General features: G+C 44.7%; 2 protein-coding genes across 5 annotated transcripts; both read right to left on the bottom strand.

The window, feature by feature from the left end:
• Window positions 1–94: 94 nt before the first annotated feature.
• On the bottom strand, window positions 95–19981 carry RHEB (Ras homolog, mTORC1 binding). The gene is made up of 8 exons (XM_073677723.1): window positions 19623–19981; window positions 11745–11816; window positions 8025–8092; window positions 6605–6687; window positions 5874–5930; window positions 5753–5800; window positions 5376–5457; window positions 95–661 (listed from the first exon to the last, which is right to left on the bottom strand). The coding sequence occupies exons 1-8, from the start codon at window positions 19672–19674 to the stop codon at window positions 569–571; spliced, it is 555 nt and encodes a 184-aa protein (XP_073533824.1). The 5' UTR covers window positions 19675–19981; the 3' UTR covers window positions 95–568.
• A 21469-nt stretch (window positions 19982–41450) lies between these two features.
• PRKAG2 (protein kinase AMP-activated non-catalytic subunit gamma 2) lies at window positions 41451–431383 on the bottom strand. 4 transcript variants are annotated; one of them, XM_073677718.1, is made up of 16 exons: window positions 430946–431383; window positions 262125–262196; window positions 260482–260764; window positions 110779–110999; window positions 98834–98885; window positions 62918–63027; window positions 59292–59373; window positions 56956–57014; window positions 56657–56702; window positions 56234–56288; window positions 55574–55700; window positions 54111–54276; window positions 53040–53077; window positions 46244–46390; window positions 44723–44816; window positions 41451–42436 (listed from the first exon to the last, which is right to left on the bottom strand). In XM_073677718.1, exons 1-16 carry the CDS (start codon window positions 431036–431038, stop codon window positions 42405–42407), a joined length of 1677 nt encoding a protein of 558 aa, XP_073533819.1. In that variant the 5' UTR covers window positions 431039–431383; the 3' UTR covers window positions 41451–42404. The 4 variants fall into 4 exon arrangements, with proteins under 4 accessions (XP_073533819.1, XP_073533820.1, XP_073533822.1 ...); XM_073677719.1 differs by lacking the exon at window positions 430946–431383 and adding an exon at window positions 307387–307482; XM_073677721.1 differs by lacking the exons at window positions 260482–260764; window positions 262125–262196; window positions 430946–431383 and adding an exon at window positions 220753–221248.
• Window positions 431384–526531: the final 95148 nt, after the last annotated feature.

Raw genomic sequence — 526531 nt, 5'->3', positions numbered from 1 at the left:
ACTTGTCAAGGTGTATGTTCTCCTCTAGAAGAAAATAGATTGCCATGATTTAGTCTGGTTTCCCATATGTTAAAAATGACAGAAGACATGAACACAAGGTCTGCAGCAGTTTTATTTACAAGTTTACACTGAACAATGAAAGAAACACTGACGTTCAAGCCTGGGTAAGTAAAGGGCAATGTAACAATAGTATCATTAGTGATTACATTATAAACAAACTACACTGAAGTTAATGCCAGTAAAAGTGTTGGCCATAATATTAAGAAATATGATATACAAATTGAAAGTGTGTGATTGAAGATGATAGGCATCTGCACAGAAGTCAGATTTTCAGATAATTGAATAAAAAAAGTAAAACAAAAAAAGAAACAGAAAAGGCGGCTGTGACCATCCCTATTTTAACATCCGTGTAAACTCTCCAGTCCCAGAAAATGTTACAAGGCATTACTAGCATTAACATCTGCTGGGAGGGGAATAGTTAACAGAAAAGCCTAGTTTTGAAGTAGAACAGGCAGTTTGCTTATTCAAGTAGAATATATTCCCAGTGTCCGCAGCTTGAGTAGTGGAATTACATTAAGGAGCAGGACGACTTCCCTTGTGAACCTACACCATCGATTTTTTCTGCTTCCAAAATTATTCTTTTAAAAACATCAACAGCAGTCTGGAAAACAAGAGTTACAAACTTAGCCTAAAAATACAATTTAGAAGAGATGCAATTATATGGCAGGTTTCAACATGGCAACTTGTGCTTGAGAGTCAATAGGATATGAATACATCTTTCCCAGCCATCATCTACATCTAACAGCAGCAGATGAGCAGTGCTGTTAACTTGTTACATGCTGCTGTCAATCTGACAGCAGCATTTATAGTGCACTGGGGGTGCATCATTCTGTGCCCCATCAACACCCTTATGTGACGGTGGTTCGTTGACAAGTGGCCATGACAGCTGGTGGTCTGCTGAAGACCTGACTGTCATGACTGTACCCCTGTGAATGCCAGCTTCTGGCTGGAGGTCATACAAGAGTGATTTATGCTATTCACACCAATATTGCCGAGTATAGCACAATCGATTGACTGATTAGGACTTGAACATGTGATCAGTCGATGTCATAATTGCCACATACACAGCCATGATGGGAATGTTTAGATAGTTAAAAATGCAGATCCCATATGGATATACTGCTAGACCACCATTTTGACTGCTCTGTCATGACACATCACTGCACATGGCCAAATTAGTCAGTTATATGACTCCAAACATTTGCTTGTTTCCCATTGTGAAACTTGGCATGAAAACCAGAATCACATCAGTGTAGCTGTAAACAGAATATTGACGAGGAACCTAAAGCTGTAGTCATTACACTCCTATGACCTTAGCTCCCAGCCCAATATTATTTATGAGTAGTCAATACATAATCCATCATATGCATCTCATTATACAAAAAGTCTCATTTAACTGGTTCAGGACCGCCCACTGCACATAAACGTCTGCGCTGCCTGGGCTCTGTGCAGCGCCGATGTTTAAAAACGGTGGGTGGTCCCGCAGCACTCAGGACCCCCAGGGTCCTGCTAGCGCTGCGGTACCGGTTCAGAGCGATAGCTCTGACATGTGGCATCATGGGGACCTGATAGGAACAGGTTAACATCATGGGGACCTGATCCAATCTTCTAGATGCCGCGATCCATAGCGATCGCGGCATTTAAAAGATAGGGACAGCTGGTGGTCGGCGATCGGGACCCCCCACATACCTGTCAGCGGCGGGGATCCCGGTGCTGTGACCTCTGACATCATCGAGACCTGATTGGCTCAGGTCTCGATGATGTCAGCGTCACACCAGCCAATCAGAGAGATCACCAGGGAAGTTTGTTTTAGCAACAAACTTTCCCGGGCGATGTGCCTGATAAATGCAGTTTCTCCTCCGATCTCAGTGAGAGAGCAGAGGAGAAACAGTGTGACAAGAGCTGTCAGCCTTGCCACTGAAAGTAAAAAAAAAAAAAATAAAAAAGAAAGTAAGAGTTAGGGTTAGTCCGGTCCTGTCACACCAGTCCGGTCCAAAAATATAAAAATAAAATGGCCCGTCAGACTTATACCGCAGAGGAGGTGTATGCCCTGCTGTGTTCTGACACTGATGACAGCGCAATCTCAGATGGAGATATGGATTTTGAGGGCTTTAGTAGCGGAGACACTGAGAGCCCAGAAATGAGCAGTGATTCTGTTCCATCCTCAAGCCCAAGGACCAGTACAGCAATAGGGGCAAATAGCGCTACTGAAGAAACGTCTCCAAATCAGGGAACACTGCCCAGTACAAGCGCTGTCCCTGCTACTAGTGAATTGGCGCACGCCAGTGTACAAGGGGCGTTGCCACATGATATAGCATTTCCCAGATGGGAGGCTTCAGATTCGGCTGCTCCATTCAGCCCTGATTTCAACGCCACTCCTGGTATAAATGTGGAGGTGGAAGATTTTGGACCAATTCATTTTTTAAATTTGTTTTTTTACAGACAGCTTGCTAGAGCATATTGTCGTGCAAACAAGTTTATACGCGTCCCAATTCATAAGCCAGAATCCCCGATCTTACTATGCTAGGGCAAATTTATGGACACCAACTAATGTCCCAGAAATAAAAAATTTTTTAGGACTTACATTTGCCATGGGGCTTGTTAAAAAACCGAGCATTCGATCCTACTGGTCCAACCACCCTGTTCAAGCCACCCCTATGTTTGTCATTCTGCCTAGGACCCGTTATGAAATGCTCATGTGGTTTTGGCATTTTAACAATAGTCAATGCCTGCCCAGAAATGCCCCAGAACATGACAGGTTATATAAAATTAGACCCATCATTGAAAATTTGTCAGAAAAATTCTTAAGCCTCTACACCCCAACACAAAATATTTCTATAGACGAGTCCCTTGTAAAATTCAAAGGAAGACTGCACCTCAAGCAATTTATCCCATCTAAAAGGGCAAGGTTTGGAATAAAGATCTATAAAATGTGCGAAAGTTCAACCGGATACACATCCGCTTTCCGCATATATGAGGGGAAAGATAGCCAACTAAACCCACCAGGATGCCCTACTTATCTGGGGACATCTGGAAAAATTGTTTGGGAGCTGATAAGTCCATTTTTTCAAAAAGGCTACAGTCTATATGTGGACAATTATTACACCAGCATACCCCTATTTAAAAGTCTGGTTGAACACAACATCGGGGCTTGTGGGACCATCTGTAAAAACTGTCAGGGGTTTCCACAACCATTGGTCAACCAAAAGTTTCAAAAGGGGCAGTCAGGGGCTGTATGCAACGGAGAGCTGCTTGCCCTGAAATATAGGGATAAGAGGGATATTTTTGTCCTCAGCTCGATCCACACAGATGCCACAAGGGCCACTGTAGAACTAGGATCCACCACTCCGAAGCAAAAACCTGTGTCAGTCATTGACTACAACAAACACATGGGGGGTGTGGACCTTGCAGACCAGGTTCTACAGCCATACCACGTATCAAGAAAGTCCTATACCTGGTATAAAAAGTTGGTTATTTGTTTGTTTCAGGTGGCCACATACAATTCTTTTGTGTTGTACAAAAAAGCAGGAAATTCAGATCCTTTTCTTGATCATCAAGAAAAGGTAATTGAAAATCTTGTCTTTCAAAGTGTTAGCCCCGCTCATCCATTAGAATCTGAGGATGTGAAAAGACTCACTGAGCGACATTTTATTGCACTTATTCCAGCAACGGAAACAAGAAGGAACCCCCAGAAAAGATGTCGTGTATGTACTAAGAGAGGAATGAGGCGTGATACCAGCTACTATTGCCCACAATGCCCATCATTGCCAGCCTTATGCGTCACTGACTGCTTTAAAATCTACCACACAGAACCACGTTTTTAAACTGTAAAAATGTATCCCAATTTGTCATTCAAACATTTGGTTCATTTAGTGAATGACACATTCGAGTAGAGCTCACTTAATTTCCAGGGGGGGTTCTCCAGAATCTAAACCTTCCATTGCATGCTTGTTTCTGGAAATCATCCATTGAGTTAAAATGGTCACTAAACCCATAGATGAATTCCCAGAGGGGTGTCATTTCCAAAATGGGGTCACTTCAGGGGGGATTCTTTAGTTCTGGTACTCTGAAAAGTGCCAGAACAGCATAATCCCCCCTGAAGTGACCCCATTATAGAAATTACACCTCTGTGGGAATTCATCTATGGGTTTAGTGACCATTTACCTATCTACTTATTTTCCCACCACTAGATTAATTTATACAGAGGAGTAGATTGTAAAATTCGGTCACTTGTTGTGGGTTTCCTCTGTTTAGGCACCTCTAGGGCTCTCCAAATGCAACATGGCATCCGCTATCCATTCCAGTCAAATTTCCATTCCAAAAGTCAAATGGCGCTCCTTACCTTCCAAGCCATGCCGTGCACCCAAACAGTGGCTTTGCACCACATATGGGGTATCAGCGTGCTCAGGAGAAATTACACAACACATTTTGGGGTCCATTTTTTCTGGCTGCCCTTGTGAAAATTAAAAATTTGAGGTTAAAGTAGCAGTTTTGTGAAAAAAAGTTAAATGTTCATTGTTTTCTTCCACATTCCAAAAATTCCTGTGAAGCACCTGAAGGGTTAATAAACTTCTTGAATGTGGTTTTGAGCACCTTGAGGGGTACAGTTTTTAGAATGGTATCACTTTTGGGTATTTTCTGTCATAAAGGCTCCTCAAAGTCACTTCAAATAAGATGTGGTCCCTAAAAAAATGTTTTTGTAAATTTTGTTGTAAAAATGAGAAATCGCTGGTCAACTTTTAACCCTTATAGCTTCCTAACAGAAAAAAATTTTGGTTCCAAAATTGTGCTGATGTGAAGTAGACATGTGGGCAATGTTATTTATTAACTATTTTGTGTGATATATCTCTCTGATTTAAGGGCATGAAAATTCAAAGTTTGAAAATTGCAAAATTTTCAAAATTTTTGCCAAATTTCTGATTTTTTCACAATCAAACGCAAGTGATATCAAAGAAATTTTACCACTATCATGAAGTGCAATATGTCACAAAAAAAAACACAATCTCAATCAGGGGGATCCGTTGAAGCGTTCCAGAGTAATTACCTCATAAAGTGACAGTGGTCAGAATTGAAAAAATTGGCCCGGTCATGAAGGCAAAAAAACAGGCTCTGGCGCGAAGTGGTTAATATTAGTCAGCATGTAGTGACAAGCCCAAGCCATTGCAAGTTGAGGTTTGGTCAATTGATAATAAAAAGATGTATAAAGTGCCCTGATCTTCATTACTATAGATACGAGGGAAACCAATCTCCACTACAGAAGACACCTATAAGTCTAACATCCTTCAGCATAAAGTCTGGAAACCCAGAAAACAGACCTGATTTTCTTTAGCTGAAGATTCCAAGAAGGCTGCATTCCAGGACTCTGCTAAGGCTTTACCTTCTTCATAGCTGATCACTCTGCAAAACACAATCAAGGACATAGCATTAAGTGTTATGACTGTTTAAGAAGTCAGCATGCAAAAAACAAAACCACACAATAGTCAAAGTTAAGGTTATAAGGTCCATATCCAGAAGATCTAGCCTTAGTATCCATGCAAGTCAAATATTAAAAAAAAAGTCCTAAGCTTTTCTGGAAAGGATAGAACTGTAAGTGATTAAGTACTAGTATTGCTGCTATGGGCAGACTATAGAGAAATATAGCTGGACCACATACTGACTTTAGGACATAACATGAGCCACAGATGTCACAAACCTTTCCATGTGCAAGTCTTTCTTGTTTCCAACCAACATTATAGGAACCCTGCAAGAGAGGTGTGGTTAGAGGAGGCGATCACACATGCGGTCTTGGATTTTAAGAAAACAATACAACTTACTGGACTTTCCCCACCATGTCCAACAATTTTTCATGAATAACTTTAATCACTTCAAAGCTAGAAGAGAAACAGCATACATTAAAATACATGCGATAATGGGGAACTTCACAGGTCACTCATGGAAAGCTTGTCTAGAAAGTGCGCTAGGACTTCTTGTCCTGTACTAGACTGACATGACAATAAAAGATCACTGAAGCATGACAGCCAACAGGAGTATGGCAACTAGTTGTCTTTGGAATAGTAACCAAGACTAAAGTTTTGTGATTTGACCTCATTTTATAGCAGTTTGTTTTTTAATTTGTCAAAGAAACTTCTGTTTTACCTGACTGCGGGTTCAATAAAGGTACATAGTTTCAGACTTCTAGTACTGTAAGGCGTAAACCAAGAGTGGCATGTGTTCCCAAAATACTTCACATATCACTGCCTTGATTGCACTGTTGTGACATCTGTCTGTGTTGGTCATGTTAGTAGTTGCCATGTTCCTCAAGAACCAACAGGTCATGTTTTCAGGATTTCCTTAGTATTACCCATGTGATAATTCCATCACCTGTGCAATACTAAGGAAATCCTGAAAACATGACCCGTTAGTGGCTCGAGGACAGAGTTGGGTGAACACCCCTTGTATATGGAACCAAGTTACAGACTCTACTGCACCTGACTGCAGCTACACAGATCACATTTCTTCAATATCTGCAGCACATTGCTATAAAGCCACCCTTTAGAGAATATACCTTTTGATGGAGGTAACGGAGTATACGAGAATGTATCCATTAATGTCTATGGAGTACGTCTGAGGAATAATGGAAAATTCATCCTAGAAAACAATTTACAAAAATATCACATATGCATATAGTTTAATAGGTTTCACATGAATTCAGGCAGTAAGACAGGACAACTGTTTCCATAGTAACGAGTAACAGTGCAGTGGATCCAAGAGATCAACCTGTTCCACACTATTGAACGTTAGACGTGACTTAAGGGGCTGTTCTTTCAGCGAGTGTTCATCCTGAGAAACAAAGGTCTCTGTACTCGCCTTTCCCAGGTCCACCGGTGAGTCTCCGCATTTATTCTACATGGGAACATCCCATTCAGAGGAGCTGAGGTCACTGATTGACTCAAGTAGTGTCAACAGCGCAGCATCCAATGCAAGCTGTGATGTAGACTCGGCAAAGGGAATGTACAGAGCAGGGTTTTTTTTTTTTAAATAACTTGCACCAGGGAATTAACATTTACCAAAGGGAAACAAAAAAAAATAAATAAAAAAATTTTGCTGGGCAGTGCAAAAAGCCTCCATACATTTTAGGATGGGAAAACAAAGCTTTGAAAATGGGACAAACTTTTCTACGCATCGCTTCAAACCAGAATATTCCAGTTCTGAAACCCCAAGAATAAATTGCTAATGTTAATCTTAAACATCCCAATATGAGGTAGGGAGGGCTGGAGCAAACAGAGCTAGCTCAGATCGTTGCAGTTTAAGCTTTTTAAATACTGCTAGCAGCCATTCTCAGCAGCATAGAAACAGCAAGATCAGACATCTGCTCCCTTCAGCTTTCTAGAATGCAACGTGAAGGCTTTGCTCTGCTAATCAAGACTTCAAATCATCCACCTTCCTCAAAAACACTTGAAAATGGGATAAGGGGCAAATTCTCGTACGTTTGGTAAAGAGAGTGGGGACAGAAGTTAAGTTATAACCCTTGGAAGGGGAGAGAATAGGGGAGGGTTGGGCCTTAATGAAATATTGCCCAGACATGGAGAGAATAAATGGGAGCAGTCAGTTTCTCCATTTAAAACAAATACAGAAGTAGGATTTTGGTTGTGTGGATCTTTCCTTCATTAAAAAAAAAATAATTATATAATATATATATATTTATTAATATGACACCATTACTGTACAGATCTTATGTGCCATTTATGATATGAGAAAGCTTAGAAGGCATATGCTTCTTTCAAGTACAAACAAATGCCACCAGTGCACCTCCAACCTGATTTGTATACATCTTCTACACTCCCATTTCTTATGAGGGGTGCATTGGATCTCTTCAGAAGTGGTACAAGTCTTTGGATGTAGAGCTATGGGGTAATTGTCCTCCCAAGAACCTCTTCAAACCACATCCTATGAAGCATGATTCCCAATGACAATTCTATACTCACTTGTCCAGCAGTATCCACAAGTTGAAGCTGGTAATCTTGGCCGTTCACAGATATCTGTTTTGTAAATGCTAAAAAAATAATATAAGAGGGAGATCAGTGGCAAGCAGTAGACATTACCTCAGGAAATCAGATTGCAAAGCCTCAGTTTCCATCATGACCATCACGGCTAGAGGGTTTTTTGCTCACCTCCCTTTAGCCTCAGTGTTGCCATTGTAGCCTGAAGTTGCTATTTGATTCTATATATAGTTATATATAAACAAGGTAAAGGGGCTGTCCACTACTTAAGTCAGAAATATTGAACATTCAGACAGATTAGCATCTGATAGGCGGCACCCAGCACCCCAAAAAAACAGCTGTTCAGTTACAGAGCTGCTCAGTCTACAGATAGTGGCCACAGCCAGGTACTGTACATTCTCTCCCTACTCAAATCAATAGTGGATGTGCAGTACCTGGCTGAGGCCACTATCCGTAGACTGAGCAGCTCTAACTTACGGCAGCACTGAGAACAGCTGGTTGCACACCCACAGATCAGACATTGCCCTCTCCTTAGGATAGGTCATTGTTACAGTAGTGGGCAGACTTCAACTGAGCAGTAAAAATGCAAACATTTTATAGTTTACAGTTAATTGTGTATTGTGGTCCATTCAATTAGTGCAGACAGACCATCAGGTGGTTTATGCAAGTGTACAAAATGTATGAAAGTCTCTGCCTCCAGGGGATGCTTGCTGTAGTTTCCTCAGATTCTGCTGCCTGGAGCAGAGCTAAACCACAGCCATTAGGGTAGACAGCTAGGATCTGTTAGGCTATGTGACCACGATAAAAAACCAAGCAATGTGAACTGAGGTCTAAGATGGTAGACATGCAAGAAATAGGAGCATGTTCACACTAGCAAAAAGAAGCAAAACCTACAAAAGACAACCTTTGTTGAGCTGATTAGTATATATGTAGCTTACCACGGGCCTGGGTGGTCTGGAGTTGGGACCCGGTCCCATTTGTCTACCCTTTTATATGCATTACTTCGACTTTGATATACAGTAAGGTTTTTAATATAGACAGTATAGGTACCGTCCCAATTTAGGGTCACCTTGCCGCTGGTGGGACGGCTTGTATACTTTTTTTGATCAAAAATAGTTCACTAAGTGCCCTATATTTATTATGCAACTTTGCTTTACATTTATATATAATGATGGTAGGGTATGAGATATATTTTTGTCTTTTGTAGGTTTTGCTTTATGTGACCACGATGCAGAAATGCACTGGATTTTTTCCTGAGTGTTTCTGCATCTCCCTGCGGATTGTACATGTGTTTTTTTCCTGCCAGGGACATGTGGATGTGAAGTGTTCTTCACTTGCATTTCCGCATGTGGGTTGACAAGCGCTTCCCAAGCGATTAGCATCACTTGGAAAGTGCTTGACAACTTGGTCACACTATATAAATCCATGCAGACGGCATGGATTTACATAGTGCGACCTTAAATAATGGTAAGAAATAAAATAAATCTATACTTATCTTCCGATGGCCCCCGCAGTCTTGCTTCGCTCAGTCCTCCCTTGCCGGTAGCTTGTGGTACACTACACTGAAGGACCTGCCGTCACATGACTGACGTCAGCGCAGGTCCTTCAGTCCACCGCGAACTGCCGGCAAGTGAAGACAAGGAGACCGGGGGCCATCAGAAGGTAGGTAGGTGTGTAATATTATTTATATATATTATATATTTATATTATATATTTATATATATTTTTTTACAGGTTCTATGGTACCTGGGTCCAGAGGAGAGTCTCCTCTCCTCCACACCCAGGTACCATCTGCACACTGAAACATTTGGATACCGCATGTACAGATCCAGTGATGCGCATTCCATGCGGTCCAATGCAAGTCAATGGTGGCAGAAACGCAGCGCTTCTGCAAAATAATTGGTAGTGCCGAGTTTTCCACAATGGTAACCCACAGCGGAAATTTCTGCAGCATATGCGGATCATTGGGGAACATGGCAGGCCTTCTACCATGAGTTTAAGTGTTTCTGCTGTTGTGGAAACGCTTAAAAAAAAAAAAACGTATCGTGGGCACACAGCCTTAAGGCAGTAATCAGCCACAAAAGACTGATGGGCCAAAATGAATCAGATAATCACTTGTTTGTTCAATCTGCTGGAATGTTTGTACAAGTCAGACTAAACTAGCCGGTTGGGGAGGCACAACAGAGTGGGTTTACACCAGGTAGCAAGTAATACACGTCCCCCCCAGAAGAAGGTAGCAGCGAAACACGGAACACATCCCACTGCTTCCTTGAGTCATCCCTTTATACAGGTAACACATTTTTATTTAGGACTGTCCCTTTGGCATAGGTAGGGCAGGAGAGATACATAGGTGTATAGTGGATTCTGATACCTTGTCTCATTGAAATATACCCTCTTCCATGTATTTTGTATTTATACCCGTGTTTGAGGTGGTTCATGTATTCCCAAGCTGTGTAGCCCTGCCTTTTGAGAGATTACAGTAGGACCACTTGTGTAGTATATATTCTTAGATTTTGTCTGTACCGTTTCTGATCTTTTCAGCACCCCCTATACAGCATTCTGGTTTTTATTGTTATGGTTTTAGAATTTTGTTCAAATAAAGTTATGCTTTAAACATTGATGCATGTTCAGCCGAGCAATGAAGAGATCCATGTTTGTCTGTCTAATACACAGTTTCAGAGCAACATGGCATGATGTGGTGGGGGTAGAGACGGATATGATACTTAATATGGTGGGGAGAACATATCACTTCAGCCATAAGTCTGTACTAGGTTCTCAAACAATTTTTTTTCCCCTTTGTTAATTTTACGTTTGAACACAACTAAAGCTGGACTAACCCATGAACAATTAATTATCAAAGTGCCCTCTAATCTACTCCAGTTTCCAGGCGATGTTCGAGAAGCCAGGAGTTCTGATAATGAAACGGACCCAAGTTTAGCATTTTCCTTTTTATTGCACGGCGTATGGAGAACAGCCAGGTGGCTGAAAGCAGAGCATGGAATAATACAAGATCCGGGAGGTCAAAGGGTCTAACAACATGCTGTTCAGCCCCAGTGCCCCTCACTACAAGGGCTTATTCACATGCAAGGACCTTGCATCAGTGTTTGTAGGCAAAAACCAGGAGTGGCACTAAGACAATCAAAAGGTTGACATTTGTGGCGTTGGAGACTTTCATACAAATACAGGTTTAAATAAGTCTCAGGAGTGGCAATTTCATTCAGCTGCAATATCCATTATACAGGACAGAATACTCATTTGAGTAAAATAGTTACAAAGGAGCAGCAACAGATTTACAGAACAAAAAAAAAAAAAAACCTATCAGCCCTCAATGTATACTAGGGGTATGTAGGTGCAGAAATGACCACTTTTTGGAGAGAAATGCAAATAATGAATTCCAGCTCCATAGACTAAAACTATACATTTGAAGATCTTAGCCTGCACAGATTGTGAGCCCATCTGCCAGCAACCTCTAGACAGCAGCAGGATAACTCAGTGCCCAGCAGTGTAGCCTTGCAGTGCTGGGTTTATATGGGTTTCCTCCCACACTCCATAGACATACTGATATTTTACATGGGAGCCTGCACAAGGTGATTTTTACATTAGCTAGCCCTGACAAGTTTGTCACTTGAACTATTAGATTTTGCGTTTAGTGAAACTTTATATTTTTTAATTCTTCCACAAATTTAAATCTCACGGGTCACTTACTGTTTTCAATAGTTGGGTCATAAGCGTCCACAAACTGTCCTTCAACAAACTGAATGGTGAGTGAAGACTTCCCTGAAAAAAAGAAAAAAAAAAAGTTGTATTATAAAAAAGGGACGTTCACTAGATTGATTTAGTACTATGTAAACGTTTCTATATTCTCTAGGCATGCATAGTGTTACGTGTGTGTGTGTGTGTGTGTGTGTGTGTGTGTGTGTGTGTGTGGGGGGGGGGGGGGGGGGGGGGGGGTGGGTGGGAGTGTAGGTTTTGATGCCCCCACCGAGTCTATACACCACAGCTCAGTATGCAGAGTGCCATTTTTGACCAGTGAGGCTTTAGGACAGCTCAATAATAGGCAACATACGGATCAATCAACTATAAAGACAGCACTGCATTTTAATAAAACAAAGTTCAGCCTACAGCTATCTGGAGGACAGAAACAAGTTATAGCAGTGGTCATAGCCCTGACTGGGATCAATAGATCAAGTTTGTAATAGAGGCCTGAACTAATGATTTCCAGGATTAGATGCTGGCAAGATACTATATACCCAGGAGATGCTAAACTGGGAAAGTGAGCTAGGTCTAGAGATCACGTAAAGCTTTGTTCTCACCCTCCATAGTCAAAGCAGGTAGTGCCCCCAGCCAGCCCCCTCTAGTTTGTTATCACTCACCACCAACACACGTAGCCTTCCCAAACACCAAGAACCTTTTAGAGAGGTTTTCATACATTGTACATCTGACATCCATCTAGGATAGGGGAAGGATACAAACCTGACCACTAAGGGTTCAACTAATCTTGAGATACCAGTTCCAAATCCCATATTCCTCTATACTGCACAAGGTGGGAGTATGAATAGCACACCACATGTTCACCAAGTGAGCCAAAGACTCAGGACCACCATTGTGCTGATCGGTAGGGGATTCCAGTGAGGCACTTCAGACCCATCCTGGTGAGACATTGAAGCAGCTTTCTGACAATTGACAGTGTGAAGTCAATGTCAGAAATAGAGATGTGTCATCAGCCACTTTCTAAAAGTTCTTGGCATTTCGAGGTAGGGTTTACAAAAGTGTTATGTCCCAATATGGGAAGTGCGCTATCCAGACCTAACAATTAAAGCCTGAGCTTCCCTGGATTTTGTTCTGTGCGGTAAATGGCATAGAAGTGTTCTCCAAAGTACATGTGTTTAATGTAACATGTAGAAAGTGTCCTGGATGGACTAGTTGATGTGGGAGAGGTCAGCATTACAAAACTGCATAACAGAATGCCTGCGAGCCATGGGGTCACCGGAGTACTGCAGTGATGTTTCCAGACCAGGATCAGCAATGTGACCTGGAATGTCATCTGCAGCCTTTATGTTCAGGAAACATGACAACGTGGAATTACCAATGTTCTGTGGAAGGTTCTCAAACTGAAGGGTACAGAGATGGTTAAAGGGAAAAAAAAAAACACCACATGCACTAATCAATAGACCTGGATGACATCCCTAGTCATGCATGAGGGAATCACTTCCATATGGCCTATGGACATGTACAAACACTGCCCATGCAGTAGTACTAGGCAGAGTTTATAGTGCAGTTTGTCCTCCACATTACATCTAAATAAGTCCATTTAACAAGTAAAATTAATTTTGAAGGCTCATTTTGAAAAGCAGATAGTCAAAAGTGAGTTAAAGGCATTGTGTGGGACTTTACACTGATGCCCTGGCCATCAATATGCAAGTCCCCAACAACACCTTTACATGACAGAACTTCAGCTTGTTATAGACCAATATTAACGCCCATAGTCTGCCAGTGCAAGTTGGCCTTAACTTCACTTAAAGCATCAGAAATGAGTCCACAAACTTCTCCAAAACGGTATGTTACATGACAATTCTTTCTCCAAAGAGCAATAGCACCAGACAGGTTCTTAAGGGACCATCAGCACAGAATGACTATTCAAACCAAGTCTAGGCACGTCACAGCGGGGCCAAACATTTAACTATACCTTTCACCTATGACACCAACTTATTAAAAACTGTACTAACAACTGAGCACACCAAGAAGTCTTGATTGAAACTTATTGGGGGGGGTTATGGGTTTCACATCCAAAAAAAAAAAAAAAAAAAAAGTCAACTTTTTTGCACTTACTCATTGCTTTCTATGGCTGGGGGAGGAGGAGGGGGGGGGGGGGGGACATGAGATTTCTTAAGTCTCATAGCTCTGCATAAAACATGCAGCAAATACACAACATAGCCCTAGTCATTACTAGAACCAGCTCCTCTGCTAGATGTCACTTGTATACGGAGCATAAATCCAATCACTAAGGCTGTGTGCCCATGATTAGTAATACTAACGTTCTGGATTCAGCATATTTTTGCAGCATCCAAAATGCTGTGCAGTACAAGCACAAAGGATGGGATTTATAGAAATCCTATGCCCACTACTTTTTATGCTGTGCAAATTCACCTGTCTTGCAGGTTTCCGAGCTGCACCATGTCGATGTCTCTTGCGGGAACAGTCTTCTGTGCAGAATTTCCCCATGGACTTGCATTAGATGCATTTACGCAGGTGTTTAGCCTGGTTTAAACCTATGTGATGTACCAATTGTGTGGCTGCTGTGGGCTTGTATTTAAGCTGGGAAGGGCCCAATAGTCATGGACCTCCACAGCCTGATAATTTAAGCCTGCAGCTGTCAGCTTTACCTTGGCTGGTTATCAAAAATAAAGAGGAACATGGCATTTCTCATTTATTTGGTTAATACAAGTGCAGTAAACTACACATGCACTGGTATTACATTAGTATACAGTGATTTTGGTGACAACTATTTTATATCAAGTTTATGGTGCCAATGTAAGAATACAACTTTGGTTTTGCCAAATTGGCTCTAGTTTGAGATCTGTTAATTACAGTAGGATTCTGGCTTCAAAGTCACCTTTGCAGCACTGAAAGCCTACAAACTGAATTATATGGGATATTTCATTACCCAAGACACTGTTAAAAGGCCCCGTCACACTAAGCGACGCTACAGCGATCCCGACAACGATACGACCTGTCAGGGATCGTTGCTGCGTCGCTAGTGAGATGTCAAACAGTCAGATCTTCCCAACGACGCAGCAGCGATCCGGCGACCCGTAACGATCTGTATAACGATGCACGCCTATTGTTTCTGTGTCCAAGTCGTCAACAAGGTCGTTGGTAAGGTGTCAAACACACCGATACACGCTACCCAGCGGGGCCTCAACGATCAAAGAAATGTCCAGACCTTTCCGACACGACCAGCGATCTCACAGCAGGGGCCTGGTCGCTGCTAAGTGTCCAGCGTAGCGAGATTGCTACTGAGGTCGCTGTGGCGTCAAAAAACTTGTGACTCAGCAGCGATCTCGCTAGCGATCTCGCTTAGTCTGACAGGGGCTAAAGAATCAAGAGAGTCCAATTCTATTGCATTTGTCACACACTTTGCATGGGGGGGGGGGGATGCATTTGCATGGATGAATTCTCAAAAGCTAAAACCAATTCATCAAAAGTAATGGGATTTTGGAATCCAGCACCCTCAATATAGAACCAAATCTACCCAGAAAACCTTGGCAAAAAATTTTTTTGTGGATGTGCTACACATCTCAGATATGGAATAGATATATAAAAAAGTGATGATATCCTCCTATATTTTTGCACATATAATCTAAAGAGACAAAAATGCAAGTGAACTAAGGTGCAGGATTCACATGGAAATGCAACTGCATGAAAGCCTGAACAAACACTGATTGTGGGAACGTACCCTAAGGCAAGTGGCTATTCTGTTGTGCTTAATAGCGATAGGAGGCAGCCACTGGAGAAATTAAAAGCTTTCCGAACATCTAGAAACAACCACGCAACATAAAACCCATAAATGTGAAGCATGGATCTTGAATAATGGAGACAAGTTTATAAAGCCACTATGACCAATACCACTATATTGGACAGATCCCATTGACTTGATGGATTTTATTGGGCTCTATAGTTTCAGTGGGATGAACGCTTCTGCAAGCAATTACTCTGCAATAGAAGTGTCTGACCTCACTATTATAAATGTTTGACACTTCATGGCAGGGTCTGGGCTTCAAAGGTCTGTATACAGACTGCAATGCTTGTACCGACCATAAGTTTTTCTAACCCCAACTGCAGCATATATGCCCATGAGGCTGTAAATCCAGCTCAGGGAATGTGAGCCACAAAGGGACTCTGCAAGTAGAAATGTTACCCCTTGTATACCAGTCTGATATCTCATCCAGCCAAACCAGAGCTCTCACTTTACACTGACAAGGGGCAGTACCCTGAAACAGTGTCTGCAAATTGAGTTTCTGGCTTATATCCCAAGTCATGTGACCAAGTTTGTTAAAGGGTCGATATTGACTTTTAGGATTGCATCTTCCTATAGGTGGCATTAGAGTTCTGGTCCTCTTCCTCTCCGATGAGACAACTTGCATATTTCCCAGAGGAGCATTGCGGCTTTAAAAGTCTCCTCACCGTGACGTGCTTAACAGGTCGCTCTCTGCAAGGACAAAGGTTACCACAAGGGGACTGAAACACTAATCTGAACCCAGCCCAGAGAGCAGGTACCTTTAAATTTGGATGGGTGGGGAAGGGGGTGCAAGGAGACGATCTGGGAGCTACCATTACAATGTAGAGCTGTGCTTTTCTGACCCTCTACACTGTAGGAATCAGACCACCACTGCTATTAATCTGACATTTATGACCCATTCTAGCAATAGGTCCATATACTCCTAGACAGCCTCCAAGGCTGCATTACCAGGCACAGCAACTACTGTCAGTACTTGGAGGTGCTTGAGACACTATGGAAAGTGTCCCATGTGCTTCCCATCAGCTGATCAGTAGGGTGCCAAGAAGTGTATACTGTCAATCCCTAGAATTCGCTTTTTTTAAGCTGATCACTTGGAAGTTATTCAGACATACAGATCAAGTAACTAATGTCTCCTACATCACTGAAAGCTAATTGGTTAAATTGTTAGACTAGGTTCACACCCATGTAAGAGCCCCAAATTGTTGTGGGGGGGGGGGGAATCCAAACCATAAGATGCACTGAAATGACGGTCACCTAAAGGGAAAGTGGACTCCCAATTACAGGTAATGGTGTATGACATCATTAGTATCAGTCATAAGAGAAAGTGGTTTTCTTGCAGAACTTTATCCCTACAACCTCCCCATTCGTGTATTATGTACTGCAGGCAGTGATTTTGGAGACCTGTAAATATGGTAGTATTTATTATTTGTGTGCAGAGCCGTCAGTGGGAGGCCCCAGAGATACACTTGGCAGGGCCGGCCTGATCTTTTTTGCAGCTATGTTACTTATGCCCGGTTTTCAATGTCCTTACAGGTGTTCTACTTCACAGATCAGTCCCCTTGCTAAGTTTAGGTAGACTTGGTTATCAAAAAATAAATAAAAAAAAAATCACAGAATGGCAAACTGTTAGAGACTGTTACTGGCTGAAGCACCTCCCTTTAGAGCCAATTCACATGTCAAGTAAAGTCTCATGCTGCTTATTTTTACCATATCTGCAGCCTGTCAATTCCCTCAGCTTTTCACACATTCAAGTGGGGAAACCAAGAGTAATTCAGCTTTACTGTAGCCAAGTTGAGCAATGGCATTTGTCACTACCTGGTGATTGGGATTGGTAAGCAGGCACTGCAGTTCTGAGACCAAAGGGGTCTCTACCATCATATCTCAACCATCAGAGTAAATACACCATAGCAATTTGGGGCACCACCTTAAGGTATATTCTACACAAACTATAAAACCCAGTTATTACCCCTCTTTACCACACGTGGCACCCAGGATTACTAAATCTGCATGCAGCAAGTTCTCTATAACATCTTACCCTGGCATCTGAGCCCCGTGTGTCCTTCCGATATACTGAAGCAAACCCTCCACCATCTGTAGCATCCCAGTACAGCTACATTCACAGCCATCAATAGAACATACAGCACTGGTAACAAATCTGTGTGGCTGACATTTGTCAGAGCAAGTCCTATTCTCATCCGCCTGACATCTTACCTACTGAACTGCTAAATGTCAATAGAAAAAAATAAGGCTGGATTTTTTTTTTTTAAAAAAAAACAAAAAACAAAACCACACAAAACCCACCTCTGCCCATACCATATATACCAAGTCAGGCTTGGCTACCAACCCTGAGGTCACCGACTTCTAGTAAGTCTCCTCTTCTGATGCAGTTTGCTTGTTCGTGCCCTAATCTGGAACAGGTGATATATATTAGAAATGGGCAGATCGACTGGCAAGACTATCCACTGGTTCACAGATCTCTTACCTTGCAGGACAGCACAGCTTTTGGTTAGCCGGGCTGGCACAACAACATGGTGTGACGCACAGATGATATTGAGCCAGTTGGCTAATCAGAAGCTGGGAGTCCGGCAAGATAAGAGATTCAGGGGTCTTCAGTCCAGCAAGAGACTAGACTACTGACTGGGCCGAGAAGCCAGAGGCCCACAAATCACTCTGCCCAATTCAAGTATACTGATCATGAGCTGCTCTGACTGTGCACATGTGCCATTAGCACCTAGTAGAGCTCCCCTCCTGAGGCTGGTGCATTGGGCACACATGCAGGGCAGCTGGGTATCACTGCAAGTGGCAGGAGCCACCAGGCAAAAGGGAGGACAGAGCACTGGTGGGGGTCTCTGATGATAGGCATCTAACACAAACAAGGTAGATCAGTCAGGTGCAGGCACAGCCAGGGGGCAAAGGGGGGGGGGGGGGGGTGTGAGGGTCAGGTGCAGGCACAGCCAGGGGGCAAAGGGGGGGGGGGGGGTGTGAGGGTCAGGTGCAGGCACAGCCAGGGGGCAAGGGGGGGGGGGGGTGTGAGGGTCAGGTGCAGGCACAGCCAGGGGGCAAAGGGGGGGGGGGGGTGTGAGGGTCAGGTGCAGGCACAGCCAGGGGGCAAAGGGGGGGGGGGGGGGGTGTGAGGGTCAGGTGCAGGCACAGCCAGGGGGCAAAGGGGGGGGGGGGGGGTGTGAGGGTCAGGTGCAGGCACAGCCAGGGGGCAAAGGGGGGGGGGGGGGGGTGTGAGGGTCAGGTGCAGGCACAGCCAGGAGGCAAAGGGGGGGGGGGGGGGGGTGTGAGGGTCAGGTGCAGGCACAGCCAGGGGGCAAAGGGGGGGGGGGGGGGGGGTGTGAGGGTCAGGTGCAGGCACAGCCAGGGGGCAAAGGGGGGGGGGGGGTGTGAGGGTCAGGTGCAGGCACAGCCAGGGGGCAAAGGGGGGGGGGGGTGTGAGGGTCAGGTGCAGGCACAGCCAGGGGGCAAAGGGGGGGGGGGGGGGGTGTGAGGGTCAGGTGCAGGCACAGCCAGGGGGCAAAGGGGGGGGGGGGGGTGTGAGGGTCAGGTGCAGGCACAGCCAGGGGGCAAAGGGGGGGGGGGGGGGGTGTGAGGGTCAGGTGCAGGCACAGCCAGGGGCAAAGGGGGGGGGGGGGGGTGAGGGTCAGGTGCAGGCACAGCCAGGGGGCAAAGGGGGAGGGGGGGGTGAGGGTCAGGTGCAGGCACAGCCAGGGGGCAAAGGGGGGGGTGAGGGTCAGGTGCAGGCACAGCCAGGGGGCAAAGTGGGGGTGAGGGTCAGGTGCAGGCACAGCCTTGACAGTGTTACCCCTCAGCTTGGCCAGTGAGGACTCCACTAGTGGGCCATCAGTTGAGGGACACAAAAAGCTGCCACTGCAGCCCCTGAGACTGTAGGGGGCTCCAGCAGCGGCGACCACAGCACAGGAAGGGGCAGCCAGCCCAAGGACTAGCAGAGACACGTGACTCCCGTGCTGGTGAATGGGGGTCAGCAGTGCGCGGGGCTAAAGGTCACAGCTCCCCCGGGCTCCGCACAGCCAGGACACGTGTACCAGCCCCGCACTCACCCACGGAGCGGTACCCGAGGATTGCGATCTTCCGCGACTTGGGCTGCGGCATCTTTGGCGCCTCCACTGTTTTGCCTTTGGTTCAGACCCGAAGGCGCTGCATCCACCGACTGCTGCTGAAGGAGAGGCGCTGCGAGCACACGCTGAACTTCACCGGTGTGGAGCCTGCACTCACTCCCGCCCACGGCCTCGCTTAGCTGCTGCTGCGCGTAGACGTCAAGGCGTCAGCTCGGCTTTATATCCCGCCTTCTTCGTCCTCGGCACGGATTTGTTTTTATTATTCTGCCCGCCCTCCCGGCTGTCCGGAAAATACTCGCTGCGTCATCCCAGGCCGAGCGCTGTGGCGGTGAGGCGTGTGATTGGTGGAGACTTGTGGCAGGGGGCGGAGCGTACATCTAGCACGGCACTTCTATTGGCCACTGACTGTGCCTTTCTGACAGGATCCTGAAATGTTAGGGGCGGGGCTACGTGACTGCTCACGTGGTTGCCTTCTGAAACGTGGAGGTGAATGACGGCGGCGCGGACATGTTTGTGGAGACCGTGATGCACTGCGCGCATGGGAGAAGGCTCCGACAAAATGGCTCCACAGGTAGAGACACCATCGTGTGTCTGCGGCAGGAGTGTCAGGGCCGGGTGCCGTGGTGAAGGTGACCATGGGTTTCCGGGCACTCACTGCACGTTACTTGTATGGCTCTGAGTCCAGTGTGACACTTCATAGTTTACTGCTGTGTTAACCCTTTCAGCACCAGGACATTTCTCATTTTCTTCCCAGAAGCATATATTTATCTGGCTGACCGCTGTATGGCGGCTTGTTTTGCGGAATGAGTCCTAGTTTTGAATGACACCATTCATTTTACTATTTAATGTGCTGGAAAAGGAAAAAATTGTGGTTAAATTGCATAAAATGCACTGAGAACACCATCCCTCCATTGTGTATATTTTGTGGTGGGGGAGGGGTATTTTATGACATTTATTGCACGGTATATCTGACCAGGAGTCTGATCCTCAGGGCGGTGCCGTTGCAGACACAGACGTGTGCCGGTGTTTATACGTTTTAGTTCAAAAATTTCAGAAGTTTAAAATATATATTTCCCTCTTGTGTCGCCATTTTCTGAGAGCCGTACCGCTTGTCTTCACCTGCGGATGGCGCTGTGTGACGGCTAGTTACCTGCATAGAGAGCTGGCGGTCTCATTCATACCATTTTGGGATCCTCATGACGCTTTGATCCATTTTTACTATATTTTTTAAGGAGGTGTGACTGAAAGAAAAGCATGTCTGGCACTTCACGTTTATTTTTATCTTTACGGCATTTACTGATCGGGTTAATTCATTTTAAAGGTTGATAGATCGGACTTTTACAGACATGGCGAAACCAAATATGTTTATTTTTTTAATGGGAGAAAAGGTGAAGGATTCGAGTCTTGTTTTTTTTTTGTTCCATTAGGTGACTTGACAGTACAAATCTGCTACATGACAGTAGAAATCTATGCTTTCACATAACAAAGGCCTTTTAGGCCTGTGTGCAAATCATGCAGGAGTTGAAATAAATAACTTTTTAAACATTTTGAAATTTACAGACATTGTTGCTTTGTAGTATGCATCAAAATGTGGGTCCAGAAATAATTCTCTGATCGGTACATCATAAGATTTTTGACACCCTGCCATAAGTGTTAGTCCAATATAGGAATAAAGTTCATCTCGTGAGATATTTTTCCATGTTTTGTTTGTTCCAGAAACCATACCTCTTCCTTCTAAGTTTGTACATAAAACCACCTCATCTGCAATATAATCATAAAAAACAATGGTTACAATAACGCAGTAACTTGTTACCTGCAACAAAATAACACAAAAACTGATGAGTATACAATAAACATAATACTGGCCAAAAGTCCCATGTCATGGAAATATGTAGCTTTCCAAAAAAGCATTTCTATAAAAAAATGCCTATCACATAAAACTACATAAAAAAAAAAACTGGAAATTACCAAAAAGTACAAACCTGAGGAGTACCTAGAGTTCCAAAATTCTAAGTTAGTTGTCCACTACTTTCACACTGATGCCCTATCCGTAGGCCATCAAGTTGTAGTGGCTGGTACTTGTTACTGTACATCCACCTCCTATTCAATTGAATGAGAGGCGGATGTGTAGTACCCTGCTGCGGCCACTACAACTTGACCAAGCACTGCAGGTAAGAACTTCCGGCCGCCGGCACCAATAACAGCTGATTGGCGGGGGTGCCACGTGCGGGACCCCGGCAGATCATTCATTGATGCCCTATCCTGTGGAAAGCCCACGTTATGCATCCTAGGGTTAGCTCTCATACACATTAGATGGCTGATGCTTCAGCCAATCATTGGTCTGACATCCATCTGCCATACACAGGAGGGCTCATTCGGCTGAGTGCTCCTGTGCCTTTTATGAGAAAGCCCACGGCTTTCTCACAGAGAATAAGGCGATCAGCAGTCTGAAACCAGACATGAGCACTCGACATCTGCCTCAATGATCAGTTGGCTGGCACCCCCATACACTTTAGAACATTGGCCGAACCTGTCGATATCAGTGGTTTCGGCCGACAGTCTAATGTGTATGGGGACCTTTATGCTATATATTGCAATACTGTAGTATCTATTGTATCTTCGTCGCCAAGTGTGGGCAGTTACTTCAGAGGCAGTCAGGGCAGGAGTCCGGTAACTCACTCTTTGACTGCTTGCTGTCTTTTAATTATGTTTTTGTTAGTTTTCATTCTCTCCTCTATAGTCCTTCATTTTCAACTAACCCCTCTAATCCCTACTCCAAGTAAGGAACTCTTCATCTGTTCCTCCATCCTCCCCATCCATCTCACCTCCTCCTCAGATCTAGTTCTCAACATTCAATCCTGTGTCTCCAAACAGCCATCTCATGCTCTCTCCTGCTCCCACCTGCTAACATTTTCTTTGCTTCTGCTCACTGCCGGCCACATCTCTACAAATCCTGGTCCTTCTCACTGCATCCCCACAGTCACTTCCGCTTCCTATCCATGATCTGTCACAAACTCTCGCAACCTCTCTAACCTTATACCCAATCACCCAGTCTCCACTTCCCCAGTCGCACTAACAGGAGCACTATGAAACGCTCGCTCCGTCTGCAACAAACTTTCCTACATCCATGATCTTTTCATTACTAGCAAACTTCCTCGCCATCACCAAAACCAGGCTCATCCCCTCTGACACAGCTTCACCAGCTGCACTTTCATATGGTGGATTCCACCTTTCCCACAGCCCCCGCACCAGCAGCAAACATGGTGGAGAAGCAGGTTTTCTCCTGTCTGATACCTGTGCCTTCACCCAAATCCCACTGCCGCCCTCCATTACTCTCTCCTCTTTTGAGGTGCACTGTGTGCGCATCTACTCCCCCTCCAACCTCCAACTGGCTGTCATTTACTGTTCCTTAGGGCCAGCCACCACTTTCTTCAACCACTTCACCACCTGGCTACTTCCTTTCCGCTGACATCCCCACTATCATCATGGGCGACTTCAACATCCCCATTGACACTTCCCACTCATCTGTCTCTAAGCTTCTATCCCTCACTTCCTCCTTCGGCCTTGCTCAGTGGTCTTCCACTGCCACTCACAAAGATGGGCACACACTGGACCTCATCTTCACCCGCCTTTGTACCCTATCTAACCTCTCAAACTCACCTCACCCTCTTTCTGACTACAACCTACTTACATTCTCTGCCCTCTCCTCTCTAGGTCCACAAACCCCACTCCACAAACTTGCACATCCTCGCAGAAATCTCAAACACCTTGACCTACACTCGCTCTCTGAATCCCTCTTACAGACATAACTTCCTTACACCATGCAGACATTGCTGCTGCTTTATATAACACCACAACAGCTGCAGCTCTCGATTTGGTCGCCCCTCTGGCACATACCAAAGCTCGCACAATCAATAGGCAACCCTGGCACACCAACCTGACTAAAGAACTGCGACGGACCTCCAGGTTTGCTGAGCGGAGATGGAAAAGGTCCCACTCCAACAAGCACTTCATTGCATTCAAACAATCCCTCACTATTTTCAAGTCCACACTCACTGCAGCAAAACAAACCTACTTCTTATCTCTCATATCCTCCCTGTCTCACAACCCTAAACAGCTATTCAACACCTTCAATTCTCTCCTCCGTCCCCCAGCGCCTCCTTCCTCTCATCTCAGCCAAAGACTTTGCCTCATTCTTCAAGCAGAAGATTGACATCAGACAAAGCTTTTGCCTTAAGTCCCCACAGTCCCTCCTTATATCTACCCAACCTTACTCCTCCAAAACCAGCTTCTCCACCATTACAGAAGATCAAATTTCCTCTTTACTCTCCAAATCACACCTCACCACCTGTGAACTCAACCCAATCCCATCCCACCTCATCCCTAACCTTGCCACAGTCTTCATCCCAACCCTTACCCACCTCTTCAACCTGTCACAGCTGGCGTCTTCCCCTCATGTTTCAAACATCCCTCAATCACAACAATCCTCAAAAAAACCCTCCCTTGACCCATCCTCTCTGTCTAGCTATCGCCCCATATCACTCCTCCCCTATGCCTCAAAACTAGTGGAACAACACATCCACCTTGAACTCTCCTCCCACCTCTCCTCCTGCTCCCTCTTCGACCGCATACAATCAGGCTTCCGACCGCACTACACCATTGAAACTGCCCTGACTAAAGTCAACAACAACCTACTAACCACCAAATCCAAGTGCCACTACTCTGTCCTCCTCCTCCTGGACCTGTCATCTACCTTTGATATAGTGGACCATTCCTTCTTACTACAGATTCTCTCTTCTCTTGGCATCACAGACTTGGACCTAACTTAAATCTCCTCATACCTAACAGACCGAACATTCAACGTCTCCCACTCAGACACCTCCTCCTCATCTCGCCTCGTATCTGTCAGTGTCCCCCAAGGTTCAGTTCTAGGACCGCTGCTCTTCTCCGTCTACATCTTTGGCCTGGAACAGCTCATAGTCTCATGGCTTTCAGTATCACCTCTATGCTGATGACACACAGATCTACCTCTCTGGACCCTATATCAACTCCTTACTAACCAGAATCCCACAATGTCCACTATTTCATCCTTCTTCTTTGCCAGATTTCTAAAACTTAACATGGATAAAATTGAATTCATCATCTTTCCCCCACCTCTTTTAAACCCCCCATCTGACCTATCCATCAAAGTTAATGACTGCCCACTCTCCCCAGTAACACAAGCTCGCTGCCTCGGTGTAACCCTTGACTCTGATCTCTCCTTCAAACCACATATCCAAGCCCTTTCCACTTCCTGCCGACTCCAGCTCAAAAATATCTTCTGGATCCGCACATTCCTCAGCAAAGACTCTGCGAAAACCCTAGTGCAAGCCCTCATCATCTCCCACCTCGACTACTGCAACCTCCTGCTCTGTCGCCTCCCTTCTAACACTCTCACATCCCTCCAATCTATCCTAAACTCTGCTGCCCGACTAATCCACCTGTCCCCCCGCTATTCCCTGGCCTCTCCTCTCTGTCAATCCCTTCACTGGCTCCCCATTACCTAGAGACTCCAGTTCAAGACCCTAACCTTGGCATACAAAGCCATTCACAACCTGTCTCCCCCATATATCTCTGACCTAGTCTCCCGGTACTTACCTGTACGCAACCTCCGATCCTCACAAGATCTCCTTCTCTACTCCTCTCTTATCTCCTCTTCCCACAATCACATACAAGATTTCTCACGTGCACCCCCCTACTCTGGAACTCTCTACCCCAACATATCAGACTCTCGCCGACCAAGGAAACCTTCAAAAGGAACATGAAGACCATCCTCTTCCAGCAAGCCTACAACCTGCAGTAACCCTCACTCCACCATACCACTGCACGACCAGCTCTACCCTCACCTACTGTATCCTCACCCATTGCTTGTAGACTGTGAGCCCTCACCGGCAGGGTCCTCTCTCCTCCTGTACTAGTCGCTGACTTGTTTTATTCAAGATTATTGTAAGTGTATTTTCTATGTATTCCCCTTTTTCACATGTAAAGCGCTATGGAATAAATGGCGCTATAATAATAAATAATAATAATATTGTAAATTGCTGTTTCCTTTGAATATCAGCATATAGCCAAGCTTCAGAAGAAGTATCAAGATGGCCGGCCCCCGACAGCCATGGTAACCCAATGGAGATCCACAATCGCATCATGCAGGCTGATGGGAGTGACGCCATTTATCCGCCTCTGTTAGTGATTGACATCTAAATGTTTAATAGCCACATCTGGAGTGCAGCTGTGAGAGACAGATGCCAGCTATATAGTATAGCCAGTATCTGCTGCGAGTGTAGGGCGCTACCACCACACTATGGTCAACACAGCACAGTTACTCCCACATTCGCGAACGGGTTAAAGGACCACTCCTGCATTCTTATTCATTTCTCCATCCGATAGCTATCAGTAATATATGTACATTGCATGTATTAAAATACTTGCTGGCCGTTGTCTTCTGCTGTTTCCTGCGCTGCTCCGGTCCTTTCCTGCATCCTGTGACCGCAGCTTTTTTTGCCAGCTTAGATTTACACTAAGAAAGGAAGTAACGGTCTATCAAAGACTTGTTCAGAGTTTCATAGACTTTTATTGAGATAGTGACTTCCAGTCCACACAGAAGATGCTATAATGAGAGGTCCAGTGCAGCGTTGGAAACGGCAGAAGACAGTGACCGTAAATATTTTAATGCTCACTCTCTACATATATTACTAGTGGCTAATGGAGGGGCAATAAAAAAACGAAACGCCAGAATGATCAATTTATGGGGAACCTGTCTGCAGGATTTTTCCTTATATACAACTCAACGGTCTGAAACCTGAACAGATCCTTCTAAAGTTATATCCATTAGTCGGTTGTGGTGCCACTTACAGATTTACCATTTACAAAGCAAATTTGGGATGGGTATACTTAGGATCGCCACCAAAACCCCTTCTTTTGAGTATGGTTTTTTTTTAAGCCCCACCTTCTCTGTCATGGCAAAAATGTGCAAGTGTCTACTGAGCCTGTCTGGACCGGGAAAGTCTCCTGTTCACGCTGTTAGGATTCTCCGGTGCCTGGAGTGGGCGGTCAAGTGACCGCAAGTATGTGATTTGCATACTTCCAGCCGCATTCAGACTAGACTGTTTTTAGCCTTGCTCAACACACATCGAGCGAGGCCACGCCCATCTAGTCGGCACACAAAGTGTGACTGCAGATTTGTAGCCTAAGGCTGGACTACCCCTTTAAGATAGGAAACTGTAGTTGTCCTTTAATATTTTTTAAGTTTTTCATGCCATAAGGATGTATAAAACGGACACGCAAATTACGTCATTTTTTTTATGGATGTAAGCTGGAAAACTGTGCATACGCCTGTGTGAACTCGGCCTATAATACAGAAAATGTTTAAAACCTGTATTGCAATTAATATTCTTGTAGTTTCATTCTATGTGTAATGTGCATCTAGCTCACATAAAATTGTAGGAAACATCAGACCTTTTCACTCGAATTAAAACCCAAAAATAGTGTGTAATCACCTAACCTCATGCCAGAAGGAGAAGATATTTAAATTTTTTTTGCAGACTGATACAAGAAGAGCGGTAGGAGCACAGAGATTGAGGACAGCTATAACCCCTTGGTGAAATATGACATATATATAAATCACATGTGCACAGCGAGCGCGTGGAGCGGGCTTAGGTGCTAAGCCCACTTCATAAGCGGCAGGTGCTGGCTGTGTTGTACTGTTGTCCCCCACCTTTAAATGCTTCAGTCAGAGCTTGAGATCAGTAGCAAAACACAACAGCCTCGATTCATCAAAACAGTTTTCACCAGCATTCTGGTTTAAAACTATTTAGAACTTTTGATGTTCTTACACCAATCCTGACCAGCTTCGCCTACTTTTTTAAAAGTGGGAAGGAATGTACATAAAAGTGGCCTAAATTACAACAGAAATGTTCTTCATTGTCTGACATTTAAAAAGGTCATAACAGCACAAAGCTGAACACAAGACCTACCAAACATTAAGTGTTAGGCTGAAAAATACCCCCCATCTCATTATATTAGGCCTATTTCCCACGGCCGTGTTTCCGGTACGTGTGGTGACAGTTTCCACATATACTGGAGACACTGACACACGCAGATCCATTCAAATTAATGGGTCTGCGCACATGTCAGTGTGTCTCCATGGAGCCTGCATGGGCTGCAAAACGTCCCACACGGATGACACACGGACACGTACCGGCGCCTTGGAATCAGCGGTACAGTTAGCGCTGTTCCCAAGTGCCAGGTGCTGAAGGAATCACTCATAATTGTCCCCTGACCTGCACTGAGCTTTGTGAGCGGTGTCCTGTCTCTCAGTGAGCTCAGTGCAGGTCAGGGGCTCACTCGCTGCAGCGAGTCATTCTCCTCTGCTCCTCAGTGTGTGCGGTCACCTCAAGCCAGGTGAATATAATGATTTTTTTTATTTTATTGTTATTTTTACAGGTTTAGCAGACATTGGGAGGTGAATACTACTCAACATTGTCCCTTGCTAGTGCTGATTGCAGCGCAGGCAGGGGACAATGATGAGGGATTCCTTCAGCACCCAGCGCTTGGAAACAGTGTCAACTGTACCACTGATTCCCAGGCGCCAGTATGTGTTACCCTATGTATGCCACACAGGTACACACGGACATCTCCGGTACCGATTTTTCCAGTACTGGAAATATCTGGACGTGTGAAAGAGGCCTAAGACGATAAGACCTCTAGCATAGAAAATACAACATATCACATACTGTGTAAAGTGCCAAGTGCAATATATGAAGGCACAAGATAAAATAAACCAAATCCATTTTTAGCAATACAATATATAATAAATATATAAATGATTATAAAGAGTGAAGTGTAAAATTGAATCTGGGTAATTATATTTAAAGTATCCAACTTTTCCAATTATTCATCCTTCATGGTAAATTATGTATGCAAGATAAAAAATGACAGAATTACTGTTTTTTCCAATCAAATCAACCCTCTCATCCAAATGGAAATTTATCAAAAAGTGATCAAAAAGTGATATTTACCCCATCATGATACCAATATACACAACAGTTTGCCCTGGTAAAAAATTCTAAGCCCTCACACTGGTTCATCAATGATGAAATAAAAATAAGAAGCAACAGGGAAAAAAAAGGGCTTAATCGCAGCTCTTTCAATCAGAGGCGAAAAGATAATTTCAAGAAGAACTCCCCAGGAAGGGACAAAGGAACGTGCACTTTGTGAGTGGCACGAGATCAGTCACATAACAGATGGAGTCGGCCTGTAGCTTCCACATCGGTCGCCCCATGTATGAACGCCGTAATCAGAAGCTAGCTAAAATTTAAAAAAAAGTCACGGGTCTCAGAAATTGGTGCAAAAGGTACCCCAGAAAGATTTTTTTCTGCTTTTCAGCATCTTATATTGTAAATTAAACAGTATCCCCTCACCCTCCCTCTAAGGACACATTCACACGTTCAGTATTTTATATCAGTTTTTTACATCAGTATTTATAAGCCAAAACCAGGAGTGGAACAATCAGAGGAAAAGTATAATAGAAACACGTCACCACTTCTGTATTTATCACCCACTCCTGGTTTTGGCTTACAAATACTGAGGTAAAATACTGACCAAATACTGAAGATGTGAATGTGGCCTCAATGAAACCTTCCTACAACTATGTTAACTAAAAAATAAAAGTTATGGTTCTTGAAAAGCAGGGGTGAAATAACACAAAATTATTGTGGCACCACTTGGTAAAATAAATTCCTCAGGTTTGTGAATGAGTGTAATTTGTATTCTGAAGAATTATTACAAGGTGACCATTTCTAAAGATCTTTTAGTTCTAGTGATATGTTGCAGCTACATAACAGTTGTAATGATTTTTGGCCACCAGAGGGAGCAGCACATTTATTTTCCACTCCTTACCTATGGAAAAAATGCAGTAATTACCAGGGAGGGCTTCACTCAATCCATTTCCACTTTCCCATAAAACCATAAAAAGAACATTTCAATTGCAACATATAGGATTTTTATTATCATTTCTGCTGGAATTCAATTCACATAAAAAAACAAATGGCTGTGTAAATGTGCCTTAGTGCCAAGTCAATCGTTGCTATATAGATGGTATTATTACACCATAACTTCTTTTAGTAGGATTATTTAGAAGTGGGAAAATATGTTCTGGCATATGGGTGTCATATGAGCCAGAAGGTAGAATGTGTTGCGCTCGCGCCCGGACTGGCTGGCGTGAGCGTGATTAATGATCCCACTGGACCATGAACCGAGGAGTGCCTGGAGGGGCGTAACTAAGTATCAACCCGGTCCGACCAAGGTCGCACGGCGGCTCAGTCGACTCCGTGAACTAGGGAGAAACCGAGCAGAGGGACCAGGTGCTACTCCAGGTCAGACCCCGGTCACAGCTGTTGACCCACACCGGGGAATGCAGGAACAGGCAGGTTAGCTGGCATGCAGACAGGTGGGTACTGGCAGGCACGGCTGGTATGACGGCAGGTGGGTACTTAACAGGCACGGCTGGTATGAAGGCAGGTGGGTACTGGCAGGCACGGCTGGTATGAAGGCAGGTGGGTACTGGCAGGCACGGCTGGTATGCAGACAGGCGGGTGCTGACAGGCACGGCTGGAATGCAGACAGGCAGATACTGGCAGGTATGAATGCAGGCTGGATAGGGACCAGTACAGACTGGGATACAGGAACAGAGCCGCAGGTGCGGTGGAGTAGCAGAGCAAAACCGCAGGAGCGGCAAACAAGCAGAGTGGAGAAAAACCGCAGGTGCGGTGAACAAGCAGAGCGGAGAAAAACCGCAGAAGCAGTGAACAGCAGAGCGGAGAAAAAACGCAGGAGCGGTGAACAAGCAGAGTGGAGCAAAACCGCAGGTGCGGTGAACAAGCAGAGCGGAGCAAAACCGCAGGTGCGGTGAACAAGCAGAGCGGAGCAAAACTGCAGGTGCGGTAAGCAAGCAGAGCAGAGCAGAACCGCCGGAGCGGTGAACAAGCAGAGCAGAACAGAACCGCAGGTGCGGTAAACAAGCGGAACAGAGCGGAACTGCCGGAGCGGTGAACAAGCAGAGCAGAACAGAACCGCAGGTGCGGTAAACAAGCGGAGCAGAGCGGAACCGCCGGAGCGGTGAACAAGCAGAGCAGAACAGAACCGCAGGTGCGGTAAACAAGCGGGAAGAGCGGAACCGCTGGAGCGTGAACAAGCAGAGCAGAACAGAGCAGAAGGTGAAGGCAGACAGGACAGGGCTCTGTTCACATGGAACAGACTGGAAAATACAGGAAGATGGTTAGAACACAGGAGGTAGATACAGAGGCAGGGAAAGGGGACAAGCAGAACCAGATACACACAAGGTACTTACAATGAAGTAGCGAGTGGACACAAAACTCACAAACAGAAGTACAAAGACAACGAGTTGGAGTTAGGTGTAGGTTCAGACACTGCAGGAAAAGGGAAGGTACGGACATAGAGAGAAACAAGTAACGGGCTAGGACACTGTTCAGACAGGAACTGAACCGGGAACAAGATACAGGAACGAGCCTGGGAACTCAGCTCCCAGGGTGGCGGAAACAGACTAGAAGTCAGAGATACAGGTAGCGGCCCTGGGTACTCAGCCCCCAGGGTGGCGGAAACAGACTAGAGTTAGGACAGGACCTGGCAACTCAGTTGCAAAAGACAAACTCAGTGAAAGTGTTGCTCAGGCACCTCCTACTGGGTGGAGGGGGTTTAAGTATCCAGTGACTCACAGCAATAGGCTGGGGACGCATTAGGACTGTGCACACAGTAGCTATAAGAAACAAGCAGAAAGCCACGCTGATGCCCTAAGCAATCAGACGAGAGACATGGACACAGCAGGTACTGGAGCAAAGAGTGCAGCATGGACTGACAGGTAAGATTGCGGTCTTGCATGGTGGGAGGTGGTGCACCATTCAAGCACGCCGCCAGGGATGTTACAGAATGACTGCCATTTGGCAGCTACAGGGGAAATGTTTGGCTGGTTGCGGCTCCCCTTTGGCATTGGTTTTACATATACATTTATATAATATAATATATATTTTATAAGACTTAGGCAGATTTCACACATCCGTGACTCACAGACCGTGCTTGGATCGCCAGGTCTCATTACCTGAGCTCATTGCCGCTTACTCATATATGAGGCAGCAAGTTCAGTTCAGGATACCTGGTGGACAGGCCCGGTATTGCAATCTCAGCACAGTCCGTGTTTCACAAAGTCTGGCCCAAGGATAAGTTATTAGCAATTTCTTTAGGACTTAAAAATTAGTAATTGCATGGCTTTCCCATTTGCTGATAAGTGCTCAGTAACAGAGTTGACCATTAAAGAGGACTTGTCACCAGGTCAAATGTAGTCCTCTTTTGTCCTTATTTTATTTGTGTTGCTCCCTTGAGTTTTTTTAAAATCCGCCCTACTGTTCCATAGCTCCCAACTGTCCCGGATTCAGCAGGACTGTGCCTATCTGAGGGAGTAGTCCTGCTGTCACAGCAGATCAGGGCTTTGTCCTGACTTCCACTCACTCTCTTCTCTATGTGACATCCTCTTCAGGGGGTTGGCGGCTGGTATTTCTCTGCACACACTTAAATTAATTAAGCAATTTTTTCCTTTTCTTGTGATCTGGTATCTCCAGAATCCAAACCCACAACCAGTACATTGCAGGTAGCAGCTAAAGCTTTAAGCTACAGACTGCACTGATGAAAATAGGAGAATTTTGTATACTTGAAGCTACATTGCGTGCACTGAACAAAGCAGGCAGATTATTCTGGTACATAGAGATACATCAGTATATAGCAGTGTATTTTTAGGTCTCAGTATTCTAGAGAGAAAACTAAAGTAAGATTTGTTTCCTTTCTATAAAATTACTAAAAAAATAATGAAAAATAATTACAATAATGTCCGTGCACCCCCCCTACTCTGGAACTCTCTACCCCAGCATATCAGACTCTCATCTACTGTGGAAACCTTCAACAGGAACCTGAAGACCCACCTCTTCCGACAATACTACAACCTGCAGTGACCACCGCTCCACCATACCGCTGCACGACCCTCACCTACTGTATCCTCACCCATCCCTTGTAGATTGTGAGCCCTCGCGGGCAGGGTCCTCGCTCCTCCTGTACCAGTCGATGACTTGTATTGTTCAAAATTTATTGTAATTGTTTGTGCTATGTATATCCCTTTCACATGTAAAGCGCCATGGAATAAATGGCGCTATAACAATAAATCATTTTTAAAAGCACTTTTAAAAGAATAATAAACATGACAAATCAATAAATGACATATTTGGTGTCGTAATCGTAACAACCCGCACAACACAGCGATCACATTATTTATGGTGATCAGTAAATGGTGTAAAACAAAAATGGCGTGATTGACTTTTTTTTCTTTATTAAACCCATAAAAAAGTAATAAAAAGGCCATGTTCACACATAGCGTAAATGCTGTCTTTTTTCTGCAGGTTTCTGCACCACACGACACAATAACAATATTACCTGATTATCACGTTTGCTGCTTTTGTTTTATGCGTCTTTGGTGCAGATGTGAGGCCTCGTTTTGAATGATTTTTTTTAATAGTACAGAAAAACTTTGCTTCTTCACTTAAAAATGCAACAGCGTTTTTTTTTTTTTTCTCATTTAATTTTTTTTACAGATTCCACATAGAAACGTATTGAGAAAAAATGCACGAAAACCGCACTGTACAAACAGCATCTTTAAACGCACCGAGGGTGCAGTTTTCATGAAATTCATGCATTTTTTCTCCTGCTCTTTTGCACAAAAATCCTGCTGTGTTGAACTGTCCAAGAAAAGTGTATGTGATTTCATGAAAATCTATGTCTAAAGATGCTGCTGAATTCTGCAGCTTTGATACTTTTTTTTTCTCTAGAGGCTTCTATGTAGAGCCTGAAAAAACCCATGTAAAAAAACTGCAATTACTTTAAGGCTGTGTGCCCACGATGCGTTTTTCAAGCGTTTTTTTGCTGCGGAATTTGCGCAGCGTAAACGGTTGCAAAACGCTTGGTAATCCGTCCCCCATGGTCCCCAATGATATTCCGCACTTTCAATGCCCATGGTTTTTGATGTGCGGAAAAATCTGCTGCAAGTCCATTATTTGTGCGTTTACGCATGCGGAATTGCCTTCTCAATGCATTAAAAAACGCAAGGCAATTCCGCATGTGCAAAACGCGCGAAAAACTCGCGTCAAATTCCGCACGCGTTTTTCCGGGCAAGGACATGCAGAAATGAAGCGGAGGAAATTTTCCGCTTCATTTCTGCATCGTGGGCACATAGCCTAAGTGCAAAATCAAAGCTTTTCTGTGCTATAAAAAAAACAACACATTAAATACACTGATTGAAATCTGCACCAACAATGCATCAAATAAGGGGGAAAAGACATAAAAAATGCAGTAATCAGAGAATATTGTTATTGTGCAGTTTGATGTGCACACATGCAGAAAACAAAAAACACAGTAATTATGTGATGTGTGAACACGGGCTTACAGACACAAAAAAGCCAGAGATCATATAGTGAAATTAAATAAAAATGAGACAGTTCCGGTTGCTATGACTATGAACAGTGGCGTACCGCCAATGGCGGCAGACCACGCCACTGCTATGGGGCCCGTGGCCGGAGGGGGCCCGTGAGGGCCCCAAGCAGCGTGGGAACGAGGAGGATAGGTGAGTAGGAGGTTGCGGCGGCAGAGGAGCGGGTTGCGGCAGTGGAGGAGCGGGGCACACGCTGTAGTCGCTGCTGCAGCTATCACGTGTGCCCGCTGCTAAAGGGACATGAATATTCCCTCTTCTCCACTCCCATGGGCGTGGAGAAGAGGGAATATTCATTCTCTTTAGTAGCGGGCACAGAGGAGCGCTGAGCCCCGGCTCCTGCTGTCAGTGCCCGCCGCTAAAGAGAAAGCATATTCACGCTTCTCCACGCCCATAGTCCCGGCGTGGAGACAAGTGAATGTGCCGGCAGCAGCAGCAGCAGCAGCTCCCCTCGGCTTCTGAGAGCGCGCGCAGCTCAGATGCCGACATGAGCTGCTGCAGACAGGACTCAGCGCTGGAGCAGAGGTGAGGAAGGAAGGTGAGTATAAGTGTTTATTGTTTTATGTGTGCAGTGATTGGGGGATGAGGGGGCCACACATGCCAGGATACTTGGATTGAGGAGGCCACACATACCAGGAATTAGGGGATTGAGGAGGCCACACTTACCAGGATTTGGGGATTGAGGAGGCCACACATACCAGGGATTAGGGGATTGAGGAGGCCACACATACCAGGAATGGGGGATTGAGGAGGCCACACATACCAGGATTTGGGGATTGAGGAGGCCACACATACCAGAATTTGGGGATTGAGGAGGCCACACATACCAGGAATGGGGGATTGAGGAGGCCACACATACCAGGAATGGGGGGTTGAGGAGGCCACACATACCTGGATTGGGGGATTGAGGAGTCCACACATACCAGGATTGAGGGGTTGAGGAGGCCACACATATCAGGATTGGGGGATTGAGGAGGCCACACATACCAGGATTGGGGGATTAAGGAGACCACACATATCAGAATTGGGGGATTGAGGAGGCCACACATACCAGGATTTGGGGATTGAGGAGGCCACACATACCAGGATTTGGGGATTGAGGAGGCCACACTTACCAGGATTGGGGGATTGAGGAGGCCACACATACCAGGGATTGTGGGATTGAGGGGGCCACACATACCAGGGATTGTGGGATTGAGGGGGCTACACATACCAGGGATTGTGGGATTGAGGGGGCTACACATACCAGGGATTGTGGGATTGAGGGGGCCACACATACCAGGGATTGAGGAGGCTACACATACCAGGGATTGTGGGGGCCACACATACCAGGGATTGTGAGATTGAGGGGGCCACACATACGAGGATGGGGAAACTTTCCAGTAGCTGCTGCATTTCCCACCCTAGGCTTATACGCAAGTCAATAGGTTTTCCCATTTTTATGTGGTAAAATTAGGGGCCTCTGCTTATATTCGGGTCGGCTTATTTAAAATATACGGTGTTTTAAAATCAGTGAGTACGTGGTGCCCATAATACTGCAGGACTGTGGCGTGCATTATACTATATGGGGGCTGCATTTTACCCTATGGGGTCTGTAATATACTGTATGGAGGACTATGGGGAGTGCATTATATTCTATGGAGGACCATGGGAAGTTCATTATACTATATGGAGGATTATGGGGGGCGCATTATACTATATGGAGGATTATGGGGGCGCATTATACTATATGGAAGGCTATGTGGGGCCATTATAATATTTTGAGGGCTATGTGGGGGGCCATTATACTGTATGAAAGCAATTATACAGTGTGAAAGTTTGTGTGGGGTCATTATACTGTTTGGAGGGCTGTGTGGGGGCCATTATACTGTTTGGATGGCTGTGTGGGGCCATGAGAGTGTATGGAGGGCTCTGTGGGGTTCACAGTTGGGGGATTATACTGTGTTAGGGTCACCATACTTTGCCGTGGGAGTTGAAGTGAGGTACAATAGGGTCATTATACTGTGCATGTGGAGGAATGCACCATAGGGGTATCATACGGTTTGGGGGGCACTTTTGTTGGCATCATACTTTATGGGGGCAATGAAGGAGGAATCTAGGACTTCAGCAGGAGGAAAATTACTATGTAAAGGCTGGAAAGTTGTGACATCTGCTCTTCTGTGACACAAATATTTATTTTTTTTGTAGGGGGGGGGCCCAATTAGAGCTTCTGCTATGGGGCCCCATGACTTCTATGTACGCCCCTGACTATGAACGAGCAAAAAATAAATCCACAGGTCCCAACTAGAGATGGACACCTCTCCACCACTGTAGTTTATTGGCTTGGCTCTGCCTAAGTTCACACTCCTGAGAGTCCGGTAAATCACCTGGAGTGGATAGAAGCCGGCCGTGGATGGCACCAGACTAGCCCAGTCTCTGGTCCCATGTTTTCACTAAAATGCTCCGAGTTTCCAGTGGTTTTGGCAGCATCAATCGACTAACACTTTCTCTGTCAAAACAAGGTCTTCATGCTACTCCCTTCTCCTACTGGCCCATGTTGCACATACAAGAACTCTGCTCTTGAATCTTTTTCCAAAGCCCTTCTGCCGAAAGATGTATAGAACAAGCAGATTTTATTTCTGGGACATAAAAGACGCAGAATATCATGCAAATAGGAATTACCAAAAAATGACTATGAGCAGCATGTACAATCTACATAGAGGAAGCCTAGAAAAGTGAGACAACTGCAAATTAAATTGTTTTTTTTTGCAATTCACACACAAGGTTAGAGGCTCTACTTTCTCTGCTATGCTGCCATAAAGATCAAGGTTCATGCTTAAAGAGGTTGTCCACTACTTTTACATTGTTGACGTATCTATAGAATAGGTCATCAATGTCTGATTGGCCAGGGTCCGACACCCAGTACCCCCGCTGATCAGCTGTTACCAGTGCCGGCGGCCGCAAGTACCCACTTGCTGAGCTGCTCTGTCTACATGTAGTGGCCGGGGCTTGGTACTGCCCATCTGCCTCCTCTTCTAAGCAGTGCAGTACCCTGCGGCAGCCACTACAAGGAGACGGAGCAGCTCGGCAAGTGAGTACTTGCGGCCACCGACACCTAGAATAGTTGTTCTGTGGGGGTGCCGGGTGTCGGACCCTGACCGGTCAGACATTGATGATCTATCCTAAGGATAGAAATATCAAAAGACTGACAGTCACTTCCAAAACAGAAACAGGTGTGTACAGGTGCTTACTAAGAGTAGCCATCTCCATATGTAACTAACAAAGTAGCACTCTGCAACTCTAAATATGCAAACATTAAATTCATTACTTAGCAATGCAGAGTGCTGCTTTGTTACGTAGCTATCCTAAGGATAGGTCATCAATGTAAAAGTGGTGGACAACCTCTTTAAAGGTCCTGGTGCGTCCATTACGTTTTCTGAATGAAAGATGTATAATAAAATAAAAAGCTTAGGAAGAGGAAACTTTTGTATGCGTTGAGACCACACCGATGTATTCCTCAGGACATGTCCTAAGGAAATGATTGGGATGGTCTCAAAGCACAAAGAAAATCAATAAGAGATATCAGCAGGTCTTAAGAGAACCAATCTTGTACAGTGGGTATGGACCGTATTCAGACCCCCTTTAAATTTTTCACTGTTTCATTGCAGACATTTGGTAGTCTAAAAAGTTCATTTTTTTTCTTATTAAAGTACACTCTGCACCCCATCTTAACTGAAAAAAAAACAAAAAAATGTAGACATTTTTGCAAATTTATTAAAAAAGAAAAACTGAAATATCACATAGTCATAAGTATTCAGACCCTTTGCTCAGTATTGAGTAGAAGCACCCTTTTGAGCTAGTACAGCCATGAGTCTTCTTGGGAATGATGCAACAAGTTTTTCACACCTGGATTTGGGGTTCCTCTGCCATTCTTCCTTGCAGATCCTCTCCAGTTCCGTCAGGTTGGATGGTGAACGTTGGTGGACAGCCATTTTCAGGTCTCTCCAGAAATGCTCAATTGGGTTTAGGACAAGGCTCTGGCTGGGCCAGCCAAGAATGGTCACAGAGTTGTTCTGAAGCCACTCCTTTGTTATTTTAGCTGTGTGCTTAGGGTCATTGTCTTGTTGGAAGGTGAACCTTCGGCCAAGTCTGAGGTCCAGAGCCCTCTGGAAGAGGTTTTCATCCAGGATATCTCTGTACTTGGCCGCATTCATGTTTCCTTCTATTGCAACCACTTGTCCTGTCCCTGCAGCTGAAAAACACCCCCCCCCCTCCCCAATAGCGTGATGCTGCCACCACCATGTTTCACTGTTGGGATTGTATTGGGCAGGTGATGAGCAGTGCCTGGTTTTCTCCACACATACCGCTTAGAATTATCACCAAAAAGTTCTATCTTCATCTCATCAGACCAGAGAATCTTATTTCTCATAGTCTGGGAGTCCTTCATGTTTTTTTTTTTTTAAGCAAACTCTATGCAGGCTTTCATATGTCTTGCACTGAGGAGAGGCTCCCATCGGGCAACTCTGCCATAAAGGCCCGACTGGTGAAGGGCTGCAGTGATAGTTGACTTTGTGGAACTTTCTCCCATCTCCCTACTGCATCTATGGAGCTCAGCCACAGTGATTTTGGAGTTCTCCTTTACCTCTCTCACCAAGGCTCTTCTCCAACGATTGCTTAGTATGGCTGGATGGCCAGGTCTAGGAAGACTTGTGGTGGTCCCAAACTTCTTCCATTTAAGGATTATGGAGGCCACTGTGCTCTTAGGAACCTTGAGTAATGCAGAAATTCTTTTGTAACCTTGGTCAGATCTGTGCCTTGCCACAATTCTGTCTCTGGGCTCCTTGGGTAGTTCTTTTGAGCTCATGATTCTCATTTGGTCTGACATGCACTGTGAGGTCTTATATAGACAGGTGTGTGACTTTCCAAATCAAGTTCTATCAGTTTAATTAAACACAGCTGGACTCCAATGAAGGAGTAGAACCATCTCAAGGAGGATCACAAGGAAATGGACAGCATGTGACTTAAATATGAGTGTCTGAGCAAAGGGTCTGAATATTTATGACCATGTGATATTTTAGTTTTTCTTATTTAATAAATTTTCAAAAATTTCTACATTTATTTTTTTCCATCAAGATGGGGTGCAGAGTGTACTTTAATGAGAAAAAAAAGACCTTTAGAATTTACCAAATGGCTGCAATGAAACAAAGAGTGAAAATTTTAAAGGGGTCTGAATACTTTCCTTACCCACTGTATATGTACCTCCAGCAAGCACTGAAGTCAGGGTATGTGCACATGTTGAATATTTTCAGCAGGTTTTTCTGCACCAAAAAGTGCCGGCAGGAAACCTTTGTGTACAATGTGCACGTTTTTTTCTAATTCAAAACGCTGCAAAAATTAACATCTTGCAGATTTCTAGAAGCGCTTGGAGGATTCAAAACCTCACAGAAAAAATAAGCAGTGTGTGCATGAGACTTCAGAAATCTTTCACTTTACATTTCCAATAAAGTGCAGTATTTTTACCCAAAACTAGCGGTGAGGGGGAAGATGATAACACAATGTGTGAACAAACCCTAAGGCTTTTCTTGTGTATAATTTATTTTGGAATAAAATAATCAATGGACGAGGCCTTTAAGCTGCCCCTAGATTCTCATAGTAGTAAAAATAGAGCTGCTAAACTTCAGCGTTAACGGTCTGACTTTAAAAATAATTCTCCCCTGAAAATAGGGTGTTTCTATTATTTATTTTTCTTAAAGTTTCTCATCCTCTGAAGGACCCAGCACGCACAGTATATGGATTACACAGGTAGGTCATGTATGAAAGTGAACTGGGCAGGTGATTCAGGCTGCACGATCACAGGCAGCATTAATCAGAAATCGCCTTCAGCATTACAACCCTGTAAACATATTGACTTAATGTATCACTGTCAAAGTAAGTTAGTTAATCACAAAAAAAATAAAATCTCAAATCACTGGGATATGTCAAAACATTCCATAGTCATTGTCACATAAAAGGGACACTGGTCAGGTTTGAAGAATTTGGCCTGGTCCCCAACGGCTTAAATATTGCTTTGTAATACTCCTTTAAAAAAATGAAACATTCAGAAGTCTGGGCTCTCAAATTTTCAGCCATTATAGTCTCTGGGGCTGTTCACATGTCTGTTTTTCTGGACCGTTTGTCAGTGAAAAAATCAGAGACATGTTAGGTTTTTTTTACTGGCATCATAGATGAAAAGTAACAATAAAAGCCTGGGTCTGTGAAAAGCACAGGGATGGCATCCGTGTAGTGTGTGCTGTCTATGGTTAACATTGCAAGGCATAGGAGAAACTTTGTATCTTATTTATCCATATGTGAATGGCACTGATGAAACAGTAAAAACTGACATACTGACCAAACACTGATGAAACGCTTACTGGATTTTGCTTAAAAAAAAAAAAAAATATATCAGATTCCTATGACCGAAACCATCATTAAAATATATTATATTAAAAGTAGTCACAATTTCACATCCAAAATAAAAAATATTAAAAAAAACAAAAAAACTTGTGCCTTTCAGACAACGGTCCTTAATCATTAAAAAAATGTAAAGTTGTGAAGTTGCGATATATCTATCCATCTATCTTATATATAATTTTTTTTTTTTGTATAATAAAATTATGTCTTTTAAACAGGAATCTGATGCTGAATTTTCGCTTTTGCAAATCTCCGTGCAGTGGATCTTTTTATGGGTGATCTGACTTTTCCTGCCATGTCTTTATTTTTGGTCTGCGTACGTGAACAAAAACACGGTCTGAATGAGGTCTTAGAAAATGGAAATTATACCAAGGTCATGAACCACGTTCTCAACAGTGGGTGCAAAGATTATACAAGTCGAGATTACAATAAACGATGCATTTGTTTTTCTTTATTGCACTGGGTAAAGTACGTGCACCCTCCACAACATAGCATTCAGCTTGCAGATAGGTGATAACTTCACAATAAACTTTCTTCTCCGTGACCGTATAATTAAATATATACACACTGTTTGCCAACCAATCTGAAAAAAAAAAAAAAAAAAAAAAAGAGAACCCAAAACTTACAAACATAATTTTACACTTTACACAAAATATAATGTATGTATAGATGGTGTTTTTCTGGCACTTGTTTTCCTCCCCTTGAGAACGACATATACATTACAGTACAGAATACCGGTTTTTGTAGTTAAAGCTGCGAGAAAATCAGAGCATCTCACCAACGAGCCACAACGAGAAAAAGACTTTAAACAATCAACCGTTTATTGAGAAGGTGAAATCATTTTGGATTCACCAGTTTGGTGCAATTTTTAAAATTGTATGTAAAAAATAAATAAAGGTATAACTTTTTTGTTCAGTGTCTCGTACATCGGTGGGACATTAAACTAGTAGAAAGGACATCATTGCGGGATGGACGCGGCTTTGTATCTACACAGCAATGATGGGATTCGGAGGGTCAGTCAGTCGACGTAGGTTACAGTATAAGTATCTTTGCCTTCAGACGAGCAGGGAAAAATTGCACACAGCGAGGCAATCTGAACGTATATTGCTGCAGCCCAGACAAGTAGGAAAACATTCTGTATGGTCCTACAGGCATTTGGGAACTTTGCTTTTTTTATTTTATTTACATCTAAACATATATTTGATACATATAGGAACCTGTGCTTGGAGAGGTGGCAGCAATGTTACAGGGGAGAGGGTAGTAACTGCTTTTGGCGCTGGGGTGGTCTTTGGCACCTTGCTCCAAATGTCTCCGACAGTCACTGGTTTACAATTCTCACCGAGTCGAACTTTTACACCAACACATCCATCGCATTCAGGGGAGGATTCTGCATTATATATACACCGCACACCAGCCTAGGACCACGCCTCAGCATCAAACGCCTGTAAAACTCGAAGGTCAAGAGCAGGTAGAGACGTCCATTTTGATATGTCAAAGAAAGAGGTAAAAAAAAAAAAAGAAAAATGAACCAGGCAACAACCGAACATTCTGCTGTATAACCATCAGACATCTTCCAGACAGCGCAGCATTAAGAAATGGCTACAAAAGGAAGCCACCAAGCCGTGCGTTACACTTTCCCCATATGAATCTTCTGCCCCTCTATCGTAGTCTGTATTTCCAAGACGAAAGTTTGACACAAAAACATCATTCAAGTTTTTTTTTTGTCTTGAAAATACGTGATGATTAGTTCAGGTGGATCAATCTGCTTCACTTTCCTTCCTTTTGGCACCTACAGGAGAGAAAAAAAAAAAAAAAGTAAAAAAAAACATAACTGACCTAATTTTTTTAAAATCTTGCATCTATTACTCCAAAATAAACCTAAAGAAAATAAATTAAAAAAAAAATCATAACATAGAATTTCTCAAAACCAGACAGCTGAGACAAACAATGGAGACTCCTCCAATTAATAAGCAGCATGGCAGCAGCCTACAATGACTTCTTTGTGCGCATTGTCAGAAATTTCTATAGGGTGTAGACAGAAAAAGGCATCCCATTACCAAAATTTACACTTGCCATTCGGACAATACACCCAAATGGGCCACATGATACTGTAAAAGCATCCAATGCTTGTTCACCAACCAACTACCCAAGAGAATTGGTGGAAGTCTTCCCTGATGGATTCTCCTACTTTGTTACTAATTTTGCAGTGATGAGGAACAGTCCTGTTCGAGATTTCTTCACCAGTTAGGGGAAACCAAAACCAGACTCCTAGGCCCAATTCATGAAGACTGGCGTTTTTCACACTTGATGAGGGGATAGGGTGAAGTACGAAACGCCGGATTCATTAAGAGGTGCATTTGTCAGACATGGCAGAAGGCCTTTAGACAAAACAAGTGTCCAGCATCTTGTCCAAGGACCAACCCTCTAGAACACACGTCAAACTCTGGCACGAGGGCCAAATCTGGCCCGCAGGTTGGTTATATTTGGTCCACAACACCAGAACCGCCACCCCTATGTGAGGCCCATTATTTTATAAAGAGGATTATGTGGGGCCCATTATACTGTATGGAGGACAATGTGGGGCCTATTATGCTGTATACTGGTTGGCCTGCGACTTTGTCAAAGATTTTTTATTTTGGCCCTCTGGGATAATGTTTGACATCCCTGGTCTAGAATGACCTGATGTTCATATAGTATCAGAGTCGTCGAAAACAATAAACTTTAAACAACCTATACATTGGTTAGGTCAATAAAATGATATTAGTGCAAGTCCAACACCCACTGAATAGCCGAATGAAGGGTCCGGAGAACGGCATTCCCTTCATGATTTAGTAAGCATAGCTGTGTACATACTATGGGGCTGAGCTGCATTACCAGACGCTAGTCAAGGAAAGAGACCAAGCTGCAATACCAGACACAGGCATAAACAAACATCAGGAATGGTTGCAGATTAAAAAATATATATTACCGTATACATTATACTAGATGGAGGCCCGATGCTATTGCATCAGGAGGGCGGTAATGTCACGATGGGGGCAGGCTTTGCAGAGTTGAGAATCTCTCTCCCCCCCCCCGCCCTCCATGTGCTCACCCACCTATCCACTCTCTCTTTCCCCCATGTGCTGACTTCTCCCGTCTGTGCTCTCTTCTTTGACCAGTCTACCCCATGTGCTATCCCCCTCCTTCCTGTGCGGTGTTCTCCCTTCATGTGCTGTCCCGTTTGAGCTCTCTCCCCCATCTGCTGTCTTCTCTCATGTGCTCTCTTCTTTGACCTGTGCACCCCATGTGCTCTCCCCCTTGTCTGCTCTCTCTCTCCACCCCTGTGCTGTCTTCTTCCCTCATGTGTTGTTATCTCGTTTGAGCAGTCTCTCCCCCCCCCCCCCCCCCCATGTGTCCTCTCTTTCCTATGTGCACTAACCCAAGACCGCCACCATCTTTGTGCAGGCAGATAGCGGCGGTCACATTAAAACTGCGCATGCGTTCCTCGTGTACAAAGATGGCAGCGGTCAGTGAATTATTCGGCTGATCCCTGTGGCGGCGTGTGTGGCGTTTTCGCGACAGTGTTCAGCTGGTGGTACCTGGCGCAAGAGGCTGGTGCCACCAGCGGTTTCCATATTGAGACACCCATCACTTGGGTGTCAAAATATGGCGGTCGACGAACTTCCACCGCTTGGAATTCTGGGATCCGGACGGAACCGGATGTGAAGACATTACAAGGTAAGTATATATTAAGATTATATATAGCGGCTGTGCTCACAGCCTTCACTTCAGCAGATGAATGGGGTGTCAGGGAGTCTGACCCCCATCCATCTGATAATCATGGCATATCCTAGGATTACGGCAAAGGTTAGGTCATACCCATCAAAGTCCTAAAAAAAACCTCAAAGCCCACCCCACCAAAAAAACAAGAACAAACCAAAAACACTTCATTCCGGGTTGCATCCAAGTTGTTGCCATATCATGAAAAATGGCAAAAGTTGGCACAAGATCTTTAGAGCTTTTCGCTGCAGTTTTAGTCTCTGCAATTTACTATCATTGTTTTGCTTGTGTAATAATGGAGAAGTGTTTCACCCACCTGCAGGAGACAGCACCAGCGCCTGTAGGATATCCGAGAGGGAGATAATGCCAACAATGCTATGTGCCTCATTCACAACCACCAGTCTGTGCACCTAAGAAAAGTCACGACAGCTCGTCACATGTGCACACACACCGGGAAGGACAAGTAGATTTTAAATGTTGGAGGAAATTCTCCTCATATACTGCACAAGACATGGGAATTATTATATAGTTTGACATTTACCAACTTTTAAAACATGCCCCGATATCACCAGATTTTGTGTCCCTCTTGCCAGTTCCATTTTTTGCCATTTGCCTTCTCTCCTGTCCCTGTATTGGCACATGATCATTGCTTTGTGAAGGGGGCTGGCTGACTGTCTTTTCCATAACTAAGACACTGCCGAATCTCCAACTATGTACTGGCTGTGACACAGAAAGAAGCCATTAAATGAAACATTTATCCAGCCCCCTCACACAGCAAAGCCACTGCCCTTAATCTGTGCATTGATTGTGACAGAGAAGGATACCAACTTAGATATTTAAATGAGACAGCAGCCAGCCCCCTTCAGACAGCAGTGATGATGTACTGACATAAAAAATGCTCTTCTGTTTAGAACACAAGCCATAAGTGGAGCTGCTGGGATCAAGGACTGGGCTGCGATCTGGAGATTTGGGCACATCTGGTAACAAGTTGTACATATCCGGGAAGCCGAATATCTGTCCTATGTAAGGAAACGCTACTAATATTAAAAGGTCTCAGAAGACCCCTTTACTGACAGGACCTATTCTGGATTTCAGGATGAATTTTTTTTATTTTTAGACACCCATGTTTCAAAAGTCATAAGTTTTCCACTAATGGAGCCACATGAGGTGTCTTTTGCAGGTGTTTTTTTTTTTTTTTTAAAAAAGGTGCTGTCAGCACAGAACGATTGTTCAAAAAGAGAAGAGGCGCTCCGTGCGGCCAGTCATTTATATACACCTTCCCACCGCTTGGTTTCCATTTATCTCCTCCCTTCTCTGGTTTTATGAAGCCAGAGCTGTCAAATAAGGGGGATGGAGATAGAGGGAAACAAGCAGGCAGGAAGATGTATACAAATGATTTGCCCCACCGTGAAGCACCTAACAGAAAGGCTTGGTTTGAACAGTCATTCTGGGCTGATAGAGTCCCTTTAAATGCCTGTCGGCATCCTGCAGTATATTGGTATAATGACAAGGTATTGGTAAGAATGGCTGTTTTTTTTTTCAGTGATAGCCTATGGATATTCCTTAAATCTTGCTCATGAGACAGCCCCTTTAAATTTCTTCTATGTCTCCATGTTAGGTTGTGTGGGGTGGAAAACATGTAATTGCACTAAAGCATTTATGGCATTCATTGTGCAGTAAGACAAAGACTTTTTCCAAATTACTGTTTTTTGTGGTGCAGCAAAGACCCAGAATATATGGATTTTTCGGATAAAAGCTGTATGAGGCTTGTTGCCATTTACATATTTCGGGGACAATTTCCCATTAACCCCATGAGGACAAGCGATGCAATCCTCACCTCTGCTTTGACTATTCGGTCCACAATAGTCTCCAGTGTTTCTAGCTTATTGCATTTCACTACACCCTCGAAATACTGTGAGCGGTGTTCCAGGGCCTGCGTCACCGTGATGTCCAAGTTGTTATAGGTTTTCTCAGCAGCGAGGTTCTGAAAAGGAATTATGCATCTGTCAATTAAAAGTACGGTTAATGATAAAAAAGCAACCAATGATAAAATGCAGCCCGTTGTACACAAGACATATGAACCAGTGGGAGACCCTCCATACACGGACCCCCTGTAGTCATATACATTGCACACCAGTCACTATGGAGGTGACAAAACAGCTGAGGGCCGAGCTCAGCTTCCCCTTTAATTATCCAGAGTCACTGTACAGATAAAGATCATTTGGTCTCTGGAGGATCTGTACCACTGGTACTTTACATGGATAGCCCACCAGTTTCAATGGGCACCATGTTATTTTTCATTTACCAGGTGGTGGCGATGCTGGAAATTTATATGGTTATGCCAACCTTACTCCCTTCCATATCTGGGGACTATGGATACCTAGCGGGACGTGGGCATGATTGCCAGGTATCAGTAGCCACATCACTGGCCCATTTACCTCCCGATGTGGGAATGAGCAGACCCAGAGTAACCCATTAACCACCTGCTATTGGGCACAGGTAAAGGTCACAGCTGATCACTGGAGTTCCCAGTCATCAAACCGTTCTAACTAAATAGTCATCCAAAGTAGACGACCCCTTTAACCCCTTAATAACATCTGACGTACTAATACGCGTCTGTGCCCTGGGACTTAAGAGCCAGACCCGTATTAGTACGTCATGGCGATCGCGCGCGCACACAGGCTGTGCGGGCGCGATCGCCGCCGGGTGTCAGCTGATTGTCATAGCTGACACCCGGTACTATGTGCAGGGAGCGGTCACGCACCGCTCCCAGCACATTAACCCCCGCGATGCTGCGATCGAAGTCGATCGAAGTCGATCGCGGCATTGCGGGGGCAAGGGGAGGTGATCGCCGATACTCACCTCCTCTTCCGGCTTCCAGCGCAGTCTGCAAAGGCTTCCCGGGTGTTGCCATGACGACCCGATGTCGTCATGACAACATCCGGGTCACCAGAGAGCAGGAAGATTGCTTGGACATGCGCAGTGCATCTCCAAGCAATCTTCACACTGTGCACTTCTGACAGCCTTCATGGCATAGGGATGGTGCTCCATTCCTGTGCCATGCAGGCGATCAGAAAAAAAAAAGTGAAAGTCCCAGAGTGGGACAAAGTAATAAAGTGTATAAACTGTGTGAAAGTGGAAAAAAAAAAAAAAAAAAAAAATGTGCAAAAATATTATAAAAAAATAAAAAAAATAATACACCAAAAATAAAAATATAATGTACCCATCAATAAATATTATTATAAAAAAAATAAAAAAAAAACAATAAAAGTACACATATTTGGTATCGCCGCGTCCGGAACAACCTGACCTATAAAACTGTCCCACTAGTTAACCCCTTCAGTGAACACGGTAAAAAAAAAAAAAAAAAAACCAAGCAAAAAACAATGCTTTATCACCATACCGCCAAACAAAAAGTGGAATAACACGCGATCAAAAAGACGCATATAAATAAAAATGATACCGCTGAAAACGTCATCTCGTCCCGCAAAAAACAAGCCGCCATATAGCTCCATCAGCCGAAAAATAAAAAAGTTATAGCTCTCAGAATAAAGCGATACTAAAAAATATTTTTTTCTATAAAATAGCTTTTATTGTGTATAAGCGCCAAAACATAGAAAAATTATACAAATGTGGTACCGCTGTAAACGTACTGACCCGAAGAGTAAAGCTGCCTCATCAATTTTACCACACGCGGAACAGAATAAAAAAAAAAAAAAAAAAACAATTCCTGAATTGTTGGTTTTTGTTTATTCTGCCTCCCAAAAATCGGAATAGAAAGCGATCAAAAAATGTCACGTGCCTGAAAATGGCACCAATAACAACGTCAAGTCATCCCGCAAAAAACGAGCCGTCACATGACTGTCTGCCAAAATTTGGAAAAATTATAGCTCTCAAAATATGGCGATGCAAAAACTAGATTTTACAAAAAATGCGTCTTTTAGTGTGTGACAGCTGTCAGTCATAAAAACCCCATATGATTCTGGCATTGCTGTAATCACACCGACCCGAAGAATAAAGTCGTCTAATCACTTATACCGCACAAGGAACGGCGTCAAAAATAAACTCGAGTTAGGATTGGGCTAGGGTTAGGGCTGGGTTTGGGGCTAGGGTTGTGCTGGGGCTAGGGTTGTGCTGGGGCTAGGGTTGTGCTGGGGCTAGGGTTGTGCTGGGGCTAGGGTTGTGCTGGGGCTAGGGCTGGGGTTGGGATTTTTTTCAAAAGTAAGAAAAAAAGATGACGATATGGCGACTAGTGTTGAGAGCAAGTGCTTGCTACTTGAGTTTGCATCGGGTGCTCTGGTATGCATTTAGTATCGTGGGTATTTGAGTGACATGCTCGAGTCTCTGCCCCATATGCTTCGCGGCCAAAAAACTTTACGGGGATTGCCTGCCATGCACGAGCGATCCCCGCATGTTTTTTTTTGGGTGTCTAATAACCGTGAAACATGCGGAGCAGGGACTCGAGCATGTCACTCGAGCACACGCTGTACATGGTGCATACCTGAGTACCCGATGCAAACTCAAGTAGCGAGCACTTGCGCTCAAGAATAATGAAAACTTATTCAATATGATGACCTAATGTAAACAAATAATGTGCCGTACCTCTGGGTTCAAAATGTTCACTATACACCTTAATAAAATCTTTGAGGGGTATAGTTTCCAAAATGGGGACACTTGTGGGGGAGCTCCACTGTTTAGGCACATCACGGGCTCTCCAAACGCGACATGGTGTCCGCTAACAAATTGAATGGAAAATCGGCTCAAATTGTTAGCGGACACCACATTGCGTTTGGAGAGCCCCTCTGTGCCCAAACTTTGGAGCTCCCCCACAAGTGACCCCATTTTGGAAACTAGACCCCCCAAGGCACCTTTCTAGATGCATAGTGAGCACTTGGAACCCCCAGGTGCTTCACAAATTGATTCGTAAAAATGAAAAAGTGAAAAAAAAAACACTTTTTCATTTTTATGAATCAATTTGTGAAGCACCTGGGGTTCCAAGTGCTCACTATGAATCTAGATAGGTGCCTTGGGGGGTCTAGTTTCCAAAATGGGGTCACTTGTGGGGGAGCTCCAATGTTTGGGCACACAGGGACTCTCTAAATGCAACATGGTATCCGCTAACAAATTAAATGGAAAATCGGCTCAAATTGTTAGCGGACACCACATTGCGTTTGGAGAGCCCCTCTGTGCCCAAACTTTGGAGCTCCCCCACAAGTGACCCCATTTTGGAAACTAGACCCCCCAAGGCACCTTTCTAGATGCATAGTGAGCACTTGGAACCCCCAGGTGCTTCACAAATTGATTCGTAAAAATGAAAAAGTGAAAAAAAAAACACTTTTTCATTTTTATGAATCAATTTGTGAAGCACCTGGGGTTCCAAGTGCTCACTATGAATCTAGATAGGTGCCTTGGGGGGTCTAGTTTCCAAAATGGGGTCACTTGTGGGGGAGCTCCAATGTTTGGGCACACAGGGACTCTCCAAATGCAACATGATATCCGCTAACAAATTGTCGGCTCAAATTGTTAGCGGATATCATGTTGCATTTGGAGAGTCCCTGTGTGCCCAAACATTGGAGCTCCTCCACAAGTGACCCCATTTTGGAAACTAGACCCCCCAAGGCACCTATCTAGATGCATAGTGAGCACTTGGAACCCCTAGGTGCTTCACAAATTAATTCGTAAAAATGAAAAAGTGTTTTTTTTTTCACTTTTTCATTATTACGAATCAATTTGTGAAGCACCTGGGGGTTCCAAGTGCTCACTATGCATCTAGAAAGGTGCCTTGGGGGGTCTAGTTTCCAAAATGGGGTCACTTGTGGGGGAGCTCCAAAGTTTGGGCACAGAGGGGCTCTCCAAACGCAATGTGGCGTCCGCTAACAATTTGAGCCGATTTTCCATTCAATTTGTTAGCGGATACCATGTTGCATTTAGAGAGTCCCTGTGTGCCCAAACATTGGAGCTCCCCCACAAGTGACCCCATTTTGGAAACTAGACCCCCCAAGGCACCTATCTAGATGCATAGTGAGCACTTGGAACCCCTAGGTGCTTCACAAATTAATTCGTAAAAATGAAAAAGTGTTTTTTTTTTCACTTTTTCATTGTTACGAATCAATTTGTGAAGCACCTGGGGGTTCCAAGTGCTCACTATGCATCTAGATAGGTGCCTTGGGGGGTCTAGTTTCCAAAATGGGGTCACTTGTGGGGGAGCTCCAATGTTTGGGCACACAGCAGCTCTCCAAACGCAACATGGTGTCGCTAACAATTTGAGCCAATTTTGCGTTAAATTTGTTAGCGGACACCATGTTGCATTTAGAGAGCCGCTGTGTGCCCAAATATTGGAGCTCCCCCACAAGTGACCCCATTTTGGAAACTAGACCACCCAAGGCATCTATCTAGATGCATAGTGAGCACTTGGAACCCTCAGGTGCTTCACAAATTGATTCATACAAATGAAAAAGTGTTTTTTTTTTCACTTTTTCATTGTTACGAATCAATTTGTGAAGCACCTGGGGGTTCCAAGTGCTCACTATGCATCTAGATAGGTGCCTTGGGGGGTCTAGTTTCCAAAATGGGGTCACTTGTGGGGGAGCTCCAATGTTTGGGCACACAGGGACTCTCTAAATGCAACATGGTGTCCTCTAACAAATTTAACGGAAAATCGGCTCAAATTGTTAGCGACACCATGTTGCGTTTGGAGAGCCGCTGTGTGCCCAAACATTGGAGCTCCCCCACAAGTGACCCCATTTTGGAAACTAGACCCCCCAAGGCACCTATCTAGATGCATTGTGAGCACTTGGAACACTCAGGTGCTTCACAAATTGATTCATAAAAATGAAAAACTGTTTTTTTTTTTCACTTTTTCATTGTTACGAATCAATTTGTGAAGCACCTGGGGGTTCCAAGTGCTCACTATGCATCTAGAAAGGTGCCTTGGGGGGTCTAGTTTCCAAAATGGGGTCACTTGTGGGGGAGCTCCAAAGTTTGGGCACACATGGGCTCTCCAAACACAACATGGCGTCCGCTAATTATTCAAGCAAATTTTACAATCAAAAAGTCAAATAGCGCTCCTTCCCTTCCAAGCCCTGCCGTGCGCCCAAACAGTATTTTTTCCCCAAATATTGGGTATCTGCGTGCCCAGGGGAAATTGCACAACAAATTTTGGGGTCCATTTTTTCTTGTTACCCCTGTGAAAATAAAAAAAATTGGGTCTAAATTAACATTTTTGTGAAAAAAGTTAAATGTTCATTTTTTTCTTCCACATTCAAAAAATTCCTGTGAAGCACCTGAAGGGTTAATAAAGTTCTTGAATGTGGTTTTGAGCACCTTGAGGGGTGCAGTTTTTAGAATGGTGTCACTTTTGGGTATTTTCTGTCATAAAGACCTCTCAAAGTGACTTCAAATGTGATGTGGTCCCTAAAAAAATGGTTTTGTAAATTTTGTTGGAAAAATGAGAAATCGCTGGTCAACTTTTAACCCTTATAGCTCCCTAACAAAAAAAAATTTTGGTTCCAAAATTGTGCTGATGTAAAGTAGACATGTGAGAAATGTTATTTATTAACTATTTTGTGTGACATATCGCTCTGATTTCAGGGCTTAAAAATTCAAATTTTGAAAATTGCAAAATTTTCAAAATTTTCGCCAAATTTCTGTTTTTTTCACAAATAAACGCAAGTGATATCGAAGAAATTTTTCCACAATCATGAAGTACAATATGTCACGAAAAAACAATCTCAGAATCAGGGGGATCTGTTGAAGCGTTCCAGAGTAATTACCTCATAAAGTGACAGTGGTCAGAATTGTAAAAATTGGCCCGGTCATTAACGTGCAAACCACCCGCGGGGCTTAAGGGGTTAAAGTTGGCCAGCTGAAAAAAAATGGAATATGACCACGTGTGATCACAAATTACTCAAACACATAACATAAAATGTAGGAATATATACTTGTGCCCAGTATACAAGTTAACCCCCTGAAGTGTGACCGCCAGCAGCATGCATCGGATGCAGCTATGGCGATCACACGGGGGTTATTCTATTTAATCCCTCGGTTTTCAAACCTCTAACAATTTTGACGCCAAACTTATACAGAAGAGATGGTGAAAATCAGCAGCTGATCAGCAGTCGCTGACTGTTTTGTCATGTGAGCACTGCAGACAGTCATGTGAGCGCCAGGAAAACCAGGCCTGACACCGCAAATGCAGGAAGTATAAGCTGCTCTTATTTCACTCCGCATTTAAGAAGAGGGTTGTCCAAATAGTAGATATCCCCTTTAACAACAATTCTGCTATATGATTACAAAGGATATCTGCACAGATTACTTCAAATAGCAAAACTATGTGCATTCCTATACTGGAGTGTCAATTACCACTGCATGGTTATACAATGCCCCCAAACCCTGCACTGGACATAAATGAGTTTTCCCAGAAGTGTTACCTTAAAACTTTAGCCCAACTTTGGGGGTTTTACATAACTTATCCAGCAGAGGTCATAAATGAGAAAAGTGAGGGATAAGGACTGAGCCTGCAGTGAATAGGAAACAAGTAATCTGACTTTATAAAAAAGTATATTAACCCAGCAAAGTATGAGTAAGCAGAACTGTAGGAAAAATTTACAATAAGCCAAAACTGATATACTTACAATGACATCAAATTTGGAATAAATATCCACTACTTTCCCTGAAATGAAGAATAGAAAGTTTGTTATAGAAGCAAATATAACATGTCTTGCTGAACAATACTATGAAGATTGACACACTGTGCTCATTGTTACTATTCTGTTTGGTCCTGTACAGACTGGGCCATAATACTGTCATAGGTGTAAGGCCGGCTTCCAGAATTTAAGTATGTCCCCCGATGTCTAGCCCGGCCATGAGACACCTGACCCGAAAACAAGTCTCATGGACATCTATGAGGCTGTTATTTCAGGTCAGGAGAAACTGTGCCAAATCCAAAGGGTGAAACAGGCCTTATAGTTAGTTCATTGTAAAAAATGAAAATTAAGGCCTTTGGGAAGGAGGAAAATGATTCCCATATACCTGGCAGTAACAGCTTTAATGCTGCAGAAAAATATAATAGTGCAGCTTTTATAAGAATCAGTGACAACTAAGGCAATGGTCACATTTGCATTGCAGATTTTGTAAAAGCAAAAAAAGCCAGTTAAAATGATGGAGACATGATCCTGGATTACTGCCATTTATAGCCATCATGTGATGGGTACTACACTGCTGTCATTTTCAGTTTTCTGTCCCTTTAGGAAGACAAATATTCAACAGCTCCCTTGTCCAGGCAGCGCAAGGTTAACCCATTCTTCAGCACTAAAGACTGAAATACAAGCATAGATGTGAACACAGTCTAACCGCACAAAACGCTCAGATGGGGTTTTCAAAACCAGGAGTCTGTTATGTGGCCTCGGTATGTCGTCCATCAATATTGCACATCGCTGTGAATGATGATGACTACGTGGACCAGCAATGCAGCCTCAGGCATTTTTTTTTTTTTTTGTGGAAAAAAAGTCTCTCCATTTCACTCTAATTTTTCTTTTAAGCTAAATTTGAATTATTTTTCTTTTAGTAGAATGATAGCAAACTATACAACCAACAGGGAGAGGAGTTTTACAAAACCTAAAATGTATGGCATAAATGAGAAGAGAATCCTACAATTAATAATGTTACAATAGTATAACAACGAGGGCGTGCTGGTGGGATCTTACCAGACTCATCCACAACCGGCAACGCAGAAACTCGTCGTTCTACAAATATATTCAAAGCTTTGATGATGGGAGTGTGGGGATGTATGAAGGCAATGTTGTGGTATGTTCCTATCCCAAGTTCCTCTAGGTTTTTCTTCATAAAGGCAGGCTTTGGCATTTCTGACACCTGTAACGATAAACCAAATGACCTATTAAAAGACAATTGTGCCAAAGCACGAGAAATAGAGAGAAATCATATCTAGACGTTAAGAAAGAAGACAGGGCAGTGGAAAAAACCCTGAAGAGAGTAGGGTGAGGGAATCCAATAGCCTAACTGCAAAAAATTAAATAATTCCACATTGGTAAAATTTAATCACTGACAAGATTTTAGCCAGCTTTTCGGAGATTCATTTAATCAGACTTCGCTCTCACTTAGGCCTCTTTCAGATGTCCAAATATTCCCAGTACCGGAGATATCCGTGTCAGTGTGTGCTGCATCAGGATCACACGCACCAGCGCCTGGGAATCAGCATACAGTTAGCACTGTTCCCCAGCGCCGGGTGCTGAATGCTACCATCATTGTCCCCTGCTTGCGCTGTAATCAGCACGAGCAAGGGACAATGATGAGAGTAGTATTCTGCTTCTGCAGCCTTCCTGGTGTAAAAATAAGAATAAAATAAAAAAATCCTTATACTCACCTGTCCGAAGAGGTCTCCCGCTGTAAATCCATGCGACTGCTCAAGAGAGGAGCCGGGATGACTTGCTGCAGCGAGTGAGCGCCGATTCCCAGGCGCTGGTTCGTGTCTCACTGATGACACACGGATGTCATCCGTGTGTTAGTGTGCGGGACGTTTTGCAGCCCGCGCTGCGAGAAAAAAAAAAACTGACATGTCAGCGTGTTTTGCCCACAGACAGACAGTCCGTGGAAACACAATGACCTGTGCACAGACCTATTCATTTGGGTCATTCATTTGTATGGCACATAACAGATTTAGGCCTTGATCACACCAGTGCCAAATACCTTACATTATATTAAAGTGACAAAATTATATAATTTCTGAATATTGTGACATCACATAATCATCCTCCATAAATTCTGATAATAAAAAGATGTCTCCTACTACATGGTTAGAAGCTCAGCCAACAGTAAAACAGCATGTTGTTTCTACCAACACTGGCAGAATTATAAATGCAGCTCTGGGTGTTACAACCAATGAATTACCTAAGTAAAAGTTGTTACTTTCTTAAATACACTTCTCCATCTATATACAAGTAATTACATGGCTGCAATGGGGAGGCATTTTCTTGGGTTGAAAGTGGATTCCCAGAGCATTTATCACCAAGTCTGAGAACGCAGAGATTTCCAGCTGAGCTACAGCCATGTGTGCAGACTGATGACGTATCCAGCCATCACTGCAGATGGTTCCCACTTATAAATAGACAGTAACAAAGGAGAGGAAGGTTTCTGCTTTATTTTAACTTACAAAAAGCTGAAGAAACTTGAGGATTCGCTTGTGGGTAAGTATATAAAGTGCATTCCCGCTGACTGGGTCGATCACCGGTAATCTGTGGATTTTGTTCTTGATGAGTGAATACACTGCATCGTATAGGCTGCGTGGGAAAAACACTGAAGTTATATCACAGGCGAGGACAACACGCGGTGTTACAGGATATGACCGTGTAGGATAGAGCGCACTAGCAATTACAATTATAGCTACAGTATGCAAACAAGGAATTTGTCCACCACATGTTACTACTTCAAAAATGGGGCAATGGTGGTCCTAACAAAAAACACAACAACCCCAAAACAAATTACTGACCCATCAAACCACCACTGATGCTCCATACTGCTTCTGGTGTTTCCTGGTTTCCTCTTCTGGCAGGAAGGTAGATGGGGGAGAGAGAGGGTAGTCAGGTGAATGCTGCAGCCAATCAGTGGCTGCTGATTGACCGCAGCTGTCATGTTCCGCCTGAGCCAGGAGAAACAGTAGAACAGTCTACGATCTCAAATTTCTCCCCAGTTGGACAAAAAATGTTTGTTTTTTTTTAAAAAAATGAAACGGTTAAGACCACAATTGAGCCATTTGTAAAGGTAATAAACATATTTCACCATTATTTTAGGATACGTTAATTTATGTGGCTACCTTGCATCTGGAGTTATATTCACCAAAGGCTTGAAGGTTTCTTGCAAATACAATTCTGTAAAAACATTGTAAAAATGTATTTAAGTAATAATGTCATACTTCTAGAAAGAATGCATACTATCCATCTATAGACATTACACTCACGACCTCACTTCTACTATACCATAGTGGATAAATCCAGACTTTTAGAACATTACTAATCAGACGTCTCGTCATCTTACACACTTTGAAGTAACAGCAATTACATTAACCAAATGTGTTAATAAATGCAGTGTAAAGGAGATGCTAATCGGGATTGTCTACTTTATCAGCTTTAAAACCCAAAGAAAATACTGCATATATTACCCGACTAAAAGACAAAAATAATCTTCTCCCAAGACAACCGTGTAAGTTACATTTTTATGATAAAAGAATGGTTCTTACCCCTCCAGGTCTCAATCTTGTGTTCCTCCAACTCATATATCTGTACCTAGGGTGAGAAATAGATACAAGAATTTAATTTTCCATTGTTTATATAGCACCAACATATTCTGCCGGGCTCCTCACAGCCGGTAACAATCATCAGCACGTCCGCCCCTAGAGGGCTAGTCCCCAAGGGCACAGTAGGTACAGGCAAGTGGAAATAACATGGATGGTCTCATATGTGGTTACCCTGCCTAAATCCCACGAGCCGCGCTGTGTACTGGCCGGTGGCACTGAATCGTGTCAGCGATGGTACTTACCATTGGAGACTTGTAGTATCGATGCAATATATTGATGAAATCTGTAATTGTTAACATACCTGGAATAAAGCACAACAGGATTAGGTGACATCTACAGAGGCTGAACTCCACATCCCCATAGTAAGGCTTGTTCTCCTGCAGACTGGCGGAGGCCCCGTTCTTGTAGTACATCGCTGGAGGCAGTATACTCTGGAGACGTCGCCTGGATTATTGTATATGCCTCACTTCATATTATGGTTAAAAGTATTAGCTTTATATATATTATAAGAGTGAGCGTCTGACTGACCCTTGTGCAATGAGAAATCTTACAAAAGATCCATATATACAGGTCAAAACTGTCCAATAGGACAAGAGGTCAGGTATCCTATACACCTCTATGTCCTAGAGATGAGGCAATCAAATTCGTTATGAATTTTATCACCAAATTTTAGATTTGTCAGAATAAAAATGATTTGTAAAAATTCCCACCATCTGGCATTTTTATGGTTCCTTAGGACCGGGAAGGAGTTTTTAAAAAAAAAAAAAAAAAATGAAATAAAATAAATGTATGTATATCTCTCTCATAAGCACTTCTCCTTAGCCTTCCCCATAGCTCTCCTGTCGCTGGTACTCTGGCGCCTGTCTTTGCAGTCCTCCATTAGGCCTCATGGTGTAACGTAGGGCATGACACACATTAGTGAAGTTAATTTGTCTGACACAACCCACATGATGCCATGGGACCTAATAAAGAATGGCAACACCAGAAAGAAAGAAGAAAGGGGAGCCGATCAGAAAATCGGAAGTGGCAGAGGAGTGGAGAGTATACAAATTTTTTATTTTACATTTTTTTAACCCCTTCACAGTAGAGTGGAGGGCGGCTTTAAGCAAGGAGAAGATACTGCTAGCCATCAGTAATGCAGCAGGTTAGGGCACGCTCCGCGGTTACACACCACTACCTCCATGCGGAGGAGTTATTTATATAGAGGTCTTTTATCAACATCTTTTTCCAAGGAGCTCTCCAATCCTACATACCAGACGAGGACCCTATTTAACTCTGTCTCCATAGCAGCACTTTACACTTCCCGCAGATGTGAAGCCTCATTTCTTCTGCCGCTGCACTTGTCAACTTTCTATACAGTCCAATTAAAACAGTGACTAATCTTAAAGGCTTCTTCCTTTTTTCCCCACAGACTGGAGCAACTGGATTACCATGTTCATTATGCAGATTGTCTCTTCAGAGAGGAAGAGGACTAGAACCCTAGTGCCACCTATAGGAAGAAGCAATCCTAAAAGTAAGGATTTCTACTTCCTATAGGTGACACTAGCGTTCTAGTCCTCTTCCTCTCTGAAGAGACCATTTGCATATATCCCAGAGGAGCATTGTGGCTTAAAAGTCTCCTCATCTTGGCATGTTTCTCCTTGTGGAGAGTGACATTACCCTTAGGATCATGTTCGTTATGAAGTTTGACATTTCTTTACTGTAATCTTCCATTGTTGCTCTCTTCATCGAGCCAAAGCCCAACTGGACTGAAGAGTGGTCTTGTAAGATGGTGCTGGCCTTGTGTGAGCCATGCACAATGCCCAAGCTAGACGCTGCACTGCGCCATAGCTCAGTGTGATGGCCATTTGTACTGTAGGGCGGCACTAATGCACAGTGCATAAAGATGGCTATGCTACACAGATAGCCGAGAAGTAAGGTACTGGCGTTGGGCTGTACTGCAGGTACGCTGAAGTCTGGCCATCGTAAATCTAGTCTGGGTAAGGAGCATTTTTATTTTCCCCAAAGAGGTGGTATGTGTCAATGTACAGTATACAGTCAAAGCTGGGTTATATTGCAGACTGATGTAGGGTGGGACCTCTGCCCCCCATTTTGCATGTGTAGGTGGAGGTGGGGGAAACTGCATGGTTTCTGCTTGTTCAGTGTCCTACATCACAGAGTTGCAATGAGTACATCTCCAGACTATAGCCAGCAGAGGGCGCTCTGAGTGCAAGACCTCCTCCGAGACGCTAAACGTGCCCTAAAAAAGGCACAAGGAAAAGGCCCGTCTGATAACAGAGGTGACAGCACAGGGAGCAGCAGTCTCAGACATCATTGCAGTGTGCAGACGTCCGCTCTCAACAGTACTCCAAATACAGACAGCTGCTGCAGGACCACCAGGGAAAAAGTTACAAACCCCAGCTATTCTATTGGCAGCAAGCAGTAGAAAAGATTTCATAGAGTTATAGAAAATGCCAGTAAAAAGGGTCAGAAAATATAATATAATATACACACACACACACACACACACACACACACACACACACACACACACACACACACACACACACACCAAAAGGGATCATAATACGGAGCTCACCAACAAAACTCTGGTTTTTCGTTTCCCATAATGGAGCAGCTCTTACGCCATTAGCTACCAGCGCAAAAAAGGCCTTCTTCACCTGCAGAGGAGAGAGACTGAGACGTGAGCGTGGCTTTAAATTGGGTTTATACCAGAGGACAACACATCGGTCTGCTTCACGTTAGGAAGACAAACTGAATTTATGTCCCACATGGGTTCATGGCATAACTGAAGTAATAAGAGGCAGGGGGGGCAAGGCTTGTTATATGTTGATTTTCAGGATGGTCCTGGTGTGTGTTCTGTAAAAGTAATTGTTGCATTACTGAGCCCAGCCGGAAACCATAATAATCAGTGGGGCCCCTGCATCACTTATATAACTATTCAGCTTTGGACATGAATTTCATTGGTCTGTTCCTAAAGAAAAACACTAAAACAATTCCAGAGTGCAGGTATAAACCCAATCTAAGAAAAAGAATGCAAAAATAAATAAAGAAAGAAACCCTATTATAGAATAGAGACCCTGGTTAGAGTCCTAGGGTTCAGAGAGTCTTTGGTGCACAAGGCGCTGCAGTTAGCGCTCCGCCTTATATCTAGGACATTAGAAGAAGCAAACACCTATATACTACAGTGCCGGCCGGCAAAAAAAGATAAAAAAACAACTTTACATGTAAAATCCACATCATGATTTCATTTGTTAAAAGTGCACACAATGGGGGAGATAAACAAACGGTTTAATAGCAAAACTGGCTTCGTAAAACCTAAATACTAATTAATGACGGTATAATAATTGTAACAAAATATCCACAATAAAACACTTGAATGTTAAAATTTTGTGATTTTGTTGAACTTGTAAAGATTTTTTTGCCGGGACTGTAATAATGAGTGTCAGATTACAACCTTATACCAATGAAAAATTAAGGTGTAAAACACAAAATCACTGACATCTGCGTCCATCAGTCCTTCATCACCAGTAAGGCTAGAAAACGCTCTCTTTATAGACATTGGGACATATCTTAGGATGACTGGTGGGTTTATTTCTGGACTGTGGTTGCAGAACATCTTCACACCAGCAGGATATTGGCCAGGTCGGCAGTAAACTCATGGACTTGGTGATAGCAGTGATAACCAGTGCACCTCCAAAGCCAGCATAACTGAAGTTTAAAAGTGTTTGTCCAGGCTTGGGGCTTAAGTCTGCAGTCACTGACTACAGATTTGGGAATCCTCAAAGTGCAGGATTTGCATACATGTGATCACGTACCAACTAGACGTGAACAGCCTCGCTCAGTACTAGTGAATTGAGTGAGGCCGGACAAGTCTAGTCGGAATGTGGCAGGAAGTATGCAAATCGCATACTTGCGGTCACATGACCACCCACATCTGGAACAAGAGAATCCTTACAACACGCACATTGAATGCGGTAGACTTGCGATTCCCAAGTCTGCAGTCACACAGTGACAGCAGACTTACGCCCAAAGCCTGGACAACCCCTTTAAGGCCCATTAAATTCATTCTTGTCCATATGTTAGAACTGCTCCAGGTCCAGGCTTTGCAAAGATAATACAGATGCTGAAAAGCACAATTATCAAGGCTCCTAAAGAGAGTACGCATTTAAAAAAAATTTTGGATGTACTTAAAGCACCACTCCATTTTTTTTTTTTTTTTTCAGCGCTGTAGTGGTGCTTTAAGTGTAAGCCCTGGTGATATACTCACCCTCCGGCGTCTTCACTGGTTTTCAGCACCACTCAGGTCCGTCGGCGCCATCTTGTGAGCACGGCTCTGACAGACGGAAGTCAGAAGCTACGTCACAAGCTCTCAATGCAAGTCTATGAGAGCCAGAAAGTAGCAGAATTGTATTGAAAATTGACCTTTGACGCTCTCCAGCAGGTCACTTCACAGGAGACTGACCGGAGCAGCAGGAACCAATGAAGGAGAGTATATGACAAGGGGCAGGGGATTTACATAAGGGGCTGTCATATTCTGATGCACTCCTTGTCTAGGAGACAGACCATGTCTGATTAATTAGACTGCAGTGGTGGCCAGTCCTTTAACAGCCATACACAATGGAGATCAAAATACCTCCGATCTTGAGAGCGGAGAGGATTTTTAACAACCAAATTGCAAACACTTTGCAATTTTACCCATTTATGATGTGGAGAATAACCCTTTAATAAACTAGAAATGTCTCTTGGCTTTCTGCGTTCATGCCATAGACTTAGAATGGGATGCAGGGTGCAAGCATGGTCAGCTGCAACATTTAACTTCCCATGGCCGAATAGCCCTTTGAGGTTTTTCCCATGCATCAACTTCTCCTGTAAAACAGCCAATCTCTCGGGCTAATAATGCTGAGGTTGCTCAATAGCAATGATGAGTGCAGTCCAGTGTTTTTTTTGCTTTAAGTGTACTGCAATTATTACTATTTATTCCTTTAAGACTTGTTTGTTCTGTACATGAAACAATTATAGCGGTCAGGGATTTCTCCTTCATAGAGAATAACAGGAAGGATGCAGGCTAAGTCTTCAAGAAACGGAATTCCCTTTGTTGGATTCTAGAATTCTTCAAAGCCGCCTGCAGACTAAGCTTCAGGCCGGGGCCGGGCGCTGCATGCTCTTCTAGGCGGCTTTGTATTTTCTTTTCCTTTATTAATTCCTGTGTTTTGGTCGGTTTATGGGTCAGAGTTTATATTATGTCTAGTGCTGACATTTAACCACAAAAAAAAAAATATATATATTTTTTCTTATCCAGTCACTTTCTAACTATTTTGTGGGACAACGAACATTCCTTCTGCAGACAAAACTGACTCCTAACATCCAAATTATTACATAAATCTCTGTAGTGAGGTCATTCGCTCCTAGCAGATTGATTAAATGGATTTTCTTGTAAATCATCCTGTACTTTTATATTGATAACCTATCCTCAATATCAGATCAGTGGGGGGGGGGGTCTGACACCTGGCAACCCCACTCTGGTGGATGTGAACATTGTGCAGAGTGGACCACCACAGCGCCACACTGTTTGGTAGTCGCTCCCAGGTAGTGCAGTACATAGAAGCGGCCACTAAACGGTGTATGGCACTGTGGCGGTTTGCTCTGCGCACACTACATCCAGCCGCCATTGGAGCAGATGACAGCTGATCAGTTGGGGTATCCAGTGTCAGACCCCATCCAATCTGATATTAAGGATATGCAATCAATATAAGTACATGACAACCCTTTTTATGAGTGGGAGATCTATTTTCTGGATTATATATATTATATTATATTATATTCTGGACCCTGAAATTAGACACCAATACAAAATCACCTAAACATTTTAGCATCACTATCAAATCTCGTCATTATGTACACAGTTCAGGCATGCGTTACCTGCGGATCCATTCAACTCCTCCTGGCTGCAAAACAAGGAGAAAATGGGGAATATAAAAGCTCCGTTGTGCCATCAGAGGAGCAAGTCTCACTCTTAATCCAGAACCTGTATATGGGGTAGATCAGACCGCTGCACCCATCTTATACAGGCAAGTAAAGCCCCATTTTAGCAACACTTGGGAACTCTTTAGACCCGTTATTTAAGTATAAAAATCTTTTTACAATACATACACAATTCAATAGCTAGCTTTTAGCAGAAATAGCAATAACAGGAAAACTCACTTGTAAGGTAGTGTCAAACACAACAAGCTTGGAGCTGGTGGGCACAATGTCATAACACTTGTGGGATTTCATGAAGCGCATGTAGATGTCACTCTCCGATTCTTCAACAGCTGGAAGAGAAAAGCGAGAGTCAGTATCGTCCGGATGTATTCTAGATAAGAGTCGAGTAATTCACCACATGGAAATAAAAATTACAAAAGAAAAAAAAAAAAAAATTATATAGATCTAGATGGAACTGGCAGCCTACATTTGGGAGAACCCCATGTAAAAAAAAAAAAAAAAAAAAAAAAAATAATAATATTATACATACATACATGGTCACCACTTCTACTTGTATTTTCTAAGGGGGGGGGGGGGAAGCAATTCTGGAGCAGCTTTTCTTAGATTTCTGTTGCCATTCCTCCATTGTTCCTCTTGGATATGTAGGAATAAATTGATAACTGGGTGTTACCAGTCTCCTTTTCAAAGTGGCGAGTCCACACACACGGCTTGATAGTGAGAATACTAATTAGACTGTCAGACTGTAGGGACCCCCCCCTCCAAGTATTAACTAAAACTTACATGACAGGGAGATCTCCTATAGATTAGAATCTGCTGGCATATCCACACTGACATATATACCTTACAGAAAGGTTGGCCATCAATATCATATGTGAAGGGGTTCAAACCCCCGTGGCACCATCCACAGATTCTGCCTTTAATGCAGGGGATAAGCAGAAACCAGACCTCGCAGGAACACGGGTGCATATAAACATAAAAAGCATTCCAGTCACCCCTGCAAACCCTAGGTTTTAATTTTCCAATAAAGAAGAGATGTTCTAAAAGGACGGTGAGTGAGATTTTTCCTTTATTTTTCATACACACACACGATGAGGTGGGTATACGCACACACAATGATGAGGTAGGTATACACACACACACACACACACACACAATGATGAGGTAGGTATACACACACGATGAGGTGGGTATACGCACACACAATGATGAGGTAGGTATACACACGAGACCTTTTAATCAACTAGACTAAAATTTGAATCTATATTTTCTCTGGAATGCCAAATCATTAAGAGATTACGGTATATACCTAGCTTTAATCACGGTTTGGGCAGCATGGATCAGCAGACTGGCTCCCTTTATACAAGCAAAAATCTGCTCATGTCCAATCTATTAATGTAAGCGGGAGAAGCCCTTATCTTTTGTGGCACATCAGAGATTCACCTGCTGCGTCACTGCAGATCATCACCCTGGTCTACATAGCGCAGCATCCTCGCTCCTGGGCTCCGGACAGAAGCACACCTAGTTCTATAGATAAGAGGCATCACTGCTCTCACCCACCGCAGTAGAAGGAGCAACAGGGGACAGAAATAATGGAGCTGACCACAGAAGACAGTCACTGCTCGTTTTCTTAAACCTTCCTTTTGTCCGCATTGAAAAATGTATTTCTAGACCTGAAGTGATGAAATGCTCTGCACGATTTGTGTCCTTCCATTTTATTTATTTTGTTACCAACATAGGAATTGTGCAGATTTAGATGTGAACCCGACATGCTGCAGAGATGAAGACCCTACAGAAGTGTTGACCCTGCTGAAATCCTCACAATCACACGAGTTCTTGTCAGCCAGCGCAGGTTGCTTTTTTTTTTTTTTATCATGTAAAAAAAAAAAAAAAAAAAAAAAGCTGAAAGTGAATGCAAAAGGGATCTCGAACATACATACATACCTCAAAAAAATAAAGGGAACACTTAAACAACACAATGTAACTCCAAGTCAATAACACTTCTGTGAAATCTGCCTGTCCAGTTATGAAGCAACACGGATTGTGAATCAATTTCTCCTGCTGTTGTGCAAATGGAACAGACAACAGGTAGAAATGATCGGCAATTAGCAAATACCCCCTATAAAGGAGCGGTTCTGCAGGTGGTGACCACAGACCATTTCTCGGTTCTCATCCTTTTTGGCTGTTTTGGTCACCTTTTCATTTTGCCATTGCTCTCACCCCTAGAGGTACTGTAGCATGAGGCGGCGTCTACAGTACAACCCACAGAAGTTGCTCAGGTAGTGCAGTTCATCCAGGATGGCACATCAATGCGAGCTGTGGCAAGAAGGGTAGCTGTGTCTGTCAGCACAATGTCCAGAGCATGGAGCAGATACCAGGAGATGTGGAGGGAGCCATAGGAGGGCAACAACCCAGCAGCAGGACCGTTACCTCCTCCTTTGTGCAAGAAGGAACAGGAGGAGCACTGCCAGAGCCCTGCAAAATGACCTCCAGCAGGCCACAAATGTGCATGTGTCTGCACAAACGGTTAGAAACCGACTCCATGAGGGTGGTATGAGGGCCCGACGTCCACAGATGGGGGTTGTGCTCACAGCCCAACACCGTGCAGGACGCTTGGCATTTGCCACAGAACACCAGGATTGACAAAGTCGCCACTGGTGCCCTGTGCTCTTCACAGATGAAAGCAGGTTCACACTGAGCACATGTGACAGACGTGACAGAGTCTGGAGACGCCGTGGAGAACGATCTGCTGCCTGCAACATTCTTCAGCATGACCGGTTTGGCAGTGGGTCAGTAATGGTGTGGACAGCACAGCCCTCCATGTGCTTGCCAGAGGTGGCCTGACTGCCATTAGGTACCAAGATGAGATCCTCAGACCCCTTGTGAGACCATATGCTGGTGCGGTTGGCCCTGGGTTCCTCCTAATGCAGGACAATGCCAGACCTCATGTGGCTGGAGTGTGTCAGCAGTTCCTGCAAGATGAAGGTATTGAAGCTATGGACTGGCCCGCCCGTTCCCCAGACCTGAATCCGATTGAGCACATCTGGGACATCATGTCTCTCTCCATCCACCAACATCACGTTGCACCACAGACTGTCCAAGAGTTGGCGGATGCTTTAGTCCAGGTCTGGGAGGAGATCCCACAGGAGACCATCTGCAACCTCATCAGGAGCATGCCCAGGCGTTGTAGGGAGGTCATACAGGCAAGTGGAGGCCACACACAATACTGAGTCTCATTTTGACTTGTTTTAAGGACATTACATCAAAGTTGGATCAGCCTGTAGTGTGTTTTTTCCACTTTAATTTTGGGGGTGACTCCAAATCCAGGCCTCCATTGGTTAATAAATTTGATTTCCATTGATGATTTTTGTGTGATTTTGTTGTCAGTACATTCAACTTTGTACAGAACAAAGTATTCAATGAGAAGATTTCATTCATTCAGATCTAGGATGTGTTATTTGAGTGTTCCTTTTATTTTTTTTTGAGTAATATAATATATATATCCACAGATGATTTACTTTCCCATAACAACCGTACTTTTGGCAATTAAGATAATTAGTTTAGTTCCCAGGATATTTCCGCATGCCCAGAATTTGTTCTAATGGATTTTTCTGTAATTTTGACTAGCAGAACATCCAAAACAGCAGACTTCAGCCCCATGTACAGCTCCTCCTCCGCACCCCATGCTTTCCTTTTAGAGAACATACACATAGGTAAAATGGCAGCGCGCAGAATGTAATAGTCTAAGCTGGCATCTGCTACAATTTGGTCCTAGATCCTAGGACTACCAAGTCTATAAGGGAGGGGAATATGCACAAGTATTCTTCATCTAAGGACAGGACATACACCCCAGTCATATGCCTAGCCCCAATGCAAAATATACTGGGCCCCTAACCTGGTCAGTCATTGCTGCATACAATCACTTCATTGTACAGTAGATTATACACACCTTGTCTCTAATGTATACGCCCCTATTGGAGAGATTATTAACTTAATTGCAGTACCTGGCAGCGGCCATAAACAGTGTGATGGCGCTGTGGTGTCTATCTACATCTGGCCAACGCTGGAGCTGTAACAGTTGATTATTGGGGGTTCCAGTGCCGCTACTCCAATTCTCATGATCGGTGGTGGTCACAGCGTTTGCCAATTACTGGAGTTTCAACCTATGAATCCCTTGTCTACAAAGATGGAGGAGAATCCCATTACCTCTAAATGCATTAACACAAAATATGCCTGGTTGAATTTAATGGTCCAATACCATAGAGGATAAATCTATGGGATAAACACCACCAAAAAAAAACAACAGGAGTGGCGTTGGAGTGTCAGAAGTCTGAACGGGAACCAAACAATATCCTTCAGTTGATGAATTCAGAATGCACAGTTGGAGGGATTACACGTCTCATCACCATATACATAGCCATAGAACACAAGGATTTTTTTAAGTTACATTTCACTGGGGTCACACAAATTGTCCAGACCACGGAGAAAAATTCTTCATTTTATGAAAATCTAAAAAATCTAGGAATATCCTATGCCGCTGTGTCACTTGTACAGAAGGAGCAGTACGGCGAGGAATCCCAGCGCTGCCATCTGCTCCATCAGCCTCAATTCTCTGCATTTTTTTGCATCTTCACATATTTGCTGTTTAATTAAAGTAAGAGTTTTGCAATTCCATTGGGTTAAAACAAGATCTTGGCAGAGTGACAGTGAAGGAATTCACAAACAGCCACAGCGTTAAAACCATTTGCCCAAGTGCATGTTTACATTAGCCAACCGAGACCATTAAAGGTCCACCGACTGGCCACAGCAGTAATCTAATAACCTGTCAGGAGGGAGTAACCAGACTTTTAGGGTAACGGCATGTTACATACATTTAGTATTTGCAGCAGAAATTTCTGAACCAAACACCCTGCGGTTTACAGTACAAACAATGAGAGATTTCTGAGTTCTCGTGCACCGCTCGTTTATTCCTTGCGAACTTGAAACAAAGCATTTTTTTGTGTCAATTCCTTCAGCATTTCACCTATTCAAATGTCTACTGATGGAGGTGGGTGGAAAAAAAAAAAAGAAGACGATGCACACAAAAAAAATGGGCGTATTTTACACAGTATTTTTCCTGCCAAGTGACATTTTTAGTGCAGACATTTCTGCGGCAAATATTCTACATGTGCACATAACCTTTGCGGTAGATCGTCTCACTCAGCTGCACATAGAGGTAGATACAGGAACGCGGTCTCTTTAAATATTACACTGGTTTTATTAAAAATAATGCATAAAACCAGAGCAACATTAGCAAGACAAACACGACCTTCCCGACTTAACAGGAAAAAAAACAAAAACATAACATATGGCACAGTCCTTGTTCCTACGGGAATCCTCCCGCTTCAGGAACAAGCACCACACGGTCCAGTTTCCTTAACATGAACACCACAGCTCCAGAGCTTGCACCTCCAGACCCACCCCACACCAAATGCTCTAGAAAGCTGGGTATTTATCCTCTGGACTCCTCCCACTCTGCAGCTGTACAATCATCCTAGCACTAAACATGGCTGACTAACCCCTGTCAGCACTTAGTGTGCTGGATCATTTTTTTCTAGGTTTAGATTACTGAAGCCAACAATCTCAGTGCTACATATCTCCCCTCTAGTACTTTGCCAGTGACTTTGTCACACCTTAAGAGGCTGCTGCTGTGAACAGTGTTAGTCCGGTAAAATAATAATTTAATAAAATTTTTAAGCAAAAATTAAGCACTTTGCTTGTTTGTGTCAGGTGATCGGCAGTCTGTTCACACTACAAGATCAGTAGTTTGTTCCTGATAATTGCCTGGTGAAAATGCACTTTATTGCGTTGTCTGCCTGTACAGACAAAGCAGCTTTGACCCATTGAGGCCAGAAAACCTCTGACAGTGAATCCTTTGGCATCTGGCACCAAGGAGATTGTTGCAGTGACTGGCTTCTATGGATCAAACTTTTTTTCCCGCAGCACATCCCACTGAGGCTCGGACCTGTGGCAGTGAACAGCGGTCAGCATGGGCACTCTGATCGGTATGAGGCTATGGAGCCCTATACACCACTGCAGGCTGCGATGCTCTGCATCCTGACACCTTACTGTCATGGCCAGCATAACCTTCAGCAGCAAGTGCTACAGTAGCTCTTCTATGGGATCAGACCTGATAGCTGAACATCTGTTTCCAAATCCATGACCCAGTCACTAGTTCACCAGTTATCCTCATTTCTTTTCCCAGGTACTAACCACAGTATACCAGTGACTATAACAAGACCAGGTCATTTTGGCAACACAATAGCACTTACCAAGTCACTAAGATCTTTACATTTACCCCTTTTTATTCCCTGCTTCTCTCACACACACACACCATCTTCAAGAATTGATTGGTCACTTACTGCCCAAGACATGTCAGGAGAGCTGGCAGGATCACTATGGCCTACATTAGGTTTTCTTGTTTCCATGCATCAGGTAGAATGTTAAACGAGTACAAAAATAACAAGATAATGAAGATCATATATCAAGACGTTCCAGATTCATGCAGGTTGGGAACAGCGATGGGGGTGACAATAATGCAAGAGAACAGTTTTTTATGCACACACAAATAGTTGTGACCTGGCATGAATATTGTAACCAGCCTGATGTATACGTCTGCTGAAGAAGTCACTGCCGCCTGATCTCCCCAGGGAAGCTTCACTAACCTAGATGTGGTGCAGCCATAAATGTACGCCGTCATCCAGCCTCAGCCTTACCTTTTTATAGATGTGAAGAAAGAACGATCAGTCAGACCTGAGCAGAAAATTATAGGGCAGTGGGATCAGTGCTGACAAATGTTTACTTGTGGCCTCAAAATATAGAGTCACCGCTATTCTTAAGTCTATATATTGTAGATACTGAAGCTTTTTATAATTTAGGCTCTATAAACTAAGAAACCTCAAGAGAAAATTCATTACATTATTAGTTTTTCTGGCACCAGCTTTAGAGCAATTAGTTATTTTTCACCTCTCCACACATTTCAGAACTATGGGGTTTAGCAGCAGAGCACGGGCTCATTTGCTTTAACAGATTACTATTACTGGTGTCAGTTTGTGCTATCAGGATATGTATTATATTCCTCCATGGAGCTTTTGCAGCATTTTTTTTAGTGCATTTTTCTACCAGCCGACACATTGTATTTTACAGTACCGGCAAAGTAAATGAGTGGTCAAAAAAAAAAAAAAAAAAAAAAAAAAAAAAGAAAAGAAAAAATATTCAAGGGCTGCATTTTTTCCCTCTCCTTGTGCTTTGAGCTGCTGGACAGTCGAGAGCCACAGCATGTCAGTTGTTTCGGAGTTCTTCACCAATTCAAATAAAATGGGGGAGAGAAGGAAAAAAAAAAAATAAATTGAGGTTATTCTCGTTTTAGCTGTTAACATGCTCATCACAGGATGGGAATCCAGCAGCTGGGACCCCCCACACATTCAGGGCTTTGCATTATCTATGGGGGTCTGACTGGTATCTGTATTCAACCATCTCTGGCAGTTCCATCAGTAATGATTAAAGGGATGTCCATTGCTCCATTAAATTGGGGAACTGCAAAGCCCTGTTATTGGGATCAGCAGGGAACCAATAGTTGATGAAGTCATCACTTATTCTGCAGGTAGGTGATAACCTGCTAAAGTGCCAATAGCCCCAAAATTAATCTGTCAGCAGGGTTTTGCCATGTAATCCGAGAGCAGCATGCTGTAGGGGCAGAAAGTGTTTCCAGTGAAGGGTCACTTACTAGGATGCCATTTCAATACAATCAGTGTTTTATCAGCAGGAAATTAATTATCACTACAAGACTAGGGGCCTTGTGCCTCCTAGTCAACTGCTGTCCCAGCCCCAAAGCTGTCAGTGGTGTGGGCGGGTTTATAAACAGCTCAGCATTTGAGCATTGCAGGAGAAAACAGGGATCACATTTGTTGCACCCAGTAAACCAAGCGATGCACAGCTGGAAACCCAGATTCAATTACTGGTGAAATTTTGCAGCATAATTTCACACAATCTGCAGTGTGGATGAGATTTGGTTGGATCTCACTCACTTTGCTGCTACTGAACACGAATCTGTCTTGGTCGTGTGCACACAGGAGCTCGGCAAGTGACAAGACAACTCTGATAACTCTAGTGTGGTCAGTCGAGCACTCGTGTGGCCAGCAAGACTAATTTTCATCCTTTCGAAGTAAACCGTAAAGGTTCCCATTGAGTGACTGCAAGCAGAGATCTTGTAAATTGTGAAGGACTGATAATGAAAAAAATTGTATAACTTTTCACCATTCTGCTGAAAAGGCAATTCTCCTTTAAGAACAAGTCACCTCTGTCTTATTGACAGAGCACTGTGTTCCGTCATCACTAGAGACATAGTGAAACCATTCATGGCCACTGGATGGAGGGGCTAAGAAAATTAGGTTAATTCCACCAAGGTCTGTATTAATGCCACAAATCCCGGCGTCACACAAACTAACAGCATAAGGCCAGTGTCACATGTCTGACATTCAGAGTCCAAGGACAGACCGGGCACCGGTCCCTAGACCTGAACTCAATAGCCTCATATGCCCACGTGCCTAGTCAGATCAGGGCCATAAACTTGCAGCCGGCCTGGACATGGCAATCCGCACTTACACTGTGAATATCGGATGTGTGAACCTGGTCCAGGAGGGTCAACTAGCTGTTTTTTTATATTTAATCCATGCACAGCATAATATTGGGGCTAAAAAGTTAGCAACTGTTGCTTTGCAGCGCTGGGGTCCTGGGCTCAAATCCCACCAAGGAGTTTGTATGTTCTCCCCGTGTCTGTGGGTTTCCTCCGGATTCCCCAGTTTCCTCAGACACTCCAAAGTCATACTGATAGGGAATCTAGATTGTGAGCCCCAATGGGGACAATGATGATAATGTCAATAAAGTGCTGTGGAATTAATGGTGCTATACAAGTAAAATAAACAGCCCAATTTCAGAGATGTTTCACTTACTAGACTGTTGTTTCAATACAATCTGTTTTATCAGCAGGAGATTATCACTAAAGGACTAGGTCTCACATGCAGGCTACATCAGTGTAACCCCACCCCTGATTGGCAGCATATAGTGTACATGATCAGCAAGCTGCCAATCAGGTGTGTAGCCAGTGTTATACAGAGCTCAGCAGCAGATAGAATCCCTGTTTTAATCAAAGCTAAAACAAGCAGTCCAGTAAGGGATATATTGCTGGAATCAGGGTCTCATCCCCTGCTCTCATATTACATATTAATAACCTGATGACAGATTAGCTTTAAAAAGTTGCAAAAGTTCGGCAAATTGAAAACTCCCTGCAGGGAGGGCTGGTGTGAGATGCAAGGAAAAAAAAAGGGACATTAAAGCTGTATTTTGTGAATCTAAAAACATCTGGACAAGCAAAGTTGTCGAGGAAAAATAAACAAAAGGATTACAACTTAGAAAGGATCTCAAAGCGAACAGAGATTAAGGCACAGATACTAAAGCCGCTAATAAAGAGCAAGTTAGTCCCAAAGACTGGAGAAGCAGCAGTGATGAATCTGGGCCTTATGTTTACTAAGTATCATATATAATGAGACAGACGTCCGCAAGTCTCCTGTAATCCGCACGGAGCCATTAAGGCCGACCAGATGTCCGCTACTCAGGTAAGAAGCCGTGGACCAAACATTATCTCACCGAACCTGCGGATTTAGGTTTTATATCAATAGCCATTACCATCAGACGCCATGGTTTGCGATCACATGTGGGTATGGGATAGAGTTATTGGCTGCATGTATTGCACAGATGACAGATGTGTTTCCCCTGCAGCAATTAGTGGTAAAACTGCGCACAATGAAAGCACGGCCAACACCATGTACATGAAAATACATAAATATTTAAACCACCCTTCACACAATGAATGACATTAATCCGTTTTTGTAAGAACAGCACTGAACCTGCTGTGATGCCCGTGAGGCAGATAAAGGGGGCCATTTTTTAAAGGTTAGATTCTGCCTCTGCTCGTCACCCCCACTCTTTACCCATGGCTTCCTATGATGACCGTCCTGCCATGAAGGAGGTAGTTTTCTTTTCCTTCACTATACACTCCCTTGTCGCTGCTTTCAGAAGCTCCAAGTGAAGGTAACAGATTCATGATAAATGTCTGTACATGGAAAGGTTTCCTTAAAGGGGGTGGTTAAAGGTTCCCAAATTATGGAACTTCGTAATAGTTTCCCATCTGAAAGGTGCCCCCATCTTCAACTATGAGCTACAGTTTTGGCAGGTGGTCTTCTGGTTTGGAGAAGCACAGGGCAGTATTTTAGGTCTGCACAAACTGTAGCGGTGTTTAAAGGGGGCTCACTGCTCAAGTCAATAGGAAAGCCAGCCCCCTTGTGCATCTATACATCGGCCCAGACACATGGAAAACCTCGGGAATGATGACTACAAGCATCCCATGTTGTAGGCTAGAGTTTACATATCGCAGTCACTATTGATCATGGCATCTTATGGTTTAACCTGACACTATTTGAGGCTTTAAAAAAAAAAAAGGAAGAACACCAACACCTTGTGTAGCGCTACTGGTAAATTTAAAATACTTGCAATTAGGTGGACTGCAGCTCCCGGTAAGGGTTTATGCACACAGTCAACTAAACATCGGCGCAGCAATCACATTTTCTCAGGCGAAGCCACTTCAGGAAAATGCCGGCAATTGTTTTTTTTGAGGCAGCGTTGCTGTTCTTGGAGCAGTCCCGCCACCACCGGCTTTCACTCTACAGTCATGGCCAAAAGTATTGAGAATGAGACAAATAGTAATTTTTCCAAAGTTTACTGCTTCATTTTTTGTAATGGCAATTTGCATATACTCCTGAATGTCAAAGAGTGATCAGCTTAACAGCAATTACTGTACTTGCAAAGTCAATATTTGCCCAGAAAATGAACTTTAACCCCCAAAACACATTTCAACATCATTGCAGTCCTGCCTTAAAAGGAGCAGATAACATCGTTTTAGTGATTTATCCATTAACACAGGTGTGGGTGTTGATGAGGACAGGGCTGGCGATCAATCAGTCATGATTAAGAATGACATCACTGGACACTTTAAAAGGAGGCTGGTTCTTGGTATCATTGTTTCTCTTCAGTTAACCATGGTTATCTCTAAAGAAACATGTACAGCCATCATTGCACTGCGCAAAAATGGCCTAACAGGGAAGAGTATCGCAGCTACAAAGATTGCACCTCAGTCAACAATCTATCGCATCATCAAGAGCTTCAAGGAGAGAGCTTCCATTGTTGTCAAAAAGGCTCCAGGGCGCCCAAGAAAGACCAGCAAGCGCCAGGACTGTATCTTAAAACTGTTTCAGCTGCGGGATCGGACTACCAGCAGTGCCGAGCTTGCTCAGGAATGGCAGCAGGCTGGTGTGAGTGCTTCTGCACACACTGTGAGGCGGAGACTCTTTGAGCAAGGGCTGGTTTCAAGGAGGGCAGCAAAGAAGCCACTTCTCTCCAGAAAAAACATCAGTGACTGACTGATATTCTGCAAAAGGTACAGGGAGTGGACTGCTGAGGACTGGGGCAAAGTCATTTTCTCTGATTAATCCCCTTTTCGATTGTTTGGGACATCTGGAAAACAGCTTATTCGGAGAAGAAGGGGTGAGCGCTACCACCAGTCTTGTCTCATGCCAACAGTAAAGCATCCTGAAACCATTCATGTGTGGGGTTGCTTCTCAGCCAAGGGAATCGGCTCACTCACAGTCTTGCCTAAAAACACAGCCATGAATAAAGAATGGTACCAGAATGTCCTCTAAGAGCAACTTCTCCCAACCGTCCAAGAGCAGTTTGGCGCCCAAAAATGCCTTTTCCAGCATGATGGAGCACCTTGCCATAAAACAAAGGTGATAACAAAATGGCTCATGGAACAAAACAGAGATTTTGGGTCCATGGCCTGGAAACTCCCCAGATCTTAATCCCATTGAGACCTTGTGGTCAATCATCAAGAGACGGGTGGACAAACAAAAACCAACAAATTCTGGAAAAATGCAAGCATTGATTATGCAAGAATGGACTGCTATCAGTCAGGATTTGGTCCAAAAGTTGATTGAGAGCATGCCAGGGAGAATTACAGAGGTCTTGAAGAAGAAGGGGCAACACTACAAATATTGACTTGCTGCATTAACTCATTCTAACTGTCAATATAACCTATTGGTACTCATAATATGATTGCAATTATATTTCTGTATGTGATATAAACATCAGACAAACACTAATAAAAACCAGAGGCCAGCAGATCATGTGAAAATATAATTTTGGTGTCATTCTCAAAACTTTTGGCCATGACTGTATACTGTGAATTTAGCTTCATAGACGAAGCAGCAGAAAGAAGGAGCACTTCACTTCTTTTAACGGGGTTGTCCAGCAGTCACTCATAAATCCTTACATCGCGTACACTGAATGCTGTGAGGATTCTCTGGTGTCAGGAACGGAGGGCGTGTGACTGCAAGTATGTGGTGTGCAGACATACCAACTAGACAGGTGCGTCCTCGCTCAATCCAAGTGTATTGAGTGAGGTCAGAAACAGTCTAGTTGGAATGTGGCCGAAGTATGCAAATCGTATACTTGCAGTCATGCGACTGCCCGCTCCTGACAGTGGCGAATCCTCAAAGCGTGCAGCATGTGCAATGTGAGGATTCACAAGTCTGCAGTCACTCTAAGGCAGACAACACTTTTAAACCGCTTCAGGGTTCAGAAACAGTAAATTGATTAAAGAAAATACACAAGATGGAACATGTGCACAGCAGTGGCGTTTTGACATTGCTGTGCATTATGTTCATTTTCTGGGGTGGATTCTGTCTGATAAAGACACCACGAGGATATACCCCAATCGATTTGATCAGTAGTGCTATAAAGGCAGTGTAGCCCAGGCCTAAAAGGGATCTTTGTAGCAGGGGCAGAAGAAATAAAATGGTTTCCAAGAAGGATTCTCTCATCCTTAGTTTAGCACTTTTCATTTTCCTCTGTAGCTACAGCTTTTGTTTTTGTTCTGCACAGCAGTTCTCTATGGCTCCATTGTCAATAATTAGAAATAATTATACAAGTCTAGAAAAATAGAAATACCAAGATGTCGTTCCAAGAAACACATATAAATAGTGTATGACCGTGTATGCTGGAATTAGGGCCACAAGGCAAGATGGGGAGGGGAAGCGACAATACAGCAACAGATCTCTACTTTTCATTCATTTATATAAATCACACTCCTTTAAAAGCTTTTTTTTTTTTTTTTTTTTTTTTTTTTTTTAACTATTATTTAAATGAAGGTTATAGCCCAGTGAATAAATGTCGCTGACAAATATGTCATGGCATCAGCAGCAACCAGACTGCAGCTTTCCCATTATAACTCACTAATAATCATTATTTTGCAATTGGAGTGATACTTTAAATATTACTACATTAGTAGAGCATCTGATGGCCCCGAAATCTTAAGGAACCAGTCACCTTGAAAAATGCCATTTACCTACAGATATAGGGTAAATCTGCAGGTAAAATAGCATCACAATGCTGCCTGGCCGCTGTACTAAAAGTGCAGCTACCGGGAGAAAATGAACTTCTTTCCTCCCAGTTGCCGCCGGCTTTAAGTCTTGGAGGCGGTGCAGGGAGAGATTACAGTTATTGCTTAAAGCTCCACGCTGTACTGTCAGTGATGGCTGTACGCACGCCCGACACTGACCGCTCATTCAACATCGTAACGGAGCATAAGGAGCCATCAGAAGTGCCGGGTCGTGCTGCAGCCGCCATTGACCGTCCAGAGAGAAATGATTGTAGCGCTATGTGCCTGCATATTAATACGATGTTAGCAAGTCAATCGTTTTTTTCTCTGAGGGGACAGGTTCCCTTTAAACTTTTGATCTGTGCAGTCCAAAAATATAGGCTGTGGTCAATGTTCAACTCAGGATAATCTAACAAGAAACTCCTTATTACCCAAGAGATACACATCTAAGGTAAAACTGTGGCATTGTGCCCCCCCAGCAATCAACCAAGCGTCCATCCTTTTTTTTTGCGTCTCTGAATATAAACAGGATCATCTCATATACTGACCGCAAACAGATCCTGAGCATAGGGAGAATATGAGACATCGGGTATCAGAAAATGGTTTAACTTCATTTATGCAGTTTAACATTTACCTAAAACTTCATTAAAAAGGTTTTCAAGTATTATATTTTACTTTCTTATCAGTCAACAATATCAGATCAGTCAAAACCTGTCATCCTCGGAGGCAGCTACACAACATGCGGCCTTTTCAGAAAGCTTATAGATTAAGCTGGCATTATAGAAATCTGTGCATTTTACGCACCAGACACACTGCATAGAAGCAAAACCACCACGTGTGAACTTACACTAACAAGCATTGATCAACATGCCATACCATAGACCAGCTATCGGTGAGGGCAGACCTTGGAGAAGAACCTTTAGGTTACGTTCCCACAATGAGTTTTTGATGCAGCATCTTTTCGCTGTGCAAAAAACGCAGCACCTTACAGTTCCAGAAAAGTGGATGGGATTTATAGAAATCTCCTGCCCACTGTGTTTGTTTTTATTGGCCACGGTGCCTTTTTGAAATTTGCAACACGTCAATTTCTATTGCAGGTACATAGAGTTTTAGGCCATGTTCACACTAGGCATTTTTTTCAGCTTTTTTAATTCAAATTTTCTGATGCGTTTTACAGTACCAGCAAAGTCTATGAGATTTCAGAAATCTCATGCACACATATTGATATTTTTGTATCATCAGTATTTTGTGCTTTGCAATGTTTTGTTTTTTCTGTTTTTTAAACAATAGAGCATGTCACTTCTTTCAGCGTTTTTTCACCCACTGAAAGTAATGGGTGGTGAAAAAACACCTAGTGTGAACATAGCTATCAGATTTTGCTACGTTTTTAGTGGAAAAAAAAGCAAGTACAGCAGTATGTGGAACTCATTTATTTTCATGATTTTACCATATTGTTTTGGTCATTGAGATGGCAGTTTGGATTATGACAGTTTATTTAAATTAGTGATGTGTACCATGTAAACGTTGGCTGAGCTAGGTGTGAGAAAATATCTGTGGCACATGGAGGTGTGAGATTGAACAATCTCTGAGCAACTCAATGGCAGACCATAGCGTGAAAATAAATAGTGTAATACAAAATCAATGCACTGTCAGTGTCTTAGAAAAACTATTGCTGAACAATTCACCTCCCCCACTGTTACATTTGTAATTCTGATTATTATGGTTTCACATACCGTATTTTTCGGACGATAAGACGCACTTTTATTCCCCCAAAATTGGGAGGAAAATGGAGCATGCTTCTTATGGTCCTAACGTTATGGATACTTGGGGGTGGCGGCGGCTGAGGCCGGTATCTGGCTGTCAGCGTCTGGTGTCTTACTGAGGCTGTGATCTACAAGAAAATGGCCGCCAGAGCCGGCACATGCGCAGACCGGTAGCTCCGGCAGCCATTTTACTGTAGATCACAGCTTTAGGAAAGTGGCCATGGCCACCGGAAACCAGCTCTGCTTCACCACCTGACACCGCTCACAGCCCAGGCACAGGCCCCCGGCACAGGCCCCAGCCCCAGTCAGGCTAAGTGCCCCACAGCATCTCACGTTTTCTGCTGTAGCCGCCGTGTTCCTGAGGGAAGGAATGGAGGGCCCTGCAATCCAGCTCCACTGCAACTCCCCACTGAAGGACCCTGCCTCCTGTGACCCTCGCTCCACGGCCCCCCATCTTATCAATTTTTTTTTCCTATTTTCCACCCTAAAATTTGGAGTGAGTCTTATAGTCCAAAAAATACAGTATGTCTTGCATTGGTGACCAGTGTCCATGCTTCTGTGGTGGAAGCAAAGCTGAACTTCGGGATCCTTAAAAAAAAAAAAATTAAAAAAAAAAATAAATGCGTTTTTGACGCAGCTTCTTTCTTGCCAAGAGATCAGGCTCTGATGCAGAAAAAAAAAAAAAAAAAAAAAACATGCCATGTGTGAACATAGCCTTAAGTGCGGATTTCCCCATAGAATTGCATTAGATGATAAGAAGTCTGCAGGTACAAAAGAAAAAAAAAAATGCATGTAACCTACACGACTGTACCAATAAAGTGGTTAAAAGCCAAATATCAGAAAGTAACAAAAAAAAAAAAAAGAAAAAAAAAAAAACGCATCTTCAATGACATGCCAAAGAGAAAAAAACATCAAAAAAGTGATAAAAATGCACTAAAAATACCACAAGTGACTTAATGTAACTAGGTGCAGTAATGTTGCAACATGAAATGAAATACTCACCAAATAATTGTGGGAATGTAGGCTAATACACATGAATGCTTCAGGTAAATAATGGAAGGGGTGCAGCAAAAAAACAAAACAAAAACAGCTGTGGCAAGAATCAAGCGAAGGAAATACCAGGCTCTGTGGCAAAATCAGCTGCTTGCCAAAAGCGGAACAAGGGACGAACTATCGGCTGCTCCAGGAACATATTTTTATAGCGGTTTTTGATGAGACAACCACATTAGAGGTGAATGCACATTGGTCATTTTGTGTGTAAAAAAAATAATTATTTCTGCGTTCTATAACTTTAGGAGATTCTCCAAACTGGATTTAGAGATCATATGTCATCATTGTATTGTAGGACCGCACGTTACACTGATCGGAACGACCAATGGCCGCAACTGCATGAAGGAGATTGGCACAAAGCGGCATTAAAAGTAATTAAGTGACGTGTCGTCTACAAGGCACAAATTAAAACTGAAGGTCACGAGCTAAAAGTAAAGGAGTTGAAACTAGAGGTAAAGGTCATCAGCACTTATGTAATTGGATCAGTAATTGGCGATGCTCAGCCCTGCAGGGGTTTAAGTCGGTCTATTCTCATATAGGGTCTTGTAAACCATAGAACACACAATAGAAACCCTCCTTATACATAATAAACTTACCCCCAGTTAGCTACCCCAATTATTGTGCATTGATAAGGGCTGTAGAAATCTGTATGGAGGGAGCTCCCTCTAGTGGAGGTTGCAGGCAGGCGTAATCATACCATGTAACTCCATGCGTCTGGGAAGGAAAGCAGGGGCTTTGGCAACAGAAAACCAGTTCTGACCTCGGAAGATTTAGGCTGTGTGCCCACGTAGCGTTTTTCAAGCGTTTTTGATGCGGAATTTCCGCAGCGGAAACGCTTGTAAAACGCTTGGTAACCCGCACCCCATGGTCCCCAATGGGATTCCGCAAGTTCTATGCACATGCTGCGGATTTTTCCGCAGCGTTTATGCTGCGTTCAAAAATCCGCAGCATGTCATTTAATTTTGCGTTTCCGCAAGCAGAATTGCCTTTGTCCAATGCATAAAAAATGCAAGGCAATTCCGCATGTGGAAAACGCGTGATAAACACGTGTGGAATTCCGCATGCGTTTTTCCGGGAGAGGACTTGCAGAAATGAAGCAGAAATTTTCTGCTTCATAAATGCAACGTGGGCACATAGCCTTATGAGGACATTAATCAGAACAGGACTCTGAAGCCATTCAGACTGAATAGAAGAAACACGATAGGTACACATTTAATTAAATCTTGAGCGGATCTGCCGTCCTTGCTTACCAGAGCCAAGGAATCCAGCAAAACCAGCACAACAGACTCTCCTGTTGCATCAGCGGTCAGGCACCAGCACAGCACAGCTACTTATGGCTGCACTTCCAAATTCAGCATTTTTGACTGCGCTTCCCTTTAAGGCACATTCCCGCTGGTCGGATACACAGCGTATCATGTAGATGGAAAATCCACTGCATATTACTACAGGAGCAGCCTTTTAGGAAATCTCGGCAGAGAAATCCAGCAGTAGATGTCCCGCATGGGCGCACCCTTACTCTATGTGCACAGTTTTTCGAGCTGTGTTTGGAGCAGAAACTGAGCAAAAAAAAAAAAAAAAAACTCTCCACATCTCAAAACTTCTTAAAAACTTTATAGTTTCCACTCAGTCTTTGTTCTGAAAGTGTGCACATAACCTTAGGGTAGGCTTACATATGGTGTTTTTGCCCCCTGCATGAAAAATGCTGCATAAAGTACTTTTTTTTCCATGCATTTTCATTGCAATATTTTTTAGCCATTCATTTGACTGGGTAAAAAAAGCTGGAAAACCACAAAAATAGACAAAGCATGTAGATGACATTTTGAAAATTACATTATGTTAGAACTGTAAAATGCTGCATTTTTTTCTTTTTACGCACCAAAAGTCATTTTCAATCCCCTGCTGTAATGTCTGTATACTCTTGCTTCCTCCCTGCCCAGGAGCTGTGGTATGATCAGACCATGTTCCTGTACGGTCAGACACAGCCATTACACAGTACACAGCAGGGGCACATTTATAAGATTATCTCAGCACAGGAACATTTTATTTTTTTTTTAAAAACAAATCCAATTGTGGAACTTAATTTATGAATAATTGTTCATTTCTTTGTGGAAAAACCCCTTTAATTCACTATGCAGTGCCCGTGAATGACACGTGTAGCCCTCTCCTATTCACTTGAGCCATTTACAGCCATCACTGATGCACCATATACATCCAATCAGCTGATCGGGGAGTGTGATGCGAGTCCGGTCCCACTGATCTGATATTGATGAGCTATCCTGCGGAGACTACAAATCTGAAATACTTGCTGATGCCGCTCGTTTTATGTACTGCAACAGGAATGTTGTACATCCAGTTTCACATGACTCCAACTGACTCTTAATCTGGAGTCAGAATTCAGAAATTAATGGAAAAGTTGCAATATATGACCTAGTGACACAATTGCGAATGTTGTATGTAACTGCAGCCATGACAATGAGGTCGTACAGTTGCATGTCAATGCATTCCTATAGGCGTCATGGTTCTTCGGCCATAAAAGTAGTGTACAGGCACACCTAGTAGGCATTGTAGAGCCCCAGCCCAAGACTGCGTTCACAGGCTATGGATATCCAGTAATGCAATGAGATCCATCTGTGATGCAAACAGCACACCGGCATGGTGATCACCACAATTTGCGGTCCATTAATAATGGCTCCGTGGTAAAGCTGCCATTGAAAATCATAACCATGAGGCCAAACAACCAAACTGCTTTTAGTTCCAATCCATTAGAAAACTGCGCCAATCCGCATGGCAGCACCACTTTGGGCTGCAAAATTCTGCGTGCCGTAGCAATCCCATTGCAAGGTCATGACAATGCCTACGTGGTCCCCAGCCAGTCTCTGGGATTTCGGAAGCACGAATCAGCTGACAGAACAATCTTTAAAAAAAAAAAAAAAAAGTGCTGCTGGGTTTCTGCTGCAGACTTCCGTCAGGTGTGAACAGATCCTCACTACACCTGCCTTACACAGACTCATTCACTGCAGCAGACAGACGGCACGTTCTGCTACATTACAATCCAAAGAGATCCGAGCCGTCCTCGTCTCTCACATGAGCAGCTGATCTAGGGACACATGTAGGAAAAGGTCTACATGTCTGCCATCATTCTTCTATGTGATTTATAACAATCTCCAGCCATAAGCGACCTGAACTTTAGTCCCCTCATACCTCAATTTCAGATTAAACAAAAGAGCTGTTAATCCAGCAAGAAACGCTGCATTCAACCAGAAATAGGACATCAGACCATTTTTAGAGCAATGAAGTAAAATATCTTCACCCACGCAAGATCATGAAGAGGTAGACAGGTCTCAGACATTGACAGATCTATAGTCCGTCCCTGGGAGCTGCAACTATCTCCAGAACAGTGATCCCCCCAAAATAAATACAGGGGCTTCTCACAAAATTAGAATATCAAATATTTTATTTAAATTTATTTCAGTTCTTCAATACAAAAAGTGAAACTCAGTATATAGAGTCATTACAAACAGAGTGATCTATTCCAAGTGTTTACTTCTGTTAATGTTGAGGATTATGGATTACAGCCAATGAAAACACAAAAGTCATTATCTCAGTAAATTAGAATACTTTATAACCCCCAGCTTGAAAAATGTTTTTAAAATCCGAAACGTTGGCCTACTGAAATGTATGCTCAGTAAATGCACTCAATACTTGGTCGGGGCTACTTTTGCATCAATTACTGCATCAATGCGGCGTGGCATGGAGGCGATCAGCCTGTGGCACTGCTGAGGTGTTATGGAGGCCCAGGTTGCTTTGATAGGAGCCTTCAGCTCGTCTGCATTGTTGGGTCTGGTGTCTCATCTTCTTCTTGACAATATCTCATAGATTCTCTATGGGGTTAAGGTCAGGCGAGTTTGCTGCCAATCAAGCACAGTGATACTGTTGTTTTTAAACCAGGTATTGGTACTTTTGGCAGTGTGAACAGGTGCCAAGTCCTGCTGGAGAATGAAATTTCCATCTCCAAAGAGCTTGTTGGCAGAGGGAAGCATGAAGTGCTCTAAAAATTTCCTGGTAGACGGCTGTGCTGACTTTGGTCTTGATAAAACACAGTGGACCTACACCAGCAGATGACATGGCTCCCCAAACCATCACTGATTGTGGAAACTTCACACTAGACATCAAACAGCTTGGATTGTGGCCTCTCCACTCTTCCTCCCGATCTGGGACCTTGATTTCCAAATGAAATGCAAAATTTACTTTCATCTGAAAACACCTTGGACCACTGAACAGTCCAAGTTTTTCTCCTTGGCCCAGGTAAGACAATTCTGGCGTTGTCTATTGGTCATGAGTGGCTTGACACAAGGAATGCGACACTTGTAGCCCATGTCCTGGATATGTCTGTGTGTTGTGACTCTTGAAGCAATGACTCCAGCAGCAGTCCACTCCTTGTGAATCTCCCCCAAATGTCTGAATGGCCATTTCTTAATCAAGGCTGCTGTTATCCTGTTTGGTTGTGCACCTTCCCCCATGATTGTGGAGCCTACTGAAACAGACTAAGGGACTTTTTTAAACGCATCAGAAGCCTTTGCAGGTGTTTTTTTTTTTTAATTATTCTAATTTACTGAGATAATGACTTTTGTGTTTTCATTGACTGTAAGCCATAATCATCAACATTAACAGAAATAAATCACTGTTTGTAATGAATCAATATAATAGTTTCAGTTTTTGTATTGAAGAACTGAAATAAATTAACTTTTTGATTACTGTATATACTCAAATATAAGCTGACCCGAGTATAAGCCAACTGGGGAAATTTATTGACTCGAGTATAAGCCTTAGGTGGGAAATGCAGCAGCTACTGGTAAATTTCCCCATCCTGGTATGCATAGGACCCCTCATCCCCCTATCCTGGTATGCATAGGACCCCTCACTGCACACACAAAAAAAACACTTAGGCTGTGTGCGCACAATGCGTTTTTTAAGCGCTTCCGCAGCGGCAAAAACGCTGCAGAAACGCTTAAAAAACGCTTTGTAGAAGACCTGCCATGTTCCCCAATGATAATCCGCATGTGCTGTGCACATGCTGCGGAAATTTTCGCTGCTGATTATCATTGCGGAAAAAAACGAAGCACTACCAATTATATTGCGGAAGTGCTGTGTTTTCGCTGCCATTGACTTGCATTGAAACGCATGGATTATGCATCACTGTATATGTAGATGCGCATTCCATGCGTTTCAATGTGCGGATGGTACCCGGGTGTGGAGGACAGGAGACTCTCCTCCGGACCCGGGTACCACAGAACCTGTGAAAAAAAGAATAAAATAAAAAATAAATGTTATATTTACCTTCTGACGGCCCCCGCTGCGCTCGTCCTCCCATGCTGGCAGATCGCGGTGGACCTGAGCTGACGTCATAGTCATGTGACGGGTCAAGCGATGCCGACGTCGGCAGGTCCTTCAGTGTACCGCTAGCTGCTGGCAGCCAGGACGGAGCGAAGCAAGACTCCGGGGGCCATCAGAAGGTAAGTATTGATTTATTTTTTACCATTCTTTTACGGTCACACTATATAAATCCATGCCGGTTGCATGGATTTATATAGTGTGACCAAGTTATCAAGCACTTTCCAAGTGATGCTAAAAATCGCTTGGAAAGCGCTTGTCAACCCACATGCGGAAATGCATGTGAAGAACGCTTCACATCCGCTTGTCCCTGGCAGGAAAAATGCACGTACAATCCGCATGCGTTTTTTTCTGGCAGGGGAGATGCAGAAACGCTCAGGAAAAATCCAGAGCATTTCTGCATCGTGGGCACATAGCCTTATACTCCTCTTCATTCCTCACCTCTGCTCCAGCACTGGGTCCTGTTCTCCTGCTGCAGCTCATGTCAGCATCGGAGAGCACATGGCGTCACTGCCATGCACTCTCAGACGTTGAGGTGAGCTGCTGCCAGCATATTCACTCCTCTCCACGCCAGGAGAAGAGTGAATATTAGTGATGAGCGAGTATGTTTTGTTAACTCTTTCGCCGCGTATGCTGGGGCCGAGCACCGAGTAGTTACAGCTGCTCGGTGTTTATTTGAATCGCTCCCGTGTGCATGATTTGCAACTGTTTGACAGCTTTAGTACATGTGAGGAATGTATTTCTTACACATTCCTCACATGTATTAAAGCTGTCAAACAGTCGCAAATCATGCACACGGGAGTGATTCAAACACCGAGCAGCTCTAACTACTCGGTGCTCGGCCCGAGCATACTCGGCCAAAGAATTAACAAAACATACTCGCTCATCACTAGTGAATATGCATTCTCTTTAGTAGCAGGCACCATCAGGAGCCACAGTTCAGCGAACCTCTGTGCCTGCAGCTAAAGAGAATGAATATTCCCTCTTCTCCATGCCAATGGGCGTGGAAAAGAGGGAATACAGCAGCGGGCACACGTGGAGGTGCAGCAGGGCTACTGCGTGTGCCCCGCTCCTCTGCCGCCACAAACACCCCCCCCTCCCACCAATGGAATTTCTATATACTCTGGTATATACCCGAGTATAGGCTGAGGGGGGCTTTTTCAGCACAAGAAATGTGCTGAAAAACTTGGCTTATACTCGAGTATATACGCTATATTCTAATTTTGTGAGAAGCACCTCTAGTCCAGCCTGGTGCTGCAGTCACACATGGCTCGCTCCATTAACTTCTATGAGAGCAGGTTGTCCAGGTTGGTGCTGTAAATCATATATATCTCTCTTATAATTTATCAGTATCTGGTTCTAATTAGGTAAAAAAAATAAAAAATCCCTTTAAAGAGAACTCGGGCAGAACGAACCTTCAGAGCACATTCACTGCTTACTGGCGCTCTCATCATCATGCATGGTGAGCGTATGTCTTTACAATCCAGAGAGGAAGACCAGCCTCCGTCAAACCCATCCAGCAGGTACAGAAGATCAGACATGTCGAGATCCAACATGCCGTTCTGCCCACCTGACATTACATTTGCTAGCAAGGGAAAGTCTTGGGACCACCAAACACACACCCACAACTGATCAGCTTTACCTACATGGGCATCTGAGATTTTAACCTGTCATTCGCTCTTTTCAACCATGACCCATAGAAGCTGTTACAAGAGATAAGGCTCACAAAAGAATCTCTACAAATACCAGGTGAAACCAGATCAGACCATTCACAGCAAGCCTAGCTAGGAGATCCCAGGTAAGGGAAACAGCGCAATCCCAAGTCTGTAATTTTCTTTATACACAGAGCCTCGCAGTGTGAGTTTTTTTGGAAGGGGTCTGCTTAAAAAAAAATATGCTTGAAAGAATCGTCCTATTCATTTCCATCATAAAACCACTTTGCCGTTCAGCGTCTTGAATATTTTTTTTCCCTCCCACTTCAAGTTTTCAAAAACGTCCAGAGGGAGAAAAAGTGGACGCCACTTCTTTGAAGCAGCTCCTGACGGACGCCACTCCAAATTGGCCACTCTGCAATAAAGGGAGAGTTAAAAAAAAACACACACGCACTCACACCTTTAGGATTCCCACTGTTTCAATCCAATACTTTTTCTACGTGGTCTGGAAAACTCCTTTAAGTGTACACCTAAAAAGGCATTCACCATGTGATACTCATGTTACAATGCATATACAGTGAGGAAAACAAGTATTTGATACACTGCCAATTTTGCAAGTTTTCCCACCTACAAAGAATGGAGAGGTCTGTACTTTTTATTGTAGATACACCACCTGTGAGAGACCGAATCTAAAATTAAAAACCAGAGAATCACATTCTTTGATTTTTAAATAAATTGCATGAAATAAGTATTTGATCACCTACCAACCAGCAAGAATTCTGGCTCTCGCAGATCTGTTAGTTTTTCTTTAAGAAGCCCTCCTACTCTGCACTCATTACCTGTATTAATTGCACCTGTTTGTACTCGTTACCTGTATAAAAGACACCTGTCCACACACTCAATCACACTCCAACCTCTCCACCATGGCCAAGACCAAAGAGCTGTCTAAGGACACCAGGGACAAAAATTGTAGACCTGCACAAGGCTGGGATGGGCTACAGGACAATAGGCAAGCAGCTTGGCGAGAAGGCAACAACTATTAGAAAATGGAATAAACACAAGATGACTTTACCTCGGTCTAGGGCTCCATGCAGGATCTCACCTCGTGGGGTAAGGATGATTCTGAGAAAGGTCAGGAATCAGCCCAGAACTACACGGAATAGCTCCGTAAGAAGAATTTCAAGGTCCTGGAGTGGCCTAGCCAGACTCCAAAGATTTTTATTAGGTACAGGTCTGGAGGGAGCCGAAACTCAATGCTGCCCAGCGACAGCCCCCAAACCTGAAAGATCTGTATGGAGGAGTGGGCCAAAATCCCTGCTGCAGTGTGTGCAAACTTGGTCAAGATCTACAGGAAACGTCTGACCTCTGTAATTGCAGACAAAGGTTTCTGTATCAAATATTAAGTATTAAACACTGCTTCCACCGCCATATACTGCTCGTAATACTCCAGTGCAGCTATTAGCTGGAGTGTTGTCACAATGTTTCATGATCCTCATGCATCAGCAATGTCATTGATAGCTAATAAATTAAACCGGCTGTGTGCATTGAGCAGTTTATGTGCAGGATCTATGGGGATTTCTCCTGCAGCCTCTCCTATAGTATTGATTAAACATAAAGACGTACTATATACGTGCCTAGTATGTCCTGCACAGGATTTATATATATTGACATGTCAGTAAATAAGTCTGCACTTTTTCCTAACTCAGCGATTCACAGGAGATGATCCTCTGGACGTTCCTTGGACCTGAATCTGGTATATTGATAAGCTGCAGTGCACACCCACAGCGGTGAATAAATCACTGGGATATGGACTCCTCTTAGGGAACATCGGGCAGAAAAGAATATAAAAGACTTGAACAGTAAGAGAAGAAGTTTTGATGTCAGTTGGTAAAATGCAAGGGTAAAAGTACTCAGCCGAGCCCTGCTCTCCTCCAAGATTAAAGATGGGCTCAACAGAAAACCCATGAGCTAAAAAGGAGAAGCCGCACTCAGCTGAGCTCTGCCGTTCATCCTAGTGATCGGTGCAGCGGTTCTCCGGCGGAGACTCCTGTAGAAGCGTTCGTACTCAGTTAAGCATTTTACCACTATTACTATGCAGAAAGTGTCAAAAAAAAATTCCTGTCAATGTTGTGGGATTGGGGGTCTATTCCCTTACACAAGGTAGAACTCAAAAAAGCAAGATCTGGCAGATCTAGCTTAAGGGGGTTTTCGGGTTTCACAAAACCCCTGATCACAGGCTGCAGTGTAAAAAGAAAACGGTGCTTTACCCACCCTCCCCGGGGGCCCAGCACAGAGTCTCTGCCATTGTTCCCAGTGTCTGTTTGCAGTATTGATGTCACGTCAACAGCGTTGCAGCCAATTGATTAACCGCAGTGCCTGCAATGTAATGTCAATGCTGCAAACAACAGACACTAGGAGCAATGGTGGATAAAAAAAACACTAACCGGGAAACGGGGGTTTTCTAAAACAATTTAAGGCTACGTGCACTGTATGCATTTCATCATTTCGACGCAGCTGATGATTCTTCAGAGGTGAAGCCACTTAAGGAAACGGTCAGCAGTAGTTTCCTTGAAGCGACTGACATCTTACTTGCAGTGCTTCTGCTGACAGTCTTTCACTCTATATACAGGTGCATCTCACTAAATTAGAATATCATCAAAAAGTTAAATTTCAGCTCTTCATGGGGGGGGGGGGGTGGGGGGGGTTTTGGAGACTGCTGACTTGACAGATGTCCAGAAGGCAGTCATTGACACACTCCACAAGGTCCCAGAGTTCCAATTTCCATTTGGAAATCAAGGTCCCAGAGTCTGGAGGAAGAGTGGAGAGGCCACAATCCAAGCTGCTTGAGGTCTAGTGTGAAGTTTCCACAATCAGTGATGGTTTGCGGAGCCATGTCATCGGCTGGTGTAGGTCCACTGTGTTTTATCAAGACCAAAGTCAGCGCAGCCGTCTACCAGGAAATTTTAGAGCACTTCATGCTTCCCTCTGCTGACAAGCTCTTTGGAGATGGAAATTTCATTCTCCAGCAGGACTTGGCCCCTGTCCACACTGCCAAAAGTACCAATACCTGGTTTATAAACAACAGTATCACTGTGCTTGATTGGCCAGCAAACTCGCCTGACCTTAACCCCATAGAGAATCTATGAGATATTGTCAAGAGGAAGACGAGACACCAGACCCAACAATGCAGACGAGCTGAAGGCTGCTATCAAAGCAACCTGGGCCTCCATAACACCTCAGCAGTGCCACAGGCTGATCACCTCCATGCCACGCCGCATTGATGCAGTAATTGATGCAAAAGGAGCCCCGACCAAGTATTGAGGGCATTTACTGAACATACATTTCAGAAGGCCAACATTTCGGATTTTAAAAACATTTTTCAAGCTGTTATAAAGTATTCTAATATACTGAGATAATGACTTTTGTGCCTTCATTGGCTGTAAGCCATAATCATCAACATTAACATTAACAAAAATAATCACTTGAAATAGATCACTCTGTAATGACTATAATATACGAGTTTCACTTTTTGTATTGAAGAATTGAAATAAATTAACTTTTTGATGATATTCTAATTTAGTGAGATCATCTGTACTATGAAGTATAGAGAGTGGGGGCAGCTTCAAAGCAGAAGCCTCTCGAAAAATGAGCATGTCCCTTCTTTTAAATCGCTTCAGGGTTTCCAAATCCTCAAGAGGTTAAAAGAATTGACACAAAATATGTGCACAGTAGGATAGTTTTGACATTGCAGTGCATTATGTTTGTTTTGTGGGGCGCTTTTATGGCACACTTTTGGGGCGAACCCACTGAATTTTGCCATGAGTAGTTGCAGTAAAGGTGCACAATAAGCCGTGTACTGTACGCTAGGAATGGAAATGCTGAATGTGTTCGGTCCTATAAAACTGCAGAATTTATTGTATCAAATGGCTTATCATAAAGTTATTGCTGTCAAAGTTCGAGTCCACTTCCAGATTATCCCTCTGGTTTATGATCCAACTGATCTCACCACAAGGGTTGTCTGAAGAAAGAAAAGTCATATGTTTCTTACCAGTAACGAGATATTTTGGAGACTATGACAGCACCACGAGAGAGGGGATCCGCCCACCAAGGACAGGAAACCTACAGGCTTAAAAGGGGCAGCCCTCTCTTCTCGCCTCAGTTTGGATTACAGAGCATTGAGAGGACCACCAGGTTAGTAGACATAGCAAAAGATGATAAACCAACATTTCTATAAATCACCAACTTAAGAGTGAAAATTAATAAACAAGAAGTGCTCCCACCAATGTGAAGGGAAGGAATATAAGGGTGCTGTCATGGTCTCCGAAAAATCCCGTTACCGGTAAGTAACTTATCACTATCGGTCGACCATAACAGCACCACGAGAGAATAACAGATGAAGAAGTTTAGGGAGGGACTACAGCTTGGAGCACCTTTCTCCCGAAAGCGAGATCAGACAAAACACCCGAATCCAGTCTATAGTGCCTATAGAAGGTAGACTGAGAAGACCAGGTAGCAGCCTTACATATGTCTTCTATCGAGACACCCGTCTTCTCCGCCCAGGAGGTAGTCACTGCCCGGGTGGAGTGAGCCTTCAATTCTTGTGGTATTTCCTCACCGCTGGATGTATAAGCTAGGGAAATAGCCTCTCTGAGCCATCTAGCTATGGTGGACTTCGTGACTTTAGAGCCTTTCCTAACACTTTGGCAGGATATAAATAACGAACTCTCTTTTCTAAACTCTCTGGTGACCAAGAGGTACCTAATTACACATCTCCTTACATCTAGTGTATGAAACTCTTCTTTTTCCGGTTACCCGGATTAGGGCAGGAGGGTAGGACTACTTCTTGGAGTCTGTGAAAACGGGTAGCTACTTTAGGGAGATAGGCGGGATCAGGTTTAAGAATTATTTTATCATCCAGGATCTGAGTGAAGGGTCAAGGCTAAAGACAGGGCATGAATAGCTTTAATATCTGCTATGAGAGTTAGTGATATCAGAAGTGCAGTTTTAAGGGAGAGGGACTTAAGAGTGGCTAACTATTGACTCAAAGGGTGGACCAGTAAAGGCTTTAAAGAACCAAATTTAGATCCCAGGGTACCAATTTGCTTTTGACAATAAAGCCGCCTTTAGGTCCAATGAAACGAGAAATCCAATAATTACTCGCCAGATCACAGCTATATAAGGCGGACACCTGAACCTTCAGGGTGCTAGTGGCTAGCCCTAACTCAAGACCTTTTTGCAGAAATTCTAGAATTTTACTTATTGGAGCCTGCTCACCGACTCTGGAACCAGAATAAAAACTTCTTCCAGGTTCTCGCATAAATTCTGGTTGTAATAGGCTAACAACTACGCATCAAGGTTGTCACTAAGCCTTGGGAGAATCCCTTTTTTCTTAATAGCTCCCCTTCAAGTTCCATACCGTCAAGTGGAGGCCAGACACTTGAGGATGGACTACAGGACCCTGGAAGAGGAGATCCGGAACTTCTGGTACGACCCAAGGATCTGACACAGGCATGCTCCTGAGGCATGAGAACCAGGACCTCCTGGGCCAAAAGGGTGCGACCAGCAGAACTCTCGCCTTGTCCTCCCTGATAACCATAGGAAGAATGGTTAAAGGGGGAAAGGCATAGGCTAGGCTGAACCCCCAAGGTATCTGGAGAGAGTCTACTGCCAGGGATTTTTCTTTGGGATCCAGGGAAAAGAAGAGCTGAGTTTTCAGATTTAACTTTGTAGCAAACAAGTCCACTACTGGAGGTCCCCATCTTTAGACAATTTGGGAGACAATGTCCTGATTTCCCATTCCCCCTGTCTCAGGGTATAGCGGTTTAAGTAGTCTGCCCTTGAATTTTCTCTTTTCCCTTTATATGAAGGGCTGTTAGGGAACGAAGATGGCATTTCGAGACCTGAAAGATGATCCGCCACTCATCAGATCTTGATAGCGTACCTCCTTGGTGGTTCACGTAAGCTACTGCGATTTTATTATCAGAGAAAACTTTTACATCACGATTTTGAAGAAAAACTAGAAAATAATTGACTGCCCTGTATCGCAAGCAATTCTTTAGCGTTGGAGGAGAGACTCTCTTCCGAATTAGACCATGACCCCTGGGTTACCATATCTCCCAGATGGTCCCCCACCCACTGGAAGTGGCATCGGTAGTAATTGTTCGGGTTGTTCTAAAAACTCAGGGGACCTCTCTGGATAAGTTCACGTCATTATCCCACCACTGTAAGGATTCAACTGACCGGGAAGACAAAGAAAACCTCTCCTCCAAGCACCCCTTCAACATAACTTCATTATGCAGTACATCCCATTGTAAAACCCTGGAGTGATATTGAGCCCACAGAACCCCGGGGAAGGCAAGATGTCAGGTTACCTTACAGGGACATCGCAGCTCTCAAGGACATGACTTGGTTTGACACTGCCCTTCTTACTTGATCCCTGATCCTTAGTTTTTTTGGCTTCAGGGAGGCAACATGTCTGAGAATCTGAATCCAGCATAACTCCTAAGAATTGCTGAACTTTTGTGGCTGTTAACCTAGATTTATTTAAATTGAGGACCCAGCCCACATTCTCTAAGATGGAGATCACTATTTTTAGATGCTTACTACATTGAAGGGCCAAGTTACTAACTATCAGGAAATCATCCAGATAAGAGATAATCTGTCATGCTCTCTAACATGAGCAATTACCTCAGCTACGATTTTGGTAAATACCCGGGGAACTATGGCTAAACCGAACGGCAGGGCCCTATATTGAAAGTGCCTGATGACCCCCATCTATAACCACGGCCACTCTAAGATATTTCTGGTAATCTGAATGGATAGGTACATTGTAAGAGGAGTCTTTCAAATCCAAAACTACCATGTAACAATCTGGAAAATGCAACTTTATTGTTGACCTTATTGATTCCATTTTGAAGGTGGGGATTATCAGGAATTTATTCAGGGCTTTTAAGTTTATAATACACCGGAAAGAACCATCCAGCTTAGAGACCAGAAAGAGGGGAGTAAAATCCCAACCCCCTTTTGGACGCCGGGACCTCCACCAGGACTACTTTTTGAACAAGGTCCAGTACTTCTTCCTGAAGAGCGAGTTGTTCTGATATAGAGGAACGGACTGGGGTTAAGATAAACCTTCCACGAGGAACTGCAATCTCAGACCTCAACCTATCAGAATAAGGATCCAGTTACTGGCTGAAATCTTTGTCCAGGCAGCCTCCCCCCTACCTAGGCTACAAGTCATTGACTCGATTTCCGGGGCTCCCGAGTGGAAGAAGACCTCTACCTTTTGGTTTACGGTCTTCCCATTTATCCTGGTCTCTCTGTGGCCTTTTACGCACAAATCTTCTCCTGCGAAAAGACTGCTTAAAGGCAGGCATGGACAGGCTAGGGAAACCTTTCTTCCTGTCACTTGCTTTGTCTAGGATTTCATCCAGGACTGGACCGAAGAGATGTTCCCCTTCGCAAGCTATAGTACAGAGTCTAGTTCTAGCCTAGATGTCACCTGGCCAACACTTGAGCCACAGGGCCCTGCGGGCTGCATTAGACATGGCAGCCAATCTAGCAGCCAACTTAACAGAGTCCGCGGAAGCATCCGCTAGGAAGGATGCTGCCCCCTGCATGAGTGGGATAATAGACAAGATCTCTTTCCTGGATGTGCTTTCTAAATGCGATTCCAGCTGATCTAACCATATCAAAGACTTAGCTGTGCAAGTCGCAGCAATTGCCGGTTTTAAAGCCCCAGCGGTTGTCTCCCAGTTGCCTTTGAGAAACACATCCGCTTTTCTGTCCAGAGGATCTTTAAAGGGCCCCCATATCATCAAAGGGGAGAGATTACTTTTTAGAAGCTTTAGTTATGGCTGCGTCTAGTTTGGGAGCCTTCTCCCAGGAGGAGGAGGCTGAGTCCTCAAAGGGGTACTTTCTTTTAAAGAATGGGGGGAGAGAACACTTTCTTTCCGTCTTTTGCCACTCTCTATGGATTAGACCCTGAAGTTTATCATTAAACTGGAAACATTTTCTCTTGGACTGTCTTCTCTGGTCTGAGGTCCGTAATGCCCATGGTTGAGCGGACCGCTTTAACCAACCCATCAACTTCATTTAATGGAAAGCAGTGCTGGCCTAAACCACTATCCGAAGATGAGGAAGATGGAGAAGATGAATCGTCAGAGTCCACCTCCTTGGCTGATAGGGAATATTCAGGAGTTGGGGAGACTCATGTTTAGCTTCCTTCCTCTTAGACTTTTTAGAGAGGAGTTTGCTCACCTCTGATTTAACTAGGGTTTTTAAGCCTGAGGCGAAACTAGGGGTCTCATCCGCCAAAGTTTGGTTTATGCAGGACTGGCACAGTCTTTTGGAATACGAGTTAGCCAATAGGGCCTCGCATAACGCACATTGCTTGTGTTTGGCTTTGGAGGTACACTTCTTCCCCTAAATGGATATGAAGGGACACCTTATTACCCAAGTGAACTTTCTCGAAGATCACTTACCCAGAGCTCAAATAGCCGGTACCAGTTTAGCTGGAGGACCTTTCTCAGCCGGGAGATAGTCCCTAGGGGCTGCAGATTCGTCCGTCATGTTAGAGTCACAATGGCCGGACCGTGTTAGTCTACCTGCACTCCGAGAATTGCTGGTGACTCGAGGGGGTGGTGACTCGAGGGGGTCGTGTCTCCTGGGGCTCCCCAGGCGACCGCTGAGATGGAGAAAGCGGCGGTTGCTGGATTTGCTGCTGCTCCTCTTCAGAATCCATTAACGACATTGTACTAATGTACCCAATTTATTATATATTTTAGGAGTCGGTGTCGGTCCATTTTATACAGACTCCGACTCCACAGCCCTGCATTCTAGTGGTCAAATTTCTGTTGCAGAAACTAGCGACTCCGCAAGAGAATTTGACATGCTGCGGTCCTGAAAGAAGCGCCGCATGTCAGTGTCCACGGGTGATTCGCAGCCTCTGTGCTGCGATGCTGTAACATCTGGCTGCTGCGGGTTGACGCTGTATAATTCTTTCTTGCCCTTAGCAACCAATCAGAGCTCTGCATTTCATTTCTTAAGCTGCTCTAGAAAAAATGAGAACTCTGCTCTGATTGGTTGCCATGGCCAACAAAATCTTACTGTTAGGACTTGATCACATGTTACGCCCAGATTAATCATAGAATTTTTTGCGATTTTTGGCGCTTCCATGCCAGTTTTTCCCAGCTCCACCAACACGGAACTGGGAGAAACTGGGACTAGAGTAAGATTTATGGCAAGGTGAAAGGAGGTGTACACCACTCAGAGGCTCCTGAGTCACTGTTTTTTCTATCTTTTCTAGGGCAAAAGAATATGCAGTGGTTTACAGCAAAACGAATATACGCTGCATACAATATGCAGCAAAAGGAATTTGTGGGGTTTTTTTGTCCTGCAACAAGATTTTTTTTTTATTTATTTTTTTTTATTAACAAATTATATCAATAACTTTGTACATCAAAACACAATAATACTACTACACATCTTCCAAAAAATGCTTCAGGAATAAAAAAAAATCTCCCCAAAGAAGGGGCATTTACTAAAATTTTTCCCACTAGACATGTCAATTTTGACCGCCTCAAGAAAAAAACCCACAAAAAACCGAACAAACATCAGAACTACAAATGCTGCATTATATACAGGAGCTCTGGGGCGACCGCCACATGACATTACTGCAGGAAAATAAAGCGCCCTGTCAGACGGGGTAACGGAATAGAATACTGCAACAGATGGAGGCAGAGGAAGGGGATGCATTTCATGTACACAGCTCACTGCCTCGACCACCTACAGCCGAGAGACGTCCAATCCACAAAAGAGGAAAAAAAGTTTGACATTATAATTAAGAGCATTGCCATACTGCAGTAAATTGGGGAATTGCACCATGAGCAATTGTCCATCACTATGACTGAAGCATCTATATTTATAGCTTAGAGGCCAAATGATAATGGGATGTGCGGCATCATAGGAGCCATTATGGCCTTTAATGTATAATAAACCCATGCTGGTATCACCCCGGCATATAACAGACAGAACGATGACACGGAGGGGTACGCCAGGAACATAAAGCGTGAACCATGAAGTGGCAGCAACATTTACATGGCTTTCCCTTAGTCACCCTGTGACATGTCGGAGCGGCAGAGACATCCCGCTGGTGATAACGCCGGCTCTGACATCACTGCGCCACTGGCAGATTAGAGGAGCTGTCCAGCAGGCTGCGGAGCACAATGGGCAGACGTTGCTCCGCACACCGACACTCCTCGCAGCCCCTGACTGAGCCATACAGAAGACAGCCAGATGAAACCAAGACTGTCTGTTATTCCGCCAGCAGGACTCAGCACAGGAATGTCTGACGTCTGTCATGGTGCCGGGATACTCACTTCACACTCCTGTCTACTGATCTGTGACAGCAAACAGATGTAGCAGAGCCCACAGCCTCATTTAACTCTCTGTGCAATTAGACACAACCAAGATGTTCTTATTGGATTACTTTCTCCAAACCAGTGATGCACAGACATTGTGCCAGACGACAAAGTCAACTCAATATATAATTTAAATGAAAGGGAAATTCAACATTTGTCTAGCAGCAAGAAATGGGACAGAACAAAACGATATTAACCAATATTAAGCTAAAGCTCTGGCACTGGCGCTCCGGTGGTCCCAGACAGTCTTTACACTTGTCCCACGGTAATGACGTAATATACGTGTACAGCACTGCTGCAGCCAATCACTGGTGGTCTTGTGCTATACATAGGCACATCATCGTTGAGACATAAGGTCTTTTAAAAAAACAAAACCGTAGTGGTGACAAGTTTCCGACTTTCAGGAAAGTGGACCCCAAATGCTCTAAAATACAAGACAAAGTAGGTACTCCTTCTCCCTGGATCCAGTGCAGCTCAGAACGCGACGTTTTTGCTGTTGCAGTGACGTCACATTGGCTGCAGCAGTGATGCATGCTGTCGATCACTGAGCACAGTGGCTTGGCTGAGGTACACGGTACAAACTGTGGAGCTCAGCGATTGGCTACAGAGGTGATGAGCGCTGTCGACATGACATCACTGCTGCAGTGAAAACACAGACAGAGCAGAGGTGAGGAGTCAACGCTGGCCCCAGGGAGGGAAACTGCTTTGTTTGGTATTTTACACCATTTGGGGTCCACTTTACTGATAAAGGGAAAGGTTTTCCACTAATTACATCAGTGCATCTCTAAAGGCCTAGTGCACACTACCATATATTGGCCGTATTCTCTTCTGCTTATTAAAGCCGCTGATCCCAGCCAGACTTTGGATCTCGTCACTTGAACTAACACGATCATAATTTGTCATGATGCCGTCAGCTCAGTGTGTGACCTGCAGTGGGGCCGGCATGAGAATATGTGTACGGTAAAAATGTCCTGTTACCATGGGCTCCACAAGTCATCTCAGGTGTGCAAACAGGTTAATTAACATAACCTGTGTAATCCTTATTCACCCCAGAGATGAGCGGTGATACGTGTGTCTGAGCGCCACTTATCACTGCCCTCTTCTATCAGCCATGTATAGTTGAGATTGGGAAGGCAACCATTGGGGAGGACTAAGCCGGGGCCTACATCACACCATAAAAATAGTGGACGTGGTAGAATTACAACCAGCAACACACAAATCAGCCAAAAATCACGATCTGCCATGTGCTGCATCTTACAGGTCCCGAGACTACATCTGCAGTTGTATTTTGTCTCCATTGCTCCAGGTGTCAATTTAGCCTCAGCCGTAATGCACCAGCAGCTCTGGGCTCCATACTGCAACCCCTATGACCTGATCGAAGGAGAGGCCCTCGAGATTACATCATGGTTACTCTTGACCGCAGCAATCAAAAGGTTAAACAGTGATTAGAGCGGTCACTGGACAGCGGCATGGAACCCCCTATGGGGCTTGTGCTGGTGCCTTAGTAAAATATGTATGGGCAGTCGTTAAGGGGTTAATAATATACTGCGTTATTCAGCATCCTGTAGGATACTCACATCCTCCATGCACGCGATACTTGATTATTGCACTTAAACATACTGGCTGATGACCGGATCATGCAGCTTTATATGAAAATCCCTATTTATTATAATTGCTAGACCTGAAATAACAAGCACTTTTCACCTATTGTGTCCCCCCCACCCCCCATTTCCTTGTAGATTGTAAGCAGGGACCGCACTCCTAATGGAACTGTTTAAACTGTCTTTCCTTGTATTGAATTTATTGTCTGTACATGTCCCCGCTTAATTGTAAAGTGCTGCGGAATATGTTGGTTCTTTATAACTAAAAATTAATAATAAGTATTATTATTAGGATAGAACTGCTATGATTAGTGCAGGCGATTTCACCAAGCCCATAATGGGCAGTAAATTATCGGATACTGCCTACAGATACACAGCGTGCACTGATGGGGGGAATCAGCCGGGGTCCACACCTGAGGAGGACTGCACCTGTGAGCACAGGGGGCAGGTGATGAGCACTCCCATCATCTAGTGACCAGGAGCACCGGGCCCCCTGCACCACAGGTGCACAGCCCTCACTGCAGGCAGGGCCTCCTGCACCACAGGTGCCCGGCAGGGTCACCGGGCCCCCTGCACCACAGGTGCACAGCCCTCACTGCAGGCAGGGCCTCCTGCTGAGCAGAACATGGACCCGGCAGCTGCTGCCCCAGAGCAGATCCATCAGGCTGGGAGCCGGTGCTGACAGGCAGCAGCTGCACACAGGGCACTGTACAGGAATGGGAAGGCTCCTACCTTCATCTTCTAGCTCCAGTTTCTCCAGCATGCCTTCAATGGTGCCTTGAGCCTGTGTGGGGAGAAGGCAGAGAGAGGCGATGAGCAGTCATACAGGGGGAGGAGGGAGAAGCAGCGGCGGCGACGGCGGCAGCACCAAATCTAGTCTCTTCTACACGCAGCACTGGGACAGCCCTGTCTGCACGGGGGCGGGGCCTCTTATTCCCACGCTGACGACTATTGGGCTATCAACAAACTAGAAGTGTGATTAGTTCGTAGCATAAACTGTGTTGACCAATGGTTGGGAGAAGTAAGCGATGCTCCGCCCCCTTTTTTTGCAGCGCACAAACAAGAGCTGCCGCTGGCTGTCACTATGGGGACTGGTGGGGGGTCATTCTCTACGGGAGGGCTTGTGCGCCTGCGCTTGGTGAGCACCGGTGTACGAGCTGTCAGTACGGCAGCACGTGTGCGTGGGAAATACTCGCAACAAAGCTGCACACCTGTAATGCGGGTACTTAATGTAGACACAGCTGTGCGTCTTATCCTGGCATCATAGGACTGGTTCACACACTGCGGTGGCAGCGGGGAGTATACAGCAGGGAGATATCACCTTAACCCTTTAACAACCTTGGGATTTTCAAGTTTTTGCGTTTTCGTTTTTTGTTCCCTTTCTTCCCAGAGCCATAGCTTTTTTATTTTTCGGTCAATATGGCCGTGTGAGGGCTTATTTTTTGCAGGACAAGTTGTAGTTTTGAACGATATCACTGGTTTTACCATATTGTGTACTGGAAAATGGGGAAAAAATTCCAAGTGCGGTGAAATTGCAAAAAAAAATGCAATTCCACAGTTGTTTTTTTTTTTTTTTTTTTTACCACGTTCACTGGATGCTAAAACTGACCTGCCATTATTATTCTCCAGACCATTACGAGTTCGTAGACATCAAACATGTATAGGTTCTTTTTTGTCTAAGTGGTGAAAAAAAAAATCCAAAGTTTGCTAATAAAAATAGAAAAAAAAAATGGTGCCATTTTCCGAGACCCGTAGCATCTCCATTTTTCGGGATCTGGGGCCAGGTGAGGGCTTATTTTTTGCGCGCCGAGCTGACGTTTTTATTGATACCATTTTGGGGTAGATATTTGTTTTGATCGCCCATTATTGCATTTTATTGCAATGTTGCGGAGACCAACAAAAATGTAATTCTGGAGTTTAGAATTTTTTTTCTCATTGCATTTAATTTTTTTTTATATTGATAGATCAGGCGATACTTAACACAGTGATACCAAATATGTGTGTGCTTTTCTTATTATTATTTTATTTTGAATGGGGCAAAAGGGAGGTGATTTAAACTTTTATATATTTTTTTATTTTTTTAAGATTTTTAAAAACTTTTTTTTTTTTTACTTTTTGCATGCTTTTATAGTTTCCATGGGAGACTAGTAGCAGCACTTGCCTGATCGGCTCTGCTGCATACAGGGGACGAGCAGATAACCTGTATGCAGCAGAAATGCTCACTTGCTATGAGCGCCGACCACTGGGCGGCGCTCATACCAATCAGGACATGCCAACCCATCGGTGACCTGCGATCACGTGACTGGGTCACTGATGGGTGGGGTCTAGGACTCGCTTGCTGGAAGCGCAAGTTAAATGCTGCTGTCAGAGATTGACAGCAGCATTTAACTAGTTAACAGCCACGGGTGGATCACGATTCCACCCGCGGCTGTTGTGGGCACATGTCAGCTGTATAGATCAGCTGGAGCCCGCGCTGAACCGGGGGTGCTAGCCTGTGCCGTACTAATACAAAGGCTAGAATGCGGCCCCCAGTTTTGCATTTTCATAAGGGTAACAGGAGAAATTGCACCATGCAACTTGTTGTGCAATCTCTCCTGAGTAAGCCAATACCCCATATGTGGGGGAAAACTACTGTTTCAGCGCACGGCAGGGTTCGGAAGGGAAGGAGCGCCATTTGACCTTTTGAATGTAAAATTTGCTTGAATAATTAGCGGATGCCATGTTGCGTTTGGAGAGCCCCTGATGTGCCTAAACAGTGGAAACCCCCCACAAGTGACCCCATTTTGGAAACTAGACCCCTTAGGGAACTTATCTAGATGTGTGGTGAGCACCCTGAACCCGCAAGTGTTTTACAGAAGTTTATAACATGGAGCCGTGAAAATAAAAAAATCAAACTTGTTCCACAAAAATTATCTTTTAGCCCCAATTTTTTTATTTTCACAAGGGTAAGAGGAGAAAATGGACCCCAAAAACTGTTGTGAAATTTTTCCTGAGTATGCCAATACCCCATATGTGGGGAAAATACAGTGTTTGGGCGCACGGCAGAGTTCAGAAGGGAAGGAGCACTGTGTGACTTTTTGAACGCAAAATTGGCTGGAATAGAGAGCGGACGCCATGTCGCCTTTGGAGAGCCCCTGATGTTCCTAAATAGTGGAAACCCCCCACAAGTGACCCCATTTTGGAAACTACACCCCTCAAGGATTTTATCAAGGGGTATAGTGAACATTTTGAACCCAGAGGTACGACACAGAATTTGCTAACATTAGGTCATCATATTGAATAAGTTGTCATTAGTCTTCAGTGCAAGTGCTCACTATTTGAGTTTGCATCGGGTGCGGAGGTATGCACCAAGTATCGCGGGTGCTCGAGTGACATGCTCGAGTCCCCGCCCAGCATGTTTCACGGTTATTAGACACCCCAAAAAAAACATGCGGGGATCGCTCGTGCATGGCAGGCAATCCTCGCAAGGTTTTTTTGGCTGTATAACAGCTGCAAAACATTTGGGGTGGAGACTCGAGCACCCAATATACTCGGAGCATACCTGAGCACTCGATGCAAACTCAAGTGGCGAGCACTTGCGCTCAACATTAGTCGCCATATCGTCATCATTTTTTTTTTCTTTACTTCTGAAAAAATCCCAACCCTACCCTTAGCCCAACCCTAGCCCTAGCCCAACCCTAACCTTAGCCTAACCCTAGCACAACCCTAACCCTAGGCCAACCCTAACCCCAACCCTAACCCTAGCCCAACCCCAACCCTAACCCTAGCCCAACCCTAACCTTAGCCTAACCCTAGCACAACCCTAACCCTAGGCCAACCCTAACCCCAACCCTAACCCTAGCCCAACCCTAACCCAAACCCTAGCACAACCCTAACCCAAACCCTAGCACAACCCTAACCCTAGCCCAACCCTAACACAACCCTAACCCAAACCCTAGCACAACCCTAACCCTAGCACAACCCTAACCCTAAAGTTTATTTTTTACGCAGTTCCTCGTGCGGTATAAGTGATTAGATGACTTTATTCTTCGGGTTGGTGCGATTACAGCGATACCAGATTTATAGAGGTTTTTTATGATTGACAGTTGTCACACACTAAAAGACGCATTTTTTTGCAGACTAGTTTTTACATCGCCATATTTTGAGAGGTATAATTTTTCCATATTTCGGCCGACAGAGTCATGTGGCAGCTTGTTTTTTGCGGTACAAGTTGACGGTATTATTGGTACAATTTTCGGGCACGTGACATTTTTTGATCGCTTTCTATTATGATTTTTAGAAGACAGAATAAACAAAAACCAACAATTCAGGAATTGTTTTTTTGAGGTTTTTTTTATGCCTTTCTGCGTGAGGTAAAATTGATAAGGTAGCTTTATTCTTCGGGTCAGTACGTTTATAGCGGTACTACATTTATATTTTTTTTATATATTTTGGCGCTTTTACACAATAAAAACTATTTTATAGAAAAAAGAATTGTTTTTGCATCACTTTGTTCTGAGAGCTATAACTTTTTTATTTTTCGGCCGTTGGAGCTGCATGGCGGCTTGTTTTTTGCGGGACAAGATGACGTTTTCAGTGGTACCATTTTTATTTACATTCGTCTTTTTGATCGCGTTTTATTCCATTTTTTGTTGGCAATATGATGATAAAACATAGTTTTATGTTTCGTTTTTTATTTATTTTTTTTATTGTGTTCACTAAATGGGTTAACTAGCAGGACAGTTTTATAGGTCAGGTCGTTCCGGACACAGCAATACCAAATATGTGTACTTTTATTGGTTTATATATTTTTTTTTTCATAAGATTATTTATTTATGGGTACAATATATTTTTAGTTTTTTATTATTATTTTTTTTTTTATATTTTTACAATTTTTTTTTTTTCCACTTTCTGACATTTTTATTACTTGTTCACATTGTCCCACTATGGGACTTTCACTTTTTGCAGCCTGATCGCCTGCATGGCATAGAGAGCAGCAGTTCCCTATGCCATGCAGCCTGTCAGCGCTGCACAGGGAGAAGTTGCTTTGGTCGTGCACTGCGCATGACCAAAGTAACTTCCTGCCTCCTGGTGTCCCGGATGTTGTCATGATGACGTCGGGTCACCATGGCAACATCCGGGACCGGACTTAGACGCCGCTGGACGCCGGCAGAGAAGGTAAGTATAGCGCTTACCTCCTCTTGCCACTGGAATGCTGCGATCGATTTAGATCGCAGCATTTCGGGGGTTAATGTGCCGGGAGCGGTTCGGGACCACTCCCTGCACATTGTTACAGCTGACACCTGGCGGCGATCTCGCCCGCACCCCTTGTGTGCGGGCGAAATCGCCAGGGCGCATTAATACGTATCAGGCCCATAAGGCCCAGGGCACAGATACTTACTAATACGCCCTGGGCCAGAAAGGGGTTAAAGGCAGTGTCAACCTATTTTTGTGGGGGTTTTTGTAACCTAAATGCATGTGATTTGGGCTAAAAATTATCTTTGCAATTGGATTTCATTAAACATTTTGCATCGTTTGGCTTTTACAAGTTTTGTTTCCTGGCACATTATTAATTATTATAGCGCCATTCATTAAATGGTGCTTTCCATGTGAAAGGGATATATACGTAGCACAAACAATTAAATACATTTTGAATACAAGTCGATGACTGGTGCAGGAGGAGCGAGGACCCTGTATATTTCACTGCCTGTTTTCAAACAATAAACAATATTTTACCTCACAAAATGAATCCTCTGTGATCCCCTGCTGTAATGTCTGTATTGTCTTTTGCTTCCTCCCCTGCCCAGGAGCTGGGGTATGTTCCGTACACGGTCAGACACAGACAATTATTAATATGAACTTTTGTTCCTGGGAAAACCCTTTTAAGTTCCCGTGATAAGTTTTTGAAGGTGCATATTTTTGCAGCGCAAAATCCAGCAAAGTGGATGTGATTTATAGACATCTCATGCCCACTGTGCTTTGCTTTATATTGCGTAAACTGACCGGCGGTGCGTGTTTGAAATCCACAAAGTGTTAATTTCTCTTGCGGATACGCTGAGTTTTATGTGAAGATTTTCCCCATAGAATTGCATTAGATGCAGAAAGTCTGCAGGTAAGGGCTCTTTCACACGTCAGTATCTCCGGTATGGGTTGTGACCGTTTCCACACGTACTGGAGACATTGACACACATAGACCCATTCAAATGAATGGGTCCACGCACATGTTAGTGTGTTTCCACTGACTGTGTGTCAATGGGACCATGTAAACACGTACCGCACATGGATGCCATCCATGTAACACGTACCGGCGCCTGGGAATCAGTGATACAGTTAGCTCTGTTCCCAAGCGCCGGGTGCAGAACGCTGCCCTCATCATTGTTCCCTGCTGACGCTGCGATCAGCACCAGCAGGGGATAATGATGAGAGTTGTAGTCTGCTCCCACGGTGTCCACACCAGAGCTGCGCTGAGCTCAGTGAGTGACAGGACATCGCTCGCTGAGCGCAGCTCCGGGGGTCACTCACTGCAGGAGTCATTCTCCCTGGCTCCTCGGCGTGAGCGGTCGCCTGGATTACAACGGGGGACACTTAGGACAGGTCAGTATATGGATTTTTAAATATATTCTTATTTTTACAGGTGGACACTGCGGGAGCAGAATACTACTCTCATCATTGTCCCTGCTGGTGCTGATCGCAGTGCCTGCAGGGGACAATGATTAGGGCAGCGTTCATCACCCGGCGCTTGGGAACAGTGCTAACTGTACCGCTGATTCCCAGGCGCCGGTACGTGTGCTCCTGATGAGGCACACAGTTGCCACACAGGTTCACACAGACACGGATATCTCAGATACTGTTTTTTCCGGTACCGGAAATATCAGGACCTGTGAAACCGGCCTAAAAATACACATGCGTATTTAGTGCATTTCCGCTTTTGAAACACTAAAAATGCATGCAATCCACATATGACTGTATCAATAAAGTTTTGTCAAAGCCAAATACCAGAAAGTATGAAAAACAAAGCAGCTTTATTTAAACATGACTTGACAAAAAAACAGACAAAAAACGCAGTCTCAAAAATGCAATAAAAATGCAAATAACCTAATTTAGCGAATAGGTGCAGACAATCTGCACCATCAAAAATTCATCGTGGCAACGTAACCTTAGGCTAAGGCTACACAGCAACATGTATCATGCGATACTGGAATCTCAGCGACATATTACAAAATTGGACGCATTGATTTCCTATGATTACGGCCTGCAACACACAGTCTCAAATATTTCCAAATGTGTTGGATTTTCTGTTGTTGGCCGTAAGTAATGAAACCCTCTTTTCTCTTGTATTGCGCTACGTTGTAGCAGTGACACCTAGCAAACTCTGGCTGCGTGGCAGGTGTTGTGACCAGGTGTGTGTATATATATACACTAATCAAAAAAATAAAGGCAACACTTAAACAACAGAATATACCTCCAAGTAAATCAAACTTCTGTGAAATCAAACTGTCCACATAGGTAGAAGCACTGATTGACAATCAATTTCACATGCTGTTGTGCAAATGGAATAGACAATAGATGGAAATTATTGGCAATTATCAAGACACCATCAATAAAGGAGTGGTTCTGCAGGTGGGGACCACAGACCACATCTCAGTACCAATGCTTTCTGGCTGATGTTTTGGTCACTTTTGAACGTTGGTTGTGCTTTCACACTCGTGGTAGCATGAGACGGACTCTACAACCCACAGAAGTGGCTCAGGTAGTGCAGCTCATCCAGGATGGCACATCAATGCGAGCTGTGGCAAGAAGGTTTGCTGTGTCTGTCAGCGTACTGTCCAGACGCTGGAGGTGCTACCAGGAGACAGGCCAGTACACCAGGAGACGTGGAGGAGGCGGTAGGAGGGCAACAACCCAGCAGCAGGACCGCTACCTCCGCCTTTGTGCAAGGAGGAACAGGAGGAGCAATGCCAGAGCCCTGCAAAATGACCTCCAGCAGGCCACAAATGTGCATGTGTCTGCACAAACGGTTAGAAACCGACTCCATGATTGTGGTATGAAGGCTCGACGTCCACAGATGGGGGTTGTGTTCACAGCCCAACACCGTGCATGACGCTTGGCATTTGCCACAGAACACCAGGATTGGCAAAGTCGCCACTGGCGCCCTGTGCTCTTCACAGATGAAAGCAGGTTCACACTGAGCACATGTGACAGACGTGACAGTCTGGAGACGCTGTGGAGAGCGGAGCATCCTCATCAGGAGCGTGCCCAGGCGTTGTAGGGAGGTCATACAGGCACGTGGAGGCCACACACAATACTGAGCCTCATTTTGACTTGTTTTAAGGACATTACATCAAAGTTGGATCAGCCTGTAGTGTCTTTTTCCACTTTAATTTTGGGGGTGACTCCAAATCCAGGCCTCCATTGGTTAATAAATTAGATTTCCATTGATGATTTTTGTGTGATTTTGTTGTCAGCACATTCAACTTTGTACAGAACAAAGTATTCAATGAGAAGATTTCATTCATTCAGATCTAGGATGTGTTATTTGAGTGTTCCCTTTATTTTTTTGAGCAGTGTATATATATATATACGCACGCACACACACACACACCAGAATGGGAAAGGGGGGGCCTGGACCAAATCTTGCACCGGGGCCCATTGGACTCCAGTTACACCACTGGATTATGGCTGTGATGTCAGTCACCATCAGTCTGCCTGGCTGGATTATTGATATGTCTATGATGGCCACTTTTAATACTGTCCAGTCATATTACAGACACAAGATCATTTTGTGCCTTGTACGCATTATTTTTTAAGAGTTGCAGACAGACATTTATTGAACCTAGTAAATAAATATATAAATTAAAAATGAACTTAAAGGAGGTACATCAGCAAAAGAAAAAGAAAAGATGATAAGAAAAGTGGCTGAATACAATAGCTGATCTAAAGAAAATTCCTAAAAAGAATCCCTTATCCTTTATTATTTACTGAGTACAAGCAAATTGCTGACAATTACAAACGGCGCCACCTAGTGTTATCAACTGTGTTCTGCACTTGCACTTTGAAGACCTGCACTTTTTTCATTAACTCAGCAGCATTACAATACAAAGTACCTCTGTAATACTTATATATTAGTAAATGCTGCAGAATCTTGTCCCCCAAAACATTTGTTAAAATAAATATAAACTGAGCAACCCCTTCTCTATCCTAATTGCACAGACTGATGTATTCAACTTCTAGAAATGGTTGACAGCACAATTGTCCAAATTGCCTATGGCCTCATTCAGACATCAGTTTTTAGCATTTTTCATTGAGAGAACTGGTACCTATTATAGTCTATGAGGCTGTTCACATGTCCGTGTATTTTTGCCGACCAAGTCGTCCGCAGCAGAACACTGAGAACTGTCCAATTTTGATCTGAGTCACTGATCAAACCTACCAATGTAAGTCAATGGGTCTATGAAAAAAACTGGACAGCGTTTGGATACAACCCGTGTGCTGTCTGATTTTCAAGGAGAAGCTCTGGAAACTTCTCAAGAGCAAAAAAAATAATTGATGAAACATTGATGGTAAAAAGAAACACACTGTCCTAACACTGATGATGATTGGTCTTTTTTTTTTGCATAGGAGAAAAACCACTGATGTCTGAATGAGGGCTAAGACGATGTGCAAACAGAGCTCTTAGAGGCGGTCAAAAGCAACAGGTTTTTTGAGTGAAAACAACTTTAGGAAACTCTCCTTTGTGTAGTTTTTGGAAGAGTTTTTCGTTTCCTGAAGCAGTTTTGGGTTATGTGTACAATACATGGCATAACACTGTATGTAGAAAAGACTAAATCAGAAATTGAAAAATTAAAGAATTATTTTCATCTCAGCCACTCATGGCCTCAATGGCTTCTTGGCCACCAGAGGTGCGGCTACAAAACATTGGAGTGCATCTGTACATTGAAATGATGGCGAGAGATGGCAGTCGCCATAGTCCTAATCCTATTTTATTACTAAAGAGAAGAGGAAGCTGGAAAGTCACAACACTTTATGTCACCATTATTACCACTGCCATCATCTGCATTGACGTTTAGAATATGGAAATCTAACTGCCCTACATACAGCAAGTTCCTCCTTACGTGATATGTGGTAAGCGGACAAAGAATACCTGGAGAATGGATGCTAGAACGGATATTCCTCAACATTGTGTTTCCATCACCAAGAAGGAAAAATCGTGGGATTATGCAAATCACAGGATTGATAGATATGTTAAAGGGGTTGTCCGGTCCAAATTGATAAGTCTGCAGTTACTCTGAGTGATTGCAGACTTATGAATCCCCCCAACGCACAATTTGGACTGGACAACCCCTTTAATGATATGCAAATAATGAAAAAATGGAAACAAGATGTTTCAAAATATCTCAATTTATTCAGTATTGATTATGAGCGCCATACTATCAATGATGTTATATGAGCAATGTTCTGCCTTGCTGAATGCACTTGAGTATGCAAATCATCAAGATCCGCTGCTGGCAGCTTCTTTTGCAATTGCTGACCAATGACGTCCCAAATGTGCTAGATGGGAGACAAGTCCGGAGATGCTGCAGGGCATGGGATCATGTTTAAGCCTTACAGGCTGCTCACGGTAGCACGAGCAACATGCTCTCTGGCGTTGTGTTAAAAAGCAGCTCCTGGAACACTTTACACTTGCTACTAGGACACCCCATAAGTATCATACACGATACTGAATAAAATGAGTTGTTTGGAAAATTTTGTTTCAATTTTTACACTGTTTGCATTTTATTAACATGTCTATCGATCATGTGATTTCCATGTTTTTTTTAATTAGCACGTATATGCTATGTCCCATTTGAACAAGACCAGATAATTACAGAGGCACTAGGCAGCACCTTCAGCAGCTCTCCATCTCTCCTGCAGTGTCCCTGAGCAGCCTGACACAAAAGAGGTGATCTTACTGTCTCTAAGGCTGCTGGAGCTGTTGCTGCTTTCTATTCTGGCTGGCTACTTTCTGGTGGTCCTGACTCTTCTCAGTCATGTACTAGTGGTCCAGTAAATGTTAGCCTTGTTCTTGCTGCTGCGTTTTATGAACACTTCACCTCCTCAATTCCTCGCTTCCTCATGCACGGCAAGGAAAGTTACATCGGCAGAGGAGAAGAGAAGTTGACCATAGGACGGACCAGTTACATTGCCGATATCATGACTTATAATGTAAGGTTCCTTGTGGGTGGGGGGGTCATCTACATAGCTGGAAACACAAAAAGTGGGCCCACTGGGCCTTCATTGATTGAATTAATGGGCCCCACTGTCTCTCTGTGTGTCAGAGGAGGGCCCCTTTTTTGTTTGTCAGAAGTTCTGGCAGAGGCCCTACTTCCCGGTAACTCACTCTTAAATATAGACTTTTAGCGTTCACATCATTATGGTTTATTTATTTTACTGTTTATGGCCCCATGTCTGTTTCTATTACTCCCAGATTCACAGAAGCCTATTTCCTAAAACTGTCTTGAAAATGGACAGCCTAGAAATCGATTGAAGCCCTGATTCCCCATTCGCATTTTTTTAAGTCACTTTTTTTCTTTTTTGTCCTGAATTTTGCACCAAATTCTTCTAAATGGCGCAGGGAGTTTATGAATTTTGCACAAAGTAACAAAATGGTCTTTATTTTTGTCTATATATAGAAACTTGGCACTCAAAATGTGATAAATAAGGATGCAATTGTATTTGTGGTAATAGCCAATGTCTGGATATTCCCACAAATAACATTGCATCCTTATTTATCACATTTTGAGTTTCTATATATTATCTGACGGATCCTACTTGGGCACCACCCCACCGGAAGTGCCATGTCTGTCTTTCTATTTATTTTTGTCTATAGCCTTTTTTTGCAATTCTTTACAGCCATGGTGCAAAAATTGGGGCAAAATATCTGCTGCACAAAAAATCACTCCGGGGTAGGACTGGAGAACATTTCCGACACATTTTATAACTTTTCAAAAAGTCGTAAGTGATGAATCAGGCAAAAACGTGGAAACTTCAAACTATGGCCGCAGTGGAAAACACGAAAAAAACGGGCGAATACATAAAATAGGATTCATAAAAGGCAAAAATGGAAAAATTAATAAGGCGCAAAGCTCGACAAAAAATTAATCTGGCCCATGATAGCCCTTTTTTTATCACAGTGGCTCGTTCTGAGTGATAAATTTAGTGCATTTTTAGATACATGTCTTGTCTTACTTTACTTCATTTATACCATTTTTTTATCCAATTTTGGCTCAATTCTGGGAATTGTAAGTCCCACACCCTTTCCGGCTTTGTCGGGTAAAGTGTCTAAAATACCTAAAATGAACACATGACATGTGCATCAGAATTCAGTCTCAAGGAATAGTAAATCTTCAAAAATGAGTGAGGTTTATGGAAAGGTCTACAAGAAAAACTGTCTCTGTTGTCAATGGCAACCAAGCGTTTTTCTTTATTGATAGTTTCCATACATCTGTCCTATGTTGTAATGGATTGTGAAAATGGTAAACCTATATATAAAGTCATGGCACATGAATGAATGTTATGAGCTGTTAGAAGACTATGGGCGACATATTACAGATCTGAGTTGGATAACTGTTTGCATGAGGGTGAAATGTTGGGGGGGATCACGTATACCATAGCTGTTGCTACATAAACAAAATGGACGACACGTTATAGAGGTTACTTACTGTTTTTGAGGTAGCGCTAAGCAATGAAGATGCTAGAGAAGATTTAGTCACAGTTATCGGTAGATGAGATATTGAAAATCTCTGTCCCGTGTCTGGTGGAGAGGAGAAGGATCGGAGCCGGGCCTCCAGCCGTTCGGGCTCATGTTTGTAGGATTCCAGAGGAAAGTTTGGCTGCTTGGTCACTTGTGTGGGAGTGGATGGGGAAGAAGACAGTCCTGAGGCTGCAAAATACAAGAGGACATTAAAATATTAATTTTATCAACACTGAAGCCCTAAAAATGTTTAGTGTATTAACCTGAACACAAGTCACATTCACAGAGGTCCAGGAAGCTGACATCCAGGCTTCCGTAAAGAGCTAATATTCATATACTGGCATACAGTACATCATCCATAGAGCTTCATTAAAGAAAAGAGTATTCCATGGTGGCCAAATATATAGGAGAATGCAGCATGCTGCCCTTTCTTACACAGTAAAATAAAGGTATAGTGATGTATCCTTGCCCAGTGGTTTCCAAAAACACTTATTGAGCAGAGTTTGAGCGAAGCGATTCACAGAACCCGGTCTAAATGCCAAGTCAGTCATCTGTGGCCGTAGTACAGATGTTTAATACGCTCGTCTGAATGAGCTCTAAAGCCATGGCTGAATCAACCCTCACCGGCAAGGACAAATCCATCAGTACAGAGCTCAACTTCCTGAATAAGGCCACGTGCACACATCAGTATTTGGTCAGTTTTTTACATCAGTATTTGTAAGCCAAAACCAGGAGTGGAACAATCAGAGGAAAAGTATAATAGAAACACATCACCACTTCTGTATTTATCACTCACTCCTGGTTTTGGCTTACAAATACTGATGTAAAATACTGACCAAAATACTGATCATATGAACGCGACCTTAGAGAGAATGTGGCCCCAATAGAGCAAAGCAATTTTGTCAGAATCCTGTCGTACATTGCTTTGAAAAGTTGCCACATTTTTATGCAATTCTGAGCTGCATAAAAATTTTGCAACTTTTGGTGTTTTCATACCAGTTTATCCCAGGTCCACCATAATGGGAGGATCTATGATGGAATGGGGATTCAGCACGGGCATGACGCCATAGATTGTATAATTCATGACAAGCTGTGGCATTCCTTACACCAGAAATCTTATACCAGTTAGATTGGTTTTATGGAAAAGATAAGTGTATGTAATGACAGGCAGCTCCTGCACCAGTTTACAATGTGGATGCTACTGCACATTGAGTGAAAAAATTGTATTGGTGTCATCAGTGTGTCCATCTTTACCATCAGTGTGTCATCAGTGTGTCCATCTTTATCATCAGTGTGTCCATCTTTACCATCAGTGTGTCATCAGTGTGTCCATCTTTACCATCAGTGTGTCCGTCTTTACCATCAGTGTGTCCGTCTTTACCATCGGTGTGTCATCAGTGTGTCATCAGTGCATCCGTTTTTACCATCAGTGTGTCATCAGTGTGTCATCAGTGTGTCCATCTTTACCATCAGTGTGTCATCAGTGTGTCCGTCTTTACCGTCAGTGTGTCATCAGTGTGTCCGTCTTTACCATCAGTGTGTCCGTCTTTACCATCGGTGTGTCATCAGTGTGTCATCAGTGCATCCGTTTTTACCATCAGTGTGTCATCAGTGTGTCCATCTTTACCATCAGTGTGTCATCAGTGTGTCCGTCTTTACCGTCAGTGTGTCATCAGTGTCTCCGTCTTTACCATCAGTGTGTCATCAGTGTGTCCGTCTTTACCATCAGTGTGTCCGTCTTTACCATCAGTGTGTCATCAGTGTGTCCGTCTTTACCATCAGTGTGTCAACAGTGCGTCCGTTTTTACCATCAGTGTGTCATCAGTGTGTCCGTTTTTACCATCAGTGTGTCATCAGTGCGTCCGTTTTTACCATCAGTGTGTCCGTCTTTACCATCAGTGTGTCATCAGTGTGTCCGTCTTTACCATCAGTGTGTCATCAGTGTGTCCGTATTTACCATCAGCGTGTCATCAGTGCGTCAGTTTTTACCATCAGGTGTGTCATCAGTGTGTCCGTCTTTACCATCAGTGTGTCCGTCTTTACCATCAGTGTGTCATCAGTGTGTCCATCTTTACCATCAGTGTGTCCGTCTTTACCATCAGTGTGTCCGTCTTTACCATCAGTGTGTCCGTCTTTACCATCAGTGTGTCATCAGTGTGTCATCAGTGCATCCGTTTTTACCATCAGTGTTTCATCAGTGTGTCCATCTTTACCATCAGTGTGTCATCAGTGTGTCCGTCTTTACCGTCAGTGTGTCATCAGTGTGTCCGTCTTTACCAATAGTGTGTCCGTCTTTACCATCAGTGTGTCCGTCTTTACCATCGGTGTGTCATCAGTGTGTCATCAGTGCATCCGTTTTTACCATCAGTGTGTCATCAGTGTGTCCATCTTTACCATCAGTGTGTCATCAGTGTGTCCGTCTTTACCGTCAGTGTGTCATCAGTGTGTCCGTCTTTACCATCAGTGTGTCATCAGTGTGTCCGTCTTTACCATCAGTGTGTCCGTCTTTACCATCAGTGTGTCATCAGTGTGTCCGTCTTTACCATCAGTGTGTCAACAGTGCGTCCGTTTTTACCATCAGTGTGTCATCAGTGCGTCCGTTTTTACCATCAGTGTGTCATCAGTGCGTCCGTTTTTACCATCAGTGTGTCCGTCTTTACCATCAGTGTGTCATCAGTGTGTCCGTCTTTACCATCAGTGTGTCATCAGTGTGTCCGTATTTACCATCAGCGTGTCATCAGTGCGTCAGTTTTTACCATCAGGTGTGTCATCAGTGTGTCCGTCTTTACCATCAGTGTGTCCGTCTTTACCATCAGTGTGTCATCAGTGTGTCCGTATTTACCATCAGTGTGTCATCAGTGCGTCCGTTTTTACCATCAGTGTGTCATCAGTGCGTCCGTTTTTACCATCAGTGTGTCATCAGTATTTTTCACGGATGGATAAAGAAATAAATTACAAAGCTTTTCCTATACTTTGCAATGTTAAACACGTATGCCATATATGAGTATATGTTGTACGTGTTCTGCACAGACCCATAGACTTGTATTTGCCCTTGTCATCCGTGCTGCTGGAAAAAAAAACGGACAAGTCTCCATGTGTTTTGCACGGACACACGATCCATGAAAGACACGGACATGTGAACAGCACTATAGAGTATAATAGGTACATGTTGTAGGTTTGAAAAAAAACAGATACAACACATACGTGCAACACGGACGCCTGAATGACATCTTAAAATGTTAGCTGTATCTAAAACAGCTATTGCAAAACTGATTGCAAAGATGAAAGTCGCGTCATTCCGTTGGCAGTACAATATACATTTTTTGCATATATTTTCATGCTTTTTATAAAGACTTAAAAATGTTATCAAAAGAGAAAGGCCAACGCCAAAGTGAATCAGACCTAAGAAATTCCATATCAAAGTTCAAACATGAAATGCTCGGAGTTCTCTGTAGAATTATTCTTACAGTTCTAATCAGATGTGCAACGAGTGTCACCTTTCCAGCAGGCTCCTCAGCCTGGCATCAAATTTTGCATTTATTTGCTTTAAGGCTGTGTGCCCACGATGCATTTTTTAAGCGTTTCCGCAGCGGCAAAAACGCTGCAGAAACGCTTAAAACGCTTGGTAGAAGGCCTGCCATGGTCCCCATTGATAATCCGCATGTGCTGTGCACATGCTGCGGAAATTTGCTCTGCGGATTATCATTGCGGAAAAAAATGCAGCACTACCAATTATTTTACGGAAGTGCTGCGTTTTCGCCGCCATTGACTTTCATTGGAACGCATGGATTACGCATCACTGCATCTGTACATGCGGAATCCATGCATTTCAATGTGCGGATGGTACCCGGGTCTGGAGAGGAGGAGACTCTCCTCCGGACCCAGGTACCATAGAACCTGTAAAAAAAAGGAATAAAATAAAAAATAAATATTATACTTACCTTCTGATTGCCCCCGGTTTCCTTGTCCTCCCTTGCCGGCAGCTCGCGGTGGACTGAAGGACCTGCGCTGACGTCATAGTCATGTGACGGCAGGTCCTTCAGTGTAGTGTACCGCGAGCTGCTGGCAAGGGAGGACGGAGCGAAGCAAGACTGCGGGGGCCATCAGAAGGTAAGTATAGATTTATTTTTTACCATTCTTTACGGTCACACTATATATGCCGGTTGCATGAATTTATATAGTGTGACCAAGTTGACAAGCACTTTCCAAGTGATGCTAAAATCGCTTGGAAAGCTCTTGACAACCCGCATGGGGAAATACATGTGAAGAACGCTTCACATCCACATGTCCCTGGCAGGAAAAACGCATGTACAATCCGCAGGGAGATGCAGAAACGCTCAGGAAAAAATCCTCAGCATTTCTGCATCGTGGGCACATAGCCTAAAACTAGGAGCAGTATAATCATGATTAAAACTATTATGACTGGTTGAAATACAGATACAATTTAGGCACAAAGAGGTAGTTACATTTTCTATCTAAGATTACGATGAAATATTTTCCATCATAACACGTGGAAATAAGCGTCATAGCTACAGTATATATAATAAAGAATGACTGAACATCTCATCTATTTTTCCACTGTACTCTGCTACTAAGCAAGAGAACAATCTATCCATTGTTATAAGGGAAATATTTTCCTAGATAGTCAGGAAGATAATCAGTTGTAGTAAATCACGAAGTAAAGTGTACTTGTCAGTTCAGGTGACTTTTCAGAATAAGCTGCTGTACATGAGGAACAGCACAATTTCTGGACATTAAAATATGGATTTATTTACCAGTTTCCCCCCCTTCTGCAGGGTCTATCTTAGGGGCTGGCTTGCAATTTTTGGCTACAAACAACTAATTTCAGAAAATTCACAACCTCTAGCATTAGAAATTAGGCTATGTGCCCACGATGCAGAAATGCTCAGGATTTTTCCTGAGCGTTTCTGCATCTCCCTGGCAGAAAAAAACGCATGCGGATTGTACATGCGTTTTCCTGCCAGGGCAATACGTATGTGAAGCGTTCTTCACATGCATTTCCGCATGCGGGTTGACAAGCGCTTGCCAAGCGATTTTAGCATCACTTGGAAAGTGCTTGACAACTTGGTCACACTATATAAATCCATGCAAACGGCATGGATTTATATAGTGTGACCGAGAGAATGTCAAAAAATAAAAAAATAAACATATACCCATGCTGTCTTGCTTCACCGTCCCTGCTGCCGGCAGCGGTAGAGTGAAGGACCTGCCGACGTCAGCATCGCGTGACCCGTCACATGACTCTGACGTCAGCGCAGGTCCTTCATTCCATCGCGAAGTGCCGGGAAGCAAGTAGGAGCGCAGCGCGGGCCGCCAGAAGGTAAGTATACATTTATTTTTTATTTTATTCTTTTTTTACAGCTTTTTTAATGGTACCTGGGTGTGGATGAGACTCTCCTCTCCTCTACACCCGGGTACCATCCGCACATTAGAACGCGCCAATTACGCAAGTACAGATCCTGTCTTGCGGAATTGGTGCGTTCTAATGCAAGACAATGGCGGTGAAAACGCAGCACTTCCGCAAAATAATTGGTAGTGCTGCATTTTTTTCCGCTGGGGGACATGGCAGGCCTTCTACCATGCATTTTTTAAGCGTTTCTGCAGCGTTTTTGCCGCTGCGGAAACGCTTAAAAAACGCATCGTGGGCACAAAGCCTAAATCTTAAATGGTTTACTTATTGTAAATGTTTGCAAAACCATGCTGCCATTAACAATGAGCAAGCAATCCTCACTTAAAGTGAATCTGTCAGCAGGTTTTTGCTGTGTAATCTGAGGACAGCATGAGGTAGGGGATAAAACACTGAATTCAACGATGTGTCACTTATTAAGCTGTGTGCTGCTGTCTACTTACAATAAAGGTTATATTACTAGTACATTATCATTGCTATGACTAGCTGCTTCATGCCAAGTTGTCCAACCACGCCCCCTCCTGTGATAAGCAGCTCACCGTCAGTAGACAATGTACATACAGAGCCTGGTGGGGGGTGGGGGGCAGCTTTCTCAACTCTGCTGCATTCCACATCTAAGAACTCTGATTGTATCACAACTGCTGCACCCAGTAAACTAAGTAATACATCATACTGCACTCAGATGAAGTAGCAAAACCCTGCTGACAGAGTCGCTTTGAGGCTAAGTGCCCACGATGCAGAAATGCTGCATATTTTTTTCCACATCTCCCTGGCAGGAAAAATGCATGCAGATTTTACATGCATTTTTCCTGCCAGGTAGAAGCGTTTGTCAAGCATTCTTCACATGCATTTCTGCATGCGGGTTATCAAGTTCTTTTCCAAGCGATTTTAGCATCACTTGGAAAGTGCTTGACAACTTGGTCACACTATATAAATCCATGCAACCGGCATGGATTTATATAGTGTGACCAAGTAATAGTTAAAAAAAAGAATAAAAATGTTAAAAAAAAATAAAGATTATACTTACCTTCCGATGGCCCCCGGAGTTTTCTCCGCTGTGTCCGGTCTGTTGTACGGTTCGCGGTGGTGTGAAAGGACCTGCCATGACGTCATTTAGTCATGTGACAGGTCACGCGACCACAGATGTCAGCGGTCGCGTGACCTGTCACATGACTAAATGACCTGTTATTTAAATATTGAATCGCTTAATATCCGCATGTGCACATGTGATGCGGATATTAAGCGATTCAATGCAAGTCAATGGCGGCAATTAAGCTGCGTGTCCGCAAAATTAATGGACATGCTGCGTATTTTTCTGCAATGATAATCCGCAGCGGAAATTTCCGCAGCATGTGCACAGCACATGTGGATTATCATTGGGGACCATGGGGCACGTATTACCAAGCGTTTTTAAACGTTTTGCTGCGGAAATTCCGCAGCAAAAACACTTGAAAAACGCATAGTGGGCACACAGCCTAAAGAAGACCTTTCACCAAATTTTTCATATAAAGGGAGAGGCTCAAGAGCAAAAAAGACGATCCATAGGTCCTTATTATTCTTATTTAAAATATATAACTATTTATTTAAACAAGGTAATTGAAAGGAGGTGAACATACAGACATGTATTAAAAACACCACACAATCGTGTGCCACATGTGTATGGACCACATATTACATATATACGATTATCACGTAGATCAAAAAGTAGGGTAAATAGCGCCCCAAAGGAGAGAGAAACAAAGTTCAAATTCCATCATACAAATCATACAAATCAATATATCAGCACATAGTATCGGCACTTAGTATCTCACCAATTCAAAAGGTGGCCCCCAATAAGGTCCTACACATGGGCTTCCCGACGCGCGTTTCGGCGCTAGCCTTTTGTTATGATAGGCTACAAGCACTAAGGAAAGACAGGATATCTGTCCCTACAATAGAACTAAGCTAGATCCCTACGATGTAACGGGGAACCTGATCCTGCGATCAGTCCCGCTAAAGTCCTCAGCTAGTCTGAACGAAGACCTATAGATGTGAGGGAGGGATCCCTACAAGAACTAGGGACTGGGAGAAAGATGGACACCTCCTAGCAGAAATTGTAGCAGTAAAAAGACAAACAAACAACATAGAACATAGAGGTCAAAAGACCTAGCTACACTGACTGAGAAAGGTTACAAAGCACCTGGCTAGCTTAAGAGTAGAAATTACAATGAAGTCCAGCATGGCCAGAAGGGCGGAGCAGGATTAAATAGGCAAAAACGGTCATGTGACCAGCAAAATAGAAAAAACCTAACAGGAGAGTTCTAACAGTACCCCCTCTTCTATGAGGATCCTCTGGATCCCCTAGGCCCAGGCTTATCAGGAAACCTCTTGTGAAACGCTCTGACAAGTCTGGAAGCAGAAACATCATCCGCCCTCACTCATGAGTTATCCTCGGGACCGAAACCCTTCCAAGCGACGAGATACTGCAAACTCCCCCTATACCGTCTAGAATTAAGGATGCAGGAAATTTCATATTCCCCGTCCTCCACCACCGGAGGAACAGTGGCAGTGGCGTCTCTATCTGATACATCAGCTTTTTTCAATAGAGAAACATGAAACACCGGATTAATCTTCCAGGAGGTAGGAACCTCCAACCTAACAGCAGATTGGTTAACTACCTGAAGCACCTTAAAGGGCCCTACAAACTTGGGACCCAATTTTTTAGAAGGAATCCTTAACCGCAGATTCTTAGAGGACAACCAAACCATGTCACCAACCGTAAACAAAACCTCTTGACGTTTCCTGTCAAAGTACCTCTTAGATTTTTTGGTAGCCTCCTGAAGATTACCACGCACATCCGTCCAAACTCTCTCCAAATCACCGGAAAAACTCTCCTCCTCAGGCACAGCTGCTACCAATTTGGAGAATGACCCAAAAGACGGATGTCTCCCAGAACAACAAAAAAAAGGCGAACACCCAGCAGAAGAGGATGTATGGTTGTTAAGAGCAAATTCAGCAAGCGGCAGAAACTCAGACCACCCCTCTTGATTGTCTGCCACAAAACAACGCAAGAACTGCTCAACATCCTGATTCTTCCTTTCTGTCTGGCCATTAGACTCAGGATGATATCCAGATGAAAACGACAAATGAACTCCCAACCTGTCACAAAAGGCACGCCAAAAACGAGCCACGAACTGAGGTCCCCTATCAGAAACAATGTCAGTAGGAACGCCATGGAGTCTGACAATTTCCTTGACAAAGGCCTTAGCGAGTGTCTTAGCGCAGGGCAGTTTGATGAAGGGAACCAATTGACACATCTTGCTAAAACGGTCCACGACCACCCAGATGACCGTGAAACCCTCAGAGGAGGGAAGGTCAGTAATAAAGTCCATAGCCAGATGTGTCCAAGGTGCACTAGGAACCTCCAGAGGGCAAAGCAACCCCGCAGCAGGAGTATGAGAAGACTTAGATCTAGCACACACAGTACATTGACGCACCCACTTAATGACTTCCTTCTGCCATCCAGGCCACCAAAAACTGCGACCCACAAGTCTCTTGGTCTCAGAAATTCCTAGATGACCTGCCAACCGAGACTCATGACTAGTGTTGAGCATTCCGATACTGAAATATCGGGTATCGGCCGATATTCGCGGTATCGGAATTCCGATACTTAATTCCGATACTTTTACAATATCGAATACCGGAATCGGAAGTTCCCATAATGCCTGCGCTCTGCAGTGTCTCTGAAGTATGACAAGCTGGATGGCAGCGCTCAGCTGAGATCCAGCCTGTCATCAGAATGCCATCCCAGCGTGGGAGAATTCTCCTGATCTTTTAAAAGCCGGCGGGCGGTAAAAAGCCGCCGGCTTTTAAACAATCACACAGCCCCATACTGCTTCCCCGCAGCCTCCCACCCCGATCCTCCGCTCCCCTCGCCACCTCCCATCCCGATCGTAAGTTAGGACCGGGAGCGCAGCACCAAGGAGCGGGGAGCGAAGGACCCGGGTGGGGAAGCCGGCAGTGAAAAGACTTCACCGCCGGCTTTCCCGTTCTGTACTGCGCTTTCCCGCCGGTTATTTCAAATGGACAGCTGAGGTATCAGGTGATGCTGATCAGCTGTTCATTTGAAGTATTTGCGGTGCCCTCAGAGGGTTCACGTGAGTTCATGCTTGACTGCATTGCATGAACTCACATGAACTTTCCCACGGCCGCACAGGTCAGCCTCACCTCCCAGACGATCAGCCCGTCATGATTTGTGTGTGTGGGTGTCTGTGCGTGTGTCTGCGAGTGTGTGCGGGGTGTCTGTGCGTGTGTCTGCGAGTGTGTGCGGGGTGTCTGTGCGATGTCTGCGGGTGTGTGCGATGTCTGCGGGTGTGTGCGGTGTCTGTGCGATGTGTGCGGGTGAGTGCGGGTGTGCGCGGTGTCTGTGCGATGTCTGCGGTGTCTGTGCGATGTCTGCGAGTGTGTGCGGTGTCTGTGCGATGTCTGCGAGTGTGTGCGGTGTCTGTGCGATGTCTGCGGGTGTGTGCGGAGTCTGTGCGATGTCTGCGGGTGTGTGCGGTGTCTGTGCGATGTCTGCGGGTGTGTGCGTGTAGGCAGACATAGGCCGATGTGACACTACTACTCCCATCGGCCTATGTCTGTCCCCCGTCCACTCGTGCCAGCAGGATCAGCTCGATGGGAGCAGTAGTTCCCATCAGCCTGATCCTGCTATTTAAATTGCCCTACTGTGTCCCCAATAAATTTTAAATACATGTCATTGGTGGCCAGTGGTTGCCTACAATAAATTAGTTCATATATTACCTGTCCCCGCAGATCGCCACCTAAAATAAAGTAAAAAATAAAAAACTACACCTATACTCACCTAGACACCTAATTCCCCGAAGCCATCGATCTCCTGTAATAAAATCTAAAATAATAAACCACAACCTTATCCTTACCCCTCCGTAGTAGTCCACGAGTGTCCCACGATGATCTCCAGTTTAGAGCAGCCACATAGAATGTGACCGCTCTGAACCGCCGCCGCCGCTAGAATGATGGGGCCGTAAAGCAGCCCCGTCATTGCATAAGCGGGTTCGCCGGAGTTCAGGCAGCGCTGCTCCGGTTAGCTGCTTTACGGCCCCGCTGTACCGTGAGAAATTCCCACGGTACAGCAGTACCGTAAAGGAGGTCTCCGGAGCTGCGCTGCCTGAATGCACTCCGGTGACCTCAGTCAGTGGCTCCCGCTGCCGGGAGCGGACGTGTTCCCGGCAGTGTGAGCTTACAGCAGCCATGCACAGCTGTCACCATCTCCAGATGTGACAGCTGTGCATGGGAGATCAGCGCAGGAACGTGGACAGGTAACTATTTTTTTTTAGTAAACTAAGAATTAAATAAAATTGTGTGTTTTATTTCAAATAAATTTTTTTTTTCTGGGTGTAGTGTGTTTTTTCTTTTTAACACTTTGTAGGTTAGTAATGGGGGTGTCTTATAGACGCCCATCATTACTAACCTGGGCTTCATGGCAGCTGGCGCTGACATGAACCCCAACCCTATTACCCCCTGCCACCGCACCAGGGCAGCGTGGAAGAGCGAGGCTAAGTGCCAGAGTTGGCGCATCCTATGGATGCGCCACTTCTGGGGCGGCTAACGGCTGGTGTTTCTAGCCTGGGAGGGGGCCAATATTCATGGCTCCCTTCCTGGGCTATTAATATCAGCCCCCAGCTGTCTGCCTAGCCTTTGCTAGCTATTAAATAGGGGGTACCCCACGTCATTTTTTGGGGGGGGTCCCCCATTTTAATAGCTAGTAAAGGCTAGGTATTCAGCTGGGGGCTGATATTAGTAGTCTGGGAAGCTCCGTGGGTATTACCCACTTCCCAGGCTTCAAACATCTGCCCAAGCCGTCTGCTTAACCTCCGCTAGAGCCTAAAATTATGGGGGATCCCACGCCAATTTTTTTTTAAATAAATCCTTTATTTTAACACTAAATGACATTTGAGGAGTTAATAAAGATGCAGTCCCTAAATTATTATTTATTTTTTAATTAATTTTTCCCAAAAATTTTGACGTGGGCTTTGCCATATTTTTGTATGCCAGCCAGGTACAGCATCCAGCTTCTATGAACGCGCCATTTTCCAGGGTGGCTGCGGACTGCAATTTGCACCGGGGGGGGGCAGAAAGCTTGGGCCTCCCTGCGCTGCAGATTCCATCCCCCAGCTACCTAGTTGTACCTGGCTGGGCACAAAAATAGGGAGAAGCCCCACGTATTTTTTTTTTTAATTATTTCATGAAATTCATGAAATAATAAAGAAAAAAAGGGCTTCCCTATATTGTTGTGTCCGGCCAGGTACAAATAGGCAGCTGTTGGTTGGGCGCAGCCCGTTCCTGCCTGCTGTACCTGGCTGGACACAAATATAGTGCGAAGCCCCACGTCATTTTTTTGAGGGGGTCCCCCATTTTAATAGCTAGTAAAGGCTAGGTATTCAGCTGGGGGCTCATATTAGTAGCCTGGGAAGCTCCGTGGATATTACCCCCTTCCCAGGCTTCAAACATCTGCCCCAGCCGTCTGCTTAACCTCCGCTAGAGACTAAAATTAAGGGGAACCCCACGACAATTTTTTTTTAAATAAATCCTTTATTTTGACACTAAATGACAAGTACAGTAATCAACACTGTCACTGTACTTCATATATATGTGACTGACATGTTTCTATCTATCTAATCTATGTATGATTCTCTATTCCTTCTATTCTAAATTGTCGGGTACAGATGCTGAATTGCCGGCCGGCTTTTTTAAAGAGACGGTGCATGAAAACACTATTATATTTTTAAATAAATCCTTTACACTAAATGACAAGTACAGTAAGCAACACTGTCACTGTACTTCATATATATGTGACTGACATGTTTCTATCTATCTAATCTATGTGTGAAGCTCTATTCCTTCTATTCTAAATTGTCGGGTACAGATGCTGAATTGCCGGCCGGCTTTTTTAAAGAGACGGTGCATGAAAACACAATTATTTTTTTAAATAAATCCTTTACACTAAATGACAAGTGCAGTAAGCAACACTGTCACTGTACTTCATATATATGTGACTGACATGTTTCTATCTATCTAATCTATGTGTGAAGCTCTATTCTTTCTGTTGTAAATTGTCGGGTACCGGTGTATGCCGCTGATGAATTGCTGGCTTTTCGCGTAATACATTCTACATTATTCTTAGTTGTTTTACTTCATGTAGAATTAACCTACAAGGAAAGAAAGGGTTTATTTTCATTCTGATATTTGTGTCCCATTGACTTGCATTGGTTTCCGGTATCGGAATCGGCGATATCCGATACTTTTTGGGTATCGGTCCGATCCAATTCGATACGATATTTCCTGATATCGGAAGGTATCGCTCAACACTACTCATGACACTCAACAAACAAATCTCTCCTAAAGGTCCTAGGCACAAACAACCTCCCATGGGGAGTGTTAGATGGGGCATTCTCCTGTGCTTTAAGAATCTCATCTTCCAAAACGGAGCCCAATGCAGCAATCACAACACCTTCTTGTAAAATGCTCTCCTCCTCCTCAGCACCGACCATGGGAGAAAAGCTGCGAGACAAAGCATCAGCTTTAACATTCTTGGTACCCGGGATGTAAGTAACGGAAAAATTAAACCGCAAAAAAAAAAGTGCCCACCTAGCCTGACGGGCATTCAAGCGCTTGGCAGCATCAAGATAGATCAGATTTTTATGATCAGTGAAAACCTGAATGGGAAATTCAGCACCTTCCAAGAGATGACGCCAGTGATCAAATGTGAGTTTAATAGCCAGCAATTCCCGATTACCAATATCGTAATTAAGTTCAGTCTCAGAAAAAAATTTTGAAAAAAAGGCACAGGGATGTACCCCATCCTTGTTTTCCTGAGACAACACCGCACCGACCCCCACAGAAGAAGCATCAACCTCAACCAAAAACGGCTTAGTCACATCAGGCTGCATAAGGATGGGAGCAGAGCTGACCCTCTCCTTTAGAAACACAAACGCTTCAATGGCCTCAGTAGTCCACTGAACCGTATTAGCACCTTTCCTGGTGAGATCGGTCAGTGGTTTAACAATAATAGAAAATTTTTAATGAATTTTCTGTAATAATTGGCGAAACCCAAAAACCTCTGTATCGATTTCAAACCAATAGGCCTAGGCCATTCCTGCACAGCTTGAACTTTCACCGGGTCCATCTCAAAGCCCTCGCTGGAGATAATGTAGCCCAAAAAACTAATTCTCTGTACAGCGAACTCACATTTCTCTAGCTTAGCAAAAAGTGAATTGTCAATTAATAACTGTAATACCTCACGTACACTCCGCCAATGAGACTCCAGATCAGGCGAATAAATAAAAATGTCATCCAAATACACAACCACATTTTTGCCGATCAAAGGTCTAAGGATGTCATTAATAAGATTCTGAAAAAATGCTGGTGCATTGGTAAGACCAAAAGGCATAACCAGATTCTCAAAATGACCCACAGGAGTGTTAAAAGCAGTCTTCCATTCATCACCCTCCTTCATGCGCAACAAATTGTATGCCCCCCCGGAGATCAATCTTAGAGAACCACTTGGCCCCCACTAAATGGCTAAACAAATCAGGAATCAATGGCAGTGGGTAGGGATTGCGTACAGTAATTTTATTAATCTCGCGAAACTCCAGACAAGGACGTAAACCGCCGTCCTTTTTTTTAACAAAAAAAAATCCAACAGCCACAGGTGACTTAGAGGGTCTGATATGACCGGCGGCCAAGCTCGTCTGTATGTATTCCTCCAAAGCCTTTCTCTCAGGAATAGTAAGATTAAATAAACGACTTTTAGGAAGAGTCGCTCCAGGGACAAATTCAATGGTACAATCATAGTCTCTATGGGGAGGCAAAATTTGCGACTCCTCCTCAGAAAAAACTTTCCAAAAATCCTGAATAGGTACAGGTAATTCCACTTTATCCACAGCAGCAATGCGCCCGTTACAACACTTGTCATAACACTTAGGGCTCCAGGACTTAATTTCATTAGTAGACCAATCCAGTACAGGATTGTGCAATTTTAACCAGGGTAACCCCAAAACTACTGGAGAAGGCAAATTATTTAATACTACCAAATCCAAATTTTCTTGGTGAATACCATTAATAGTGAGGGGAAATTCATAAACCTTGTGAGTAACACATTTCAAGGGAGAGCCATCGACAGAAACCACGGCAATAGGGGATGACAAAAGTTTGGGTTTTAATTGAAGTTTTTCCAAGAATCCCCCATCAATCACATTCAGCGTAGAACCACAATCCACAAATACCCGAAATTCAATTAATTCTTCCTGAGCTGCAGTAGTAGCAGAAAGAAATACCCCCTTAGTGTTTAAACAGGCTATACGGGCATAACTGACCTTTTTTTTTTTTTTCTTTGTTCATACGAAGCACACAGTTCTTAATGAAATGGTCAGATTTTCCGCAATAAAAGCACAAACCTTCAAAAAACCTGCGGTCTTTTTCCTGAGAGCGGGGTGACATCGCCCCAATCTCCATCGGCTCTCCAATGTCAGTACAGACCCTCTCAAGACTATGAGCTTACATGGCAAAGGATTTACTCTCATTAACCCTTGCACGCAGTTTCCTGTCCACACGTATAGCTAATTACATTGCCTCCTGCAAGTTTCCAGGTGTAGGATAAGCAATAAGCAGATCCTTAACCCTTTCACCTAGCCCAGCAAGAAACAAACTTTTCAGAGCTGAATCGTTCCACCCCACCTGAGCAGACCACCGACGGAAGTGAGTACAATAATTTTCCACATTACCTGATCCCTGCCTCAAAAGTCTCAATTAAGTATCAGCTGATGAGACACGATCAGGATCATCATACAACAACCCCAAAGCAGAAAAAAAACTATCCACTGATCTAAAGCACGGATCACTAGGTTGGAGAAAAAAGGCCCATCCCTGAGGTTCTTTGCGCAAAAGTGACATTATGAACCCTATGCGCTGTGATTCATCACCAGAGGATCTGGGTCTCAAACGAAAATACAATAAACAAGCATTTTTAAAGGAAAAAAAATCTTGTTGTTCACCAAAAAATAAATCAGGCAATCGTACCTTTGGCTCCACAAAATGCGCTCCAGAACAGCTACTCACGTGTTGTTGGAGCTCGGCCACCTCCAGAGAGAGTCCCTGCAGGCGTTGAGCCAAATCCTGAACCGACACCATGATGGAAACTGGAGGTCTTTCCTTAGAGATATTTTTTACGGCTGGACTTACTGTTATGATAGGCTACAAGCACTAAGGAAAGACAGGAGATCTGTCCCTACAATAGAACTAAGCTAGATCCCTACGATGAAACGGGGAACCTGATCCTGCGATCAGACCCGCTAAAGTCCTCAGCTAGTCTGAACGAAGACCTATAGATTTGAGGGAGGGATCCCTACAAGAACTAGGGACTGGGAGAAAGATGGACACCTCCTAGCAGAAATTGTAGCAGTAAAAAGACAAACAAACAACATAGAACACAGAGGTCAAAAGACCTAGCTAAACCGACTGAGAAAGGTTACAAAGCACCTGGCTAGCTTAAGAGTAGAATTTACAATGAAGTCCAGCATGGCCAGAAGGGCGGAGCAGGATTAAATAGGCAAAAAAGGTCATGTGACCAGCAAAATAGAAAAAAACTAACAGGAGAGTTCTAACACCTTTTCATGTTGAACAGGACATATGTATTATTACTAGTGTTGAGCCACCCCCGTAGTGTTCGGGTTCGGTTCGGTTCGTCGAACACCGGGATGTTCGAGGAACTGTTCGTCGAACTGTTCGTCGAACACCTTAGAACACCGTCGAACACCGTTAAAACCAATGGCAGGCAAACAAAAACACATAGAAACACATAGAAAACACCTTCAAAGGTGTCCAAAAGCTGACAAACTGCTCAGAAGACGCTTTCTTTAAAAAAGCCGGCCGGCAATTCAGCAGCGGCATACACCGGTACCCGACAATTTAGACAAGAAGGAATAGAGCCTCACACATAGATTAGATAGATAGAAACATGTCAGTCACATATATATGAAGTACAGTGACAGTGTTGCTTACTGTACTTGTCATTTAGTGTAAAGGATTTATTAAAAAATATAATAGTGTTTTCATGCACTGTCTCTTTAAAAAAGCCGGCCGGCAATTCAGCATCTGTACCCGACAATTTATAACAGACAGAATAGAGCATCACACATAGATTAGATAGATAGAAACATGTCAGTCACATATATATGAAGTACAGTGACAATGTTGCTTACTGTACTTGTCATTTAGTGTAAAGGATTTATTAAAAAAAATAATAGTGTTTTCATGCACCGTCTCTTTAAAAAAGCCGGCCGGCAATTCAGCATCTGTACCCGACAATTTATAACAGACAGAATAGAGCTTCACACATAGATTAGATAGATAGAAACATGTCAGTCACATATATATGAAGTACAGTGATAGTGTTGGTTACTGTACTTGTCATTTAGTATTAAAATAAAGGATTTATTATTAAAAAAAATTGGCGTGGGGTTCCCCTTAATTTTAGTCTCTAGCGGAGGTTAAGCAGATGGCTGGGGCAGATGTTTGAAGCCTGGGAAGGGGGTAATACCCACGGAGCTTCCCAGGCTACTAATATGAGCCCCCAGCTGAATACATAGCCTTTACTAGCTATTAAAATGGAGGACCCCCCCCAAAAAATGACGTGGGGTCCCCCCTAATTTAATAGCTAGCAAAGGCTAGGCAGACAGCTGGGGGCTGATATTAATAGCCCAGGAAGGGTGCCATGAATATTGGCCCCCTCCCAGGCTAGAAACACCAGCCATCAGCCGCCCCAGAAATGGCGCATTCATAGGATGCGCCAATTCTGGCACTTAGCCTCGCTCTTCCACGCTGCCCTGTAGCGGTGGCAGTGGGGTAATAGGGCTGGGGTTGATGTCAGCTTATAATGCCAGCTGACATCAAGCCCAGGTTAGTAATGGAGAGGCGTCTATAAGACACCCCCATTACTAACCCCATAGTCAAAGTTAAAAGAAAACACAAACACCCAGAATAAAGTCCTTTAATTGAAATAAAGACACAATCCTTTATTGTTCTAAATTAAACCATACTTACCGTCACGCCCATTCCAGCTGAAGCCAACGATCTCCTGCAATAAAAGAAAAATAATAAAGCAACCTCATCCTTACCTTTCCATGGTTCCCACGACAGCTTCAGCTCTGCTACATCGAGATGACAGGCTGGACCGCAGCAGAAAGCTGCCATCCAGCCTGTCATCCCGCAGACACTGAGAAGCGCAGGCATGCTTGCGCTCTGCAGTGTCTGGCTGTGACGGCATAAAGATGAGACGAGTTCATGTCCAATGAACTCGGCGCACCTCATGCACGTCACTGACAGCGTGGGAAAATTCTCATGCTGAAGCGCTGAGTGCAGGAGAATTCTCCCACGCTGTCAGTGACGTGCATAAGGTGAGCTCATGTCCAATGAACTCAGCTCACCTCCTGCACGTCACTGACAGCGTGGGAGAATTCTCCTGCACTCAGCGCTTCAGCGTGAGAATTCTCCCACGCTGAAGTGCTGAGTGCAGGAGAATTTTCCCACGCTGTCAGTGACGTGCATAAGGTGAGCTCATGTCCAATGAACTCAGCTCACCTCCTGCACGTCACTGACAGCGTGGGAGAATTCTCCTGCACTCAGCGCTTCAGTGTGAGAATTCTCCTACGCTGAAGCGCTGAGTGCAGGAGAATTTTCCCACGCTGTCAGTGACGTGCATGAGGTGAGCCGAGTTCATTGGACATTAACTCGGCTCATCTGGATGCCCTCACAGATAGACACTGTGGAGCGCAAGCAAGCCTGCGCTTCTCAGTGTCTGCGGGATGACAGGCTGGATGGCAGCGTTCTGCTGCGGTCCAGCCTGTCATCTCGATGTAGCAGAGCTGAAGCTGTCATGGGAACCATGGAAAGGTAAGGATGATGTTGCTTTATTATTTTTCTTTTATTTCAGGAGATCGTTGGCTTCAGCTGGAATGGGCGTGACGGTAAGTATGGTTTAATTTAGAACAATAAAGAATTGTGTGTTTATTTCAATTAAAGGACTTTTTTCTGGGTGTTGTGTTTTTTTTAAATACTTTACTAGAAATTCATGGTGGTCATGTCTAATATTGGCGTGACCCCATGAATTTTGGGCTTAGGGCCAGCTGATAATGCCAAGCTGGCCCTAACCCCTTTATTACCCAGTGAGCCACCGCATCAGGGCCCTGGATGAGTTGGGTACAGCGCCAGAAGATGGCGCTTCTATGAACGCGCCATTTTCCGGGGTGGCTGCGGACTGCAATTTGCAGCGGGGGTGGCCCAGAAAGCTTGGGCCTCCCTGCGCTGCGGATTCCAGCCCCCAGCTGCATAGTTGTACCTGGCTGGGCACAAAAATAGGGCGAAGCCACACGTCAATTTTCTTTAAATTATTACATGAAATAATTAAGAAAAAAAGGGCTTCCCTATATTGTTGTGTCAAGCCAGGTACAGCAGGCAGGAACGGGCTGCCCCCAACCACCAGCTGCCTATTTGTACCTGGCCGGACACAACAATATAGGGAAGCCCTTTTTTTCTTAATTATTTCATGAATTTCATGAAATAATTAAAAAAAAAATACGTGGGGCTTCGCACTATTTTTGTGTCCAGCCAGGTACAACTAGGCAGCTGGGGGCTGGAATCTGCAGCGCAGGGAGGCCCAAGCTTTCTGGGCCCCCCCCGCTGCAAATTGCAGTCCGCAGCCACCCCGGAAAATGGCGCGTTCATAGAAGCGCCATCTTCTGGCGCTGTACCCAACTCATCCAGGGCCCTGGTGCGGTGGCTCACTGGGTAATAAAGGGGTTAGGGCCAGCTTGGTATTATCAGCTGGCCCCAAGCCCAAAATTCATGGGGTCACGCCAGTATTAGACATGACCGCCATGAATTTCTAGTAAAGTATTTAAAAAAAACACAACACCCAGAAAAAAGTCCTTTAATTGAAATAAACACACAATTCTTTATTGTTCTAAATTAAACCATACTTACCATCACGCCCATTCCAGCTGAAGCCAACGATCTCCTGCAATAAAAGAAAAATAATAAACCAACCTCATCCTTACCTTTCCATGGTTCCCACGACAGCTTCAGCTCTGCTACATCGAGATGACAGGCTGGACCGCAGCAGAGCGCTGCCATCCAGCCTGTCATGCCGCAGACACTGAGAAGAGCAGGCATGCTTGCGCTCCTCAGTGTCTCGCTGTGACGGCATAAAGATGAGCCGAGGTCATGTCCAATGAACTCAGCTCACCTCATGCACCTCACTGACAGCGTGGGAGAATTCTCCTGCACTCAGCGCTTCAGCGTGAGAATTCTCCCACGCTGTCAGTGACGTGCATGAGGTGAGCCGAGTTCATTGGACATGACCTCGGCTCATCTTTATGCCGTCACAGAGAGACAATGTGGAGCGCAAGCATGCCTGTGCTTCTCAGTGTCTGCGGGATGACAGGCTGGATGGCAGCTTTCTGCTGTGGTCCAGCCTGTCATCTCGATGTAGCAGAGCTGAAGCTGTCGTGGGAACCATGGAAAGGTAAGGATGAGGTTGCTTTATTATTTTATTTTTATTACAGGAGATCGTTGGCTTCAGCTGGAATGGGCGTGATGGTAAGTATGGTTTAATTTAGAACAATAAAGAATTGTGTGTTTATTTCAATTAAAGGACCTTATTCTGGGTGTTTGTGTTTTTTTTAACTTTGACTATGGGGTTAGTAATGGGGGTGTCTTATAGACGCCTCTCCATTACTAACCTGGGCTTGATGTCAGCTGGCATTATAAGCTGACATCAACCCCAGCCCTATTACCCCCTGCCACCGCACCAGGGCAGCGTGGAAGAGCGAGGCTAAGTGCCAGAATTGGCACATCCTATGAATGCGCCATTTCTGGGGCGGCTGACGGCTGGTGTTTCTAGCCTGGGAGGGGGCCAATATTCATGGCTCCCTTCCTGGGCTATTAATATCAGCCCCCAGCTGTCTGCCTAGCCTTTGCTACCTATTAAATTAGGGGGGACCCCACGTCATTTTTTTGGGGGGGTCCCCCATTTTAATAGCTAGTAAAGGCTATGTATTCAGCTGGGGGCTGATATTAGTAGCCTGGGAAGCTCCGTGGGTATTACCCCCTTCCCAGGCTTCAAACATCTGCCCCAGCCGCCTGCTTAACCTCCTCCGCTAGAGCCTAAAATTAAGGGGAACCCCACGCCAATTTTTTTAATAATAAATCCTTTATTTTAATACTAAATGACAAGTACAGTAACCAACACTATCACTGTACTTCATATATATGTGACTGACATGTTTCTATCTATCTAATCTATGTGTGAAGCTCTATTCTGTCTGTTATAAATTGTCGGGTACAGATGCTGAATTGCCGGCCGGCTTTCTTAAAGAGACGGTGCATGAAAACACTATTATTTTTTTTGATAAATCCTTTACGCTAAATGACAAGTACAGTAAGCAGCACTTTCACTGTACTTCGTATATATGTGACTGACATGTTTCTATCTATCTAATCTATGTGTGATTCTCTATTCTGTCTGTTATAAATTGTCGGGTACCGCTGCTGAATTGCCGGCCGGCTTTTTTAAAGAGACGGTGCATGAAAACACTATTATTTTTTTTTATAAATCCTTTACGCTAAATGACAAGTACAGTAACCAACACTATCACTGTACTTCATATATATGTGACTGACATGTTTCTATCTATCTAATCTATGTGTGAAGCTCTATTCTGTCTGTTATAAATTGTCGGGTACCGCTGCTGAATTGCCGGCCGGCTTTTTTAAAGAGACGGTGCATGAAAACACTATTATTTTTTTTGATAAATCCTTTACGCTAAATGACAAGTACAGTAAGCAGCACTTTCACTGTACTTCGTATATATGTGGCTGACATGTTTATATCTATCTAATCTATGTGTGAAGCTCTATTCTTTCGGTTCTAAATTGTCGGGTACCGGTGTATGCCGCTGCTGAATTGCCGGCTTTTCATGTTTCACTGTTGGCACTGTTCCCATCGATTTGGGCAATCACTGTAATGCCACAACCACCATGGCTGTGGCATTACAGTGAGTGGCAGACAATCCCTGCATGATTGGTGCTCTAAATAGCACCAGACATGCAGGACACGCTTTTGGTGCACGAACAGTTATCGAACATAACCTCGAACAGCCGAATTTTTTGCAAATCGTTCGGGTTCGTCGAACAACTCGAACACCGCCCAAAACAGCTCGAATTTGAGATTGGCGAACAGTTCTAGTCGAACAACGCTCATCTCTAATTATTACCCCTCTATAAATCACTTGTGAGGCCATATCTTGAATATGGGATTCAGTTTTTGGGCTCCATGTTTTTAAAAAAAATATATTGGGAAGTTTGAGTCAGTTCAAAGGCGGCAACTAGATTGTTACATGGAATAGAAGGCCTCTCATATGATGAGAGGTTGGAAAACTTGGGCTTGTTTAGTTCAGGAAAACTATGCTTTAGAGCAGACCTGGGCAAACTGCGGCCCACGGGCCACATCCGGCCCTTTGACCGTTTCTGTGTGGCCCGCTGACACAGCCAGACGCAGGAGAAAGCCTGAGCTATTATCTTACTCAGACTCAGCATTCTGATTGTAGCTCCGCCCCCCGGTGGATGCCATCTTCTCATTGGTGGATGTGGGGATGCTCAGTTCCTTGCTTGCAGAGCAGAGCTACTGTAATGTCTTCAGGTCAGGAGTGTTCAAGAAGAGGGAAACTTGGACTACTACACCCATCTGCTGCACATAGTGGGCAAGTGACATCTAAGTTGAGCCCCATGGTATAAAATAACAGCTAGGAGCTGACATTGTGTCTACTGTGCTGATCAGTTCACAGCACAGCACTGCCTCCTTTCTCAGACCGCAGTTTACACTCAGTGAGAGCAGCTAATTATCTGCAGCTTACTGAGTCTTCCCCTGGCAGCTCAGACTGATCGGAGAGAACATTCTAGTGAATGACTCCAACAGTGAAGTGCCCCTCCTCACCTGGGATATTCTATGTGCTCCCCAAACTGCACCCCACATACTCTGCTGCCTCTCCACCTTTGAGTGAGGGTTAACCCTTACCTCACCCTTTACACTGAGCTTTTGAGGTATTGCGCTGTGTTCTATGTCCTGTGCAGGTGAGGTAAGTGTTAAGCTCCTCACAATGCTCCCTGCTGTGATCTGTGACTTATCACAGCCATAGACTTTAATAAAGATCCCCCCCACCTGCCTGTTACCTCCTGCCCCACATGTGATGTGGATCTATGCATGTGGACCAGGGGTGGGCAAACAACTTTTTTTTTCCACATGCTCCCAATTTATGTATTGATTGATCAATTGCCAATGCTTGCTATGATAAACTTTATTGTAGCAAGTATTATCAGGGTGTGTTCACACAACTGTATTTTCGGTCCTAGTGCTTTTCGTGAAAAAAATAAAATAAACCTGACTTCACACGGACAGGACTAGTAGCAATGCTTTGCAATTGAGCTATTCAGATTACAGTTTAAGTCCATGGCCCCACTATCAGTATTTGGCAGAATTTTTTTCTCAGGAGTGGGAGCCAAAACCAGGTGAGGAACAATCAGAGAAAAGGTATAATAGAAACAAGTCACCAATTCTGCATTTATCACCCACTCCTGGTTTTGGCTCCCACTCCTGAGAAAAAATACTGACCAAATACTGATAGTGGGGACGTGGCCTAACACAGACCAAATATCCGTGTGAAAAAGATCACAGCACACACCAGTTTCTTCTGTGTATCGGATAACACTCACTTATTGAAGTCAGAGTTTGCAAAAAAAAAATTGAATCACATATTAATCATCTGTATGGCATCTGATTTTTACAGATACATTTCGATTACAATCATACGAAACTGTATTTGTTTTTGTACATTTTATTCACTTCTGATATATAAAAATGGATCACAATACAGATGATAAAAATAGTCTGCCTTTCTGGATGACAATCATGACATCGCTCGTGTAAACGTAATCATATAATCACCTTCTTTTTATAAAGCGATAAAATTAATATTGAGCAGAATTAAAGGGGCGGCCTAAAACAGAAGGTAAATTTCATACTAAATGTCTATTTAATTCAATCCAATCACTTATCTAGTACAGTTCAATTAAAAATTCCCTACCGTTTCCTCTCTACTCTAACTTCTTGTTTGTTTTTTCTCATCCAATGATGTTTTGTTGAGAATTCCAGTGCATTTTGGGATACTCACATGGGACGTCATCAAGGGGAAAAGGATGCGATCACTGACGCTGCTTTCCTCACATTTAAACGAAGCACCATCAGTGACCTCTGTTTCGGAGTCTGGGTTAGTCCCTGCTTGCTGCGTGGTGTCCTTACAATTTCCACTGACAGCGCACTCTCTTGCTGGCTCATCACTTCTCTTTAGAGCCAGCAAGGGAGTGCACTGTCACTGTTCATTCAAAGGAATATAGTGCCGGGAGCTCATACTGTCCATAGGTCATAATTTATAACCGATGCATTATCAGTAGAGCAGGGACTAGCCCAACCTCTGAAACAGACATAATTGATGCCACTTCATTTCATGGAGGGGGCAGAAGCTGCGGAAGTGACCACAGCTTCTACCACCTTATGACGTCCTGTGTGAGTATTCCAAACAAAATGCCATTGGAGGTTAAAAAAAAAGACTGGAAGTCAGACTGGAGAGGGTATATTAGGGAATTTTCAATTGAAGTATATAAAAAAAGGAGATTAGAAAATTACATTATTTAGATAAATGTTTAGTATGAAATTCACCTTTGGTTTCAGACCACCCCTTTAAGTTCAGCCGACTGGTTCGGCCCTCAAAAGCAGTGCCAGTTTCTCATGTGGCCCCTTGGGAAAATTAATTGCCCACCCCTGCTTTAGAGGCTCTCATTTATATGTATTTACATATGTGGTCAATAAAAAGGACTGTCACATAACATATTCCTTCCAAAGACCATACATAGGACCAGGGTATATTAATTATGTGTGTAGAAAAGTTAAATAGGAAAGGGTTCTTTACAGTTAGAGCAATCAGACGTGGAATGCCTAACTGAAAAGGGTAGTAATGGCTGACACTATAACAGCATTTAAAAAAGAGCTGGATGCTTTTCTCACAACAAATTGCATTCCTGGTTATAGATAATCTAGCGATAGAAAATGTATAACTGGCAGAGAAAGGTTGAACTTATTCACCTGTGTCTTTTTTCAACAAATATAACTATGCAACTGGAGACTTCCAATAATATACTGTACATACAGTCATTGCTGAAAGTGTTGGCACCCTTGAAATTGTTCCAAAAAATGAAGTATTTCTCCCAGAAAATTATTGCAATTACATGTTTTGTTATACACATGTTTATTTCCTTTATGTATATTGGAGCAACACCAAAAAACAGAGAGAAAAAAGGCAAATTGAATATAAATTTTATACTACATCTCAAAAATGGGCCAGACAAAATTGTTGGTACCTTTCTAAAATTGTGGGTAAACAACTTTGTTTCAAGCATGTGATGCTTGTTTAAACTCACTTGTGGCAAGTAACAGGTGTGGCAATATGAAAATCACACCTGAAACCAGCTAAAAAGAGGAGAAGTCAATCTTTAAATTGTGTATGACACACTAAGCATGGAGAACAGAAAGAGAAGAGAACTGTCTGAGGACTTGAGAACCAAAATTGTTGAACAATATCAACAATCTCAAGGTTACAAGTTCATCTCCAGAGATCTTGATGTTCCTTTGTCCACGGTGCGAAACAAATCAAGAAGTTTACAACCCATGGCACAGTAGCCAATCTTCCTGGATGTGGACGACAGAGAAAATTGATGAAAGGTTGCAACACGGGATAGTCTGGATTTTGGATAAGCAGTCCCAATCAAGTTCCAAAGAAATTCAAGCTGTTCTGCAGGCTCAGGGTGCATCAGTGTCAGCACAAACTATCCGTCAACATTTGAATTAAATGAAACGCTATGGCAGGAGACCCAGGAGGACCCCACTGCTAATACAAAGACATAAAAAAGCTGGACTGAAGTTTGCCAAAATGTACATGAGTAAGCCAAAATCCTTCTGGGAAAGCGTCTTGTGGACAGATGAGACAAAGATAGAGCTTTTTGGTAAGGCACATCATCTACTGTTTACCGAAAGACTAAATGAGGCCTACAAATAAAAGAACACAGAACCTATAGTCAAATATGGTGGAGGTTCAAAGATATTTCGGGGTTGTTTTGCTGCCTCTGGCACTGGGTGCCTTGAATGTGTGCAAGGCATCATGAAATCTGAGAATTACCAAAGGGTTTTGGGTCACAATGTAGTGCCCAGTGTCAGAAAGCTGGGTTTGCATCCTAGGTCATAGTTCTTCCAGCAGGACAATGACCCCAAACATACTTCAAGAAGCACCCAGTAATGATTGGAAACAAAGCGCTGGATAGTTCTGAAGTGGCCAGCAATGAGTCCAGATCTAAATCCCATTGAACACCTGTGGAGAAATCTTAAAATTGCTGTTGAGAGACGGCACCCTTGAAATATGAGAGACCTGGAGCAGTTTGCAAAATAAGAGTGGTCCAAAATTCCAGTTGAGAAGTGTAAGAATCTTAGTTATGGTTATAAGAAACAAGTGATGCAGTTACATATTCCAAAGGGTGTGCAACCAAATTTTAAGTTGGGGACATTTTGGAAAAGTGCCAACAATTTTGTCCAGCCCATTTTTGCCGTTTTGTGTGAAGTTATGTCCAATTTGCCTTTCTTTCTGTTTTTTTTGGGTGTTGTTCCAATACACACAAAGGGAATAAACATGTGTATAACAAAATGTGTAATTGCAATAATCTTTTGGAAAAAATACTTTTTCAATACATTTTCTGGAACAATTTCCAGGGTGACAACACTTTTGGCCATGACTGTATGAGGACTGTGGGGAATTTAGGCCATGGGTAGATTGCAAGCTACCATAAACAAATTCAGACCTTCCCCCATCTGCTGTAATATTGGCCCAATTTCTCCTCTTAAAGAGGACCTGTCACCAGTGTTTTAGTTTATACTGTATACATATCTGTATGAAAATAAAAATTCTGGAGCATCTTATCTTATAACTCAGCATTGTGCAGTTTATCTATTACTCCTTATAGAAGTTTATGAATAATTTGAAAACTGGATGTTACAATTTCCTTTGTCAATGGGGTGTGTCCTGCACAGTAATCACTGATTGCACTGTGTAAGAGTATGCAGGGACACACCCCCAACTCGTAACTCCTGGTTGTCAATTTATTCATGAATGTATAAGAGTGACAGAGGATCGGCACAATATAGAGCTATAAGGAACAATGATTAAGAATTATTATTCCATAGTTAATGTAATTATTTACTAAAACAGGGATTCAAGGGGTAACATTTCTCCTTGGGAGAGTAATATGTCAAGCCTGACATGCCAAGGTGAGGAGACTTTTAAGCTGCAATGCTCCTCTGGGAAATATGCAAATTGTATCTTCAGAGAGGAAGAGAACTAGAACTCCCTCCCTGCCACCTATAGGAAGTAGCAATCCTAAAAGCCAGAACCAGAATCTCAATTTGAAGACACTGTGTTTCGGGGTACTGCCCCTCGTCAGTGCAAAGTGTGAAATCTGGTTTGGCTGGGTGAGAGGCGTCTGACCGATATCCAAGGGGGTAACGTTTCTCCTTCCGGATGTCAGGCTTGACATGTCACTCTCCGCAAAGAGAAACATTACCCCTTGGATCCCGGTCAGACGCTTCTCACCCAGTCAATCCAGATCTCACACTTTGCACTGACGAGGGGAGTACCCCGAAACACAGTGCAAATTGAGATTCTGGTTTTGGCTTTTATCCTAAGTCATGTGACAAAGCTGGTTAGAGAGTCGATATTGACTTTTAGGATCGCTACTTCCTATAGGTGGCAGGGAGGGAGTTCTAGTTCTCTTCCTCTCTGAAGATACAATTTACTAAAACAGACACGGAGTACTAAAAGGTCCTTTACAACAAAAAAAAGCTGCCTAAAATTGAATTGGAACCTGATTTTCTTCCATCCACCTTAGAGATATAACATTTTGTAAATATTCTGTTTTTTCTATTAATTTAGTAATTTAATTTTAGCGGAAAATCTGCTTGAATTCAGGAAAAAAAGTAGTGAGATTTTCAAACTCTACCCATCCTCCATCAGTTTTAACTTCTTGCCACAGTGGTCAATGAGCCTCGAACTGCAGACAACTAGAATTGTATATAATTGGTAGATGTATAACTGAGGCCGCCCGGCTCGGCACCGACACAGGTCTACAGAAAGTTGCAAAACTGCTATTATTAATCTGTATGGAAACTGCTATAAAAAATCTTACTTCAATGTTAAGTCTTTATTGTCAAGAACCGTAACCATGGGCCTGAACCTTATGAGATTTGTAAGATCACTGTTCATATACTTACCTTCTAGCCAAACACATCTTCTAAAATTAGGACAGAAGCATAATATTACAGCATGACTTCACATGAGAAACATGGGAAACATGCAGGAGGCCTCCACAGTGGAGTACAGGTATTGTTAGGACACCCTCTACATCAGGGATGTCAATCACACATAGGGCCAAAATGAAAAACTTTGACAAAGTCGCAGGCCAACCAGTATACAGTATAATGGGCCCTACATAGTCCTCCATACAATATAATGGGCCCCACATAGTCCTCTTTACAAAATAATGGCCCCACATAGTCCTCCTTACAGAATAATAGCCTACGTAGGGGTGGTGGTTCTGGTGTCGAGGGCCAAATATAACCACTCCGCGGGCCAGATTTAGCCCACAGGCCGGAGTTTGACATGTGTGCTCAGGGCCGCCATCAGGGCGTAACTGCCCTTACTGGCGTATGGGCCCCCCTCTGCTCACCAGGTGCCAGCGAACTGAACTTGCGTCCTCGGATGCAAGTTCACTTTAAATCTATTGCCGTGTGGGAGTCTTCCTGCACGGCAATAGTTAATGGCCGCCAGCCGATCACATGCCGGCAGCTGACGTCAGTGCCGGCCTGTGATTGGCTGGCGTCCGCGCTTCAAATCGACGAAGGAGAGTCGCCGCTGGACCGGCGGCAAGCTAAGGAGGAACTTTTTTTATTTTTATTTTTTTACTTTTTTGTAAAGCCGCACCGTGGGAGCACAATGGAGACAAGGGGGCAGAATGGAGACATGGGGGCAGAATGGAGATGACATAGGGTCAGAATGGAGACATGGGGGCAGAAAGGAGATGACATAGGGGCAGAATGGATATGACATGGGGGTAGAATGGAGATAACAAGGGGGCAGAATGGAGATGACATGGGGGCAGAATGAAGATGACATGGGGGCATAATGAAGATGACATGAGGCAGAATGGAGACATGGGGCAGAATGGAGAAATGGGGCAGAATGGAGACATGGGGGCAGAATGGAGATAACATGGGTGTAAAATGGAGATGATATGGGGGCAGAATGGAGTGACAAATAGGGGCAGAATGGAGATGACATTGGGGCAGAATGGAGACATGGGGGCAGAATGGAGATAACATGGGTGTAAAATGGAGATAATATGGGGGCAGAATGGAGTGACAAATAGGGGCAGAATGGAGATGACATTGGGGCAGAATGGAGATGACATGGGGGCAGAATGGAGACACATGCAGGCAGGATGGAGACATGGGGGCAGGATGAAGTCAAATGGGGCTAGAATGGCAGAACATATGAAGGCACGATGAAGACATATAGGGTCCAGAATGGAATACATATGGGAGAAGGATGCGGGACATTATTACTATAGTGGCTAATTAAAGGATAGTATTACTGCTGTGATGTATTTTATTTATGAGCATACTGTTTTCAGTGGGGAGGAGGCCCTGTAAGGCCGTGTGCCCACGATTTGTTTTTTAAGCGTTTCCACAGCGGCAATTCAGCTGCAGAAACGCTTAAAGAACGCATGGTAGAAGGTCTGCCATGTTCCCCAATGATAATCCGCATGTGCTGTGCACATGCTGCGGAAATTTTCGCTGTGGATTATCATTGCGGAAAAATACGCAGCACTGCCAATTATTTTGCGGTAAGCGCTGCTTTTTCGCAGTCATTGACTTGCATTGGAACGCATGGAATCCGCATCACCGCATCTGTACATGCGGAATCCATGAGTTTCAATGTGCGGATGGTACCCGGGTCTGGAAAAGAGGAGACTCTCCTCTGGACCCGGGTACCATAGAACCTGTAACAAAAATAATAAAATAAAATAGAAATATTATACTTACCTTCTGATGGCCCCCGGTGTCTTTGTCTTGGCTTGCCAGCAGATCACGGTGGACGCAAGGACCTGCCATGACGTCATTTAGTCATGTGACGGGTCACACGACTGTCAGCAGGTCCTTCAGTGTACCGCGAGCTGCCGGCAAGCCAGGACGCATCGGATAAAGACACCGGGGGCCATCAGAAGTTAAGTATAATATTTATTTTTTATTTTTTACCATTCTTTCGGTCACACTATATAAATCCATGCAGTTTGCATAGATTTATATAGTGTGACCAAGTTGTCAAGCACTTTCCAAGTGATGCTAAAATCGCCTGGAAAGCACTTGACAACCCGCATGCGGAAATGCATGTGAAGAACGCTTCACATCCGCATGTCCCTGGCAGGAAAAATGCATGTACAATCCGCATGCGTTTTTTCTGCCAGGGAGATGCAGAAACGCTCAGGAAAAAATCCGGAGCATTTCCGCCTCATGGGCACATAGCCTTACTGTGCAGGGCGACACTATGTCGCTTTTTTTCTTCATCTGGTGTAGTGTAGAAGTTGGGGAAAATTGGGGAATCTGCTCTGGAAACTGCTCTAGATAACTATGTGTTATTTTCTCCAGTGACAAGTCCTGGCTGGAAGAAGTGATGGCAGTCTGTGTTAGATGAACAAGAAAAGCTAAGATGAAGGACTTCAACTAGAGACGTCACCGGTGAGTCAGTGTGTTACCTGTAAACTGACACTATACACAGTATACTATACAATAATGTCACTGATGATCCCTGCATTACCTGTACACTGACACTATATACAGAGCTCCTGTGTATAATGTCACTGGTGATCACTGTATTACCTCTACACTGACACTATACACAGAGCTCCTGTGTATAATGTTACTGGTGATCACTGCATTACCTGTACACTGACACTATATACAGAGCTCCTGTGTATAATGTCACTGGTGATCATTGTATTACCTGTACACTGGCACTATATACAAAGCTCCTGAGTATAATGTCACTGGTGATCACTGTATTACCGGTACACTGACACTATACACTGTATATTATGTACAGAGCTCCTGTGTATAATGGTACTTATGGTAATATTAGTATTGTGTTTTTTTATTAATGATCAGTATTGTAGTAGTCAGTCACTATGTCATGGTAATATTTGGTCCGGCCATGGTATAGCGGTATTTGTTCCTTGTATGTGGTATTATTCGGTCACTATGTGGTGGTAATATGTGGTCTGGTCATGGTGTGGCAGTATTTGACCCTAGTATGTGGTATTATTGGTCATTTTTTAAAAATGTATGTGACATATTCCCTTAAAGAAAAAAAAAAGAAAAATATACATAAAAAGAGTATTGGGTATTATAAGAAATGTTTTATAGGGTAGAGTAGAGTAGGGCCCGGCCAGAAGAGTCTACCTTGTCTAGGTGGCGGCCTCAAAATCTTTTGGCCAAAACAAAATCTGATGGCTATTTATGTGATATGGTTCAATGGGAACTGTTAATGTGTGATTGGTGAGGACATGGTGCAGAAGTGGAGTTTTTCCAAGAGTGGGCGGTGGGACTGTGGAAGGTTCAAGGGGTGGAGGCGGAGCTGGAGTGGAGCCTGGGCGGAGTCTCAAGGGGGCCCAAAAATTTTGCCAGTATGGGGCCCTGAAATTCCTGGTGGCAGCCCTGTGTGTGCTCTATATGCATACAGGACTGAGCTACAGTGTACAGATAGTCATGTAATGCACCGGTTCAAGGAGAGGCCAGGACAACACAACTGATGCCCAAGAACCTACAACAAGGAGCAGGCTTCTGGGCATCCAGAAATAAACATCTCAGCAGTTCTTGGGATCCCTGAGGAGCAAATACTTTGGATGAAGGATTGACTAATGGCACATGAAAGGACATTTTAAAGTCAAATCATACCAAACTAATTGAATAGACCAAATTGTAGTACATTAAGGGAAAGTGCACAAGCTTGCAAATAGTATGAACAACTGCATATTTTGTGAGTAGGATTGCATAGAAAGTATTGAGGGTTAATGTTATATGCATGCACTGTTTTTATTAATTTTATTCCCAGAAATCCCTCGAGGGAGACACAGCACTGACCAGGAGCAGACATAGACAGAAAAGGGCTCATGTGCCAGAACGGTATATGGGTCCTTTGCAGTCAATAGCTGTCACGCAAGGTGTGGGAAGACTTAGTGTAACACAAAGGGAAGAGGAAAAGGGAGCCCAGATTCTAGGGAAAGTGGGGAAGTGGAGACCTCCTAGGTTGCTATAGCGTCACTCTGTCTCCCCTAACGTCCCTGTAATGGCTCTTCACCAATCGCCGCATGCGTGCATCGCCCTGTCTTTCCCTGACGTATGGCTAAGGCCAGGGAAGGGAGGAGATGAGCACTAGTCGATCTTCACTAAACACTACAGACAACAGGGGTGGACAAACAGGGGGAAATTTCTTAGCTTTAGACGAACTCCAGATAAATGCACACACGTCCTCAAGCTCCAGAGAGGACGAAGTACTGCTCTTGCTAAAGCTTTCACAAGTAGTAATGAATATCGCCGGCATCTCCCTCTGAAACACAGCAGGTATTTATACACCCAGGCAGGGTGTTAATTAGCCAGAGGGAGGTAACAGCTGGGTCCTAGAGACAGCCTCTAAGAAGATGTCTGTAATGCGAAACGTAGAGATCTCCTGCAACCAACTGTCTGTCACCTCTGACACACCTGTGACAATAGCTCATCATAATGCACAATGTCACCTGCTTTGGAGGTGGTAGTTACCCCTTTACCTCTTGGACCCCCTGTGTGTCTGCACGTCCACCCCTGGCACTGACGTCTCAGGAATTATGCCAGCCAGAAGGTAAGTATGCATTTTGCTTATTTTAAGCTGTACAGTCGAGCTATTCATAAGAGGTTGACCAGCAGTGGACAACCTCTTTCACCCCTTTCCGACGTGGTACGTAATAGTACGCACCACGTCGGACTCCCGGTTCAGCGCAGGCTCCGGCGCTGAGCCCGCACTGAACCCGGCACTTGTCAGCTGATTTATACAGCTGACATGTGCCCGCAACAGCCACGGGTGGAATCGCGATCTACAAACCTTCAGTGTAATTCTGCTTTCCCATATTGTTTTGTTACCTCGAGCACAAAGGACATACAGTGCACACTAATAATGAATAACTTTGCGACGTTAATAACCCTTGAAATTATTCTTTTGCATTTAGCAAAGCATTTTCTTGCCAGTTAAACAGAAAATAAGGCGGCCCCTGGCTGGTGCATTCGTAAATAGGGTCTGAGACACGTCCTAATCTGCATTCAGCCAGGAACACATTCAGAATAACTGGCTTATCCCTTTATCTGAGATGTTCTTTTTTATAGTGGAAATTCCTCAGCATTATACAGTAAATGTAGCAATGTGCACCTTGAGGAGCTGCCAGTTTTGTATGACTTGCTGAAACTATCAAACTATATTCAATTACAACATTGAAGGTCATTGCTGACCTTTAGAAAATAGCCCCTTACATTTTATTTATTGGTGAAAAACACACATACAGTATCAATTAATCCATTTTACAAAGTACTTAAACTACACTGTGTGCCGAATTATTAGGCAAATGAGTATTTTGATCACATGATACTTTTTATACACGTTGTCCTACTTCAAGCTGCATAGGCTTGAGAGCCAATTAAGTAAATCTGGTGATGTGCATCTCTGTAATGAGGAGGGGTGTTGACTAATGACATCAAAACCCTATATAAGGTGTGCTTAATTATTAGGCAACTTCCTTTCCTTTGGCAAAATGGGTTAGAAGAGAGATTTGACTGGCTCAGGAAAGACCAAAATTCTGAGATGTCTTGAGGAGGGATGCAGTAGTCTTGAAATTTCCAAACTTTTGAAGCGTGATCACCGAACAATCAAGCATTTCATGGCAAATAGCCAATAGGGTCGCAAGAAGCGTGTTGGCCAAAAAAGGCGCAAAATAACTACCCATGAATTGAGGAAAATCAAGCGTGAAGCTGCCAAGATGCCATTCGCCACCAGTTTTACCATATTTCAGAGCTGCAACGTTACTGGAGTATCAAAAAGCACAAGGTGTGCGATACTCAGGGACATGGCCAAGGTAAGAAAGGCTGAAAAACGACCACCTTTGAACAAGAAACATAAGATAAAACGTCAAGAATGGGTCAAGAAATATCTTAAGACTGATTTTTCAAAGGTTTTATGGACTGATGAAATGAGAGTGACTCTTGATGGGCCAGATGGATGGGCCAGAGGCTGGACCAGTAAAGGGCAGAGAGATCCACTCAGACTCAGACGCCAGCAAGGTGGAGGTGGGGTACTGGTATGGGCTGGTATCATCAAAGATGAACTTGTGGGACCTTTTCGGGTTGAGGATGGAGTGAAGCTCAACTCCCAGACCTACTGCCAGTTTCTGGAAGACAACTTCTTCAAGCAGTGGTACAGGAAGAAGTCGGTATCGTTCAAGAAAAACATGATTTTCATGCAGGACAATGCTCCATCACATGCATCCAACTACTCCACAGCATGGCTGGCCAGTAAAGGTCTAAAAGAAGAAAAAATAATGACATGGCCCCCTTGTTCACCTGATCTGAACCCCATAGAGAACCTGTGGTCCATCATAAAATGTGAGACCTACAGGGAGGGAAAACAGTACACCTCTCGGAACAGTGTCTGGGAGGCTGTGGTGGCTGCTGCACGCAATGTTGATCCAAAACAGATCAAGCAACTGACAGAATCTATGGATGGAAGGCTGTTGAGTGTCATCATAAAGAAAGGTGGCTATATTGATCAGTAATTTTTTTGGTTTTGGTTTTTGCATGTCAGAAATGTTTATTTCTAGATTTTGTGCACTGATATTGGTTTACCTGGTGAAAATAAACAAGTGAGATGGGATTATATTTGGTTTTTATTAAGTTGCCTAATAATTCTGCACAGTAATAGTTACCTGCACAAACAGATATCCTCCTAAGATAGCCAAATCTAAAAAAAAAACCACTCCAACTTCCAAAAATATTAAGCTTGGATAGTTATGAGTCTTTTGGGTTGAACATAGTTGTTCATCAATACTAAAAATAATCCTCTAAAATACAACTTGCATAATAATTCTGCACACAGTGTATATTTACAGACGAGGGGAGGAGTGATCATTAGAGTTGTGCCTTAGGGCCTATTACTAGAGATAGCCCACTGCTTCTTGGAAAGTTAAAGCACTCTTTAAAGGGGTACTCTGGGGAGTTAAAAAATGTTTGTACTGTCACTGCTCTTATAAACGATAACGATGAGACGCCCAGTGCACTTTAATTATCTTCATCAGGCTGTGTGCCCACGATGCGTATTTCATGCGTTTTTGGTGCGGAAATTTCCTCAGCGTAAACGCATGATAAACGCATGGTAAGCCTTCTGCCATGGTCCCCTATGAAATTCCGCACTTTCAATGCCCATGCTGCGGATTTTTCCGCAGCGTTTATGCTGCGCTCAAAAATACACAGCATGTCCATTAAGTTTGCGGAAGCGCAGCGTTTTCGCCGCCATTGACTTGCATTAGAACGGGCCAAAGCCGCAAGACTGCATCTGTACTTGCGTAATTGGCGCGTTCTAATGTGCGGATGGTACCCGGGTGTAGAGGAGAGGAGAGTCTCCTCCACACCCAGGTACCATAGAAACTGTAAAAAAAAAGAATAAAATAAAAAATAAAGATTATATTCACCTTCTGGCAGCCCGCGCTGCACTCCTTCTCCTTTGCCGGCACATCGCATTGGACTGTAGGACCTGCGGTGACGTCACAGTCATGTGACGGTAGGTCCTTCAATACAGGGCATCGCGATATCCCGGTAGCCAGGAACGAGCGCAGCAGCACACCCCGGGCCATCGGAAGGTAAGCATACATTTATTTTTTTATTTTTAACCATTCTAAAGGTCACACTATAGAAATCCATGCCGGTTGCATGGATTTATATAGTGTGACCAAGTTGTCAAGCACTTTCAAAGTGATGCTAAAATCGCTTTGAAAGCGCTTGTCAATCCGCATGCGGAAACGCATGTGAATCCGCATGTATTACGCAGGAAAAACACATGTACAATCCGCATGCGTTTTTTCTGCCAGGGAGATGCAGAAATGCTGCAGAACTTTTCTGCCTCATTTCTGCATCGTGGGCACATAGCCTCACACTTGCAATTCTGTGTGACAGCAGCGGCTCCTCACTGCTCTCCCTCACGTTAGGGATTTTACGTCAAACAGCAGTGTGCAGCTCCCCACTGTGAGTAACAGCCAGTCCAAGAAGAGGGGGCATGATGGTGGTGGGGGTGTGGCTGTTACTCACAGGGGGTCTTCCAAGAGCCATAACTTTTCTATTTTTCTGTCCACATAGTCGTATGAGCGCTTATAGCTTTTAAAAAAAAACAACTTTTTTTTATTGTGTAGCTATTTTCTGAGAGCTGTAACGTTTTCATTTTTCAATCGAATGAGCTGTATGAGGGCTTATTTTTTGCAGAGTGACATAATGTTTTTATTGATATAATTTTGGGACAGATATGAAATTTTGATCGCTTCTTACAGCATTTTTTATGGTGTTTACAGAACAGGTTAATAACAGTGGGTACGGAAGGTATTCAGACCCCTTTAAATTTTTCACTCTTTGTTTCATTGCAGCCATTTGGCAAACTCTAAAAAGTTAATTTTTTTTCTCATTTAAGTACACTCTGCACCCCATCTTGACTGAAAAAAACCCAGAAATGTAGAAATGTTTGCAAATGTATTAAAAAAGAAAAACTGAAATATCACATGGTCATAAGTATTCAGACCCTTTGCTCAGTATTGAGTAGAAGCACCCTTTTGAGCTAGTACAGCCATGAGTCTTCTTGGGAATGATGCAACAAGTTTTTCACACCTGGATTTGTGGATTCTCTGCCATTCTTCCTTGCAGATCCTCGCCAGTTCCGTCAGGTTGGATGGTGAACGTTGGTGGACAGCCATTTTCAGGTCTCTCCAGAGATGCTCAATTGGATATAGGTCAGGGCTCTGGCTGGGCCAGCCAAGAATGGTCACAGAGTTGTTCTGAAGCCACTCCTTTGTTATTTTAGCTGTGTGCTTAGGGTCATTGTCTTGTTGGAAGGTGAATTTTCGGCCAAGTCTGAGGTCCAGAGCACTCTGGAAGAGGTTGTCATCCAGGATATCTCTGTACTTGTCCGCATTCATGTTTCCTTCAATTGCAACCAGTCGTCCAGTCCCTGCAGCTGAAAAACACCCCCATAGCATGATGCTGCCACCACCATGTTTCACTGTTGGGATTGTATTGGGCAGGTGATGAGCAGTGCCTGGTTTTCTCAACACATACCGCTTAGAACTATCACCAAACAGTTCTATCTTTGTCTCATCAGATCACAGAATCTTATTTCTCATATTTTGGGAGTCCTTCATACATCTCTGGAGCTCAGCCACAGTGTTCTTGGGGTTCTTCTTTACTTCTCTCACCAAGGCTCTTCTCCCACAATTGCTCAGTTTGGCTGGACAGCCAGGTCTAGGAAGACTTCTGATGGTCCCAAACTTCTTCCATTTATGGATTATGGAGGTCACTGCGCTCTTAGGAACCTTGAATAATGCAGAAATTCTTTTGTAACCTTGGCCAGATCTGTGCCTTGCCACAATTCTGTCTCTGAGCTCCTTGAGCTCATGATACTCATTTGGCCTGACATGTACTGTGAGCTGTGAGGTCTTGTATAGACAGGTGTGTGCCTTTCCAAATCAAGTCCTATCAGTTTAATTAAAAACAGCTGGACTCCAATGAAGGAATAGAACCATCACAAGGAGGATGACAAGGAAATGGACAGAATGTGACTTAAATATTAGTGTCTGAGCAAAGGGTCTGAATACTTATGACCATGTGATATTTCAGTTTTTCTTTTTTAATACATTTGCAAAAATTTCTACATTTCTGGTTTTTTTTTTCAGTCAAGATGGGGTGCAGAGTGTACTTTAATGAGAAAAAAATTTACTTTTTAGAATTTACCAAATGGCTGCAGTGAAACAACGAGTGAAAAATTTAAAGGGGTCTGAATACATTCCGTACCCACTGTAATTTAATATTTTTATAGATTGGACTTTTATGGACACGGCGATACCATATGTTGTTTCTTTTAATTATTATTACTATTTTTAATTTTAATGAGGGAAAAGATTTGAACTTTTAGGCTGTGTGCCCACTATGTGTTTTTTAAGCGTTTCCGCAGCGGCAATTCCGCTGCAGAAACGCTTAAAAAATGTTTGGTAGAAGGTCTGCAATGTTCCCCAATGATAATCCGCAGCACTACCAATTATTTTGTGTAATCGCGCCATTGACTTGCATTGAATCGCTTAATATCCGCATGACTACAGTCATGGCCAAAAGTATTGAGAATGAGACAAATAGTAATTTTTCCAAAGTTTACTGCTTCATTTTTTGTAATGGCAATTTGCATATACTCCTGAATGTCAAAGAGTGATCAGCTTAACAGAAATTACTGTACTTTCAAAGTCAATATTTGCCCAGAAAATGAACTTTAACCCCCAAAACACATTTCAACATCATTGCAGTCCTGCCTTAAAAGGAGCAGCTAACATAGTTTTAGTGATTGATCCATTAACACAGGTGTGGGTGTTGATGAGGACAGGGCTGGCGATCAATCAGTCATGATTAAGTAAGAATGACATCACTGGACACTTTAAAAGGAGGCTGGTTCTTGGTATCTGTAGTGCCGGCGTCCCTGCCCTCTGCTAGGCAGGGACGCTGCTCCTCTCACCGCTCTGCTCCGTGCCCGGCATCCTCCCCCCGCTCTGCTGTCAGCGCGCGCTCCGTCCCGGCGTCCTCCTCCTGCTCTGCTCTCAGCGCGCGCTCCTTCCCGGCCCCTGTGCTTAGGGCGCGCGCGCGCGCGCTCCCCTCCTCTTAAAGGGGCCGCGCGCGCCGCCCTAAAGAGTCCCCGGCCAATGGCCGGAGGACTTCATCATATTTAAGGCACCTCCTCCAAAATGGAGGTGCCCGAGCAATGTTGTTTGCACCTGTGTCTCACCTGTGCTTCAGCCCTCAGGTCCCGTTGCCAGTTACCTGCCAGTTTCCTGCCAGTTTCCTGCTAGTTACCTGCCTGATTCCTGCCTGAATACTTGTTGCCTGCCTGAGGTCCGACGGTCTGCCTTACAACTCCGGTCAGTCTGTCTAAGGACCAACTTGTCCGCTCACCTGGGAGCGCACATCAGCTACCTGCCTGCTTGCCTGAGGTCCGACGGTCTGCCTTACAACTCCGGTCAGTCTGTCTATGGACCAGCTTGCCCGCTCACCTGGGAGCGCTTCTCCGCTACCTGCCTGCTTGCCAGCCCGGAGGCTCCGTTGTCACGTGCTGTGACCACCAGCTATCTCAGAGACTCTTGCCCGCTCACCTGGGAGCGCATCTCCGTTACCTGCCTGCTTGCCAGCCCGGAGGTCCCGTTGTCACGTGCGGTGACCACCAGCTATTCCAGAGACTCTTGCCCGCTCACCTGGGAGCGCTTCTCCGTTACCTACCTGCCTGCCAGCCCGGAGGTTCCGCCGTCACGTGCCGTGACCACCTGCTATTCCAGAGACTCTCGCTTGCTCACCTGGGAGCACACATCTACCATCTGCCTGCTAGCCTACCCGGAGGCTCTGCCATCACAGGTCGTACCTACCCCTTACCCAGAGACTGCCCTGATCACTTGCCGTAACTCCCTGTCCGTTCACCCAGAGACTGCCACCCGCTCCCTTACAGGGGCCGCCCCCTTGTATAGTAGCTCAGAGGTTCCGCCTCCCGGACCCGTTACAGTTTGCTCGGGCCAAGCAACCCGGTGGCACCCAAGCTCCCTCGCTCTCGGACCTCTGTCTTGAACTGTCCCGTCAGAGGTCCCAACAGGAGGCCATCCTGGGTCACCTGCGGAATGTTAATACTCGCCTGAACACTCTGTCTGATCCACCAACAACCTCCGCCAGTGCCATATCTTGCAATCCGGCAGCTCCGCTGCCCACTAATACTATGGTATCCTACCCCGGACCCCGGCTCTCTGCACCTCCTCGCTTCGGAGGCGACCCCGTCCAGGCTCGGGGCTTCATAAATCAGTGCACCCTGCACTTTGAACTTTTGTCCCATCAGTTTAATTCCGACCGGGCCAAAATTGCCTTTATCATGTCCCATCTCACCGGGGAGGCCCTGGCCTGGCTAAATCCTCTATGGGAGAGAGGAGACCCCCTGGTGTCCAACTTGCCTGCTTTTCTCTCGGCTTTCCGGAAAGTCTTCGACGAACCCGGACGGAAGACCTCATCCGCATCCTCTCTGCTACGCCTCCGTCAGGAGGGTCTCACCGTGGGCCAATATGCCATACGGTTCCGCACCCTTGCCTCGGAGCTGGCCTGGGATAACGACGCTCTGGTATCCGTCTTCTGGGAGGGTCTGTCCGGTCGTATTAAAGATGAACTTGCTGGTCGGGACATTCCTACCTCTCTCGATGATCTAATAACCCTTGCCACCCGGATTGACCTACGGTTCCAAGAGCGTGCCAAAGAGGTCACCCGTGAGAGAAGGATTCCACGTTTAGCTCCTACTTTCCAGAAACCCGTCATTCCCTCCGTCTCTCCCCAGGTACACTCTCCTGAGCCTATGCAGGTCGACCAGATCAAGATGGTCAAAACCCGTCAGGACTCACGCCGTGCCGAGGGGAGCTGCTTCTACTGTGGCAGTAAGGAGCACCGGATCCGTGCCTGCCCGGAGAGGTCGGGAAACGCCTGTGTCTAGGTTCGCTCAGAGAGGTCCACCTAGACAAGAATAAATCCTCTCCATCCCTGCTGTTGTCTGTTTCGATCATCTACGGGGAGAACCGTTATTTCGAACTAGCCCAACTTGACTCTGGAGCAGCCGGGAACCTTATTTCACAGTCCCTGGTTGAGAAATACCGCATCCCCACCAAACCTCTGGCTGTACCCTTGTCTGTCGCTGCCGTGGATGGGGGCCTCTTACCTCGCCCCATTCAACTCATCACCGAATCCATTACCCTGCAGGTGGGAATGCTGCATTCTGAAAGTATCTCCTTTCATGTTCTGCCTGGACTCTCTCACGCCCTCTTGCTAGGTCTGCCCTGGCTCCAGAGACATGCACCCGTGCTAGACTGGCAAACCGGAGAGGTCCTTCGCTGGGGACAAGACTGTCATAAAACCTGCCTGGTTCCCGTCCATCCCGTCCGTCCTTCTCCTACCCCAGCTAATCTACCTGGACTTCCGATTCCTTATTGGTCTTATGCAGATGTCTTTAATAAAAAGGAGGCAGAGACATTACCACCACATAGACCATACGACTGTCCCATCGATCTGCTACCCGGTACTACTCCTCCCCGTGGGCGTATCTATCCTTTATCCGCTGCTGAGACCCGGTCAATGTCCGAATATATTGAGGAGAATCTGGCCAGAGGATTCATCCGGAAATCTACCTCCCCGGCGGGAGCAGGCTTCTTTTTCGTCAAAAAGAAGGACGGCTCTCTCCGTCCCTGTATAGACTATAGAGGCCTAAACCTGATCACGGTGAAGAATAAGTACCCCCTTCCGCTCATTCCAGAATTATTTGATCGTCTGAGGGGGGCTAGGATCTTCACCAAACTGGACCTTCGTGGGGCGTACAACCTGGTTCGTATTCGTCAGGGGGATGAATGGAAGACGGCATTCAACACCCGGGACGGCCACTATGAATACCTGGTAATGCCCTTTGGTCTCTGTAACGCTCCTGCCGTCTTTCAAGAGTTGGTCAATGACATCTTCCGGGACCTTCTCTACTCCTGCGTAGTGGTGTACCTGGACGACATCTTGGTCTTCTCTCCGGATCTCCAGACTCACCGGAGGGACGTTCGTCAGGTCCTGCTCAGGCTAAGGCAGAACCATCTCTACGCTAAATTTGAGAAGTGCCTCTTTGAGCAGACCTCGCTTCCGTTTCTGGGCTACATTATCTCTCAGACCGGCCTACAAATGGATCCTGAGAAACTGTCTGCCATCGAGAAATGGCCCCGACCGGAGGGGTTGAAGGCCATTCAGCGATTCCTGGGCTTCGCCAACTACTACCGCCTCTTCATACCACACTTCTCTTCCCGGACGGCCCCAATTTCTGCGCTCACCCGTAAAGGTACTAATCCCAAAGAGTGGCCACCCGAAGCAGAGGAGGCCTTTCTTTCCCTTAAACAGGCCTTCTCTTCCGCCCCGGTGCTGCATCGCCCAGATGGCAACAAGCAGTTCTTCCTGGAAGTTGACGCCTCCTCCTCTGGAGCCGGAGCAGTACTTACTCAAAAATCATCTTCCGGGAGGATGGTAACTTGTGGCTTCTTCTCAAAACTCTTCTCCTCCTCAGAGCGCAATTATTCCATAGGAGACCGAGAGTTATTGGCCATCAAACTGGCATTGGAGGAGTGGCGTTACCTGCTCGAGGGGGCTCTTCACCCGGTAATAATTTACACTGACCACAAGAACTTGGCTTACCTCCAGCATGCCCAGAGACTTAACCCGCGCCAAGCCCGGTGGTCCTTGTTTTTTGCTCGTTTTGATTTTGTCCTTCATTTTCGCCCGGCTGACAAAAACGTCAAGGCGGACGCCTTGTCTCGATCCTTTCTGGTGTCTGATCTCGAGGAGGATCCGAAACACATCATCGATCCCGCCAGAGTAATGCAGGTGGCTCCCGTGAGTCTAAATCGTCTTCCTCCTGGTAAGACGTTCGTACCAGTACCTGATCGGGAGAAGATCCTACACTGGGGTCATTCGTCTAAACTAGCTGGCCACGCCGGTCAGAAAAAGACCCTCCAGCTTATTACCCGGCACTACTGGTGGCCTAACCTGCACAAGGATGTAATTGACTTTGTTTCTGCCTGTGTGTCCTGCGCCCGCAACAAAGTTCCGAGACACCTGCCGGCCGGCCGCCTCCTACCTCTGCCAGTACCTGCTGCCCCCTGGCAGCATATAGCGATGGACTTCATAACTGATCTGCCCGTCTCTGCCGGTTGTACGGTCATTTGGGTGGTCGCTGACCGCTTTTCCAAGATGGCTCACTTCATTCCACTGCCAGGTCTTCCGTCTGCACCCGAGCTGGCTAAAGACTTTATCCGCCACATCTTCCGTCTTCATGGCCTGCCCCGTCACATCGTGTCGGATCGAGGAGTACAGTTCACTTCCCGTTTCTGGAGAGCCACTTGTAAATTGCTGGACGTCACCCTGGACTTCTCCTCCGCTTACCACCCACAGTCTAATGGTCAAGTGGAGCGGATCAATCAGAACCTGACCAGTTACCTTCGGCACTTCGTTAATGCCCACCATTCTGACTGGGTGGATCTCCTGCCATGGGCCGAATTCTCGTACAACAATCACGAGAGCGAGTCTTCCTCCAAATCCCCGTTTTTTGTAGTCTACGGTCAGCATCCTCGGATCCCGTTTCCCGTCTCCACCTCGGTGGACAATCCGGCTGCGGAATCTCTTGTTAACAAATTTTCCTCCATATGGGAGAGTACCCGGTCCGCACTCCTTCTGTCATCCGAGCGTATGAAAAGACACGCTGACAAAAAACGTCTGGACCCTCCTCAATTCCGCCCTGGGGATAAAGTCTGGCTCTCGTCCAAATATGTCCGGCTCAAGATCCCTTCCTATAAGTTAGGGCCTCGGTTCATCGGCCCACTGGAGGTCATCAGTCAGATCAACCCGGTGGCCTATAAATTGAAACTCCCGGCCAACTTACGGATCCCTAACTCCTTCCATGTGTCTCTCCTCAAACCTGTGGTGCTTAACTCTTTTTCCAAGTCTACAGGTACGCCTCCTGCTCCGGTTTCTGCTGAGGACGAGTTTGAGGTAGAGAACATTCTTGCCACCAAAAGGGTAAGAGGAAAGACCTTTTTTCTGGTAGATTGGAAGGGGTTTGGTCCTGAGGAGAGAACGTGGGAGCCCCGGGAGAACATCCATGCCCCTCTCATCCTAGCTAAATTTCTGTCTGGCCTAAAAAAGGGGGGGCCTAAAGGGGGGGGTACTGTAGTGCCGGCGTCCCTGCCCTCTGCTAGGCAGGGACGCTGCTCCTCTCACCGCTCTGCTCCGTGCCCGGCATCCTCCCCCCGCTCTGCTGTCAGCGCGCGCTCCGTCCCGGCGTCCTCCTCCTGCTCTGCTCTCAGCGCGCGCTCCTTCCCGGCCCCTGTGCTTAGGGCGCGCGCGCGCGCGCTCCCCTCCTCTTAAAGGGGCCGCGCGCGCCGCCCTAAAGAGTCCCCGGCCAATGGCCGGAGGACTTCATCATATTTAAGGCACCTCCTCCAAAATGGAGGTGCCCGAGCAATGTTGTTTGCACCTGTGTCTCACCTGTGCTTCAGCCCTCAGGTCCCGTTGCCAGTTACCTGCCAGTTACCTGCCAGTTTCCTGCCAGTTTCCTGCTAGTTACCTGCCTGATTCCTGCCTGAATACTTGTTACCTGCCTGCCTGCCTGAGGTCCGACGGTCTGCCTTACAACTCCGGTCAGTCTGTCTAAGGACCAACTTGTCCGCTCACCTGGGAGCGCACATCAGCTACCTGCCTGCTTGCCTGAGGTCCGACGGTCTGCCTTACAACTCCGGTCAGTCTGTCTATGGACCAGCTTGCCCGCTCACCTGGGAGCGCTTCTCCGCTACCTGCCTGCTTGCCAGCCCGGAGGCTCCGTTGTCACGTGCTGTGACCACCAGCTATCTCAGAGACTCTTGCCCGCTCACCTGGGAGCGCATCTCCGTTACCTGCCTGCTTGCCAGCCCGGAGGTCCCGTTGTCACGTGCGGTGACCACCAGCTATTCCAGAGACTCTTGCCCGCTCACCTGGGAGCGCTTCTCCGTTACCTACCTGCCTGCCAGCCCGGAGGTTCCGCCGTCACGTGCCGTGACCACCTGCTATTCCAGAGACTCTCGCTTGCTCACCTGGGAGCACACATCTACCATCTGCCTGCTAGCCTACCCGGAGGCTCTGCCATCACAGGTCGTACCTACCCCTTACCCAGAGACTGCCCTGATCACTTGCCGTAACTCCCTGTCCGTTCACCCAGAGACTGCCACCCGCTCCCTTACAGGGGCCGCCCCCTTGTATAGTAGCTCAGAGGTTCCGCCTCCCGGACCCGTTACAGTATCATTGTTTCTCTTCAGTTAACCATGGTTATCTCTAAAGAAACACGTGCAGCCATCATTGCACTGCACAAAAATGGCCTAACAGGGAAGAGTATCGCAGCTACAAAGATTGCACCTCAGTCAACAATCTATCGCATCATCAAGAACTTCAAGGAGAGAGCTTCCATTGTTGTCAAAAAGGCTCCAGGGCGCCCAAGAAAGACCAGCAAGCGCCAGGACCGTATCTTAAAACTGTTTCAGCTGCGGGATCGGACTACCAGCAGTGCCGAGCTTGCTTAGGAATGGCAGCAGGCTGGTGTGAGTGCTTCTGCACGCACTGTGAGGCGGAGACTCTTTGAGCAAGGGCTGGTTTCAAGGAGGGCAGCAAAGAAGCCACTTCTCTCCAGAAAAAATATCAAGGACCGACTGATATTCTGCAAAAGGTACAGGGAGTGGACTGCTGAGGACTGGGGCAAAGTCATTTTCTCTGATGAATCCCCTTTTCGATTGTTTGGGACATCTGGAAAACAGCTTATTCGGAGAAGAAGAGGTGAGCGCTACCACCAGTCTTGTCTCATGCCAACTGTAAAGCATCCTGAAACCATTCATGTGTGTGGGTTGCTTCTCAGCCAAGGGAATCGGCTCACTCACAGTCTTGACTAAAAACACAGCCATGAATAAAGAATGGTACCAGAATGTCCTCCAAGAGCAACTTCTCCCAACCGTCCAAGAGCAGTTTGGCTCCCAACAATGCCTTTTCCAGCATGATGGAGCACCTTGCCATAAAGCAAAGGTGATAACTAAATGGCTCATGGAACAAAACATAGAGATTTTGGGTCCATAGCCTGGAAACTCCCCAGATCTTAATCCCATTGAGAACTTGTGGTCAATCATCAAGAGACAGGTGGACAAACAAAAACCAACAAATTCTGGCAAAATGCAAGCATTGATTATGCAAGAATGGACTGCTATCAGTCAGGATTTGGTCCAAAAGTTGATTGAGAGCATGCCAGGGAGAATTACAGAGGTCTTGAAGAAGAAGGGGCAACACTGCAAATATTGACTTGCTGCATTAACTCATTCTAACTGTCAATATAACCTATTGGTACTCATAATATGATTGCAATTATATTTCTGTATGTGATATAAACATCAGACAAACACTAATAAAAACCAGAGGCCAGCAGATCATGTGAAAATATAATTTTGGTGTCATTCTCAAAACTTTTGGCCATGACTGTACATGTGCACATGCGGATATTAAGCGATTCAATGTGCGGATGGTACCCAGATCTGGAGAAGAGGAGACTCTCCTCCAGACCCGGGTACCATAGTACCTGTAAAAAAAAAAGGATTAAAATAAAAAATATACATTATACTCACCTTCGGATGGCCCCTGGTCTCCATAGTGATGCGTCCTGGCTTCCCGGCAGCTCGCGATGGTCTAAAAGGACCTGCCATGACGTCATTTAGTCATGTGACGGGTCACGCGACCGCTGACGTCGACGGTCGAGTGACCCGTTACATGACTAAATGACGTCATGGAAGGTCCTTTTACACAACTGTGAGACACCGGGAAGACCGGACATATTTTTTACCATTTTTATTCTTTTTTTTAACTAACTTGGTCACACTATATAAAATCCATGCGGGTTGCATGGATTTATATAGTGTGACCAAGTTGTCAAGCACTTTCCAAGTGATGCTAAAATCGCTTGGAAAGCGCTTGACAACCCGCATGCGAAATCACATGATCAAAACGCTTCACTTCCGTATGTAAAATCCCTATGCGTTTTTTCTGCCAGGGAGATGCAGAAACGCTCAAGAAAAAATCCTGAGCATTTCTGCATCGTGGGCACATAGCCTTATGTTTTGTTTTTATTTTTTAACTTTTTACTGTATTTATTAGTTCCCTTAGGGGACTTAAACCCCTGCAATTGTCTGATCGCTTGTGCTATATAAAGCAATACCAGAGGAGGACATATCATTGGGGCAACCTATGCAGCTGCACAGGGGCCCAAGATGTAACAGGCCCCATTTACACCTCCTAAGCAGATGGATTTGTGCATTATGATGAGAATGCGAATATGGACCACAAACTTTCCATGTTTTATTTGCTCTTCTAGTGAAATCACCCGGGGATCCACAGGAGCCTTTCAACCCTGAATCAGGTCAGCATATTTTGATACAATTTCTGATATTTATCAACCAGATAAGACCCTATCCTTGCGCTATTTATATTGAGGCCTGCTGGCACTTAGCGATGTGAGCTAGAAGAGTTAGGGACCATCCTGACTGGGTATATCTTTTGGCTTTTACACTCATGTGATCAAAATAGTGTCAACTAAGTGCCCTATGTTGTATTTATTTATTTATTTGTATGTATTTACATGCACACTTAATATTTATTTATTCATTTACTGCTCATTTTGTTTTTATTTTAGGTCCTTTCTGTTCACCTTCGTATCTTGGCTTCCCTTTACATCCAGCTACGCCGGATCATTATTTTGTTTGACTGCAAAGAAAATGGTTCACAAAATGCAGTCTACGATTGCTCTTAGGATACTTTAACCAGAAGGCTCAATTTTTAGGATAAATTTACGTCAGATTTTCTGTAGCAAATCATTAGAAATCTGCAGCTGCAAATCCAGACCTAATTTGTGTATTTTGTACTTTCATGCTGATTTGCCACTACAGATTCAAAAAGTTGATGGACTAAAATAAAAAAAACAACAGTCTTTTGGGACTCCCATGCCCACACTCGGGTGCCTAAGCAGGGGTATGTTCTTTCAAAGATGCTTTGTTGAAACCTGTGATTGGTTGCAGTAGTCAAATGCAACCTTTCTGCAATTTTAAATAAGATAATTCGTGCTGAGCTGCTGGAGAAAAAAGGAAAGAAGGAGTGGCAAAAAAATCAATAAAAAAGAATTTATTTATGTAGGATTAAAATAGGGTTAAAATTTGTGAACAACAATTTAAGTAAATATGTAAATAGTCATTTCTAGAGCCGCTTCCAGAAGGGTAGATTAGATATGAGAGACAAGATAAAGTCCGTTTAATAGTAGAAAACAGCCAGGCCTCTTAAGAGCAATGAAATTACTTTACTCAATAAAGGCCTGAAATATGAACCTTCCTCTAAATTCAATACGTTTCAGGCATTTGTTAGTATTAAACAATTTATGAGAAAACTTGCTATAAAAAAAACATTTTATGAAAAAAGAACCCTCTCTGCATTATTATGATTCTCAAAACTCCTCTTCTACACAATATATTCATACCAACCTCAAAAATAAATCAAACTTCAATCCATTTAATGAATATTCTGAGTCTTTTCAAAGCTTCCAAAAAAATGTAACGAATGACATTCGTCTTATTAGTGACAAACAATGTTCTAGATTTAAGAATAATCTAACACTATTAGAACGGAAAGCTATTAAACAACTTCAAACCAATCAAAAGATTGTGATTCGACCTGCTGATAAAGGAGGAGGGATCGTGATCCTCTACCATGATCAGTACCAACATGAAGGTCTAAGATTATTAAATGACTCAAGTACCTATAAGTTAGTCAAACAAGATCCTACTCCATTATACAAAAAAGAGATGAAAATTCTCACTACAAAGGGATTGAATCTCGGCTTTATTAATAAACAGGAGTTTGATTTCATCAACCTACCCCACCCTAGAATGGCGGTTTTTTACCACCTTCCAAAAATTCACAAATCTCTTCAAAATCCCCCAGGAAGACCTATTATTTCTGGAATCCAATGCCTCACATCCAACCTTTCCAGATTTATAGATCTCCATCTGCAGAATCTTGTCCCTCTACTTCCAGCATATATCAAGGATAGCAAACATGTCCTTAAACTGTTAAATAACATAATCTGGAAAGAGAACTACATCTTGGGTACTCTCGATATATCATCACTGTATACCGTGATACAACACCAAAAAGGCTGTGAGGCCTCTGCCTATTTTCTTAATAAATGTAGTAAAACTCCCCCAGAACAGATTTCATTCATCGAAGATTGCATGAAATTAATTTTATCTCACAACTACTTTCAATATGAGATGAACTACTACACCCAGGAATGGGGTACAGCCATGGGGACTAGGTTCGCGCCTAGCTAGCCAATTTATATGTGGGGAGATGGGAAGACCTCCATATTTACCCCGATGGCTCGCTGCGCGCGAACCTGGTCCTCTGGCAACGATTCATAGATGATATTATCTTCATCTGGTCTGTTGACCAGAAGTCACTGGATGATTTTTTACACGAAATTAATATTAATTAATTTTTTCTTGAATTTTCTTCTAATACTAGCCAACAGCAGGTTAATTTTCTAGATATTAATATCTATATTGAACAAGGTCAACTATACACACGGACCTATTCTAAACCAACTGATGTTAACGGGTACATCCTCTTGGATAGCTGTCATCTCCCAAATTGGCTACTTAATATCCCGAGGAGCCAATACATGAGAATATACAGGAATTGCTCCAAAATGGTGGACTTTAAAAAGGAGGCTAAAACTCTCACTAATAAATTCCTGGAAAAGGGCTACAAAAAGGAGTTCCTGGAAGTCACTCAAAAGGCTGTTTCAGAGATACTACGGGAAAATCTATTAACAGACAAAATCCAACACAACATGAAAAATCAGGACACCCTAGCGGATATCCCTATTATTACTCAGTTTAATGCTAACACTAGAATTTAAAAAAAAATTGTCAACAGACACTGGAACATTTTGAAAGAAGAGAAAATCATTGGGGATCTAATACCTCCACAGCCTAAATTTGTTTTTAAAAGAGCTAATAATTTAAGAAATATCATTGCCCCATCAGTGAAAAATCCGTTAAAAGGTGATTATCATAATACTGAGCGTTTCTGTCCAAACAACCCATGTAAAAAATGCTCAGTTTGCAAACTCTTATCTATGAAGAACCATAAAACTATTAAGAATCATAATATCGAGTTCCCTATTGTTGATTATATCACATGTTCCACAAAGGGATTGATCTACGGTTTAAAATGTCCATGTGACAAATTATACATTGGACGTACTAAGCGCCCTATGTATGTAAGGATTAATGAGAACCTTAGGAATATTAAAAACTAATTTACAGGCCATCCCCTATTCAGACATTATACTAGGAAACATGGGGGAAAAACTTATGGTACCCAAGTGATCGGTATCCAAACTGTAGCCAAGCACTGGCGACAAGGGGACTATATTAAACGTATGACCAGGATTGAAAGCCAGTGGATTTTTAACATGGACACATTGAGACCTAAAGGTCTCAATAGTGAAATTGAATTGTTTGCGTTTAATGATTAAAGGACCTCTCACAATGCATATATAAGAAGCTGAGACATCACCAAGGACCAACCCTGAGGAAGGAAACCGTCTCGGTTTCAGAAACGCGTTGGATTTGGTCCTCTCTGCTCTCTGTAGCCTGCTCTATCACATGATCATCACGTGACTGTGACGTCACGTCAGGTCCTGCTCGTTCCGCCTGCCTCACCACAAGCTAGCGCGCCAACGAGTATTGCACCGCCGGAAGCTAGAGTCACCGGCCGGGACTCTGCTTTACTCCAAACTCCACCACTCCAGAATCGCTCAGCAGCCCGGAGGAAGACAGCGAGGAGGTAACACCATTGCTCTCAGCGTGCACCTCCGGTATCTTTTTTGCGATCTTCCTTGCTGCCTTTTGTTCATCGCATAAGTATCGCCGCATCTTGCTTGAAGTAAGACGACAAACAAAGGGACTGTCACAGCGGGGTACCTGCGCTGTTGGTTTTGGTGGCGATCACTGCACTGATTATTGGGAATTGCCTGATTAGTCCCTTCCTTCATCCTACAGCAACGTCATTGGTCACCCATAATTCTTGGCACCAGTAGAACCATGTTTTTTGCTACACCTGCCTGACAATTGGCATACCGGGTCCCTCCATCTACCTAACGTATAGGAACTATCTTATAAACTGGGAAAGAACCGTGGCAGATTACCTACACTTAAGCCAACCTAGGGAAGGAAAAAAAATCCACCAAGTGAATATTCATCAGGCACATTAGGTATGATATAGTGGAACTGGTTAGCTTACCTACACCTGCTCTAACTAATTATTACCACCTTCTTTATCCCTCCAGGTGAGCATTTCCTCTACTTTTCAAAAAGATTCCTCTGTCATCTTAGAGTATTGATCTAGGATAAAAATATAGAACCCTCCTATCAGGTAACTATTGTCAGAGTAATTTCCTACGATACAATCCCTTTCTAGTCTTACATATAATTGAGGCTCTTTTTATACTAGGTGCCTGTACACACCTAGTCACTGGCAAAACTGCAATAGGTGCAAACAGTTAGGAAATGCAACCTACAGCTAATAAGGTAATATATTGGTTTGCTCTTATTAGCCCACCAATTGGAGCATTGATCCACTCTAACCCACGCACCTCTTTCTCCATCCAGGGTCGCTCATTGCAATCTATTGACCACTCTGACAATCCTGGCTGTTTTCTACTATTAAACGGACTTTATCTTGTCTCTCATATCTAATCTACCCTTCTGGAAGCGGCTCTAGAAATTACTATTTACATATTTACATAAATTATTGTTCACGTATTTTAACCCTATTTTAATCCTACATAAATAAATTCTTTTTTATTGATTTTATTGCCACTCCTTCTTTCCTCTTTTCTCCAGCAGCTCAGCGCGAATTATCTTATTTAGTATTTACCCTCTTGGACAATTTTGGTTTTGTTCACAATTCGCTGCAGCCCTGCTGGTCACGTCTTAGAGAGCGCCACTGTATTCTCTTTTTTTGAGTTTTTTTATACCCTTTCTGCAATTTTGTTGTTTTGGAGATTTTTTTAATAGCCAAATTGCAGATCTTTAATAGTTGCGCAATTGCAAGTCACAAATGTTTTTGGTCATGTGACTTCTCCAAGACTCGCTGTCACATGACACGTCACCATGTAGCCGAAGACTTATAGAAATTAGCCTCCAGCCCATAAATAACTGCTAAGGAACCAGGTTCACGCTAAGAGTCTTTAAGTGACGTTTTATACTAGTCAAATGTCATATCACAAGACGTAGATCATTTAGTGCTTTCCACTCCTGCTGGATGGATCTGGATACTGTGAGAACCTGTGCTTACAGCTCCATTTCTATATTTACTCCGCTCCCAGCACCTGCCATTTAGACCCTTAGCAGAGCACTTCATGCTCAGCAGCCTCGTGTTTAATGTCGTTTATTTAAATGTCTTGGGGACAAAGAAAATGCCATAAAAAATGTTCACCTCCACCGGCTGTTTTACGCAAATCCAGGAAATGTAAATTGGCTGGAATTCATAAACATGGGCGTATATGCTAAGTGCTCGCACAAAGCTCTCAATTAGCACTGAAGCTCTCTTTCGACTGCTATGGAGAGATTTCATAAAGGAAAACAGTCATCGAAAGCGAAGTATTCAAGAAGAGATTCAGAGTGTGAAGAGGTATAATTATAGTTTGTAGAGTGACAGATCTGTGCTTTACGCTGTAATCCAAAAATTGCAAATATTCAGTCTACAGGTCAAGAAGATGTCTTAAATATAATGGTGCACTAATTTAGGTTTTTGGGAACAGTTGTACCCAATGAATGACAGCTACCGACAAGACACAGTACAAGGCATCAAGCCCACAGCAAAACTGTTAGAACCCTCCTGTTTGTTTTTTTCCATCTTGTGTTTTGCGGTCATGTGACCATCTGCCTTTATATTCCAGCTTCACCCTTGATGCTGTGCTGGACTTCAGTGTTTGACTGTTTCTCCAGCCTGGTGCTTCGGTGCCTTTCTCTGTTAGTTCGCTTGGTCCTCTGGGACCTCTAGTACATTTTTGTCAGTTTGTCTTTTTGTGTTCTGCAACAACTTCTCTGTTTAGGAGGTGTTCCATTTTTTGTCCCAGTCCTTAGTTCTTTTAGGGACCCCTACCTTAATTCTATAGGTCTTCGTTCAGACTAGCCGAGGACTAAGGCGGGTCTGTTCACTAGAAACAGGCAGCCCGCTACATCGTAGGGATTCAGCTTAGTCTTACTGTAGGGACAGCTTTCCCCTTCTTTCCTTAGTACATGTTGCAGATCATAACAAAAACAGAGCTCCGTTGGACTTTGTATTACTGTTCTAAAGTGGTGGAGAATATTTTGGTCCATTAAATCCTTTTTCCCTCCCTCTAAAAGTACCAATCATGGAGCCAGAAGTTGTAATACCTAACATCTGACTCTTTATAAACAGGTGCCATTTCCTTACTTAGAAATTCGCGCTACAGAGAAGTGTCTCATTTGATCCATTTTAGGTAATCGGAGATGTAGTGTGTCCACAAATAATTCCAATATGTTATCTAGAGGTTCCAGTGTGGTTTATTCTCAACGAGTTTCAAAGCTCTCAAACTTCTTATTCAGGAGAACCACAGAAATTGGTTCTTTGGATTTTTAGGGTTCTCCTTAAGAAGCTTGAGAACTTCGAACATGTTGAGACTTAACTGCACTGGTACATCTAGATCGCATATTGGAATTATGTGTGGACTCACTTCCACCTGCACAGGTTACCCACATCTCTGATTACCTGTATACTATGTTGGATCTACCAACATGTGGAGCTCCAGCAGCTGGAAAACTTATAATTTAAAATGCTACTTGTGTTGTGTCTCACACAACCACACTAGGTGAGCAGTACCACTTTATTCTATACCTTGTTTCTCGGATAAAACCCTATTGCTGTTATATTGTCCCCACAGCATTCTCCTAATTTGATCCCTCTTGGCTCTTCTGATTGGCTAGGAGGCTAGTAGATGGGAAGAGAATGTGTTTAAAGGCATTAATTAACAGCCTGACAGTGAAGTTTTGTCCACTCATCAATGGGTATGGACAGCTTCACATGAACAGCCTTTGGCATTGTATTGGTGCCCAAGAAAACTCAGGTTGGCCTCATTCCCTTTTGTTATGGGAATAGTGAACTTTTGTTGGGCTCCAAACTTTACAATACCAAGTAAGTGAGAGGGGAATAGCCAAAAGTATTTCCCACCTTTGTCTTTAATAGGAAGCTGCTAGATAGGGAATGAAGCTCCATGACCTTTAGGCCTAGATGGATGTATATAATATGACCTAGGACCTTTTGGACGATGGATGGATGGGTATATTATAAACATGGGCCACTTTAATTTGTATTTGTTATAAGCCACCCTCTATTCCTCTGCCACACTATTGGATCATCTGCAAGATTACACACTTACATAACTTTTTTAAAAACATACTAAAAAATAAAATAAAATATCACAGTTCCTCTCACAGATCCTGTTACAATTATACCGTCAGAAAGCTCCATTTGTGCTTGCAGGTAGCTTAGTACAGGCAAAAATTATATTTTTAACCTTGATTAGATTAAAGTGTTAGGTCTTAACTACATTTCATTCTCATGGACTTCAAGGTATTAATCTTAATAAAATAAGACACTGAGAAATAGATCATTAAGGGATGAAAATAAAGGTTTTGAAGGATGGTTAAAACTTTTTGATGTAACGCCAGTCCACTGGCTCAGATTTGATGAACAACATATGAACTGAGAAACTAATGTATCTCGCTATCATAGCAAGGCCAGATAGTAAGGCTGCAGCAGTCAGGTGACTTTGAACATTGCGTCATCATAAAACATCCGATTGTGTGCTTCTCAAAGACACCTGACTGCTGCAGTCAATCACATGCTGCAGCGGTCCAGGAGCTGACATCACAGCTTACTGTCTCTGCAGAAACCAAGGAGCAGCCTGCGCTAGATCCAGGTGAGTTTTGGTAGATGAGTATGACTGAGTTTGTTATTTTTTACGTATCCAGTCCCCTGAGCAAAGCTTTATTTTGCTCGGACAACCACTTAAATGAAAGTCTGTCTGCCTGCAGGAGCGTACTACAAAGGCACTTATGCAGCATTCATTAAAGTCAATAATAAATCAGTGCGCAGTGTGCTTCCCCCAGGGGCTATAGAATCAGCTCTAGTCTATGAGAAAAAGTAGTGCTCAATATCCTTGCAGTGTCACCATGGAAAATCAATCATTACACAGATCCAATTGAATTCAATAGTCTGACCTTGTAAAGCACAGATGTAAATTTGAAGGGGTTGTCCATGTAAAAAAATCCTTTCTTGGTAGATGGGTCAAAAATGATGAGCTAATAATAATTTGTCTTGAAGAGGTTGGTCACTACTTGTAAAGAGTAATTCTCTTTAATGATTAATATTCCAGAATCCCAGCAATCAACCGTAATCTCTGGAACAATATGACAGCAAGTGTTAGACTTCCCTGGAGCTCCAGCACAGGGGAGAGGAGCATTATACAGAAATAAGCGAGTCTGTCTCCATAGTGCACCGATCTGATGGATCCTCTAGATTGGGAGACTCTTTTTGTTTCCACTCTCCTCTAGGCTTTATTGATGGTGAACGATTCAAGATGATAGAACGCTGAATATTTGCAGATTCAATTTAGAAATACTTGTCTAGTAAGGTCCCTGCATCACTCAGAAGAGTCTGAGCCATTACTAGTACTTTGCTATTGATTTTCTTTTACCTGTCTCCCCTCGCGAATTGAAATCAGAAGTTTTCGCTGCCAGAACAGAACTGTGTTTGCTCTTTTAGATCGTGATCTTTAACATAGTCCAAATCTGAAAAGCCATTAAACTCATCATCCATTATAAGTTGTTAACACCTTCAGTGCCAAGCATTTTCCGTCACTGTCCAGCGGCCGTAATAGTATCACACAGAAAGTTATCCCGAGAAAGCTGGCACATTAGCGTGGCATATTTGCTTTCCAACTCAATGATTAGTCCAAATTCTTAGTTTGTTTGGCACAAACTGTTTATACAAAACTTCATATAAAAAAAAATATATAGACAAAATCCAGGAGCACAAGATTGCAGGAAATTAATGCCAAATCCGTGATGGCTTTACCAGTTGGGACAAGGGCATTTTGCCAATTGGTAAAATTCTTGTGAAACAGCGGGAATCATCTTTAATTATCATCTCAGTTTCCTTTGTACCCGGCAGGATCAACAGACAGTGAGGCCCCTAGGCATGTTCTGATAGGATAATCTCAGTGATTTTAGTAACCCGCTATCTGCCTTGTTTTATATATGGCAGTGTTTGCTTTGGGAAATCAAAGAATTGGCAAACCATCCTTCACAGATTTGCTGTGAATTTAGATGAAAGGGATTCTCTCATTTTCTTATTTCAGGAGTGCACTACTCTTTGCCTCCTGTCTTTCTGTTTGCTGTAGGGGCGGCGCACTCCTGAGTGACGGACAGTTCGGACCAGCAGCGTGCTCACGTTGCAGGCCTAATCTGCTCCCTCTTCAATGCTGCAAGCAGAGGCCGAATTGCCTCTGCAGTATCGGAGGTATGCAGGGGCACTGAAGCTGGCCTGATCACTGCGGTGTTTATAAGCTTAATAGAAAAGAGTTTGTAAGCGCTGCAATCCCTGCCTAGGAGACCGGCCACCTCTGATAGACATCAGAGGTGGCAGATAATCTAAGCAACGAGCAGTAAACAATAGAAGTCAAAATTCCGTTCATTCTTGAAAAGAGATAAATAACAAAGTTGTTTGTTTTAAAAAAATCTTTGGAATTTTACTCATTTAAGAGAATAACCCTTTTAGTTAGTTAGAATGTATATTGAAAAACCTAATTATAAGATATCGACAGGTACATTATTTTTAGTAACTAGGTATTTCTTCTTGCTAATGTAATAACCATTATACACGCACAAACATGGTGGCTCGGTAGTTTACACCATTAATTGTGGCCAGCAATTGCATGGATTTTTTTATAGTCCCCCACTATTCACAACATGTTCCCATTAAAGGGATTATCCATAGCTTCTCAGTTATGCATCATGGCCGAGAGGTGCTACTATGTCAGAAGCATCCTAGCTATCATGTGCATGAAGCCTGTCTGGGGTGCGCAAAGCCTGGAAAGCGACTGATGGATCCTACGCCCCCAGCACCGCTCTCTACTGATGCTGAAGCATTAAGTGATGGAAAACTTTCATTAAGTGGTTCGTTATGAAAATAGCCCCAAAACATAAACTCCACTAAGCACATTGTGCCCCCATATGAAGGGCAGAAGAATGTGTTACAACTCTGTAAATAAGAGCCAATATATATTCATATAAATACAAATAAAATTGCGCTGCTTTCGTGGCTACTATTTGGCTGCATAGCAGTTAACCTATATTTTTTTTTACTTTTTGTGGAAAAATTGCTGCTATGCGCAAACAAACATTTTAGGCTGTGTTCACACTAAATCTGTACTGTAAGTTTTGGATATGGTAGAACATCATGGTTGGAAGAATAGAAAGAACAAGGCGAAGAGGAAGACCAGTAACCTGATGGCTTGATACTATCAACATAATGGCGGAGAAGACCCTGGTGGACGTATCTAGGATTGCACAAGATCAATCTTCCTACAGATCGTTCATCCATCAAGTCGCCATCGCTCAAAATCAAACTGAAGGCCATTAAATAAATAAATAAAAGTATCCAAAGAACATTCTTTTACATGTCAAGTCAGTAGATATTTATGGACACATTTGGTGTACAGGCAAAAATGATAAACCTACAATGCAAAGGCGATATGAATACAACTTACAAATATCTATAAAATTGTAACTACACTTTTTGTTCTCCTATTGATGCCAATGTACATTTAGAAGAAATATTATTATTATTATTATGATGAACAGGAAAAGGAGTCCTTGTCACCGGATAAATTGAGGCCAGTTTTTGCTATTATTTTATTCCTGCTCCTCCCCAGAGTATTCCACTTTATTCTACTTTAAAATCCATCATACGGTTTTATTGATATGGGCCTTTTTATTCAGTGCTACTTTTTATGGTCTTTACCAAGAGGGCGGTGCCCACAGGGTAATAATACAGAGAATCATGTAAGCCCCACCTCATTGGTAAAGGCCATATAAATTTACACTAAATAAAAAGGCCCAATATCTCTGGAACCATACTGTGGTTTTTAAAAAAAGAAAGAAGTGGAATACTCAAGGGAGCAGTGAGAATAAAACAGGGGCAAAAACGTGACACTTTTGAGTATAGTGTACATAGTTTTCTCATTGTACTCTATCTGTAATATACATACTTGCAGGCTTGGACTGGCCCACAGTGGAATGGGAGAATCCTCCGGTAGGCCCCCCGTGAAGGAGTGCTAATGAATAGTGCTATTACACTTGATTCACAATTTGCAGAAAAAGGTATAATCTAATAATTAATTAAACAAGCTAGCCAAATTACTGTTACATAGAAGCAAAAAGTCCAGGGTCAGGGTATTTCTGCATGTAGATGGACAGTGGGCTCCAAGAATGAATGTTACTGGAGGGCCTTGCCACCCCAGTCTGACACTGCATACTTGTACTTCTTATCGTACTCTCTGCATACTTGTATACTCACCATATTACCCATAAGTATTTCTCTTGATACACTGCTTGCACCCGACTCGCTTTTGACACCACATATGGTAAGTGAGCAAGAACAGACTGAGCCAGCAGCTCTAACATCAGTGTGTGACTAGCAGGGCTGTCCCAGAGCCAGGGAAAAAAACTCAATGCCGGACAGGAACAGGGAAGCCTGTAACTTCATGTCATGTGCCGTGTGTAATGTGACTTGTGGAAATCACTGGCCCTGTGCCCTATAACGGGCATAACGGGCACTATGTGCATAGTAAAAAGACTCGCGGTGAGTTGTGTCCTACCTTGTGAGCTTCTCCACAAATCTTCACACCACATGAGAGTGTTTAATATCTACATGGCCAGCCTATTCCTGGCTCTACAAAATGTCATAAGACATAAACAGCTTTTTATTGCACTGCCTATAGAGCTGCCAAATTCAGTAGTCATAATACCACATACAGAAAGGTGTCTCTTTCCAAAGCCCAATTCTTATAAAATGCATTGTTATTCCCATACGAGAAAGACAAGGAAATGGTGCTCCAGCTCTCCATTTTAATTTGTCATTTAAAGTTTCATCCAAGGATAAGTAACAAAAAAAAAAACAACAAAACTTCCATTTTTGCATTTTCATTTTTTCCTCACCTTCTTCCCAGAGTCATAACTTTTTATTTTTCTGTCCACATAGAGGGCTTGTTTTTTTGCGGGATGAGTTGTACTTTTGAATGACACTATTAATTTTACCACATAGTGTACTGTAAAATGGGAAAAAAAATTACAAGTGGAGAGAAATTGTGAAAAAAAAATACAATTCTGACCTAGTTTTTTGGGAATTGTTTTTAGTGTGTACATTTTGTGGTAAAAATGACCTGGCAATATGATTCTGCTCATCAGTATGATTATAGTGATACCTAACATGTACATTTTTTCTTACTTTCATAAGTTTAAAAAAAAAATTTTTTCCGAGAACAGTAACAAATTCATTTTTCAGTCAATGGAGCTGTGTGATGGCTTATATTTTTGCAGGGCGAAATTACGTTTTTATTGATAACATTTTGGGATAGATTTGATGTTTTGATCGCTTGTTACAGCATTTTTGTGGTATTGCAGAGACTAAAAAACATAATTCTGCCATTCTTGAATATTTTACGCTTATGGTATTTAACGATCAGCTTAATTATTTTTATATTTTGATCGGACTTTTCTGAACATAGCTATACCACATATGTGTATTTTTTTTTATTTTATTTAATTATCATTATTTTTAATGGGGGAAAAGGGTGCTGATTTAAACTTGTATGTGTTTTTTAAATTTCTTCATATTTTTTTTAAACATTTTTGGTTACTTTTCACTGTACTTTTTAGTCCCCTTAGGGGACTTGAACATGTGATCGTCTGATCACTTGTACTATATACAACAATGCCAAAGTATTGCTGCATATAGTAAAAATCATGGTCATTAACGACCCGCAAATCATTGGTGACCCGCAATGACGTCATGACCTGATGGGTATAGGGCGAGCCCGCTCCATACACCCACTTCTGACTTTTCCAATTGTTTTCAAAAATTCTTCAATCCTTGTTCAGGAAATAAAAAACTCCTCCAAAAACTCCCAGAAAAAGGAGTGTTTCACGAAGCAGTCTCCACTAGAAAGCTTATCGTTTTTGAATACCTCAAAAAACTGTTCGTGTGCACAAAGCCTTTTCTAAACAAAATTTTCATTGAATAAAAAACCAAGTCACTTAGGGTTTTTTCACATGTTGCTTTTTTTCTGCACGTTTACGCAGTGTTTTAAAAAAATGCAGTTCAGGCATAGACGTCTCCTGTGCTCCGAAATACAAGAACATCTGATGAGGGTAAGCTGGATTATTTCCCTAGTGTTTTTACAGTACCAGCAAAGCGAATCAGATTTCTGACATTTCATGCACACGCTGCTTATTTTTTTCCTTGCAGATTTGAACCATCAAAGCATTTTTTCAAATCAGAGTTTCAGAGTCAAACTTTCAGAGGTTTTGCAGCTTTTTTCATCTTTTCAAATGAATGGGGGAAAAAACGCATACAAAAATGCATCAAAAATGTTTAAAAAAATGCGGATTTTACCCAGTGTTTTTCATGCCAACATTATGATTTTTGCTGCAGAAAAATCATCTACAAATGCTTGATGTCTGCACACACCCACATTATTTTGCATATATGCTGCAAAAATGTAACCTGCTAATAGAACTCCAAAATAGCAAAAGTCCAAATTCCCCTGTGTCAATGTGAACATGGCTCTCCAATGCCCCAGTGACACCTCCAGCAAAAAAAACCAAACACCACAGTATATCAGATGCAACATTTTTCTTAATTTATTAAGAATTCAAAACCATCATGTACAGATTCATATTCCACGCACAAGCATTATGTGCAACTCTGTAAGTCAAAAATCCATTGAAAGTGCTGTAGAAAGACAGTCCACCCTTCTCCAGAGATACTGCTAGGAGCTGGAATCAGTGTGGACAGATGCACATGCAACATATCGTGGTACTCTGCCCCTTTTTCAAGCCTGAGAAGTAAGTACATCTGCAGGTTATAGGGGTCTATTTGGTAATGTATGCAGTTTGTATTGTGATATCTGGTGACAGATCAGCTTTATTAGCAGTCAATGGCAGATACAGGTGCATAGGTAGGAATATAGGGCCTGATTCATCAAAGCTTTTACGCCAGTATTCTTGCAGAAAAAGCTTTGAAGTGTCTCAGTTTTCTCGCAACTGGCAGGTGCACTAAATTATGCGACTTTTACCATTCTCAGGCCATTTTCCCCCAGCTCGGACAAAGTAGAAAGAACTGGTATGGGATGGGATGGGGGGTGTGACTGTTGCTTATCAAATTTGTTAGGAGATGGACATACTGCCCACGTTGCCCCTTGAAGAAACAAGTATAATGTTGTGTGGTATAATGTGAATTTGGATGTGCGTTAAAGATGTTAGTAATGTTGATTGTGTGTGTAGTTTGTAGTAGGGATAGTGGGAGTTAATATTTGGGACTAGCCCAGAGTAGGAGGGACTAAGTGAAGGGAACGTGACAGTTTTCTGTTGGAGTGGCAGATAGGGCCTGGAGTGCCCAGAGAAAGGACTAAGTGAGAGGAGACCGAAAGGAAGAGATAGCGAGATCCGGAGAAGAAGTGACCAAGAAACTTTCCAGAGACAGGTCTTGGGATAGGACGCCTAGCAGTACGGCCTGGAATTTATAACTCACAGGGGTAATGGGCCTTAACGGGACAGAATATGTGAGATGAAGAGACTGCCCCGGGCAGGAGTTCCAGAGCGTCAGAAGAAGAGAGAAGATTCTGGCACCATAGTTCCCTAAAAGGGGAAAGAAGACACGTAACCACGGGTCAAGTAAAGGACTCTTGCAAATTGAACTTTAGTACTAACCTGGGTTGTGGTGAATTAGTGAGGAGCAGTGAAGAGAGAGAAAAAGTGAAGAGAAAAGAGAGGGTGGGATTGAAACTGAGGCAAACCAGCGTCATCGGTTACATGTGGCCTGCACAGGCCTGGCAACCTCACAGTACAAGTCCACACACCCAGCCAGGACCCCCACTTTTATGTAATGTGCCAGGGCGTAGGAAATAAGTTCCTCGCCTACGGCTACCGCCCCACGCCACGTTACAAATTTATGACAAGCAGTGGCGTTCTCAATGCCACAAATCTTACTCCAGCAGGGACTGTAATTGGATTTGTGGTGAGGCGCACACAGAGGTGTACTCCACTAGTCCAGCACACTTGATTCTTCATGAATCAGTGTTTGAATCCAAGGCACCTCCTCATCAAGACCGGTGTGAAGAAGACCGGTCTTGATGTATCGGGCCTAAAGTTTACATGTCTGGGCATGATAGTTTTTATATGGTCCCAGTTCTAAACATAATAATATTTGCCCCCCCCACATTCGGACTTTTCCTACTCCTTTTAGATAATGCGCTTCCTTGGGCAGAGGGACTTTTGCTTACTTTTCTGCTCCATTACATTACCTTTACTTTGTTCAATGATCATTTATAATAGACATATATGATAAGTAATATAAGCAGTAGTGATACTGGATATACATTTTAGGACTGTTTTTTAAGAGATATAAACCAATTTACCATACATTTTACATACATAGATCAGTTTTCTTTCGATGGCCATTTTTCGTTTTACTGCTCCTAATCTAAAGTATTGGGACCGTCAATAATTATTGAAAAAGTAATTTATGAAACTTTCATTCAGTCCTGGACATATTCTATAAATTCAGAGAAATTTTTTTTTAAGACTAAACAAACAAAAGAATTGTTCAAGACTAGGATGGCGAGCCGAGCAGTGATGAGGAGATCTCTTCACAATCCACAACTGGCTTTTAAACTCTCCAGGGGATTAATGGACTTAGGTACGCAGCGGAAATACATGAGTGGCTGTTGTGAGGCATCATGAGAAAAAAAACTTATATAGGAGCACTGAGACAATGACCGAGCTGAGATGGAAAATGGCTTTGCAGAACAGATAAATCTGTGATGGAATGGAAATTTTTTTTCATAGGAAACAACTGTAGGTATAATGCTAAAGATGTTGTCTGGGGATAGGTATTTGATGACCTATGTACAGTATAGGTCATCTATAGCAGATCGGTGGGGGGAAACACCCAATGCCCCCCCCCAACCCACCCAAACAGCTGAGTTTTGCTCCAGTAGTGTCCGGATGTAAATACTTTGAGCAGAGCTATTAAATGCAGCTCAATTCAAAGTGTAGCAGCCGTTGCAGGGTACTGCAGCACAGCTCCTGTTCTTTTGAATAGTAACTGTACTGCAGTGGCCTACAATGGCTGGCATCATCCGCTACATTATTAATGGAGCTGTGTTTACATCAAACCACGGCTTAAGCACAAAAATAGCTGATCAGGATACTTATGCACAGTCAACTGCTTTAAAGAAGCACTCTCATCAAACTTTTTATCCTCTTAATATATTGCAGTCATCATATTATACAGCACTGTGTACTTAAAATTTCTAATTTTGCCTTTCTACCCAGCTAACTATTCTCTTAGTGACTGGAGTACCATTTCTGACTCAAGAAAAAGCCACTTTAATTAATTTAATAGCAGGTGTATCCACGCCCCGTCCCACCGTGGCTCTACCCAGCTCTGCCCATTTTAGTGGAGCTGTTTCAAACTGGCATGAAAACTCCAATAGTCACAATTTTTTGCAAAAAAACTTTGCATATTTTCAAAGCATTTTAAGCCACTTTTCTGGAGTAAAATAGTTAATGAATTGGCCTCTAAGTATCTCAGTACACAAGCTGTGAACATCTGACAGCGACGTCAATCCACATCGCAGACAATGACATTTTAGTTGGAGTTGGGCTTCGAATATTTAATGCTGACATTGTGGCATTGTATCAGGCAACAGATTCCTGTCTAGTTCTTACTTATATCTTAGAGAGAAAGAAAAGTTATTTATGATATGTTAATGGGAAGAATAACTAAGATGCTTTCCATGCAAAACCAGTTGTCACTTCAGGACAGCAGTAAAAGCAAAATGAGTAAAGTTCTTGGTTGTTCTACATTATATAAAATGGATGTTGTGAAAGCAGAGACAAGCCTGCCAGCGATAATTGGCAATCTAATTTCTCTTTATTGATTTCCATTAGCAGTAATATACTTTTCAAGCTGAAAAAAATAACGAGATCATTATTTTTTAATTATGTTTTTGGAAAGTAACAAAGTGGATTTTGTAATTCATCCAAAAGTGGCATCCTAAAATCCATGATGCTACTTTGTACCTGAATTTTCATGAAAACAACAAGTTACTAGTATATGCTATTACTAACCATGGGAGTCTGACTACTGAGACCCCCAATAATGGCTAAAATAAAGGCGCTCCTTCTGAATTTTGTATGTGCTGAGCACAACACTCATCCAGGCGCCATGCAGGGACTGCCGCTCAGTGAGGCTGAGCTGCAATTTATTTGCACAGTGCCTGGTTGTGATCTCTATGGCGCTCTGTGATCAGACACTCATGATTAGCAAACCTATGCTTGTCAGGATGGAAAACACCCTTTAAAGCGGACCTTTCCCAAGTATGAGTATTTTAAACTGGCTGCATCATGGAATAGCTGCTGCAGAGCTGAATACAGTGTTGTTGTTTTAATTTTTCACCTTTGTTGCAGAGATATTAACTTGAAAAGTTTAGATTCTGATTTATGGTAATACAAAGGGGGGTTAGCAGAGATTCGTCTCTGGGGACGTGTATTTTCCCCCTACATGACATTGCCCAATCATTTGCAGAAGGTGTCATGCAGGGAAAAAAAGAACAGACAAGGTCAGTGCTTTCTCCTGTGAGACACAGAATAAAGCAGAGCTGTGTGTCATTACGTGACCTCACTGCTGGCATTTCCTATGTAGAGTAGAGCAGAGCTATGTGTCATTACAAACACCTTTTGCAGCTCTCATCTCAGGGCAGTCAGTGTGGGGGGAAATGGAGTAAAGCAGAGCTATTTGTAATTACAAATACCTCTTGTAGCTGTTTTCTCACTGCTGTCAGTGTGGGGGTAAGGAGAGTAGATCATAGCTGACAATGCCGTAAAATGAAAGCTACAAGAGGTGTTTGTAATGACAAATAGCTGGGCTCTACTTCCCATCCGCTCACACTGACCTCCTTGAGGTGAAAGCTACAGGAGGTGTTTGTAATGACAAATAGCCTGGCTCTACTCCCCATCCCCTCACACTGACTGCCTTGAGGTGAAAGCTACAAGAGGTGTTTGTAATGACAAATAGCCTGGCTCTACTACCCATCCCCTCACACTGACCACCTTGAGATGAAAGCTGAAATAGATGTTTGTAATGACACATTTCTCTGTCAGCAGTGAGGTCACAGACAAGAGCAGGGCTGTGTGTCATTACATGTCTCACTATAGAAAGCATGTTCTGACCTTCTCTGAGGACTTGTTCTTTTTTTCCCTTTGTATGAAGTCTCCTCCTTATAATTGGTCAACATCATGCAGGGGAAAACATACAAGTCCCCAAAGAAGAATCTCTGCTAACACCCCCTTAGCATAAATTTGAATCTGAACTTTAAAAGCTAATATCTCTGCAATGGAAATGAGAAAATAAAAACTACATTTGATTCAGTTCTGCAGCCATCATTCCAATTTTTGGTGAAAGGTCACCTTTAAAGGGGTTGTCCTGTCTTAAATTAAGAGACTGAAGTAACTCTGTGTGACCGCAGACTTATGTGCGCTGCGAGGATTCACTGGTTTCTGAGCCGGGAACGGCAGTGATGTATGCGATATGCATACTCCTGGGCAGAAGCCGTCTTGTGGGAACAACCTCGCTCCATACCAGTGTATAGAGTATATAGAGCAAGGCCGCGCCCACTGGACAGCAGCCCCCACTAGACGCCTGTGCCCTTGTTCCGGGGGAGGGGGGGCAACATCATGCCACTGGCCCAATTTATTTAGATACAGGGTAGCAGGGTAGGGCAGCATATTGAGTGTTTGCCCCAGTTGAAGAAAAATCTTGCTACACCACTGGACAGGTGACCACATCTGGTCAGTTACCTTTTTCACCCGTTGAGATGGTTCAGATTTTTATGTTCTGATGACATGTGCACTCCTTTATTTCATTATTACTTAGTGTGCTGAAAACCTTTTTCTAGTTGCCATTACTCCACTGCATCAAGAAGGGGCATTGTCCCAGAATCTACTACTTCTGCAGCGGAGTTACCCCTTGAAGTTAGTTGTCGCAGGCAAAAATGAACATGCAATTATGATTGATTAATAACATGTTTAATATGATAACTCCCAGCAGCTAATGAAAATGTAGTAAATGTAGTAAATCATCTAATCAAGAAGTAGTATATCATTGGATGACTGTAATCCACAACAGGTCCCCATTTTATTAGATTACTATTAAAACTGGTGCACAAGACCCAGGTGTTAAAATAAGTAATTTCCCCATCAGACATGTTCCATTTAATCACCGCTCTGAATCTGTGGAAGGAGAGAGCTACAATGTAATTATTGAAAGCGTAATCCGTTCTGCTGATTATCTGCTTTCCAATTCCCGCTCTGGATGGAAGAAGTGTCTCTCCCTAGATACTGACATGTAGCCGACGAGCAGGGAGGTGATTACATAATTATGGCCATCCAGAGAGGATTTTGTCTTCGTTTTGCCAAATATATTATTAGATTGAGGCTAATTATTCTCCGAGACAATAATGTGCAATCGTTTAACTCTTGATGGCTCGTACTGTCTATTTCTGTTATGTTCCATCTGAAGTTCCTTAAGAAGAGATCATTTTTGTGACCAAAAAGGAAACTTGAAAATATTGAAATATCAGATCCATAGAGTAAAAGTATTAAATGGATCCTACTGTAAAGGTGGTTTCCAAGATCCCAGAGATCTATGCAATATCATAATTTAATATGTACAGACATGTACAGTACAGACCAAAAGTTTGGCCACACCTTCTCATTTAAAGATTTTTCTGTATTTTCATGACTATGGAAATTGTACATTCACACTGAAGGCATCAAAACTATGAATTAACACATGTGGAATTATATACTTAACAAAAAAGTGTGAAACAACTGAAAATATGTCTTATATTCTAGGTTCTTCAAAGTAGCCACCTTTTGCTTTGATGACTGCTTTGCACACTCTTGGCATTCTCTTGATGAGCTTCAAGAGGTAGTCACCGGAAATAGTTTTCACTTCACAGGTGTGCCCTGTCAGGCTTAATAAGTGGGATTTCTTGCCTTATAAATGGGGTTGGGACCATCAGTTGTGCTGTACAGAAGTCAGGTGGATACACAGCTGATAGTCCTACTGAATAGACTGCTAGAATTTGTATTATGGCAAGAAAAAAGCAGCTAAGTAAAGAAAAACGAGTGGCCATCATTACTTTAAGAAATGAAGGTCAGTCATTCCGAAAAATTGGGAAAACTTTGAAAGTGTCCCCAAGTGCAGTTGCAAAAACCATCAAGTGCTACAAAGAAACTAGCCCACATGAGGACCGCCCCAGGAAAGGAAGACCAAGAGTCACCTCTGCTTCTGAGGATAAGTTTATCCGAGTCACCAGCCTCAGAAATCGCAGGTTAACAGCAGCTCAAATTAGAGACTAGGTCAATGCCACACAGAGTTCTAGCAGCAGACACATCTCTACAACAACTGTTAAGAGGAGACTTTGTGCAGCAGGCCTTCATGGTAAAATAGCTGCTAGGAAACCACTGCTAAGGACAAGCAACAAGCAGAAGAGACTTGTTTGGGCTAAAGAACACAAGGAATGGATTAGACCAGTGGAAATCTGTGCTTTGGTCTCATGAGTCCAAATTTGAGATCTTTGGTTCCAACCACCGTGTCTTTGTGCGACGCAGAAAAGGTGAACGGATGGACTCTACATGCCTGGTTCCCACCGTGAAGCATGGAGGAGGAGGTGTGATGGTGTGGGGGTGCTTTGCTGGTGACACTGTTGGGGATTTATTCAAAATTGAAGGCATACTGAACCAGCATGGCTTCCACAGCATCTTGCAGCGGCATGCTATTCCATCCAGTTTGCGTTTAGTTGGACCATCATTTATTTTTCAACAGGACAATGACCCCAAACACACCTCCAGGATGTGTAAGGGCTATTTGACCAAGAGGGAGAGTGATGGGGTGCTACGCCAGATGACCTGGCCCCCACAGTCACCAGACCTGAACCCAATCGAGATGGTTTGGGGTGAGCTGGACCGCAGAGTGAAGGCAAAAGGGCCAACAAGTGCTAAGCATCTCTGGGAACTCCTTCAAGATTGTTGGAAGACCATTTCCGGTGACTACCTCTTGAAGCTCATCAAGAGAATGCCAAGAGTGTGCAAAGCAGTCATCAAAGCAAAAGGTGGCTACTTTGAAGAACCTAGAATATAAGACATATTTTCAGTTTTTTCACACTTTTTTGTTAAGTATATAATTCCACATGTGTTAATTCATAGTTTTGATGCCTTCAGTGCGAATGTACAATTTTCTAAGTCAAGAAAATACAAAAAAATCTTTAAATGAGAAGGTGTGTCCAAACTTTTGGTCTGTACTGTATATGAGGCCTAATGTGCACAACTAAATGGCAGGGATGGCATGGATGTACTGTAGACTAGACGACTGGCGATGAACCAGGGAACTTTGTGTCAAGGGCCTCAGCAAGTTCCTCTGCTTTTTCTGGGGTACTTAGATTATTATTATTATTATTTATTATTGTAGCGCCATTCATTCCAGGGCGCTTTACATAGATACAAGGTATTTAGCCCCAGTTGTAGAGTTTCTATGAGCCACCAAAGCCACTGGATTCTTTGCTCTGTAGTTACAGCCAACAACTGTAATTCTAATATTATGGGCACCTTTAAAGGGATTATCTGCTTGTAAAATATTTTTTTTAGGTATGATTTAATTAAAAATATTAAACACATACTTACCTTCCAGCGCCCCTGTGGATCCAAAGCAGGCTGCTCCAGAGGTCTCCGGAAGCAATGTCTGCCCCATTTGAAAGTCCCAGCACCGCTGCGGCCTGTAATTGGCTGCAATATTCAGGTGATTAGAATAGCGCGTGATTGGATGTTCTCAGATGTCGCGCTTTTCTAGTCACCTGACCGCTTGGATGTTCGCCGATGATTTGCTCTTTTGGCCACCGGACGTTGCAATCAACAGGTGCAGCGGTGCTGGGACATCCAAATGGGACAGACACTGCTTCTGAAGCTGGCATAGACCTCTGAAGCGGCCTGCCCTGGATCCGTCGGGGTGCTGGCAGGTGGCTATGCCTCCATTTATTATTTTATATCAATCTATGCCTAAAAATTTACTAGCAAAAGAATACAAGAGCCTCTGTAAGCGCTAAGAGGTATGCAAACATTGAATATATGAAAGTTGAATTGCATTGCTGCTATATAGAACAGACTTATTTACGATAGCCCACCAGCTGCAACAAGGCGTCCCTTTCTTTGATGGGACCCTAATATCATGCCTCTCCTGGGCTAAAAGCCTACAAATTAAAATTGCATGTAAAGCCTAAAGTTTCTAATTAGTGCTGGATCCTAATTGCCCTTTAAATTTGTAGGCTTTTAAAGAAAGGTTCGCCTTGTTGCGGCTACTGGGCTCTCATAAATTGGCCAATTTATGTGCTAGGTACCTTCATTTTTAGAAGTATATTTTATATAGCAGTAATGCAGTTCATATGTCATATACTCAATGTCTGCATACATCTTAGAGCTTACTGAGGCTGCTGTATTCTTTTGTTTGACTGTTATGATTACACCTGTTACACTTGTTTTATTTTGTTCAGAGGTGCTGGTCCGTTTTTGGAGTTTTGTAAAAAAAAGTACTGTCAGACAATCCATTTAAGAGGTTTTCTAGGCCTTTTTTTTCTTTTTCTACTAATTTAAGTAACTTTTATTGTGCCACCGCTGTTTTTCATTGTGACTGTGACCTCACATACATTGGTCATGTGCCACTGTGAAAGGGCACCGCGCCAATTTATGGGACACTATCAGTCATACGAATCGTATGGTGTACATAGGGCAGGGGTAGTTTTGAACGCAGGCAGTACTTAGCAAGTATGAACTGAAGGAGAACTATGATTAGTAACAACTGTGTTTGTGTCGCATTGGCCTGGGTGAGTGCACATTAACATTATACAAAAGCCCACAACAGTGTGGGAAATGTTATACGTTGCATTTCTGACATGGATCTGACTCGGAAGTGCAGCTGTTTTATAAGTGGTGTGTGCCTGAGTCCCAAAAACCCTCTTTAATTTCCCTAATTAAAAGAGCATCATTCACCTGATGAGCGCTCAGTGCTAAAGAAGAGTCAGTGTGTGCAACACCATCCACCAGAAGGTCCTCTGATCTCCTGAAGGATACCCTCCGCTCCTCTGCATGCATGATACGAGTTCCTGGCATCTCTTAGCGGGCAGTGATCCTGTGCTTTGTCTGGAGCCACAGATTATTTAAGAATAATAGGGCAGCATGGTGGATCAGTGGTTAGCACTGTTGCTTTGCAGCGCTGGGGTCCTGGGTTCACATCCCACCAAGGACAACATCTGTAAGGAGTTTGTATGTTCTCCCTGTGTTCGTGTGGGTGTTCTCCGGTTTCCTCCCACACTCCAAAGACATCCTGATAGGGAATTTAGATTGTGAGCCCCAATGGTGACAGTGATAATAATGTATGTAAAGCGCTGCGGGATTTCTAAACTCTTTCATTGGTTTTGATACCTCCTCATTGAGATGTAAGTTAACAAGTCAACACAAAAAGATCTGTTTTGAGCTGGTAATATTTTCAGTTCAATCATTTTTCTTTGCAACTTTCCAACATTTTAAGCCCACCTCGATTCATCCCCTTTATGGTTGGTCTAATGGATGGTCCCTGGAAAAATGTGGCGCCCTGCTGCGCATTGGTGCCACAGAACCCAGAAGGGTGCATGGATGGACTTCTCCACAAGAGGCCCTCACACATTCACACACCTCCACCCTACCACCTCAGACCAGCAGAGGGAGCCCTGATAGGGATATATAAAGGGAGGGTGGAGCCAGGCAGCTCAGATTAGTTCCTGATGAGACACAGAGAGGAACAGAGCTCTGAGTGAGCTGAGAGCGTGCTGACGCTCAGAGAGCAGTGAAGAGGCAGCGCGCTGGCTGCTGTGCTTAGGCGAGCCAAGGCCTACAGCACGTGTGAAGGCCTAGTGAGGGCCTTGAGTGGGCCGAAGGCGAGAGGAGAAGGAAGAAGTTGCAAGGGGGCAGAGGAGCATACCAGGCTCACCCCGAGATATATACTGGACACCGGGTCCGCGCCTAGAGGTACTGTTTACACCCAGTAGGGACTACCGGAACCCCTAGAGGACTACAGGCCCCAGGTTTGCCAAACGCTGACTACAGTACCAGGGCTAGGAGTCACGGAGGCCCCAGCGTCCAGGGAGAGTGATCTCCAAAGAGAAGGCCCTACCACCAGGTCAGCAGGTGCAAGAGAGAGGGAGAGAGACAGTAACCAAGCTAGGCTTAGTTCCAGGCAGGCCAGAAGCTTAGCGAGTAAAGCCATGGATCAGGAGGCCCTATACCCGCTCACTGGGGAGAGTCCAGAAGTGTGCCCTTCGCCCGGAGTACCCTGGACTGTGCCTGCAACATCACCAGTTACGGTACTGAAGCTTACCCCCGTGTGAGTATCCGTCTTTCCTCCGGGACCGTCCTGCCGTCTCTCCCCTGCACCACCATCTACCCCACGCTGCCCTGGAGCTAGCTCTACCTGTGGAGAGCCACACGATCCCTGCTGCCGCAACACCCGCTCCAAAGGACCCCTTTTGTCGCATTCCACAGGTGGCGTCACAAACTATCCAAATCCCCTATAAATTCCCCTTTTTACTGACTGCCCTGGGTCACGGACCGGGCCAGCCACCGTGATATCCCCCACCGGCATACGCAGAGGCCCGGCTGCCGAGTACTCCCACGGCCCAGGGGGCGCGTCAAAAACAGGTCTGTTGTCAAGTATGGCTTTGTCCCAGAAAACACCTGCCCCTTGCCGCTAACCGTTGTTTGCATAGCATACTTACCAACATATCGGGACATATAAGCCCCACTCTCAGGAGCGCCCCGGACCACCACCTTTGTAGGTTGGCCTGTAGAAATTTGGCCAGTAGTATGCATGTCATGGAGAACCTCTTTAGCATGCTTTCACACAGCATTTTTTGGAAAACCACTTTTAGACTGTGTGCCCACTATGTGTTTTTTAAGCGTTTCCGCAGCGGCAATTCCGCATGTAGATGCGGAATCCATGCGTTTCAATGTGCAGATGGTATCCGGGTTTGGAGAAGAGGAGACTCTCCTCCGGACCCGGGTACCATAGTACCTGTAAAAAAAAAGAATAAAATAAAAAATAAATATTATACTTACCTTCTGATGGCCCCCGCTGTGCTTGTCTTGGCTTGCCGGCAGCTTGCGGTAGACTAAAGGACCTGCGCTGACGTCATTTAGTCATGTGACGGGTCACGCGACCGCTGACGTCGGCAGGTCCTTAAATCTACCGTGAGCTGCCGGCAAGCAGAGACAAGCACACCGGGGGCCATCAGAAGGTAAGTATATATTTATTTTTTGCCATTCTTTCGGTCACACTATATAAATCCATGGTGTTTGCATGGATTTATATAGTGTGACCAAGTTGTCAAGCACTTTCCAAGTGATGCTAAAATCGCTTGGAAAGGGCTTGACAACCCGCATGCGGAAATGCATGTGAAGAACGCTTCACATCCGCATGTCCCTGGCAGGAAAAACGCATGTACAATCTGCAGGGAGATGCAGAAACGCTCAGGAAAAAATCCGGAGCATTTCTGCATCGTGGGCACATAGCCTTAGAGTTTTCGATGCATTTTTTTTTTAATCCAAAACCAAAGGTAGATTCAAAAAGAATGGGAAATATGAAGGAAGGACTTGTACTTTTCCTTCCTGGCTTGGACTCAACAAGATTGAATCAGAAGTGGCGCGTTTTAAAAAATTGCTGAGTGTGAAACCAGCCTTAGGCGATGTGCCCGCGATGCGTTTTTTAAGCGTTTCCGCAGCAGCAAAAACGCTGCAGAAACGCTTAAAAAACGCATGGTAGAAAGTCTGCCATGGTCCCCAATGATAATCCGCATGTGCTGTGCACATGCTGCAGCAATTTCCGCTGCGGATTATCATTGCGGGAAAAAACACAGCACTATCAATTATTTTGCAGAAGTGCTGCGTTTTCGCTGCCACTGACTTGCATTGAAACGCATGGATTACGCATCACTGTATATGTAGATGAGCATTCCACGCGTTTCAATGTGCGGAAGGTACCCGGGTCTAGAGGACAGGAGACTCTCCTCCGGACCCGGGTATCATTGAACCTGTGAAAAAAATAATAAAATAAAAAATAAATGTTATATTTACCTTCTGATGGCCGCCGCTGCGCTTGTCCTCCCTTGCCAGCAGATCGCGGTGGACTGAAGGACCTGCCCTGCCGGCAAGGGAGGATGGAGCGAAGCAAAACTGCGGGGGCCATTGGAAGGTAAGTATAGATTTATTTTTTATTTTTTACCATTCTTTAAGGTCACACTATATAAGTCCATGCCGTTTGCATGGATTTATATAGTGTGACCAAGTTGACAAGCACTTTCCAAGTGATGCTAAAATCGCCTGGAAAGCGCTTGTCAAGCCGCATGCGGAAATGTCAGTGAATAACGCTCCATTTTCGCATGTCCCTGGCAGGAAAACGCATGTACAATCCGCATGTACAATCCGCATGTACAATCCGCATGTACAATCCGCAGGGAGATGCAGAAACGCTCAGGAAAAATCCGGAGCATTTCTGCATCGTGGGCACATAGCCTTAACAAGATATTTACTGTAAATAATCAGAGAGTGAGCTGCCCTTATAACTGAAGGTCCTTTACAAAGACGCCTCCTACAAAATGTTCTCTCTGATTTCTTGTGCTAAAGACGGTCTATTTTTAGCATGTGGTTGTGCTAAATGTTACTATAGTGACTACTGGTCAATACAAACTTAGCACTGAGTTCGCCAGCAAAGGTATACACAGCTTTGATCAGGACAGTCTTCCAGTAAAGCAATGCCTGGATGCAGGATTAATAATGTGTACAGAATGTAACTGCTCAGCGGGAGTCTAATGAGAGAGGAAACAACTGCTGGCGCCTTAACCAATCAGATTCCAGCTCTTGTTTAAATAAAGGTGTTTAGAAAATAAATAGAACAACCTAACTGGTTGCTATGGGAAACTGATTCACTTTCCAAAAGCATATTTCACATCATTACTATGAATTGTACAGTAATTATACAAATAATATAATATAGTAATATAACAAGGATTATAATATAGCTATTATACAAACAATATAGTATAGTAATATAGCAATAATATAGTAATTATACAAATAATATCATTTAGTAATATAATAATATAGTAATTATACAAATATAGTATAGTAATATTACAATAATATAGTTATATAAATATTACCAAGTTTAAACCAATACAACAATGATGGAATGTTGCAATATTCTGTAAGAATAATATTTACAGTTCTATAACTTTTTCACGTCACGTCATATAAATTCAAAATTTATTCTGAAACATGATAGATTCTTTTGTGGTAACACTTGGCAGCTGCATATAGCAGGAAAACATGCCATTGTGGGTCTTACTAATGCATGCCATTTTATCTATTCGCTGAATAGGCATGATGCAATACAACTGCCACCCAAAAAGGCCAGGAATCATTGCAGCTGACTGCATAGTCACCTGTCACTCAAAACTTGAAAGTAATGTTACTTAGTAGAGAACACGCTATGTGTATAGGGTAACCCTTTTAGTCTTTAGCACTGGATTATCCAAGCTTGATTAGAATATTCTCATTAAAGAAGCACTAACATGAAAATTTTTATCCTCTTTAATAAATTGCAATTATCATATTATATGGCACTGTGTACTTACAATTGCTCAATTTGCTCATTTAATTCTTCTCTTTTCCATTAGATCTATGACATCACGTGATTAAATACAGACTAGCTGAATCCTTCTTAGTTCTATGTAGAAACAGGAGGTCAATTTTCCCTGCATGAGTCATGGTTAGAATTACAATTCTACACCACTGCAAAGTCCCTGGTGGGAAGGGGGAGGGAAGAAGAGCAGTTGGGTCAGCAGTTGAAGGGGGGATGACTCATGCAGGGAAAAGAGACTTCCTGTTTATACATAGAGCTTAGAAGCTAGTGTGTCACCCAGGGGGATATAGGGGACTCGGTACCCGGGCATTTTACCTTGCTTAGGATATCACGGCAGTCGGCTCCTGGGCCTGTACTCTGGGGTCTCTCTTGAAAAAGGGGTTTTTAGTGTATGGTTTGTTTCGTGACGCCACCTGTGGTTTCCGGTAATGGTTACCGGCGCTGCTGCAGACCTCCGGGGGTGATGGGATGGCAGCTGGGATGTTTCTGCTCCCCACAGGCGGAGCGAACCCCCCCCCGGGGCAGGGAAGGTGCAGATGATGGTGATGCTGGGGCTTGTGGTGCAGGAGAGATGGCGCAGCAGAAATAACTGACGGAGGCAGTGGAGTGCAGTCATCCGAGTTTTACTCACAGTTCTGTTCAAGTTCCTCAGGTACACTGTACGGGTGTCAGACTCCCGCGTCGCACTGCGTCCACCAGACAAGGGGTTCAGCACTTTCTCAAGTATATCAGGAGCGCTTGACGGAACCCCGCTTTTGTATGTTCCTTTCTAGACCCACTTCCCTCGCTGGGTCTTCTCCCTCCTGCCCTGCGCTGCCCACACACAGTCCCGATCGGGTGCTCTGAAGTCCCTCTGGGCAACCTGGAGTTCCTGGACCTACTTGATGCCCTTCACGGTGACTAGGGTGAGGCTGTGGCAACTGCACCATGGAAGTGCAGAAGCCTCCGGTTTTCCAGCCGAGACTTGGAGACCAGGGACCGGTTCCCTTCTTGCGGCCTGATCCCTCTGACACTTGGCAGACACGGGCGTACGGGTGGCTTCCTGCTCCTTCCGTACCCCTGGGATCCCTTATGTTACCGGAGCCTTTCTCCTCTGCTCCCCTCCTGGGCCTCTCTTACTAGGCCCCAGTCATGGAGCAGAGCTCCTGAAGAGACTCTGCTCCCCTCCTCTCCTTACTACTCACTGACTGAACTCACTCCCCTAAGATGGCTTCCCTTTATATACACCTATAAAAGTGCTCCCCTAAACTGCTTCCTCCACCCACATCCACTACTGGTTCCCCCTCACTTTGGTTCCCCCCACTCCAGCCAGGGACAGGGCAGCAGAAGAAGTGCATAATGCCCTTCCAGCCGGCCTGGAGTAGTGTAGTGTTGAATGCGGGTGTTGGGGTTCCGGGCAGCACTCCCTCCTTACCTGAGAGAAGGAGACACCACACCTCTGGGTGAGGTGCACTACCTCTGTGGCGGCCGAAGCCCCAGGGGCGCCACACTAGTCTCACGTGATGTCACATTCCTAATGAAAAGAGAAATATTAACTGGGTAGAAAGGCAAAATGAGCAATTGTAAGTGCACAGTGGTATATAATATGATGATTGCAATATATTAAGAAGATAACAATTTTGAAGGGAGTGCTTCTTTAATGACTCTGTTTTAGGAATTAGCTATTTCTGCAGTTCTTTAGTGATGTATTTAAAGAGGCTTCCAAGACATAAAGTTGAGGAAACATAGTAAAAAAAATAGCTATTACAGCCTATATTTTATAATTGACTGTGCTCCAAAATGATTTCTGCTCCATGTCTAGAGCTACTAAACACTTTCACTGCTTCATGTTGCATTGCATTGATGACCTTTCCCGTAACCCCTCTTTCAAGCCCATTAGCTGCATGTAATTTACCAGGGACAGCATTTGTAGATTAAGTTAAAGGTTTTTTTTGACAGATTATAGATGCCTAAGAGACAAAATAATCACAATTTTAGGCCTCCTTGATAAGCTCCCACAGATGCCACTTTGAAGGTGCTCACCCACCCCCATGCCACTTTTCTTATTGCTACTAAAATGGAGCTTTGCATGGAGCCCATTGATTTGTACCAGAAATCTAACTTTTGTCAACAGAGGTCTCTAATCTAACAGAGGCTAAACCAGCTACTGTATATCTGAGAGCTACGTATAGTGTACGTATAAGCAAAAGACCCCCTGAATAAGCTAAAAGTGTCCATACAGGGCATATGAGGCTATGCCTGAACCAAATAACCCCTTCAATCATTAAAGAAGACATTTGGATATACTGGTAATGTGAGTCCATAATACAGGTGACGCGCCCCTGGGCCTGTGTCGCGCTGCGTTGCGCACGCGGGAGCTTACCCGGAGCCGGATCTGTTGAGGGTTGTAGTCTCGTGGCGGTGATCCGGTCCGTGCCCAGGGAGTCAGACTAAGTGGCGCTGTTTTAGCGGTAGATGTTGGACGACTACGCCACCCGTTGAGTGCAGCCAGGGAGCTGCTGCTGCAGGGCAGACCGCTGAGGCCGGTGGTAGGATTGTGCAGCGTGATAGTATAACCCCCAACGGGAGGGGTATGGCCTCAGGGCAGCCGACGTAGATGATGGGGGTAGCAGGAACCACTCGGAGACGGTACTGTGTAGTTCAGGGTCTTTACTGGTGACAAAGATAGACCCTCCCGGAGTACTGGCTAGCGATTGGGGCCTGGTCAGTCCTTGAGCAGATGGGATCTCCCCTGGCCAGGCGGAGTTGTAGACCTCCCAAACTAACGATACTCTTCTGGCTACCTTGCTAGAGGTGGGTATAAGTAGCCCACGTCCCTGAGTGTACCGTGTGGTGCTCACCCGTATGGCCGTTGACTCGGGGCCTTCTAGTAGCTTCCGCTCCACGACGGCGGTGCTGGTCCCACGCGTGTGACCGTGCCTTCGGGTTTCTGGGCCAGAGGACCTGCAATCCCCTGCCGGTCGGTTTCTGCTGCTGGATAGGAGTTAGTCCCCACAGCCTCGGACTCCGGGTCCGGTGATAGCTTCCCAGTCAGGGCGAGCTCTGCAGCTGCCAGCCCCTGACTCCTTGTAACACTGCTCCCACAGAGCTCCTGTTGTTTCTTCCTATATTTGCTTCTTTTCTCTGCTTCTTCTCTACTCACTAACCCTGCCTCAGCCCTAGGTTTATATAGGGGAAGTTCTTCCCCTCCCAGGACTGGGCAGGAGGTGTGGCATGCATAGGATCCCTGACCAAGAGACCTCCCACCTGCTCTCAGACATAACATGGCTGTTACTGTGGAAACCAGACCCCTGGGGTGCCACATTCCCCCCTAGTGAAATTTAGTACTCCGGGACTAAACATATTTTAGAAAAACATAACAAGATATAACAATAACAATACAATAAAGAAACACATAAAGGTGGTCACGGCATGTCCGTAACCGGGTGCAGTCTTTGAAGAAAGCAAGGTGTCCATTTCACCAAAACAGGGAGACGTAACCAGGTAGGGGTCTGTCCTGCCCCGAGTCCTTAACAGTCTTTAGTCCGTCCTGGGTGACGCTCCAACTATGTACACAGGATTCCCGGTAAATCCACCAAAGACTCCTATAAACAACTAGAAACACATAATTATACACAAGCAACAAGAAATACAGGTAACCACAAATAAAACAATTTATACACTTCAAATCCTCCAACGTGCGGGTAACTGGCCTCTAGTGGCCCTAGTGGACCTACGGAGCTGACTGTCTGGCCCTGAACTACAGGGTGTAGGAGCTGTTAAGGGTAAACTGGGCAGCGGTCTACGGGCCCTTTGGCTCACTAGGGATATGGCAGGCTCACTGCAAGCAGAGGGTTGATCCTCCTGGTCTGCTGGTGTGGGGTCTTCTGCCTCCTGGACCGGCTGTTCTTCCAGCTCTACCTGTTGCTCCGTAGGTGCTTGGGATGCTGGTTGGAGGAAGGTGAGTACGGGTACCACAACTGCACCACTGACTTGAGTCCAAGACCGAGGGAAGTCTCCGAGCACAGTACTAACCATATCTTCCCTTTCCTCTACGGGTCGATGGTCTTCTTGTTCCTCTTCAGGGTTCCGTAGCTGTTCAGGACACTTCTTCAGGTGATCCCGGGATACAATGGCTGTGGTCTCCCCTCCGTCTTTACTGATGGTACAGACCTTCGGGTTGTCGTGGCTTGAGGGCAGTACGGTGTACGGGTCCTTCTCCCACTGGTCGTCCAACTTGTGGAGCCGTCTTTTTCTCCTCAAGACCTGCTCTCCGGGTACCAGGGGAACAGCGGGAGCATACTGGTTGTAAGTTTTCTCTTGTCTTTCCCTAGCCTGACAGAGACTTCGCTCCACGCTCTCCTGTACTCTCCGGTACTGCTGCTGCCTCTCTGTGTCCCAGTCTGCTTCTGGTGAAGTGTCCTCGGGTGTCAGGACTCCCATTTCCAGGTCAACAGGTAACTTACCAGGTCTCGCCCTCATTAGGTAAGCCGGGGTACAGTTGGTGGAACCTACCGGTATGTGGTTGTATAGGTCCACCAGATCGGGCAGCTTCTCAGGCCACAGACTGCGTTCTTCCAGGGGCAACGTTTTCAGAAGATCCATTACCACCTGGTTCATTTTCTCACAAAGTCCATTAGTTTGCGGATGATAGGGTGTCGTCCTTATCTTCCGGCAGCCATACAGAGTGCAGAATTCTTGGAAGACCTCCGCTTCAAAGGCAGGTCCCTGGTCTGTCAACACTTGGTCCGGGTACCCGTGTGGACGGCAGAAATGCTGCTGGAAGGCTCTAGCTGCTGTTCGAGCTGTTAAGTCCTTGACGGGGACGACAACCAAGAACCGGGAGTAGTGATCCACGATGGTTAGTGCGTAGACGTAGCCACTTCTGCTTGGGGTCAGTTTTACATGATCCAAGGCTACCAGTTCCAACGGCTGCCGGGTGACGATGGACTGCAGGGGAGTCTTCTTGCTGGCACGGTCCTTCCTTCTTAGGTTGCACGGGCCACAGTCTCTGCACCACCTCTCGATGGTTCCCCTCATGCCTACCCAGTGGAACCGCTCGCGCAGCAGGAACTCCAGCTTCTTCCATCCGAAGTGTCCAGCCCCGTCGTGGTATGCCTCCATCACCATGGCTGCGTCTCTTCGTGGCACCACTACTTTCCAGATTAGTTCATGCGTCCGGGAGTTAACCATTCTGCGGCACAACTTCCCCTTGTAAAGGAACAGTCGACTCTTCTCAGCCCACAGTTGCTTGGCTTCCTCCGGAGCGTCTGGGTCAAGGCGAGCCTCTGGCCGAGTCAGCATCTCCTTAACCAGTCGGACGGCAGGGTCACTGTCTTGCGTTTCCTCCCAGTTGTAGTGAGGCAAGGGGTTAAACGTAGCGGCTTGCTTACTCCTTACCCGGTGGGAATACTGGATGGTCCCATGCCGGTGGAACGCGGGGAGTTCGACTTCTTCCAGTCCCTCTGGATCTTCTCCTACGTCCGGTAGGTTTGGCATCCTGGACAGGGCGTCCGCGTTGGTATTGGAGCGTCCTGCCCGGTATTTGATGGTGAACTCGTAGTTGGACAGGCGGGCCATCCATCTCTGCTCTAGGGCACCGAGTCTTGCCGTGTCCAGGTGTGTCAACGGGTTGTTATCCGTGTACACGACGAACCGGGAAGAAGCGAGGTAGTGCTTCAAGCGTTCGGTGACTGCCCACACCACTGCCAGGAACTCCAGCTTAAATGAGCTGTAATTCTCAGGGTTTCTCTCGGTGGGTCGCAGTTTTCGGCTGGCGTAAGCGATTACTCGTTCTTTCCCCAGCTGGATCTGGGACAGCACGGCTCCTAGCCCGATGTTACTTGCGTCGGTGTAGAGGATAAAGGGCTGGCTGTAATCCGGGTACGCCAGGATTTCATCCCCCGTGAGGGCCATCTTCAGCTGGCGGAAGGACTCCTCTTCCAACTTCTCCCATCTGAAGGGCGGCTTCTGGTTCTTGGCCTTCCGGGACTGGCCTATCAGGAGGTCCTGCATAGGAGCTGCCTTTTTGGTGAAACCGGGGATGAACCTGCGGTAGTAGCCTACCAACCCGAGGAACTGCCGCACTTCCTTTACACTGGAGGGACTTGGCCATTCCTTAATTGCGGTGATCTTATCAGGGTCGGGAGCCACTCCGTCAGCGCTCACCACGTGTCCCAGGTACTGCACCTTTGGTTTCAGGAGGTGACACTTGGAGGGTTTCACCTTTAGGCCGTAGCTTGCCAGAGCTTCGAACACTTCCGCCAGGTGTTTCAGGTGGTCCTCATAAGTCTTAGAATATACGATGACATCGTCCAGGTACAACAGGACCGTCTCGAAGTTTCTATGGCCCAGACAGCACTCCATTAATCGTTGGAAGGTTCCTGGTGCGTTGCAGAGTCCGAACGGCATGCAGGTAAACTCGCTAAGTCCCATCGGGGTGGTGAATGCGGTCTTCTCCCGGTCCGCCTCTGCTACAGGAACCTGCCAGTACCCACTAGTGAGATCCAAGGTAGAGAAGAAGTTAGCAGATCTTAAAGCAGCCAAAGACTCCTCTATCCTTGGTAAGGGGTACGCATCCTTGTGTGTGATACGGTTGATTTTCCGGTAATCTACACACATCCTCATGGTGTTGTCTTTCTTTTTGACTAAGACTAGTGGAGCTGCCCAGGGGCTACAGCTATCCCTGATCACCCCAGCCTCCTTCATGTCTCTAAGCATTCCCTTGGCGTGTTGGTAGTGTGCAGGGGGTACGGGTCGATACCTCTCTTTTATGGGAGGATGGTCTCCCGTGGGGATGTGGTGTTCTACCCCCTTGACTCGCCCGAAGTCTAACGGGTGTTTACTAAACACTCTCTCGTACTCTTGAACCACCCGATAGACTCCCTGTTTCTGATGTGAGGGAGTGGAGTCAGTACCCAAATGTAGTTGCTGACACCAGTCCTCCATTGTTTTCTTAGAGCCGTTACCTTCCTCCGGGTGAGATGGAGGCAAGGGTTCCACAGATTGTATAGCATTTTGGTTAATGGTATATAATTTGGCTAGCGTGGCATACCGGGGCAGGTACACTTCCCTCTTCCCGATATTGATTATGCGAACGGGCACCCTCCCATGGCGTACATTAACCACCCCCCGTGCTGTCAAGATGGTGGGCCTACTGTCTGAGTAAACTGGTTCTACCATTGCCTGGTAATCTCTACCTCTCAGACCAATAGCTGCCCGGCACCAAATCATCATTTCACTTTTTGGGGGCATGGCAATAGGGAAAGGGTCACACATTCTCACGCTACCAATCTCACCGCCGGAGAGTTCCACCTGTTGCCGTCGCATCAGTGCCCGGATCTCTTTTTGGAGCACTCGCTGCTCGCCGGAGCTGGCGTTCTTGGCAACCTGCTGTAAAAGGAAAATCACCTCTGCAAGACAATTTTCAATTACATTAGTTCCTAGAGTTATCTTTGGGTGACTCTCGTGTTTGTCAATGTCTACAATGATCAGTCCCTGTGCTGCCAGTTCAACTCTACCAATTTTAATGGTCACCTCTTTAAATCCGATCTGTGGCACGGGCTGACCATTGCTGGCGATGATACTCAAGTCGTCGTCAGGGTAGCGGGTAATATCCGAGTCATTCCAGTACTGCTTGAAGAGCACGTACGGGATGGTGGTGACCTGTGACCCGGTGTCCAGTAGGGCACTCATAGGAATGCCATCCAGTACCACAGGCAAGACTGGACGTCCTCCCACATATTTGTCGCGCCAGTTCGATGGGCCTGATGATCTTTTTCCTAGGGGTTGGCCCTCTACCCTAGGTTGTGCCAGTTTAAAGGACAGTACCTTGCCATATGTCCGGGTTGATTACAGCGGCGGCAGATGGGTCGTCCGTCCTCGTTGTATCGGTCGCTGGGTCTTCCTCTGGCCGGTGGGGTCCTCCTTGGTCGACACCACAGGATGTCCTCCGGTCCGGATGCCAGCTGGATCTTCCTTGGAGTGGAAACCTGTAAAGACTGCACAGTTCGGGTTAGCGCAGCAACGCTTTTAGCTAGCTCTTGGACCTGATGGTGCAGGTCTGGAGCCGAGTCATTGTTCAAAGCCTGCGCATCAGCTCCCACAGGCCCTGCCGACAAGGGCGCCGCCTCCTGGTGGTAGGTGGTAGTGGGGCGTCTGTGGGTCACAACGCCACCTGGTGCTGGTTCTCGGAGCACCCGGATGGCTCTGTCCTTGAACTGTGCAAATCCCAGATGAGGGTCCTGTAAGGCCATTGCCCGCAACTGGGTTCGGTGGGCATTGCAATATAAACCCTCTATAAATTGTTCAGTTAACAGCCTGTCCTCGTCTCCCACGCCGTCAGGGTCGGTCTGCTTAATGGCTCTCAGGGCCTCTTGTAGGTTCAGGGCATAGTCCCTTATACTCTCATGTGCCCGCTGTTTGCACCCGTAGAATCTAAGCTTGATCTCGGCTGAGGTGCGGGTATCAAAGGTGTCCCTCAGCCGGGTTAGTATCCCTGCGACAGTCCTCCCCCCAGGTGGCCAGGACTTTACCTCCCTTTGGGCTGCCCCGGTTAATTGGGCCACCAGGATGCTTACTTTTTGCTCTTCTGTGAGGGGGTACACCTGGAAGAGGCTATCCAGTTTTTCTCTAAAGTCCTGCAGGGTATGTGACTCCCCTGAGTACTGGGGTAGCCAGGCTGCTCCCGGGATATAGGGCATGGTGAAAGGCATGACCGCAACAGCGGTGGCGCTGGCGGGGGTTGGAGCGGTGTAGCTCTCCTCCGTATCCGACATCCTTCTCCCCCCTAGTGGACCGTGGCCTACCTTGCGATGATCCTCTTCCGTAGACCGCGGCTCCGCAGTGGATCGTCAGGGTTGAGGACCTTCCGTCGCGCTCCTGTGACGTCGGCGTCTGCTGGGCTCCTTCCAGGACCTTACGCAACGTCCGGACGTGAGGCGGGGCTTCAGTTCTCGCGCGTTTTCGGAGTCCACGCCCCTCTTCTTCCCGCGCGGCGTCCTCAAGATGGCGTCCAATGGCGGGAAAACTCCACGGATGGCGGGAAGAAGGCCGAAGATGGCGCCGGATGGCGGGAAAACTCCACCGATGGCGGGAAGAAAGCGGAAGATGGCGCCGGATGGCGGGAATCTTCACCACGGGTAAGTTTTCACAGTCTTTTTCAGGCACGCAGTACCCGGTGGTTGCGGGCACGAGATCCTGCCGACTACGCCAAAAGTTGACGCGCCCCTGGGCCTGTGTCGCGCTGCGTTGCGCACGCGGGAGCTTACCCGGAGCCGGATCTGTTGAGGGTTGTAGTCTCGTGGCGGTGATCCGGTCCGTGCCCAGGGAGTCAGACTAAGTGGCGCTGTTTTAGCGGTAGATGTTGGACGACTACGCCACCCGTTGAGTGCAGCCAGGGAGCTGCTGCTGCAGGGCAGACCGCTGAGGCCGGTGGTAGGATTGTGCAGCGTGATAGTATAACCCCCAACGGGAGGGGTATGGCCTCAGGGCAGCCGACGTAGATGATGGGGGTAGCAGGAACCACTCGGAGACGGTACTGTGTAGTTCAGGGTCTTTACTGGTGACAAAGATAGACCCTCCCGGAGTACTGGCTAGCGATTGGGGCCTGGTCAGTCCTTGAGCAGATGGGATCTCCCCTGGCCAGGCGGAGTTGTAGACCTCCCAAACTAACGATACTCTTCTGGCTACCTTGCTAGAGGCGGGTATAAGTAGCCCACGTCCCTGAGTGTACCGTGTGGTGCTCACCCGTATGGCCGGTGACTCGGGGCCTTCTAGTAGCTTCCGCTCCACGACGGCGGTGCTGGTCCCACGCGTGTGACCGTGCCTTCGGGTTTCTGGGCCAGAGGACCTGCAATCCCCTGCCGGTCGGTTTCTGCTGCTGGATAGGAGTTAGTCCCCACAGCCTCGGACTCCGGGTCCGGTGATAGCTTCCCAGTCAGGGCGAGCTCTGCAGCTGCCAGCCCCTGACTCCTTGTAACACTGCTCCCACAGAGCTCCTGTTGTTTCTTCCTATATTTGCTTCTTTTCTCTGCTTCTTCTCTACTCACTAACCCTGCCTCAGCCCTAGGTTTATATAGGGGAAGTTCTTCCCCTCCCAGGACTGGGCAGGAGGTGTGGCATGCATAGGATCCCTGACCAAGAGACCTCCCACCTGCTCTCAGACATAACATGGCTGTTACTGTGGAAATCAGACCCCTGGGGTGCCACACAGGCACACAACATCCATGTATGGAAAATTTCATTGGTAAATATACTAACAGATGTTTTTTTTTTTTTTTTTTTATAAAAAGACAGTTTTGTATACACCCCTCATATATTTACTATGCACCTGGTTGCGTGAGGCTTACTACATTAAATCGGCTCCTGTGTGCGCTTAGCCTTTGTTGTGCATTTAAGAGAAAATACAATATTCCAAAAGATTATACATTAGAGGTTTAGAACAAAAATAGTAATTTGAAAAAGTCAAGATCAAAGCCCGGAATATAAAACAGCTCGGCCTTTGATGGCTAAATTACATTCCTTCGGCAGGTAGGGGACTGAATGTTTAGAAAGGCCACGGCCACTATATTATTGTTTTAAATATGAACTTTCCTATTTATTCCTTCTTCCAATGTATCCCTCCTTTAAAGGGGATGTTCCATGAGATTACACAGATATTATGTATTTATATAAAATAACATCTCCCATTATTCTTTGAGAACAGTTTGGTTTCTTTGTTTCATTGTGGTTTACAAGAATCCTAGAATATAACATTTGCTCTTTCACCATTACCAGATTGATGAATTAAAGTTCAATATACTGTATATTGAGATTCGGGTTCAACATATGACTGTGCCTTACTAGCTGAATTTTAGTAATTTGGTAATTTTGGTCACTGGTCCATTGAGTATTAAATAAGTTTTTCAGGGAATAACACATATTTTTAAAACTCCACATGGACCAGGACTTTGGATGGGTTAGCAGGTTGTAATTAGGGTTTTTAAAATTATTATTTTACTACTATTATTTTATTACTAGAAAATAATAATGTAACTTGCAGTGTAAAGTTTTGAAAATAATAAAAAAAAAATTGGTACTCACGTTCCCCAAACCCCTGCAGGTCCAGTTCACTTGCTCACCTGGTTCCAATGGTCTCTGCTTACTGGGTCTTGACACACCAGAAATGGCAGATCTGTCAATCACTGCCTGAGGCAGGTCAAGAGGGTGTCACGGACCAGGAAGCAAATCAGCATTTTTGTATTTAGATGCATTTCTACTAATGTATCTGATATATAATATGCAGTTTTTACAGAATACTTTTTTTTTGAAGGTTGCAAATATTTTTTCATATAAAAGTGTCTCACATTGCTGACATTTCACTTAAACGTTAGCATCCGCATAGTATCTGCATCTACAGTGGCATGTAAAAGTTTGGGCACCCCTGGTCACTGTTATTGTGAACAGTTAAACAAGTTAAAAACGAAATTATCTCTAAAAGGGCTAAAGTTAAAGATGACGCATTTCCTTTGTATTTTAGGCAAAAAAAAATATATTGCATTTTTTTACATTTTAAATATTACAAAAAGGAAAATGGGCAGATGCAAAAGTTTGGGCACCCTTGGAGATTTGTGTGCTCAGATAACTTTTACCAAGGTTTCAGACCTTAATTAGCTTGTTAGTGTTATGGATTGTTCACTATCATCGTTAGGAAAGGTCAGGAGATGCAAATTTCCCAGCTTTATAAAAACCCAGCCTCCTCTAACCTTGTGCCAAAATACAGCAGCCATGGGTTCTTCTAAGCAGCTGCCTAGCACTCTGAAAATGGTGGAGGCCCACAAAGCAGGAGAAGGCTATAAGAAGATAGCAAAGCATTTTCAAATTGCCCTTTCCTCATTTCGAAATTTAATTAAGAAATGGAAGTTAACAGGAACAGGTCTGGAAGGCCAAGCAAAATTTCAGTGAGAGCTGCCCGTAGGATTGCTAGAGACGCAAATCAGAACCTCCGCTTGACTGCAAAACACCTTCAGAAAAATTTAGCAGAGTCTGGAGTTGTGGTACATTGTTCTACTGTTCAGAGACACCCGCACAAATATGGCCTCTATGGAAGAAGAAAACCTCTCCTGCATCCTCACCATAAAATTCAGCGTCTGAATTATGCAAAAGAACATCTAAAGAAGCCTGATGCATTTTGGAAAAAAGTCCTGTGGAAACGATGAAGTTTAAATAGAACCTCTTTGGCCACAATGATTAAAGGTATGGGTGGAGAAAAAAGGTCACAACATTTCAGAAAAAAATTTCAGGAAAATAACATCTCGCCATGTGGATCAATCATGCTTTGGGGTTGTGTTGCAGCAAATGGCACGGGAAATATTTAATGGGTAGAGGGAAGAATAGATTCAATGAAATTTCAACAAATTCTTGATGCAAACATAACACCAGCTGTAAAAAAGCTGAAGTTGAAAAGAGGATTGCTTCTACAAATGGATTATGATCCTAAACACACGTCAAAAATCAACAATAGACGACCTCAAAAGGCGCAAGCTGAAGGTTTTACAATGGCCCTCACAGTCCTCTGATCTGAACACCATTGAAAATCTGTGGCTAGACCTCAAAATAGAAGTGCAGTTCATGTAAGACAACCCAGGAATCTCACAGAACTGGAAGAATTTTCCAAGGAAGAATGGATGAAAATCCCTCAAACAAGAATTGAAAGACTCTTGTCTGGCTACAAAAAGCAATTACAAGCTGCAATACCTGTAACCAAACTTTTGCATCTGCTCGTTTTCTTTTTTGTAATTTTGAAAATGTAAAAGATTAAAATATATATATATTTTTGTCTAAAATACAAAGGAAATGTGTCATCTTTAACTTTCGGCCTTTTAGAGATCATTTTACATTCAACTTGCTTAACTGTTCACATAACAGTAATTTTGACCAGGGATGCCCAAACTTTTACATGCCACTGTATATCAGTGCCCTCATTAGTATTAACAACTAAAATTCATTCCTGTACAAGTGACTGAGGGAGCGATTGTGATAATGGGGGACAGCAGGTAAAGCAAAATTACATTATGTGTGTCTTCACTTTTCAGTCCTGTCAAAATATCAGCAGCAGTTGTTTTGCTTTGAATAGAAAAATATGGTGGATGCCAACACATACTGATGGCCATCTTGACAGCTCCTTTCCTCTCTATTATCATTTATACAGTCAGTATTCTGTGGAATATGGTGTTAAGCAGGTCTGTAGTCTGGGACTACAAAGAGAAAGAGGCCCAGCAGCACAAGACCCTCCAGACCATTTCCTTAATAATCAGGAAGAACATTCTCCTCAGACACAGAGACAACTATGGACCTAATAAATTACATTAGGACAGTTAATCTTAATATATTCAGTATGTTGCTTGAGTCTAGACAGGAGTGTACACCACAGGACACTATGTCTGAATAAAACCTTTTACTACCATCAGGTAAGCTGGCGATATCCCCTCCATCAACCGTGACCACCCTGGTAGTAGGCATGAACACCTCCACCACCCTACACCACCAGGGAAGCTAGCATTACTTATCCACTCTCCTAGATCACCAGGGAGGCCGGCAATGACCCGGAAACCACTCTAGACGCCCAGAACATATCCGTAGATTAGGTCATTATGATGAGATCGGTGGTGGTCCAACATCAGGCACCCACCACCAATCAGCTGTCATTTGCACTGGCCACCTAAGTATAGGGTATCAATGTTGTCAACCCCTTTAAACCCTTCTTAACACATTATGTACTGGTAAATAATATGTTGGGTCCTTGAGCATGGAGTGGGCTCAGGAGCTGAGCCTGCATCATACCCGGCAGACGAGACATATGCTGACATCTTCATGTAACAGCAGACGCCAGAGCTTAGCTCTATTTGCTGCTGTTTGACCATTTAAATGCTGCTGACAATCACTGATAGCGGCATTTTAATAGCATGATTGCTGGCTCCCATCCCTTCTCCCGCTCCCACCCCCGTGTGATGTATACCTGATGAAAGCATTATTCCACGAAGTGTCATCAGCGGGAAGTTGTCTATGTTGTTTATTTATTTCTTTTTCAAAAAGCAAAGGCAGAATTGTATTTTGTTTTTCTTTTTGTAATTTCACGGCTCTTGGAATTTTTTCCCATTTTCCAGTAAATTGTATGGTAAAATGACTGAGGTCAATCAAACCTACAGCTCATCCTACGAAAAACAAGGCCTCACACAGCTATGTCAATGGAAAAAAAGCTATGTCTCTCGAAAGAAGGAGAGGAAAAAAAATGGAATCGCAAAAATGAAAAATTGCCCAGTTGGATAAATGACCTATGAAAAAGAGAGGTCAGAAATATGATATGATCAGAAAACCCCTTTATGTTGTTTCCCTAAAGGTCAGAAAAGATTTTGAGGAATATTAATTATCTCATCACTTCTTTCACTTCTTATAGCGTCCTTTCAAAATGAAAGCTGTGCTGTAATTGTTTCCTTTTGGCATCGTTTTCGTAGGTTTTCTTCATTGAGAGTTCTGTATAAATTTCGGCTTTCTTCTCTGGATGTCCGACTGTCTCTGACACCCAACTTGTGGCTGCGTGATCCGCTCAAAGGCAACGATTCTGCTCCAAAAATACAGGTCATTATAAGAAGTCCACCGACCGCCTGCCGTGAAAGCACTAGGCTAGAGGGTGGTTGTTCAGGTGAATTATGTTGCAACATTTGTTAATATCATTGTACTTACAGGGCATATGATAAATAAGGTCTACCTGGATATTTGTAGATTAACTCATGAAAGGGAATTCCTAGTGGCAAGTGAATAACTCCAATTGGCTCCAAATTTTCCTTCATCAGGTTTTTGGAACCCAATATCTTGTCACATCCGCTATACACCTGAAGATCATATAGTACGTTGGTGGACCAGACCAACCCCACACAATTCATTGCACCATTGACTGGACTTCAGGAACGTTTAGAGGGGTTGTAATTTTTTTTACAATGGCTCAAAATGAGTTAGAAAATAAGCAATATTTACATTTATATGTCATCCCAAAATGGGGACACTTGGCCAGTGGCAGTTGCAGCTCAGTCTCGGCAGTAATAGGTGTGGTGGGAACTGGTTAGATGAGCATTGCCTCATTTATTCTGTAATACTTTATAAGGAAAAAGAAGAAATTTCCTGCTGGTCAACCTCTAGAGTTCAAAGGACAGTGGAGCAGAAGATACATTTATACACCGTATACAATGCGTTACGGCCACAAATGAATGAACGCTCCACTCACTCACGCCTGAGAAAGTCTCACTGTAATATTTGGAGCCAAAATGTTACGTAAGATATTTGTCAATAAAGTACCCCTACTTTTTATAGATTTGACTTTGCAGTGCTACCTGGTATTGGGGGCTTTTTGGTCACAGCTAGTGATGAGCGAGTGTGCTCGTTTAACCCCTTCGCCGAACATGCTCGGGTGCTGAGTATCTTCGGCGTGCTCGTATATTAAGTTTGAGTCCCTGCGTCTGCATGATTTATGACTGTTAGTCAGCCTCAACACATGTGAGGATTCCCTAACAAACAGGCAATCTCTGCATGTGTTGAGGCTGACTAACAGCCATAAATCATGCAGACGCAGGGACTCAAACTTAATATACGAGCACGCCGAAGATACTTGGAAAGCACCCAAGCGTGCTCGAAGAAAGAATGACCTATGCAAAAGATAGGTCATCTCATCAATATCATATGACCAGAAAACCCCTTTATGTTGTTTCCATATAGGTCAGATGAGCGAGCACACTCGCTCATCAGTAGTCACAGCATATGGGACTGCACCCACCTGTTCCACGCCGCTGCTTTTATTTTGGTTCTGTTTTTTTCTATTCTATCCATCAGTTATTGTACGTCTTTTTTTCCCAACAACATGTTTTTTTGCGACCCTGTTGACTATTTGCAGCAAATCTTTTCATGGTTCTGTGATGACGCCCCAATATTTTAGCAATTTCAACACTGCTGCCTCCTCTGTAAGACTTATTTTTGACTTTTCAGAGGCAGTTAAATCTCTTTTTTGGCCCATTTTGCTTGAGAAAAACAAGCTGTCTAATAATTCTGTACACCTTGATAAAGGGTATTTTATCCTTAGGCCGCACCCCCCTCATTATACAAATACTCATCACCTGATCTGCTTCATCCAATAAGCATTCAGGTGTGTACAGCTTGTAGGAGGAAAATCTGCATAAAAATGACGATACGGTCAAAATACTCACTTACCTAATAAGTCAGCATACAGTGTATTAATCTACACAATGAAATTGAACATCACCAGTCCAATAGCTGGGGTGCCAGCCTACAGGACAACACACATAGGAAAGGGTAATGTGCAAGAACATTATATGGGCCCTTTACAGTCCAATATCTCATCATAATGTACAGTTCCATCTTTTTTGGAGTTGGCAGTAGACCCTCTCACCTCTTGAGCCCCTGCACCTTGTACCAATGGTATGTCTGCCCCTGTTGGAGCCTGAGGGTGCTCTAAAAAAATATTAACCAAAAATAAAAGTACTTTTACCATGTTACTAGGGCTGAAATATAGCTTTATATTGGGTGAATAAGTCAGTCATTGCTCATGATTTTTTTTCAGCGCTGCCTCTTCTGGAATCTATCAATTGAGCTATTTATCATCTATCCCATATCTATCTATCTATCTATCTATCTATATATCTATCACATATCTATCTATCTATCTATCTATATATCTATCTCATATCTATCTATATATCTATCACATATCTATCATCTATCTCATATCTATCTATATATCTATCATCTATCTATCTATCTCATATCTATCTATCTCATATATATCTATCATCTATCTATCTCATATATATCTATCATCTATCTATCTCATATCTATCTATCATCTATCTCATATATATCACATATCTATCTATCATCTATCTCATATATATCTATATATCTATCACATATCTATCTATCACCTATCTTTCTCATATCAATCACATATCTATTATCTATCTCATATCTATCTATATATCTATCACATATCTATCTATATATCTATCACATATCTATCTCATATCTATCTATCACATATCTATCTCATATCTATCTATCTATCTCATATCTATCTATATATCTATCACATATCTATCTCATATGTATCTATTATCTATCTCATATCTATCTATCCATCGATCTGTCTCATAGTTCTCTCTCTATGACGTAAGTTTCCACAATAATACAAATAATATATACAGTATAAAACATGTAAACTGATGAATTATTTTTAACATGACTCCATTAACTTTACAGTCAGCATTCATACTCCTTTTTGGTAAAATTCTCATTATTGATTATATAACATATTTTATTATTATATTTAGCCAATCGTTTTAAGTGAAATGTTATTAATATACTTATAAGAGCACTTTGTATAGAAAGTAAATTTACTTGCACTGACAAATGTGAGTAAATATAAGAAGACCTGAGGGCATATTAGGGAAATCAAGGCAAATTTGTACATGCAAAACCCTAACACAACTAGGTGTACACATCATACCTAGGAGTCCATGAGGTTCTGATTGACGTCTCTCCGTGCCCCGTCCCTGATCTTTTCGTTTCTTGCTACCTCTGAGACTGCCAAATCGCTTCATCAGGGGCAGTAAGTAATTCCTCTTCAGAAGATCATATCCACAAAAAAAATGAAAAAAAAAAAAAAATTGCCAAAAATGTAAAAAATTGTCTAAAAATAATAACGCTGTATAGAAAAAAAAATCTAAGGCTGGAGATTCTGGAGAAATCCACTTGTTGATTGCTGGCCACCTTGGAGCCTAGGAAGTATGGAGCAGATACTCCCAGGCAGCCTGCATTACCAGCTGTGCTATAGATCTGCAACTCACACACTGAATTCTTCTCCTTAAGTGGTGAAAGCGGCTGCAGATACCGTACAAGATCTTCCTGCTTGGGGAAGGTCAGCGGTGACCGATAAGACTCCTTTTATAAAATTCCACATCAGGAAAAGTCAGGCAGGGGATTGTCATGTGCGGTTGTGAATAATGTCTCTTTAAAAAGACTGTAAAAGGAATCCACCCTTGTCCAGACAATTCTTGGCACCAATTGGCCGGAGCACATTCTCATTACAATGTGACATCACGCAGCTATTTTGACTCGTGCGCTGTGCCCATCGCTGAAGCAGGAAAGCATATGCTGGTTACGGGTTCATGTCAAGTGCTCTCCGGTCACCAGCAGATCCGCATGTCACAACAGCATGATCATTCAGAATAGAAAACGCTCTCCCTCCCGAAAGTGAAAGACCCGGGGCTTAACAAGAATGCCACTTGCGCAGCGAGATATTCGCACGATTATTAACCCCCGGAGCACTGGGTGTGCACTATAATTCCATTTTTTTCCTTCCTCTTTTTTTTTTTGGCAGCTTCTTGTGTGCTCAAGGTGCGATTCATTCATTTAGGAGAGTAAACAGTAACATTGCAGAAGGGCAGAATTGTGATTTCAGCACACGATATTACGTGACCTTGAAAAAGCCACTTGTCGTAATCACTCTGCTAACTGATAGGTCAAGTATGGCAAAGGAAATCCCAGGACACTTTTATATCTCTTACATTTATCTCCTAAGACTCTGTTCACATGTCCAGTTGTCATCCCTTTGTAACAGATCCAATATTAAAAAAAAAAAAAAAAAACTTGATCTGTTACAAGCGAATGCAGAATGGAAACCATCTGTTATGTTCTGTTTCCCATACACTTCAATGTTAAAAAAAAAAAAAACAGATCTATTTGCTATCTGTTTTTTTTTTTGTCTTTTTGGCCACACAAAAAAGTTGTGCAGGCTTGATCCAGCTTAAGAAACAGATAGGAAAGGAAGATATTTTATAACATTTCACTTTCTATTCAAATGAATTTGATCCTGCACTCGATTGGTTTAATTCCAAAACGGATACAAAAAGAGAGATAACTGCTGTACATGTGAACAGAGCCTCAAACAGGGAGGTAACCTCATCTGAACGGCAATGTAGGGCCGGGTTCAGCGTATTTGAAATCATCCGTTTTTCATCCCGAAGAAACAGCAGATTTTTATATATATTTTCATCTATATGTCTGTTTTTGAATCCATGAGAAGTGTTTTTATACCTCTACAATTAAATGTCCAAAAACAGATTCATATGTTAATGCAACAGATCTGTTAAAAACCGATGCCATGTGGATGGTGTCCATATGGCATCCGTTTTTTTATTTTAATGGGTGAGTCTAATGCAAAAAACGGATTTCAGAGTATGCTGCAATTTTGTTACACGCAGATGGTCGGTGTGCGGGTAAAGACGTTCCACGTGCAATCCATTTGAAATATGGACAACATATAAAATACACTCATATGAATGACCTATAATTTATATGATAGGGGTCACACTAAGGAGTCATTAACACGACTGATTTTTTTGTAAAAGTAAATAGAAAAAGCCCAAAACATAAAAAACACCATCTTTTTCAACCCCTTCCTGACAGGAAAAAATCATCCAAGACCATCTTCACCTGCATAAGTTATCCGCTCGCTGGGTTCCCCGGCTGCTCACACCTTTTTCAGAAGCAGGAACGAGTCGAATGCTCTCAGGCTCTATTGACGATGTGCCATGGAGACCAGGAGGACTTTTTCAACAGACTGAACACAGGATGAAAGCTGGGTCCATCACTATGATCCTGAGACTAAAGTCCAGTTGATCCAATGGAAGCATCATGACTCACCGCCTCCAAAGAAGGCCCGTGCCCAACCCTCAGCAGGCAAGGTCATGCTCACAGTATTTTTGAACCAGCATGGAGTAGTATTGATGGATTTCTTAGCAAAGGGTACCATGATCACTGGGGCATACTATGCTTCAGTGCTGCAGAAATTGCGGGAGGTCATCAAAACCAAGAGACGTGGCATGCTCACCAAAGGTGTCCGCCTTCTGCAAGACAATGCACCAGATCACAACTCACATGTTGCCCAAATGGAAGCATGCTCCTGGAGTAACCTGTCGACTTCTACAAGCGAGGTGTTTACAGTTGCTTAAAGAGATGGGGAAAGTGTGTGTCCCTAGGTGGCACCTATGTAGAGAAGGAATAATAACTGTGCCAAGTTTTATTGCTCTCAGTCCACAGGAAGTCGGTCAGGGGAAATCTTTAATGAACACCCCTGGTATGATGCTCAGTATGATGGTCAGAAACTGAGCTTGTATCTTTCTCGGCAGATGATGGCTGTGTTACACAGCCAGTGTCCACCTGTAACAGCAGCGAGTGGATCTGAGTGCTGTCCACTGCTGTTAACCTCTTTATGTCATTGTCAAGCTGTGCCAGCAGCATATACAGAGTGAGACCAGCCGGGCAAGCCCTTCCAAGCGCCTCTCATTCCTCCATGATGGGATCGCAGAGTGTGATGGCTTCCCATTGTAGCTGGGGGAATGCTGAAGGCTCTTGTACATGCCATGACAGTACTCCTATGAACACTGCAGTATTAATGTTTATAGTACAAGTGATTGGATGATCACACATTCTATGGGTACTGCAAAATAACATAATAAAAAAAGAAAACGTTTTTAGAAATAAAAAAAAAATAGCAAAATTGGAATAATCCACATAGAAATATAAATAAATTAATACAATTAACATATTTGGTATCTACACAGCTGTAAAAGTCTGGTCTATCAAAATGTAAATATAATCAATCCGATGCAGAAGCAGTCACCATATGCTTGTCATGGCTTGGTTTGGGGATTCAATCTAGTGATCTCTTGCACCGTGGTCAGCTCTCCTGTGTGCTGAACTATTGCCCTTTTCTTCCCTGTCCTTATGCTAATGGTTCCTATTGCCTTTATTTTTCCTTTCTGAGTATACTCCTCTTCAGGTGTTTCCCATTGACCCGTTTTGCTTGCCCTATCACATTCTAGGTTGGGTTAAATATATTCTCCCTTCACTGCACTTCCTTGCTGGCTATACTTCTAAGTGGATTACTGCTAAGAAGTTCCAGCTCTTCAGTGAAGGGATTTTCCCTTCTAGGCTAACACCATTTGTATTTCTGATGTGTGTTTATTTGTCTGCCTTCCCGGCACCTTTCCTTTCTCTTCAGTTAGGTTGGTGAGAGATTATTCGTGTTTCATTTATTATTCTCCTTAGTTCTCCGTATTTCCCCTTTGTGCACATGCTTTAATCTTCATCACTCTGGATCTTCGTATCCCTTTGCACACTTTCCCTCTCCAGGTTAGCTGTGCACAGTGGCCTCCCCTCTGGTTCCCCAAGAGGTATGAGAAACCCCTCATCGGCCTTTTAGGGAGCCAGGTCTGAGGTGGTGTTTTTAGTTGTGCGACTAGGGATTGTCTAGTCTGTACAGGGACCAGTAGAGTGTGGGTTCTCTGTGTTGTAGGCTTAATTATTCCCATTATCAATGTATAAGTGAGTTACATGCATAACAGTGCTCAGTCGTGTAGCATTTTTTGGTTGTGTACGACTTAAGGCGGCAGCACAGCAAGACGTAGTCAACTATGTCTTCCTGCCTGCCTCCAATAGACCTATACGACTGAAAATAATGCATGACAGCGCACACCGTGACTCGGTCTGAATCATTGTAATCAATGGCTATGTTGGCACATACATCTGAATCCCTTTTTACGGGGATTTGGATGTAATTCACAACAGAGTCACTGAATGTAGTGGCAAATGCTATGTGAACCCAGGCTTAGAGTTTTTTTTTCCCAAAATCATTAGTTATCACCTATCCTTAGGGATAGGGATAACTTTGTGAACGCTGACAACAATGCTTTCCTTTTTATGGCAGCCCCATTGACAATGAATTGAATGGAGGCTGAGAATGCGCAACTCCACTGCATTCAAGACAGAGGCAGTTCTTGTGGTTCCAGACTCCTGTTCTCAGGATCACTGGAGATTTCGGTGTTTAGACTCCAAGCGATCGGCAAGTTATCCCTTATCCTACTGACTGCTGGACCCCAAAACTGTATTCTCCTCTCTCATAAAGTGCATCTAATGTAAAGTCAATGTTGCAGTTACATTTCTTTATTGCAAAGATCACATAATGCAGCTTTATTTCATTGCGAACCAGAGCTGCCGCCACTGAGCCCAAATGCATTGTCTAATCCAGACACTTCCCTTCGTTCCTAAATATATAATGTAGCTGCAGCTTTTAATATCTAATGGATCAGGGGTGGACACAGCACCTATGCAACTGGTTCATCTGCAAACAGGCCCAGAGGGGGCAAGAGGCCCATCCCTGCTGTGCATCAATGCCAGGCATTCAGAGGCCGGAGAGATGGGAAAAAGAATTGCTGTAAAATAGCCCCTTCAGATGCAGTATGACTGCGCTTGGTGACACAGTGGGGTGTGGCTAAACCAGAAAGGGGTGTGGCTTAGTTGTGAAGCTCTAACAGCTAAAAAAGTTCCCTGTGTGTTACCTGCAGAAGAAGGATGGTGGGTATAAGAATGAGAGTGATGAGTGTATGGTAATTGGGACGCTTGTGATGAGTGATGTGTGTAGAGTTCACATGTCAATATGAGTGATTAAAATATGCACTGTGAATAGTGTGCGCGGCAGGTGTATAGTGTGAGTCTGGCGTCTATATGGCGTGTGTCTACTGTGTTACTATTGTCTATGTAACATGGCAAGCCTGACACGCCAAAGAGAGGAGACTTTTATGCCGCGATGCTCCTCTAGGAAATATGAAAATTGTCTCTTCAGAGAGGAAGAGGACTAGAACTCTAGTGCCACCTATAGGAAGAAGCAATCCTAAGGCTATGTGCCCACGATGCAGAAATGCTGCAGATTTTTTCTGCATCTCCCTGGCAGGAAAAACACATGCGGATTTTACATGCGTTTTTCCTGCCAGGCAGAAGCGTTTGTCAAGCGTTTTTGCATGCATTTCTGATTGCGGGTTATCAAGTGCTTTTCCAAGCGATTTTAGCAACCGGCAAGGATTTATATAGTGTGACCAAGTTAATAGTTGATAAAAAGAATAAGGATGGTAAAAAAAACAAAAAAAACATTATACTCACCTTCTGATGGCCCCCACTCTTTTCTCCGGAGCGTCCGGTCTCTTGTACGGCTCGCGGTGGTCTAAAAGGACCTTTCATGACGTAATTTAGTCAAGTGACAGGTCACGCGACCGCCGACGGCAGTGGTCGCGTGACCTGTCACATGACTAAATGACATCATGGAAGGTCCTTTCAGACCTTCGCGAGCCGCCGGGGAGCCAGGACGCATCATACAGGAGACCGGGGGCCATCGGAAGGTAAGTATAATGTTTATTTTTTATTTTAAATTCTTTTTTTAACAGGTTCTATGGTACCGGGGTCTGGAGGAGAGTCTCCTCTTCTCCAGACCCGGGTACCATCCACACATTGAATCGCTTAATATCCGCATGTGCACATGTAGTCATGCGGATATTAAGCGATTCAATGCAAGTCAATGGCGGCAATTACTCTGTGTGTCCGCAAAATTAATGGACATGCTGCGTATTAATGATAATCCGCAGCGGAGATTTCAGCAGCATGTGCACAGCACATGCGGATTATCATTGGGGACCATGGGGCACGTATTACCAAGCATTTAAGTGTTTTCGCTGCAGAAATTCCGTGGCAAAAACGCTTGAAAAACGCATAGTGGGCACGCAGCCTAAAAGTCAACGTTTCTCCAGATCTCTGAGTCGATATTTTAGGACTGCTACTTCCCATAGCTCTAGTCCTCTTCCTTTCTGAAGAGACAATTTTCATATTTCCTCGAGGAGCATTGCGGCTTAAAAGTCTCCTCACCTTGACATGCTTAACACATCACTCTCCACAAGGAGAAACATTACCCCTTGGATACAGGTCAGATGCCTCTCACCCAGCCAAACCGGATCTCACACTTTGCACTGATGAGGGGCAGTGTCTGCAAATTGAGATTGTGGTTTTGGCTTTTATCCTAAGTCATGTGACAAGGCTCGTTAGAGAGTCGATATTGACTTTTAGGGTTGCTACTTCCTATAGGTGGCACTAGAGTTCTAGTCCTCTTCCTCTCTGAAGAGACAATTTGCATAGTGTCTCTATGGCATGTGTCTAGTGTGTGACTGGCATCTATGTGGCATGTGTCTAGTACATGACTGGCGTCTATCTGCCATGTGTCTAGTCAGTGTGTGACTGACGTTTGTCCGGGATGTATCTTTCTGTATCTTTGGACACACACATTAATTGTATAGGGGCCCCACACTGCGTCTGTCCCTGTAATGGACTATAGAAGTCGTGCCAAACAAACTTCCCTTTTCCTTCAGGCGTACCCTTTACAAGAGAATTTCCCAAATTTCTCATAAAATTTCGCAGAGAAAAGGGAAACTCCCATCGCCCTATCATCATGAGAGTATGTATCTGTATGTAACATGTTAATATACATTATAGAAATGACAGAGAATTATATATGTCAATTAAATATGACAGTCGGTAAATTATGTATGATGTAACATCATCTGCTGACTGATTGCTTCAGCAATGGACAACGCTCCAGCAATATATTCATTGTACAGTTTCACTGCCATTAGGCTACCCAGTTACATTGAGAAGTTAAAGCCCCCATGGGTACAGCGTGAGATGTGCTGTCATAAATGATATGATCTGTATAATCCGAGCCCTGGAAGCAATGCGTCACCAGCTGGAATCTTTAGTCAGATGAGAAATTGCCTTCAGTCGGTGCTTAATGTTTCCTGTGTAATAGGACTTGATAAATCAGTGACTGCGGTATATATAGAATAGGATTCATGTTCTTTCCCAGGCCCCATTGAACCAGTTGGCTTTGTCACTTGCTTGCAGAATTTTAATCATCTAATTAAATAACAACAAACTGGTGTCTGACAGGTGGGCGTCATTTTATAATGATGATATAATGGAAGCACGTGATGTTAAGATACTTCAGGGTTTGTGCACACGACCGTATTATTGGTCCGAGTGCGATCTGACAAAACATCGCACTCGGACCAGTGTTAGTCTATGGGGCCGTGCACATGTCTGAAAAATAGCAGCATGCTTGATTTGCATCAGATATTCGAATCGCACTCGGCCAGGCAAGTTAATGAGTGTGTGGGAAACATTGGGCTGCACTCAGATGACATCTGAGTGCAGTCCTATTTCCATCACAGAATGTCCTATTTGTCATCACAGAATGTAGAAAATGGAGAAATATGTTGTCACTTTTGCGGCATAATTCACTACTCAAGGAGTGACTGGGAGGAAGTACTATCTGTGCGCACATGATTTACAGCGGGAGACAATATGATCTGTGCTTACAGTACATGATTTATGAGGATAAATAAGGGGCTAGTACTATCTAAAGAAGACAGTAGTATCAGTGCATACAAAATTTGCAAGAAGAAATAAGGAGACATTAGAATGTGTGCTTATATTACTTACCTGGGGGCAAGACTATCTTTACCTTGATCATTTATGCAAAGAAAAAGGTAGAGATTAACAGGTAAGAGGTATTTTCTACAGAGAGGAACAGATATACAGCACTATCTGTGCTTACATTTTTTACAGAGAGAAAAAAACTATCCACTTAATATCTTAAATATTTTGTTATTTTTTGCTGCATAAATCACTACACAGAGAGAGACAGGGAGAAAGAACTATCTGTGCCTATATCATTTACAGAGATAAATAGGGAGACAATATGATGTATGTCTACAATACACCATTTACAGAAAGAAATAGGGAAAGTATTATTTATACAGAGAAAAATTGAGACAGTACTGTCAGTGCATATGTGAAATAAGGGGACATTAGAATATTTTCTTAAACTAGTTATAAAGAGGCAAAATTATCTTTACCTTGATCATTTATGGAAACAAAAAAGGACAGTCTTTTTTTGTGCATACAGAGAGTAATGGGGAGGAGTATTATCTGGGGTTACAACATCTACAAGCAGAAACAGGGAGGCAGCACTATCTGTGCTAATATAATTTACAGCAAAATAGGGGACACTGCTATTTGAAAGACATTAGGGATGCAATATTACCTTTGGCTACAGCATTTACAGAGAGAGACAGGGAGACAGTGCTGTTTGTACTTACAGTATATTATTTTCAGGCACATTATTCTTTAGGCAAAAGAATGTCTTTCTCCACCATCTTCCTTGACTAGGTGACCACCACATTACAACAAAACTAAGCACAGAGATGATGGCCAGTTTACTGAAACATGATGTCACGGGTTTAGAGAGGAGCCAGAAGACTGTGCTGTCTGATTTCTCCTACTCCTGCACTGATTAGAAGCACTTCACTTTCATATTAAACGGTGCAGGTTTCTTCTAGCAGTGCAAGGGTTAATCTGTTTAGTTGAGAGCTCCTGGAAGCTTTCCTTGGTGATGCTCTCTGCTGTTCAGTGTTGGCCACTCACCTCTCCTATATATACTCGCCTCTGGCAAGCAGGCATTGCCAGAGTTAGCTTCATGCTGCATGGTTCAGGAGTTGGTGGAGTTTTGTTGCTTGAGGAGGTGTTTGGTGGATTTATCTTAAGACTGTTGCTTGGTTTTGATTGTGTGCAAATCCTCTCCTTCTCCTACTTTGATTTCCTCTTCCTTCACTCCCCAGTGTTCCCCTCTGTTATTTGTGAGAGCATATTTGTATGATTGGTTATTTCCTTTATCCCTGTACATATTACCTTGTAAGTCTGGTTGGCGTATTGCCATACACTACTACTCCTCTCTTCCCTGGGTGGGGAAAGGGAATAGACTGAGGGCAGATTCAGGAGCTCAGCAAATTACGTCGCCCCGGCGTCTTCACCATTAGAAGTAATCCAGGGAGCAGGGATAGCTAAGGAGCCCCTAGCGCAAGGGACAGGGAAGGAGCCCCTGGCCCTGGGATATCTGACAACAGAGTTGTGACACATGGTTTATCCAACAACCAAACAATGGCTGGGTGTATCATAAATGTAATATTTATATTTATATTTATGGAATGTTGCTTTAATAAACTATTAAAAAGAGATGACATATTTTGAAAAGAAAAATGCAAATAACAGTTGATAAAGTTATAAAATTGTCTAAAACCATATTACAACTTCACAACTTTTTTTTAATATATAGCATAACTCTCTCAAATGAGGATATATAAGCTAATAAATGTATGACTGATTCTTCATGGAGTGAGTCATTCCTGACAGCTGGTAAAGCCAAGCTGGCCCACTGACATACTAATACAAGGATACATTTAGTCCTCCATTCTCATTAGAAGCGCATCAGCTACTGAGCGCATTGCATCGATGTATACCCATAATGACAGGAAGGAGAGAATACTTTAACCAAAACCAAGGATTAAAAATTGATGGTCTGTTGAATTAGAACCTGAGCACGTCTGGGAACCGACTTGCTTTGTGGTCTCAGAGTAGAAGGAGCTTTAATGATTTTACACTTAACTCGCTAGCCTGTACCTGTAGGAGAAAATAAGTGTTCTCAGCTTCCAGCCGTCTCAGTGAACTTTTACTAATAGCTCGCTGTTTTCTTCAACTGATGATGTTTTGCTGCAATTGTTTAAAGAAACATTAACAGAAGCAATTAAAATCAATGATTCAGAAACATTGTCTCTACACATTAGCTCCCTTGTTCTACCCAACAATTAAACTGGATTGTATAGTGGGATTCCTTTCCTGGGTGCATTCCATTTAAAAAGCCTATGTAAATGTTTAAATGGATTTTACTTAAAAGACTAATAGGTAGGGGTCCCACTTGTCAGGAGAACAAAAAATCCCTAACTTCAAGGAGAGGTTAGGCTGAATGGAGAGTTGGTTATGGTTAAATATTTGTGCTGTTTTTCCTACTAAAGTTTATAGGAATTATGGTGAATTTGCATGATTGCCTGAGGATTACAGGATCTGACGATAGGGGATTTGTTTGTAGTCTGTAAACATGGGAAAACAAAGGTTTGCATAGGAGTTGTATACACAATATAGTAGATATAGTAGAATATTATAATACTAAATATTTGCAAAATATTTCTTAGAGATAACAGCTGGGAGGAATAGGATGTTGTACATATATTTCCACAGAGTGGAGAAGTGGGAAAGTATCCACAGACTCAGGGAGGGCAGAGAAAACAGGCTACGGATAATAGGTAAAGTACATTAAGAGTAAATAGGTTCAGGATAGAAGCTGTGCGGATATGTGAGCTAATAGAGAAAGCAGCATTATTGATACGCTCAGACTTCACATCCAGCCTATATTACTGGGTGGGACAGTCCCGAAGAGAAAAATGGATCAGACTGGAAACTGTGCATCAGGGGGACTGAAAATTTATGAAGGAATGAAAATTGGTGACTGAAATGTAGTGCAATTGTAATAACTAAACGTAACCACTAACTTACAATAAGTAAACATGTTTTCTCCAGGTCAAAGCTTTCCACAACCATTAATGTATTCACTTAAAGGTGAACATTCAAAAAAGTTCCCTTTTTATTATCAATATTGTAATATTATCATATATCATATAATATTTGTAGGTCATGGAGTTACACAAGTCATCTGAGCTGTTAAAAAATTCCAGTATAAAAAAATAACATTTTGATTTTGCTTTAGCAGGTTATAGTTTCTAGGATTTCACCATAAGTTATCTGACCATGTCATTTATGTTGGTGAAGCCAGCATTGTTCTTTAGTATTTGGCTTACGGCGATATTGATATTAACGTACATCCTCTTTCTGGAGTTCACTGTTGGCAGCTCTTTTTATTTCTTCTTTCTCGTAGAGTCTCTACCAATATATTTAATTATATTGTTATATATTACAACCTAATGTTTGTGCAGCAATTGAGAACACTATTATTAGCTTTGTAAAGTACAGTATAGGTATAGTAATAGTACATAGAAAGTATTGAGCACCCAGTCCAGATGGGGCAAAGTGTTGCCTGAGGGATACATGCAGCCCTTTGTCTGTCCCAGTGCGGTCCATGGACTGGAACAGCTAAAGGACTAGAAAAAATGATGTCCCACATGGTCAAACCACACAGCCAACCTCCATTCGACATCTCAATTTCACCAGTGTCTGCATCTTCGAGGTGTAGAATGTATGGGCTCCTGGTAGAGTAGATGCTAAATGTATGGGCTCCTGGTATGTATGATGCCACATGTCTCTGTGGTCACATAGGGATACCTCGGGAGCCCATACATTCTAGCATCTACCCTATCAGAAGACCACACTTTCTAGCCACATAAGGAGAGGGGAGCAATTTATATACAGGAGCGTGGCTAGGAATTAAAATCAGCTCGGGATGCGGACGCTAGAGAAGATCTTTCTCTGGAACAGAGACCTTTTCATGGCCCCTTTGCCTTAAAACACACAATATAGAGGCTGTCTGTCAAGAAGAAGGAGGCGGCTCTGGGCAGGGAACAGAGATGGAGTGACAGAGGCTTCAGATCTACCAAAGTCCTTCTGCCTCATTTGCATATGTGGCGCCCTGTTGCACAAGGTGCCACAGAACCCAGAAGGGTGCATGGATGGATTTCTCCACAAGAGGCCCTCACTACATTTACACACCTCCACCTTCCACCTCATACCAGCAGAGGGTGCCCTGATAGGGATATATAAAGGGAAGGTGGAGCCAGGCAGCTGAGATTAGTGTTGCAGCGTGCTCAGAGATACAGCAGCACGCAGGCTGCTGTGTGAGGCAAGCTACGCCTCCAGCAGCACTGAAGCCTAGTGAGGGCCCCGAGCGTGGCCGAAGGCGAGAGGAAGGAAGGAGTGACAAAGGGGGCAGAGGAGCATAGTAAGCTCACCCCAATATATATACCGGACACCGGGTCCGCGCCTACAGGGATTCCTCATACCCAGTAGGAACCCCTGGAGAACTACAGGTCCCAGGTTACCAAACGCTGACTGCATTACCAGGGCTAGGAGTCACGGAGGCCCCAGCGTCCAGGGAGAGTGATTCCAAGGAGAAAGCCCTACCACCAGGTCAGCAGGTGCAAGAGGAAGAGACAGTAGTCAAGCCAGGCCTAGCTTCAGGCAGGTCAGAGCTTAGCAATTGGAGGCAGACGATCAGGAGGCCCTATACCCGCTCACTGGGGAGAAGTACAGAAGTTCACCCTTCACCTGGAGTACCCTGGACCGTGCCTGCAGCATCACCAGTAAAGGTACTGAAGCTTATCCCCCCGTGTGAGTGTCCGTCTTTCCTCCGGGACCGTCCTGCCGTCTCTCCCCTGCACCGCCATCCAGTACACCCCACGCTGCCCCGAGGCCCGCTCCACCTGTGGGGAGCCATTCCATCACAAGCATCTGCTTCAGAGGACTGTTACAGCGCTGGTGATCCTCACCTGACACCACAGGTGGCGTCAAAATAATCCCAAAATCCCCATATAATACAAGTTCTCCTTTTCACTGACCGCCCTGGGTCACGGACCGGGCCAGCCACCGTGATACACCCTGCAAGCAGTCGAGCACCCCACGGCGCTGGGGGCGAGTCACATATCAATTCAAACTCTGATTTCTCACTAACTGAGGAGTGGACCGGCCATGTAAAGGTATTGCTGGACTTGTCTTTGAAAGAGCTACAGGTGCATATAAATAGTTTGGGTGGAGAAATCCTGCTGACAGATTCCCTTTAAGTCTTGTTTCACATATTCTGCTTATTCATTATTCATGTCTATGGTAGTTTACATGGCACTGCTAACCTGCGCACAGCCTTCTACATAGAGATGACTTCCAGTACAATATCCTCATGTGACCTGCTGCTGTGCAGGTATTAGAGATAAGATTAGCTCAGTATGATATCATCCTAGACACAGAACATAAGAAATTCTACAAAATCTATAAAGGGCACAATGCACTTATGTTTAAAATTATAGTTGCAAGACACAATCATGCGGACATGAGAAAAGGGGAAGGGGCAGGGGGCGGGGTTGCACTACCAATACCTATGCTAATATTAAAGGGGGTGCCACGTCACGTAGAGAAAAGATGCATGGTAATGTGTAGAAAAATACACTACATAGCGACGAGCACACCTCCAATAGAGAAAATAGCAAAAAAGTTTTATTGAACAACACGTTATAAAATCATTTTAAAAAAGCCATAAAATGGCATATAAACTGTCCCCCACATGACAGGTATCAGTGACAAACAATTATTAGCACCCCAAAATTGTTCAAATATGATAATCAAATGTAAATAACTCTCAGATAGTGAGCAATGTATCATTTGAACATTCCCAAATATGCACATAGAGAACGGGATATATTGACAAGTAAATAACTGTGAAATACAGCATGCACAGAGATAGGAGGCAACATCAATATAAATAGATAAAGACATATATCCCAATGAAAAAGTGCCCCAACCAAATAACCTTCAAGGTAAAAGGTAATACGAGTCCATAAACATGTTGCGATCAATAGGAAAACCTTTACCAATTGAGGAGGGGAGAGACATAAACTCATATAATTAAATAGACTGTCCAAAGCAGGAATTGAGTACCTACAATGATTGTTAGTCCAACTATGAGCCTAGTATAGTAAATAAAAGAGTGATACAAATACCCAAAATTGGGCTGGAAGATCTCAGGGGAATGACGAAGCCGTGTGGGTCACGGCGATACGCGTGGGACTTTCTTGTGTCCTCCTCTGATGCCATTCAGGCCCCCTCATGCGAGCTGTCGCCTTAGGTAATGATCTATTGACTGGTCAGGACACTTGCTGCACATAGCCCTTTGGGAGACTGGCTGTCTTGAGATCTTCCAGCCCAATTTTGGGTATTTTGTATCACTCTTTTATTTACCTTACTAGGCTCATAGTTGGACTAACAATCATTGTAGGTACTCAATTCCTGCTTTGGGCAGTCTATTTAATTATATGAGTTTATCTCTCTCCCCTCCTCAATTGGTAAGGCTGTGTGCCCACTATGCATTTTTCAAGCGTTTCTGCCGCGGTATTTCTGCAGCGAAAACGCTTAAAAAACGCTTGGTAATACGTGCCCCATGGTCCCAATGATAATCCACATGTGCTGTGCACATGCTGCTGAAATTTCCGCTGCGGATTATCATTGCGGAAAAATCCGCAGCATGTCCATTAATTTTGAAGACACGCAGCGTAATCCCCGCCATTGACTTGATTGGACGGCGTGACATCAGCATCACTGCATCTGCACATGCGGATATCACACGGTTCAATGTGCGGATGGTACCCAGGTCTGGAGAAGAGGAGACTCTCCTCCAGACTCGGGTACCATAGTACCTGTAAAAAAAAGAATTTAAAATAAAAAATAAAGATTCTACTTACCTTCTGATGCCCCCCGGCATCCTCAGCGATGCGTCCGGTCTGTTGTATGGGTCGCGGTGGTGTGAAAGGACCTGCCATGACGTCATTTAGTCATGTGATAGGTCACGTGACCGCTGACGTTGGCAGTCGTGTGACCTGTCACATGACTAAATGACGTCATGGCAGGTCCTTAAACACCACCGCGACCAATACAACAGACCGGACGCAGCGGAGAAAACACCGGGGGCCATCGAAAGGTAAGTATAATCTTTATTTTTTATTTTTCACAATTCTTATTCTTTTTTTTTAACTATTATTTGGTCACACTATATAAATCCATGCCGGTTGCATGGATTTATATAGTGTGACCAAGTTGTCAAGCACTTTTCCAAGTGATGCTAAAATCGCTTGGAAAAGTGCTTGATAACCCGCATGTAGAAATGCATGCAAAAACGCATAACAAACGCTTCTACCTGCAGGAAAAACGCATGTAAAATCTGCATGTGTTTTTCCTGCCAGAGAGAAGCGGAAAAAATATGCAGCATTTCTGCATCGTGGGCACTTAATATCATAAAGTTTTAGTCTCAATCCAATCCAAATACAACTGGAGACCAAATTTAACTCAGCAAAACACAAAATTTATTATTTAAAATATACATATAGACATACAAATAAAAAACGGCACCTCCAAACTGTGAGGGACCATATTTAGCATCTAATCCAGGGTGCACATACATATGGGATATACTGCTTCTGTTCAGTACACTAGAATACACATATTGCCCTCTATATTAGATTCTTAGGCAAAAACCAATGCTACTGCTCATATAGTGTACACTAGTAACATACCGCAGCAAAAGTCCAATCCTGACACCGGCGTGATGCAGAGTCCCTCGCCTGACCTTAACCCCATAGGTATTGTGAAGAGGAAGATAAGATACCAGACCCAACAATGCAGAAGAGCTGACGGCTGCTATCAAAGCAACCTGGGCTTCCATAACACCTCAGCAGTGCCACAGGCTGATCACCTCCATGCCACGCCGCATTGATGCAGTAATTGATGCAAAAGTAGCCCCGACCAAGTATTGAGGGCATTTACTGAACATACATTTCAGTAGGTCAACATTTCGGATTTTAAAAACATTTTTCAAGCTGTTGTTATAAAGTATTCTAATTTACTGAGATAATGACTTTTGTGTTTTCATTGGCTGTAAGCCATAATCATCAACATTAACAGAAATAAACACTTGAAATAGATCACTGTTTGTAATGACTCTATATAATATATGAATTTCTCTTTTTGTATTGAAGAACTGAAATAAATGAACTTTTTGATGATATTCTAATTTTGTGAGAAGCGTGTGTATATGCACTGATTTTCCTGGCATTTTGTGATGGTTGTGGCTCATGCATATTAACGTCTGCTTGATATTAAGTCTACTTCATTGGCACATTTGCCATTTTAGCACTTTGCGCTTCATCCTTTTATGCATCATGCAAGTTTATTATATTGTCCCCTATAGTGTATTGTGCGGAATATATTACTTATATCCCATATATCAGCATCCAGATTGATGCAGTTGCAGTTCATTAGTGTTGGTGCAATTCATTACTAATTGTAGAAGTATTTTTACTCCGCGGTCATTTCTGCTGCTTGAACACTGAGCACTTATCCATTCCTCCACTGTAATGCATTGGAATTGTTGTTATACTAAATATGCATTATCTTAGATCAGGGGTGCACAACCTGTGGCCCGGGGGCCACATTCAGCCCGCGATGGCATTCTGTGCTGCTCCCAGCCATATAAATAGAAAAATGCTTGCCTGACAGATTAACTATAGGTGGGCAGCCATACATAGAGTAGCGGCAGCCGCTGAGGGGCAGGGACTGGCCAGTACTAATGGTGCACTATGGACATCTCTGGAGGCCTCATACACCGGGAGAATGGGGTCTCATCACCCGAATAAGCTGCCTGCTGGTTTTACTGGGAAATGTTCGAAATAATGTGAAAAAAAAACAGCATTGTGTGCACTTAAGGAGCTTTACCCATTAAAATCAGTCAGAAACGTATTGAAAGAGTATTTGACACAATTTTTAATGTGGATTTAAGAGCATAATTTATTTCTAAATCCTCGTCAAAAACCTGTGAACGTATCATTAGACTGCATATTGGTGGAGTCCTGTAAGTAGAATTTGAACTGATCAGACATTTATTGTATATACTTGCCACAGAAGGTAAAACCCTTTAATTTTTAGTATTGGTTCAGTATGACAATGAGGCTCCTGGATTAAAAAAGGTTGTGCACCCCTGTGCTAGACGATTTCTCCTCACTTAAAAGTTCGGGGTTCGTACAGGGCAGTTAGTGTCCGGTGCTAAACACTGAACACTGACTTGTCCCGGAAGTCCGTTGCAATGTTTCGCGTTCTGGGGAAAGTCGAGAGAGAAAGACAGAGAGAGAGAAATTTTCCATCTCAAAATTTCGGGTCCTCCATTGTTTTCAATAGGGTTCGGGTTCTGGTTCAAGTTCGGGCACAGTTCTGGTACCCGAATAGGACTTTGGAATAAAGTTCGGGTGGGGTACCAGAACCCGAATTTCCACGGGTCCGCTCATCCCTAATTACCATTTTAATCATATTACAATAAAGTATTTAAATCATTTAAATAATTATGTTCTTGGTGTAAACCTTTCTGTGTCTAGGTAATTCCTATTTCTTAAAGATATAATATCACACTTTAGTACACATACATGTAGAGTGTGGATATAAATCTGGAATTGGAAATATCTTAACATGATAAAACAATCTGTAGGTCCATAAACAGATAGATAAATCTGTCACATTTTGTCTATAATGTTGTATATAATCTCCCATATTATACATACACTGTATACACTACATACGTTTCACTGCATTCCCTTCCATGGCTGATCCTAGGCTGTTGCGAGAGATACTTATTGCTGGCTTGAAGCCCAGACTCCAGTCTCGGAGATACTTGTAACATTCCATCATTCCGGCAGGAGACATTCTATACCATGACGGCCTTCATGCAGAACAATGGGATGACCATTTTGGGGAAGACTTTGAATCACGAGGAGTATCGTAAAAATCACAGAGTAAAACCTGTTTTTAGATGTTCTCTTGAGGTTTGCCACTATTAGTAGGACCAGACCTTGCCTTTTTCAGTATTCAATTTCCAAAAAAAATGTCTTTGCCTCTAGTCTAAACTGATTCATTGCTGGGATTCCCACACGTGAAAAAGCCTTCTTGTAGAATTTAATGATCATCTAGAGTAGACTATTGAAGGATATCCCGGTGGAAGGGTTAATATTTGGCGTTCTCGACCTGTCCTGTACAACTAGCCCCTAAGGAATAAAATGTTGTACACAAAACTAGGGCAAAATATAACCATACCACGTGTTCCTGAGCAATCATGCGCTGCCATCCACCTGTGTTTGACATTTTAAAGGTTATATTGGTATTTCCTCCGATGCCCTCATCATGTCACAACATGTTTTATTTCTGTAAGAACAAAAAAATGATTGTAGATTGTCCAGCAGGTTAAAGTACGGCGTGTACTGTTTCCCAATAAACAGAAATGTACCCGGCTTGTTACACATAAAGAGTTAGTGACCTATGCTCCTCTCCTGGGCTAATTCTAGGAAAAAAAATTGGCTCATTACAGCAAAAGTCTTGGGATTTTCTAAAAGTCTGTGTAAGGTCCAGGAGGTATCTTGATTCGAATTGTAAAATTATCTCAACTAGTAATCATGGCTGTATAGCAAAGGTCTCCAACCTGTGTCTCTCTCAGAATACAGCGGTCCGAGGACAAAGGATACTAGCAGACAATTTGTTAGGGAACACCTTTTTTACTAAGAACAAAAACTGGGTTGCCCTGGAAATGCAAGAAAAGAACACAGATAACCTTCACACACACCCAGCTCTGGACAGCTGGGACCCTTGCGCGTGCTCAGAGACACGGCCGAGGTAAGGAAGCTGAAACCCGACCACTACTGGACAAGAAATCCATATTTTATTCTGATTGCTCCCCTAAGTATTTCTTTTTTTTTTAAATCCTCTATACAGTTCCAGAGGTGTGGGCCTTTTTATTCAGTGCTAATACTTATGGTCTTTTACCAAGGCGCAGTTACAGTACAGTCACAGGACAGTATTCCTGAGCAGCTCAAAAAGATGCCCCAGAGGATCCAGTGAGGCACACCCCCTTGTAAAACCCATAAGCAATAGCACTAAATAACAAGGCCCAGATCGCAGGAACCGCATGACGGATTATTAACTAAAAAAATACTCAAGGGAGTAACAGGAATAAAATAAGAGCAAAGACCGGTCACTTTTGGCCTGGTGACAGGTCCTCTTTAAAAGACATTATCTAACCAGAGTGTATGACTATGTGTATATCTCTCTCTCTCTCTCTCTCTCTCTCTCTCTCTATATACACTGTATATATTGCATTTCAGTAGCTCCAATTTGCAGTATTATATACATCATAAATTGGAGCTACAGAAATGTAATTTTTTTGGTTTTCCTTACACAGACACTGACATTTTTTACTCTCAGTTCTTCAGTTCTACCTCCCATTTTTGCATCAGTGTTAACAGGTCCTGTTGATTGTCAGAAGTGTTACCTCTAAGCCGGGCAATCAAAGGAGAGAATGAGAACAACATACTAGGGAGGTCAAGAAACTACAGATATAGCTATCTTCAGGGTGAGGTATTTTTACTTCCATTTCCAGAGAGCTCAGCTTGGAGGAATGAATGGCTGTCACCTTTGCCAAGGCTTCTCATGAACCCTCAAGAAACTGTCACTTTTTGCCTCTTTGTATTTTTTTTTTTTATTTAAGAATACATTTTATAAAAAAACATACTAATTGCATTTAATATATGAAAATTTCAAGGGGTTTTCCAGGACTTTTAAATTGATTAACCTATTCTTAGAATAGGTCATCAGTAGGGTTGAGCGGACCTGTGGAAGTTCGGTTTTAGTTTGGGTACCAGAACTGTACCCGAACTTGAACCCGAACCCCATAGAAATCAATGGGGACCTGAACTTTGCAGCTGGAAAATCTTTCTCTCCACCCACAACTGTAAAATGGACTACCAGGAGAAGTCCGCGTTCGGAGTTCAGCACCGGACAGGTACGAACCCTGAACTTTACAGTTTGGGTTTGCTCACCTCTAGTCATCAGTATCAGATTGGTGGGGCCCAACTCTTGGTACCTCCACCAACTAGCTGCTTAAAGGGGCTGAGTTGCCCCATTGAGAAATAGGGCCCTTTACACAACATTCTTTGCCACATTCAGTGGTCCTGCTCCAGCTTCCATTGGAACCCAATGCAATCCAAGATTCGGACATATGCGCCGACGGGGCCATTGACTATAATGGTTCAGGTGTATAACTTTCAGGCTTATATGCCCACCAGAGGCAAATATCCTGACGCAAGATGCAGTGTCTGCCTCCACTAGGCGTATACGCTCAAAAAATATGTATAACAGAGCACATATTGACTCTGTCGGCATCACTATAGTCGTTGGCGCATACACCCGAATCCCGGTTTGCGGGGAGTTCGGACGTAAGCCCTGACAGGATCACTGAATGTGGTGAAGAACGCAGTGTGAAAAGGCTCTTATGAGCTCTTCATTGCTTACCAGGTTCAGCGCCTCATATTGCGTAGTGGCTGTGACTGGTACTGCAGCTCAATGCATCTTAGTACCTTTTAACAATATAGGATTGAACTGCATTACCAGGCGCAGTCACTACAGGCACTAAGGACCCCTTCCGTCATCTCATTGATGGGACCCTTTAAATGGGTTTGCAACCCCAGGGCAAAATTTCATCCACTCAGTAGAACATTGAAATGTGAGGACTGCTCACACCAGCTAGCAAAGCCAAATCTAACAGTATATAGTACTCACTGTTAATATTTGGCATGCTGCACTGCTTGCTGAAAGGTTGCCCAAGGGTGGAAAACCCCTTTAAGGAAATATTACGAAAGTATCTTACAGAACAATGAGAAGGTAGCTCTGTGAATATTTTGTAATTTCATTTTAATAAAATATTAACAAATATACTGTCAATATTGGTGCAAAGCTCTCAGAATCCTTCACTTTCCGTTCACCAGGAATAATATAGTAAATAAATACCAATTGGAGAATTTACTGTAATAACCAATATGGGATGATCCATAAAATAGAAGAGATGAGTCGCCCTCTAGTGGATATTAGAAGAATAGCACTGTGTGAGAGATTAGCAAAACCGATGATCAATCTTAATATAGATATCCTACATGCAAAACATGGATTTACAATTATCGGATACTCCGGGGCAAACTATTTCTACTTGTATTTATCGCGAGCCCTTGTCGGACACTACCATTTTACATGCAGCAAGTAGTCATCCCAAGCATGCTGCTCGTGCCATACCTGTAGGGGAATTCACAAGAATTATGAGAAATTGCAGTGACCTTGTCATTGCTGCATGTGACACTGAAAATTGATATGTCGGATTGAGTGATTGTGGCTATCCTCTTCACTGGATGTAAAACAGAGGGAAATGCATTGCACAGACTTAAAAACATTCAGATCTTATTAAGTATGATGGAGCTTGTCTTTCTAGGACTATGCACCCACAATGCGTTTTTGGTGAGTTTTTTACACTGCGTATTTTGGAAAAAATGCAAGTGACCTATTTTACTGAAAAGGAACCTGTCAACAGAAATAACGCTGTTAACCTTCAGATATTCGGGTAATCTGCAGGTTAACAGTGTTATTATGCTGCCCGGCGCCTGCACGCAGCCCAATGCAGCGGGGAGAAAATTAACTTTATTCTCCCCGCTAGCATTCGGATTCAGTCATGGGGGTGTTGCTGGTTCAGTCTTCGCTCTGAGTATACAGAGCGGCTGCTGTAACTGCATCCTCGACCCTGACTGAGAGCTGAGCCTCAATGCAGAGGGAGTGTCAGTCAGTGCCGGGAGCGCAGTTACAGCCACCGCTCTGTATACTAAGAGCGATGACTGAACCCGCGGCGCCCTCGACTCGACTGAATCCGAATGCAGGCGGGAGAATAAAATTCATTTTCCACCCACTGCTTCGGCTGCCTGCAGGCACCGGGCAGCATAATAACGCTGTTAACCTGCAGATTATCCACATATCTGCAGGTTAACAGAGTTATTTCTGGTGACAGCTTCCCTGTAATGGGTGCAAAAATGGTGCAGAAAATCTGCAACATCAAAAACTCACCAAAAGCTCATCGTGGGCATATGAGCTAAAACTTCATCTAACTCTTTGAAACCAGTTTTGTCTTTGCAATACAGTTCCAAGTTCTCTTCCATCAAACGCATTAATAAATATTTGCCCGTTTTATATGAGGACAATATTTTTGCTTCTTTGCTACACAGTGGACGTTACATAGTAGCTATATAGGCCCCATCTTTGGGTAACATAATTTCTCCTACTTTTTTTAGCAATATGTCAGACAAAAAGAAAACATGGCTCGAATATAAAGGTTTTTATAAATGCGGAGCCAATAGATGCAAAACTCGCACACATGCATTACAGTCTACCCAATTTGCCAATGCTAATAATTCTCATCATTATAATATCAAACAATATATAAAGTGCAATTCTGAAAATGTAGTTTATGGAATAATATTCACTTTATGCTGAAAACTTTATGTTGGTTGCATTTATGAACACCTTAATGATATTACCAATGCATGCAATCCTAATCACAATGTGTCTTCCGCCGCTAAACATTTCATTCAGAGTCATCCCGAGGATCACATCACATTACTATGTCACACGATCCTTGTGGCCAATCAGCGCTGGCTTTACTCTCCTCTCCTACGGACGTAATTGACTTCTGGAGCAAGTAGGAACTGCAGCTGCTCCCTCACTTCTTCCAGATGTCTTGATTTGTTCAAAAGCGGGGAGAGTGAAGGCAGCACTGATTGGCCACAGTGATCGAATGACATAATAATGTGATGTGATCCCCGGGAGAGTGAGCATCAAGATTCCTGTTTGACCACTAGTGGCTGCCATTGTTCACCTTAATAATTGTGCAAGTCCACTCCTTACAACTGGAGGCTGCTGCTGTGTTCTGCAATTGCCCTTTACTAAGATGGCAGATTCTGAGCCTGTGGAATCCATCTTGTTTCCTGTTTGGGCCTACTTAAAGCCGCATGGATCTCTCACTCATTGCTTGAGTATTGCGTCTAGCTGTTTAGTCTAGTACCAGACTCCAGCTCTTGGACTGCCTTACCCAGACTGTTCTCATCTATCTATGGATTGTTCTCTACAACTCCTTTGATAACTCCAAGAAATTCACCTACCGCTTGCTGTTCCTGCTTGTGCTCCTTTGGCCACTGGAATCCAGCAGTGCTATGCCAGTATCGTAACAGGGAGGCTCAACGCCACTGGAACAGCGCCGGCACCGGAGGTGAATATAGGTGTCAATCATTTTACTGGGGGCAAAGATGTTGATTGAGATGGGGTTGTCTGAGTAGTGAACAACCCCTTTAATCATGGACTGTACACTGATGACATCCATGTGCGGTCAGTGATTTTCAAGGATCTATAAATTTGTATGGTTGATTTTGATCCGTGTCAAAAATTGACATGTCTCTGGATTTTTTTACGTATACTCTGTCCACAAAAAAAGACACGGACATGTGAACAGCCCCATAGTCTATAATGGGTACATGTTCTATCTGAGAAAACCACAAATATAACACATAACTGAAAAACAGACGTCTGAATGAGGCCTTACTCTAGCAGACCTTGGATCAAAACTAACATATAAAATGCCAGTCTTGATGAATTCAACCCATGTGTAAAAAATAAAGTTAGGCCAGTCTACCAACATACATGCAGTGATGTCCTCTAGATAAATCTGGGCTTCACGAATAAATAGCTGTGATTGTAATCAGAATCCCTCCGAAAAATAAGAGACCAGTAAGTAGGAGCTGAAATTTAGGGTATGTTCACAGATTTTTTTTTACATGGTTCTGCTCCAAAATTCAGATCAAAACCATTTCAAATACTTTTTGAATCAGTTTCTTATTCACTTAAATGGGAAAATAAGTTGAGAAAGAAGGTTTTTTTTAAGTAAAAAAATGCTACAAGTCTTTTAAGAGGAATTTACTTCAGGAACATTGTTTTTTTTTGTCAAGATATCCAAGTTTGGAGCGGATTTCATGAGAAATCCATCTCAAAGAAATTACTTTTTTCTGAATTGTGGCTTTTAAAGCCTTGTCAGAGAAAAGTGTTCCACAGACTCATATGAACAGAACACTGGATTTCATTTTAATTAAAATGAATAGGAACAGCATTTAAAGAAGGTTCTGAGGAGTTGAAGTTTCTGAGGTGTTTCCTAAAAAAGTGTGTGAACATTACCATATCCTAAAGACATTTATGCTTGAAAAAAATGCTCTACTTAAAGCAAAACAAAAGCCCATACAAAAAAGTAGCAAAACCACAACAAAAAAGCACCAAAAGCATGTTTATTTTAAGTGAGTTATAGGCTGTGTATTCCGCCGCGGAAACGCTTAAAAAACGCATGGTAGAAGGTGTGCCATGCTCCCCAATGATAATCCGCATGTGCTGTGCACATGCTGCGGAAATTTCCGCTGCGGATTATCATTGCGGAAAAATCCGCAGCACTACCAATTATTTTGAGGAATCACGGCATTTTAGCCGCCATTGACTTGCATTGGACCGCATGTCTACATGTGCACATGCGGATATCATGCGGTTCAATGCGCGGATGGTACCCGGGTCTGGAGAAGAGGAGACTCTCCTCCAGACCCAGGTACCATAGAACCTGTAGTTAAAAAAGAATTAAAAAAAAAAACCAAAAAAACAACTTATACTCACCTTTCCGGCGCCCCCTGGTCTCCTCTTAGCGGCGATGCTGTCTCCTTGGCTTCCGGCAGTGGTCTGCAAGGACCTTCCGTGACGTCATTTAGTCATGTGACGGTCACGTGACCGCTGACATCAGTGGTCATGTGATGGTCGCGTGACCATCACATGACTAAATTAAGCCATGGCAGGTCCTTTTTAGAGCACTGGGAGCTGCCGAAGATACTGGACGCATCGCTGAGGAGACAGGGGGCCATCTGAAGGTGAGTACAATGTTTCTTTTACTTTTTTTTACTATTGATGCTGCATTTGCAGCATCGTAACTTGGTCACACTATATAAATCCATGCCGGTTGCATGGATTTATATAGTGTGACCAAGTTGTCAAGCACTTTCCAAGTGATGCTAAAATCGCTTGGAAAGCGCTTGATAACCCGCATGCGAAATCGTATGTTAAAAACGCTTCACAAACGCTTCTACCTGGCAAAAAAAACGCATGTACAATCCACATGCGTTTTTTCTGCCAGGGAGATGCAAAAACGCTCAGGAAAAATCCAGAGCATTTCTGCATCGTGGGCACATAGCCTTATGGCATGGATTTTTTCAGCTAGAAAAATCCTAATCCAAACTCAATGAGAACATACCCTAAGATTAACGCTACACGTCACCTCTGGCCGCTAGATGTCGCTGCTACACTGCAGCACAATACAAGTGAATGTGGTTGCATTGGGACCCCGAGGCTACTGCTTTTGCGAGAAAAAAAAAAGGAAAAAATATTTAAACCATTCTTCGGGGGCCGTACAACTTGAAAATTACCCTGCTATATTTTGTAAAACATTTAATTACCTCACCCCTAATGTGATGGCTGGAGCTGCTTCTCGTTAATGTGGCTGTGATGTTAGGTGGTATGGATAATGTTGCTACTCGCAACTGCTTCTCCAGATTTGCGTCGGTCTGGTGTGCAGGCGACTCTTTGCAATGATAAGTTTTGTAAAGAACTCAAAGCAGTAAGTTCTTCTAAACACAAATGTATATTACACTGCAGGTCTCCTCACAGTGGGAAATTCATGACGGCTCATGTTATATTTATAGAACTCAAGAAGTGGGAGATTAACAGTATATACATCACATAGGAGACAACAAAACTGCTGTATATACATCACATAGGAGACACCAAGACTACTGCATATATATCCCATAGGAAATCCTGAGATTGCTGTATACATCACATAGGAGCCACACAGGGGCTGGAGTATATACATCACATAGGCGGCACAGAGACTGCCGTATATAGCACATGAGACACCAAGACCACTGTCTATACATCACATAGGAGTCATCAAGACTGCTGTGTACACATCATATAGGAGACATTGAGGCTGTTGTTTTCATCACATAGGAAAAACCGAGACCGCTGTACATACATCACATAGGAGACAACAAGACTACTGTGTATATATCACATAGGAAACACTAAGATTGCTGTATACAGCACATAGAAGAGACCGAGACGGTTGTATGTACATCATGTAGGTGACACCATCTACATCACATAGGATATACTGGGGCTTAAGTATATACATGACAAGAGACATGGGGGATGCAGTATATAAATCACAGGAGGTATGGGGCTGGGGCATATACGTCACAGTAGACATAGGGCTGTGGTATATAAATCACAGGAGACATGGGGCTGGGGCATATACATCACAGGAGGAGACATAGGGCTGCGTATTATACATCACAGGAGGCAACATGGAGGCTGCTGCTGTGGTCCTTGGTGGGACGGGAGCGCATCGCACTAACTCCGCCCATGAAGTGCATCCTGACGCTGGCACTGGCCAGGACGTAATCTTTAATTGTACGTGCTGTAGTGTGCTCACGCTCACAGAGCAAGAAGAAATTAAAGGGCCGGCTGGTATCAAAACGCAGCTGCCGACTCAAACACTGCTGTCCATGGGGATCTGCCAGGGGGCCGGAGAAAAGGTCATCGAGGGCCATAAACAGCCTGAGGTTCCCCACCACTGCCTTAGGGTCACAACACGACCCAATCATTTGTATGGTGCTACAATGTAGCAGTGACACCTAGCGAATATTGGTCGTGCGACAGGTATTGTGGCCCCAGCCTGAGGGATATCTCACACTACCATATATAAAATTGGTCCCATTCTCATCCAGGAGCGTGGGACGATTTTTTCTCACTTGTGTGCAATCGTTTTTTTTACTATTAATCTTTTACAGGACCATTCACAGTTTCCTATGCTACAGAATTGTAATGTATCCGTAAAAATCGGATGTTATACTGATGGTACGTATGGCATGTGATTTTTTTTTTTTGTGCACTGTCCAATTTGGGAGTGAAATCCCAGCATGCTGCAATCTTTTTCTCATTCCAAATACAGCTGAGAAAAAATTCACAGATCTGCACTGCCTCATTGAATAACATTGGTCTGAGCACAATCTGATTTTTTTTATTGAATTTGCACCTGTCCAATATATTCGCAAGTGTGAGCGAACCCTAAAGGTAGAGGAAGGCTAAGTGCCCAAGTTGCGGAAATGAAGCATATTTTTTACGCTTCTCCCTGGCGGGAAAATCGCATGCGGATTTTACATGCGGTTTTCCCGCCAGGTAGAAGCGTATGTGAGGCATCTTTGCAGCGTCTTTGCATGCATTTCCGCATGCGGGTTATCAAGCACTTCTCCAAGTGATTCAAGCATCACTTGGAAAAGTGCTTGACAACTTGTTCACACTATATAAATCCATGCAACCGGCATGGATTTATATAGTGTGACCAAGTAATAGTTAAAAAAAAAAAATAAAGTTTATACTCACCTACCGATGCATTCTGTGCCCCGTCCGGAGTCTTGAGCGGCTCACGCTGTTGTGTGCAGGACCTTCGGTGACGTCATTGAGTCATGTGATGGGTCACATGATTCAATGACGTGGCAGGTCCTTCACACACCTCGCGACGGCGGGAAAACACCGGGAAGACATCAGAAGATAAGTATAAACTTTATTTTATTCTTTTTTTTACTGGTTCTTTGGTACCCAGGTCTGGATGAGAGTCTCCTCTCCTCCAGACTTTGGTACCATCCGCATGCGGAAACGCAAAATTAATGAACATGCTGCGGATTTTTGACCGCAGCATATACGCTGCGGAAAAATCCGCAGCATGGGCATTGACATTGCGGAATGCCATTGGGGACCATGGGGTGCGGATATACATGCGTTTTACAAGCGTTTAAGCTGCGGAAATTCCGCATCAAAAACGCTTGTAATCCGCAACGTGGGCACGCAGCCAAAGTGAGCAACTTTCTCTCAATTACATATTACTGTAGCCATACTGCCCTCTTGTGGTAAAAGAGAAAACTGAAAACTTTCATAAAGTTTGTCGTTATGTTACCAAGATTATAATAATCACTTCAATAATACTTTTAGGCTATGTTCACACATGTTTTTGTTGTGGCTTTTTTTATGCTAATTAAAAGCTGCTTTTTACAGTACCAGCAAAAGCTATGAGATTTCAGAAATCTCGTGCACACTAATTTTTTTTTCCTGACTGACTTGGAAAACTGATGCATTTTTGAAAATTGCTGCATGTCAATTCTTTTCAGAAAGCAGTAAGTAAGTGCAAAAATGCAGCAAAAACGCAGCAAAACCGTTACCATCAGTTTTTGCAGCGTTTTACTTAAAAAAAAAAAAAAAAAGCAGGTACAGCAGGATGTAAAAACCCATTTATTTTTGGGATTTTCCCAAGTTTAAACCAAAATGTCTTGGTCTCCTCGCATGAACTGTTGTATTAGTACAGTTTAAAGGGAACCTGTCACCAGGTTTTCCCATATGAGGTAAGGCCAGTAACTGTAAGCCCTCATATACAGCATTCTAAAATGTATATAAACCTCCAATCCGGCCTGCAAGACAAGAAAAACACCTTTTATTATACTCAACTACAGAGCTGTTCAGTCCGATGGGCGTCTCTGGTCCGGCGCGGCGCCTCCTCTCTTCTTTCGATGCTGTCCTCCTTCTAGCTTTGTGTGGGTGACGCGTTCTACGTCACCCACACAGTCTCCTCGACATCGCGCTCCTGCGCAGGCATACTTTTCTGCCCTGCCAAGCGCAGAGTAAAGTACTGCAGTGCGCAGTGCAGGAAAAGGCCGAAGAGCGCAGGCCGAGAGAAGTACGACTGCGCAGGAGCCTGTTGGAGGACACTGTGTGAATGACGTAGGACGCCTCATCCACACAAAGCAAGAAGGAAAATGGCAATCACAAGAAGAAAGGAGGCGCCAGATCAAGACCAGAGACGCCCATCGGACCAGCCCATTGGTGAGTATAGTAAAAGGTCTGTTTCTTGTCATGCAGGCCGGATTGAAGTCATATGTGCAGCATTATAGAATGCCATATATGAGAGCTTACAGGTACTGGCCTTACCTCATATGGGAAAAAACTGGTGACAGGTTGCCTTTAATTAAATTAGTGATATGTGTAAAGTAAACAACGCCCAACCAGCTTAATGCTCTGCCAATGTCTTAGGTAAACGACGCCCGACCAATTCAACTCCCCCCCCCCCCCCCCGCTGTTTTTACATTTGCAATTGTGTATTTTTTCATGAACTCATATGACATTTTTTATTCAGAATAGTTAGCGTTTTTTCAGAAATAATTTTTTTTTCCACTAAATAATTTGATCAAGTAGCTGTTTTTTCCAGAAATGTTTTATGGTTTCACATATGTCTTGCATTGGTGGCCTAACACCTTACGTTGTTAATGCTTGCATGGTGGAAGCCAAGCTGAAGTTTGGGATCCTGAAAAAGGCAGCAAAAAGGCAGCAAGAAAAACTAAAAAAAAAAGCCAGCAAAAGCTGCTTTTTGTCTGCAGCTTTTTTACTGCCAAGAAATCAGGTTTTGGCTTTATAAAAAAACAACAAAAAAGCAATGTGTGAACATAGACTTAAAATGTTTTTAATCCTTTCTTACACATGATCGGACTCACTCGCATATTTTTAGTAGCCAAGTAGAGTATCATAATGTATTACTGCTGTATATATTGAATAACAATCTCATATCCTCTGTTATGTTCTCTAATGTTTTAATGTTTTCATTTCTTGTGAAATGCTAATAAACCTTAACATGTTTAGAAAAAAAATCTTGAGAAGCTTGAGGAACAGACAGTCTGTAAAAAGCTCATGATAATCCACTCCTGTAGGCAACATCTTTTCACTTTCCTCTTGTAGATCAAGAGGAAACCAGACTAATAAGATTTAGAATTCGCTTTAGTGCTTTAAACACTGACGTTTGCCCTAAAACTCAGGACATTTGTATTCCCCTAGAAATGATAATCTTTACTTAGGTCTCTGCATTATGACATCCCTCTGTTATTCCTCCTGGAAAAGTTTAAATGAATCGACTCATTGGACTACATCTCTCCACACATGAACATACCACGTTCAACAGGGAAATGGGAACACCCACATGTGAAATTATTTTTAAATTGCCAGGAAGATTAACGGAGGAGCAGCGCAATGCAAAGTTCTAAAAAAAGGTGCTGCACAGTTATTTTATTGGGAATACTACTAAAACTGTAATTTCCAGAGAAATAACATTTCAAAAAGTACATGGGTCAATAAAGAAGATTAATTAAAGGGGGTTGTCCTGCACTTGCAAACATTTTCGTAATTCGCGCAGGGTGGGGAGAAAAGAAAAAATGAAGTATACTCACTTCTCACAACAGTGCTGCATCAACATCCAGCAAGCGCATCGCATGAGTGCTGCAGCCAATCAGCGGCTGTTGAACAGCTGTCGTATAGTGGAAGAAGCCGGCTCATTAGGGTTCCAAGTGCAAAACAGTGGTGGGCATCCTTTTTTTTTTCTTTTTTTCATTTCTCCCTATGGACAATCCCTTTTAACGATGAAGTGGTCCTCCTCATGATTATGGCAGAACTTATGCTCCCACTATGAATAAAACTCATTGCCCTGACATTTGGTCATGCAGACTTTCTTCAAAATAACTGACAATTTGCAAATAACTATTTGACTAAGTGCCCACGATGCAGAAATGCTGCAGATTTTTTCCGCTTCTCCCTGGCAGGAAAAACGCATGCGGATTTTACATGCGTTTCTCCTGCTAGGTAGAAGCGTTTGCCATGCATTTCTGCATGTGGGTTATCAAGCGCTTTTCCAATAGATTTTAGCATCACTTGGAAAGTGCTTGACAACTTGGTCACACTATATAAATCCATGCAACCGGCATATATAGTGTGACCAAGTAATAGTTAAAAAAAAGAATAAAAATGGTAAAAAAAACGACGTCACCACATGACCACCGCGAGACACGGGGAGACTGGACGGAGCAGAGAAAACCCCGGGGGCCATCGAAAGGTAAGTATGTTTATTTCTTATTTTATATTCCTTTTTTTAACAGGTTCTATGGTACCCGGGTTGGATGAGAGTCTCCTCTTCTCCAGACCCGGGTACCATCCGCACATTAAATCGCTTAATATCCGCTTGTGCACATGTAGTCATGCGGATATTAAGCGATTCAATGCAAGTCAATGGCGGCAATTACGCCACGTGTCCGCAAAATTAATGGACATGCTGCGTATTTTTCCGCAATGATAATCCGCAGCGGAAATTTCAGCAGCATGTGCACAGCACATGTGGATTATCATTGGGACCATGGGGCACGTATTACCAAGAGTTTAAGCATTTTCGCTGCGTAAATTCCGCAGCAAAAACGCTTGAAAAACGCATAGTGGGCACGCAGTCTTAACCTCTTTAGTACGATCAATTGTTAGCATTACTGGACCGTGCACACCCATACAAGTCTATGAGTGAGTGTGAAACATCAGACTGCACTCGGATGACATCCGACATCGGTGGACTCAGACAATGGAGAAGATTTCTGACCAAATGACTGGTGGTCTTTTATATGTGTAAGAGTACAAGTATGTACATTTTAAATCATATCTGTCACTAGATATAATGATAAAACTGCATACATTATTAATTAGATATCTTACACCTGATGAGGATGCAGTATTTACTTTGGAAATATTCATCAGAATGGCTCTATGATCCTGATACGTACATGAGCATGTTAGGAGTCCAGGTATAGCTATATCAGGGAGAGGAAGGACTTTCAAAAAAGGATTATACAGTTATTCTGACATGGCTTTTCAAAGTAAGTACACCAGCCTCATGAGGTTTGACGAATCAGTTTAATAATACTGTTTGTATTTTAAATCTTGCGATAGTTCTGCTTTAATGACAGATCTATAATTTATATTATACCACGGCGGTATGATATTAAAGTTATAGTTCATCATTACATGGTGCACAGATGGTCAACGCTGATATTATAAATGATTGTTTTATTCAAATGGTAACTTTAATCTTACAGCAAAAACGTCTCCAGACTCAAGAAAGGTCAAGTGACGAAAATGCCTTCCTTGAACTGACAGGCAGGCTGTGCTAACAACCAAATTTACAAGGTGAACGTAGATGGAATTTTTAAGCAGCTAAGAAAAAAGTATTCCCTTGAAGGGCTCATTCACATGTCCGATTTTTCACATACGAGTGCTATTAATGATTTTCACGGATAGCACTCGTACCTACAGTATGTTAGTCTATGGGACCATTCACATGTCCATGATTTTTCACAGATCAAAAAGTCCACAGAAAACTGGTGAGACATGACCGATTATGATCCGTGGATTGGATCAAAATTGGCAATGCAAGTCAATGGGTCGGTGAAAAAATGCAACTATTACATTTAAAACCATCTGATCACAATTAGTAAAGATCAGAAAACCCTTTTACTGGCAGCCCTACAGAAAATTAAAAATAAATTTCATTAATGCAAAAAGGCAAACTCAGCTCTGTAAAACTGAAAACATTTCCTACAACTGTGCATTGTTACTGAACCAAAGAAGTAAAGAGGTTGTCAGACTGGCTAGTTACCTAGGTAAGGAGTGCATGCCTGTAGCAGGCTCTATGCTTTAGGGCCCCCCGACGAAGCCCAAGCGAAACACGCGTAGGGGCTCCTGTTTGCTTGACCTATTTTGGCACTGCAGCACTTTATGGGTGAGTTTATTTGTTGCATACTCTATTTTGCCTTTCTGGACAGGAGGCCTTTCTGGCCAATAATGGAATTACATTTGTATTAATCTATCGTTATAGGGACTTTACAATTGACTATAGATACTTTCCTTATATGGAATTTGTTCCCTTTGCTTCTTAGCCTCTCCAGGTGTCCAGATACCCCATGTGTAACATTACATGACACAGTAGTGCCAAATTCGTCACACGTTTGTGTCTTTTTATCCTTCACCCTTCACAATTACGTGTACAACTAACTCTGTTTTTTAATGGATTTAATAAATTTTATTACGTTTTACATACATTATTGTTTCTTTGATTGCTTTTTGGGTCACTACTCCTTTCTGTTCAGTATTGTTCCATATATTTAGGGTCTACAAGCATGGGTCTGGAGCTGTCCCCGTGCACTTCTCCGATGCTGCAGATGCAAAGCTGCCTTTCCTAGCAGCATAGCATTCAAACCTATCATCATTGGAGTACCAAAGTTCTTTTATCTGTTATGAATCAGGAGCGTCTGACTCCTCCACACTCCTTCGATTCAAGACCAGTGGTTTCTTCCCAGTCTTGATGAATCGGGCCATGGTATCTATTATCTAGATGACCAGGCAGTAAAACAGCGGCTTTTTTAAAACTTAGAACTGCCTACAAGTAAACCATTTGCCATGTGCATATCTATGTGTTACAGAATTATTTTTTTTTAGAGAGGTGTAACTGTTAGAAAAACTTGGGCTATAATGAAACATATACACGGTAACACGATCTCTCAACTATCTTGTATCATTATAATACTACTGGTCTTAGGGACCTTGGAGATACTCTTAGGCAACAGCAGAGATGTCAAACTTAAACACACAGAGGGCCAAAATAAAAAACTCGGACAAAGTCGCTGGCCAACCAATATACAGTAAATTGGGCCCCAGATAGTCCTCCATACAGAATAATGGGCCCCACACAGTCCTCCATACAGAATAATGGGCCCCACACAGTCCTCCATACAGAATAATGGGCCCCACATAGTCCTCCATACAGAATAATGGGCCCCACATAGTCCTCCATACAGAATAATGGGCCCCACATAGTCCTCCATACAGAATAATGGGCCCCACATAGTCCTCCATACAAAATAATGGGCCCCACTGTCACGGGTGTGTCGCCACGAAGATCGTCACGATTACACAGCCTGACTTCTCGCAGCTGACTTTTTGGTGCTTTGTGTTTTCGGCAGTGAGGGAGTTAATTCTCTCTCTCTCTCTGTGCTAGACGAGGTCCAGCCTCGCCCAGCTGCAATCAATGCTGCTGTAGTGAGTCTCCTTCAAATACCTGCTGGTCTGTTTGGGAAGTGTCGGTGAAAGCATTTCATACAGACTTACAGAGTGGATCGTGGTATTTGGAGTTTCTGAGATAAGTGTATTTGGAGTGTTTTTTCCCTTCCTCGCTTTATCATTTATCTCCTTTCCCGTTGGTGTTCCCTCTGTTGTAGTTGTGTAGTTTTTGTATGCAAGGTGGTTTTGGTTTTTCCCTTGTACTGTCTCGTTCGTCTAAGTACTGTGTGTGGGCATATTATTACTTGTCCTCTTTTTGGTTGTGATCGGGGTCCTTCTCAGGACTAGATTACTTAGGTGCAGGGATCCTCAGGAGGTAGGGGTTACGCTGGCGGCCTGGACCTCTGTACCTTTAACAGTACCTCCAGGTTGAGGGATTAGTCAGGGCCCCAGCTTAGGCCCCCTACCTCCAGTATACAGAGACAGCGTGACACCCACATAGACCTCCATACAGAATAATGGGCCCCACATAGACCTCCATACAAAATAATGGGCCCCACATAGTGTTACATACATAATAATGGGCCCACATAGTTCTCCATACAGAATAATGGGCCCCACATAGTCCTCCATACAGAATAATGAGCCCCACATAGTCCTCCATACAGAATAATGGGCCCCACATAGTCCTCCATACAGAATAATGGGCCCCACATAGTCCTCCATACAAAATAATGGGCCCCACATAGTCCTCCATACAGAATAATGAGCCCCACATAGTCCTCCATACAGAATAATGGGCCCCACATAGTCCTCCATACAGAATAATGGGCCCCACATAGTCCTCCATACAGAATAATGGGCCCCACATAGTGTTACATACAGAATAATGGGCCCCACATAGTCCTCCATACAGAATAATGGGCCCCACATAGACCTCCATACAGAATAATGGGCCCCACATAGACCTCCATACAGAATAATGGGCCCCACATAGACCTCCATACAGAATAATGGGCCCCACATAGACCTCCATACAGAATAATGGGCCCCACATAGACCTCCATACAGAATAATGGGCCCCACATAGACCTCCATACAGAATAATGGGCCCCACATAGACCTCCATACAGAATAATGGGCCCCACATAGTGTTCCATACAGAATAATGGGCCCACATAGTCCTCCATACAGAATAATGGGCCCACATAGTTCTCCATACAGAATAATGGGCCCCATATAGTCCGCCATACAGAATAATGGGCCCTACATAGTCCTCCATACAAAATAATGGGCCCCACATAGTCCTCCAAACAGAATAATGGGCACTACATTGTCCTCCATTACATTGTCCTCCATACAGAATAATGGGCCCCCATAGTCCTACATACAGAATAATTGCCTCACATAGTCCTACACACAGAATAATGGGCCCCACATAGTCCTCCATACAGTATAATGGGCCCACATAGTCCTCCATACAGAATAACTGCCCATATAGGGTTGGTGGTTCTGGTGTCGCGGGCCAAATATAATCACCGTGCGGGCCAGAGTTGGCCCACGGGCCGGAGTTTGTCACGTATAGGTTACGGGGTCCAGTTGCAACATCTGTGCCTACTACAGTTACAACCCTGATATGTACAGTAATGTGTTATCCATAACGAAGGCTTCTGTTGGGCTATCTCGCTCCTTCATATAAATCTGAGCTGGGTAGAGAGCAGTTGTAACTCAGCCTATTCATAGGTGATAGTCTCTGGTACAAATGAGAGGTGTCCACTACCTCCAAATCTTCGAACACTAGATCTCTCTACCACAGTCACAAATACTTTAAAAACATTAGATAAAACATCACTTAAAATACTTTATCTTTCACAGAATTTGCGTTGGAGCTCTGATCGTTAGTGCGAAATTGTCACTAGACTCATTCTACCAGAACCATCTATCAACGTCAATGGCTGTTCACTCTCCCCAGTCCCGAAAGCTCGCTGCCTTGGGGTAACCCTGGACTCTGATCTCTCCTTCAAACCACATATCCAAGCCCTTTCCGCCTCCTGCCGACTCCAACTCAAAAATATCTCCCAGATCCGTACATTCCTCAACCACAAATCTGCAAAAACACTAGTACACGCCCTCATCATCTCTCGCCTCTACTACTGCAACCTCCTGCTCTGTGGCCTCTCTTCCAACACTCTTGCACCCCTCCAATCTATCCTAAACTCTGCTGCAGGACTAATCCACCTGTCCCCCCGCTGTTCCCCGGCTTCTCCTCTCTTTCAATCCCTTCACTAGCTCCCCATTGCCCAGAGACTACAGTTCAAAACCCTAACCATGGCATACAAAGCCATCCACAACCTGTCTCCTCCATACGTCTGTGACCTAGTCTCCAGATACATACCTGCACGCAACCTCCGATCCTGCTCTACTCCCCTCTAATCTCTTCCTCCCACAATCGCATACAAGATTTCTCCCGTGCATCCCCCCTACTCTGGAACTCTCTACCTCAACATATCAGACTCTCGCCTACCGTGGAAACCTTCAAAAGGGACCTGAAGATCCACCTCTTCCGACAAGCATACAACCTGCAGTAACACTCACTCCACCATACCACTGCACGACCAGCTCTACCCTCACCTACTGTATCCTCACCCATCCCTTGTAGACTGTGAGCCCTCCAGGCAGGGTCCTCTCTCCTCCTGTACCAGTTGCCGTCACATTTTGTTTAAGATTATTGTAAATGCTCTTGTATGTATACCCCTTTTTCACATGTAAAGCGCCATGGAATAAATGGCGCTATAATAACCACGGGAAGCATGTATCAGAGCCTGGCTGCTCAATAGCAGCCAGAACTATCAGGAGACAATATTTTCCTTATGGTACTCAGCTGGCTTTTCAAATTATGTTTTCTCTAAAATGCTTCATCATTTCAGAGAAATTAGAAGATCAGCGTGCACTCGGTCAATGATTCAAGGTGATGGTGGAACAGAGTGTATAACCCCTAGACCAAGGAAGGAGTAATTCACCACATACTCTTATTCCAAATGATGTTTATTTCAAGTGAAATTTGTGAGGCAGACGTGCAAAATATCAGAGGTGCTGGGAGATATGTGACAAAGATATGTTAGGACGTTTCGACCCCTTCAGGGTCTTTATCACAACGTCGCTGAGTCTAAGGAGTCTACGAGGCGCTCCCGTGCCAAACACAGCTGAATTAGGTGCAGGAGCGTCCTAACATATCTTTGTCGCATATCTCTCAGCACTTGTAGCAGAGTTGTATATGTGTTCATGTAAAAGAGCTGTGTGTGATTGTATACATTGTGGGGTTATCATATTGCATGGGGGATTTCTTTGGGGGATATCATACTGTGTGTGGGGAGGTCTTTGGGCGCATCATACTGTGTGTGGGGACTATGAGAACATCATACTGTGGGTGGAAGAATACACTGTGGGGACATCCTGTGTACGAGGATATGAGGGGGCATCATTATAATGTGTGGGGGCATCATACTGAGTGTGGGGACTATGAGAACATCATACTGTGTGTGGAAGAATATACTGTGAGGACAGCATGTTTTGCATGATGAGCACAGTGGGTGCATTTTTCTGCTTGTGAGAGAATGTACTTTGGAGACATCATACTGTATTGGGGGCACTGTGGAGGCATTGACGCGCCCAGGGGATGGGGAAACGACTCGGCGCCCGGGCCTTGTTGTTGCCTGACCTTGGAGGGGATGTCACGGTGGCAGGCTCCCGGGCCCGTACACTGGGGTCACTCTTTAAAAAGAAGGGGGGAAGTTATATGCTATAGGGGAATGTTCGTGACGCCACCCGTGGTGTCCTCTGAGGCCGGTGCTCAGGCAGCTTAGTTGGTGCGGCTCCCCACAGGTGGAGCAGGGCCTCAGGGCAGAGTAAGTGTAGGGATGCAGGACAGAGGGGACCCAGCTGGGTCAGAGGAAGGATAGGCACACACACGACAGTTCACTTCAGTACCTTTACTGGTGGTGTTTCTGGCACGGTCCAGGGTACTTCAGGGTGAAGGGTGCATATCAGGACTCTCCCCAGTGAGCGGGTGTGGGGCCTCCTGTTTCCTGCCTTTCTTTGATAAGTTTCTGACCTGCCTGGAGCTAGGCCTAACTTGGTCTCTGTCTTGCACCTGCTGACCTGGTGGTAGGGCCTTCTGTTGGAGATCATGCTCCCTGGTCTCTTGGGCCTCCGTGATTCCTGACCCTGGTATAACAGTCAGCTTTTGGTGTTCCTGGGACATATAGTTCGCCAGGGGTTCCGGTTATTTCTGCTGGATGTAAGGAATCCCTGCAGACACGGACCCGGTTTCCGGTAAATGGTTTTGGGGTGAGCTGATTAAGCTCCTCTGCCACCTATGTTGCTTGCTTACTCCACTCGCCTTTGGCCACGCTCGGGCCCTCACTAGGCTTCACACTGCAGCAGGCACACTGCGCTTCACAGCTCTTTTGGCGTCGGCATTGTCACGCTGTCTCTGTATACTGGAGGTAGGGGGCCTAAGCTGACCCTAAGCTGGGGCCCTGGCTAATCCCTCAACCTGGAGGTACTGTTAAAGGTACAGAGGTCCAGGCCGCCAGCGTAACCCCTACCTCCTGAGGATCCCTGCACCTAAGTAATCTAGTCCTGAGAAGGACCCCGATCACAACAAAAGGGGACAAGTAATAATATGCCCACACACAGTACTTAGACGAACGAGACAGTACAAGGGAAAAACCAAAACCACCTTGCATACAAAAACTACACAACTACAACAGAGGGAACACCAACGGGAAAGGAGATAAATGATAAAGCGAGGAAGGGAAAAAACTCTCCGAATACACTTATCTCTGAAACTCCAAATACCACGATCCGCTCTGTTAGTCTGCATGAAATGCTTTCACCGACACTTCCCTAACAGACCAGCAGGCATTTGAAGGAGTCTCACTACAGCAGCATTGATTGCAGCTGGGCAAGGCTGGACCTCGTCTAGCACAGAGAGAGAGAAATATTCTCCCTCACTGCCGAAAAAACACAAAGCACCAAAAAGTCAGCTGCGAGAAGTCAGGCTGTGTAATCGTGACGATCTTCGTGGCGACACACCCGTGACAGGCATGCCCTAGGCTCACTAATCTGAGCTCACCGAGTCTGGACTGACCTGACAACCTCTCTGGCTGCAGCAGACTTCACACAGACTTCACTCTCTGTGGACTCCAGACTGAACTGCCTAGGTCCACCTTCCCTTTTTATATCCCTATCTGGGCTCCCTCTGGTGGTCTGAGGTGGAAGGTGGAGGTGTATGAATGCTATGAGGGCCTCTTGTGGAGGAATCTGTCCATGCACCCCTCTGGGATCTGTGGCACCAATGCGCAGCAGGGCGCCACAGCATCATGCTGTGTGGGGGGATAAAAGTCGTACCATACTGTGTGGGAACACTGATCAGCCTCAAAAGGAATAATTTTATGTGTGGGCACATATAAAGGAAAGGGCGAGGCTAGGGTACAAGCTTAGTGTAGAATAAAAAAAAGTATGTGTCCCTCTTTCTTAATTTTCAAAGGTGGGAGGTAATAGGTTCCCTTTAAGTTGTGCCTCTAGCCATATATATTTTTTTCTAGTGTTGGATCATGTATTACATGTGGGCACAAATAGTTGAGAAATGGAGGTTGTTAGTTTTCGGGTCGATTATCTGCATGTATCCCACCATTAGAGAGTCACTGCCAAGAGTCTCTATACTGCAAATGAAGCCGTTCTCCACAATGATATATAATACCACATGCTATGGGATGTCTCTATCTCACTGCATAGTTTATAAGGTGAAAACATGTTTCAAGAAATCCTATTCAGTCAGGACTTGGCACATTCTAGCGGCAGACGGGGCAGCGCCATTGTAATACCTTTTAAATGATAGAGATTGATCCTCCGAGGTATTACCATTATGAAATTACACTCAGGCCTGTGAAGTCAACCCCAGTGCTGTCATCGGTGATGAATCCTGAAGCTTATTAAATGTAATAATCCTGGAAAGTTGGCAATCTGCGAGGTGTACACAAATAACCCCACAGCCGCTGTGAGCTTCTTACAGCACAAAAATCATTAAAAATTAATTTCAATACAAAGAGGCTTCTAGACGGAAAGCATCAATAACCAAAATCTAACATTATGTATTATAATGGTAGACTCAGTATGACTTAGTACTACAGGGCCTATGTAAGGAACATAATGTTCAGATGGACACGTCCTCTTCTTCATTATCAGATCATTATCTACAGGTATAACGGACAATCGGGTTTATTTAGATAGTTAGAGTGGTTGTCCGCTCACCAGTCATGTGCCTGATGACATGTAAGGATGCTCGTTCCCAATGCCCATCTAAACGTGCAGGTGATGACCAGATGAAGAAAAAAAATTATATTGGGTGATCAGATGGTTTCTGCCAGCACGAAAATGACAATATGATACCATATGGGGATAAAACGCTCGGAATAATGATCGTTCTGTTGTCAACGGGTTTTAGTCTGGCCATGTAAACTCCAAACAACTTTTATATATACTTATATGGTTGATTGGTGCTCATAAATGTGCAAGATTGGCCCTTCTAAAGTGGCCATTAGGCTCTGTTTAATGTCAGACTTGCCAAGGTATATAAGTCCTTTAAAGAGGGAAGATGGGCACAAAAAACCCCAATCGGATGATTTCTCCCTTTATCTGGAGGGGTGTGGGGGAGGGTGTTGTAAATATATATATAAAAGTTTAATCTCCCCCTTTTCTCAATTCAAAAATAAAGAAATTAAAAAAAGTTATTAAAATGTCATATATATACACCCCAAAATTGTGTGAGTAACATCTGTCATGCAAGAAAAACAAGACAACAACATTTGTCATGCAAAGAAACAGGCCCTCACAAAGGTCCCCCGATGGAAAAATAAAAAAGTTATTCTTGTCAGAAAATGGCAACACAAACCATTTCTTTTTACAGCTAAAATAATTAAAAATAGTACATAAGTTTGGTATTGACATAACCATACTGACTGGAAGAATAATTTTGCCAGGTAATTTTTACCGTAAATCAAGTGCCGTAAAGAGGAAATTTTTATAAAAAGTGTCAGAATTGTGGATTTATTATACAATTTCACCACACCTGGAATATTTTTCCTATTTTTTTAGTGCATTATATGGTAAAGAAAATGGTTTCACTCAAAAATACAATTCATGATGCAAAAGAAACTATTGGAAAAATAAGTTATGGACCCTTGGAAGAAGGGTTAAGTGAACACAGTACTTGCAGAGATGTTTCAGCCCCTTCAACAGCTGATCTCCTATGGCCACCTCAAATTTGCAGTATTTGAAGCAGGTTTCTCAGGTAAGCCTAGAAACTTATCTGACATCATCACCCTAGATCTTTTAAGGCCAGCTTAGGCAGATGTCAGATGCTTGGATATTAAGTATTGTCCACAGTCGCCTCAGTTTGTCAGAAGATATCTTCTACTACACTTTGCTTAACCAGGTGTCTGATCATTTTCTTCTGCTACTCCTGACTGTCATGCTATATTCAGACTTAATTCCAAGCTCAGTCCAGCTTGCTAGGTGTTGTTCACACCTACCTCTCAGCTTACAAGTTACTTCTTATTATTAACTTGTTCTGCTGATACCTGACCTCTGAAATCAAGGTAACACATCTCTTCAAGTGAGACTCCAGTTTGCCTGTACATCACTTATTTCCTTGCTAAAAGTTCCAGTTTGCATACATCTCTGCTATTAATCATTGCCTTGCTGGAACATGCAGGACTGCATTTACTTCTCTGTTATTCCTGTGCTTAACCATTGCACTGCTGGAAGATACCAGACTGCATTCCTATTTTTAACTGCTCCGATGTTAGAAGACACTAGCTTCCTATATAGTTACGTATTTTTCGGGTGTGTATACACACACCTGGCTCTGCTTCGTCTGTGTTACCTGCTCCTCTTATTTGTCTGCTGTCCTGCAAATCCTGCTCTCCTGGTCCTTGCTGATCTATGTGTTGTCTGTAAAGAAAATCTACACTGCACCATCGCCTCTGGCCCGTGCTGCTCACCCTGTTCTATGGCTCATAGGATCCATCGCACCAGGTGAGCTCCAAACAATGCCATTCATTTTATACCTGTGTAATGTTTGTAGCCATCTATTACTATTACCATCTACTGTATTAATAAAAAAAGATTTATATTGATTTAAATACTGCAATGAAATAAATTATAAAATGACATTGGTCATTACAGTAGTGAAATCCTTGTTTGACATTGTCGAACATTTCAAGCATGTTTACTTTTGTTAGCTTAGTGATCTATACTGCAGTGCCATAAAGATAACACTTATATAAGCTTTCTTTTCTCTCAGTGAATTGTCGTCATTACATATAAACAGAGGTCATAATGAAATTAGATATAATATTCTTTCCTGTACTGTCCAGCTGTGCTCAGAACACAGGGAGGAATGAGAGCAAACACCAGCCGGACAATGGTCTGATTTGTCTTCTGCTGAGCAGCACATTGTCATGAAAGGAATGTGTTTGTTGCTACCAGCATATAAAAATGAGGTGAACTGTAGTTGTAATAAATTAAAAATACCAGGAGGTCATAGGAATGTATTTACTATAGTTTATTTATATCACGTAAAAATCAGCAAAATTCCTAAACATGGCGATACAAATTGGATTAAAGGGAGTCTGTCATCATAAAATGACTATTTAAACCAAGCATAGGAGCTTGGCGCAGCCTAGCAGTTCAGTGCACCTTCTCACCTACTTGTTTTGGACCTATTTAGATTATAATAAAGCTAAATTATATGTGCACTTGGTTTAGACCACTATAGGTAACATCAATAACCCTATCTCAATCCTAAACCACCAAGAAGATTAGGCCTTAACTTAATTTAGACCTTCAGGGATATCCAGTATCAACCAATAACCACTTTAAAGCAGTGCTTCTCAAACTGTAAGGTGCCCCTACTGATGGTGAGTCCCAGCTACTTGGTTGAGGGGTAGGGGCAATTTTTACAGAAACAGTTACTGATTTAGCAAAATAATTGACATGTTCTGTGGTTTTGGTAATGATATTCTGGGATTAGAAAACAAATCAAAGGTAAACTGAGCAATGTTTTCCACTGTGGCCCAGGCAACACCATGTTCCTACTGGCCAAACCAGAAAGAGTCCTATGATCATAATTGCCAAGAGAGATAAGTGGATGGATGCATGGAGGATCGTCTTCATCAAACTTCCTGAAATTCGCAGGTCCCTGTAAATTTGTACACTCTGCGATTCAATTCACAAGGTTCGTCCCAAAAGAAAAAATGGTGCCATTTCTCACACTGCTAAAGACTCAGAGGCTAATGAAATCAGGTGCGGCCGCACCGACTTCCCCGTAATACCCTGCAGCTATTACATCACATGCTCTAGACCAGCCAATCCTTGTGGACTATTATAGCCAGTATTCAATCAATCACCACCATTTTAGGTTTTTCCAGCACACAGAGCATTCTACATAGTAATATAAAAAGACTAATCTGATTGTGGTGTACTAACTATTTCAGTGCTAAAGCACATTGAAAATGAGGGTGATAATGTCTGTCTGTGAATAATAATCCAAAGATTCAAGTGATATACAGTACAGACCAAAAGTTTGGACACACCTTCTCATTTAAAGATTTTTCTGTATTTTCAAGACTATGAAAATTGTACATTCACACTGAAGGCATCAAAACTATGAATTAACACATGTGGAATTATATAGTTAACAAAAAAGTGTGAAACAACTGAAAATATGTCTTATATTCTAGGTTCTTCAAAGTAGCCACCTTTTACTTTGATGACTGCTTTGCACACTCTTGGCATTCTCTTGATGAGCTTCAAGAGGTAGTCACCGGAAATGGTTTTCACTTCACAGGTGTGCCCTGTCAGGTTTAATAAGTGGGATTTCTTGCCTTATAAATGGGGTTGGGACCATCAGTTGAGTTTTGCAGAAGTCTGGTGGAAACACAGCTGATAGTCCTACTGAATAGACTGTTAGCTGCTTTTTTCTTGCCATAATACAAATTCTAAGTAAAGAAAAACGAGTGGCCATCATTACTTTAAGAAATGAACATCAGTCAGTGCGAAAAATTGGGAAAACTTTGAAAGTGTCCCCAAGTGCAGTTGCAAAAACCACCAAGCGCTAAAAAGAAACTGGCTCACATGAGGACCACCCCAGGAAAGGAAGACCAAGAGTCACCTCTGCTTCTGAGGATAAGTTTATCCGAGTCACCAGCCTCAGAAATCGCAGGTTAACAGCAGCTCAGATTAGAGACCAGGTCAATGCCATACAGAGTTCTAGCAGCAGACATATCTCTTCAACAACTGTTAAGAGGAGACTTTGTGCAGCAGGCCTTCATGGTAAAATAGCTGCTAGGAAACCACTGCTAAGGACAGGCAACAAGCAGAAGAGACTTGTTTGGGCTAAAGAACACAAGGAATGGACATTAGACCAGTGGAAATCTGTGCTTTGGTCTGATGAGTCCAAATTTGAGATCTTTGGTTCCAACCACCGTGTCTTTGTGTGACAAAGAAAAGGTGAACGGATGGACTCTACATGCCTGGTTTCCACCGTGAAGCGTGGAGGAGGAGGTGTGATGGTGTGGTGGTGCTTTGCTGGTGACACTGTTGGGGATTTATTCAAAATTGAAGGCATACTAAACCAGCATGGCTACCACAGCATCTTGCATCGGCATGCCAATCCAGCCGGTTTGCGTTTAGTTGGACCATCATTTATTTTTCAACAGGACAATGATCCCAAACACACCTCCAGGCTGTGTAAGGGCTATTTGACCAAGAAAGAGAGTGATGGGGTGATATGCCAGATGACAGTCACCAGACCTGAACCCAATCGAGATGGTTTGGGGTGAGCTGGACCGCAGAGTGAAGGCAAAAGGGCCAACAAGTGCTAAGCATCTCTGGGCACTCCTTCAAGATTGTTGGAAGACCATTTCCGGTGACTACCTCTTGAAGCTCATCAAGAGAATGCCAAGAGTGTGCAAAGCAGTCATCAAAGCAAAAGGTGGCTACTTTGAAGAACCTAGAATATAAGATATATTTTCAGCTGTTTCACACTTTTTTGTTAACTATGTAATTCCACATGTGTTAATTCATAGTTTTGATGCCTTCAGTGTGAATGTACAATTTTCATAATCATGAAAATACAGAAAAATCTTTAAATGAGAAGGTGTGTCCAAACTTTTGGTCTGTACAGTATAGGGAATTGCTGTACCTGCATAGTCACTCAGTGTGACTCTAAATTGATTGATCTGTGATATACCATAGTAACATCACCTTAATACCAGCATTTTTTTTATTCTTCACACACTGAAAAAATGGAGGGCAATATTAAACATCTCAGTGTTAATTTTACTTCTAAACAAAAATCCTGAAGCCAAGGCTTGTGTGTCACAGAAATTGTGCTTTCTGCATTGCTAAGACGGAAAAGTAATAATTACATTTTTTTTAAAGCCAAAAGAAAAATCTCCATAATCCAGCAATTTAAAGACAACTGTCTACGTCACAAAGTGTGTGTGTTGTAAAAAAATTTTTTGTATTTTTCCACACTTCCTTGTAGTAGTGTTTATTAGCCATGTGTATGCCACCCAAATACTGCTGTTAATTACCAGTGGTTGACATCCATTTTCCCCTAGGGAGATAGGTTGAGGCCACTTGGCCATTAATAAGGCTGTGTTTGCATTAAAGGGCTCAAAATGGGTCAATAGAAGACATCAGAGTGTTATACATATACTTTCCAGACAATTTGAGGCTTTTCAGTATTGTGTTTTGTGGCAAATTTATTCGCCACAAATCAAATTTTTGGCAAAATTCATCGCAGCTGGACAGTTGGAATTTAAAGCAATCCAACTCTACTTGACAACATTTAAATCACCAAAATTTGGATTTTTGTGATGAGGTGGTGCAGGATTCTAGTGGCAAAACTGGGATTGATGACCAGTATGTAATCTACAGCACCAAAAATATTCCTGATAAAGGGTTAATCTCAAAAAACCCAGTTGGGATCCCCCGTGATCCAGAGATTGGGGCTCTGGATCACTGTCTTCAATGGAGCAGAGGTGCCCAATCTACGTTTTATTCATTGTTTATAGGACTTCAGCCACAAGCTGCACTTGGCTGTCTCATAAACAATGAGTATGTGGAGTACACAGTGTTGGGATACTATTTTCTCCCATGTACAACTGGAGAGGTAAATTGGCAGACACAACTCAGAAAATTATACCATTATGATGGTTTTTCACAGTTAAATTTCAATATGTAAGGACATATATGTTATACTAACTGTGTTCACCTATGTAAGAATTCATGCATAATACAGATACAGTCCTGCTCATCGTTATTTGCACCCATGAAGTTTAAGTACATAATGTGGAATATCTCCTGAAAAAAATGAATCAAGTGAAACAGTTTTTTGGATAGAGCACTCGTGTTAAGTACAAAAGAGCAAATAATGAACAATAATTTACAACAAAAAACAATGGGTGGGAAAAAAAGAAAAACCTAAAGCTTGCTGTGACACTCGTAAGCCCTATTCCTTTGTCACAATGGTGAAGACAAAGGAGCTGTTTGAGGACATCAGAACTGCTATTATTAGCAAACACAAGACTTCCAAAGGGTGTAAGGCCATCTCCAAAGACCTTGGTATCCCAGTTTCAACAGTGCGCAATGTTATTAATAAGTTTGCCAAGTATACAACCAGAATCCCACTGGACGTGGGGGAGAGAGGAAAATTGACAAGAGATGTCTTCGAAGGTTGACGCGAATGTTAGAAAAAACACCATGTCAAATGTCCAAAGACCTGAAGGCCAACCTGGAACACTCTGGGTTCATGGTTTCATCAAGTACCATACGCCGCCCACTAAACCAAGCAGAGCTTTATGGGCGAAGGCCAAGGAAGAAAAGACATAAAAAAGAGCGACTTATCTTTGCCAAAGAGTACCTTGGCAAACCACAATCCTACTGGAAAAAAGTTCTGTGGACAGATGAAACAAAAACAGAGCTTTTTGGCAATGCAAAGCAACAGTTTGTTTATAGACAGTGCAATGAAGCTTATAAGGAAAAGAACACCTTACCAACAGCTAAGAATGGTGGAGGATCCATAATGCTGTGGGGTTGCTTTGCTGCATCTAGTACTGGAGGCCTTGACTGTATCACAGGAATCATGAAATCAGAGAATTATCAATAATAATAATAATAATAGTTAATTTTTATAGCGCCAACATATTCCGTAGCACTTCACAAATTTAAGAGATTTTAGAGCAAAATGTCCTACCCAGTGTAAGAAAACTTAGTTTTAGTCGAAGATCATGGGTCCTTCAGCAAGACAATGACCCAAAGCACACATCCAAAAGAACACAGGAATGGTTGAAAAAGAAATGGAATGTTTTAAAATGGCCAGCAATGAGTCTTGACCTCAATCCCATTGAAAATCTTTGGGGTGAGCTGAAATCTGCCATTGGGAAAAAGAACCCTGGAAACATTCAAGAGCTTGAACAAACTGCAAAGGAAGAGTGGGAGAAAATTTCAGCTGAGAAGTGCAAGAAGCTTATACTGTAGATGGCTATAAGAAACATTTGGTGGCTGTCAGCAATGCCAAAGGATGTGCAACCAAGTATTAAAGGGAATCTGTCACCACTTTGGAGTTATCAGACCTCTACTATGGCCATACAGGGTATAGAAAAGTTAATCTATACATACCTGTGTGGCCCATAGTAGAGGTTTGATTGCAGGGAAAAGCACTTTAATCAACTCTATTTTGTACAAGCTTGGTGTCCGGGGGACGCCAAACAATCCCCGCCTATGTGCTTATTATTCCCCCAAATCCCCACCTATATGCTTAATTATCATATCCCCCCCCCTCCAGTGAACGTCACAGGGCCCTGTGACGTGCACTGTGCTGCCTGACGTCCCGGGTATGCGCAAAGCGCAGCTCACATAGAGTGCACTTTGCTTTATCCCGGCCCCGTCCCTCCGTGCACTGCACTGCAGGGTTCTATTGTGCAGGCGCCGGGAAGTGAAAATGACTCCCCGGCACCTGCGCAATAGAAACCTGCAGCGTAGTGCGCAGGCAGACGGGGCTGGGATGAAGCAAAGTGCACTCTATGTGAGCGGTGCTTTGCGCATACCCGAGAAGTAAGGGAGCACAGTGCATGTCACAGGGCCTGTCACAGACCTCTGCTATGGGCCATACAGGTATGTATAGATTTACTTTTCTATACCCTGTATGGCCATAGTAGAGGTCTGATCACTCCAAAGTGGTGACAGATTCCCTTTAATTAGGGGTGACTGTATTGCTGCACATGCTGTTAATTCCATTTTTTTTTTTAAATTGCAACATGGAAGTTGAAAAACAATCTATGAAAAAATGAAGGGGTGCCAATAATGGTGAGCAGTACTGTATGTAGATGTTTATTCAGTCCATTCTCCATGATTTTTTTTATATTGAAATGTTTAATGTTTTATTTAATCTTGGAACTTCAGATAAAGACAAAGTTAATGGCTCTGACCTTGTTAATTATTTACATTGTGTGACCTGTGTGTGAAGTCCTTCCAGTGATACTTTTAGGCTAAGTGCCCATGATGCAGAAATGCTGCGGAGCGTCTCTGCATCTCCCTGGCAGAAAAAACGTATGCGGATTTTACATGCGTTTTTCCTGCCAGGTAGAAGCGTTTGCGAAGCGTTTTGAACATGCGATTTCGCATGCGGGTTGTCAAGCGCTTTTCCAAGCGATTTTAGCATCACTTGGAAAGTGCTTGACAACTTGGTGACACTATATAAATCCATGCAACCGGCATGGATTTATGTTGTGTGACCAAGTTACGATGCAGCATCAATAGTAAAAAAAAAAAATAATAAAATGTTGAAAAATAAAAGCAAACATTATACTCACCTTCCGATGGCCACCGTTCTCCTTCTCCGGTGCATCCGGTGTCTTTGGCGGCTCGCGGTGCTCTAAAAAGGACCTTCCATGACGTCATTTAGTCATGTGACAGGTCACGCGACCACCGACGTCAGCGGTCGCATGACCTGTCACATGACTAAATGACGTCATGGAAGGTCCTTTTACACCACCACGAGCAGCCGAAGAGCCAGCAGCACCGCCGGGAGCAGACAGGGGGCCATCAGAAGGTAAGTATATGGCTTTTTATTTTATTTTAATTCTTTTTTAACTACAGGTACTATGGTACCCGGGTCTGGAGGAGAGTCTCCTCTTCTCCAGACCCGGGTACCATCCGCGCATTGAATCGCATAACATCCGCATGCATACTTGTATGCATGCGGATGTTATGCGGTTCAATGCAAGTCAATGGCGGCAACTTCGCAGCGATTCCGCAAAATTAATGGTAGTGATGTGGATTTTTCCGCAATGATAATCCGCAGCGGAAATTTCTGCAGCATGTGCACAGCACATGCGGATTATCATTGGGAAACATGGCAGACAACTTAACATGTGTTTTTAATGCGTTTTCGCGGCGGGAATGCAGCCGCAGAAATGCATTAAATCTGCATCGTGGGCACACAGCCTAACTAAGAATTAGAAGATTTTCTGCTCAACCTGGGGTTATGTGTTTACAAGTTACAAGAAACAAGTGTGTCAGCTAGTAATGCCTCTGTGGCTGCACCCATGAAGCTGTCCCTAAGGTCACAGATAGATAACAGGAGTGAATTCTCCCCATTCGCTCTCCCTCATCCTCTCCCCTCTCTGTACACAATTCATAATAATGATTGAAGATCTGCTTCAAGTTGTCCATAAGTATTAATGTAATATTAGCAGTCTCTTTTTCAAACTTTTAAAGAGATTGCCAAGGACCTTGATTTTATAACAAAATTAGATTAATTTAAGAAACGCTTATTTGCTATAAAATAGTAAACTTATTAATAACATATCTCCTGACACTCTTGTGCCACCACTTCCCGAGTCCTGAGAGATGTCTGCTTACTGGGCTCCAGCTCAGTGGCCCTCATACATTAAGATTGTTTTGAGGCCTATACCAACTTTTATGTCCAACCTTATCCTGCACAAAATTTCCAGCACTGATGGATCCTATTTGAGCACCACTGATCCAGTAGTGCTACGGTTTTTCCTAAAACCCCCCCCCACATGATTATACAGTCTATCATACAGTCCTGAAAGTGTTTGAACCCTTGAAATTATTGTTCCAGGAAAGAAGTATTTCTCCCCAAAAATTATTTCAATTACACGTTTTTTGTTCTAAACATGTTTATTTCCTTTTCATTTTAACCCCAAAAATGAGCCAGACAAAATTGTTGACACCTTTTCAAAATTTTGGGTAAACAACTTTGTTTCAAGCATGTGAAGCTTATTTAAACTCACCTGTGGCAAGTAACAGGTGTGGGCAAAATGAAAATCACACCTGAAACCAGATAAAAAGGGGAAAAGTTGACTCAATCTTTACATTGTGTGTCTGTGTGTGCCACACTAAGCATAGTGAACAGAAAGAGGAGAAGAGAACTGTCTGAGGACATGAGAATCAAAATTGTTGAAAAATATCAACAATATCAAGGTTACAAGTCCATCACCAGAGATCTTGATGTTCCTTTGTCCTTGGTGCGCAACATAATTAAAAAGTTTACAACTCATGACACTGAAGCTAATCTCCATGGACAACAGAGAAAAATGTATGAAAGGTTGCAGCATAGGATAGTCCAGATGGTCCGCTATGCCAGGAGACCCAGGAGGACCCCATTGCTGGCACACACAGCTATACTGTAGTTTGTCAAAATGTACGTAACTAAGCCAAAATCCTTCCGGGAAAGCATCTTGTGGACAGATGAGACCAAGATAGAGCTTTTTGGCAAAGCACATCATTCTACTGTTCTGCTGAAAACAGAATGATGCCTATGTAAGTGGCCCCAGCGAGGTGGTCATGGGCGATATGTGGCCCATGCTCGCTCTGGCACCCTACAGACAAAGTGTGTCCTCCCTCTGATGTGCTGCTGTGTATGTGGTGCGTTCCACTTACTTCTGACCAGCTGGTCTCTTCTGTCTCCAGGGATTTCTCTTCTGGAACCAGGGCAGCAATGAATTCAGTGGACACAAAGTTCATAACGATAACTGGAACTTTACTTGTTAACTGTCAGTATTTACAATATTTACAGGCAGATATAATGGATAAGGCCCAACGGGTTGTCATCTTTCCCACAGGTACTTGATACAACTTCAGCCCTGGTTCCCAATTTAAGTGAAGCATCTCTGATGCTTTGTTCTCTAGCCCTATAGAATCTTCCTCACCAGTGATAGTATATCCGGATCCTAGTTCTCTCCACATACTAGCCTTGAGTCCTAACTTCTTCTGCAGTTCTGCAGACAGAATATGCCCCCCCCAGGTCCTCGACAACTCTCTCGAGGTTCCCAGACCGGCTAAGGGGACTCTTGTGAAGAGATTCTCCTGTTTGATGATCCACTGTCTCGGATACTAGGCCCATGTCTATCCTAGCAGCCAGAAATAGAGCCTGTCAGTTTTCTGAAGTACTATACACTACTGAACTATTCACTTCCTGTACTCAACAGTAACACTGGGTTCCCCCTCCCTCTACTGGGCGGGATGTCACAGCTAACTCCTTAACTGTGCTAAACTGCAGCCCAGAGAAATCTAACTTTTGGGAACATGCTTTTAACCTCTTTTTGGTACCAGAGGGAAACTACTTCCTTCTCCACTACTACACCTACAAAGAAAAGAACACAGTACCTACAATCAAATATGGTGGAGGTCCAAAGATGGTTTGGGGTTGATTTGCTGCCTCTGACACTGGGTGCCTTGACTGTGTGCAAGGCAAGATTACCAAAGGATTTTGGATCACAATATAGTGTCCACTATCAGAAAGCTGGGTTTGTGTTCTAGGTCATGGGTCTTCCAGCAGGAAAATGACCCCAAACATACTTCAGGAAGCATCCAGAAATGGATGGAAACAAAGTGCTGGAGAGTTCTGAAGTGGCAGCAATGAGTCCGGATCTAATTTAACACGTGTGGAGAGATCTTAAAATTGCTGTTGGGAGAAGGCGCTTTTACATATGAGAGACCTGGAGCAGTGTGCAAAAGGAGAGTGGTCCAAAATTCCAGTTGGGAAGCGTAAGAAGCCTATTGATGTTATAGGAAGCGATTGATTGCGGTTATTTATTCCAAAGGGTGTGCAACCAAATATTAAGTTGAGGGTGCCAACAGTTTTGTCTGGCCCATTTTTGCCTTCTTTTCTTTGTTTTTTCTGTGTTGTTCTAATACATACAAAGGAAATAAACATGTGTATAACAAAACGTGTAATTGCAATAACTGTCTGGGAGAAATACTTAATTTTCTGGAACAATTTCAAGGGTGCCAACACTTTCAGCCATGACTGTATGTGTAGGTCCACTTTAAGGGTTTAATTAGTGAGTGTGAAAGAAGCTAAATGCCCTATTTAATTAATATTATTGTTCCCTCAGAGGCTCTAATTCTTCATTAACTCAACTTGAATCTGATTAAACAGAAGATCCGATTAAAAAGACTAGACTATTTTCCAAGCACTTCAGGACACCTCTGTCCCACTGTGATTTATACCTAAGACACATAATCTCTTCAGTAATTATTAATTAATCTAGAAGTCATTATGTCACAATCATGTTTTTTTCCTTTGTCCTCATTAGAGAATGAGCCTAAACAAATACCGTTATTAAAGAGGCTATCCCGCAGCGGCAACCCCCTTCTATATGTCCTAACAGAGGTCATTGAGAGGAATCTCACACCAGCCGAATTAGCCCATCCATTTGTTCCATGGTCGGTCTTTAAGGGTGGCCAGCGTGTACTACTCATACTCCCCTCGTACTGGCTAATGTATCACTACTTGCCGTTGACAGCAGCGGCTGCCGGCATCTGTCCTTTGTGGCGCGGACTCTGCTTCTGAGTCCATGCCAAAGTCCCTGACATGCTCCATGATGGATATATCCATCATGGGACATTAAGAGGTTAAGTCTTGAAAATAGACACTACACTGGTATTCCACTGGGCCAGTTCAACCTGTAATATTGATCTGTATTGATGCTGTTAATGTTGAGCGTATACCATGTTTCTAAATATTTTTAAGCCACAGACCTCCTACTGAAGCAGACATAAAGAGTGGATGCTCACCAAAGCTAAAAGGATTGTAGACAAAAAAAACAAGATTCAGAATTACTAATAATAGTGAAGGCAAGACTAGGACCAACCCACCTATTACACTATCATTGGAATATAGCAATCAATTCTCACTTATAAAAAAATTATTCATTAAAAATCTCTTCTCTGGAAGTTGATGATAAAACGTTGGCTATCGCATTGTCCCAAGAAAAGCACCCTCCCTAGACAAGTTACATTCACCCAGTAAAGTAAAAAAGTCTAAACCGACGAATAGGAAGAGCTGGTCATCTATCACCGTTTTTTCAAATGTGGCATTAAATCATGTAATATGTGATCATATGTAAAAAAAAATGCCAAAGTTTTCACAATTCTACAAATGATCCTGAATACCCGATTAAAACATTTGTGAATTGTCAAGTGAACAACGTGACCTCTGTCACAGAGTGCTGCCAATACGATTTAAAATATGTAGGACGCACTACGCGTCAACTGAAAACCCGCATTAGGGAGCGCATCCACAATATATACAATCTCCCAATAGTGATGATCAAGTGTGCTCGTTTAACCCTGTCACCAAGCATGCTCGGGTGCTAACTGAGTATCTTTGGCGTGCTCGTATATTATGTTCGAGTCCTTGCCTCTGCTTGATTTATGGCTGTTAGACAGCCTCAATACATGCAGGGATTGCCTGTTTATTAGGTAATCCTCACATGTGTTAAGGCTGTCTAACAGCCATAGATCATTCAGACGCAGGGACTCGAACACAACATACGAGCACGCTGAAGATACTCGTTTAGCACCCGAACGTGCTCGGTGAAAAGGTTAAACGAGCACACTCGCTCATCACTATCTAACAAGCTTCCAAACATTTTATTGATAAACATCAAAGCAATATTTCGGGGATAAAAATCCATGCAATTGAACAGGTGCAGATTAGTAATAGAGGAGATAATAGAGAAGCAACGTAAAATAAACGAGAGGCTTGGTGGATCTTTAACCTCAATACTAGAGAACTGATGGGACTCAATCTGAGAAAAGATATTATGCAGCACTACTATTGACAGTTCAGTATTCATGATGAAATTGAATAAATAATTACACATCTGCTTGGCTGATAAATGATATAAGGCTGTGTGCCCACTATGCGTTTTTCAAGCGTCTTTGCTGCGGAATTTCCGCAGCGTAAACGCTTGCAAAACACTTAGTAATCCGTGCCCCATAATCCCCAATGAAAATCTGCATGTTCTGTGCCCATGCTGCGGAATTTTCCGCAGTGGATTTTCCTTGCGGAAAAATCTGAAGCATGTCCATTATTTGTGCGTTTCTGCATGCGGATTTGAGGTCCCAATGCATTTGAAAAACGCAAGTCCCATCCGCATGTAAAAACGCGTGTAAAATCCGCAAGCGTTTTTGACTGCCAAGAACATGCAGAAACGCTGCAGAAATTTTCTGCATCGTGGGCACATACCCTAAGACTATTAATGTCAATCTAGTAGTATGAATTAAACCTCCACATATCATAAATATTTTGTATGGTACTAATGATGGTTCAGCAACTATATATTCCATCTTTGCACCATTCATCTAGTCGTTCACAAATTCCATGTATCGTATTTTATCACTTTTATTCCACTTGACATTCTATGACTAGAGTGGGTTTTTCAAAGTGTATATGCAAAGGCTACACCTTAGAGTGGGAAAGGGTTAATTTGCCAATCAAGTACCATGTGTGCAGACCGGATACTCAAAATGTATATAACCCTGACTCTTTCACACATATGACATAATGACTAAAGCTTCGACTACCTGAAACGGGTTGATTTTATCTTATTCTGTTATCATGATATTTTAATCTACCTGCACCGGATTTGTACTCTGTTCACACCTAATAAAGTTCAAGATTTGTGAGTTCCGTGGAACTGGATCCTTTTCTTCTACACGTACCCCCTAATTAAGTAGATTTTATCAATATATCCTCTGGGCTATGAGCATACACCCACTGTATTTATTGCACCTCATGATGACTTTGTGAATTCCCCTAGGGACATACAATACCAGTCAAATTTTGGAAAGATCTGTTTATGCAACGGTTTTCCTTGTTCTTATTGCAATGTGCACATTGTAGATTCAGACTAAAGGCAGCAAAACCATAAAAGGATACATACGGAAACATAGAAACACATGTGAAACAAAGCAGAAATTGTGTTAAACTTTAGATTCTTCAAAGTACCCACTTTACTCTGATGACATGTTTACACACCTTTGGCTTTCTCTCAAGCATTTTCATCAGGTAGTCACCTAGAATGGCTTTCCAACAGACTTGAAGGCTTACTCAGAGGCGCTGAACACTTGTTGGCTGCTTTGCCTTCGTCCAACTCATCCCACAACCATTCCTATTAGGTAGAGGTCGGGTGATTGTGGAAGCCATACCATCTGGTGTAGCCCTCCATCCCTCTCCTACTTGGTCACGTAGCCCTTACATAACCTGAAGATGTGTTTTGGGTCACGGTCACTGTCCTGTTGCACAAATGATACTATCTGGCTACTTCCCAGGTAACCAGACTTACACTCCATCTCAACACAAATAAAGATGGTGCATGTTAAAAAACGAAACAGTCCCACTAAAAGCCTTCCCATTATTCGATCGGTCTCATAGACCTGATGAGGCATTTATTGTAAGACTCAATGTTGGAACTGTATAATTTATTTTGAAAGCTTTCCTAATATTAAAATAAGTAATTCCTGAGTCCAACTCTTGTTGGTTTCATAAAATGCTTATCTTAAAGGGGTATTCCAGCTCCACTCACAAGCTCATCGAGAGGTGAATGAGGCCTGTGAGATCAAGGATAGGTTCATGACGGAAAGTCATTGGAATAGGACAGGTGGACGATATCTGCCACTCCGGTATTCGTCCACATATCAGGTAAATGTGACATCACTGGTCTCGCTCACCTCATGATGCAGAAGAGGACCGTGCGGGAACATCCCTTCAATATGAACATTAAAGAGCTACTCTGACTTGAATTTTCAAAGTAATAAGATATTAAATCTGTTAAGTTTGTATTGCCAAATCTAATGCTATACAGTATCTGCTTTAAGCTCAGCTCCTTGGTCTCTCCTTCCAAGTTCCATCCGGGCTGACAAAATTTTCCGAGCCATAGCAGATGCTCCTACCAGAACTGCACCCAACCAGTGATGCTGTCAGCCTACACCATTGCAGTCTCCTCCATGGTCAAGCTACCTACATCCAAGTCTGATTGGTCGTTGAGTCAGATTTCTTGCTGGCAGAACGACATCACTGCACCCCTTGAGTCGTTCACCTCAGCACTCCAGGTGATTCGCAAAACCTTCTGAAATTACTCTTCTCTCTTTGCACCTTTAAATTAGGGATTACTCAATTTATTGTGCAAACTGTACATTCAACAGTCAAGCAACGCAGACCATATATGCAATGCCACAGAGCAACACAATCCATTATTTGGACAACTTGCAATGCAGGAACACAAGAACGGCCCATATGTACATCTACAACCATATTTATCCGCAACATAGAAACTGGTAGCCAACAAAAAGGAAACTGTCGCAATCTCCAACGTGGAGAGCATACAGTTAACCTTCCTTCCAATTTTAGATTTTTTTGTGGCAGCGTAATATATCAGTGCACAGCGCCTGTCATACAGGAGGCAGCCCACTCCTACCTAGTCTACGAGTGACTGTTTTCATCCTCCTAAGTATAAATAGGCCGTCAGGAATGTGCTGTATGAACATTCCCCATTTCATCCCATTGAGGACGATATTAGGATTTAGTTATATGTTTTATTTCTATTGCTGTAAAGAGCAGCTGACCAAGCAGAAGCCGAAGAAAACATCCGGCTAGCAAAGTTACTCGCCCCCGGCATCTATTATTGGCAGCTCCATCACACAGTTCTATTTATACATCCCTCCTCCTTTAGGGCAAATGTAAAAAATAAATCAGGCAATTACATAAATAGCTTTTTGTATTTTTACACGTCTGCCTTCTTGCATACCTCCCATCCATGGGCACAGCTTCAGGGGTGTAACTATAGGAGAAGCAAAGTTGCACCAAGGCTTACAAAGTTTGCAGTTACGCCTCAGTCCAACGTCTTTATACAAAACAACAGAAATCAAGTGCCTCTTACACTTCACGTCTACGTAAATTTTCTACAAAAATTATTAAAAGACTTTGCATAACAAGCTTGAGGATCATTTTGCCAACTTACCTTTTCTTGATCGCGTAAAGAACTTAATGCCGCCAGGTGAGGTAGATTGGTTAGAGTTGGAGGATGTAGAGTCTTTGGAAGAGGATCTGAATATGCCGCTAAAGCTCATACGCCGAGGTGATCGAGGAGGTGAGTCCTGGTGTGGGAACGGAAACACAGTTTTTGGGGATCCAGGGCTGTATTTTGATTTTACTGGTGCAGATAATGGACTAGATGGTCGATTTTGTAGAGCTCTTGGGAAAAAGCTTTTTGAAGGGCTCCCCGTACTGCAGGGTTCTTCTGTCTAATGAAGGCAAAACAAAATATCAAATTGGGATAAAAAGATAAAATGTTCTATACACAATAATCACGAGTAGCAAGAATTAGACACTGACTGTGTGCATGATTTGAAATGCTGTAGAGTTTCAGAGAAAACAAAATTTGAACAGCTGGTCGAGGACTATGTGTCTTGAATGACTAGCCCAAGGCCGGTCCCCCGTCCAGCTTCTCCCCGCCCTGTTCCCCAAGACTGACAGGTCTCTATTTATAGACACATAGGGAGAAGCCGGTCAGTCTAGCAGAATGAGGTGGGGCATAGCCACAAGGGACCTTCCATGGACTAGTCATCTGAGACGCGTAGCCCCCTGCCAGGTTCTTAAAAGTATGTTTTCTCTGAAACGTCCAAATAATAACATAGCCAGTGTCTGATTCATGCCGTTTGTGATTCGGGCAGCATAACTCTCCTTTAAGGTTCCGTTTAATGATGAAACAATATTTCTAGCAGATGTAGGGTGTAGTGTAGTGACCAAACTTTTTTTTTTAAAAAGATCCCTCGGCAAAACAGCTGATCAGATGATGTTTCGCTGCATCGTCAGCAATCAATAAAAAACTGCACAGGAAACCAGTAAAAAATACTCCATTTCCCTACAGTGCCTCCACAGGTTAAATGAAACATTACACACTGAAATCGATTGCCTGTCTGAGTAATACATGAATATGATGGGCTCTGCAGAGAAGGATTTTATTAGTTTTGAACCAGATGAGAAGTTTAATTTTAAGGAACACTAAGCAAAAACCGATACTCTATGTTACATGTAATTACAGGTCGAATGGGGCAACGTAAAACATTTGCATTCTCTTTATGCTGATCTTTGAATCTACGTGTCTTGAACAGCCCCTGTAGAGCTGTGCTGTGTATATATTTTAGCTGGAGAATTTATTTTTTAAAAACAATATTGCAATACTAGAATACTACTACTATAATATATATAAATATAGTATTACAGTATAATGCTAGTATAATACAGCAGTCTGATATTCAAATAAAAGGGAAACTCAGAAATGTTGTTCATAGCTCAGAAACTAAACAGATGCATCTTCCAAACACATTAACATATTTTTTTACAATAGTTGATATACTGTATGCTGTTTCTTCCTAGTGTGTGGCTTGATTTTGTTGCACTTCATAAAACCAGTGCCAACTAAACAAGGAAATGCCAAGCCGGAGCACATCCATTGTATTATGGTATGTTGTGTACCCAGAGAAACTCTTTCCTTTTCCAGGTAATGTATATTGTTATAAAAACCAATTTATAAGGGAAAACAGTCAGCAAGTGCCAAAAGTTTTTTTATTACAATTTTTTTAGGACTGATTGTATAAATACCTTACGAGAAGCATTTTTCTCTGAACTGTCCAAGTCTCCATCCAGAAAGGGCATAGCAAAGGAGCTGAGATCCTGAAAAGTGAAAAATAAAAACTCTTATAATACTGACAGGTAAATGTAAGAAATAAAGAACTCGGATACATCACTAGGAATCACATTGCGATATAAAGTAAACTTTTCAAACTTTGGTAATGTGTACAAGCAGACAGATCTCGATAGTTGCTGGCAATAGTTTTATTGTGTAAATACTTGTACATGGACACTTTAGACGGCAGATTGAGGAATTGTCGTATGTGAAGACACCTTAACCAGTTTTTTTCAAGACCAGTTGTAAAAATTGTAGACATTATAGAAACATGTAAAGGCACCCTAAGAGTATGTGCAAATAGAACGAAAATTGCAACCAACTCACGAGTGTTGGATCCTCTAGTATAGGAGCACATAAATCCGTTCTGGCCAAAAAGTGAAAATCCAAGAATAACGTAATTTTCCAGCTCCAGTTAAAATTGAAGACGTTATTGTAGAAAAATTAAAAACATAATTTCACATGGATTCCACAAAGCAGCTACGCGTTTCAGACATTAACCTGCACCTTTATCAGAGCTAAAGCTTGTGAGGTCTCTCCGATCTGATAGACAACCTGTCATTTAGACACAAGTGACAGACAAATCATGTGGCCCACACGTGACGGAAAGTCAAGTGATATTCAAAGCTATCATAAGTGAAAAGGATCAGAACAACGAAATAAAATAAGCAACTGTAAATCGGATAAGGAAAATAAATATAACAAGATAAATATGAAGTCAATTAATATCATTAATGAAACATGATTTGCCTACGAGTGTTTAAACCATTGGGAACCCGCGTACCTAAGTTACAGATCCAAAACGCTTCACGAGTGAGGAGCAGTCTCCTCTGGTCTCCTCCCCTATTGGATCTATTATATTTCTTTATGCCAAGAACCTGTAATGAAGACGTGTTTCTATGGTGGTAAGTGATTAAAAACCTGGATGCATGAGATAGATGAGTATTGTGGTTATTGGTAGTTGTGCTAGTTATGCCAGTGAGATGTTCTGAAATTCGACCTTTTAAATTACAGGAGGCGTAACCCACGTATATTTTGTTGCATATAGAGCAATATATAATGTAAACTACATCATGTGAGCTGCAATTGAAGTAATGTTTAAAGAGGTTGTCCTCTACTTTTTCACTGATGAGCTATCCTAAGGATTGGTCATCAATGTCTGATCGATCGGGGTCCGACACCCGGCACCCCCGCCAATCAGCTATTCTCGGTGGCGGCGGTGGCCACCGGCCGGAACTGCTCAATTGCGGAGCTGCTCCATCTTCTGGTAGTGGCCGCGGCAGGGTACTGCACACCTGCCTCCTATTGATTTGAATAGGAGATGGATGTGTAGTACCCTGCCGAGGCCACTACCAGAACATGGAGCAGCTCTGCAACCCAGCAGTTCTGGCCACCGAGAACAGCTCATCGGCGGTGGTGCCTGGTGTTGGACCCCGACAGATCACACATTGATGACCTATGCCTAAATAGCACCTGGAGGACAGGAAAATATTCATAAGGAGCCACGGTGCTCTACTTCCTTCCAGCAGTCTACTGGACTAACCACTAGGACCTCATTGATCAGCAAGTAGGAAAATATTCTAGCTTTAAGCTGCAATTTGTTAAGAATATCCTTATAAAAGAGAATTATTTTATTATGTGTATACTACTACCTTTTACTATTACTAGCATTACTAATCCTGATTACAGAAGAGTGTACTGTATTTATCTCCTAATATATCTGAGTCACTGTGGCAGAAAATGACGTGTGCTATGAAGGCACGCTGAGTACTATTCCATCAACTGATTTAAGATATTGTTCCATAAACATATTTTGGTCAAAAGACACAGCCGAAGTACGCAAGATCCATAACCCTGGACGGACTTGTGTTGCCAGATTTTTATTCTTGTGTTTATAGTATCACATAATCCTCTGTCATGGCTTCTTTCAGAATTTTGTATCACGTGGGAGTATGATGTATGCGATGACATTTCTGTTATACTTCCCTGCGTTCCTTGAAGAATGTGGTCCTTAGGATGCATCTTATTTACTACAAGTTTTGACTTGTAGGAAAAACACTAACAGATACTTGATGCCGTCTTTTTTTTACCTATGCTTTTTAAGACTCCTAGATAATTGTGTTTGTGTTTAGAAGCGTATTTTACGGCCGATATATGTGTAGCGCCCCGAGGGTTCGGCCGCTACAGGGGTATTGCACCTCTGCCAGAGGTGTGATATTCCACTCCCGGGTAAGGATGGAGTATGGACCAGGGCTCAGTTAGCTGCATGCAGCACACACACCCCATTTCCGAGGGACAGCTCAACGGTGCTCCCACTAGACATAAGTGCAGGCACGACCGACCATGTCCCTGCTGGAGTGGGGAGGGAGGGGTGGAACACCCAGTGCTGTAGGGGCAGATAGGGGGCGGTTTCTGAGCGTAGGTAGGAGCCCATTGGTTGCTGGTCACCTGGGCTCATGGCTAGAGGGAGGTATAAAAGGTGGGCACCATCTTAGTTCTGGGTCAGTTCAGCCAGAGGAGAAGACAGGGAGTAGAGGCTCTGTAGGAGCTCTACTCCAGGAGGGCCTAGCGAGAGGCCGAGGAGGAGGTGAAGGGGAGCTGAGATTCTGGCTCATCTCAGCTCCAAGAGAAAGGAACAGAACAGGAACTGCAAAGAAGGAGAGACAGAGAAACAGAAGGGCTCAGGAACAAGAAGGTGGAAGGGACCCTAAGAACCCACGAGAATCCAGGGTGCAGGGTCAGGCAGATTAAGGGTACCGGATCCCAAGTTGGTGGAGGAGAAACAACCCTCAGCCAAAGACCGGTCGTCGTGATCATCTATTGGTGCGACACCTCATCAAACCTGCTAGGAAGGCACCATATAGGACAGCGGAGGACGGGGCCCACGTTTAACCGCACAGGTCCGCGGCAGCTGGACAAAAGTGGGTCACTGGTGAGGCAGGCCAGAGAAAGGATAAAAGGGGGTCCTGTGCCATGCTCCTGAGCTGCCTGGGAGTTGACCGAGCCCCTCACCTGGTGGACGCAGCACGGCTCGGGCGGTCACTGCTGACAGAAGTGACCCGGAACAAACGAACTGTGAGTAAAGACCCTGGACTGTAACTTGTTGTCTGTGTGCTCCTTCGCGCCTCCAGCACTATCAGCACCGGGACTCGCACTACCATCACTCCCACCATCCACTACACTGCCCTGGGGCTGCACTCTTCCCGTGGGGAGTCACATCACCTCAGCTGCACCCATCATCAGCCCCAGCGGACTGCCTTGCAGCGGCGGTTCCTAATAACCGCAATCCACGGGTGGCGTAGTCGGACATTATCTGAAGCACGTAGCAGACTACCATTGGTCTGACCACCCTGAGCCGCGGGACCAGGCCGCCACTACTACTCCCAGCGTCTCCCTATCGCCCGGATCCGCGTGCCCCACGGCCCAGGGGGCGAGTCAGCCTTGGCGTAGTCGGCAGGATTTCGTGCCCGCTAACCATGGGTACTGCGCGCCTGAAAAGAGACTGTTTCACGGTACTAAAGATGGCGCCCGCCTCAGAAGAACGAGCGCCATAATGTGCGCGCCAAAAGACCACAGGAGGCTGCCTCCCATCGTGGGCCGGGTCCCAGAATGGCGCCAAAGAGGAAGCCCGCCCCCAACAACCATGAGCACTGCTGTGGAAATGTCCGTCAACGTGGGGGGGCTGCCCCTGAGAGTGATTGTCAGCAGAATGCCCCAGGACCACCCCCCATGGGGGCGGATAGGAAAGAAAACTGCGGGGCAGGGGGTGGTCTGGATCAGTCCAGACAGACCGCACCCGGGAATGGACGCCCTGAGCAGCACCAGCCTCCTGGCCCGAAGCCTGCTGCAGGCCGAACCGCTCTGCAGCCTAGCAGAAGTCCTGGCGCAGCTCCCCAGAGATCCGGAGCGTGCTCAAGCTGCACTGGAGGACCTGGAGCGGAGGATGGTCCGGGCGCAGCGGAGTGCACTCACCGAGTGGAGAGAGGAACTGGCCCGGCAGGCCGAGACCCACCAGCGACAGGCCTCAGCCGCACCCCGGGGTTTGCCTGCCTCTGAGGACGGCGCAGGAGGAGAGAGGACCGGAGGCGACGCCGCGGAGGGAGCCACGAGGACTGAGGCAAGTGAAGGGGACGTCACCACCCCAAGCCCAGCACCCGCAAGCCTGCCCCAGCCTCCTGTCGCAGCACGAGAAGCCCCACTCACCGCACCTGTTGCCGCGCCGCCACTGCTCCCGGCTAGGCCTCAAGCGGCGAGCGCCGCGGCCACACCCCGCCCAGCGCCACGCCCCTTGACCCCGGGCGCCGTAAAGCAGGAAGCATCATCGGCCCGGTCGCAAGGCCTGGATGACCCGGGCGCCATCGCCAAGCCTGCGCCCCTGTCCCGGATGGGACTGCCACCTAGCGCAGCCACAAGACCCCCGGCCTGGTCGCAAGGCCGAGTGCCCCCGGGCGCTGCTCCCAGATCAGGTCCCCCCACTATACCATCGCTGGGCGTGGACCTGTTTGCCCATCACACCGGTCCGGATGGACTGCCGCTGGAGTGGCCGGCTGAAGTGACCGGCAATCAGCCATGGAAGGCCCAGCCCCCACGCGAGCCTCTGATACCGGCTCCTGAACCCGTCGAGGTCACCCTACCCCACACTAGAAGACGTCCAATTTGCGTGGGACTCCACCGGCGAGAACTTGATGGGGTTCTCTCAAGAGACCCGGGCAGACGCGGTCCGTCGTCTGGAGGCCTGTCACCAGCAACTGGCGACCTTTGAGCGGGAGCGACGAGAGAGGCGCGTCAGGGAGGAACGGCTCCAAGCCCAGAGTGCTGAACAAAAGCGCAAGGCCCGCCAAGACCCCCAAGCAGCCCGTGGTCCCCGAATCACCGGGACCGTAGTCAAGTTCCACATGGAGAACGGCTGGGGCTTCATCAGGGGCCCAGAAACCGCAGGCGACGTCTTTGTGACCCGCAGGGACGTGGAGAGTCATCTACCGGAGGGACATCGTGGCCGTGACCTGTACCCTGGTGATGTGGTCGCCTTTACCCGCCACGTAGGTGCAAAAGGACCATACGCCCTACACGTCCATCGGCTCACCGAGGAGGAGCTACAATACCGCGGCTATGAGGAGAGCCAAGAGGACCCGGACGGGTCTGAAGAGCCATATGAGGAGGAAGGAGCATATGGAGGACACCGCTACTAGTAAGTAGCAAAGTACCCGTGTACATAGTTACCCGTCAGGGTATCAGAACTGTTTTTGGGACTGTTCCCGTCTGGAAAGTGTGGTCCCCGTTGGGACAAAGATTGAACTGTTACCTGTGTGCCCCTCATCCCCTACCAGGCTGAGGACTGTGAGCAGCCATTCCCTTCCCAAAACTGGCCGAGGACTGAGAGCGGTCAACCCCTTGTATATAGTTGCGCTTCCTAAAGCGCCCCCTACTGGTTTTATACAAAAACCGCAACGTCTACCTCAAGATTTACTGGACTGTTGCACCTTTACCTGGTCGCAAGTTGCACCGCGGCCATGATCCAAGAATCCAAGAATGTGCTTTACTTAAAAATGTGTTACATGAGAAAGTTTTATATGCTGCTAGGTGATAATGCAAATGTTTTACAAGATGTTTTATATGACAAAAGAGTTCCAGAGGCATTAGCAAAGTGTTTTGTGGTAGTGGCAAGAGAAGAGGAGTGTTTCCCATAAAGGGAATTGAACCATGTTACCTGTTTTCTGATGTGAAAAGTTATTGAAAAAGTTTTTGCATGTCCTATAATTATCTGTTTTTGCTCTTTTCCAGCCCGAGGACGTGCTGTGCTTTACCAGGGGGGAATGTAGCGCCCCGAGGGTTCGGCCGCTACAGGGGTATTGCACCTCTGCCAGAGGTGTGATATTCCACTCCCGGGTAAGGATGGAGTATGGACCAGGGCTCAGTTAGCTGCATGCAGCACACACACCCCATTTCCGAGGGACAGCTCAACGGTGCTCCCACTAGACATAAGTGCAGGCACGACCGACCATGTCCCTGCTGGAGTGGGGAGGGAGGGGTGGAACACCCAGTGCTGCAGGGGCAGATAGGGGGCGGTTTCTGAGCGTAGGTAGGAGCCCATTGGTTGCTGGTCACCTGGGCTCATGGCTAGAGGGAGGTATAAAAGGTGGGCACCATCTTAGTTCTGGGTCAGTTCAGCCAGAGGAGAAGACAGGGAGTAGAGGCTCTGTAGGAGCTCTACTCCAGGAGGGCCTAGCGAGAGGCCGAGGAGGAGGTGAAGGGGAGCTGAGATTCTGGCTCATCTCAACTCCAAGAGAAAGGAACAGAAAGGAACAGAACGGGAACTGCAAAGAAGCAGAGACAGAGAAACAGAAGGGCTCAGGAACAAGAAGGTGGAAGGGACCCTAAGAACCCACGAGAATCCAGGGTGCAGGGTCAGGCAGATTAAGGGTACCGGATCCCAAGTTGGTGGAGGAGAAACAACCCTCAGCCAAAGACCGGTCGTCGTGATCATCTATTGGTGCGACACCTCATCAAACCTGCTAGGAAGGCACCATATAGGACAGCGGAGGACGGGGCCCACGTTTAACCGCACAGGTCCGCGGCAGCTGGACAAAAGTGGGTCACTGGTGAGGCAGGCCAGAGAAAGGATAAAAGGGGGTCCTGTGCCATGCTCCTGAGCTGCCTGGGAGTTGACCGAGCCCCTCACCTGGTGGACGCAGCACGGCTCTGGCGGTCACTGCTGACAGAAGTGACCCGGAACAAACGAACTGTGAGTAAAGACCCTGGACTGTAACTTGTTGTCTGTGTGCTCCTTCGCGCCTCCAGCACTATCAGCACCGGGACTCGCACTACCATCACTCCCACCATCCACTACACTGCCCTGGGGCTGCACTCTTCCCGTGGGGAGTCACATCACCTCAGCTGCACCCATCATCAGCCCCAGCGGACTGCCTTGCAGCGGCGGTTCCTAATAACCGCAATCCACGGGTGGCGTAGTCGGACATTATCTGAAGCACGTAGCAGACTACCATTGGTCTGACCACCCTGAGCCGCGGGACCGGGCCGCCACTACTACTCCCAGCGTCTCCCTATCGCCCGGATCCGCGTGCCCCACGGCCCAGGGGGCGAGTCATATGGACTGCGGATCTCCCGACCCAAACTCGCGTCCTCATAAACACATATTAGGCGGTAATTTTAGGTTGGGAAACCTACCACGGGACCAGGAATTCTGGTCCATATGCAGACCATGCAATACGCTCATGTCTACCTGGTCTTCTATGAGTAGTTTGGTCCCTGATTCTGCTGTTTAGCACCATTATTTGTCCTTTGGGGACTGATACACAACCTAAACATTGCCGATATAAATACGTGAAGTGATCGAATGGTGAACGACAAAATCATATCTTTGTCCTTGATTGCACATTTGATTCTCATCCAAATATGGTGGATTGGCGGCACAGCAGCAAAAAGTGAGGATGTCAAGTGATATTACTCCTTATACCTTATTCAATGTTTAAGGGGTATTCCCCAATGATAAAATGTATTCTGAATGGGCCAAGGGCGGCGTAAAAAAAAAAAAAACACAGAAACAAATGATCCAGCTCAACAAATGTGTATTAAAATTTCTTCAATTCTTCGTTCCAAAATGTTTAAAACAGGAACAACAAATCCACCAAAACATCCATACCACCAATGCGTTTCTGCCATCAAGTGGGCAATTAATGGCAGAAATGTGTTGGTGGTATGGATGTTTTTTCTTTGGATTTACAAGGTTTGCCAGGACGGTGGCAAGGTTCTGAGTCCCAATTATCTATCTATGGTGAGCTGGCTATTTCACCTTGATACAATGAAAAAAAAGGCTACACTTATTCTCCCCGTCTGACATTGATCTCCTGCTAATCTCAGGGCATCAACATCCGGGGGGGGGGGGGGGGGGTGACACATTCCAGCTGCAGCCAATCAGCGACCCCTGGTTGGTTGGAGTCTTCACATTCCTAGTGGAAAAAGCCAGCACTGATGAAATGTGAGCGTTGCAGCCCCCTCTAGATGTTGATACCCCAAGACCGGCATCAGACACAGTAGTGAGTGCGGAGAAGCAGCGCTTGTCCAGAAGATGAGAATAGATTATTGTTTTATTAACCAAACCTGGGCCTGTTTTTAAGGATCATTTTTTTTCTTTTTGGTTCCATTTTTGGTTTGGGTAAAAAAATGGCACCAAAGTAGTCAACAATGGCGTAAAATAACTCGAAGAAAGTAAAATAGGAGCTGCATTTTGTAATTTGAATGCAAGACATGTTAAAGCTAAGTGTAAATTCCTCAAGTTTCCCAAGTAATGAAAACAGTGCAAGTTGTCATTTAATTTGTATATGATGTTCATCCAAAGGCAAAATGTATTATGAAAAGAATCTAACTAAAACGTAGAATAATTGCTGCACAGGGCACACAGGATTGCAGTTAGCTGCTGTGTGATGCCCTGTACTGCTCTAGATGGCGTCCTCCTGTCTGCCTCTCTCATGTCATTTTCTGCCTCTTTAATCAGAAAGTCCAGTCTCATACTGATGGTCATAGAGAGGTATTCATAAAGGGCTTCATTTAGATGGCCATGATTTTTAACACACACATAAAAAAGTTTGAGTTTCATCAGTGTTTCGGACCCAATTTTCATCAGTTTTTGGTCAGTGTGTCAGTTTTTTACCATCAGTGTTTCTTCAGTGTTTGGTTCAGGATCAGATTTTTTCTCAGTGTTTCATCAGTGATGGATGAAAAAAAAAATTACTTATGAATCTTCTCCTAAGGCCACGGCCCCACTATCAGTATTTGGTCAGTATTCGGTCAGTATTTTTTCTCTGGAGTGGGAGCCAAAATCAGGAGTGGGTGATAAATACAGAATTGGTGACTTGTTTTTATTATACCTTTTCTCTGATTGTTCCTCACCTGGTTTTGGCTCCCACTCCTGAGGAAAAATACTGACCGAATACTGAGCAAATACTAATAGTGGGGCCACGTTCACACGTTCACTATTTGGTCAGTATTTCACATCAGCATTTGCAAGCCAAAATCAAAAGTGGAACAATCAGAGGAAAAGTATAATAGAAACACGTCCCCACTTCTGTATTTATCACCCACTCCTGGTTTTGGCTTACAAATACTGATGTAAAATACTGACCAAATACTGAAAGTGTGAACGTGGCCTAATTATTAAAATGTTAATCACAGACAGTACACGGGCTGCACACTGATGGCATTCTTGTGCTGTTAGTGATTTTTTCGGACCCATAGAGTAGTATGGATAATTTTTATCCTGTTATTTTTTACAAACCACTTAGTTTGCTAAAAAATATGGACATGTGAAAAGCGGTATAAAGTATAATGGTTACGTGTTCTATCAGTGAAAATAATGGATAGAACAAGTATGTGACACACAAACATCTGAATTAGACGTAAAGAGCAGAACATGGACAAGCCACCCATGCAACACAGTGTTATAGAAGATATCCAAGGACTGGGAGCTAAGATGGGAAGGAAGAAATACAGATAAGTAGAAAACAAAGTTGGAATGTGTGGAGTAAGACTGATACGTGATAGATTTCATGGCGGTAACAAGCTTATGGTTTATGTACCCGACTAGAACAGGGATTTCCTTAAACAGCCGAAGAAATGTTAGTGCAGAGCTATGGGAATTGTGATGCTCACTGACACATCTCCTGGAGCCTGGCACACTGCAAAGAGTATAAGGTAGATATCCTACCTTATAAATGGTGCAGTGGATTTTAATCCTTCCCTTAGAGCAGGGATGTCAAACTTAAACACACAGAGAGCCAAAATGAAAAACTTAGACAAAGTTGCGGGCTAATCAGTATAATGGGCCCCACACAGTCCTCCATACAGAATAATGGGCCCCACATAGTCCTCCATACAGTATTATGGTCCCACATAGTCCTCCATACAGAATAATGGCACTACATAGTCCTCCATACAGAATAATGGGCCCCACACAGTCCTCCATACAAAATAATGGCTCCACATAGTGCTTTATACAGTATAATTGGCTTCACATAGTCCTCCATACAGTATAATGGGCCCCACATAGTCCTCCATACAGAATAATGGGCCACACATAGTCCCCCATACAGTATAATGGCCCCACATAGTCCTCCATACAGAATAATGGCCCCACATAGTCCTCCATACAGAATAATGGGCCACACATAGTCCCCCATACAGTATAATGGCCCCACATAGTCCTCCATACAGAATAATGGCCCCACATAGTCCTCCATACGGTATAATGGGCCTCACATAGTGCTCCATACAAAATAATGGGCCCACATAGTCCTTCATACAGAATAATGAGCCCCACATAGTGCTCCATACAGTATAATGGGCTTCACATAGTCCCCCATACAGTATAATGGGCCCCACATAGTCCTCCATACAGAATAATAGCTCCACCTAGTCCTCCATACAGAATAATTGCCACATATAGTCCTCCGTACAGAATAATGGCCCCACATAGTCCTCCACACAGTATAATGGGCCCCACATAGTCCTCCATACAGAATAATGGGCCCCACATAGTCCTCCACACAGTAAAATGGGCCCCACATAGTCCTCCATACAGTAGAATGGGCCCCACATAGTCCTCCATACAGAATAATGGGCTCCACATAGTCCTTCATACAGAATAATGGGCCCCACAAAGTCCTCCACACAGTATAATGGGCCCCACATAGTCCTCTATACAGAATAATGGATCCACATAGTCCTCCATACAGAATAATGGCCACACATAGTCCTCCATACAGAATAATGGGCCACACATAGTCCTCCATACAGAATAATGGGCCCCACAAAGTCCTCCACACAGTATAATGGGCCCCACATAGTCCTCTATACAGAATAATGGATCCACATAGTCCTCCATACAGAATAATGGCCACACATAGTCCTCCATACAGAATAATGGGCCACACATAGTCCTCCATACAGAATACTGGCCACACATAGTCCTCCATACAGTATAATGGAACCCACAAAGTCCTCCACACAGTATAATCGGCCCAACATAGTCCTCCATACAGTATAATGGGCCCCACATAGTCCTACATCCAGAATAATGGGCCCCACATAGTCCTCCACACAGTATAATGGGCCCCACATAGTCCTCCATACAGTATAATGGGCCCCACATAGTCCTCCATACAGAATAATGGCCCCACATAGTCCTCCCCATCCAGAATAATGGGCCCCACATAGTCCTCCACACAGTATAATGGGCCCCACATAGTCCTCCATACAGTAGAATGGGCCCCACATAGTCCTCCATACAGAATAATGGGCTTCACATAGTCCTTCATACAGAATAATGGGCCCCACATAGTCCTTCAAACAGAATAATGGGCCCCACATAGTCCTTCATACAGAATAATGGGCCCCACATAGTCCTCCGCACAGCATAATGGGCCCCACATAGTCCTCCACACAGTATAATGGGCCCCACATACTCCTCCATACAGAATAATGGCCCCACATAGTCCTCCATACAGAATAATGGGTCCCACATAGTCCTCCACACAGTATAATGGGCCCCACATACTCCTCCATACTGAATAATGGCCACACATAGTCCTCCATACAGAATAATGTGCGCCACATAGTCCTCCACACAGTATAATGGGCCCCACATAGTCCTCCATACAGAATAATGGCCACACAGTCCTCCATACAGAATAATGGGCCCCACATAGTCCTCCACACAGTATAATGGGCCCCACATAGTCCTCCATACTGAATAATGGGCCCACATAGTCCTCCATACGGAATAATGGCCACACATAGTCCTCCATACAGAATAATGAGCCCCACATAGTCCTCCATACAGAATAATGGCCACACATAGTCCTCAATACAGAATAATGGGCCCCACATAGCCCTCCATACAGTATAATCGGCCCCACATAGTCCTCCATATAGTATAATGGAACCCACAAAGTCCTCCACACAGTATAATGGGCCCCACATTGTCCTCCATACAGTATAATGGCCCCACATAGTCCTCCATCCAGAATAATGGGCCCCACATATTCCTCCATACAGAGTAATGGGCTCCACATAGTCCTCCATCCAGAATAATGGGCCCCACATAGTCCTCCATACAGTATAATGGGCCCCACATAGTCCTCCATACAGTAGAATGGGCCCCACATAGTCCTCCATACAGAGTAATGGGCTCCAAATAGTCCTCCATACAGAATAATGGCCCCACATAGTCCTCCACACAGTATAATGGGCCCCACGTAGTCCTCCATACAGAATAATGGCCCCACATAGTCCTCCATACAGAATAATGAGCCCCACATAGTCCTCCACACAGTATAATGGGCCCCACATAGTCCTCCACACAGTATAATGGGCCCCACATAGTCCTCCATACAGTATAATGGCCCCACATAGTCCTCCATCCAGAATAATGGGCCCCACATATTCCTCCATACAGAGTAATGGGCTCCACATAGTCCTCCATCCAGAATAATGGGCCCCACATAGTCCTCCATACAGTATAATGGGCCCCACATAGTCCTCCATACAGTAGAATGGGCCCCACATAGTCCTCCATACAGAGTAATGGGCTCCAAATAGTCCTCCATACTGAATAATGGGCCCACATAGTCCTCCATACGGAATAATGGCCACACATAGTCCTCCATACAGAATAATGAGCCCCACATAGTCCTCCATACAGAATAATGGCCACACATAGTCCTCAATACAGAATAATGGGCCCCACATAGCCCTCCATACAGTATAATCGGCCCCACATAGTCCTCCATACAGAATAATGGGCCCCACATAGCCCTCCATACAGTATAATCGGCCCCACATAGTCCTCCACACAGTATAATGGGCCCCACATTGTCCTCCATACAGTATAATGGCCCCACATAGTCCTCCATCCAGAATAATGGGCCCCACATATTCCTCCATACAGAGTAATGGGCTCCACATAGTCCTCCATCCAGAATAATGGGCCCCACATAGTCCTCCATACAGTATAATGGGCCCCACATAGTCCTCCATACAGTAGAATGGGCCCCACATAGTCCTCCATACAGAGTAATGGGCTCCAAATAGTCCTCCATACAGAATAATGGCCCCACATAGTCCTCCACACAGTATAATGGGCCCCACGTAGTCCTCCATACAGAATAATGGCCCCACATAGTCCTCCATACAGAATAATGAGCCCCACATAGTCCTCCACACAGTATAATGGGCCCCACATAGTCCTCCATACAGAATAATGGCCACACATAGTCCATTGATCAACAATGGAACGTAAACTACGGAGAATTAGATGTGGCCTAAATTGTGGGAAAGAGCAAAATGATTTTCAGGATCCTGGTGTAACCGCCACGTCAGTATTCTGTGGCTTCTAGACGGGAGCCTTGCGAACCGCTTCCTACCTGCTGGATGAAGCCTATGTATATGATGAGGAATAAATCACGGCAGTCCTGGTTGGTGCTCAAGTAGGGTCCAAAATCAATAAAATATATGAAAAAACATGGCACTCAAAATTAACATATTTCTTCAAAATTTTGGTGAAATTCACATGATGATTGAGAAGTATAGATTGATGTTTATTTTATAGGATACTGAGGAAGGTCGTTTTGAGACCGAAAAGTCTATTTTGTACTTGTTATATGGACTGCAATTAACAGCAAGAAATACGTTCATTTTGCGTGCAAAGTTTTTTCATATATGTTATTGGTCTTGTGGTTAGTAGGCCTGGCGCAGCATCATGAATTGGTCGTGCCATGACAATGGCGTTGAATTAGGCTTAGAAATCAGGAGAGCCACTGTTGATTTCGGCAGGTAGGGCGTTAAATTGTGATGTGCTAAATTTCAATGTTGTGCTACAAAATTGCATCATAACTTGGCATAACCTAGTGGACCAAAGTAAGGTCCACTAGGATCTTACTCTGAGATAGGGTAAATATAGGGTAATTTTAGACTTGACAGTCTGAAGACATGTATTAAAACTATTTTGATAAATTTGTTGCATATGAAAACGGTCTAGTCTAATTCTGCACTGTCTAAAAGCTAGATCAACCCAATATGTTTACATAGATTTTAGGAGGCGCCAACCAGTGACACCTGCACTGATGTATTGTAGTGACTCGGAAAGTGTCTATCACAAGTAGGAAACCTGTGTCGCGTACAGGCCGGGGTAATGGTGCTATTAGGATTCAGGACTGCTTTCATGAAATTCCTGAACTTTGTTCTGTTAGTAGCAAACATCAACCTTAATGTCCTGGAAAGCGGCCATACTGTCACCTGGCACAAGTAAAGTGTTTTTGTGTTATTCGAAGGGCAAACTTCCTCTTAGTCAAACTATTAACTCTTTACTTAATTGTATATATACTTATTGTTATATTGCTATATTGCTATGTATATGACGGTATCATTAAAGGGAAACCCACAGCTAATTCATGCTGCCCAAATCCATGGCAGCATTAATCAGATTTTGGCTGAATGACTGTAGCCAGGTATATTCTTCTCTGACACGCTCAGACATTTACAGATCTGACCAGGGTTCATAGTGAGGGAAAGATCAGACTGGTCCAGGTGATGGTCCTGAAGCTCTCCAGCTGTCTTCTTCCCGCTCTGGTCCAGGTGATTGACAGGTCATTTGCTAAAGGAGAGACCTATGAATAACCTACAGCGGTGCTGTAGGAGCCGACCGGGGGCAACACTGGACTAGTCTAGACTCTGACTATGGTCCCTGGCCAGGTCTTCAAATATGCAGTCTCTTAAAAGCTGGAGTGTTTCAGAGAAATATACACCTAGCTGTAATCATGCAGAAATGCTCAGATTCATACTGCCCGTGGTTTGGACAGCATAAATCAGGTAACAGGTTCCCTTTAAATATGATACTATTTTTTTTTTTTTATCAAAACTTATAACATCCACATGTAGACAATATCCAATAAGGTACAGTTAGTATTACAATTTTAGTATTACAATTTTGTAACTTCAAATCCCACCCATCATCCATTATACTGAGGGAAAAGAGAGAAAGAGAGGAAGGAGAGAAGAAAAAAAACAACAAAGAAGTCACACTACTCAAGAAAACAATCACTAATTCCATAATCCCAGCATATTCATCATATTTATATCACTTCTGTGCCTCTTAGTGGTTCATAATTATGTCCCTGTTGAGTAACCCTTAGTCAGGTCTCAAATAGTGGACCCCTTATTGCCATTCCCTCACCTTTTATATAGTTAATCTGGTAAAGAACAAAAGTTTTTAAATTAATTTTCGATTATCTGGGTCATTCTTTCAAACCTAACACACACCATAAGGCAGAATCCAAAAAGCATTGTAACCAGTACGTAAAATATCCAGACTCTATTACTCTTCCATAAAATCCACAATAAGATATTCCATATTAAAAATGTCCAAAAAGGAGAATCATAAGTCCCATAAGAGATGTTACTGATTGTCGCGTTTCGAAGCATAATGCTTCTTCCTTAGTGTCACACATCTAAAATGAGATTTAAACACAAACCTCATGACGTGGACAATGACATCCCTTTCCAATTACTTTCCAAAGATCGGAAATGTCACATATCATATCAATCATGTAAAATCAAATCTGTACATTTGTTTAAATCCTGTTGGTAGGAAGAATCAAGCATTCACATCCAGTATGCCTTCCTTCTAAGAATAGCCTGTTTTCTGTCTCCACCTTTTGGCAAGCGATTAACCCTTTCTAATCCTTAGAGCGCAAAACCAACTAAAAGAAATCCGTCAGCAGGTTTTTGCTATGGAATCTGAGGGCTGCGTAATATAGGGGTTGAGACAATGATTTCAGGGATGTGTCACTTATTAGGCTGTGTGCTGCTGTTTCAATACAATGAGTGTTTTATCAGCAGGAGATTAACACTAGAGGACTACAGCTCATATGCATCCTAGTCCAACTCAATCCAAAGCACTGATAAGCAACTTACTGTGAATACACAATGTACATAGAGATCTGTGGTGTGGGCGGGAGCAGCTTTCTGAGCTCTGCTTCATACTACATCTAAAAACTCTGATTGTGTCACAACTGCTGCACCCAGTAACCTAAGTGATACATCGCTGGAATCTGAGTCTCCTTTCCTACATTATGCTGCTCTCAGATGAGGTAACAAAACCCTAGTGACAGATTCCCTTTAAATGTTCATTTAAAAATGTTTTTATGCCAGGATGACGCCTGAGGTTGCCAAACACACAGATATTTTGCAAACATATCGATATCCTTCCCCATAATGGAGGCTTCACATTAGAGTTTACACAAAACATTAAAGGAATAATCCTCATCCACTTGGAAAATGTTTTATGTGCACCATGTAATGAATAGTACAAATTATGTTAATTGCATAAAATAGCATTTGCTGCCATCATTGGCTTCCTGGTCTGTGGTAAAAATCTCCATGCAGGGCCGGCTCCAGGTTTTTGCGGGTCCTGGGCGAAAGAGTCTGAGTGGGCCCCTTTAACACATACCACGTTTCATGATGCACAGATACCGCAGAGAAATATATTTGTAACACGGGTACTTTAGATGCAGTGACACAGAAACACAGAGTAGCCAATACAGGTTTAATAAACAGGGGAGGTTTATGATAACAGGGTCAATCTCCACGCAGGGAGTAACAGGGGAAAATATGGGGAAAAACAAGGGAAGTAGCAGGTAAAAGTCTATAACTGACAGTTCCCGGTATAACTAGATGTAGCAGAGTCGAATCGGTTGTAATCAACAGTTTTTACACTTAGCTGACTCTTATCCTCCACAAGGCAGTTGCCAGCTGATACCGGTGTTGCTTTCTTCAGGCTTCCCCGCCCAAACAATGCTCCGTCTTCTGGCGGCAGCGGGCGGTCTCCGGTTTTACCCGCTGAGCCCCTAGTCCATAACACGGCACCTCACGTGTTCGGCTCCACGGAACCTGCGTCTCTTCTCCCTCTAGACGGCTTGACTCCTCTGGTCCACTCCACTCAGATCTTGCCCCAAGTACTGGAGCCAGGAGCCTGGACCCTCTTACACTACTCTCCTGAGCGGGACTCTCCTGCCGCTTTCCCGCGCAAAAGTCCTCGTCTCCCCCTCTCTCTAGCCACGCCACCAGTTTCCCGGTCACCTGACCTCCCAGCTCTCACTCTGGACACGCCCCCAGCTTCCCAGTCACCTGACTCCTGTGCTCGCAGTCTGTCTTCCCCCTGCAACCAGAGGTACGGCCCCGGCAGTTCCGGATCCCTTGTTCTGAAAGTACTTACACCCCGGTCTTCCCCTTACATATATATAGTACAATGCCAAAGATTTCACTTCTTACATTACATGAGTGATATCTATTGTAAATTCTACAATAGCTCAGAAACCGGTGAATCCTCTCAACGTACAGTGCAGATCGGACAGTATAGTCCTCCATACAGTATTATGGGCCTCATATAACGGTCCATACAGGATACTGGTCCCCATATAACGCTCCATACAGGATACTGGTCCCTATATAACGCTCCATGCAGGATACTGGTCCCCCATATAAAGCTCCATACAGGATACTAGCCCCCATATAACACTCCATAGAGAATACTGGCCCCCATATAACGCTCCACAGAGGATACTGGCCCCCTTATAACGCTCCATACAGAATACTGGCCCCCACATAATTCCCCATGCAGGATGTAACCCCCCCCCCTATAATGCCCCATGCAGGATGTCACCTCTCCCCCCCATATAATGCCCCATGCAGGATGTCACCTACCCCCCTCATATAATGCCCCATGCAGGATGTCACCTCCTCCCCCCATATAATGCACCATGCAGGATGTCACTTGTCCCCCCCCATATAATGCCCCATGCAGGATGTCACTTGTCCTCCCCCACCATATAATGCCCCATGCCTCCATACATATATATAAAAAAAAATCAAATACTCACCTCACTTCTCACCTGCTGCCGCTGCTCCGGACCCCTCACCCGCGCCGGCATCTTCCCGCTCTGCACTGCCTGTGACGGCTCAGCAGAGAGCGCAGTATAAAGAAGTCACTGCGCCCTCTGACCTGAGACGTCACAGTGCAGCAGCCACGGAAGAGTCCAGAGCTGCTGCGGAGGCAAGAGGTGAGGTAAGTATTGTGCCGAGGCCCTGAGCAAGCGGGGGGGAGCGGGCGCTGACACCGGGACCGCTCTCGGGTCCCATAGCGCGCCGGGGTGCCCGACTGTGAGTGGGCTCCCCCGCCTGCTCAGGGCCCCGGCACTTGCCCGGGTGCGCCGGGTGCTGACGCCGGCCCAGCCTCCATGTATAGACAGTATAAGGCTATGTTCACACACAGCTACGTTTTTTTCTGCAGTCAAAACCTGCTCTCTTGGCAGTAAAAACACAGATTTTGCTGTGTTTTCATTACGTTTTTGCAATGTTTTTTAATCTGCGTTTTTTGGATGCAGATTACATGTATGTTTTGTCCTCAGTACATGTTTAATAAAGTTAGTTTTATTCACAGAAAATATGCAGCAAAAAATGCTGTAAAAACACAGCAAAAACTGCTAGCTGCAATTTTTGTACTTTCTCATTGCTTTCAATGGATAAAAAAAATGCTGAAAAACTGCGAAAGAATTGACATGCTGCAGATTGCAAAAAAGCTGCAGTTGTGAAATTTAGTCAGGAAAAAAAAAGCATGTGCAAAAGATTTCTGAAATCTCAGATATTGCAAAACATAGTTTCTTATTTGGTTATAAAAAAACCTCATAAAAAATGCTGCAAAATGCTGTATGTGAACATAGCCTAAACCTTCCAAAAGATGATTTTCATAGTAGTACTTTTGATTTTGAGCCAAATCTGCAGACAATCTACCTTATATGAGAGCCGCCTAACAATCCCTCAACAGCTTATATTAGGAAGGGATAAGAGTGGATTAAAGCTTTCGCTATATGGTGGCGATGGTGAATAACAGCAAGTCTCAGACAAGTCGAGCGACTTGTATGCATTTTGCTGTTATGTCATAAAAATACATATAAATCACATACGGGATACCTACAGGTCACAAAACGCATGTGACTTGCACTGACGTCTATGTGGTCAAAGTCTTGTGACCTGCAACTAAAAGTCCGACAGTGCTGGATTCTTTTGTGTCAGTCACTTAACAGTGGGCCATCAGTTCCAGCACATCCCCAAATACAATCAATCAGGGGTTATCCAGGCTTATGATATTTATGACCTATTCATAGGGTAAAGATGATTTTGGGATAGGTCATCAATATCAGATCGGTTGGGTTCTGACATACGACATTCCCAATGATCAGCTGTTTTCAGATCCCACGGTGACCAGATATAAACAGTGAACAGAGGTAGAACGAAACAGCGCTGCACATTGTAGTGGCTACTGCAGGGTACTTCAGCTCAGCTCCTATTCAATATTCAATATCCTAACTCTAAACAATCCCTCTAAACATGATGTCGCATGCAACAATGTGATCTTCATTAAGAGAAAAGCCAGCACTCCGTCCTTCTTGAGAAACTCAACATGCAAAAACCACTGAACACAAATCCTCAAACACTAACACGTTTCGGAATTAAACGTCCTTATTCATAAGGAAGTTTACTTCTGAAACGCGTCAGTGTTTGAGGATCTGTGTTCAGTAGTTTAGCACATATAGAATAAAGTTATAATAAACACGGAGTTTCTCAAGAAGGATGGAGTGTTGGCTTTTCTTACTGGATTATATTTTGATATGCCGTGCACCCTGGATGAAGCCATTACAGATGTGGCAAGCTGTTGGTTTTGTTATGTGGGCCAATAACTTATCATTGTCAGCAGCACATCTACAGCATATGTGGCGCCCCTGCGGGTCCAGTTGCCACAGAGGTACTGCATCTCAGTCAGAGGTGTGGTACCCCAATCTCAGGTAAGGAGGGAGCACTACCCGGGACCCAAACACTCACATCCAACACTACACCACTTCATAAGAGAAGGTCCAGATAGCTCCTAAGGGAGAGCACAGGACTGGTCCCTGTTAGGAAGGTGGAACTAAGAAGAGGTGGGTGGAGGAAGTAGTTTAGGGGAGCACTGACAGAGGAGTATAAAAGCAAGGGTAGAAACATCTAGAAGGAATTTAGTTGGAGTTCGGTCTGGTCCTAGGAGTGAGAGAGGAAGGGAGGACCGTGGAGGAGTGAGGCCCAGGAGGAGAGTGAGGAGAGAACACCGGAGCAGTGAGAGGGGCTCCAGAGAGAGAAGGGATCCTAGGGGCACGGCGAGTGCGGGATGCCACCGTGCGCCCGAGTTCATGCTGACCGTGGAGGGATCAAGGCCGCAGGAGGGGACCGGCCCCAGACTAGTGGAGTACTTTAAGGCTCAGCTCGCAGACCGGAGGTTGCGGTATCTTCATGTGCCGTAGCCAAAATCCACACATAATCGCTGAAAAAGTGGCCATATAGGAACAAGGGGACAGACCGGACGTCACCGGACAAGGCCCGCGGCCACTGGCTCGGGACACTGTGTGTGAAGCGCAGAGAGAGAGATGACCTGGAGAGGTACACAGAAAGGGGTCCCGTTCAAGTGCACCCAAGTTATCTGAGAGTTGGCTGGATCACTTCCCCGGAGGACACAGGATTACGTGGGCAGTTATAATCTGGCAGTTGTAACCTGGAGCATCTTAATAACTGTGAGTAAATACTTGAAGACTGCACCCCACTGTGTCCTTGAATAATTGCTGCGCCACCGATCCTGCAATACACAGTTTACACCAGCAACATCTACCTCTAAAATCCACTATATACTGCCCTGGATCTTAGCTCTGCCCGTGGAGAGCTGAACCATCTTTGCTGCGTCACCAACAGCCCTAGTGGATCTGAATAGCAGCGGCGGCCACATATAGCCGCATACCACGGGTGGAGTCACAAACTTTATCCCCAAAACTTTATTTCCCCAATTGACTGTTCTTTATTTGACCGCCTTGGGCCACGGACTGGGTCACTGCCACCATGATTACCCCAATACAGGACTGGCCCGGGTACCGAGTACCCCACTGCCTCAAGGGGAGCGTCACATAAACATCAGATGTGCTGCTGACAATACGCATGCTCTATAGAGAAAGATCAATCGTATTAAAGATTGTTCTGTTCCCATACAGTTTGTATCAGCATGTGTGCATGGGACCTTTAAAGAGGACTTGTCACCAAGTCAAAAGGGGACCGTTTTTGCTCTTATTTTATCCCTGCTGTTCCCTTGAGTATTCCATTTATTCCACTGTTTTTAAAAACCCTCATACGGTTCCAGAGATATGGGACAATTTTTTTGGGTCTAATTTTTATGGTCTTTACGAAGGGGGCGTGACTCACAGGGAAATAATGTACAGCAGTCTAAAGACACGCCCCCAGAGAATTCTGTCAGCCACGCCCCTTTGATAAAGACCATAAAAATAAGCACTATATAAAAATGCCCCTATCTCTAGAATTGTACGGTGGATTAAAAAAAATAAAACATAAAAAACAAAACAGCACACTCAGGAGAGGAACGGGAACAAAATAAGAGCAAAAATTGGCCACTTTTGGCCTGGTGACAGGTCGTCTTTAAATGAGCACCAATCGAACTATATGTAGTTGATCAATGCTTGTTGTGGGCTGACATGACATGGCTAACAACAATCCAAGGTCCAAGCTATTTTTCTGTTGCCATTCAATAGAAGGGTGGGACATCTGTGGTGTTTATGGGGGTTCAGCCTACCCTTACGATCAGCTGATTGGAGAGACCAAAAACACAGCTCCATATTAGATATAAATAATAATACGTGCAAATGAGCGCTGACCACCAGGGATGCATTTATCAGACCAAAACCAATCCGGGGTCCAACAGTGCGACCTGGGTATGGTCCTCTGTGGCCTCCTCCTTTCCGCACCCTCCCCATAAGCGTTGTGTCTCTGGATAACCTCGGGCCAATCCATATTAGAATTGAAAAAAGTATATTTTTTGCAGGAAGAGGAGAAAAAAATACTGGTTGTCAAAGGAGCAAGAAAGAAAACACAGGTATTGGGAAAACATGCAAATGTGCATGGCGACCTCTACCCAAGTTGAGTAACTCTCACTAGAATATTTGCTGTCAACTCTCACTAATGTTTGTTGTTGGCCAACATTGTTTCTTGTCTCTACGCACAAACACGGCTGCGGCTGGCACATGTAATGAAAACATACAACAGGAATTTTCAGATAAAACATGTTTGTTGTCCGTGGCCTTCAGCAAAACACTCCTTTTACCCGGAGTAACACTACACGAGGAAAAGAAAAAATTCATATTAACGCTTCTAAATTTACAGCCTGTGCTTGTTATGACTGGAGATTGTATCTCTTGTTATTCTAATGTGAGAGTGGATTTGAGAAAAATAGTCCATTATAAATACTAATATCATTATATACACTCACAATACAAGATATAATACACAAATAATACAAATACAATGCATAATATGTCATATCCCGGGCTGTCAAAAGTCTCAGTCACGATATAGTTACTTTTCATTGCATTTTGCACTTGCACATAGTGAAGTGGTGATCACTGGCACTGTGACTGGCACTGTAATAAAGTCATATCTACCATGGCTATGACTGCTGTGGACATGACTGCACTCTAGTACAAGAGGGTGCTGCGATTTTCAATACCAGGTCTGTCTCTACACCTTTCTTCTGACATGTCTACACACCCATTAAAATGCCAGGTTTTTGAAGTGTAAAAAATTACGGTAATACCAAAAAGAATAATTTTAGAACATTTTTCACCTTTAATGTCACCGGCAGGGGTGGATTAAGAGTAGCAAGGGCCCCGGGCAGTTTAGAAGGCGCGGGCCCCCCCCACACACACACCTGATTTATCACGTGACATGTCACATGATCCCCTGTGATAGATCATGTGATAGTTCACGTGAAATTAATTTGGCACAATATTAATTACAATATTTTTTTTTAGGCTGTGTGCCCACTATGCGTTTTTTAAGCATTTCTGCAGCGGCAATTCCGCTGCAGAAACGCTTACAAAAACGCTTGGTAGAAGGTCTGCCATGTTCCCCAATGATAATCCGCATGTGTTGTGTACATGCTGCGGATATTTCCGCTGCGGATTATCATTGCGGAAAAATCCACAGCATTTATATAGTGTGACCAAGTTGTCAAGCACTTTCCAAGTGATGCTAAAATCGTTTGGAAAGCGCTTGTCAACCCGCATGCGGAAATGCAAGTGAAGAATGCTTCACATCCGCATGTCCCTGGCAGGAAAACGCATGTACAATCCGCATGTACAATCCGCATGTAAAATCCGCATGCATTTTTTCTGCCAGGGAGATGCAGAAACGCTCAAAAAAAATCCGGAACATTTCTGTATCATGGACACATAGCCTTACATTAATTGTATGACTCAATATTGAGCACACGTAGCCATCTATACACAGCGGGAGGCTGCACGGTGCCATCTATACACAGCGGGAGGCCGCACATAGCCATCTATACACAGCGGGAGGCCGCACGTAGCCATCTATACACAACGGGAGGCCGCACGTAGCCATCTATACACAGCAGGAGGCCGCACGGCGCCATCTATACACAGTGGGAGGCCGCACAGCGCCCCCCCCAGAGACAGCAGGAGGCCGCACGGCACCATCTATAATCAGCAGGAGGCCGCCTGTAGCCATCTATACACAGCAGGAGGCCGCACAGCGCCATCTATACACAGCAGGAGGCCGCACGGCGCCATCTATACACAGCAGGAGGCCGCACGGCACCATCTATACACAGCAGGAGGCCGCACGGCGCCATCAATACACAGCAGGAGGCCGCACGGCACCATCTATACACAGCGGGAGGCCGCACGGCGCCCCCCCCAGAGACAGCAGGAGGCCGCACGGCACCATCTATACTCAGCAGGAGGAAGAAAGGAAGCCATCTATACACAGCAGGAGGCCGCACGACGCCATCTATACACAGCGGGAGGCCGCACGGCACCCCCACAGAGACAGCAGGAGGCCGCACGGCGCCATCTATACTCAGCAGGAGGCCGCACGGCGCCATCTATACACAGCAGGAGGCCGCACGGCGCCATCTATACACAGCAGGAGGCCGCACGGCACCATCTATACACAGCAGGAGGCCGCACGGCGCCATCTATACTCAGCAGGAGGCCGCACGGCGCCATCTATACACAGCAGGAGGCCGCACAGCGCCATCTATACACAGCAGGAGGCCGCACGGCGCCATCTATACACAGCAGGAGGCCGCACGGCACCATCTATACACAGTAGGAGGCCACACGGCGCCATCTATACACAGCAGGGGGCCGCACGGCGCCATCCATACACAGCAGGGGGGCGCACGGCGCCATCTATACACAGCAGGGGGCCGCACGGCGCCATCTATACACAGCAGGGGGCCGCACGAGCCGTCTATACACAGCAGGGGGCCGCACGGCGCCATCTATACACAGCAGGGGGCCGCACGGCGCAATCTATACACAGCAGAGGGCCGCACGGCGCCATCTATACACAGCAGGGGGCCGCACGGCGCCATCTATACACAGCGGGAGGCCGCACGGCGCCATCTATACACAGCGGGAGGCCGCACGGCGCCCCCCCAGAGACAGCAGGAGGCCGCACGGCACCATCTATACTCAGCAGGAGGAAGAAAGGAAGCCATCTATACACAGCAGGAGGCCGCACGACGCCATCTATACACAGCGGGAGGCCACACGGCACCCCCACAGAGACAGCAGGAGGCCGCACGGCGCCATCTATACTCAGCAGGAGGCCGCACGTAGCCATCTATACACAGCAGGAGGCCGCACGGCGCCATCTATACACAGCAGGAGGCCGCACGGCGCCATCTATACACAGCAGGAGGCCGCACGGCACCATCTATACACAGCAGGAGGCCGCACGGCGCCATCTATACTCAGCAGGAGGCCGCACGGCGCCATCTATACACAGCAGGAGGCCGCACAGCGCCATCTATACACAGCAGGAGGCCGCACGGCGCCATCTATACACAGCAGGAGGCCGCACGGCACCATCTATACACAGCAGGAGGCCGCACGGCGCCATCTATACACAGCAGGGGGCCGCACGGCGCCATCTATACACAGCAGGGGGGCGCACGGCGCCATCTATACACAGCAGGGGGCCGCACGGCACCATCTATACACAGCAGGGGGCCGCACGCGCCGTCTATACACAGCAGGGGGCCACACGGCGCAATCTATACACAGCAGAGGGCCGCACGGCGCCATCTATACACAGCATGGGGCCGCACGGCGCCATCTATACACAGCGGGAGGCCGCACGGCGCCATCTATACATAGTGGGAGACCGCATGGCGCCCCCCCAGAGACAGCAGGAGGCCGCACGGCGCCAACTATACTCAGCAGGAGGCCACACGCAGTCACGCATGTAGTCACGCACACACACACAAACATATACAGACCTATACATACACGCATAAACACATTAAAAACATATATAAACAGACATCACACAATGATATCTGCCTGCACACACATACACATATACACACACATACACACACACACACACATACAGACTCACCATCCCCCGGCTCCATTCCTCCTGCCTGCTCTGACTTCTCCGTTGCAGCAGTGCAGGCCGGGCGCGCACTGCGTGACGTCACAGCTAGGAGACACGGCCGCGCACAGGGCCGTGTCTCCTAGCAGTGACACGGCCGGGCCGATAAAGAAGTAGCGGCCGTGTGCTGCTGCTGGGGGAGCGGTCCGGGGGCCCCCCTCCCGCCACTGCTACCGGTATGTGCCGCGGCGGCCCGCACATATAATGGCTCCGGGCCCCGGGCGGTAGCCCGTATTGCCCTCATTATAAACCGCCTATGGTCACCGGTAATCTGTAGAAACAAACTGAAAACTTTTTCGGTGGAAAAAGAAAAAGAAATAACTAAAATAATGATGGTGCATAAATATTCACACCCTTAAACTCATACTCTGCTGAAGTACCCTTTCAATTTATGACAGCATTCAGTCTTTTTGGATATCAGCATGGTCAAAAAACAGAGTTGATCCAGCTTCTTGTAAATTTGGAGATTTATTGAAAAATAGCAGAACTTGTAAAACATGCTATTTACAAAAGCAGCATGGCAGCTACGCGTTTTGAGGTTCAGACGAAGAACGCTGTGTGTGTTTGTAAATAGCATGTTTTAAAAGTTCTGCTATTTTTCAATAAATCTGCAAATTTACAAGAATCTGGATCAACTCTGTTTTTTGGTCATATTCACACCTGATCCTGTGCTTCCATGCACCTAGAGCTTGGGTGAGCTGGTTTTTCTTTTCTCTATCAGCATGGTATTATTTTTTATTTTACAGTAATAAATTGGCAAAAGAGGGGGCGAGTGTTTATTTCAAATAAAGGAGTCTGTGTTTTTATTTCAATTAAATGACTTTACTCTGTGTCTTTATTACATTTGACTATGAGGTTAATAATGGGGGTGTCTTATAGACACGTCTCCATTACTAACCCCTGAACTTGAGGTCAATGGCCATAAAACAGCTGATATCAACCCCACAACTATTACCCCACTTGCCACTACACCAGGGTGGAGGCTAAGTGTAAGAATTGGCGCATCAGATGGATGTACCATTTCTAGGGTGGCTGAGGTCTGATGTTCTTAATCTGGGAAGGGGTCCCTTCCTAGGCTATATAATATCAGCCCGCAGCTGTCTGCCTAGCCTTTGCTCGTTATTAAAAATAGGTAGACCCCACAACATTTTTTTGCGGGATCACCCCTTGTTAATAACTAGTAAAGGCTAAGTAGACAGCTGTGAGCCGATATTAATAGCCTGGGAAGTTCCATGTTTATAACCCCCTTCCCAGACTATAAACATCAACCCCCAGCTGTCGGCTTTCCCTCAGCTGGTTGCGAAATTTAAGGGGAACCCAACACCATTTTTTTCGAGGTCACCACTTATTAATAACCAGTAAAGGCCAAGTAGACAGATGATAGCTCATATTAATAGCCTAGGAATCTCCATGTTTATTACCCCCTTCCCAGACTATAAACATCAGCCCCCAGCTCTCCGCTTCCCCTTAGCTGGTTAAGAATAACATGGGGGACCCCATGTCATTTTTTTTATTTTATTCTATCTATATCTATTCTATTCTTATGGTTCAAGCTGTGATTTTACTGTGCTCGGCTGATGTCAGGTTTCCTATGATATGGGTGCATAAAAATCGTACAGCTCTCGCATGGTCTGTGTGCCATGCGATTTTTTTCTTGCACCCACTGACTTGCATTGGCGAGTCTCGTCCTATATAAGCAGCCACTCGCGTATATCCTATCCGAGCTGAGAAAAAAATCACAGCTGAACAAAGAATCATTGACTAACATTAGTCAGAGTGCAATCCAATTTTTTAAAAGATTGCACTCGTCCATTTTAAACGCTGATGAGTATGAGCCCTAATTGTGATTGGCTAATTCTGAACACAACCATATCCCCAATTATAGAAGGGAGTTCACATTAATGCAACCACATTATTTTAGTTTTGCTATTTTTATTTCTCCCCTTCAAATTATTTCAGCTTGTTTCCCAATGGATTTGGGGGCACTGCACTTCCAAATAAACCATTTGTGTACTTTCAGTGTACAGTTTCCAGCACTCCAGTGCACGACCAAATAAATATTTTGGACACTTTCCATTTAATACACTGTGTAACCTTTGGTGCTCTGCGCATGCAGCATTCTATGGCCCCGATTCATCATTTGCATTTTTTAAGTCACTTTTCTTTTTTGTCTTGTTGTATTTGTTAACATTTTTTCGGAATAATTCTTCAAAATTGAGGAACATGGTTTATGAACCCTGCGAAGTCAAAAAAATCGTCTTGATTTTTGTCTTTAACCTTTTTTGTGACTTCTTAGCACAAAATGTAGCACATTCCACAACATTTTGCAAAAATTCCCCATCCATACCATGTAGTGCCCGAAGTCTCGCGCCTGTGCAGTACAATCAGTGCACCTCACCGTGTCCTCCTGAACAGCCAGTGATTCCACTGCACAGGTGCGAGACTTCGGGCACTACGTGGATGATGGGGAGACGTCATAGCCTTACATGCAGTTAGAAGAGGTGGCATTTGAAGGACCGGGGCGGCGTTTGAAGGGACAGAGGTGACGCTGATCAAAATTTGGAAACACCCATAGGAACGGATCAGACCAGACCGGTACAACTATAAAACACTTTTTCTAGGTACGCAGGGGCACGTCTGAGGATATTGAGGAGTTGCAGGATCCTCATTCTTATGATCTTAAAGGTGATGGGAATAGTTTATAAGTGAAAAATACTGGCGACGGGTTCCCTTTAACAGGATAAACATTTTGATGGGAGTGCTTCTATGAGCTATTTCTATGGCAGCTTGTTTTGAGGAGATTAATCACATAACTTTCATATGCATATATTGACCAGTAGATGGCAGCAAAGTACAGATTACAATGCACATTTATGAATAGTCAGTGTACGCACAGGCAATGCATTACATCTCCTGACTCACAGGCCCAAAGTAGCTCTATATGCAAATTGCCTCTTCAGAGAGGAAGAGGACTTGAATGCTAGTGCCACCTATAGGAAGTAGTAATCTTAAAAGTCAATATCGATCCTTGAACGAGCCTTGTCACTTAGGATAAAAGCCAAACCAGAATCTCAGTTTGCAAATATGGTATTTCGGGGTGCTGCACCTCATCAGTGCAGTGTGAGATCTGACACACTGGAACAAATCTACTGCCACACGACAAGTGTTTCACTCAGCAGCAGTAGAGTTAATACTGGGATACCACAGATTGATCTATTAGTGATTGTTCTGTCCCCATCATTCTTCTTCATCCTGTGTAAAGAGGCCAGGAAACAAGCGTCAAACGACTTCAATATTGTTGATCGCGCTCATTTAAAGGTCTGAACTCAGCGCAAATAAATATTTGAGTGTGATGGTACAATATGCTAGCATTTAGGACCCTACTTTAAACTTTTGCCCGGGGCCACACTTTGTCTAAAACCGGTCCTGGGTACATTTTCACCTGATTTGGGAGTTGTTGATTCTCAGCACATTGGAATGCATCAGTGAATTAATTTACTATATTTGTTATTCTATGTCGGTGAATTTAGGTGAAATGATTCTCCCATTACATTCCAAGGACCAGGGAGTTAACGAAAACAGGTAGTAAAACCAAAATCCTGCTAGATCTGAGCACAAGGCCTCACTTTGCTTTTCAGATAGTTTCTACCCAAGAAGAGAATCTCCCCTGATTTTCTCATCACTGCTAAAATAAAAAAGACCTGCATCCCTATAATTCTGCCATAAATCATCTGCTTAGCTAAAGACATCTATTTGAGAAAAGTCTTATAATTTCATCTACTGTCACTTTTTTGTTTTTATCATAACTGGTCATTTTTAATTTATTTTTCAAGACTGAATGTGGTGTCTGTCTGACAGCTGAATGGTCAGCAGATCCCACCGAAAACAGAATCTGCTGACAACAATGCAATGTTGACATGTTAGCGTTGAGATGTAACAAAGGCTAAAAAGTCAAAATTCTACTGGAAAACACATCAATGATTGTGTATTATGATTATCAACAATTTATTATTACACAGAACCAGCAATGTGGACAAACAGTAAAATAGCAAAGGTGGAAAGGCAAAAGTTTAACCCGGGTCAATGGATGTCTCTTCTGTTTTGGTTTATATCGTTCAGAAACCTCAGACCTTACAATTGTCAAAACAAAACCGAAGCACCATTGAAAAACAAGCATTTCTAAGTGTACTGTGTGTTCCTAAGAACCTGATCTTCATGATCTGTAGAAAACCACACTTCAGGGCCAGCTAAGAGTAAGCTGTCATCAGGAATAGAGCTGCTAATGTTCAATAAACTCCAGCAGGAGTGTGTGACCTTCATCAGCCTCCAAAGTTATTTTGCATTACTTCTCTCATATGAATCATATGATAAGTTACAAGAAATAAAAGGTTCTCATCTCCGTAGGCGTCATAATAACAGATTATTCATCGCGAGCACAGAAAAGATACTTGATCATTCCAACCACACATACACGGACCGTGATTCATCACTGCAGTGTTAGAAGATCAGAGAGAAACTCCTAACAATCATGTATCTGAGAAGACTTTCAATTAAATCAGTGCAATACTATGACACCTCCACTATAAACCAGTGCAGAGAACAGCTAAGGGCTTCTCTCACTCCACCTTGTCCATGTATTACAATGATGGGAATCCACTTGAAAAATATTTCCCTTTCAGCCACTGCTGCATGTGCTGGCTAAAAGACCTGCGGTCATCAACTGAGCGTCAGGTGGGGGACATTGAGGGGTGGCTCACAAACGGAATAAAAGAGCATCAACAATGTTACCATAGCACAACAGATTATTGCTATGCAGCAAACATGAACTTTATTGAAACGTTTCCTAAATACAATTATAATGTATTTCTAGACTAGGTAATAAATGATTGCTGAGATCTGACCTCTGGGATACTCAACGGGGGTCTAAGTGGCGACGCTGCACGGTGTCAGAACACTATTAATCTGCAGAAAAACCCCATATCAGCAGGTTAATAGCGTTATTTTACATGATATGTTCCCTTTAACTCCTTTACGACCTATGCGACCTATGTCGTATAGGTGTGTCATAGGTCGCCTCCCCCTCTTTAATGCGGGAGACCCCCGTGCTTGTCATTGCAGATCTGCTCTGAGCGCTGCCTCCTGTTCGGCATTCATAGCAGATGATCATTTCTGCTAACACATAGAAGGGCTGAAGCAAAAGCGATCAGAAGATCGCAGCTTCAAGTCTCCTATGAGACTATTGAAGCAAGCAAAAAGTGTAAAAAAAAATTAAAAAAATATAAAAAAATGTAAAAAATATGAAAAGTTCAAATCACCCCCCTTTTGCCCCATTCAAAATAAAACAATAAAAAATACACATATTTGGTATCACTGTGTTCAGAATCACCCAATCTATCAAAATATTAAGTAAATTAATCCGATCGGTAAACGGCATAATGAGAAAAAAAATCTGAACGCCAGAATTACGGTTTATTGGTCACTGCAACATTGCAATAAAATGCAATAACAGGCGATCAAAGCATTGTATCTACTAGAGATGAGCGTTGTTCGACTCGAACTGTTCGCCAATCTCAAATTCGAGCTGTTTTGGGCGGTGTTCGAGCCGTTCGGCGAACACGAACAATTTGAGAAAAATTCGGCTGTTCGAGGTTATGTTCGATAACTGTTCGTGCACCAAAATCATAACTGGATTTTTTCTCAGTAATGATGAAAATTAATGTTAATACGCAGTTTGAGTGTACAGCGGGGCGGGGGGAGGGGCAGGGGATGGATCTCTGCAGGAACAATGAAGATCTCCATTTTTTTTTCTCTTTCCCGCATTTGCAGTGGGGAGGTGCAATGTGTCAGCCTATCAGCAGCGCACACACGGAGCGAAGTGCTTTTTTTCACACAAGCAAGGGCATGTGTCATTGGCAGTGTATGTCACATGTCCTTGCCCTATAAGACCAAGCCATTTTCCCCGTCGCCACCATTTTCTCACTGCTGCAGCTGCGTGTTAGACGGCACCGCTGTTGCTGTGTGCGCTATACCTTGTTAATTTCAAGCAAATTTTCGCACAAATCTACAGATAGCTTGGGAGTAGGGAATAGTTGTGATTGCAGTCCTTTTAAGGACTAGGTTACAGCATTTCCTACGACTTTTATCAGGCAGGTCTGTGCTCTTAAATAGATAGATTGTGGGAGTAAAGACTAATTGTAATTGGAGTCCTTTTCAGGACTAGGTTACATCAGTTCCTATCAGTTTTTGCCAGGCAGGTCTGTGCCAGTGCTGTGCAAGTTTTTTTCACAGCATTTGGCTGAATCTAGCAAAGCTAATCCTTTTTGGCCTATTGCAGAGTGTGTTAGTCAGTGGAGTAGCCTATCTGTGTTGCAAGATATACCACCTGTGTATAGAATACCAATTTTTTTACTGCACCTAGTGAAGTAAAATCTTTTGGGCATAGCATCATTCTATTAGTCCATCTATACTGACCTCCATCAGGTTGCAAATTGAATATAATTTTTTTCTGCATCTAGCTCTGAAAAAATATTTGGGCTTCTAGCAGTGTGTGGGACTTGTTCTATTAGTCCATCTATACTGACCTCCATCAGATTGCAAACTGAATATAATTTTTTTCTGCATCTAGCTCTGAAAAAATATTTGGCCTTCTAGCAGTGTGTGGGACTTGTTCTATTAGTCCATCTATACTGACCTCCATCACGCTGCAAATTCAAAATAATTTTTTGTCTGCATCTAGCTCTGAAAAAATATTTGGCCTTCTAGCAGTGTGTGGGACTTTCTCTATTAGTCCATCTATACTGACCTCCATCACGCTGCAAATTAAAAATAATTTTTATCTGCATCTACCTCTGAAAAAATATTTGGGCTTCTAGCTGTGTGTGGGACTTGTTCTATTAGTCCATCTATACTGACCTCCATCAGGTTGCAAACTGAATATAATTTTTTTCTGCATCTAGCTCTGAAAAAATATTTGGCCTTCTAGCAGTGTGTGGGACTTTCTCTATTAGTCCATCTATACTGACCTCCATCAGGTTGCAAATTAAAAATAATTTTTATCTGCATCTAGCTCTGAAAAAATATTTGGCCTTCTAGCAGTGTGTGGGACTTTCTCTATTAGTCCATCTATACTGACCTCCATCAGGTTGCAAATTAAAAATAATTTTTTGTCTGCATCTAGCTCTGAAAAAATATTTGGCCTTCTAGCAGTGTGTGGGACTTTCTCTATTAGTCCATCTATACTGACCTCCATCAGGTTGCAAATTAAAAATAATTTTTATCTACATCTAGCTCTGAAAAAATATTTGGCCTTCTAGCAGTGTGTGGGACTTTCTCTATTAGTCCATCTATACTGACCTCCATCAGGTTGCAAATTAAAAATATTTTTTCTCTGCATCTAGCTCTGAAAAAATATTTGGCCTTCTAGCAGTGTGTGGGACTTTCTCTATTAGTCCATCTATACTGACCTCCATCAGGTTGCAAATTCAAAATAATTTTTTGTCTGCATCTAGCTCTGAAAAAATATTTGGCCTTCTAGCAGTGTGTGGGACTTTCTCTATTAGTCCATCTATACTGACCTCCATCAGGCTGCAAATTAAAAATAATTTTTATCTGCATCTACCTCTGAAAAAATATTTGGCCTTCTAGCTGTGTGTGGGACTTGTTCTATTAGTCCATCTATACTGACCTCCATCAGGTTGCAAACTGAATATAATTTTTTTCTGCATCTAGCTCTGAAAAAATATTTGGCCTTCTAGCAGTGTGTGGGACTTTCTCTATTAGTCCATCTATACTGACCTCCATCAGGTTGCAAATTAAAAATAATTTTTATCTGCATCTAGCTCTGAAAAAATATTTGGCCTTCTAGCAGTGTGTGGGACTTTCTCTATTAGTCCATCTATACTGACCTCCATCAGGTTGCAAATTAAAAATAATTTTTTGTCTGCATCTAGCTCTGAAAAAATATTTGGCCTTCTAGCAGTGTGTGGGACTTTCTCTATTAGTCCATCTATACTGACCTCCATCAGGTTGCAAATTAAAAATAATTTTTATCTACATCTAGCTCTGAAAAAATATTTGGCCATCTAGCAGTGTGTGGGACTTTCTCTATTAGTCCATCTATACTGACCTCCATCAGGTTGCAAATTAAAAATATTTTTTTGTCTGCATCTAGCTCTGAAAAAATATTTGGCCTTCTAGCAGTGTGTGGGACTTTCTCTATTAGTCCATCTATACTGACCTCCATCAGGTTGCAAATTCAAAATAATTTTTTGTCTGCATCTAGCTCTGAAAAAATATTTGGCCTTCTAGCAGTGTGTGGGACTTTCTCTATTAGTCCATCTATACTGACCTCCATCAGGCTGCAAATTAAAAATAATTTTTATCTGCATCTACCTCTGAAAAAATATTTGGCCTTCTAGCTGTGTGTGGGACTTGTTCTATTAGTCCATCTATACTGACCTCCATCAGGTTGCAAACTGAATATAATTTTTTTCTGCATCTAGCTCTGAAAAAATATTTGGCCTTCTAGCAGTGTGTGGGACTTTCTCTATTAGTCCATCTATACTGACCTCCATCAGGTTGCAAATTAAAAATAATTTATATCTGCATCTAGCTCTGAAAAAATATTTGGCCTTCTAGCAGTGTGTGGGACTTTCTCTATTAGTCCATCTATACTGACCTCCATCAGGTTGCAAATTAAAAATAATTTTTTGTCTGCATCTAGCTCTGAAAAAATATTTGGCCTTCTAGCAGTGTGTGGGACTTTCTCTATTAGTCCATCTATACTGACCTTCATCAGGTTGCAAACTGAATATATTTTTTTTCTGCATCTACCTCTGAAAAAATATTTGGGCTTCTAGCTGTGTGTAGGACTTGTTCTATTAGTCCATCTATACTGACCTCCATCAGGTTGCAAACTGAATACATTTTTTTCTGTATCTACCTCTGAAAAAATATTTGGGCTTCTAGCTGTGTGTGGGACTTGTTCTATTAGTCCATCTATACTGACCTCCATTAGGTTGCAAATTGAATATAATTTTTTTCTGCATCTAACCCAGCCAATAGTTTTGGTTTAATACCACAGTTTGGCCACTCAGCTCTGCTCGGTTCCCATCCATTGTTTTTTTGTGCAAACAACTCCAGAGTTGTGAATTAGTTAACCACCAAAATGAGTGGAAAAAGGCCTGCTGCTGGTGGAAAGGGGAATAGGCGTGTTGGGAAGGGGAAAAAAGGTTGTGTCCGTGGGGTAGGTGTTAAAGCAACAGTAACATCTGCAGAAGAAAGACCATCTTCCAGCCAAACTAAAATGTCTACTTCTTTTAGCGGACAATGTGATAAGATCCCTTTCTTACGGCCACGCCAATCGCTACAAATTCCAGATGAGGCACAAAAACAGCAGGTGCTTCAACGGATATCAAGTGCTCCTTTAAGTGGGCTCTCCTCCACATCAACTTCAACATCACAAATACTCCAGTCCTCAAAGGTGTCACCCCAATCGCACTTGCTTCCTCACAGCTCCCAAATCTCCAGCTGCCCGTCTGAGTATGAGGTAGAACAGATGGTTGAGTCTGCAGAGCTGTTTACTCATACTATAGCCTGGGAATCAGAGGTCGACTCCAGCGCTTCTGTGAATCCAGACGAGGAAATGATCTGCACTGATGCCCAGAATCTTTATGAGTCGGATCCAGGACCAGACGCAGAAGGTTCTGACCATAATGTAGACCCTCATTCCCAAACTGTAACGCCTGTTGGTGGAGACAATGAGGAAGACGATGATGAGACTCAAATACCTGATTGGAGCGACAACTTTAGTTTTTTGTCAGGGCAGGAACAGGTTGGCTCTGAGGACGACGGGTGTGATAACGCACAGGGTGATGATGATGAGGTTGGAGATCCCACTTACTGTCAACCCACAGTCAGCCAAGAGATGAGGTCAGCAGAGGAGGTGGAGGAAGATGCTAGTGACGACGAGGTCAGGTTGCGCCTTCCTGGACAGAGACGTAGTACTGGAAGCACGTCAACAACTGCATCCTCAAACACAACTCTGCCTCTCACCACAAGTCGTAGTGGCTCTTCAGGTCGCATGGGTGCTAAGCCTTGCATAGCCTGGGCATTTTTTCAGATCGATAAAGATGACCCAACTCGTGTTATCTGTAACATTTGTCAGCAAAAGCTAAGTAGAGGCCAAAAAATACATAGTTTGAGTACTTCATGCATGAACCGGCACATGGACATGAAGCATAAGTTGCAGTGGGAAGCAATGCGGCCTAGCCGGCCGGGCCAACCACCGTCTGCCATATCTTGTGCATCCGCGGCCTCTTCATCCTCTGTGACTGGGGGGACAGCAGTCACACCTGTTTTGGGGCGCAGACCTGCCACCTCTTTACACGCAACAGCCAGCGTGATTGGCAGGTCATCATTTTCTTTGGAGGTGGTAACACCTGCTGGTGTTGAGCGCTGTCCGACATCGATAGCACCACCTTTGGATCAAGGCAACCTAACATGTCCGCCTGCATCTTCCTCACAGACCGGCAGTTTGCCGGGGACACCCTTATCAACTCCGTCTAAGCACAATAGCCAGCCCTCGGTCCCTCAGATGTGGACAAGTAAAAGACCATTTCCTCCTAGCCATGAGAAAGCTAAGAGGTTGAATTTCACCATCTGCAAGCTCTTGGCTACAGAAATGCTGCCTTTCCGCCTGGTGGACACAGAGGATTTTCGAGACCTTATGTCCGTCGCAGTGCCCCAGTACCAGATGCCCAGTCGGCACTACTTCTCAAAGAAAGGTGTGCCTGCGCTCCACCAGCATGTCGCACACAACATCACCGCTTCTTTGAGAAACTCTGTGTGTGACAGGGTGCATTTCACCACAGACACTTGGACGAGTAGGCATGGACAGGGGCGTTACATGTCGCTGACTGGGCACTGGGTAACTATGGTGACAGCAGGACAAGGGGCTGCTGTCCAAGTCTTGCCGTCCCCACGAGTTGTGCGTCAATCCTCTTTATGTCAAAGTTCCTCCACTGCTTCTGCCTCCTCAACCTCCTCTCGGTCTTCCACCTGCACCCAAAGCCTGTCTGGTCATGCCACAAGCTTTCTAACTGCGCAGAAGGGATCCTGCACACCTCCTTACTATGCTGGCAGTAGGGCTCAACGTCATCAGGCGGTTTTTACTTTGAAATGTCTGGGAAATGTGAGTCACACAGCTGAGGAGTTGTGGTCAGCTCTGGAGAACCAATTTCATGAATGGTTGCCTCCACTGGACCTGAAACCAGGGAAGGCCGTGTGCGACAATGCTGCAAACCTGGGTGCGGCCCTTCGCCGGGGCAATGTCACACACGTGCCTTGTATGGCTCACGTGTTGAACCTGGTTGTCCAGCAATTTTTAGCCCACTATCCCAGACTAGATGGCCTTCTGTAGAGGGCACGGTCGCTGTGTGCTCACTTCCGCCGTTCGCATCCCGCAGCTCAGCGACTTACATCTCTACAGAAGTCGTTGGGCCTGCCACTTCACCGGCTAAAATGCGATGTGCCTACCCGGTGGAATTCAACTCTGCACATGTTGCAGCGACTGTGGCAGCACCGACAAGCCCTGGTGCAATACATTCTGACGTATAGCCTGGGCCAACGAGATCCAGAGGTGGGGCAAATCACGCTGGAGGAGTGGTCTCAGATCAGGGACCTATGCACCCTTCTGCACAGTTTTGAAATGGCGACGAAGATGTTTAGTGCTGACGATGCCATTATCAGCATGACTATTCCGGTGATTTACATGCTGGAGCACATGTTAAACAGAATTCGGAGTCAGGTGGTGGCACAAGAGGAGGTGGAGGAAGTAGAGGAAGAGGAGTAGTATGCGGAAGGGCTAACATCTGCAAGGTCCAGACGGTCGGCAGCACCAAGGCGGCAGGCATGTGAGGGTGGGGGAGATGGTTTTACCAGGGCGCATGGTAGCAGCCAAACTAGTGAGGAAGGTGCAGGAGCCCAGGAAGAAGTGGAGGACGAACTGATGGAAGACTCATCAGATGAGGGAGACCTTGATCACATTTCTGTTGTGCGAGGTTGGGGGGAGAGGACAGAGGAAGGAAGCATGATTGTTACCTCGCCACCAACACAACAGGGACTGGTGCTCCTGGATGCGCAACACACATGAGTCCCTTCTTGTTGCACTACCTGCAACATGACCCTCGAATTGTGAGAATTAGAAATAATCCTGACTACTGGGTTGCCACACTGTTAGATCCCCGGTACAAAAGTAAATTTGCAGAAATTATTCCTGCCATAGAAAGGGATGCACGCATGCAGGAGTATCAGCAGAGACTGTTGCAGAATCTTACACGTGCTTTTCCACAAAACACCAGTGGTGCACGTAGTGAATCTCACAGTTCCAACTTGCCAACCGTGGGACTGTCAAGTGTTCAGCACTCAAACCGTAACAGAACCACAGTATCTGCTGGTAACATCAATTTTGCGGAATCATTTCACCACTTTTTTAGCCCATCCTTTGCAAGGCCACAGGAGACAAGAAGTCTGACACATAGTCAACGCCTAGAGACGATGGTACAGGAGTATCTCCAAGTAAACATTGAAGCCATGACTGTGTCACTGGACCCTTGCTCTTTTTGGGCTTCCAATCTGGATAAATGGCCGGAGCTAGCCACTTACGCCTTGGAGATCTTGTCATGCCCCGCAGCCAGCGTTCTGTCTGAACGTGTGTTCAGCGCTGCTGGTGGTGTGCTGACAGATAAGCGCACGCGGCTCTCCACTGATAATGTAGACAGACTCACGTTCATAAAGATGAACAAATCATGGATCCGAAACGACTTTTCTACCCCTGTGTCATCCTGGGGAGAGTAAAAGCTTGATGATTGGTTAAAATCACCCTACCAACCGTTTTAAGCTTTCAAATTACTAATCATGTTTATCTGTATCTTGGCTGGAAAATAATTTGGGCTTTGTAGCAGTGTGCAGCATTGATTCTATTAGGCCATCTATAATAAGCTCCACCAGATTTAAAATTACTAATCATGTTTATCTGTATCTTGACTGGAAAATAATTTGGGCTTTGTAGCAGTGTGCAGCACTGATCCTATTAGGCCATCTATACTAAGCTCCACCAGATTTAAAATTAATAATAATTTTTAGCTGCATCTAGCCCGGAAAATAATTTTGGGGCTCCGAGATGCGCAAGACACATAAGTGCCTTCTTGCTGCACTACCTGCAACATGACCCTCATATTGTCAGAATTCGAAGTAATCATGACTACTGGGTTGCCACACTCTTAGATCCCCCAAACTTTTCGATCAACCTTTTCATTTTAATAAAGACCAAAAAAATGGTCATTTTTGAAATTATAAGCATTAGCAGGTTATTAGAAACTGAAATCAAACAGTTTTCAACTCAAAACTTTATTCTAGGTGATGTTACATTTTCACATAGGACCCCTTGTTCGAAAGGAGCTTCTGAACTCTCTCGTCCATTGAATTTGTCAGGTTTTGGATGGTTTCTGCTTCAATTGTTTTGCATGAGGACAGAATACCCTCCCAGAGCTGTTGCTTAGATGTGAACTGCCTCCCGCCATCATAGACACTCCTTTTGATGATGCTCCAGAGGTTCTGAATGGGGTAGAGGTCAGGGGAGCATGGGGGTCACACCATAAGTTTGTCCCCTTTTATGCCCATATCAGCCAGAGATGCAGATGTTTTATGTGCAGCATGAGATGGTGCATTATCATGCAAAAAAATGATCTTGCTGTGAAATACACGGTTCTTCTTCTTGAACCATGGCAGGAAGTGCTGTTTGAGAAAATCCACATACATTATGGAGTTCATCTTTAGCGCCTTCAGGGATCCTAAAGGGGCCGACAATCTCTCTCCCCATGATTCCAGCCCAAAACATTATTCCACCTCCTCCTTGTTGGCGCTGTAGCCGTGCTTGCGTGGGGTGTCCATCAACCAGCCATCCTCCACTCCATCCATCTGGACCATCGAGCAGGATGGCGTATGCACAGCTGCAAACCTCTGAAGGACCCTGCATCTTGTTGTTCGGGGGACGTTGGAGGCACCAGCAGCTTCAAAAACTTGTCTGCTGCTATGACAAGGCTTTTTTGCCGCTGCTCTTTTAACCTGACGTAATTGCCTGTAGGAAAGAGTCCTCAATTTGCCCTTATCAGCACGCACACGTGTGTACTGTGAATCAGCTACATACTTCTTGATTGCCAAGACACTTCATCCTGATCATCGCACAATGTTGATTGTAGTCATGCCTTGACCTAAACACTCCACAATTTGTTGCTTCTCAGCAGCCGACACATCCTTTTTCTTTCCCATTTTGGCAGAAAATGTAGGCTGCTTAATAATGTGAGACAGCCTTCTTAAGTAGTCTTGCCTTTCATTGGACACACCTGCCAAACTAATTAGCACAGGTGTCTGCAATTGCTTACAGTGATATAAAGAGCCCTGACACACATCACCATCAATGAGTTTAACTGACAAACAAACAAATTCTTCCCTTATCACTCCTAAACACTTTTTGCATAATAATTTGGAACACCGTGTACATGTGCTTTTCCACAAAACACCAGTGGTTCACGTAGTGAATCTTACAGTTCTAACTTGCCAACCGTGGTCTGTATGGAGTTGTTCAATAAAGGGCCCAAAATTAAGATAACATAGATGGGAGAAGTCTCTATGAATAGGAATTCCTAAGTATTTGATACCCTGTGAGGGCCAGGCAAAGGGAAAGTTGGACTGGATGGAATCCTATATGGATTTGGGGAGGGAGACATCGAGGGCCTCAGACTTCGCTGCATTGATTTTAAAATTTGACCATGTAACAAAGTGATCTATTTCAGCCATAACAGCATGGATGGATATATGTGATTGAGTGATATATACTAGGACATCATCAGCAAATAGAGAGCACTTGTACTCGGTGCCTCCCACCTCAATCCACCTAATATTGGGGTTATGGCGAATTGATGAGAGCAGGTGCTCCGTCACTAGGATGTATAAGAGAGGGGACAGAGGACATCCCTGCCTTGTCCCATTGGTGATTGTGAAAGGTGATGAAAATGTTCTGATGCACCCCCTGGGCCTTGGGACACCCGGAGCCGGACCCTTTTTGGTGGATGCTGGTGGTTGTAGTCTTTGTGGCGGCGACCCGGTTCCGTGGCTCAGGGTGGTCAAACCAGTGGCGGAACTATTTATGTGGTTTTGATGTTTAAATGTCCGACTACGCCACCCGTGGATTGCGGTCAGAGTGAACCGCCGCTGCAGGGCAGACCGCTGAGGCTGGTGTTGTGGGTGCAGCAGAGCGTAGCATAACTCCCCACGGGAGGAGTATAGCCTCAGGGCAGTGTATGCGGAGGATGGGGGTGATGGTGCAGGGCAGCAGCAGTAACGACACGGAGTCAGTGATGCAGTCCAGGGCCTTTACTCACAGTTCTTATTATCCAGACCACGTCTGCAGGTAACGGCTGCCCACGTCGTACTGTGCTCACCAGGTGAGGGGCTCAGACAACTCCCAGATAACTTTGGAGCGCTTCACAGGACCCCCTTTGTGTGTCCTTTGTCTGGCCTTTCTTACCAACCCTTCTGTCCGGCTGCCTCGGGCCTCCTCTTGGTAAACTTGGCGCCAGTTTCCCTGACCCTATGTGGTGCCTTCCTAGCGGGTGTAGCGAGGGGCTGCGCCACATAAAATGTCACAGCCACCGGTTTCTAGCTGAGGGTCGTTTCCTGCCTCTACTAGTTTCGGGGACCGGTCTCCCCCTTTGGCCTGACCCCTCCACGCAGGTGGATTCGGGCGTGCGGTGGCGACTCGCCCGTCCGCACCCCTGGGATCCCTTCATTCCTCGTTCCTGGAGCCTTCTCCGCTCCTCTTCCTTCCTTCTCCCTCTTCCAGGCCTGGGCCTCTGTTACTAGGCCCGCCTCCGGAGCAGAGCTCATGCAGAGCCCCTGCTCCCTGCCACTTGTGCTCAGACTTCTCTGCACTGAACTAAGATGGTGCCCACCTTTTATACTCTCTTCTCAATGCACCCAGGAACTGCTTCCTCCCAGCTCCTGCACTACAGGGTTCCCCTTCCTCAGTGTTCCCTCCCCCCACTCCAGCCAGGGACAGGGACTGTCGTGCCCATCTCAGAGGCATATTGGTCGCCCTGCCCCACGGCAATGTGGTGTAATGCATGCAGGTGTCGGGTCCTGATCCACACTCCATCCTTACCTGAGAGTGAGATATCACACCTCTGGGTGAGGTGCAATACCTCTGTAGCAACCGAGCCCTCAGGGTGCTACAGTTCCATTTATCTTCAGCCTAGGTGACGTATTGTGATACAGGGCCGTGATTTTGGCTATAAAAGGGTCCCCTAGACCCCTACCCCAAGCTTTTTAAGAGAATCATATATGGCGTGCCAGGAGACTCTATGGAATGTTTCTCAGCATCCAACGAGAGTATCTAATTACAAATTTTTAACTGCATCTAGCCCAGGAAATACTTTGTGCCTAGTAGCAGTGTCTGCTAGTCAGCGGATTATCCCGGCTGTTAAGCAAGCTACACCACCTGTAGTTTGGACACTTAATTTTTTCAAAGGAAATGCTTCGGGACCACGGGATACTCAGTGAAGAGCATCAGGAGGCACCCCAAGGCATAGGGGCTGGGACTGGCAGTAGGATGCCTTGCGGTGGACAGCCGAGCTCGATCCTTATAAAAGCTTTTTAACTGCAGCAGCTTTAGTGGACGCTACTGGAGCTGGAATTACGCGGCTGCTGGCATGAGACTTGCCCTCCAATAGATCCTTGTAAATGGATTTAAAGTGTATTCATTCAAATTAGAGAGACAATTTAAATTAAAAAGCTTAGAGCTGCCTCCACCACAGGGGGGCTCGCTCGACCCACCAGCGGACAGGCACCAGTATTGGGAGAGGGGGGCTGGCCGTCAGGGTTCACCGCGGCTCTGGCACAAACCCGGCGACACGGAGGTGGCACGGGCAGGAGCGGACTGAACGTGTCGGCTTCTCACTTTTTGGATTTTAGAAGGGCATGACATGCCTATATCTGTCTCCCCCTCCTTTTACTCCTCCACCTCTTTTCTTTTCACATGACTATATGTACTTGTCACTTTTCCATGTGTTAGTTGTGTCTTCAGAGCAGTTTGTCAGCTTTTGGACACCTTTGAAGGTGTTTTCTATGTGTTTCTATGTGTTTTTGTTTGCCTGCCATTGGTTTTAATGGTGTTCGAAGGTGTTCGACGAACAGTTCGACGAACAGTTCGGCGAACACACGGGTGTTCGACGAACCGAACCGAACTCGAACACTATGGGGGTGGCTCAACACTAGTATCTACCCCAAAATGGTATCAATAAATACATCAACTCAGTGTGCAAAAAGTAAGCCCTTACCCAGCACCAGATCCTGAAAAATATAGATGCTATGGGTCACAGAAATTGGCACCATTTTTTTTACAAACTTTGGATTTTTTTTTTCACCACTTAAATAAAAAAGGACCTATACATGTTTGGTGTCTGTGAACTCGTAATGACCTGAAGAATTATAATGGCAGGTCAGTTTTAACATTTAGTGAACGTGGTGAAAAAAAAAAAACAGAAAACAATTTTGAAATTGCACTTTTTTGAAATTTCACTGCACTTGGAATTTTTTACCGTTTTCCAGTACACGATCTGGTAAAATCAATGATTTTGTTCAAAAGTACAACTCGTCCAGCAAAAAACAAGCTCTTGCACGGCCATAAGACAGAGAAATAAAAAAGTTATGGCTCTGGGAAGAAGGGGAGCAAAAAACAAAAATGGAGAATCTCATGGTAGAGAAGGGGTTAAAAGCTCATTAATAAAAGAGTTGACAAACACTGCGCACGTTTGGCCACCACTGCTGAACTGTAACAGTGGTCGGTAACCTAGACAACAAGCAGTAAACAATAAAAAATAGTAAAATTCACATAGCAGGGTAATGGTAGAGAATTTTAATGAGAAGCAAATTGGAAAATTGCTTGTTTATACAAAGTACTTTACAATTATACCAATCATTGAAGATTGGAATAACCCTTTAATTAGCTTAGTAAACTATCCATTATGTAAATTGGTAGTAAACATGTACAGTAACTATCTTGTGTGAAAATGTTGCGGTTTTCTAGCCTTTCCACTGTTTCATTCACCCATTTTATCTTTTTTTTAGTTTTACTTAACTCTGTTCATAACTATGAAAGGATGACATTCTCAATCATTAACTTTCTGTACAATCATTATAGAAAAACAGTGATTATTTTTGTACATTTTGCGCCCCGTTATATATAATCTAGGACACTGTGCGAGTTTAGGATATGATGCAGTTGGCTTTTAACATTGCATCATGTAGTATACAGTTTCAGCCGTTATAGGTGGAACGCTATGGGAAATTCACCATGTGACCCTATATTGTTCACGTGTCCCTGAAAGAAAAGAGCAAATATACAATATCCACTTTCAGCTTGCAGTACATCTCATCTTACTAGATATAATGAAGATATTCAGTATCTGACCAGTTGTATAAAACAAAGACAAGTCAGTAACCTGTGGTTGTAGACCTAAGGCCATGTTCACACTAGGTGTTTTTTCAGCACTTTTTTGATGCATTTTTTTATGCAAAATTTTCAGCTGCGTTTTACAGTACCAGCAAAGTCTATAACATTTCAGAAATCTCATGCATACACATTGGTTTTTGTGTCCTCAGTATTTTGTGCTTTGCATGTTTTTTTGCACAATAGAGCATGTCATTTCTTTCAGTGTTTTTCAGCAGTTTTGCAGCGTTTTTTCACCCATTGAAAGTAATGGGCAGTGAAAAAAAACACTGCAAAAATGCAGGTATCAAGTTTTACTGCGTTTTTTTGTGCCAAAACCCTTATGAAGTTGAATAGGTGATTTTTTTTGTTCACTCAACTGTAACAGCATGCATAAAGAGACAAATGGACAGTGAAAAAAACGCAGCAAGAAAAACCAAGCAGAAAAAAACCACTGAAAAAACGCCTAGTGTGAACATACCCTAAAAGTCTCAGCGTAACTGGTGTACTCTGTAGGAGCCGGTATGGCCAGTCCTACAATGCCACACCAACTGCAATACCACTGGTTACCAGCTAGGATAAGAAGAGATGTTTCTGACTTACAGATCTGAGATATCTTCACGGTAGCCAGAAATGTAGGAAATGTCTACGGGAAGCAATGAGTGAATAATTCCACTGTATTCCTGGGCTCCTGCTTGCATTATTGTGCCTGCAGCAGATGGGCATCAATGCGGCATGTGTTTCCTAGTTCCCTTCACGGTGTAAAGTAAGAGGGAAGTGGACGGCTCAGGTATCTCTGTATATTAAAGGCAGTCAGCCCCATCCACCCATTCCTGTGCCAAAAATGTATCAGGGCTACTGGAAGATCCTGTTACATCAACACAGCAACCTGTCACATTAACTCTTACTACTAAGAAATTGGCCAATTACTAGAAGACATCTGTGCGAGCCATTTCTGTAACTCCGCACCACTCATAACCCTATATTATAGAATATTACATGATGTATAAGAGTACCTGCTTCATAGTGAAGGTTCTGGGCAGAGCCGAGGAAAGCTTCTACGTGAGTCCTCCCTAACGTCTGCTGAAAGTCTTCTTGTACCGAGCGAAAAGACTGTCAACAGGTCCTGTTATCAGTAAACAGCTCCATACGGGATTGGAGCTAGGTGGAGATAACTCTTACAAAAAATGCCTATAAATAAGCACTTGGCGAGCCATGTGTGAATATTCCCTTATTGTAGTGGATGGAGTAGGCTGGGTTAATCTACGTCTGGTTGAGCAGACAACTTTTTTGACGTTTCTTTCTGTTTAGCTGTATGAGAGCTTGTTCTTGTGGGACAAGTTGTAGTTTTGAAAGACACCATTGATTTTACTATATAGTGCACGGGAAAATGAGAAAAAAAAGTCCAAGTGTGGTGAAAAAGAAAACGCAATTCATTCACAAAACGCAAGCCACTGTTTTTTTAGGTTTAATTTTTATGCCATTAATTTTGCAGAAAAAATGACCTGACAATATGACTCAAGTCAGTACAATTATGGTGATACCAAAGATGTAATGTTTTTTTTAACTATTTTAGTGGCTTAAAAAATGTTGAACTTTGTAAAAAAAAAAATATAAATGATAATTTGGTTTGTGTTGCCATTTTCCGAAACCCATAACTTTTTTTCCTATAAGTAGAGCTATGTGAGGGCTTGTGCTTTTGCATTGCAAACTGGCGTTATAATTGATGCCATTTTGGAGAACACACTATGTTTTGATTGCTTTTTATTGCATTTATTTTGTGGGAGGTGCAGCGACAAAAAGATTGGCACTTCTGGCATTTCAATTTTTTTCTTTACAATATTTACTGAATGGCTTAAACAATTATACATTCTGATAGATCAGACTTCTTATGGAGGTGTCAATACTAAATATGTATTTTTTTATTTTTTACATTTCTTGATTTTTAACTAGGTAAATTCAAATTTTAATATATAAATTTTTTCACTTTTTTTTCAGTCTGTATGGGATTTGAACATGCGATTGTTTATAATAAAAATCATGGTATTCTATAAAGCCGAGCCTGTGGCTGCACTTCACAGTAGTACGAATATGGCAGTGATGGGGCCTTCAGTAGGCCTCCGCGTTGTCATGGCAATCCATCGGCACCAAACGATAGCGGAAGCAATGATGGTCGCCTGAATGAACCCTCAGGCTGGATTGTGGTGGTAAATTTTGATAGACTGCTGAATTTAGGGTTTAACAGCTGCAATCGCTATGTAACACAGCCAGGAACTACTCTGTGTGGATTGAGCTTTATATATCCATCATGGAGCGTTTCTTACAATTATACAGTTAGGTCCATATATATTTGGACAGAGACAACATTTTTCTAATTTTGGTTCTAGACATTACCACAATGAATTTTAAACAAAACAATTCAGATGCAGTTGAAGTTCAGACTTTCAGCTTTCATTTGAGGGTATCCACATTAAAATTGGATGAAGGGTTAGGAGTTTCAACATGTACATCTGCTTGGGCTATAGCTCACTCAACCCCGCCGTATATACAGTATAGAGCAGGGATGTCAAACTTAAAAACACAGAGGGCCAAAACAAAAAACTTGGACTAAGTAGCAGGCCAACCAGTATATAGTATAAAGGCCCCACATAGTCCTCCATACAGAATAATGGGCCCCACAAAGTCCTCCATACAGTATAATGGGTCTCACATAGTCCTCCATAATGGGCTCCACAAAGTCCTCCATACAGAATAATGGGCCCCACAAAGTCCTCCATACAGAATAATGGTCCCACATAGTCCTCCATACAGAATAATGGTCCCACATAGTCCTCTATACAGAATAATGGGCCCCACATAGTCCTCCATATAGAATAATGACCCCACATAGTCCTCCATACAGAATAATGGGTCTCACATAGTGGTGGTGGTTCTGGTGTCGCAGGCCAAATATAATCACCCTGCGGGACAGATTTGGCCCACAGGCCGGAGTTTGAAACATATGATATAGAGGATATACAGTATTTAAAATAGTTGCGAAATTGATCTGAAATGTGCATTTATGAGAACTAGCAGTGGTTTATTTCTTTGGGTGAAGATTCTCCAAATATACATAAGATGGTTGGCCAGTCTGGCCAAAATCAGTAGATTGGGCAGCCTTCCATCTAATATCTAAGGGGACCTTAAGAGCTGCTGTTTGTAGGGTCTGTATACTTTTGCACTTAAGAGAGGAACCCTGATCTCCCCCCAATGCAGTGCCTTGCAACTTATAGGACTTAAAAGATCTATTCCTAAATTCTTAGTGCAAGATGCAAGATATCACAGGACACCTCCAGAGATCTTGTGAAGTCCATACCTTGATGGGATAGAGCTGTTTTACTCACATGAAAGGCACCTACATAATACTAGATTTTGAAGGGGTTGTATTTAGTTTCAAAGTTCTTCCTATAGGATAGGAAATAACTTCCTGATCACTGGTGGTCCGATCGCTAGGACCCTCACTGATCCTGAGTACTGGCTGTGTGAATGGAGTGGTGGCCGATCATGTGCTCTGCCATGGCACCGTGCATTATCGATTATTGCTCCATTCAAAGCCCAGCAGTTGGACTCCCATTGATAGGGGATAACTTCCAAATGTGATACACCCCTTTAATCTCTTCACGACCGATGACGTATATTTATGTCATTGGCCGTGTCTCTGCCTTTGATGCGGGCTCACACGCTGAGCGCACATCTTTACCTGCCCATGAAGGATGATTTTAGCAGCCATCAAGTGCCTTAAGTGCCATCAAGGGACTCTTAACAGCCTCGGATCCACCCATGGCTGTTAACCAGTTGTATGCCGCTGTCAATCACTGACAGCGGTATTTAACACGCACAAACAGGAAGTGCACCATTTATCCCACCCATTGGGGCGCTCGTAACGTGATTGTGGTGCGCCGATGAGTTTGCTGAAGACCCCCATGTCTGTCATCACGATCCTCCTGTGAATGCCAGCCCGTTGCTGACGTTCATAGGAGATCGTGATTTTTGCTATACAAAGTAGTGCTGGAGCCCTGCTATATATAGCACAGGCGAACGGACAATTGCAGCTTCAAGTCTCCTAAAGGGGGCTACTAAATACAGTAAAGCGTAAAAAAAAAATACGTTTTAAGAAATATTAAAAATAAATAAATAAAGAAGTTGAAATCACCTCCTTTTGCCCCATTAAAAATAAAACAATTAAAAAGAAAAAAACATTTTTGTTGTCAAATTTCTGAATTTATTTTTCACCACCTAAATAAAAAAAAAACAAACTATACATGTTTGGCATCTGCGTACTCGTACTCGACCTTTGGAAACATATTGCCCGGTCAGTTTTACCATATATTGAACATGGTAAATAAAAAAAACAAGAAAACCATTGTGGAATTGCACTTTTTCTGTTGCAATTTCACCGCACTTGGAATTTTTTCCCCATTTTCAAGTACACTATGTGGCAGAATGAATGGTTTCTTTCAGAAGTACAACTCGTCCTTCAAAAAAACAAGCCCTCATATGGCTATGTGGACAGAAAAATAAAAAAGTTATGGCTCTGGGAAGAAGAGGAGGAAAAAATGAAAATGGAAAATGGCCCGGAGGTGAAGGGGTTAATGCTATGGCTCCATGCTGTGTATCTCTATGGATGTCAATACTATGAGTGGGTGTACATGCATTTTTTTGTCATTATGTCTCCCCTTACAGAATGCTTATTATAAACTACATAAATACAATTGTACAGTATCTATATATGTAGTAACATAATAACATTTCTAACAAATATTTGTGACAAAGGAAACAAAGAGACCACAAGTTCTTCCTGAGAAGCCTTGTCTGCGACACCAAGGAAGCGATATTAGGTAGCAAAGTCTGTTAGTGGTAGTAACAATACACTTTTACTTTTTAACACAATGACAAAGTAAAGTAATATGAGCCTGTATTATCTATATATTGTATATGACACACACTGGTGTTTTCACAGATCACCATAAGTCACAAACTCACACCTCTGCAAGTAACTCTTTCTTAATTCCTCACTTAGATGTTGTTTTTTTCATGTACATAAAAAATGGACTGATTTTTATCAATGTTTGCTCAGTTTGTCAGTTTTTACCATCAGTGATTTTCTAGTATGTAAAAAAAAATTGCAAACTTCTGCTCATTACAATGTTAAAAACTGCCAGCACACAGATTGCACTTAGTCTAAAGACTTGTATGGGTGATTTTGAGACATGATTTGGAACAAAAACGAGCACGTCTCCATGATTTTTCTTTTTTGCAGACTAACGATGTCATGCTAGCTATGGGAAGAACCCAGCATACGACGAGGGGAAAAGGGGGGAAGACCAGCAACTAGGGAAAGAGGGAGTGGAGACCGATAGGTAGATCTTACAACACCCTGGCTCCCCTATCATCCCTAAATCGGTTCCTCACCTATCGTCAAGCAGGATACCTAATCCCTATTGACCCTAGAGCTAGGTCCTAGGTGGGATGGGGAGGGGTGAGCACTAGTTAGCCCTACTGCAACTAAAGACAAACATGGTAAACAGACAAGGGGATACACTTAGCTTTGAGAAGACACCAGAGCGATCATGACAACGATCACAAAGGAACTCCAAGAAGAAACTAGCTGACTGCTAGAACTCCAGGCCTGAACAAAGGAAAATGCTTCTATCACCAGCGATTCTCTGGAGAGACTGGGTGTTATTTAAACGTCTAGCAAGGGTGTGTTATAAAGCAGCAGAAAGGAGAGCTCACCACTGGGTCCTAGAGAGGGAAGGATGGTGAAAGGATCAGGAAGGTGTCTGCAAAGCCAAGCTCTCACGGGTGTGTCAGAGGTGACAGACAGTCGCCGTGCAGTTGGTTGCAGGAGATCTCTACATTTGGCATTACAGACATCTTCTTAGAGGCTGGCTGTCTCTAGGACCCAGCGGCTACCTCCCTCTGGCTAATTAGCTCCCTGGCCTGAGTGTATAAATACCTGGTGTGTCTGAGAGGGAGGTGTCGACGATATTCAGTACTACTTGTGAGGCTTTAGCAAGAGCAGTACTTCGTCCTCTCTGGAGCTTGAGGCCGTGTGCGCATTTGTCTGGAGTCGTCAAAAGCCAAGCAATTCCCCCCTGTTTGTCTACCATTGTTGTCTATAGAGTTTAGTGGAGATCGACTAGTGCTCATCTCCTCCCTTCTCTATCTTTAGCTATACGCCAGGGAAAGTTAGGGCGAGGCACGTGTGCAGCGATTGGTGAAGAGCCAATATAGAGATGGTAGTTGAGATAGGGCGACACTAGACCAGACTAGGAGGTCTCCACTCCCCCCTTTCCCTAGTGTCTGGGCTCCCTTTCCCTCTTCCCTTTGTGTTGCACTAAGTCTTTCCCACACCTTGCGTGACACAAGCGCAGTGACCTTCTACAGCCGGATCCAGAATAACTGTCTGTCATACCCAACACACCTGTGACACACGGTCATCCGATTTATTGGTAAAACAATAGAATTCAGAAAAAAAGTGCTGCTATATCATTAACCTTGAACTGTGATCTTCATCAGGCTCATTGTGATAATACCATGATAGATGGACACTGTCAGATTATCCAGTAAGGGCCCTTTCGCGCAGCATTTTCTCCTATGTTGAGTGTTCCCATTGGATCTTACCTCCAAACACCCCCCTTCCCCCAAAAAATGGGATTCAGGCGTTCACGCCAACGGGAGCATTGACTATAACAGTGCAAACGGAGTCACCATGTACTGTGTCATGCATGATTTCTGTCTGTACTAGCCTATTGGAGGTGGACAGCAAGGCGTAGTAGACTACATCTTGCTGTCCACCTCCAAAAATGATGCACGACACAGCACATGGTGACTCCGTTTGCACCATTATAGTCACTGGTGCATCGGTGCATATGCCCAAATCCCATAGTGGAGGGATTCAAACGTAAGCCCTTCTGATATAGCAGAACACATAGTGTTGGCCCTAAGGCTCAGCTTTGTCCTCCAGTGATGTCAGCAGAACCAGGTGAAGAAAACAGCTCTGTGAGTCAATCCTGGCCCACAGAAGAAGGAAGATCTGATGTCTCCAAATGCCCATTTTATGCCCATGTGCTGCAAATACAGTTGTAGTATACAGTATGTGATTCAGTTCTCTGTCTCAAAATGCAAAACATAGGGTAAAATACAGTATGTACTGTAAATCTGTATGTTTATACTGAACGCCAGAAACAATTCATTAGATTGTTAACAGTAGACAGTATTGCACTATAGACCTAGGCCTCGTAGAAGGATACATGCCAATTTATTGTTGTATAAATATAATTTACTGTTGTGGTATCAAATCTGCCTTGAAAGACACATAAGTCATACACACAACTGACGCTAAGTTCACTCGTCGAGGATTTTCCTTTTGGAAATTCCAACATGTATTTTATGAGACTGGTTTAACACAAGAACAATTGAACAGCTTGTGGCAACGAAAATTCAAGACACTGCTCATTTTATTCTGCAGGACAATTTCCATAAAGCGATCTCCAGAGTGCTTTCGAAATTGTGGAGAAAGTAGCCTTCAAGAATTATCAAAACTTATCGCATCTCCAAAGGACATGAAACTGGTTGCTGAAAAGCCCACACCGAGGCGAGGTGTGATGTGATAAGTCTAGGGTATGACCTGATCTCATTCAATATGGCAGAGTTCTGCTGAAGGTCTCTTTATATTTGTACTCGAATAAAGTAGTGGGATCTTTTTATATTATAAGCCACATTCACACTATCAGTATTTGGTCAGTATTTTACATCAGTATTTGTAAGCCAAAACCAGGAGTGGATGAAAAATGCTAAAGTGGTGACGTGTTTCTATTATACTTTTTCTCTGATTGTTCTACTCCTGATTTGGAACAAAACATGGCCTAAATATAATTAATTCAGCCATTAATTAAATATAATATACCCAGAATGATGTAAAAAAATAAATAAAATGAATAATTATTATCATACCAATCTCAGTGCAACATTGTCTGGTTCCACGCTATTCCTGATTGTTGTTTCTGTTTAGTCCAGATGTGCAAGTAACTGCTGTAATTTACTGGCCGCAGCAGTGAAACATCCCAAGCCTGTCCAGACGAGGCAGCGTAAGGATGGGAGCAGCAGGGAAACGGTAATACTATATGAGTACTATTTATTTTTGTATTTAACAGTTTCTATTTTTTTTTTTTCAATTTAGATCTGAATAACCCCTTTAACGACAGCCCTCTTTTATTATTATGCTGTGATTTTACAAAAACAGAAAATGTAGAGTTCACTAACCCTCTAAGCTTAGTAACAAAATTTGGCTACTATACTTTTCAATTTAAAGAGGTTGTCCACTACTTTTTCATTGATGACCTATCCCTAGGATAGGTCATCAATGTCTGATTGGCAGGAGTTGAACACCTGGCACCCTCGCGGATCAGCTGTTATCGGTGGCGGCGGCCACCAGCCAGAAGTACTCACTTGCGGAGCTGGCTGTCTTCTGATAGTGGTCGCCGCCAGGTACTGCACATCTGCCTCCTATTGATTTGAATGTTTTTGCGTAACTGATCAATTGCAACTTTTCAAAAAGTCACAAAATTTGGCAGAATTTCATCTTAGGCTTCCCTTGGTGTATTTTTGAGCATGCCAACAATTTAGTGACTTTTGACAAAAAAAAATTTGACTTTTTGCGCTAATAGTCGCAAAAGCAGTTCAAGACAGGAAAAAAGCCCATTTTTCACTTGGCGCAAAATTCATGCATCTTGTGCGCCATATTGATGAATTTGGCACTAAAAACTGCAATTAATACCACAAGACAAAAGAGGACGTAAAAATCCCCACAAATGAAGAATCGGGCCATAGTGTTTTGACATACTTACCTGACAGCTGATACATGTTGTCTGAACCACGAGCAGCATGTAACACTGGCTCAACGATTTCAGCCATATACAATGAAGGAAATAATTATTTGATCCCTTGCTGTTTTTGTAAGTTTGCCCACTGACAAAGACATGAACAGTCTAGAATTTTAAGGGTAGATTAATTTTAACATTGAGAGATAGAATATCCAAAAAATGATCAAGAAAATCACATTGTATAAATTAGATACATTTATTTGCATTTTGCAGTGATAAATAAGTATTTGATCCCCTACAAACCATTATGAGTTCTGGCTCCTACAGACCAGTTAGACGCTCCTAATCAACTCGTTACCTGCATTAAAGACAACTGTCTTACATAATCACCTGTATAAAAGACTCCTGTCCACAGGCTCAATTAATCAGTCAGACTCTAACCTCTACAACATGGGCAAGACCAAAGACCTTTCTAAAGATGTCAGGGACAAGATCATAGACCTGCACAAAGCTGGAATGGGCTACAAGACCATAAGTAAGACGCTGGGTGAGAAGGAGACAACTGTGGGTGCAATAGTAAGAAAATGGAAGAAATACAACATTATTGTGAATCGACATCAATCTGGGGAACCATGCAAAACCTCACCTCGTGGGGTATCCTTGATCCTGAGGAAGGTGAGAGATCAGCCTAAAACTACACGGGGGGCACTTGCCGGGTGCGCCGGGTGCTGGTGCCGGGCCTGACTATGTGGAGTGCATTATACTATATGGAGGACTATGGGGAGTGTATTATACTATATGGAGGACTATGGGGCTCATTATAATATATGGAGCGCTATGGGTGTATTATGCTATATGGGGAGAACTATGGGGAGTGCATTATACTATATGGAGGACTATGGGGTTCATAATACTATAGAGAACTATGGGGAGTGCATTATACTATATGGAGGATTATGGGGAGTGCATTATACTATATGAAGGACTATGGGGAGTGTATTATACTACATGGAAAACTATGAGGAGTCCATTATACTATATGGAGGACTATGGGGAGTGCACTATCCTATATGGAGGACAATGGAGTGCATTATACTATATAGAGGATTGAGGAGTGCATTATACTATACAGAGGACTATGGGGTGTAGTATATTATATGGAGGCTTATGGTGTGCTGTATACTTTATGAAGGACTATGTGGTGGCCATTATACTGAATGCAAGCAATTATACAGTGTGAAGGTTTATGTGGTGTCCATCATATTGTGTGGAGGGCTGTATGGGGGCCATTATACTGTTTGGAGCTCTAGTGTGGGCCATTATACAGTGTGGTGAGGTGTGGTGCCATTATACTGTATATAAGCCCATTATACTGTACGGAGGGCTGTGTGGGGGTCACAGTTGAGGGATCATATTGTGTTGGGGTCACCATAATTTGCTAGGGGAGTTGAGGTGGAGTACAGTAGGGTCATCATACTGTGGGTTTGGAGGGTACTGTAGAAGAATTCACTGAGGGGGTATCATACTGTGTTTGGGGTGCACTTTTGTTGACATCATACTTTATGGGGGCAATGAAAGAGAAATCTAGGACTTCAGTAGGAGGAAAATTACTTTGTAAAGGCTGAAAAGTTGTGAGATCTGCTCTTCTGTAACCCAGCTAAATATTTATTCTTTTTTTGGTGGAGGCAATTAGAACTTTTGCTATGGGGTCCCAGGATTTCTATGTATGCTTCTGCTCTTGATATTTAAAACTCTTACCTAGTATGGCCAGAGCGAATGCCATATACCGTAAATTATAACTTTTCCAATCAGTCCTAGAGGATTTTTACAATGTGTGTATTTAGTTTTCTATTTCATCATCATCTTTATTTAGAATTAAGAAATTAGAAACTGTCCACATTTAATTACGAGTTGTGGAAATATCTCTAGTTATTTAATACAAGCAGTATTCTCAATGATTTGTGTAAATCTTTCTTTAAAGGGAATCTGTCAGCAGGTTTTTGCCATTTAATCTGAGAGCAGCTAAATGGGGGAGCAGAAAACCTGATTACAGTGATGTGTCCCTTGCTCAGCAGCTTGCTGTGGTTTCAAAACAATCAGTGTTTTATCAGCAGGAGATTATCATTGCAGGACTAAGTGTTATGTGCCAGGCAGTCCAGCTAATCTATGTAACCCAGCCCCACACCACTGATTAGTAGCTTACTGTCAATGCACAGTGTACGCAGGAAGCTGCCAATCAGGGGTGTGGACGGGGTTATACACAGCTCAGCATTCATAGCACTGCTACATCTAAAGCAGAGAAAATAGGGATTTTATCAAAACTACAGCAAGCAGTCCTGTAGGTGACACATCGCTGGAATCATAACCACAGCCCCTACATCATGCTACTCTCAATTCCATAACAAAAAAGCTGATGCGAGATTCTCTTTAAGAAATATTTTTTTTAGGCCACACCAATGAAGAAGGCACAGATGTGAGGTATATTTCCAAAATATAATCTTTATTCAAAATCAATAAAAGAAAGAATACATAGCATAGTTACTAAAAAAGGGATATTTAACTCACGACCGGAGGACACAAGACCAGTCAATTAATAAAGTGCAAATGAAGCAGTTAAGACGAATTGTGTAAAAATAAGTAATCCCTATATGCATAAAGTGTAAAAGTGACTGTTAATCTCTATCTCTGTCTTTATATGGATTAAAGTGCAAATGAACAGGTCTGATGAACAGATACCCAAGCCATTAATAGTACATTCCAAAAAAGACAGTACCAATAAATCAGTCATTTACCCCAACTGGTATGTGTCCTAGTGCCTAACGCGTGTTTCGCCCTGTTTCATCAGGCAGTATTTCAAGTCTTTCAGAAATTCAAATGGATAAAGAAGTTATGATATATGACATAATATATCATGCACCTCCAAAGCAGTGGAATGAGGGTTGACCACCAGACAGTGAAAAAAAAATCCAAACGTCAGAATTAGATTTTTTTGGCTGCCGAAAGATTGCAATAAAATGCAATAAGAGGAGATCAAAACATTGAATCTACCCCAAGATAGTATCAGTAAAAATGTCTGCCCAGTATGCAAAAAATAATCCTTCATACAGCCCCATATGCCGAAATCTGAAAATGTTACGCGTCTCGGAAAATGGTGACACAAGCTAAATTTTTTTTTTCTTTTTTACAAATCTCTTAATTTTTTTTCACCACTTAAATAAATATAAATATATATACGTTCGGTGTCTGTGTAATTGTATTGACCTGGATAATATTATTGCCCAGTCAGTTTTACCGTATAGTGAACATGGTAAATAAAAAAACACAAAAAAACAATTGTGGAGGTGCACTTTTTTTTGCAATTTCCATGCCCTTGGAACTGTTTTCCTGCTTTCCAGTGCATCACATGATAAAATGATTGGTGTCATTCAAAAGTACACCTCGCCCAGCATAAAACAAGCCCTCACATGGTTATGTGAATGAAACGGAAAAACAAAAACGTTATGGCTCTTAGAAGAAGTGGAGGAAAAAAGGAAAACAAAAAAAAACCCCAGAAATAGCCCAATCATGAACCATCGGTGGTCTCAGTGATGGCAGAAGAGCACATGAACCTTTGGGACTTAGATTTTCCGAGTTCTGCTGTCAGCAATTTCATTCTGATATCTTTGACTTAGAATAGAATCATAGAATGGTAGAGTTGGAAGGGACCTCCTGGGTCATCTGGTCCAACCCCCTGCTCAAAGCAGGATTCACTAAATCATCTCAGAGAGATGTCTGTCCAGCCTCTGTTTGAAGACGTCCATTGAAGGGGAACTCACCACCTCTCGTGGCAGCCTGTTCCACTCATTAATCACCCTAACTGTCAAAAAGTTTTTTCTAATATCTAATCTGTGTCTCCTCCCATTTAGTTTCATCCCATTGCTTCTAGTCTTTCCTTGTGAAAATGAGAATAAAGATGATCCTTCTAAAATGTGACAGCCCTTGACATATTTGTAGACAGCTATTAAGTCTCCTCTCAGTCTTCTTTTTTGCAAGCTAAACATTCCCAAATCCTGCAACCTTTCCTCATAGGACATGGTTTGCAGACCAGTCACCATTCTGGTCGCTCTTCTCTGAACTTGCTCCAGTTTGTCTATGTCTTTTTTAAAATGTGGTGCCCAAAACTGTACACAGTATTCCAGATGAGGTCTGACCAAAGAGGAGTAAAGACCGATAATGACTTCACGTGATCTAGACTGTATGCTTCTGTTAATACATCCCAGAATTGTATTTGCCTTTTTTGCTGCTGCATCACACTGTTGACTCATGTTCAGTCTATGATCTATTAGTATACCTAAGTCTTTTTCATTTGAACATAATCCTGAGAAAATAAAGGAACACGCAAATACATCTTCATTTCTAAGACAGAAATGAACAAACTGTGGCTCGTTCTAAATATGAAAAAAGCAGAGCGTTGTATAACATTAGGTATAAGGAGGCGAAACATGTTAATCCAGCTACAGCCCAAAAGGAGGAATACATCCAGTCTACTAAAGATGGGGATACAAGTTTCTTCAGGTACAGTATATTATTGACAGAAAGAAGAAAAATTGGAATTACAAAAATTGGAAATCTAGAATATCAGCTTTGCTTCAAGCAATTGAGCCATTTCCTAATATCTAACTACAGAGTGTATAAACAGCTAATTAAAACCACTGAAACACACACAAAGTTGTGCACTGCATGATATGTCTTCTATGGAAATCACTTCCTTTTTGTTGAGTTCTGGTGGGCTACTTCTAATGTACAGTATATATTCTGAACAAGAAGCATAAACGTTGAAAGTAACAAAAATGCATAATTGTAGATTTCAGAGCAAAGTTGAACAAAATCAGGTAGAACTAGTTGCTACACTATTATGTAAAAAATTAACACTGGATTGACCCCCATTAATGGGAATTTGTCATAATAAAGTGACCTATTGTTTAAATCATGATTTCATGTTTCGTGTATTTTTTTTAAATTTTGGCAAAGTATTTTTTGCAAGAAATCAAATTCTTGCAATCTTTGCACTAGCTATTTTAAACTTAGAATTCCTGTCCTTTCAGGAAGAGTTTACTGCAGGTTCTTTATTAGCAGAGGCAGCGATACAAGATCAGACAACACCTCTATACAAAGTAGCTGATAAAACAAAATTCACCAATCACCCAATGACCCTGCTCCCTCTCACTTCACAATGACCACTGCCCCCACTCGTTAGATGCTTCAATAACTAAGAAATAGTCAGAATGTGTTTATTGTGTCTAATGTACAGTGGCATGTAAATGTTTGGCCAACACTGGTCAAAATGACCGTTACTGTAAATAGTTAAGCAAGTTGAAGAGAAAATGATCTCTAAAAGGCCTAAAGTTAAAGGTGACACATTTGCTTTGTATTTTAGGCAAAAAATACATATATTTTCATCTTTTACATTCTAAAAATTATTAAAAGGACAATGGGCCGATGCAAAAGTTTGGGCACCCTGCATGGCTAATACCTAGTAGCACCCCCTTTTGAAAGTATCACAGCTTGTAAATGCTTTTTGTACCCAGCCAAGAATCTCTCAATTCTTTGTTGAGTAATTTTCAACCATTCTTCCTTGGAAAATGTTACCAGTTCTGTTAGATTCATGGGTCGTCTCGTATGCACTGCTATTTTGAGGTCTAGCCAAAGATTTTCAATGATGTTCAGATCAGGGGACTGTAAGGGCCATTGTAAAACCTTCAACTTGTGCCTGGTGAGGTAGTCTATTGTGGATTTTGACATTTGTTTATGATTATTATCCATTTATAGAAGCCACCCTCTTTTCAACTTCAGCTTTTTTACAGATGGTGTTATGTTTGCATCAAGAATTTGTTGAAATGTCATTGAATCCATTCTTCTCTCTACCCGTGAAATGTTCCCCGTGCCATTGGCTGCAACATAACCCCAAGGCATGATTGATCCACCCCCATGCTTAATAGTTGGCGAGATTTTCTTTTCCTAAAACTTTGAGCCCTTTTTTCTTCACACATACTTTTGATCATTTTGCCAAAGAGTTGTATTTTGAACTCATCGGTCCACAGGACTTGTTTCCAAAATGCATCAGACTTGTTTAGATGTTCTTTTGCATACTTCTGACTTGGAATTTTATGGTGGGGACACAGGAGAGGTTTTCTTCTGATGACTTTTCCATGAAGGCCATACTTGTGCAGTTGTCTCTGAACAGTAGAACAATGTACCACAACTCCAGAGTCTACTAAATCTTTCTGAAGGTCTTTTGCAGTCAAGCGGGGGTTCTGATTTGCCTCTCTAGCAATCCTAAAAGCAGCTCTCACTGAAATTTAGCTTGGTCTTCTAGACCTTATCTTGACCTTCCTGTTAACTGACATTTCTTAATTAAATTTCAAACTGACGAAAGGGCAACTTGAAAATGCTTTGCTATCTTCTTATAGCCTTCTCCTGCTTTGTGGGCCTCCTCCATTTTAATTTTCAGAGTGCTAGGCAGCTGCTTAGAAGAACCCACGGCTGCTGTTTTTTTGACACAAGGTTAGAGGAGGCTGGGTTTTTATAAAGCTGGTAAATTTGTATCACCTGGCCTTTCCTAATGATGATAGTGACAAGCCATAACCCAAACAGGCTACTTAAGGTCTGAATCCTTGGTCAAAGTTATCTGACAGTATTTTACTGCAGCATGTACATTTTTATTTTTTTTTTTCATTTTAAAAATTGCAAAAAGGGAAATGGGCTGATGCAAAAGTTTTGGCACACAAACTCCAAAGGTTAGAGGAGGCTGGGAAATTTTGCATCATCTAGCCTTTTCTAATGATGATAGTGAACAAGCCATAACTCTAACAGGCTAATTAAGGTCGGAAACCTTGGCCACAGTTATCTGAGCACAAAAATCTCCAAGAGAGCCCAATCTTTTGCATTGGTCCATTTTCCTTTTTGAAAATTTTAAAATGAAAAAATGACAATATATTTTGTTTTGCCTAAAATACAAAGGAAATGTGTCATCTTTAACTTTAGATCTTTCAGAGATCATTTAATTTTCAATTTGCTTAACTTCGCAATAATAGTAATTTTGACCAGGGATGCCTACAATTTTTCATGCCACTGTACATGAGATGTTTCCTGATACAACAGGAAGTTATGGTCTAAAAAAAGCCTTGGTGGTCAGTGTGAAAATTGCAAGATTTCTCATTTTTATTTTTACTAAAGACTGTGATATGGAGAGAAACCACCAATGTCAAAATTTTTAAAAACTGCATTTGCACCAAAACCTTATGACAATAGGTAATTTTCAGAGGACACAATCCCTTTTAAATAAGGCTATGAGCCCACGATGCAGAAATGCTGCATATTTTTTACGCTTCTCCCTGGCAGGAAAAATGCATGCGGATTGTACATGCGTTTTTCCCGCCAGGTAGAAGCGTTAGGCAAGCGTTTTTGCATGCATTTCTGCATGTGGGTTATCAAGTGCTTTTCCAAGCGATTTTAGCATTACTTGGAAAAGTGCTTGACAACTTGGTCACACTATATAAATCCATGCAAACGGCATGGATTTATATAGTGTGACCAAGTAATAGTTAAAAAAAAATAAGAATGGTGAAAAATAAAAAATAAAGATTATACTTACCTTCCGATGGCCCGCAGTCTCCTTCTCCGCTCCATCTGGTCTCCCCGGTGTGTCGCGGTGGTGTGAAGGACCTGCGATGACGTCATTGAGTCATGTGACAGGTCACGCGACCGCCGACGTCAGCGGTCGCGTGACCTGTCACATGACTCAATGACGTCATGTCAGGTTCTCACACCACCGCAAGCCGCCCAACACATCGCACGCATCGCTGAGGAGACCGGAGGCCATCAGAAGGTAAGTATAATCTTTATTTTTTATTTTAAATTCTTTTTTTTTTCAGGTTCTATCGTACCCGGGTCTGGATGAGAGTCTCCTCTCCTCCAGACCTGAGTACCATCCGCACATTGAACCATGTGATATCCGCATGTGCAGATGCAGTGATGCGGATGTCACGCGGTCCAATGCAAGTCAATGGCGGCAATTACGCTGCGTGTCCGCAAAATTAATGGACATGCTGCGTATTGTTCCGCAATGATAATCCGCAGCGGAAATTTCCGCAGCATGTGCACAGCACATGTGGATTATCATTGGGGACCATGGGGCACTTATTACCAAGCGTTTTTTAAGCGTTTTCACTGCGGAAATTCCGCGGCAGAAACGCTTAAAAAACGCATAGTGGGCACGCAGCCTAAGGGTCCATTTATGTTTCCCTTTAAACTAGGTAAAAATGGTTCCATCACTGATCAGCGAAAGCTATGTTAAAATATTCAAACATGGTGAGGAAGTTAATTTTTTTTTTAGCATGACCAAATTACATTATAGTAGATATGCAATGATTCATTTAAAGGAACATGATTCATCCGGCCCAAGCCATGGGTCCTGGCTGCAGTATATTTTTCGCTTAAATGTTTCGGCATTCAAGAGAAAGTGTACTTTAAAGATCTGGCTGGGGACTAAAGCCAGAGAAGAGAATAGTCCGTTACCAGAGATTTGTCTCTGGGGGCATGAACTTCTTCCCCTGCATGACATTTACCAATAGTGCTAAGCAATCGTACAGCTGTGTTCATTTTCTCCCTGTGTGTTGCTCCCTGCTTATCATTGATCAACATCATGCAGGGGAAGAAGTACACGCCCCCCATAGAAAAACTTCTGGTAACGCACAGTTGAGTTTATTATAAATTACAATCTAAACTTTACAAGCTAATACGTCTGTAAGGGATAGGAGAAAATTAAAAATAATAAGTATGTTTTACTCAGCTCTGCAAGCAGGCATCATGAGTATACTAATGATTAGTAACAAACAAACGTCACTTGTGTCACTTTCACTTACAGTTTGGCATTATTCATAGTTCATATTAGTTCATAGTTGTATTTATAGTTATATTGTACCCAGTTTATAAGTGATGTTTAACTGTGACCGTGATAATCTTGATTGCGATAAGACAATGTGATAACCTTTATATATCCAAAAGAATGAACACTTTACTAGATCTAATTGAAGCGGATATAGTCTCCTATCAACATCTCATCCCTTAATTACTGCACAGAATACCCTTTGATATTACCGGTTAGGAAAGGAAGTATCATCCCAGAGGAAATAGTTTGTTGTTCTCATTGTGGCTTAGATTGGGAGACTTGTAAATCACCCGCAAACTGAAAATGCTGTAATAGCCATAACTATATAATGAATAATAACTCTGCTGACTATATACTGAACATGTAATGTGTGTATAATGTCACAACTGCTCATAATACCGTCTTATCTACGTTAAATATTTAATTCCTTGATGGGAATGAATCATCTAAAAATTTCACAGTTTGAATTTAATCAGGTTTTTATTAATCCCCTACTTTTTCTTTTTTTCTTAAGCTATTTATATTTAAGAAGAATGCAGTGATACACACTGGCTTCTGGAGCTGAGAACTCTTGTTTTCTGTTGCTCATTTGTCAACTTTGCTGTGTAGACTGAGCCAAAGTCAGAAAAATAATCTCATTCTCATTGGTGGGGACAAATGAGACCCCTGGTGTACTCATTGGGGCCTAGATAAAGCAGATAGCAACAATATACACAGATTGCATTTATTTTACTCACTTATATTGTGCTCAGATTCTCTATAACTTGTATAATATATAATTTGCTTTGTCTTATTTTTTTCAATAGGAAACATTAGTAGGTAGAATAAAATACCAAAATAACAATCTTAACTGAGAAATGATGATAATCTCCAGTTAATGATTTACATTATATGAGTGGAGCATTACTGCTACATTATCAGTCTCAACTACTTGTTACTGTAACTGCAACTTCTTTATCTTAATGAAATCTATGGTTGTACTGAGTTAGTTATTTAACTAGGCAGAGAAAGAAAATTAGAAATTGAATGAATGAATAGTGAAATAATGATTTTTTTATAAGCAGATCCATGTTTTATCCAATTATTAGAAAATATCTACGTACTTGTATGGTAAACAGATCCAAATAGAAGAAAATTTGTCTTATTTAATAGGAATGGATATTCACAAAAAAATATATATGACTACACAATAGGGTGAATAACCAAAGACAAAGATAAAATTATATTAAAAAGATATCAATTTTATTGGTACATCCAATTTAAAATGTGTAAAACTGTGGGGAGCAATACACAGAAGGAATATAAGAAAGTTTACAACAAAAGTGTGCAGCACGGTGGCTCAGTGGTTAGCACTGTGGCTTTGCAGCGCTGGGGTCCTGGGTTCAAGTCTCACCAAGAACAGCATCTGAAAGGAGTTTGTATATTCTCCACGTGTTTGTGTGGGTTTCCTCCAGGTTCTCAGATTTCTTCCCACACTCCAAAGACATACTGATAGGGAATGTAGATTGTAAGCCCCAATGGGGACAGTGGCCAAAATGTCTGTAAATTAATGTCTGGGGAATTAATGGTGCTATAAAAGTGAGTAAAACAAATAATAAAAAAAAAAAATTAAATGTAGAAGTAAGAGGGGCTAAAGGTTATAGTCTCATTGCATCAGTTATATATGAGATGAACGATAGCCTATTTCTATTAAACCAATAAATATTAATTTTATTATATATATTTATATAAGTATAAATACAAAAAATAGATAAATAGATACACTACATATGCATATTACAAGAAAGACATAACATGTAGGAGAGAAATAGCATAAAGTATAAGACCCCATGAGTACAACGTACTTTTCGCCCTTGGCTTTCTCTCACTCCTTGAGAAATTTATTTAATTTATTTATTTATATCTTTTTAAGATATTTTTATCTTTGTCTTTGGTTATTCAACCTATTGTGTAGTCATACCTGTAAGGTGTGGCATAAGTACCAATACAAATATACATTATAATCAACTCTCTTTAACTTCTAATATAATGATACTTAAAAAAAGTGTTATCGATCTGCCTCATAACCAGTACTATACTTTCAATCAATATAATATTGCTTAGAGGTCAACACATTAGCATCAAAAGTACATTAGGAAACGGATAAATTTATATTATTTAAAAAGAACCTGTCACTGGATTTCTTCAATTTAAGCTAAGTACTTCCTCCAGTTGGTGCGGTTCCACAATGTCACATGGCAGCGATCAGTGTCTGCCCTGGCTGGCATGGGACACAGGGCTCAGAGCGGCCAAATGGCACCGATGCTTGAGGTAAGTATATGTATATATATTTCATTTTTCTTCTATTTAATACAGTGGTCTGAGGGCATACAAAAGGGATTTTTCAGTTACGAACAAGCCCTTTAAAGGGGTTGTCTGGTACTTTTTTTAAGTTGCCCAATGTATTCAGCATGTGGGCATAAGTATCTCTGTAGTTACCTTACATTGCAGATACTGCCTGTGAGTGGCGCTATCGCTGGCCGCTCACAGGCATCACGTGATCCCCGGCTGCAGTCCAGGCTGCAGCCGAGGGTACATCTTCCGCATTCCACCGGTGGCTGCTGGGTTTTGGGCGTGGTTACCCCGCACGTCACACCCGGCATCCACCGCCCGGTCTCCCTCTTCCCATTCATTGAGAAAGTGCATGGTGGATGCTGGGTGTGACGTGGGGAATAACCCCGCCCACAACCCAACAGCCACCGCGGGGACCCCAGCGCCGATGGCGCCGCTCAGAGGCATTATCAGCAACACAAGGTATTTACAAATATACTTATGCCCACATGCTGAATACATTGGCCAATTTAAAAAAAGTACCGGACAACTTCTTTAAGGGTGGGTGTACACCTTACAATTATGGAATTTAAATGAATGTGCATTATTCACCCTATTCACATGTAACATGTGGATCCAAGCATGTGGAATCAGTATAAGACATATTTTCTTGTGCCTCTTCAATGAGTGCAAATTGAATGCTGTGCTCATGGTCCAGAGCAGCCGCATTCACTATGTACCACCAAGCAAGAACTGTGCAATCATCACACAAATAAAGCAAGGCAGCCTGAGGCCCCAAGTATATTGGACCCAAGCATGTGCCATTGTAAATGCTGCTCTATATACAACCCCAGTTCTAAAACTATTTGTCTTCTCTTACCTTCATATTTTGACACCCACGTGACAACTATCTCTGTCAGTCAGATTAGCCACCATTATGGCTCGTGCAGACGACTGTATTTTCGGCCCGAGTGTGATCCAACAAAATATCGGATCACACCCGTACCAATGTTATCCTATGGGGCCGGGTACATGGCTGATTTTTCTTCCAACCAAGGAAAAAATTGCTGCTGATATTTGGATCGTACTCGGCCATGCAAGTCAATGAGTGCGTGGAAAACATTGGACCGCACTCGGATGATGTCTGAGTACAGTCTGATTTTCACAGATTGTCAGAATGGTGAAGATGGAGATATTTTTTCTCCATCTTCTCCTCATCAGATCACACTATGATCACAGTCTGATTAGAGTTTGATCACAGTGTGATTTGCATAATTGACCCGATTCTCTCGGATGAGAAAACATACGGTCATCTGCAACTAGCTTGAGGCTGAGTTCTCTATCACCAGATCACTCAGGAAACCTTCTCCCTTCCCTTAGTAAATCATTATTCACTAGCAAAGCTCAGTTAATCATCTGTGATTCCCATAACCTTTGGGTGCTCCAATTTTACAAATATCTAATTCATTCTGACTGCACATAGTAGTAATTGTTGCTAGTAAATGACCTAAAGTAATTAATCTTAATTGACAATAATCATGTTAATAATAAATGACATTAATCTGCATTGATTTGTATCAAGTGAAATTGCCATTTCCATTGTTCAGCATTGGAACAACTGATCTCCAGTTACCAGGCTGATATTAATGTTATGCAAAATAATGATATAGAGGAATTGAAAATATTTCTGTCTGTCAACCTAGCCTTCATCATTGCTGCATGCACACAGGGAAGCTCAGATAAAACACTGAGCCCGAGTGCAAGCAGCAGAAAGTCACTTGTGATACATTATATCAAGCTGCATATTAATAAAATAATTAAACTCTAGTATAATAGTATACAAATCTGAATACTTTATGAATGCAAGAAAAAAAAATTGTTACATGTTCCACCAGATGGAATATGTGCGCAAAGTTTGGCATAGCCTGAGTGGCAGTGCGCAGATTCTGATCATCTCCATTTCATTGGCGCCATACTGCTGTCACAGGTTTACTGCGACAGAGAGGAGCCAGAAGACCGCGCTGTCTGATTTCTCCTACTCCTGCACTGATAAGTGTAACATACCTGGCGGCGTCCTTGCATAGTGGTCCATCTCCCACTGTGCAAGAGCGCGCACTTGATCTCCTGTCCAGAATGTCTCTCTGGCTTCCCTCCTTGCTGTCTGTTTGTCTGTTTTGGCTGCATAGGGCGACGCCCGCTGAACTTCCTGTTTCTTGTACCTGCTGCGGACACGCCCCTGTTGCACCTTCAGCCTATTGCTGTCCATCTTTGGGTATTTATACCACCTTCTTCCTCAAGATGGCGCCTGAGCATAGTGTTTTCTTTCAGTGTGTGCTTGTACTCTGAAGGTGCCAGGTCCCGTTCTGTGTTCTCTTGTCTGCCTATCCTGGAGGCTGTATTTCCAGGCCTGTCTGAACACGCTCCTAGCCTGTTCCTCCTGCCTTCTAGGGGCTGATTACCTAGACCCGTTCCTGTATCTTGTCTGACCTGTCTGAACACGCTCCTAGCCTGTTCCTCCCGCCTTCTAGGGGCCGATTACCTAGACCCGCTCCTGTATCTTGTCTGTCCTGTCTGAACACGCTCCTTGCCTGTTCGTCCTGCCTCTCTGGGGGCCATATTCCCAGACCCGCTCCTGTATTCCGCTGCAGTGTCGGTCTCCTCCGTACACTCAGTTCCAGTCTGAACTCTCTCCTATCCTTTACCTGTTTTGCCTCTATGTCCGTTCCCTTCCTTTTTCTGCAGAGTCTGAACTCGTACCTAACTCCTGCTTGTTGTCTCTGTACTCCCGTTTGTGAGTTTGTGGTCCACTCGCTACTTCTCTGCAAGTACCCTGTGGGTGTCTGGCTCTGCCTTTCCCTTCCTGTCTGTTCCGTGTGAACAGAGCCCTGTCCCCCCTACTCAGCCTAGCCTGCTCTGACTCCTTTGCTCACCGCTCCGGTGGTTCTAGCCTGCTCTGACTCCTTTGCTCACCGCTCCGGCGGTTCTAGTCTGCTCTGACTCCTTTGCTTACCGCTCCGGCGGTTCTAGCCTGCTCTGACTCCTTGCTCACTGCTCCGCAGCCTTGCTCCGCTCTGTCCCTTTTGCTCACTGCTCCGGCAGTCCTGTCCTGCCCTGCTTCTGCCCGCTGCTCCGGCAGTCCTGTCCTGCCCTGCTTCTGCCCGCTGCTCCGGCAGTCCTGTCCTGCCCTGCTTCTGCCCGCTGCTCCGGCAGTCCTGTCCTGCCCTGCTTCTGCCCGCTGCTCCGGCAGTCCTGTCCTGCCCTGCTTCTGCCCGCTGCTCCGGCAGTCCTGTCCTGCCCTGCTTCTGCCCGCTGCTCCGGCAGTCCTGTCCTGCCCTGCTTCTGCCCGCTGCTCCGGCAGTCCTGTCCTGCCCTGCTTCTGCCCGCTGCTCCGGCAGTCCTGTCCTGCCCTGCTTGTGCCCGCTGCTCCTGCAGCCCCGTCCTGCTCTGTTCTTGCCCACCGCTTCGGGCGTTCCCTCTCTGCTGTGGTTGTCTACCGCATCTGCGGTTCTGTGACCCAGTCTGTACTGGGTCTTAACCTTTCTGTGCTCCAGCCCGTCCTTTCGGCCAGTACCTCCCTGCCTGCATACTCGCCTGTATCCACCCATCTGCATACCTGCCGTGTTTGCTTATATCCACCAGTCTGTGCCAGCCTAACCTGCCTGTTCCTGAGTCCCAGTGTGTACTGGGTCCTATCCCGCCTGTGTTCCTACCTGCTAGTGCCTCCCTGTCTGCACTCTAGCTGCGCTTGCCTTTACCCGCCTGCCTGCATACCAGTCGTGCCTGCCTATACCCTCCAGTCTGTGCGCCAGCCTGATCCAGTAATCCCTGTGTGGGTCAACCCCCGTGTCCGGAGTTTGACCTGGAGTAGCACCTGGTCCCTCTGCCCGGTTTCTCCCTGGTGCACTGGCGTCGTATGCCGTCGTGCCATCTTGGTCGGATCGGCCAGATACTTAGTCACGCCCCTCCAGGCACTCTCCGGTTCATGGTCCAGTGGAACCACAACACCCGCACACGCCAGTCAGTCCGGGCGTGTGCATAACAGCATGCTCAGGCCATGGTTCCCGTTGAGCCCCACGGCCTTCGCTCTCTGAGAAGTTTTCCAGCGAATACATGCATTAAAATAAATAAATAAAATTTTTTTTTTTCCTTTAGCTGAGTTCCAGGCGAATTACGCACCCGTCCAGATGGATCTATCTGCTCTCGTTCCTGCGGATCCGCTACGTTATTATGGGGATCCAAGACAAAGTCGTGCATTTGTGGAGCAATGCATGCTACACTTCAAGTTCTACCCTCTATGTTTTCCCACCGATCGGGTTAAGGTGGCATTCATTATGTCTTACCTGGCGGGTGATGCCTTGGAATGGATCAACCCCCTATATGAAACACAGGATCCGATCCTCCTGGACCTAATGGCCTTCCTGGTGGCCTTTCTAATGGTCTTCGATGATCCTAACCCGGAGGCTCCTGCTGAAGCTTCACTTCCCAATATCCCGGAGCAGCCCCAATGGGTAATGTGTGTGGGTAGCGCAATAGTCCTCCAGCCCAATGAGACTACTGCCCACCCAGAATCCTCACAGGGTGACTACGCTTTCCGGAATACTACTCCCAACCTCAAGAGGCAGTCCAGACGTGCTAGACGTAGAGGCAAGCCGTCACGCCAGGGTCTGTCCTCCCTGAGACCTCCTGACCCCAACCTTGAAGTCCCTACTGAAGCTTCATCTCCCTGTATCCCGGAGAAGCCCCAACGGGTAATGTGCGTGGGTAGTGCACCAGTTCTCCTGCCCGAAGAGACTTCTGCCCATCCAGACTCCACACAGGAGAACTTCCTGCACCCGGCATCAGATGCTTCACCCACTTTAACCGGTGTGCATGTCCAAGGATGCTCCAAAGCTGTGGTTACCTCAGAGTCTGTGCACCTCTACTACCTGGTGGAGGACCCCCTGTTGCCTCCTGAATCCTCCGGGATACCACTCGATGACAAATGGAGAGAGACTTCTCTACACCCAGTACTCGATACTTTGTCCGCTTCGTCCTGTGAGCCTGACAATGGGTACCCCAAAGTGGTAGTTACCCCCGAGTCTCTACACCCCTCCGACCAGGCGGAGGACCTCCAGTTGTCTCTTGGACCCTTCGGGGTGCTACCTGGTAGCGAAAGGACAGAGACTCTCCTATACTCTGTACCTGATACCTCGCTCGCTTCGTCCAGTGAGTCCAACCTAGTGTACTCCGAAGCAGAGGTTACTCCTGAGTCTCTACACCCCTCCGACCAGGCGGAGGACCTCCAGTTGTCTACAGAACCCTTCGGGGTGCTACCTGGTAGCGAAAGGACAGAGACTCTCCTATACTCTGTACCTGATACCTCGCTCGCTTCGTCCACTGAGTCCAACCTAGTGTACTCCGAAGCAGTGGTTACTCCCGAGTCTCTACACCCCTCTGACCAGGTGGAGGACCTCCAGTTGTCTCCAGAACCCTTCGGGGTGCCACCTGGTGGTGAATGGACAGAGACTTTCCTATATCCTGGATCTGATACCTCGCTTGCTTCGTCCAGTGAGTCCGACCTAGTGTACTCTGAAGCAGAGGTTACCCGTGAGTCTCTACACCCCTCTGACCAGGCGGAGGACCGCCAGTTGTCTCCAGAACCCTTCGGGGTGCCACCTGGTGGTGAATGGACAGAGACTTTCCTATACTCGGTACCCGATACCTCGCCTGCTTCGTCCAGTGAGTCCGACCTAGTGTACTCTGAAGCAGATGTTTTCTCTGAGCCTCGGCACTCTTCTGACCCGGCGGAGGACCTCCAGTTGTTTCCTGAATCCTCCGGGGTACCACCAGATAACAAAGAGACAGTGACTTTTCCTCATTATGTACCTGATAACCCGTCTATTTCTTCCTGTGAGCTTGACAAGATGTACCTCGAAGCAGAGATTACCCCCAAGTCTCTGTCCCCCTCCAACCCGGTGGAGGACTTCCAGTTGTCTCCTGTACCCTCTGGGGTGCCACCTGAAAATATGTGGAGAGAGACTTCCTTGTGTGCTGTTCCTGGTACTCCACCCGTTTCGTCTGTTGCTAAGGGTGGCTGGATGGGAGGTAGCATCCTAGCTAACCAGAGGAGACCAGTTTTTCCGGTGGACAGTGGAAGTGATCTCTTCGAAGTGAAGAATTGGCCCTCGAATTCCCTGCGGAAGATTCTGGCAGGCCTGAAGAAGAGGGGGCGTAAGGGGGGGGGTACTGTAACATACCTGGCGGCGTCCTTGCATAGTGGTCCATCTCCCACTGTGCAAGAGCGCGCACTTGATCTCCTGTCCAGAATGTCTCTCTGGCTTCCCTCCTTGCTGTCTGTTTGTCTGTTTTGGCTGCATAGGGCGACGCCCGCTGAACTTCCTGTTTCTTGTACCTGCTGCGGACACGCCCCTGTTGCACCTTCAGCCTATTGCTGTCCATCTTTGGGTATTTATACCACCTTCTTCCTCAAGATGGCGCCTGAGCATAGTGTTTTCTTTCAGTGTGTGCTTGTACTCTGAAGGTGCCAGGTCCCGTTCTGTGTTCTCTTGTCTGCCTATCCTGGAGGCTGTATTTCCAGGCCTGTCTGAACACGCTCCTAGCCTGTTCCTCCTGCCTTCTAGGGGCTGATTACCTAGACCCGTTCCTGTATCTTGTCTGACCTGTCTGAACACGCTCCTAGCCTGTTCCTCCCGCCTTCTAGGGGCCGATTACCTAGACCCGCTCCTGTATCTTGTCTGTCCTGTCTGAACACGCTCCTTGCCTGTTCGTCCTGCCTCTCTGGGGGCCGTATTCCCAGACCCGCTCCTGTATTCCGCTGCAGTGTCGGTCTCCTCCGTACACTCAGTTCCAGTCTGAACTCTCTCCTATCCTTTACCTGTTTTGCCTCTATGTCCGTTCCCTTCCTTTTTCTGCAGAGTCTGAACTCGTACCTAACTCCTGCTTGTTGTCTCTGTACTCCCGTTTGTGAGTTTGTGGTCCACTCGCTACTTCTCTGCAAGTACCCTGTGGGTGTCTGGCTCTGCCTTTCCCTTCCTGTCTGTTCCGTGTGAACAGAGCCCTGTCCCCCCTACTCAGCCTAGCCTGCTCTGACTCCTTTGCTCACCGCTCCGGTGGTTCTAGCCTGCTCTGACTCCTTTGCTCACCGCTCCGGCGGTTCTAGTCTGCTCTGACTCCTTTGCTTACCGCTCCGGCGGTTCTAGCCTGCTCTGACTCCTTGCTCACTGCTCCGCAGCCTTGCTCCGCTCTGTCCCTTTTGCTCACTGCTCCGGCAGTCCTGTCCTGCCCTGCTTCTGCCCGCTGCTCCGGCAGTCCTGTCCTGCCCTGCTTCTGCCCGCTGCTCCGGCAGTCCTGTCCTGCCCTGCTTCTGCCCGCTGCTCCGGCAGTCCTGTCCTGCCCTGCTTCTGCCCGCTGCTCCGGCAGTCCTGTCCTGCCCTGCTTCTGCCCGCTGCTCCGGCAGTCCTGTCCTGCCCTGCTTCTGCCCGCTGCTCCGGCAGTCCTGTCCTGCCCTGCTTCTGCCCGCTGCTCCGGCAGTCCTGTCCTGCCCTGCTTCTGCCCGCTGCTCCGGCAGTCCTGTCCTGCCCTGCTTGTGCTCGCTGCTCCTGCAGCCCCGTCCTGCTCTGTTCTTGCCCACCGCTTCGGGCGTTCCCTCTCTGCTGTGGTTGTCTACCGCATCTGCGGTTCTGTGACCCAGTCTGTACTGGGTCTTAACCTTTCTGTGCTCCAGCCCGTCCTTTCGGCCAGTACCTCCCTGCCTGCATACTCGCCTGTATCCACCCATCTGCATACCTGCCGTGTTTGCTTATATCCACCAGTCTGTGCCAGCCTAACCTGCCTGTTCCTGAGTCCCAGTGTGTACTGGGTCCTATCCCGCCTGTGTTCCTACCTGCTAGTGCCTCCCTGTCTGCACTCTAGCTGCGCTTGCCTTTACCCGCCTGCCTGCATACCAGTCGTGCCTGCCTATACCCTCCAGTCTGTGCGCCAGCCTGATCCAGTAATCCCTGTGTGGGTCAACCCCCGTGTCCGGAGTTTGACCTGGAGTAGCACCTGGTCCCTCTGCCCGGTTTCTCCCTGGTGCACTGGCGTCGTATGCCGTCGTGCCATCTTGGTCGGATCGGCCAGATACTTAGTCACGCCCCTCCAGGCACTCTCCGGTTCATGGTCCAGTGGGACCACAACACCCGCACACGCCAGTCAGTCCGGGCGTGTGCATAACAATAAGAAGCACTTCACCTTCATATTAAATGGTGCAGGTTTCTTCTAGCAGTGCAGGGGTTAATCTGCTCAGTTGAGCGCTCCTGGAAGCTTTCCTGGGTGACGCTCTCAGCTGTTCAGTGTTGGCCACTCCCCTCTCCTATATATACTCGCCTCTGACAAGCAGGCATTGCCAGAGTTAGCTTCATGCTGCATGGTTCAGGACTTAGTGGAGTGTTGTTGTTTGAGGAGGCGTTTGGTGGATTTATCTAAGACTGTTGCTTGGTTTTGGTTGTGTGCAAATCTTCTCCTTCTCTAACTTTGTTTTTTTCTCATCCTTCACTCCCTGGTGTTTCCTTCTGTTGCTTGTGAGAGCATATTTGTAAGATAGGTATTTTCCTTTATCCTTGTTCGTTTTACCTTGTTAGTCTGGTTGGTGTATTGCCATACACTACTACTCCCCTCTTCCCTGGGTGGGGGGAGGGAACTGAATCAGGAGCTCAGCAAGGTACTTGGCCTCGGCGTCTTCACCATTAGAAGTAATCCGGGGAACAGGGATAGCTAGGACGCCCTTAGCATTAGGGACAGGGAAGGAGCCACTGGTCCAGCGATACCGACAACAGAGTCGTGACAACTGTTTTACAGACTCCATGACTGCATGCATGAGCCCTAAAGGATACATATTTAACATTTTAATATTGGAAGTGGGGACTACCATAAAATACATGGTAGATAACCTAAAACACTAAAAGAAAGAAAACTCTGAACTATATTCTGTTCAACTTCTATATGGGCCTCAGGAATTGGGTGCACAGTAGAGATTTTCCTAAAAGGGCCAGAGGGGTGGGGGTCTCTGTCTTACATTATAGTCACTATAAGTACATTCGGTTAAAAACAATCCCCTTTTCCTATGTGAAAAATAATCCTAAGTGTGATTCACATCATAATATAAAATGAAAGACTGAAAGGGTAAGAGGAATGTAGAATGCTGGCACATGATCAGAAAATAATGCTGCTTTCCCAACATTTCTCCTTTTAGCTAACAAGCTGTTTGTGATTAACAATATGGAGGATAAAAAGTAAAGGGTACATTTTTTAGGGTTTTAAGGTTTTATTTTCATTGTGTTGGATATAGGAATAGGAAATTATCTTCAATGAAATAGTCTGCATTAATTGTATCTGAAAGGTCCCTACTGTTTCTTAGATTTCCCATAGAGGGAACCCTTCAGCGACTTTAAACATTCAAAAATCCTGTATATGATTGTGTAGCCCTTTAAAAGGTAACCCAGTTGTTGATCCATTTATGACCCCAAAGCACTGCTCAAGCAGCAGATATCATGTTTTGAAGTTGTGTCTGGAAGTGCATTGGGGTGTGACAATGAACTTCTAGCTTCTGAGCCTCAGGCTGTATTTCCTACCTAGCAGAATCTTCTCTGGCTGATTGACAGGTCTTCTGCTCTCATACATGGCCACTGACCTGTCAATCAGCAATGGCAGGGTGCTGTTAGGTAGGAAATGCATCTGTAGGGTGAGAAAATAAAAGTGCATTGTCACACCCCAATGCACTTCCAGACACATCCTCAAAATGCAAATTCCTGCTGCTGGAGCAGTGCTTTGTGGTAATAAAGAGATTAACTGGCTTACCTTTTAATGGGCTACAATAATAATGATGTTAAACCCTTAAGGACCAAGCCACTTTTGGCCTTATTGACCAAGCGCCATTTTTTCAAATCTGACATGTATCGCTTTATGTGGCAATAACTTTGGAATGCTTCATTTCCCAGTGATTCTGAGAAAGTTTTTTCGTGACACATTGTACAGCAGTAAATAATAGGCTGATATATATAATATCTGAAATTTTAAATATATTCTTTACATAGGCAGTCATACTAAACAAAATAGTTAGTAAATAACATTTCTCATATATCTACTTTATATCAGCATCATTTTGCAAATTTGTGTCTAATAGATTGTAGATGTCATATCGCGTTTGCAGAGCCCATGAGCTGCCCGAACAGCAGAAACCCCCAGTGACCCCAGTTTGGAAACTAGACTCCTCAATTAATTCAGCTGGTGGTGGTGGTGGTGGTGGTGGGGGGGGGGGGGTGTTGAGCATTTTGAAACCATAAGTGCCTCACAGAAATTTATAACATTTGTATGTGAAACCGAAAAAAAAAAAATTTTTTCCAGTAAAATGCTCTCTTAGCCAAAGTTTCTAATTTTACCTAGGGGTAATAGGAGAAAATGGACCCCATAACTTGTCATACAATTTTTTTCGAATGCAATGATACTCCAAAAGATAATGTTTGGGCACATTGCAGGGCTCGTAAAGGACAGAAAATAGTGTCCAAGAGAATTTGGATACCATGTCGCATTTGCACACCTGAAGTGCCAAAAAATCTGAAACATCCCACAAGTGAACCCATTTGTAAATTAAACCTCTTAAGCAATTCATCTGGGGGTTTGAACCAACAGATGTTTCACAGAATTTTGTACAATTGGGCTGTGAAAATCAAAAATGACGTTTGTTCCACTAACATGTTACTTTAACCTCAAAGTTTTAATTCTCACACGGGACAATGTACCCCACAATTTTTTATGCAATTTATTTCTGAATGCAGGGATACCCCACACGGCTGGACTTGGAATGGAAGGGACACTATTTAACTTTTGGAGGGCAATTTTAGCTGGGGCCAATCATGGACACCATGTTGCATTTGCAAATCCCCCATGGTGCCCAAACAGTAGAAACCCCACACAGCTGACCTCAATTTGGACATTAAACCCCTAATTGAATTCGTACAGGGGTGTAGTAAGCATTTTGAAACCATAGGTGCTCCATAGAATTTTATAAGTTTTGATCGTCAAAACGAAAAATGACAATTTTTTCACTGAAATTTTTCTTCAGATTTCAATTTTTCATTCTCAAAAAGAAAATAGAAGAAAACGGACCTCAAAATTTGTTATACAATTTGTGTCGCAGTCAAAGTCGCCGAGTAACCACAGTCTAAAATGCAAAGCAATAAAGCGCTTAATTACACCTCCCTCTGATACATGTCTACCTGCCTCTTCTGGATCTCAAGTAGGAGACTGTATTAAAATAACAGTATTAGAAATATATTATATGATGTTAAATAGGGCGCGCCCTCTACATGGAATGAAAACAACCAGACAATTAACAATACTAGTTTCCAGGGCAGCTGCAAATTATATACAGCTCAATTTTTGGTTGGGTATTGAGAGGAAGTGGGACAATGTGGGAACGCGGCAACCTTTGTACTGTTTAATCGCAATGTTTGTCATGTCTTCTGGCATGTACTTTAATGATGGCTGTTTTTACGTTTACATGGCATTTTATATTTTCATGGTTTTTATAAAACATTGTATTAAGAAATCTGTGAACGTGTAATCTTACCATCATGGAATTATCTAGTATAAGTAAAGCAGTCTGGCAAAAGTTATTTGTGTGGAAATTGTCAGTCTATCCCTTTGATCCTCTAGTGAATTTGCATGTTCCTCTGTAGGCTAGATTGACCATTTGTGCACTATGGTAATATTCGCTGACCCATGATTCATTAGTTCCTTGTAAATCTGTCATACTCATGACATTCTGGTCAAACTAGAGGTAGCAACCAAGCCGAATAGATGTTTAAAAAATAAAAAAAGAAACCCTTGTAAAAAATACAAGATATATTTCTTTCACTAGCTGCATTTGTCACTTTCTTTTAATTTATAAATTTTATCGAAAATATAACAATGTTTTCCAAATATTATATGATATTTTATACTTGTGTTATAAAAAAAGTACAAAAAAAATCCAACATAAATCACAAATTTCTCAATTTCAAATATTTTCAAAAATCAATTTTATATTATTTGTATTTGTCTCTATTAGTTCGAATATGGTAATGTTTTTAGACCCTCATAAATTTTAGATGGTTGCTAGCCGAATAATGGCTCAGCCAATCGTTTGGCCAGCAGCTCTCTCGCCCAACTCTCCCATACACAGAAGCTCGTTCTGCTGAGCGATCCCATGTTTTCTGAGAGAGCTGCTGACATATCTATGGTGACTTATCTCTAGGAACAAAAGGATTGGCAATCTGAAATATGGCATGCCGGATCCTTATCCCCAACATCACTTTTAGGGGGAAAGTCGGGACCCAAATAAATAATAGACTATTGGTTGGACCATTTGATATCGGCGGGTTCAGTCAACTTTAGTCGAATGCACACATGTCAAACTCTTGCCCGTGGGCCAAATCTGGCCCGCAGGGTGGTTTTATTTGGCCCTCGACACCAGAACCACCACCTTTATGTCGGGCCATTATTCTGCATGGAGGACTATGTGGCTCCCATTATTCTGTATGGAGGACTATGTGGGGCCATTATTCTGCATGGAGGACTATGTTGCTCCCATTACTCTGTATGGAGAACTATGTCGGGCCATTATTCTGCATGGAGGACTATGTCGGGCCATTATTCTGCATGGAGGACTATGTGGAGCCATTATTCTGTACGGAGGACTATGTGGGACCATTATTCTGCATGGAGGACTATGTGGGGCTCATTATTCTGTATGGAGGACTATGTGGAGCACATTATACTGTATGGAGGACTATGTGGGTCCCATTATTCTGTATGGAGCACTATGTAGGGCCATTATTCTGTATGGAGCACTATGTGAGGCCCATTATTCTGTATGGAGGACTATGTGGGGCACATTATTCTGTATGGAGGACTATGTGAAGCCATTTTTCTGTATGGAGGACTATGTGGGGCCCATTATACTGTATGGAGGACTATGTGGGGTCCATTATTCTGAATGGAAGACTATGTGGGGCTATAATTCTGTATGGAAGACTATGTGAGGTCCATTATACTGTATTGAGGACTATGTGGGACCATTATTCTGTATGGAGGACTATGTGGGACCATTATTCTGTATGAAGGACTATGTGGGGCCCATTATACTGAATGGAGGACTATGTGGGGCCATTATTCTGCATGGAGGACTATGTGGGGCCCATTATACTGTATGGAGGACTATGTGAGTCCCATTATTCTGTATGGAGCACTATGTAGGGCCATTATTCTGTATGGAGGACTATGTGAGGCCCATTATTCTGTATGGAGGACTATGTGGAGCCATTATTCTGTATGGAGGACTATGTGGGGCCCATTATTCTGTATGGAGGACTATGTGGGGCCCATTATACTGTATGGAGGACTATGTGGGGCCCATTATTCTGTATGGAGCACTATGTGAGGCCTATTATTCTGTATGGAGGACTATGTGGGGCCCATTATTCTGTATGGAGGACTATGTGGGGCCCATTATACTGAATGGAGGACTATGTGGGGCTATTATTCTGTATGGAAGACTATGTGAGGCCCATTATACTGTATGGAGGACTATGTGGGACCATTATTCTGTATGGAGGACTATGTGGGACCCTTATTCTGTATGGAGGACTATGTGGGGCCCATTATACTGTATGGAGGACTATGTGTGGCCCATTATTCTGAATGGAGGACAATGTCGGGCCATTATTCTGCATGGTGGACTATGTGGGCCCCATTATTCTGTATGGAGGACTATGTGGGGCCCATTATTCTGTATGGAGGACCGTGTGGGTCCATTATTCTGTATGGAGGACTATGCGGAGCCATTATTCTGTATGGAGGACTATGTGGGACCATTATTCTGTATGGAGGACTATGTGGGGCCCATTATTCTGTATGGAGGACTATGTGGGGCCCATTATACTGTATGGAGGACTATGTGGGGCCCATTATTCTGTATGGAGCACTATGTAGGGCCATTATTCTGTATGGAGCCCTATGTGAGGCCCATTATTCTGCATGGAGGACTATGTGGGGCCCATTATTCTGTAGGGAGGACTATGTGGAGCCATTATTCTGTATGGAGGACTATGTGGGGCCCATTATACTGTATGGAGGACTATGTGGGGTCCATTATTCTGAATGGAGGACTATGTGGGGCTATTATTCTGTATGGAAGACTATGTGGGACCATTATTCTATATGGAGGACTATGTGAGACCCTTATTCTGTATGGAGGACTATGTGGGGCCCATTATACTGTATAGAGGACTATGTGGGGCCCATTATTCTGAATGAAGGACTATGTCGGGCCATTATTCTGCATGGAGGACTATGTGGGCCCCATTATTCTGTATGGAGGACTATGTGGGGCCCATTATTCTGTATGAAGGACTATATGGGGCCATTATTCTGTTTGGAGGACTATGTGGAGCCATTATTCTGTATGGAGGACTATGTGGGGCCCATTATACTGTATGGAGGACTATGTGGGACCCATTATCCTGTATGGAGGACTATGTGGGGCCCATTATCCTGTATGGAGGACTATGTGGGGCCCATTATTCTGTATGGACGACTATGTGGGGCTATTATTCTGTATGGCAGACTATGTGGGGCCCATTATTCTGTATGCAGGACTATGTGGGGCCATTATTCTGTATGGAGGACTGTGTGGGGCCCATTATTCTGTATGGAGGACTATGTGGGGCCCATTATTCTGAATAGAGGACTACGTCGGGCCATTATTCTGCATGGAGGACTATGTGGGCCCCATTATTCTGCATGGAGGACTATGTGGGGCCCATTATTCTGTATGGAGGACTATGTGGGGCCATTATTCTGTATGAAGGACTATGTGGAGCCATTATTCTGTATGAAGGACTATGTGGAGCCATTATTCTGTACGGAAGACTATGTGGGACCATTATTCTGTATGGAGGACTATGTGGGGCCCATTATTCTGTATGGAGGACTATGTGGGGCCCATAATACTGTATGGAGGACTATGTGGGGCCCATTATTCTGTATGGAGCACTATGTAGGGCCATTATTCTGTATGGAGCACTATGTGAGGCCCATTATTCTGTATGGAGGACTATGTGGGGCACATTATTCTGTATGGAGGACTATGTGAAGCCATTTTTCTGTATGGAGGACTATGTGGGGCCCATTATACTGTATGGAGGACTATGTGGGGTCCATTATTCTGAATGGAAGACTATGTGGGGCTATAATTCTGTATGGAAGAATATGTGAGGTCCATTATACTGTATGGAGGACTATGTGGGACCATTATACTGTATGGAGGACTATGTGGGACCATTATTCTGTATGGAGCACTATGTAGGGCCATTATTCTATATGGAGGACTATGTGAGGCCCATTATTCTGTATGGAGGACTATGTGGAGCCATTATTCTGTATGGAGGACTATGTGGGGCCCATTATTCTGTATGGAGGACTATGTGGGGCCCATTATACTGTATGGAGGACTACGTGGGGCCCATTATTCTGTATGGAGCACTATGTGAGGCCTATTATTCTGTATGGAGGACTATGTGGGGCACATTATTCTGTATGGAGGACTATGTGGGGCCCATTATACTGAATGGAGGACTATGTGGGGCTATTATTCTGTATGGAAGACTATGTGAGGCCCATTATACTGTATGGAGGACTATGTGGGACCATTATTCTGTATGGAGGACTATGTGGGACCCTTATTCTGTATGGAGGACTATGTGGGGCCCATTATACTGTATGGAGGACTATGTGTGGCCCATTATTCTGAATGGAGGACAATGTCGGGCCATTATTCTGCATGGTGGACTATGTGGGCCCCATTATTCTGTATGGAGGACTATGTGGGGCCCATTATTCTGTATGGAGGACCGTGTGGGTCCATTATTCTGTATGGAGGACTATGCGGAGCCATTATTCTGTATGGAGGACTATGTGGGACCATTATTCTGTATGGAGGACTATGTGGGGCCCATTATTCTGTATGGAGGACTATGTGGGGCCCATTATACTGTATGGAGGACTATGTGGGGCCCATTATTCTGTATGGAGCACTATGTAGGGCCATTATTCTGTATGGAGCCCTATGTGAGGCCCATTATTCTGCATGGAGGACTATGTGGGGCCCATTATTCTGTAGGGAGGACTATGTGGAGCCATTATTCTGTAGGGAGGACTATGTGGGGCCCATTATACTGCATGGAGGACTATGTGGGGCCCATTATTCTGAATGGAGGACTATGTGGGGCTATTATTCTGTATGGAAGACTACGTGGGACCATTATTCTGTATGGAGGACTATGTGAGACCCTTATTCTGTATGGAAGACTATGTGGAGCCCATTATACTGTATGGAGGACTATGTGGGGCCCATTATTCTGAATGAAGGACTATGTCGGGCCATTATTCTGCATGGAGGACTATGTGGGCCCCATTATTCTGTATGGAGGACTATGTGGGGCCCATTATTCTGTATGAAGGACTATATGGGGCCATTATTCTGTTTGGAGGACTATGTGGAGCCATTATTCTGTATGGAGGACTATGTGGTGCCCATTATACTGTATGGAGGACTATGTGGGACCCATTATCCTGTATGGAGGACTATGTGGGGCCCATTATCCTGTATGGAGGACTATGTGGGGCCCATTATTCTGTATGGACGACTATGTGGGGCTATTATTCTGTATGGCAGACTATGTGGGGCCCATTATTCTGTATGCAGGACTATGTGGGGCCATTATTCTGTATGGAGGACTGTGTGGGGCCCATTATTCTGTATGGAAGACTATGTGGGGCCCATTATTCTGAATAGAGGACTATGTCGGGCCATTATTCTGCATGGAGGACTATGTGGGGCCCATTATTCTGTATGGAGGACTATGTGGGGCCATTATTCTGTATGAAGGACTATGTGGAGCCATTATTCTGTATGAAGGACTATGTGGAGCCATTATTCTCTATGGAAGACTATGTGGGACCATTATTCTGTATGGAGGACTATGTGGGGCCAATTATTCTGTATGGAGGACTATGTGGGGCCCATAATACTGTATGGAGGACTATGTGGGGCCCATTATTCTGTATGGAGCACTATGTAGGGCCATTATTCTGTATGGAGCACTATGTGAGGCCCATTATTCTGTATGGAGGACTATGTGGGGCCCATTATTCCGTATGGAGGACTATGTGGAGCCATTATTCTGTATGGAGGACTATGTAGGGCCCATTATTCTGTATGGAGGACTATGTGGGTCCATTATTCTCTATGGAGGACTATGTGGAGCCATTATTCTGTATGGAGGACTATGTGAGACCATTATTCTATATGGAGGACTATGTGGGGCCCATTATTCTGTATGGAGGACTATGTGGGGCCCATTATACTGTACGGAGGACTATGTGGGGCCCATTATTCTGTATGGAGCACTATGTGGGGCCCATTATACTGTATGGAGGACTATGTGGGGCTCATTATTCTGAATGGAGGACTATGTGGGGCTATTATTCTGTATGGAAGACTATGTGAGGCCCATTATACTGTATGAAGGAATATGTGGGACCCTTATTCTGTATGGAGGACTATGTGGGACCCTTATTCTGTATGGAGGAATATGTGGGGCCCATTATACTGAATGGAGGACTATGTGGGGCCCATTATTCTGAATGGATGACTATGTCGGGCCATTATTCTGCATGGAGGACTATGTGGGTCCCATTATTCTGTATGGAGGACTATGTGGGGCCCATTATTCTGTATGGAGGACTATATGGGGCCATTATTTTGTATGGAGGACTATGTGGAGCCATTATTCTGTATGGAGGACTATGTGGGGCCCATTATTCTGTATGGAGGACTATGTGGGGCCCATTATTCTGTATGGAGGACTATGTGGGGCCCATTATTCTGTATGGAGCACTATGTCGGGCCATTATTCTGTATGGAGCACTATGTGAGGCCCATTATTCTGTATGGAGAACTATGCGGGGCCCATTATTCTGTATGGAGGACTATGTTGGGCTATTATTCTGTATGACAGACTATGTGGGGCCCATTATTCTGTATGGAGGACTATGTGGGGTCATTATTCTGTATGGAGGACTGTGTGGGGCCCATTATTCTATATGGAGGACTATGTGGGGCCCATTATTCTGTATGGAGGACTATGTGGGGCCCATTATTCTCAATGGAGGACTATGTTGGGTCATTATTCTGCATGGAGGACTATGTGGGCCCCATTATTCTGTATGGAGGACTATGTGGGGCCCATTATACTGTATGGAGGACTATGTGGGGCCCATTATTCTCTATGGAGCAGTATGTAGGGCCACTATTCTGTATGGAGCACTATGTGAGGCCCATTATTCTGTATGGAGGACTATGTGGGGCCCATTATTCTGTATGGAGGACTATGTGGGACCCATTACACTGTATGGAAGACTTTGTGGGGCCCATTATTCTCAATGGAGGACTATGTCGGGTCATTATTCTGCATGGAGGACTATGTGGGCCCCATTATTCTGTATGGAGGACTATGTGAGGCCCATTATACTGTATGGAGGACTATGTGGAGCCCATTATTCTGTATGGAGGACTATGTGGGCCCATTATTCTGTATGGAGGACTGTGTGGGGCCCATTATTCTGTATGGAGGACTATGTGTGGCCATTATTCTGTATGGAGGACTATGTGGGACCATTATTCTGTATGCAGGACTATATGGGGCCATTATTCTGTATGGAGGACTATGTGGAGCCATTATTCTGTATGGAGGACTATGTGGGGCCCATTATTCTGTATGGAGCACTATGTCGGGCCATTATTCTGTATGTAGCACTATGTGAGGCCCATTATTCTGCATGGAGGACTATGTTGGGCTATTATTCTGTATGGCAGACTATGTGGGGCCCATTATTCTGTATGGAGGACTATGTGGGGTCATTATTCTGTATGGAGGACTGTGTGGGGCCCATTATTCTATATGGAGGACTATGTGGGGCCCATTATTCTGTATGGAGGACTATGTGGGGCCCATTATACTATATGGAGGACTATGTGGGGCCTATTATTCTCAATGGAGGACTATGTTGGGTGATTATTCTGCATGGAGGACTATGTGGGCCCCATTATTCTGTATGGAGGACTATGTTGGGCCCATTATACTGTATGGAGGACTATGTGGGGCCCATTATTCTGTATGGAGCACTATGTAGGGCCACTATTCTGTATGGAGCACTATGTGAGGCCCATTATTCTGTATGGAGGACTATGTGGGGCCCATTATTCTGTATGGAGGACTATGTGGGGCCATTATTCTGTATGGAGGACTGTGTGGGGCCCATTATTCTGTATGGAGGACTATGTGTGGCCCATTATTCTGTATGGAGGACTATGTGGGGCCCATTATTCTGTATGGAGGACTATGTGGGGCCATTATTCTGTATGAAGGACTATGTGGAGCCATTATTCTGTATGAAGGACTATGTGGAGCCATTATTCTCTATGGAAGACTATGTGGGACCATTATTCTGTATGGAGGACTATGTGGGGCCAATTATTCTGTATGGAGGACTATGTTGGGCCCATAATACTGTATGGAGGACTATGTGGGGCCCATTATTCTGTATGGAGCACTATGTAGGGCCATTATTCTGTATGGAGCACTATGTGAGGCCCATTATTCTGTATGGAGGACTATGTGGGGCCCATTATTCCGTATGGAGGACTATGTGGAGCCATTATTCTGTATGGAGGACTATGTAGGGCCCATTATTCTGTATGGAGGACTATGTGGGTCCATTATTCTCTATGGAGGACTATGTGGAGCCATTATTCTGTATGGAGGACTATGTGAGACCATTATTCTATATGGAGGACTATGTGGGGCCCATTATTCTGTATGGAGGACTATGTGGGGCCCATTATACTGTACGGAGGACTATGTGGGGCCCATTATACTGTATGGAGCACTATGTGGGGCCCATTATACTGTATGGAGGACTATGTGGGGCCCATTATTCTGAATGGAGGACTATGTGGGGCTATTATTCTGTATGGAAGACTATGTGAGGCCCATTATACTGTATGAAGGAATATGTGGGACCATTATTCTGTATGGAGGACTATGTGGGACCCTTATTCTGTATGGAGGAATATGTGGGGCCCATTATACTGAATGGAGGACTATGTGGGGCCCATTATTCTGAATGGATGACTATGTCGGGTCATTATTCTGCATGGAGGACTATGTGGGTCCCATTATTCTGTATGGAGGACTATGTGGGGCCCATTATTCTGTATGGAGGACTATATGGGGCCATTATTTTGTATGGAGGACTATGTGGAGCCATTATTCTGTATGGAGGACTATGTGGGGCCCATTATTCTGTATGGAGGACTATGTGGGGCCCATTATTCTGTATGGAGGACTATGTGGGGCCCATTATTCTGTATGGAGCACTATGTCGGGCCATTATTCTGTATGGAGCACTATGTGAGGCCCATTATTCTGTATGGAGAACTATGCGGGGCCCATTATTCTGTATGGAGGACTATGTGGGGTCATTATTCTGTATGGAGGACTGTGTGGGGCCCATTATTCTATATGGAGGACTATGTGGGGCCCATTATTCTGTATGGAGGACTATGTGGGGCCCATTATTCTCAATGGAGGACTATGTTGGGTCATTATTCTGCATGGAGGACTATGTGGGCCCCATTATTCTGTATGGAGGACTATGTGGGGCCCATTATACTGTATGGAGGACTATGTGGGGCCCATTATTCTCTATGGAGCAGTATGTAGGGCCACTATTCTGTATGGAGCACTATGTGAGGCCCATTATTCTGTATGGAGGACTATGTGGGGCCCATTATTCTGTATGGAGGACTATGTGGGACCCATTACACTGTATGGAAGACTTTGTGGGGCCCATTATTCTCAATGGAGGACTATGTCGGGTCATTATTCTGCATGGAGGACTATGTGGGCCCCATTATTCTGTATGGAGGACTATGTGAGGCCCATTATACTGTATGGAGGACTATGTGGGGCCCATTATTCTGTATGGAGGACTATGTGGGGCCATTATTCTGTATGGAGGACTGTGTGGGGCCCATTATTCTGTATGGAGGACTATGTGTGGCCCATTATTCTGTATGGAGGACTATGTGGAGCCATTATTCTGTATGGAGGACTATGTGGGCCCATTATTCTGTATGGAGGACTATGTGGGGCCCATTATTCTGTATGGAGGACTATGTGGAGCCATTATTCTGTATGGAGGACTATGTGGGACCATTATTCTGTATGCAGGACTATATGGGGCCATTATTCTGTATGGAGGACTATGTGGAGCCATTATTCTGTATGGAGGACTATGTGGGGCCCATTATTCTGTATGGAGCACTATGTCGGGCCATTATTCTGTATGTAGCACTATGTGAGGCCCATTATTCTGCATGGAGGACTATGTTGGGCTATTATTCTGTATGGCAGACTATGTGGGGCCCATTATTCTGTATGGAGGACTATGTGGGGTCATTATTCTGTATGGAGGACTGTGTGGGGCCCATTATTCTATATGGAGGACTATGTGGGGCCCATTATTCTGTATGGAGGACTATGTGGGGCCCATTATACTATATGGAGGACTATGTGGGGCCTATTATTCTCAATGGAGGACTATGTTGGGTGATTATTCTGCATGGAGGACTATGTGGGCCCCATTATTCTGTATGGAGGACTATGTTGGGCCCATTATACTGTATGGAGGACTATGTGGGGCCCATTATTCTGTATGGAGCACTATGTAGGGCCACTATTCTGTATGGAGCACTATGTGAGGCCCATTATTCTGTATGGAGGACTATGTGGGGCCCATTATTCTGTATGGAGGACTATGTGGGGCCATTATTCTGTATGGAGGACTGTGTGGGGCCCATTATTCTGTATGGAGGACTATGTGTGGCCCATTATTCTGTATGGAGGACTATGTGGGGCCCATTATTCTGTATGGAGGACTATGTGGGGCCATTATTCTGTATGAAGGACTATGTGGAGCCATTATTCTGTATGAAGGACTATGTGGAGCCATTATTCTCTATGGAAGACTATGTGGGACCATTATTCTGTATGGAGGACTATGTGGGGCCAATTATTCTGTATGGAGGACTATGTGGGGCCCATAATACTGTATGGAGGACTATGTGGGGCCCATTATTCTGTATGGAGCACTATGTAGGGCCATTATTCTGTATGGAGCACTATGTGAGGCCCATTATTCTGTATGGAGGACTATGTGGGGCCCATTATTCCGTATGGAGGACTATGTGGAGCCATTATTCTGTATGGAGGACTATGTAGGGCCCATTATTCTGTATGGAGGACTATGTGGGTCCATTATTCTCTATGGAGGACTATGTGGAGCCATTATTCTGTATGGAGGACTATGTGAGACCATTATTCTATATGGAGGACTATGTGGGGCCCATTATTCTGTATGGAGGACTATGTGGGGCCCATTATACTGTACGGAGGACTATGTGGGGCCCATTATTCTGTATGGAGCACTATGTGGGGCCCATTATACTGTATGGAGGACTATGTGGGGCCCATTATTCTGAATGGAGGACTATGTGGGGCTATTATTCTGTATGGAAGACTATGTGAGGCCCATTATACTGTATGAAGGAATATGTGGGACCATTATTCTGTATGGAGGACTATGTGGGACCCTTATTCTGTATGGAGGAATATGTGGGGCCCATTATACTGAATGGAGGACTATGTGGGGCCCATTATTCTGAATGGATGACTATGTCGGGCCATTATTCTGTATGGAGGACTATGTGGGTCCCATTATTCTGTATGGAGGACTATGTGGGGCCCATTATTCTGTATGGAGGACTATATGGGGCCATTATTTTGTATGGAGGACTATGTGGAGCCATTATTCTGTATGGAGGACTATGTGGGGCCCATTATTCTGTATGGAGGACTATGTGGGGCCCATTATTCTGTATGGAGGACTATGTGGGGCCCATTATTCTGTATGGAGCACTATGTCGGGCCATTATTCTGTATGGAGCACTATGTGAGGCCCATTATTCTGTATGGAGAACTATGCGGGGCCCATTATTCTGTATGGAGGACTATGTTGGGCTATTATTCTGTATGACAGACTATGTGGGGCCCATTATTCTGTATGGAGGACTATGTGGGGTCATTATTCTGTATGGAGGACTGTGTGGGGCCCATTATTCTATATGGAGGACTATGTGGGCCCCATTATTCTGTATGGAGGACTATGTGGGGCCCATTATTCTCAATGGAGGACTATGTTGGGTCATTATTCTGCATGGAGGACTATGTGGGCCCCATTATTCTGTATGGAGGACTATGTGGGGCCCATTATACTGTATGGAGGACTATGTGGGGCCCATTATTCTCTATGGAGCAGTATGTAGGGCCACTATTCTGTATGGAGCACTATGTGAGGCCCATTATTCTGTATGGAGGACTATGTGGGGCCCATTATTCTGTATGGAGGACTATGTGGGACCCATTACACTGTATGGAAGACTTTGTGGGGCCCATTATTCTCAATGGAGGACTATGTCGGGTCATTATTCTGCATGGAGGACTATGTGGGCCCCATTATTCTGTATGGAGGACTATGTGAGGCCCATTATACTGTATGGAGGACTATGTGGGGCCCATTATTCTGTATGGAGGACTATGTGGGGCCATTATTCTGTATGGAGGACTGTGTGGGGCCCATTATTCTGTATGGAGGACTATGTGTGGCCCATTATTCTGTATGGAGGACTATGTGGAGCCATTATTCTGTATGGAGGACTATGTGGGCCCATTATTCTGTATGGAGGACTATGTGGGGCCCATTATTCTGTATGGAGGACTATGTGGAGCCATTATTCTGTATGGAGGACTATGTGGGACCATTATTCTGTATGCAGGACTATATGGGGCCATTATTCTGTATGGAGGACTATGTGGAGCCATTATTCTGTATGGAGGACTATGTGGGGCCCATTATTCTGTATGGAGCACTATGTCGGGCCATTATTCTGTATGTAGCACTATGTGAGGCCCATTATTCTGCATGGAGGACTATGTTGGGCTATTATTCTGTATGGCAGACTATGTGGGGCCCATTATTCTGTATGGAGGACTATGTGGGGTCATTATTCTGTATGGAGGACTGTGTGGGGCCCATTATTCTATATGGAGGACTATGTGGGGCCCATTATTCTGTATGGAGGACTATGTGGGGCCCATTATACTATATGGAGGACTATGTGGGGCCTATTATTCTCAATGGAGGACTATGTTGGGTGATTATTCTGCATGGAGGACTATGTGGGCCCCATTATTCTGTATGGAGGACTATGTTGGGCCCATTATACTGTATGGAGGACTATGTGGGGCCCATTATTCTGTATGGAGCACTATGTAGGGCCACTATTCTGTATGGAGCACTATGTGAGGCCCATTATTCTGTATGGAGGACTATGTGGGGCCCATTATTCTGTATGGAGGACTATGTGGGGCCATTATTCTGTATGGAGGACTTTGTGGGGCCCATTATTCTGTATGGAGGACTATGTGTGGCCCATTATTCTGTATGGAGGACTATGTGGGGCCATTATTCTGTATGGAGGACTATGTGGGGTCATTATTCTGTATGGAGGACTGTGTGGGGCCCATTATTCTATATGGAGGACTATGTGGGGCCCATTATTCTGTATGGAGGACTATGTGGGGCCCATTATACTATATGGAGGACTATGTGGGGCCCATTATTCTCAATGGAGGACTATGTTGGGTGATTATTCTGCATGGAGGACTATGTGGGCCCCATTATTCTGTATGGAGGACTATGTTGGGCCCATTATACTGTATGGAGGACTATGTGGGGCCCATTATTCTGTATGGAGCACTATGTAGGGCCACTATTCTGTATGGAGCACTATGTGAGGCCTATTATTCTGTATGGAGGACTATGTGGGGCCCATTATTCTGTATGGAGGACTATGTGGGGCCATTATTCTGTATGGAGGACTTTGTGGGGCCCATTATTCTGTATGGAGGACTATGTGTGGCCCATTATTCTGTATGAAGGACTATGTGGGGCCATTATTCTGTATGGAGGACTATGTGGAGCCATTATTCTGTATGGAAGACTATGTGGGGCCCATTATTCTGTATGGAGGACTATGTGGGGCCCATTATACTGTATGGAGCACTATGTAGGGCCATTATTCTCTATGGAGCACTATGTGGGGCCCATTATTCTGTATGGAGCACTATGTAGGGCCATTATTCTGTATGGAGCACTATGTGAGGCCCATTATTCTGTATGGAGGACTATGTGGGGCCCATTATTCTGTATGGAGGACTATGTGGGGATATTATTCTGTATGGCAGACTATGTGAGGCCCATTATACTGTATGGAGGACTATGTGGGGCCTTTATTCTGTGTGGCGGACTATGTGGGGCCCATTATTCTGTATGGAGGACTATGTGGGGCCATTATTCTGTATGGAGGACCGTGTGGGGCCCATTATACTGTATGGAGGATTTTATATAGCCCATTATACTGTATACTGGTTGGACCATGTCTTTGTCCAAGTTTTTCATTTTGGCCTTCTGTGTGTTTGAGTTTGACATCCCTGATCTATTGTGTATGAAAGCCTTGAGGCATTCAGCCAAACAATAGATCTGTGCTGTATGATTCTAAAATAGGGCCCATAGAAATCTATTGGCCCATACCTGATATCATATGGAAAGGTAAAAACTAGTGGGCAGCCGGGAAAATTCCTTTTTTAAAATATGAGATTCTCTGTTTCACTGCAAATCTCAAAGTTTGCCAGACAGTTTTATAGGTGATACAGGTTAAAGTTTATTAAAGCCCATCTCATTATCAATTGATCATGTTTTTACTAATAGCCATCAAATCATTGGTAACACTACATGGCATTCTCCTGACCCCTCTTCTTTATAAATGCAGTTGACAGAAGTGAATCAAATATACAGAAGAAAATAATTCACAAGTTGAAAGGCGAGAAAATATGGCAGATTTTTGAAAATATGGAATCCTTAGATTAGATCAAAATATAAAAAAACTTAGTCTCCAAGGCCTCTGCAAATATATTCAGAACCATAAAAATAGTAATACATGGAAAACTTAAAGGGGTTTTCTCAAGTTATTACATTTCTTTAATTAGTTATACAGCATGAGGATAAGCAAGACTGTAATTGACTTGTTTTTACTTGATATTTCTAATAATTTTTTATTCAGGCAGAAAAAAACTGAAAAATCATTGTCAGCAGCACATCACCTCGTGTTAGCAGGGAAGTGCTGCCAACAATAAAGCAATTTGTATGGGGACAACTGATCGTATTGCCAATCATTTATCCCCATACAATTTGCTCATTCACAATGCCTGCTGCATGTAAAATGAATGCCATACAACTCTCTATATTGTTATTCGATGTTCATTAGGGCAGTTTATTTGGCTATGAAGAAAAAATCCTAATTCCGCATTCACACATCCGAGTGTCACAGTCCGAGCACAGACTTTGATGCATGGACTGTCCGTGAGTCTCTCGCTCTCTCTCATCCCTGAACTATAAAATGGACTTCAAGGAGAAGTCTGTGTTCAGAGTTCAGCACCGAACACTGGGTGTCCGGTACGAACCCTGAACTTTCTAGCTGAGGTTCGCTCATCTCTACTCCTGCCCTGAACTTGACAGTCTCATGCAGTGGTGTGAAAAAGTTTTTGCCCCCTTCCTGATTTCTTATTCTTTTGCATGTTTGTCACACTTAAATGTTTCAGATCACAAAACAAATGTAAATATTAGACAAAGATAACACAAGTAATCACAAAATACAGTTTTGTGTGTGCGCTTTCTCCATGGTCCTGGCACAAGGCAATGCAATATATTATGTTTTTATACCATATACTACTATTTTTTAGATGTATATGCACTGTTTGCAAACTATAATCTTCATGTTCCTTTGCAATCTTTTCATTTTAATTTTTGGGATTTGTCTTTACAGGCGCAGTGGTCCCTCAGGTTACAATGGCCTCGGGTTACAATATTTTCAATATTTATTGTTGTATCCTTGGTCACTGAAATCATATTCATCATACGATGGCACAGACTTGCATATTATTGGCATGTCTGATTAGCTAAAAGAGTCAACCAGTCAGCATAGGCATTTCACCTATATAACCTCTGTGTTACTGGAGTGAATGGACTGATTTCTGTACTAGATCAGAGCTACCTGCTTTGTAATGCTCTTGCTTGATCTGATTAAATTATCTGTATATTTTTATTTAGTCTTAATTTTTTCTTAATTGTGGGTTCACCTTTTGGATCTCTGGAACCAATTGTTTTTTTTTTTTATAAAGTTATTATCTCAGTTTATAAGTTGTACAACAAATGAAAATAGTGTTTTGAGATTCTTTATAATTTTCCCCCACGCCCACCAAGAGCAGGTAAACTAAAGAAGCACTCCCATCAAAGTTTTTATCCTCTTAATACTCTTAAAATATTGCAATCATCATATTATATAGCACTGTGTACTTACAATTGCTCATTTTGCCTTTCTTTTTTGCTCTATGTAGAAATAGGAAGTCTCTTGCCTCTCAACTTCTGACCCAGCTGCTCTGCTCCTCCTTGCAAGGGACTTTTGCTGTGACTCATGACTGGGACATGACTGGGACATACATGGAAAATTGACCTCCTGTTTCTACCTAGAGCTTATAATGATTCAGCTAGTCAGTTTTTAATCATGTGATGTCATAGACCTAATGGAGAAGAGAAGAATGAGCTAGGTAGAAAGGCAAAATGAGCAATTGTAAGTACACAGTGCTGTATAATATGATGACTGCAAGAGGATAAACATTTTGATGGTAGTGCTTTAAAAAGTATGCATTGTTTTATTTTGCATTTCATAAATCAATAGTACACATGAAAATAAAAAACTTTGTTATATTTGTTATCAAAGAAATCTGTTTCTTCCTGGATTGATCTTTCACTTTCAATTCATGGGTACAATCTGGAAAATGTGAATTCAGTGAAGACTAAGGATGAGCGGACCCTTGGAAGTTGAGGTCCAAAGTTCGGTTCAGGTACCAGAACTTAACCAGAACCCCAATGAAATGTATGTGGACCTGAACTTTGGAGCTGGAAAATTCCCTCTATCCTCTCTCCTCCCCTGAACGGCAAAAATTAAAACAGACTTCCGGGAGAAGTTCGTGTTCGGCGTTCAGCACCGGACACTAACTGACTGGTACAAACCCGAACTTTATAGTTCGGGTTTGCTCATCTCTTGTGAAGACAGATTTTCCCATTACCGAGATAGGAGATGACAGCTGGTGCTTTTAATATTCTATGAAGAGGAGAGGAAAAGGAGGAGATAGAGGCAGACTCAGACATTTTGCTGCAAGTTCTCCTGAGAAGACAGTTGCACGATAAGGCCCCTATATCTGTAAAAGAAAGTAGGCTGAACACGCCAATTTCAGTGGAATCAGCCAACCATTGAATGTGTACATGGTCCTCCCAAATCTCCCTATGACAGATAATATCAGGGAAATACAGGATAAAAAAGTTGAATTTCAACAGCTGATCCTTTAGTGTTCCTGGGAGATCAGCCACTGTCAGATATGTCTAATGATGGCTTACTTCCCCCTCTCCATCGAAAACAAATAAATGCAAGCATCCATGTGATGGGTGGGGTACTGGGATCTGTAGCTGTTGTGCACTTGGTCGACAACTATCTACGGTGTATTGGCACTTAATGAATATTGTTTACACTGCAGTTTTTTGGCAATCCTATTAAATTTGAAGGTAAAAAAGTGTTGCATGCAGAGATTTTTTTCCTGCCAAAACAACGGACACCAAGATGAAATCCAATAGATCTCATTATCGGTTAATGTGATCCATGGGCAGCATGGTGGCTTTGTAGCGCTGGTGACCTGGGTTCAATCCTACCAAGGACAACATCTGCAAAGGAGTTTGTATGTTCTCCTGGTGTTTGCGTGGGTTTCCTCCGGGTTCTCCGGTTTCCTCCCACACACCAAAGACATACTGATAGGGAATGTAGATTTTGAGACCCAATGGGGACAGTGCCCATAATGTCTATAACGCGCTGTGGAATATGATGGTGCTATATAAACAAGCAGAATAATAAAACTGAACACTAGTGACATCCACCATACAAGATTCTGACTATGCATTGTGCTTCAAGTTATAAACAGAAACCTCCACGTAAGTATGAACGGAGCCTTACTGACTTATAGGGTTAGTATCTTACATTCGTTTGTTCATGACAGTAAATCCCAAGCAAATTACACTAAACAAAATCCCGTGTAAAACAAAATGATATTTTTATGTGTAAAACAAGAAACAGTTTGCCTTGACTTTTCGAGAGAAGAAAAAAAAAATTAAGTCATTCAGAGAAGTAAGTAACAATTAAGGAAACTATTTAGACAAGTTACGACTTGTAAGTTAAAGCTGAGACAAATGCTGGAGATTAGTATTTAAATTATATTACATTTCCAGGATTTCAGTTTTGTACTTAAAGTGATTGTCAACTACTTAGATAGCTCATCAATTGCAGATTGATGGGGGGAGGTCGACACCGGGTACCCCATTAATCAGCTGTTTGCTGGATGGACACAATGTACACAAGACGAAAATGCAAAGCTCTGTACAATGTAGCGGCTGTATTGTGAGTCAACTCCTACTGAAGTGAATAGGAGCTAAGCTGCAGTAACTGAAAACAGCCACTAGAGTGCAGCAGCTGTGCTTTTCCTGCTTCCTACACAATTAACATCTGGCAGCTTCCAGAGCTGCAAACAGCTGATTGGTGAGGTTACCCTGTGCCAGACCCCCAGGAATCTGATTATCTAAATAATGGACCAAGGGGGTTATCCAATGTTTTAAGCATCTTTTTAAAAAGCTGAAGATGTAAGAAAACTTTTCCCTGAAGATCCAATGCTAACACTTGAGCGGTGGTCTCAGTAGTCTCTCGTGGGAGCCATGATGCCAGAATTAAGGTTTATGACCACCGAGGACGCTAAGGGCTCAGTCATATGCTCGCCACTTCTAAACAAAGTTCTTGAGCACCGATGCAACTTCTGCACCAAATCTGCAAGTTTTGCATTGTTTAGTTTTCTGTTTTCTCACATTTTCAGAGAATTTTACCCGTTTTAAGGTTAGTTATAAAAAAACTGGTCTAAACTAAATAGACTCTAGCTCAGGCCGGAGATTAAAACATGATCCTTGGTGGCCCTCTCTAAGCCCTGGGCTAGTGCACCTTACAGGGGATGTCCACTGTTGGATAGCCCCTTATGAATGGTCCTAGATTACACTCATGCCAGTGTCCCATCCCCTGATGAGGCCGCATATGTGGTGAAACATGTTGGGGGAACATGTGCTATAAATAACAATTGTCCTATTCTGCTACAAATGGTAGCCCCGAGATGTCATCAGATGAATAAATAAGTGCCAGCTTAAAATAGAATGATATAGGCAGATTAGGGACAATATTTCAATACCTTTTATGCATTTTAAGTGTAAATAATAATAAAAGCGAAGTTTTATGGCCTGATAGAGAGGGATTTCTATATGGGTTCCTCCCCATCTGATTAATAACAAATTACAGCATAAAATAAAAAAATATATATACTCACCTCCTGGACCAACATCAAACCTCTGCTCTGATGGCCCCATGACATGAACAATTTCATGTGACTGCTGCAGCCAATCAACAGCTGATGATTTACTGCAGCCTTTGCAGGATTGTACATCACCATGTATCTATGAACTATTGTAATTCTAGAGAAAACTGCATTTTTCATTCTACTTTCATTAATATTTTGCTAATTCCTCCTCTTGTGTCAGACACTGAGAATATTGTTTAAGTTGATGGCTATATGAACTCTCCGACACATTACAAGGCTACGCTGTTTTATGCCATATTGAAGCACTTTGGATTGTTACCAACGTTCCATTGAATCTGGAAAGATCTATTTGTGCTAGACTACTTGAAAAAAAAAAACAAAAAAAAATGAAAAACAGACAATTGTAGAAAATAATACAGCGCTATTGCCTTTGACATTCCTGGGCATCAATGTAATATGAAAGAAAAATAGATTGAATTGTTGCATATTTTCTTACAGGAGCATAAAAGCAGCAGTACTTTGCGCATGATGATGTAAAATGCTTTGTTACATCTGTTTTGTGCTTCCATGGAAACTTTTCAAGGACTCAAAAGTTAAAATCACCTTTTAGATGAACCATATTTTAGATGGCGGAGTATCCGTTGAGTTTTGTTGCAGGAAAACGCTGGTGGTTATTTTCCTGATGTGTCTTATTTGGCGTCTTTTCGATTATTTTTGCGGGGGGCTTTGCTGTTGGCATCATTATTTTTTAACTGATATATATAAACTAGTGAACGCTTTCCAAGCAAAAGTTGCCTTAAAAAAGGACTGGTTATGTCTTTCAACCGCTTCACGTCTTTGGAAAACTGAGTCGGTTAAAAAAAAGTTTCAAAGACTTAAAATATGCACAGAAAGCCATTTTTTACATTGCAGTGCGTATATTCGTTCTTTTTTACATTTATTGAGCGCTTTTTCAGGAGGGTTAGGGAGCGTACACACCTGAAAAAGACTTTGTATGCTTAGGTAAGTTAACCGCCAAGTATGGGCTTTTGTTCTTAAGTTATCCCATGCGCAGCTTCATGTTTATTCTTTCAAATTGAAAAAGTCTTTAAGTCTCCCATTAAGTATAATAATCCTGTAATTTCTAGACAAGTAGGAGAAAATAATTTAGAGGGATTTTCCACTTTTAGAAAAATGGACCCCAAACTATTCCAGTAATGCATAGTAACAAACACAGATAGCATTCACCCTCCTCTGCCCCAGCGACAGATCCCTGGCACTACTCCGGTCTCTGTGTTTTGGTTGCACTGGTGTCATAAAATTGACAGATCACATAACCGCTGCAGCCAATCCCTTAGCATAGAAACTTGTATCGTCTACATAAGCAGAGTTTCTGAGCTCAGTGATTGGCTGTAGCATTGTGAGCTATTGACATGACATCACCACTGCATCCAAACCACAAATATTCTATTTAATTATATTTTTTATTAATAAATATATTTGATTGGTTCTAGTGTCAATGCTGATGTCATCATCACGAGGTTATAAGGAAGCAAGAAAGTGAAATGTAACAATTTTTCACCTATAATACATGTTTTACAGTAATAAGATATCATTTTACTAATGCAGAATAAAGTGCAGGAATGTCGAAAATGTTCCTATCACATGCACTCCTGATCTCCGCCTCCTGTGTTCTCAATACAAATAGGGGCTGGTGAAACATTTGGCTTGTTTGACCAGTTTCACCAGAAATATGAAATCACATATGACAGAACTAAAATAATTGCTGCAACTTACTGAAGTGTTCAAAGCAAAAGCTATTTCCTAACTGTCTTAGAAAAATAAATCCACTTAAAGAAAAAGTGTCATCCTAAAAAGGTTGTAATTTAGAAATATAAGAAAAACAATATTTAGTGATTTTTTTTTCTTATTTGCTATGTCACCACTGCCCAGGTCATGAAGCGTGCCCACAATTCTCCATAGAAGTCAACAAGTCTTCAATAAAGGAGACTTCTTATGTCCAGGCATCTCAAGCTAGATGGCTGCTCTCAAAATAATGTAAAGAAAATGTAAAAAAAAAAAAAAAAAAAACTGAAAAAATAATGATCCTTATGTTTCTAATTAGTAACAAAAATGAGGGTGATATATTCCCTAACACCGCCGATCCATGAGTAGTTTAAAAAGATAAATGGCTTAAAATCAAAAAGTCATTACATATAAACTAGAGTAATTCACAGTGAAGGAGTTAACAAGTTCAACTAGTTCATCCGTGAAATATTTAGTTTCTCAATGTTTTACAGAAAATATACACTATATGGACAAAAGTATTGGGACCACTACACTTTATGCTTACGAGCGCTTTTATACCATTCCATTCTTAATCCACAGGAGTTGGTCCCCCCTTTTGCAGCTACAACAACTTTTTTGGGAAGGCTTTCTATAAGATTTTGGATTGTTTGTGAGAAATTGTGTCTTTTCATCCTGAAGAGCATTTTTGAGGACAGACACTGATATTGGACGAGAGGTTCTCGATCTCCATTCTAGTTCATCCCAAAGATATTCAACAGGGTTCAGGTCAGAACTCAGAGAGAATTTCCCAAAACTGTTCCCACATAATTAAAATCATACAATTGACACAAATGTCTTGGTATGCTAAAATATTAAGATTTCCCTTCTCTGGAACTAATGGCCGTTGGCCAGGCCTTGGAAATTGATCCAAAAGTGTTATGACTCCTTCACCAAACATTATTCGGGTAACATTTTTCTGGCATCCATCAAACCCATTCTCATCCATCAGACTGTTAGAGAATCATGATTTGTCAGTCTCCCGAACATGTTTCCTTCAGAGTCCAGTGGTGGTGGCTTTACATCACTCCATCCGACGCTTGCCATTGTGCTTGGTAACGTAAAGCTTGCATGCAGCTGCTAGGCTACAGAAACCCATGCCATGAAGCTTCCAGCACACAGTTTTTGGAATGAGATTTGGAACTCAACAATCGTTAAGCAGAGTGTTGGCAACTTTTGTGCACTATGGGGCTCAGCATTTGGCACCGCTACTCTTCGTCTCCAGTAAAAATAGGTTGTTTTTCTGGATTTCTGGTAGGGGGATCTGGAGTGATTAACTGACCACCTCAGGGACTGAATTCTGAAAGGCGATTCCTCTGATCAGACAACTCCTTTTGAGACAGGAGTCCTGTACTATATACGTTATAACACTACAGTCATGGCCAAAAGTTTTGAGAATGACACCAAAATTATATTTTCACATGATCTGCTGGCCTCTGGTTTTTATTAGTGTTTGTCTGATGTTTATATCACATACAGAAATATAACTGCAATCATATTATGAGTACCAATAGGTTATATTGACAGTTAGAATGAGTTAATGCAGCAAGTCAATATTTGCAGTGTTGCCCCTTCTTCTTCAAGACCTCTGTAATTCTCCCTGGCATGCTCTCAATCAACTTTTGGACCAAATCCTGACTGATAGCAGTCCATTCTTGCATAATCAATGCTTGCATTTTGCCAGAATTTGTTGGTTTTTGCTTGTCCACCCGTCTCTTGATGATTGACCACAAGTTCTCAATGGGATTAACATCTGGGGAGTTTCCAGGCCATGGACCCAAAATCTCTATGTTTTGTTCCATGAGCCATTTAGTTATCACCTTTGCTTTATGGCAAGGTGCTCCATCATGCTGGAAAAGGCATTGTTGGGCGCCAAACTGCTCTTGGACGGTTGGGAGAAGTTGCTCTTGGAGGACATTCTGGTACCATTCTTTATTCATGGCTGTGTTTTTAGTCAAGACTGTGAGTGAGCCGATTCCCTTGGCTGAGAAGCAACCCCACACATGAATGGTTTCAGGATGCTTTACAGTTGGCATGAGACAAGACTGGTGGTAGTGCTCACCTCTTCTTCTCCGAATAAGCTGTTTTCCAGATGTCCCAAACAATTGAAAAGGGGATTCATCAGAGAAAATGACTTTGCCCCAGTCCTCAGCAGTCCACTCCCTGTACCTTTTTCAGAATATCAGTCGGTCCCTGATGTTTTTTTCTGGAGAGAAGTGGCTTCTTTGCTGCCCTCCTTGAAACCAGCCCTTGCTCAAAGAGTCTCCGCCTCACAGTGCGTGCAGAAGCACTCACACCAGCCTACTGCCATTCCTGAGCAAGCTCGGCACTGCTGGTAGTCCGATCCCGCAGCTGAAACAGTTTTAAGATACGGTCCTGGCGCTTGCTGGTCTTTCTTGGGCGCCCTGGAGCCTTTTTGACAACAGTGGAAGCTCTCTCCTTGAAGTTCTTGATGATGAGATAGATTGTTGACTGAGATGCAATCTTTGTAGCTGCGATTCTCTTCCCTGTTAGGCCATTTTTGTGCAGTGCAATGATGGCTGCACGTGTTTCTTTAGAGATAACCATGGTTAACTGAAGAGAAACAATGATACCAAGAACCAGCCTCCTTTTAAAGTGTCCAGTGATGTCATTCTTACTTAATCATGACTGATTGATCGCCAGCCCTGTCCTCATCAACACCCACACCTGTGTTAATGGATCAATCACTAAAACGATGTTAGCTGCTCCTTTTAAGGCAGGACTGCTATGATGTTGAAATGTGTTTTGGGGGTTAAAGTTCATTTTCTGGGCAAATATTGACTTTGCAAGTACAGTAATTGCTGTTAAGCTGATCACTCTTTGACATTCAGGAGTATATGCAAATTGCCATTACAAAAAATGAAGCAGTAAATTTTGGAAAAATTACTATTTGTCTCATTCTCAATACTTTTGGCCATGACTGTACAGTATGTCTACATACTTATTCTTACTTAGATTAGATCCGCAGCTATAAGAAATTAAAAGAGTTGTGTCAATATTGTAACTTATCTTCAAGATAGGTGGCAAGATGTTGAGTTTCTGATTGCTGGGGCTTCCACTTCTGTGACCCATGCCAATCACGAGAATCGGGATCTCAAGTCGCCCCTTTAAGTTGAGATGTAGTAAGGATGACAAATTGTCACTCCATTAAAGATGATGGAGATAACTAAGACCTAGAAATCTCTGTGACCTTGGTCAGTGAAAATTCCAAAAATTCCATGGTACCCCCGACATCACCAGCTTATCACCTATACTATAAATAGGTAATATTTTTTAGTCTTGGTAGAAACCCTTCAACATCTTGAAAATACAGAGTCAACGATGCACATGCCATAAGACCTGCCCATGCAGCTCCTGTATGTTGGGGCATCTGAAGATAAGATTGGTTGATGTGTCACTCATTAAATGACTTGTGAAAATTTGTGTAGAGATCCCCTCTTTACAGGACATACAATGTTAGAAAACAAGGGAGGGAAGTCACAAAAACATCGAGGGCAAATAAGCACCAAGACATCTAACAGGTTATGAGTCTGATGATTTCAACCAGTACAAGATGGAGATCTTGTTTAATTCTTTGCTATTGGACCCACTCCTCTATGTCAGCCCCTGTAAAGAGCTCGTACTTTATTGAGGACTCACACCTTGCTGAGATAATTTTATAAATGTGCCCCTGCTGTGTACTGTGTAATGGCTGTGTCTGACCGTACAGCAACATAGTCTGATCATACCATATCTCCTGGGCGGGGGGTCGAAAAAAAGTATACAGACATTACAGCAGGGGATCGGAGACGATTCTTTCTATGAAGTAAAACATTGTTTAAAAACAGGCAGTGAAATGTTTTACCTCACAGAAAGAATCAGCTGTGATCCCCTGCTGTAATGTCTGTATGCTCTTCTGCTTCCTCCCCTGCCCAGGAGATGTGGTAAGATCAGACCATGTTCCTGTACCCAGGTCTGGAGGAGAGTCTCCTGTCCTCTACACCCGGGTACCATCTGCACATTAGAATGCATGGAATGCGCATCTACATATACAGTGATGCGGAATCCATGCGATCTAATGAAAGTCAATGGCGGCGAAAACGCAGCACTTTCGCAAAATAATTGGTAGTGCTGCGTTTTTTCCCGCAATGACAATCCGCAGCGCAAATTTCCGCAGCATGTGCACAGCACATGCGGATTATCATTGGGGAACATGGCAGGCCTTCTACCATGCGTTTTTTAAGCGTTTCTGCAGCGTTTTTGCCGCTGCGGAAATGCTTAAAAAACGCTTCGTGGGCACAAAGCCTAAAAATAACAATTCAGCCACTCTGTGGTACAGCAGTGTTTATTCCCACAAAGTTTCCATATAGTTAATATATAATTAAGTAGCAACTGTCAAGTAATAATACACTTCTCACTGAAGGTGCAAAAATGAAAGATAATGAGGCATTCATCATTACATTACCTTTTTCATGTTCAATGAGGAAATGTATGAACAACCGCAGATTGTTTCTTTATGTAAAGATTCCTCAAAATCTCCTTCTGTCACCTACCAGCAATCTTTAATTGAATCACTCAAACCACTTTAATTGGCTTTGGACAGTCTTAAAACATGTAGCAATACGTGCTGAGACAATTTACTCTGCTTTAGAAAACTTGATAGAATGTGGGCGAGGAACATTGTTCAATGTCGTTCATCAATTTCAAGCCAACTCTCATTCATCTTGGTTTAACTGTTTAACCACAAAGGGGTTTTTAATGACAAACCAGATTCCTAAGTAGCTAAAAAAAAATTGGTAGTGACGATAATAAAATAATAAATCAAAGGACAAAACTTAAAAACCTTTAATAAGAATGCTGTTAATGAGACTTCAACTCCAAAAACCTCATACATGGTCAATATAAATCCATTGATACTGTAATATCTTCTATGTGTTGCTGCATTTCCAACAAATTACTATTAATTCCTTTGCAAATGAGGCATTAATTGCTTTTGCTGTGACAGAGAACTTAACTGGCCATTGACTCCCGAGGTTGTTTTCACATTGAGCACCAGCCTTTTTAGCTTGATAGATCACTGTCTGTTTTTCTGCCTGGCACCTGACATCAAACAGGCAGTGAGCTATCAATCAGGCTAAAGAGGCTGGTGCTGGGCAGGAAAATAACCTCAGGAGACAGAGGATTGTTAAGTGCTTTGTCACACCCAGAGAACTTAACGCCTCATTTGCATATGAATTAAAGTGATAATTTCTCTGGAATGCAGCAACAGATAGAAGATGTAAAAGTGTTGATGGATTTACATTTAAAAGATCTTCATGCGCATATATATGCATGGCCTGGGAGAGTTGATCTTATTGACAGATTCCCTTTAAAGACTTGTCCAAGGTTTGCATACGTTCTGACCAGTTTTGTCCAGAAATTGCAGTCCTGCCCCCTTCACTTATATGGAGATTATCTAAAATACAAAACAGCCTACGAGACACAGGTGACACTGTTTCTTGAGAAAAAAGAGGATACATTTGGTTGTCTTAGACAACCCTTGTAAATACATTTTTAGAATGTATTAGGTGCATGCTGCACTAAATAAATCCTCATCAACAAGGTAAAAGAAATGAGCAAAAAAAAGATTTTATCAACTGTTTTCCTAATCTGAAGCTGTACATTTTTTTATTTTTTGCTTATCTCTATCAATTAGATTTCCTAAACTAAATACCCAACACTCGTCCTGGATGTTTTTGTTCTATGGCCAATATGTGGACTGGATAGTTTTTCTGATTAAATAGGTTTGGAAGATTTCATTTATATTTATTGCTAAGAGGAGCATTAAATCCAGCACACAGCTATGCATTCTCTATAGAAAAGCTGAGAGGGCTGATATTGATCAATTTAGTTCAACATGTTAAGGTCATAAGATGTTACCGGTACCTTTGAAATAAGTCAGTTTGTCAAAAATCTTCTCTGATGTCCCTGTAAGTGCTGTTAGAACATGACACATATAGGGTTTACAGACTTACATCTATGGTTAAGATCACAAAAGGCGATTCTTGAGTGGAGAATTGTACTTTATTGCTGAAAAATCCTCCACTGCTACCACCGAACCTTAAAGTTTCATAGAGGAGCAATGGTGTTGGGCTCCTTATCCTTATCTCCTCCAAGTACTGATCCTCATGCAATGACTTCCTAGAGAACTGTAAGCTTCTAAATGTATGGTAATGATTTGGAAAATGTCCTTTCTATTTCAGTAGACAAGAGTTTGCTGACTTTGGGGAGTAATCATTTCACTGGCCTATACAGAGTCTTGATCCTCAAGGTGCCCATACACATTCCATTAAAACCAATTTCAGCTGGACCCTCTAACAATTTAATGTGTTTAGGACCTCCCAACAAAACTTGATCCTTTTAATTCCCTAACAGATAGGCCACCACCAGAGGTATCTGGCAGCTGTCTAAAAAAATATTAAATCTCGGCACTCCTATATGGATCAATGATAAATGTGGCTTTAATTGTAATCCAAAGCATAAAATAATTTTGACATTTCGGTCAACAAAACCTTCATCAGAAAAAATGCTGAAAATGCTGTTTAATCTGCTGTCCTTATTTTAAAAAAACACAATTGCAAGACCAAGAATGAACTGGCTGAAAAGTATCTAAAGGAGATAGGCACCTTGGCCACAATTTTGTACCAGCCATAATGCTCAAGACCCTACATAGGTGTAAATCTTGCTCTAGAATAAAACTGAAACAACAGTAAAGCCTGCAATACACAATCTACTAAATATTTACAGTATAAAACAATTGCGATGAAATATAAAATTATTGGTTGTCCAAACTTTCACAAGAACTTGGCAATTTTTCCAATCATGTGCAGGAATCTAAGTAATAATTAATAAGTATTTTCCAATCTATCCTACAACTGATGTCATTGGTATCCTCCTTCACACCATAAATTTTATATAAATAGTCTCTTCAGAGAGAAGGAGGACAGGAACGCTAGTGCCACCTACTGGATGCTGCAATCCCAAAAAAGGAATACTGTCACTTTACAGAGCCTTGCCACATGACTTGCGATAAGAAGCTAAACCTGAAACTCCAGTTACAGACACTTGTTTCTGAGTGTTTGCCCCTCATCAGTGTAAATCAGGAGAACTGGATGTTTGGGTGAAAGGACTCTGACAAAGGTCTAAGGGTAAAGTTTCTCCTTGTGGAATGTGCCAAGTCAGCATAAATGGATTTATAAGTTATACAATGCTCCTCTGGGTATTAAAATATGCAAATAGCCCCTTTAACGTCGAAGAGGACAGGAACTCAAGAGCCTCCTATTGGAACTTTTCCTTCTTGGTGTTGCAATTTCAATGTTGAGGAGTATATTTAGCTTTGGAGATTTTTCGAGACACTTTATGACTTCTGAAGTAATTCATAAATATCTTTCTTAAGACGTAACAACTTATGTAATTTGCTTTGTTATAAAATCCTCTACCATTCCACCTGTACAGGGAATCCCTTTATCTCATCTTTTCTTTAATTACTGATGATGTCCTGTTTTAGGAGGGGTGATGGTGAAATGACTGAAGCTTCAATGGTTGCTGCCACACTGCTGTCCCCACCGCTTGCATCTTCAATGGTTACCGCCACAGTCCCTGCTTCTATCACTGTCATCTCTTTCCATGAAATGAGATGTCATCAGGGGGCTGTGATAGAAGCAGGGTGAGTGATAGCAGTCCCTACAGTGAAACATGGTGGTGGCAATGTCCTTAGGCTACATGAGTGTTGCTGGCATCAGGGAGCTACATTTCATTCATGGTATCATGAATTCACAGATGTACAGCTCTATATTGAAAGACAAGATGCTACAATCATTCTGTGACCTTAGTAGACGTACACTTTTTTCCTACATGACAATGATCCAAAACACACATCTGTTGTATTTATGAAGAAAAACAAGTGTCTCCTGATCTGAACCCAATTGAACACCTATGGGGAATTCTGAAGAGACAAGTTGAGCCTCGCTCTCCATCCAGCATCCAGGCTCTAAAAGAGGTTGTTCTTGAAGAATGGAAAAAGACAGATGTTGCAATATGTCACCAATTTATTCATTCCATGCCCAGAAGACTTGGTGCTGTCCTTAAAAATCATGGCGGTCATACAAAATACTAGATGTACTAGTTTTTGATGTGGGGTGTATTTATTTTTGCATAAAAAAATTGAATAGAACTGAAGATTTTGTTATGAAAGTTATATTTTTAACATTACTTTCATGGTATTTATGTGCTGAAAAAAATATTCAGTCTTGTCAAAATTTTGGACATTGTTCTTGTGTTCAGTGAGATTTTGTTTTTCAAAAGGGGTGTACTCATTTATGCCAAGCACTATATATATATATATATATATATATATATATACACACATATACTGTATATGTGTATATATATATATATATATATATATATATATATATATAGTATAATTAGTTTGCCTTTCCTCGCATGCAGTGCTCATCCCTTCATTCTGTAAACTGGTATCTGCCTGCACAGGAATTCCCAGCATGTGCCAGGATCTGCTGATATGTTTTAACTGTCTGCAATGATCTGTTTTATATAGAAGCAAAGCTTCTGAGATAATAAAACGCTTGTGTACTTTAATTCCCAGCATCCTATTACAGCTGACATATCAAAGGTGTAGCAGTACAGACAGTGGCTCCTACAGGGACAGGATTCAGCCTGTGGATTACACTGTAATTATTTTACAAGCTTTGTTAGAGGACGGTTACAGCGACGAGGTAATGAGGCTCACACATGATGGATGCATTTTAGCATAAACAGTACAGTGAAGAAAAAAAAATTTAAAGTAGGCAATTTACCAAGTGTTACAAAGATCAGCACTACATGAGCCTGGACTACAAGCAATTGGTTCATCTTTAAATTATATAGCACTGAGTACTTACAATTGCTCATTTTGCTCTTCTACCCAGTTAATTCTTCTCTTTTCCATTAGGTCTATGACATCATGTGATTAAAAACTGACTAGCTGAATCCTTCTAAGCTCTGTGTAGAAACAGGAAGTCTCTTTTCCCTGCATGAGTCACTGCAAAAGTCCCTGACAGGGGGAGGAGTAGAGCAGGTGGATGATTCATGCTGGCAAAAGAGACTTCCTGTTTCTACACAGAGCAAAGCAAAAAGAGAAGAATTAACTGGGTAGAATGGCCAAATGAGCAATTGTAAGTACACAGTGCCATATAAGATTATGACCGCAACATATTAAGAGGATAAAAACTTTGGTGGGAGGAGGAGGAGTGCTTCTTTAAGCAATAAATAGAATCTGCATCTATGATTTTTATTTCTTTTTGCTCTACACATTAATCTGATTGTGTCTTAATGACAACGTCTGTTCATATATTATTATAGTATAGCATTACCTAATCAGATATGAAGCCTATATTATCCTATAGGCACATGCTGTATCTGTATGATCATATGTGGGGGGGATTTTTTTCTTGGAGCATGTGAGAAAAAAAATTAAGCATGTACAATTGCATTCTGCTTCCCAGATTGTATTCTCATTACATTGGCTGCATTGCCTCTATAGTACATGGAGGGGCATGGAGACCCCAGAAACATCTAAACTTCAATTTGCATCCCCTTACCCTTTGTGTGACTGGAGCGCTATTAGTTTAGGCTTCAATATGTTAGTTTCAATCTCAAACGTTTTTTGACATGTCACTAGGGAATTTGCAGACATTCCGAGCACATAGTATTTATTTTGTTACATTTATAACCTATGTTAAACCTAAAGATGTTCAAGTTATTCAGTTAGGACAGAGTTCTGAATATCCTTACAAATATGATCTCGGGATGGGTTGGGATTGGGAGAGAACTTCCAGAACTTACTTTCATTGCAGCTGAAAGAAACTGCTTCTTTATGGCCTGGTATAGGTTTAATATATTAAAAAAAACACCCTGTTCTTGGGATGGCTAGTGGGTCTGCTAATGATTAAAATATATCCATGTCTTTGACAGAATAATTTTATGTGTTGGCAGATATATTGCATATATAGAAAAGTATGTGCTGTTATCACTACATAGTTTCATCTTAACCTATTGCTGTTGAGTTGCTTAGATTCCAGATTCCACGGGCTGCTCGAAGCATGCTCGTATCAGGATAACTGGTGAGGACATTGGGTATGAGCACCTTTATTGGCTATGAAAATCATGCATTTCTAATATGTTGATTGTTAGGGTTTGACGTCACGCTCTGTCGACATGATGTCAGAGGAAGCAACTGAATCTGACTGTTTTGTACAATTAAAGCATTTTTCTCTATGTGTGTCTTTATTACTTTTGACTACGTGGGGAAATGGGGGGACCCTATGTCAATTTTATTTGGGTTCCCCCTTTTTAATAACCAATAAAGGCTACTTAGACAGTTGTGAGCTGTTATTAATAGGCTGGGAACCTTTATGGATATTGGCTCCTTCCCAGAATAATAATACGAGCCCCCAGCTGTCTGCTTTCCCTCAGCTGGTTAATAAATATAAGGGGGACCCCACACCATTTTTTTCATTAAATGTTATATTTATTCGCTAAATACATGTACATTAACATACACAAGCACTAATTATGTATCTCACTGACACCTTTCTATCTATCTATTCTATGTATATATCTATTCTATGTATACGGGTCACGCTGTGATTTTACTCTACTCAGCTGAGACTCTCAGGTTTTTTCAGCTGATGAAATGTTCGGTTTCCTAGGACATAGTGTGGAAAAATTGGAAGGCACACGCATGGTCCATGTGCCATGCGCACCCACTGATTTGCATTGGCGAGTCTCGTCTGATAAACGCAGCCACTCACAGCATGCTGCGATTTTTTTTTTTCAATCCGATCCGAGCTGAGTTATTCATTCAATAACATTAGTCAGAGTGCAATCTGATTTTTTAGCAGATTGCACTCGTTTGATTTGAATGCAGATGAGTATGTGCCCTAATAATGTGTCTTAGTCCACTTATGTTCATTTACTTGTGTGAAGTAAAATAGCTGTAAGAAATTACGAGACGTTAAATATGGCATTGGGGATCCTGTTTGGCTGCCAGACATGCCCCGCTATTGGTACATAAGAAGAAACAAGGTTCCAGCTTCATCAATAGTTCAAGGTTCCTTTATTGTAGAAAATAGTTAAAACCAGGTTCCACAGTCATGTTCTATGGCCAGGACAAAGCGTTTCGAACACAGGGCTTGCGTTCTTTGTCAAGACTTTACAAGCCCCGCGTTTGAAACGCGTTGTCCTGGCCATAGAACATGACTGTGGAACCTGGTTTTAAATATTTTCTACAATAAAGGAACTTTGGACTATTGATGAAGCTGGAACCTTCTTTCTTCTTATGTCTTGTTGATCACTGCGAGTAGTTCCTCGTATCCGTGCTTCAAGACGCCTTTGCTCAGGTGAGCTGGTGAAGCCTTTTCATTTATTCACTGCTATTGATCACCTCTCTTAATTGGCCATTTCGACAGACTTTACCATTAACCACAAGTGCTGACAGTGCATGTGTATAAGGCCTCCTGACATTAGTCCATTGGCATATTTCTTGGGAAAGAAGAATAAAGCTCTTAGGATTTTAACTTTCCTGATATTTTTGTTGTCATAGAGGATGAGAGGTGCCTGGCAGTGACTTACCCCCTATTCTCATCCAGAATACTGTAATATTTTATATAAAATATCTGTAGCATGAATGAGTGTTCAGCCGATAGGTATCTAGAGTATGACCAGCCTCTGTCTACAAACCCTTGATCATAGTTAAACTTGTGCAGCCTTGAAAACTACGGAATGTCTATTACCTAACAGCGATATGACACTTCACTGTTCCTGGGTAATCCAATTTTAAGAAACCTTGGCTTCCACCCAGGGCTGGAAAGGAGGTCCATTCTATACTTGGCTCTCAGCTAACTGCTTCAGAGCATCTCAATTCCTAGAAGGCTCTTCTTGGAAAATAGTGTCTTCACTGCACAGACCCATTCTCCCTCTACTCCAATTAGGTTATTGAGCTGAAAGACTATTTATCTACGTATATTCTTTCCAGCACTATATGGGATTTGTACATTCCAAAACTCAGTTTGAACTAAAATCATCATGCATCATGCTTGACTTACCGTACATCTATAATATTCCCTCTTATTTCTTAACTTTCCCACCTGCATTGTAAACCAGAAAAAAAGACTTAACTGTATGTCCCCCATTCCAGAACAATAGGGCAGACTTTACCAACTTAAACATATAGTAAGTCCTCCATGTCCAGGAAGACACAAGAAGAAGGCTGTAAGCTTCTCTCCAGATGGTACAAGGTCCTCCCTAAACTTCACTCCCTTGGTTTCCCCACATTATTAGAGATATGGATCTGAGATGAGCACACTTTTTCATGTATTCTGAAAATATGCCATCCTGGCAACATTTTGGAACGTGTAGGGTATCTCCTCTAGATTTAGAGAATAAATACTCTTTTTTTTCATCTTGCTCCATCACTGCTTCTATACCAATCTCCTTCCACAAGAAGCTGAAGATCCATTATTGTATCAATGCAGTATAGGCATGCATTCCTACTTAAAGGCGTCAAACAGAACTTCCAAAGCTATTGAATCCATTCACATTTCTACAAAACTTTATATATTTTTTCCTCTTTCAGGGTCACATTTTCTTTTTCTTCTCTACCATCCCCCTTTCACAAATTATCACGCTGTCTATGCTACTGTATACAAAGAATAATACCATTTGGGACCTCTATTTTATTACGGAGTGTCAAGATGGAAAACTCAATCATGGGACTCCTACTCAATACTAGGAAGACAAAGATATTAACTACTGTCAGGTACGACTGGGACACATTTGAGATGGACGGAGAAGAACTGGAAGTTGTAAAGGAATTCAACCTGCTCAGATCAATGATCACTCAAGACTCAAGATCCAGCGACAACACCAGAAATCAATAGGAGAATAGCTATGGGCAAATCAGCAATGAAGACACTGAACATGATCTTCTAATTGAGAAACATTTCACTGGCGACAAAGACACGACTTGTACATAGTCTGTTTTTTTCTGTAGTAACATATGGATGCAAAACCTGGACAATAAAGAAACAAGACAGAAGAAGAATCAATGCCTTCGAAATGTGGTGCTGGAGAAGGATGGCAAAAAGAACAAACAAATCAATTTTGGAACAAATCAAGCCGGACATGTCACTTGAAACAAGGCTCACCAAGCAACGACTTGCCTACTTTGGACATATACGAAGAGATCAATCACTGGAGAAAGATATCATGGTCGGAAGAATGGAAGGAACAAAGCGAAGAGGAAGACCAGCAACCCTATGCCTTGATACAATCAAAATAATGGCGGAGAAGACCCTGGTGGACCTATCTAGCCTTGCACAAGATCGATCTTTCTACAGAGCGTTCATCCATCAAGTCGCCATGGCTCAAGACAGAGCTGAAGGCCGTTAATAATAATATTTTCCCTACATTACAATTCTCTTTTCACTGTGCAGTGTAAAATAATTGACCATTTTTATATGCTTATGCTGCTCATGCATGAAAACTGTGAAAATAAAAACTTTTTAAAAAGTTTGAGTACCTCCAACAGAGGTACCTACCACCAATGTTACCAGAGCCTTAGATAAATGGATTATTGGACATCAGTTAATAAATGGGACAACAGAACATCTCCCGGATTAACAGAGATTTCTTTATATGCCATGGCCCCACTATCAGTATTTGGTCAGTATTTTTTCTCAGGAGTGGGAGCCAAAACCAGGTGAGGAACAATTAGAGAAAAGGTATAATAAAAACAAGTCACCAATTCTGCATTTATCACCCACTCCTGGTTTTGGCTCCTACTCCTGAGAAAAAATACTGACCGAATACTGACCAAATACTGATAGTGGGGACGTAGGCATATGCTGTCATACAACATACACTACAACATTTTACAACAATTGGATTGATTTTCTCTGTTAATATTTAGCCACAAAAACCAATTCAGGAAATGCTTCTTTTTTTAGGGAGTTTTCAGAGGAGTTTATCTTTTCCTGAAAGGGATTGACGACCTTTGTGGACCTTTTTTTCTTCTTTTTTTTATACTTAAAGGGAGTGTGTGAGTCTGTAAACACAGAACGACTGTTCAAGCCAAGTACAGGCGCTCATTTAAGTGGACTTTCCCATGGATTTGTTTTACATCCATCACCACCCTTCTCTAGCTCTCGAAAGCCAGAGCTGTCAATCAAAGAAGAGGAGGCGCGGAGATAGAAGTAAAACAAGTAGACAGAAAGTGCACATAAAGGGGTTGTGCAGGACATTAACATTGATGGCTTATCCTTAGGATAGGTCACCAATGTCTTATCACTGGGGGTGCGACACGTGGCACTCTCGCCGACCAGCTGGTCCTGGTGTTGGTGGCGGCCGGAACTGCTCACTTACAGAGTACAGCTCTATCGACAGAATAGTGCCCGTGGCCAGGCACTGCACATCTACCCCCCATCAATGTTAAAGTCCCAGACAACCTCTTTAAATATTTTGCCACGCCATGATGCACCAAGCACCTGTACTTGGCTTGAATAGTCATTCTGTGACAACAGTCTCCCTTTAAGGGCTCGCTCACACCAGCCTATAGATCGGAAGAGTGCTATCCGATTTTTTTTTAGCGCATAGCACTCAGATCCATGTTATTCAATGGGGAAGGGCTGTTGCATGATTTTTTTCACTGACAGAATCTGTTAGTAAAAAAAATTATAGCATGCTGCGATTTCCCTTTGAAATCGGATGACACTCACTCACTCAAATCTATAGGGCATGGAAAACAACGGACTGCACTCAGATGACATCTGAGTGCAGTCTGATTTCCGCCGACTCACACAATGGATAAGATGGAGAAATTTTGTTCTCCACCTTCATCTCACATTGTGCTCCAATTCTCCCATCCAAGAAAATTGGATCACACTAAGCTGACACTCGGATAAAACTCTGATCAAAGTTTGATCAGAGTGTCATTTGCATAATCAGCCAATTCTCTTGTATTAGTAAATTTATGGCTGTTTGACCGTAGCCTAAATGCATGTGTTTATTGCTTCCTACAGGATGGATTAACTGAGAATCTGTCAGTGAGCTTGTGTCTGACAGGAGAGTTTGTAATTCTTTTGTCTTTCTTTTTTTCTGTTGTCCTCACAGCTGATTTATGACCACATCAAAGTTAAATGTGCAGGGAAACAAAGCTTGTAAAAGCAAAACAGTGCAAGTTTTTAATCAAACTGAATTGCAGAAATGATTTCAAACTTGACATACATGCATTTAAGTAAAAAGAAAAAGCTCTCAAAATTGGATATCCCCTTGAAGTTTTTCCTGTAGCTGTTTTGAAGCGATTTGTTGGACTTTTTTTTTTCTGAAGTATTTTTTGCAGCCTTTTGATTGGCTAATGTCTAGTTTGAAGCAGATTCCATCAGGATCAACTTCAAAGAACTAACGTGCAAAAACACATTCAGAAAACATCATCAAATGAACAGCAAAGTTCACTTCCCATAGAAATGAATTGGAAGAGTTTTCCAAGTGTTTTGAAGCAGTTTCTGAAGCGATACAAAGACACAATTGACTTCTTGCACTTGATCAAGGTGAGCATGATCATGGATAGAAGTGTCATTCATATTCAGACATGCAGCCATAATGTATGCATATGGGAAACACATTCTCCCACTGACAACTTTATCTATCATAACAATGACTCTTTGTCTATTGAAAAAAATCTTATCTCACCTTCACTTTGCAGATCTAACAGGTGCTAACATTAACTGTTGCATGGCTGGGCACCCACTATCTTTTCCCAAATTAACATTAGCCTGAAGTCATTAGTTTGGAGTGTCTGGCTGTCTAAGTGACAAGGTCCATTTAGTACATTAAAATGAACTTCTACAAGGAATCGGCATTTAGTGACAGGACGGCTGGAAAATTCCATTGTCGCGCATTCCACTTGTTCACTGCAATTAAATCAGTTATTTGTTGCTAGGGCCAAGAGAATAAGCATTTAATGCTTTCACAAGCCACAATGACAAATAGCTCTATAAAATACTAAAAAGTGCAGGTAATTATTACAATGTGTAGCCAGTAATGAATTTAAAGGGGCAATATCTATAATGGATATTCAGGGAGATTGTTCCATGTTTTATTACATGTGCCTGCAAGACAAGAAAATAGCTTTTATTATACTCACCTACGGGGGGGGGAATCCGGTCAGATGGGTGTCACTGGTCTGGATCCGGCGCCTCCTCTCTTCTTGCGATCGCCGTCCTCCTACGTGCTTTGTGTGGATGACTTGTCCTTTGTCATCTACACAGTGTCCAGCATCGCGCCCCTGCGCAGGCGTACTTCTCTCTGCCCTGTCAAGGGTAGAACAAAGTACAGCAGTGCGCATGCACAGAAAAGGCCAAAAAGCCTCGGCACATGCACACTGCAGTATTATATTCTGCCCTCTACAGGGCAAAGAGAAGAACTCCTGCGCAGGAGCGCGATGCTGGACACTGTGGATAACGTAGGGCGCGTCATCCACACAAACCCGAGAAGGAGGATGTCATTGCAAAAAGAAATGAGGTGCCGGATCCAGACCAGCAACGCCCATCAGACCGGACCGCCCCACTGGTGAGTATAATAAAAGCTATTTTTCTTGTCTTACAGGCGTATATACAGCATATTAGAATGCTGTATATGAGGGCTTACAGGTACTGGCATTACCTCATATGGGAAAAACCTGGAGACAGGTTCACTTTACGGCTGTGTGCCCACGTAGCATTTTTCAAGCGTATATGCTGCGGAATTTCCGCAGCGTAAACGCTTGAAAAACGCATGTATATCCGCACCCCATGGTCCCCAATGGGATTCCGCAAGTTCTATGCACATGCTGCGGATTTTTCCGCAGCGTTTATGCCGCGTTCAAAAATCCGCAGCATGTCATTTAATTTTGCGTTTCCGCAAGCGGAATTGCCTTTGTCCAATGCATAAAAAACGCAAGGCAATTCCGCATGTGGAAAACGCGTGATAAACGCGCGAAAAATGCGCGATAAACGCGTGCGGAATTCCGCATGCGTTTTTCCGGGAGAGGACTTGCAGAAATGAAGCAGAAATTTTCTGCTTCATTTAGGCTATGTGCCCACGTTGCATTTATGAAGCAGAAAATTTCTGCTGCATAAATGCAAGTCCTCTCCCGGAAAAACGCATGCGGAATTCCGCACGCGTTTATCGCGCATTTTTCGCGCGTTTATCACGCGTTTTCCACATGCGGAATTGCCTTGCGTTTTTTATGCATTGGACAAAGGCAATTCCGCTTGCGGAAACGCAAAATTAAATGACATGCTGCGGATTTTTGAACGCGGCATAAACGCTGCGGAAAAATCCGCAGCATGTGCATAGAACTTGCGGAATCCCATTGGGAACCATGGGGTGCGGATATACATGCGTTTTTCAAGCGTTTACGCTGCGGAAATTCCGCAGCATATACGCTTGAAAAATGCTACGTGGGCACACAGCCTTATGCAACGTGGGCACATAGCCTCATGCTCACTAAGGCTATGTGCCCACGTTGCATTTATGAAGCAGAAAATTTCTGCTGCATAAATGCAAGTCCTCTCCCGGAAAAACGCATGCGGAATTCCGCACGCGTTTATCACGCGTTTTCCACATGCGGAATTGCCTTGCGTTTTTTATGCATTGGACAAAGGCAATTCCGCTTGCGGAAACGCAAAATAAAATGACATGCTGCGGATTTTTGAACGCGGCATAAACGCTGCGGAAAAATCCGCAGCATGTGCATAGAACTTGCGGAATCCCATTGGGGACCATGGGGTGCGGATATACATGCGTTTTTCAAGCGTTTACGCTGCGGAAATTCCGCAGCATATATGCTTGAAAAATGCTACGTGGGCACACAGCCTAAGACAAACACTTGTGTCTTGGGATTGAGACTCTAGACTTCTATGTTTAGTGTTCTCCACCTTCTGTTCACACTGTGCTTCCATCCCTGCAGGTTTCCACTTCATCTGTCCTACTGCTCCTGAGATTCCAGATTGTCCAAGTCCTCATGGTTCCAAATGTTATCTAGGAAGCGACACCCACGCCCTGGCTCTGTGTGCCCACTCGGACCTGAGGCTTAGTGGATCTGCCTCACCGGGTGAGCCTAACATTATGATTCGTTTACTGTTCTATTAAGTTTCAGAAAAGTTATAAGGGTCCTAAAATCTAACCACTGAGCCTTGTAACACGATTTGTGTCTAACCATCTAGATTGACCCTCATTGTGCCATTGTTGTAACTATTACTCAGATTTGCTTAAATAGAACCATAGAACCTGTCATTAGGATTTTATACCTCAAACTAATGGCATGTGCAGTATGTAGGTGCTGTAATTCTAAGTAAATCTTTACCTTTCTTGTAGAAATCTGTTTTAGAAAAATCCATTTTTGAAATTCTATGCTAATGGGCAGCAAGTGCTGTGGCTGGGCGCTGCCATTACAGCTCTCCTGCATCTCTCCCTATTTACCTCCCGCTGCTGGCCGGCCTTCAGTCATTGACTTACAAGTCTCAGAAATATGAGTAACCTGTCAGTCAGAGACAGAAGGCCGGCAGCGGGCGAGGAATAGGGAAAGAGGCAGGAGAGCTGAAAGTGCACTGTTCCATCCCCACTGCACTTGCAGCTCATTAGCATACAATTTCATCTATGATTCTTCTAAAACAGCAAAATGGATTTCTACAAGAAAGGTGAGGAATTACTCAACATTAAAACACCTTTATATACATGCCATTAGTTTGGGCTATAAAATCCTGATGATATTGTTGACAGGTTCTCTTTAAAGGTGAGTAAAACCTGCACCAGTTAAGCCAACCTTGAGAAGCTGTGCCGTCCTCGAGTGGAGGACCGTAGGCTTAGGTTTGCAGGCCACATGTAAAAAACTGACTAGTGTTCACATGTAGAGTCAGTTATGCATAGGCATGTGATATGGAGCACAAGACGTATGCATGATGCATAGCAGTTCCAGCAGCAGTGGAGGTCATCTGTATGTTAGAAATCAGGGAAAAACTGAGAAATAAAGGGACACGCAGAGCTGACAATCGACAGTGTCATGATGTCCTAAATTAAGCTTACCACATATCCTATGAAAAAACTTGCATTAAAGAGGTTGTCCACAACTTTAACGTTGATGACCTATCCTTATAATTGCTCATCAATGTCTGATTGGTGGAGGAGTGACACCTGGCACTCCCGTCGATCAGCTGTTCTCAGTATCGGCGGCGGTCGGAAGTGCTCAGTTACAGAGCTGCTTTGGCTACTGATAGTGGCCACAGCGTGGTACTGCACATTCGCCCCCTATTCAAATCCTTCAGTATCCTAAAGACGGGACATCAATGTTAAAAAGCCAAGTAGCGGACAACCTTTTTAAAAATGTAGTTGCATTAGTTATGGCCCCTAACTTTGTTAGTTGTCTCTAGGATTTGTACATCCTGCACAATAGGCCAGGAGAAATGACAAATATACTACACAGGTGGCTGCACAGGGTTGGCATATGAATACCGGGCGTTTCCCTGAGAAAGACAACTTGGCTCCAAGCCCCAAGAATGTTTTCAAAGACTGAAGACTGTCTTGATTATTACAAAATGATTTACTAAGGCTTTACCATTACATAATGTAATCTAGACTGATTTATCATGCATTATTTTATTTCATCATTGTGTGTAATTTAAAGAGGACCAAATACAATATTATAAATTATGTTAAATCTATAGAAACCACTAAAAAGTATATGAAATGCAGATAGCGTCCCTGCAGTTATTCCTGCAAGTGTCCGAAGTCTTAGGCCCCACTCACACATGTCCGATTTTCGCATATGTGTGCAATCTTTTTTTTTTAATGGTTAGCACATTGACACATTATAGCCACATAAGATAAGTTTAGTCTGATACAGGTTGTCCCTTAAAAATACAGATTTGTGAATTCAACCTAAGTGTATGTGCACACAGAGTCTTTGAGCCTTTGAGATGTTTTGAGTTTTTGAGAAGGATTTGAGGAGTTTCCACCTATTTTCTGCTCCAAAAGACTTGTAAAGGGATCTGGACTTAAACAAGGACCACTGGGCTGGGGCAACAGAGTCACCTGCTGACCGGTGGAGCAAGGTGGGGACAAAAAAGGTTGCTATGTGGGGTCAATATTACCAGGTCACGTCAGAGACAAAATCAAAACGCAAGTGGCTGGTCAAAATACAAGCCTAGGTCAGAAAACAGGATAAATCAGATGACACAGGAGCAAGGAATAGGGCTATAGACCAGGTAAGCTTAAGTTAATGACTGTCAGTAGAAGTCAGAGGTTCATATGTTTAAATAGCTGATAGCCCTGCCCAGGGTTCTCAGGGAGGAGTTTATCAAAACCAAACAAAAATTAAGGAGTGTCGGTGTCATGCGCAGCCCACCCAGTGGCCGGCCAAAGCGGAAACAGAGGGGACAAAAACTGGCACAGATGTTACACAGGGTTGTAAAAACTGACACATTGATCAAAATTGGGTCCAGCACACTGGAAAAACACCAACCATTTTTCACTTATGAGAAAAAAAACTGCCAAACCAGTCTAAGGCTGTGTGCCCACGATGCGGATTGAATGCATTTCCGCATGTTAAGTTGTCTGCCATGGTCCCCAATGATAATCCGCATGTGCTGTGCACATGCTGCGGAAATTTCCGCTGCAGATTATCTTTGCGGAAAAATCGGCAGCATGTCCATTTCATGTATGCATGCAGTATATATGCATGTATGCATGCAGATGTTATGCGGTTCAATGCGCGAATGGTACCTGGGTCTGGAGAAGAGGAGACTCTCTTCCAGACCCGGGTACTATTAGTAAAAAAAGAATTAAAACTTAAACAATAAAAAAAAAACATTATACTTACCTCTCCGGTGGCCCCTGGTCTCGGCGTCCTGTGGTGTTCTGAAAGGACCTGCGCTGATGTCAGTTAGTCATGTGATGGTCACGCGACCACTGATGTCAGTGGTCACGTGACCTGTCAGCTGACTAAATGACAGAACACCACAGGACGCCGAGGACAGAGGACGCCACCGGAGAGGAGACCAGGGGCCACCGCAGAGGTAAGTATAGTGTTTTTTTTTTATTTTTTACGTTTTAATTATTTTTTTTACTATTAATGCTGCATTTAAAGCAGCATAAGTTGGTCACACAACATAAATCCATCCATTTAAATTGTGTGACCAACTTTTCAAGCACTTTTCCAAGTGATCCTCAAAAAAAAAACGCATGCGGAAATGCTTAAAAAACGCTTCTCCCCGATAGAAAAAAAGGATGTAAAATCCACATACGTTTTGTCTGCCAAGGAGTTACAGAAATGCTCAGGAAAATTTCTGCTTCATTTCTGCATCGTGGGTACATAGCTTAAGAGTATGTGCACACAATGTCTTTTTCAGGAGGGAACGCTCCATAACCAGCCTGAAAAAGCACTGAATAAATGCTAAAAAATGAATATATGTAAGGTGGCTCAGTGGTTAGCACTGCAGCCTTGCAGCACTGGGGTCCCGGGTTCAAATCCCACCAAGGGCAACATCTGTAAAGAGTTTGTATGCTCTCCCTGTGTTTGCATGGGTTTCCTCTGGGTTCTCAGGTTTCCTCCCACATTCCAAAGATATGCTGATAGGGAATTGATTGTGAGCCCTGATGGGGACAGTGCCCATAATGTATGTAAAATGCTGTGGAATTAATAGCACTATATAAGTGAGTAAAATAGATAAATATGCCTAGCAATGTAAAAACGACTTGCTGTGCATATGTTCAGTCTTTGGAGCTTCTTTTAACCGCTTCAGGTTTCCAAAAGCGCTAAGGAGTTAAAACAAGTATCCTGACCATTCTTCAGGCGGCTTTTGCTTGGAAGTCACTCACTATTTTATTCAATACAAGTGTATAAAAAAAAGCCGGCAGCCACAGGTTGCCAATATTTCCTGAAGTATCTTCTGTTTGAAAAACTTGGCAGGTACATACACATCTAAAAGATGTCATGTTCACATACCTTAGGTGTCCTAATTGCATAAAGTCTTAACCACAGACTGCTGGCTTCCTTTAATAGCAGCCTATAGTCTGCTTAGGCATCATATGACCATTGGGAAAACCTATAGAGAGAAAGTTCTAAGGCACAACGATACAAAAAGTAAAATGATAATTTTTATTGAGTAATGGTTAAAATAGTACATTCAAAAGTTAAGAGGCCAGAAAAAAAAACAGACTGGTGAGTATAGACATCAGATATGTAAATACATGAATCGATGCAAAGAATACATAATAACTAATACAATCACAATATCGCAAACGGATACGAAAAGCAATCTGGATTCAGAAATTGGGTGTTTGCACAGGGCATGCTAGTAAACTTGCCAGTGGCATGTAAATAACCTCACCAGTCAGGAAACCGCACCCCGACGTGCGTTTCACACCTGCCTTCGTCAAGAGGTCTTGCACTTTCTCTCTGTAGGTTTCCCTTATGCTATTGTGCTTATTGGCTCTTTGCCTAAGGCTGCGGCCCCACTATCAGTATTTGGTCAGTATTTTTTCTCACGAGTGGGAGCCAAAACCAGGAGTGGGTGATAGAAACACAAATTCTGAATTTATTATACCTTTTCTCTGATTGTTCTTCACTTGGGTTTGGCTCCCACTGCTGAGAAAAAATACTGACAAAATACTGACCGAATACTGACCAAATACTGATAGTGGGGCCATGGCCTTATGCTCAGTATACACATGTAGGCTTAATCATATGGTCATAGTAAAAATGAAAAATGCCCCTAATTATTTTGCTTTACCCACCCCAGACTTTAAACTACTGCAATCTGCAATTGGTAATTTATTCTAAAACAAAGTGGATAATTTCAATATATTTAAAGAATATAGTATTTAGCATCACATAAAATCTGTATTACAGATAATGTATAATAACTTTGATAAGTGAATACTGTAAAAAAATGAATTCCTGGGTTACATCTCAAGTACATAAATTCAGCAAGTGAGCTGCAACACCGATTGCTCTCAATTCTGTCAGTCTATAACAATAAACACTTCTTCTCTATCCCATCTGTATCCAAAAATAATCACAAAGTGCTCAAACAACATTAAAAATGTATCAGAAGTTCGGAACACATCACTTTTTGTTTCCATGTATCATATACTAAATATAAACTATTACACTGTTTCTTTGGGAATACAGAAGTCATCAGTAAAATAGCAGAGCACACGTAGGACTGTGGCTTTATATGCACAGGGATTCTATCTTTGTGTTCAGAATACCTTAAACTGTATGTTCTGTGTGAACAGCAGCCAGTGCTTTGGGAGACATACGCCAAAGTGTTCGATCATTAATCCAAGGATGTACAAAAGAGGCTCCTTTGATTAGTTTGGCTGCTGTGTGTTTTACCGGCTCCTAACTGTATAATGAACCTTCACTCAAGAGGAATCTGTAAGGGAATTCTGTTTTGAGTATGTCTTTTTAACAATGAGAATCAATATCGCATATATGAACTGAATCAGCGAACATTTTATTTGTTTGGGCCAAATGCTCAACAGACAATGTTAAAGGGAACCTGTCTCCATGAAAATGCAGTCTCATCAGCAGGCACCATGTTATAGAGCAGAGAGAGATCAGCAGATTGATATATAGATTTGTGAGAAAACATTTAGTATAATCTGTGATTTCATCATTTAAACTTCTGCTCTTATTGGGTCCAGTGGGCGATCCTATCAATGACTGACAGCTATACCTGTGTGCATACTTATACAAAGAAAGCTGTCAGTCACTGATAGGACCGAACACTGGACCACAAATCCAAGAAAGAGCCATGATGAAAACACAGGATATACGGAATGTTTTCAGTATCAATCTGCTGAGCTGCTCCTGCTCTATAACATAGTGCCTGCAGATTGGATGGCATTTTTGTGGCGCCCTGCTACGCAATGGTGCCACAGAACCCAGAAGGGTGCATGGATGGACTTCTCCACAAGAGGCCCTCACACATTCACACACCTCCACACTACCACCTCAGACCAGCAGAGGGAGCCCGTTAGGGATATATATAGGGAGGGTGGAGCCAGGCAGCTCAGTTCTGAGTTTAGTTTGGAGCTCAGTCAGAGTTCAGTCTGTGAGCAGAGAGCGTGCTGACGCTCAGAGAGCAGCGAAGAGCAGCACGCTGCTGCGGTGCTTAGGCGAGCCAAGGCCTACAGCACGAGGTGAAGCCTAGTGAGGGCCCTGAGTGTGGCCGAAGGCAAGAGGAGAAGGAAGAAGTAGCAAGGGGGCAGAGGAGCATACCAGGCTCACCCTGAGATATATACCGGACACCGGGTCCACGCCTACGGGGTCCCTTTATACCCAGTAGGGACCACCGGACACCTGGAGGACTACAGGTCCCAGGTTCACCAAACGCTGACTACAGTACCAGGGCTAGGAGTCACGGAGGCCCCAGCGTCCAGGGAGAGTGATCTCCAAGAGAAGGCCCTACCACCAGGTCAGCAGGTGCAAGAGAGAGACAGTAACCAAGCTAGGCCTAGCTCTAGGCAGGTCAGAAGCTTAGCAAGAGGAAGTAACGGATCAGGAAGCCCTACACCCGCTCACTGGGGAAAGTCCAAAAGTGCACCCTTCGCCCGGAGTACCCTTGACCGTGCCTGCATCGTCACCAGTAAAGGTACTGAAGCTTATCCCCCATGTGAGTGTCCGTCTTTCCTCCGGGACCGTCCTGCCATCTCTCCCCAGCATCCACCATCTACCCCTACACTGCCCTGGAGCTAGCTCTACCTGTGGAGAGCCACACCATCCCTGCTGCCGTAACACCAGCTCTAGAGGACTGCTCCGCTGCGGCGGCTCCCTTTAGCCGCATTCCACAGGTGGCGTCACGAAATCTATTACAAAATCCTGTATAAATAATCATCCCCCTTTTAATTGACGCCCTGGGTCACGGACCGGGCCAGCCACCGTGATATCACCCCCAGCATCTACCGGCCTGGCACCGGGTACCCCACGGCCTAGGGGGCGCGTCAAACTTGGCGAACAGGATTTCGTGCCCGTTGCAAGGAACAGGATTGCGTGCCCGCTGTCACCGGGTACTGTTCGCCTTTATTGAACTGAACTGTGTGTTAAACTGCGGTGAGGATCGCCGCCATTATCGCGCTGCAGCGCGGGAAAAAGAAGGGCGTAACCGCGGGAACCTGGGAGGCGTAACTGCTAAAGCGCGCGAAGCCCAAGACACGCCCCACGCCTCGACGTCGAACCAGGAAGCATCAGGTCCTGGAAGGAGCCCAGTGGACGCTCTGACGTCAGACGCGAGCGACGCAAGGTCCTGGAAGAAGACCGTCGCCCGTGGAGCTGCGGCCTACCCGAAAGCGGTAAAGAAGGTAGGCCATGGTTCGCTAGGGGGGCGCAACGATGTCCGAAGCCCAGCAGAACGCCGGAGTACCGGTTAACGGCCCCAATGTTCCACTTGCGCTCGGCGCTGAGCAGGCTGAAGCAGCCGTTCCACCAGCAGGGCCTGTAATCCCTGTCATACCCATGGCCCTACCGTACATCCCTGGGGTAAAGTGGCTCCCCCAGATACGCTGTCCAGATTTAAAAGGAGAATATGCGGTGTGCTGGACATGTACTCGATGACAGGCAAACAGAGAGCCGCTGTTGTACTTGGACAATTGACTGGTGCTTCAGAGCGGGAAATTGAAACCTGGTCAGCCGCAGACAAGGAATCAGTATCCGCAATATTTAAAAAGCTGCAAACTGTTTTTGAGAATCGCACTGAGACAGACCTCCGGATGAGGTTCTACAATTGCTCTCAGAAACCTGAGGACAGTGTCCGGGACTACGCCTGGCGTTTACAGGAAGCCCTTGAAACAGGTTAGTCCGGCCAGCATACAAAATGAAAATAAAATGCTGACGGAACAGTTCATCCGGGGGTTGAGGTCTCAGGAGGAGAGCAGAACTGTACGGTGGTGGGCCTTAGATCATCCAGATGCCATCTTTGACACCCTTAAGGACATGGCTATAAAGGGTCTGCAGCCCCTGGAAACAACAGATACTCCTATCCAAGGTTACCAGGGTGGGGCCACCCCAGTGCCCGCAGCGTCCACCGTTGACCGCTGAAGCCAAGGTGCAAGCAGCGCCCCCTAGTGAGCTGGACAGCCTGCGCTCTGAAGTGTGTCAGTTAAGCAAAACTCTAACCACTGTCATGAGCGCACTGCAGCTACGGACGGAGCCCGAGACAGAAGGAAGGATCCTGCTAGTCGACAGCCCTGAGGATGTCCCCTGGATGAGGAGAAGATGGAGAGCAACGCCACCCCGTGGGAGGACCAGGACCAGCGACCAGCGTCGCCCTCCAGGAGAATTCTTCTGCTACCGCTGCCACAAGGCAGGCCACACAGCGCGGACCTGTCCTTTAAAAGAGAAAACCCTGGGGCCGAGGGCCGACACCCGGGGTAGACCAACCAGGCCCATCAAACTGGTACCACCGGTTCGGGGGAGGAAGACCTTTTCTGTCCATTGTGCTGGACGGCATCGCGACACCTGCCCTGCTGGACACTGGATCTCAGGTAACCATCATGCCTGATGTCCTCTACAAAAGGTTCTGGTCCATAGACGAACTTCACCAGCCAGATCCATACCTTTCCGTGTATGCCTCCAATGGCCTTCCCCTTAACCTAGTTGTGGTTAAGGATGTGGCAGTAAAGGTGGGAAGAGTGGAACTGAAGGACCAGGGACTAATTGTAGTAGAGACTAATCCTGGTGATACAGACTTGTATATGGTACTTGGCACAAATATTGTTGGTAACTGTTTGGGAGAAGTGTTGTTCTTGCTCCAACAGATGGCCGACACTGCCAAACCGGGCAGAGGAGGGTGCTCTAAAAAGAGATACGAGCCCTTATGTACCAGCAACAGGTAAAGCTAACAGGTGGTGAAATTGGTAATGTACATGTGACAGACCCGATACCCATTGTGATTCCCCCGATGAGTGAAATGCTGATTTGGTGTAGAGCAGCAATAGGTCTCAGAGGACAGAGCTACCAGGCGGTAGTAGAGCCCCTTAGCTCGGAACATAGACCTACACTCTTAACTGCCAGAGGGGTAGTGGATGTACACAATGGGAGGGTGCCCGTACGCCTCCTAAACTATGGAGAGGATGAAGTCAAATTACCACGATATGCCACTGTTGCCAGATTGTAGACTGTAAATAACAACGCTATCCACACAGTGGAGTCCTTAACCTCACCAGACAGAGTGGAGGATAACGACTCGGAAACCCAGGTGGGGGATAGGTTTCAACAGCTCCATGTTGGGACTGACGCCACTCCTGTCCATCAGAAACAGGGTGTACACAGGGTGGTTCAGGAATACGAGGGAGTATTCAGCAAACACCCACTTGATTTCGGGAGGATTAAAGGGGTACAACACCATATACCCACAGGTGACCATCCACCCATCAAAGAACGTTACAGGCCCATACCCCCAGCACACTACCAGAAAGCGAAGGAAATGTTGCATGACATGAAGAAAGCAGGGGTAATAAGAGATAGCTGTAGCCCCTGGGCAGCTCCCCTGGTCCTGGTCAGGAAAAAGGATGGAAGCATGAGGATGTGTGTAGATTACAGACAGGTAAACCGCATTACACATAAAGATGCATACCCTTTGCCCCGTATAGAGGAATCCCTGGCTGCACTAAAGTCTGCAAATTACTTCTCTACCCTTGACCTCACTAGTGGGTACTGGCAAGTAGCAGTTGCTGAGGAGGACCGGGAGAAGACGGCCTTCACTACCCTGATGGGACTCTGCGAGTTCAACAGTATGCCATTCGGACTCTGCAACCCCCCTGGAACGTTCCAGAGATTGATGGAGTGCTGTTTGGGACACCGTAACTTCGAGACCGTGCTGCTATACCTGGATGACGTGATAGTGTACTCCAAGACGTATGAGGACCATTTGAAGCACCTGGCGGAGGTATTTGAGTCGTTGTCCCGGTATGGGATGAAATTGAAGCCTTCCAAGTTCCACCTGCTCAAACAGAAGGTTCAGTACCTGGGGCACATCGTCAGTCCAGAAGGAGTAGCACCAGACCTGGAGAAGGTCACTGCCATCCAGAAGTGGCCTGAGCCCAAGAATCTCAAGGAGGTACGTCAGTTCCTGGGACTGGTCGGGTATTTCCGGAGATTTGTAAAGGACTACACCAAGAAGGCAGCGCCTTTGCAAGATCTCCTGGTAGGACAGTCCAAGAGAGGCAAAAGTCCCCCATTCCAGTGGGGCAAGGAACAAGCTGAATCCTTTGCAGTTATGAAAGAGATCCTGACTGGGGAAGAAATCCTGGCCTACCCTGACTACAGCCAACCTTTCCTGCTGTACACTGATGCCAGCAACGAGGGACTTGGAGCTGTGTTGAGTCAGTAGCAGTATGACAAAGAGAAGGTGATTGCCTATGCCAGCAGGAAGCTTCGTCCGACCGAGAGGAATCCGGGAAACTATAGCTCCTTCAAGTTGGAGTTCCTGGCCTTGGTCTGGGCCATCACTGAACGATTCAAGCACTACTTGGCCTCCAGTAAGTTCACGGCCTATACTGACAACAACCCCTTGACACATCTAGAGACAGCCAAGTTGGGAGCCATGGAACAGCGTTGGATGGCCCGACTGTCAAACTATCAGTTCACCATCAAGTACCGGGCAGGCCACAAGAACGCCAACGCCGATGCCCTATCCAGAATGCCTCACCAGTCAGACACTGAAGAAGAAGTGGATGACCTGGAGGAGATTGAGCTACCTGCCTTCCACAGAAATGGGATGGTCCACGAGTAGCGCACCTCCAGGAGGTATCGTGGTAAGACACTAAACCCTTTACCTCATCACAGTTGGAAAGAGACCCAGGTCAGCTGTATCAAAGAACTGATAACCCAGGAAGGTTCCTCCCTGGAGAAGGACGCTCCTCCACAAGCCAAGCAACTGTGGAATGAGAGAAGCCAGCTGTTCATATATAGACAGAAGCTGTGTCAGACGTATGTCAACCCTAGGACCCATGAGATGGTATGGCAGATCATAGTGCCCAGGACAGACATCCAGATGGTGTTGGAGGCCTACCACGATCAAGCAGGGCACTTTGGCTGGAAGAAGCTGGAAACCCTCCTGAAGAGTCGGTTTTATTGGGTTGGAATGCGCAGTTCCATAGAGAGATGGTGCCGGGATTGTGGACCCTGTAGCCTCAGAAGAAAAGACTACAGCAGCCAGAAGGCACCCCTGCAGCCCATCAAGACAACTCGACCTTTGGAGATCGTTGCCTTGGATCACGTCAAGCTGTCACCCAGCAGGTCAGGATACTCCTATGCCTTGACCATGGTGGATCACTACTCCCGGTTCCTGGTGGTCGCCCCCGTCAAGGATCTGACGGCAGAGACTGCGGCAAAGACGTTTCAAGCGTACTTCTGCAGGCCCCATGGATACCCGGAGCAGGTGCTGACGGATCAAGGCCCTGCCTTTGAAGCCGAATTGTTCAAGGAGTTCTGCCATCTGTAAGAAGATCCGGACTACACCATACCACCCCCAAACCAATGGGTTATGTGAAAAGATGAATAACATAGTCATCGACCTGTTGAAGACCTTACCGCTAGAGGAGAGAAATTAGTGGTCAGACAAACTACCTGACCTGGTAGATCTGTGCAACCACATACCTGTGATTTCCACCAATTGTGCTCCAGCGTACCTCATGAGAGCAAGACCCGGAAAGTTGCCCATGGACCTGGAGCTTGGTGTAGTAGAACCTGAAGCAGATATGTCCACTGAAGACAGGGACACGACGCGACAGGAGCAGTACAGGAGAGTACAGGCCTGTGTCGAAGACAGTCTGAATAGGGTAAGAGACAAACAGGAAGCACAGTACAACAAGAGTGCACAAGCAGAGCCCTTTACACCTGGAGAAGTTGTGCTAAAAAGAAAAAGGAGAAACCACAAACTTGACGACCAGTGGGAAAGAGAACCTTACACTGTGTTGAATTCCAGATTCGACAATAGGAAAACCTGTCTAATTAGCAAAGACGGAGGAAGAACAACTGCAACGGTATCGAGAGACCATCTGAAGTTGTGAACAAGTCTGTTGAAGCCCCAGGAGGAAGTGCCTCTCACCGTACCGGAGGAGCCTAAAGAAGATGTACTCCATACTGACTTAGGAGATTTCCCGGCAGATTGGCCTCAACTAGGTGGAGTTGTAATAATACCTGTGATGCACTTCTACCAACAGCTAGAAGACTCTCCACTGCAAGTAAGACCTGTAAGTGCCCCAGAAGAGCCTGTTCAGGAAGAATCCCCGGAAGAAGGATCACCGGCTGAAGAAGAGCAAGAAGGCCCAGCCAATGGTATACTTGCCAGTCCCATAGAGAGGTTAAGGCAGTTTTGCAGTCCACCAACACATAGAGCTGATAGAGTGGAAAATAGCGCAAGGCCAGACCCCTGTCAAGTATAGGGAGTAAATAGAGAAACACTGACAGTATAAATATTTACCCCGTAGGGTATGTTCTTGTAATAATTTCAAGTATTTATTTATTGATTTGTTTTGCCTTGCTAATGGACAATTTATGTGACATGGACACTTCTCACTGCATTTAGTTACCCGTAAGGGTATATATATAAAGGACTCGGTGGCTGAGGACTGTGAGCAGCCCAAAAAACTGCCATGTGCATAGTTGCACTCCCTGGAGTGCCCCTTAAGTGACCACGGAACAAAAACCCGTTTGGCGTGGCCGAAGACGTGGTCCAGCACCTGGATCACCTATGCCCTGTAGCCACTCCCAGGACCTACATTGAGGGTTTTCAGGCGGGTCCCTCATGTTCCTCATGTTCCTTCATCGGTGAAATGGACACCAGGTTACGGGACTTATTGTAACCTTATTATTGTATTATAATGTTACCTGTAACGTTAAAGAAAAGTGCCTCCCATAAAGGGAAGTAATGTTATTGTTTAACCTGTTTTGAGAAAAATGCTTCAGTCCAGGAGTACTGAGTTTTACTAGGGGGGAATGTGGCTCCCTGCTACGCACTGGTGCCACAGAACCCAGAAGGGTGCATGGATGGACTTCTCCACAAGAGGCCCTCACACATTCACACACCTCCACACTACCACCTCAGACCAGCAGAGGGAGCCCGTTAGGGATATATATAGGGAGGGTGGAGCCAGGCAGCTCAGTTCTGAGTTTAGTTTGGAGCTCAGTCAGAGTTCAGTCTGTGAGCAGAGAGCGTGCTGACGCTCAGAGAGCAGCGAAGAGCAGCACGCTGCTGCGGTGCTTAGGCGAGCCAAGGCCTACAGCACGAGATGAAGCCTAGTGAGGGCCCTGAGTGTGGCCGAAGGCAAGAGGAGAAGGAAGAAGTAGCAAGGGGGCAGAGGAGCATACCAGGCTCACCCCGAGATATATACCGGACACCGGGTCCGCGCCTACGGGGTCCCTTTATACCCAGTAGGGACCACCGGACACCTGGAGGACTACAGGTCCCAGGTTTACCAAACACTGACTACAGTACCAGGGCTAGGAGTCACGGAGGCCCCAGCGTCCAGGGAGAGTGATCTCCAAGAGAAGGCCCTACCACCAGGTCAGCAGGTGCAAGAGAGAGACAGTAACCAAGCTAGGCCTAGCTCCACGCAGGTCTGAAGCTTAGCAAGAGGAAGTAACGGATCAGGAGGCCCTACACCTGCTCACTGGGGAGAGTCCAAAAGTGCACCCTTCGCCCAGAGTACCCTGGACCATGCCTGCATCGTTACCAGTAAAGGTACTGAAGCTTATCCCCCATGTGAGTGTCCGTCTTTCCTCCGTCCTGCCGTCTCTCCCCAGCATCCACCATCTACCCCTACACTGCCCTGGAGCTCGCTCTACCTGTGGAGAGCCACACCATCCCTGCTGCCGTAACACCAGCTCCAGAGGACTGCTCCGCAGCGGCGGCTCCCTTTAGCCACATTCCACAGGTGGCGTCGCGAACTCTATTACAAAATCCCCTATAAATAATCATCCCCCTTTTAATTGACCACCCTGGGTCACGGACAGGGCCAGCTACCGTGATATCACCCCCAGCATCTACCGGCCCGGCATCGGGTACCCCACGGCCCAGGGGGCGCATCATTTTCATGGTGACAGGATCTCTTTAAGCATGTAAGCCAGGGGCGGACCTACCGCCCGTGCAGCCGTTTCATTGAACGGGGGCCCCGAGGGAGAGGGGACCCCTCCAGCCTCCAGCAGGGCCGCCATCAGGGCATGACTGTCCTGACTCCAGTATGGGGCCCAGCCGGTCGGGGCCCCCTCGGAGCCCCATTGGGGCCCCCCTCTTGTGCGTCTCCTCATGAGGCCCCCGCCCTGAGCAGGTGGGGACCCTCACCGTCGGGCACCCCGCGCGCTATGGGACCCGTGAGTGGAGGAGAGCGGTGTCAGCGCCCCGGCACAATACATACCCCTCCCCATGCCTCCGCAGCAGCTCCTGCATCCTCCGCGGCTGCTGCACTGTGATGTCTCAGGTCAGAGGGCGTGGTGACGTCTTTACACCGCGCTCTCTCCTGAGCAGTCACAGCGCAGAGCGGGATGAGGCCGGCGACGCTGGAGTCCGGAGCAGCGGCAGCAGGTGAGACGTGAGGTGAGTATTTGATTTTTTTTTTATTGTATGGAGACCTGTGGCAATATAAGGGAGGGGGGTGAGGTGGGGGTGTGTGACATCGTGCAAGGGGCATTATAAAGGGGGGGTGACATCCTGCATGGGGCATTATAAGGGAGGGGGGGGTGTGACATCCTGCATGGGGCATTATAAGGGAGGGGGGGGTGTGTGACATCCTGCATGGGGCATTATAAGGGAGGGGGGGTGACATTCTGCATGGGGCATTATAAGGAAGGGGGGTGTCATCCTGCATGGGGCATTATAAGGGGGGGGTGACATCCTATATGGGGGGGAACAGCCTGCATGGGGCATTATGTTGGGTGAACAGCCTGCGTGGGGCATTATGTGGGGGGAACAGCCTGCGTCAGGCATTATGAGTGGGGGACAGCCTGCATGGAGCGTTATATGGGGGCCAGTATTCTGTATGGAGCGTTATATGGGGGCCAGTATCCTGCATGGAGCATTATATGGGGGCCTGTATCCTGCATGGAGCGTTATATGGGGGCCAGTATTCTGTATGGAGCGTTATATGGGGGCCAGTATCCTGTATGGAGCGTTATATGGGGGCCAGTATTCCGTATGGAGTGTTATATGGGGGCCAGTATCCTGTATGGAGTGTTATATGGGGGCCAGTATTCCGTGTGGAGCGTTATATGGGGGCCAGTATTCCGTATGGAGCGTTATATGGGGGCCAGTATTCCGTATGGAGCGTTATATGGGGGCCAGTATTCTGTATGGAGCATTTTATGGGGGCCAGTATTCTGTATGGAACATTTTATGGGGGCCAGTATCCTGTATGGAGCGTTATATGGGGGCCAGTATTCTGTATGGAGAGTTATATGGGGGCCAGTATTCTGTATGGAGCATTATATGGGGGCCAGTATCCTGTATGGAGCGTTATATGGGAGCCAGTATTCAGTATGGAGCGTTATATGGGGGCCAGTATCCTGTATGGAGCATTATATGGGGACCAGTATCCTGTATGGAGCATTTTATGGGGGCCAGTATTCTGTATGGAGCATTTTATGGGGGCCAGTCTCCTGTATGGAGCATTTTATGGGGGCCAGTATACTGTGTGGAGCGATTCGCTGGTTTCTGAGCTATTGTGGAATTTACAATAGATATCACTCATGTAATGTAAGAAGTGAAATCTTTGCATTGTACTATATATATATTTCTCTTCGGTATCTGTGCATCATGAATCGTGGTATGTGTTAAAGGGGCCCACTGAGACTCTTTCGCCCGGGCCCACAAAAACCTGGAGCCGGCCCTGGGCCCCCGGCCCCATGCTGAGCGCTAAGCGCCGGGACATCTCAGCCCTGCTTTCCTCTGTGTAGCAGTGCAGCGCTGCTGCAGCAGCGCCTTCATGATTCCCCTGACTTCCGGTCATGTGACGGTGCCGTCACATGGCCGGAAGTCAGGAGAACCTGCTGGCAGCGACGTGGACGAGAGCCAGGATTCTGCAGGGATCGCATGGGGGTAACTATAACAAGTTTTATTTTTTTTAAATACAATTAATTAACTAGGAGTGGGGGGAATCAAAGATGCACGGGGGGATGAGATGCACATGGGGGGGATGAGAGATGCACGGGGGGGATGAGATGCACGGGGGGGATGAGATGCATGGGGGAGGGGATGAGATGCACGGGGGGGGTGAGAGCTGCACATGGGGGGGATGAGAGCTGCACATGGGGGGATGAGAGATGCACGGGGGGGAATGAGATGCACATGGGGGGGGATGAGAGATGCACGGGGTGGGTGAGAGCTGCACATGGGGGGGATGAGAGCTGCACATGGGGGGGATGAGAGATGCACGGGGGGGATGAGATGCACATGGGGGGATGAGAGATGCACGGGGGGGTGAGAGCTGCACATGGGGATGAGATCTGCACATGGGGGGATGAGAGATGCACGGGGGGGATGAGAGCTGCACATGGGGGGGATGAGAGCTGCACATGGGGGGGTTATGTTTACATAACTTTGTTGCCCTATGAAGGGCAGGGGGGGGGGGGCCAAAAATTTCTTGCACAGGGGCCCACTACAGTCTGTGTCCGCCCCTGATGTAAGCCAAATACTTTGAGACAGTAACGCAGCATATTTTCTGCTTGGATTTTTTAGATGGAAAATTCACTACTTATTAGAGTACCAACATGATGAGTGGGTTTTTACTTGACCTCATCCACACACTGTGGAAATTGACCGGAGCTATGCATTTGTCATTTCCTGCAATGTTATTTTATTCTGCACGTTTTCAATTTTCAAACGGTGAAATTTTGGGTAAATCCACAGCATTGCCGTCGCAAAATCTGCATGATTTGGTGTGCGTTTTGCCACTGCAGGGTTTGCTGCAGATTTTCTTCTGCGGGGATTTTGCAGCAGATACTGTAAGTACTGTGTGAATGTTCATTTGTAGAGATGAGCGAATCAGTTTGCCAAATCCTGGTCCAGAGGCCGCACAAGTAGCCTTGTGAACTGCCTCTGACTTGTAGGTGGCGTCATCATTACGGCATAATGTATGAAGGACATCGCACCGAGCCTAGTAACCAGAAGAGGCGCCAGTGATGCTGGCAGGTAGGAGAAGGCTCGTAGGGATCCCATCCGGAGGCCGCTGGACCAGGGTACTGCCAATCAGTTTGCTCATCTGCAGAGTACTGCCGAGAAAACATTGTTTGGAAATGGAACAAGAATAGTTTTCTCATTCCCAATTCATTTTCAAACAAAAACAAGTGTATCAGAAAAAAAAAGTATTTCAAAGTAAAACTTTAGCTGTTTGCAACCAGGTTGTCTCAAGCTGCTGTGTTTTGGACAACATGAACCTCATGGCAGGTTCCTTTTACAGCCTCGTACAACTTTGAAGCTTCTGGTGTCACAACACGCATGGACCTCTTGTCTACGGGCGTATTAGGAAAGATCAGGTATGAAAGTAAAATAGGGGAAAAGTTCATCCGCACCTTTTGGATGGTGCTGCAAAGAAAAGTACAGTACATTTTATTTTGGTGATGCAATATTGACATAGTCTGTTAGATGTGCACCGGTATAGGTGGTTGGTTATGCAATCTTCTGTTAACATTCTTTCTTACTAAAATGCAGTGTAAGTGTATTGTACATCTGCTCAGAAGTTGAGGAAGTTGGATTTTATTTAATTGGTTTCAATATTATACTGAACTAGTCAGAGAAGAGGAATGCACAGTCAGCACACATATGCTTTACATATAAAACAGAACACTTCATCAGGATCCTTAAAAATGCATGTAGAATAAAAATACTTAAAGGGAACCTGTCATGTGAAAAAAACACTATTAACCAGCAGACATGGGGTTAATCTGCAGGATAATAGTGTTCTGACCCTATGTGACTGCTGCACTGGCAGCCCGGCTTTTTTCTCTATTTAAAATGTTTTTAATGATTTTTTTCCTTGTTGTTCAATTATCTTTGATTGTTTGATAAAAGTTTTATTTTTGGATGCGCCGGGATTTTTGTGGGCGTATCTTCTTTGTCTTTTTCTTCCAAGTATACGTTTATACACCCTGTCCTGTGCACTCACCCAAGCCTCTTTGTCTATTGATATTTCATATTCTAATATAATATTCTATGCCTGCAAAATTACCAGGCGTGCGTGCAAATTTCACAAACACAGTGTTATTCACACACAAGGCTTTTTTTTGTGCCAAAGGAAGAAGTTGATCCAAAAAGAAGAAAAACTATAATAGAAAGACCCATGCTTCTCCTTCCTTTAGTATTCCTCTGTTTTGCGGGGGAAAAAATCCACAAAAACAGCAAATCGAGTCATATGTATTTATCTTGCTCCATTAATGGAAAATCACAGTGTGAACAGCAGCAAGTTAAAAATTGGTCTTGGTACTCAGCTGTCGTACTGTCCTGTATCATTCTTGTTTCCCTGAATCCACAGAATAGGTTTGTGCTATATAAAAATAAGACTTTATGTAATAAAGTGATAACCGATTCCCATCTATAAAATCTACAACTTTCCAGCGACTGAGATGTTATATAGGATCTTATATAAGTGATCTGGACTAGTTTGGTGGCAGCAGTTAAAATGCATAGAAGGCAGCCTCTTGCAAAACTAGAAATTTCAACACTCACCATTTATTGCATAATGCAAATCTAGAGATACAGGATCTGGCTGATGTCCAACAAATGTGGAAAGAGGTATCTGAAGAGACCTGTGTTTTGCCTATGCTTGCAACAGCAATAGGACTGATATACTGTGACAACTGCAGGCTTCATCTGATTTCAGGGCGGACACATGCAATAGCTTGTATGCTGCTAACTTTAGTATCATTTACCACAATGTGTGCCGCAGACAGCCTTCTGCACGGTCTTGGGATTTATAGTTCTTGGGAATTCCCTCATTTTAACAGAATTACACTTTCCATACTTTATTATGAGGACCAGGCACGACTGCAGTCTAAATTATGGCGTTGATGTAGTCAGTCGTGGAGTTAGTTTTGGTAGAGTTGTAACCAAACACAAATGTATCAATTCCAAGTACAACTTCAAAATAAAAATATATTAATATTGATATATTATTAAATGCATTGCTTTTGCATATTTATCACTAGCTGTACCCGGTCACGCGTTGCTGTGGCTCAGTGTGGTAAAATGGAAAATAAAGAAAAGAGAAAGCGCTCGTTTCTAAAATATATAATTTCACAATGCTTGTGGGTTTACAATATTTTTTGTTGTTCCATTGTCTGTGTAGATATAGAGATTGTCTGGTTTGCTGACTCTAGAACACACAACATATAATTGTCCATGTGAGAAGCAATCTGTGTCTAGATTTAAGCCGCACAATTCTACAGATTGGCCCTGAACTTTGTTGATGGTGATTGCAAAAGGCAATCGAATTGGGAATTGCAATCTCTTAAAATTAAATGGCGTATCCGTTGGAATCATAGGAATGCGAGGAATGAGGACATCTTCACAAGTTCTTCACAGATTGCTTTGAAATTTTGACACAACATTGCATTCAAATACACGCATGTTTTTATATACCTACTATGTTTACAGAGGGAATGTGACAGGAGGGGGCGCAGAGATGAAGGCAGGCGGCGGTAGAGGAGGAGGGGGTGATCCGCTTGACATGTCCCGGGCCGGTACCGGCCAGATCACAGCGCTGTTCCCGCCGGTGGCGTGGTGGGATTTGCACTCGCTCGCTATCCGCCCACTGCTGCGAGGCTCGAGCCCAGATCAGCGCCCAGAGCGGAGGCCGTGGCCTACACCTCTCCATACAGCCTCCCTCTCTCCTTCCCTCCCTCCCCCGCTTGTTGTTGCGCAGTCGGAAATAAGACTCACCTGCCAGAGAAGAAGAAGCCGCAGCAGCAGCGGTGCCGGAGAGCAGAGGCGGCCGCCTCTCAGGCAGTGGTGGTGATGCGCAGCAGCGTCTTTCGGCCTCGAACAGACGGTCTTGTCATTCCCCTTCCCCTCAAACCCCATGGGGGACACAAAAGGAGCAACACACAAGCAGTGGCTGGGGCGAATGAAGGAGAGGGAGAAGGGTTTATGAATGAGATGTCACTAAGGGGGGAGAATGCCGGGCGGCCGGGGAGAGTCAGCCTGGGACTGAGCTCGTAACACCCCCCCCTCTCGCTGTTGCTCTTACGTCCAACAGCTGGTATCTAAAAACATAGTAGGTATATAAAAACATGCATGTATTCGAACATGTGTATTCGAATGCAACGTATCAAAATTTCAAAGCAATCGGTGAAGAACTTTCGGAGATTTAAGGTTTTGAACAAACGAACATTTACATTTTTATTTATATAGATAGTATTGCTGGAATTTAGGAAAGTTTATTTTAATCATATTAATAACAGATGTTATGTTCCATCAACATAACAGGTTGTTCACATGCTGAGTTTTTGCCTCTTATTTTCAAGGGTAAAACACTGCATTTTACAGTACCAACAAAATGAATGAGATATCTGCAATCTCATGCACATGCTGCTTCTTTTTTCCTTGCAGATTTGAACCATCCGCAGCGTGTCAATTCTTTCAGCATTTTTGCAGTGTTTTTCACCTATTCATATGAATGGTAAAAAAATTGAAGGTAAAAATGCATAAAAAACGCACATAAAATAAAAAGTGGCAAAAACACATGCATTTTACACAGTTTTTTTCCTGTCAATATTTTGCGTTTTGGCACAAAAATCAGCTGTAAATACACCTAGTACCATATTACTATAGTAAATTTGGTATTCCTAATTATTATAAATGAGACATTTATGAAGGTGTAGGAGCCGGTGAGAAAAAATAGAGGAGTCCGAATCTCAATTTGGCTTACTGGCTCCACAGTCCGAAAAAAAGGGATATTCACACTGAGCGGATTTGATGCAGAAATTTCTGCCACTGTAACATTCATCTGAATAGGGGTGCAGAACTCCATGCACATGCTGCAGAAACTACCCCGCTCAGAGGCATGAACAGGAGGTTTAATTGGAGACTTTTGCAGCAAATCATTACTTACGGTGAACACATACAGTAGTACCCTAAGATATCACATAGAACAGCTGCATCCACATACTGCAAAGTGCACGTAAGGTTGACGATGACGATTCCCAGGGACCCAGATCTATTTTAGAACTGCAGTGTGATTGAGATTCTTGTTTCCTCACACCCTCACACTTCGTTTTTCTTCTCACACACTTTTTTCAGCTTTTTTATTGGGGTGGGGGAGGGGTAAAAAAGTGTTTTTCAATGCATTTTTTTACATGTGCTCTTGATGGAGATTTTTTGTTACATTTGTAATGTATTTTTTCCTTAATCTTAAAGTCCTACAGAGAAGCACTTTAGAGGAATCTGTCAGCAGGTTTTTGCTATGTAATCTGAGAACGCCACATGGACTCAGACACTGATTTTAGCGATGTGTCACTTACTAGGCTATGTGCTGGAGTTTCAATACTATCAGTGTTTTATTAGCAGATTATCACTGTTGGACTAGCTGCTTACTGTCACTATACAATGTGCATGGAAAGCTGCTAATCAGTGGGGTGGGCAAGGATAGCTTTCTGAGCACTGCTACATCTACACTAGAGAAAAATGATTGTATCACAACTACAGCACCCAGTAAAGTAACTGATACATCACTGAAATCAGGGTCTCAGCCCCTACATCATGCTGCTCTCAGATGAGGTAGTAAAAACCTGGTGACAGATTCTCTAAAAAATGCCATAGTTAAAAATGCCACAAACCCCACCCACAACCCAGCAGCCACCGCAGGGACCCCCAGCGCTGGGTCACGCCTCACTTGTCATGACGTGAGCGCGGGGTCACGTGATGCCTGTGAGCGGCCACCGATAGCGCCACTCACAGGCAGTATCTGCAACATAAGGTATTTACAAAAAGTCTTAGGGGCCCCAGGGGGATACATTGGTGGGGTAGTCTACAGTAGTGCACAACTTGTTTAAATAGACAACTCTTAAAGGGAATCTGTCAGTAAGATCAACCCTGATAAGTCATCCATCTGGGTATGTAGGTCAAAGGAAGTTGAAAAAAGGGATTCTTTCATATGTGTGATCCGATGTTTTATTCCTGAAAAATCTATTTTTTCTGAATATGTAAATGAGCTGTAATTCCATTGAGCCCTGGAGTTTAATGGGGTCCAAAAGGCGCCTTTGCCTCATTTAGGCTGCAGTTTTTCAGTCAAAGTCAAAAGTGAATACATCAGGAAGAAGACTTATACAGAAAGTCCTTCCTTTATATTTTGAATTCTTTTAGGAATCCATTTCTGACTTTGGTTAAAAAAACAGCAGTGGTCTTTTTCCCAAAAATGCTGTGCAGGAAACCAGCCATAAAGGGATCATTACCACAAATATTTGGGGGTCCCTGTTACAGATTATGTATTGGGACCCAGGATCTGCAAGTTATGACTGGAGAATTACTTTACAGTATCAGCCTTCTCTACCTCATGGTTGGTATAAGGACCCAGACTCTTTGAGACACACAAACCTTCTTCTTCTTCAGGTTACTGACATCATTGCATCTGGACAGGCAGAGACCGTAAGAGTGGCAGTGCTGGAGAGCGGGGTGGACTTTGGTGGAAAGTGTGGTTTCTTTTTGGCTTCCCAATGTTGATTTAAAAAATGTAGCAGAAAATCCCTTGTACTCAGTGGCACAAGAACAGTCTGGAGTCAAAGCAGGGATGAATACTAAAGATTGGAAAAAGTATAAAGAGAAGACTGAGAGCCCTGTTTGGCAGAGATCTCTCCAATGAGCATCCAACACAATGCTCCGAACAGGCTGTGATCAGAGTCCGGGATGATTGTAACATTGGATATCAGATCTGAAGATGAAATCATTTTCTCTGCAACTAAGAAGTGCCATGGTCATATATTATTATCGCGATATCTATCCTACCACTGAGTACCAACGCTAGGTTTAAAAGCTCGGTACACCTCTAACATGAAAAAATATATTTTTTATAAATGTTAGTGGTTACCTTTATTTCATATAATTGTACTAAATTTGACTCATCATTTATTTTTAGATTCCCTGATATTGAGTTTGCAGCCTGATCCAAGTTTCAGATTTTTCTTTTGTCGGAGTGTCCCTCCCAGTAATATAGGCTGGATGTGAGGTCTGTGTGACCAGAGTGCTGCTGTCTTTGTTTGCTTTCATGTATCAGCACTTTTCTAATATTGCATTTATTTCTTCAACTCTCCATGTGCTTTCTTATAGCCTGCTTTCTCTTCTCTACATAAGACTTGAGATACTCTCTTCTTTCTCCACTACGGATCTGTGTTCAACCTTCTGCTTCCTGCTATTTTTAATATAAAAGGGGTTGTACGGTCCAAATAGACAAGTCTGCAGTCACTCATTGTGCGCTGCAGGGATTCGAAGGTTTCTGAGCCGGGACTGGAGGGTATGTATGAGTTATACATATTCCAGGCCAGTGGGCGTGGTCTCGCTTCCATAATTTGTATGGAGCAAGGCAGACCCCTCAATTCAGCCATGCCCACTGGACGGTCTGATCACTAGACAGGGCATGGCCTCACTCAATACAAGTGTATGGGGTGAGGCACTAGAAAAGCCCTGGCTGGAAGTATGTATAACTCATACATATCTCCCGGTCCCGGCTCAGAAACCAGTAAATCCCCACAGCACACAGTGCCTGCGCTGGGGGAATTCATAAGTCTGCAGTCACACTGAGTGACTGCAGACTTATCGGTCTGGATTGGACAATCCCTTTAAAACCTCATTCAGACGTCTGATTTATATGAGAAATTCGGACCGACTATTCTGATCAGACTCTGATCAGAGTGTGCTATGTGTGTCACCCAATTTTCTTGTACTTAGAGAAATGAAAGAAAAAAATGTTTTCATCTTCTCCATTCTGAAATGGATGTCATCCGAGTGCAGTCCATTTTTTTAAGGACCCATAGACTTGCATTGCTGATTTTGATCCGACTACAAAATCAAAATTGGACATGTCTCTGATATTTTCCGCAGACTGCTGGGTCCGAGGAAAAAAAATCAGACATGTAAATGGCTCCATGGACTATCACAGGTAGAAGTGCTACCCATGAAAAACAAGAATAACAATTGTACGTGAAAAACGGACGTCTGAATGGGGCTTAAAAGGGATAGGGAGCAGAGATTTCAGGAGCAATTATAGATTTGTATCAGTTTTGCAAAAGTGCTTAGCTAGTTAAAGAATTTACCTAAATCCTGCAGCACAAAATCGTACCTCCCAACTTCCCGTATCCAGCAAGACAGGCCCAAATTTTGGGAGCTGTTCCCGGGAGGTCAGGGTATGTTTCGACTTCAATTATCTTTGTCCCTCTTTCTTATTTTTCAGAGTTGGTAGGTATGGCAAAATGTTGCAAATTTTTAATGATGACTATTTAGAAAATTTTCTAACTTTGTAATTAGGAAAGTAATAAACGTAAAAAAAAGATCATTTTGTGCAAATGTGTACATTTGGTGGGATTTTAGGGGCACATACAGTATCTGTCTGTAATTCCCAAAATGCAGGACAGTCAGTCCCTGTAATGGCTGCTCACACATGGTCATAGTTTGCGCAGAAAATATAAAGAATAGACTTTAGTGTCCTCTTAAAAATAAGTCTCTTGTTAAGAATAATTTACATAATGACTCAAAAGAGAACAATCCTGGTTTCCATGACATTAACCCTACTGTGCCAGTAAAGATAGAAAACCATGAAGTTACTATATATTATAATGGTTATATATTTTTTTTTTTACTGGAATTCCCAGTTTGCATGATCCTTCATCTTATCAGTGTATTTAAGAGAAGTATTTACTGCCTCAATCACAAACCACTATATAAAAATTTGTATTGGAAAAAAATAAGCTAATAAAATAATAATAAATTGCACATTTATCTATACTGAGACACATAAATATAATGAGTATGCCCAGATCCATATTCTATTCTTATCAATTAGATAAGTAAAACTCGCAGCAAATTAAAAAGCAATTCAGACAACTGATGTTTCTGTAGTTGCAGGAGAAAGGGAAGTTGGGCGTTTGCCAAAGTTCTACTTGGCCGCTCAGATGCAGCAGTTCCTCATAGAAAAACTTATAATATCAAGTTGCGCTGGACTTAAACTGCAACATATCTATCAGGGAGAAGGTTGCTGGCTGCTTTAATCGACTGTCAATTTGCTAAATGATATTAAACTGCTCATCTGTAATAAGTCATGCACAGCCAGATCTTCTAACACAATGAAGAGCCTCCCAATATTGTCTTATCTAAGAGTAGAAAGTTCGCTCAGACGGGGCAGATTCAATCTGGATTTAAGGCGCAGATTCAGCTCTCAAAATCCTCCAATCGTACAGTAAAATATGTCAACTGGGTTTTCAAAAACCTGATTCACACATAGAATATTTAAATCCCCAGCCTGCCTATATAAAAGATTTGCCAAATAAAAACTCTATATGAATTCATGCTTAAAGGGAATCTCTCAGCAGGTTTTTTCTATGTAATCTGAGAACAGCATGAGGTAGGTGTTAAAGTACAGATTTCAGTGATGTGTTACTTATCAGGTTGTTGTTTAATTATAGTGAAGGTTTTATCACTAGGACATTATCACTGCTGTGTCAGGGCAGTGAGCTCTGGTCTGTCTCCGCCCCCTCCTGTGATAAGCAGCTCACTGTTAATAGACAATGTACACAGAAAGCTGTGATGTGGGTGGGTTTAGCTTTCTCAGCTCTGCTGCATTGCTAAATCTAAGAATTCTGATTATATCACCCAGTGATCTAAGTGATACATCGTTGGATTCAGCTTCTCTTTTCCTACATCATGCTGCTCTCAAATGAGGTAGCAAAAACCTGGTGACAGATTCCCTTTAAAGGAGTTGTCCAGGCTTATCATGAAAGTCTGATAATTCACTTGCATTGAGCGAAGCCGCGCATGTCTAGTTGGAATGTGGCATATTGCATACTTGCGGTCTCATGTCCGCTCGGTCTCACTGCTGGCACTGGAGAACCCTCACAGCGCACGCTGAGTGTGATGTGAGCATTCACTAGTCTGCAGTTACATAGAATGACTGCAGACTTTTGTGAAAAGGCCAGACAGCCCTTTTAAAGAGAGGTTGTGGATTTATGTCAAAACTTAATTATTTTGTTCGTTTTTGTTTTTTCATCCTTACGTCTGAGAGCTATAGCTTTTTTGAGGTAACATTGTTAGAGCTTGTTTTTCTGTGAAATGGGTTCTATTTTTTAACTGCTCCATTTTGAGCTTTATATGACAGTTTAGAGGGAATCTGTCACCAAGTTTTTCTTACCCCATCTCACAGCAGACAGATGTAGGGGGAGAGACAGGAATCAGGGTCTCTGCCCCTTTATTATTCTGCTCTCATATTAGATGGCAAAAATCTGGTGACAGATTCCCTTTATAGGTATTGATTACATATCTGTGAAATAGGTCATCAATATCAGATCGATGGGGTCCAATGTCCTGCACCCTCATCGATCAGCTGCTATAGGTTCCGGTGGTGGCAGGATGTGAACACATTCAGTATGTAGTGACTTGTATTCAAGAGCATAGGAGCTGTTCTGCAGTACTCGGCAGCAGCTGCTACACATTGATTGGAGCTGCACAGTGCAGCTCCTCTGTTCTACGTGTTTAAAGGGAACCTGTCATGTCTTATCTATTATGTAAACTGCCCCCAGTGGGTGGGCTTTTTGAGATATGTTGCTGCCATCAATTTCTAAATAACTATTTTTTTTCAAATGAAATGGAAACAAGTCTGACTTTCACCTTCTGATCTGTGTTCTGCTGTGAATAAACTATTGATATAAGAGAGTTCCATAACATTGCATTCTTGTTGTCTTTACATTTTACACAGTGTTACAACTTTTTTTTAACCCCTTAGTGACCAATAGACTTCTTTTTACTGACTTGTGATATAAGAGGCTAGTGTTCCCCGACAGGTGAAAATCCTGTATCTGTCGGCTGTACATTATAGCTGACAACTTGCTGCATCAGTGATTAGTGTTGGCACCGACCATGGACTTTTAACCCCTTAGATTCTGCTGTCAATAGTGACTACAGAATCTAAATAGTTAACAGAGTGTGGGGGCTCCCTCTTTGATCTCATCGGCACCCTGAGATCTTGATTTTGTGGTCCTGATGTTCACCATGGCAGGTAATGGCCAAATAATGGCCTTAGAGTCTTCCAGCTATAGCGGCCTGTTTAGAAGTTATCAAAATTTGGGTGGTAAAAATAAACTTTTTCAATCTTGTCATGCCACTTTCCATTGCTTCATGAAAAGAACCTGAAGGGTTAATGAACTACCTGAAAGCAGTTTTAAATACTTTAAGGGGTGCAGTTTTTGAAATGGTATCACTTTTGGATGGTTTCCAACATATAGGACCCCCAAAGTCACTTCAAAACTGAACAGGTCCCTATAAAAATAAGTTTTGTAAATTTCCTTGAAAAAAATGAAAAATTGCTGTTACATTTTTAAACCTTCTAAAATGTTAAAATAAAACAACACTTTACAAATGGTGCTGATGTAAAGCAGACATGAGGGAAATGTTATTTATTAATGTTTTTGTGTGGTATGACTATTGGGATTAAAGGGATAGTCATTCAAAGTTTGAAAATTGCAATCTTTAAAACATGTTTGTCAAATTTCTGATATTTTTTAGAAATAAATGCAAAACATATCAACCTAAATGTACCACTATTTTATATATGTATATATATATATATATATATATATATATATATATATATAAGTGGTCCAAAAGTAGGTGGGCAGAAAATAATAAAATTTATTTTGATTTATATATAAAATTATATTTACTAACACAAGCATAACATTGACAATTAAATTTTATTCTGAACAATAATACAAAAGCCCTTAAATTTTATCAAAAAGGTGCTCAAACTGTTTTCCATTACAATTTGCACAGCTTTGAAGTCGGCCTCTTATGCTTCGACAAACTTTCTTTGGGTATTAATTTCTTGAAATGCATCTCTTATGTAATTTTTCAAATCACTGACACTTTTTAGTTTACGATCATAAACTTTGTCCTTGAGTACTCCCCAAAAGAAAAAATCCATTGGGGTCAAGACTGGTGAACGTGCCGGCCAATCAAGTGGGCCTCTTCGGTCAATCCATTTACTAGGAAATGTTTCATCAAGATACTCGCGGACTACTCTTGAATAATGTGGAGGGGCCCCATCTTGTTGGAAATAAAGGTCATTTGAATTAGGCTGTTGCTGTAACTGGGGAACAACTTGATTCATTAGAATTTCGAGATACTTATCTCCTGTGACTGTTCCATCAAAAAAATATTGGTCCTAAAACACCAAAACTTGAAATACCACCCCAAACATTGACACCAGGCTCATTTAGTTGTTGCTCTAATGTTAAATGCATGTTCTCATTATACCAGTAAATACAATTATGTCTGTTAACCCCTTAATAACATCTGACGTACTAATACGCGTCTGTGCCCTGGGACTTAAGAGCCAGACCCGTATTAGTACGTCATGGCGATCGCGCACGCACACAGGCTGTGCGGGCGCGATCGCCGCCGGGTGTCAGCTGATTGTCACAGCTGACACCCGGTACTATGTGCAGGGAGCGGTCACGCACCGCTCCCAGCACATTAACCCCCGCGATGCTGCGATCGAAGTCGATCGAAGTCGATCGCGGCATTGCGGGGGCAAGGGGAGGTGATCGCCGATACTCACCTCCTCTTCCGGCTTCCAGCGCAGTCTGCAAAGGCTTCCCGGGTGTTGCCATGACGACCCGATGTCGTCATGACAACATCCGGGTCACCAGAGAGCAGGAAGATTGCTTGGACATGCGCAGTGCATCTCCAAGCAATCTTCACACTGTGCACTTCTGACAGCCTTCATGGCATAGGGATGGTGCTCCATTCCTGTGCCATGCAGGCGATCAGAAAAAAAAAAGTGAAAGTCCCAGAGTGGGACAAAGTAATAAAGTGTATAAACTGTGTGAAAGTGGAAAAAAAAAAAAAAAAAAAATGTGCAAAAATATTATAAAAAAATAAAAAAAATAATACACCAAAAATAAAAATATAATGTACCCATCAATAAATATTATTATAAAAAAAATAAAAAAAAAACAATAAAAGTACACATATTTGGTATCGCCGCGTCCGGAACAACCTGACCTATAAAACTGTCCCACTAGTTAACCCCTTCAGTGAACACGGTAAAAAAAAAAAAAAAAACAAGCAAAAAACAATGCTTTATCACCATACCGCCAAACAAAAAGTGGAATAACACGCGATCAAAAAGACGCATATAAATAAAAATGATACCGCTGAAAACGTCATCTCGTCCCGCAAAAAACAAGCCGCCATATAGCTCCATCAGCCGAAAAATAAAAAAGTTATAGCTCTCAGAATAAAGCGATACTAAAAAATATTTTTTTCTATAAAATAGCTTTTATTGTGTATAAGCGCCAAAACATAGAAAAATTATACAAATGTGGTACCGCTGTAAACGTACTGACCCGAAGAGTAAAGCTGCCTCATCAATTTTACCACACGCGGAACAGAATAAAAAAAAAAAAAAAAAAACAATTCCTGAATTGTTGGTTTTTGTTTATTCTGCCTCCCAAAAATCGGAATAGAAAGCGATCAAAAAATGTCACGTGCCTGAAAATGGCACCAATAACAACGTCAAGTCATCCCGCAAAAAACGAGCCGTCACATGACTGTCTGCCAAAATTTGGAAAAATTATAGCTCTCAAAATATGGCGATGCAAAAACTAGATTTTACAAAAAATGCGTCTTTTAGTGTGTGACAGCTGTCAGTCATAAAAACCCCATATGATTCTGGCATTGCTGTAATCACACCGACCCGAAGAATAAAGTCGTCTAATCACTTATACCGCACAAGGAACGGCGTCAAAAATAAACTCTTGAGTTAGGATTGGGCTAGGGTTAGGGCTGGGTTTGGGGCTAGGGTTGTGCTGGGGCTAGGGTTGTGCTGGGGCTAGGGTTGTGCTGGGGCTAGGGTTGTGCTAGGGTTAGGGCTGGGGTTGGGATTTTTTTCAAAAGTAAGAAAAAAAGATGACGATATGGCGACTAGTGTTGAGAGCAAGTGCTCGCTACTTGAGTTTGCATCGGGTGCTCTGGTATGCATTTAGTATCGTGGGTATTTGAGTGACATGCTCGAGTCTCTGCCCCATATGCTTCGCGGCCAAAAAACTTTACGGGGATTGCCTGCCATGCACGAGCGATCCCCGCATGTTTTTTTTTGGGTGTCTAATAACCGTGAAACATGCGGAGCAGGGACTCGAGCATGTCACTCGAGCACACGCTGTACATGGTGCATACCTGAGTACCCGATGCAAACTCAAGTAGCGAGCACTTGCGCTCAAGAATAATGAAAACTTATTCAATATGATGACCTAATGTAAACAAATAATGTGCTGTACCTCTGGGTTCAAAATGTTCACTATACACCTTAATAAAATCTTTGAGGGGTATAGTTTCCAAAATGGGGACACTTGTGGGGGAGCTCCACTGTTTAGGCACATCACGGGCTCTCCAAACGCGACATGGTGTCCGCTAACAAATTGAATGGAAAATCGGCTCAAATTGTTAGCGGACGCCATGTTGCGTTTGGAGAGCCCCTGTGTGTCCAAACATTGGAGCTCCCCCACAAGTGACCCCATTTTGGAAACTAGACCCCCCAAGGCACCTATCTAGATGCATAGTGAGCACTTAGAACCCCCAGGTGCTTCACAAATTGATTCGTAAAAATGAAAAAGTGAAAATAAAACACTTTTTCATTTTTATGAATCAATTTGTGAAGCACCTGGGGTTCCAAGTGCTCACTATGAATCTAGATAGGTGCCTTGGGGGGTCTAGTTTCCAAAATGGGGTCACTTGTGGGGGAGCTCCAATGTTTGGGCACACAGGGACTCTCTAAATGCAACATGGTATCCGCTAACAAATTGAATGGAAAATCGGCTCAAATTGTTAGCGGACACCACATTGCGTTTGGAGAGCCCCTCTGTGCCCAAACTTTGGAGCTCCCCCACAAGTGACCCCATTTTGGAAACTAGACCCCCCAAGGCACCTTTCTAGATGCATAGTGAGCACTTGGAACCCCCAGGTGCTTCACAAATTGATTCGTAAAAATGAAAAAGTGAAAAAAAAAACACTTTTTCATTTTTATGAATCAATTTGTGAAGCACCTGGGGTTCCAAGTGCTCACTATGAATCTAGATAGGTGCCTTGGGGGGTCTAGTTTCCAAAATGGGGTCACTTGTGGGGGAGCTCCAATGTTTGAGCACACAGGGACTCTCCAAATGCAACATGATATCCGCTAACAAATTGTCGGCTCAAATTGTTAGCGGATATCATGTTGCATTTGGAGAGTCCCTGTGTGCCCAAACATTGGAGCTCCTCCACAAGTGACCCCATTTTGGAAACTAGACCCCCCAAGGCACCTATCTAGATGCATAGTGAGCACTTGGAACCCCTAGGTGCTTCACAAATTAATTCGTAAAAATGAAAAAGTGTTTTTTTTTTCACTTTTTCATTATTACGAATCAATTTGTGAAGCACCTGGGGGTTCCAAGTGCTCACTATGCATCTAGAAAGGTGCCTTGGGGGGTCTAGTTTCCAAAATGGGGTCACTTGTGGGGGAGCTCCAAAGTTTGGGCACAGAGGGGCTCTCCAAACGCAATGTGGCGTCCGCTAACAATTTGAGCCGATTTTCCATTCAATTTGTTAGCGGATACCATGTTGCATTTAGAGAGTCCCTGTGTGCCCAAACATTGGAGCTCCCCCACAAGTGACCCCATTTTGGAAACTAGACCCCCCAAGGCACCTATCTAGATGCATAGTGAGCACTTGGAACCCCTAGGTGCTTCACAAATTGATTCGTAAAAATGAAAAAGTGTTTTTTTTTTCACTTTTTCATTATTACGAATCAATTTGTGAAGCACCTGGGGGTTCCAAGTGCTCACTATGCATCTAGAAAGGTGCCTTGGGGGGTCTAGTTTCCAAAATGGGGTCACTTGTGGGGGAGCTCCAAAGTTTGGGCACAGAGAAGCTCTCCAAACGCAATGTTGTGTCCGCTAACAATTTGAGCCGATTTTCCATTCAATTTGTTAGCGGATACCATGTTGCATTTAGAGAGTCCCTGTGTGCCCAAACATTGGAGCTCTCCCACAAGTGACCCCATTTTGGAAACTAGACCCCCCAAGGCACCTATCTAGATGCATAGTGAGCAGTTGGAACCCCCAGGTGCTTCACAAATTGATTCATAAAAATGAAAAAGTGTTTTTTTTTTCACTTTTTCATTGTTACGAATCAATTTGTGAAGCACCTGGGGGTTCCAAGTGCTCACTATGCATCTAGATAGGTGCCTTGGGGGGTCTAGTTTCCAAAATGGGGTCACTTGTGGGGGAGCTCCAATGTTTGGGCACACAGCAGCTCTCCAAACGCAACATGGTGTCGCTAACAATTTGAGCCAATTTTGCGTTAAATTTGTTAGCGGACACCATGTTGCATTTAGAGAGCCGCTGTGTGCCCAAATATTGGAGCTCCCCCACAAGTGACCCCATTTTGGAAACTAGACCACCCAAGGCACCTATCTAGATGCATACTGAGCACTTGGAACCCTCAGGTGCTTCACAAATTGATTCATACAAATGAAAAAGTGTTTTTTTTTTCACTTTTTCATTGTTACGAATCAATTTGTGAAGCACCTGGGGGTTCCAAGTGCTCACTATGCATCTAGATAGGTGCCTTGGGGGGTCTAGTTTCCAAAATGGGGTCACTTGTGGGGGAGCTCCAATGTTTGGGCACACAGGGACTCTCTAAATGCAACATGGTGTCCTCTAACAAATTTAACGGAAAATCGGCTCAAATTGTTAGCGACACCATGTTGCGTTTGGAGAGCCGCTGTGTGCCCAAACATTGGAGCTCCCCCACAAGTTACCCCATTTTGGAAACTAGACCCCCCAAGGCACCTATCTAGATGCATTGTGAGCACTTGGAACACTCAGGTGCTTCACAAATTGATTCATAAAAATGAAAAAGTGTTTTTTTTTTTCACTTTTTCATTGTTACGAATCAATTTGTGAAGCACCTGGGGGTTCCAAGTGCTCACTATGCATCTAGAAAGGTGCCTTGGGGGGTCTAGTTTCCAAAATGGGGTCACTTGTGGGGGAGCTCCAAAGTTTGGGCACACATGGGCTCTCCAAACACAACATGGCGTCCGCTAATTATTCAAGCAAATTTTACAATCAAAAAGTCAAATAGCGCTCCTTCCCTTCCGAGCCCTGCCGTGCGCCCAAACAGTATTTTTTCCCCAAATATTGGGTATCTGCGTGCCCAGGGGAAATTGCACAACAAATTTTGGGGTCCATTTTTTCTTGTTACCCCTGTGAAAATAAAAAAAATTGGGTCTAAATTAACATTTTTGTGAAAAAAGTTAAATGTTCATTTTTTTCTTCCACATTCAAAAAATTCCTGTGAAGCACCTGAAGGGTTAATAAAGTTCTTGAATGTGGTTTTGAGCACCTTGAGGGGTGCAGTTTTTAGAATGGTGTCACTTTTGGGTATTTTCTGTCATAAAGACCTCTCAAAGTGACTTCAAATGTGATGTGGTCCCTAAAAAAATGGTTTTGTAAATTTTGTTGGAAAAATGAGAAATCGCTGGTCAACTTTTAACCCTTATAGCTCCCTAACAAAAAAAAATTTTGGTTCCAAAATTGTGCTGATGTAAAGTAGACATGTGGGAAATGTTATTTATTAACTCTTTTGTGTGACATATCGCTCTGATTTCAGGGCTTAAAAATTCAAATTTTGAAAATTGCAAAATTTTCAAAATTTTCGCCAAATTTCCGTTTTTTTCACAAATAAACGCAAGTGATATCGAAGAAATTTTTCCACAATCATGAAGTACAATATGTCACGAAAAAACAATCTCAGAATCAGGGGGATCCGTTGAAGCGTTCGAGAGTAATTACCTCATAAAGTGACAGTGGTCAGAATTGTAAAAATTGGCCCGGTCATTAACGTGCAAACCACCCGCGGGGCTTAAGGGGTTAATATGGCCGGATAATTTGAAAGAAGCTTCATCACTCCACATAATGTTATCTAAAATTACTGGATTTTGTTTGATAAATCTCCCCCTTCATAACCTTATTACACTTACTGTCCACCTACTTTTGATCCACCATGTATATATATATATATATATATATATATATATATATATATATATACACACTGCTCAAAAAAATAAAGGGAACACTCAAATAACACATCCTAGATCTGAATGAATGAAATATTCTCATTGAATACTTTGTTCTGTACAAAGTTGAATGTGCTGACAACAAAATCACACAAAAATCATCAATGGAAATCAAATTTATTAACCAATGGAGGCCTGGATTCGGAGCCACCCCCAAAATTAAAGTGGAAAAACAAACTACAGGCTGATCCAACTTTGATGTAGTGTCCTTAAAATAAGTCAAAATGAGGCTCAGTATTGTGTGTGGCCTCCACGTGCCTGTATGACCTCCCTACAACGCCTGGGCATGCTCCTGATGAGGTTGTGGATGGTCTCCTGTGGGATCTCCTCCCAGACCTGGACTAAAGCATCAGCCAACTTCTGGACAGTCTGTGGTGCAACGTGACATTGGTGGATGGAGCGAGACATGATGTCCCAGATGTGCTCAATCGGATTCAGGTCTGGGGAACGGGCGGGCCAGTCCTTAGCTTCAATGCCTTCATCTTGCAGGAACTGCTGACACACTCCAGCCACATGAGGTCTGGCATTGTCCTGCATTAGGAGGAACCCAGGGCCAACCGCACCAGCATATGATCTCACAAGGGGTCTGAGGATCTCATCTCGGTACCTAATGGCAGTCAGGCTACCTCTGGTGAGCACATGGAGGGCTGTGCGGCCCTCCAAAGAAATGCCACCCCACACCATTACTGACCCACTGCCAAACCGGTCATGCTGAAGGATGTTGCAGGCAGCAGATCGCTCTCCACGGCGTCTCCAGACTCTGTCACGTCTGTCACATGTGCTCAGTGTGAACCTGCTTTCATCTGTGAAGAGCACAGGGCGCCAGTGGCGACTTTGCCAATCCTGGTGTTCTGTGGAAAATGCCAAGTGTCCTGCACCGTGTTGGGCTGTGAGCACAACCCCCATCTGTGGACGTCGGGCCCTCATACCACCCTTATGGAGTCGGTTTCTAACAGTTTGTGCAGACACATGCACATTTGTGGCCTGCTGGAGGTCATTTTGCAGGGCTCTGGCAGTGCTCCTCCTGTTCCTCCTTGCACAGAAGCGGAGGTAGCGGTCCTGCTGCTGGGTTGTTGTTCTCCTATGACCACCTCCATGTCTCCTGGTGTACTGGCCTGTCTCCTGGTAGCGCCTCCAGCCTCTGGACACTACGCTGACAGACACAGCAAACCTTCTTGCCACAGCTCGCATTGATGTGCCATCCTGGATGAGCTGCACTACCTGAGCAACTTCTGTGGGTTGTAGAGTCCGTCTCATGCTACCACGAGTGTGAAAGCACAACCAACATTCAAAAGTGACCAAAACATCAGCCAGAAAGCATTGGTACTGAGATGTGGTCTGTGGTCCTCACCTGCAGAACCACTCCTTTATCGAGGGTGTCTTGATAATTGCCAATAATTTCCATCTATTGTCTATTCCATTCGCACAACAGCATGTGAAATTGATTGTCAATCAGTATTGCTTCCTAAGTGGACAGTTTCATTTCACAGAAGTTTGATTTACTTGGAGTTATATTCTGTTGTTCAAGTGTTCCCTTTATTTTTTTGAGCAGTATATATATATATATATATATATATATATATATATAAAAAGTATCATGTGTAACAAAGAAAACAGTCTCAAAATCAATGGGATATGTTAAAGCATTCCAGAGTTATTACTACATAAAGTGACACTGGTCAGATTTTAAAAAAATTTGATCCAGTCACTAAGGAGTTAAATTGGGATTGTGCATTAACATTTTTTAAAAATTAATTTAACAGAAAAGCTTGATTTAAACAATATGTCCTTTTTCTAATAACATATTCCTTTTGAGTTTCCATGTGTTTTTCTATCACTGAAGAAGTGAAAAGTTGTATAACTTTTGTAATAAACTTTTCTTTCAAATCTTTATTATTTTTAAATTCACAATAAGTGAATGAGAACAATCAGAGCCTAAAATCCAGGGCACACCTAGTCCTATGCTGAGCTCAGAGTGACAGTTGTATCCAATTTAGGCTCTGAGAGTTAAATACACAGGAGCAACTGATAATTTTCTACAATGTATCAGATTCCACACTAGACTGGCCTGGACTGGATGCCATTGTATCCACTGCTCAGCTGACAGCAGGACTAGGTGTGTACCTGAGTGTTCTCCTTCACTGACAGCAAACAAACAACTGATGAATATTCAGGTACTTACACACTAAATACATTTATTAGTTGTAAAAGTTTTCCCTTATACAGTGATTAAAGAGTTTGTCTCTTAAAAATAACCCATGTTCATATACCCAAATATGCCCCATAAGGAAACCTTCAGGACGTCCTACATTAACCAGAGCTCTGGCAGAGCTCCATCATATAATACTATATCTGCTTCATGGAGATTACACTTCTGACACAATGCACACCAGGATATTAAACTTCTTTCAGAAAATCTTGGATGGGTCTTAGGTTAAAGAGGTTGTCCACTACTTTAGAATTGATGCCCTGTTCTTAGGATAGGTCATCAATGTCTGATCGGCCGGGGTCCGACACCCTATCAGCTGTTATCGGTGGTGGCATCAGCCGCAAGCTGGAATTGCTCACTTGCCGAGCTGCTCCGTCTTCAGGAAGTGGCCACGACAGGGTACTACACATCCGCCTCTTATTGATTTAAATAGGAGGCAGATGTGTAGTACCAAGCCTCGGCCACTATCAGAAGACGGCCAGCTGATCAGCAGGGGTGCCGGGTGTCGGACCTTTTTAAGGATATATTCACGACTTCTTTAAGGGTATGTTCACACGTTGCGCTTTTGCCATGTTTTTCCAGCGTTTTTTCTCCCCGCTGCTAATCACTGCACCGGCAAAGTGAATGAGATTTCTGAAATCTTATGCACATGTTGCTGTTTTTTCCATGCAGATTTGAAGCAGTTTTAAGTCTGCAGCACGTCAATTCTTAGGGCGCAGTCAAATGGCCGTATAAATTGGACCGAGATAAGAATGCAGTGCACGGACTGGCCGGCGTCTCTCTCGGCCTGAGCGTGACAGCTTCATATATTTCTATGCAGTCGTCAAGTTCGGGTTAAGAGTAGAGATGAGCGTTGTTCTACTCGAACTGTTCGCCAATCTCAAATTCGAGCTGTTTTGGGCGGTGTTCGAGTCGGTCGGCGAACACGAACAATTTGAGAAAAATTCGGCTGTTCGAGGTTATGTTCGATAACTGTTCGTGCACCAAAATCATAACTGGATTTTTTCTCAGTAATGATGAAAATTAATGTTAATACGCAGTTTGAGTGTACAGCGGGGTGAGGGGAGGGGCAGGGGATGGATCTCTGCAGAAATAATGAAGATCTCCATTTTTTTTTCTCTTTCCCGCATTTGCAGTGGGGAGGTGCAATCTGTCAGCCTATCAGCAGCGCACACACGGAGCGAAGTGCTTTTTTTCACACAAGCAAGGGCATGTGTGATTGGCAGTGTATGTCACATGTCCTTGCCCTATAAGACCAAGCCATTTTCCCCGTCGCCACCATTTTCTCACTGCTGCAGCTGCGTGTTAGACGGCACCGCTGTTGCTGTGTGCGCTATACCTTGTTAATTTCAAGCCAATTTTCGCACAAATATACAGATAGCTTGGGAGTAGGGAATAGTTGTGATTGCAGTCCTTTTAAGGACTAGGTTACAGGATTTCCTACGACTTTTATCAGGGAGGTCTGTGCTCTTAAATAGATAGGTTGTGGGAGTAAAGACTAATTGTAATTGCAGTCCTTTTCAGGACTAGGTTACATGAGTTCCTATCAGTTTTTGCCAGGCAGGTCTGTGCCAGTGCTGTGCAAGTTTTTTTCACAGCATTTGGCTGAATCTAGCAAAGCTAATCCTTTTTGGCCTATTGCAGAGTGTGTTAGTCAGTGGAGTAGCCTATCTGTGTTGCAAGATATAACACCTGTGTATAGAATACCAATTTTTTTACTGCACCTAGTGAAGTAAAATCTTTTGGGCATAGCATCATTCTATTAGTCCATCTATACTGACCTCCATCAGGTTGCAAACTGAATATAATTTTTTTCTGCATCTAGCTCTGAAAAAATATTTGGGCTTCTAGCGGTGTGTGGGACTTGGTCTATTAGTCCATCTATACTGACCTCCATCAGGTTGCAAATTAAAAATAATTTTTTTCTGCATCTAGCTCTGAAAAAATATTTGGGCTTCTAGCAGTGTGTGGGACTTGGTCTATTAGTCCATCTATACTGACCTCCATCAGGTTGCAAATTAAAAATAATTTTTTTCTTCATTTATCTCTGAAAAAATATTTGGGCTTCTAGCAGCGTGTGGGACTTGTTCTATTAGTCCATCTATACTGACCTCCATCAGGTTGCAAATTAAAAATAATTTTTTTCTGCATCTAGCTCTGAAAAAATATTTGGGCTTCTAGCAGTGTGTGGGACTTGGTCTATTAGTCCATCTATACTGACCTCCATCAGGTTGCAAATTAAAAATAATTTTTTTCTTCATTTATCTCTGAAAAAATATTTGGGCTTCTAGCAGCGTGTGGGACTTGTTCTATTAGTCCATCTATACTGACCTCCATCAGGTTGCAAATTAAAAATAATTTTTTTCTGCATCTAGCTCTGAAAAAATATTTGGGCTTCTAGCAGTGTGTGGGACTTGGTCTATTAGTCCATCTATACTGACCTCCATCAGGTTGCAAATTAAAAATAATTTTTTTCTTCATTTAGCTCTGAAAAAATATTTGGGCTTCTAGCAGTGTGTGGGACTTGTTCTATTAGTCCTTCTATACTGACCTCCAGCAGGTTGCAAATTGAATATAATTTTTTTCTGCATCTAGCTCTGAAAAAATATTTGGGCTTCTAGCGGTGTGTGGGACTTGGTCTATTAGTCCATCTATACTGACCTCCATCAGGTTGCAAATTAAAAATAATTTTTTTCTGCATCTAGCTCTGAAAAAATATTTGGGCTTCTAGCAGTGTGTGGGACTTGGTCTATTAGTCCATCTATACTGACCTCCATCAGGTTGCAAATTAAAAATAATTTTTTTCTTCATTTATCTCTGAAAAAATATTTGGGCTTCTAGCAGCGTGTGGGACTTGTTCTATTAGTCCATCTATACTGACCTCCATCAGGTTGCAAATTAAAAATAATTTTTTTCTGCATCTAGCTCTGAAAAAATATTTGGGCTTCTAGCAGTGTGTGGGACTTGGTCTATTAGTCCATCTATACTGACCTCCATCAGGTTGCAAATTAAAAATAATTTTTTTCTGCATCTAGCTCTGAAAAAATATTTGGGCTTCTAGCAGTGTGTGGGACTTGGTCTATTAGTCCATCTATACTGACCTCCATCAGGTTGCAAATTGAATAAAAAAATTTTCTGCATCTAGCTCTGAAAAAATATTTGGGCTTCTAGCGGTGTGTGGGACTTGGTCTATTAGTCCATCTATACTGACCTCCATCAGGTTGCAAATTAAAAATAATTTTTTTCTTCATTTAGCTCTGAAAAAATATTTGGGCTTCTAGCAGTGTGTGGGTCTTGTTCTATTAGTCCTTCTATACTGACCTCCAGCAGGTTGCAAATTGAATATAATTTTTTTCTGCATCTAGCTCTGAAAAAATATTTGGGCTTCTAGCGGTGTGTGGGACTTGGTCTATTAGTCCATCTATACTGACCTCCATCAGGTTGCAAATTAAAAATAATTTTTTTCTGCATCTAGCTCTGAAAAAATATTTGGGCTTCTAGCAGTGTGTGGGACTTGGTCTATTAGTCCATCTATACTGACCTCCATCAGGTTGCAAATTAAAAATAATTTTTTTCTTCATTTATCTCTGAAAAAATATTTGGGCTTCTAGCAGCGTGTGGGACTTGTTCTATTAGTCCATCTATACTGACCTCCATCAGGTTGCAAATTAAAAATAATTTTTTTCTGCATCTAGCTCTGAAAAAATATTTGGGCTTCTAGCAGTGTGTGGGACTTGGTCTATTAGTCCATCTATACTGACCTCCATCAGGTTGCAAATTAAAAATAATTTTTTTCTGCATCTAGCTCTGAAAAAATATTTGGGCTTCTAGCAGTGTGTGGGACTTGGTCTATTAGTCCATCTATACTGACCTCCATCAGGTTGCAAATTGAATAAAAAAAATTTCTGCATCTAGCTCTGAAAAAATATTTGGGCTTCTAGCGGTGTGTGGGACTTGGTCTATTAGTCCATCTATACTGACCTCCATCAGGTTGCAAATTAAAAATAATTTTTTTCTGCATCTAACCCAGCCAATAGTTTTGGCCTAATACCACAGTTTGGCCACTCAGCTCTGCTCGGTTACCATCCATTGTTTTTTTGTGCAAACAACTCCAGAGTTGTGAATTAGTTAACCACCAAAATGAGTGGAAAAAGGCCTGCTGCTGGTGGAAAGGGGAATAGGCGTGTTGGGAAGGGGAAAAAAGGTTGTGTCCGTGGGGTAGGTGCAGAAGAAAGACCATCTTCCAGCCAAACTAAAATGTCTACTTCTTTTAGCGGACAATGTGATAAGATCCCTTTCTTACGGCCACGCCAATCGCTACAAATTCCAGATGAGGCACAAAAACAGCAGGTGCTTCAACGGATATCAAGTGCTCCTTTAAGTGGGCTCTCCTCCACATCAACTTCAACATCACAAATACTCCAGTCCTCAAAGGTGTCACCCAAATCGCACTTGCTTCCTCACAGCTCCCAAATCTCCAGCTGCCCGTCTGAGTATGAGGTAGAACAGATGGTTGAGTCTGCAGAGCTGTTTACTCATACTATAGCCTGGGAATCAGAGGTCGACTCCAGCGCTTCTGTGAATCCAGACGAGGAAATGATCTGCACTGATGCCCAGAATCTTTATGAGTCGGATCCAGGACCAGACGCAGAAGGTTCTGACCATAATGTAGACCCTCATTCCCAAACTGTAACTCCTGTTGGTGGAGACAATGAGGAAGACGATGATAAGACTCAAATACCTGATTGGAGCGACAACTTTAGTTTTTTGTCAGGGCAGGAACAGGTTGGCTCTGAGGACGACGGGTGTGATAACGCACAGGGTGATGATGATGAGGTCGGAGATCCCACTTACTGTCAACCCACAGTCAGCCAAGAGATGAGGTCAGCAGAGGAGGTGGAGGAAGATGCTAGTGACGACGAGGTCAGGTTGCGCCTTCCTGGACAGAGACGTAGTACTGGAAGCACGTCAACAACTGCATCCTCAAACACAACTCTGCCTCTCACCACAAGTCGTGGTGGCTCTTCAGGTCGCATGGGTGCTAAGCCTTGCATAGCCTGGGCATTTTTTCAGATCGATAAAGATGACCCAACTCGTGTTATCTGTAACATTTGTCAGCAAAAGCTAAGTAGAGGCCAAAAAATACATAGTTTGAGTACTTCATGCATGAACCGGCACATGGACATGAAGCATAAGTTGCAGTGGGAAGCTCAGTGTGCTACAATGCGGTCTAGCCGGCCGGGCCAACCACCGTCTGCCATATCTTGTGCATCCGCGGCCTCTTCATCCTCTGTGACTGGGGGGACAGCAGTCACACCTGTTTTGGGGCGCAGACCTGCCACCTCTTTACCCGCAACAGCCAGCGTGATTGGCAGGTCATCATTTTCTTTGGAGGTGGTAACACCAGCTGGTCTTGAGCGCTGTCCGACATCGATAGCACCACCTTTGGATCAAGGCAACCTAACATGTCCGCCTGCATCTTCCTCACAGACCGGCAGTTTGCCGGGGACACCCTTATCAACCCCGTCTAAGCACAATAGCCAGCCCTCGGTCCCTCAGATGTGGACAAGTAAAAGACCATTTCCTCCTAGCCATGAGAAAGCTAAGAGGTTGAATTTCACCATCTGCAAGCTCTTGGCTACAGAAATGCTGCCTTTCCGCCTGGTGGACACAGAGGATTTTCGAGACCTTATGTCCGTCGCAGTGCCCCAGTACCAGATGCCCAGTCGGCACTACTTCTCAAAGAAAGGTGTGCCTGCGCTCCACCAGCATGTCGCACACAACATCACCGCTTCTTTGAGAAACTCTGTGTGTGACAGGGTGCATTTCACCACAGACACTTGGACGAGTAGGCATGGACAGGGGCGTTACATGTCGCTGACTGGGCACTGGGTAACTATGGTGACAGCAGGACAAGGGGCTGCTGTCCAAGTCTTGCCGTCCCCACGAGTTGTGCGTCAATCCTCTTTATGTCAAAGTTCCACCACTGCTTCTGCCTCCTCAACCTCCTCTCGGTCTTCCACCTGCACCCAAAGCCTGTCTGGTCATGCCACAAGCTTTCTAACTGCGCAGAAGGGATCCTGCACACCTCCTTACTATGCTGGCAGTAGGGCTCAACGTCATCAGGCGGTTTTTACATTGAAATGTCTGGGAAATGTGAGTCACACAGCTGAGGAGTTGTGGTCAGCTCTGGAGAACCAATTTCATGAATGGTTGTCTCCACTGGACCTGAAACCAGGGAAGGCCGTGTGCGACAATGCTGCAAACCTGGGTGCGGCCCTTCGCCGGGGCAATGTCACACACGTGCCTTGTATGGCTCACGTGTTGAACCTGGTTGTCCAGCAATTTTTAGCCCACTATCCCAGACTAGATGGCCTTCTGCAGAGGGCACGGTCGCTGTGTGCTCACTTCCGCCGTTCGCATCCCGCAGCTCAGCGACTTACATCTCTACAGAAGTCGTTGGGCCTGCCACTTCACCGGCTAAAATGCGATGTGCCTACCCGGTGGAATTCAACTCTGCACATGTTGCAGCGACTGTGGCAGCACCGACAAGCCCTGGTGCAATACGTTCTGACGTATAGCCTGGGCCAACGAGATTCAGAGGTGGGGCAAATCACGCTGGAGGAGTGGTCTCAGATCAGGGACCTATGCACCCTTCTGCACAGTTTTGAAATGGCGACGAAGATGTTTAGTGCTGACGATGCCATTATCAGCATGACTATTCCGGTGATTTACATGCTGGAGCACATGTTAAACAGAATTCGGAGTCAGGTGGTGGCACAAGAGGAGGTGGAGGAAGTAGAGGAGGAGGAGTTGTATGCGGAAGGGCTAACATCTGCAAGGTCCAGACGGTCGGCAGCACCAAGGCTGCAGGCATGTGAGGGTGGGGGAGATGGTTTTACCAGGGCGCATGGTAGCAGCCAAACTAGTGAGGAAGGTGCAGGAGCCCAGGAAGAAGTGGAGGACGAACTGATGGAAGACTCATCATATGAGGGAGACCTTGATCACATTTCTGTTGTGCGAGGTTGGGGGGAGAGGACAGAGGAAGGAAGCATGATTGTTACCTCGCCACCAACACAACAGGGACTTGGTGCTCCTGGATGCGCAACACACATGAGTGCCTTCTTGCTGCACTACCTGCAACATGACCCTCGAATTGTGAGAATTAGAAATAATCCTGACTACTGGGTTGCCACACTGTTAGATCCCCGGTACAAAAGTAAATTTGCAGAAATTATTCCTGCCATAGAAAGGGATGCACGCATGCAGGAGTATCAGCAGAGACTGTTGCAGAATCTTACATGTGCTTTTCCACAAAATACCAGTGGTGCACGTAGTGAATCTCACAGTTCCAACTTGCCAACCGTGGGACCGTCAAGTGTTCAGCACTCAAACCGTGACAGAACCACAGTATCTGCTGGTAACATCAATTTTGCGGAATCATTTCACCACTTTTTTAGCCCATCCTTTGCAAGGCCACAGGAGACAAGAAGTCTGACACATAGTCAACGCCTAGAGACGATGGTACAGGAGTATCTCCAAGTAAACATTGAAGCCACGACTGTGTCACTGGACCCTTGCTCTTTTTGGGCTTCCATCTGGATAAATGGCCGGAGCTAGCCACTTACGCCTTGGAGATCTTGTCATGCCCCGCAGCCAGCGTTCTGTCTGAACGTGTGTTCAGCGCTGCTGGTGGTGTGCTGACAGATAAGCGCACGCGGCTCTCCACTGATAATGTAGACAGACTCACGTTCATAAAGATGAACAAATCATGGATCCGAAACGACTTTTCTACCCCTGTGTCATCCTGGGGAGAGTAAAAGCTTGATGATTGGTTAAAATCACCCTACCAACCGTTTTAAGCTTTCAAATTACTAATCATGTTTATCTGTATCTTGACTGGAAAATAATTTGGGCTTTGTAGCAGTGTGCAGCACTGATCCTATTAGGCCATCTATACTAAAGCTTCACCAGATTTAAAATTAAAAATAATTTTTAGCTGCATCTAGCCCGGAAAATAATTTTGGGGCTCCGAGATGCGCAAGGCACATAAGTGCCTTCTTGCTGCACTACCTGCAGCATGACCCTCATATTGTCAGAATTCGAAGTAATCATGACTACTGGGTTGCCACACTCTTAGATCCCCCAAACTTTTCGATCAACCTTTTCATTTTAATAAAGACCAAAAAAATGGTCATTTTTGAAATTATAAGCATTAGCAGGTTGTTAGAAACTGAAATCAAACAGTTTTCAACTCAAAACTTTATTCTAGGTGATGTTACATTTTCACATAGGACCCCTTGTTCGAAAGGAGCTTCTGAACTCTCTCGTCCATTGAATTTGTCAGGTTTTGGATGGTTTCTGCTTCAATTGTTTTGCATGAGGACAGAATACCCTCCCAGAGCTGTTGCTTAGATGTGAACTGCCTCCCGCCATCATAGACACTCCTTTTAATGATGCTCCAAAGGTTCTGAATGGGGTAGAGGTCAGGGGAGCATGGGGGTCACACCATAAGTTTGTCCCCTTTTATGCCCATATCAGCCAGAGATGCAGATGTTTTATGTGCAGCATGAGATGGTGCATTATCATGCAGAAAAATGATCTTGCTGTGAAATACACGGTTCTTCTTCTTGAACCATGGCAGGAAGTGCTGTTTGAGAAAATCCACATACATTATGGAGTTCATCTTTAGCGCCTTCAGGGATCCTAAAGGGGCCGACAATCTCTCTCCCCATGATTCCAGCCCAAAACATTACTCCACCTCCTCCTTGGCGCTGTAGCCGTGTTTGCGTGGGGTGTCCATCAACCAGCCATCCTCCACTCCATCCATCTGGACCATCGAGCGCTGCACGGCACTCATCCGTGAACAAAACAGTTTTGAAATCAGTCTTCATGTAATGTTTGGCCCACTGGAGCCGTTTCTGCTTGTGTGAAGTGGATAGAGGAGGTCGACAGGATGGCGCATGCACAGCTGCAAACCTCTGAAGGACCCTGCATCTTGTTGTTCGGGGGACGTTGGAGGCACAAGCAGCTTCAAAAACTTGTCTGCTGCTATGACAAGGCTTTTTTGCCGCTGCTCTTTCAACCTGACGTAATTGCCTGTAGGAAAGAGTCCTCAATTTGCCCTTATCAGCACGCACACGTGTGTACTGTGAATCAGCTACATACTTCTTGATTGCCAAGACACTTCATCCTGATCATCGCACAATGTTGATTGTAGTCATGCCTTGACCTAAACACTCCACAATTTGTTGCTTCTCAGCAGCCGACACATCCTTTTTCTTTCCCATTTTGGCAGAAAATGTAGGCTGCTTAATAATGTGAGAGAGCCTTCTTAAGTAGTCTTGCCTTTCATTGGACACACCTGCCAAACTAATTAGCACAGGTGTCTGCAATTGCTTACAGTGATATAAAGAGCCCTGACACACATCACCATCAATGAGTTTAACTGACAAACAAACAAATTCTTCCCTTATCACTCCTAAACACTTTTTGTATAATAATTTGGAACGCAGTGTACATGTGCTTTTCCACAAAACACCAGTGGTTCACGTAGTGAATCTTACAGTTCTAACTTGCCAACCGTGGTCTGTATGGAGTTGTTCAATAAAGGGCCCAAAATTAAGATAACATAGATGGGAGAGGTCTCTATGAATAGGAATTCCTAAGTATTTGATACCCTGTGAGGGCCAGGCAAAGGGAAAGTTGGACTGGATGGAATCCTATATGGATTTGGGGAGGGAGACATCGAGGGCCTCAGACTTCGCTGCATTGATTTTAAAATTTTACCATGTAACAAAGTGATCTATTTCAGCCATAACAGCATGGATGGATATATGTGATTGAGTGATATATACTAGGACATCATCAGCAAATAGAGAGCACTTGTACTCGGTGCCTCCCACCTCAATCCACCTAATATTGGGGTTATGGCGAATTGATGAGAGCAGGTGCTCCATCACTAGGATGTATAAGAGAGGGGACAGAGGACATCACTGCCTTGTCCCATTGGTGATTGTGAAAGGTGATGAAAATGTTCTGACGCACCCCCTGGGCCTTGGGACACCCGGAGCCGGACCCTTTTTGGTGGATGCTGGTGGTTGTAGTCTTCGTGGCGGCGACCCAGTTCCGTGGCTCAGGGCGGTCAAACCAGTGGCGGAACTATTTATGTGGTTTTCATGTTTAAATGTCCGACTACGCCACCCGTGGATTGCGGTCAGAGTGAACCGCCGCTACAGGGCAGACCACTGAGGCTGGTGTTGTGGGTTCAGCAGAGCGTAGCATAACTCCCCACGGGAGGAGTATAGCCTCAGGGCAGTGTATGCGGAGGATGGGGGTGATGGTGCAGGGCAGCAGCAGTAACGACACGGAGTCAGTGATGCAGTTCAGGGCCTTTACTCACAGTTCTTATTATCCAGACCACGTCTGCAGGTAACGGCTGCCCACGTCGTACTGTGCTCACCAGGTGAGGGGCTCAGACAACTCCCAGATAACTTTGGAGCACTTCACAGGACCCCCTTTGTGTGTCCTTTGTCTGGCCTTTCTTACCAACACTTCTGTCCGGCTGCCTCGGGCCTCCTCTTGGTAAACTTGGCGCCAGTTTCCCTGACCCTATGTGGTGCCTTCCTAGCGGGTGTAGCGAGGGGCTGCGCCACATAAAATGTCAGAGCCTCCGGTTTCTAGCTGAGGGTCGTTTCCTGCCTCCACTAGTTCGGGGACCGGTCTCCCCCTTTGGCCTGACCCCTCCACGCAGGTGGATTCGGGCGTGCAGTGGCGACTCGCCCGTCCGCACCCCTGGGATCCCTTCATTCCTCGTTCCTGGAGCCTTCTCCGCTCCTCTTCCTTCCTTCTCCCTCTTCCAGGCCTGGGCCTCTGTTACTAGGCCCGCCTCCGGAGCAGAGCTCATGCAGAGCCCCTGCTCCCTGCCACTTCTGCTCAGACTTCTCTGCACTGAACTAAGATGGTGCCCACCTTTTATACTCCCTTCTCAATGCACCCAGGAACTGCTTCCTCCCTGCTCCTGCACTACAGGGTTCCCCTTCCTCAGTGTTCCCTCCCCCCACTCCAGCCAGGGACAGGGACTGTCGTGCCCATCTCAGGGGCATATTGGTCGCCCTGCCCCACGGCAATGTGGTGTAATGCATGCAGGTGTCGGGTCCTGATCCACACTCCATCCTTACCTGAGAGTGAGATATCACACCTCTGGGTGAGGTGCAATACGTCTTTAGCAACCGAGCCCTCAGGGTGCTACAGTTCCATTTATCTTCAGCCTAGGTGACGTATTGCGATACAGGGCCGTGATTTTGGCTATAAAAGGGTCCCCTAGACCCCTACCCCAAGCTTTTTAAGAGAATCATATATGGCGTGTCAGGAGACTCTATGGAATGCTTTCTCAGCATCCAACGAGAGTATCTAATTACAAATTTTTAACTGCATCTAGCCCAGGAAATACTTTGTGCCTAGTAGCAGTGTCTGCTAGTAAGCGGATTATCCCGGCTGTTAAGCAAGCTGCACCACCTGTAGTTTAGACACTTAATTTTTTCAAAGGAAATGCTTCGGGACCACGGGATACTCAGTGAAGAGCATCAGGAGGCACCCCAAGGCATAGGGGCTGGGACTGGCAGTAGGATGCCTTGCGGTGGACAGCCGAGCTCGATCCTTATAAAAGCTTTTTAACTGCAGCAGCTTTAGTGGACGCTACTGGAGCTGGAATTACCGCGGCTGCTGGCATGAGACTTGCCCTCCAATAGATCCTTGTAAATGGATTTAAAGTGTATTCATTCAAATTAGAGAGACAATTTAAATTAAAAAGCTTAGAGCTGCCTCCACCACAGGGGGGCTCGCTCGACCCACCAGCGGACAGGCACCAGTATTGGGAGAGGGGGGCTGGCCGTCAGGGTTCACCGCGGCTCTGGCACAAACCCGGCGACACGGAGGTGGCACGGGCAGGAGCGGACTGGCCGTGTCGGCTTCTCACTTTTTGGATTTTAGAAGGGCATGACATGCCTATATCTGTGTCTCCCCCTCCTTTTACTCCTCCACCTCTTTTCTTTTCGCATGACTATATGTACTTGTCACTTTTCCATGTGTTAGTTATGTCTTCTGAGCAGTTTGTCAGCTTTTGGACACCTTTGAAGGTGTTTTCTATGTGTTTCTATGTGTTTTTGTTTGCCTGCCATTGGTTTTAACGGTGTTCGAAGGTGTTCGACGAACAGTTCGGCGAACACACGGGTGTTCGACGAACCGAACCGAACTCGAACACTACGGGGGTGGCTCAACACTAGTTAAGAGGGCCGCCAAATAGCGATGAGCGAGTATGTTCTGTTAACCCTTTCGGCGAGTATGCTCGGGCCGAGCTCCGAGTATTTACAGCTGTTCGGTGATATGGTTGAATCGCTCCCGTGTGCATGATTTGCGACTGTTTGACAACTTTAATACATGTGAGGAATGTGTAAGAAATAGACATTCCTTACATGTATTAAAGCTGTCAAACAGTCGCAAATCATGCACACGGGAGCGATTCAAACATATCACCGAGCAGCTGTAACTACTCGGTGCTCGACCCGAACATACTCGCCGAAAGGGTTAACAGAACATACTCGCTCATCACTACCGCCAAACAGTCCGAGCACTGCGTTCTGATCTCGCCCCGATTTATACGGCCATTTGACTGCTCCCTTACAGCATTTTTGCAGAGTTTTTTACCAATTCTAATAAATGGGAAAAAAACTCATGAAAAATGCATCAAAAATGCGCAATTTTACACAGCGTTTTCCTACAAAGTTACATATTTTTGATGCAGAAATGTCTGCAGCAAATACTTATCGTGTGCACGTACCTTAAAGGATTTTTCTTTGGTTAGACAACCCTTTAAAGATTGGAAAAAAAACTGCTTTATATACCCTATTTGAAAATTCTGGATTAATAGAATGCGGTTCTGTATTCAAGAATCTCATCTCTTGACCAGAAAGGATAATGGTTACAAAGACAATCTCTTTCTCCGGAGGACCCAACATGTCCTTCATTAAACAGATAAGCTATTGATTTGAATGGGTATTGTGTAATTTCCAATGTCCCCTGAGGTGGCACTGCAGGGAAAATGAACAGTTTACTGTCAGATCTCTCTATACATTACATTATTATTATATTATATAATACACAATATATATGTGTTGACAGATTGGGACAAGTTTGTCTGGATCAAAGTTTATCCCCCCCCACCCTCTGGGAAGTAACATGCACACTTAGATATGTTGAAAGTTCATGTTTATGGGGAAATGGCAGGATCAAAGTTGTCGCCCAAATGATTGTGGAAATGATCCAATAATAACATGAATGGCTGTGGAGAGGATAAAGTTCCTCTTGGTCACCCTTCAAATCCATCAGCAAACAAAAAGCGGCTATTTAAGATAGTTGGAGTCTATAGGGCAGCTGTGGGGAATGTGAGATTAGCGGCAGACGTATCCCAATAATAGCGGAAATGATCTTATATGATTCTATAATGCAATTACTCAATGTATTATCTAAATGAGCTCTAAAGATTGAGTTTCAGTATAAATCATACTTATATCTCAAATGGCAACTAACAACTAACACAAGGCAGAGCAATTGCAGTTGTATTACTTGTCCAAAACCAAAGTGCAACAGGTTCCAATCAGCACAAACGACATATGAGCATGACGGACAGGCTCGGACTGGCCCACGGGGGAACCGGAGAATCCTCCGGTAGGCCCCCCGTGAAGGAGTGCTAATGAATAGTGCTATTACACTTGATTCACAATTTGCAGACAAAGGTATAATCTAATAATTCATTAAGCAAGCTAGACAAATTACTATTACGTGAAGTGAAAGTTAATTTGGGTTCTAGGGTCAGAGTATTTTTCCATGTAGTTGGACAGTGGGTCCCCAGAATCAATGTTACTGGCGGGCCTTTGCCACCCCAGTCTGACACTGATTACGGACACAGAAGGGGAGGTGTCACTAGATCTCTAGGTTTGATGATCGTGGTTTCATTTGATGACATGACATGAGATAAACAGCACTCTAGTCCAGTGTTTCCCAATCTCCAGTCCTCGCGGCCCCCAACAGATCGAGTTTTCAGTATTTCCTTAGTACAGGTGATGGAATTATTATCAAGGCAATAGATATTTCCACAAGTTCTCTCACCTGTGCAATGCTGGGGAAATCCTGAAAAGATGATCTGTGGGGGGCGCAGTGAGGACTGGAATTTCAGAAACACCACTAGATTTTAATGCAGTCTGGTTTCAAAATTAAAGGGCCATTTAGATTTCGGCCCATTATTGAGCATTGATTGACGCTCCTTTATTACGATCTTTCTTTCTCCATATAGCATCATGTTGTCGAGAACACATCCTCTGCTACACGGGGAGATGTGCTGCCGACAACGATGATTCTTATGTCTGCAGAAATGGTCCAATCACCCAGCAGATGAGTATCTTGCTTGTTCCTCGAGTAATTGGAGTAAAAGTAATTGGAAGCTAATGTTCTTATGAATGATCACTCACCGATTATTGGCCCTCTAAAAAGGGCCCCAATACTGCAACATTGCATTGATTTGGAGCAATAGTGCCCATTCTTCTGTAATGAGAACATCAAAGCCAAAAGACCCACCCCGTCTTTTAATCTTCTCATACCAGGCAGCCTGAGGAAAGGGATATTATTGATCCCAAATGATGTGGTGCTACAGTATTACTATTGACATGCCTTGTCTTAAATGAAAAAATCTACAAAGGAACCTGTCAAGTAAAAAAAAAAAACGCTATTATCCTGCAGATATGCTGTTAATCTGCAGGTTCTGAACCTGCCCGGTGTCGGCAATGAGAGCCCCGCTGCCAGGAGGAAATTAACTTTATTCCCCTCGGCAGCCTTCAGCATTCAGTCACTGAAGTGGCGTCAGCACGGGTTCAGTCATTGCTCTGTGTATAAAGAGCGGCGGCTGAAACCACACCCCCAGAACTGACTGACAGCCAGCCCTAATGATGAGCTGCTGTCAGTCAGAGCCGGGGCGCTGTTACAGCCGCTGCTCTCTATACACGGAGCAGTGACTGAACCCGCGCTGGCACCACCCCTGTAACCGGACGCTGAACACTGCCAAGGGGAATAAAGTTAATTTCCTCCTGGCAGCGGGGGTCTAAGTGCAGGCGCCGGGCAGGTTCAGAACGCTATTAACCTGCAGATTAACCCTTTATCTGCAGATTAATAGCATTTATTCACATGACAGGTTCCCTTTAAAGTTCTGAAGTGCTGTTCCTTCTAGTGAGGACCCAGTAACACTAAAACAACTTAACAGAGGCCCATGTGGCCATTGGATAGATTGCTTATACATGACTTGTGCCACGACAGCTACGACAGATCCATTTTGGAGTAGATTCCAATACTGGCAGATTAAGTTGACTTATAATTGGTTCATCAGGGTAACTCTATAGTCTTTGTGGCACCCTGCTGTGCACAGGTACCACAGGACCCAGGGTGCATGGACGGACTTCTCCACAAGAGGCCCTCATTACATACAAACACCTCCACCCTTCCACCTCATACCACCAGAGGGAGCCCATTAGGGATATATATATGGAGGGTGGAGCCAGGCAGCTCAGTTAGTTGTTCAGACAGAGAGAGTCTGAGAGCGTGCTGACGCTGAGAGCAGCGAAGAAGCAGCGCGTCTGCTGCTGAGTTCTGAGGGCCCCGAGTGTGGCCGACGGCAAGAGGACAGAAGAAGGTCAGTTGAGTAGAGCAGTCAGTGAAGACAGTCTGGGAGCAGAGTCTCCTTAGGAGCTCTGCCCCACAAGTGGGGCCCAGTGCTAGCGGCCCAGGAGGGGAGCAGAGGAGGAAGGCTCCGTTCTATTGAAGGGATCCCAGGTGGTATGGCGAGTGCAGGACGGCACCCGTACGCTCCGAATCTGTCAGGAGACAGAGGAATCAGGCTGCAAGAAGGGAACCGGCCCCTGGACCAGCCGTGTTACTCCAGGTCTCGGCTGGAAAAACCGGAGGCTTCTGGCTTTTATAGTGCAGTTGCCGCAGCCTCATCTTAGTCTCCGTGAGGGTCAAGCAGGTCCGGGAACTCCAAGTTGCCCAGAGGGACTTCAGAGCACCCGAGCGGGACTGTGAGTGGGGAAGCGCAGGGCAGGAGGGAGAAGACCCAGCGAAGTCGGTCTAGAGAGGAACATAAGAAAGCGGGCTTCCGTCAGGTGCTCTTAACCTACCTGAGGAAGAGCTGAATCCCCGGTCTGGTGAACGCAGCGCGACGTGGGAGGCTGGCACCCGCGCAGTGTATCAGTGGAAAGTACATGAGAACTGTGAGTAAAGACTCGGATGACTGCACCGCACTGCCTCCGTCCATTCTTTCAGCTGCGCATCTTTCCCCCTGCACTACAACGCCCAGCACAACCAGAGATATCTACACTGCCCTGGAGCTAGCTCTTCCTGTGGAGAGCCACATCATCCCTGCTGCAGTAACATCAGCTTCAGAGGACTGCTCCGCAGCGGCGGCTCCCTTTGGCCGCATTCCACAGGTGGCGTCACAAACTTTATAAATCCCCTATAAATAGAAAACCCCCCCTTTTTATTGACCGCCCTGGGTCATGGACCGGGCCAGCCGCTGTGATATCTCCCACCAGCATCCATAGAGGCCCGGCTGCCGAGTACCCCACGGCCCAGGGGGCGCATCATCTTCACCTTTCTTGCAGTCAAGCAAATTATCACAATGTGAACAGAGCCTATTTTGTTTTACACAGCAGCCGAAATAATATATTCCTGCAATTTACTGCAGCCTATACTCTGCAAAGACACGCAACTATATAAAACAGTCAACATCCTGCTGATATACTGGTAAGCAAGGCCGTGGTACCGTATCAGGCGATCAGATCAGTCCTTCTGTAAGTGGGATCAGTTTTCTTTATTGCAATATATTATTGAATTGCAGGTACCCTCTACAAGATCCATAAACAGCACTGTACTTCTATGTCAGAAAAACAAAATTCTACTGTGCCTTGTCTTTGCTGATATTCTGAATTTCAGAAATGAAAAAAGCTGTACAATGAGTCATAGTCTACTTCAGACCTGTTAGATCCTTATTATTATGACACATAGGGGGCACTGGGCTGTAAGATGAATTGTGGCCACCTGTGACGGAGGCCCAGAGGAGAAGGAGAGGGCCAGATGTGCAGAATCCTCACACATGTGCAAGGAGATACTTACAGGTATATGAACCCTCAGCATCCTCCGCTTCTGGCTGCTGGTCTTTTTGGAAAGCTCCTTCTTCTTCTTGGTATCCATGGCTGTGCTTCCCATTCTTTGATCGATCCCCACAGAACTTGTCGCTGTTCCTGATGCCAGCACAGATGTGGAGCACAACCAGAGTCCAGCAAATGCCAGAGCGAGAGATTCCAGGTGACTAGTTGGAGCTCAACCAGCAGAGAAGTCCATAACCCTTGATGTTGGAGAATGCAATCATGTTGGCTGCAGCTCACGCCCCTCTGTGGGGTAAGTGGACCTCACCCTGGCCAGTTGTGAGAGTTTATGGAATAAGCAGCCCTGGGGGATCAGCATGCACTAATCAGCTCAGGACTGTCACTTCCACTGTGTACAAATCAGCAGCACAGCCCTGCAAATCCGTCCCTCTCGCTGAGGGGTGGTGCCACACATTTCCTACATCTGACAGGAGCCAAAACACACAGCTCAGCCATGAGCTCCACTCACACAGGAAGTGAATGCAAGTTTCATATCTGTAGACGCAGAAGGCAGCAGCCTGGGATCACAGTTTATTACAATGCACTTCCAGTAATGAATATCTTCCATCTACTGCGTCACCGTATACTCCAGCACAATCCCTTCTGCTTTAACCCTATAGTTTCCTTTGTGCTGCAGCAACATGGGCGCTGAGATCACCTTGCAAGTCAATATGAGGCCGGACAGGGATATAATCATTAAAGAAGAGATTTACCTGGATTGTTTTAAATTTAAAACCGAGTACATCCTTCAATTACCATTCATTCACTGATTCTGGAACAGTTTTTCTTTTTCTTCTATGCCCCTCGGTTCCAAAGTTATTCCCCCCAGGTAATAATGGTGCAAATTTTCCCTTTAACTAACTGGGCGTGTACCACAAAACATCACTGGGGCGCGGCCGTGTTTTGATTGGCCAGCATCCAGGATAACTTCTGTGGTACACGCCCAGTTAGTTGAAGAAAAAATGTGCATCTTTATTACCAGAGGGGACATAACATTGGATAGGAGGGGCGCAGAGGAAAAAAAAAAAGTGCTATCCAGAATCAGAGGAGCAGCTCCAGTTAGAGGAGGTGCTCAGTTTAAATTTAAAAAATCCAGTGAAAAATCATCTTTAAAGGGACTCTGTCAGCACAGAATGACTGTTCAAACTAATTCCCTCCGCTTGGGTCAGTCATTTATACACATCCTTCCCAGCTGCTTGTATCCCCCTGTATCTTCACCCTCTCTCCTTTGATTGACAGCTCTGACTTCATAGCACCAGAGAAGGATGAAGATAGAAGGAAACCAAGCAGGTGGGAAGGTGTATATAAATGATTGGCCCTGCCGTGAATCTCTGAGCACCTGTGCTTGGTTTGAACTGTCATTCTCTGCTGACAGAGTTCCTTTAATCACCCCTGTATCCTCCTGTGTAGCCGAGGCAGCCACCACACAGTGATGTCACAGCGCATAGATAAACACAATGATGTCACATTATAGAGATATTAAATACCGTGATGTCACAGTAGATGGATAATAAACACAACAATGTGACAAAATGAAGATAATTAACAGTGATGTCACAGTGCACAGGTAATAAACACAGTGATGTCACAGTGCACGGATAATAAGCAGTGATATCACAGTACAGGGATAATACACACAGTGATGTCACAGTACAGGGATAATACACACAGTGATGTCACAGTACAGGGATAATACATACAGTGATGTCACAGTACAGGGATAATACACACAGTGATGTCACAGTACAGGGATAATACACACAGTGATGTCACAGTACAGGGATAATACATACAGTGATGTCACAGTACAGGGATAATACACACAGTGATGTCACAGTACAGGGATAATACATACAGTGATGTCACAGTACAGGGATAATACACACAGTGATGTCACAGTACAGGGATAATACACACAGTGATGTCACAGTACAGGGATAATACATACAGTGATGTCACAGTACAGGGATAATACACACAGTGATGTCACAGTACAGGGATAATACATACAGTGATGTCACAGTACAGGGATAATACACACAGTGATGTCACAGTACAGGGATAATACACACAGTGATGTCACAGTACAGGGATAATACATACAGTGATGTCACAGTACAGGGATAATACACACAGTGATGTCACAGTACAGGGATAATACACACAGTGATGTCACAGTACAGGGATAATACACAGTGATGTCACAGTGCACGGATAATAAACAGTGATATCACAGTACAGGGATAATACACACAGTGATGTCACAGTACAGGGATAATACACACAGTGATGTCACAGTACAGGGATAATACATACAGTGATGTCACAGTACAGGGATAATACACACAGTGATGTCACAGTACAGGGATAATACACACAGTGATGTCACAGTGCACAGATAATAAATACAGTGCTGTCACAGTACAGGGATAATACACACAGTGATGTTACAGTACAGGGATAATAAACACAGTGATGTCACAGCACAGGGATAATACATACAGTGATGTCACAGTACGGGGATAATACACACAGTGATGTCACAGTACAGGGATAATACACAGTGATGTCACAGTGCACAGATAATAAATACAGTGATGTCACAATATAGAGATATTAAATACTGTGATGTCACAGTTGATGGATAATAAACAACACTATGACAATATGGAAATAATAAACATAGTGGTGTCAGAGTACAGAGACAATAATCTCTGTGAAGTCATAAGGAAGATGTCACAGTGTATGAGAAAACAGGATGTTGCACAAAGCAATGTAAGAAAACAGGAAAAGTAAATACTGATGTCACAGTTCAAAGAAAATTGAAAGTTATAAGGACAGGGTTATTTTTTCACAGTGATGTCACAGTATTGGAATAATGCACACAGTGACGTCACAGAACAGGGATCATAAACAGTGATGTCACACCTGATGCCTTAGAGCAGACCTGGGCAAAGTGCGGCCCGCGGGCCACATGCGGCCCTCTGGCTGTTCCAGTCCGGCCCGTGGACCAAGACTTCCAAGGGGCTGATAACAGTGGCCCACGGGCCGCACTATGCCCTTCCCAGCTCACACACATGCCGTCACTGCCCGCCCACACGCCGTCACCGCTGTCTCAATCCGCGGTCTCAATCCGCTGTGAATGCATTGGTGGAGGAGGGGCCGCTACCTCGCTCTTCCATCAATCAGCGTTAGAAACAGCTGACGCGATGGCGTCAGCCTGTGCACTGCGGAGAGTCAGTGCTTCTCAGACAGGAGCGCCAGGGGAACAGGGAGTGAGGTAAGTATATGCTGGACATAGGGGGGGCTTTAATGATGGACACAGGGGGGGCACTCTCATGCTGGACGAAGGGGGGGCTTTAATGCTAGACACAGGGGGGGTACTCTCAGGCTGAACACAGGGGGGCTCTCATGCTGGACACAGGGAGGCTCTCATGCTGGACACAGGGGGGGCTCTCATGCTGGACACAGGGGGGCTCTCTCATGCTGGACACAGAGGGGCTCTCATGCTGGACACAGGAGGGGCTGTCATGCTGGACACAGGGGGGCTGTCATGCTGGACACTGGGGAGGGCTGTCAGGCTGGACACTGGGGAGGGCTGTCATGCTGGAGACACTGGGGGGCTCTCATGCTGGACAATAAGGAGGGCTGTCATGCTGGACACAGGGGTGCTCTCATACTGGAAACTGGGGGGCTTTAATGCTGGACACAGGGGGGGGTACTCTCAGGCTGAACACAGGGGGGCTCTCATGCTGGACACAGGGAGGCTCTCATGCTGGACACAGGGGGGGCTCTCATGCTGGACACAGGGGGGCTCTCTCATGCTGGACACAGAGGGGCTCTCATGCTGGACACAGGAGGGGCTGTCATGCTGGACACAGGGGGGGCTGTCATGCTGGACACTGGGGAGGGCTGTCAGGCTGGACACTGGGGAGGGCTGTCATGCTGGAGACACTGGGGGGCTCTCATGCTGGACAATAAGGAGGGCTGTCATGCTGGACACAGGGGTGCTCTCATACTGGAAACTGGGGGGCTTTAATGCTGGGCACTGGGAGGCTTTAATGCTGGACACTAAGGAGGGCTGTCATACTGGAAACTAGGGAGGGCTGTCATGCTGGACACTGGGGAGGGCTGTCATGCTGGACACTGGGGAGGCTCTTGGGCTCTCATACTGGACATGAGGGGGCTGTGTGAGGCTCATGCTGGACATGAGGGGGCTGTGTGGGGCTCATGCTGGACACGGGAGGGATGTGTGGGGCTCATGCTGGACACGGGAGGGATGTGTGGGGCTCATGCTGGCCACGGGGGTGCTGTGTGGGGCTCATGCTGGACATGGGGGGGCTGTGTGGGGCTCATGCTGGACACAGTGGGGCTGTGTGGGGCTCATGCTGAACACGGCGGGGCTGTGTGGGGCTCATGCTGAACATGGGGGGGCTGTGTGGGGCTCATGCTGGCCTTGTGGGGCTGTGTGGGACTCATAATGGACATGGGGGGCTGTGTAGGGCTCATGCTGTATATAGAGAGGCTGTGTGGGGGCTCAAGCTGTATATAGGGGGATGTCAGCACACTTAATTCTGCTCAATATTAAGTTACACAATTCATATTTATGTAATCATTAATAATAATAATAATTAGAATTAATATGTTAATATTAATATTGAGCAGAATTAATTTCAGCCTATTGGTTCGGCCCTCCCCAACAGTCACAGTCTCTCATGTGGCCCCTCGGGAAAATTAATTGCCCACCGCTGCCTTAGAGCTTTAGTGATGTCATCACATTCAGATTATAAACTACACATCATAATACGAAAATCATTTTGCAGTGATAGCACAATATAGAGATATGAAACATAGCATCATAAAAATACAAGGATAATGCCCAAAGTGTGGTCACCGAGCAAGGAACAATAAATAATAAACAAAGTGATTACAGCTAAGGATTAAGGATCTCAGTGATGTCATAGCATATTGATAATAAATATTGGTAACTGCTTTATGCAGCCATTGAATCCCATCACGGCCTAAATGTGTTTGCAATTTTTAAACAAAGGGGTCTCTGACAGTGAAAGGTTGAAAAATAGGAAACTAATCGTAATGGGAACTCATTGTGATTGAATAGACTGGTTGTAAAGTTTTCCTAAAATTAATGGTCTTTAAAATAACATATCGGACGGATCGGATTTATAACTATTTATGATTTTTACCAACTTTATCAATATCCATGTATTTTACCTTTCCCTCCTACAATCTGTGAGATAACTCTACACTATTAATGCCTCCACTTAGGGGAACTGAAGGGAACCTGCTTACAGTATTTGCATCACAACTACAGATTATCTCTGAGTCTGGAGAGATCATGAGGATTATTGCAACTCATCGGAATAAATACGTCTGCATTTTCTCTGCCGAGGACACTGCTTGCGCAATAGCAAATCCTTCCAGTTTGAACGTGCACATTTTGATGCTGCCAGTATGTGGCGCTGCAGAGAATATGTTTTATTTACTGTCATGATTTTTTCTGCTCATCATCCTTAACCCAGTCACCACCAAAGAGGTGTTTGGTTATGCAGACACGGTATTTAGTAAACCATTAAGGAAAAATATGGTTATACAGGTTATCTTCTTTTACTGCATTTCCTTTTAGCAGGTGATAGGGGTTCTACATGTGTTAGAAAACAAAGCTTTGAATATCATAGTATGCATAGTCATACTTAAGTAAAGTAGGTTGTCCATCTTTGTGAGCAAGTTTTTTTCTCACTTAAATGCATGTAATTGGGGCTAAAAATCTGTTTTGCAATTGTATTCAGGTGTGGATTAGAGCAAAAAATTATATAATGAGGGTACTCTGGCCTCCATACTCCATATCGCCACTCCATATCATATGGAGAGGTAAAGATGAATTATTTTTTTCTCTATAAAGTGAATGGAATTGGGGTGGGAGAGAGGACATGACATTATATGAAACTGAGGGAGGGGGGCAGCTAAAGAAGACATGGCATAAAGATTTTGTTATGTCTATGAGTTTGTTTTGGTGCTGTGCAACCTGTGGAAAGCAATAAAAACTGCACATATTTGGAGCAAAACTGCATTGCCTGTGTGACCCCTACCTAAGGCCTAATGCCTACCAGAGTGAGTGAATCCCTACAGGGAGCAAATAATTATAATGAATTGGGGGGTATGTAGTTATAATGAATTGGGGGGTATGTAGTTATAATGAATTGGGGGGTATGTAGTTATAATGAATTGTTGAGGTATGTAATTCTAATGAATTGGGGAGGAATGTAATTCTAATGATTTGGGGATGTAATTATAATTAATTGTGGGGTATATAATTATAATTAATTGTGGGGTATGTAATTCTAATGAATTGGGGGTATGTAATTGACGCGCCCCCTGGGCCATGTTTGGGGAATACTCGGAGCCGGATCCGTTGGGGGTGGTAGTCCTCGTGGCGGTGACCCGGTCCGTGCCCAGGGTGTCAAACTAAGTGGCGATGTTTTTAGTGGCAGATGTGATATTGTTCGACTACGCCACCCGTTGAATGCGGTTATGAAACCGCCGCTGCAGGGCAGACCGCTGAGGCCGGTGGTACGGTTGTGCAGCTTGGATAGTATAACCCCCAACGGGAGGGGTACGGCCTCAGGGCAGCGGACGTGGATGATGGGGATGGTAGAATTGCACGCAGGCACCAGGAACCACTCAGAGACGGTGCGGTGTAGTTCAGGGTCTTTACTGGTGACAAAGATAGACCCTCCCGGGAGTACTGGCTAGCGGTCGGGGTCTGGTCAGTCCGTGAGCAGACAGGATCTCCCCTGGCCAGGCGGAGTTGTAGGCCTCCCCAACTAACTGTACTCTTCTTGGCTACCTTGCTAGAAGCGGGTAAAAGTAGCCCACGTCCCTGAGTGTACCGTGTGGTGCTCACCCGTATGGCCGGTGACTCGGGGCCTTCTGGTAGCCTCCGCTGCACGACGGCGGTGCTGGTCCCTTGCGTGTGACCGTGCCTTCGGGTTTCTTGGCCAGAGGACTTGAAATCCCCTGCCGGTCGGTTTCTGCTGCTGGGTATGGAACAGTCCCCACAGCCTCGGACTCCGTGTCCGGTGAGATCTTTTCAGTCAGGACGAGCTCTACAGCTTCCAGTCTCTGACCTCTTTTATCACTGCTCCCACAGAGCTCCTGTTGTCACTTTCCCTGCAACTGCTCCACACCAGACCAGACTGTGTCTCTGTCTCTGTCTGTGTTCTTTTCTAACCCTACCTCAGCCCCAGTTTATATAGGGGAAGTGCTTCCCCTCCCAGGACTGGGCAGGAGGTGTGGCATGCTTAGGATTCCTGACCAGGAGACCTCCCACCTGCTCACAGACGTAATATTGCTATTACTGTGGTAACCAGACCCCTGGGGTTCCACATAATTATAATTAATTGGGGGGTATGTAATTCTAATGAATTGGGGGTATGTAATCATAATGAATTGGGGGGTATGTAATTCTAATGAATTGGGGGTATGTAATTATGATTAATTGGGGGGTATGTAATTATAATGAATTGCGGGTATGTAATCATAATTAATTGGGGGTATGTAATTCTAATGAATTGGGGGTATGTAATCATAATTAATTGGGGGGTATGTAATTCTAATGAATTGGGGGTATGTAATCATAATTAATTGGGAGGTATGTAATTCTAATGAATTGGGGGTATGTGATTCTAATCAAATGGGGTATGTAATTATAATTAATTGGGGGGTATGTAATTCTAATGAATTGGGGGTATGTAATTATAATTAATTGGGGGGTATGTAATTCTAATGAATTGGGGGTATGTAATCATAATGAATTGGGGGTATGTAATTCTAATGAATTGGGGGTATGTAATTATAATTAATTGGGGGGTATGTAATTATAATGAATTGGGGGTATGTAATCATAATTAATTGGGGGTATGTAATTCTAATGAATTGGGGGTATGTAATCATAATTAATTGGGGGGTATGTAATTCTAATGAATTGGGGGTATGTAATCATAATTAATTGGGAGGTATGTAATTCTAATGAATTGGGGGTATGTGATTCTAATCAAATGGGGTATGTAATTATAATTAATTGGGGGGTATGTAATTCTAATGAATTGGGGTATGTAATTATAATTAATTGGGGGGGTGTGTAACTATAAATAATTAGGGGTATGTAATTATAATTAATTGGGGGGTATGTAATTCTAATGAATTGGGGGTATGTAATTTTTAATTGGGGGTATGTAATTCTAATGAATTGGGGGTATGTGATTCTAATCAATTGGGGTATGTAATTATAATTAATTGGGGGGTATGTAATTATAATGAATTGGGGGTATGTAATTATAATTAATTGGGGTATGTAATTCTAATGAATTGGGGGTTATGTAATTCTAATAAATTGGGGGATTTAATTATAATGAATTGGGGGGATGTAATCATAATTAATAGAGGTTATGTAATTCTAATGAATTGAGGTATGTAATTAGGGAGATCCAAAAAGTCCCTTTGAGTCATATGAGAAGACCAGTACTATTAAAGACCTGTGATAGTGGTGGGTTCTGTTGGAGATTCTTGTATTGGAGCTTCAAGTTACCCCATTGTATAATGTCTTGTGTATATGCAGGTAATATTTCAGTATCCATACGTCATAGAATAAAATCTCTTTCCCACTGAATTACAGAGCACCATCTATAATTTAACAACAGAATCGGCGCTAGTTGAATCACATGTTAAACTGCCCACAGGTCACTAAACGGCAACAAAAGCTGTCCGGCTCCGAACTGTCACAACAAGTCTGTTTTTCCTGTGAACGATTTCACTGTTTTCTAATATCCATGAAGCGGAAAGTGCAAAAGATACATAGAAGTTTAAAGTGAGAGAGTCAGAAAAATGTGTTTGCCATGAGAATCAAAAGTTTAAAAGGCAAAGAGTGTGAAAGAGATCATGTCATCAGGTTTCCGGTTATTAAATTGCTGCCAGCATGTTATGTACCTCCTAATTAGGATCCTAACCATGTGTTTCGCATGCCTCTGCACCCGAAAATACCTATTCATATTATGAGTTACAGGGCACAGTAAGTGGTCGACTGGCAGCTCTAAAAAGGGCTACAATGGACAGGCAATGTGCTGGCTGTTCCAGCCATCAGGTCCCAGGGAAGCCCAGAACAGGAATGTGGACTTACACCGGTGCTCTGTGTTGAGTCCTCAGAGATGCCGCTGGCCGGTGGTGCAGACTGGCAGAAAGAGTGGTCTGGTAGCCATATGAAAGTTACTACATCATTTTTATTGCAAACAGAAATTCTTAATGAGAAAATCCTAAATAAATTGAGGTTTGGGGAATTGGGTTTACATTGTCAGAGATTGGCAATCAAATAGTTAACACAGCTGTTAGACTTAGATATAATATAGCCGTCATCTACTGTGTGTGGAGGGAGTTTAGCTCTGGTGAGGAAACAAGCCCTAAAATAAAAATTGAAAAAGTGTAAAATCACTAAGATCTTGAGGTATTTCATCCACCTGCACCCTAGAGACCATGCTAGCTGAACCGAAGATGATGGATCAGTTCCCTCAAACTGCTCTTTTACAGTCAATCATACGGTTCAACCGTTATTCAATAGCCAGATTTTGGTCTTAATGGGGTATTTCAGCTTCAGCTAATAACTGTTATCTCTTGTTTAGTGAAACGTTGTATAATATTTTAATATACCTTTCTGGATCAATAGATCATTTTTTTCAAGATCTCTGCTTGCTGTCAGTTAACAGAAGTCTTACATAGTTACATACAGGCTTGGACTGGCCCACAGGAGAGCAGGAGAATCCTCCGGTGGGCCACCACCCTCTTTTATGAGCTATACTTGCCACTATATACTTGAATCACTATGTACAGACAATGACAGCATCTTATTCATTTAACAATCTACCCAGTTCATTGTTGTATATATTTGTGATTGAGGATAATGTCACATTTGCATGTAGTTGAAAAATGGGGCCCTAGAGTTGGTTACTGGTGGGTCCTTGGCACCCCAGTCCGACACTGGTTACATAGGTTGAAAAAAGATCTAAAAACAGACAGCATAGCCAGAACAATAAACAGATTTTTTTTAAAAAAAATTCAAAATCAAATTAGAAAACAGCAAAAAGCCAATGGCAGTGACCAGCCAAGATGTCAAGAAAAATGCACAACAGGACGCAGCAGGTCCCCTTTTGTTACAAGGAGGTAATGACGCGCCCCCTGGGCCGTGTGTGGGGGAATACCCGGAGCCGGGTCTCTGTGTAATGCTGGGGGTTGTAGTCTCCGCTGCGGTGACCCGGTCCCGTGGCTCAAGGTGGTCAAACCAGTGGCGGATCTGTTTATTTGGTTTTTAATGTTTAAATGTCCGGCTACGCCACCCGTGGATTGCGGTCACTGAGAACCTCCGCTGCAGGGCTGACCGCTGAGGCTGATGTTGTGTGCGCAGCAGAGGGTAGTATAACCTCAGGGCAGTGAGTGCAGATGGTGAGGGTTGTGGTGCATGGGCGCAGCAGAAATGACTCAGAGTCCGTGCAGTGCAGTTCAGGGTCTTTACTGTTGGTAATGGAGAAGGCTCTGCCGGGAGTACTGGCTAAAATTAGAGGCCTGGTCAGTCTGTGAGCGAACAAGAGTCCCCCTGGCCAGGTGGAGGTGTAGGCCTTCCCGTCTGACTGCACTCTTCCTGGCTACCCTGCTGTAGTCGTGTAGTAGCCCACGTCCCTGAGTGTACCGTGTGGTGCTCACCCGTATGGCTGGTGACTTGGGGCCTTTGGTTCCTTCCGCTCCTCGATGGCGGTGCTGGTCCCTTGCGTGTGACTGAGCCTCCGGGCTTCTATGGCCAGAGGACCTGAAATCCCCTGCCAGGTGGTTTCTGCTGCTGGATGTAGATATCCTCACAGCCTCGGTCTCCAGTGTCCGGTTCTCTGCGTCTTTCTGCCAAGACGAGCTCTGCTCCAGTCCCTGGTCTTCAGCTCCTGGCTCCTACAGAGCTCCTTGCTGCTGCTCTGTCCCTTCTCTGGAACTAACTACTCTAACCCCGCCCCAGATCCAGTTTATAAAGGGCAAGTTCCTCCCCTCACTGGACTGGGGCAGGAGGTGTGGTATGCAATATTGCTCCTGACCAGGAAAACCCATGCTCGCTCTCAGACATGGTATTTCTACCACTGTGGCAACCAGACCCCTGGGGTGCCACAGGTAACACAGGTGCAGAATGCTGATGAACAATCACTCTCATCCTCTCACTCCATGGAGGGGGTGATTGCCTAGCACTAAAACTGCACACAGATGAAACTTGCAATAGGGTGCAGGTCACATGCATGCGTCACCGTGCCTAGCCAGCATCCTATTACATGCCCCTACTATTCGATTAGGCGGGATGCCCGGCACCTGTGTTACCTCCTTTTAACAAAATTTGATTTTGGAATTTTTTTTTTTTATTCTGTTTACTGTTCTAGTTATGCTGTTTGTTTTTAATGATAGAGTAGGGACTCGCAAAATCGTGAGGACCCTTGACGAGGGTTGCGAGCTTACGTATTTTGGCCAAAATATTAACGAATACCTCATATGATATTTTTGCACTTTTTTATCTGCCAGGGCGCAGCCAGGCCCATTAATGGTGACCTTGTGAATTAGGGGATTGCACCTCTGTGATGCACAGATAGGGTGCTGGGCATCCCGCCTAATCGAATAGTAGGGGCATGTAATAGGATGCTGGCTAGGCACGGTGCCGCATGAGTGTGACCTGCACCCTATTGCTAGTTTCATATGTGTGTAGTTTTAGTGCTAGGCAATCACACCCTCCATGGAGTGAGAGGATGAGAGTGATTGTTCATCAGCATTCTGCACCTGTGTTACCTCCTTCTAACAAAAGGGGGCCTGCTGCGCCCTGTTGTGCATTTTCCTTGACATCTTGACTGGTAACTACCATTGCCTTTTTGCTGTTTTCTGAAAAAAGATCTAAGTTCAAGTTTAACCTCTCTCATCATGGATTAATTCCAATGCGTGAAAATCTGTCCTATTTATGTGATGGATCTATGGATTCAGGGCTGATTACAGATAATAAGATGTCCATCACGTGACCAGGAGAGATTTTTTTCACTGCAAGTAACAATGAGGGCTTGATTCATCAAACTGTCATTAAGCAAACCAGCCTTGATGAAGGGTGCGCAGGATTAAGATGTGTCAAAATCATTAAGAGGCTTGTACATAAATTATGATGAATTTGTCAGTTGTGGATGGCCATCTTCCAGGGGCGTACATAGAAATCATGGGGCCCCATAGCAGAAGCTCTAATTGGGCCCTCCCCAAAAAAAACAACAACTAGTGTTGAGCGATACCTTCCGATATCGGAAAATATCGGATCGGATTGGATCGGACCGATACCCAAAAAGTATCGGATATCGCCGATTCCGATACCGGAAACCAATGCAAGTCAATGGGACAGAAATATCGGAATGAAAATAAACCCTTTCTTTCCTTGTAGGTTAATTCTACATGAAGGAAAACAACTAAGAATAATGTAGAATGTATTGGGGGAGGTGGGGGAGACAATAAAGGCATAGAGGTTTAGCCCAATCAAATGGAATAGCAGGAATTAATATTTTTTTTAAGACGTTCTGAGTTACGGAAATATTGACTATGTTAAGTATTTTTATATTTTGTCAGATATTTATGTTTCACTACTTCCATGCTCTTCACCTTCTTTTTTACTTCTCCCACACTTTCTCCTTCATCATCCTCAGCTTCTTTTTCATCCTCTTCTTCTTCACCTTCTTCATCTTCTTCTTCTTCACCTTCTTCGTATTATTCTTTTTTTTTACATTCTTCATATTCTACTTCTTCATCTTCTTCATATTCTTCTTCTTCATCATATTCTTATTTGTGACAGGCATTCCTGTAGTAGTTATCTATAAAAGGTTGGACATTACACCTTTCGTTCTGCCCGTCACAAAAGATTTACAACAGGATTTGTCCGCGTTCAGTTTGGCCTGCAGCAGCAGGTCTTTTCCAGGGGCACCACGAGGAGGAACGGACTCACCCCCATACACTGCTTAGTCATCTTCTGCTTATAATTTAGATATTATCTTTTGCTCTGATTTTTAGTCTTATGCTTAATGTTCTTCCGCTTTTTGTTCTGCAGCTTCTTGTATTTCTGCTTCTTGGTTTTCTGTCTCTTGTTCTTCTGTATCTTGGTGCTTGTCTTCTCTTCTTTGTCCTCTTGGTCAACTTCTTCAGGGTCATCTTCTTGGTCTTCTTCGGGGTGGTCTTCAGGGTCGTCGTCTTCGGGGGTCCTCGTCTTCGGGGTCCTCGTCTTCTTCGGGTTGGTCTTCTGGGTCCTCGTCTTCGGGGTCCTCGTCTTCTTCGGGGTGGTCTTCAGGGTCCTCGTCTTCTTCGGGGTGGTCTTCAGGGTCCTCGTCTTCTTCGGGGTGGTCTTCAGGGTCCTCGTCTTCAGGGTCGTTGTCTTCGGGGTCCTCGTCTTCTTAGGGTTGGTCTTCAGGGTCCTCGTCTTCAGGGTCCTCGTCAGGGAGATCCAGAGTGATTACCAAGAACCATTTCAAAAAGCTTGAACTTGGAAATGTAGCAGAAGGTACAAGAAAGCTGAGGAACTACCGAGAACCAGCTGACGGTACTGGAACCCGGATGGGTAGCAGAAGGTACAAGAGCCAATGGAACTGCCGAAGACCAGCTGACGGTACTGGAACTCGGTTACTAAGCAGGAGGTACCTGTGCCAGAAAGCACTACCAAGGACCAGCAGACGTTGGTGGAACTTGGATACCGAGAAGGAGGCACCTAATCCAAAGGCACTGCTGAGAACCAGCTGACGGTACTGGAACCCGGATGGGTAGCAGAAGGTACCCATGTAAAAAAAAGTTCAAGGCCGCGAGCCGGCCGCAGTTACCAAAACCCACAGTCCTACAGGGGGTGCTTGTCCTATAGGCACTATGGAACCAGCCTTCATTGCCAGATCCCGCAGCCCACATAGGAGTCACCTAAACTGCAGGCACCATAGAGTCGGCTAACCCGACCGCAACACGACAGGACAACGCATTGGAGGCAAAGTGACGTTGACACTACCCGGAAACAGCTGGCGTGCTGGAACCAGGCTGGGCAGGAGGGAGTACCCGTGCCAAAGACACTGCCGAGAACCAGCTTACGGTACTGGAACCCAGATGGGTAGTAGAAGGTACAAGAGCCTATGGAACTGCCGAAGACCAGCTGACGGTACTGGAACTCGGTTACTAAGCAGGAGGTACCTGTGCCAGAAAGCACTACCAAGGACCAGCAGACGTTGGTGGAACTTGGATACCGAGAAGGAGGCACCTAATCCAAAGGCACTGCCGAGAACCAGCTGACGGTACTGGAACCCGGATGGGTAGCAGAAGGTACCCATGTAAAAAAAAGTTCAAGGCCGCGAGCCGGCCGCAGTTACCAAAACCCACAGTCCTACAGGGGGTGCTTGTCCTATTGGCACTATGGAACCAGCCTTCATTGCCTGATCCCGCAGTCCACATAGGAGTCACCTAAACTGCAGGCACCATAGAGTCGGCTAACCCGTCCGCAACACGACAGGACAACGCATTGGAGGCAAAGTGATGTTGACACTACCCGGAAACAGCTGGCGTGCTGGAACCAGGCTGGGCAGGAGGGAGTACCCGTGCCAAAGACACTGCCGAGAACCAGCTGACGGTACTGGAACCCAGATGGGTAGTAGAAGGTACAAGAGCCTATGGAACTGCCGAAGACCAGCTGACGGTACTGGAACTCGGTTACTAAGCAGGAGGTACCTGTGCCAGAAAGCACTACCAAGGACCAGCAGACGTTGGTGGAACTTGGATACCGAGAAGGAGGCACCTAATCCAAAGGCACTGCCGAGAACCAGCTGACAGTACTGGAACCCGGATGGGTAGTAGAAGGTACAAGAGCAAATGGAACTACCGAGAACCAGCTGGCGGTGCTGGAACCCAGGGTAAATACTAAAAACAGAGTGGAGCCAGAGGTGTAATTGGAGCAAGTTTTAAATCAGTAGTACAGTGGATGTGGACAAAGCAGGAGAATTTGCCGGACACACAGCAGGGGAACAGCTGACGTTACTGAACCCCAATAACACTGGAGCAAGCGTTGACTGTGCAGACGGCACTTCTGAGCAGCAACTAGCGGTATTGGAGCCCAGGGTAAATACTAAAAACAGAGGAGCCAGAGGTGTATTTGGAGGAGGTTTTAAATCAGTAGTACAGTGGATGTGGACAAAGCAGGAGAAATTGCCGTCCGCACAGCAGAGGAACAGCTGACGTTACCGAACCCCAATAACACGGCAGCAAGTGTTGACTGTGCAGACGGCACTTCCGAGCGCCAACTGGCGGTGTTGGAGCTCAGGGATAATACTGAAAACAGAGGAGCCAGAGGTGTATTTGGAGGAGGTTTTAAATCAGTAGTACAGTGGATGTGGACAGAGCAGGAGAAATTGCCGTCCGCACAGCAGGGGAACAGCTGACGTTACTGAACCCCAATAACACGGCAGCAAGTGTTGACTGTGCAGACGGCACTTCCAAGCGCCAACTGGCGGTGTTGGAGCTCAGGGATAATACTGAAAACAGAGGAGCCAGAGGTGTAATTGGAGCAACTTTAAAATCTGTAGTAGTGAGAATGTGGACAGAGCAGGAGAAATTGCCATCCGCACAGCAGGGGAACAGCTGACGTTACCGAACCCCAATAACATGGCAGCAAGTGTTGACTGTGCAGACGGCACTTCCGAGCGCCAACTGGCGGTGTTGGAGCTCAGGGATAATACTGAAAACAGAGGAGCCAGAAGTGTATTTGGAGGAGGTTTTAAATCAGTAGTACAGTGGATGTGGACAGAGCAGGAGAAATTGCCGTCCGCACAGCAGGGGAACAGCTGACGTTACTGAACCCCAATAACACGGCAGCAAGTGTTGACTGTGCAGATGGCACTTCCGAGTGCCAACTGGCGGTGTTGGAGCTCAGGGATAATACTGAAAACAGAGGAGCCAGAGGTGTAATTGGAGCAACTTTAAAATCTGTAGTAGTGAGAATGTGGACAGAGCAGGAGAAATTGCCGTCCGCACAGCAGGGGAACAGCTGACGTTACTGAACCCCAATGACACGGCAGCAAGTGTTGACTGTGCAGACGGCACTTCCGAGCGCCAACTGGCGGTGTTGGAGCTCAGGGATAATACTGAAAACAGAGGAGCCAGAGGTGTAATTGGAGCAACTTTAAAATCTGTAGTAGTGAGAATGTGGACAGAGCAGGAGAAATTGCCGCCCGCACAGCAGGGGAACAGCTGACGTTACTGAACCCCAATGACACGGCAGCAAGTGTTGACTGTGCAGACGGCACTTCCGAGCGCCAACTGGCGGTGTTGGAGCTCAGGGATAATACTGAAAACAGAGGAGCCAGAGGTGTAATTGGAGCAACTCTAAAATCTGTAGTAGTGAGAATGTGGACAGAGCAGGAGAAATTGCTGTCCGCACAGCAGGGGAACAGCTGACGTTACTGAACCCCAATGACACGGCAGCAAGTGTTGACTGTGCAGATGACACTTCCGAGCGCCAACTGGCGGTGTTGGAGCTCAGGGATAATACTGAAAACAGAGGAGCCAGAGGTGTAATTGAAGCAACTTTAAAATCTGTAGTAGTGAGAATGTGGACAGAGCAGGAGAATTGCCGTCCGCACAGCAGGGGAACAGCTGACGTTACTGAACCCCAATAACATGGCAGCAAGTGTTGACTGTGCAGACTGCACTTCCGAGCGCTAACTGGCGATGTTGGAGCTCAGGGATAATACTGAAAACAGAGGAGCCAGAGGTGTATTTGGAGGAGGTTTTAAATCAGTAGTACAGTGGATGTGGACAGAGCAGGAGAAATTGCCGTCCGCACAGCAGGGGAACAGCTGACGTTACTGAACCCCAATAACATGGCAGCAAGTGTTGAATGTGCAGACGGCACTTCCGAGCGCCAACTGGCGGTGTTGGAGCTCAGGGATAATACTGAAAACAGAGGAGCCAGAGGTGTAATTGAAGCAACTTTAAAATCTGTAGTAGTGAGAATGTGGACAGAGCAGGAGAATTGCCGTCCGCACAGCAGGGGAACAGCTGACGTTACTGAACCCCAATAACATGGCAGCAAGTGTTGACTGTGCAGACTGCACTTCCGAGCGCTAACTGGCGATGTTGGAGCTCAGGGATAATACTGAAAACAGAGGAGCCAGAGGTGTATTTGGAGGAGGTTTTAAATCAGTAGTACAGTGGATGTGGACAGAGCAGGAGAAATTGCCGTCCGCACAGCAGGGGAACAGCTGACGTTACTGAACCCCAATAACATGGCAGCAAGTGTTGAATGTGCAGACGGCACTTCCGAGCGCCAACTGGCGGTGTTGGAGCTCAGGGATAATACTGAAAACAGAGGAGCCAGAGGTGTAATTGGAGCAACTTTAAAATCTGTAGTAGTGAGAATGTGGACAGAGCAGGAGAAATTGCTGTCCGCACAGCCGGGGAACAGCTGACGTTACTGAACCCCAATGACACGGCAGCAAGTGTTGACTGTGCAGACGGCACTTCCGAGCGCCAACTGGCGGTGTTGGAGCTCAGGGATTACAGTTCAGGTGGTAGAAACATGAACAGAACAGGAGACCTGGATACTTTTGCCAACAATTATTTATTCTGGAAGAGGACTGGCAAATTCATGAGAGATCCAGGCCTTGTTCATTTTGAGAAAAGTAAGCCGGTCAACGTTATCGGAGGATAGTCGCATGCGACGGTCTGTTAGTACACCACCTGCGGCACTAAAGACGCGTTCCGATAATACACTAGCAGCAGGGCAAGCTAGCACCTCCAATGCATACTGACTTAGCTCTGGCCATGTATCTAGCTTACAGACCCAAAACTTGAAGGGAGAAGAGCCATCTGGGAGTACACTAAGAGGGCAAGACTTGTAGTCTGTCACCATCTGACGGAAACGTTGCCTCCTGCTGACTGGTGTAGACATTTGTGGCGGCGGGGACGCAAAACTTTGCCACATTTCGGCCATACTGGTCTTGCCTTGTGCTGAGGCGCTGCTTCTGCTCCCTCTTTGTGCAGAGCTTCCTCCACTGCCTCGACGCACTGAGCTGCTTTGTAAAGCACTAGCAGCACTGCTCTCGGTTGGAATGGAGAACATGATGGAATGCACCAGTGCGTCTTGGTACTCCCGCATTTTACGCTCCCGGTTCAACGGTGTTATGAGGCTTTGTAAGTTGTCCCGGTAGCGAGGATCTAGGAGGGTGGACACCCAATAATCAGCCGTGTTGAGAATGTGGGCGATGCGGCGGTCGTTTCTCAGGCACTGCAGCATGAAATCAACCATGTGCTGCAGACTGCCAACTGGCCAAGAAACGCTGTCCCCTGCTTGAGGCGTGATCTCTGCCTGCTCTGCAGCACCCCACCCTCGCTCTAGATACTGACTACTAGAGCATTGTGTACCTCCCTCCTCTGGACAGATGTCTTCCTCATCCATTGACTCCTCCTCATCCTCCTCACAAAGTGTCCCCTGCCTAGGCCTTTGTGAGGAACCACGTTGCGCAGACTGTAGAGAAGCAGATGGCATTTGTGACTCCTCATCCTCCACCTCTTCCAAAACCTCGTCCCTTAGTGCTTGCAGTGTTTTTTCAAGCAGGCAGATAAGGGGGATAGTCATGCTGACTAGTGCATCATCTGCACTCGCCATCCGCGTGGAATAATCGAAGGCACGCAAAACGTGGCAAATGTCCTTCATAGAGGCCCACTCAGTGGTGGTGAAGTGTGAACGGCGCGCACTGCGACTTCTTTGCGCCTGCTGCAACTGGTACTCCATTACTGCTGCCTGCTGCTCACACAACCTCTCCAACATATGTAACGTTGAATTCCACCTGGTGGGTAGGTCACATATGATGCGATGTTCCGGAAGACGTAATCGGCGCTGCAGAGCTGCAATGCGTGATCTTGCATTGCTGGAACGCCGCAAGTGAGCGCACTCTATGCGGACCTTGTGAAGCAGTGCATCAAGATCCGGATAGTCCCTCAAAAAACTCTGCACGACCGAGTTGAGCATATGTGCCAGACATGGGATGTGAGTGAGGTTGCCTAGGCCCAGAGCTGCCACCAGATTTCGGCCATTGTCACACCCTACCATGCCTGGCTGGAGATTCGCTGGCACAAACCACACGTCGCTCTGCTGCTTGATGGCATTCCAGAGCTCCTGCGCTGTGTGGCTTCGATTCCCCAAAGAAATTAATTTTAATACGGCCTGTTGACGTTTGGCCAGGGCTGTGCTCATATTGGTCACCATAACAGGTAACCAACCGTTCACGGGTCGATGTGGAGGTAGACCGTGACGGCTCCTGCAGCGCTGATTCAGAGGAACTGGAGTATGAGGAGTAGTCAATGTGTACAGACTGGATTCCTGCAATCCTTGGAGTTGGCAGAACACGTACAGCGCCACTCTCAAGATCTGTACCCGGCTCCACAACATTTACCCAATGGGCAGTGAGGGAAAGGTATCGTCCCTGTCCATGCTTACTGGTCCACGCATCGGTGGTCAGGTGGACCTTGCTACTGACGGCGTTTTGTAGCGCATGTTTAATTTTTCCCTCCACATGATGTTGCAGGGCAGGGACGGCTTGCCTGCTGAAATAAAATCGGCTGGGCACGTTGTATTGTGGGACTGCCAATGCCATAAAGTTACGGAATGTGTCAGTCTCCACCAGCCTGAATGATAGCATTTCAAGGGCCAGTAGTTTAGCAATGCCAGCATTCAGAGCCTGTGCTCGGGGGTGGTTTGCCGAGTATGGGCGCCTTTTCTCCCATGCCTGTGCTAACGATGACTGTAGACTGGCCTGGGAGCGTGAGGATAACTGGGAAAGTGGTGCTGTGGGTGGAATTACACTGTGTCTCTGTACAACAGTGCCAGAGATTCTTCCATGGCGATCCTGTGAGGAAGCCGAACCAGCTGTGTGTGAGCTGGAGGAAGAGGCTACAACACGAGCTGAAGAGGTGGTAGGTGGCGCTGTAGGTTGGCCTAGGTCTTCAATGTGTTTTTGTAACTCCACCACGTGCTTGGTCCGCACATGTTTCCACATATTTGTGGTATTGAGGTTGCTGACACTTTTCCCTCTTTTCACCTTCTGATTACACAGCTTGCATTTGACAAAGCAAATGTCATCTGCAACTGTGTCAAAAAAGGACCAGGCACTGCAAGTCTTGGGAGCGCCCGCTTTGGAGTTTGGAAGAGCCATGCTCCTAATGGGTGCCGAAGTGGAGGCTACAGGCAACCAAGTCTGCCCCCTCCCTCTCCCTCCTTTTTGGGCTGTTCGGGGAATCTCTTCCTCAGAGCTGCTCCCACCACCTTCCTGTCCCTCACGCCATGATGGGTCAAGGACCTCATCATCTACACCACCCTCTTCAAACAACTGCTTCTCCTGGGTAGTCTCGACAGCACAGTACGCACCAGAAAGTGGCACCTGAGTCTCATCATCAGATGCGTACTGAGGTGTGCTGCTGACCATAGGCACTGGCCCACCCGCCTCTTCAGATTCAGAGAGACAAAACGGTTGCGCATCACTGCATACTACCTCTTCTTCAAATTCTCGAATTCTGCTTGGCTGGCCCCCTCTTTCCAAGCCAAGAGATTCAGAGAACAGAAGTAGAGATGGCTCCTGTCCAGGGCTCTCTGACTGCCTGGGCAATTTGGCAGGTGGTGAAGAGACAGATGGGTGCTCTTCAGTGCTCAGGACCTGAGAGGATATGGAACTAATTGAAGTCGATGCGTTAGCTGCCATCCGTCCGACAACGGCTTCAATTTGGTCCTCCCGCAGCAGTGGGGTACGGCTAGCTCCTACAAAGCTGCGCATAAAGGACTGTTCCCTGGTAAAACTGGGGGATGCTGAGTCACTGGTGCCCGCAGCAGGCACAGAATCCCCACGTCCTCTCCCTGCAGGCACAGAATCCTCACGTCCTCTCCCTGCAGAAACTCCACGCCCACGCCCACGACCACATGCCTTACTCCCTGCCTTCTTCATCTTGGTAGACTGATAAAGATAGGCAGAAAAGTACTAAGGGCTTAGTGTGCTTATTCCTGAACAGCTGCTAACAGGTATAAGAAACACTAATTTTATAAAGTGTGGACTAGACTTTAATATGAGCTAATGTGGCCTACACAACTGTAAAGTGGAGTGTTTGGTGAACTTTATTTAGGTTTTTTTGTCACAAAAAGACACTGGATGTGCCTAAAGATGTAATAATGATAGTATCACAAACTTTTTGTAGCTATTACAATGTAGGAAGGTAACCTACAATGCAATAGATGAGGCTGCAAAAAATAGGCTAATACTAATCTGGCTGGGGCTGCAGGGCCCAATGCTGCAGAAAGGCTCCTCTAACTACTCCTATATAGTGTGTTTGGAACCAATTTAGCTGAATACGGATGGAACCACCACACTAATAGGAGAAATCAGGAAAAATTATGAATTGGCAAAAAAGGACAATGTATGAGGCAGTGACACACACTGAGTGCACTACAACCAGACGTGGTTGAAGCACACACTACAGGGTGAGCTGCACTCACACACCAGACGTTGCAGAGAGCGATGAACAGTACAGATGCAGAGCACTGTGCACTAGCGCTGCAAGACCAAAAAAATTTCTCTATCTACTCCTATATAGTGTGTTTGGAACCAATTTAGCTGAATACGGATGGAACCACCACACTAATAGGAGATATCAGGAAAAATTATGAATTGGCAAAAAAGGACAATGTATGAGGCAGTGACACACACTGAGTGCACTACAACCAGACGTGGTTGAAGCACACACTACAGGGTGAGCTGCACTCACACACCAGACCTTGCAGACAGCGGTGAACAGTACAGATGCAGAGCACTGTGCACTAGCGCTGCAAGACCAAAAAAATTTCTCTATCTACTCCTATATAGTGTGTTTGGAACAAATTTAGCTGAATACGGATGGAACCACCACACTAATAGGAGATATCAGGAAAAATTATGAATTGGCAAAAAAGGACAATGTATGAGGCAGTGACACACACTGAGTGCACTATAACCAGACGTTGCTGAAGCACACACTACAGGGTGAGCTGCACTCACACACAGAGACCTTGCAGAAAGCGGTGAACAGCACAGAGAACTGTGCACTAGCACTGCAAGGCACAGCGATTTATAAAGTAGCTTGGGTAAAGCAGAATAGACCAAATAGGTAGCTAAAACTGTCCCTCAGAACAACAGCATCCTATCTCTAACTGAATTCACAGCAGAGTGAGCTCAAAATGGCGGAAGCGGCTTTTATAGTGCATCATGACATCATTTCAGCAGCCAATCACAGCCATGCCATTAGTTAAGATGCCTACATGCCTAACAGGATGTGCCCACACTTCTTAGGATCCTCATTGGCTGAATAAAATGAAAATGGCTCATTGCATTATGGGAACTTCCGATTCCGGTATACGATATTGCAAAAGTATCGGAATTAAGTATCGGAATTCCGATACCGCGAATATCGGCCGATACCCGATATTTCAGTATCGGAATGCTCAACACTAACAACAAATATTTGTCTGTATCACAGAAGAGCAGATCTCACAACTTTCCAGCCTTTACATAGTAATTTTCCTCCTGCTGAAGTCCTAAATTCCTCTTTCATTGCCCCATAAAGTATGATGCCAATAAAAGTGCCCCCCAAACACAGTATGATACCCCTATGGTGCATTCCTCCACATGCACGGTATAATGACCCTTCTGTAGCCCACCTCAACTCCCAAGGCAAAGTATGGTGACCCTGTAGACCGTGTACCGAGGAGTTCTCTCTCAGAATACAGCGGACCGAGGACAAAGGACACTGCCAGACAATTTGTTGGGGTAACACCTTTTTACTAAGAACAGGATCTGGGTTGCCCGAGAAATGCAAGAAAGAAACACCAATAAACCTCACACACACCTAGCTCAAGACAGCTAGGACCCTTGCGCTGCACAACCGACAGGACCAGGATGTACTAACAGAAGAACTATAATTTGCCTACCCAGTGGTTCTGCCTAATGCGGTAACCGCGTGCTACCCAGAGGAATAATGTAATCAGATGGGTGCACAAGACGGCCTGTGCAGTGGTGTAGCGCAACAGTTAACAAACTTAACAACTCTCTATGTTTACAATACTGTTATTCTAACTATACACAATCTCACCACTAAGGGAAGTCTCTAGCTAAGGTTCACGTAACCTGCCTACAACCAATGTCTTGAGAACCTGTGTTTGGCTCCAAACTCTTCCTGCTATTTGCATGCATGCATCCATCAAGATCCCTGTGGTGGTGCCTGAGCTCAGGACTTACCGGCCGTTAACTGTTTTCTGAAGATGCTGTCTGATCGTCTGATTGGGCACTGAGCTGGGATACTGAGGAGAGGGTCCTGACCTTGTTACAGGAGCGCAGTTTTCAGTCTCTCAGACTAGCAGAGGGCCCTTCACGTCACTCAGATGCCCTGGGGGGAATCCAGCTCTGCATCCAACCATAGTCCCCCCCCCCATGGTGACTCCTTCTCCTTGGCCAGAATCACAGGCAAGGCTTCACCTTCAGTCAAAGTTCTGTTAAACTCCCAGCACACTGCACACACTGAGCTCTTAGGATGCAGCTCCACAATCTCTTTCCTCTCCTCACTCGTTTGTTTTTTGCTGACTCACACACCAGCAAGTTCACCAAAGAGTCCCTTTTTAGAGGCAACAGAGACCTCTTGTGGCCGGAAGCTGATAAAGCAGCAATGTCCACACATCTCCCTCTCACATGCCACCCCACTAAAGGTTGGCGTCCTCGACACACCTTCCCAGATGAAGTCGTCCTGTGCATAGTGTTGTGGGGGTATGCCCGCTCTAGTTCGAGTGGTCCTTCGCAGGACTGGGGCTGCTGACTACCCTGGTGCATTAATGCTGGGGGCAGTCACAAGTTGAGCAGGGGCCGTCATTTCTTCATGCATGTTGTCTCTAGGAGGAACCACAGGTTGTGAAACAGTCTCTCTGAGGGCATTATTACAACAGAAGGGGCCCCCGTTTGCAAGGGTGCGGATGTGGCCCACCCATCAGCATCTATGGGCAGGCCCACTTCCCTCAGCTCAGGTTCAGGAATCGCAGCCGCAGTAGTCGGTTCTCCAAACTGACACCGTCGCAAAATGTTGCAATGGAGATTTCTCGTAGGCCCCCCAGTTCCCACTGGTTCCACCTCATAAACAGGGATATTGATGCCTACTCTCCTTTTTATCACATACGGCACCATCTCCCACCGATCATCTAACTTTCCAGACCATTGTTTTACTCGGACCAGCACTCTTTCCCCTGGGGCAAACACTTCCTGCTGCACCAGTCTCGGATCATGATGGGTCACCTGTCTCAACCGCTCACCCACCACCCTTTGCACCGTTCTCAGGCGCTGCCAATGCACCTGGGCCCAGTAGTGGACCGAGGAGGGTCCGCCTTGGGATCAGACATGTGTAGATCTTCAATCTCCCTGCCTGCCCTCCTGAACATCAGCATGTGGGGTGAGTACCCTGTCGTGTTGTGGACCCGATTGTTATAGACCCACATCAGTTCCAATAGGTACTCAGGCCAGCGCGCTTTTTGATCATTCTCCAGGGTCCGCAGCATTTGCAGGAGGGTTCGATTGAAACGTTCACATGCTCTGTTGCCTTGCGGATGATAGGGCGTCGTCCTAGACTGTTCAATACCATAAAGGTGATGAAGTTCTTTCATTAAGGCGCCCTGGAAGCATGCTCCCTGATCAGAAAGAATCTGCCGGGGACACTTGGATGAAGTGGCGACATCCTGCCTCTGCAGCTGATTCTGCGGTCTGGTTTCTGGTAGGTACCGCCACTGCGTATTTAGAGAAATGATCCGTCATCACCAAACAATACGAGTGTCCCGAACTGGAGTACCCTATTTGTACATAATCTATCATTAGTAACTCCAACAGAGCGGACGTACAGATGGTCTGAATGGGAGCTCACTCTTCCAGGCTCTTGCTCAGCCCACACGCTTGCCATTTTCATAGTAACATAGTAACATAGTTTTTAAGGTTGAAGGAAGACAAAGTCCATCTAGTCCAACCCATAGCCTAACTTGTTGATCCAGAGGAAGGCAAAAAAAAACCCATGTGGCAAACACTAAGCTCCACATTGGGGAAAAAAATTCCTTCCCGACTCCATACGACAATCAGACTAGTTCCCTGGATCAACACCCTATCAAGGAATCTAGTATTTATAACCTGTAATATTATACTTTTCAAGAAAGGCATCCATGCCCTTCTTAAATTTTAACAGTGAATCACTCATTACAACATCATGCGGCAGAGAGTTCCATAGTCTCACTGCTCTTACAGTAAAGAATCCCCGTCTGTGATTATGTTTAAACCTTCTTTCCTCCAGACGTAGAAGATGCCCCCTTGTCCCCGTCTCAGGCCTCAGAGTAAAAAGATCAGTAGAAAGGTCTTTGTACTGTCCCCTCATATACTTGTACATAGTAATAAGATCACCCCTAAGCCTTCTTTTTTCCACAGTAAATAACCCCAAGAGTAATAACCTGTCTTGGTATTGCAGACCCCCCAGTCCTCTAATAACCTTGGTCACTCTTCTCTGCACCCGCTCTAGTTCAGCTATGTCTTTCTTATACACCGGAGACCAGAACTGTACACAGTATTCTAAGTGTGGTCGCACTAATGACTTGTATAGAGGTAAAATTATGTTCTCCTCATGAGCATCTATGCCTCTTTTAATGCATCCCATTATTTTATTTGCCTTTGCAGCAGCAGCCTGACACTGGCCACTAAACGTGAGCTTGTCGTCCACCAATACACCCAGGTCTTTTTCAGTTACAGTTTTGCCCAGTGTTTTACAATTAAGCATATAATTATACATTTTATTTCCTCTGCCCAAGTGCATTACCTTACATTTATCCCCATTAAAGCTCATTTGCCATTTATCAGCCCAAGCTTCTAGTTTACATAGATCCTCCTGTAATATAAAATTGTCCTCCTCTGTATTGATTACCCTGCAGAGTTTAGTGTCATCTGCAAATATTGAAATATTACTCTGTATGCCCCCTACAAGGTCATTAATAAATATGTTAAAAAGAAGGGGGCCCAATACTGACCCCTGTGGTACCCCACTGTTAACTGAGACCCAGTCTGAGTGTTTTCCATTAATAACCACCCTTTGTTTCCTATCACTGAGCCAATTCTTAACCCACAAACATATATTTTCCCCTATCCCCATTGTTCTCATTTTATGTATCAACCTTTTGTGTGGAACCGTATCAAAAGCTTTTGAAAAGTCCATATACACAACATCCACTGCATTTCCTTGGTCCAGTCCAGAACTTGCATCCTCATAAAAACTGATCAGATTAGTTTGACAGGAACGGTCCCTCGTAAACCCATGTTGATATTGGGTCATGAGGTTATTCTTCTTCAGATACTCTAGTATAGCATCTTTTAGGAAACTCTCCAGGATTTTACCCACAGTAGAGGTTAAGCTTACCGGCCTATAATTTCCAAGTTCAGTTTTTGTCCCCTTTTTGAATATTGGCACCACATTTGCTATACGCCAGTCCTGTGGTACAGACCCTGTTATTATGGAATCTTTAAAGATTAAAAATAATGGTCTATCTATGACGTTACTTAATTCCTGCAGTACTCGAGGGTGTATCCCATCCGGGCCCGGGGATTTGTCAACTTTAGTGATTTTCAGACGCCGCCGTACTTCCTGCTGGGTTAAGCAAGTGACATTTACTGGAGAATTTTTGTTATCACTAATCATGTTTTCTGTCATGCGATTTTCTTGTGTAAATACGGTTGAAAAAAAATCATTTAGCATATTGGCTTTTTCCTCATCCTCATCCACCATTTCACCCAGACTATTTTTAAGGGGGCCAACACTATCATTTTTTAGTTTTTTACTATTTATGTAGTTAAAGAATATTTTGGGGTTATTTTTACTTTCTCTGGCAATGATTCTCTCTGCCTCAATCTTTGCTGCCTTGATTTGGTTTTTACATAATTTATTTAATTTTCTGTATTTATTTAATGCCTCATCACTAGCTACTTGCTTTAGTTCTCTAAATGCTTTCTTTTTGTCACTTATTGCACCCCTTACAGCTCTATTTAGCCATAGTGGTTTCCTCCTATTTCTAGCATGTTTATTCCTATAGGGTATATATTGTACACAGGTCCTATTCAGGATGTTAATAAATGTCTCCCATTTGCTTTGTGTAGTTTTATGTCTCAGGATATCGTCCCAGTTTATTGCACTAAGATCATCTCTTAACCGTTGGAAATTTGCCTTCCTGAAGTTTAGTGTCCTTGTAACCCCTCTACTACACATCTTATTAAATGTTACATGAAAATGTATTATTTTGTGATCACTATTACCCAAGTGACCCCCAACTCGTATATTTGATATGCGGTCTGGCCTATTGGTTAATATTAGGTCTAGCAGTGCCCCCCTTCTTGTTGGGTCCTGAACCAGTTGTGAAAGGTAATTGTCTCTTATAGTAGTCAAAAACCTATTTCCTTTGCTTGAACTACATGTTTCTGTCCCCCAATGTATTTCAGGGTAGTTGAAGTCTCCCATAATAATGACTTCTCCTTGAGTCGCTGCTTCATCTATTTGCTTTACGAGGATATTCTCCGCTACTTCCATTATTTTTGGAGACTTATAACAAACTCCTATCAGTATTTTATTATTTTTTCCCCCTCCCCTTATCTCCACCCACAGGGACTCTACATTTTCATTAGATTCACATATATCCTCCCGCAAGACAGGTTTTAAGGATGATTTTACATATAAAAACACCCCCCCCCTCGCTTGTTTGTACGGTCATTTCTGAACAGACTATAGCCCTGTAAATTAACTGCCCAGTCATGTCATAATTATTTTCCAACAAAATTAATTCTAATTCCTCCATTTTGTTGGTGAGGCTTCTGGCATTAGTGTACATGCATTTTATGTATCTCTCTGTACCTCTATTCCTTCTTACTTTATTGACTGTTCTAACCCCACCCCCAATTTCTTTATTTGTGCCCAGGTCACTATCTGCACTATCTTCCCCACCTATAAAATGAATACCCTCCCCCCCAATCCCTAGTTTAAACACTCCTCCAACCTTCTAGCCATTTTCTCCCCCAGCACAGCTACACCCTCCCCATTAAGGTGCAGCCGGTCCCTAGCGTAGAGTCTGTAGCCAACTGAGAAGTCGGCCCAGTTCTCCAGGAACCCAAATCCCTCCTTCCCACACCAGTTCTTGAGCCACTTATTTATCTCCCTAATCTCCCGTTGCCTCTCTGGCGTGGCACGTGGTACCGGTAGTATTTCAGAGAATACCATCTTGGAGGTCCTTGCTTTCAGCTTGCAGCCTAATTCCCTGAAATCATCTGTAAGGACCTTCCACCTACCTCTAACTTTGTCATTTGTGCCAATGTGCACCATGACCGCTGGGTCCTCACCAGCCCCTCCCAGTAATCTGTCAACCCGATCAGTGATGTGCCGGACTCGAGCGCCAGGTAGGCAGCACACTGTTCGATGATCCCTGTCTTTGTGACAGATTGCCCTATCTGTTCCTCTAATAATTGAGTCCCCCACTACCAGCACCTGCCTGACCTGCCCTACTCTCCTATTTCCCTCTTTACAGGAGCTGACACTCCTCCGGCTTTCAGGGGACATGCCTTGCTGCAGTAGTGCTACCCCTGTACCGTCACTCCCCTCATCTGCCAACTTTGCAAACTTATTGGGGTGTGCCAGATCAGGACTAGCCTCCCTGGCACTCTTCCCTCTACCACCCCTTCTAACTGTTACCCAACTAGCGACCTCACTGTCCTGCAGCTCCCGACTACCACCCTCCCCCACATCTACCCTAGTGAGCTGCTGCTCAGTGAGCAGCAGACTCCTTTCCATGTTGTCAATGGATCTCAGTGTTGCCAGCTGCTCATTTAGATCCAGTATCTGGGCTTCCAAACGCACAACTTGCACACATCTCGCGCAGCAGTAAGCAACCTCGACCGGCTGTGCAAGATGTACACTGGATAGCATTGTCAATAATGGAGCTAATTTCCTAATGGGGATTGCAATATACAGAATGTTAAGTAAAAAGTAAAGTAAAGAAATTAATGAAATACAGTCAGCAATTCAGTCCAAAGTCCTCCCTTCCAAACTCCCTGAATACAAAGTCACTGAAAAACAAGTCACACACTTACTTTCGTTCGCACTTACACACACGCAGCTCGTTCACACTCGCAAACTAAGAGATTTAAAGAGTTTTTTTTTTCCCTTTTCCAGTAATGCACCCTTCACCTCAATGCACTTCCAACACGCCTCAACTACCATTTTCTCTAGGTCTGGGCAACATAACAGTCTCTGTAGCCACTTGTAAGTCTTCTCACTCCCAAAATGAGCCTCTCTCTCATGGGCCTCTCGAGCGGCAACTGGACCCAGCGTCATGGGAATCACCACCTGTTGGCGGTGGTGCAACTCTGAGGGTAGGTAAATCTGACGACATAAGAGACCTTGCACCACATTCAGCTTATCCCACTGACGCAGCAATTTTTCACCTTCCGGGGACAATCCCTCTCGCTCCTCTGGCTGGGGCCATATATTAGCCTTGACCTAGCGTTTCACGCATCTTACATTTCTGTTCTCATCCTGGGCCAGCTCCCAATCTGCAGTAGTTTTCCAGAGCACTGTAGGCATTCCAGAGGCCACCCCACTTGAATGTACCACGCTCCGGAAGGTAGGCAATCGGCTCAGGTCAGGCGTCTCTGTGTCCTCCAGTTCATCATCGATATTTCCCGCCGGTGGCTCCATCAGAACTCGAGATGCATCTGCATTTCTATTCTCCCTTCCTGATCGGAACTTGATATGGTAGTTGAACTTAGTCATCCGTGCCATCCACCTCTGCTCCAGCGCCCCCAGTTTGGCGTTCTCCAGGTGGGCCAGTGGATTGTTATCCGTCATGACTACCCCTTCAGCCCCCGTTAAGTACTCCGCAAATCGTTCGGTCATCGCCCAAACCAAGGCCAGCAGTTCTAGCCTGAAAGAACTATAATTCGCGGGGTTACGTTCTGTCTCTCTTAGAGAACGGCTTCCATATGCGATCACTCTCTCCCTGCCATCTTGTACCTGCGACAACACTGCTCCCAAACCATGCAGGCTCCCATCGGTGTAGAGCAGGATCGGAGCATCAAATCAGCGTAAGCCAAGATCAGTGCGCTGGTTAGGGTGGCTTTCACCTCCTCAAAGGCCTTCTGTTGCTGAGAGCTCCACTGAATGGGGCAATTCTTGGGTTCTCGAGTTGTGTCTCTCAGGAGTTCATTCAAGGGACCAACCAGATGAGCGAACTTGTGGACAAACCGTCGGTAGTATCCCGCTAGTCCCAAAAAAGCTCTCATCTCTCGCAACGTTCTCGGCTGAGGCCACTTCTGTACAGCCTTAACCTTACTGGCAGCTGGTTGTAAATTCGGGAGTCACCACATGACCCAGGTATTCGATACGATCTTGAAATAATTGGCATTTTTGAGGCTAGATCTTCAACCCATGGTAACGAAGTCACTGCAGAACCTGCTGAAGCTTCTGAAGATGATCCTCAAACGATGTCCCAAACACCACCACATCGTCCAGGTAGATCAACACTGACTCAAAAGTTGAGGTCGCCGAACCAATGTTCAATTAGTCGCTGAAAGGTTCCCGGCGCATTGGAAAGACCAAACGGCATCCTATTAAATTCATAGAGTCCCATGGGTAGTATGAATGCCGTCTTGGCCTTGCCTTTCTCAGCCACCGGGACTTGCCAGTATCCACTGGCCAAGTCGAGGGTAGAGAAGTACTTAGCCCGACCCAGCGCTGATAGCGATTCTTCAATCTCGGGAAGTGGGTAGGCATCCCGTACAGTGTGAGCATTCAATTTTCTATAGTCGACACAGAATCGAAGGGATCCATCCTTTTTACATACTAAGACCATGGGCGCTGCCCATGGACTCTGGCTCTTTTATATGACCTGGTTGTCCAGCATGTTGGCTACCATGTTCTTTACTTCTTGATATACCTTCGGAGGGATCTGCCGATAACGTTCTTGAATTGGGGGCGTGTCCCCAGTTGGAATCTCATTCTCAATGCTAGAGGAACACCCAAAATGTTCACCATGATGGGAGAAGGCCTCCTGGATTTCCCATAGGGTATCTTCTAGGAGCCTCTGTTGAGCAAGAGTCAGGGTCCTCCCATCCGATCCATCATGATTTGGCCGTTCCACTCAGCAGTCGGGTTTACCTTCCTGGTCAATTCAACAGCATAAGTCCAGGCTGACCTCCTTTCGGGCTGGAGTTCAAACCCCGTTCTTCGGAGTATCTCTCCATCAGGCACATAGACTTCTGCCAGCAACGTACCTTCGTAACTTCGCTATCCAGCACGTTAATGAAACGGATGGGCACGCAGCCATCTCTCACCGTCGCCAGTGCACGGGCCACCAAAGGCTTCGTCTGGGATGATTCATCGAACACTGGCTCAATCAGTACTTCCAGACCTTTCAGCCTCCGCGAGGTTCCTACAGGCAACATCAGAAGTTGTTCTCTGTTCGGTGCGATCACCACTGGTGTACAGGAGGGAACGTTGATGAGACCTACCGGTCGGCCAGACGTTGCACTTTTCTGAAAGCCACAACTTCTCACCATCCACTGAAGGACCCTCTGGGTTGGCCGGTGGGTTGTAGTGCGTTGCCAGTATCGCAGTCCTTCCTTAGCGAACACACGGTGATTCAGATCTCGTAATATGTTCATTCCCAAGGTTACGTCCATTCCTCTCCTAGGGGGATGATCGACCAGGACCACTCCTTTTGTACCGAAGTCTTGGCCGCATAGCATCACTCTCATCCACACAATTCCCTTCACAAGCAACTGTCCATTGTTGGCTGCTGTAAGTCGAATAACGCTGCCATCTTCAGGCTCCATCATATGACCGAAACGACTCTCGAAGACCTCAAGGGGCATGATTGTGCATTCGGACCCATTGTTCACCAAACACCTAACTTTCAGTCCTTCAAAATCAGCCTCTAACACTGGACTGCAGGAATACATCTCCACGTGAAGGGCTTGGTTCATTGGGGGTCGCTGCAGGATGCCCAGCTACTGCAGTGGTCGATAGTTTAACGCTGGCACCATCACCTCTGAGTCGGTCCCGGCAAGATGACCATATTGTTGACAACTCCAACAGAGGGGCCCCCTGGGTCTTCAAGCACCAGGGGCGCTTCCTTGGTTCTGCCGCCAAGTAGGGACCGACGGAGGAGCTCGGGAGGGTGGTGTCGTCTCTTGACGTCGCACAGATCCCGTCCGCATCTGGGACACTTCCAGTCGAAGATCCTTTAGTTCTGCGTGCAGAGCCTGCACCACGTCCTTCAAGGTATCCGAGTCTTCGGATCTTGTCCGGCCTTCCGTTACCTGTGCGCTATTCACGACTTTCTCGGTCATTGGCGTGGACTCTTCTTCTCTTTCTATTGTGGCAAGGTAGATCTGGTAGAAGGTCATGTCGGTCGTCATCCTGGTCATCTCCTGCAACTTGTCCCTTAGGAATTCATTGGCTAACCCAGAAATGAACTAGTCCCACAACAGCCTGTCCACTTCCCGGAAAGCTCCCATGGCTCCAGGGTCCCGCCGCTGTACTTCATTGAACGTTTCTTGCAAAGCATTGGAGTATTGCATTAGAGTCTCGCCCTCTCGCTGCGGCCAATTAAAGAAGGAACTTCGCAGTTGCGTCCCTTTGACACCCCTGGGTGTCAAAGGTATACCCATGGGTTCCCTCCAGCAGTGAAAGTATTTTATCTAAGGTGTCTCGTTCAGGCTCTGGCCGGACCATTACTGTCCTCCTGGCGTCACCCTCTAGTGCATTCAATGCTATCTCCGCTTGCAAATCCGGGATCAAATTGCATATTTTAATCACACTCCGCACCCTTTCTGTCCAATCTTGCAACAACATATTTTTACTGTCATATTTCGGCAAATGCTGTAATAGTGCCCCAGTCGGAAGGTATCCCGCCGAAACTAAAGCAGCGGGAGGTGGATTCGGTACCTGGGCCGGGCCACCGTTGCTAAGGGGTTGTCTCACTCCATGTCCCTGTCCAAGGCAATCGCTGTATCCTGCCGACTACGCCAAGTTGTAGACCTTGTACCTAGGAGGTCTCTCTCAGAATACAGCGGGCCGAGGACAAAGGATACTAGCAGACAATTTGTTGGGGTAACACCTTTTTACTAAGAACAGGAACTGGGTTGCCCCGGCAATGCAAGAAAGAAACACCAATAAACCTCACACACACCTAGCCAAAGACAGCTAGGACCCTTGTGCTGCACAACTGACAGGACCAGGATGTACTAACAGAAGAACTATAATTTGCCTACCCAGTGGTTCCGCCCAAACCTGCCTACAACCAATGTCTTTGAGAACCTGTGTTTGGCGCCAAACTTTTCCTGCTATTTGCATGCATGCATCCATCAGGATTGAAAAAAGATGATTAGCTCATATCACCTGATACTCACAGAAATCCCAGGCTCACGGATTAGTGTCCAGCATACACTTGCAAGGATATATAAAGAAGGTAAAATCCGGTGCCACATGCAATAAATTCTTTTATTCCAAAAATAAAAATCACAACATGTCCCTAGGAGGGGAACAACTGGACGCTTTTCGAGGACACAGCCCCTTAATCGTCAGTATACAAATGAATTAAAAATACATCCATCAGGATCCCTGTGGTGGTGCATGAGCTCAGGACTTACCGGCCGTTAACTGTTCTCTGAAGAAGCTGTCTGATCATCTGATTGGGCACTTAGCTGGGAGACTGAGGAGAGGGTCATGACCTTGTCACAGGAGCGCAGTTTTCAGTCTGTCAGATTAGCAGAGGGCCCTTCACATCACTCAGATGCCCTGGGGGGAATCCAACTCTGCATCCAACCGAAGTCGTCCCCTCCCTGGCCAGAGTCACAGGCAAGGCTTCACCTTCAGTCAAAGTTCTATTACACTCCCAGCATGCTGCACACACTGAGCTCTTAGGATGCAACTCCACAATCTCTTTCCTCTCCTCACTCCTGCTTGTTTTTTGCTGACTCACACACCAGCAAGTTCACCAAAGAGTCCCTTTTTAGAGGCAACAAAGATCTCTTGTGACCGGAGGCTGATAAAGCAGCAATGTCCACACCTTTCCCTCTCACAACCCTAACACAGTATAATCCCCCAACTGTGACTCCCACACAGCCCTCCATACAGTATAATGGTCCGCACTAGCCCTCCAAATAGTATGATGGCCCCCACAGAAACCTTCACACCGTATAATTGCTTTCATACAGTATAATGGCCCCCACATAGCCCTCAAAATATTATAATGGCCCCACATAGCCTTCCATATAGTATAATACGCCACCCATAATCCTCCATATAGTATAATGCACCCCCATAATCCTCCATATAGTATAATGAGCCCCCCATAATCCTCCTTATAGTTTAATGAACTTCTCATGGTCCTCCAAAGAATATAATGCACTCCACATAGTCCTCCATACAGTATATTACACACCCCATAGGGTAATATGCAGCCCCCATATAGTATAATGCACCCCACAGTCCTGTAGTATTATGGGCACCATGTACTCACTGATTTAAAAATACCGTATATTTTAAGTAAGCCTACCCGAGTATAAGCCGAGGCCCCTAATTTTACCACAAAAAAAAGGGAAAATGTATTGATTCGAGTATAAGCCAAGGGTGGAAAATGCAGCAGCTACTGGTAAATTTTCCCATCCTGGTATGTATGGTATCCCTCATCCCCAATCCTGGTACGTATGACACCCCTCATTCCCCAATCCTGGTATATATGGACCTCCTCATCTCCCAATCCTGGTATGCATGGCCCCCTCATCCCCCAATCCTGGTATGCATGCCCCCCTCATCCCCCCAATCCTGGTATGCATGGCCCCCTCATCCCCCAATCCTGGTACTCTTAGCACCCCTCATCCCCCAATCCTAGTATTTATGGCACCCCTCATACCGCCAATCCTGGTATGCATGGCCCACTCATCCCCCCCAATCCTGGTATGCATGGCCCCCTCATCCCCCCAATCCTGGTATTCATGGCCCCCTCATCCCCCCCAATCCTGGTATGCATGGCCCCCTCATCCCCCTCTAATCCTGGTATGCATGGCCCCCTCATCCCCCCCAATCCTGGTATGCATGGCCCCTCATTCCCCCCAATCCTGGTATGCATGGCCCCCTTATCCCCCCCTAATCCTGGTATGCATGGCCCACTCATCCCCCCAATCCTGGTATGCATGGCCCCCTCACCCCCCTTCCAATCCTGGTATGTATAGCCACCCTCATCCCCCAATCCTGGTATATGTGGGCCCCCTCATTTCCCAATCCTGGTATGTGTGGGCCCCCTCATCCACCAATCCTGGTATGTGTGGCCCCCTCATCCCCCAATCCTGGTATGTGTGGGCCCTCTCATCCCCCAATCCTGGTGTGTGTGTCCCAATCACTTTACACATAAAAAGAAATAAACACTTATACTCACCTTCCTTCCTCACCTCTGCTTCAGCGCTGCTGTGTCCTGTCTGCCAACAGCTCACTGATTTAAAAATACCGTATATTTTAAATAAGCCGACCCGAGTATAAGCCGAGGCCCCTAATTTTACCACAAAAAACTGGGAAAACGTATTGACTCGAGTATAAGCCTAGGGTGGGAAATGCAGCAGCTACTGGTAAATTTTCCCATCCTGGTATGTATGGTATCCCTCATCCCCCAATCCTGGTACATATGGCATCCCTCATCCCCAATCCTGGTATGTATGGGACTCCTCACTCCCCAATCCTGGTATGCATGGCCTCCTCATCCCCCAATGCTGAAATGCATGGCCCCCTCATCCCCCAGTCCTAGTATGCATGGCCCCCTCATCCCCCCAATCCTGGTATGCATGGCCCCCTCATCCCCCAATCCTGGTACTCATGGCACCCCTCATCCCCCAATCCTAGTGCTCATGGCACCCCTCATCCCCCAATCCTGGTATGCATGGCCCCCTCATACCCCCAATCCTGGTATGCATGGCCCTCTCATCCCCCAAATCCTGGTATGCATGGCACCCCTCATGCCCCAATCCTGGTATGCATGGCCCCCTCATCTCTCCCAATCCTGGTATGCATGGCCCCCTCATCCCCCCTAATCCTGCTATGCATGGCCCACTCATCCCCCCAATCCTGGTATGCAGGGCCCCCTCACCCCCCCCAATCCTGGTATGTATAGCCACCCTCATCCCCCAATCCTGGTATGCATGGCCCCCCTCATCACCCAATAGTGGTATATATGGCCCCCTCATCCCCCAATCCTGGTATATATGGCCCCCTCATCCCCCAATCCTGGTATGTGTGGGCCCTCTCATCCTCCAATCCTGGTGTGTGTGTCCCAATCACTTTACGCATAAAAAGAAATAAACACTTATACTCACCTTCCTCCCTCACCTCTGCTCCAGCGCTGCTGTGTCCTGTCTGCCAACAGCTCATGTCGGCATCTGAGCAGTGCGCGCTCTCATATGCCGAGATGAGCTGCTGCTGCCGGCACATTCTCTCTTCTACACACCGGGACTATGGGCGTGGAGAAGCGTGAATATGCATTCTGTTTAGTAGCGGGCACTGTCAGCAGGAGCCACGGCTCATCTCTCCTCCGTGCCCTCTACTAAATAGAATGAATATTCCCTCTTCTCCACGCCCATGGGAGTGTGGAGAAGAGGGAATATTCAAGTCCCTATAGCATAGGGCACACGTGGTAGCTGCAGCAGTGGCTACTGCGTGTGCCCAGCTCCTCCGCCGCTGCAACCTCCCTCCCCCCCAATACTCACCTATCCTCCTCGTTCCCCCACTGCTTCGGGGCCCTCCTGGCTCTTTGTGCCACCCCAGCTCACAGGTCCCATAGCAGTGGCGTTGCCTGCCGCCATTGGCGGTACGCCACTGCCATGCTCCTCTTCGGCCAAGATCTGTCCATTTTTTAAAAAGGTGCAGCTGGCTGAGACTGGAGTAAAAAAAAGCCAAAGTAACAAAAGTTTTGTGCAAATACAAATAAACTGGCTACAATTGTTTGGTAAATCGGCACCTGAATCTCTTTATTGGATGACAATAAGTAAAGATCTTTAAAACCAGTAGAAATTGATAAAGTAAGTATATTGGAAAACTGTATTACTTTTTAATACATAAAATAATCACATATTTGCTGAAATGACTGGTATTCCCATCTCCAAGATCGTATCCCAATAGTGTAATAATAATAATTAGTGTTGAGCGATACCTTCCGATATCAGGAAATATTGGATCGGATTGGATCGGGCCGATACTCAAAAAGTATCGGATATCGCCGATTCCGATACCGGAAACCAATGCAAGTCAATGGGACACAAATGTCGGAATGAAAATAAACCCTTTCTTTCCTTGTAGGTTAATTCTACATGAAGGAAAACAACTAACAATAATGTAGAATGTATTGGGGGAGGTGGTTGCCCAAATCGATGGGAACAGTGCTCACAGTGAAACATGAAAAGCCGGCAATTCAGCAGCGGCATACACCGGTACCCGACAATTTAGAACAGAAAGAATAGAGCTTCACACATAGATTAGATAGATAGAAACATGTCAGTCACATATATAATAAGTACAGTGACAGTGTTGCTTACTGTACTTGTCATTTAGTGTAAAGGATTTATTTAAAAAAATAATAGTGTTTTCATGCACCGTCTCTTTAAAAAAGCCGGCCGGCAATTCAGCAGCGGTACCCGACAATTTAGAACAGAAAGATAGAGCATCACACATAGATTAGATAGATAGAAACATGTCAGTCACATATATAATAAGTACAGTGACAGCGTTGGTTACTGTACTTGTCATTTAGTGTTAAAATAAAGGATTTATTAAAAAAAAAATTGGCGTGGGGTTCCCCGTAATTTTAGTCTCTAGCGGAGGTTAAGCAGACGGCTGGGGCAGATGTTTGAAGTCTGGGAAGGGGGTAATACCCATGGAGCTTCCCAGGCTACTAATATCAGCCCCCAGCTGAATACCTAGCCTTTACTAGCTATTAAAATGGGGGACCCCCCAAAAAAATGTCTTGGGGTCCCCCTTATTTTAATAGCTAGCAAAGGCTAGGCAGACAGCTGGGGGCTGATATTAATAGCCCAGGAAGGGTGCCATGAATATTGGCCCCCTCCCAGGCTAGAAACACCATCCGTCAGCCGCCCCAGAAATGGCGCATCCATAGGATGCGCCAATTCTGGCACTTAGCCTCGCTCTTCCCACTGCCCTGTAGCGGTGGCAGTGGGGTAATAGGGCTGGGGTTGATGTCAGCTTATAATCCCAGCTGACATCAAGCCCAGGTTAGTAATGGAGAGGCGTCTATAAGACACCCCCATTACTAACCCCATAGTCAAAGTTACAAAAAAACACAAACACCCAGAATAAAGTCCTTTAATTGAAATAAACACGCAATTCTTTATTGTTCTAAATTAAACCATACTTACCATCATGCCCATTCCAGCTGAAGCCAATGATCTCCTGCAATGAAAGAAAAATAATAAAGCAACATCATCCTTACCTTTCCATGGTTCCCGGGACAGCTCCAGCTCTGCTACATCGAGATGACAGGCTGGATCGCAACAGAACGCTGCCATCCAGCCTGTCATCCCGCAGACACTGAGAAGCACAGGTATGCTTGCGCTCCTCAGTTTCTGGCTGTGACAGCATCCAGATGAGCCGACAATGAACTCAGCTCACCTCATGCACGTCACTGACAGCGTGGGAGAATTCTCCTGCGCATGCGGTGAGCGTGAGAGAACTCTCACGCTGAAGCGCTTAGCACAGGAGAATTTTCCCACGCTGTCAGTGACGTGCATGAGGTGAGCTGAGTTCATTGGACATGACCTCGGCTCTTCTGGATGCCGTCACAGCCAGACACTGCAGAGCGCAAGCATGCCTGCGCTTCTCAGTGTCTGCGGGATGACAGGCTGGATGGCAGCTTTCTGCTGCGGTCCAGCCTGTCATCTCGATGTAGCAGAGCTGAAGCTGTCGTGGGAACCATGGAAAGGTAAGGATGATGTTGCTTTATTATTTTTCTTTTATTGCAGGAGATCGTTGACTTCAGCTGGAATGGGCGTGATGGTAAGTATGGTTTAATTTAGAACAATAAAGAATTGTGTGTTTATTTCAATTAAAGGACTTTTTTCTGGGTGTTGTGTTTTTTTTAAATACTTTACTAGAAATTCATGGCGGTCATGTCTAATATTGACGTGACCCCATGAATTTCGGGCTTAGGGCCAGCTGATAATGCCAAGCTGGCCCTAACCCCTTTATTACCCAGTGAGCCACCGCACCAGGGCCCTGGATGAGTTGGGTACAGCGCCAGAAGATGGCGCTTCTATGAACGCGCCATTTTCCGGGGTGGCTTCGGACTGCAATTTGCAGCGGGGGGGGGGCCCAGAAAGCTTGAGCCTCCCTGCGCTGCGGATTCCAGCCCCCAGCTGCCTAGTTGTACCTGGCTGGACACAAAAATAGGGCGAAGCCCCACGTATTTTTTTTTTTTAATTATTTCATGAAATTCATGAAATAATTAAGAAAAAAAGGGCTTCCCTATATTGTTGTGTCCGGCCACGTCAATTTTTTTTTAATTATTTCATGAATTTCCTGAAATAATTTTAAAAAAATTGACGTGGGGCTTCGCACTATATTTGTGTCCAGCCAGGTACAGCAGGCAGGAACGGGCTGCCCCCAACCACCAGCTGCCTATTTGTACCTGGCCGGACACAACAATATAGGGAAGCCCTTTTTTTCTTAATTATTTCATGAATTTCATGAAATAATTAAAAAAAAAATATGTGGGGCTTCGCCCTATTTTTGTGTCCAGCCAGGTACAACTAGGCAGCTGGGGGCTAGAATCTGCAGCGCAGGGAGGCCCAAGCTTTCTGCCCCCCCCCCCCGCTGCAAATTGCAGTCCGCAGCCATCCTGGAAAATGGCGTGTTCATAGAAGCGCCATCTTCTGGCGCTGTACCCAACTCATCCAGGGCCCTGGTGCGGTGGCTCACTGGGTAATAAAGGGGTTAGGGCCAGCTTGGTATTATCAGCTGGCCCTAAGCCCGAAATTCATGGGGTCACGCCAATATTAGACATGACCGCCATGAATTTCTAGTAAAGTATTTAAAAATAAAGTCCTTTAATTGAAATAAACACACAATTCTTTATTGTTCTAAATTAAACCATACTTACCATCACGCCCATTCCAGCTGAAGCCAACGATCTCCTGCAATAAAAGTAAAATAATAAAGCAACATCATCCTTACCTTTCCATGGTTCCCAGGACAGCTCCAGCTCTGCTACATCGAGATGACAGGCTGGATCGCAGCAGAATGCTGCCATCCAGCCTGTCATCCCGCAGACACTGAGAAGCGCAGGCATGCTTGCGCTCCTCAGTGTCAGGCTGTGACGGCATCCAGATGAGCCGAGTTCATGTCCAATGAACTCAGCTCACCTCATGCACGTCACTGACAGCGTGGGAAAATTCTCCTGCACTCAGCGCTTCAGCGTGAGAATTTTCCCACGCTGTCAGTGACGTGCATGAGGTGAGCTCATGTCCAATGAACTCAGCTCACCTCAAACACTATTATTTTTTAAAATAAATCCTTTACACTAAATGACAAGTACAGTAAGCAACACTGTCACTGTACTTATTATATATGTGACTGACATGTTTCTATGTATCTAATCTATGTGTGATGCTCTATTCTTTCTATTCTAAATTGTCGGGTACCGATGTCCCTTGGACATTACTCTGTCATCAAGGAAGGCTTCTATACATGGTTTGGACGGCAGATTTCGACCTCCAAACTTCTTTAGAAACTCACTTTGGCACCTCTGTAAGGACTCAGTTTTCCAATAAGTTTTCACAATGAAAACACGTGCCTCCAAACTGTATCTGTACATTGTTAACAAATGAAGAAGGAATTTGGCAGGAGTGAAATGCAAACACCACACATAAAATACCACACGCAGAAAGGCGTGCAGCAAGTCTGTCTCGCTGTGGAGGTAAGACCACTCGATGCGAGGATGTTTCTCGTCACTTTTGCTGAGGTTCATTGCACTCTCACTGCTCATGAACCAAAGTATGTACAGTCCAAATTTCAGTACGGTCAAGCGTTTAGAAGTTACAGCAATTTTTCCAGGTAAAATAGTGAGTGAATCACCCTGTACTGGCAAATACCTCCAATTAGAAATGTAGTATAGTTCTTCTGATTTGCTGTGTCGCTTACCTCATGTGCAGGCATTGCAGTAGTTTAGTTATCCATGGATACGACCATTAACATCTAGCTAAGGCCACAGCCCCACTATCAGTATTTGGTCAGTATTTTTTCTCAGGAGTGGTAGCCAAAACCAGGTGAGGAACAATCAGGGAAAAGGTATAATAGAAACAAGTCACCAATTCTTCATTTCTCACCCACTACTGGTTTTGTCTCCCACTCCTGAGAAAAAATACTGACCAAATACTGATAGTGGGGCTGTGGCCTAACTGTCACTATATGAGTGGTCGTACCCATTTTTATCTAAGCTACTTCAATGCCTGCACATGAGGTAAGTGATATAGCGAATCAGAAGAACTATACTGCATTTCTAATTAGAGATACTGTATTTTCAAATATTATTACACCTACTATATATTGGGATAGGATCTGAGAGATGGGAATACCCCTTTAAGTTTCTATGATAAGTATTTGATGTGCATTACAACTTCAGCAAAGTGAATGGGATTTATAGAAATCTCATGACAACTGTGTTTTTTTTACACTGCGGATATCTGCAACGTATCAATTTCTCTTGGGGTAAATATGCATTTAATTTGTGGATTTTCCCCATGGACTTGAGTGACATCAGGAAAATCCGCAAATACCAAACTGATATTTGTTTTTACTACATTTCTGCAACGGAAATGCAATTAACATGCTTGTAACCCACACACGACTTTATTAAAAAAGTTTCAGCAAAACTAAGTAACAGGAATAGTGTTGAGCGATACCTTCCGATATCGGGAAATATCGGATCGGATTGGATCGGACCGATACCGAAAAAGTATCGGATATCGCCGATTCCGATACCGGAAACCAATGCAAGTCAATGGGACATAAATATCGGAATTAAAATAAACCCTTTCTTTCCTTGTAGGTTATTTCTACATGAAGGAAAACAACTAAGAATAATGTAGAATGTATTGGGGGAGGTGGGGGAGACAATAAAGGCATAGAGGTTTAGCCCAGTCAAATGGAATAGCAGGAATTAATATTTTTTTATTATGTTCTGAGTTACGGAAATATTAACTATGTTAAGTATTTTTATATTTTGTCAGATATTTATGTTTCACTACTTCCATGCTCTTCACCTTCTTTTTTACTTCTCCCACACTTTCTCCTTCATCATCCTCAGCATCTTTTTCATCCACTTCTTCTTCACCTTCTTCTTCTTCACCTTCTTCGTATTATTCTTTTTTTTACATTCTTCATATTCTACTTCTTCATCTTCTTCATATTCTTCTTCTTCATCATATTCTTATTTGTGACAGGCATTCCTGTAGTTGTTATCTATAAAAGGTTGGACATTACACCTTTCGTTCTGCCCGTCACAAAAGATTTACAACAGGATTTGTCCGCGTTCAGTTTGGCCTGCAGCAGCAGGTCTTTTCCAGGGGCACCACGAGGAGGAACGGACTCACCCCCATACACTGCTTAGTCATCTTCTGCTTATAATTTAGATATTATCTTTTGCTCTGATTTTTAGTCTTATGCTTAATGTTCTTCCGCTTTTTGTTCTGCAGCTTCTTGTATTTCTGCTTCTTGGTTTTCTGTCTCTTGTTTTTCTGTATCTTGGTGCTTGTCTTCTCTTCTTTGTCTTCTTGGTCAACTTCTTCAGGGTCATCTTCTTGGTCTTCTTCGGGGTGGTCTTCAGGGTCGTCGTCTTCGGGGGTCCTCGTCTTCGGGGTCCTCGTCTTCTTCGGGTTGGTCTTCTGGGTCCTCGTCTTCGGGGTCCTCGTCTTCTTCGGGGTGGTCTTCAGGGTCCTCGTCTTCTTCGGGGTGGTCTTCAGGGTCCTCGTCTTCTTCGGGGTGGTCTTCAGGGTCCTCGTCTTCAGGGTCATTGTCTTCGGGGTCCTCGTCTTCTTAGGGTTGGTCTTCAGGGTCCTCGTCTTCAGGGTCCTCGTCAGGGAGATCCAGAGTGATTACCAAGAACCATTTCAAAAAGCTTGAACTTGGAAATGTAGCAGAAGGTACAAGAAAGCTGAGGAACTACCGAGGACCAGCTGACGGTACTGGAACCCGGATGGATAGCAGAAGGTACAAGAGCCAATGGAACTACCGAGGACCAGCTGATGTTACTGGAACTCGGTTACTAAGCAGGAGGTACCTGTGCCAGAAAGCACTACCAAGGACCAGCAGACGTTGGTGGAACTTGGATACCGAGAAGGAGGCACCTAATCCAAAGGCACTGCCGAGAACCAGCTGACGGTACTGGAACCCGGATGGGTAGCAGAAGGTACAAGAGCCAATGGAACTACCGAGGACCAGCTGATGTTACTGGAACCCGGATGGGTAGCAGAAGGTACAAGAGCCAATGGAACTACCGAGGACCAGCTGATGTTACTGGAACTCGGTTACTAAGCAGGAGGTACCTGTGCCAGAAAGCACTACCAAGGACCAGCAGACGTTGGTGGAACTTGGATACCGAGAAGGAGGCACCTAATCCAAAGGCACTGCCGAGAACCAGCTGACGGTACTGGAACCCGGATGGGTAGCAGAAGGTACCCATGTAAAAAAAAAGTTCAAGGCCGCGAGCCGGCCGCAGTTACCAAAACCCACAGTCCTACAGAGGGTGCTTGTCCTATTGGCACTATGGAACCAGCCTTCATTGCCAGATCCCGCAGCCCACATAGGAGTCACCTAAACTGCAGGCACCATAGAGTCGGCTAACCCGACCGCAACACGACAGGACAACGCATTGGAGGCAAAGTGACGTTGACACTACCCGGAAACAGCTGGCGTGCTGGAACCAGGCTGGGCAGGAGGGAGTACCCGTGCCAAAGACACTGCCGAGAACCAGCTGACGGTACTGGAACCCGGATGGGTAGCAGAAGATACAAGAGCAAATGGAACTACCGAGGACCAGCTGACGGTACTGGAACCCGGATGGGTAGCAGAAGGTACAAGAGCCAATGGAACTACCGAGGACCAGCTGATGTTACTGGAACTCGGTTACTAAGCAGGAGGTACCTGTGCCAGAAAGCACTACCAAGGACCAGCAGACGTTGTTGGAACTTGGATACCGAGAAGGAGGCACCTAATCCAAAGGCACTGCCGAGAACCAGCTGACGGTACTGGAACCCGGATGGGTAGCAGAAGGTACCCATGTAAAAAAAAAGTTCAAGGCCGCGAGCCGGCCGCAGTTACCAAAACCCACAGTCCTACAGAGGGTGCTTGTCCTATTGGCACTATGGAACCAGCCTTCATTGCCAGATCCCGCAGCCCACATAGGAGTCACCTAAACTGCAGGCACCATAGAGTCGGCTAACCCGACCGCAACACGACAGGACAACGCATTGGAGGCAAAGTGACGTTGACACTACCCGGAAACAGCTGGCGTGCTGGAACCAGGCTGGGCAGGAGGGAGTACCCGTGCCAAAGACACTGCCGAGAACCAGCTGACGGTACTGGAACCCGGATGGGTAGCAGAAGATACAAGAGCAAATGGAACTACCGAGGACCAGCTGACGGTACTGGAACCCGGATGGGTAGCAGAAGGTACAAGAGCCAATGGAACTACCGAGGACCAGCTGATGTTACTGGAACTCGGTTACTAAGCAGGAGGTACCTGTGCCAGAAAGCACTACCAAGGACCAGCAGACGTTGGTGGAACTTGGATACCGAGAAGGAGGCACCTAATCCAAAGGCACTGCCGAGAACCAGCTGACGGTACTGGAACCCGGATGGGTAGCAGAAGGTACCCATGTAAAAAAAAAGTTCAAGGCCGCGAGCCGGCCGCAGTTACCAAAACCCACAGTCCTACAGAGGGTGCTTGTCCTATTGGCACTATGGAACCAGCCTTCATTGCCAGATCCCGCAGCCCACATAGGAGTCACCTAAACTGCAGGCACCATAGAGTCGGCTAACCCGACCGCAACACGACAGGACAACGCATTGGAGGCAAAGTGACGTTGACACTACCCGGAAACAGCTGGCGTGCTGGAACCAGGCTGGGCAGGAGGGAGTACCCGTGCCAAAGACACTGCCGAGAACCAGCTGACGGTACTGGAACCCGGATGGGTAGCAGAAGGTACAAGAGCCAATGGAACTACCGAGGACCAGCTGATGTTACTGGAACCCGGATGGGTAGCAGAAGGTACAAGAGCCAATGGAACTACCGAGGACCAGCTGATGTTACTGGAACTCGGTTACTAAGCAGGAGGTACCTGTGCCAGAAAGCACTACCAAGGACCAGCAGACGTTGGTGGAACTTGGATACCGAGAAGGAGGCACCTAATCCAAAGGCACTGCCGAGAACCAGCTGACGGTACTGGAACCCGGATGGGTAGCAGAAGGTACCCATGTAAAAAAAAAGTTCAAGGCCGCGAGCCGGCCGCAGTTACCAAAACCCACAGTCCTACAGAGGGTGCTTGTCCTATTGGCACTATGGAACCAGCCTTCATTGCCAGATCCCGCAGCCCACATAGGAGTCACCTAAACTGCAGGCACCATAGAGTCGGCTAACCCGACCGCAACACGACAGGACAACGCATTGGAGGCAAAGTGACGTTGACACTACCCGGAAACAGCTGGCGTGCTGGAACCAGGCTGGGCAGGAGGGAGTACCCGTGCCAAAGACACTGCCGAGAACCAGCTGACGGTACTGGAACCCGGATGGGTAGCAGAAGATACAAGAGCAAATGGAACTACCGAGGACCAGCTGACGGTACTGGAACCCGGATGGGTAGCAGAAGGTACAAGAGCCAATGGAACTACCGAGGACCAGCTGATGTTACTGGAACTCGGTTACTAAGCAGGAGGTACCTGTGCCAGAAAGCACTACCAAGGACCAGCAGACGTTGGTGGAACTTGGATACCGAGAAGGAGGCACCTAATCCAAAGGCACTGCCGAGAACCAGCTGACGGTACTGGAACCCGGATGGGTAGCAGAAGGTACCCATGTAAAAAAAAAGTTCAAGGCCGCGAGCCGGCCGCAGTTACCAAAACCCACAGTCCTACAGAGGGTGCTTGTCCTATTGGCACTATGGAACCAGCCTTCATTGCCAGATCCCGCAGCCCACATAGGAGTCACCTAAACTGCAGGCACCATAGAGTCGGCTAACCCGACCGCAACACGACAGGACAACGCATTGGAGGCAAAGTGACGTTGACACTACCCGGAAACAGCTGGCGTGCTGGAACCAGGCTGGGCAGGAGGGAGTACCCGTGCCAAAGACACTGCCGAGAACCAGCTGACGGTACTGGAACCCGGATGGGTAGCAGAAGGTACAAGAGCCAATGGAACTACCGAGGACCAGCTGATGTTACTGGAACCCGGATGGGTAGCAGAAGGTACAAGAGCCAATGGAACTACCGAGGACCAGCTGATGTTACTGGAACTCGGTTACTAAGCAGGAGGTACCTGTGCCAGAAAGCACTACCAAGGACCAGCAGACGTTGGTGGAACTTGGATACCGAGAAGGAGGCACCTAATCCAAAGGCACTGCCGAGAACCAGCTGACGGTACTGGAACCCGGATGGGTAGCAGAAGGTACCCATGTAAAAAAAAAGTTCAAGGCCGCGAGCCGGCCGCAGTTACCAAAACCCACAGTCCTACAGAGGGTGCTTGTCCTATTGGCACTATGGAACCAGCCTTCATTGCCAGATCCCGCAGCCCACATAGGAGTCACCTAAACTGCAGGCACCATAGAGTCGGCTAACCCGACCGCAACACGACAGGACAACGCATTGGAGGCAAAGTGACGTTGACACTACCCGGAAACAGCTGGCGTGCTGGAACCAGGCTGGGCAGGAGGGAGTACCCGTGCCAAAGACACTGCCGAGAACCAGCTGACGGTACTGGAACCCGGATGGGTAGCAGAAGATACAAGAGCAAATGGAACTACCGAGGACCAGCTGACGGTACTGGAACCCGGATGGGTAGCAGAAGGTACAAGAGCCAATGGAACTACCGAGGACCAGCTGATGTTACTGGAACTCGGTTACTAAGCAGGAGGTACCTGTGCCAGAAAGCACTACCAAGGACCAGCAGACGTTGGTGGAACTTGGATACCGAGAAGGAGGCACCTAATCCAAAGGCACTGCCGAGAACCAGCTGACGGTACTGGAACCCGGATGGGTAGCAGAAGGTACCCATGTAAAAAAAAAGTTCAAGGCCGCGAGCCGGCCGCAGTTACCAAAACCCACAGTCCTACAGAGGGTGCTTGTCCTATTGGCACTATGGAACCAGCCTTCATTGCCAGATCCCGCAGCCCACATAGGAGTCACCTAAACTGCAGGCACCATAGAGTCGGCTAACCCGACCGCAACACGACAGGACAACGCATTGGAGGCAAAGTGACGTTGACACTACCCGGAAACAGCTGGCGTGCTGGAACCAGGCTGGGCAGGAGGGAGTACCCGTGCCAAAGACACTGCCGAGAACCAGCTGACGGTACTGGAACCCGGATGGGTAGCAGAAGGTACAAGAGCCAATGGAACTACCGAGGACCAGCTGATGTTACTGGAACCCGGATGGGTAGCAGAAGGTACAAGAGCCAATGGAACTACCGAGGACCAGCTGATGTTACTGGAACTCGGTTACTAAGCAGGAGGTACCTGTGCCAGAAAGCACTACCAAGGACCAGCAGACGTTGGTGGAACTTGGATACCGAGAAGGAGGCACCTAATCCAAAGGCACTGCCGAGAACCAGCTGACGGTACTGGAACCCGGATGGGTAGCAGAAGGTACCCATGTAAAAAAAAAGTTCAAGGCCGCGAGCCGGCCGCAGTTACCAAAACCCACAGTCCTACAGAGGGTGCTTGTCCTATTGGCACTATGGAACCAGCCTTCATTGCCAGATCCCGCAGCCCACATAGGAGTCACCTAAACTGCAGGCACCATAGAGTCGGCTAACCCGACCGCAACACGACAGGACAACGCATTGGAGGCAAAGTGACGTTGACACTACCCGGAAACAGCTGGCGTGCTGGAACCAGGCTGGGCAGGAGGGAGTACCCGTGCCAAAGACACTGCCGAGAACCAGCTGACGGTACTGGAACCCGGATGGGTAGCAGAAGATACAAGAGCAAATGGAACTACCGAGGACCAGCTGACGGTACTGGAACCCGGATGGGTAGCAGAAGGTACAAGAGCCAATGGAACTACCGAGGACCAGCTGATGTTACTGGAACTCGGTTACTAAGCAGGAGGTACCTGTGCCAGAAAGCACTACCAAGGACCAGCAGACGTTGGTGGAACTTGGATACCGAGAAGGAGGCACCTAATCCAAAGGCACTGCCGAGAACCAGCTGACGGTACTGGAACCCGGATGGGTAGCAGAAGGTACCCATGTAAAAAAAAAGTTCAAGGCCGCGAGCCGGCCGCAGTTACCAAAACCCACAGTCCTACAGAGGGTGCTTGTCCTATTGGCACTATGGAACCAGCCTTCATTGCCAGATCCCGCAGCCCACATAGGAGTCACCTAAACTGCAGGCACCATAGAGTCGGCTAACCCGACCGCAACACGACAGGACAACGCATTGGAGGCAAAGTGACGTTGACACTACCCGGAAACAGCTGGCGTGCTGGAACCAGGCTGGGCAGGAGGGAGTACCCGTGCCAAAGACACTGCCGAGAACCAGCTGACGGTACTGGAACCCGGATGGGTAGCAGAAGATACAAGAGCAAATGGAACTACCGAGGACCAGCTGACGGTACTGGAACCCGGATGGGTAGCAGAAGGTACAAGAGCCAATGGAACTACCGAGGACCAGCTGATGTTACTGGAACTCGGTTACTAAGCAGGAGGTACCTGTGCCAGAAAGCACTACCAAGGACCAGCAGACGTTGGTGGAACTTGGATACCGAGAAGGAGGCACCTAATCCAAAGGCACTGCCGAGAACCAGCTGACGGTACTGGAACCCGGATGGGTAGCAGAAGGTACCCATGTAAAAAAAAAGTTCAAGGCCGCGAGCCGGCCGCAGTTACCAAAACCCACAGTCCTACAGAGGGTGCTTGTCCTATTGGCACTATGGAACCAGCCTTCATTGCCAGATCCCGCAGCCCACATAGGAGTCACCTAAACTGCAGGCACCATAGAGTCGGCTAACCCGACCGCAACACGACAGGACAACGCATTGGAGGCAAAGTGACGTTGACACTACCCGGAAACAGCTGGCGTGCTGGAACCAGGCTGGGCAGGAGGGAGTACCCGTGCCAAAGACACTGCCGAGAACCAGCTGACGGTACTGGAACCCGGATGGGTAGCAGAAGGTACAAGAGCCAATGGAACTACCGAGGACCAGCTGATGTTACTGGAACCCGGATGGGTAGCAGAAGGTACAAGAGCCAATGGAACTACCGAGGACCAGCTGATGTTACTGGAACTCGGTTACTAAGCAGGAGGTACCTGTGCCAGAAAGCACTACCAAGGACCAGCAGACGTTGGTGGAACTTGGATACCGAGAAGGAGGCACCTAATCCAAAGGCACTGCCGAGAACCAGCTGACGGTACTGGAACCCGGATGGGTAGCAGAAGGTACCCATGTAAAAAAAAAGTTCAAGGCCGCGAGCCGGCCGCAGTTACCAAAACCCACAGTCCTACAGAGGGTGCTTGTCCTATTGGCACTATGGAACCAGCCTTCATTGCCAGATCCCGCAGCCCACATAGGAGTCACCTAAACTGCAGGCACCATAGAGTCGGCTAACCCGACCGCAACACGACAGGACAACGCATTGGAGGCAAAGTGACGTTGACACTACCCGGAAACAGCTGGCGTGCTGGAACCAGGCTGGGCAGGAGGGAGTACCCGTGCCAAAGACACTGCCGAGAACCAGCTGACGGTACTGGAACCCGGATGGGTAGCAGAAGATACAAGAGCAAATGGAACTACCGAGGACCAGCTGACGGTACTGGAACCCGGATGGGTAGCAGAAGGTACAAGAGCCAATGGAACTACCGAGGACCAGCTGATGTTACTGGAACTCGGTTACTAAGCAGGAGGTACCTGTGCCAGAAAGCACTACCAAGGACCAGCAGACGTTGGTGGAACTTGGATACCGAGAAGGAGGCACCTAATCCAAAGGCACTGCCGAGAACCAGCTGACGGTACTGGAACCCGGATGGGTAGCAGAAGGTACCCATGTAAAAAAAAAGTTCAAGGCCGCGAGCCGGCCGCAGTTACCAAAACCCACAGTCCTACAGAGGGTGCTTGTCCTATTGGCACTATGGAACCAGCCTTCATTGCCAGATCCCGCAGCCCACATAGGAGTCACCTAAACTGCAGGCACCATAGAGTCGGCTAACCCGACCGCAACACGACAGGACAACGCATTGGAGGCAAAGTGACGTTGACACTACCCGGAAACAGCTGGCGTGCTGGAACCAGGCTGGGCAGGAGGGAGTACCCGTGCCAAAGACACTGCCGAGAACCAGCTGACGGTACTGGAACCCGGATGGGTAGCAGAAGGTACAAGAGCCAATGGAACTGCCGAGAACCAGCTGGCGGTGCTGGAGCCCAGGGTAAATACTAAAAACAGAAGAGCCAGAGGTGTATTTGGAGGAGGTTTTAAATCCGTACTACAGTGGATGTGGACAAAGCAGGAGAATTTGCCGGACACACAGCTGGGGATCAGCTGACGTTACTGAATCCCAATAACACTGGAGCAAGCGTTGACTGTGCAGACGGCACTTCTGAGCAGCAACTAGCGGTATTGGAGCCCAGGGTAAATACTAAAAACGGAGGAGCCAGAGGTGTAATTGGAGCAAGTTTTAAATAAGTAGCACAGTGAATATGGACAGAGCAGGAGAAATTGCCGTGAACACAGCAGGGGAACAGCTGACGTTACCAAACCCCAATAACACCGCAGCAAGTGTTGACTGTGCAGACGGCACTTCCGAGCGCCAACTGGCGGTGCTGGAGCCCAGGGATAAGAATGAAAACAGAGGAGCCAGAGGTGTAATTGGAGCAACTTTAAAATCTGTAGTAGTGAGAATGTGGACAGAGCAGGAGAAATTGCCGTCCGCACAGCAGGGGAACAGCTGACGTTACTGAACCCCAATAACATGGTAGCAAGTGTTGACTGTGCAGACAGCACTTCCGAGCGCCAACTGGCGGTGCTGGAGCCCAGGGATAAGAATGAAAACAGAGGAGCCAGAGGTGTAATTCGAGCAACTTTAAAATCTGTAGTAGTGAGAATGTGGACAGAGCAGGAGAAATTGCCGTCCGCACAGCAGGGGAACAGCTGACGTTACTGAACCCCAATAACACGGCAGCAAGTGTTGACTGTGCAGACAGCACTTCCGAGCGCCAACTGGCGGTGTTGGAGCCCAGGGTAAATACTAAAAACGGAGGAGCCAGAGGTGTAATTGGAGCAAGTTTTAAATAAGTAGCACAGTGAATATGGACAGAGCAGGAGAAATTGCCGTGAACACAGCAGGGGAACAGCTGACGTTACTGAACCCCAATAACATGGTAGCAAGTGTTGACTGTGCAGACGGCACTTCCGAGCGCCAACTGGCGGTGCTGGAGCCCAGGGATAAGAATGAAAACAGAGGAGCCAGAGGTGTAATTCGAGCAACTTTAAAATGTGTAGTACAGTGGATGTGGACAAAGCAGGAGAAATTGCCGTCCGCACAGCAGGAGAACAGCTGACGTTACTGAACCCCAATAACACGGCAGCAAGTGTTGACTGTGCAGACGGCACTTCCGAGCGCCAACTGGCGGTGCTGGAGCCCAGGGATAAGAATGAAAACAGAGGAGCCAGAGGTGTAATTCGAGCAACTTTAAAATGTGTAGTACAGTGGATTTGGACAAAGCAGGAGAAATTGCCGTCCGCACAGCAGGAGAACAGCTGACGTTACTGAACCCCAATAACACGGCAGCAAGTGTTGACTGTGCAGACGGCACTTCCGAGCGCCAACTGGCGGTGCTGGAGCCCAGGGATAAGAATGAAAACAGAGGAGCCAGAGGTGTAATTCGAGCAACTTTAAAATGTGTAGTACAGTGGATTTGGACAAAGCAGGAGAAATTGCCGTCCGCACAGCAGGAGAACAGCTGACGTTACTGAACCCCAATAACACGGCAGCAAGTGTTGACTGTGCAGACGGCACTTCCGTGCGCCAACTGGCGGTGTTGGAGCTCAGGGATAATACTGAAAACAGAGGAGCCAGAGGTGTAATTGGAGCAACTTTAAAATCTGCAGTAGTGAGAATGTGGACAGAGCAGGAGAAATTGCCGTCCGCACAGCAGGGGAACAGCTGACGTTACTGAACCCCAATAACATGGTAGCAAGTGTTGACTGTGCAGACAGCACTTCCGAGCGCCAACTGGCGGTGCTGGAGCCCAGGGATAAGAATGAAAACAGAGGAGCCAGAGGAGTAATTGGAGCAACTTTAAAATGTGTAGTACAGTGGATGTGGACAAATCAGGAGAAATTGCCGTCCGCACAGCAGGAGAACAGCTGACGTTACTGAACCCCAATAACACGGCAGCAAGTGTTGACTGTGCAGACGGCACTTCCGAGCGCCAACTGGCGGTGCTGGAGCCCAGGGATAAGAATGAAAACAGAGGAGCCAGAGGTGTAATTCGAGCAACTTTAAAATGTGTAGTACAGTGGATTTGGACAAAGCAGGAGAAATTGCCGTCCGCACAGCAGGAGAACAGCTGACGTTACTGAACCCCAATAACATGGTAGCAAGTGTTGACTGTGCAGACAGCACTTCCGAGCGCCAACTGGCGGTGCTGGAGCCCAGGGATAAGAATGAAAACAGAGGAGCCAGAGGTGTAATTCGAGCAACTTTAAAATCTGTAGTAGTGAGAATGTGGACAGAGCAGGAGAAATTGCCGTCCGCACAGCAGGGGAACAGCTGACGTTACTGAACCCCAATAACACGGCAGCAAGTGTTGACTGTGCAGACAGCACTTCCGAGCGCCAACTGGCGGTGTTGGAGCCCAGGGTAAATACTAAAAACGGAGGAGCCAGAGGTGTAATTGGAGCAAGTTTTAAATAAGTAGCACAGTGAATATGGACAGAGCAGGAGAAATTGCCGTGAACACAGCAGGGGAACAGCTGACGTTACTGAACCCCAATAACATGGTAGCAAGTGTTGACTGTGCAGACGGCACTTCCGAGCGCCAACTGGCGGTGCTGGAGCCCAGGGATAAGAATGAAAACAGAGGAGCCAGAGGTGTAATTCGAGCAACTTTAAAATGTGTAGTACAGTGGATTTGGACAAAGCAGGAGAAATTGCCGTCCGCACAGCAGGGGAACAGCTGACGTTACTGAACCCCAATAACATGGTAGCAAGTGTTGACTGTGCAGACAGCACTTCCGAGCGCCAACTGGCGGTGCTGGAGCCCAGGGATAAGAATGAAAACAGAGGAGCCAGAGGTGTAATTGGAGCAACTTTAAAATCTGTAGTAGTGAGAATGTGGACAGAGCAGGAGAAATTGCCGTCCGCACAGCAGGGGAACAGCTGACGTTACTGAACCCCAATAACACGGCAGCAAGTGTTGACTGTGCAGACGGCACTTCCGAGCGCCAACTGGCGGTGCTGGAGCCCAGGGATAAGAATGAAAACAGAGGAGCCAGAGGTGTAATTCGAGCAACTTTAAAATGTGTAGTACAGTGGATTTGGACAAAGCAGGAGAAATTGCCGTCCGCACAGCAGGAGAACAGCTGACGTTACTGAACCCCAATAACACGGCAGCAAGTGTTGACTGTGCAGACGGCACTAACGTGCGCCAACTGGCGGTGTTGGAGCTCAGGGATAATACTGAAAACAGAGGAGCCAGAGGTGTAATTCGAGCAACTTTAAAATGTGTAGTACAGTGGATTTGGACAAAGCAGGAGAAATTGCCGTCCGCACAGCAGGAGAACAGCTGACGTTACTGAACCCCAATAACACGGCAGCAAGTGTTGACTGTGCAGACGGCACTTCCGTGCGCCAACTGGCGGTGTTGGAGCTCAGGGATAATACTGAAAACAGAGGAGCCAGAGGTGTAATTGGAGCAACTTTAAAATCTGTAGTAGTGAGAATGTGGACAGAGCAGGAGAAATTGCCGTCCGCACAGCAGGGGAACAGCTGACGTTACTGAACCCCAATAACATGGTAGCAAGTGTTGACTGTGCAGACAGCACTTCCGAGCGCCAACTGGCGGTGCTGGAGCCCAGGGATAAGAATGAAAACAGAGGAGCCAGAGGAGTAATTGGAGCAACTTTAAAATGTGTAGTACAGTGGATGTGGACAAATCAGGAGAAATTGCCGTCCGCACAGCAGGAGAACAGCTGACGTTACTGAACCCCAATAACACGGCAGCAAGTGTTGACTGTGCAGACGGCACTTCCGAGCGCCAACTGGCGGTGCTGGAGCCCAGGGATAAGAATGAAAACAGAGGAGCCAGAGGTGTAATTGGAGCAACTTTAAAATCTGTAGTAGTGAGAATGTGGACAGAGCAGGAGAAATTGCCGTCCGCACAGCAGGGGAACAGCTGACGTTACTGAACCCCAATAACATGGTAGCAAGTGTTGACTGTGCAGACAACACTTCCGAGCGCCAACTGGCGGTGCTGGAGCCCAGGGATAAGAATGAAAACAGAGGAGCCAGAGGTGTAATTGGAGCAACTTTAAAATCTGTAGTAGTGAGAATGTGGACAGAGCAGGAGAAATTGCCGTCCGCACAGCAGGGGAACAGCTGACGTTACTGAACCCCAATAACACGGCAGCAAGTGTTGACTGTGCAGACGGCACTTCCGAGCGCCAACTGGCGGTGCTGGAGCCCAGGGATAAGAATGAAAACAGAGGAGCCAGAGGTGTAATTCGAGCAACTTTAAAATGTGTAGTACAGTGGATTTGGACAAAGCAGGAGAAATTGCCGTCCGCACAGCAGGAGAACAGCTGACGTTACTGAACCCCAATAACACGGCAGCAAGTGTTGACTGTGCAGACGGCACTTCCGTGCGCCAACTGGCGGTGTTGGAGCTCAGGGATAATACTGAAAACAGAGGAGCCAGAGGTGTAATTGGAGCAACTTTAAAATCTGTAGTAGTGAGAATGTGGACAGAGCAGGAGAAATTGCCGTCCGCACAGCAGGGGAACAGCTGACGTTACTGAACCCCAATAACATGGTAGCAAGTGTTGACTGTGCAGACAGCACTTCCGAGCGCCAACTGGCGGTGCTGGAGCCCAGGGATAAGAATGAAAACAGAGGAGCCAGAGGAGTAATTGGAGCAACTTTAAAATGTGTAGTACAGTGGATGTGGACAAATCAGGAGAAATTGCCGTCCGCACAGCAGGAGAACAGCTGACGTTACTGAACCCCAATAACACGGCAGCAAGTGTTGACTGTGCAGACGGCACTTCCGAGCGCCAACTGGCGGTGTTGGAGCTCAGGGATTACAGTTCAGGTGGTAGAAACATGAACAGAACAGGAGACCTGGATACTGTTGCCAACCAATTATTTATTCTGGAAGAGGACTGGCAAATTCATGAGAGATCCAGGCCTTGTTCATTTTGAGAAAAGTAAGCCGGTCAACGTTATCGGAGGATAGTCGCATGCGACGGTCTGTTAGTACACCACCTGCGGCACTAAAGACGCGTTCCGATAATACACTAGCAGCAGGGCAAGCTAGCACCTCCAGTGCATACTGACTAAGCTCTGGCCATGTATCCAGCTTACAGACCCAAAACTTGAAGGGAGAAGAGCCGTCTGGGAGTACACTAAGAGGGCAAGACATGTAGTCTGTCACCATCTGACGGAAACGTTGCCTCCTGCTGACTGGAGCTGTCTGTGATGGTGTAGACATTTGTGGCGGCGGGGACACAAAACTTTGCCACATTTCGGCCATACTGGTCTTGCCTTGTGCTGAGGCGCTGCTTCTGCTCCCTCTTTGTGCAGAGCTTCCTCCACTGCCTCGACGCACTGAGCTGCTTTGTAAAGCACTAGCAGCACTGCTCTCGGTTGGAATGGAGAACATGATGGAATGCACCAGTGCGTCTTGGTACTCCCGCATTTTACGCTCCCGGTTCAATGGTGTTATGAGGCTTTGTAAGTTGTCCCGGTAGCGAGGATCTAGGAGGGTGGACACCCAATAATCAGCCGTGTTGAGAATGTGGGCGATGCGGCGGTCGTTTCTGAGGCACTGCAGCATGAAATCAACCATGTGCTGCAGACTGCCAACTGGCCAAGAAACGCTGTCCCCTGCTTGAGGCGTGATCTCTGCCTGCTCTGCATCACCCCACCCTCGCTCTAGATACTGACTACTAGAGCATTGTGTACCTCCCTCCTCTGGACAGATGTCTTCCTCATCCATTGACTCCTCCTCATCCTCCTCACAAAGTGTCCCCTGCCTAGGCCTTTGTGAGGAACCACATTGCGCAGACTGTAGAGAAGCAGATGGCATTTGTGACTCCTCATCCTCCACCTCTTCCAAAACCTCGTCCCTTAGTGCTTGCAGTGTTTTTTCAAGCAGGCAGATAAGGGGGATAGTCATGCTGACTAGTGCATCATCTGCACTCGCCATCCGCGTGGAATAATCGAAGGCACGCAAAACGTGGCAAATGTCCTTCATAGAGGCCCACTCAGTGGTGGTGAAGTGTGAACGGCGCGCACTGCGACTTGTTTGCGCCTGCTGCAGCTGGTACTCCATTACTGCTGCCTGCTGCTCACACAACCTCTCCAACATATGTAACGTTGAATTCCACCTGGTGGGTAGGTCACATATGATGCGATGTTCCGGAAGACATAATCGGCGCTGCAGAGCTGCAATGCGTGATCTTGCATTGCTGGAACGCCGCAAGTGAGCGCACTCTATGCGGACCTTGTGAAGCAGTGCATCAAGATCCGGATAGTCCCTCAAAAAACTCTGCACGACCAAGTTGAGCACATGTGCCAGACATGGGATGTGAGTGAGGTTGCCTAGGCCCAGAGCTGCCACCAGATTTCGGCCATTGTCACACACTACCATGCCTGGCTGGAGATTCGCTGGCACAAACCACACGTCACTCTGCTGCTTGATGGCATTCCAGAGCTCCTGCGCTGTGTGGCTTCGATTCCCCAAAGAAATTAATTTTAATACGGCCTGTTGACGTTTGGCCACGGCTGTGCTCATATCGGTCATCATAACAGGTAACCGTTCACGGGTCGATGTGGAGGTAGACCGTGACGGCTCCTGCAGCGCTGATTCAGAGGAACTGGAGTATGAGGAGGAGTCAATGTGTACAGACTGGATTCCTGCAATCCTTGGAGTTGGCAGAACACGTACAGCGCCACTCTCAAGATCTGTACCCGGCTCCACAACATTTACCCAATGGGCAGTGAGGGAAAGGTATCGTCCCTGTCCATGCTTACTGGTCCACGCATCAGTGGTCAGGTGGACCTTGCTACTGACGGCGTTTTGTAGCGCATGTTTAATTTTTCCCTCCACATGATGTTGCAGGGCAGGGACGGCTTGCCTGCTGAAATAAAAGCGGCTGGGCACGTTGTATTGTGGGACTGCCAATGCCATAAAGTTACGGAATGTGTCAGTCTCCACCAGCCTGAATGATAGCATTTCAAGGGCCAGTAGTTTAGCAATGCCAGCATTCAGAGCCTGTGCTCGGGGGTGGTTTGCCGAGTATGGGCGCCTTTTCTCCCATGCCTGTGCTAACGATGGCTGTAGACTGGCCTGGGAGTGTGAGGATGACTGGGAAAGTGGTGCTGTGGGTGGAATTACACTGTGTCTCTGTACAACAGTGCCAGAGATTCTTCCATGGCGATCCTGTGAGGAAGCCGAACCAGCTGTGTGTGAGCTGGAGGAAGAGGCTACAACACGAGCTGAAGAGGTGGTAGGTGGCGCTGTAGGTTGGCCTAGGTCTTCAGTGTGTTTGTGTAACTCCACCACGTGCTTGGTCCGCACATGTTTCCACATATTTGTGGTATTGAGGTTGCTGACACTTTTCCCTCTTTTCACCTTCTGATTACACAGCTTGCATTTGACAAAGCAAATGTCATCTGCAACTGTGTCAAAAAAGGACCAGGCACTGCAAGTCTTGGGAGCGCCCGCTTTGGATTTTGGAAGAGCCATGCTCCTAATGGGTGCCGAAGTGGAGGCTACAGGCAACCAAGTCTGCCCCCTCCCTCTCCCTCCTTTTTGGGCCGTTCGGGGAATCTCTTCCTCAGAGCTGCTCCCACCACCTTCCTGTCCCTCACGCCATGATGGGTCAAGGACCTCATCATCTACACCACCCTCTTCAAACAACTGCTTCTCCTGGGTAGTCTCGACAGCACAGTACGCACCAGAAAGTGGCACCTGAGTCTCATCATCAGATGCGTACTGAGGTGTGCTGCTGACCATAGGCACTGGCCCACCCGCCTCTTCAGATTCAGAGAGACAAAACGGTTGCGCATCACTGCATACTACCTCTTCTTCAAATTCTCGAATTCTGCTTGGCTGGCCCCCTCTTTCCAAGCCAAGAGATTCAGAGAACAGAAGTAGAGATGGCTCCTGTCCAGGGCTCTCTGACTGCCTGGGCAATTTGGCAGGTGGTGAAGAGACAGATGGGTGCTCTTCAGTGCTCAGGACCTGAGAGGATCTGGAACTAATTGAAGTCGATGCGTTAGCTGCCATCCATCCGACAACGGCTTCAATTTGGTCCTCGCGCAGCAGTGGGGTACGGCTAGCTCCTACAAAGCTGCGCATAAAGGACTGTTCCCTGGTAAAACTGGGGGATGCTGAGTCACTGGTGCCCGCAGCAGGCACAGAATCCCCACGTCCTCTCCCTGCAGGCACAGAATCCTCACGTCCTCTCCCTGCAGAAACTCCACGCCCACGCCCACGACCACGACCACATGCCTTACTCCCTGCCTTCTTCATCTTGGTAGACTGATAAAGATAGGCAGAAAAGTACTAAGGGCTTAGTGTGCTTATTCCTGAACAGCTGCTAACAGGTATAAGAAACACTAATTTTATAAAGTGTGGACTAGACTTTAATATGAGCTAATGTGGCCTACACAACTGTAAAGTGGAGTGTTTGGTGAACTTTATTTAGGTTTTTTTTGTCACAAAAAGACACTGGATGTGCCTAAAGATGTAATAACGATAGTATCACAAACTTTTTGTAGCTATTACAATGTAGGAAGGTAACCTACAATGCAATAGATGAGGCTGCAAAAAATAGGCTAATACTAATCTGGCTGGGGCTGCAGGGCCCAATGCTGCAGAAAGGCTCCTCTATCTACTCCTATATAGTGTGTTTGGAATCAATTTAGCTGAATATGGATGGAACCACCACACTAATAGGAGATATCAGGAAAAATTATGAATTGGCAATAAAGGACAATGTATGAGGCAGTGACACACACTGAGTGCACTACAACCAGACGGGGTTGAAGCACACACTACAGGGTGAGCTGCACTCACACACCAGACCTTGCAGACAGCGGTGAACAGTACAGATGCAGAGCACTGTGCACTAGTGCTGCAAGACGGAAAAAAAATTCTCTATCTACTCCTATATAGTGTGTTTGGAACCAATTTAGCTGAATACAGATGGAACCACCACACTAATAGGAGATATCAGGAAAAATTATGAATTGGCAATAAAGGACAATGTATGAGGCAGTGACACACACTGAGTGCACTACAACCAGACGGGGTTGAAGCACACACTACAGGGTGAGCTGCACTCACACACCAGACCTTGCAGACAGCGGTGAACAGTACAGATGCAGAGCACTGTGCACTAGTGCTGCAAGACGGAAAAAAATTTCTCTATCTACTCCTATATAGTGTGTTTGGAACCAATTTAGCTGAATACAGATGGAACCACCACACTAATAGGAGATATCAGGAAAAATTATGAATTGGCAAAAAAGGACAATGTATGAGGCAGTGACACACACTGAGTGCACTACAACCAGACTTGGCTGAAGCACACACTACAGGGTGAGCTGCACTCACACACACAGACCTTGCAGATAGCGGTGAACAGCACAGGGAACTGTGCACTAGCACTGCAAGGCACAGTGATTTAGAAAGTAGCTTGGGTAAAGCAGTATAGAGCAAATAGGTAGCTAAAACTGTCCCTCAGAACAACAGCGTCCTATCCCTAACTGAATTCACAGCAGAGTGAGCTCAAAATGGCGGCGGTGGCTTTTATAGTGCATCATGACATCATTTCAGCAGCCAATCACAGCCATGCCATTAGTTAAGATGCCTACATGCCTAACAGGATGTGCCCACACTTCTTAGGATCCTCATTGGCTGAATAAAATGAAAATGTCTCATTGCATTATGGGAACTTCCGATTCCGGTATACGATATTGCAATAGTATCGGAATTAAGTATCGGAATTCCGATACCGCGAATATCGGCCGATACCCGATATTTCAGTATCGGAATGCTCAACACTAAACAGGAAGTATCCAAAACAAAGCAGCTTTAGGCTGAGTTCACACGATGCGTATTTAATGCGTTTCCGCGGCGTTTTTGCAGTTGCGTAAACGCCGCGGAAACGCATTAAAAACGCATGGTAGAAGGGCAGCAATGTTCCCCAATTGAAATCCGCATGTACTGTGCCCATGATGCGGATTTTTCCGCAGCGTAAACGCTGCGCTCAAGAATCCGCAGCATGTCAATTAATTTTGCGGAAACGCGGCGTTTTCGCCGCCATTGACTTGCATTAGAACGCGCCAATTCCGCAAGACTGCATCTGTACTTGCGTTATTGGCGCGTTCTAATGTGCGGATGGTACCCGGGTGTGGAGAAGAGGAGAGTCTCCTCCACACCCAGGTACCATTAAAAAAAGCTGTAAAACAAGAATAAAATAAAAATATATATATACTTACCATCTGTCGGCCCGCGCAGCGCTCCTGCATGGTTCCCGGCACTTGCAGTGAGTTGAAGGACCTGCGCTGACGTCAGAGTCATGTGACGGGTCACGTGACGCTGACGTCGGCAGGTCTTTCAATTCAAAGTTGCTGGCATTCGGGAGAACGGAGTGAGCAGGACAGCGCGGGCCTTCGGAGGTAAGTATATACACTCTCTCGGGTCACACTATATAAATCCATGCTGTTTGCATGGATTTATACAGTGTGACCTAGTTGTCAAGCACTTTCCAGGTGATGCTAAAATCGCCTGGAAAGCGCCTGTCAATCTGCATGCGGAAACGCATGTGAATCCGCATGTGGATCCGCATGTATTCTGCAGGAAAAATGCATGCACAATCTGCATGCGTTTTTTCTGCCAGGGAGATGCAGAAATGATGCAGAAATTTTCTGCTTCATTTCTGCATCGTGTGCACATACCCTTATTTAAAACATGACATATCAAAAGGAGACAAAAACACAGTTGAAAACAAGAAAAACCACACATGAAAATGCAATGAAACAACACAAGTAACCTAATTTAGCTACAACCCCTGGCAAAAATTATGGAATCACCGGGCTCGGAGGATGTTCATTCAGTCGTTTAATGTTGTTGAAAAAAAAGCAGATCACAGACATGGCACAAAACTAAAGTCATTTCAAATGGCAACTTTAGGGCTTTAAGAAACACTAAAAGAAATCAAGATTAAAAATGTGGTACTCAGTAAGGGTAATTTTTTTCAGACCAAGAAGACGGAAAAAATTACGGAATCACTCAATTTTCAGGAAAAAATTATGGAATCACCCTGTAAATTTTCATTTCCAAAGCTAACACCTGCATCAAATTAGATCTGCTCGTTAGTCTGCATCTAAAAAGGAGTGATCACACCTTGGAGAGCTGTTGCACAAAGTGAACTGACATGAATTATGGCTCCAACACGAGAGATGTCAATTGAAACAATGTGAGTGTGCAATGTTCCCAATGCATAGAAATAAAAACGAGTATAAAGATTTTCTGTTTAACTCATGTTTTTGAACACACTGCTATTATTTTGAACAATACTGTAGAGACAGAGACTCTGATTCCAGAGATGTGTCACTTACTGGGCTGCCTGCTGTAGTTGTGATAAAATAGTTGTTTAAGCAGCCGGAGATTATGACTAGAGGACTAGTAAAACTGCTAAAATGTAGTCCTTCATATTCATCAACTCTGTGTAACCCACACACAATTGATTGACAGCTTTCTGTCTATACACAGTGTACACAGAAAGCTGTCAATCAGTGGTGTGGGCGAGGTAATACAGATCTCAGCATCCAGAGAACTGCTAGATCTGCAACAGATAAAACTGTTATTTTATTAAAACTGCAGCAAGCAGCCCAGTAAATGATACATCACTGGAATGACGGTCTCTACCCCTACATAATACTACTCCCAGATGGGGCAGAAAAAAAAACTGGTGCAGATTCCCTTTAGTTGAAATAAACAGTTCAGCTCGTAGAACATTCATGGTGTTTGCTCTTTTTTTATGATGCTGCTCCGCTTTTACGTCTCAATGCACATACATCCAGTAAATGACAAGCAGTGTATAACAGTTAAGCATTATGTTTTTACACTTCACTACAAACACTCACAATCATTTCTCACAGACAATGAATCTTTTCTTCAAGCCACATAAAAATACAAGAACGAAATAGAGAACAAAACCTTCATCGTTTGAAAAAATATAAAAATGTCTGCATACATCCTTATATATAGTGTAATGCCATGAACAGCAGTCAGTTTATAGGTAAAATCGTATTGTACATGGAAACAGGTATTTTATAGGACAAATGGGTAAGTGGGAACCTAATAAAAAGTGCATTTTCCAGCCATTAACTGTGCAGCCAGATAGGACAGGCTCTGGTGACCTAATTTTACGACATACTCCAGTACCACATAATGTGCAAGCAGAGTAGCAGTAAAGTTGGACACTGACTTCTATAATAGTCTACAATATAGCACAGGAAATCTGATGAGCTCTGTGGATTGTACTACTAGCTCAGGTAAAGGAAGGCTCTTGGCTCAGATAAAGGTTGACCGGTTTGGCCTTAGTGAAAATGGGGGACACCACAACTATGCAATCATGAGGCCACCATAGATGTGCAATCATGAGGCCACCATAGATGTGCAATCATGAGGCCACCATAGATGTGTAATCATGAGGCCACCATAGATGTGTAATCATGAGGCCACCATAGATGTGCAATCATGAGGCCGCCATAGATGTGCAATCATGAGGCCACCATAGATGTGCAATCATGAGTGTGACACTCACAGCCCTCACCCTGGGAAGATGGGGGGTTACTTGGAGCCGGGTCAGATGTTTGGTGGGTCGTAGCCGTGGCCTGGACCCGTTCCGTGCCCAGGGCCGTCACATTAAAAAAAGGGTGTAATGGGCTATCAGGGTTGAGTGGTTGCTATTGACTACGCCACCTGTGGTACCTGGTGAAGGCCACCAGCGCTGTTGCAGTCCTCTGAGGCGGGATGTTGTGGCAGCCATCGTTGATACTACTCCCCACAGGCAGAGCATGGCCTCAGGGCAGAGACAAGGATGGAGGGAGTCGTAGTGTAGGAGGTCTGGTGCTGCGCAGTGCGGTGCAGAAATAAAGAGTCCAGAGGCCATAGGGGTTGACTTCCAGAGTTTTTACTCACGGTAGAGCGTGCAGCTGCAAGGCTTCTCCCTGCTCCTCATGGAATTCTGCGGTCACCAGGAACGGGGGTCCGACAACTTCCGAGTAATTCAAGTGCTTAATCAGGACCCCTCACCAGAGTGTTCCTAGACTTCAGACTGAGTCCTCTCCTGTCTGTGTGTGTAGATAGGCCGGGTCTCCCTCTGGACTACGCTCAGAAAAAGGGTACGGGTGGCGACTCCGCTCCTTCCGTTACCCGGTGGGATCCTCTGTGCCTGCCGGGCTTCCTTGACTAGGATGTAGAGTAGCAAAGTCAGGTGTCGGGGGCCGGTACCCCTCTTGCAGCCGGAATCCCTCTGACAAGGCCAGAATAGCGAGGACAGGTGGCGTACACCGCTCCATCTGCATCCTCCTGGGATCATTTTGCGATGGAGCTACACTCCCAAGCTCCAGGCCTTCTTGGGCAGGGACCTTGACTGGCATGAGACAGCCATTAACTCAAACCCGCTCCTCGACTCAAGGCCAGAGTACGAGGACCGTGTCTCCATCATCTGCAGGTTCACACAGAAAGCCACGTTCAGTGATGAAGATCACAATCAAAGAACCTTGAGCCCAAGATGGCTGTTTATTAAATATGAATTATCAAGTGTAACCTAAATGTGCGTCCTCCACCCTCACCCTCTACATGGTTCCCCCTATCTTTTGGTTCCCCAGTCTCCCATTATCCCGGGAGGGGCAGCACACTGGTGCCTATTAGCCCCCCCTAACGGTGAGAGAAATGTGGTGTTGGATGTAGAGGTGGGGTCCTAACCATTGCACCGATCTTACCTCGAAGGAGGGATACTACACCCCATTGAAGAGGTGCAGCATCTCTGTGGCGGTCGAACCCTCAGGGGCGCCACATTCCCCCCTGGTGAAACACAGCACGTACGCGGGCTGCAAAGAGAGTAAAACTTGGTACAGTCTTTTTTTTTTATATTTTTGATAACAGTTTAACAATCTTCCCAATATGGGAGGCACTTTTCCTTTAACGTTACAAACTGCACATATTATAAAAGTATAAAAATATAAAACCATCAAGAGACATTATGCATAGACAGACGGGTTAAAGTGCAAGGAAGAAGAGTCAGTTCAGAAGCACGAGGGACCTGTCCCAAACCCCCAACGTAGGCCCTGGGGTGGCTGCAGGGCATGAAGATCCCGAGATGGACCTCCAGGAGAGCCACTCCAGACAGGTTTTTCTTCCGAGGTCTGAGGTAGAAAAAGCCGGGGTTTTGCATAAAACCAATAAGGAGCACCTAAAGAGATGCGAACTATATACAGTGAAAGAGTCTGCCTACTGCAAGTCCGCAGGGACAAATGTCTCTAGAAACCGGGAGGAAACATGGTAAACATAAACATAATAACTTCAAAACAGGTTACAGCCGCCGGGGCCGCTTAATCCACGGGTCCCCACCGGGGAAAAGGCTCATTCCTCCCGACGGAGGCTGACCGGTCCTCCATTGCCGAGCGCGAGGGGGCATTACTCCTGGACACCTTATGAACATCCAGGGCATACCACCCCCGCACCCCGTGGTGCCGGGTGTATGACACAAAGTCACCCAGGAAGAGGTTCCGGCCAGGGTGTCCCTTTTTCAGCCGCGGCTCGACGTCCCGCCGGCTGACGAAGACGTCTTGCTTATACTGGGGACTCCTGATGAAGCCCCATCCCGCCTCATGATGGAAGCGGACAACTTGCCCCTCCACACGGGGACTTGGACGGGTGGCCTCCTCCTGGCAGGCCCTGGACTTTGCAGCCTTGGTGCGCACCTCGAGGCGCTCGCAGCGAACCTCCCTCTGTCGTTGCTCCCGATCGAGCTGGAGGATTTGCTGGCGACACAGCTCGCTCCTCCTATGCGCTTCAGCCCGGGTCTCCCGGGGGAAGCCCATCAGGTCCCCCCTTGGTTGTCCCAGGCCCACTCTTCAGCCGCCGGCCAGGTGCCTGTAGGTGCGGGCAGCGGTGACAGCAGGGGCTGCTGCAGGTCCTCAAGCAGTGCGGACCAGTCCGGGTTGGGGTCGGTGGATACCCCAGCAGACTCAGGTTCTTCCGAGTCGGGAGTCGGAAGGCAGGTTTAGTGTAACCTAAATGTGCGTCCTCCACCCTCACCCTCTACATGGTTCCCGCTATCTTTTGGTTCCCCAGTCTCCCATTATCCCGGGAGGGGCAGCACACTGGTGCCTATTAGCCCCCCCTAACGGTGAGAGAAATGTGGTGTTGGATGTAGAGGTGGGGTCCTGACCATTGCACCGATCTTACCTCGAAGGAGGGATACCACACCCCATTGAAGAGGTGCAGCATCTCTGTGGCGGTCGAACCCTCAGGGACGCCACATGAGCACATCAAAGAAATATGAACACGGAGACACCACAGCTGTGCAAATATGAGGGCATTCAAAAATATTTCTGCTGTAGAATAGGTACACATCCATTGAGCCTCCAGGAGCCATAATATTCATCTTTTTTATATTGATGAAGCTTATATTCTTTTCAAAAGGACAAGTTACATCCATTTTCATAGGGCATATAACTTCTTGATCACTTTTCATTAAATTTTTTGAGAGACAGAATAAAAAGATAACAGCATATCATGATACACTTTTAGTTCAAGTCATCTGCAATACTAAATATGTAACGATACGCAAAAAGATTTATTATGGCTGTGTTCACATGCAGCATTTTCTGCATCATTTTTTTCTTATGCCAAAATCTGATCTCTTGGCAGTAAAAATGCTGCGTTGAAAATGCAGGTTTTGCTGGGCATTTGCATTTTTTTGCAGTGTTTTTGCTGCATTTATTAGCTGCATTTTTGGGGTGCAAATTATATATGTGATTTGTTTAAAGTACATGTTTATTAAACATAGTGGTGTTAACCAAAAACATAGCAAAAATGCTGTAAAAACACAGCAAAATCTGTTTGCACCCCCCTTTCTCCACTGCTCCGGCCTTTCATCACAATTTCATCATAATCACAACTATCTTTAAGAAAGCTGCCAGTAGCAGATCTTGATGATTTCTCCAAGTGCATTCAGCGTGGCAGAACATTCCTCAGACAACCATTAATAACCTTATTGATAGCAACCAATGTGTGTAAGTGTAGTAAAGTGCAATAAAGGAGGATTCTTAAAGGATGTGTCAGAGATGAGGAAAGGTTGCCATCAGCTGGCCAGAAGAAATAAAGCGGAACCAAGTTATGCCAGAAGAGTTGGAGAGGGAAGAGATTCAGATGCTGAACCTGATCAGGTGACCTCCAGGAAGGATTTTCTGGATATAAAAGCCCAGTGCGCCAAGACGCAGGGAGATTTGGCGCCAGGCTGCAAAGTGGAGCAGACGTGTTCCAGAGGGACTGCAGATCCCAGCGCCACAGACCCCAGACAGAGGCCTGCACTGCATCAGAGTCAGACGCCGCCTGAGAGGTTCTGGACTCCTCACAGGAGCACCCTGAGCCCTGCACATGTGGCCCAGAGTCAGGACCTGCGCCCCACACAGAGTAAGTTCCTGGGACCCGACACCGCCTGTCAATAGTCGAGGTCTGGATCCCCGCACCCCAGGCGCGAGAGACTACCGTCAATGGTCAAGCCAAGAATAGCTGAGAGAGGACTGCAACAGGAGAGATGCGCCAGCAACAGCGGAGGAATTGTGCAAATGAACAGGGCCACCACTTCCAATTTCAACTCACGGTTCCAGGGACAGTTGGGATTAGGATTTCAGGTTGGGAGGGGGCCATTTGGTGCATGGGAGGCTAAACGGGAGTTGATAGACTTTATCCGGAAGAGACTTGCGGCCTAGTGGGAATAACCGGTGACCCCCGCTTGGCTGCATCGGAAGTGAGGCCTGGTGTGGCAGCGCGGCATGCTGCGCTTGGATCGTCGGTCTCAAGTCCCACTGTGGCAGGCACACCTGGCGATATCCCGGTCGGGGTGGCTGACAGACGGAGTAGTCGCCAGGCAATGAATCGGGCGGTAATGGACAGGCAGCAGGAGGGAGAAGACCTGCGGCCTGGCTCCTCAGGGCGGCAGTTAGCAAGTGCTGCGGTGAACAGTACCCGGGATCTGCCTGGCAGGGATGCTATAACTGGCAGGTGCCAGTTAGGGTCACCCGCGGCAGGATACATGAGGGAGTCAGGAATATCCAGGAGGAGCAGCGGGAGGAGAAGCAGGAGATGGTCCTCTAGTCATGGAACAGCACGATCATCAACAAGCGCTAAGGTCCCCCTTAGTGAGATGATGGCTAGGGGCGTGGGCCTTGAGCAACGACAGGACTCAAAGGGATCGGATTCCGGTGAAGAACGTCATCTGGAGGTGCAGACGGTGAGTATGATGACTGGTATGTCTCCTCTGGGGTGTAGATCACAAATGGGAGTGAGTAGGCAGATGTAGTAATTCCTTTTACAGTTAGACGGTGGCTCAATGATTGGGTTGGGCTCATTGCCCGCGGCAGCTTGGTTGCTGGCGCAGTTGGTAGTGCCGAATGCAGGTAGTGAATCAGTGAGGTCAGCTGTAGACACTGAAGGGGTTTCTATGGGTGTGGCGGTGTCAGTGCAGACAGAAAAGGATAAAGGGGATGCTGTTAAGTTTGACGACAGAACAAAAGGGGAGGTTTATGTCTGCTTTGAGGGGCCATTAGGGGCGCATTTAAAAAAAAGAGGAAGTGAAGGAAAAATTTGGTGGGATGAGTATGTAGAGATTTTTTCACTTCTCCCACTTGAAAAATTTCATTTGGACAAAGGTAAAAAAAAATGATTGTAAAAAAGAGGAGGAGAAGCGTAGGTGACGGTTGATTCTGCAGACGTTTGTTAATTGGTTGCAGGCGATCTTAGCGAGTGTCATTGGGGAAAAGTCACCTGACAACTGCTCAGGTTTGTTTTGTTACTTGGATTCGATAGGGGAAACACATCGTACTTATGGGGGCCAGACTTAGTTATGTTATGATGAGCAATTCAGGCAGAGGAAAGCGGTGAGGCCAGATGTTTGGTGGGATCAAAAAGATATAGGGCTTTGGTTGAAGGTTATTGCTCCTGCAAGTGTTGGGCAGTCCTTTCACAGGACTGAAAGTAATGGGAACCAATCGTCCGGACATGGGGGATGCAGTCAGGGGGCACAGGAATCAAAAGAGAAAACAGAAGCGTTCTGGTAATTTAATGAGGGTCTATGCAAATATGGGACTAGCTGTAAATTTAAACATGTGTGTTCCCACTGTAACAGGATTTTGCATGGGGCCTTTAAATGCTTTAAGAAGGTAAAAAGAAAAGGTTCTATGGGTACCAGTCAAGGGAGTGACTCTGGAGAACCCTCTCGCGATGGCCCCCTTTCTAAATAGGTTCCCTGATAAGTTGAAGGCTGAAGTTATTTTCAATGGTTTTTCAAAAGGTTTTCGGATTCTGTCTCCTAGTCATAAGGTCCCCCTTTTCGTGAATAATTTGAGGCCGGCTTTGGTTTATCCGTTGGTGGTTAGTGAGAAATTGAAAAAAGAAGTTAAATTGGGCGTATGGCGGGCCCTTTTTGCAGTTTACCTGTAGAGGATGTAATTGTTTCCCCATTGGGGAAACTGAATAAGTTCAGAATAATTCATCATTTGTCTTACCCGAAGGGGCTTTGGTTAATGATGGTATTGACCATGAATTATGTTCAATGGAATATACTTTATTCGATGCGGTGGTGCAGTGGGTTCGGAGATACGAGCCTAGGTTTTTGTTATTAAAAACTGACATTGAATCAGTGTTCAGGTTGCTGCCGATGCATTCGGAAAGTATACGGTTGTCAGATGTTTACCCATGGGTTGTATATTTTATGTTCGCTGTTCGAAACTTTTATCACCTTCTTAGGGTGGGTGGTAAAAGACGTTGCCGCTGTACAGTCGGTCATTCATTATTTGGATGACTTCTTGTTTATAGGTCCCCTGGATTTGTTGGTTTGTCGAAATTTGTTGTCGACTATGGTATGGGTAGCTAAGCTTTTTGGGGTTCCATTTTGCGAAGGAGAAGAAAGAGGGCCCTTGTACTGTATTACATTTTTTGAGTATTCTAATTGACTTGGACAATATAGAATGTCAGTTGCCAGAGAACAAATTGATCGCACTCAAACAGGAGGTTGAGAGAGTGCAGAAATTGCACAAGGTGACATTAACCGCTTTCTGACGGCGTCAGTAATAGTACGTAGCTGCGCCCTGGGACTTATGGACCAGCTACGTACTATTACGCGTGCGACGATTGCTCCCGCACACAAGCGGTGCAGGGCGATCGCCCCCGGGTGTCAGCTGATTGTCACAGCTGACACCCGGTGCTATGAGCAGGATCGAAGTCGATCGCAGCATTGCGGTGGAAAGGGGGGGTGGTGATCGCTATACTCACCTCTCCTGCTGGTGTCAGTGTCTACGGCTGCTTCCGGATGTTGTCATGACGACCTGATGTCGTCATCACAACATACGGGTCACCAGGACGCAGCGCTGACAGGCTGTATGACATAGGGAGCAGCTGCTCCATAGTAGAGCATAGTGTAAAAGTTTAAAAAAAAAGAAGAACAGTGAAAAAATAAATAAAAAAAAATTGTCAAAATATAAAAAAATGAAAAAATAATCCCCAAAAAATAAACATATATTGAATCCATAATATTGATTTATTATGGAAAAAAACAAAAAACAATAAAAGTACACATATTCGGTATCGCCGCGTCCGAAACGACCTGACCTATAAAACTGTCCCACTAGTTAACCCTTTTAGTGAACACGGTAAAAAATAAAAAACGAAGCAAAAAACAATGCTTTATCATCATACCGCCAAACAAAAAATAGAATAACACGCGATTAAAAAGACGAATGTAAATAAAATGGTACCGCTGAAAACAAGCTGCCATACAGCTCCATCATCTGAAAAATAAAAAAGTTAGAGCTCTCAGAATAAAGCGATACAAAAAAATAATTTTTCTAGAAAATAGTTTTTATTGTGTAAAAGCACCAAAACATAAAAAAAGATATAAATGCGGTACCGCTGTAAACGAACTGACCCAAAGAATAAATCTGCCTTATCAATTTTACCACATGCGGAATGGCATAAAAAAAAAATCCATAAAAACAATTCCGGAATTGCTGTTTTTTGTTTATTCTGCCTCCCAAAACTCGGAATAGAAAGAGATCAAAAAATGTCACATGCCCGAAAATGTTACCAATAAAAACGTCAACTTGTCCCGCAAAAAACAAGCCGTCACATGACTCTGTCGGTCAAAATATGGAAAAATTGTAGCTCTCAAAATATGGCGATGCAAAAACTAGTCTTTGCAATAAAAAGCGTTTTTTAGTGTGTGACAGCTGTCAGTCATAAAAACCCGATATGAATCTGGCATCGCTGTAATCACACCGACCCGAAGAATAAAGTTGTCTAATCACTTATACCGCACGAGGAAAGGCGTAAAAAATAAACTTTAGGGTTAGGGTTGTATTAGGGTTAGGGTTGTACAGTATTAGGGTTAAGGTTGTATTAGGGTTGGGGTTAGGGTTGTGCTAGGGTTAGGGTTGGGCTAAAGTTAAGGTTGGGGTTAGGGTTGGGGTTGGCGTTAGGGTTGGGCTAGGGTTGGGGTTGTATTAGGGTTGGGGTTAGGGTTGGGATTTTTTCAAAAGTAAAGAAAAAAAAATGATGATATGGTTACCAGTGTTGAGCGCAAGTGCTCGCTACTTGAGTTTGCATCGGGTGCTCGTGTATGCACTGAGTATCGTGGGTGTTCGAGTGACATGCTCGAGTTTCTGCCCCATATGCTTCGAGGTAAAAAAAAACGTTGCTGGGATCGCCTGCCATGCACGAGCAATCCCCGCATGTTGTTTTTTGGGTGTCTATCAACCGTGAAACATGTGGGGCAGGGACTCAAGCATGTCACTCGAGCACCCGTGATACATGGTGCATACCCGAGTACCCGATGCAAACTCAAGTAGAGAGCACTTACGCTCAAGACTAACGACAGCTTATTCAATATGATGACCTAATGTTATCAAATTCTGTCGTACCTCTGGGTTCAAAATGTACACTATACCCCTTGACAAAATCCTTGAGGGGTCTAGTTTCCAAAATGGAGTCAATTGTGGGGAGTTTCCACTATTTAGGCACATCAAGGGCTCCCGAAATGCGACATGGCATCCACTCTTGATTCCAGCCAATTTTGCGTTCAGAAAGTCACACAGTGCTCCTTCCCTTCTGAACGTACTCAGGAGAAATTGCACAGCAGTTTACAGGTTCCATTTTCTCCTCTTACCCTTGTGAAAATAAAAAATTTGGGACTAAAAGATTATTTGTGTGAAAAAAGTTAGATTTTTTTATTTTCACGGCTTCATGTTATAAACTTCTGTGAAGCACCTGGAGGTTAAGGGTGCTCACCACACATATAGATAAGTTCCTTGAGGGGTGTAGTTTCCAAAATGGTGTCACTTGTGGGGGGTTTCCACTGTTTAGGCACATCAGGGGCTCTCCAAATGCAACATGGCGTCCGCTAATTATTCAAGCAAATTTTACATTCAAAAAGTCAAATGGTGCTCTTTCCCTTCCGAACCCTGCTGTGCGCCCAAGTAGTGGTTTTCCCCCACATATGGGGTATTGGCTTACTCAAAAGAGATTGCACAACAAGTTGCAAAATGTCAAATGGCGCTCCTTCCTTTCACGGCTCAATGTGAAATGTGCGCCTAAACAGTGTTTTTTCCTCACGTATGGGGTATCTGCGTGCTCAGGAGAATTCGCACAACAAATTTTGGGGTCCACTTTTTCCTGTTACCCCTGCAAAAATAAAAAACGTGGGGTCTAATGCAACATTTTTGTGAAAAAAGTTAAATGATCATTTTTTTCTTCCCCATTCCAAAAATTCCTGTGAAGCACGTGAAGGGTTAATAAACTTCTTGAATGTGGTTTTCAGCACCTTGAGGGGTGCAGTTTTTAGAATGGTGTCACTTTTGGGTATTTTCTGTCATAAAGGCCCCTCAAAGTCACTTCAAATGTGATGTGGTCCCTAAAAAAATGGTTTTGCAAATTTTGTTGTAAAAATGAGAAATCGCTGGTCAACTTTTAACCCTTATAGCTCCCTAATAAAAAAAAATGTTGGTTCCAAAATTGTGCTGATGTAAAGTAGACATGTGGGAAATGTTATTTATTAACTATTTTGTGTGATATATCTCTCAGATTTAAGGACATAAAAATTCAAAGTTTGAAAATTGCAAAATTTTCAAAATTTTCTCCAAATTTCAGATTTTTTCACAAATAAACGCAAGTGATATCAAATAAATTTTGCCACTCTCATGAAGTACAATATGTCACGAAAAAATATTCTCAGAATCAGCGGGATCCGTTGAAGCGTTCCAGAGGTATTGCCTCATAAAGTGACAGTGGTCAGATTTGTAAAAATTGGCCCGGTCATTAACGTCCAAACCACCCTTGGGGGTAAAGGGGTTAAAAGAGTTGCAGTCCCTATTAGGTAGATTGAATTTTGCATGTATAATTATGCCGATGGGCAGACAAGAATATTTTATTGGAGATTGGCAGGAGCGATGGTGGGTGTTCGCACCCCACATCATTATATACATTTAAAGGAGGATAACAGGGAGGATTGGTTAGTTTGGAAAATGTTTTTTGGAGAATTATAATTAAAGGTTATAGATTCAAAATGATGTTTTAAACAGTTTTGATTGTGAGATTTATACGGTCGCTGCAGGGGGAGGCTGGTTATGGTGCTTACTGCAAGGGCCAATGGAGTGTGGGTGAATGGCCAGAGTTGTGAAAAGAGAGAGGTTTTATCAAGAATTTTGCTTAGCTTGAATTATTTCCGATAGTGGTTGCGGTGTCAATTTGGGGGGAGACTTTCATGAATTAAAGGGTTAAGTTTCATTGCGACAATATGAATGTGGTGTCAATAATCAATAGCCTGTCTGCTTCATCCAGTAATTAAGCTGCTTAGGGAATAAGTTCTATGTTGTCTCCAATTGATTGCTTGGGTTTTAGCTGTACATGTGCCAGGGGTTCAAAATTCCATTGCGGATGCCTTGTCTCGTTTTCAGTGGGATCGTTTCCGCGTGCCGGCACCAGAGGCTGAGAGTTCAGGAGTGGAATGCCCTTCTCATCTTTGGAAGCTGTTTATGGTGGAACAGGATGATTGATTCGGGATTCCATTTCAAGTCAGACCTGGGCATCATATGAGATGGCGTGGCGAGTATGGCATAGCTGGTCGTTGTACTGGGGTGATGTTGGAGCGGAGGAGAACAGTATGTTGGCAGTTTTGTTTTTAGTGGGGAGAGTGGCGGACATGGGTTGAGCAGTGTCCAGAATTAACAAGTTCATTGCAGGTCTTGCTTTTGGTTTTAAATTGCAAGGTTTGAGTGATGTAACGAAGCATTTTTTGGTTAAGCAGGCATTAAAAGGTTTTAGAAGGAAAAGAGGGACAGAAGATAAGCATAGGCCGGTGTCGTTTGGGGTTTTAGAAAGGTTGGGTGTAGCGCTGGAAGGGATTTGTTGTTCCAATTTTGAATTGGTGTTGTTCAGGTTGGCTTTTTATCTTGCCTTTTTTGGGGCATTGAGAGTAGGTGAGTTGGTAGCACCCAGTAAAAGTAGGGCTGATGGTTTATTGGCTGAGGATGTGAGCTGTTGGGTGTGTCACCCTGGCCTGGATGCCACAAAATGTAATAAAGCTGTGTCTGAGAGCAAGGGGGAGGTTCTCTAGTCAGGGGAACATTAGCATGCAGTACCTCCTGTCTCAGGCCAAGAGGGGGAGCAGGCTGCCCCTATAAAAGCTGGTGCTGGGGGCAGGGTTAGAGAGAACTGGATGACCTGTCTCAGTACTGAGACTTGTCCCGGAGCAGAGCAGGGACAGAAAGTTGTATTGCACCTAAGAGGAAGTGTGGCAGGAGGAAAGCCTCAAGCCAGAGACAAGAGGCAAAGTGAGCCTGTCTTAGCAGATAAAGGACTTAATTTACCAGACTTTGGTGTCTGAGGCTAGGAGGATTCCACATCCTACAGCAGATAACCAGTCCGCAGGGGACTGTATGTTCCTTGGCCTAAGAAACCTGGAGGCTCTGCCACAACAGAAGGGACCAGTAAAGCCGTACCAGGCCGGGAGCAAAAAGGAACCCACGTCGCAGGCCATACAGGCGAGAGTACATGGAAAGCTCGGAAACGTGGGCTGTTACCCTATAAGGAGGAGATAGCCAGAAGGAGCACAGAAAGCACAGTAGGCCTACACCCTCACCCTGACCAGGGCCAATTTCCCCATTGCTCTCAGACATCCAGGTCCCCTCCTAGCCGGGACTGTTTATGGGTCAGTTTACCTGTTTTAGTAAAGGCCCTGGGCTGCAACCTGTTGTCTGTGTGCTCCTTCGCGCCTCCAGCACTACCGGTACTGGGACTCTCACCACCATCACTCCCACCATCCATTATACTGCCCTGTGGCCGCACTCTTCCCGTGGGGAGTCACACTACCCTAGCTGCACACCTCATCAGCCCCAGCGGTCTGCATGCAGCGGCGGTTCCTAATAACCGCAATCCACAGGTGGCGTAGTCGGACATAATCATCAGCGCATAACGGACTACCACTGGCCTGACCACCCTGAGCCACGGAACCGGGTTGCCACTACTACTCCCATCGTTCCCCTACTGCCCGGATCCGAGTGCCCCATGGCCCAGGGGGCGAGTCAGCTTTGGCGTAGTCGGCAGGATTGCAACCAACCCGCGACAAACGGGTATTGCGTGCCTGAAAAAGACTTTGCAGTTACCTGAAAAGAGGTTTCCCGCCGTCCGGAGCCGTTTCCCGCCATTTCTAGCCGTCTCCCGCCATCTTCCATCGGTTCCCGCCATCTTCGGACGTTTTCCCGCCATCGGACGCCATCTTCAGGACGCCGCGCGGGAAGAAGAGGGGCGTGGACGTCCAAACCGCGCGAGACCCTAAGCTCCGCCCCACGCACCGACGCTGTGCAAGGTCCTGGAAGGGAGAGAGAGCGACGCTGACGTCACCAGGACGCGACGCAAGGTCCTCGTCCAGAGCAGCAGCAGCGGAGTCGCGGCCTACAGAAGAGGATCGTCGGAAGGTAGGCCACGCTTAACTAGGGGGGAGGAAGATGTCGGATACAGAGGTGCCCACTACCACCAACGCAGCTGCAGCAGCGGTGATGCCATTTTCCCTGCCCTACATCCCTGGAGCGGCCTGGCTGCCTAAGTACTCAGGGGAGCCCCATACCCTGACTGACTTCAAGGAAAGGCTGTACAGTTTGTTCCAAGTCTACCCCCTGACAGAGGAACAGAAGGTCAGCATATTAACAGGGCAGTTAACTGGCGCAGCCCAAAGGGAGGTAAAATCATGGCCCACTGAGGTTAAAAGGACCATGAAGGGTATTCTGGCCCGGCTGCGGGGTACCTTTGACAAACGTACCTCCGCTGAAATTAAAATGAGGTTCTATGGATGTAAGCAGCGGGCACAGGACAGCATCAGAGACTATGCCCTAAATTTGCAGGAAGCCTTGAGGGCCATCCAACAAGCTGACCCTGGCAGCGTGCAGGAAACGGATAAGCTACTAACAGAACAGTTTATAGAAGGTCTGCTGTCTAGCGCCCACAGGACCCAGCTGCGCCTCATGTTCTTTCAGAACCCTGATCTGACCTTTGCCCAATTCAAGGACAGGGCCATAAGGGTGCTCCGTGAATCCGCAACAAGTGGCGCTATAAACCCCCGGCGCCCTGCTCTCACCTACCACCAGGAGGCGGCGCCCTCCTCTATGGACTCCGTGGGGGCTGATGCACAGGCCCTGAACCAAGCCCCGTCGAAAGATCTGCACCACCAAGTCCAGGAGCTGACCAGGAGCATCGCGGCGTTGACCAGGACCATCCAGGCGTTACAAGTGGACCCGTCAAGACCCATCGAGCTGGCTTCAAGTCCGGAGGATGTCCCGTGGTGTCGACAGAGGAGAATCCCGTCATTCCGAGGGAGGCCCACAGACCACTACGCAGAGGATGGACAGCCCATTTGCCGCTGATGCAACCAGCCCGGACACATTTCCAGGTACTGTAATTTAAACGGGTCCAACCTGGGGCAGAGGGCCAACCCCCAGGCATAAGATCACCAGGCCCTTACAATTGGCGTAATAAGTACGTTGGGGGGCGCCCAGTTTTACCCGTGGTGCTGGACGGTATCCCCATGAGCGCCTTGCTGGATACTGGGTCACAAGTAACCACTATCCCTTATGTACTTTTTAAGCAGTATTGGACTGATGCTGATATCACACGGTATCCAGACAGTAACTTGAGCATCATCGCCAGTAATGGCTTACCCGTGCCGCAGATGGGGTTCAAGGAGATGACCATTAAGATTGGTAAAGTTGAACTGCCGGCACAGGGAGTAATTATTGTGGACATTGACCGTCATGAAAGTCACCCTAAAATAACTGTGGGTACTAACGTGATTGAAAATTGTCTTTCAGAGGTAATTGTAATTCTACAACAGGTGGCGGTGAATGCTAGTTCCAGCCAACAGAGAGTCCTCAACAAGGAGATAAAAGCCCTGATGAGACAGCAGCAGGTAGAACTGTCTGGTGGTGAGATCGGTAGCGTAAGACTGAGTGACCCATTCCCCATTTCCATGCCTTCCAAAAGTGAAATGATGATCTGGTGTCGGACTGCAATCGGGTTGAGAGGTAGAGACTACCAAGCCATGGTAGAACCCGTGTACTCAGACAGCAGGCCCACCATTTTGACAGCCCGGGGGGTGGTTGATGTCCGCATCCTCAACATTGGGGAGAGGGAAGTACACTTACCCAGGTACGCTACACTCGCCAAACTGTTTGTTGTCGAACACAAAGCTATCAGGGCCGTGGAACCCTTGCCTCCTTCTCCACAGGCGGAGGGTAATGGCTCCCAGAAACAAAAAGAGGACTGGTGCCAGAAACTCCATGTGGGTGCTGACTCCACTCCCCTGCACCAAAAACAAGGAGTCTACCGGGTGGTACAGGAGTACGAGAGAGTCTTTAGTAAGCACCCGCTAGACTTCGGCAGAGTAAAGGGGATAGAACACCACATTCCCACAGGGAGCCACCCACCGATAAAAGAAAGACACAGACCTGTACCCCCTGCACATTATCAGAATGCAAAGGGCATGCTAAAATAAATGAAAGAAGCTGGGGTCATTAGAGATAGCTGTAGCCCCTGGGCAGCCCCCTTGGTTCTGGTGAAAAAGAAGGACGGCACCATGAGAATGTGCTAGACTATAGACAAATCAACCGTATCACCTATAAAGACGCATACCCGCTGCCTAGAATAGAGGAGTCTTTAGCCGCACTAAAATCAGCTAACTTCTTTTCCACTTTGGACCTTACTAGCGGGTACTGGCAGGTTCCTGTGGCAGAGGCTGACAAGGAGAAGACCGCCTTCACCACCCCGATGGGACTGAGCGAGTTCAACTGTATGCCTTTCGGGCTCTGCAACGCACCAGGGACCTTCCAGTGGCTGATGGAATGCTGTCTAGGGCACTGAAACTTCGAGACGGTCCTCCTTTACCTGGACGACGTGATCGTCTATTCGAAAACCTACGAGGACCATCTAAAGCACCTGGCTGAGGTGTTCAAAGACCTGGCAGGCTATGGCCTGAAGGTGAAACCATCGAAGTGTCACCTGCTGAAACCAAAGGTCCAGTACCTAGGGCACGTGGTAAGCGCGGAAGGAGTGGCCCCCGACCCTGACAAGGTCACGGCAATCAAGAGCTGGCCAAGCCCCTCGAACATCAAAGAGGTGAGACAGTTTCTCGGATTGGTAGGCTACTACCGAAGGTTCATCCCCGGGTTCACTAAGATGGCAGCTCCTATGCAGGACCTCCTAATCGGACAGTCTAAGTCCAGGAGCCAAAAGCCGCCCTTCAAGTGGGATAAACCAGAAGAGGAGTCCTTCCGCCAGTTGAAGATGGCCCTCACGGGGGATGAGATCCTGGCCTACCCTGATTATGGTCAGCCTTTTATTCTCCACACGAACGCCAGTAATGTGGGACTGGGAGCAGTACTGTCCCAAAACCAACAGGGCAGAGAAAGGGTGATCGCGTACGCCAGCCGGAAGCTGAGGCCCACTGAGAGGAACCCGGAGAATTACAGCTCCTTCAAGCTAGAATTCTTGGCGGTGGTGTGGGCCGTGACAGAACGCTTCAAGCATTACCTGGCCTCCGCAAAGTTCACCGAGTACACGGACAACAACCCGTTGACACACCTGGACAATGCAAGACTGGGTGCCCTAGAACAGCGGTGGATGGCCCGTCTCTCCAACTATGACTTCGTGATCAAGTACCGGGCCGGCAAAACCAATGCCAACGCTGACGCCCTATCGAGGATGCCTCACTTACCTGAAGGTGACGAAGACCCAGGAGAGCTGGAGGAGGTAGAACTCCCCGCGTTTCACCGGTATGGAGCCGCTCAATACTCCCACCGCGTGAAGGAGGAGGATCTAACAACCGTGATGATCAATCCCCTACCTCACCACAGCTGGGCCGAGACCCAAGATAGTGACCCTGCCATCCGCCTGGTGAAAGATCTGCTGACCCAGGAGGACGCACGCATGGATCCGGATGCTCCAGAGGAAGCCAAGCAGCTGTGGAAGGAGAAGAGCAAGCTGTTCCTCTACGAAGGCAAGCTGTGCAGAAGGATTGTCAACCACCGGACGCACGAGCTGACCTGGCAAGTCGTGGTCCCAAGGCGGGATGCAGCTATGGTCCTGGGGGCTTACCATGACAGAGTGGGGCACTTCGGTTGGAAGAAACTGGAGTTCCTGCTAAGAGGATGGTTCTTTTGGGTCGGCATGAGAGGGGCTGTAGAGAAGTGGTGCAGAGACTGTGGCCCTTGTCACCTAAGGAGGAAGGACCGTGCCAGCCAGAAGACACCCTTGAGGCCCATCGTCACCACGCAGCCTCTTGAGCTGGTAGCTCTAGACCACGTCAAGTTGGCTCCAAGCCGGTCAGGGTACATCTGCGCCCTGACAATCGATGACCACTATTCCCTTTTTCTCGTGGTGGTCCCGGTAAAAGACTTGACAGCCCAAACAGCGGCCAGAGCCTTCCAACAAAACTTCTGCCGTCCACACGGGTATCCGGAACAGGTCCTGACAGACCAGGGTCCAGCGTTCGAGGCCGAAATCTTCCAGGAATTCTGCAACCTCTATGGCTGTAAGAAGATTCGGACAACGCCTTACCATCCACAAACCTACGGGATGTGTGAGAAAATGAACAATATAGTCATTGATCTCCTGAAGATGTTGCCCCTGGAGGAACGCAGCCTGTGGCCAGAAAAACTGCCGGACCTGATAGACTTATACAATCATATCCCGGTGAATGCTACCAACTGCACCCCGGCTTATCTGATGCGAGCCAGACCAGGTAAGCTGCCCGTAGACCTGGAGATGGGAGTCCTGACGCCTGAGGACACCTCCCCGGATGCGGACTGGGATACGGAAAGGCAACTGCTGTACAAGAAGGTACAGGAGAGTGTGGAGAGGAGCCTGGCCCAGGTGAGAGAACGGCAAGAAAAACTCTTCAACCAACAAGCCCCTGCTGGTCCCCTGGAACCTGGTGAGCAGGTCCTGAAGCGGAAGAGAAGGCTACATAAGTTGGACGACCAGTGGGAAAGGGAACCCTACACCGTACTGCAGTCTGACCACGACAACCCGAAGGTGTGCGTGATCACCAAGGACGGAGGAGAAACCACTAGTACCGTCTCCAGAGACCACCTAAAAAGGTGCCCCGAGCAACTCCGTAGTGCAGAAGAGGATCAAAGTGACCTTGAACCCGCAGAGGACAAGGAAGAAATGATCAGCACCGTTCTTGGAGAGTTTCCTCGGTCCTGGACTCGAATAAATGATGCCATAGTGGTACCCGTCCTGCATTTCCTGCAACCGGCACAGCAACAACCAACACCAGAGCCGGAAGGTGAAGAGGAGCAAGCGGTTCCAGAGGCAGAAGAGCCTGTATCAGCAGCCCAGGAGAGTCAACCCTCTGCTGACAGTGAGCCTGCCATGCCTGCGGTAAGCCAAAGAACCCGCAGACAGCTGCCTGCCCTACCTGTACACCCAGCTGGTAGCTGCACCCCTAACGCTAGTGGGGAAAGCCGAGTCAGTCCACCACCAGACAGTGTGTTAAGGAGGTCAACCAGGAGCACAAAGGGGCAGATACCCGCTCGCTGGAGAATATAGAGTGCACTAAAATTGTAAATAACCCTGTTGCCAAATGTTGAAATGTTTGCCAAGTTACATGCATGTTTGGTAATTCTGTGTTTCAGTTTCTTGCAGTTACCGTAAGGACTCAAAAGTTATGGACTTTTTATAAACGGGACCTTGTATGGACTGCGTTCGGAGCCTGACCAAGGAATGAACTAAGACTGTGAAGGACTTGGGGTAGGACAGACCCCCACCTGGTTGAGGCTCCCCGTTCTGTTGGTGATATGGACACCCGGTGACAGACCACACTGTGACCTTAAGAACTCAATCTGTGCGTTGTTTGTCTATTAATATTTTATGGTCGTGCCTATTATCTTTGTTTATTGTTTAGTCCCGGAGTACTAAATTTCACTAGGGGGGAATGTGTCACCCTGGCCTGGATGCCACAAAATGTAATAAAGCTATGTCTGAGAGCAAGGGGGAGGTTCTCTAGTTAGGGGAACATTAGCATGCAGTACCTCCTGTCTCAGGCCAGTAGGGGGAGCAGGCTGCCCCTATAAAAGCTGGTGCTGGGGGCAGGGTTAGAGAGAACTGGATGACCTGTCTCAGTACTGAGACTTGTCCCGGAGCAGAGCAGGGACAGAAAGTTGTATTGCACCTAAGAGGAAGTGTGGCAGGAGGAGAGCCACAAGCCAGAGACAAGAGGCGAAGTGAGCCTGTCTTAGCAGATAAAGGACTTAATTTACCAGACTTTGGTGTCTGAGGCTGGGAGGATTCCACATCCCACAGCAGATAACCAGTCCGCAGGGGACTGTATGTTCCTTGGCCTAAGAAACCTGGAAACTCTGCCACAACAGAACGGACCAGTAAAGCCGTACCAGGCCGGGAGCAGAAAGGAATCCACTCGCAGGCCATACAGGCGAGAGTCCACGGAAAGCTCGGAAACGTGGGCTGTTACCCTATAAGGAGGAGATAGCCAGAAGGAGCACAGAAAGCACGGTAGGCCTACACCCTCACCCTGACCAGGGCCAATTTCCCCATTGCTCTCAGACATCCAGGTCCCCTCCTAGCTGGGACTGTTTATGGGTCAGTTTACCTGTTTTAGTAAAGGCCCTGGACTGCAACCTGTTGTCTGTGTGCTCCTTCGCGCCTCCAGCACTACCGGTACTGGGACTCTCACCACCATCACTCCCACCATCCATTATACTGCCCTGTGGCCGCACTCTTCCCGTGGGGAGTCACACTACCCTAGCTGCACACCTCATCAGCCCCAACGGTCTGCATGCAGCGGCGGTTCCTAATAACCGCAATCCACGGGTGGCGTAGTCGGACATAATCATCAGCGCATAACGGACTACCACTGGCCTGACCACCCTGAGCCACGGAACCGGGTTGCCACTACTACTCCCATCGTTCCCCTACTGCCCGGATCCGAGTGCCCCACGGCCCAGGGGGCGAGTCATTGGGCATGGGGCATTGATTTCTGGATCAGGAGATCAAAGATTGATCAGGTAGGAGAGGTAGGCATGTGGTGTTAGGTAGGGTTGAGGATGCTTTGATGTACCCGAAGAAATGTTGGCGGAATATTGGCTGGTTTGGTCAGGGAGGGTAGGCCCTTTGATGTTCATGAGAACGGTTGGTTTATTTTTATCCCGGTTTCAGTTTTCAACGGTATTAAAAAAAGGATTGCAGCAATTGGGCCTTAATCCTGAAGTATACAGTTCTCACTCATTTAGGGTAGGGGTAGCGACGGAGGCTGATAGAGTGGGTTTGGATCGTGAGGTTATTAGGTGAATTGGGAGATTGCGTTCTAATACCTGTCTTATATATGGAATTGATTTGATTGTTCATATGTAAAGTGCTTTAAGGGTTTCAATTGTTGAATATTGTCCTGTGGTTATTCCTTACAGGCGGTGTTCTGTTGTTAGCCTTGATTTTTGGACACTCGTTCATGCATTAGGGGGCACTGCGTGCTGACGTCATGCTGGACGGTAGGCAATTAGGTTTGAGGAGAGAGCAAGTTGTTGTTCAGTGACTTGGTTTTAGGGGGATGTGTGGCGCCCTGCTACGCACAGGTGCCACAGAACCCAGTAGGGTGCATGGATGGACTTCTCCACAAGAGGCCCTCACACATTCACACACCTCCACCCTACCACCTCAGACCACCAGAGGGAGCCCTGATAGGGATATATATAGGGAGGGTGGAGCCAGGCAGCTCAGTTCAGAGTTAGTTCAGAGAGTGTGCTCAGAGAGAGAGCAGCACTCAGGCTGCTGTGTGAGGCAAGTTCAGGCCTACAGAGTGCACTGAAGCCTAGTGAGGGCCCTGAGTGCGGCCGATGGCAAGGAGGAAAGGAGTGAGGAGTTGAGGGGGCAGAGGAGCGTACCAGGCTCACCCTGAAATATACACCGGACACCGGGTCCTCGCCTACAGGGACCCTTCATACCCAGTAGGGACCACCGGATACCGGGAGGACTACAAGTCCCAGGCCGACCAACGCTGACTACTGTACCAGGGCTAGGAGTCACGGAGGCCCCAGCGTCCAGGGAGAGTGATCTCCAAGAGAAGGCCCTACCACCAGGTCAGACAGTAATTAAGCGGCAGGTCAGAAGCTTAGCAAGTAGAAGCAACGGATCAGGAGGCCCTATACCCGCTCACTGGGGAGAGTCCAGAAATGCACCCTGCGTACCGAGTATCCTGGACCATACCTGCATCAAGACCAGTAAAGGTATCAAAGCGAACCCCCGTGTGAGTGTCCGTCATTTCCCCTGAACCGTCCTGGCCGTCTCTCACCCGAACCACCATCTATTACTCCACGCTGCCCTCCACGCTGCCCTGAGGCCCGCTCCACCTGTGGGGAGCCGTTCCATCACAAGCTGCCCTAACAACTGCCTCAGAGGACTGCTCCGCAGCGGCGGCTCCCTTTAGCCGCATTCCACAGGTGGCGTCACGAACACTTTACAAATCCCCTATAAATAGAAGTCCCCTTTTTGGTGACCGCCCTGGGCCACGGACCGGGCCAGCCACCGTGATATCCCCCACCGGCATCCATAGAGGCCCGGCCGCCGAGTACCCCATGGCACTGGGGGCGCGTCAGATGATTTGGAGTAGGGTATAACCAGAATTACATAAGGTGGCCCGCTGGGATAGAATGCCAGACATTTTGGTAATACATATGGGATGGAATGATCTGGGGGCCCGGCCCCTGAAGGAATTGATGAGAGATATTCGTTTTGATTTTCTGAGATTGTGGACATCTTTCCCTAATATTGATGGTTTGGTCAGATATTGTGGCAAGAAAAAATTAAAGGTCAGCTAGATATGACAAGAGGATCAACAGGACAAGGGTAAAGTTAAATAGGGCTATATCGGTTTTTGTGTCTAGAAATAGGGGTATTTTCATCAGACATTTTGAGTGAAGGTAATTTTTGGTTGAATGATGGTGTTCACTTGAACGCCATTGGGATTGATTTATGGAGTGGGGTTGATCTGGCATTTGGTTTGGGCTCTGTACGGGGTTTTACCCTGGGAGCTAATCGGTGTGGTAACCTTCCACATACTGTGGTAGTATGGTGCCCTTGAGCTGGTGGTGTACAGCTGAGGGTAACACCGTCGGTTGGAAAATACATTTTATTGGTGCCAGATCTCCTCTAGCTTCAAGAACGACCCCCTCATCCAGGGGCGTACATAGGAATCATGGGGCCCCATAGCAGAAGCTCTAATTGGGCCCCCCCCCAAAAAAAAAAATTAAACAATTGTTGGGGTCACCAAAGATCAGATCTCACAACTTTCCATCCTTTACATAGTAATTTTCCTCCTGCTGACGTCCTAGATCTCTCTTTCATTGCCCCATAAAGTGTGATGCCAATAAAAGGGCCCCCCAAACACAGTATGATACCCCCATGGTGAATTCCTCCACATGCACAATATGATGACCCTACTGTGCCCCACCTCAACTCCCAGGGCAAAGTATGCTGACCCCAACACAGTATGATCCCCCAACTGTGAGCCGCTAGAGAGGATGGTACATAATAAGGGAGGGTGTTATACATAATAAAAGAGGAAACTATATAACTAAGGATGGCGCTATACATAATAAGTGAGTACACTATATACTAAGGGACTGTGCTATACATAATAAGGCTACATTCCTGCATCTGTGTGCAGTGTCGGTGTGCTGCCCTGTTTTACTGACGCATTGAGCATGTCCTATTCTAATCCTCAAAATCGGATCAGAACAGGACATTCTCTGACCCTCTTAGATCTCATTCTCAGATCCGTGATTTTCATGGATGTGTGAATGGATCTATAAAACTGTACGAGTCCGTGGACCATCCGATAAAAAGATCTGGCAGCACACGGACATTTCACACAAATGTGAGAATGCAGCCTAAAGCCCCCGTCTCACATAGCGAGATCGCTAGCGAGATTGCTGCTGTGTCACGGTTTTGGTGACGCAACAGCGACCTCACCGGCGATGTCGCTATGTGTAACACTTTGCAGCGATCAGGCCCCTGCTGTGAGGTCGCTGATCACTGCAAAGTGTCCTGGACCATTTTTTGGTCGTTGCCCTCCCGCTGGTCAGCACACATCGCTGTGTGTGACCAGCGGGAGCAGCGATCAGGCTGGTAACCATGATAAACATCGGGTTACTAGGGGCACACGCGCACTTAGCATCCCGCTGTTTATCATGGCTACGAGCCTGCTAAAGTGAGCGGTAACCTCCCGCTCACCGTAGCAGAGTGGTAACCATGATAAACAACGGGTTACTAGGTGCGCGTGTGCCCCTAGTAACCCGATGTTTATCATGGTTACCAGCCTGCTCCTGCTTCAGCAGGCTGGTAACTGGAGCAGGACATCGTGGAAAGATTCTTTCCATGATGTCGCTGCTCCCCTGATTGTTGGTGAGCCTGCCTGTTTGACAGCTCACCAGCGACCACATAGCGACGCAGCAACGATCCCTGACAGGTCGTATCGTTGTCGGGATCGTTGCAGCGTCGCTAAGTGTGACGGGGCCTTAAGGGATTTTACAGATAACATTATCACTCCAAGTCACACAGTGCAGATACAGAATAATATTTACATCCAGGCACTTACCGCTGACGTCTCATCTGACCAGAGCCGGTTTCTGCTGCTTCTTCTCCATCTGGTCAGACCTTCATGTCGACATCTCCCAGCCAAGACTCGTCTTGTCACGATGATCTCCAGCCTAGAAAATAACAATATTGAAAAAAGCAGAACGGTTGAAGACATCACCCAACTCAAAACTCTTCCCAAACATTTCCACTTATATCATCAAAGTGATGCTAGTTTACTCAAAGTCAAAGCTATTGACCAGATCTCTATGGGTTCAAGGGGAGGGAATCTTGCGAGACTCCTAGCTCAAACTGAAAGCAAATGGATTTTCAGGCTTAAAACGGTCGCACCTACTGGTCTTCATGAAAATTTTGTCTTCAACGCCTTCTTGTGATTATTTTCTAGAATTGTACTAGTTCTGGTTTCTAGGGTGGGAAGGGAAGTGTTTTTATGTCATTTGTTTTTATTGTTTTTTAACTGATTTTCTTTTATACTAGATTGTGCATCTTATATGTGGCCATAGCTCTCTCATGACATGGACCCTGGATGGAAGATTCTGCTGTTTGGGATCTTCGAGGAGATCCTAACATCAACTACTCATTGATGGGACACCTTTGCCTTCTCTGTACATGAAATGACAGAGTTTGTGTTGGAGAACAATAAGCATCAGCACTTTAATAAGACCATTAATTAAATCTATAAATTTCTATGAAGTCATCATGGAATCTCGGACTTATAATCTATTTATTTATCTCCTTGCTTAGTGACCCTAGGACGAGGATGGGTCTAACCTTTTTTTTTTTTTTTAATAATAATAATAATATTTTATGGCAAACAATATATCATTTACCCATTTAGCTATTTATATTTGAGCATTTATATATTATTCACACTGTACAGTGCATATATGTTTTTCTTTCACAGCACATTCTGACAATTCATGGAAAAAATTTTTAAATAACCCACTTACATACTCCACATATGTTTATATAGTCTTATGTACACTATACTTAGCACTACTTACTCATCTTCACCAATTTTATTCGTTCAAATACATGGCTTTGCACATTAAAGTTCATATATGCTGTATAGTATATTTGATCATGTTTTTGTTTTTTTTTAATATATAAAATCCACTTTTTGACATCATATATTTTATTTTAATAATCATTAATATAAAAAATTCTTTTAATACACCTCTACACAGTGAACTACTCTTTCACTCACTTTTGTGTTTTTTTCATTATTATTACTATTATTCCACACATCAACATATTTCTTCATGTTCACTGACTGTTTCAATTAATTTATTCACTTTACCGTTTTTATTATTATTTTATTAGCATGTTACTGGCACCACGTACTCACTCCTTTAGAATCTCCATAATCCTAGTGTAACACACTTACTCCCATCCACCTGTCAGCGCACATGTGTCTTTTTTCCTGCACTCCTGGCTTCGGGATATCTGTCCTTAGCGGGAGCGCACGCACAGCGCGTCTCATGTTGTCATGGGAACGCTGATAGCGTGCGCTCCACGGGACGGAAACCGGAAGTCACGTGTATGGGTGATGCGGGCAGGGCATTCATGCGCCATCTATGTCAGACGTGGATCCCATCATGTGACATCTTTCATCATCTCTATTGGTCCAAGCCACACATAAGATCAGCACACTTCCTGACCTACACCACGCCCCCTGAGGAAGTCATTGAATGAAACGTGCGTAGGGGTCGAGGGGCTCCGCACCACTCCAGCTACAGCATTGGATTCCTGTCTTGGTATGTTACCTGCTATATGTTTGCACACTATATGACCTGCAATATTGATTTGTTGCCTCATAATTTGTATTAGAGAGCAATATACAGAATTCTTATTGTACCAAAGGGAATCAGTATATCTTCATATACATATGCAATTTAAATTAGGTGCTATACGAGATCCCCTCACAGTTTGGAGGTGCCGTTTTTATATGTATGTTTTCATGTATATTTTAAATAATAAACTTTATACCTTGCTGAATTAAGTTGAGTCTCTAGCTATATTTTGTGCACATTGAGACAAAACTTTTTGATGGAAATAGAAAATAACAAGGTCACATATTGTATGCATACATGTGTCTCCCCCGCTCTGCGTCCTCGAATACAGATATGTAACCCCCCCCCCATTAATATACTATTAGCCACTTAGTAATCAAAATATAAAGTGATAAGCAGCACTGTGCCCCCCATTAACTATAATCTGCACCGGCCAATAATATAAATTATTCAGTCTCTGTGACTCTCCCCAATTAACTGTAAGGCTATGTGCACATGGAAAGCATACAAGGCTTCACAGTACAAGCAAAGTGAAACCCCCATAATTGCTCTCTCCCAGCACCCCCATCATTGCTCTCTCCCAGCACCCTCATCATTGCTCACTCCCAGCACCCCCGTCATTGCTCTCTCCCACCACCTCCATCATTGCTCTCTCTCAGCACCCCCATCATTACTCTCTCCCAGCACCCCCGTCATTGCTCTGTCCCTGCACCCCCGTCATTGCTCTGTCCCAGCACCCTCATCGTTGCTCTCTCCCAGCACCCCCATCATTGCTCTCTCCCAGCACCCCCATCATTGCTCTCTCCCAGCACCCCCATCATTGCTCTCTCTCTCAGCACCCGCATCATTGCTCTGTCCCACCACCCCCATCATTGCTCTCTCCCAGCCCCCATCATTGCTCTGTCCCAGCACCCCCATCATTGCTCTGTCCCAGCACCTCCATCATTGCTCTCTCCCAGCCCCCCATCATTGCTCTGTCCCAGCACCACCATCATTGCTTCTCCCAGCACTCCCATCATTGCTCTCTCCCAGCACCCCCATCATTGCGCTCTCCCAGCACCCCCATCATTGCTCTCTCCCAGCAACATGTCATTGCTCTCCCCTTCCCCACCATCCCCATCATTGCTCTCCCCTTCCCCACCATCCCCATCATTGCTCTCCCCAGCCCTATCAGCCCCATTATTGCTCTTCCCAGCCCCATCATTCCTCTCCCCAGCCCCATCAGCCCCATTATTACTCTTCCCAGCCCCATTATTGCTCTTCCCAGCCCCATCATTGCTCTCCCTATCCCCACCATCCCATTATTCCTCTCCCCAGCCCCATCAACCCCATCATTCCTCTCCCCAGCCCCATTATTGCTCTTCCCAGCCCCATTAGTCCCATTATTCCTATCCCAAGCCCCATTATTCCTCTCCCCAGCCCCATCAGCCCCAGTATTGCTCTCCCCAGTCCCATCAACCCCATTATTCCTCTCCCCAGCCACATCAGCCCCATTATTGCTCTCCCCAGCCCCATCAACCTCGTTATTCCTCTCCCCAGCCCCATCAGCCCCATTATTGCTCTCCCCAGCTCCATCAACCCCATTATTCCTCTCCCCAGCCCCATCAGCCCTCTCCCCAGCCCCATCATAGCTCTCCCCAGTCCCATCAGCCCCATTATTGCTCTTCCCAGCCCCATCATTCCTCTCCCCAGCCCCACCATCCCACCATTGCTCTCCCCCCACCTCCCCTCCCCAGCATTTCAGTGAAAAAAAAAAAACAACTTACCTCAGCTTGCACCCCTGCAGCAACCTCCTGCCAGCAGCTTTCTTCCTGACCCAGGCTGCGCGCGCCTGGGTCAGGGAGGAAGCAGAGGACGAACCCTCCAGCTCCGCTGCTATTCTCCTCCTGACAGCAGCGGAGCTGCAGGGATCGCTCCCTGACCGCCGCGTGCAGGGAGCAGCTGCACCTTGCGGGCCCCTTGGTGCAGCTGCATGGTGGGGACCCGGCGCAGCTGCACCGGCAGTGGTATGTCCACCCCTGGACTGCTATGGGCCCCCCCCCAGCTCACGGGCCCCATAGCAGTCGCGTGGTCTGCCGCCATTGGCGGTACGCCACTGCCCTCATCTTATTTTTTCATAATATTGTTTTAAAAGTTAATGTTGTATTGTTAAAAAAAAATGACCGCAGTGGCCAAAATTATCCAAATAAAATTATGTTGCAGTGTCTTTCTTGGGGAGGAAGGTTAGTACTTGATGGTTGGGGGAGGTAGAAATTATATGGAAGGGAGCCATATTGGCCGTACCATGTCACGGACATTTCATATACCGTATTTTCGGACTATAAGACGTACCCCAAATTTTGGGGTGGAAAATAGGAAAAAATATTTTTTAGAAGATGTGGGTCCGTCTTATAGTCTGAATAGGTATCTTACCTGGGAGGTGTTGGAGCGAGGGTCACAGGAGGCAGGGTCCTTCAGGAAGCCGGCGGAAGTGGATGAATGCTGTGGACTCTGGATGCGAGAAGCTGATGCTCCAGCAGCGGGGACGTGTGGTGGTGGTGGTGGTGGAGCAAGATCGCAGGGCCCTCAGTTCCCTTCCTCAGGTACCTGGCGGCTGTAGCAGTAGAGGTGAGATGCTGCGGGCCGGAGCCTGTGGGGCACCTAGGGCCTGTGGGGGGCCTGGGCCTGTGGTGGGACCTGGGCTTGTGCTGGGGCCTGTACTGGGGCCTGTGGTGGGGCCTCTGGCCTGTGGTGGGGCTGGAGTCTGGCTGGGGCCTGTGGTGGGGCTGGAGCCTGGCTGGGGCCTGTGGTCCAGATGGGGCCGGGTCCCGGGCCTGTGAGTGGCGTGCGCTGCAGTCCGGTGGCTGCCGCTGTGTAGCGGTGCGGCAGAGCGGTGGTGGGTGCTGCGGTGCGGCTTTCCGGTGGCCGCTGCCATCTTCATGAAACTTCATGCTTGGCCATTTTCCTGTAGGTCACTGTGCACCCACCGCAGCGCTGCACATCCACTCTGCCTCGCCGCTGCACAGCCGCTCTGCCTCGCCACCGCACCCACCACTACTCTGCTGCATCGGCCCTGCCGCTTCACCCACCACCGCAAGTATCTGGTAAGGTTCGGACCATAAGACGCACCCCCCATTTTCCTCCTAAATTTGGGGGGGGAAAGTGAGTCTTATGGTCTGAAAAATACGGTATTTATTTTTTTTTGGTCTAAAAATACCCGGTTGTGTGAACAGCTCCATAGACTGTAATGGGTGCATGTTCTATAGGTGAAATAAAAAACACGTTTGTGAAAAAGGTCGTCTGAATCAGGCCATACTCGGAGATCCTGGCAAATTGGCTGAATAGAGTTGATTTTGTGATTGCTTTTGTCAGAATAGAGTTTGAATAGCGTTTGAGTTGCCTGTGTTCTGCTGCCAGGCATATTACACCATTACTTTCTGTTATTAATTCTAGAGAGTCAAGGACTCTGAGCTTTCCGCAAAAGCTTTGACATATTTTGATAATTGTGTTCTGGGATTAACATATTAGGTTTGTTTTGTGCCATTTCCATTAGGTCGTAATTCTGTATACTTAGCAAAATGAGCCGTGACCTGTTTCTTTTCTGTTTTGCTAGGAAAGGAGCTGTAAAAAAAGAAATGTCAGATAGAATTACAAATAATGACCCTGTGCAAGTAGAATATAATGTCATATCCTGCATTCAGCCCACCTATTATAACCTCTCAATGTAGTGTGGCATTACTCCTCCATCACCTATGAACCGCGCTGAAATACAGTTAGGTTATAGATCTCCAGAGTGAAGGGGAAGTGAAGTCAAAGGAGACAAGGCCCAGCTTAAGAACTTAAAAAAAATGAAAAACTGCAGGAACAATGTGCCCTTTTTTCAGTGCATTGGTGTGGGAGCAGCGCCTGTCATCTCTCGCTGTACAACTAGTACCTAGTGTAACAAACTATACGCTATAGAAGGAAGCGGTTAATTGCAGAGAGATGGGTAGGAATGTATATATTGCATTTATTATTATTATAAAAACAGTGTGTGAAATAGCACCTGGAGAAAAAATTGGACATGTTTTTCTTGGGTATAAAAATCAAAAGGGTAAGTTTAAACTATAGGCCTCAGCCCCAAAACTGACTAACCACAGCAATGTTAAATATAAGAGACCTTTATTAAATACAAGGTATATATGACATACACAGTGAAAACGTTAAAAGAGCCTCACACTGTGAGGGACAACAGCGGAGGTGAGAAATCAGCACAAAAGTAGAGTTGTGCACAAAGTCAATCTCTAAATATGATATACAACCTGATAATGCTATCTAACTATATATGGGCTGATACTGAACACCAAATTTTATACATGCTATTCCCTGTAATCTAAACTGGCTACCTACTATATACCGTAGTATACAGAAAGTTCATATATGTGCACACAGAAAGCGGCTTCAAGTAAAGTGCATAGTGCATAAATTAATAAATTAAGTAATAGACACTAGTATGCATATGTAAAAGTAGAAAACCTCGGTAGAGCACTATCAGGAAATGGACACATGCAAGACGTTTCGTGTGTAGTACTTCCTCAGGAAGCCATGGTAAGGTGTTTCTTGTTACCAGGAACCTACCTGTTGAATCCTCTCTTAGAGACTAAAGTTTGCATGTGTATGGGAAGGTAAAATCCTGCTGCAATTAAAACCGCCTGAAGCTTAGGGGTGGAGTGCTCAGCCAGAAAGCCTATAAAGTATGCGAACATGAAATATGAAATTTGAATTAACATTAGTATTCACATTAGGTAGGTTCCTGGTAACGAGAAACGCCTTACCGTGGCTACTGGGTACATATGAATTGTCCAATTTATGTGCTAATATTTCTCAGTTATCTCTATTTTCTAGAGCAGTAATGCTATTCAAATTTGATATTGCATGTTCGCATACTTAGCGTTGCAGAGTGCCACTTTATTTGTAAGTTATATATGTAAGTTATATATGGAGATGGCTACTCTTAGTAAGCACCTGTAACTATTTTCTGTTTTGGAAGTTACAGTCAGTCTTTTGATATTTTTATACATAGTCTTTCTGACTGAGCACTCCACCCCTAAGCCTCAGGCGGTTTTAATTTGCTGCAGGATTTTACCTTGCTATACACATGCAAACTTTAGTCTCTAAGAGAGGATTCACATTAGGTAGGTTCCTGGTAACAAGAAACACCTTACCATGGCTTCCGGGTACACATGAATTGGCCAATTTATGCACTAAGATTTCTCAGTTATTTCTATTTTCTAGAGCAGTAATGCAATTTAAATTTCAAGTTCGTATACTTAGCATTGCAGAGTGCTACTTTATTTGTTAGTTATATATGGAGATGGCACTTTTAGTAAGCACCTGTACACACCAGTTTTCTGTTTTGGAAGTGACGGTCCGCCTTTTGATGATAGTAAAATATCTGACTAACTAACCTATGAACTGCAGTCATAGAGGAGATAACAATGAGTCAGTAATAATATCAGATCTATCCTGTACTATATAGTTTCTAGAGACTCAATATCACAGTAATGGCACAGACAAACTGTTGTAGTTTTAAATTTCTTTATAACGTTTTAAGATTAGAAATAAAAGTCATGGTTTAATACATCCCTTAACCAGTGCTTATTTACCCTTTGGGTAATTTGGTAGTACATTATCTATCAGATATTCTCTACTTTTTTCTTCTCTTTCCCTTATTCTAGTTCCCTATTGGTCATCATTTATTTCCATAGATTTCAGTAAATTCTCCATTTTACACAGACTCATTTTCATATGTAGGTTTATCCAAGAACAAAAATATCCAATTCCTTTTGACAGAATGTAACTTTATATTCATAACAATTTGGGAAATGTGTCAGATAGTGAAGAAAGATGAAACAAGGGACTTAAGAAGTTGATAGAGATTTAGTGAGTGGGATTACTGTATTCTGGATACTTGTTGGATATTTCTGCAAGTATTGGGCTAATTTATGATGTGTTTGGAGAACAACTCACCCAACCTTTATTATGCTGCACTGCCCAAGCCGTATCACCCCTTTAGATTGATCTACTGCGTTTCAAGTGGATGTCAGGTTTCTTATGATACTTTATGTAATGGCAACATGGAATAAAGAGGGATATTCTAAGCTTGAGAATATGTGATAGATTCTGCAACTAATTTGATTCAGTTTTTTATATAAAAGGCTGTTTAAGTGCTTCCAATATTCATGGAGGAAGCCTATAAGGCCTCCACCTGACAGCATCCATGCAGGTGTAGAATTCTTTTCTTTATTAATTACATATCACGTAATCACATATCACGTAGACTCTAAAAAGGGAGAAGTAGCTGGCTAACAAGTTCAGAACTTAACTGTTTAGGAAAAGCATAAATTGACCACTAGGATCATATCCCTATAGGTATTTATACATCAGGACACAGTTAGACTGTTCAACATCAAATGGACACCCCCAGAAGAAGGAACATGGCTGAAACGCGCGTAGGGGCGGTGGCACCACGGATCGACTTACACATGTGAGTAGCTGGGGCAAGTCTATTTTTAATATAGGATGTCTTCTTGTATGAGTAGCACTGTGCACTTTAATATCTATCTGTGGCCTATTTATAGGTCCTATTGATTACTTTGTATGAGCGAGTGTATTTTACACCCCTTCAATTGTCCAAACTTTTATTTATATGCCCTCTCCCTATATGGATGTCCATCTGTGTTGCCTTACTTGGCGCACCACTGATATATTTGCTACCATTGGAAATTTGTATGTCTACTGTTTTTATGTTTTTTTTGTACTAATAAAGTTTATTCTATTTTACTTTTTGTTCGTTAAATGTCTTTTTTTCTTGATTTTGATCTATCTGTTCAGGAAAAGGTAGTGTGTCCAAATAATATTGGAGAAGATATGCAACAAATGGCCAACAGCGATCCAATAATTTAATTTAAAAAAACACGGGTCATGTAGATGTCAAGCAGTGTCATCAGGAGAACTTACCAACATTCCTGGTGTAGTTCAGAAATGTGAGTTCAATACCCTATCTGACGCACCCCCTGGGCCATGTTCAGGGGATACCCGGAGCCGGATCTGGATAGGGGTAGTAGTCCTTGTGGCGGTGACCCGGTCCGTGCCCAGGGTGTCAAACTAAGTGGCAGTCTATGGCAGTAGATGTTAACTTGGATGTCGACTACGCCACCCGTTGAGTGCGGCTTTGCAGCCGCCGCTGCAGGACAGTCCGCTGAGGCCGGTGGTATGGGTGCAGCGATGATGGTATAACCCCCAACGGGAGGGGTATGGCCTCAGGGCAGCAGGTGAAGATGATGGGGGTTGTGACGGTGCAGTAAGAAGAGTCAGAGTCAGGAGATGCAGTTTCAGGGTTTTTACTCACGGGTGTTCTCTCAGTCACTCTGGCCTTGAGTGACCACCCGAGCCGTGCTGCGTCCACCAGGTCCTGGACTCGGCTAACCCCCAGGCAGTTCCGGAGCGTGGTCCTGAGCTCCCTTCTCTCTCTCTGTCTCTGGCCGTTCCCACCAGGGATCCACCTTTGGCCGGCTCCCTCGGGTCTCTTGGTGGTCAAACCTCCTCTGGGTTCCCTGACCCTATACTTGGTGTGCCTTTCTGGTGGATTTGGTGAGGGTCG

Source organism: Phyllobates terribilis, unplaced genomic scaffold, assembly GCF_046119375.1.
Source record: "Phyllobates terribilis strain yellow unplaced genomic scaffold, ASM4611937v1 Scaffold_4__5_contigs__length_816908805, whole genome shotgun sequence".
NCBI classification, from domain to species: domain Eukaryota; kingdom Metazoa; phylum Chordata; class Amphibia; order Anura; family Dendrobatidae; genus Phyllobates; species Phyllobates terribilis.
The sequence above is the reverse complement of the archived record's forward strand: the minus strand, read 5'-3'. Positions and strand labels throughout refer to the sequence as shown.

Coding starts and splice junctions, on each gene's coding strand:
- RHEB (XM_073677723.1), bottom strand. CDS start 19,674: ATGCCGCAGCCCAAGTCGCGGAAGATCGCAATCCTCGGGTACCGCTCC. Junction 5,801..5,873: donor GACATGGTGGGGAAAGTCCA/GTAAGTTGTATT, acceptor CCTCTCTTGCAG/GGTTCCTATAATGTTGGTTG. Junction 5,458..5,752: donor AAAGACTTGCACATGGAAAG/GTTTGTGACATC, acceptor TGTGTTTTGCAG/AGTGATCAGCTATGAAGAAG.
- PRKAG2 (XM_073677718.1), bottom strand. CDS start 431,038: ATGGGAAGCACAGCCATGGATACCAAGAAGAAGAAGGAGCTTTCCAAA. Junction 98,886..110,778: donor TTAGCGCTACCTCAAAAACA/GTAAGTAACCTC, acceptor CTCCCCACACAG/GCTCAAGGCACCATTGAAGG. Junction 56,703..56,955: donor GATACTACAAGTCTCCAATG/GTAAGTACCATC, acceptor TTCTCACCCTAG/GTACAGATATATGAGTTGGA.